The sequence below is a fragment of the Pipistrellus kuhlii genome, unplaced genomic scaffold (genome assembly GCF_014108245.1).
Source record: "Pipistrellus kuhlii isolate mPipKuh1 unplaced genomic scaffold, mPipKuh1.p scaffold_m20_p_1, whole genome shotgun sequence".
Classification (NCBI taxonomy): Eukaryota; Metazoa; Chordata; class Mammalia; order Chiroptera; family Vespertilionidae; genus Pipistrellus; species Pipistrellus kuhlii.
The window spans coordinates 50479778-50952169 of record NW_023425404.1 but is presented as its reverse complement, the minus strand read 5'-3'; the positions used below and the strand labels follow the sequence as shown (position 1 = coordinate 50952169).

Here is a 472392-nt window from a genome sequence, read left to right as displayed (position 1 = left end):
ATACACCAAGAGGTCACTGGTTTGATTCCTGGTCAGGTCACATGCCTGCGTTTCAGGCTCCTTCCCCAGTAGGGGGCATACAGGAGGCACTTGATCAATGTTGATGTTTCTCTCTCATTGTTGTTTCTCTCAATCTCTCTCTCTCTCTCTCTCTCTCTCTCTCTCTCTCTCTCTCTCTCTCTCTCTCTTTAATATTTTTTTTTTTAAACTTCATCCCTCTCCCCTTCCTCCTGCATCCCTGGTCTTGGTGAGTGAGGACAGTGCCCACCCAGTCACTCTGGGAGAAACTTGTAGCACCTCATTCTTCTCCAACTTCCTGACTTCCCTTAGCCCAGCAGTAACTGAACCTGTTCAATCCAACTCCTGATTATTTCCTAAAACTGGCCCTTCTCTGTGCCTTGGCCCTGCCTTCCTGAAGCTCCCACTTGCCTAGACAGCAGCTCCTAACGAGCGTCCCACCTATCCTTTCTCCAAATGGTTGCCTAAGTGGTTTTTCTGAAATGCCAATTCAACCAGGTTGCTCAAGACACAACAGTTGAGTAAAGTCCAAACCTGTCAACATCACCCCCAAAGCCCTTCAGGATCTTTCCCTCCCAACCTGGAATCCAAGCAGGCAAACTCCTTCAGTTGCCCCATGGAGATCTACCCTCCTGCACCTCCAGGTTCTTGAATGAGTTGGTTTCTCTCTGAAACGTTCTCCTCTCACTTGTCTACTTTCTTGAATCCAGGCTCAAGCATTGCCCCTGGGGAAGTCTTCCTGACTCTCTTCCACACCGGCTTTTATGGGCACCCCCTTTTGTGTTCTCTATCAGCCCAATCATACTCTGCATTATACATACTTACCTATCTTTCTTCCTTAAGGCCATGGCCTGTGTTTGACTAGTATATTACCAGTGCTTAATAATTATAGTGGTTAATAGGAAAACTATTAGTAGAACTAGTAATAGCTTTCACATTCCAGATACTGTTTTAAATTTTTTTTTTTAAAGATAACCAGGATAATGTGAATATAAAATTGAGCCCCTTTATTTGGACTTTATAACAAGGAAAACCTAGTAATAATTACATAATCAGGGGTGTGGTTATAATTAGGGGTGTAGGCTTCCTAAATGAACCAGGATGCATGCTTTATTTTATGATTGGATTAATGTGTCCTTGAGCCTTCACTATTTAAAACTCTGACTTATCTAAGGCTACACATTGTTCATTATCAGCAAGGGCATCGTGGCTTGGGGTCTAACACTGTTGGTGGAGGAGCCACCATGGTTGGGGTTTGCTGGCTGTTTATTGAGGCCATCAATGAGAACATGCAGATGAACATGTTTGTTTTAGTTCTTTTATGTGCATTATCCCACCTAATATTCGCACCATCCCCATGAGCTGGGTACTATTATTATTCCGCTGTTACAGATGAGAAAGACTTAAAGGCATTAAATAGTTTTCTCAAGATCACTCACTAAGAACTGGTGGAGCTAGATTTGGACACAGACAGTCATACACTAGAGTCCTGTGTAAGTACTTAATGCAGTATCTGAAGCATGGTTGGTTTTCCAGTTCCTATCTGCTAACTGATGGAATAAATTAATTAAAAGATGATCCATGAATGACTAAATGGGTAAAGGCCTGAACTGATTGTCACACTAGCTGAGATGGGGGGGAGGGGAGGATGCGGGGAGAAATGGACATGGAAGCATAACCAGTGGACACAGACACCAGGGGGGTGAGGGCATGAGCAGGGAGGGGGCAATGGGGGAGGGTAAGGACACATATGTAATACCTTAATCAATAAAGAAAGGGGGGGGGGGAAGAAATGGACATGGGCAGGTAAGCTTAATTGTGAGGGGAGGCAGGAAGTGAGTGCAGCTGGCTGGGCAGGTCTGGAGAGGTGGGGTAGCAGAGAGAAAAATTCCCAATGGCTACCCAGCAACAATCTATTTCATGGCTGGGGCTAATGAGCTGACTTACAGCTGCAGCCTATCATTTGATTCCTATAAATCATTTGTGGGAGAGAATGTGTTAAGGGAGGGAGGCAGCTCTGATCAGAGTGGATTGTCTCTTGGTTCAGAGTCAGGGAGGCAAAGGAGACAAGGCTGTGACTGCAGGGAAGGGACAGAGAGCAGATCCTGGGACACTCAAGTTGGGAGGTGTGGAGGCACCTGCCTTCCCTCCAGGCAGGCCAGCTCTAGTAAGGTGGGGGTGGGGAACCTTCAGAACTTATAAGACTCAAGAGACTAGGACCCTAATCCTGATCCTGCTATGAATTCCCAGTATGGCCTTAGACAAGTTCCAGCCTACTGGAGGCAAAGACCAGCAAGTAGTTAGCATAGTAAATGTGAGAGGTCCGTCAGAAGGCTGATGGACCTTGGGCTTTAGCAAGGGCTGAAAGCTATGCACCTACAGTTCTGTCGAGACAATGGTGGCTAAAGGCAATCTGATAATCTTTCATTGTTTACCAAGCCTTACTTTTAATATGTCTATTTGCTTTGCTAAAAGGCAAATGTATATTCCAATAAATAAAAAAAAAGCCATGGGTCCAGAGATTCAGGGAGCCACTCCACTAGATGGTGAGGCCTCCGCCTGGCTTTCCCACATGCCTTCTAAATTTATATTTCTTATCTAGTATATCCATTTGTGCGTAGCCCCTTCTCCAGATTCTGAATCCTTGCTGCATAAGGTTGTGGCACCAGCCTCCTTGTCTATAGATTCGGGGTCCTTGGCTCTGTAGTGCCCAGATCTGAGGAGAAGGTAAAGAAGTTCCCACAAACAATGGCAAAGGGAAGCCAGAACTGAAAGATCCAGGTGGGATCCTTTGCCTTCTTCCTCTTCCCACCCCCGGAAATGGAGGCAGTGACCTAGGAGAGGTGACTAACTCATCAGAGGACCTCTGCATATGATACCGAGGTCTTTAGAATACACTTTCTCATTTGATTTTCACTGCAACTCTCTGGGGGAAGAAAGGCCTGGCATTGTTTTATTGTTGCTATCACTTTTCAACTGAGGGAGCCAGGATCACACCATGACAGAGCCCAAACTCTGTCCAGAGTTCTCTTCTTTGTATCACACCATGACACTGAATAGCAGGGACTTCAAAGCTACCAGCCAAAAGGATATGAGCACAAGGTCTCTGTGACCACCATAGGGGGTGGTGGAAAGACCAGCAATCGTTGACAGGATACTGCTGGCCTGGTTTGTGCCTCCTTGCTCCTGAAAATTCATTTTGCCCTATATGCATAAACCCTGGTCACTGACAATAGGGTGGTGAAGGCCTGGGATGGGAGATGGGGAGGGGCTAGAAGAGGTCAATGTTACGAAGCGAGTCCCCAAGAGATGGACCACCGGAGCCAATTTGATTAAGCATGCTAGAATTTATTACAGATTCGAATCTGGACTCAAACCATGGCTGACGCAGCAGCCGGTAAACACCCAGGTAAGAGCCCTGATGGAGGGGCAGTCCCTCCAGAGCGCTCACACAGAAACACAGACAAACACACACCTACCGTGGCCAGTCAGGCTCTCCGGAATGGGGGTCCCTCATGGTCCTGGCTGGAGATTCCAGTCATGATCCCCAAGGACCACCAGGGAGCCGAGTCCGATGCAATAAACAAAAGAGCCATCTCCATGCTAGCATGGGCTCTGTCCCACTCATGCCGGCAGCATGGCGGAAGAGAGCGAATTTCGCCCAGTCCAGGGGTTTTACTCAGGTCGGTGATGTCACTGCCTCAGCTAACCCTGATTGGCCCCTCAGGACTAAATTCTAAAGACTGGGGACAGCCGGCAGGGTCGGCTCCCAGTCACACCCTGCTTGACATTGGAATGTGGCCCTATCTTGCCCATAATACAAAAGCAGAACTAAAGGTTATCTACGGAGTCAGTGGGAGTCAATCTCCTGCAACTACCCTATTGTTCAAGCAAGTAATCGAAGGTCGAAGTCAGATAGCAAGGTTAAAATTCAAACAGCAGTTTTTACCCAAGTATGAGTGCTACCATATTTCAGTCAATGGGGGGCAAAGGAGACATATACTTTCAACAATAAAGACTAAAAAAAAAAAAAGATTCTTTTGCCAGAGTTTTCTGTGGGCACAACTGCCTGGTCGGGTGACCCCAGCGGTTTGTTGTGAGATGAAGGGAGAGTCGGGACAGGAAGTGGGGTTGCTCAGGCCTAAACTCAGGGCATACTCCAGCAGTGGCAGGGACCCCAGCATCCTGGGCCCTGGGAATACATTTTTAAAAGCCAGTTTTTAGTTGGGGAGAGAGGAAATATTTGAAAGATCAACCATGAAGGCAGAGATGGCTAACATCCCCAATGCCCCTGGGAGGCCCAGGAGAAGGCCTGCCCACTGATCCCCACCAGTGACACAAGTCCCTGCATCGCCAAACAGGAGGGGCAGTGACCAAGCAAAGGAGGACCCACCACCCTGTTAAGGGAGCAAGTTTCAAATTTCCACAGAAGCCAGATCAGGTTCCCGGCCTCCTGTGGGCTGGAAGGGAGCCACCTGGCAGAGCATCGAAATGCCCTCAGCACTTAGTGGGGACAGGTGCGGCTGCACACAGGGTGCAGTGTGGGTGTGCAGGCTCCTGCCCTTCCTGCCCAAAGCAGCCTGCAAAAGCAAAGTAAATACAAAACAGAATGGAGGAGGAGCAGGGGAGGAGGGTGGAGAGAGGAGCAGAGTGAACCTGCAGACTCACCGAGCAGGTGAGGAGCGGAGGAAGAAGTCACGCCTGAGCATCTGCGGGAGGATGTGCTCCTTCTCCTTGCTTCTGGGTGGCCTCAGTTTTCCACGATGGAGAGGTGTCAATTTGTATTGATAACAATTTTTTATCGAGTCATAATTGACGCATAAGCTTGTGTAAATTTTAGGTATACAACATGTTCATCTGAAACACATATATTGCAATATGATTACCACCGTTATACCTCCATCATATCACATAACACTTCTTTTTTGTGGCGAGAACATTTAAGATTGGAAATATATAATACAGTATTGTTAAATAGTATCACAACGCTGGACATTAGATCACCAGAACTTATTCTTCTAACTAGAAGGTTATCCTTTGACCAACATCTCTCCCCATTTCTCCCATTCCCAGCCCCTGGTAACTACCACACTCTGTTTCTATGAGTTCAGCCCTTTTAGATTCCCCATACAGGAACACCTCATTGTATTGTGTTTTGCTTTATTGAATTTCACAGATGTAGCATTTTGCAAATTGAAAGCAAGATTCTCCACCAGCAAAGAGATTACCACTTGCTTTATTGCCATAGTCTGGAACCTAACCTGAAATATCCCCAAGGCATGCCTATAAGTGAGATCATGCAGTATTTGACTTTCCCCATTTGACTTCTCTCCACTTAGCATAATGCCCTCAAGGCCCATTGATGCTGAAGCAAGGACTTCCTTGTTTCTCGTGGCTGCACAATATTCCATTGTGTATATATCACATCTTCTTTGTTCATTAGTCTAATGACACTTGGGTTGTTTCCATATCTTAGCTTTTATCAGTGAACACAGCCATACAGATATATCTTTGATATACGTTTTCATTTCCTTCAGATATATAACCAGAAGTGGAATTGCTGGATCATATAGTAGTTCTATTTTTAACTTATGAGAAAACTCTGTACTATTTTCTATGATGGCTGAACAAATATACATTCCCAACAATAGTGCAAAAGGGTTTCCTTTTCCCCACATCCTCACCAACCTTTGTTATCTCTTGTCTTTTTTGTTTGTTTGTTTGTTTGTTTGGTTAGTTGGTTGGTTGGTTTTGTTTTGTTTTATAACCCCCAGCCAAGAATATTTTTCCATTCATTTTTAGAGAGAGTGGAAGAGAGAGGGAAAGACAAAGAAAAACATCTATGTGAGAGAGGTACATCAATTGGTTGCAAGAGCACCAACCTGGTGAGCCAGGGAGGAGCCTGCAACTGAGAATCAAACCCAGGACCCTTTGGTCTGCAGGCCAAAGCTCTATCCACTGAGCCAAACTGGCTGAGGCTCTCTTGTCTTTTTTATGATACCCATGTAAAGATAACTTTAAAAAACACAATGACACACAAGAATAAACTCAAAATGGCTAAAAGACATCAAAGTAAGTCACAAAAGCATAAAAATCCCTGAAGAAAACATAAGCAGTAAAATCTCAGACATCTCACATGGCAGTATTTTCACCAATACATCTTCTAGAGCAAGAGAAACAAAGGAATAAATAAACAAATGGGACTACATCAAAATAAAAAGCTTCTGCAGAGTAAAAGAAGCCATCAATACAATGAAAAGCGAGCCCACTGTATGTATGGGAGAACATATTCACCAATGATACTGTAACCAACAGGGTTGAATCGTTATGAGTGTTTATTCCAATCCTGCCGGCAATACGGGAGAGCAGCAGGTCATCCACGAAAACCTGCTCTGCACCCCACCGTAAGCCGGCTGCCTGTATTGGTAGAGGTATAAAGGAGAGTAGGCAAAAGGGCCAGTGGGCAGTTTACAGATATGCAAAAGGGCTGGGGGTCCTCAAAAGGCTGATGATTCTGGTTTCTGGCTCTGATTTCTGAAACAAAATTGTTAATCTTTCCATGAGAATAGGCAGCACTTCCAGGTGAGCTCCCAGGTCCTGAGTGCAGCTGCCAGCCAGGTTAGAACTTGCCTTCTTTAATCAGAACAAAAACAATCCCAGTTAGCAGAGCATGATTAATATTTTTTATAATTGTCGGTGGTTCCCCAACATTCTATTTCTGCCCCTATCAATACATCTGATAAAGGGTTAATTTCCAAAATGTATAAAGAACTCCTACAGCTCAACACCAGAAAGACAAACAATACAGTTTAAAAAAATGGGCAAAGGACCTGAATAGACACTTATCCAAAGAGGACCTACAGGTGGCCAATACACATATGAAAAATGCTCACTAATCATCAGAGAGATGCAAATTAAAATGATGGTGAGATATTGTTATATTGTAAATCAGTGAGCTGAACAGAGGATGCCTTGGTAAGCCAAATTTGGAGTCTTTATTATGCTGACCATCTCAGAGGAGTAGCCTCTCAAAGTCTGAGCAAAAACATGGAGGAAATTTTCCCTTTATACTTTCCCAGCATCCTTTGTCTCCCAAATATGGGATGGGGCTTCCGGACCTTTCATAGACTTTACAAAAAGCCCTATGTGCTGGGATGGGGGCAGCGAGACTATATCTCAAGGCCTGGCCTGGCGCCATATTGATAACTCCGTCTGAGGGATGTGTATCGTTCATGATTGATGGCCTCTCTAAAACGGGAGTAGTACTTTGGGTAAACAGGTCTTGCAGGACCAGATAAGTGAGCTCGTTTTCCCTATTATTCGAGCAAGTGTGTTTATAGAAGCTAAGAATAGCAGCGTTAATTCACAGAACAAAGGATCATTTTAGTAGAAAATTTCAAATAGCAGTTTTTCCTATGCTTCAATATCACATCTGTCAGAATGGCTACCATCAACAAATCCACAAATGACAAGAGCTGGTGAAGAGGTGGAGATGGAGAAACCATTATGAAAAACAGTACGGAGTTTCCTTTAAAAAATTAAATATGGAACTGCCATTTGACCCAGTGATCCCTCTCTTAGGAATATATCTAACACCAATCAGAAAGAATATATGCACCCCTATGTTCATAGCAGCACAATTTGTAATAGCTAACATCTGGAAATCAGTAGATGAGTAGATAAAAAAGCTGTGGTACATTTACACAAAGGAATACATGCAGCTGTAAAAAAAGAAGAAACTCTTATCCTTTGCAACAGTATGGATAATTGGAGATTAATATGCTAAGTGAAATAAGCCAGTTAGAGAATGATAAATACTACATGATTTCACTTACATGTGGAACCTAATGAACAAACTAAACTGATGAACAAAATAGATCCAGAGACATGGATGCATGAAATAGACTGACAGATCTCAGAGGTGGAGACAGGAAGAAATTAACCAAAGAGCATATACCCACATATGCATAGCCCATGGATACAGTGTGGTGAAGGCCTGGGGTGGGCTAGGTGAAGGGGGGCAAAGGGCAAGAGAAATGGGGAACAAACAGCTGCAAAATTGACAACAATTAAGAAAAGCACAGCCCTGGCCAGTGCTGCTCAGTGGATAGAGTGTTGGCTCAGGGACTGAAGGGTCTTGGGTTTGATTCCTGGTCAAAAGCATGTACCTGTATTATAGGTTTGATTTCCAGCCCCAGTCAGTGTGCATGCAGGAGGCAACCAATGAATGTGTCTCTTTCACATCGATGTTTCCCTCTCTCTTCCCCTCCTCCCTTCCAGTATCTCTAAAAATCAATGGAAAAGATATCTTCAGGTGAGGATTAACCAAACAAACAAACAAAAACCAACAAAAAGAAAAGAAAGAAAAGAAAAGCACTTGCACACAACGAAGGGGGGGAAAAGACCAGAAAATATACCGCAAAATGTTGGCAGAGATTTCTTCTGGGGTGGGGGAGCAATCAGTGACTTCTTTTCCCCTTTTCTGTTCTTTCCAAATTATCTGGACCGAGCACAACTGCTCTTGAGCACCACAGGAAGAAAATACAAAGGAGCGACTCCCTATCCTTAAAATAACAAAACCAGTGGGAAGAAAGAGATGCTGGGGCCAGTCGGGGTGACTTGGAGAGGATAAAAGATTAGGGTAAGTGAGTGAGGGACAAAGAGAGGAAGAGGGCCTGTTTTGGGGAGCAGCCATCTGCGCTGGGCCCGCCCTGAGTGGCCCTGCCCAGCTGCCCCTGTGCTGCCAGGCCAGCAGCAGAGAAGTCCAGGCCAGCAGCACTGCAGCCACTGTCCCCAGAGCTCCTCTCCCTCTGCCTGCAGGCCCACAACTTCCACCGAGAGACTGACCCTTGATTCCAGAGAGGCTGAGTTCCAGGGATCCTGTTGGGTTTGTTTTGTGCATGATCCTTTAAAGGGGGAGAGAGAAGACAAAAAGGGCAGGGAGGGCCCGACCACATAGCAGGCAGCCAAGAGGACAGGCTGGTGGCAATAAGTAGCATAATACTCGCCGGAGAATGACGAAAGCAAGAACACCAGTGATTAATCAAAGACATCTTTATTGTCTCCTTCCAAGATGCACAGCCGTCATAAAGGAGCTTCGTATACCCCCAGGCAGGCGGGAAGAGGAGAGAGAAGGAGCACAGATAACACTGCCCCTTCAGGAGTCAGGTGGGCCAGGGAGGGAACCGCGAGGTCAAGGGGGCAGGGGCAGGGGCAGGGGAAGGACTGTGAGAGGCCAGTAGGGTGTCAGAAGGGGAGGGGTGGTCTTGATGAGGGGCTGAGGGTGCAGGGAGGTGTCAGGGGGGCGTCAGGAGGCAGGGGGGACCTGCGGAGGGGCTGGGAGTACTAGGAGGGTGTCAGGAGATTGGATCAGGGCAGGGAGCGTTCCTGAGGGGGTGGTGTCAAGAAGGCCTGGCTGCTGCTACGAAGACGTCCTTGTAACCCTTGATCTCCTTGACTTCGCTGCTGCTGATGAGGACTTGCAGCTGGCGGGGTCCAGCTTTGAAGGGGTAGAGGTCCAGCTGGATTTGGATGCTGTGTCCCGCCACCAGAGTCCCGAGGCTGAGAGTAAAAAAGAGGCAGTTAGAGCATTGAGGAGTAACTGCGGGGGGGTAACTGGTTACCCGCCTCGGTGGGCAAGCACCTCCCACCTCCCAATGGCACAAGCCAACCTTCCCCGAAGAGGGTGGGAACACGGGTGCCTGAGGGTCGTCCTGTGACCCCACAAGGAACCTCTCATCAGAGGCGGTGGCACTTACTCATTCGACACCTGCCCGTGGATGAGGCCGCTTCCCTCCAGCACCATGGTGCAGTGACTCAGAGCCACAGTCTGGGTGTTGGTGAGGGTGATGTGGACTCTCAGTGGCTTGCCCACCTCAGCCCTCTCAGACACCTGTGTGGAGAGAGGACGGGGATATTGTGAGCAACTGACAGCTTTCTGCATTCCAGTTCAGTAAGCTCACTCCCCCAACCCCCTGTTGACCACCAGGGACTGCTTATTTAGAGCTAAGACAGTTGGGAGAAAAGAATATGAGACGGGAGTATTCAAGGTTAACACGCACCCTGCCCTGTCTTAGAAAGAAGCCACCATCAGTTCGGAATGGGCACCGAGTGGAAATCTTATTTCCCTCTCTACCATCTACAATAGTTCCGGGTGGCAATTAGCTTTCAGTCAGCTGGTTGTGGCTACGTCCCTTGTATCCTGATGAGGGTGTCACAGTAGAACAGGTCAAAGGAACAGGAGTCCAGCACCGTCACACACCTCATCCCCGGTCCCTTGCCTAATGGGGACCTGTAATAGCCAATTGGCCTCCGATGTGTTTGCGTCGGAGCCCGCGGTACCCAGGCTTCCGGTGACAGGCAGGCTCCCACGGGGCACCAGGCTGCCGCGCTGTGACCCCGCCCACTGTGTGCGGAGGCCGCCTGGCCTCGCTGATAGACCCTCCTTCCCCCAACTGATGGCGGAGAATGATGTAAACTCCACCTGCGGCCAGAACATTCCTGAGCACCTAACCGGGCACCTTATATGGACTGTACATTGAACCACCAATCAGCACCCGCCAAATACCCTAAGCCCTCCCCCCAATGCCTAAGTCCCTAATTATGTGCCTTATATGAAACCACCAATTAGCATAAGCCCTGTCCCCTTCCCCTCAAAAGGCATGTTCACCCTGGCACAGCACGTGTGCTCTCTCTCCTCTGGAAGGCAGCCCGGCAGGGGTTTTCTCCTCCAATAAAGCCTGTGTCCTGTTCGCGCCCCCCCCCCCCCCCCCCCACCCCTCTGTCTCATCTTTCAATCATTTGCGGGGCAGCGTGCCCGGTGGAAACCACCAGGCGGCCAGGTGGTTGTGACATGGAGTCGCTCCATTCTCCTGGTCAGTGTGGTCAGTGGGGTTGGGTGTGCTGTTGGGAAGCCACCAGGTGCAAAGCCAGGTTGGGACGAGGCTGAGGGGAGCTTTTCAGAGCAGGAGGGGACGGTGGGGAAAGGAGGCTCCAGGGAAGGAAGTCCTGGTAACAGGAGGCGGGAATCCCCTGCTCTCCTCCGTGTGTCCCTCCATCGTCTGCATTCTTCCTCCTCCAGTGGCCTTGGCAGCCACTCACAAGTCTGAACTTGGAATCTGAGGCTCATCCTTCATTTGCTCCCCTCTTCCTAGTCACCCCCATCTTGTCAGCAGTCACCTTTAGAATTTGACTTGTGGTCTCTCTCAAATCTCTCTCCCCCACTCCATCTCCCAGTCATCGCCTTTCTGTCTCTGCCCCTGCAGAGCTACTTCCTTCCCTAAGAGGCCTTCCCTTCTCTCTCCTATCTCTGTGCAGTGTCTTCCCATAGCCGGCATTCCACTTGCACCTGCTGTAAAACGTCACCTCCTCTGGGAAGCCTTCCATGCTCTGTACAGAGCGCAAAGCTGAGCTTCTCACGCCAGACTGCGCTGTGATCACCCATCTGGTGTCCAGGCAGCGCCTGTGTCTCTTTCGCTGCTGCACTCCCACCCCCAGGGGGAGTCAGAGAGCCCCGGGTGCCATCTGTGTCCAGAGGCCTTCCTCACCTCGATAGATAAGTGGGGGAGCTCCAGAGAGATATCTTTCAGGACCAGAATGAACCGCCCAGTCCCCTCCACCGCGGCGACGCCAGACACACGGATCAGCTTTTCATCCGTCAGCTTGTTTCTGTAATCCTCGTAGGGCAGCGTGAGCGGCCACCGTATCTCTAAGCCCAGAAAAAAGACACCAGAGTCTGGGGAACGGGTCTCAGAAAGAGGGGGGAGGAGGAGCTGTGCGGGTATGGGTGGGGGTGAGAGTGTCTGTGTGTAACTGTGTCTGATGGGGGTGAGAGTGTCTGTGTGTAACTGTGTCTGATGGGGGTGAGAGTGTCTGTGTGTAACTGTGTCTGATGGGGGTGAGAGTGTCTGTGTGTAACTGTGTCTGATGGGGGTGAGAGTGTCCGTGTGTAACTGTGTCTGATGGGGGTGAGAGTGTCTGTGTATAACTGTGTCTGATGGGAGTGAGAGTGTCTGTGTGTAACTGTGTCTGATGGGGGTGAGAATGTCTGTGTGTAACTGTCTGATGGGGGTGTGAGTGTCTGTGTGTAACTGTGTCTGATGGGGTGAGAGTGTCTGTGTATAACTGTGTTTGATGGGGGTGAGAGTGTCTGTGTGTAACTGTGTCTGATGGGGGTGTGAGTGTCCGTGTGTAACTGTGTCTGATGGGGGTGAGAGTGTCTGTGTGTAACTGTGTCTGATGGGGGTGAGAGTGTCTGTGTGTAACTGTCTGATGGGGGTGAGAGTGTCTGTGTGTAACTGTCTGATGGGGGTGAGAGTGTCTGTGTGTAACTGTGTCTGATGGGGGTGAGAGTGTCTGTGTGTAACTGTCTGATGGGGGTGAGAGTGTCTGTGTGTAACTGTGTCTGATGGGTGTGAGTGTCTGTGTGTAACTGTGTCTGATGGGTGTGAGAGTGTCTGTGTGTAACTGTGTCTGATGGGGGTGAGAGTGTCTGTGTGTAACTGTGTCTGATGGGGGTGAGAGTGTCTGTGTGTAACTGTCTGATGGGGGTGAGAGTGTCTGTGTGTAACTGTGTCTGATGGGGGTGAGAGTGTCTGTGTGTAACTGTGTCTGATGGGTGTGAGTGTCTGTGTGTAACTGTGTCTGATGGGTGTGAGAGTATCCGTATGTACCTGTGTCTGATGGGGGTGAGAGTGTCTGTGTGTAACTGTCTGATGGGGGTGAGAGTGTCTGTGTGTAACTGTCTGATGGGGGTGAGAGTGTCTGTGTGTAACTGTGTCTGATGGGTGTGAGAGTGTCTGTGTGTAACTGTGTCTGATGGGGGTGAGAGTGTCCGTGTGTAACTGTCTGATGGGTGTGAAAGAGTCTGTGTGAGTGTGTGTGTGTGTGTGTGTGTGTGTGTGTGTATGTGAGAGGGACAGAGAACCGGCCTGCCCTGCCCCTCCTGCACCAGAGGTCGCTGCTGTGTTTCACCTGGTGGGATGGCACCAGAGGTGTGAGTGTACGTGGGGGTCTCTGTGTGATCTGGCTGGTCCAGCCCAGCTTTGTTCACGGTCCCAACGTCCCCCTGGGTCCTGTAGGTAACTTTCCAGGCCCGCCTCTTACTCACCCTCCCCAAAGTCCAGGTTCAAGTGCACTGTTTGCCGCCAGAGGGGCTGCCGGGCCCCTCCCTTGTGCAGCAGGGCCTGCGCGCAGAAGCGCACCTCCAGGCCCACGGGCCCGCGGGGGTGGGCTGGGTGCGGCACCCTCCTGGCGTGCAGCGTCAGCAGCAGGTCCTGGCCCCACTCGGGGGTCCTGGCCAGGTGCAGCCGCAGCAGCGCTGGCTGGTCCCGGAAGGCCCCGGAGCCCAGCAGGTCCAGGAAGGGGGAAGAGGCCCGCCGTGAGCCCAGCATTTTCCGGGACGCCCTCATGAACACAGCGCGCTCCTCGGGGGATCCTGGGAGAAAGGAGAGACAGGAAAGACATCTGGGGGAGAGGATGAGGGCGCCAGTGACCTTTATGGAAGAACAAGCCACCGGACAGCTCGCAGCTCCCCTCCTGATCCCCCAACCGCTGCGCTGCGTGGGAGGCAACACAGCTTCGTGGCTGAGGGCATGGGGATGGGCGCTGCTTGGTGCTGGGTTTAAATCTTTCCTCCATCACAGGCTTTAATCTCTCAGTGCTCAGTTCTGTCATCTGTGACCTGGGGCTGTCTCCCTACTCCATAGAGTTGCCAAAACGTTGGGTTAAATGAGCTGTCCTTTGTCATCAATATTGCCGTTGTCATCACTATCATCATCATCAAACCCAGAGGCCTCTCTCTCCCCCCAGGATACTCCCTTCTAAAATACAGGGCATCCCCCCAATATGTATGCACAGTTCAATAACTGATAGCTCAATTTTGAAAATGAAAAGTATTTTAATAAGCACTGTCTTTAAAATTATTCAAAGTGTGTGTATGCACACTTTGGGGGACCCCCAATATTTTAGCAGCAAGCCTGCGGAGGCGGGGAGATAAGCCTTTTATGCTCAAGCCTTTTAAAACTTCAGCTTTTCAACAAACAACAAGTGTTGGTGAGGTTGCGGAGAAAAAGGAACCCTCTTGCACTGCTGGTGGGAATGCAGACTGGTGCAACCACTGTGGAGAAGAGTGTGGAGTTTCCTCAAAAAACTGAAAATGGAACTCCCATTTGACTCAGTAATCCCACTCCTAGGAATATATCCCAAGAAACTAGAAACACCAATCAGAAAGGATATATGCACCCCTATGTTCATAGCAGCACAATCTACAATAACTAGAATCTGGAAACAGCCTAGGTGCCTGTCAGCAGATGATTGGATCCAAAAACTATGGTACATCTACACAATGGAATACTATGCTGCCATAAAAAAGAAGGAATTCTCATCATTTGCAGCAACCTGGATGGAATTGGAGAACATCATGCTGAGTGAAATAAGCCAATCAATGAAAGAGAAACACCACATGACTTTACTCATTTATGGATAATAAAGAACATTATAAACTGATGAACCAAAAGATAGATACAGAGACAGTGGAGCAACGGGCGGACTGTCAAATTGCGGTGGGGAGGGGAGGGAGATCTGGGGGAGATAATAGATCAACCGAAGGACTTGTATACATGCATATAAGTACAACCAATGAACATAAAACTCTGTGGAGGGAGGGTATGTTTGGGAGGGAGGGAGGGGGGCAAAAAAAAATCAATAAAATATATTAAAAAAAGAAAGAAAAAAAAAAGAGAGAGAAAAAACCTTCAGCTTTTGCCAAGACCGGTTTGGCTCATTGGATAGAGCATCAGTCTGTGGACTGAAGGGTCCCAGATTCGATTCCGGTCAAGGGCATGTACCTTGGTTGCGGGCATATCCCCAGTAGGAAGTGTTCAGGAGGCAGCTGATCGATGTCTTTCTCTCATCGATATTTCTAACTCTCTATCCCTCTTCCTTCCTCTCTGTAAAAAAAAAATCAATAAAATGTATTTTTAAAAAATAAAAATAAAACTTCAGCTTTTGGCCCCTCTCACCCCCCATGGGCTATTCAACATTCACTCTGAACCTCAACTACCCCAAACTGGACTTCTCTAGAACATTCACTGTGCATCAGAGGCACTGTTCCAAGTAGTTTCTGTGTACTAATTCACTTAACCCTCTGAAATACTGTTCACCCATTTCACAGATGAGAAAGTAGAGGCGAGGGAATGGTAAGAATGTGTCCAAACTTACCCAGCTGGAACATAACAAGCCCTTGGTTAGCATTCAGGTGGCCTGACTCTACCCTCAGAGCCTTCCTCGCGGGAACATCCACTCCCTCCCGCCGGCCCCGGAGCCCTGGCCCGCCATGTGCGTCTGCCTCTCCCCTCGCTGCCACCCCAACTGCCAGGACAGAGGAGTCTGTGATGTGACCCTAGGTTACAGTTGCCTGGCAACATCAAGGACATTCAGTTAAATCTGAAATTCAGAAAAACAACGAATAATTTTTAGTATAAGAATTTCACATGTAACATTTCCATTCTGCACACCACGTGGATGGGAACTTGACCATAGATATCTACTATGACTTAGTAGTGCGAAGTCATTACTCAGATTGTCTGTAAAGACAGTACAGACAATGACTAATGACTTAGAACAGTGTTTCCCAAACTTTTGACATATGTGTACGTACCCCTTCTATAATTTTCTTAACGCTGAGTACCCCTCGTACTCATGAGAACATAGAATTAGGCGCAGCTGAGCACGGTGCAGTACATATCCCCACCAAACTCCGGTGCAACGCGTACCCCCACCAAACTCTTCCCGTACCCCTGAAGGTACGCGTACCACACTTGGGAAACACTGACTTAGAACATACTTGTACTAATAAAATATTTGTTTATCTGAATTTATCTGGAATTCACCCTGTATTTTTATTGGCTAAATCCTGCAACCCTGCCACGGGAGCCATTCCCATTGGGAAGTAGCCCAAAGGAGGTTATACCACCTTCCGCCCAAGTCCCCGGGGCCCTGGGTACCTTCCGGGTACTTGTAGGAGCTGGTGATGTCCTGGCGCTGGTCTGATCCTACCAACTTGGTGCTGATCTTCTTCCCGATGGAGCTGGTGTTATGGACCAGGATTTCCTGGGCCTGGCCATCCCCAAAGAGCCAAATGACCTCATCGGCATTTACCTCCGCAAACACAAATGGGGTGTCATAGGGCAGGTGGACCTCCCCTTCCCTGATGGCCTTCACGGAGGCAGGGCCACAGCAGAACAGCCCTGTGCGGGGAACAGGCATTGTGGCAGGCTAGCCTGGCTGCTGACGCCTGGGCCAGGGGCGCGGGTTGTGGTTGTAGGGAGAAGGGAGATGGGGTAAGGAGGGCCATGGCATGAAGGCCGCTCTCCAGTTCCCATTAATTCAGCAGAGCCTCACAGCCCCAACACTCTCCCCTTTTCCCCCCACGAAGCAGCAATCAGCATCCTCCTCCCCACCTTACAGAGAGGCCCAGTGACTTACCTGGGTGGCCCAGCTGTCAATGTCAAAGCCAGACCCCTGACCCACAGTTGACTTTGGGAAGGGGATAAAGTGGGGGAAATACCTCTTCTTTCTGGCCTTTTGCTCACGTGGCCTGTCACGTGGTCGGCCTTTCCACAAAGCCCAGACCCTTCCACCAGGGACCGCACTCACCGCTGCTGGTTTGCTGGGGTGTGGGGTCCAGAACCTGCCACCCGTTGAATCCGGGTGGGAGGTCTTTCCGGATCATCCAGCACTCGTTCCAGACATGGAAGTTCCTATAGTACAGATATGGAGAATATATTTATATAGATACAAATTTTTAGTTCAGTGTGTATTTCCTTAGACTAGGGATCTTCCCTTACATTTGGTATTGACACAGTAATTTTAAAAATCTGACGTATGTCTATATTTCCGTTTTGTCAGTTGGCCTAATATAGTTAGATCAATAGTTGTAGCCTTCTTTTCCACCCAGTCCAGGATCACACATCGCAGTTAGTTGTCCAGTATTCCTTGTCGCCTTTCATCTGGAACAGTTCCTCAGCCTTTGTTTCCTTACATGGAAGTTTGAATAGAGTGTTGGTTTGTTTTACCAGAGTGGCCCTCATTTTTGGCTTGTCTGATGTTTCCTCATGATTAGATTCGGGCTATGAATCACAGACAGAATTCTACAGGAGCGACAGATTCTCCTCAGATACACTCCTGCTTCCTGAATCTGAGAAGTTTCCGCCCTCTAGGGGCTCAGGGAGGGACAGCAGCTCGTTCTCAATGCAACTCAAAAGGTCTTACCTGGAAACTGGCTGGAAAAGAAAGTCAGATTTGAGGAAGCAGGAAGAGACTAAAGGTACAGAAATAAAGGACACCCAGAGACACAGGAGATCAAGGCCTACACCAGTGGTCGCAAACTCATTAGCCAACAGAGCCAAATATCAACAGTACAACGACCGAAATTTCTTTTGAGAGCCACATTTTTTTAAACTTAAACTTCTTCTAATACCACTTCTTCAAAATAGACTCGCCCAGGCCGTGTTGTTTTGTGGAAGAGCCACACTGTAGGCATCAAAGAGCCACATGTGGCTTGCGAGCCACCGTTTGCCGACCACGGGCCTAGACAAGCACACACACGTGCGTGCAGGCACACAAGCAAAGGAGTGAGGCAGGGAGGAGGAGAAGTCAAGGAACTATGCAGGTAGCTCTTCTACACAGAGAGCAGTGCAAACAGAAAGACCCAAAATAGGAAGAGTGAGATGAGTGCAGACTTTGAATTAAGAATTGAGAGGCACAATCTGTCATTCACTTGGTTGCCGGCTTGAGAATGTTCTCCCATAGGCTTCTGTTTCTGAAATGAGTTTGATGTGATGACCTAATTAGCCAGAACAGTCACTTGGGCTGGGAACTTATTCTCTGAGCATCAGCAACAACATACAGGGCAACACTGCCTCCAGCTGGAGAGAACCAGGCCAGCGTCTCCCTACCTTCCTGTGGGCAGAGCAGAGATCTGTTGGAGACAGTGCCCCTTACCATATTTTGTCTCGTTTCTGAGTTGACAGCATTTCTGCATTTCGGTCATAGTAGGTATCTATGGTCAAGTTCCCATCCACGTTGTGTGCAGAACGGAAATTGGAAACAACACGGGTTGGAACACCTAAGCATCTCATTACTAAAGAGAAGAAAAGCATGGAGAATCATGTGAAGCCAAATCACTGGTATTCCAGGCACACTTTCCAACTTCCTAGCTGGAGGACAGAAAGAAGGCAAAGATTCTTGCAGATCCATACTTGCAACCCCTTCATCCTCAGAGCACCACACCCAAGCCCCCAAACTTGGCTGCAACCTGTCCTATCAGTGGTTTCCCTCCTGCAGAAGGGTGTGTGTGTGTGTGTGGCGGGGGGGGGGGGAGGGGGTCATTTGAAGGTCACAATTAACAACAACTCAATTTATCATTTAGAGCTTTTCCCATTCATCAGCTTCCCAAATTAAAAACAGAGGACCTAAAACATTTTATAATTTGAAAAGAAAATTAAAAACTTGAGTGCTGCCGAGACCCATTTGGCTCAGTGGATAGGGCGTCAGCCTGCGGACTGAAAGGTCCCGGGTTAGATTCTGGTCAGGGGCATGTACCTTGGTTGTGGGCACATCCCCAGTAGGGGGTGTGCAAGAGGCAGCTGATGGATGGTTCTCTCTCATTGATGTTTCTCACTCTCTATTCCTCTCTCTTCCTCTCTGTAAAAAAATCAATAAAATATATTTAAAAAACAAACAAACAAACAAACAAAAAAAAAACCAACTTGAGTGCTGTGGCCAGTTTCAGAAGAGAAGCTGTGTGACCTTAGGTAAGTAGAAGCTTAACTTATTTAGGTCTTAGTCTCTTGGTATGAAACAAAATGAGGAACTGAGCCAGAAGATTTCAGTCCTGAAATTCTGAATCTGTAATTCTACAGAAAGACAAGGGTTTGGAGGAGGTAAGAAACAAATCAGAGAATGGATAAAAAGAAGAGCAAAGATAGACTTAAGGGGAAGATATTGAAGACAAAGGGCGCCTGCAAGGACCATGAGGCAGTGGCCATCTTTGTTAAGGCAACAGCACCCTCTTGTGGCTGTGAAGGTAGTGCTGCAAAGGCTTTTTAAAGCTGAGTTAAGATTTCACAGATGTAGTTACACGAAATGGGCATGACACCACCATGATCCCCACCACACACACACCTGCACGCCTGCCCAGAGCAGATGAAATCAATCCAAGAGCCAGGTGTGACCTTTTCAGAGAGGGAAGGTTTTTCCCACCATCTGCTCAGAAGAAGCCGCTGGGAGGGTTACAGCGCTTTGAAACGTAAAAGGACTATTGAGAGTGGCCAATCTTTTTGTTTCAATTTACTCAAGAGCGCAAAGGGCACCACCTGTCTTCAAACACCTGTCCACTCCCCGCAACGCTCCTGGGCTTTTCTCAAACCCTTCGCAAGGAGGAGAGCTAGACCCACCTCAACTGGCCCCAGATCTCTGGGGCTGGGAGTGGTGATAGGCTCAGAGGTGGAGCAAGGGCACAGACCTAGGCCTTCTCCTGCTCATCTCAGGGTCTAATGGCTCAGCCCTCCTCCATGATACCTGCCTCGCCACCCCAGGGCAAATTCGACTCTACTACAGTAAATGCTGGCACTGTCCTGAGCATTGTCCTGTTTTACTCACAGTGAAAACAGATGAGTAACACGAGGTTGCTTGATTTGAACACTCAGATTTAAACCTCTCCTCTGTCAGCAGCACTTACCATTAGCTATGCTGCCCCTCTCAGGAGAATCTAGGACTTTGTTCCCTCTGTCCATTCTGTGCTCCCTCACTCTCTAACTCAGAGTCAGCCCAAGAGTTCAGCCAACATTTGCTGAGCACCACACTGGCAGGCTGCACGGTGTAAGGTACTCCGGCCTTGCACTGGGGAAGACAGGCAGACACCTTGGTATTCTCATCTTCCTTCACCTGTACAGACAATCTGAGCAATGACTTTGCACTAAATTATAAGTAACTGATAATGCACAAACCATCAATGCACCTTCAGGGTAGCTAGTAAAGTAGCAAGTCTCTAATGGTAGCTCCTCAAGAACATATTCGGGAGCTCTGCTCCAGGTGAGATCAGCTCTCCCAGACCATCTTCTTGCACCTCAAGCTTCCCCCAACCTGTCCTGACTCCAGGCTCACCCGGAGCTGAGAACCCTAAGCAGGTGGTGGAAAGAAGCTCCGTCAAGGACATGGTGGGGGTGACTGCAACATACATGCTCAGGATTCCTCATAAATGTGCTGGTTCAGAGCCCAGTGCCCACCACTCCTTAGCGATGGGGCTGTGGGCAAGCCACAGTTAGCTCAAGTGAAAACAAAGATATCAGAGCCCAACCTGGAAGGGTTATCATGAAGATAAAGTGATTCTGCACTTCTGTCTCCCCTCACTCACCGGTGCACATAACGGCTGCAAAGACCCAGCACTGTCCGTACTTCACAGGCTGCCCGCCCCTGGCTGACCACTGCCGCAGGATGGCCACGCTGCCATTCCACTCCAGGGGGCTGACCCCCCGGGAGTAGTCCTCTCCCCAGTTCCCCTGCAGCACGCCGTTGTCATCGTTGCTGTTGATCTGCAAAGGACAGATGGGTGGGTCTCCATCCTGCCCAGGGGAAGCTCCAAGGGCCCTCCGATGGGTGGGAAGCTTCTGTCGTTACCATGGCGCTCACCACCCTGCAGACGTACACCACGTCGCTCCTCTGGGAGTAGTCTTTGACCGGGTTCTCTAAGAAGTACAGGCTCCTGTTCAGGATCTCAAAGCAGATGTCTACGATGTCCTCTTCAAACTTCCAAGTGGGTGGCAGGGAGGAAAAAAAGGAAAGACTAAACACGTCTAAAATGCTGAAACGTCAAGGAAGTAACAGACTTTTAAGGGAAGGTGTGTATGGGGATGGGGCTTCATATCAGACAAGACTCTGCCTTTGGCCAAAACTGGTTTGGCTCAGTGGATAGAGCGTCAGCCTGCGGACTGAAAGGTCCTGGGTTCGATTCCGGGCAAGGGCATGTACCTGGGTTGCGGGCACATCCCCAGTGGGGGGTGTGCAGGAGGCAGCTGGTCGATGATTCTCTCACATCAATGTTTCTAACTCTATCCCTCTTCTTTCCTCTCTGTAAAAAATCAATAAAATATATTTTAGAGAAACCAAGATGGCGGCATAGGGTAGACACCCGAATGCAGCCTACCACAACAAATTTGAATTTAGAACTGAAAAACAGGGGAGGCATTGCCCTGAAGCGCCAGACGGCTGGCTGAGAGGAGGCTCTGCCATCTGGGAAGGAGAGAGAAGGCACACTGAACCTCAGGAACTGTGAAGGTACGGAGAACTGTGTGCGCGAAAAGGCGCTGGCTTAATCCCGGTGCGGAGAGGAAGGGCCGGACCGAGATTGCTGCTGGCTTACTCCCTGCACACAGAGAGGGCGGGCCGGGCTGAGTTCGCTACTGGCTTACTCCTGGCGCAGAGAGGGCGAACAGCTAACGCTGCTGGCTTTCTTGTCCGAGAGGAAAACAGAATCACCCTATTGCTCTGATAAACGGCCCCAGACAGGGAGAGGCCAGACTGTCAGGCAGTGGGCAGAGATCTCTTGGAGGTGTGTGAAGCCAGAGGCCATTACTGGGGGACTTGGGGAGGAGCCGAAGGGAAAACAAAGTTTGTCTGCACCAACCCGAGACTCCGCCCTACCTGTGACTGAGCACAGAAGCTCTCCCAGAGGCTGGCTTTCTCTAAGGAGGGACTTGCAGGAATCCAAAGCTTGTCTGCGCCTTTACCAAAGAGGTGCGCACGCGCCTGCAACCAATCTTCCAAAACTCTCCACGAACAGGACTTTTCTAAGGCGAGACTGACAGGGAACCAAAGATTCTCTGCGCCACCCCGAGACCCCGCCCTATTCAAGCAGAGTACAGAAACCCTCCTGGCTGAGACACTGCTGATCCTCACAGCCAATTGGCTTGGAGATCAACGCTTCCCAGTGATACCAACAATAAGCAAGGCTTAACAACAAGACTGCACACACAGCCCACAAAGGGCTACACCAAGACTGTCCACTGCAGGTAACTGGGAAGGCTGTGCTACTGGGCTCTACCAGAACACCTAGCACACAAAGCTATTCCATCAAATCAGGGAAACAACTAAAATGCAGACAAGAAGAAGGACACAAAGGAAGGAGATGGAGGAAAAGAAAAGATTGGACATTGAGTTCAAAACTACAGTTATAAGGTTATTCAACAATATCCTAAAAAAGGCCGATAAAATAAATGAGACCTATGAGGATATGAAAAGGGAGCAACTAGAAATAATAAGGGATCAACAAGAAATGAAAAAAACATTGTCTGAAATAAAAAATATTATACAAAGTCCTAAAAACAGACTGGAAGATCGCAAGAATCAAGACAAAGATTTAGAACACAAAGAGCCAGAGGACACTCCTCTGCAGAAGGGAGAAGATAAGAGAATCCAGAAAGTTGAAGATAGTGTAAGAAACCTCTGGGACAATTTCAAGCGAACCAGCATCAGAATTATGGGGATTCCAGAAGAGAGAGAGCAAGATACCGAAAGAGTACTAGAAGAAATAGTGACAGAAAACTTCCCCCACCTGGGGAAAGAAATAGACTTACAAGTCCAGGAAGCCCGCAGAACCCCAAACAAAATAAATCCAAGGAGGACCACACCAAGACATATCATAATTAAAATTCCAAGAGCAAAAGACAAAGAGAGAATATTAAAAGCAGCAAGAGCAAAGCAGGTAGTGACCTATAAAGGAGTACCTATAAGATTGTCAGCTGATTTCTCAACAGAAACCATGCAGGCCAGATAGGAATGGCAAGAAATATTCAAGGTGATGAATAACAAGAACCTACAGCCAAAAATAATCTACCCAGCAAAGCTATCACTCAGAATCAAAGGACAGATAAAGAGCTTCACAAATAAAAAAAAGCTAAAAGAGTTCATCACCACCAAACCAGAATTATATGAATTGCTGAAGGAAGTTATTTAGGAAGAGGAAGAAGATAAAGATAAAAATTATGATCAACAAATACGTAGCTATCAACAAGTGAATCTAAAAACCAAGGGAATTTAAAAATCTGATGAACAATATTAACTGGTGAATATAATAGAATCAGAGGTATGGAAGGGGAGTGGACTGACGATTCTTGGGGAAAAGGGGAGTGGGGGTGCGGGAAGAGACTGAACAAAAACTGTGTACTTATGGATGAGGACAATGGGGGATGGGGAAAGGACAGAGGGTGGGGTGGGAACCTGGTGAAGGGGAGCAATTGAGGGGGGGAAGAGGATCACATTTGTAATAATCTGAACAATAAAGATTTATTTAAAAAAAAGTAAAAATAAATATATTAAAAAAAAAAAAAGACTCTGCCTTTGAAGAGCTTATAAAATCAAAATGGGAATTCTGAAACACCGACCTGGGTGGTGCTGGTGGGAAATGCAAAGAGAATTCAGAGAGGAAAGGTCCTCATTGGCTGGAGGGATCAGAGAGGCTGCTGGCGCCGGTGGGCTTTGAAGGGGGAGGTAGGCAGGAGAGAGGAGGGGAGGCTTGGAGCATGGCGGGTGGGGACCACGGACAGGGGCCTGGAGAGTGTCCTCTCTGGAGGGCTCGTGGGAAAGATCAGAGGGATAAACACAGGGAAAGGCGGGGGGGAGAGGGAGAGGCGTGTGCAGAGCCTTTGAGTCAGGGAGAGGGTTCAGCACGGGAGCAGCCAGGGCAGCTCAGGACATCCGTTTTTAACGTGCTTGTGACATGTCGCAGTCCTTTCGGCTGCCACATGCACTGGCATTCATCTCAGTTTCAAAAAAAAAGTGCACAGGTTGTCACAGCTGAAGAATTGGGAAGCGGATCTTCCTCCCTAGGGCTCCCTGCGGTCCCTCCCCACCCCTCCCGGTGTGTGGACAGAGAGAAACTGCACCAGCTGTGGCTGGTGGTTGGGAGCAGAAAGGTTGGCCAGAGCCAGAGGTCCCCCACTCTGTACACTGACTGGATGTTTGATGTCATTAAAGATTGCCGTTCATTTTTGTATATATTATGGGGTTCAGTTTTCCAGAAAGAGTCATCATCTTTTAGAGCTACATTCTGAAGTGTTACCGGATTAAATGATATGGTAACTATTATTTGATTCAAAATCAATCCAGTAATGAGCTGCTGGGGGAGGTGGAGCAAGGGGGAGGAGTATAGACCAGGAATCGGCAAACTTTTTCTGTAAAGGACCAAATAGTAGCTATTTCAGGCCTTGCAGGCCAGAGGGACTCTGTCTCAGCTACTTAACTTTGCCCCTGTAGCATAAAAGGAGCCACAGATGATACCTAAATGAATGAGCATAGCTGTGTTCCAATAAAATGGTATTTATGGCCTGAGCCAATTTGGCTCAATGGGTAGAGCATTGGCCTGCAGACCAAAGGGTCCCAGGTTCAATTCCTGTCAAGGACACATGCCTTGGTTGCAGGCTCCCCCCTGGCCTGGGCCCTGGTCAGGGCTCATGCAGGAGGAGGCAACCACTCGATGTATTTCTCTCACATCAGTGTTTCTCTCTGCCTTTCCTGCTCTCTTCCACTCTCTCTAAAAATCAATGGGAAATTATTATTGGGTGAGGATTAACATACATACATACATACATACATAAAATGGTATTTATGGACACTGAAGTTTGAACTTCATATAATCTGCACACCATAAAATACTATTTTTAAATTCTTGCTCAGTGCGTGGGCCATGTGAAAATAGACCGTGGGCCGCATTGGATCCAGGGGCTATTGTTTGCAAACTCCTGGGGTAGAGGAAACAGGATTAAACGTAAATTGATCACTATTGAAACTGAGAAGCAGGTTCATGAAAGTTCACTACAGTAGCCCGCCCACTTCGATTATGCCTTAAGTTGTTCATAATAAAATATTAACAACTAGGAGGGAAAGGCGTCTCATCTCCCTTTCCTTCCTCGTCCACCTCACCGGATGGGAATCTGGCCCAGCACCGCACGCCCTGAATGCGAGCCCGCCTCCCGGGAGAGTGTTACCTGCCCGTAGTTCCAGGGCCAGGAGGTGATGAACTGCTCGTGACCCTTGTGCACAAAGCCGTAGTCCGTCAGGACGTACTCGCGCAGCAGCATCTCACTGGGCAGGTAGACGTCGTCCTCTGAACGGGCAAGAGTAACAGAGGGGTGAAACCCCAAACGGAAAGAACAGGGTAATAAACATGAAAAACGGTAATGCAAGTCTCTTGCTATAAAAAGGAGAAGCAGTGGTTTGATGGCAATAGAAATCAAGAGTGGACCCCTTAAAAGTCTATAATACTGTTTTCAGATACATACATGTGAACTTTAAAAAAAATAAAATAACAATGATCTTTTCCTGATTGTAAAAGCAGCAAGCTTGTTGTAGAAATTTGGGAAATATTGATGATGGAAAGAAGACAATGAAAATCGCTCGTTCCCATTCCTCAGAGACACACTTTGGTGTATTCTGGGCACTTGCTCTTTCTCTGCACAGGTGTCTAATACAATTACGTTTCACGTTGTGTTCCATCTCCTAATCTATCCGACTGCACATCACATATCATTTCAAAGAGAGCTTATGGGACCAAATCCAAGGTCTCGCAACACTGTGACCTAAGATTGAAAGTCTCCATAGGCTATAACATACTCAACAGTGCTGTTTTCCTGAGGAAATACAAGATTTTTTTTTTTATCACACCATGAACATTTTTGTTATGCACTAAAAATTCCTTGTAAAGATGATTTTCAGTGAGCACAAGGGAAGGTACTGCATAGCTTTGCAGCGTCTTTTCTTCTGGGCTTTCTGAGTAGAGCCTTACAGAACATTCCCAACGGATCAGGGGAGCGTTACCACCTATGAGCAAGCTGTACCTGCACTCCAAGGGTTAAAGAGCAGGATGAAAGTCCCCACGGGGTGGGTCATGCTGTAACCCTGGCCTTGAGAGATGTCTATCTTCAGAGTGTACGGACCAATGACCGCACTGGCTGGTGCGAAAAGGGAGACGGAGAGGGAGTTGGCGTCGATGGCGAAGTCAGAAGCACTCCAGGCATTCCCTTGCCGAGCCCGGGTGAGCCCGAAGGCAGCTCGGGTTCCTGACAGCTTCGTGGGCGCTGGGCCTGTGGAGGAGAGGATGACCCCAGGTGAGGTTCCAAGTCTGTGTGACCTCTATCTTCTCCCACCACTTGCTGCTAATGGCTTCTGGTTTCAGTTTCTACTGCCACTGTGTGTCCTTGGGCAAGCCACTGAAGCTCTCTGGGCCTCAGTTTTTTTTATCTGTAAAATGGGATCATAATAGTATCCGCCTGGGAGTGCTGTCGTGCGGGCTAAATAAGTTAATGTGTGTGAAGCTTAGCACAGTGCCTGCAGTATATTTAAAGACTGGTCATTGTTATCACAACTTTAGTTTGCTGAGTTGGCCAATTCTTTTCTTTTCTTTTTTTAAATAAATCTTTATTGTTCAGATTATTACAATTGTTCTCCCCCCCCCCCCCCCCAGCATAGCTTCCCTCCACCTGGCCAAATCTTTTCTTAACAACACTAACAGGGTGCTGAGCAGTAACGGGGTCCTGGGGAATCCCAGGAGGCGGGGGGAAGGGAGGCTCTGGAAGGAGAGGTAGGTGCCCTACAAGTGGGCTTTGCCTGGGGGAGGGGGAACCCACCGGTCTCAGCCACGAAGGTGAGGTGGTCGGTCGCGCGGAAAGGCCGGTTGAAATGCAGCCGGAGGGCGAAGGGCTGGCCCCGGCGCACGATGAGCCGCTTCAGGCCCATCTCCTGCGTGTGGTGCTCCTTGTTGTTCCTGGGGCTCTGCAGGTCCGCGGACCTGAGCTCTAAGGCTGCCACTGGGCGGGAGGGAGGAAGGTCATTGCCCAGCCATGGTTCCCGGGCTCAGCCTCCCCCCACACTTCTCAGTCATTTCTGTGGCCCCTGGCTCTGCCTCAGGCAACATTCCTGCCCAGACCTTAGGTCCTCTGCCACCCTGCTCCCGGGGTTCAGGACTCAGCTTCAGAGGGGAATTCAGCAGGTCCTGGGCTGAGAGTGGGAGGACGATGATCCTGGTGACCTCTGTCCCAGGAAACAAATCGTTTCCAGGTAACTGAAACTTAACCTTGCCACTTGTGTTAACAATCCTATCTAATAAAAGAGTAATATGCAAATTGACCATCACTCCAACATACAAGATGGCCGCCGCCCCCATCTGGTCAAAGATGGTTGCCTCCATGTGGACACAAGATGGCCACCACAAGATGGCTGGCAGAGGAGGGCAGTTGTAGACAATCAGGCCAGCAGGGGAGGGCAGTTGGGTGGGGAACCAGGCCAGCAGGGGAGGGCAGCTAGGGGTGACCAGAGTGGCAGAGGGGGCAGTTGGGAGGGACCAGGTCTGCAAAGGAGGGCAGTTGTGGGTGATCAGGCCTGCAAAAAAGGGCAGTTGGGGGGGACCAGGCCTGCAGGGGAGAGTAGTTGGGGGCAAACAGGCCAGCAGGGGAGGGCAGTTAGGGGCAATCAGGCTGGCAGGGGAGTATAAATTTTAGGGGGTGATCAGGCTGGCAGGCAGAAGCAGTTACAGGGTAATCAGGCAGGCAGACAGGTCAGCAGTTGGGAGCCAGCAGTCCTGGATTGTGAGAGGGATCCCAGATTGGAGAGGGTGCAGGCTGGGCTGAGGGACACATACACACACACACACACACACACACACACACACACACGCACAAATTTCTTGCACTGGGTCTCTAGTCTATAATAATAATAAAAGCATAATATGATAATTAGACCAGACAGCCGAATGACCTTCCAGACATCATTCCGGACTTCCTTCCGGACAACCTTCTGGATGAAGCTGCAGCAGGTGGAGGGGGCCATGGCAGGTGGGAGCCAAGGCAGAGGCAGTTGGGGGCAATCAGGCAGGCAGGGAGTGGTTAGGGTCGATCAGGCAGGCAGACAAGCAGGCAAGCAAGCAGTTAGGAGCCAGCGATCCTGGATTTTGAGAGGATTGTCCCACTGATGGTTTAGGCCCGATCCCAGCCAGGTAGTCAGACATCCCCCAAGGGGTCCCAGATTGTGAGAGGGTGCAGGCCAGGCTGAGGAACCTCCCCCACACCCCGCCCCCCATACACAAATTTCATGCCCCAGGCCTCCAGTCCTTGCTGCAGGAATCTGGACAGGTGAGAGCCTCAGGATTACTTGTAGTTTATTTCTTGCTTCTCAATCATGTTCCCAGTATCTGAGGGCACTGCTTCCTGTGTGGGTACTCAGTGCACAGTTTAAAAACTCTCATAGCATGGTGTGTGAGAGTGAGACTCACCACCTCAGCTGTGAGACCTCGAGTGAGTCATTTAATGTCCCTAGACTTCAGTGTCCTTGGGTGAAAATTGAGACAGTAGGATTCCTACCTCATAGAGTTCATATGGCCATTAAGTGAAGATTGACATGTAAAGACCTTAGGGTAGCTGCAGGTATAAAATAAGCACTCAGGGATCATTGGTTGCTCTTAGTACTAGTGATAATGCATCCTCAGATTGTATTCCCTTTGTTATTTTTGCTGGCAATTTTTATTGTATTTCTGTCAACAAAAATTAGGCTTTTTCCCCTAGCAGTACATAAACTTATGTCAGTGGTTCTCTACTTATGTCAGGGAAATTTTGTCCTCTGAAGGACATGTCGCAGTGTCTGGAGACATTTTTTTGTTGTTGTTGCCACAATGTGGGGGAAAAGCTGCCATTGGCATCTAGTGGGTAGAGGCTGGGGATGCTGCCAAACAGTATCCTACAAGAAAAACTTGAGTTTGCTCTCAGTCATGATGTAAATTGTGGGCTATAATAATAATAATTTTTAAAAAAAGTTGGAAAGCACCCTAGCCAGTTTGGCTCAATGGATAGAGCATTGGCCTGTTGACTGAAGGGTCCTGGGTTCGATTCTGGTCAAGGGCACATGCCCGGTTGTAGGCTTGATCCCCAGTAGAGGGCATGCAGGAGGCAGCCAGTCAATGATTCTCATTATTGATGTTTCTAACTCTCTCTCCCTCTTCCTTCCTCTCTGAAATCAATAAAAATACCTTCTTTTTAAAAAAAGTTGGAAAGCAACTGGCCTAGATCCTGTTGGAAACTGACTGCAAATCATTTGCTTCTGAGGACCTTGACACTTTGATCCCAGAACCTACTGACGCTCCCCAGAAAGCCCCTCCACTGCATACAGAGAGCCCAATGCTATTCCATCCTGAGAGATCAGGCACCCACACAGGCAGTGAAGACACACTCTGCAGGAAGGCCAGGACTAAGGCAGCCTCTTCCTGGCCACTGGCCACAGCTCCGAGCATTGTCCTAAGGGCAGCCAACTCCATTTTCCCTTGACCCAGGCTGACTCTTGGTTTAGAAGGAAAGGGAAGAGGAAGAAGGAAGCTGTCTTTCTCTTTGTGCCAAGGTTGCAGTGCACGGGCATGGAGAAAACAATCACCTTTGGAGACTCAGGTTTCCTTTTCTTATTACTCCACTTAATATAATTACACATTTGGCTCAGTGAAGTGCCTCTCACATCAGGAAGACAATGACTTCAGCGAACCAAAGGGAGGGCCTTCAAAAGAGCCAGATGGGGGAAAAAGCCAAGAGGATCAGAGAGAGACTTCACAAAGCAGGAAACCAAGCAGAATTAATTAGTAATCACATGTCAGTGCCCACAAGACCTTCTTAACTTGGCCCCTGGCCCATGGAGTTAGTCACAAGTGAGAGCAGAGGTGAGCCCCAGCCACAGACGCCTGGCGCCTGATTAACACAAAGACAAGGATATAGAAAGGATCAAAATATATCCCCATGTATTATCAGCATAAAAAAGAGAGACATTAAAACAGCCCTCTCTGCCTGCAATGAATTCTGAGATACAAAGCTCTTGTTCTCTGAGAGATAAAAACCTGAGGCAGCCCTGCTGTTATGGAAGATTAAAAAAAAATAAAAATGGTGGTGTGCTTATTTTTATTGATTTTTAGAGAGAGAAAGGAAGGAGAGGGATAGAGAGATAGACACATCCAATTGGCTGCCTCCTGTACACTTCCTACTGAGGATTGAGCCTATAACCGGCTTATGTGTCCTGAGAATCAAACCATTGACCTTCTGGATCATAGGTTGACACTCAACCACTGAGCCACACCAACCAGATTCTCACGAAAGGTTTTATATCTCCCTTTGAGTCTTGGCTCAGAGGTAATCAGGGAGTTTCTTTGGCCATTGAAGACGATGCCCCACCTCCCATCCTATAGTCGCTTGCCATCCCAACGCCCTCTATTTTTCTGCAGAGCACTCAATCATGTCTAGACTTAGTTCCATGGAAGCGGAGTTCTTGGCCACCTCCTACACCTGCCTGGAATGGAACAGAGTTCCTAACTGCAGATAATTATAGCTAATGTTCTTACATACTTAATATTTACTACCGTGTTTCCCCGAAAATAAAACATCCTCCTAAAATAAGACCTACTTACAGGTTTCCTTCTGAGTGAAATACAAGGCATCCCCCTGAAAATAAGGTCCCCCCTAGACTCTGTCTCAGAATGAAAATTAATTTACCGTAAACTTTGTGAAACCTAAACTGCAATAAGTTGTGACTTGGGTGAAGAATTCATGGGAGAAAATCACTGACAGTTGCATTGCAAATGCACTGCGAGCAGGCTACCTTGACAAGAAGTACTCATTTAAAGACAGTGCTATTGCTAAACATGAGAGATTTGGTCCACTGACTCTGAAAGAAATGGAGTCACAAGAAATTCACCAGGAAATTCAGGAATTGGATTGTTATGATGATGTTCCAGAAGATGATGACATGATTGTCATTGAATAAATGAGTAAATTCTTGATTCTGTAAGATTCACAGTTTATCTGGTTTGTGTTGACAACTACTGTACTACTGTACCATATAAAGGTAATAAATTTCCTTTATTTTCATTTAACAATAAATGTGTACCATATTCTTCTTCATGGAAAAATAAGACATCCCCTGAAAATAAGACCTAGCGCATCTTTGGGAGCAAAAATTAATATAAGACACTGTCTTATTTTGGGGGAAACAGGGTATGTCAGGCCCTGAAGTGCTTTAAGTGACTTAAATCATTAACATTCTCACAACCACTCTCTGCAGAAGTGTTCATACGGTTCCTGACATGTGAGAAGCTGCAGGGCAGAGCTGGGATTCAAACACAGAATCTGGAGCCTGTCCCCTAACCCTTCACATTCTCCTGCCTCCTGTGTGGGTGCTTAGAGATGTTTGTTGAATGGGTACATAGTACATGCATGAAGGAGGAGGACAAAGATCTGACAGGAGGGCAGTGAGGCTGGAGGGGGCAGAAGGAGACGCGTCAGTGAGAGCAGCAGGGCCAAGAGGCTGCTGTTGGCTTTGATAGTAATGTGCACACCTATCCATGATGCGAGAATACAATTTATACCTTTCTGAGGGCAATTTATCGCAATGTATTGCAAAACAAAAGAAAGCCTAAGGTAGAATACCTTTGAGCCATAAATTCCTCTTCTAGGAATTTTTCCTTAAAAAAAAACATAATTTGTGTACAAAAATGTAAGCATAAAGATATTCAGTGCAACCCAAATTTTTACAGTAAGAGTTAGATACACAGAATTGGCTTTGCGCCTCTTATCTTGATTTAATCAACAAACGGGACAAAGAATATGGGAAATATGTTACAGATTACCTTTAGAGGGTGAAATTATGGGACATTTCTCTTTGAGTTCTTTTGTGTTGTCCAAGCTTTTGCTTAAACACATATTCTTTTTGTATTTAGGGGAGAGTGTTACTTTGATTAAAGGTAGTTTTTGAGCAGAAGTGAAATGATCTAAGATGTACTTCTGGATTAATCTGGCTGTGGTATGTAGCTCAGACTGGAGGGGGAAAAACGATGAGCAAGAGAAGAGCTGTGGGAACTGTTACAATCATCTTAGGCAAAAGGTGAGGACCTAAACAAAGGTGTTGGTGAGAAAAGCCTATGAGTTCTAGGGACTCCGGTGTCCACGGGGATGTGGCAGTCTAATAAACACCTGGTTTGGACAAAGACTGGGGCAGGTTAGAAGAATCCACTGCCAATAATGTCCTAGGCCATGGTTGGCAAACTTCGGCTCTCGAGCCACATGAGGCTCTTTGGCCCCTTGAGTGTGGCTCTTCCACAAAACACCACATGTGGGTGTGCACAGTGAAGTACAGTGCGATTGAAGGAGTGCCCTAATTAAGTTAATAACAATGTACCTACCTATATAGTTTAAGTTTAAAAAATTTGGCTCTCAAAACAAACTTCAATAGTTGTACTGTTGCTATTTGGCTCTGTTGACTAATGAGTTTGCCGACCACTGGCCTAGACACAGTACAACGATTGAAATTTCTTTTGAGAGCCAAATTTTTTAAACTTAAACTTCTTCTAATGCCCCATAACCCTTCACATTCTCCTGCCTCCCACTTCTTCAAAAATAGACTGGCCCAGGCCATGGTATTTTGTGGAAGAGCCACACTCAAGGAGCCAAAGAGCCTCATGTGGCTCGAGAGCCGCAGTTTGCCAACCACGGGTCCTAGGCAATCAGGCTACTGGTGAAGGACTGGGTGGCGACGGCCACAGATGAGTTGTCCCCGCCACAGCCAGCAGAGAGAGTTGGCACCTGCCACCCACCGTCACGGACAGCTCCTTCCCTTCTCCTGCCTCTATCACTCTGTCCAGCTTCTTGGTCACTATCTTTTATTTTTCTACTACTCATTAGTATTTTCAGTTTAGGACTTCGATAATTACTTCATTGTTTTTATTTCTTCCCTTTTAAAAAAACGTGAAAGGGTCCATCTTTGTGAGAACACAGAAAGATTCCTATGTGATGAGATTATGCAGTGCTTCTGTGCCTCTTTAAGTGTGCAAGAGAAAAGGTGTTTTATTACCTAAAGGTTCAAGTTCACACTTCTTAGTCAAGCATCCAAAGCCCTCTACAATGTGGTCCCAACATCTTACCTCCCAGCAGCCATAACAGACTCTGCTACACTTGTGGCCTCCAGATAGGTAATGCCCAGCTCTCCCTCTGGGTGGTCCCTGCCCTGCCCCAATCTCTACATGTTCCCATTGTAAGTATTCCTCAAGCAACACTCAGCATCCACCTCCTCCATGAAATCCTCCTTAAACATTTCAGAACATGGAGGTATCTTAGCACCTGTAACAAAAGTTTTGCATCCAGCTAATATTTACTAAGTGTTATTAAGCTCCAGGATTTACATGCATTATCTCTTATTCCTACAAATACCCAACAAGATATTATTAACTCCATATTACAGATGAGCAGACAGAGGATCAATGGGGTTAATTTTCCCAGTGTCACCTACCTAGTAAGTGAAAAAATTGTCACTTATATCTGAACAGATGGACTCCAGAACCTAGTTCTGACCTGTGTGGCTGCTCTGGAAGTCCCCCCCACCTCCTTTTTTTTTCTTCTTCAAGTAAATGAATACGGTGCTTTATTAAAATGAAAATGTAATGAACAGACCTACAAGGAATTACTCTGGTGGAAGAACTAAAGAGGAGTGAGTGACACGCGCGCGCGCGCGCGCGCACACACACACACACACACACACACACACCGCTTCTCTGTAGAGCCCTATGGTTCCAAAGAACACAATGAAAAACACCTTTCCATTTCAACCTCCTCATCCTAAATGCCAGCCAGTCCCAGCAGACCAGCCGCAGGGCCCACCTGGTCTTTCCCACTGCTCTGCAATTTCTTAGACTCTAAACCACTTATTTGTCAGTTAATCACTGACTGACATGTTTCTTTGAACCATTATTTTTATTTAATGTCTACATAATTAACTATATTGCTTGATTGTTGACACCCAATACTCAGCAAATAGCTGCTGGCTGGATAAAAGTGTTCGCAGCTGGGCCAAAACCAGTTTGGCTCAGGGGATAGAGCGTCGGCCTGTGGACTGAAAGGTCCCAGGTTTAATTCCAATCAAGGGCACATCCCCAGTAGGGGGTGTGCAAGAGGCAGCAAATCGACGATTCTCTCTCTCTCTCATCGATGTTTCTCACTCTCTATCCCTCTTTCTTCCTCTCTGTAAAAAATCAATAAAATATATTAAAAAGAAAAAAAAGTGTTCCCAGCTGGCTACATAAGTTAAATCTTTAGGTCTTTTGCAGAAAATATAGCACTGAATTAATATCTATAATATATTAAGTTCCTATAAATATTAAGTCTTGCTATAATCAGAGAAATGAAAACTAAAACAATAATGAGACTCCATCTTTGATTTATTCAAAAATATTTTTTAAAATACCAATAAATTATTTTGTATATGGAACGGACTGTCTCATATGTTGGAAGTGTGAATTCATACAGACTTTTTAGAGAAACTAATTGATATTGAAGGTTAGCAGAATATGCCATCCCAAAACATAAAGATTTTTTTTGAGCTAAAGGCAATCGAGAAGAAGCATACACAAGAAGGGCTCTCTGCTCTCCCCCCATTTGTCTAAAATTAGGACATAAACTTATAAATGTGTTCTCTTCCTCGTCTCTAAGAGAAAGAATAGAAGTCATTGCCAGAGAGAGCTCTGGACCCTCAGCATCCCAGAGACGCACCAGAGGAATGCACATTCCAGGCTTTACAACTAGTCCCACCTCCCATTAGTTTCCCCACGTGTTTGCCTTGCTATGACTTGCTGCACTAGAAACTCAAAGTCCTCTTCCTTTGTCTTTCCCTTCTCCAAAAATTCTCTGTTGCTTTGTTAAGATGCTATATAAGCCAAGTTCTAAATCAACTCTTTGAGTTATTCATCACTGAATGTTCCCATGTGTATGTGCAAAACACATGTTAATAAACATTTATTTTTCTCTTGTTAGTCAAATGCCAATGAACTTAATTGGTAGAGGGGGAAACCAGTTAAGTTTTCTCTCCCCTACAATATCCATCAAAACTAAAAGTAGCTGAAACCGGTTTGGCTCAGTGGTAGAGTGTCGGTCTGTGGACTGAAAGGTCTCAGGTTCAATTCCGGTGGTTGTGGGCACATCCCCAGTAGGGGGTGTACAAGAGGCAGCTGGTCGATGTTTCTCTCCCATCAACGTTTCTGGCTCTCTATCTCTCTCCCTTCCTCCTCTCTGTAAAATATCAATAAAATATATTTAAAACAAACAAACAAAATAAAAAACTAAAAGTAGATCCAATGGTTCTTTTAGAAATCTTTCAGTTAAAAAACATTTGCACACACTGCAGTATTGTATATAAGGGCAAAATATTGGAAACAATCTAATGTCCATGAACAAGGCATAGTAATAAATTAATCTAATTAATAAATTTATTAAATACATTATGCTTATCTACCCAAAATTGAAAACTATAATTTATTTCAAATCTTTGTATTGGCATGCAAAGATTTCCAAGATATATGATTTAGTTTTTTGTTTTAAACAAGTCATTAAATAATGTGTATTATGCAATCTCATTGTATAAAACAAATAATTTTATGTAACCTGGTAATATTTGGAAACAGTTAACTAAATTAAGTTTTCTTCCTATGAGGAAAAAGCCAGATTGGAAATACATATGTATGTAAAGGGGGACTTGGGCTTTTTAAAATACTAATGTATGAACTTTTAAGTTTTTTATAAGAAGCATTTATTTTTGTGTATTACTTATTTAATTGAAGTGTAGTATTTTAAAAGATACTATTACATATTAGGCTTCCCATAGTTTGGGGATAACTGAAGGAAGAAAAAATAGCCTAAAATTTAGCACAAAAGTACCCTGGAAACTAGCATATGAATAAGCCTCTTGAACCTTCTCTATTGAACTCTGGCTTATATTAAAAGACTGTATACATCTCGAATTTCTAATAATCTCTAAGACATATAGTTTATTTCTTATTTTTATTAAAATTTTTAAAACGTTTAATTGCAGTTGATGTTCAATATTATATTAGTCGGGTGTACAGCATCGTGGTTAGACATTTATATAACTTACCAAGTGAGCTCCCCGAGTCTAGTACCCAACTGACACCACATGTAGTTATTAAAATAGTGTTGACCATATTCCCTATGCTGTACTTTACATCCCTGTGGCTATTTTGTAACTGCCAATCTGTACACCTTAATCCCTTTACCTTTTTCATCCAACCCCCCCTCCCATCTGGCAACCCATTGGTTTGTCCTATATATCTGTTTGTTTCTGTTCTGTTCATTCATTTATTTTTCTTTTTGGATTCCACTCTATGATGTATAATTTACAGCACAAATTTTAAAAATACATAATCCATGTTTAGTGCCCTCTCCTGGCAGGCCCCGTGCACCTGCCAGGCTGGCCCACCCTTTTTCTCACTCCCAGCAGCAGGGCAGCATTGGTCCTAAGGGAACTCAAAGGCAGGAGAGCATCTCTCTAAGGGGAGCTGAGAGCCAGAGGAGCAATTGGACCAGGAGCGACGTCTGGGACCCAAAGGATCCTCCACAGCTCCAGGGCTAGCCACAGAAATGGCCTCTCAAGTACCAAGGGCACCAAGGGCACCAAGGGGTAAAGGTCAAGGTCCTTGTGGGCCACCTCAAACTCCCAAGCTTCCGAGTTAAACTGAATTCATTCATAACAAAATGAATAACTGAAGGTAGAGAACTGGGAGAAAGAAGCCAGATTATACAATGAACTGTCAACATCAATATAGACCCTCCTATCTTTTCTGATCACTCTCTGCTTTCTCTATACATCTCTCTCTATTGACTTAGCACTTTAGAAAAGTTAGGTTTCAAGCACTCACCCTGCTTCATCCTCCTCCTTCTTCTGTCAGCCAGGGCCCTTCAACTAATCAGTATTAGGATTCTAGACTTAATTGCCTCTCTGAGCATTTATTGTCATCTGACTAGAAACTTTCCTTCCATCCTGAGCCGGGTGGGGCTGCCATTTCCTCCTCCTCCTCCTCCTCCTCCTGGTATTCTTCCTGCTCTCGCCTTCCCCACTGTTCCGGGTGCATCTTAGCTTAAGGGAAAGAAATCTTTCTAAACCCTTTTGAAAAATTGCTAAAGGATTTGTTTTTTCTGGCCTCTTATTTAAGGTGAGAAAACTGAAGTTGGCATGGAAGGCAAAACTTGGTTTGGCTCTGTTCCTTTCCACCCCTGTCACGTCCAGGTTTGGGACAAGATTCACTCTAAACCAGCTCATTCTGGTGTCAGGCATCACTCCATGTTTCCCAGATAAAAATAAGGGACAAAGCGGCCCTCAGGAAGTCATCACAAATGGTCATGAAAAAGCCTTTGAACAGCCCATTAGAACCCAAAGACCTTTGCATCTTGAAGGAAAAAAATGAAGTATATTGAAATAGTGAATTACTAATTTAAAATGAAGTTGAGGCCCAGCCAGAGTGGCTCAGTGGTTGAGCACCAACTTATGAAAGGGGAGGTCATGGTTCGATTCTGGTTGGGCCATATGCCTGGATTGTAGGCTCCATCCCCAGTGTGGGGCACGCAGGAGGCTCCTGATCAAGTTTCTCTCTCATCATTGATGTTTCTATCTCTCTCCCTCTCCCTTACTCTCTGAAATAAATAAAAATATTTTTAAAAATAAAAATGAAGTTGGTAAAGTTTCCATCAATAAGGGGAAATGACCTTGATATAATGTTAACTGGTGGGGTGTGTGGGGTGGCGGGGAGCAGGATACAAAACCAGAGCAGCTTATTTCAATGGTGTAAACCACATGTGTCAAACACAAGGCCCTCGGGCCAAATCCGTCCCGCCAGGCCTTGCAATGTGGCCCGCACCGCGCTGTCATCACTGCACTCCGCTGCGTTTCCATCACAATGACAGTTTATGACTGTTCAGTAAACCATTCGGCCCTCGATTTAGGCTGGATTTTAGATTTTGGCCCCTTCTCTGATTGAGTTCGACACCTGTAAACAATGTTATTTATATGGATAGACCCAGTTTTAACAGATGGAAGAAAATACAAACTGTGATCATCTGAGGGCTGTGAGATTGTAAATGATTGTGGTTTCCTTATTTATACTTTTCTGAATTTAAAAGAAAAAGAGAAAATTCCACATTGGGAGAGTAAAATGCTTTTAACCAGGGAGGAAAAAAAATATATTTTTAAGAGGAAGTGAGAAAAGGAGTAGGAGGAGCATGGCTGGAGATCTGGACATGTGTCTTTTACCAGATTCACAGTTTACATGTTATCCATCAACACTCCTGGAGGAAAATTTAGTTTGGCAAAAGAATAGTGCTGCCAAGAAAACATAAAGCTAGTTATACATTTACTGGTCATTGCCAAAGGTATGAAAAGAGCACCTAATTCCCTGTGTGATTCATAGAGAAACTATCTGTAACCAAAGCTTTCTGTCACATCCTCTGCCTTTTTTAAATTTGTTGAGTGTATTTAGATAAAGGTCCTCAGTTAGATGCATTAAACTCACTCATTTCCAAGAGTTTAGTGAGCACTCTGGGGACTTTATTTTTATCAATTTTTTTTTACTTTGATTCAGAAAAATAACACTTTAGGTACTAATTCAAGTGTCTCTTGTAGTAGAAACAGATGCTCCTTTGATGAAAGCAGAATTAAAAAAAAAAAGATCTTTGTAATAAAAGTCCTAATTTATGCTAAAAATATTTTTATAAATGGTGGAGGAAAGTATACATTTTGATAAATGTCCTTCCTGTCTACACTGAGATTGTGTTTTTCCATAGTTACAATCATAATGTATCTTAAAGACAGAACTTGTTTAATGGAGAATATCTGTAGAAAACAACTTGCCATCCTACTTGAAAATATAGCCTTAACAGTGTAATGACTTTTGCCTTGTTAAAAAAAAAAAAATGTTTTTACATTTCAAATATTATTTGTTTATTTCAACCCTTCCATTTTCATTTAGGGGCTTAAATAGGAAAAGAGGTTTCTCCAAAAATAACACCATATTATTATCTAGGTTAACCAAAGAAAATTCTATTTGGTCTACCTTAAGGGCCTCATTAATTCTAAGTGTCCCAATTCCTGCTACCCCTTTCCTTCCTTCCTTCCTTCCTTCCTTCCTTCCTTCCTTCCTTCCTTCCTTCCTTCCTTCCTTCTTTTTACAGATATTAAATGACTGTCATGTTGCCAACACCATTTTAGAAGTTTTGAGGCACACAAGTTAAAAACCAATTTTAACCCAAAGTAAGAGCTGAGAATCTATTCATGAAGATAAAGCACACAAATATCCTCTTCAGAGGAAACTTCCCTGAGCAGCAGACTCAGTTGCTGTAGGTATTCTAGGGAGAAGCTCAACAAAGACACTGTGATTGATACGTGACCAGCCACTGGTCGCGAAGGATGAAGAGGATTTTAGAGAGACAGATGGTATAAGAAAGGCCAAGGATACAGCAAAGGCAAAGGGGGTAACAAGGAGAAAGCTAGGGTTGTTTTTGAAACTGGCAGCAACCAAAATTCACTTTATAAAACAATTGCTTTTAATTGGGAAAAAGAAAGGGTCAGAGGCTTGTAAGTTTCAAAATTGTATAAAACAAACCTCTATTTCCTACACTACTTGGAAATTACTTTTACTGTTGTGAGTTTTAAACCTAAATATCACCTATTACATTGAGCTTTAGATTACCCCTCGTTTTTTTTTTCATACCACTACCTACATCAGCTTCTCACACATTCCCACCTAGAACCTAGCTAAGCAGCCATATTGAGCAACTCATTTTAAAATTAAGTTGCAATCAAGTGATTAAGTTATGTTCAATATTCATTCAAGTATGGCCAATTATGTTCTTTAGCTGATTATATTATATTCTGTTTACTTATAGATTTTCTCCTAAAAGACAAGTGCTCAATAGTGTCAAGTTTTAAATCTAATTTCCATAACAACAACAAAAAGTTAATTTACCATAGAATCATTCTATATAATAAAGATGTAACATGCAAATGGTCGTAGAGCTGCGAAGGGCTACAGGAGGGGGCAGGGCAGCAAGCTGTGAAGGAGGGGGAGGCGGGGAGTGGAGAGCAGGGCAGTGGGCGGAGATTGTACTAGTCTATGATAATAAACCAACCTGTGCTAGGGTTAATCCTCTAGATTTGTTCCACAACAAGACAGAAAGTTCTGAGGACCTTTGATCTTAAAATAAATAGACACATATAATTCTTCCCTGGCTCAACACTCTTCTATGTGTCTACTGGGTTTTCCACTTGAAGGTACTGTAGTCACTTCAAATTCAACATAAACAAAATTAGTTCCACCCATCCCCCAAATTCATATTCTTTTTTTAACTTATCCTTGTAAATATTACAAAACTTCATTCGTTGTGTGGAACCTGCTATATGAAGGCCCTGTGACCAAAGGGACAGAGCACAGGTTTCTGAGTTGGAAAATCTGGTTCAGGACCCTGCTCTGGGCCTTCTGAGCTTGGCAAGTAAGCCTTGATAACAGCACTACCCCCATACAAAAAGGGGCCAATAGCATTGATTCCCAATCCAACTCCTACTTATAGAAGTTGCATTGAAAATCAAATAGATAGTGGGATTAGATAAAATAGATTTGTGGAAGCATATAGAAGTCTTAAAAAAGCTATACAAGCATTAGCCAGTTTTATTGGTACTAATGGTAATATTTATGATCCTTCAAAATGTGAGTTTCATGTAAAGTGAAAACACATGTGTCGAGACGTGCTGCTAAACTGTCCAAGTAAACATTCGTACCATGGAGAAATGGTCAGAGCTAAGACCAGCCTCAGTCTTACTCATTCTTGGCTTGAGTATTTGCAGGGGGGTTGAAAACATAATATGCGATCTATCAGTAAGCTGATTAGGTCATACCAAAGGCTTGCATTGCTCCAACGTCCAAGATCTTCACATGGTTCACCATGGTGTTTTACCCTGACCACATTTTCAGCTATATTCCCCACAATTCTTCCTTTCACTTGCTTTCTGGTGGTTTGCCCAGTTATCACATTCCCAAAGTGTTTTCCCAAGCCAGTTGTCAGCAAACCGCGGCTCGAGAGCCACCTGCGACTCTTTGGCCCCTTGAGTGTGGCTCTTCCACAAAATACCACATGCGGGCATGCACGTACAGTGTGATTGAAACTCCATGTCCCATGCTCTCAAAAGAAATTTCAATCTCTGTACTGTTGATATTTGGCTCTGTTGACTAATGAGTTTGCCAACAACTGCCCTAGGAAATTAGCAGGAAATCAAGTAATTCCTAGGATCTTCTCCCCATAAGTGCTGGAGAATCCCTAGGGTTGCTTACTTTTGTCCACAAATTGAACCTGCTCTCTCGACGGCTGCTGCCTACTTGGAAAATGGGAATTCAGCTGCACATTTTCAAGAATGAGTTGACAGGCTAGAGGTTCTTGACCAACTCCACAAGGCTGGGAGGACTGCAGAAGCCTTCAGTTATATAGCTGGAAAGGTGGAGCCAGAGAGCTACACCCTCTGCCTGGGAACAGTTTCTGAACCCCAGCTATTAAGTATTGAGATCTTATGCAGACAAACCTTTTCTGGTGGCAAGCCTCACCCATATTGCCCTCACCTGCCTGTCTGACTTCAATCTGGACCACTCCAAGCCATCAATCTTGTTTTAAAAAGTAAACATCCAAAAATAAATAAACAAACAAACAAACAAACAAACATCCAAGGTGAGTTATTCCAGGTGGATTCCCCAATACCTTTTCCCACAGGATGTTCCTCTGCCCCTTAAAAATTATGGAAGAAGAGAGATGGAGGAGATTTGCTTAAACATCTAAAACCTGGAGAAGGAGATGTCATGAGGTTGCTGGCTTCATGCTTCTGGGTGGATGCTGATCATATTTTTGAAATAGAAAACACTGGGTGAGGACCAAGTTTGAGAGGTCAAAACATGGGTCAGGTTTAGGATTTGTGGTTGACTTTGAGATAACAATCTACACTAATAAAAGAGAAACATGCAAATTAACCATCACTCCCCTACACCCACCAGCCAATCAGGAAGGAATAAGCAAATTAAAAGGCCATAGATGGCGATTGCCCTTCTCCTCTAGGCATGGAGTGGCTGGGCGGGGCAGGACGCCTGCTATAAGAGGGGGGTGAAGGGATCTATAGGAGCAGCACTCCAGCCGCAGCGAAGACGAAGACTGCAGACTCCATAATCTGCAGAGAAGATAGCAGACACCAACCAGAGTCTGCAGCGAAGATGAAGGCAGCAGACTTCAGCAGGATCGAAGGACTGGGTCCCAGGTGCCAGAGGAAAACCGGTGCTGGAAGCCAAGGGAAGGAAGGCCTATTGTACGAATCTCTTCATGCAATGGGCCTCTAGTTAAATGTATAATAAAGAGGCTGACTAGGCAGTTGAATAGATGAATCTGTAGCATAGTGGAAAGGTCTGGGTTAGGGACATAAAATGATAGTCATGAGAGCCAAGAGTTTGGAAATGGTTGCAGAGTGAGAAGAGACCCTAGGAATTCCAGGATGATTAAAGGAGATGATGGCCATGGAACCAGGGAGGTAACAGGAAAACCAGGAGGTGGTTGTCCTAAGAAGCCAAAATGTTTCAAGAAGCAGGGAGTGCTGCCCTGGCTAGCATGGCTCAGTAATTAGAACATTAGCTGCGCACCAGAGGGTTGCAGGTTCAATCCCCACCCCTGGTGCATGTGGAAGGCAACCAGTCCATGTGTCTCTCTCACATCGATGTTTCTCTTCCCTCACCCCTTCATTGCCCCTCTCTCTTCATCCTCTCTCTCTCTCTAAAAATCAATGGGAAAAATATTCTCACTTGTTGAATGAGGAGAAGAAGAAGAAGAAGAAGAAGAAGAAGAAGAAGAAGAAGAAGAAGAAGAAGAAGAAGAAGAAGAACAACAGCAGGGAGTGCTGCCAAGCCATAAGTAACATAAAGTATGAAAAGTGTACATCAGTATGGAAACTACTGTACTTTAGTGAGAGAGATTTAGATGGTGTGATGGTGGGAGAGGAAAAGACATTGGAGAGAGTTGAGAACTGCATGGGAGAGGAAAAATTGGAGACAGTGAATGTGGACAAAGTTAGAATTGACTTCCTTTTGTGAAGCCTCATTTTTGTTCTTTTAAAAATAATCAGTGAAGCCGAAACAGGTTTGGCTCAGTGGATAGAGCGTCGGCCTGCGGACTGAAAGGTCCCAGGTTCCATTCCGGTCAAGGGCATGTACCTTGGTTGCGGGCACATCCCCAGTAGGGGGTGTGCAAGAGGCAGCTGGTCAATGTTTCTCTCTCTCATTGATGTTTCTAGCTCTCTATCCCTCTCCTTTCCTCTCTGTAAAAAAAAAAAAAAAAAAAAAAAAAAAAAAAAAAAAAAAAAAAAAAAAAATCAATAAAATATATTAAAAGAAAAATAATCAGTGAAGCCCTAACCAGTTTGGCTCAGTGGATAGAGCGTCAGCTTGTGGACTGAAGGGTCTTGGGTTCGATTCTGGCCAAGGGCACGTGCCTGGGTTGCCGGCTCCTCTCCAGCCTGGAGGGGGCTCATGCAGGAGGCAACCAATAGATGTGCTTTTCTCACATCAGTATTTCTCTCTGTCTTTCCCTCCTCCGCTCTCTAAAAATTAATGGGAAAATATCCTTGGGTGAGGATTAAACAATAACAAAATAATAATCAGTGAGGGAGGAAAAATCAATGAAGGAAGAATTTCAGGATACCAACAGGCAGAGGCCAGTATGAAGGAAATTTTTTCACTGCTTCTTTATTTTTCTACTTACAATAATCTATACTAACAATAGCCTAGGGCTGTCATGACCAGATGAACAGTCACCAGGAAGTGCATGGAGCACCCTGGGTCCTACCTCCATGGCCCACAGGCTTCTATCACAGCAAGGCTGGCAGCCTGGTGGATGGGGCGAGGCAGGCTCAGAGAGCAGGTGCTGGGGCCCACAGACAGACAGCAGGGCTTAGTGAGTGAGCAGGCCTTCAGACAGACAACAGGGCCTGGCTGCCAGGCACCGTGGCAAGTGAGAGAGCAGGCCCGAAGACAGCAGGGTCTGCCAGCCTCAGCATGCTGGCAGTCCCGCCTCTGCATCTGAGCTGCAGAGGAAACACCTTTTCTGACCGCTCATTGGCTAAGCTCCCCATACACTACTCACAATGTTCTTGGTAACTTGGGTAATAAGAAGGTGATTTTTAGATTCACTTGTTGATAGATATGTATTTGTTGTTCATAATTTTTATCTTTACCTTTTTCTTCTTCTTCCTCTTCTTAAAGAATACCTCTCATCATTTCATATAATACTGGTTTGGAGGTGATGAACTCCTTCCACTTTTTCTTACCCGTGAAGCTCTATCTGTCCTTCAATTCTGAATGATAGCTTTGCTGGGTAGAGTAATCTTGGTTGTAGGTTCTTGCTGTACATCACTTTGAATATTTCTTTCCACTCCCTTCTGGCCTGCATAGTTTCTGTAGAGAAATCAGCTGACAGTCGTATGAGTACTCCCTTGTAGGTAACTAACTGTTTTTCTTTTGCTGTTTTTAATATTCTCTCTTTATCTTTTGCTCTTGGCATTTTAATTATGATGTGTCTTGGTGTTGCCCTCTTTGGATTCCTTTTGTCTAGGGTTCTCAGGGGGGAAAGGGGTGTGGGTGGTGCAGGAAGAGACTGGACAAAAATCATACACCTATGGATGAGGACAGTGGGAGGGGTAAGGGCATGGGGTGGGGTGGGGAGAGGAGCTATGGGGAGAAAAAGAGGAACAGCTGTAATAATCTGAACAATAAAGATTGAAAAATATAAAAGAATCCAAGAAGGTGATCTAGGGTTTTTCCACCTCACTCCCAGAGGAAAAAAAAAAATAAAGGTTCAGTGCTGAAGGAGGGGCTAAGAAATATCATATCCTGCCCTAGCCAGTTTGGCTCAGTGGGTAAAACCTTAGCCTGCCAACCGCAGGGTCTGGGTTTGATTCTGGTCAAGGGCATGTACCTAGGGTGCAGGCTCCTCCCTGGCCGGGGCCCAGGTCAGGGCTCATGCAGGAGGCAACCAATCAAAGTGTTCCTCTCATATTGATATTTCTCTCTGTCTTTCCTTCTCTCTTCCACACTCTCTAAAAATCAATGGAAAAATATCCTCAGGTGAGGAAAGAAAGAAAGAAAGAAAGAAAGAAAGAAAGAAAGAAAGAAAGAAAGAAAGAAAGAGAGAGAGAGAGAGAGAGAGAGAGAGAGAGAGAGAGAGAGAGAGAGAGAGAGAGAGGAAGGAAGGAAGGAAGGAAGGAAGGAAGGAAGGAAGGAAGGAAGGAAGGAAGGAAGGAAGTTCATATCCTATGAAAGAGACATCTTAAAAATGTCTATAGAAAGTTATTTTTTTGTGGTGAAGGGACTAGACTCCATATTGATGAAAACACTTTGTTGTCTACAGCGGCTGGCAGTAGCAGCAGCAGCAGCAGCAGGTTGATGGGGGTGGTACCTTCCCCTGATCAGCCCGGTCACCTACTGCAGAGGGAGGCCAGACTGCAGTTTAGGCCTGCTCAGGCCTAAATCAATAGGTTATCCCCTGAGGGCCCCCAGATTGGAGAGGGTGCAGGTCAAGCTGAGGGACCCTGCTCCCATACACGAATTTCATGCAACAGGTCTCTAATCCTAATACATAAAAACCCTGGGTCTGTAATGACCATTAATGACCGCAGGCTTGACCCAACGTCAGGCTAGGGAGCTGAAGGAGCTGGAGCTGTGGGCCCCTGGCTGCCTATGGTAGCAGCTGGGAGGAGGGAGCTGTGGGACCAGTCATCAGCTTACTATGAGGTGAGAAATGGGAAGTCAGATATTTGAGGAGAATGGTGATGATACGACATAACCACACAGGAGAATCCCAGAATGAGTGAACAGGAAAAAGGTGACAGGATTGCTAGGTAGTATTTCAGGTCCTTCTGAGGTTGGTAATAATAAAATTAATTAGTAATAATAATAGTGACTAAAAATAAAACTTTATTTATGTTTTATATAAAGGAATTATGAAGGTAAAACTAGGGCTGGTATATGATTTCATTAAGGTTCGATCAAAACTACTACTTCTTACTTGAGCATCTTGACTTGCATGATCACTGAATGGTTCAAGATGGCCAACCCGCTGTACCAGAAGACAAGAAGGGGGCTCTTCTGCTAAATCCTATCTCTTTAAGCTTTCCTACACCAACCATCCCACATTCTCCCTCAGTTTGCTGGAACGAAGTCACATGACCACGCCTGCATACAAGGGAAGATGGGAAATGCAGTCTTTTATTCCTGGCAGCAATGTGTCCAACTTGGCATCAGGGTGCTATTACTGAAGACTAGAGGCCCAGCATGTGATATCACGCCAGACCCCAGACCCATCAATACATCTCCTGGTGACTGGTCATTTGGTCATCATAGCATTATGTGCTATGGCCACTAGCCTTTTATAATTAGATTATATATGCGAGCATGACATTGGTAGTCTCTACCACAGCGATCTGCCCTGCCGAGTGCTATTTGTTCTTCAATGGAGCATCTCAGGATGTGGCCATAGAGAAACCTGAGAGTTGATTTCACCAGAAGGGTTGGGGTTTTTTCAGATAAATGGTATAAAAGTGCTAAGAAGCTAGAGCCTAGAACTGCCTTGAGAGAGTGACTAAAATGAATTATGGATTGTAAAAAGGTTTGGGAGAAAAGTTAGAGCAGACGAAAGTTGATGAGTGCAGAGAGAATAGAGACAGTAATGATGTGGACAGCCTGATGCCATGGAGAAAGGGGCCTGTGATAGAAATTAAGCGGGTAAGTTTGAATAGTAGGAGGTCAGGGTGGAGTTGGGTTGTGGACAGACAGCTGCTAATCATCATTTTAAAGGAGGAGATGGGAGAACGACACTCTGACGCTCAAGTGAAGATCAGGGAGTGACAAGAATCCACCAAACCTGCTTCTTTCTCCTCTCCATCTACTTTCTACTTCTATGAGTCTGCATCTGTAGTGTTTTAAACTGAGGGTGTATTGGGCACATTGTATGCCTCACCTCATCCCCTCAGTCCACTTTAACTCCAACTATTGATATTTCTGCAACAGCCAGGTGTGACCTAACAACATAGCTCCTCACAGGCGAGACCTGATAACACTGTGTTTAAACTTCATCAGGAACCTCTCACATTCTCAGTGTTTCTCTGACCTTCTGGGCACTCACTCATATGCAAACCTGAAAGTGGGGAGGGGGGAGAGAGAAAGTCAATATCCAGGGGCCAATCCTTGACCACTGAAGACCGGGATCCGGTAAATAAGTGCTCCCTTTTATCTTATTCGGTGAACAATTCTTAAGCACATTCTACTTCGCTCTCCAGAAGATCCTAGCAGGACTAAGCCCCAAGTGCCCACAACAGTGACCAGCTTTATAAGATTTTTTTTAAATTTTAGCCGGGACCGGTTTGGCTCAGTGGATAGAGCGTCGGCCTGCAGACTGAAGGGTCCCGGGTTCGATTCCAGGCAAGGGCATGTACCTTGGTTGCGGGCACATCCCCAGTGGGGGGTGTGCAAGAGGCAGCTGATTGATGATTCTCTCTCATCGATGTTTCTGATTCTCTATCTCTCTCTTCCTCTCTGTGAAAAATCAATAAAATATATTTTTAAAAAATTTTATAACATGAAATTTACCACTTTAAAAGAATTTTACAGTGTATAATTCAGTGACATCTAGTACATTCAGTTGTTAAACCATCACCACTGGCCAGTTGCCAAACATTTTCATCACATAGCCACCCAAAAAAACTTGTACTCATGTAGCCATCACTCTTCATTTCTCCCTAACCCAACTCCTGGCAACTATGCATCTCTAAGAACTTGCCTATTCTAAATATTTCATATAAATGGAATAATACAATATGTATCCTTTTCTGGCTGGATTCTTTTACTTAGTATATGTTTTTGAAATTCATTCATGCTGAAGTGGGTATTATTCCTTGTTTGTTTGTTTAGTAAAACAAAAATTTATTAGTACCTCATTTCTTTTTATGGCAGAATAATATATCAAAATATGATAGTATATGGATATACCATGTTTTGTTTATCTATTCAACAGCTTATGAAAATTTAGGCTGTTTGCACCTTTAGCTATTGTGAATAGTATGCTATGACCGATAATACATTTTTAAATTAAATTTATTAGGGGGATATTGATTAATAGAATCAAGTGACTTTCAAATGTACATTTCCATGATATAAAATCTGTATATTGCCCTGTGTGCCCACCACCCAAAGTCAAACCATCTTCCGTCATCACATATTAGGCCCCTTTTGACCCCCACTACCCTCTTCCCACTGGTAACTACTGCACTGCCATCTGTGATAACACATTTTTATATTAGCACTTCCTCCTTTCCCATTAGTGTGAGAGATAGGATGGTATGAAAGAATTTGGAGCCCAACCTGAAGCGGGGATCAAACCTGTAACCCAGGTATGAGTCCTTGACTGGGAATCGAAGCCACAACCCTTTGGTGGTTGGGCCAGTGCTGTCCATTGAGCTACACCATCCAGGGCCCTTCACTCCTTTCAATCCTCATACATACCTGGCGAGGTAGGCCCTATTATCAAACCCATTTTACAGATGAGAAGACTGTGTTGGGTCCAGAGAGACTATGTGACTTACCTCAGGTCACCCAGTGGTGAATCCATGTTCTAAAATGTGTTCCCTTTCTACACCTCATGTTACTGCCCATGAAGGGTCTTGCCTTTCCCACTTTTTCTAAAAGGAAGGATGTTATTTCTCTACAAGGAGTAGGCAGTCTGATCTTTTTCTCTGGTTACTGGACATTCTGTAGCTGCCTGTGTACATTCCACACCAAGTTCCTGCAACTAGGTTTCACCCAAAGGCCCCTCTGATCTCTCTCTCTCTCTTTTTTTTTTTTTTTTTTTAATATATTTTTATTGATTTTTTACAGAGAGGAAGGGAGAGAGATAGAGAGCTAGAAACATTGATGAGAGAGAAACACCGACCGGCTGCCTCTTGCACACCTACAGGGGATGTGCCCGCAACCAATGTACATGCCCCTGACTGGAATCGAACCTGGGAACTTTCAGTCCGCAGACCAATGCTCTGCCACTGAACCAAACCGGTTTCAGCCCCCTCTAATCTCTTGACAAAGGATATGGAGCAGGAGCACGCTTCCCTGGTTTGCATCTGATGGTTCCATGGCTCCTAAACCCCTGTCACAGGCCCAAGGACTCCACCTAGGCTTGACAATTATCTGCTTGTTGTTTTGGGGAGGTTTAACATGTGGAATGAACTCAAGCAACTCCCTAGACAACTTTTAAACCACACGAAGAGCCATTATGCTAGGTGGTGGAAGGTTTATTTAGAACCTGACAGGAGAAACAAGTTAAGATCCCTCTGCATCAGTCTGTTGCAATGTTGATGATTGTTCTGGTTTGGATTCTCATTGGTTAGGAGAGACTTTGGGCATAAATCATTAAGGTGAGGTGTGGCTGTTCTCTAACCTAGGCAAGGGGCCAGGCCATTTAAGGATGGCTACGTGGCTAAGCCATTGTTTCAACACTTTCACCAGAGCCCTGACTGAGAGATGGTTTCATCTCCTGAGGGGAGTTGGCTTGGGATCAAATAAGAGCATCGCTACTTTTACAGGCACCTTGGTCTTCTCCTCTTGAGCCTCCCCTCCCCCCCAATTCATTATTTATGACCCCTTAAATATCTACAAATGAATCAATAAAATAGAGCTCTTGTGTAGTCAGCAAATCAAGATTGTCATTAGAGAGGGGGAAGGAGAATGGGAAGCCCCATTTTCTTGTAAACTCAACATCCTGGAAGAGAGCATCTAGACAGTGTTTAAGAATGAGACAAGATGCCCTAGCTGGTTTGGCTCAGTGGATAGAGTATCAGCCTGCAGACTGAGGGTCCTGGGTTCAATTCTGGCCAAGGGCACATGCCGGGGTTTCGAGCTCAGTCCCCTATGGGGGGGGGGGGGCATGCAGGAGGCAGCCAATTAATGATTCCCTCTCATTATATATATCTTTCTCCCTTCCTCTCTGAAATCAATAAGAATAAAAATAAAAATAAAAAAAGAGAGAGATGCAAATCAAAACAACAATGCGGTACCATCTCATACCTGTCAGAATGGCCAACATCAACAAATCAACTAACGACAAGTGTTGGCGAGGTTGTGGAGAAAAAGGAACTCTCGTGCACTGCTTGTGGGAATGTAGACTGGTGCAACCACTGTGGAGAACAGTATGGATCTTCCTCAAAAAACTGAAAATGGGCCGAAACCGGTTTGGCTCAGTGGTAGAGCGTCGGTCTGCGGACTGAAGGGTCCCGGGTTCGATTCCAATCAAGGGCATGTACATTGGTTGCGGGCGCATCCCCGGTAGGGGGTGTGCAAGAGGCAGCTGGTCGATGTTTCTCTCTCATTGACGTTTCTAGCTCTCTATCCCTCTCTCCTCCTCTCTGTAAAAAAAATCAATAAAATATATATATATATATTAAAAAAAAAAAAAAACCTGAAAATGGAACTCCCAATTGACCTAGAAATCCCACTCCTAGGAATATATCCCAAGAAGCTAGAAACACCAATCAGAAAGGATATATGCACCCCTATGTTCATAGCAGCACAATTTACAATAGCTAGGATTTTTAAACATCCTAGGTGCCCATCAGCAGATGATTGGATCCAAAAACTATGATACATCTACACAATGGAATATTATGCTGCCATAAAAAAGAAGAAGTTCTCATCATTTGCAGCAACCTGGATGGCATTGGAGAACATCATGCTGAGTGAAATAAGCCAGTCAATGAAAGAGAAATACCACATGACCTCACTTATTTATGGATGATAAAGAACATTATAAACTGAAGAACCAAAAGATAGATATAAAGACAGTAAAGCAACAAGCAGACTGTCAAATTACAGCGGGGAGGTTAGGGAGATCTGGGAGAGATAAGAGATCAACCTAAGGACTTATATACTTGCATATAAGTACAACCAATGGACACAAAACTCTGGGGAGGAAGGGCATGTATGGGAGGGGGGGCAATGGTATATGTACAAAGATAACAATTTAATTTAAAAAACATAAAAAAATAAAATAAAAGAAAGAAAGAAAGAAAGAAAGAAAGAAAGAAAGAAAGAAAGAAAGAAAGAAAGAACGAACGAACGAACGAGACAAGGTGTTCTGGGATGCCCTGTGACTTCAGCAACTCCTCAGGGCTGGGGCAGGTGAGGTACTGAGTGTAACCATTAATCAAAGTCCCAAGGTTCAAAACAACAGCTCTTTCTACTAATGGAAGAGAAGTACTCACAGTCCCCTTACAATGACACTTACCTGTGGTCTCATGAAGGAGTAAAAAAAATGCTCCCCAGTGGGGCCTACTATCAGGACAGACATTATTTCCTCTATGTGAGTATAGCGCAGGATCTGAAGTTTTGCTCTCACTCTTAATGTTTAACCTATAACAAATAAGATTATAGTATGAAATGAGAAGCTGAAAAAGGAGTCTAATTTCTAAGGCACTTGATATACTAGTAAAAGTAGTAGAATTTCTGGATGAGAGAATTACTTCCGGGTTAACACATTTCCCAGCACTCGTCCCCAGACTTGGCCATCCCAATTAGTTTTCAAGTTAGGATGTCTAGGCTGAGCACTGAGCACCTGGGCAGCTGACTGCACTACATCAGCCCCAGGAAATACCACACGTTTCCATCATGGTTTCAGGCTTGGTCAGTTGTCCTGGTCAAAGGACCCTGGTTCCCTTCAATGGCATGTGTTCAGCTGCTGCCCATTGCCTTGGTTATTTGACTTCATTGTGGCATGAAATCATTAGCCTGTAAAAGGAGTAGAGACAGGAAAGGGTTATGTAAGGTTTAGGTCTCAAAGTCAACAGAAATGAGTTTCAGGTTGCTGGGCTGACGATGCAGAGAAGGGAGTTCTGGCATTTCTGGGGCAGGGTCCACACTGCCAGTATGGCCAGTCTGACCAGCAGCACCCTCTCAGAGGAATTTCCCGCAAGTGCCAGCTTAATAGTTCCAATTTGGGTCTGTACAGCGTCAAGGCATTTTGTCATGGCACTTAGTTTTTCTTACAAGGCAGATTAGTGAAGTGTTGTGGGATTCTGCCCAAGACTCAGAGCTACCATGAGACTGGATTACTACAGGATTCTCAAACCTGAGTTTAAATCCTGGCTCTACGATTACCCTGTGCCCATGAACAAATTACATCCCTTCTCTAAGACTCAGTTTCCTCATCTTCTAAGGTAACAAAATAATAATATACCTCTACAGGTTGTGAGAGTGTCAGGAGATAGAGTTTGAAAGCATGTGGCCCAGTTCTGGGCACAAAGTAGGCGCTCAATAAATAGAAGAGATTATGACTATTTTAAAAGCATATATATGCTCAAGTAGGGCCCTTCTCTTTTCTCAGCATTCCTTATTTGCGCTAAAGAAGCTCTTAGCTAGGACCACAGAGGTTGACCAGTTGGTAATGAACTTCATTACCTGTCATCTCATTTCATTTCTGGGTAGTTCACTCACTGTCTCTAAAGGGCTTACCTATGGTGATTATCTCAGCACATGACTCAGGTTTTGGGGTAATGAAGGTGGCAGGATTATGACTTGTTGACACCTTACTTGATATAATAAATACTGAAGGGTGAAGGTGTTGATTGAGAACCACAAGGCTGGGTCCAGCATCTGGAAATACTAGTAGCTGAGCCTCACAGAGAACTTGAGTTACCACAAAATTTTCTGCTGAATGCAGAACAATGATGATAACTTAATTCTCTAGATTTCTAAGTTCACCTGTCACTTGACTGAGTGAATGTCCCCAATATCAGGGAGATAAAATATTATTTTTTTTAAAAAAAGTTGTTTATCACAATGTAAATGCAACAGAGAGGATATAAGTTAACAAATGTCTGTCATTAAATTCAAAAATTAGCTTCCCTATCTCCTTCTCATTAATTAAAAGCTTAAATGTATAAATTGGGCCTAAAAAACTCACTGTGTTCCATTAAATCCCACCCTAACCCTCAAGAAACTATGTGTCTGCCATATTGACACACCCAACATATCCTAAACTCAATTCATTATTCCCCTTAAACTGCCTCTCCTTCCCAACTACCCTTTTGTCAATGTCTTTACAGTCTTCTAGGGAATCCTTTAAAAATGTAAGTCAAGCTCTGGCTGGCTTGGCTCAGTGGATACAGTGTCGACCTGTGGACTGAGGGGTTCTGGGTTTGATTCCAGTCAAGAGCACATGCCCAGGTTTTGGGCTCAATCCCTGGTAGGAGATAGCCAATCAATGATTCTCTCATCATTGATGTTTCTGTCTCTCTCTCCCACTCCCTTCCTCTCTGAAATAAATAAAAAATATTTTTTAAATGTAAGTCAAATAATATATTTATACACTGCAATATTCAGATTTTCATATGAGTGAGAACCCATACATAGAGATCTTGGTGTGATCTCTGATTCTTCAACCACCTTTCCTCTCTGTTCAGGAGTCACTTGGTCCTGTTGCTGCATCATGGTCATACAGACTGGCTAAGATCCTGAGTTCCATCGGTAGACCCTCCTGGCTTTATCATTTGCAGCTGTGCAACATTAATCCTGTTACTTAACCTCTCTGTGCCTTAATTGCCTCATATTTTAAATATGAAAAATAACAGTTAATTCATCATAGAGTTGCTGTGATAGTTAAGTGGGATAATGTGCCAGCAATTAGTAAGTCCTTGATACAGTCCTGTTACCAATTTTATTATTATTATTACAAATAATCTAGGATGTGTTCCTTCCTCTCTATTTTATTGTAGTTGCTCCATTTTAAGGTCTTATATTTTTTGTTCTGGGCTACAGATATTGATGTTTAATTTTGTCCTGCTTCCAGATTTCCCTCGTTACCCCGTCCTAGAGATCTGCCAAACTGACCTTCCTTGCCTACATCTATTAGAATGTTTTTACCACCCTTCATTGGCCCTCTCTTCAGTCTTGAGGAGGTGAAGGTGAGAAAGTAGAAGATACCCATACCTCAAGTTTTGCCATACTCTCTCTTTCTCTCCCTTACTAGACCACATGGCTTTCAGCTCCCTTTTCGTCTTTTATGTTCTTCTTTTATGTCTATCATCTTATTTTGTATTCCAGTGTCATGACATAAAGTTAAAGGCTAAATGACCTAAGGGAATATTGAAAGGGTCTGAGAAAGTTCTGTCTCCAAGAGGTTTAACACCCAGAATGAGAGATCCTTGTTCAGTTTCTTTATAGAGTGCCAGGTGTTGGAAATACAACAATAAATAAGATACTATCCCTGCTCGTAAGAAGCTTCAAAGTTAAGTGAGAAGACAGACTAGAAAACAGATTATAACACAAGTGAAATATGGATAGTATTTACAATGTTCTATGGCAATACAGAAGGACAATCCATACCATCCTGAAAAGGGGCTGAGGGCATGGTGGATTAGAATCAGGGAATGCTTCCCAAAGATAAGCTTTGAACATCAAAAGTAGGAGTTGTATTATCAAGGTTGGGAGGGTGTGAGAATAAGGCAAGAGGGACAGTGTCAAAAATCCAGCTGTGAGTCCAAGCGGGGCAAGCGAGCTGAGGGATTATGTAGTCGAGCCTTGGGGAGCAGTAGAGCTTGCAGCGTGGCTGACCAATTGATGAGCAGATTGTAGAATTCAAAGAAGCTTTTTCACTGTGTGATAAAGATGGTGATAGAACTATAACAACAAAGGAATTGGGAATTGTAACGAGGTCTCTTGGGCAGAATGCCACAGAAGCAGAGTTACAGGACGTGATTAGTGAAGTGGATGCTGATGGTAACGGCACAACTGACGTCCCAGAATTTCTGACAATGAAATTTACCTCATATCCATTCCAAGTTGTGTATTTGTTTTCCAATTAAAAAAATTTAACCATATCCCTACCCAAAAAAGAGTCCCAACTGGGAGAGCACTGCAAGTAAAGAAATGGAGGCATGAGACAGTATCGTGTGCTTTAGGACCTATTGTACAGCTTCATTTAAATGGGCTATCAACTAAGGGGATGAGGATCTGAGCTTTAGAAAAAAGCTGCTAATGAAGTATGTTAACACAGTATGTATAATAAATATTAATATAGAAAGAAATAAAAATTGGGGGGGGGGGAGACAATGGGTCTGAATGAAAGTGGCTCTGGGAGGGGCTCTGGAAGCCAGGAGAAGCTAACCTTGAGCTATCTCACAGAGAATTTGCCTCTCTTATTCTTTTATTTTCAATGTATTTTTTATTGTTGACAGTATTACAGATTTCTCCCATACCCCTTCTTCATTCTTTTTATATTGATTTTTTTTTTGAGAGAGAGAGAGAGAGAGAGGGAGAGAGAGAGAAGGAAGGGAGGAAGGGAGGGAGAGAGAGAGACAGAGAGAGAGAAGAAACATTGATGAGTTGCCTACCACACATGCTCTGACTAGGGATCAAACCCACAACCTAGGTAAGTGGTCTGACTAGAAATTGAACCTAGCGGCTTTTGATGCCCGGGATAAGGCTCCAACCAACTGAGCCACAGCAGCCAGGGCCCCTCTTATTCTTCAAGCTACAGTTTCCAGTTCAGCAATTTTTCTTTGCTAGTTCTATTCCTGTATTTGGTCTGGTTATTTACAGAAGGGGGGGAAAAACTGAGTGAATGTGGAGGCTGAGGAGGGAGGTTATAAAATAGATACTATTTGAATAAGTAGCTCTCCATTTGGATGCTTAATAGATTCCCAAAGTCAACACATCCAACCTGAAACTTCTTTTTTCTTTTTTTTTTAAATATATTTTATTGATTTTGTACAGAGAGGAAGGGAGAGAGATAGTTAGAAACATCGATGAGAGAGAGTCATCGATCAGCTGCCTCTTGCACACCCCCTACTGGGGATATGCCTGCAACCAAGGTACATGCCCTTGACCAGAATTGAACCCGGGACCCTTCAGTCCCCAAGCCGATGCTCTATCCATTGAGCCAAACCGGTTTCGGCCCAACCTGAAACTTCTGATCCATGCCCACAAATCTGCACCACTCATAGTCTCCTCCAACTCAATTGATGGCAACTCCAACTTTCCAGTTACTTAGGTCTGAAATCTTGAAGTCCTCCTCTCCTCTCCTTTTCTCCTCTCCTCTCCTCTCCTCTCCTTCTCTCTCTCTCTCTCTCTCTCTCTCTCTCTCTCTCTCTCTCTCTCTCTCTCTCTCTCTCTCTTTCTCTCTCTCTTCCTGGATATTCTGTTGGCTCTTCCTTCAGAATATACCCGAAATCCCACCATTTTTCACCTTTCTAGTTGAATCTACATCATTTCTCACCTTGATTACTGCAGCAGCCTTCCAACAAGTCTCCCTGCTTTAACTCTTGACCTCCTCCTTTCTTCTCACTCTGTCCAGAGGGTTCTTTTTAAAAAGCAAGTCAAACCATTTTAAAAAATATATTTTATTGATTTTTCACAGAGAGGAAGGGAGAGGAATAGATAGCCAGAAACATCGATGAGAAAGAATCATCGACCAGCCGCCTCCTTCACACCCCCTACGGGGGATGTGCCCGCAACCAGTGCACATGCCCTTGACCGGAATCGAACCCGGGAACCTTCAGTCCGCAGGCCAACGCTCTATTGGCTGAGCCAAACTGGTTTCGGTGTCAAACCATTTTTAACCCAGATTAAAATCTATTTTTAATTACAATGAATTGCTTTAGGAGCTTTGCTCTTGCATTTTTTCTGCCTGAAAAACTTTCCCCCCAATAATCTAGTTAGCTAACTCTGTCACCTCAAGTCTTTGCTAAAGTGTCACTGCTCAGTGAGAGTGACCCTATCAACCTTATTTAATATTATAACCTGTTCCTCCATCCCATACACTTCTTATCCTCCTTATTCTACTCTACTTTTTCTTTTTCCCACAGTCTATGTCACTTCTAACATAATATACTAGTTATATTATGCATATTAAAAGAGGATTAGAGGAAATAATTTAATATTGCTATTTGACCTTTCTCTATAATAGAAGTGTCAGAGATGAAAGAAAATTAGTAAAATGTATATGAAAACCTTCCTTCTGTCAGAATCTGGGGCTCACCACGGGACCCAGAGTCAAGACCCCGCCCACCCACATGCACCTCAAAATCGCTTGAGACCCAGACCCTGCCGCCTCCCCCCCCCCACCCTCCTTGGGCTAGATCCACCCCCTTGGGCTAGATCCACCCTTGTCAAGCCCTGCTGGGCAGGGGGCGTAGCCTCAGATCCCCTGGCTCAGCATTAGTTCGGGGGCTGTGGCCTGAGGTCCCTGTCAAGCCCCGCCGTGGGGAGTGGGGGAGAGCGCGCAGCCTCAGGTCCCTGGGCCCAGCACTGGGAGGGGGTTGCAACCTCAAGTCCCCTGTCAAGCTCCGCTGGGCAGAGGCGAGGCCTGAGTTCCCTCGACCCAGCTTTGGGGGTGCACCTTGAGGTCCCCCATCAAGCCCCGCTGGGTGGGGGGCACGCCCTGAGGGCCCCTGTCAAGCCCAGTCATGTAGGGGGGAGCAGCTTGAGGGTCCCTGGCCAGTGTAGGGGGTGGGGGCGTGGCCTGAAGTCCCCTGTCAAGCCCCACCTGGTGGGAGGTGTGGCCTGAGGTCCCCTAGCCCAGCACCAGGATGGGAAGCACACCTTGAGGTCCCCCGTCAAGCCCTGCTTGGTGGGGGGCATGGTCTCATGTCCCCTTACCTGGTACTGGGGCGGGGGGTGCATTCTGAGGTCCCCCAGCCTGACGCCAGGGTGGGGGGGTGCAGTCTGAAGTCCCCTGTCAAGCCCTGCCGAGTGGGGGTGTGGTCTGAGGTCCCCTGTCAAGCCTCATTGGGGTGGGGAGGGTGTAGCCTCGGGTCCCTGCTGATTGATTGTTTAGGCTCCTTATGGGAATTTGGCTTCAGCTGTGGGAGCAGCCATCTTTGTGATGGAGTGATGGTTAATTAGCATATTCCCTCTTTATTAGATAGGATAATGTATTTATTATCTTTATAGTTTATTTTCTTGTTTCCCCCTACTAGGCTGCAAATTCTACAAGGGATTATTTAGATCACTGATATATCCTGCTTAGAACACTTAAATGTTGAATGAATGAACAGACAAATGAAAAGTGGACATTATCCATTGAAAGCTCCAATTTTTATTATTCAGATTTCCCTTTCTTAACATGTCTCAGAAGCTAGTGTTGAGAAATAGAGGAATGAGTTGCATGCATCTTAATTCTAGGGACTGGATGACAAAGGAAAACAAGTCTCCTTATGGCATGGGCCCTGGATAGAGGAAAGGTGAATCTTTTAAAATTTTAATGTATTTTGTTTTTGTCCTTAAATTTTAAATGAATAAAGTTATCAGACTTTTTCCTGAATTTTGTTTGTATATATGTGCTCTTTAAGGCCTTTTCCACCACTAAGATTATAACATGTTCTTTTATACTTATTCTGATGCTCATAAAATTTAGTTTTGTTTTCCTTATTAAGTTTAGGTCTGATCTTTAATACATCTAGAATTTAGGCTTGCATTTGTGAGAATTAGGGAGCAAACATCACTTTTCACAAATGATTAGCCAGGTGGTGATCCCAAATCATATACCAAATAGGCCAGCCTTACTCTACTAGTTTAAAATGTCACCTCACCATATAGTCTGTTCTTGAATTCTTTATTCCTTCAATCTATTTGTCTATTTTGGTACTAATATCAACCTATTTTTAATTACTATGGCTTTACACTATATTTTTATTTTCTCGTGGTAATCTCTGATCTTATTACAATTCCCTATTTATTACTAATTTTACCAAACATATAGCCATTCATGTGACATTTTTTAACATTTACTATGTGTCATGCGCTGGAAATAAAAATACGCTGGCTGGATTCAATTGTCCAAATATAAATTCAGTGGATTGAGGTCTAGACTGTGCTATGTGTACTGTATTACAATTTTTATTTAGATTTTATTTTTCAATTACAATTTACATTTACTATTATTTTGTACTAGTTTTAGGTGAACAGAATAGTGGTTAGACAATCATATACTTTACAAAGTGTTCCCCCAGGTATTTCCAGTACCCACCTGGTACCATACACAGTTATTATAATATACCAACTATATTCTCTATGCTGTACTTTACATACCTGTTACTATTTTGTAACTACCAATTTGTACTCCTTAACCTCTTCACATCTTTCACCCAATCCCCCAACTCCCCATCCCTCTGGCATCCACCAGTCTCTTCTCTGTGTCTATATAAATTCTGGTTTTATAATTGAGTGGGGGGTTTTGAGATGTGGTGATAGCAAAGGTATTTTTCCTCTTAAGTATTGGTTATGTTGCTGATATATTTATAAATAAGAAAGATCAGCTGAAACCGGTTTGGCTCAGCGGATAGAGTGTCGGCCTGTGGACTGAAAGGTCCTGGGTTTGATTCTGGTCAAGGATATGTACCTTGGTTGCGGGCACATCCCCAGTGGAGGGTGTGCAAGAGGCAGCTGATCGATGATTCTCTCATTGATGTTCTAATTGATAACTCTCTATCCCTCTCCCTTCCTCTCTGTAAAATATCAATAAAATGTATTTTTTTTAAAAATCATCTTTGCTAACTTTTTCTGAAATAGTAAGCTAAATATGAATCAGAGGTTGAGGCTCTAATGAAAAGTTTAAAAATGTGGACAAAGGCTAGGAAATGAGAAAAGCAGGATATGATGTAATATCCTAAAAATCATTCTTATATCAATTTATTTCTTAGCCTTAGTCTGCCAATTAGGTGGCAAATGACTTTTCATGTAAATATTAGGGCAAGGTCTTTCTTCTCCCTCTATTAAACTTATTTTAATAAGTCATGCCTAGTGAACCATCACATTCTAGAAAGATCTTGTATATATGTCCTCATGAGCACATTTAATTGCATGTTCCCACTCCCTCATATTAACCTTTTGGCAAAGTTAGCTCATTTCATTTCCAAAACATATGGGGTAATCATGGCCCAATGTTGAGCAAAAGGTAATGAGGATCAGCGGGAAATTACAATCAGGGGAAAGATTCAGGTGTAATCTGCAACACTAGGAGTAACAATGGGAAGTCTACGACCTTAACTCAGGTCAAAGCAGTTGAATTAAAAATATTTTTATTGATTTCAAAGAGAGAGGCAGGGAGAGGGAGGGAGGGAGGGAGAGAGAGGGGGGAGAGGGAGAGAGAAGAGGAGGAGGAGGAGGAGGAGGAGGAGGAGGAGGAGGAGGAGGAGGAGGAGGAGGAGGGAAGAAGGAGGAGGAGGGGGAGGGAAAGAAAGGAGGAGGAGGAGGAGGAGGAGGAGGAAGAGAGAAGAAGAGAGAGCAAGAGAAACATAGACCAGCTGCTTCTTGCACACACTCTACGGGAGATTGAGCCTACAATCCAGGCATATGCCCGACCAGGAATTGAACCAGAGACCTTATTGTGCATGGGACCACGTTCAATCAACTGAGCCACACCAGTCAGGGCAAAACAGTTGAGTTTTAAAAACTCTTAAATAGGGGTCTTTAAAACTTTAATACTCACCCCCCTCCACACACGCACAGTAAAGGACTTTTGACAAATATTCAAATGTAATGTATTTGAGTGTCAAATTGGACCTTCATCCAACAAGAATTTATTGAGCATCTACCATGACAGGGATAGAGAAGTGAACTAGATACACAATTCTTTCCCTCTGTCAAGAAACTGCCCCTTCTCAACCAAGTGCTTTATGTCATTGTCCAAGAAAAAATAATCAGCCTTATTACTGTGGAATGACAGAACTGTTTACATAACTATTGATATCCAAGGAACGCTTTACTCTAAAGCTGATTATAAGTTTCATAATTTCTACCCTACATATAATCTCCTTCTCTTTTAAACATCTAGTCCAAATGTGATTATTCAGGATTCATGACCTACTTTGCCAGCCTAATGCTATTTTATATCCCTTTCTTCATGACTGTAGTCAAAAACCTTAGTTTAGTTTTAATATGACATTAGGCATTATTGGTTCCCATGATTTAAGAATTTGCCTTAGAATTAGTTCTTCTATTATTGACCAGATTCGGCAAAGAGCACAGGCTTCTTTAGCACAGTGGGTGGCTACATTTGGGGCTACCATATGGGAGTATTTTCCAGGAGGTGTCATTTAGGTGTCTCAAAGTAGGTATGGGCTATTTCAGGTTAAGTTTGGGATCACAAAATGGACATGGAATAAACCAAGACTTTCAAGATCTGAGATCACTGAAAAAGAAGGCCAAGACGGTGCCTGGCCAGTGGAATACATGTCACATGTCATCTTCCTAACATCACTAAGGAGGATTAAATCTGTAGAAAAACAAAAAATGGACATTTGGTGGTAAAATTCTAAAAGCACACAAGGAAATAGCAACACTGACCTTTGAAGAACATATTTCAAAAGTTTTTCTTAACCCGTCTTCATATCCTTACTATTATGATACTGTTTTTGAGACCCTGAGAGTAAAGTCAACATAATAAAATTCTCTTATTTTTTCTGGTCTAAAAAGAAGTACAACCCTGGCCAGTGTGGCCCAGTTGGTTAGAACATCATCCTGTACACCGAAAGGTCTCAGGTTTGATTCCCAGTCAGGGCACCAATTCAATGTTTCTCTCTCACCTACACCCCTCCCCACCCCCCTCAAAACATATCCTCAGGTTGAGGGTTTAAAAAGAGAAGTACAATTACTAAACAAGGAAAAGACCTTTCATTAACTCTCATAACTACCCTAGGGCTTCATTTCAGAATTTTAGAATAAAAATAGTCAGAGGAAATGGAGAAACAAATATTATTGTCCAAGTGGAGTTGTCAATCTGGCCCACATCTCTAACTGCTGTAGATTACTGTTAGGAAACTGGGATCCAGCACCAGTCCATACAGAGCGCTGCTCCAAAGGCACAGAGTAAATGTTGCTGACAAAACTTCAAAGGGCTCTAATGAGTACAGCTTGAGAAATGACTAATTCCTTACCTGAGTATGATGCATGTATCGGGTCAGAGGTGGAGGGCATGCTTAATCTGGTAATCACTTATAGAAAATGTGGTAATTTTCCTGGAACAAGCCTGATTAGTCATAATGTGCCATATTGGCCAGGGATCAAGAATAGGCACTACTAATTTGGCTCTGGCACATACCCACATTCTCTTTATTACCACCCCACCCACCCACCCACCCCCAAATTACTGCAACCTGGAGTGATGCAGAATTAGAGCTATATCTTATTACATGGACAAAAAGCTGTGGCCTTTGGACCCCCCACCCCCCTAAAAAAAGGGACCCTGCCAACTTGCAGACTAGTAGGAGAAACACTGAGAATACCCTACCTCACTCTTCCTGTCCTACATCTCCCTCTGGTGCCTATGACTGGTAGAACTCACCAGAAACTAGAAGACAAGAAAACTCATTGATATAGTCCATGAAGGTCAGCCTCCTGGGGCACAGACCATAGTGAAGGGTGGAGTGGAGTTGAAGCAAAACATTATCACATTATGTAAACAATGAGTTGAAGTATCAATTATTTGATTTATAAGCACTCATAAATATATATAAATATGGAACCAGTGACAAAAATGGAAAAGCATATTTTCCCATAGTTATATACAAATATTATTGTTGAATCTATCCTAGAGTTCTCTTCTGCACTAAATAGCACAATGCTTTAATCAAATTGTAACTGGGTTCTTTTTAGGTTTCATACATGAAGAATGAGATCAATACCATGCCCCTTCAACTATACTCAACTTTAGATTCTTACCAAGGATCTGTGTGGAACTTTTTCCAAGGTACCCCACCTCAAGTCACAAAGCATAGGAGTGGGAAATTTTTCACTTGACTTAGATTAAAGGTCACTGTAATTCAATAAATGGATAAACAGATTAGAAAATGGAATACCAACTAGATATAGGGATCTATAGGCCCCAATTCCTCCTCTAGGACTGTATGACCACTCTCTTAAGATAGACCTACTTAGGTTTTATTTTTGTATCATCTGAGTGATGGTATGTGTTTTAACATAATAGTGAAAATAAAATAAAAGGAGGGGAGTGTGGTAGTATCTGTAGCCAAAGTCAAATTCTATTTGTGGAAACCTTTATTGTCTACTTTAGTGGTTCCTGAATATATCAAGTCTAGTCCTTACTGCCCAGCACTCAGGGAAGAAAGGTCTAATGTTACTATATGGGGGTTGAAGTAGGTGCCAAACGAAAAGCAGTTCCCACCGCCTCCAAGGAGCAGGAGCTGTTGCTCTTCAGGAAGGAGGATGCTGGTATGATTGTGCAACATTAGTGGCCACGATACACATGTTGTGTCGATCTGATACTCAGAGCTCAATCCTGTAGTCAAATCAATAACAGTCACCCCAGGAACTGAAGAGGAATGAATCCAGACCCCTCCAACCAGTAGAAGCTTCTCATTAAGCACATGAGCTGTGTGGGAGTACCTTGGGGTAATGGGAGGCTGGACATCTACTGATTTCCAGAGGAATCCACAAGTGATTGGTTCCAGAAAGACTACAGAGCTCAATGGCTCCTCAGAAGCACCCAGGCCTCCAGCAATAAGGACTCCCCCTTGCCAGCTGCAGGCACTGTGGGAATGCCGACCTTCAGGTGTATCACCCTCCACTGGGACCTTGACCCAAGTCATTGACTCCACATGGAAAAAATGCCAGTCACTCAATACAGGTTCCGCCACACTTCGGCCCCCGTATACAAACAAATATTTCTGATTTTCATAGGACACTTCTGTTGTTGAATGCCGCCAACATGACAAAGTGGAATCTTCTTCTGTGCTAGCTTTTGTTACCATTACACTTACATCCTCAGTGCTATCATCCTCACTCTTACAAAAACTAAGCTGGAGAATCCCCAAGGCTGGAGTTACTGGGGACAGTCTCCCTCCCAGGACCAGAACTTGAGTATCAGAAAGCCTTGTCATGGTGTGATAAAGGCGTCCATCCCACTGAGCTTCAGTCCCCCAACTGCCTATTTGTTTGCCTTTCCATTCCAAGTCACAGTATCTTGAGAGAAAGTGAAACTTGCTCATTCGGCAATGCCGCCCCTCCTGCTCTCCAAATCCACCTGCACTGAGAATGCCTGGGCTCAAAAGGACAGAGGCGTGGCCATATCTCTTAAAGCTTGGGCTCTGGCTGTCACTAGTGGCTACACTGGCAAGGAGGATCCCTGAAGGGGAAGCAGGATCTACCCTAGGAAATAGCTCTGGGGATGAATGCACCAGAATTTGGGAGAGAGTGTCCCCCTTAGAAGCGGCCAGAATGAAATAGTGGGCGCACTTCAGGTGCCACTCCTCAAACTCGTCAAAGGGTTCAAGATTTTCCACGCGCCGACGTTCTTCTGCGGGCAGAAAGCAGCGATAGAATTCATTCATGTCCATGGCCCTGCAGGCAGCCCAGCCAGCCTGAAGGAAGCGGTGCTGCTGGGACTCCACGTCGGGAAAGCGGTCCAGGCCATGCAGAGGAGAATTTAGCTGCTGAAAATGTTGCTGCATGAACAGGCCAAAGGTATCATGCGGCCTCATCTGCTCGTAGATGACGAAAAGAGCATTAGGAAACCGCTGGGCTGCCCAGGTGATGAGGGCCGCTGCGTTATCGGGTTCCAGGTAGGTCAGCACGGCCTCAGCTAGGAGCAAAGTGGGCGCGGCTTCACCAAGGCCCGCGGCGGTCAGGGCCCGGTCCAACCGCTCCAGCTGCCTCAAGTCCAAGCCCAGGATGTGGTAGTCCGAGCTCTCCAAGCACAGCGAGGAGGCCGGGTCCCCGCTCTGGAAAGGCCCGGTTAAGGCACACAATTCCGGCGTCTCTCTAATCCTCTCCGCTTTGCGCCGCGCCACGTCTGGAAAATCCACCTCCCAGACGGCAGCTCCGGACAGGCGGCCTGCAGCTTTGAGGCGAAAATAAAGCGAGTCCGAGCCGGCGCCCAGCGACAGGATCTGGGCGCGAGGCGCTCCCGGGGCGGCGCACGCGCGTCCCAGGAAGGCGCGCACGCAGTGCCGCACGGCGCGTGCGCGGACGTAGTAGCCGCGGTGGATGAGCGGCGCGCGGCGGGCGGTCCCCGGAACTAGCAGCGCGGCGAAGGTGTCGTGCACGTACCCGCTCGCGGCCAGGGAACTCTTGCTGAGGGCGCTGCTGTCGTTGGTGCTCTGCACTGCTCCCGCCCGACGCTGGCGGCTCCGCGGACCCATGGTCTGAGGGTGCTCATGAGCCCCAAGTCTGTCACGGGGCTGGGCTGCTCTTCCGTTCTAGTGACGCACCTCGCGGACTTCCGTGCGGAAGTACCACCTTTCTGACTCCTCTTCCGGAGAAAAGTGTGCGTCACTTCCTGGAAGAGCGCGACTCGCGGATTGGAATTAAGGGGGTTGTAGTCTGTGCTAACGTTCCACTGATTGGCTTCTTTGATTCTCCCGGACTGCTTTTTCGCTGGAAGACTGTCCGCCACGGCTTATTGTGGACACGTAAACTATCAGGGAGGGTCGGGCTGTCACTGCTGCAAGCTTTTCCCTGTGAAGGGAAATTTTTATCTCGGTTCTAGTTGACTCACGTGTTGCCAGAAATCTTGAAGAGGTGAGTCTGTGGGACTGACAGCCAGAACGTGGACGGGAAAGGTCTACATCGCCTTATAATAATCCCTCTCAATACCATAATGCAACTTTAAGGACATGAATATAAAATGGGCAAGTAGCCGGGACCGGTTTGGCTCAGTGGATAGAGCGTCGGCCTGCGGACTGAAAGGTCCCAGGTTCCATTCCGGTCAAGGGCATGTACCTTGGTTGCGGGCACATCCCCAGTAGGGGGTGTGCAAGAGGCAGCTTGTCGATGTTTCTCTCATCGACGTTTCTAACTCTCTGACCCTCTCAATTCCTCTCTGTGTAAAATCAATAAAATATATTTTAAAAAGTAAATAAATAAAATGGGCAAGTAGAGGAAGGGTCGATCCTTGGATAATAAACTACTAGTGCTAATTTAGTTGGTGCTTTAAATGTTACAAAAAGAGATCCCACTTAAGCCTGAGAAGTCAGTGAAGTCTGGTGCAAAATTAGCAAACCTTTACAGAGGTTGTTGTTTCACACAGTAAAATATTCCCCGCAGATATATACTATAGGTATATATACTATTGATTGTCTTGTATTCCTGGCTCTGTGCTAAGCTGCCAATAAGTAAATTACTCAGCCCCAGTTTCTCAGCTATAAAGTGACATTCCCCTCTACTTTCAAAATTCTAGGATAATAAGAAAATCACAGCGGAGAGGTGATTGTTCCCTCGTGATATGGTCTGAATCTTGTTGGGTGTTTAAAATAGTAACCATCGAGTTTCTGAGTTGGGTGTGTGGGTATCATCACCAGTAGGAAACTGCCTCCAGAGATATTTAAGGAGACTTGTAATTTATTAATTGGGATTTGGTGGCTGGGGACTGAGAAGGAGAAGAAAATCAATATGACTAAATGTGTGATTACCTTGAAGCAATATAGCATAATGATTGAAAGTAAGAGTTTTTGGCTCTGGCTGGTTTGGCTCCATGGATAGAGAGCATCAGCCTGTGAACTTAAGGTTCTCTGGTTCATTCCAGGGCACGTGCCTGGGTTGTGAGCTCCATCCCCAATAGGGGGCATGCAGAGGCAGTCAGTCAGTGATTCTATCTCATCATTGATGATTCTCTCTCTCCCTCTCCATTCCTCTCTGAAATATACACTGAGTGGCCGGTTATTATGATCACATAGTAAACTGGCCACTCAGTGTATTATCTTATCTTACATAATAAAAGACTAATTATGCAAATTGTCCCTTCAACCACGAGTTCGACCTGCAGGCAGGCGGGCCAACCGCCCATATCCCCTCCCCCTGGCCAGGCTGGCGGGACCCCACCCATGCATGAATTCATTCACCCGGCCTCTAAAATATATACACACACACATTGAGTGGCCAGAGATCATAATAATCTGGCCACTAACTTAATAAACAGTAAGTACAAATGTAGAATGGTCTTATCTCAGTGTGTTGCCTTTCAGCTTCTCACTGCAAAATCCAGCCCAAGGCCAAGCTGGTGTGGTTCAGTGGTTGAGCATTAACCCATGTACCTAGAGATTATGGGATCCATTCCACATCAGGGCACATGCAGTGGTTTCGGGTTCAATCCCCATTAGGGAGCCTGCAAGAGGCAGCCAGTTGATGTTTCTATTTCTCCCTTCCTCTCTCTTAAAAAAAAAAAATCTACACCAGGAAAGTTGAATTTGGTAGGGAATGGTATTGTTGATAGAAGTATCTTAGGCAAGAATCAGTGAAACAATTTTTTCAAGTGTGCAAAGATTGTGCTTGTTTTGTGGCTTTCAAATAGATTAATACTAGAGGCCCACTGCTAGGGTCCCTAGCTGCTGCTGCTACCGGCCTGGGCCTCCCTCCCTCCCTCCCTGGGCCAGCCCCACCCCCTGGTTGAACTCCCAGACTAATTCCTGGTCAAGGGGACAACTTGCATACTGCACTTTTATTATATAGGATTGTAGCCAGTGGGTCAGTAAACTTACTACTGTTTAAAAGTTAATCTGGAGAATGGTTTGAATGTGGCACAAAATAAGGTCAGGATCCTAGAGTAGGTTATTATCAGCCTGCTATATAAAATGTCTTAAATGCTTTTTTAGGCTGTTGTCAAACCATGAAAGTTCTTTCTCACAATTCATAATAATAAAGCTGTTTTGCCATATTAAAAAAAAAATATTTCATAAACAATTCCTTTAAATAAATAACTTGTTAAGTATTCTAAATGTTAACTTATTGAAATTAAGTACATTTTTACAATTATTGAAAATTTTAATTTATTAAAATTATTTTTTAAAAAATCAAGTTTTGCATGCTTGTTGTAAAACCTCAAGATTGCACAAAACTGCCTAAACCGGTTTGGCTCAGTGGTAGAGCGTCGGTCTGCAGAATGAAGGGTCCCAGGTTCGATTCTGGTCAAGGGCATGTACCTTGGTTGCGGGCACATCCCCGGTAGGGGGTGTGCAAGAGGCAGCTGGTTGATGTTTCTCTCTCATTGACATTTCTAGCTCTCTATCTCTCTCCCTTCCTCTCTGTAAAAAATCAATAAAATATATATATATATTTTTTAAAAAGATTGCACAAAACTGTATAAGGTAAATAAAATAAAATTCTCTCTTCTGGCCTTTGCCACTTCCAACCCACATTCTAGGGGTAACAGTTTTCTATGTGCCCTTTCACATGTGTTTTAGGAATAAAGATATAAATAAATGAAAGAATGTGTGCATGTGTGTGAGTGTGAGTGTATATGCACATACATGCTTTAGTCATAAATGTCATCTTTCTAAACCATGTATTTTGCCACTTTTTAGTAATAACACCATATCATAGAAATCTTTCCATATAGTCATAGATATTCAGTTGAGTGGATATCTATATATAGATATATAGATAGATAGATAGATAGATATAGATAGATATAGATATAGATATATATAGATATATAGATATATAGATATACAGATATATTTAGCCAGTACCTACTGATGGACATTTAGGTTTCCAATTTTTGTTATTATAAGTAATACTATAATAAATGTATTTGTATATATCCTATAAGATATAAGATAAATTCTTAACAGAATTATTGGATAACAGTGTGTGTGTATGTGTTGATACATATAGCCAATTTGGTTTCTAAAAAGACCACACCAAGTTCTGTTCACACCAGAACTTTTACTTAGACCTTCACCGGTATTAGGTATTATTCTTCTGAGATTCACAATATTTTTTTCTGGATAATTTTATAAGTTAAATCTTTCATGAACTTTAAAAGTCAATTTCTAAGGAATGCTTTTGAGATTATTTTCATTAACATTTACTTTATAAGTCAATTATGTAAGATAAAGTATATTTTCCCATTTTAACGACATCTTTTATGTCCTTTAGTAGAGATTTTACACATATTGATTAAATAGTCCATTTTTTAAAATGAATTACTATTTAAGCACTTACTATATGGTAATGCTTAATTCATTGAAATGCCATTTTTAACTCATGCTGAGTTGGCCTTCCTATGGGTTCTATGGCTTTGTCTAGTCCTGTACAATCTATATTTTTTATTGCCCAGTTTAATATCTTGTTAACTTATTTACCCCTCTCAGGAAGTGCCCGGCTAGCTCAGTCGGTAGAGCATGAGACTCTTATTTACCCCTCTCAGTATCAATTTAGAAATTAGTAATGTGATAAAAAAAAATATTTATTTTTGCAAGGTTATTGGTGAGATTAAATATTATATTATTAAAAGTGCTTATCTGGCAGGTTCTGAATGGAAACTGCTATTATTATCAACATCATCATTATTAATATGTGAGAATCCAGAGAGTCAAGGTGGCTACTTTGAAAATCACTAAATTTCATTTGGAATTTTATCTTAATGTATAAGCCACCTTTGGCGATGAAGGGCAAATTAGGATTTATCACCTGTAATGTGATAGGTTCTAGCCATAGTCCTTGTCCTTAGGAAGCTTATAGTCTAGTGAGGAAGACAAGTAAATCAGTGATTGAAATACAGATTGAAATACAGTTTGAGTGAAAGGTAGTCACTGGAGTTCATGGGAGCATACAAGAAGGGAATTTTAAGTTACTGTATCAATCCTTACAGCTACTTTGTACTTTAATCCCCTTTTTACAAATAAGGAAACTGAAGCTGTGAGGTTAACTGACTTCTAAACTGTGAAAACTAGTAAAAGGACTAGCCATGCCCACTGTAGCCAACACCTCTGCTCTTCCTTTATATACTTTAAGCAATTCAGAATGTAAACTTTTTCTTTTTTCTTTTTTTTTTTTTTTTTAACCTAAAATAGGCCTTATGAATTTCTAGTTTTAGAAGTAGTTTTATAGAAAATACTAAGTAAGGAATACATCCAACTGAATTGCATATTGTAATCCACTCTTTTTCTTATTTCTAGTTCATCTTATTAGCTTTGGAGGGACTTTTCATCTTTTGAAGAATAAATTCACAAAAGTCCTGTTTCTTTGCTATTTTGTCAACATCTGAAAATGTAAACATTTATTTAAATAGGTGAAGCTGAACCCCGAGCAACATTTCAGCTAATTTTATAAAAATGTGTGGAAATAAAGCCATCTGAAGGAAACCCAAGACCACAAAATTTACTGACTGAAATGCATGGTATTGTTCATACCCATAAGAGTGTTTGGAGAAAGACCTTTTTATTCTGCTAAGTCATGATGAAAGCAGAAGACCAGGAACAATGGAAGAGAACCTTTTTCTCAGAACTACCTAAAGTGGTGAGAATTCAACCACAGAATTCTAGAGTGGTTGCTAATTATAATGACTCTGTGTTGTTTCTTTTCACAAAAGAAAAGTGAATTTTACTGTTGTAATTTATAAATTTTTAAAGTTGTATAGCTAAATCTAATAGGCAATTTGCCTACTATAGATTGCAAACATCAAGTGCAAGGTGTGATGCTATGAATCTAGTGGGTACTTAATATGTTTTTACTGACTGTATTCTTTTGTTTTAGGAACTTCATGCCCACTTGAATGGATCCATTAGTTGTAATACCATGAAGAAATTAATACCTAAGAAACCAGGTCTCAAAATCCATGATCAAATGACTATGATTGATAAAGGAAAGAAAAGGACTTTAGAAGAGTGAGTTTAGGGAGATTGTGGACACACTCCCTTTTTTCTCTATCACTATTTTGAGATTGTAAATAGTATGTAAGAATTCAGATTTTAATAGTTAAAGTAATAAGGTAGCCTTGTGGTATGGAGAATATAACTTGACATAAAATTTTCCCAGCTGTCTGACTGTTAATAATATTTTTAATGATTTATGTTGTTTGTGAAATTGTACTACATTGACTATTCTTTAGACTGAAAAGTATAGGCATACTGACTTATCTCCTATTTGCTCCTACCAACAGGGGATGGTGGGTAGGGTGGGAGTGGTGGTGGAGAAGGGAAACTAGTATATCCCACTTAAAAATATCAGTAATGTTTTCTTTTCAGTCATTGATCTTTTTAGATCAATATAATTTTCAAAAAACCTATTCTGTAGTTCTTTATAAATATACAGGTTGTCCTAAAAACATGTATACACACTTCAACAGCTGATAGCTCAATTGATGTTTCTTTCTTTTCAGCCAGACTATGCTTTGAACAAAGGAAGTTCATCCTAAAATGCTATTGGAAATTTGAAAACACAGTTGAAGTACAAACACTGCCTTTATAATCATTCAAAGTATGATTTTTTCATACTTTAATTTTCATTCCTTTTTAGATTTAATTTATTTTCATTCCTTTTTAATTTTAACTAATTTGAAATAATGGATGAAGCCAGACTAAGCTTTGAACAAATAAAATTTATCCCCTAGACTTTTTTTTTATGGGGATACTTAAAGATAAAATTTATGGTACAAAAGATTGAGGGCACACAGATACCAAACAATATTATTTTTGATGTTTTCGATTCCATTCCTTCAAGTTATCAGCAGTGCCTGGACCAGAATGGTCATCAGTTTGAAAACAGGTGTTGACAGAAATAATTATTCATTTCTATAGATTCTTTTAAATTTTGAAAATGAACTATATGTTAATAAACACTAACTTTATAATCATTCACACTGTGTATACATTTTTTGGGATATCCTATGTAATTACTAAAATCTATTTAATTGCTTACTGAATTTGTCTTGAGTTTTTGATGACTAGAGTATCTTAAAACGTTTTATTCATGATATAGATGTTTCCAGATGTTTCAGATTATTCATCAGCTTACTACTAGCCCTGAAGATATTTTAATGGTAAGAAATAAAGCAATTTTTAGATAAGTCTAAAAATTAAGTAATTTATACCCTCTTGTTGCATTGAGTCTGATGAAAAATGTTTTTGCTTTTTTATGGCAACTCCTTTTAAAACCAATGTAAGACATTTGCTTAAGAACTAATATCAAAAGCCTGTGTTCATTGGAAAATATTTGAGGAAAGAATTAGGTAAATATCTTCTGTTAGATGGAAGACAGTATGGAGAAAATCTGGTCCTGTTTTTCATAATATTTGACCATAGATAGAAAGGTTTTATCCCTATTGCTTGGAAGATTTTTCACTGCCTGGTTAGATGTGATAGAGAGTGAAGAAGTTCAAGAAGTGCCTAGAAATTAAATTATTAATTCCTAGTGAAATTGTACCTTTCCTCTAAAAATGTAGGACTAAAGAACACATCTGTGTTCTCTTATCTGAAGTTCTATGATACTATAATTTCCATGATATGGAAGACTGGTTTCTGTGTCATTGATCTAATTAGGATGGCATTTAAAATGTCCTCTTTGCTCAGCTGATGTGGCTCAGTGGTTTAGCATCGACCTATGAACCAGGAAGTCATGGTTCAATTCCCAGTTAGGGCACATGCCTGGGTTGCAGGCTCAATCCCCAGTGTGGGGTGCACAGGAGGCAGCAAGTCAGTGATTCTCTCTCATCACTGATGTTTCTAATCTCTCTCTTCCTTCCTCCCTGAAATCAATAAACACATATTTAAAAGGATAAAAATAAAAATTGTCCTTCTTGTAAATTAAGATAAACGAAATCCTGTCAGTGTTCTTAATCATTCAGCCTTTAGATATTGTTTACCCTGGTCATTTAGAAAAATGCAAAGTAAAAAGTATAACCTATATTTCTGGAGAGCTAACTTTTGACTGATCGAGAGAATTTTCCTCCTTGGCCAAGATTGATCCTCACAATAAAAACTAAATTAATCACCTTTTGGAGGAGAGTTAATCTAAAACTTTAGTTCAGAAAAGTTGACTGAATGCCCATAATGTTCCAGTACTAGAGACTGGGAAATATAAAGACAGATTGACATGGTCCTTGCCCGAGAAGAATTTATAGTCGGGGCTGAATCTGGCAGACACAGATGTGGACCCCAAGGAAGTATTCTTGGACGTGGGTTAGGGATGATACCACAGGCCTCACTGTGGCCTAGATAAATCTTCCATTGCTCTCATACTATATTGCCAGCAGCCTTCATTTGATTTCACAGGTTTCTCTCCAAAATATGGAGCACCCTGAATGGTAGAGATGATCACTTCAGCCACTGAGAAGAATTGCCACTTCATACTCATTGTTAGTATACAAATTAACAAATAGGCTTCTGGCCCTAACCAGTTTGGCTCAGTGGATAGAGCTTTGGCCTGGGGACTGAAAGGTCCCAGGTTCGATTCCAGTCAGGGGCATGTACCTTGGTTGTGGGCACATCCCCAGTAGTAGGTATGCAGGAGGCAGCTGATCAATGTTTCTCTCTCATCAATGTTTCTAACTCTCTATCCCTCTCCCCTTCCTCTCTGTAAAAAATCAATAAAATATGTTTAAAAACAAAACAAACAAACAAAAAAACAAATAGGCTTCTGCATTAGGCTCCTGGGAGCTGGGGTAGAGTGACTTGGGATTGCTGGGCCTGGAACAATGATAAGATGCAAGTTCCTCAGCCTACAGGGATAAGACGAACAAAAGCAGCAATGTGGAGTCCTAGCCTGTTAACCGAGCGGGACCTATAAATACGTCAAACATAAACACTATCGGGAATGGGTAGGACATATGAATACGTCCTTGAGATATATGTTGCGCCCTTAGAGATATTTTTAAAAATATATATTTTATTGATTTTCTTACAGAGAGGAAGGGAGAGAGATAGAGAACTAGAAACATCGATGAGAGAGAAACATCCACCAGCTGCCTCCTGCACACTCCCCACCAGGGATATGCCCGCAACCAATGTACATGCTCTTGGCCCGAGTCGAACCTGGGACCTTTTAGTCCACAGACCAACGCTCTACTGCTGAGCCAAACCAGCTTCGGCTGTAATCTTTATAATTGTTTGTAAAATTTATAATTTTCAATTCGATGTTTCCATTTTTTTGTTGGTATTCTTTTCTATTTGTAATTTTGTATTTTCCTTTGTGCTTTATATATAAATAAACGAAAAATATATATTTCATTTATTTTAATTAAGTATAAATAAATAAAATAACAATATAAAATTACGTCCGCTGGGTGTGACGTACTGACACGTCCTAGTGAAAGAGTATGGGCCCGTTGTACGTTGCATAATTAAAAAGGGAACTCCCTGGTTAACAGGCTAGAGAAGCAATGCCACTGGGTCTTGTGTGCAGAGGCTGCAAGCTCATGCTCGGTGGTGGAGGAAGCAGTGGTGTCTCTCGGTGTACGGGTGTCATGTGATTTTTGAATGCTGTTGTACATACTCTCTGAGACTGATCCTCCCTTCATTACATTTATATTATAATAAATTTATTTTTGGCTTTAATTTAAAAGAAGAAAAAGATGAGACTCAGACCTTGGATTGCAGTAAATCCACTAAGGTAGTTCCCTTGTTAAGCACTATCTGCACAACCAGCCAATCCCTGTTCCTTTGCCTTTTGCCTGCTCATGTACACATAGTCAGAGCAGGTTAGGATTAGGATACTGCCCAAACTGGGTGGCTCAGTTGGTTGGAGCATTGTCTGTACACCAAAAAGGTTGTGGGTTGACTCCTGGTCAGGGCACATATGTAGATTGTGGATTCAATCCTGGTCAGGGTGCATATGGGAGGCATCCGATCAATGTTTCTCTCTTACATATGTTTCTCTCTCCCTCTCTCTCTCCCCCTTCCCTCCCTCCCTCTCATCTCTCTTTCTCCCTTCTTTTTTCTAAAATCAATAAATATATTCTCCAGTGATGATTTTTTAAGAAAAAATTAGGATACCAACTGTAAGGAGTAAGTCACATTGTTACAATATCCCCAACCTGGTCCTTTTTCTATTAGATCTGGTATTTTTTAGGATTGATGGCAGAGAAGGAAACCTATCATCAGCCTTCAGATACCATTTACCCTGGTCATTTAGTAATTTTTGGATTGTTGAGATTTGTGCTAAATTAGATACAGTTTGACTCATATTTATCACCCACTTTCTTTGCCGAAGAAGAATTTTCCTATATACTGCTGGGGGAAATTTAACCCTGCCTAAAGAATTTCATGAAAAATACAACGTATTCCTAAATATCTTGAATAAGAATCTTAAGTCATGACTTGAAATTGTATTCATTAATGTCTAATCACATTAGCTGTTCATTTCCATATATGTTTCTTTCTAGTACTACACACTCATAGATGGTTTTAACTGGATTTTGTTTTGTCTTCTCTGTTTTATCAAACTGCTGTTATGAACACAAGGAAATAGAAAAATGGTTAAAAAGGAGAGAAGAAAACAAGAAGTGTGAATGATGCACATATTTGTATTTAATGTGGAAATGAGGGGGTGATGGGAGATAATGGAAATTTTGCAGTTCTGTCATAATCTCTATCAGGGGTGTGGCAAAACAGGTATTCTTAACCACATGGAAGATTTCCAACATGTTTCCCAAAACAAATGTAATGAGTGAAATGAAGTTGTAGCATTTGGCACTTACACCAACATTATCAATATTATGTTCATTGCTTTTATTATCAGGTCACAAAAGATGTCATTAAAGAATTTGCAGATGATGGTGTCAAGTACCTGGAACTAAGGAGCACACCCAGAAGTGACAATGCTACAGGTAGAATTTAATTATTTCTCAGCCAATGTAATCTTTTCTGTGTGCTTTGGTCATTCATGTGTTTACAAGTTGAGAATATGAAGCACTTACTTTTACTCTATTGTAAAAATAGAATCAACATTCCAAATGTTATGATGTACATTTATGATGCATATTATTAATGAGCAAGTTATTCTTTAAAAAATTAACTCAGGTATTATTTGTTTAAGAAGAATAATAAGGCCTGCAAAATGTCATTTGTTTTTCTTTTTCTTAATTTCAAAGATGAAGTGGGAGGGAGAGAGAGATAGAAACACCAGTGATGAGAGAGAATCATTGCTCGCGTGTCTCCTGCACGTCCACTACTGGGAATCGAGCCCACACCCATGACCCCTCAGTCCACAGGCTGATGCTCTATCCTCTGAGCAAAATCGTCCAGGGTTCATTTGTTTTTCTTGTTTGTTTTTCTCACTCTGAGAAAAAGACATTTGCTCCTTATAGACATTGTCTTAAACAGGCTAATTCTTGCTGCCTGTATCAAGAGCACTTGTGAAACAAAGTCACTGAGCAGATGCAGAATCATGTTTTGTAACAATCACTTAAATGAGGTTATTCAGTCACTTCTCAGGGACTAATAGTGTCTTTGGTCAATAGCAAGCTGTGATGTGGTAAAACCCCTCTGAATGGAGCTGAGCAGATCTGGATGTTGTCCGGAGAAAATTCCATAAGAATAACATCAGGAGATATTATGTAGTATCTTTAGGTCCCTCTTAGCATTTTGTGATCCTACCAGGTCATCTTGCACCCTGACATGTATAGCCCAGTCACCATTCAGGGGGTAAAATTTTTTCAACTACATATAGTATAGTAAGTGTTGACAACTGGGGCAAGCAAAAGAGACTTATCTTGCATTTTTTAACTGCAGAATCAGTTATAAGTTATGCTAGTGAGGGTAGTGAGAGGGAAGGATAGAAAAAAACCTACCAATTATTAGAGCTAGGTTGCTCTTTGAATGGAGATTCAAAAGAGAGGTTTTAACCTAAGTATGTAACAATAGGGGAATGGAATGGTAGACAATAATAAAAATAGTTTCAAATAATGATTGGAAGTATGCTCAGAAGATAGTGTTAAATGACTGAACAGAATACATATTTACTTAGCATCCCATCTATTCAGAATATCTACACTAATAAAAGGGTAATATGCAAATTGGTTGGGATGCCCTCATGCAATGACCAAACAGCAGGCTGCGTGGGGTGACCAGGTCAGCAGGGAGGCAGTGAGGGGAGACCAAACAACCAAACAGCAGGCTGCATGGGGCAACCAGGCTGGCAGGGGGCAGTGAGGGGCGACCAGGCCAGCAGGGAGGGGGCAGTGAGGGACAATCAGGCCAGCAGGCAGAGGCGGTTAGGGGTGATCTGGCCAGCGGGGGAGGGAAGGCAGTTAGGGGCAACCAGACTGGCGGGGCAGGGGGGGCGCAGTTACGGGTGATCAGGCCAGCAGACAGAGGCAGTTAGGGGTGATCAGGCTGACAGGAGGGCAGTTAGAGGCAATCAGGCAGGCAGGCAGGCAGAGACTGTTAGGGGCGATCAGGCAGGCAGGCAGGTGAGCAGTTAAGAGGCAGCAGTCCCGGATTGTGAGAGGGATTGTGAGAGTGATGTTCGACTGCTGGCCGATCCCAGCAGTCAGACATCCCCCTAGGGGTCCCAGATTGGAGAGGGTGCAGGCTGGGCTGAGGACCACCCCTACCCCCCCCACCCCCGCCCCATGCATGAATTTCATGTACCAGGTCTCTAGTATCTATAATAATAAAAGGGTAATATGCTAATTAAACCAGATATCCTTCTGGATGAAGCTGGGGCTGGAGGGAAGCCCGGGTCTTGGGTGCCTGCTGGCCAGAACGAAGCCCGGGTCCCGGGTGCCAGAGGAAAGCCAGTGCTGGCAGCTGGGGGAAGGAAGGCTTACTCTTACATGAATTTCATGCATTGAGCCTCTAGTATACATACATAGAAATTATGCTTAGAAAAACAAAGACAGTGGTTATCTTTGGTGAATTATATGTTAGATTTATTTTACTTCTTTATAATTTCTTGTGCTTTACTAGAGATTTTCCACCAAAAGTAAGCATTTTAGAATTGGGGCACAAAAGTATTTTAGAGGAGCTTATTCTGGAGAGTGCTTTTCCAGAGCTCCCCAGAAGAGGAATATTTAAGAACCCAAAGAGAGGCTTTAGAAAAGGGCTTGTTCTTGTTCTTGTTTTGTTAAAACATTAAATTTTTTTTGTAACAATTTGTGAGAGTCATTTTATGTCTGTTGAATCTAAGAAAACTTTTCAGTCTTTTTATTTTCATTTTATTTTTTATAGTACTTAATTATTTTTCCAAATTTATTAAAGTTCAATTAGTATTTACTAAAATATATCCATAGGGCTGTGTTTTAATTCATCTTTAGCCATGCTTTTGTCACAACATAAAGTGAAAATGTAATTTGTTCATATAGGGATACTAATGCTGAAGGATTAAATAGTTGGTGATCTCTTTACATGTTTTCTTTGTGTCCTTTCCAGGAATGACTAAAAAAACTTACGTGGAATCTGTACTTGAGGGTATAAAACAGTCTAAACAAGAAAACTTAGACATTGATGTTAGGTAAGAAGCATTGTACCTTAGTGGTCACCATTTAAAAATCTAGATTGGGTGAAAATTTTACTACTTTCACCATGGGTGTAATGGATTTTTATAAGTCAACAATAACTGGTTTTTATCTTATAACTAGAGGCCCAGTACATGAATTTGTGCACCAGTGGGGTCCCTCGGTCTGGCCTGCAGGATCAGGTCGAAACGGCTCTCTGACATCCCCTGAAAGGTCCTGTATTGAGATAGGGTGCAGGCCAGGCTGAGGAACCCCACCCGTGCACGATAGGGGCTAGGGAGGGATGTGGGAGATTGGCCAACCCAGGAGAGGCCACAGGAGGGCTCCAGAATGTGTCCGACCTGTCTCACTCAGCCCTGATTGGCCAGACCCCAGCAGCAAGCTAACCTACTGGTTGGAGCGTCTGCCCCCTGGTGGTCAGTGCATGTCATAGTAACTGGTCGACTATCTGCCTCCTGGCAGTAAGTTCATGTAATAGTGAGTGGTTGAGCGGCCTTAACATATTACATTTTGATTGGTTGACTGGACACTTAGCATATTAGGCTTTTATTATATACGATAGAAAAAAACATCAAGAACTCTATTCTATAATGTTGAGAATGCAGCTCTAAATTTATTCATGCGGCAGTAAAATTTTGAGTACTGTTACTGTAGTGAGTATGGCTTTCCATTGCACTTCAGCTAAAATCTAGACTTTTTATTGTGGCCTCCAAGGTTCCATATGATCTGGCTGTCTCGCATACTTTTAACAGCCTCATCTGGACCACTTGTTACTTATTATGGACTGACATCTCTGTTCCCCAAATAGGCCAAGACTATCCCACCTTAGCACCTTTGTACTTCCTGTAACTTTTGTCTAGGACACATTTTCACTATATCCTTGGATGGCTGGCATCTTCTCATTATTCAGTTCAGCTGTCACTTCTTCAAGAGGGGCCTTCCTTGACCATTTTATCTAAAGTGCTCCCCAAATCCTCTAGTCACTCTGTTTATTTCCTTTATGGCAGTCTTTTTAACCAGATCAGAGATTATCTTGTTTAATTGTTTATTTATGCTCACCCTCAGAGTATAAATTCAGTGAAGCCACAAGCTTTGTTCTTTGGCTACTACACATCCAGTTCATAGGACAGAACTGGCACGTAATCAGAGCTCAATAGGACCTCGAAGGAAGAAAGCTAGTTATAGTGCTTCTGACTATAAAATCTGTCAAAATTAAGCTTAACTAGACAAATATCCCAATTTCAAAAACCATCCAAAAGACAAGATAATTTAGAAAATAATATATGCAAATGGCCATTAAATGTATAGAAAACTAACCTCGCTAATCAGATAATTTTTAAAAGAAATATTACAGTACCATTTCAATCCACCCCCCACCACCAAAAAAGGGAATAACCAGTGTTTGTGAACTTACACTGATGGTGAGCATATGTAATTAATAAAGCCTCTCTAAAGAGCAATATGTATTAAGATCTATAAAAATAATTTTCCCCTCTGACCCAGTAATTCTCTTCTAGAAATGTATCTAAGGAAATTGATTAATTTGTGTTAAGATTCTTCATTGTAATGCTATTTATAACAAAAAAGTATAAAATATCCTAAAATGTCCAGCAATCAAAGGACAATTATTATGTTCATATGATTTTTATTATTTTCTAACATTATTTAATGGCAGGGGAAATTGTTAAGTGGAAAAATTGACACTGCATTTTATATATAGTTGATCCAAATTCTGTAAGTAAATAAGTTCTAGAAGAATTTCCTTATTTTTTTTAATATGTTTCTATTTCTTTCAGAGAGGATGGGAGAGGGTGAGAAAGATAGAAATATGAATGAGGAGAGAAAATCATTGATCAGCTGCATCTTGTACACCCTACACCAGAGACTGAGCCCACAACCCGAGCCTGCAACCCAGGCACATACCCTGGCTGGGAATCAAACTGTGACTTTTTGGTTCATAGGTTGATATTCAACCACTGAGCTACGCCCAGCTTTATTTTATTTTTTTAATAAATAGGTAAACTAGTAAATGCAGGAAGAAAGTTACACAGTATTAACAAGGACTCTCAGAATATTAGAATTCTTATAGAATTTCAGTTAATATATGTATCAGCTATTGGATACATATTAGAATTAAATTATTACCAATTTTGTAATCTTTATGAAATAATGGATCTAAGCCTCCTGATGAAAGAATACACCACTATCTGTGATAGAACTCTTGCCAAAAAACTGAATTTGATCTGATTAAGCCTCTAGATTAGATCCAATGTCCAATTTATAGGAAATACGAGATAGAAGAACATGTTAGTAAGACAGGGATTCAACCAACAAATCCAGACTGTGGGAAACTTTATATGGCAAATGACCTATTTTTGATCAGTTTTAAAATGTGTTTTTCTTATATTAAAGATATTTGATATCAATTGACAGAAGAGGTGGGCCTTCAGTGGCCAAGGAGACTGTTAAACTTGCTGAAGAATTTTTCCTTTCTACTAAAGATACAGTTATTGGCCTTGACCTCAGTGGAGATCCTACAGTAAGTTATTTTTCCTAAATACATTTTATTTATTTTTAAAAAGTCAATTTAGTTTGTGGGATAAGGACAACCAGGGTGCATACAGCAACTATTCTCAACCAAGATTCTATGAAAGAATTAAGCCCCATAAAAAAGCAAAAAAGATTTGCATGACAACATGGTTATTTTCTCAATCTTCTAAAGATGGTACACAGCTAATTCCATTCTACATATATAGGAGAAAATTCAGTTCATTTTATATAGTGGATGTCTAATGCTTAATTGTCTAAAGCTTAATTATCTCTTAAAACCTCCCGTTGAGAAAGGCTGGCCTAGAACTTCTTAAATGTCAGATTCAATCAGGGTGTCTCATCTGTGGCACTATTGGTATTTTGGGCCAAATAATTCTGTCTTGTGGGGACTATTCTGTGCATTGTAGGGTGTTTAGCAGCATTCTTGGCTCTATTACTATTGTAGATACCAATAGCACCCTCCCAGTTGTGACACCCAAAAATGTTACATTGCCAAATGTCCCCAGGGTTTGGGAGAGAGGAGGGGTTGGAGATTGCCCTTAGTTGAAAGCCACTGAATTAATCTCATTTTGGCTTTGTCTAAACTTGGTCTGTTCTACTGTTGTTTCTTGAGAGAGAGATGTTCTACTGTTGTTTCATCCATCCATTTGATAGAAGCTTTTTTAGTAATCATGTGGCTTCCTGAATCAGATAAGTTCTCCTTGTTAGCACTGGATACACTTCCAGAAATAAAATTTGGTGACCACTAAATCTAGCTTAGCTAATTGACCTCAGGCTCACTGATACTTAAGATTCTTGAGAGCAGGACTATCTTTGCTAGCTTTGCATGCTCCCAAAGTGTCTAGCACATTGTAGGTGCCTTATAAACAAAATGTACAAATGAATCAATCTGCTGAGGTATTTTTCAGCTATTATTTTATTTATTTGTTTATTGGACAGAGTACACAGTTCCTCAGTTTGCCCAGTGCTCTCATGCATCCTCATTTTAATTTTTATCTTCAAGGCAGGACAAGCAAAAGATTTCTTGGAACCTCTTTTGGAAGCAAAAAAAGCAGGTCTGAAGTTGGCATTGCATCTTTCAGAGGTAAATAATATATATTTTTAAAACATATTTTATTGATTTTTTTTACAGAGAGGAAGGGAGAAGGAGAGAGAATTAGAAACATCCATGAGAGAGAAACATCAGTCAGCTGCCTCCTGCACACTCCTACTGAGATGAGCCCACAACCAAGGTACATGGCCTTGACTGGAATCAAACCTGGGACCCTTGAGTTTGCAGGCCGATGCTTTATCCACTGAGCCACACCAGTTAGAGCAGTAAATAATATTTTAAAATTAGGCTGGAGAGGAAGTCAATTTAGTTGACTTACAGTGGAAAATAGTAATCATCTTTAAGTGGCTAAAAACATACCTGGCTTAGAAAAACATTTTTAGGAGGGGAAAAGTAAAAATGTTTTAACATAAATTATAATGATAAAGGCATGAGTGGCTTTAGTCTCTCATGTTATTGTTTCTGTTTTTGTGGTTCCTGGGAGGGTGGCTGTTGACTTTTAGTACAGCTGTGTCTTTAGAAATAGCTTAATGACATCTTGCTAGAGAAAATTCATGAATTTCCATCATTGACCACATCATTGGTAAGCTGGCATTGAGAGAAGCACCAGTTCATCTCACTTTGTGCTGATAGGGAAAGGGACCTGAGTGTATCACATGTACTAACAAGAAAGGAAGTACCTCATCATCTTTCTAGAAGGCTCAGCAGGGAGATCAGGTGGCCCTCCGTCCCCACCTCCTTGCAGCATGAACAAATGACAGATAATGGCTGGAGAACGTCACTTTCTTCACATCTCCGTGAGGCAAACAAGGGACTCTATTGCACTTTCCCCCATTTTATAAATGGTTTATTTCTTCCTATTCTTTTTTTTTTTTCTTTCCATACAAAAAGCTACACATAATATATACAACTACATGAGTTTGGATTTGTTTCTTAACCAGTTTACGGCCATGCGTCCAAAACAGAAACATCCCCACTGCCACGATATTTTGAATTTATAGAAAAAAATCAATTTGTAATGAATATTTGAAAAATAAATATATTATAATTCAAGTGTTCTTGAATATTTTTAGCTGAAAATTCTCACAAAAAATGATTTTAAAGTTGGTCAGAGCTGTCACTAGGGACTTTTTTTTTTTATAGACAACATGGCGTGTGGGGAAGGTCTGCCGCTTGCATCTACGAACGCATATGGCATACAATGGGTTAAATGCAGGAAATAATACTTATTCTGCTTATTTCATGGGGTTATCCTGAGTATTAGATGGAATGATATATAAAGGTTGAATAACATCAGGACTTAAAGATTTAAGGGAAAAATGGAGCTTCTTGTCATTATTGGTGGTTTTCATGTCTATAAGCTAGGGATCAGTTATCTAGTGGAAGAACTTAAGAAAATATAGGTTCCATGTGTCCACCCTCTGATAAAAAAGACCTTTCACTTTTAGGAAACTATCTAGCTGACCTGATACCTGACTGAAGCAACTGATCAATATAATGAAACAGCCAGCATGTGTCACTGTAACCAGTTATCTCTGGTCTTGGTGCATAGCATCAAAGTGCTTTAGCTTGCTGAAAACTGGTTTGGCTCAGTGGATAGAGCGTCAGCCTGCGGACTGAAAGGTCCCCAGGTTCGATTCTGGTCAAGGGCATGTACCTTGGTTGCGAGCACATCCCCAGTAGGAGGTGTGCAAGAGGCAGCTGATCGGTGGTTCTCTCTCATCAATGTTTCTAACTCTCTACCCCTCTCTCCTCCTCTCTGTGAAAAATCAATAAAATATAAATAAATAATTTTTTTTAAAAAAAGTGCTTTAGCTTAATTTTTGTTGCATTTCTTATATGGTCCATTGGATACAAGATATTTCATTTCCACATGTTATTGTGATTTGAATTTTAGGCTACTAAGGGATAAAGAGCACAGCTAGACATTTTCAGGGTAGTTATGGTATGTATGTAGCTAGTCTTGTCAAAATAAAACATGAGCACGCTGTGTTGAGAGTCTGGGCCCTGGAGTCAGATGGAGCCAGATTTCACCCTTCTCTCTATCATTTACTAGCTCCATGAATCTTGGACAACTTTTGCTTAGAATACATTATGTTTTTAACTACAAAATTTATATGTACCTGAAGAAAAGCCAAGTATAGAGAACTATTATATAGAAAGAAGTAAAAAATGAAAAGTCCCCTTCCCATTTCAGTTGTGCTCTCAACTTGATCGTCTTAACAATTTTGTATTTAGCCGAAACCGGTTTGGCTCAGTGGATAGAGTGTCAGCCTGTGGACTGAAAGGTCCCAGGTTCGATTCCGGTCAAGGGCATGTACCTTGGTTGCGGGCACATCCCCAGTGAGGGGGTGTGCAGGAGGCAGCTGATTGATGCTTCTCTCTCATCGATGTTTCTAACTCTCTATCTCTCTCCCTTCCTCTCTGTAAAAAATCGAAAAAATATAGTTAAAAAAACAACAACAATTTTGTATTTATATATTTCCAGACCTTTTTCTAATATATGTGAACATACATATACACCATAGGACACATATACATATGGAGCTTTGGATTTTGTTTTTGAAAATTACTTTTTCTGAGCTTTAATTTCTTCATCTTAATACTTTTCCTTAAATGTGTTTATCATCATTGGCTATAATTATTATCACTGGAATGAATCTAGAATATTGGGAAATGAATAGGAAGATAAAAGGCAAAGAGAAGAGCTAGGAAGGTATAAGTAATTCAGCTTTTCAGAATATCTGTACTACCTTTTCAGGGACAGAGTACCTAGCTTTAGAAAAAGCACTTTTAAAACAACTGAAAGAGGTTATTGATGTCCTCTCTCTTTTTGAGATCCCAAACATCAAGGAAGAAACACAAGTTCTCCTGGATCTGTTTCCTGACAGAATTGGACATGGGACATTTCTCAATTCCTCTGAGAGAGGATCCTTGGATCTAGTAGACTTTGTGAGGAAACACCAGATACCGCTGGGTAAGGCTTAGGGCTTCAGGTCCTTCAGACAACCCTATGCCCCTTCCACCCTCACCCCCACATTGCAACCCAGATGTAGAGAAGTTTTGTCCTAAATATGTAAATATTTAGAAAGTAAAAGATAGGAATAAGTGCTTTCTGACCCTTATTTAAGTAACACAAAGTTTTAACTTCCATCCTATCTAATAAAAGAGTCATATGCAAATTGACCATCACTCCAGCACACAAGATGGCTGCCCCCATGTGGACACAAGATGGCCACCACAAGATGACCAGCAGAGGAGGACAGTTGGGAGGGACCAGGCCTGCAAGGGAGGGCAGTTGTGGGCAATCAACCTTGTAGGGGAGGGTAGTTAGGGGTGACCAGGCCAGCAAAGGAGGGAAGTTGGGGGGAAACAGGCTGGCAGGGGAACAGTTAGGCATCAATCAGGCTGGCATGGGAGTGGTTAGGGGGTGATCAGGCTGGAAGGCAGAAGTGGTTAGGGGCAATCAGGAAGGGAGGCAGGCGAGCATTTGGGAGCCAGCAGTCCTGGATTGTGAGAGGGATGTCCGACTGCTGGGATCGGGCCTAAACGGGCAGTCGGACATCCCTTGAGGGGTCCCAGGTTGAAGAGGGTGCAGGCTGGGCTGAGAGACACCCCCATCCCTGTGCATGAATTTTGTGCACTGGGCCTCTAGTTAGAATATGAGAGCAGAGCCCTTCTCTGTTTTCCCTACTTCCTAGAACTCAGTATTATACTGAAGGAATAAGGGGCATCTAGTATTTTGAAATGACTTTAACCAAATTAAGATGTGTTATGAAAATGTGTCACTTTTTTTAAAATTAAGAATTATGGAAAATTCAAAGTATATTATTATATGTATGTTGACTGTTACACACTTGTTAGTCTACATGTTTATACCTGGAGCTGTTTTTGTTTAACAGCATATATTTATGAAATGCCTACTCTGTTCCAGTCACTTTTCAAATTGCTAGGAAGAGAGCAGTAAACAAAACAAACAAGCTTGCTTTCTCAAGGAATTTATAGTCTAAAGGTAAGACAGTAAACAAATGCATGAGAAAATATTAGAGTTAAGTTCTTTGAAGAAAAGTAAACAGGCTGATATAATGATGAGATAACCACTTTCAGTTGGATGGATCAAAGAAGGCCTTTCTGAAGAGGGAAAGAAGCAATGACTGAAATCCATTTTTACTGAATGATAAATTCGCTAAATTTACAAATTTACCAATTTGTAAAATATTTGTTTGGGTATGCTTTTCTTAAAACTATTCATAGACTTTTCAGCAATTCATAATTGATGAGGCTTGCTTATTTTTACTGAGGAAAATTTTAAACATCATCAAAAGTACTAGAGAAAATGGAAACTGTAGTGATAGTGATAGTGAGGGGGCAGGTTGGCTTTGCCATTTCTTGGACTGGGTGGCCCTGTGTTGAGGCTGCCTTACCCAAGGGAGCAGACGCCATCCATCAAGTCAATGAAGTATTTCACTCTGCCTAGGGAGCCTGGTACAGTTTCAAGGCAGGAATTTGTTAAAAGAAGTCATTCTTAAGATGGATTTACTTGCAGCAGGCAGTGACTAGATGGTTGTCTGACTAAAAGAAGTAGGGCGTTTTCTTTGAAACCTTGGAAAAGTTCCATTTCTGCTCTTGGTTTTTATAATGCTGTTAACTCTCAAACAGTTCTGCCATTATCTGACCTTTATTTTAGCCTCCATATGTAGACCATGGAGAGGGTAGCAACCCTTCAAGTAATTCCCTGGCTTCTTTACGGTGACTGGAGTACACACCTCTTTTCTCTCTTGTTAAAAGAAAGGGGAAGCACATAGCCATAAAGGAAATATTAATTCTCTGCCTGCCACAGTTGCTGCCATAAGTTGCACATATTTCCCACACAACCGCACTAATTGAACTACAAATTTTACACAAGGTCAACTTTAAAAATATTTTTTGATTTTTTTAGAGAGAGAGAGAGAGAATTATCAATGTGAGAGCAAAACTTGGATCAGCTGCCTCTTGTATGCCCCTTACCAGGGACGAGCCGCAACCTGGTCATGTACCCTGACCTGGGGTCAAACCAGCAACCTTTCAGTGCCCGGGATGATGCCCACCCAATAGCCACACCAGGGCAAGAAAAGGTCGATTTTGTAAAGGAATGAACACTGAAAATTAGCATAACTTAGAAAGATTTCTCATGTATCTACTTGATGATTGAGTCTACTAATCTGCTTTTAATAAAAGGCTTTTTCCCCCTTTCCTGTAGAACTCTGTTTGACCTCAAACATCAAAAGTCGGACAGTTCCATCTTATGACAAGCATCATTTCGGATTCTGGTACAGCATTGCCCATCCTTCTGTGATCTGTGTAAGTATTTTGCTCCTTTTTAGTCCGCGAGTTGCTTTAGGTCAGACATTCACTAACTAGCTGAGTGCCTTGCATGCCTGAGGGTAATAAAGCCCAAATAGAGGAGTGAGAGGGGACTGGGGCATGAGAGGCTACGAAGGGCCAGGGTGACTGGTTTGGCTCCAAGGGAAAAGATCCTGGACAGTAACTAGGGAACATTAAAGAAAAAAAACAGTGCCTTAGCTGGTTTGGCTCATTGGATAGAGAGCACTGGCCTGTGAACTGAAGGGTCCGGGGTTGATTCTAGTCAAGGACATGTACCTCTGTTGTGGGCTCGATCCCTGGCCCTGACAGGTAGGCAACCAATCCATGTGTCTCTCTCACATTGATGCATTGATGTTTCTCTCTGTCTCTCCCCCTCCCATCCACTCTCTCTAACAATCAATGGGAAAGTATCCTCCAGTTAGGATTAACAACAACAAAAATAGTGGTGCCGGCATCCATCCCCTGAGATTCTGCTTTATATAATCAGGGAAGTGTCCTGAGAACAGATATGTTTTTAAAGCTCCTTACATGATTTTAATACGCAGCAATGGTGAGAGCATTGCTCTGGTGTGCTCTAACCAGAAAGGAGAGGTAGAGAGAGAAAAAAACATCAATGATGGGCTGCCTCCTGTATACTCCACACTGGGGATCCAGCCTACAACCTGGGTATGTGCCAGGAATCAAATCCATGATCTTCTGGTTCATAAGTTGACTCTCAACCACTGAGCCATGCTGGCCAGGCTGTTTTTATTGATTTGAGAAAGGGAGACAGGAAAACATGGAATGTAAACATGGATGTTCATTGCCTCCTCGTACACACCCCAGCGGGCTCAAACCTGCAACCTAGGTGTGTGCCTTGACCAGGAATCAAACCCACAATCTTGGTATATGGACTGATGCTCCAACCAACTGAGTCATCTGGCCAGGCTGGGGTTTTTTCCTTTGTTTTTTAAGGGTAAACAAGCCCCATTAGTTATAGCTAGGCATAGATGTATTTATAGGCCGCTGTTTAGACTCTTAAAAGAAGCTTGGTGAATAGGAAAGTAGACTAAAGAAGAGTTGTTTTTAAAAAAATCATTTCCTTGTTCATTTGGAAACTTTCTTGCTTACATTGACAGACTGATGATAAGGGTGTTTTTGCAACACACCTTTCCCAAGAGTACCAGCTGGCAGCTGAACATTTTAATTTGACCCCATCTCAGGTATGGGATTTGTCTTATGAATCCATCGACTATATCTTTGCTTCTGACAGCACCAGGTCTGAACTGAAAAGGAAGTGGAATCATCTGAAACCCAAAGTGTTACATTTTTAAGCTGTAATGAAGTGAATTACTTTTGAGTATGTGTTGCAATCCAGATCTTCCTGCCATATTCCTTTTAATAAACCCTTCACCTCTCATTCTGAAGAACAGTTGCCAGTAGCAAGATATCTCCAGTACCTTACTTGTGGCGAGTGCTCATTAAATATGTCTTAAATTGATTAACAGACTCTGAGGCCTTAAATAGCTTCCTGTATGCTGCTTACTGGAAGGGACGTGAATAATTGCTGCTAAACTCCCAGTGCACCACTGATTGTTACTTCACAGTCCCTTTCTGTTAGTGATCCCACAAAACTTCATAAAACTTGCAGTTGCTGCTAGAGCCTGCCCACCCTCTCCATTCCTGAGGGGGTATTATTTCCCTTTATCCCGATAAATCTTACACTACATTTAAACTTAAAAAAAAAAAAACTTCAGGAAATTCAAAGTAGTTTCTCATCAGGAAAAGTTTGGGAATTACTAGTCTAAATAAAGTGAGAAGGGAAAACAGATTATCACCAAGACCTTTACGCTTTCTAGCTTCTGACAATAGCTCTGTATTTTATTACGCTTATTGTAATCAGACTCTCTTCACTTAAGTATTCCCCGAAACTATTGATTCTAGACGACACTGCATACCATGGGGGTTTGTGAACGTCCAGTAGTCAGGTTTACTCTGTAGGTGTCTCTAGTGACAGGTAAAGCTAGCTGCTGAGATCTGGCTTTGTCCTCATGATTAATTTCTCTGGAATCAAGTTACTGGTTTTTAAAAAATATTTCTACCTTTCTCTTCTCTTATTTTGACTATGATGGAGCTATGCCAGCCAGACACTTCTCATTGAGCTGTAGGGTACTTTTTTTTTTTTTTTTAAATATATTTTATTGATTTTGTACAGAGAGGAAGGGAGAGAGATAGAGAGTTAGAAACATCGATGAGAGAGAGTCATCGATCAGCTGCCTCTTGCACATCCCCCACTGGGGATATGCCCGCAACCAAGGTACATGCCCTTGACCGGAATCGAACCCGGGTCCCTTCAGTCCCAAAGCCGACGCTCTATCCATTGAGCCAAACCGGTTTCGGCGAGCTGTAGGGTACTTTAAGCTTCTATTTCCAGCCTTTATTATTTTTTGTCACACACACACCTCCCCCTCCTCACTCTACCTCCACTCCCTATTTTCAGCCTTTAATCTGATTTTGTTGTTCCGAAGTTTTGTTTCTGAAATAGCCCATGATGGGTGTTGGAGGAATTTAAACTAACTGAAATATCTCTATATAATATCTGTTATTTTAAGCACTATGATATCAGATAATACTCAATAACATTTTATATGTCAAAATTTTGAGACCTGTATCTCACTGGATATTTGAGTATATAGGAGTAAAGTTTTTGTTTTAGATTTTGAATTAAATAATGGAGAGAGAATTTATCCATCCTTACATTCATATCTTATCTTCACCTTCCCTACATGGTCAGCATAAAAATAGTTCTCATTGGAGTTGACAACTCTCAGCATCTACACTCAAAGATTATAGTAAAAGAGAAATAGCAACACAGAAAATATGTTTGCTATTAAGTTATATGACCTTGGCCATAGAGCAAAAGCAATAAAAGGATTAACGATAACATGGGGCGGAGGGAAATAACAGCACTAGGGAAACAACTGATGGGAATAAATACGATTGCCCAGCTCCAGCTAATACATTCTTGCTTCCTTTGCTGCATTTGCCACCAAATCTATCCCCACAGAAGTCTTGTGGGTATTAAAAGAGGTACATAAATTATCTTGCTCCCCAACAGGGCTTGGTTTCTCTTTCTTAGAATGTTTGAAAACTATTAAATCTTTAGGAATGGGTAGCACATAATGGTTTGTGCACTAGTTTAAGGTGAACTTATTTTCCCCCAGTAAGAATTTGCCTTTGCCCTATTCCTTTTGCACATTTTCTTCATCTTGAGGGCTGGTCCTGGTCCTTTTAAAGTAAGACTCTTTCTCCATGCTGTTATGATGGATCCTAATGGATATGGACTCAGATACCAAGGTTTTTCATTCTAATTTCTCTTTTACCATATTCTCATTTGTTTCTCAACCAAGAACACAAAGATTAGATAGGCATTATTCTAGTAACCCCATTCAGGGAGCCAAAAAAAAAAAAAAAGGCAGTCCAGCTGGTATGGTTCATGGGTGTCAACCTATGAACCAAGTCAGTTAGATTCCTAGTCAAGACACATGCCCGGGTTGTTGGCTCCATCCCCAGTGGGGGGCTTGCAGGAGGCAGTCAGTGATTCTCGTCACTAATGTTTCTCTCTCTCCTCCCTTCCCTTTCTGAAATCAATAAAAATCTATATATTTTTTAAAAGGCAGGCAAAGATTTATCTCTGCCTACCAACAACTTACTCATAATTTGCATGAATTTGTGCACTGGTGGGGTCCAGCCGGCCTGCCCAATGAGGGCCATCAGAAGCAGGCTGGCCAGGGTGAGGGTCTGCAGGTGACTGATTGGGGTCCAAGTGCTTGCTCAGAGGGCCGGCCGGGGAGAGGGTCCACAGGCATGCCAGTTGTTCTGCCACTCGGTCAATTTGCATATTACCTTTTTATTATATAGTGTGTGTGTGTGTGTGTGTGTATTAGAAGCCTGATGCACAAAATTTGTGCATGGGTAGGGTCCCTAGGCCTGGCTGGTGTCAGAGCTGATCAGGGCCTTCCAGCTGCCAGCCAGGGCCTTCATTCTGTGCTGCCCCTTGGTGGTAAGCAATCGAACACCCGGTCTCCTGGTCAAACTCCTGAGGGGACATTTTGCATATTAGCCTTTTATATATATATAATCTAGTGGATAGCCAAAGTTGCAGATGTTTTATTTTATTTATTTATTTTTTAATATATTGTATTGATTTTTTACAGAGAGGAAGGGAGAGAGCTAGAAACGTCGATGAGAGAGAAACATCGACCAGCTGCCTCTTACACACCCCCTACTGGAGATGTGCCTGCAACCAATGTACATGCCCTTGCCCGGAATCGAACCTGGGACCCTTCAGTCTGCAGACCGACACTCTTACCACTGAGCCAAACCGGCTTCGGCAAGTTGCAGATGTTTTAAACAGCATACTTTCTACCAGATTTTTTTCACTACACAAAAGCAACCTGTTGAATTTGTTTTAACACTATTTGTGCCATGCCCAGATTTCTTAATAATATATCCTGATTTTGGGGTGCTCAAGTAAAATATTTTATAGAGGCCTGGTGCACCAGTGGGGTTCCTTGGCCTGGCCTACAGAGATTGGGTTGAAACTGGCTTTCTGACATCCCCCAAGGGGTCCCAGATTGCAAGAGGCCAGTTCTCAGGTGACACACCCTGCAATCGGGTTCCCTCCTCTCTGGTTCTGTGTGCATCACCTGAGAACCACAGCTGCCATGTCACAGCAGCTCAGCAGCTCCTGCGTTGAGTATCTGCCCCCTGATGGTCAGTGCACATCATCCCAGATGGACAGCTGAACAGTCAGATAGTCACTTAGGTTTTATATATATATAGATAAATATACACATACATATATATGTGGTGTGGGTTGGTTTTTGTTTTGTTTGTTTTTGCACATATATACTTTTAAACATACCTGAAGAAACACTGGGTACTTTATAGATATAATCTTTATTAACATGGTATCCCTGAGAGGCATATTAAGGTATAAACATTATCCCACTTTACAGAAAAGGAATTGGAAGCAGGATGTCTTACACATAAGACATTTGGAACCAGAATTCATATATGTTAATACCCCAATCAGTGCTTTCCCACAAGACTATACATGAATATACTAAATATAGTAACCTCTTACTTAAAAAAACATAACATTAAGTCAAATCAGATCCTGAAGCATTGCTTCAGACTAGTGCTTCTTATATGTTCCTGTCTGCTTAGGTAATATAATTAAGATACCATCTCCCTTTAATTTCTAATAAATGTTAGATTCTTTGTACTAGGACCCCTCAACATCAGAACCCTAATTCATCTCTCATCTAACACAGTAAGCTATGAATTGCAGAATATTCCTCTCCCCAATTTCATTCCAGCCACAGAACTCGAATTAAATGCGAATATGAAACAGCTACCTATCTTAGGCCTTGGCCATCTGTTCACATTTCCCTTTCCTGACTTAACCATCTGAGTATCTTCTCAAGCTACAATTTCTGACCTTCGTCTCCCAAAGGAGCTAGTCACTGCAATTGCTCGTTCTTCTCCAGTACCAGCTGTTTCCTTATCAATAACTACAGCACAGCACCTGATTTAACACAGATGATGGGAGCATCACCTCCTGATCTGCCTCCGGCACTCCATGTTTCACCAGAGGCAATTCTTTCCTGTCCTCTGCACAGCCCTGATCCTGAAATTTGTGCTGCTCCCACCTTAATCCAAACTTTCTTAGTCTTTCATTTGCCCTCTGCTCCATCTGCACAATACACTTACTCCCCAGTGTTCCTATTTCTCATCCACTTAGCAGTTTAGAAAGTTCATCCCATCCTAATTTACCCAATAATCTCCCCTCCTTTGAATACCTCCTGTTTTCTGAAAACTCCCTGAACAAAAGGCAAATACCTCATATTTTGACAGCAAACTCAAATATATTAGATCTTAACATTTATGCATTGTTACTACTTAGCTTTAAACCTTTGCAACTATATATGTGTACTTATTTTTTTGTCCATTTTAGATTGTAAGGATAGGGACTATTTGTGCTGTACAGGACTCATCATACTACTATGAAAATACGGGCAATTAATGTAATACTATTCTATTATAAAGATCAGAATTACACTTGTGTTTAAAAAGCTGCTTTTCAATAGATTTATAGTTGAATATATGCATGTGTGTGTGTGTACTGGACTCAACTGACCAAAGATCATCTGTCCTCCTTGCCATTCAGGGTAACAGTTGTTGGTTTGGTCCGTTTTGCCAATCCATGGCAATGTGGCAGTGGCTTCTGCTCCTTGTAGGTTAGTATTGAGCACCCATGGTGAACCTACAGTAGACTACATGTTTGGAGTGTGTAGGATATAGAGAATTCCCTGTTGGCAGCTTTAACTGCTTTCCCAATCATCACACCCAGTTGCCTTGCTCTCTGGGCTTCTGGACCAAGGAACACATGAAATTCAGATGAAATGGACAGAAAAAAATTAAACTAGATGATGTAAATGGAGAATTTTTCTATTCCAGATCTTATAAGACTTGAAAGAAACTAAGACATCCAAGGTTTATACTGCAATATCTATACAAGGTTTACTTTGTTCCCCTATATAGAACACCCAGGTGAGAATCAAGATGGACATTAACTCTCCCTTAAGGCAAATGAAGAGTGTGCATGACAAATATAAAGGCTCCCCTACTTATGATGGGGCTATGTCCAGATAAGCCCATCATGAGTGGAATATTTGTAAGTTAAAAATGTCCTTAAATACCAAACATCAAAGCTTAGCTTAGATGACAATTTCTATTGAACGTGTATCATATTCGCACCATCACAAAGTTCAACTATTGTAAATTGGGGACCATCTGTATTTCATACTGGGCATAGGCTTAAGTGGACAAAAAGGAAGAGTCATTCCTTTTTGTATTCCCATTACTGTATAAAGAGCTAGACCTACTTAATGAGAAAAGTTTTACAACTTCTCTCTGAAATGCTGCTGAATCACAGGAGCAAAAAAGGGTACATGTTAGAGGATCTACTGCTGTGTCTCTGTTAAGAAAACAGGAGCGGGATTGAAATCTTCCTTTCATTCTTAAGATGACTTCCTTGGGAATTTGACCCAGGAGAAACTGGAACACACTGTGGGGTAAATCCTAGAGTACTTCCTAAGCTAGTTGAGCACAGATAGGAGATGGATCTCACCACCGTTGAAAGACTTTTCAAACAATTTCAAAACATTTATTGAGGTTCTTTTACTTTTTTTTTTTTTTTAATAGATACTCAGTGGCTTATGTAGGCATTGATTGTTTCAGAAGTTTTTCTCGTGTATGGATTTCTCTGTGCTTATTCAGAGCAGAGCTTTTACTGAAGCACTTGCCACAATCATGACACCCATAGGGTTTCTCTCCCGTGTGGGTTCTATGATGTGCACGCAAATCAGAACTCTTACTGAAACTCTTTCCACAGTCAGGACACACGTGGGGTCTCTCTCCTGTGTGTATCCTCCGATGTGCACTGAAATGAGAACTGTTATTGAAGCTTTTTCCACACTCTTCACATTGATAGGGCTTTTCTCCTGTGTGGGTTCTCTGGTGAATTATAAGGCTTGAGCTCTGGTTGAAACGTTTTCCACACTCACTGCATTGATATGGTTTTTCTCCTGTGTGGATTCTCCTATGGGTGATGAAATTTGAACTGTCACGGAAACATTTCCCACAGTCAAGACATTTATAAGGTTTCTCTCCAGTGTGGATTCTCCAGTGTCTAACGAGGCGCGCACTCCGACTGAAGCTTTTTCCACAGTCAGTACATTTATATGGGTTTTCCACTTGATGTGTTATTTGATGCATGAGGTGGGAGTTTGGACCAAAGCTTTTGCCATATCTAAGATATTTATTGGGTTTCTCTCCCAAGTAAGGTTTCTGATGACTTAAAACTTTATTCAAACTCCTCTCTGGGAGTGTGGGTTTTCTTCTTCTTTCTCCTGGGGTCCTCTCCCAGTGTCTTCCTGATCTACATTCAGTCTCACTGCCTTTACCATGATTAAGGTGCCGGCAAATTTTCCTTTCAGACCTTGCAAGTAATGTCCTATGTAGTTGTACTTCCTCAGAAATATCCCGTTTTAGATTCTCTTCATTCTCAAATCCAGCCTCAAAACCTAGCATGAGAATATAATTTTTAAAGTTATCCATTTCCTCAATGATTCTTTGCCAAGGTAAAGTAAGTGTCACACTAGATAATTAAAGATAAAAATTAGGGGGTTCTAGATCCTAAACAATTACGATCTATTAAAATTCTAGTGTTTACTTTTCTACTTCATAGCCCATTACACATTTCTCATCTATATAGGGCTCTTGAGTATATTCTTTTAATTCTTCCTGAATATCCAGGATCTTCAGAAAATCTTCTCAATGTAATAAGAAAAACCTGCCTGATTTTTTTTTAAACTTTCACGTTTATACAGGAAAGACACTTTCTAATGCTATATTTTTTCCTCTTCACAGGCTATTATGGTACTCTAGTTTATGTTCTTTGTTAGTAACTTAAAGGGATTAGGAGGGAATGTCCAGGAAAACTCTGGGAAACTTGTATATCCAAAAGTTATATGTGTCCCCTTCTGCTCAAATTCCAGTATATGTTGAGAATAAAAATAGGGTAGAAAACAACTTGGTGTCTTCCAAAGAATGAGCCTTCTGAGAGAAGAAATGTGCTAAGAAGTGTCCCACTAAAAACATTCTCTCTACCTATGGAAAGCTAATCACTAAATGCTCCAAACGCACTTACTCTAAAGCCAAAGCTGAGAACCAAATGCCGGGCTCCCCAGGCCCAGCCTTTGTGAACGAACTTGCAGATACGTGCAAATTTTTAGTTTGAATTTACAGAATTTTCAGATAAACTCTGGATCCCAAATTTCCTGGACTAAATCTGAGAGCAAAAGAAAGCTAAGTGTCAGTTTGTGTTCTACCTCTCAGCAGTATTTCTATCTAGAATCCAGGTCTTACGATATGCCTGTGAAATAGAGGTTCATCAGATTAAATGAAACCTCAGAACCGTAAATATGTAAATGTTTTGTGATCCTCCATGAGGGGTATTTAGCATTTCCTAAACCTAGAAGCCATTTTTCAGTAGAATATAGTAATATCCCCACGGAACTCATGTTCCATGGAACAAGCCTAAAGAATCTTGATCTAAAGAACTTTTGGAAAAGAAAACTGCTCTTTATTGAATACTTACCATGTGCGCAAGCATTGGTTAAGTGCTTCACCATGGTACCTTATTTATAGCAACTCTCTGAGGTAGGTCTTCATAGATAAGTAAACTTCAGGATTAGGTTCTAAGTTACTCAACTTACAACCAACAGAGTCCAGATTCACGTACAGGGATGAGCAAATGTAGGTTTATAGTTGTAAGTATGCAAATCAGTTTATTCTTATATCATTATTTATTATTGTATTATTTATATTAGTCATATTATTATTATTTCATATCCTTATTTATAATTTATCTTTTAGGTATGATGGTTGGTAACTTAACCTACTTTTGGCCACCCCTGTACATGTAATACTCCAAAATCAAAATTATTTTTCCCAGGAGGGAAGCCATAGTGAAGTATTTTCTTCATAATACAGCAGCTAGGATTCAAAGGTCAATTCTTTCAGAAATCTCAGACTTTTGCATAAGTGTGTCTAAAGAAAGAGGTTGTTAGCAGATTTCCAAATATGTGATAAAGCAGACATACAGCTGGTATATAAGCTGAAAGTAGAACAACAAACGAGAACGAACTTTTAAAATCAACTTCATCCTGTAATGGGGACATGAATGCTACTGGGAAATGTTAACTTTCCGATTCCCTGCTAGGTAAACTGCTTAACCACCTAGCAGTTCACATATAGATGATAACAAATTTACAAAGTTTGCAACCATCTTGGATTCAGGCAAGTCAAGTGAGTAACTTACTTCCCCTCACTAAAATGCTTCAATAGACAGCACGTGGGGAAGAAATGGGTGGTCACAAGAAGACCCCATGGCAGCTGGGTGTTAAGAGGCTTCAATCTCATGATGTTTTTTCCTTAATCCCACTGCTTCCCCTTTGCTATTTAGACTTTAAGAAGTAAAAGAATCTTACCACTGGGGCTCTGGAATAAGACTGGAGCACGCGTGATGACAGCCCCTGGGGGTAGCTCAGTATCCTCTTCATCATCCTCAGAATCTTCTTCTGAGGCCTCTTCTGCCTCCTCAGCTTGCTTCTCAGTTTCAGCCTCACTGGTCTCCTGGATGGGGCAAGAGGCTGTGTCTTCCTCCTGGCCATCACTGAGTTGAGCAGCAACCCGAGCATTCACCAAAGCATCCATCTCTTCAAAGAAGGGACAGGTCTCTGGTGCTTGGCCATTCTTGACTTTCCGGTAGCTGGTCTGTAGGCTTTTAAACTTGGTCCGACATTGCTCTGGTGTCCTAAGGAATCCATATTCCCATAATCTCTCAGCCACTGCTCCGTACAACTGGCTGTTGCGGTGACAGTTCTGGAGAGCTTCATAAAACTGAGTCTCACTAAGAATTGCAAGGTAAGTTTTCGTCTCTTCATAGCCCCAGTGTACACCTGCCACCAGAAGAGTAATTTCAGCACCAGGGTTTTACAGCCTCAATTCCTTAATTATATCATCTGCATCTTTCAAACATTCTTTGAAAATTTCCCACAGAATGACTAAAAACCCCAAGAAATAGTCTCTTTAACCTGTTAACCGAGTGGGACCTAAAAATACGTTAAACGTAAACAATATTGGGAACGGGTAGGACGTATGAATACGTCCTTGAAATATATGTTGCGCCCTGAGAGGGACAGTATATTTTTTGTAATCTTTATAATTGTTTGTAAAAGTTATAATTTTTTAATTCGATGTTTCCATTTTTTTGTTGGTATTTTTTTCTATTTGTTTGTAATTGTGTATTTTCCTTTGTGCTTTATATATAAATAAACGAAAAAATATATATTTCATTTATTTTAATTAAGTATAAATGAAAAAATAATAATATAAAATTACGTCCACTGGGCGTGATGTACTGACATGTCCTAGTGAAAGAGTATGCGCCCGTTGTACGTTGCGTAATTAAAAAGGGAACTCCCCGGTTAACAGGTTAAAATCATACTACTGCCTAAACTCTTATTATGACCCTTCCTCACTTGCCACAATCTCAAAAGAAAAAAAAAGCAGCAAGCCCTCAGCAAAGACCTGAAAGGTCCCAGATAAGGACCTGGTAGTCATGCCCCTTGTTGTTAGGAGAGGACTGGCAGAAAGAGGAAGGGAGCAGAGCGACAGCATCTCCTGGCCTGAACACGTGCGGTGCTGCAGGCCCCATGGGCAGTGCTTCCTCAGGAGGTTACAGACCCCGCCCCTGAAGGTAGCCAAGGTAGAGGGAAGGGAGATCAAAGAATTTTCTTCCCACTTGAGAGCCAGCTAGCGATTACATTACTTCTATTACCATCTACTCACTGAAAAGTAAAGAAGGGGAGGGGGAACATGGGGACATCTGTAATATCCTCAAAAAAATTTTTTAAACAGTGTGGGGGAAGAATCAGAAGACAGAAAAAGCGGTGGAAAGGATGAAAAGATAATGAAAATTATAGCAGCTGGCACATGTGCCACATTTGTGGTTTACTTACATTTAGTCCAGTGACAAAAGAGGAGAATGAGTGGGGGGGAGGGGAGGAAAAGTAGAAGATAGGAGGAATAGCACAGAACTAAAGTAACATCAACATATAATTTAAGAAATGGAAGCAAAAGATCACTGTTCACAGTGGAACTAAATCTGAGAGATATAGTCCTGTTGCCATTCCCCATTTTACAGATTGGGAAACAAACTTGGAAATGGTCAGGTAATTGGCCAAGGGCATTCAGCTGATTAGTGATCAGGGTCAGAAACAAAGCCTCCTGACTGGTGTTTTGGTGCCCTTTCCATAACAACATGGTTGTAAAAAATACATTAACAGTAATAAAGGATACTTAAAAAACTTCCACAGGCAAATGATATTTCAACATAGAGTGTTAAACAAGATTTCTTACTGCAGGACTTTTCATTTCTCTTAAAATGCCAGTGTGCGTTGTGAATCTAATAGGGGAGACTCAGAAAATCCCTAACTTTGGGCAATCCTTCACTATGCTATTGGAAGTAGAAAGGAACATACTGACTTTGAGATTTGGGGGAGTAAAAGATAAAGCACCATTTCATATAAAGTTCTTAATATTAGTTCTTAAAGATAAAATAATGCCTAGTTTTTTTCAAACTTTAATTATTTTATAACTAGAGTCCCAATGCACAAATTTGTGCACCAGTGGGATCCCTCAGCCTGGCCTGAGGGATGGAGCCAAAACCAGCTTTCTGACATCCCCCAAGGGGTCCTGGATTGCAAGAGGGTGAAGGCCAGTCTGAGGGACCCCACCGGTGCATGATCGGGGCCAGGAGGGACATGGAAGGTTGGCCAGCTGGGGAGGGACTGCAAGGAGGGCTCCAGGGCATGTCCAGCCTGTCTTGCTCTGTCCCAATTGGCCAGACGCCAGCAGCAAGTTAACCTACCAGTTGCCATCTGACCCTGGTGGTCAGTGCAGGTCATATCAACCAGGTGACTGTCTGCCCCCTGGTGGTCAGTGCACATCAAAGCAAGCAGTTGAGTGGCCTTAGCATATCATTAGCATATTACGCTTTGATTGAATGGATGACCAGACCCTTAGCATATTAAGCTTTTATTATACAGCACCAGAAAAAAACTTTAATTTTTAAAAATGGAAGCAATAGCCGAAACTGGTTTGGCTCAATGGATAGAGCGTCGGCTTGTGGACTGAAGGGTCCCGGGTTCGATTCCAGTCAAGGGCATGTACCTTGGTTGCAGGCATATCCCCAGTAGGGGGTGTGCAAGAGGCAGCTGATCGATGACTCTCTCTCATCGATGTTTCTAACTATCTCTCTCCCTTCCTCTCTGTACAAAATCAATAAAATATATTTTAAAAAAATGGAAGCAATAATATTCCTTTTCAGGACTTTCTTGAATTTGCATTTCTTTAAAAATAACTAAAATTATTCCCTACTCTATTATCTGACTTTCCCACAGAATGAAATATACATGGCATTGAGAAGTGCCTCTCTGTTCTCTGGCAAAGTTGGCAGATGACCTTAAGCTTCATGATTCCACATCCAGGCCATAACTCAAGTCTAATCCCAAAACCCCAAGAATAAAAGCTGCTTACCACTTGGGCTTCGGTAAAGGACGGGTGCAGTTGAATTGTTGGGGTCCGGGGGGGTGGCTTTCTCACCCATTTCATCACTGTCAGACTCTTCTGCTGTGGCCTCTTCTGCTCCCTCCTCATGCTGCCAACTCCCGGGCTCTGGCTCCTTAGTCTCAGCATCACTGCTTGCCAGGCCAGAGTGAGAGGCTGCTTCTTCCAGACCTTTACTGGGCAGGGCAATGACCTGAGCACTCATCAGGGCTTCCATCTCTTCAAAAAAGGGGCAGGTCTCAAGTGGGTGGCCATTCTTGACTTTCCTATAGCTCTTCTGGAGACCTTTGAACTTGGTCCGACACTGTTCCAGGGTCCGGAGGAAGCCATACTCCCGGAGCCGCTCAGCCACAGCCCCATATACTTGGCTGTTTCGATGACAGTTTCGGAGAGCCGCATAAAATTCAGTCTGACTGAGAATTGCGAGGAGAGTTCTGGTCTCTTCATAGCCCCAGTGCACACCTGCCACCTTCTCATCCTCAAAGCCCCAGTGATCCTGACCCACCCAGCTGCTTTTCTCTCTCCTGGATGGTAACAGGTCAGCATGCATTTGTCTGTCTCCTGTGACACTGCCTCTTGGGAGTTCCTTTTCCTTGGAGCCCAGATCTGGGATCCAAGGCTCTCCTTGCTCCAACCTGGAGACCACACCAGATTTAGGAAATGGAAACCCTGCTTGCAGGAAAGCAAACAAAGGATGTCATAATTTGGACTGATCAGGAAAAAAAAATATCTGAGTTCAGACCTGCCTTTTTTATCCAAGAGGCTAATAAAGAAAATGTCTGCCCAGCCAGTATGGTTCTGTGGTTGAGCATTAACCCAGGAACCAAGAGATGGAGGTTCAGTTCCTTTGTCAGGGCACATGCCAGGTTGTTGGCTCAGTCCCCAGAAGGGAGCATGCAGGAGGCAGTCAATTGATAATGTTTCTCTCTCGTCGATGTTTCTGTCTCTCTGTCCCTCTTCCTTCCTCTCTCTCTAAAGAAAAAATAAATTAATTAATTAAAAAAAAATATATAGTTTTTTAAAGTGTCTAAGGAAATATTTTCAGAAAGTACAATGTGTTAAAGAAAATGGGGGAAATACATGAAACCTCAAAAAATGAGAACTATTTATTTTCCAGAACAGGGTGATGAGAGAAAAGCTTGTTGTATGTTCAGAGCAGATAATTCTATTCCAAATTGCTCCCAAGCCCTCCTGACCACTTGTAGGCAGGTCATGGCAGTGCTGGTAACAGTTACCTCCTGTCTCCTAAATTTCTCCACTTGGGGCTAGAAAATTAAACTCAGATTTCAAGTGGGAGGGAAACAGAGTAGAAATCATCTTCTACGCATCTGTTTCCTTCATACTCAGTCACCAAGTTCTAAAGGTTTTTCCCTTAGTATGTCCTCTATTCCTACTGCCACCATCCAAGTCTAGGCTCCTCATCTTCTCACTCCCAGCTATCTGCAGCAGTCACTGTCCTTCCTAGCTCTATATACTGCTGGATCGTAACCTGAGTGCCTACTATGCACCGTCCACATCAGGCTCTTCCCCTCCTATCCAAACATAACCCATTCTTCAAGCTGTATTTGCCAATGTCCCCATGAAATCTTCCCTACAGCTCTCCTTCATCTTCCACTCATCAAACTTTCATTGTGCTCACACAATAACAAGTTATTATTTAGCATTGTTTCAGTACAGTTCAGTCAGCACATATTTATGTTTGCTATTATGTTCTCAATCATATTATCAATATAAGCTCTTTGAGGATAGGCATCTTTCCCATTGCAGAATGCCTTACAAGGTGTTGAGCACATGGTATGTGTTCACAAACTGATTAAGTCTACAAGCCTATGTGGGGGGTTGAGGGATTGCATCTGGATGACTAGAGACCAAAGAAGGCAGGCTGAGAAGTTTAGCATCTGAATGATAAAGTCAAAATTTAGAACAACCTCAACAAGTTAAAGAAATGATCAAGGAAAAAAATCATACAATATGGAATTCTACAGAGTACAAAGAAGAAAAACAAGCTCTACAAAATCATGTACAAGAATAAGTACTACACGCAAAGACAATGGGGAAGGCTATGAGAGTCCTAGGAATTACCAGGTGAACAATAACATTAAATAATTAGTTGAGCTATACTGAAAGAAAATAGTGAAATTCTGAAGTAAAATTCTTACTCTGCCTCAACCTATCAGACCCTTATTAGAATAATATACATAACTTAGTTCTCCATAATTGACATATCTGTAGAACTTAAAGTTTCCAAGGGAAAGTAACAAAAACTTAGTATGTCAGAATAATGGAGCATCTGAGGAAAAGCTTAAAGAAACAAATTCGGTTTATTTTGTAAAAGGAAAATGATTAAAAGGAAGATGTACCTTCAAGTATAGAAAATACATTTTATCTAGGAAATATGACCTAGTATTATCATTACCAAGAGGAAATATATTCGTTCAAAGTTCTGGCAAAAACTAAGGAACCCTGCTCTGGCAGACTTATCAAAAGAGGAAATATAAGAATACCTTCTGGAGCAGAGAGCTAAACTATCTGCCTTCCGGAGGTAACCAACACCACATATTCTATCATTACCACTCATTCCTGAAATCCCTTTCCCACTCACTATTCCCACACCCCACTTCCCAACTTGGAATGGCATCCTATCTTCCCATATGAATCTACTCCTCACCGCTCCTTTGAAAAGGTCTGAGCTTCTCCTTTGTGTTCATCTGCTCCTGTGGTCCCAGGACTGGGCTTCTTGCCCTCTTTTTCTTGGGTACACCCCTGGACTGAGGTTCCACTGACTCCTGCCGAACACTTAATAACTCCCGTGATGATTTCAGGGGTGTCATCTTCTCCAAGCGTACTTCCTGCCCCTTCACAGAGATTGTGACCTAGAAACAACCCCCATTAATGGTCACTGCAAGGTTATGATGAGGGGCATTCCCAGAGGAGATTAATACCCCACAAAAAAGACCACCATCCCTCGGGGACATGGCTAGCGTTGTGGTTGGTGGTGGTAATAGCCAAAGGAGTCATTCTGATTCCATTACTGTTAGCTTAGAGCAGCTGGAACTCCAGAAGGAAAAGATCAAAATAGTAAACCCACTACCAGCTAAAACATAACTCCCCTTTCTTCCCAATTAAGTAAAACGGAATCTATGAATAACTCATAATGACAGGGTAGCAACGATACACCCAGATAGCATCTCCAAGATAAGCTGTATTTGAAAACGTTACCTGTTCCGGGACCGGAAGGATAAGCATTACCAAGGGAGACTGTGTCCCTCTTTAAAATGCCTGCACCTTAATTTGGCCCCTTATCCTTGCCCCTGCCCAGTCACACACTTGTGAATTCCCCTCCCTTCTCACCGAACGTCCCGGTCTTCCAGGCTCTCTTTCTAAATCTTCCACCAGAGCCACAGCCTCCTCACCACTTTCCGGACATTGCTCCTGGGCCCACTTCTGGATCTCCCCAGGTAGGATGGTCAGGAACTGCTCTAGCACCAACAGCTCTACAATCTGCTCCTTGGTGCGCACCTCCGGCCTCAGCCACCGACAACAAAGTTCCCAGAGCTGGCTGAACGCCTCCCGGGGCCCAGCTGCCTCCTGGTAATGAAATTTCCTGAAGCGCTGTCGTAGGGTCTCCGAGTTAGGGCCATTCCCTCTTTGAGTAGCTTTGGCCATCATTCGCAGCGGAAAGCAGCTTCCCTCCACTTAAGGGTCTGGGTTCCTGGGCTCACACCTATCTTCCCATGTCCTCGGAGAACCACCTGCAGGTGAGTCTCTCTAGGGAAGCGTTTTTTCCTAGGGTAGAGAGAGATGGCACTATCAGAAGGAATATATTCATATGTCTAAAGTCTTGCCAGAGCTGGCCTGACTTCCCATATATATGCTCCATGTGGCCATCCGGGGGAGCACCAACTTCAGGATAGCAAGCCCAAACTGAGCATGGAGAGAAAACTTTCAGAAGCTGCATTTCCGGGCGACTTCCCAGGGCAGCCTGGCAAAACAGCAGAGAAAAGAAAATAAGTCTGCTCTTCTTCCCCCTCCCCACCCCCAATTCTGATCCCCTTTAGCTCCTCTGCCAAGGTTACACTGTGAGTGCGAACCGTACGGGAGACCTGGAGCTCAGGAGCTAAAGCAAGGCACCCTCCTGCTGCAGGCAACACCAAGCCTCTGTCCAGCGGGCCGCGGCTGATCGCCCTCAGGCTCTCTGCGTCCGCCCGGCCCCTGGACTCCACAACTGCCAATCCCCACCCCAGACAAAAATCAAGTACTGAATCAAGTACTGGGTCTTTGCTTTTCCTCACAGCAGAAGGGACCGCTCAGCAACTATCCGGGAACTCCTGACGGGACACCTCCCGACTGGAGAGGTTGGTTTTGGCTCCTGAAGCGAGGGCCGGCGAGCTCGGGGAGAGCTGCACCGAGTTGGTGGGGAAAAGGGAGCCCGAGGGGGCAGCGGTCATGGGTCTCCTGAGGACGAGCTCGGGCGCTGGCCAGGAGATCCGAGCGCTGCGGGGCTCGCGGGCGCGGAGCTCAGCTCCGGGAGCGGCGGGTGCGGGGTTCCGGCCTTTGTCTTCGCTGCCTCCGGCCAGGTCACTCTCAGAGCCGCGGTGCAGTCAGCACCACCACCACCCCCCCAAAAAAAACACAAAAAAAACACAAACAAAAACCTTCTACTGGGCTAAGGTGCCCAAGAGCACCCTCCAGCCCACTCCTGGGAGTGTCTCTCACTCGGGCTGTCCCTCAGGCCACTCGCCCCTCGGCCCGCGGGCCACCCTCAGCCCCCGAGGTCAGCCCGGGCCCGGCTCCCCAGCCTTCCAGTCCAGCTCCCGAACCGGAAGTCCGTGCGGGTGACTCGGCCCCAGAGGGCGCATGCGCGAAGCCCGCCGCCGCGACTCTAACTCCCGCGGAGCCGGGGCAGGAGCGGGAGGGCGAGCGGTCCCGCCGGCGCCGGACTTCCGGGACGCGGCGCCCCGTCCGCCCTCGCTTCCCCGCCGCTGCCCCCGCGGCTATTGATTGTCCCGGAGAGTGGGTTCAGGAGGAGCCGTCGATCCCGGGGGCGCGTGTAGAGAACGGAGCCTCGGGTTCCATGGTTGCCTGGAAGGGCGCCGGAGGAAGGAGCGACGTATAAAGGGGTTCGAGCTCCGCCACGGGCATGATCCACGAACTGCTCCTGGCGCTGAGCGGGTACCCGGGCTCCATCTTCACCTGGAACAAGCGCAGCGGCCTGCAGGTACGTCCCGCCGCGGCGCGGGAACCGGCGCCCAATGGGCGGGTGGACCTGGGCCGGTGCGAGGGGCGGGGTTTAGGGGCCGAGGGCGGGGCCTTGGGGCGGGGCGTGTCCTGGGCGGGAGCCTGGAGGGCGGTGCTCCGTGGGCCGCGTGGGGCGGACGCGTGGTTAGGGAGCTGGGCCTGGACCGGGGAGCCGAGGGCCCTCACCGGCCCGCCTTGGGGACGGAGAGAGAGACTCCAATGGGCCTGAAGTTGAAATTTGAGCGAGAGTTTCTGGGGAACTGGATATAAAAGTGAGGGAGGCATTTTCTCGCATTTCACGCTTACACTTTTTTAAATTTTGAAAGCTAGACCAACTACATAACGTTTTGTGGGGTGTTTTTTTTTGGTTTTCTGTTTGTTTTTTTGTACATAGCGTTTAACATGCAACAAGGGTTCAGCCAGTTTTGTTGAATGAAAAAATGAATGTGTTTCTGTCAAAACCCCTTTCTCGGTAAATTCAGCACTAGAATTTGGAAAGAGGCCTTCATGTAACCAGGAATGGATGAAGAGGAAAGGCTAATATCTAATTTAATATGCATTATTTAATTTACTCTCAACCACCCATCTTCATATCACAGATTAATTCCCCGTGTCCCGCGGCTGGTAATGAGCAAGCCTGGTCTTGAACCCAGGTCTGTCTGGCTCCAGTATCTCCTCTACTTTCGTCTACTTCTGCTTTCAATAATGTTATCTCACCCTCTCGATAAGTTAGTAACTAGGTATTGTTAGCTCCCAGTTGACCAAGGAGCAAACTGAAGCTCAGAATGTCATGGTGGTATTAGCAAGATTTGTATGTAACTTTGTTTGATGACAGTCATGCCTCTTCCTATAAGAACTGGCAGTATAGGCTGGAGAGATGCAGAAAAATAAACATTCTTGTCTATAAAACCTATAAATCAAAGCAGTTCCTCTTGTTATTATTTATTTTCCCTTGTAAAACTAGCACAACACCAGGCATATAGGAGGAACATATATAGGAGTATTTGTGTGTGCTTTATGATCTGAAGTAAAAAGATAACAGTAAAAAGATAATGTGAATGCATTTAATGCCAAAAACTGTACACTTAAAAATGACTAAAATTGTCACTCTTGTGTATATTTTGAAAATGTGGGTTGAATGAATACATTTTCCCACTACTTTTTTCTACTTGAACTGCTGTGTAACCTTATATAGCATACTGGGCTATCATGGGAATAAAAATATGTATACTAAATATATATGCCCAGTTATAAAGTTGCTTTTACAGGTTATAGTATGCTACATTTATTTACATTTTTATTGAAATGAAAACGTGATTTAAAATTTCATAGAGAATTTCTAAATCCTAAGAGTATGTTTGAGAAACCTTGGGAGTTTGCTAAACACTTTGCTAAAAATAACTTTGTTGCAACCAAGTAAAAAACTATCTTTAAAGAACATGCCTAAAATATTGCATAAGTAACAGGTGTAGTAACTACCTCTGAGGGGAAGTTGACTTATTTTTAATGTACACCGTTTTGTATTCTTTTTTGAATTCTTTACCATGTGTTACCACTTATTCAAGTAAAAAATTCATTAGGTCGGGGTGGGAAACAGTACCTTTGTAGTGGTTTGGAAATACTTTTGTTATCCAGAACTTAACCAATCTTAAATGGGCATCTTGAGAAAGGAAACACTAAGTAATACAGAGCATTTGAAGCACCTCAAAGACTGGCATGCGATGAATCACAAGCATCAGTATGTTCAGCCTGCTTCCTCTCCCACAGGTGTCCCAGGACTTCCCATTTCTCCATCCCAGTGAAACCAGTGTCCTGAACCGACTCTGCCGGCTGGGCACAGATTATATCCGCTTCACTGAGTTCATTGAACAGTACACAAGCCATGTGCAGCAGCAGGTAAGTTCCTGATCTCAGGGGATGTACACCTCCGAGGCGGGAGCTATGTTTAGCTTTCAGTGAATCCACTGGTAATTCATGTGAAATAAGTCATAAGAAGTTATGAATTTCTCATCACTAGAATTACTCAAGTGAAGGCCCAGGGACTGTACCCTGCACACAGAGGAAATATACACAGGGATTAATTAGGCAGATTGGTGTTAAGAGCACATATGTTTTGCCTGAGTTTTAAGAGGCCTGAGTTAAATTATTTTGAGCTGGACCAGAGTCCCACTTCCAGAGGTGAAAACATGAAGTGTTATTTCAAATTCATTTGACACTCTGCTTCTATCTTAGTCATGTTGAGGCAAGCAACTAAAGTCTTTCAGCTTCATTTTTTAAAATTGTAAATAAGAGTTAAACCAAAGAAAGTGCTTGGCACATAATAAGTACTTAATAAATAGTATCTATTTTATGAATTAATTTAAAATAATACAATATAGAGGTCAAGATTTTGTGCCCCACACCATCATTCACTGGCCATAGACTGCTCAGCAGTAACCTAATGCTCAGTAACGAAGGCCCTTATCTATAGAATGAGGGTAATAGATAGTAAGTATCTCATAAGGTTGTGAAGATTAATAAACAAGGTAATTCATGGGAAATACCTGGTATGTAGTAGGCACTCAACCTTTTTTAAAGAGATATTTTAATGTTCTCTTTATTTTTAACAATCTGTAATTCTTCTTCATGGTAAGTAAAAAAACTGTCAAATCTCCTGACTGATATGACTCAGAGGTTGAGAATCAACCTATAAACCAGGAGTTAATGGTTTGATTCCCAATCAGGACACAAGTTCAAGTTGTGGTCTCGATCCCCAGTAGAGGGTATGCAGGGGACAGCTGATTCTCATCATTGATGTTTTTATCTCTCTTTTCCTTTCTGAAATACATATATGACTGCTGAATTGTGTAACTGAATCAGTGATGATTGTTTTCCAGTTGAAAGAATATTATTCAGAGTGTGTATACATTTTTGGGGACTCCCTGTATTTCCCTCTGTGTTCAAAGAACTGTGCTAGGAGCTAAAGCACAAAGATAAATAAAATGAGGGACCTTGTTTCATGAAGCTGTTGGTCTAGGGTCAAAAGTACAATTCCAGCACTAATAAAAGATGCTATGAAAGCAACAAAGGGGGGAGCTATTGACTCCCTGGGGAGAGTTAGGAATGGCTTTGCAGAGAAGAGATGCTTGAGTTGGATCCTGTAGGAAGAGAAGATATTTTCCCAAAGATGAGTATACAGTCCTGGCCGGTGTGCTCGGTGATGAGAGTGTCAGCCCGCACACTGAGGGGTTCAGTTCCAATCAGGGGCATGTACCTAAGTTGGAGGTTTGATTCCTAGCCCCGACCAGGCGTGCATATGGGAAACTATCTCTCTCTCACTTTTCCTTCTACAATTTCTAAAAATCAATGGAAAAAATAACCTCTGGTGATGATTAACAAAAAGAAGAAAAAAAGATGAATATACAGTTATAAGTATTGTAGAACACATCCAAATTCACAGGACTAAGAAATAGAAGCAAGGTACATTTGGTGACCTGTGGGTAGTTTGGAAATGAAGATGTGAAGTTTAATACACACAGTTAAATAATTTTGTAGAGAGGTAAGGGCCAGAATGCTATGTAGGGGAGTTTAAATATTATTCTGGACAGTGGTAAACCACCAAAAGGACTTAAGCTGGAATTTATAAGATTAAAATTGAGTTGTAGAAAAATCTCCACTAACAATATGAAGTACCACCTGGTTGTAACATCTGGGCTGCTTAGAAAATTGAAATAACACATTTTAAAAGGTCAGAACTCAAAATCTGTCTCTTCAGTTGGGCTTCTCTCTCACTGAAGCACTTCTTTGATACAGAATTACTTAAACAAAAACAATACCACAAATAAAGCGTTTCAAGGTCTGAGCTGAGAGTTGATTTTTCTTTGTTTGATTTCAGGATCACCATCCATCGCAGCAGGGCCAAGGTGGGTTACATGGAATCTATCTCAGGGCCTTCTGCACAGGTCTGGACTCTGTTTTGCAGCCTTATCGACAAGCACTGCTTGATTTGGAACAAGAGGTAAGAAAGGAGATATTGGAACAACGCCTCTGGAACAGAAGAGTAGGGCATGTTATGAATTTGAAATGCCTTTTGATATGGTCAGGTGGTCAGCTATTTCTACATGGCTGGAGAGTACAGTGTATTCTCTGAGATTGTCCAAGCCATGATGAAAGTGGCGTGCAGCTCGTGGCAAAGGTTCTTGAGTAAGAAGAGCTCTAGCTTTGATTTTATTATCACCTGAAAATCAGAATTAATAATCTTCTATAAAGCATCAGTTCTCAATAGCCTAAAACTAACACGAAGCCCATTCTTAGATTTCATTCTAGTTTTCGTAGGTCAAATGGATTTGAAATATTTTGTATGGAGCTCTAATCCCAGTGTTTCTTGTTGCAGTTCCTGGCTGACCCCCATCTCTCCATATCACATGTCAACTACTCCTTAGATCAGGTATGCTGCTCAAATAATAAAATGCTTTGGAATATGTTGATATTGTTAAAATCATCCAACTTGTGAATTTTTTTTTAATATATATTTTATTGATTTTTTTACAGAGAGGAAGAGAGAGCGATAGAGAGCTAGAAACATCGATGAGAGAGAATCATCGATCAGCCGCCTCCTGCACACCCCCCACCGGGGATGTGCCTGCAACCAAGGCAAATGCCCCTGACCAGAATCGAACCCGGGACTTCAGTCTGCAGGCCAACGCTCTATCCACTGAGCCAAACCGGTTTCAGCCAACTTGTGAAATTTTTTGAGAACTTTTTTCCTTCTCAATTAAAATAGCCCAACAGTTTGTATTTCGTATGCTTTCCTAGATCAGAACTGTTTGGAAGCTCCAAATTTAGTTAAAACTTAATGTCTGATGTTAATGCTCTAAATTGACCTCAATATTAACAGTTAAATTGACCTCAATATTAACAGTTTTGCTAGTCTCAGAAATAGAAACTGCTTCTATCTGCCATTCTCTTTCTATTTGCCACCAACCTCATATCAAGTTGCCTTAAAATATTGGATCTTCCCCTAGCCAGTTTGGTTCAGTGGATAGAGCATCAGCCTGGGGACTGAAAGGTCCCAGATTTGATTCCCATAAATTGGTTGCAGGCTTAATCCCGGCCCTTGCTGGGGCGAGTGCAAGAGGCCATCAATGTGTCTCTCTCACATCGATGTTTCTTTCTCTCTGTTACTCCTCCTCCCTTCCACTCCCTAAAAGTCATTGGGAAAATATCCTTGGGTGAGGATTAACAAAAAAATAAAGATATCGGATCTTGGCTGCTCTATGGTATTGCCATCTTCGTTTAGTGGGATTATTTAGAAACAAAAGTATTTCCTGAAGTAATTTTTTCCTTGTATTTGATTATAGACCCTCCTAATTATTCTCTACTTTGCAGTTCCAGCTCCTTTTTCCCTCTGTGATGGTTGTAGTCGAACAAATTAAAAGTCAAAAGGTGGGAACTATTCTTTTTCATTTTGCTCCAGTAAGCACCAAGTAAATATTCTGAATTAATTTTGCCTTACATTCTTTTCTGAAGACTCTAGATTTTAGTAGTTTGTATGTGTATGTATGTAACAGTATTTGCTTAGGTATTATGCTAAGTGTCAGGAATGCAAAAATAAACTATGATCTTGCCCCTAAGTACCTTCTGGTCCAGAGGTGGGGGGAAACTGTTGTTAAGAAGAAACTAAAAGTTAATTCTTAGGAAAAAAGAAGGCAATAGTTTCTTGTTAGGGTGTTGACAGTTTTATGAAAATTAGGTCATTGGATAAAACCCACATGCTTATTACTTATTAAATACTAGAGGCCCGGCGTACGAAATTCATGCATGTTGGCAGGGGGGCTGTCCCTCAGCCCAGCCTGCACCCTCTCCAATCTGGGATCCCTCTCACAATCCAGGACTGCTAGCTCCCAACTGCTCGCCTGTCTGCCTTCCTGATTGTCCCTAACCGCTTCTGTCTTCCAGCCTGATCAACCTCTAACCACTCTGCTGCCAGCCTGATTGAGGCCTAACTGCTCCCCTGCCAGCCTGTTTGCCCCCCAACTTCCCTCCTCTGCCGACCTGGCCACCCCTAACTGCCCTACCTTGCAGGGTTGATCACCTTCAACTGCCCTCCCTTGCAGGCCTAGTGCCTCCCAACTGCTCTCCCCTGCTGGCCATCTTGTGTCCACATAGGGGCAGGATCTTTGACCACATGGGGGCAGCCATCTTGTGTGTTGGAGTGATGGTCAATCTGCATATTACTCTTTTATTAGATAGGATAGAGGCCTGGTGCATGGGTAGGGGCCAGCTGGTTTGCCCTGAAGGGTGTCCCGGATCAGGGTTGGGGTTCACTTGGGGTATGGAGCAGCCTGAGCTTAAGGGCCTGTAGTGGTTTGCAGGCCAGCCACGCCTCCAGCGACCCAAGCAGAGGCCCTGGTATCTGGGATATATTTACCTTCTACAATTGAAACTTTGTAGCCGGGAGCAGAATCAAGCCTCCTGCTTGCTCCATGTCTGCAGATCTTTCTGTTTGGATTTGTTTACCTTCTATAATTGAAACTTTGTACCCTTGAGTGGAGGCTTAGGCGCAAAGCCAATCATAAGCCCGGGTTGTTGCTCTACTTTTAACTGGCTGTACATCAGAAGTTCCCATGATCCCCTCCGTGGGCTCAATGAATCTGCTAGAGTGGCTCACGGAGCTCAGGAAACCCGGTTATTCACTAGATTTCAGTGTTTGTTTTTTTACCAAGGTATGAAAGGATATGAATCAACGGCAGATGGAGATACATAGGATGAGGTTTGGGCCCTGCATGGTGGCATGTGGAATCGTTCTGGTTCACCAGCCTGGATGGTCTCAGAATCCTGTCCTTGTGGATGTTTATGGAGGGTTAGGGTTAGGGTTAGGGTTAGGGTTAGGGTTAGGGTTAATCTCAATCTCCTGCAGCACCGGCCTTCTCACCTTCTTCCTTCTCCTGATGACTTAATCAATGATGCCTGTGTGATGAAGCCTCCATCTCAGAGTAGAGTCAGAATAAAGTAAAAATGTAGGATGCCCCAGCTGGTGTCTGCGAATTGCTTGGTGGAGTGGGGAAAACCCCACACACATTGTAATTATAGTCAGAATTGAACTATACCTGGATCTTATGATCAAGTTATTCCCATTCTCTACTCGATTATACCATCTGGATTGAATATAGAATATGAGTTTGTGCTACATGAACTACTGTAGCACAATGAAATCCAGATTGAAAAGGCTGTGTTTTCCACAGATTCATGGCTGTCAGATCCTGGAAACAGTATACAAACACAGCTGTGGAGGGTTGCCTCCTGTTCGAAGTGCACTAGAAAAGTAAGTCATGGTTCAGTTGGTTTGGGGGCAGGGGTGGCTGGTCAAGTGACTTGAGTGCATGGGTTTTATTTTCAGGCCTTCTCTCGGGTTTCCCTCTGCAGAAAGGTATGACCAGGATAGAAAAGACCCATGAGCAGAGGAGCCCATGTAATCCTTTGGATGGCTCGGAAATTGCAAAAAGATGGTTATAAAGTGTTGAGTATCAAAACTAAATATCCTTGAGGCAACCTTTTTAATTTTTGGATCTCATCATCCTGGGAGAATTTCCATTACTTGTGCCGGATAATGCCTAGCTATGTCTAAACGTGTGTATTTTGAGTAGTAGCTGGTATTTTTCACATCAAGGTCCTTAAAAATGTTTATACTTTGTAATCCCATAATACCACTTTTAGGAATTTTATTCTAAGAAATGTATTCAAAAGAAAATAACCATATGCACAACCATTCATTGCAATGTTGTGTACCATATCAAGAATTTAGAAAATTACCAGCTGCAGAGGAAAGCTAAAGATATATTCTCTTGATAGACTATAATGCCATTAACACTATACAAAAACACATAAAAATATTTTTATAACACTAATTGAAAAAAAGAATGCAAAAGTATGTCTTATGATTACAACTATATTAAATGTTTATGAAATTTCATGAAAGATTGATCATTTGACTCGTATCCTATTCCCCTCTTCCTCGTTTCTTAAAAAGAGGATGTGGAAAAAAAGTGTGGCATTGATCGAAAAATTAGAAATCAGTGATCTCTGAACAATCTCCACTTTAACCACTACACAAGTAAGTCCTCAGAAAAGCAGGAAAATTTCCAGGATATGTTTTAGGGACTTAATTCTCTATTACTGTGCCTTTTTTCCCTAATAAAATAAATTAATTTTGATTGTAGAAAATACAGACATGCAAAGAGAAGAAATAAATAAGAAACCCAATTCAACTTTTGGTGTATATCCTCTCTAGTTTCTTTCTGTATAGTTGTATTCACTGAATATAAAATTTTATGTAGATAACTAGAGGCCTGGTGCACAAAATTCGTGCATGGGTAGGGTCCCTAGGCCTGCCTGGCGATCAGGGCCGACGAGAGGGGTGATCACAGGGGGGCAGGAAGAAGGGCCCTGCTGGTACCAGCCTGTCACTGCCCACTTGCCGTCCCCACCCCCACCACTGCTGCCAGTTGCCTCCTCCTGCTCAGTGACAGGCAGGGCAGTTAGGGGTGGGGGGTACTGGCACCCACCTTGGCCAGCCTGGCACCGCCTACTCATAGGCCCCGGCTCTGGCTAGTACTGTGGTTGGCAAACTGCGGCCTGAGAGCCATATGCAGCTCTTTGGTCCCTTGAGTGTGGCTCTTCCACAAAATACCACAGCCTGGGCGAACCTATTTTGAAGAAGTGACATTAGAAGAAGTTTAAATTTTAAAAATTTGGCTCTCAAAAGAAATTTCAGTCGTTGTACTGTTGATATTTGGCTCTGCTGACTAATGAGTTTGCGACCACTGGGCTAGGGGAAGCTCCTTCATTGAGCATCTGCCCCATGGTGGTCAGTGCGTGTCATAGCAACCAGTCATTCTGCCTTAGTTCGATCAATTTGCAAATTAGGCTCTTATTATATAGGATATGATGTATATATGTTATGTATTTGCAGGGACCCAATTTTACAGACCACAGAATGCAATGTGCAAAATTTAAATGCCTTTCCATTTAATTTTTTAAAGAGCTATTCCATTCAGTTCGCATATTACAAATAGCAGACTCAATCTCTTTTAGTTTCTTTTTCTTCCCAGGTTATTTTGAAAATTTTCAAACCTAAAAAATGTTAAAAGAACTGTACAATAAACACCTTTATACCTTTTAATTTCACCAGTTAACATTTTGCCACATTTGATTTTTTTCTTTCTTAGTCTATATAAACTGTGAAATGTATATGTAAACTTATATATTTATATATAAACACCCACATGCATATCATAATTTTTTACTGAGTGATTTGAAAGTGGTCACAAATATAATAACAGTTAACCCCTTAATGTCAGCTTGTATCCTTTTTAAATAAGGGGGGGGGGGGATGTCTTTCTTATATAACCTCAATACCATATTATACCCAAGAAAGGTAACGTTAATTCAACAATATGATATCCAAACTATATCTGAATTTCTTTAGTTGCCCTCCAATAATTCTTCATAGCTGTTCTTTTTTTGAATCCAGGATCCAACCACTGTTCACATATTGCATTTGGCATTTGGTTGTCATGTCTTTTTAGTTTTCTTTGCTTTTTTGCTTTTGCTTTTTTAAAATCTTTGATGACTGGCATTTTAAGAGTTCTGACCAGTTGTCTTGAAGAACGTTCCACTGTCTGGAATTTTTCTGATTATTTTTTCATGTTTCCATTTGGGTTAAAAAAATTTTTTGCAAGAATACTACATGGGTCATATTATTTCCTGTTGCATCATATTTGAAGGCACAGAAAATAAGTTTGTCCCATTACTGGTGTTGTAAAGTTTGATCGCTTGGTTTAAGTGTTTTCCACCAGATTTCTCCATTTCAGAGGGACATTTCCCCCTTTGTAATTAATATGTTATCTGGTGATTCTTTGAGACCATGTAAATATCCCATTCTCCAACAACCTTTCTGCATTTTGTTGGATCATACTTGTTCAGGTATACCTGCCTGTTACGTATTGAATCTACTCTCCCTATGTGATTCCAACAAAAAATAAAACAAATTTAGTACTATGTTAGCCAAAGAGAGACTCCCGTAAGTCCACTTAATTTTAACAGTAATATCAGTGTTAAAACTTAATTTACACAAAAGGAGGAAAGAAAATGTGTTTCTCCCCAAAGACTATCAGAGCAGTCACTAAACATTTCAGACTTCAGTATGTAGGCCACAAGTTTGGAAATTTAATCAGTCCACCACAAACATTTAAATTAAAAATACCACAATTATTTTTAGCTTACTTTGTCATTTCCCTGTGACTCATCAGCCTCTCAGGCCTCTGTTTATCCGGCAGCAGTTTAAAGCAGACCCTCTGTGCCATTAGGGGGCTTAGTGTTCTTTTAAGTGGACTTCTAAGGGTCTTGCTTTTCTCCCAACTCAGAATCCTGGCCGTGTGTCATGGGGTCATGTATAAGCAGCTCTCAGCCTGGATGCTACATGGACTCCTCTTGGACCAGCATGAAGAGTTCTTTATCAAACAAGGTCCGTCTTCTGGTAATGTCACTGCCCAGCCAGAGGAGGATGAGGAGGACCTGGGTATTGGGGGACTGACAGGAAAACAACTGAAAGAACTCCAGGACTTGGTGAGAACATAGCAAGAAGCCCAGCATACTCCTGCCAGGAATCAGAAAAGACTACAGCTAAATGACCTTTTGGTGACCCTGCTCCAAGTTCATCATAGCCTGACACCTTCCATAAATTCTTTAGATACAAACACTTGTATTTATCTTTTTTTCATTCTTAAATGGAATACCTAACTTAATGTGAGACTATAAGACAGGAAGTATATTTGTGAGATTCCTTTTGTTTCCCTTTTTCCCAGTATATGCTTTTAAGAGGTTAATAATAAGTCTTGTCTCCTAAAGTAGTTTTGTAGCTACCCTGTAGTATTTATTTTTTTTATATATTTTTATTGATTTCAGAAAGAGAGGGCGAGAGATAGAAATATCAATGATGAAAGATAATCACTGATCAGCTGCCTCCTGCACACCCTCTCCTGGGGATTGAGCCAGCAACCTGGGCATGTGCCCTCACCAGGAGTCAAACCGTTTTCCCCTGGTTCATAGGTCGACACTCAACCACTGAGCCACAATGGCTGGACTACCCTGTAGTATTTAAATGCAGTTTGGAGTTTTGATTAAACTCCCCAAAGTCCTCTCTTGTCCTTATTCATCCATCCATTCATTTATTCTGTTACAACATTTAATTAAATGGCTGTTATGTGCCAGGTACTATTCTAGGTGCCACAACTACATAGACAGATAATAGGTAGTAGTCCATGTCCTTAGAACTTATAGTTTAGAGGAAGATATAAGTAAACAGTAACATTACAGTATACTAAGTATTCTGGAAAAAGTACAGGTATCAGAACATGGTATTAAAGTAACTAGAGAAGTCTTTTCAGTGAAATATATGGGTAAATGGCAGAGTTTGATAGGAGAGGTCAGGAAACATTCCAGGCGTGTGAGTCAATATTCTAGGAGAGGATGTGTATAAGTACAGAGCCCATGGAGGACATGCCTCATTTGGGGAACCATTAGTAATTCGATGAAATGGTCAAGTAAAGACTGAAGCACCTTGTAAGGACAGAGGAGGGGATGGGGGAAGTGGCCATCAGTGAAGCTGATGAGTTAAGCAGAGATAAGATCATGAAAGCCCTTGTAAACAGAGGAAAGGAATTTGAACTTGAATCTGAAAAGAGCTGGGAGCCAGTGAAGAATTTTAAGCAAGATATTAGCACCATTGAATTTTATGATAGATCTCTCTGGATACTGTGTGGGGAACCTTGGTGTGTTTTTTTAGTCAAGATTCACTGTAGGTACGTTAGAAGAACGTAGGGGACACTGAGGTGAAAATAATAATGGCCTAAAGCAAGAGTACTAACAGTAAATGCGGAGAAGGACAAAGAGGCTTGAGAGATTTAGGAAGTGGAATAAGTAGGCCTTAGTGATTGATTGGATATGGACCCAGAGGAAGAATCAAGAATGATTCAACAGCTAGGCGAGTAGTGGTGATAAGAAATGTATATTGCTAGTATTGGAGGAAAGAATATGGATCTAATTCTGGACATGTTGAGTTTGAGGTACTTGGAGGAAATGTCCAGTGGGCTGAGGCTGGAGCTCATGAGAGCAATCTAACTTAAAGGTGACGATTTAGGCATCATCAGCATTAGAAATATTTAATCTGGGGTCCATGTGGGACTTCAGAGGTTCTGTGAAAATTTTATAATTGTAGAGAGTCCTGTGATGTAAAAAGACTTAAAATATCTGTTATGATGAAAAATTCAGCCTCAGAAGATGTGATTGCTGAAGCAGAGGATGGAGAGTGAACGGAAAAGGAATAGTGCCAGGAGGAACACCAGCACGAAGCCCAAAACAACGTGGGCAAATGGCAGAAATCAAAGTCAGGACAGTTCCTTGGAACCAGATAAGATAATGGTCAAATCTACAGCCCATCAGGAGTTGGGGGGTGGGTATCTGGGCCTTTCTGGCTATGTCAGTGGTTCTCAAGCTTCGCTGTGCACAAGGATCACCTGGAGAGCTTGTAAAACAGATCACTGGGCCTTGTTGCCCAAGTTTCCTGTAGATCTGGGGAGGGGCTTGAAAATTTGCATTTCTAACCAGCTCCCTTGTGAAGCTGCTGCTGCTGGTCCAGGAGCCACACTTTGAGAACCACGTGGCTGAATGACTTGGGGCTGGAGTAAAGAGCTGGGCAGAGCAGACATGTACACAAGATAATAAACTCATAGATGTGTAGACATGGGTAAAGATCAATTATTCCATGGTACAAGTAGAGAAACCGAGTTTCAGATCTGCACAAGTAGTAAAGGCAGAGTGAGGACAAAAATCCTAATGTTAAAAAAAAAATACTAGTTGGGCCAGTGTGGCCCAGTGGTTGAGTGTTGACCCCTGAACCAGGAGGTCACAGATCCCTCCCTGGTCAGGGCATATGCCTGGGTTGTGGGCTAGATCCCAGTAGGAGTGTGCAAGAGGCAGCCGGCCAATGATTCTCATCATTGATGTTTCTTCCTCTCCCTTCCTCTCTACTGTCAATAAAAAACAAATTACAAAAAACAACAACAAAACACTGTTGTTTCTACCATCTCTTCTGCTTCTTGAAAATGGAATATATGCTTCTAATACTTAAATGCAACTTCAGATTTAAAGTCCCTGCTCTATTTATAGAAAATGCGTATCACGTGTTGGGATGTTTTCTTGTTTTCCTTTTGTTTTTACATCATCTCTGATGTGGATTACTTCTTTGACCAGCGCCTGATAGAGGAAGAGAACATGCTGGCGCCATCTCTAAAGCAGTTTTCCCTGCGAGTGGAGATTCTGCCATCCTACATCCCAGTGAGGGTGGCTGAAAAAATCCTGTTTGTTGGAGAATCTGTCCAGATGTTTGAGAATCAAAATGTCAACCTGACTAGAAAAGGTGAGAATGTCCTTGCTCAATGTACCCCATCCTCAAGGGCCCTTCTTGATATTGCGCGAACCCCAAGTTCCCCTGGTCATCGTGAGCGGTGAGGGATGTTTACGCTCTGACATCTCAGCATACCCATGGCGGCCTGCTCGCCAGCAGGTGAAGGAGCTGCGCCGGCAGGAGGCGATCCTTGCCGTCCTGGCTGGGCCCCGCTTCCGGTGACGCTGCCTCCCCGTTTTGCAGGATCCATTTTGAAAAACCAGGAGGACACCTTCGCCGCGGAGCTGCACCGCCTCAAGCAGCAGCCGCTCTTCAGCCTGGTGGACTTCGAGCAGGTGGTGGACCGTATTCGGAGCACCGTGGCTGAGGTTTGCCTTTCATCGTCTGTTTTCTTAGGAAGAGAGTGGGGTAATTTCCCCAGGAATTGAATACTTGACTTTTGCTGCTGCTTAATGTGGCAAGAGCTTAGCTTGGAGGGAATTGTGTGACAGAGTTGAAGGGCGAGAAGTGGAAGATGAAAGGATTCTCTGTTCTTCATAGCAGAGGCGGAGCTGCCTTGGCCTTTCGCACCTGGCGGGGGGTTTACTGGGTAGTTAGCTCCTTGAGTAAAGGGAAGTCTTGGTTGCATTTCAGATAGTCAGCATTTTGAATCTGTCTGTACACCGTAGTTGGCAATAACTCCAAGGAATCGATGGATTCTGAGTAAATGTAGTTCCTTACTACGTCTTATAATAGCTTTATTGCTTATTCTGCCACTGTGGATGTGATACTCCTGAGGAAGACAGAACAGGTAAAATTTTTCGTTCCTGAGAATGAAAACATCACGCAGGAAGCTAACTTGCCTGGTGTTGCACAGTAACTAACAAAGGTGAGGTCAAACACGGGTCTTCCGACCCCTGCCTAGGTCATTGTTCGTATGTGAATCGTGCTTCATCCATGAACTTAAATTATGACCAATAATTGTTCAGATGGGCATGTGTTCTATCCTTATGATAACATTTGGCTCACAAGTGAGTGATAATGTGAAATGAAATCTCCAGTTAGTCCACTGGATTGATGACTGTGTTAGTGGTTTCCACCTCTGGCTGCGCGTAGAATCCCTGTGGGATGTTAAAGCTTACTTGCACCATGTCCTTTCCTCAGAGTTTCTGATTTGTAAGTCAGGAGGGCGTAGGTACTTGTATTTATACCAACAAACCAATAAGCAAACCCTGCGGGTTATTTCGAAGCAAAGCCAATGCATTAGGGTCAGCGTCCAGAACCTACGGAAGCTTAGCATCAGGCCCCTCACATTGGAAGTCCGGTAATCTATCACAAACTGTCCTCTTTTTTGGTCACTGCCTCAAAAATCCCTAGGGGTTGTGTTATAAACATAGAATTTAGACATTAAAGTGGCCTTGAAGTATCACTTGATTTGATTCTTTATGGGCAAGTAAGTATCTGGATTATCTAGGATACACTTGCTGTCGCCTCCTGGCCTCTGGCTGAGAGCAGTGTAGAGAACACTCTCCTGCCCTCCAGACTCTGAGACACTCCTCTGTCCAGGCCAGGACAGTGCTTGTCTGAGGGGCTGGTGTCTCCAGTTCCTTTCATCTGTTTTATTGGATCTGTTTCCGTTCTTTTATCATTTTTGTGATAAGTCTTTGGAAAATATAATTAATGAAGGAAAGTAAAACTTTCTTGAATGAATAACATAAGGTTTCAAATTTTTTTTTTTTCTGGTGAAATTTTGAAATGCACATGTTGCTAGAAATAATATTATTTCCAGTTTGTAAAAATGATAGACAAAAAAATTGAATCTCAAACTCTTTGAAGTGTTTCAGAATTGTATCTAATTGATTTTTTTGAAGAGTATTATTGTAACAATAATAACAGCCTAAAGTAATGAAAAGAAATACAGTGTATCCAGAGGGAAAAAGGGGGAGGAGTGTCTTGCAAATACATATACTCATCCCTTCTTGGATCTTTTCTTACCTTTTTTCTTTGTTAATCCTCATCTGAGGATATTTTTTCCACTGATTTTTAGGGAGAGTGGAAGAGAGAGGGAAAAAGAGAAACATCGATGTGAGAGAAACACATGGGTTGGTTGCCTCTAATCAGGCCTGAGGAGCCTGCAACCAAGGTGTGTGCCGTTTACCAGAATTGAACTCAGGGCCCTTTGGTCCACAGGCCGACGCTCTGTCCACTGAGAAAACTGGCTAGGGCTCTTCTGTTTTTGATACTTGTTTCCTAAGATATGTATATATATAATGTTACTTTGACTTTGTCCCACAAGTTTTGGCCTATGTTTTATTTTCATTATCATTCTGAATAATTTTAAATTTTCTTTATGATTTTCTTTTAACCCAAGGGATTTACTAAGTTTTATTTTTATTGCACTATAGCTGGAGTATATAGTCTGTATATTAGTCCTTTGGAATTTATTGAGGTTTCCTTATGGACTACTAGCAGGTCTGTTTTGTGTTTTTAATTGCTTTCATCTGCCCAGAGAGTGTATATTCTGTGCTGAGTCTAGAACTCTATTTCTCATTTTCGGGTTAAATGTTAAGCATGTGTGTATTTATAAGAAATATACGTTTATTGTGTGTGTGTGTGTGTGTGTGTATAAAGACCTCTTTATCACAAACTTATATGTATATAGTATATATTTTTTAATATAATTTTTTATTGATTTTTTCACAGAGAGTAAGAGAGAGGGATAGAGAGTTAGAAACATCAATGAGAGAGAATCATCAATCAGCTGCCTCTTGCACACCCCCTACTGGGGATGTGCCCACAACCAAGGTACATGCCCTTGACCAGAATTGAACCTGGGACCTTTCAGTCCGCAGGCCAACACTCTATCCACTGAGCCAAACCAGTTTCGCCTATATGTATATAGTATATTTTCACTTGAATTCTATTTTATTAGTTATTAAGATCACCATCCAATTTTCTTTCAAGTCATATTTATGCCTTCTTCCATCCTTTATTTTTAACCTTCCTGTGTGCTTTATCCACCCTTCTTACCCTCCCTCTCCCAGGCAACCACTGATCTATCACATAACCTAGCGGTCGCCAACCAGTAGTCCATGTGGTTCAAAAGGTTGGATTTGTACAAAACTGTGTTTTACATTAATTTTCATTGTAATGAAATTTTGTCCCTGTTTTGTTGTTCTTTTCACAGCATCTCTGGAAGCTGATGGTAGAAGAGTCAGATTTACTGGGTCAGTTGAAGGTAATAGCTTAACTGTCCTATTCACTCTTAAAATGATGCTGGTGGGCAGTCACTTCCTTTCCTAGCCTCTGCTGAGAGTGCTCATTGCTTGTACCCAGATTTCTAGATGGCCTGGCATGTCTTTGGCCAAGTGGGCCAACTCCACCTACTACTACTAATGAACTACAGTACAAAACTTTAGGTGTTAAGTTTCTCCTACCATAACATAACTGTGTTTTTACTGAATGATGCCAAAGATACACCACACAGTCTGCCCTAAGGGACTGCTAAATATGCCCCTTTGTTTTATTATTATTATTATTTTTAATATATATTTTATTGATTTTTTACAGAGAGTAAGGGAGAGGAATAGAGAGTTAGAAACGTCGATGAGAGAGAAACATCGATCAGCTGCCTCTTGCACACCCCCTACTGGGGATGTGCCTGCAACCAATGCACATGCCCTTGACCAGAATCGAACCTGGGACCTTTCAGTCCACAGACCAATGCTTTACCACTGAGCCAAACCGGTTTCAGCTAAATATGCCCCTTTGAAATGCCAAAAGCCTATATATCCTTTTGCACGTTAGCTCAAACTGATGAAATTTGGAGATTATGTGTGTCATTCCAGTACGACAGCGAGGAGCTCAGGGTCCTGCTGGATTACCAAATTACAAATGGAAATGCTTTTTTGCAGATCATTAAAGACTTTTACCTTCTTGGACGTGGAGAACTGTTCCAGGCCTTCATCGACACAGCTCAACACATGTTAAAAACACCACCCACCGCGGTCACGGAACATGGTAATTGCCCTGGGGCCTGAGAATGGCCAGCTGGCTGAAGTTGTAGGGTGTTTCTTGGCTGCTGTCAGACTATTTTGGCCGCTCCACAGAAGAGCAGGCTGGCGAGTTACAAAGATCCAAGGCCTCTCAGGTGGGCTTCCCACCCAGGTCACAGAGCAGCCTCTTGGCCTGTGACCATTTCTGGAAGAGTTGGTTCAGGCCTTCAAACCAGGTATTTTATCGCATTAGATTATAACCATATATTCCTATGGGACATAGGGACATATTGAAACTTATTGCCACTTACTCTATTGGAATTCTTTAGGTTGTAATGATGGAAACCTAACCTGAACTAACTTAGGTAGAAAGGGAGAATACATTTGCTATTAGGTCTATAAGTTCAGGGAGGTAGGGTATAGCTGGGCCTCAGAACTGATGTTAGCGGCTTGAATTCTGCTAAGATTCTCTCTGTCTTACCATGTATTCTCTGTGCCCTTGGACACTCCTTGATGGCCTTACATTTCCATCTGGAAACATGGCCACTGGCAGATCCTAGGAACATGCCTCACAATGTCTACCAGAGGAGCCAAATCTGATCTCTTTAGTAGCAAAATAAAAAATCCTGAGGAAATTTTTTGATGAGCCCAACCCAGATCATATACCTATCCCTGGAACAGAGAGGTCAGACATCAAGATGTGCCTTCCTCATTAAAGTGTTTATCTTTGACCAGTGGGGATGATCACTATTCCCATTCAGATTACATGAGGGAAGTTGGGTGAGGATCAGAGTAGCTACTGTTCTCCCACCAATTCTGTCCCTGCTTTCTTCCCTTGGAAATAATGTGGCGGACAGAGTTACTGTTTTTTTCTAGCTCTATAAAATAAGAGATGCCCATTACACTTACATAGGACTTTTTTGGTTGCAAATATCAGAAAATCCAATTCAAACTCACTTAAACAAAGGGGGTTGGGAAATAATTTATTGATTATTATGAAAAGGTCAGAAGTAAGAGGGCTTTAGGCAGAGTTTGAGCCAATGGCTCATGTGACACTTTCAAGACTTGGCATCGTTCCATTTGTACCTCTGCCTTTCTCCTCAGACAGGCCTGCTCCGCATGGTGGCAGGATGGCCTCCAAGGAACACACACACACACACACACACACCTGTTCTCATTCAGCATCTGAAAGCCTCTTAATTGGCCTGGCTTGGGTCATGTTCAGACCCCTAAACAAAATAGTGTATCAGATAGCGTATCATATTCCATTTGATCATGCCGGAGTCACCTGCCGCCCCTGGGATCAGGTATTGTCAGCCCCGCTGGGCCCACATGGAGTACACAGGACAGGTGACTCTCCATGGAAAATCAGAATGCTGTTACCAGCAGGAGGAGGAGGAATGCATGCCAGTCAGGCGTCTGTTGCGTCCCGCTGTTAGTTTTGGGCAGGCTGGGGACAGTGGAGGGCAGTCTGGGTGTGTCAGGTAGCCCAGCGCGCGTGTCAGCCGTGTTCTTTCCTGCAGATGTGAACGTGGCCTTCCAGCAGTCAGCACACAAGGTGCTGCTGGACGACGACAACCTTCTCCCTCTGCTGCACTTGACGATCGAGTACCACGGGAAGGAGCACAAAGGTGTGCGTTCTTTCTCACGTCTCTGGGCCTGCTGGTCACCCTCTGTCCTGCTGTCTCTGCTCCCATCTCCCTCCCCAGAAGCCACAGCATGGGCCTTAGAAACCAGCTAACAGTTCACCTTGTATAAAGCCCTGAGAGAACGTCACACTCACGGTCCTTGCCTCTGCGAGTCCCCTTGGTGCTTCTGACACTGCGGGCTGAGGGGGCGCTGATTTTCTGATGCTACTCACCGCCGGTGCTCTGGTTCTGGGTCAGCAGAGTCTCACCTAGACATCCTTCCTCCTCCTCCTGACAGATGCTGCTCAGGCCAGGGAAGGGCCCCCCCGGGAGGCCTCTCCCCGGGAGCCCCCTGCGTCGGGCTGGGCAGCCCTCGGTCTTAACTACAAAGTGCAGTGGCCCCTGCACATTCTCTTCACGCCTGCCGTCCTGGAAAAGTAAGTGTTTCCACGTTTCTTGAAGGTATTGAAGAGCCACATTATTTCCAAGGGAAGAAAGCAGGGACAGAATTGGTGGGAGAACAGTAGCTACCCTGTAAATCAGAGGTTTCAAACTTGGATGCCTTGAGGGGCTGCACAGAACACAATCGGCGAAGCCACTGACCTGAGAGTGGGGAGTGGTGGGGACTGGAATGAATGGGAGGATCAAACTCTTAACACTAGGAAAGGTTCATGTGTGGCTTTAATGCCGAAACAAGCAGTTTGAGCCTGGGGACGCGCAGTCCCTGCCCCACAGGAGCCTGGGTAATCCCTGAGGCTGACCCAGTTCCCCCCGACTTCTGTGACTTTACTGGGAAGACTTTCTAAGCTCCAGCGTTTGCTGTGGACTTCAGGCATGGGAGAAGGTCACCTCCGTATCCCCAGGGAGAGGCAGTGGGCAGCCAGCTCGCGGGGGCTGGCGTGAAGGAGCCACTCCAGGGGGTGAGACTCTTGGATTGGCCTGGTCTTCATCCCGAGAGCCTGCCAAGTGCTGTTGGGTGGCCCGTCAGGACCTCACGTCTCTGAACCAGCGGGAGGCTAGCTCTCTAGAGAAAGCAGGAGAAGCATACTTGACAGGTGGCCTCGAAGTCATCCTCCAGCCACTTCAGGAACGTCCCAAATCCTGTGGCAGGTGCTGCACTGGCCCCTGGCCTGGCCGGAGGATGGACATGGTCCTGCTCAGGCTGGGGGAATGGAGACACCGGAAACAGTGAACAGCGGGGCCTCTCTTATTCCTCCCTCTTCCTGTTCACAACCCCTTTCCTTTTGGGTAGAGAAGCTTAGAGTGAGAGATTAGGCATAAACTGGAAAGGATAAGGCTTGTTGGGGTTGGGGGGTGGGGAATTCTGTGGCAGGTTCAGAGCCCACAGCCCTACAGTCCGCTCACCTCCTCACTTGATAAGGCCCTTAAAGAAATCACACTCAGAGGTATTTTTAAACATTGTATTATGGAAATTTCCTGTGGACTATAGTGAACTCCCATATACGCATATCCAGCTTCAGTAACCATCAACATTATGGGACTTACTTTGTTTTTGTTTTTTTGCTGGAGCCTGTAAAGCAATTCCAGGCATGTCATTCAGTCATTGTACAATTCAATGAGAGAGAATCATCGATCAGCTGCCCCCTGCACACCCCCTACTGGGGATGTGCCCGCAACCAAGGTACATGCCCTTGACCGGAATTGAACCCGGGACCTTTCAGTCCGCAGGCCGACGCTCTATCCACTGAGCCAAACCGGTCCCGGCTCCATTTGGTTTTTTAAAAAACTATTTCTAATGGAACAACATATTAAAAATAGTTCACCTTGTTTGGATTCTGATTTGAGTAAACCCAACCATAGAAAACATGTTTGGGATGTGAGGGCGATCTGGCTGCGACATCTGTCACCCCATTAATCGCCAGGGTTGGTTCGGCTGATCTGGCTGGCTAGGCGGGTGTCCCCCTCCTCCCTCACCGATCCATGTGCGTCCCTCCCGAAGCTGCGCGCTCAGTCAAAGAGGAGGACCTTCCCCCCAGAGGAGAGGACCGGTCTTCGGTCAAGGGTATACGAGTAGCTGCGCTCCCCTGCTAGAACCTCCAAACAAGCTCTCAAAAGACATGTTTGTTAGCGCAACCACAATGCCATTATCATACCCAATAAAATTAATTCTTTATTGTCTGATATCCAGTCCACATTGAAATTCCCCCAATTATCTATAAATGTTTTCTATGGTTGGGTTTACTCAAATCAGAATCCAAACAAGGTGAACTATTTTTAATATGTTGTTCCATTAGAAATAGTTTTTTAAAAAACCAAATGGAGCCGGGACCGGTTTGGCTCAGTGGATAGAGCGTCGGCCTGCGGACTGAAAGGTCCCGGGATCGATTCCGGGCAAGGGCATGTACCTTGGTTGCGGGCACATCCCCAGTAGGGGGTGTGCAGGGGGCAGCTGATCGATGATTCTCTCTCATCGATGTTTCTAACTCTCTATCTCTCTCTTCCTCTCTGTGAAAAATCAATAAAATATATATTTAAAAAACAAAAAAAACAAAAAAAAACAAATGGAATCAGATTGCCTTCTGCATGCCCACTAGAATAGGCAAATACACGCAGTCCCACCAGGAGTCAGCTGCTCATCCCCCGTGTCTTCTCCGAACAGGGCTCAGCATGAGGCAGCTAGCCCCCGAGCTTGCTGCAGGGAGTCTCAGTGAGGGGAGCCCTTGACTTTATCTTCTCTTTGGGCTTTAGGGACAGAGAATCATATTAACCAAAATCCTTGGTTCCTAACATATTCTTATGGGTACTTGACAGACCCTCATTTCTTCCTTCTTATACACACTCTCTCACTCTCACACACACTCACACACACACACACACTCATGCACGTCATAAAACCACTTCCTAGCACAAAAACTAGAACACTGACAGTAATTTCCATCTACCTATGTGGTCCTTCCCAGTCCTGCCCTTTTGCCTTCCACATCACAAAACGACCACTATCCTAAATTCCATGTTTTCTATCATATATATGCTTAGTTTAACACACACACACACACACACACACACACACACACACACACACACTAGAGGCCTGGTGCATGAAATTTGTGCACAGGGGAGGGGGGTTCCTCAGCCCAGCCTGTACCCTCTCTAATTTGGGATCCCTCGAGGAATGTCCCACTACCCATTCAGGGCAGTGGGACATCCCTCTCACAATCCAGGACTGCTGGCTCCCAACTGCTCTCCTGCCTGCCTTCCTGATTGCCCCTAACCACTTCTGCCTGCCCGCCTGATAACCCCCTAACCACTTCCATGCCAGCCTGATTGATGTCTAACTGCTCCACTGCCAGCCTGTTTGTCCCCAACTTCCCTCCTCTACTGGCCTGGTCACTGCTAACTGCCCTCCCTTGCAGGGTTGATTGCCTCCAACTGCCCTACCTTATAGGCCTGGTGCCTCCCAACTGCCCTCCCCTGCTGGCCATCTTGTGGTGCCATCTTGTGTCCACATGGGGGCAGGATCTTTGACCACATGGGGGCAGCTATCTTGACCTTTTGTGTTGGAGTGATGGTCAATCTGCATATTACTCTTTTATTAGATAGGATAGAGGCCTGGTGCATGGGTGGGGCCAGCTGGTTTGCCCTGAAGGGTGTCTGGATCAGGGTGGGGGTTCCCTTGGGGCATGGGGCGGTCTTGGCGAGGGGCTATGGTGGTTTGCAGGCCGGCCACGCCCCCTGGCAACACAAGCAGAGGCCTTGGTATCTAGAATTTATTTACCTTCTACAATTGAAACTTTGTGGCCTGCAGCAGAGCCAAGCTTTCCTGCTGAATCCATGGTGACAGCCTTTCTATTGGAGTTTATTCACCTTCTATAATTGAAACTTTGTAGTCTGGAGTGGAGGCCTGGGCCAGCCAGGGCAGGTAGAAAGCTTGGCTTCCTCCGTTGCCAGGGGCGACCCTAGCCTGCTCTCTTCAGCTCCATGGCTGCTGCCATTTTTCTTGGGATTTTTCTTCTATAATTGAAACTTTGTATCCTTGAGTGGAGGCCTGGGCAGGCCAGGGTGTGTGGAAAGCTTGGCTTCCTCTATTGCCAGGGAAACCCAAGCCTTCCTCCTGCTCTCTGTGGTGGCAACCATCTTGGTTGGGATTAATTTGTATATTCACTCTGATAGGCTGGTGGGTGTAGTGGAGTGATGGTTAATTTGCATATTACTCTTTTATTATGTAGATATTATATATATATATATATATATATATATATATATATATATGTATATGTGTATTCCCCCCAAAAGTATATACTTTTTTCTATGTAGTTATTTTATTTTATTTTATTATTTTTATAATTTTTTAAATAAATTTTTATTGTTCATATTATTACAAATGTTTCTTCCCCCCCCCATCCATTGCTCTCTACCAGGTTCCCAACCCACCCTCTGCCCTTTCCCCACCCCCAATTGTCCTCATCCATAGGTGCACAGTTTATGTTCAGTCTCTTCCCACATCCCCCTCTCCCCTTTCCCCCTAAGAATCGTCAGTTCACTCCCCTTCCATACCTCTGATTCTATTATATTCAACAGTTAATATTGTTCATCAGATTTTTTTTTTTAATTTCCTTGGTTTTTACAATAGATTCACTTGTTGATAGTTATGTATTTGTTGTTCATAATTTTTATCTTTATTTACTTTCTCTTCTGAAAGAACCCCCTTCAGCAGTTCATATAATTCTGGTTTGGTGGTGATGAACTCCTTTGGCATTTTTTTTTTATTAGTGAAGCTCTTTATCTGACCTTTGATTCTGAGTGATAGCTTTGCTGGATAGATTATCTTTGGCTGTAGGTTCTTACTATTCATCACCTTGAATATTTCTTGCCATTCCCGTCTGGCCTGCATGGTTTCTGTTGAGAAATCAGCTGACAATCGTATGGGTGCTCCTTTATAGGTAACTACCTGCTTTGCTCTTGCTGCTTTTAATATTCTCTCTTTGTCTTTTGCTCTTGGAATTTTAATAATGATGTGTCTCGGTGTGGTCCTCTTTGGATTCCTTTTGTTTGGAGTTCTGTGTGCTTCCTGGACTTGTAAGTCTAATTCTTTAACCAGGTGGGGGAAGTTTTCTGTCACTATTTCTTTCAGTATGTTTTCGATATCTTGCTCTCTCTCATCTTCTGGGACCCCCATAATTCTGATGTTGGTTTGCTTGAAGTTATCCCAGAGGTTTCTTAAATCATCTTCAACTTTCTGGATTCTCTTGACTTCTTGCTTCTGTGGAGGAGTATCTTCTGGCTCTTTATGTTCCAAATCTTTGACTTGATTCTTGCAATCTTCCATTTTGTTTTTAGGACTCTGTATAATATTTTTTAATTCAGACAATGTATTCTTTATTTCTTGTTGATCCCTTATTAGTTCTTGTTGATCCCTTATTAGTTCTTGTTGATCCCTTATTAGTTCTTGTTGATCCCTTTTCATCTCCTCATAGGTCTTATCGACCTTTTCTAGGAAATTCTTAAAAAACCTTATAAGCGTGGTTTTGAACTCTATATCCAGTCTCTTCTTTTCCTCCATTTCTTTTGTTTGTGATCTAATTCCTTGTCTTGGGATTTTCACAGCTTCCCTGAGTTGGTAGGGTGACTTTGTGTGCTAAGGTGTCCTATATGGTTCAGTGTGTCAGCCTCCCAGTTACCTGAGGTGGGCAGTCTTGGTGTAGCCCTTGGTGGGATGGGTGGGCAGTCTTGTTGTTAAGCCTTGCTTGTTGTTGGTATCACTGGGAAGTGTTGATCTCCAAGCCAATTGGCTATGAGGATCAGAAGTGTCTCAGCTAGGAGGGTTTCTGTATTCTGCTTGGATGGGCGGAGTCTCGGGGTGGCACAGACAAGCTTTGTTGAATCCCGCACAATTGGTTGTAGGCGCGCGCACCTCTTTGGTATAGGCGCAGACAAGCTTTAGATTCCGGTCTGCCCCTCCCTAGGAGAGTCCTATTGGCAGCGAACGAGGAAGCTAGCCACTGGAAGGGCCTCTATGCTCTGCTTAGATGGGGCGTAGTCTCGGGTGGTGCAGGCAAGCTTTATTCAGCCCCTCCCTATGAGGGCCTGGTTTCTGAGTCCCGCAATAATGGCCGCTGGCTTCACACACCTCCAAGAGATCTCTGCCCACTGCCTGACAGACTGGCCTCTGTCAGCGCAATAGGGTGGTTTTGTTTTCCTCCGGAACAAGAAAGCCAGCTGCGCATTAGCTGTCTGCCCTCTCTGCGCGCAGGGAGTAAGCCGGTAGCGAACTCAGCCCGCCCTCTCCATGCTCCGCAAGCCAGCCGGCAGCGAACTCTGCGGCCGCTTTTTCGCGCACACAGTTCTCCGTACCTTCACAGTTCCTGAGGTTCAGTGTGCCTTCTCTCTCCTTCCCAGATGGTAGAGCCTCCCTTCAGCCAGCCGTCCCGTGCTTCAGGGTGATGTTTCCCCCATTTTTCAGTTCTAAATTCAAACTTGTTGTGGTAGGCTGCATTCGGGTGTCTGCCCTATGCCGCCATCTTGGTTGTCTCTCCAGAGGTTTCTTACATTATCTTCAATTTTCTGGATTCTCTTGCCTTCTAGTTTCTGCGGAGGAGTGTCTTCTGGCTCTTTATGTTCCAAATCTTTGACTTGATTCTTGCGATCTTTCATTCTGTTTTTAGGACTCTGTATAATATTTTTTATTTCAGACAATGCATTCTTTATTTCTTGTTGATCCCTTATCATTTCTTGTTGATTCCTTATTAATTCTAGTTGATCCCTTTTCATATCCTCAGAGGTCTTATCGATCTTTTCTAGTAAATTCTTGAAAAACCTTATAGGCGTAGATTTGAACTCTATATCCAGTCGCTTTTTGTCCTCCATTTCTTTCGTTTGTGATCTATTTCGTCTCGGCATTTTCGCAGCTTCCCTGATGGGGCGGGGTTTCAGGGTGGAGCCTACAGCTTTGGCTTCCATCAGCCCCGCCCTATGCAGCTCCTGAGTCTCAGGGTACTTCAGTACTCGTTTCAAGCGCCTCTGAGAGAAAGGTGCCCTCGATTTTCACCTGCTACCAAACAGACTAGGCTCTTCCCCCAATGAGCCTGGTATTGGGGTTCAGTTCAGTTGGAGGTGGCATTCAGAGCAGTCTGGAGCCCCTGTCTCCTTCCTGCCAGGGCAATCCCGCAGCACAGCCAACCGTCCCTTCTCTGCACGCAATGTGCGCACCTCCAGGACCCCCTTTCGCCGCTCCCCCAGGGTTCCGCCTTACAGCCCAGCTCCCTCTGGATGAGCCTGGGTCCCCGGGGTCTGGCCCAGAACTGGGGTTCAGAGCAGTTGGAACTGGGGCCCAGCACAGTCGGAGCTTTTATCTCCTTCCCGCTAGGAAACGCCAGCCAGGCACTCAGCCGCCCTCCTCTCCGGCTCCGTCCTCTCCGCGCGCCGCGTGTCTCCGTACCTTAGGCTTTTCCAGCTCCTCCGCGCTTCCTTCTGGTTTTCTCCCTGCTTCTCCTTGTAGAATTTTCAGTCAGTCAACTTTCCTGTAGTTCTGGGTAATGTCCATTTTATATTTTAGTTGTATTTCATTGAAATTGTTGTGTGCAGCTGTGGCTAGGTGTTTACCTGTGCAGCTATCTTGGATTCTCCAGGAAAGACATTTTTCTATGTAGTTGTTTTAAAAACTATAAGAAAGGGTATAAGACTATGTAATCTTTTGAGATTTGTCTTTTTATTCAAAATATTACTGGGAGTCGTTTTGTTGTGTTGTGCAGCTGAGAGTGTTATTGTCCATCAAATCATTTTATTTGTCCCCATCTCTATCCATTCTATTCCTTCTTGTCTTTTTGGGGAGGGGCGGGTGGACAAAGTGCTGGGCGTATGGTATGGAGGGGGGTGAGGTTTTTATCCTGCATAGCCTGGTGTTTCTGCCCCAGGTACAACGTTGTCTTCAAGTACTTACTGAGCGTGCGCCGGGTGCAGGCGGAGCTGCAGCACTGCTGGGCCCTGCAGATGCAGCGCAAGCACCTCAAATCCAACCAGACGGACGCCGTCAAGTGGCGCCTGAGGAATCACATGGCGTTCCTGGTGGATAACCTTCAGTACTACCTCCAGGTCTGCACTGACGGGGGAGTGGAAGGAAGGGGTGCAAAGCGAAGTCCAGGACGTTGGCAGGAGTTTTGTGAAACACGGGGGTTTGAGAAAATTTACAGTTTTATCAATAGGCATGTTTCTTGGGGGCGTTTTTGAGGAAAGTGAAAATAAATGAAGGAAAAAGGGGGGTTAGGATCCTTATCAACAGTGCAGTAGTTATTGTTGCCCTGGCCCTTATCTTTAGTTTGCTGTGACTTCTGGAATCCTGAAAGACATAACCAAGTCAGTCAGTGGAGGGGATGTGGCAGGAGGGGCTTGGGCTGGGGCAGGCGGTCGATGGGAATCTGCCAAGACTGGAGGCTGAAGAATTAAGCAAATAACTTTCCACAAGGCTAGTCTCTCAGGGTGTCTCTGGTCAGCCTCAGAGTGGCTTAGATGGAGAACGATGAGGGTGGGAAAGAACTTGTGTGTCTTAACATCCTTGAGTGCGCAGAATATGCAAGCTGCTATGTTATTTGTGTAACTGTCTGCCAGGTAGATGTGCTGGAGTCTCAGTTCTCACAGCTACTTCATCAAATCAATTCTACCCGAGACTTCGAAAGCATCCGATTGGCTCATGACCACTTCCTGAGCAATTTGCTGGCCCAGTCCTTCATCTTGTTGAAACCTGTAAGTAGGTCTGATTAGTTTTCTCAGATTGCTTCTAGCTTGACTGTTTCCTTAGCCACTTTGAGTTGCCAAGTTATGAAATTATCATTATTTATTTACCCTCCATTTTTAACAACTTATAAAGCGAAACGAAATGGAATGTTAAAAGGGAACTTAAATGTCTTTGCATCTCTGAAATATATCAGAGGATGTGGTGAGCAGCTATATATAGATGACAAAATATGGGTTTAACCCTCAGAAGGAAGAATTTCAAGAAATTAAAAAAAAAAAACACTTTCTGACACCACAGAAAGACCAACGAAAAGCATATAAAATTTACTTTTCTAGTATTGACTTCTTTTTAGAGAGGGGGAGAAGGAGAGAGAGAGAGAGGTGGAACACTGATTTGTTGTCCCACTTATTTATGCATTCCCTGGCTGATTCTTGACCAGGGCTTGAACCTGCAACCTTGGTATGTCAGGACGATGCTCTAACCAACTGAGCCACTGGGCCAAGGCTAGAAAGTTGTTTTCACAGTCAACTGGAGCAGTGAGTGTATATATGTACATACACATACATATGTATATGTATGTCTCCTTCAAGGTAGTTATTCTCAACTTTGGATCCACATGGAATCATCTGGGAGCTTGGAAAAGTGAGGGCCCAGAGCACTTACATTGGAGTCCCTGGAGTGGGACCCCGGTTCCAGTATTTATTTTTAAAATACATTTTTCTTGATTTCAGAGAGGAAGGGAGAGAGAGAGAGAGAAACATCAGTGATGAGAATCAGTGGTGGGCTGCTTCCTGCACGCCCTCCCCCGCCGCCCACCTCCCCCACCCCCCTTCCGAGGATTGAGTCTACAACCAGGGCATGTGCCCCGACTGGGAATCAAAGTGTGATCGCCTGGTTCATAGGTCGACGCTCAACCACTGAGCCACGCTGGACAGGCAGTACAAATATTTTTCTAAAGCTCACAAGCTGATTCTAATTCCAGGATAAAAAAGATAAAAAATAATAAAAAAAAGATTGCGACGACCCTTTGTAGGTTATCCTGTAAGGGTTACCCTTTATCTCTGACGTGAGCTAAGGGTCACTCCCCCGCTACGCCACAGCACAAGCACTGCACACTTCTGTGTCTGGTTTGGGATTGCTTTTGCACACTAAGGGGAGAGAGTCATATAAGTACCACTCCAAAGGGTCCTGTGAATGGAAAGCCACCAAGAACCACGGTGACAGGAATACTGTCTTTGTGCGGCACGAGTGCATCCTCAGGGAAAAGCAGTCTCAGAGCAGGTAGTCATCACTAAATATTTATTGAGTGCTTCCTGTATGCAAGGCACTGGGGATACAGAGGTATAAGTCATGGCTCTGCCCGGAAGGAGCTCACAATCTAGTTGGAGGAACAGGACACACACACACACACATACACAGAGCAGTAACAACATTGTGGGCTGAACAAACACGAACTGCATAATACAGGAAGATAGAGGAGAGAACTGGGTCACTAAAGGCTACCGGGGCAGGAAGCGCTCCACTGGGGAGGGGCCTGGGAGGAGGAGTGTGTCCCAGCACAGGGAGCAACACGGAAAGTACAGCTCCAGGCGGAGCGCGGCGGTCCATGGGGCGTGCCCGGAGGGTCTGGCTGGCTGGCGGGAGGTTCTGAGCAGGGGACTCGGACAACACGAGCGCCTCTGCCAGGAGGGGGCTTGTTTTGCACGTGTTGCGTTTGGAGGAGTTGGCAGGACTTGCACACGCCAAGGTCAGATGTGGGAGCGTGAGAAGTTAGTTCTTAGATTTTCCAAAATTTTCAATGTTACAGATCTTTCCCCTGATGCCACCTTGTTTGCTGTGTAGGTGTTCCACTGCCTGAATGAAATTCTAGATCTCTGCCACAGCTTCTGCTCGCTGGTCAGTCAGAACCTGGGCCCGCTGGATGAGCGTGGGGCCGCCCAGCTCCGCATCCTGGTGAAGGTGAGTGGCCTGGCCGAAGGCGAGGCGGCTTTGCCACTGGGGAACCATCTTTCCTCTGAGGCAATAAAGCATCCCCCCCACACACGCACAGAAATAGACAAGATACAGATACACAAATTTAAAGCGTTACTGGTGGATTTTGAAGCAGATAGTTTTGTGCCGCCTCGGCATTCAAAAACAGTTCAGCCCTGGAGAGTGTATTCAGGCCACCGATACGCATCGGCTTTGCTCTCCCTCTCCTGGCCCAGCTCCTCACTTCCTAACCTGACCCTCTGCCTCACTGAGATCATACTCATCTCCCGTAACAAAAACGCACCGGCTCTCCACAACCCAGGACATGACACATGTTAATTTGAAGCTGGCTACTCGATTCCTGCTGAGAATGAGAGGCTTCCACAGGAAGGCCTGCGTGCTGTGGACTCGGCATAAGAAGCCATTTCAGGAGCTAAGAGAAAGGGGATGTGGGAAGGCCGGGTGGTGCTGGAGGATTCTGAGCTTTGTCCAAGGAGCAGCCCGTCCCCTCTCCACATGGAGTTGGTGGGTCCAGAGGAATGGCAGCCTGAGTCCCTCTCTCTGCAGGGCTTTAGCCGCCAGTCTTCACTCCTGTTCAAGATCCTCTCCAGTGTCCGCAATCATCAGATCAACTCGGATTTGGCTCAACTACTGTTACGACTAGATTATAACAAATATTACACCCAGGCTGGAGGAACTCTGGGCAGGTAGGACCCACCCCTGGGGAGCTCAGTGACTGTGTATGTGGCTTTTATAAAACAAGTTGTAGAATTCCAAAGCTGGAAGCAGGCTCTAGCCATTGCCTAACTAACCTGGGGTGGGGACGTCTGGCCTGGGGGCCATATAAGGCCCACACGATCATTGGGTCTGGCCCTGCCAAGGCAGTAGAAGTGAGATAAGTGTTTGGCCAAAGATAGCAGGCTAATTTTTAAGCTGACAATTTTGTATGGCTTGCGATAATATAAATATCCAAATGGCCCTTGGCAGAAAAAAGGCTCCCCATCCCTGATTCTAATCCAAATATCTTCATTTTATAAGCAAGGAAACTAAGGCTCAGAGAGATAGAGGGCTGTGTCTGATCATCTTTAATAATTTTAATGGGTATTTCCCAGAGAGAGTCATCACCATAGTAAATGACTGCACTCCTAGGCTGAGATGGGTTAAGTTCTTGGCTGGGTTGTGTATTGCCAAGCTGGAAAACAGCATGGATTCAGTTCCAGTTCTGGCATTAACTAGCCGTGCAGCTTCCATGTCTTTGCGAGCAGAGAATTGCCCCTGCTAACTCTAAACTTCTTAAGTCTAATACTGAGATGCAGTGGTTGTTGGCCTCACTCAGGTCTGCCCCATTTTAAAAAGCACTTTATTCTCCTCCTATCTCTGAAATGTCAAACACATTTTCCTAAGCAATTTTAGCAGGAGTCATAGAAACTGTGAGTTTTCAGATGATATTATCTAAATCACAAGTTGCCTTGATTCATATTTCTGTGAAGAAAATCTTAGCAAAGCATGTTTGATGAGGTGTGTTTTTTTCTTTCTCCTTTTTTTCTAGTTTCGGGATGTGAACATTTCTATTTCACAAACTAAAATAACAAATCTATCCCCATTGCGTTCCGCCTTTAACAGAAGAAAACCAATATTCCATTCTCTAGCCACTCACCAAACACCTGCAAACTAGTGAGATGGCTCCACCTTTCACCCTAGAAGCGATTACAGAACATTCATGGGTACAGATCCTTCCCTTGTCCCCATGTGGAAGGTCTGCCCCCCTTTAGGGGAGTTCTGAACTGGCCCACCAAGGAGGACATGTGGCATCAACTCTGCTGACCATGCAAGATCCATTCTATTGAGGACACCTGTCAGATAAGTTCACTTATTGAGCACCTACTATGAGCCTAGGTACTGTTCAAGCTGCAAGAAATACAAGCAGTAATCACAGATGAGAAAGTGAAATATTTTGTGGTCAGTGTGAAAAAGAGGTTATATTATAAATAGGTCAGCTGCTGGATGTTACCACTGAGCAAGGAAGGCACCAGGGAAGCTAGGCTTCCCCTCCCCCCCAGATCCTTTTTCCGCCTTCAGAAATAGACATCGAGAATGTTCCATCCTTAAGGATTTTCAAAACTGAATCTGAAGAATTTTACCAATAACTTCCAATTATTTCAAACTGGTAAAAGGACAAATCTAGCTATTGACAATGTATTTAAAGCATTGTTTAACAAAGAAAAAAGTTTCTTAAAAGAAATGAGGTCAAATTGTTAGATTGCACATACTGAAAATTAGAATTATCCCATTTTAGGGCCCCAACCATCACTAGTAACCACTAATATTTATATCAGCGTGAATGAAAATGAATATTAATCGAATAATTTCCTTTAAACAAAAAAGAATTCAATATTCTGGCTTCAGTTTGTGGCCACTCAATCTGGTCCTCATATCTTCATCTACCACATACTGTACCACCCTTACTCCCTGCAGTCAGCTAAAGGTGACCTCTTCCACTGCTGCCCCCGAGCAGGGCTAACCACCATCGCCTGCGCCCGTTTTTATAAATAAAGCTTTACTGTTACCCAGCCACTCTTCATTCATTTACCCAGCGTCTGTGGTTGTTTTCATGCCGTCATGGCAAAGGTGAGTAACTGTGATACACGAAATGGCCCACAAAACCTAAAATGTTTACTATTTGGCAGAAAAAATACTTTTGCCCCGTTTTACAGATCGAAGGTATCAACAGGGATGATGCTACGGGCAGGGAAGGAACAACTTCCAGCATCTGTGAGGAGAGTAATGAAGTTAGTGCCTGTGACTAGTACCTGTAGTGTTTCCAGGTGCTGTCACTGTTTCGTGTTTATCCCTATAGAAAGCCACTGCTTGTTCACAGCAACTGGTCCTCTTGCCTGTTAGCTCTGAGGACACAGAACCCACAGGTCAGTGTAATGATTTCCACTCTATGAAGACAGGTTTTTAACTGCCAGGAAACTCGGACTATGCTAATTTCACTCGACTTTTGGCACAGCTATTAACCTGGGCCTATGGTAAAATTTATTTTTTTAGATATATTGAATTTTAGATATCCAGGATTACCTTTTGACAGTGAGGCCACAGAACACTTTAAAAGTCACTCCTTGCTATTCTCCTTGCCTGGCTGTCCTCCTACCATGAACAAGCCTATTGAAAACCACAGAGAAGGTACCATTTGTCTTACTGCTGCTTCTGAGATTTAGCTCAAAGAAGTGGATGAAGAAATCCCAGTTACTACAACCAAAGAGATTCAACATTTATTTTATCATAAAAGTCCAGCAAATAAAACTATATACAAGATCCATGCAAAGAGTCCAATTACACACAAGACACATTTAAAACCTTGTTAAAACACAGTCTCCACAACAGCAAGGAATAAAACCGATAAGACCAAGTATCCTTAGTGAGAAACATAATCGTGTTGGTATTTTGGATGCTGCTTGAATCCAATTTTCTCCCCAACAATGAGGCACTGGATCACCCACTCCTGTGACACCACCGGCAGCTGCAATGCTTCCGCACACTTCAACACCGAGGCCGGGCATGAGGGGTCCGTCACCACCACGTCAAACACCCCTAAAGCAATATCTGCAGGAAGCAGGGAAGGCGAACAAGGAAAGGAGACTCGATTTAACCCTCCATTAAAAAGCCAGATGTGCCTTCTAGCCAGCACATCCCACTCTGCCCAAGCTAAACCCTTTATGTCAAACAGCGTGCTACTGATCACCACCCCCAAACGCGGACCTTACAGAAATGTTTAGCAAATGAATCACCGGACACCAAACAGCCCAGTGCTTCACTCATGTTGGCTCTCACCTTGAAGGCGGTACTTTTCCTCTCTCAGATTAACCCTTTCCGTGTTTGTCATCAGGACTGAGACAGACCACGGGCTAACTGCTCTGGGCCTAAGGACACCCCTGGAGCAGTAACCCCACACATTCTTTCCCGGTACCTTTGTTGTGGGCACTTGAATGGTGCTGCTTCACAGAGGCTGCCCCCCCGGTCATGAGGATCTCAGACCAGAGCTCCAGGAAGTTCTGCTGTTGGTCTGAAACCAGGAGGACCTTCAGGTTCTGGAAAGGGTTTTCCCGGGGTTGCCTATGAAGGAGGCAGAGACACGGCACCTTGGAACTGGAAGGAACCTTCGCATGACAGACAGTATCAACAGCAGCCCTTCTACAAAGAGACTGAGGCACATCTAGATGCTTTGGAAACCCCTGCGTTTGGGCACCACACTCCTGCCCTCTCTGTGAACGATGTGTATTCTCTGGGACTGTGGTCTTCTAATCCACCCCTTCCATTTCCATGGCTGTCCTGGGCCCAAGAATAAGCCAAACCATACTCCTAAGCCTACTTCTTTTCTTTCTACTTCTTTTCTTTCTTTCTTTTTTCTTTTAATTTTATTGATTTCAGAAAGGAAGGGAGGAGAGAGAGAGAAACATCAATGATGAAACAAAGTCATTAATTGGCTGCCTCCTGCACTCCCCCTACTGGGGAACGAGCCCGCAACCTGGGCATGTGCCCTGGGCCAGAATCAAACCCAGGACCCTTCAGTTTGCAGGCCAATGCTCTATCCTCTGAGCCAAACTAGCTAAGACCTAAGCCTACATTTTTAAATGCCTTACTTAAAACTTAGTCCCCTAACCTTATAGGTTGAGAATATTGAACTGATATGAAAATGCTCGCACATTTTCTTTTTTTTCTTTTTTTTTAATTTCTTTTTTATTTTATTTTTAAAATATATTTTATTGATTTTTTACAGAGAGGAAGGGAGAGAGATAGAGAGCTAGAAACGTCGATGAGAGAGAAACATCGACCAGCTGCCTCTTGCACACCCCCTACCGGGGATGTGCCCACAACCAATGTACATGCCCTTGACCAGAATCGAACCTGAGACCCTTCAGTCTGCAGACCGATGCCCTACCACTGAGCCAAACTGGTTTCGGCTGCTCGCACATTTTCAAAAGGTCCCTAACTACTATACCCTAAGGAAGTAAACTAGGTGAACTGCTTAAGTAATCTCAAACATATTCAAAGTCTGTAACTTATCATGTGATCATTCCAGTTTCTAGAAATATTTACTCTCTAGATTCTTGTCCTCCCAAAGCTGTTGTCTTCCTTCCCACATTCTTGGTGGACCCTTAAATACTCACCAATCCAGAATTTTCTGCTCCTCAAGGCTGTACCCAGCTGGCAGCAGATAATTGCGGTAATTCTGGAGCTGGTTGGCATGGCAACTATCATGGACCCAGACATGAGACACACAAGGAATCCCACTGGCAAGGCACAGGAAGTACTTCCGGGTTCGACAATGCTGATCCGCTATTAGGAGACACTGGTAAGCCGTGTTACACTGGAAGAAAAGGAGCAGAACTGATGGGTCTGGAGATGTCTGTGCAACGCCCCCCAACAGTCCATGTCACGGAGAACAGATCCAAACACCCAGACACAGCTGCCCTTGAACAACAAGGGTACAGATTTGTTCAATTGACCCACGCAGTTCAAACCTGTGCTGTTGGGAATCCAGGGGGAGGCCTCACCTAGTTACACGTAGGTTTTCCACTGTGTGGCAGGTCAGCCCCCTGTATCCCTTATTGTTCAAGAATCCAAATTATGACTGAGCCTGTCCTCCTGCCCAAGGCCTCCTCACTGAAAGGCCAAGTGGCTCTCCTCGCCTCCTGCAGCTTTCTGGGGGCCTAAATCCTGAAGGACAACCGAACTCCGTGCATCCAGCATTTTAGGCAAAGAGTCAAACATTGTAACAAGGATTTCTATTAAACACAATTTTAATCTGCTTTGTCCCAGCAGATTAACCCAAGACACCAACTTCTCTTCCTTGTGCACAGTAAAAACTCTATTTCATACAACCACCTTTGGCCGTTCCCCGTTCCTGAAATCTCCGGCTACTTCCCTCTGGGGCCTCTCTCAGCACAGCGGTGGCCCCATCACTGCGCCCGGAAGCTTCACAAAGAAACTCCTCACCTGGGCTTCATTGAAGTCTTCAAGAATATAGCCAGCTCCGGCTCGAAGCTGGGATTCTGTGTACTGCTTGTTGAAAGGAGGGATTTCTAAAAATTCTATATAAAAAAAGAAAGACAATCAAGATAACAATTACTAGTAGTTGGTTTATTTGCTACTTTATGCCTGCTTCTTACTGCCCCCTCTGCCTCCCCAGCTATGTCCAGACACTAGATCCCAAAGACAGCTCAAGGGTTTCCCCGTGGCTCAGAAAGATCTGTCCTGAGGCCCACAAAGTGCTGCCAAGGGACAGCAGAAGGGGCAGGGAAGATGAGAACGGAGGTAGGTCCCAGGCCTACAAACATCAAGCATTTCTGGACTAAGACTGAGTCATCAGACTGCTCGTGGGGGATGGACGCAATCACTTCCCACAGTGATCGATTCCGGTGTGAGGAACTTTACCCTCAGGAAGCTCTTCCTCATGTCCACCCCATGTCTCCTTCAAACTAAGCCCACTGCCTCTAATTCTGCCTTTTGTGGAGAGTAAGTGACTAGCACTTTTCAAATTCTCCCCTCAGCTGCTTTTTTACCCCTTGTACACTAAAACACTGATAAACCAGAATGCTCAAACTGGGGTTTTTAAAATTTAACAGATTAAGTGAAGATTAGCTGAAAATCCTGTTCAACGTTTTTTTTTTTTTTTTTAAAAAACTATCTACCTTTGATGATCTTGAAGTACCTCAGGACACTGAACATCAGTGTCTGCTCTACAGTCTTGAGGGTGAAGAAGGAGTTATGAGAGATGAGGCTGAAGCTGTAATGACCCTAGGCGATTAGAAATCGCTTCTTTTGACCCAATATCTAATTTGAGCTTGTTTTCTTGTCATCTGCTCCTCTCATATATAAATAACACATTAAAAAAAAAAAAAAAAGCAAGACATTAGAAATTTTAGTTAATTAGGGGTTCTGTGAAATTAAGTGCCAACATATCACAAATAAAAACCCAACCAAATGCAGAAAGTTCAATGCCAGGACCTTCCCCATCCCCAGCAGACCCTGCAGCGACAGCTCCCCGCCCTCCGGTGCCGCCTGCCTGCCAGAGCTCCCCCGGCAATGCTACCGCCTCAAGCTCCGGCCTCTGCACCTTGCGTAGGTCTGACTGGCCAGCCTGTTCACTTTTATTGCTCTGTTCTTGATTCAGCACTCTCCACATTTTTCTCAAAACAAAAGCAAACTGGATGTTCCAAAAGGAGGACTTCTCCGTTTTGTCACCGTATCCTTTGCCCCATCTGAATGTATCATGTCACAGTTTTCAGTGCCAACCACTCCAGTGCTGAGTCCCTGCCGAGGTCCTTTACTTTTCTCAAGACAATGTCTTATGTCTGCTTACTCCGGCACTGTTTCTAGCCTTAACCTATTTAATTACCACTTGTATTTCCTTGCATTTGTGTGATCAAATATTACCTAGGACTAGGCAGTCCATTTTTCTGTTTCTGAATGCGTTTGGATTTAAGTGACCCTAACAAACCAGAGGCTAAAATGAATAGGTTTTTAATCCCCTCATTTAAATCAAGGACAAGGATACTAAATAAAACCAACTCCAGAGTCACTCCCTGTGGCTGATGGGTCCCCAATGGTATGCCACCTACCAAGACAGGGTTCAATGTTCTTAAATATTTAATAAATGTCTCAAGTTAAATTCAAATGTTTTACTGAGCTCCTGGCATCAAAGAGATTCCCATTTATCTGCAAAACATATCACATAGTTTCTTAAAAACTACACAGGGTTGTTTTAGTGCAAGTGTCTCTAGGCTTCTTGAGATTGAGGAACCTCTAAACATTCTGTTACGCCAAAAAGATCAAGGATTTTGGTACAGTTGGGAGAATGTCCAGGGAGAAAGACCAACATAGAGCAGACATTTTCACCATGACCACGATTTCCATGAGATCCCTAAAAAACTGTCCAAATTCATCCTCATTTACACAAGGCCCACCTCTCCTCACTCATGGTTACAGGGTGGGATTAAAACATTTGCTGTGCCAGCAAGGAAGAACAGAAGGAATTTTTATGGGTCGAGTTTTTAAGACCTCACACAGGCTCACAGGTTTTTAAGGAATTGGACAGTCTGCAATTCATACCCAAACTAGCTTTCTCAGCCATGATATACCAACAAACAAAACATCTACAAAACTGCCTGTGAAGTCCTGGTCCAGGAAGGGCCGAGGAGTGTGTTGGAGAATAAAGACTAGAGTCCAGTAATAGTGTGAAAGTAAAAGAAAGCAAGACCACAAACACGGGATGCACGGCAAACCTCTTCCCAGAATCCTCAAGGGACTCCGAATGGCTTAGATCAAAGTAAAACCGCCTTCTTGGCTAGGAAAGTCCTCACACACCTTATCTCCCATGGTACCCACCTGACTCCTGTCTGAGACGAGGCCTGGTGTACCCTTAACCTTCAAACTCCACACCCTGCAGCCTCTCCCCTGACGACTCTGGCTAAGCACCTCCCAGGGAGCATGAACCTTACCTGCAGCTTCCTGACCACCCTCCCCACGTCCCCTGCAGAGCCCCACGAGCTGCAGCTGCCAAGGGCCAGTTTGGCTGGTGAGGAAAGAGGCATCCACACCTGAAAGGCCAGCGCCACCTGCAGCGGTGCCCTCGTGTCACTGGGCTCCCTGACGGGGTGCCCTTTTGTAAGACTCAGCACCAGCCGGAACATGGACCTTGTAGAAAGCATCATTCCGCCTGGACCTTAGCCTTCACAGCCACATGTAGATACTGCCGCCAATTACTAAGTATAAATACATTTGTATCTGACCATTCCCTCCCCTAGATCACACACAGCTGAAATAACTCTACCTCTCCCCGCTGAAGCCTTCACTCAAACCCTAACAGACAACACAGAATATGATGTATACATTTAACTTAAGGTTGAAGAGGTAGAGGAGTTGAAAGGCCTAGAAGCAGTTTCTCTGAAATCCCCCAGGGCCCTGGGCACCCCATGGCTCCAGTCTTACCCAGACCTCAAGAGAATGAACCCGTCGTCTACCCCCACCCCCACCCTCACCCCCAAATGCGGGCTTTCTCTGGCAGTTGCCCCTAGAACACAGATGGGGTTCAGAAACCTGTCCTGAGACTGTAGTAGGTAAAATGAACACTGGGTTCTAGTCCCAAATCTGCCATTACCATGACAGAAAGCAGTTATTTAACCTCCAAGCTTGTTTCCTCATCTGTAAAACAAATGAAAAGGTCTATCTCCCATCCGCCTACCAGGAATTGTTTTGAGAAACCACTTGCTAAGAAGAATTTTGTGAAAGTAGTCTGTAAACCAAGAATCGGGGTTATATTAATTTTTCCTGACCGAGACCCCAGCTGCCAGCTGTCCTGCCCGCGCTGCAGAGGGCTGGGACCTCCAGGCACAGAGAGGGGAAATGAAGGCCGTGCACGTGGCCCAGCCCCGGGTCTCCCTGGGCCTTACCTTCCTCTTCCTCGCTGCTTCCGGAAGGACCATCGGGCAGCTTGGAGCGACTGGCCAGCTTGTCGCTGGTGGTGGCCATGGTGAGGAGAAAGGCGTAGCCCAGGAACAAGGTCTTGTTGAGAGGCAGAGGCCCTCGGTGCTCGTCCAGGGCAGAGGGCTCCCCCAGGTTGTCTCCGCTCTCACAGGGGCTCACGAGCTCCCCTGCCCCCACGGCTCCTGAGAGACAGAGGCGGGGTTACCGATGGACACACCACGGCCAGGGCGTGACAGACGGGTAGGCAACGTCCTGATGGACTTTTCACAAAGACCGCTCATTCCTGTGGCCCACAACCTAGAGCAAACTTACTTATATATTTTACAACCAAAACGGTGCATAGAGTACTTGGTAGTAAATGTGTTTTTACACATTGATGGAGCCACATCAAACAGCCTGCTTCAACTGTGCCAGTTTCCAACACCCGGGGAGGGAGTGACCAGCCGGTCCAGGACCCCGGACACCGTGCTCGAGTGCACCCAGTGAATCCTCGAGAAGAAACGAGTACCTGACTCGGAGGCTGAACCGTAGGCTCATGAGGAGGCTAAGATGACAGACGGGTCATGCCTCCCTAAAATAAAACCAGCGGCAAGAGAACAGGGTGACACAGCACGTAGGAGTCAGTTGGCCTGCGTTTGGGTTCTGGGTGACCTTGGGAGACTTTTCTGTGCCTCAGATTCTCTAACTGGAAGGTGAACTCCAGCACCTGTCGCTCACGGGGATGCTGGGAGGTAATGTGTATGAAGCACGGAGGTCCCCGCTCCACAGGCCCTGAAGCTCGGCAGACTGCTGGACAGATGGGATGTCACAGGAAAACACACAGGAAAAGGGGAGCCGGGCTGCCGGACAGTGACCCCAGCAGCGTCCTCCTCGGCCAGACTGACTCCCTCCGGGCAGGCACTGAGCCGGGCCCTCTGCCTCCCACAGCCCACAGAGGGGGGGCCTCACAACAGAGACTCGGTCAATAAAAAGTGGGTTGAACTCTAATAATAAGAAGCGGAAGGACGGAAAGGGGTTGTCTGAGGGACAGCAGGGAGAGGGAGATGCAGGCCTGAGGCCTGAAGGTGAGAAGGAAGCCGTTTCCAGAGGCAGAAGATGGTGCCGGGGAAGGGAGAGATCAGATCAAAGACTGATTTCCACCTTTTTGAACAGCTGGGATTTCACCTATTTTGAATCTGCTTAAAACTCAGTGTTTTCCTTTCCCTCCGAGAACCTACAGAGAAGTCAACTAATGTTTCCGATCGAGACTGCCTCTCTCCACCCCCTGCACTCTGCTGGGAAATGGGGCGGAGGAGGGAGCTGTCTGAGCCCGGAGCCAGGAAGAGGAGACGGTGCCCCCAAACCCTGTCTCCCACAGCTGACTGCACTGGGCCGCCGTCTGGGGGAGGCGGGGAGCCTCACCGGGTTTCACAGTGGCAGACTTCCGGCCTCTCTTGGCAGGGGACCGTTCCTCTTCGGACGGGATGAGTTTCCTTTTGCCGGAGACGGCTCCGGTGGCGGCGCGCGGGCTCTCCGCGACCTTCCGGGTGGGGGTCGTGCTGCTGCTGCCGGAGGCCGTGTGGGAGGCGGGCGAGCTGACGTTGCTGCGCCGTTTCCGCTTCCCTTCCACCAGATTGTCTGTGACGGGAGAGCCAGGGGCAGGTCAGCTTCTCTCTCTAAGCCCCGAACTCCCAACAAGATGGGCAGGCCTGACCTAGATACCCCTGACCTTCCACCCCCTCCCACGGCAAAGGCCTCTCAAGGCCTCCGTACTTCCTGCTCCCGTCTCTGCCGTGTGTGTGCGTGTGCGTGTGCGTGTGCGTGTGCGTGTGCGTCTGTTCGTTCCCCAACAGACCTGGGGGGCCAGCACAATCTGAGGACTGACCGTTCGGTCCTGGGACGGAAATAAAGACAAGCTCGCGCCATCCCCTCAGCCACAGGGGACAGGAAGGCCGTGGGAGATGCTGAGTGCTCCAGAAGCCGCCCCTCCCACACAGGACCAGAGGCAGCCTCACCGAGGCTGATGTCTGCCGCCTTGGTGAGGGGCGTCACCGCCTCGTACGGGCCGAGGCCGTACTGCTCCCGCAGTCTGTTTCCTTGCTCCAAGGACAGGATGACAGCCATCCGCTTGTACCACTTCCTCTGGCCCTCTTTCTCGATGCTGTAGTACAGCTCCCCGGACTCCTTCCGGTGCCCCTTCACCACGCCTGGAGAGAACACAGAGAAGCTGGCTGCTGCTTCCGGCTGCCCGGCGCCGCGCACAAAGGCTCTGCTCTGCAGATCGGGCCAAGTGCGAAGTCAGGCGATCCCGCAGTGGGCTGAAGTCACGTTCTAACAAACCCCAGGCGTCAATCTCAAACCCCACCGCTCAGGGTACACGCAGCTAGGGCCCTGACATCGGACGTGGGAGTCTCTCAGCAGAAGGAACCCTGGTGAGTGAGGCTTGTTTAGTTGGAGCATCGTCCCAAGCACCAAAGGGTGGTGGGTTCAATTCCCGGTCAGGGAACATGCAGGAGGCAACAGATTGATGGTTCTCTCTCACATTATTGTTCCTCTCTCCCCCTCTCCCTTCTTCTCTCTCTCTAATGGAAAAGCATGTCCTCAGGTGAGGATAAATAAATCTTCCTAAAGCCCACCTTCATGGGCTGCAGGTGGTTCAATGGTTCTTGCAATGAAATGGCCTGTGGTTTCTTAATTATCACATTATAGCCTACTAATCCTTGGCTTCTTTCAAGGCTGAGTAATAATTCTTAAGCTATAGGTAAAAGATGACATTCTAAGAGAGAGCATGTGTCTGTGTGTTTATGTCTGTATAGCAAAATCAAAATAAAGATAAAACAAAGGATAAAAATAAATCCTGCCTAATTTTACTTCCCTATTATCTATGGTCCTGCTCTTGCTCTGATTCAGAACTTAAAGGTAAGGCCTTTAGGTTAGTTAGAAAAGCACAATGTGGGATATAAAGGAAACGGGGCTAGAATTGAGGGGACCTGCACCCAGGCCCAATTCTGCTACCACTAAGTGTGCAATCTTTGGCAAGATCCATTTCCAATCCTATGAAAAAGATAATACACCTTCCCCTCTATCAAGCAATAAATAACTTATACATACACACACATAATGCATATATAAAACCAGGGAATTAATATAAAGTTTTTCATTCCCACAAACAGAATGATCCATTTGTTCTCTTCGTTAGCCTATGCTTGAATGAATGACTAAAGGAAACCCAGAACCTGAGCCCCAAGGAAAACGACACAGAAGAAAACAGGCCCGTTCTCTCGCTCTGTGTGCCACAGAATCTCTCTCTCCTGCCCGTCCCTCTCCTGGCTTAGATCTCCATCACCACATAAATCACAAAGATTCCCTCAAAAGCAAAAAGAAGCCCAAGGCCAACCATCTACCTCACGCCAACGAAGAGCTAGACCCAGAAGCAGAGCAGTGCTGACACCAACAGCCTCCGTAATGGGACACAGCGTCCCCACCCTTGATGCCGTAATTCACTCAGACACAAATGTGGGGTCCAAGAGTGGTTTTACACTGAAAGAAGAACGACTGCATCTGACATAAACCACAGGTCACAGGTCAAAAAGACCTCAACCCCTGCTACAAACGGAGGCCACCAGAGCTAAGTGTCAGCCAGAACCCGACGGTGAAGTGGCCCATTTCACACTGAAGTACAGGGGCAAACACCGACTACTCAGGAATGCCAACCACAGAGTCTGGAGAGATTTCAATTGGGAGGCATTTTGCCTCTTATATCCTAATTCAGGTTCCAAAAAAATCCCTAGAAAGGATGATTTCAAATACAAACTCCATACAACATGTATCTCCAACTCAGTTCACAGAAAAGAGGTAATATGTTCAAAGAACTGGCACAGGAAACTCATAACAAATATAAATCTCTCCCTATCACCAGTACAGGGACTGGCCACTTGAAAATAAAAAGGCACATTGTCCAAACCAGAAAGCAAGTGGTGGGTGTGCAGGTGGTGGGTGTGCAGGCACTAAAAACTCCTTCTTCAGCAAAGGTACCGCAATGTGCTTGCCACACTCATCCACTAGGTTCCCGCGGGGCAGGCAGTGAGTTTAAAGCCACTGGGGAAAGAACAGAGGATGGAAAGGGAGAAGCACTAACCTCCCTGCAAACACCACCTGATCCCAGAGCTGCAGGGCGAGGTCACGCACCCACCGCCCCCGGGTGATGTGGTGAAAAGGGAACTGCACCTCTGCAGCATTCTTTTTAAAAACCCAAACTCCCATCTAATCAGGAAAAAACATAAGACAAACCCAAACCCGAATATCCTACAAAATACCTGACCAGAACTCCTCATAACTGTCAAGGTCATAAAAACCACGAGGCGATCGAAGGACCCGAGGGCCCGATACAATGGGGTGGCCACCCTGGCCTGGTCCCTCAAACAGAGAGGGACATGGGAAAGCTGGCAAAATCCAAAGGAAGTCTGGAATTCAGTTAATAGTAATAAGCCAACATTGGCTCTTAGTTTTGACAAATGCTAGTTTAAGAGAAAGTGGGTGAGAAATATATGGGAACTCTACTATCAGTACCCTGTACTTTGCAAATTTTCTGTAGATACAGAATTATTCCAAAATAACATCTTTATTCAAAAATAAGCAACAGAGATCACCAAAACAGCCAATGGTGCAACGAACCAGTGTTGCAAGACCAGAATTTCTGACGGGACGGGACGGCCGGGAGCGGGACGCTCCACAGATGCTCCCTTCGTTACCTGCACTGAAATACTCGTCCTCCGAGAGCGCTGTCACCTCCGTGTCCAGCGGGATGGGGTCGCACAGCAGAATGTCTTTGCCCAACACGTCACACTCGTACCCATCATCGAAGAGCAGCTTGTACTTCCCAGCTCCCACGTCTTGTGTGATTTTCCCAGAGTAAAAGTAGCCATTGGATGACCACTTGGCGACAACGCGGAGGCCTACGAAGCTATTGCCCGGAGAGGAGGCGTCTACGCCGTCGGAGGGACCGGCCGCGGCCTGGAAGGGGATCTCCGGAGAGTCGCTGCGGTGCGGAGCGCCAGCGCCCGTGTCCGCGCGCTTGGCGGGGTCTGGCACCCGGGGCGTGATCCGGGTGAAGGACTTGTCCTCTGGCGACATGCTGGGCGAGATGTCCTCTATGCCCAGGGGGCCGGGCACTGCTGTTTCTCTAATAGGAAACGAGAGACAGGAGAAGGCAGTGAGGATGAGAAGAGAGAACACGTATCTAGCACTCTTCCCGCTCCTTTGTCCATGGGTCTCTTCAGCCCATTCTTTGGTAACCCCGTCACAGGCAGAAGCCTGCTCTCTCAGCGGCCTCACTCTGATCCCTGCCCGCTCCCCAGTCAGTGTGGGCCCCTCTTCTCCCTCCTGGCACCCCACACACTCTCTAATCCCCTCTCTTCTCTCCTCGCCCTTTTTTTCTAAACAAGTCATAGACTGAGTGCGTCTCACACTACCCGGGTACCTGGTTCCAGTGGTCCGAGAAGGCGGGCGGCCCCTTCGCCCGCGCCCACGTGGCGTGACTGGAGCCTTCCCTCCCTGTCTGATGCCAAGGCCTGCATCACCATCCTCCTCACACACTGGCGCCCCTGTCTGACTGACCCCTTTTCTAGGACTAGAGAATGAAGACAGGTTAGTCTGATGGCACCTGCTCCTGAAGCCTCTCCCCACAGCTCCCCTCGGCCCTCACACTACACGGCGGGGCAGCAGGAAGCTGGTGCACACCCACCACCAAAGTGCCAGCTGGGGAGCGGGAACGCGGATACCAAGTAAAGGACATGCTCCTCTACCACGTCTGTTCCCCTGACAAAGCTTCCTGCTGCTGCCCTCAAAACCAGCACCGTGTCTCTGCCCTGCCTTCCCTTCTGCTTCCGGCTCTGGACCTCTGCGGAGGGTCACAAAAAGCGAGGGGATGTGTCAAGTTGGGCCACTACCCCAACCTTTCTGTATTCCCAATCAAAACACTGTAGGCTGCAGGAAATGGGGGTGGCAGGAGCATATGCCAGCATAGTCTAAGTCCCATCACCTGGTTTCCCACCTTTTCTAAGGAAGTCTACCTCCCAGGCCAACCCCGAGTAGGACAGGAACACGAGAGGAGAAAAGGCGCCCATTTATCCTAGGTGGAGGATGGGGCTTTCCCATCACTCCCCTTTTCCTGTGATATTTAAAATGCCAGCAACCCTGCCCCTGCTGTGGCTCTCTCTCTGGGGACCCTGTCTGCACCTCGGTTTTCCTGGGCCTCCTCGGGAGCTGGGCAAGGCAAAATCTGCGGGTTCTGTCCCGCTGGTTTTCCCTTTGAGAGGTCCGGCTCCTCGCCCTGAGCTGCCACTGCTGTGAATGGCTGAGAGGCTCGTCCCACTGGAGGTGCGGAGGAAGCTGGACGCCTTGGAGGAAAAGGAGCTGATATCCCCCAGGTCCCCTGAGGAGCCCCCAGTCTTTGAAGGGGAAATTTCAGATTCACACTCCCGACACTCTACAACTGGCTCTTCAGTCTCCTGCAAGGAAGAAACGGATACAAAAGCTAAAAGAGACCACAATAACATAATGCTAATGTGATGGATGGAAAATCCTAGAGATGGCAAGAAATTTCAATTCAGGAAGATGGAAATCAGGAATAATGGAAATGCTCTACATCTTGTTTAGAATAGTGGTTACATATAACTGTTAAAAACCACTGAACTGAATAAGACCTACAAATTCTACAGAGAATACATTATAGCATAATAAAAAATACAAAAAATAAAGGTGGTATAAGACTGGGAAGAGAGAGACCTCTATCCTGAACTGTTATCTTTGTACTGGACAAATTCACAACCTTTGGCTACCAAGAAACAGCAATGCTTCTTTCCCCGAGGACAGAGGCGAGTCCCTGTCAGAAAGGCAGGTAAGGAAGGAGGTAGGTGGTCAGAGAAGGGAAATTAGTGGTTGGGAGCCATTCTGGTACTGGATTAGCAGTGGGGTAGCATTACCTGTTTCTTTGGCATTAGGTATTTTATATTACCTTTCAATAAGTGATCAAGGAAATTTAAAAATTAGAGGCTAAAAATTGTATTACTATTTAAAAAATATATATATTTCTTTATTGATTTCAGGGAGGAAGGGTGAAGGAGAGAAAGAGATAGAAACATCAATGATGAGAGAGAATCATTGATCAGCTGCCTCCTGCACATCCCCTACTGGGGATTGAGCCCGAAACCCAGGCATGAGCCTTAGCCTGAATTGAACCTGGGACCCTTCGGTCTACAGGCTGACGTTTTATCCACTGAGCTAAGCTGGCTAGGGCTGTATTACTATTTTAAAAATTAAGATAAAAAGATAATAAAAATATATGAGTTTTCAGTAACTCTAGAGGACAGAAATGTCAAAATGACTATCTCACATGCCCCCTTTGATGGAGCCCAGGGTAAGCAGCCTTCCAAGGCTAATTCCCAGGCTCATGGGAGGAGGTTCTATAACCAATCAGCCATGTCTCCTGTGTTACAGGACTGAGAAATTGCTGACAGGAGCTGCACATCTGCCTTTCTGCTCTAGTGCATTATTGTATTAACTGTCAAAAAACAGCCCCAGCCCGTTTGGCTCAGTGGATAGAGTGTCAGCCTGTGTACCAAAGGGTCCCAGGTTTGATTCTGGTCAAGGGCATGTACCTCTGTGCAGGCTCCTCCCAGGCCCTGGTCAAGCAAGACTCATGCAGGAGGCAACCAATCAATGTGTTTCTCTCAAATTGTTATTTCTGTCTTTCCCTCTCTTTCCATTTTCTCTTTAAAAATCAATGTAAAAATATCCTCGGATAAGGATAAAAATGTGTATGTGTGTGTGTGCACGTGTGTGTATAATACACTCTTCCCTCAGAAAGCTTGCAATCTTTCTGGGAGACAGTATGAACACACATTTTTAAATAATGCTATGATATGACTAAATAAATATTTGGACCATTCCCTTCTTGAAAATAAGTCCTCCTTTAGAATTTTAAGTCATTTTCTCTTCCTTTCATTCTAACCCTTTGGCTACTTTGATTTATGTTTGTATTTGGGTTCTTCCTTAGTTTATTCCTTTAAAATTGGTATTTCCCAAGACTCTTTTCCCACTCTTCCATCTTTCCCTGGCTAGTCTTACCAGACCCATACCTGACTATCCACAACACAATGATCACTCAGCTCCAAACTCTCAGATGCAAATGCCTACTAAGCTCATCCCCAAGGACATCTGAAATTTAACCTATCCAACACCCAAATCTGTCCATTTCCTGCCTCGATGAGTGAACCCTGGCTATCCCCAGTGACCTGCATTCTCTGCAGCTCTCTCCAGCAGAGGCTGATTTTTCTCAATCAAACCTCAATTCAAGAGTATGGAGATGAGAGGCCGCTTTACTCCCTTTTGCCTCTAATAGACCATTTCTCTTTCCCGTCCCTCTCTCCTACCAAGCCACTATTTGTCATTCTGTTAAACTTCCCTCCCCCTTTCCCTTGTTACTCACCAACACCCTCCAATCACTTCTTCTCAAGTATGAACACCTCAACTCCTGGTACACAGCCTCTCTTCCTTCCCCACCTCTACTTCTGCTATCATTCTCTGTGACTTACATCCATCAAATGACCCCGCCAGCAACTCCCAAGTGTCCTGGTCTAATTACCACCATTAACTGTTTCTTCTACTCTACATCGTCCATCTGTTACTAGGGTCAATAACAAACTGCACCATTTCCAGAAATCTCAATCAAAAACATGCCCTCAATCACCAACTTGACTGCTCTAGCTGGGTCAGGTCAGCATCATCTGCCAAGGTCGTTTGACTGAGACAGCTGTTGTGAACCCAGAATGTAAATTAATTTCTTCTCCTAGTCATGGCAAATTGTAGGGGAAAGGTCTGCACAGAAGGCTGGGACTCCAGGTGTGTTTCAGTTAGAGAGCAGCTCAAAAAGCAGTAGCCAGATATGCCTGCCTTTGCAACTGTCCAGCAATCAAAGTTATTGCTTTTATCAATATATGATTTAGGCCCAGGCTCCAAGTTGTCCTGCTATGATGTTTTCGATGTATTTGCTTACTTGTTTTCCTGTATATCTCTCCTACTATATAGAGGCACTAAGCCTCTAATTAATAACAATGGTATCTTTGCTCACTGAGCCTTCTATACAGATGCCCTTTCCCTTTAGCTCCCAGTATATAATAACAGTTAATGGTGGTAATTAGAACAGGACACTTGGGAGTTGCTGGTGAGGTCATTTGATGGATGTAAGTCACAGAGGCCACATGAAGACAAAGATCAGAACTACCTTCTTTCCAAGACATATCCCCCAAATCTAGCATAGTACCTTCTACAGAAGAAGCCCTTAGTAAATATTTATTGAAATAGGATCTTCTCTTTCAAACTGTGTCCTATTTATATTCTCTATCTCAGTATATGGTAAAAAGCCCAGACATTTAATATGATTCTAATATGATTTCTTTCTTCTCCCTCAATCCCCACATTCAGGAATTCCCAGTCTATGTATTTTTTGTATCTACTCATACTCTTACTGCCACTGTCCTAATGTGACATTCATTACTTCCTGTCTGACTATGCCTCTAAACTCAATGCACTCCAATCCATTTACACTATTGCAAATCTAACTTACCCAACATGCATTTTTTAAAATATATTTTATTGTTTTTTCACAGAGAAGAAGAGAGAGGAATAGAGAGTTAGAAACATCGATGAGAGAATCATCGATCAGCTGCCTCTTGCACACCCCCTACTGGGGATGTGCCTGCAACCAAGGTACATGCCCTTGACCGGAATCAAACCTGGGACCTTTCAGTCCGCAGGCTGACGCTCTATCCACTGAGCCAAACCGGTTTCGGCCCCAACATGCATTTTATTGTATATAACAAAAGCCTAATATGCTAACTTGTCTGGTCATCCATTCAACCAATCAAAGCGTCATATGCAAATGATATGCCAAGACCATTCAACCACTCAATGTGACATGCACTGACCACCAGGGGGCAAATAGTTGACCAGTCGACCAGTTTCTATGATGTGCACTGACCATCAGGGGGCAGTCGACTGGTCAGCCAGTAGCTATAACATGCACTGACCACAGGGGGCAGAATTCTGACCTGTAGGTTAGCTTGCTAATGGGGTCTGGCCAATCAGGACTAAGAAAAATGGGCCGGACACAGCCTGGAGCCCTCCTGCAGTCCCTCCCCGGCTGGCCAAGTTCCCGTGTCCCTCCCGAGCCCTGATTGTGTATTGGTGGGGTCCCTGGGCTTTGCCTGCTCCCTCCTGCAATCGAGGACCCCTAGGGGGATCTCAGAAGCTGGTTTCAGTCGAATCTGGTAGGCAACACCAAGGACCCCACTAATGCATGAATTCGTCACTAAGCCTCTAATGAATAACAATGGTATCTTTGCTCACTGAGCCTTCTATACAGATGTCCTTTCCCCTTAGCTCCCAGTATATAAAACTTTCAGTGTCCAACTCTAATCTAAGTATATCACTCTTTTCCTCCAAATTCTCTAATGGCTCTCCATCACAAAGAAGATAAAATCTAAATATCTTTCTTGATTCACGGAGTCCTTATGCTCAGGCCCTTAACAACCTCAACAACATCCTCTCTCAGTATTCACTTTCCTACTGTTCTTGTCATACTGAGCTTCTAAAAATTCATTAAGCATGCCATGCCACCTACATATTTACCTAACTTTTACTTCTGCCTGCACTGTCCTTCTCCTCCAACCCTAAATGTTATTTGCCACACTCTTGAGCACTACATATTCAGGTAGGCCAGTGGACTCCATCCCTATTCCTCACACAGCTTTCCACCCCTCCACTACAGCAGCCAACAAGTTCTGGGTTCGTTGCATGTGAAGTGTAAACTCCGAGAGAACAGGGACCCTGTCCTTTTATCTTCATACTCTCAGTGCCTACCATAGTTCTAGGATCTTAGTAAAAAGAACCTGCTGGTAAATAAATGAATAAAATCTTTAAAATATAATATGATAAACAAGGGCTATAAGAGATGAAGGAAGGAAAGTTCCCAGAATCCTCTGACCTCAACCTGTCCACCTTCACACCACTACACATCTTTGTGCTGCACACCAATTAGACTGTTCACACCTGTGTTTTCTCTACTTTCTGCTTCTCTGCCTTTGTTCATCAAGCCTTGTATAAGAATGCCCTTCCCTTATCTTCCAATATCCTAAGCCTTCAGTATACAACTCAAAAACCTTTGGCCATCATCCAGACAGCTTTTATGAAAATTTCCCTTCTTCCTTTCGGAATACATCACTTTCAGTCTTAAAAGCCAGCATAATAACGAAGCTGGTGTGGCTCAGTGCTTGAGCATTGATCTATGAACTAGGACAGTGGTCGGCAAACTGATTAGTCAACAGAGCCAAATATCAAAGGTACAATGATTGAAATTTCTTTTGAGAGACAAATTTTTTAAACTTAAACTTCTTCTAATGCCACTTCTTCAAAATAAACTCGCCCAGGCTGTGGTATTTTGTGGAAGAGCCACGCTCAAGGAGCCAAAGAGCCGCAGTTTGCCGACCACAGAAGTAGGAGGTCATGATTTGATCCCCAGTCAGGGCATATGCTGGGGTTGCAGGATCAATCCCCAATATGGGCGTGCAGGAAGCAGCCAATCAATGATTCTCTCTCATCATTGATGTTTCTCTCTCTCTCTCTCTTTTTTTTTCTCTCTCTCTCTCTTCTCCTCTCTGAAATCAATAAAAATATATATTTTTTAAAAGGCAGCATAGTGCTGCCGAGACCGGTTTGGCTCAATGGATAGAGTGTCGGCTTGGGGACTGAAAGGTCCCGGGTTCGATTCCAGTCAAGGGCATGTACATGGGTTGCACATCCTACCGGGGATGTGCAGGAGGCAGCTGATCGATGATTCTCTCTCATCGATGTTTCTAACTCTGTATCCCCTCTCTCTTCCTCTCTGTAAAAAAATCAATAAAATATATTAAAAAAAAAAAAAAAAAAAAGGCAGCATAGTGCAGTGCTTAGGAAGGTGGGCTCTAGAACTAGACTGTCTGGATTAAACTCCAGTTCCTTTATTAGCTATGTAGCCTTAAGCAATTTATTTTAACTCGCTGCCCCTCAGCTTCTTCATCTGCAAAATGGGAATAACAACATCTATGTCATTGCTAACTGAAGATTAAATACATTAAATCATTTAAATTAGTGCCTGGCATATAGTTAGTGCTCTTTAAGTGTTAGTCATTACCATTCTTTTATTTATTGTAATTATGGCAATGTTTTCCATAGGGGTACGATAAATATTACATTAAGGAATATTTATGACATGGAACTCTATTTTCTCCCAGAGTATCTGGGAGGCCTGCTGTTTCCAGAAATATACTCTACACAGCACCATATAACCAATTAAGTAATACGTGTAACACCTGATATAGCACCTGGCACAGAGTTCATTGTAACTGCAACAGTTACAAAACCTTTACATGAAAGCAAATTATTTTTCTATAAAGCTCTAAGTTCATAATTTTTACAAAATAGTAATAACATTGAAAAACAGTATGCAAATATAAAATTGAAGATGAATCAACATTTTAAAAGAAATATTTCTGGATTATTATTTGGAATACAATAAATAAAGAATGTAAGACAATTTCTCAAATTAATGTCAAATGCTTTCTGACATGAGAGCCACAATGGCCCATTAATAAACAATAGCAATAATATATTTTATTTAATAAAACCATATACCATAGTTTAATTCTCCGAGTATAGCTTCCTCTATAACTAAACTGGCAGAATTAAACCAAAGTGCCTGAGTGAAGGAAGAAAATAGCTGTGCCTCTTATCAATGAAATAAAATGGTTCCCAAATACTAACATATAAACCAAGAAAGGTGCCAGTTATAAAATCTGACTAATCTCAATATTAGTTGTAAACAAAGTCAGCACATAACACTGTCCAATATAATAATCAATAAATGCTAATATTATGCTGACACTGGGAGTGAGTCCATAAAGGTACATGGCTTACCAACAGTTCCATAACCACATTTGATGAAGACCAGGAAAGGACACATGAATAAATATGAAACATGTGAGAAAGCAATGATAAACTTTGAGAAAACATATGCAGCCTAGCAGGAAATCCTAAATTTCATTAGTTTCCAAAGATAAAAATAATACATGAAATCTTTATATTTATTTATAACAGAGATTTATCCATCTATTCTTTATAAAAACGGAAAACATGATGGGACTGATTAAATAACCAGCCAAAGGTCAACAGCAAACCCATGGTTGGAAAAGACAGAATTCAGGACTCTTAGCTTCTGAGCTGGTTCTTACATATTTCTGTTTTAAAAATGGAGGGTAACAAAGTATTTTAGTACCTAGATGCTCAGGAAAGGGGCTTGGGGATGTGGCATGAAGTGAAAGAGTAATTTTTCTATTGAAAGAAATTTGCCACATAGACCCACAGTATATAGTACCTCAGTAACTTTTCTTTCTACTTCTGTTCCATCCACATAATACACATCTGTGATGACACGAGTGACAAGCGTGCGAACCTCGTGGATTGTTCTCATGTGCCGATGCACGACATGGCCACGTGGAGGCTGAGGCATATCGAGCTCTTCCTCACCCTGTGGAGGCAAATGCGGAAGACAAACATGGGTCTCACTGCAAACTGGCAGAGCGGCAAGTCAACTTCTTCAAGATGAACACTCTGCAGAGGTTCCATGAACCTGGTGGACAAAGTTTTCCAGCTCCTTTGTTTTGCACTCACCTAGAGATAAAAACAGGGATGGACCACCTTTACAGCCAGAGGCTAGGAGAATCTGTATCAGTGTCACCAAAAATGACCTCTTCCTGTCTAAATCAAAATCATAACATCTAGCACTTATACTTAAGATATTTAAGTAAAACTTTGATCGCCTAAAAATACATTGATTTTAAATTTTGATCTTTCTGATTTTGATGCTGACTTTTACAAGTTTATACTTGAAACAGCTCTGTAGTTAAAGGCATTCTTTAGGACTTTACGTAAACCAGACTGGCATCTGTTGATCTCAGTGCAGTCTTTTTTACCAGCATTAGTAAATAAAACTATAGTTGAGTTATACCTGGAACAAGACACACTGATTTATCCTAGAATTAAATATAAAATATTGAACCTATCCCAAATAATATATTATAACTAAAGAGCTGAACTAGTGTCCAGAAACAGAAAATATCAGAAAATTAGGATTTTGCATCTAGATCAGTAGTCGCCAACCTTTTGGACCTAACAGCAGTTGGCAACCGCTGATCTAGTCATACCATCCTATATAATAAAAGGCTAATATACAAATTGACTGAACAGCAGAATAACTGGTTGCTTTGATGCACATTGACCACCAGAGGGCAGACGCTCATTGCAGGAGCTGGCCCCTGGTGGTCAGTGTGCTCCCACAGAGGGAGCACTGCTCAGCCAGAATCCAGGCTCATGGCTGGTGAGTGCAGTGGCAGTGGTGGGACATCCCCCAAGGGCTCCTGGGCAGCCAGAAGACACAGGCTGGGCTGGGGGACACCCATCCCCCACCCCCGAGTGCATGAATTTCATGCACCAGGCCTCTAGTAAATAATAGTTAAATAGTTTAAGACCTACATTTTTAAGACAATGTTACATACATGTTTTCTCATAACTCCTATATCACATTTATCCACATTCACATCCTCCCCTGTATCCACTGGGTCTGTAATTCTGAAGAGGAAATGCACACTTTTTCTCTCCCCTTACTTCCTCTATAGTAGACTAATTGTACTTTCAGTAGTCAGTGCAAATACCCAAGTCTTTCCAAAGAATTATATGTACCGCTGCAATAATGGTGATTCAGGGTGTTTCATGACAATGTGGTGATAAGTTACCTACAACTTTCAATAATTTGCCTGAATAATTCCTACTCCAACCCTATCTTAGAGGTAAAATATGTACTAAAATGAGCTATGTAAATTATGTGAATAAATAAAAATGAAATCAAAAGCATGGAATGTTACTCAACCAATTCCTTAAATACTTCTATACATACAACTCTGGTTAGTGAATGGTCGGAGCATTGCTCTGTCACACTTCAATCGCCAGCGGCCCTTGCATTAAACCATGACAGCCTGGACCTCTTGCTGGGCACATACAGTCAGGCCTGGATCACAGGGTCTGAAAGGTCTCGGAGCTTTACATTCCCTGAACTGTGGCCAAGAAGCCTCCCTCTAACTCTTCCATTACCAACACCCAGACAAATGACAACTACACGAGAGACACTTACATGTCTGATAGAATAAGAAAGGAAAGAAGGGTTAGGGGCAGATAAAAGGAGAGCTATGCTTATTCTTTCTTTAAATAGTCTTCTGAAAAGTGATCTCTGTAAAGATAAAATAACTTGCCCTAGCCAGTTTGGATCAGTAGATAGAGCGTCGGCCTGAGGACTGAAGGGTCCTGGGTTCGATTCCGGTCAAGGGCACATGCCTGGGTTGCAGGCTTGATCCCCAGTGTGGGGCAGGAAGGAGTTGATCAATGATTCTCTCTCATCAGTGATGTTCCTTTTTTTTTTAAGTATATTTTATTGATTTTTTTTTTTTTTTTTTTTTTTTTAGAGAGGAAGGGAGAGGAAGAATTTGAAATATCGATGAGAGAAGCATTAGTCCACAGGCCAACTGATCTATCCACTGAACCAACTGATCTATCCACTGAGCCAAACTGGCCAGGGCATTATTGATGTTTTTATCTCTCCCTCTCCCTCTCCCTTCCTCTTTGAAATACTAAATAAAAATACATTTAAAAAAAAAGATAAAATAACTTGAGAATTTTGTCATTACTAAGATAAAATGAAAAACCATACTTTCCCTTCATAGAAATCTTGGCTCCAGACCCACTTGAAAATTTAAAGTGTCAAAGGTAGCTGCCTATACTATTCTCTACGCACTGGCCTGAGTCCTACCCAGACTACAGGGAGTTACAAAGCTCTGACACCTGGAAAACCTCTTTTCTATTCACATTGTTGTGCTAACATCACCATGAACTTGTTCATCTTTCCCAAATAAAACTCTTCCCATTCACCTCTATCGTTTTTTTTTAGCATCTTTTTTTTTCCTTAGCATAAGCAACCAGCTCTTAACTGTTACATCACTCTGCATGACACAGGAGTATAATACTCAAGTATCAGCAGTGCTTGTGGTAGTGACAGCAGCAGCCAACAATGATAGAGCGCTTACTATGTGCCAGGCCCAGAACTTGGGGCTTTGCGTGCCTTATCTCATTTAATCCTCACAACATTCAGATGAGGTGATCTGATTCCAAAGCGTGGGCCTTAACCATACTGACTCATTGGCTCCTATCATCATGATGAGCTAGGCAGGAGAAGGGATTGCTTCCCTATTTTAGAGAATAGAATATGAGGAAGAAGAGGAAAATATAAAACAGTGGCTTCCACATGATTGCTATCTTTAACTTTTTATAAAAGCAGAGAAACCAAAACTATGCAACAGAATGCAAACATTTTAAGGGTAAAAATAAACAGACGGAAAATGGGATCTAATATGCTAATAATCCCTATATTCAAAAGACTATAGCTATTTGAATCTATATGAATTGGTAAGGTCTTAGATCTCACACTGTGTTACTATGGAAGTCTAATATAAACAGTTTTAGGAGAAGCAAGGATAGACAGAACAAGACTACACAGGCCATGATTAAAAAATAGAAAAGCAACACAGCTTAATGAAAAGAATACCGATTTTGAAGTAGACATGCTGAGTTCAAATTCCAGTTCTGCCACCTACTGACGGCAAAATCATGGGCAAGTTACTTAACCTCTCTTGAGCTTGGCTCCCTTACCTGTGAAATGGGAATAATGATACTAACCTCACGGGTTGTCTTGAGCACAGTGCTGACCTACTGCAGGTGTTCAATAACTAGGAACTACTTCCCTACTCTGTTCCCAAGAACCTGTTCTTCCTCCAGCCTCACTTTCATCAGCCCCAGAGCTTTTCCTCCCATTAAGTCTAGTCTGAGCCTCTCTGCAGTCCCTAGTCACCTAGAGGCTTGTGCCCATCCATCTCTCTTTATTCCTGTTACTATTCTTTGTCTCTAATACTGTGATACACTATCTTTCATGCTTCTACTCCTTCCTCCTTTATATTTTACTCTCTCAGTGCCTAAGAACCATGGTGAAATAAACTTGGAGGAAACGCAATTAGCTCTGATAGTTATAAAGAAGGCTACAAAGTGATAGCAGAGGGAAGGAAAAGACTGAACAACTTAAAAGAATATAGGACCCAGGCTATATTCCTGGCTTTCTTTTCAAGTAAAGACCTACTTGACAAACGCTAGCACTATTCCATTTTCCCTAAAAGACCATTGATTGAGCTACAGCTACCCATAATTTTCACTACCCTCTTTCTATTCTGAATAAATTGTTTTTGTCTTTTGATTACTGGTCTGTACAAAATTATGAAGGATTATCATTAGGTAAAAGTACCACAACTCAATTTTCTGGGAACCCAGGAAGTGGAAAGCAGGCCCCTGAGTACCCGGCAATTCTCTCACCTGGCTATGGAGTGACTCTGTGTCATCCCCAGAAGCACTGGTTGGTTTCTCACCAGTCCCCTTCTCAGTCTGAACTGTGGCATCCTGTTTTCCAGAGTTCTCATCCACTGTACTGGTCCCCTGATCACACACGTTTTTTACAGTCTGGGTTGCTGCTGAAACAGTGTCTGGGATCCTTAGGAAAGGCTCTATGGTCTGAATTCCTATGTTATTTTGGCTGGGCCTTGCAATCAAGGTCTTACTAGGTTTTTCCTGATTGGTATTCCACCCTTCTTTCTGTCCGTCTAGCACATCTATCTCCATCGGTTCCTCTTGCAGACTGGATGGCTCCTTTGTGGCCATCTGCTGGGAGGCAGGAGGCGCAGGGTCTTTGGCAGGGCTACTGGGCTTCATAGTTTGTTGATGCTGCCCAGTCCTTTGGTCACCTTCCAATTCTTCCTTCTCTTCTTCATCTTCAGTGCTTGGAAAATGGAGTAAGTTCCCCCTGAGAATCAACCACATAAAGAAATAATGTCAAGTAAACACACATTTGGCTGTCAGTGACTTATTCATTTCACAGCATTTGATGAATGTCTCCTGCAAACCAGGTAGCATGAAGCTCTAAGGCGTTCAGGCTTTAAATGTCCTTAATAACACGCCAGAATAAAAAGACCCAGATTAACTCCAAGTGAGCAGGTTACACAGAAACTTGACATTCGTGTTTTATTCAAGTTTATACTTTAAACACCCGCCACGTGAGGCTTAATATAAAGTTAAGTATCTAATAAATGTATTTTAAACAAAAGAATTCATGTCCTCTCAACTGGTTAACTGCAAAAAGTTACTCTGATTAAATAAGCTAATTGTATAATTAGCAAATTCATGTAGAAAATGCTCATACCTTAAAAAAAAAAAAAGTCCATAACCTTTATCTTCTTAGTAAGTTACAATTTCAAATGAATAAGTATACTACAAAACTAATGAATCCGTGCATCTAGTATTTTATAATGCATAAACTGAGATACACCCAAAAGACAACATACAGGATGATAAAGGACCTGCAAACTATGTCGTAGGCTGCTGTAAGCGTTTGACCAGAGAAAGGTGGAGAGGTCTCCAACTTGGGAGGAGATTTTACCATAGGGCCTGCTCTGCTCTGAACCTTGAAGGGAAAAGGAGAGGTTTCTGAGGTTTCTATCATGTTTATCAAAACTGGAAGTTAGTCCTAGCTGGTTTGGTTCAGTGGATGAGTGTCGGCCTGCAGACTGGGGCACATACCCGGGTTGCAGGCTCGATCCTCAGTATGGGATGTGCAGGAGGCAGCCGATCAATGATTCTCCCTCATCATTGATATTTCTATCTCCCTCTTCCTCTCCCTTCTACTCTGAAATCAACAAAGATATATTTAAAACACACACACACACACACAAAAAAAAAAACACACCAAAAAACTGGAAGTCAAAGAGGGATTTAGAATAGAGTTCTAACCAAGGGCCTGGAATATATTTGTTATATTTTGTGTTCTGGGTGTCAGAAACCTCAAATGAATGAAATATGTGATTCAATGAAGAGGTAAGAATAAGACCACCAGGAGACAGATTAGTAACATCTATCTCTAATGATGTTTATAAGTGATCTTATTTAAAAATGATTTAGCACAGTACTAGGTACAATACAGATGTTCAAACAATATTAGGTGCAAGAGACAAAGCAATTAAGAATATGTAATTCATCTTCTTTATAAACTGAATACTCATGTTTGAATCTTTAAGATAACTAACATATTAATGGCTAAGCAATAATGAAAGTGAGTCAAAAACTAGATGGGACATTACTGGATTAACCATTTTAAGAATTCAGTTATCACTGTTCCCCAACCATAAACATAAACAAGCCTGCTACACAGTTCACTTCATAAGCTGCTTATTTAGGATAAAACTTCTGAACAGATATTCATTTCTAAAGCAAAGCCCTGTTTTGAGACATTTTATTCTTTTAATATACTTTATTGATTTTTTTTTTTTAACAGAGAGGAATAAAGAGGGATAGAGGGTTAGAAACATTAAGAAGAGAGAAACATCGATCAGCTGCCTCCTGCACACCTCCCTTGATCAGAATCGAATCTGGGACCTTTCAGTCTGCAGGCCGACTCTCTATCCACTGAGCCAAACTAGTTAGGGCAAGACATTTTATTATTAATTAATAAATATTAAGACTGCTTTTTCCCCCTCAAAGAGTTAATCAGAAGAATTCTTTCTTTAAAGACTAAACGTGTCTCATTGCAATATTAGCAATATATAGCAGACTTCTATCAAATATCCAAATTTTGGTATTTATTTAGTATATTTCTCATATTAGCATCAGTCAAATGACATGAGGTTAAAATCATAGTCATTACCCACCCAGGATCATATAATCTTACCTAATAATAGACAAACATGCAAATTGACCATACTTCCACTATGCCCACAGCCAATCAGAGTAAGTATGCAAATTAGAAGGGCAAAAATGGCGGCCACCCAGCTGCTCCAGGCAGAGTGGCCAGGTGGGGCAGGACACCTGCTATGAGAGGGAGGGCAGAGGGCAAAGGGATCTACAGGAGGGGAGTGTGGCATAGAAGACAAGATGGCAAACTCCAGAGTCTGTAGCAAAGACAAAGACGGCAGACTCCAGGTGGAGTCTGCAGCAAAGATGAAGAAGGCAGACTCTGGCCAAAGCAAAGGCCTGGGTCCCAGGTGCCAGAGGAAACCAGGTGCTGGAAGCCAAGAGAAGGAAGGCCTGTTGCATGAATCTCTTCATGCAATGGGCTTCTAGAGTGTGTGTGTGTGTGTGTGTGTGTGTGTGTGTGTGTGTGTGTGTGTATGGTTTTGGTTGGCAAGATTTGCTAATTAAGGCCAACATAGAACAGCAGGTAAAAACCAAAAGTTTAATTACAACACATACTGCAAAAAGTGTTGCCCACTCCTAACAAGTTCAAAATTTCTGTAGACATAAAGCAACTGAGAAATATCTACCATGAATGTATATATTAATGTCCCAAGAAACAAAAAAGAAGAAATCTTTAGCACCAGAACAAAATTTTAGAAGACACGAGAAATCCAATATACTGTAAGAAGGACCACACCTCTCTCTCTTCATTATTTCCAGCTACACAATTCTATTCTGGTCACCATATGCCAGATTTAGAAACTGATGCTAAGAAATTCTAGCAGAAAAAGCCTGGACAGAATTAATCCTAAGTGAAACAGAGAAGAATACATCTTCATATTTAACAAACTTCTAATCATTCTGTTCTCGGTGTAGATCTGTTTGTAGAGCAACTGAAGCCAAATCCAGCTGGATTTGCAGGCCCTGTTCTACCAAGGTTACACACAAGCACCGGCACTGGGCCTATTGTAAGACAGTCTAATAGACAGACAGGCAATGCAATGCCATTGATAAATTTAGTAACTGCTGGCCATTACCACACTGATTTTGGAACCAACACAAAGTGACATTTCACCCAACAAGCTTCTTGATATAATAGAGGATATAATCTGGGCTAGCTGATTCCCAACAATACCAACAAGTTCACATTTAATCATCAGAATGAAAAGCACTGACATGTTCCTTCTAAATATTTCTATCAATAAATACAGAAATTATGCTGCAAATAACACTATAAGATACCTAGTGACAAACATTATTATATTCTCTAATTATAAAATCACTAAATTCCAGAAATGACAGATATCATATATCATAATGAAAATAAAAACTTATTTTCATTGTCATTACTGCTTTCCCTATACTAAATGTAGGACTCATATATTCTAAATAAATACTCTACAATTATATCAATAGCAAAGAAATATTTTATAAATGAAAAAAATTTTTTCTGCTTCAAATCTGTTCTAAGAAATTATGGAGTAAAGAAATTATGGAAAAATCTTAATTTCATCAGTCCAACAAACTAAATCTGAGGTGTTAAGCCTTATGAACCAGGTCATAGTTCAATCCCAGGTCAAGGCACATGGCCAGGGTTTTGGGCTTAATCCCCAGTAAGGGGCATGCAGGAGGCACCCAATCAATGATTCACTCTCAATATTGATGTTTCTGTCTCTCCCTCTCCCTTCCTCTTTAAAATCAATAAAAAATATATTTTTTATTCTGGGATGTTAAGCATTATCTCAGTTTTGCTATGGGAAACTAAACAGAAATTAAAAATCTGTTAGAAATAAACATTTCCAAACCTAAGAAAAAGAGAATCTTGAAAATATAAAATAATAGTTTCATAAATATATGAAGACTTAATCACTTTAAGTTGTTAGAACTGGCAGATAAAGACAAAAATCTGTATCTATAAATTACTTAATAAAACTTCTCATGACTATAGCCCGGCCAGCATGGCTTAGTGGTTGAGTATCAACCTATGAACCAGGAGGTCACAGTTCAATTCCCAGTCAGGGCACATGCCTGGGTTGCATGCTCAGTCCCCGGTGGGAGGCATGCAAGAGGCAGCTGATCAATGATTCTCTCTCATCATTGATGTTTCTATCTCTCACTCCCTCTTCCTTCCTCTCTGAAATCAATTAAAAATATATATTTTTTAAAACAAAAACTTCTCATGACTATAAATCTTTATAAATCCATCTAGAATATGCTATAGTCCCTCAGATAAAAGAGTAAACTCAAGTTCCAAAACAGTAGCACTATATTCTAAATTTTGGTACCACCATTTTATGAATCAATATAAATACAGTCCAGAAGATGTAGTGAAAATAATGCTCACCTGGTGGGTGTGGAGCAGGGATCCTGACTTTGAGCCTCATCCTCTTGCTGGGTCTCACAGACACAGCTAAGCAAAGACGTGGTCTTCTGGGGACTAAGATAATAAATTAAAGCAATATATTGTGTTAGTTTTGAAAGGAGATGTACTTCTGAAGATTATCCTTTAGGTACAGAGGAAATAAAATCTTTTTTCTGCATCTAAAACTCCAAACTGCCTTACATCAAAATTCAGATTATCATAGAATATTTGAATATTAGCATAATTTAAAACTCTCTAGGAAGATTTATAGGAAATAAGGTGGACAGAGGATTATATTAAATACCATAAAGACACCATCAGAAGAGGGTAAAGGGGGGATATCTGTAATACTTTCAACAATACACAATCAGAATGTAAAAAAAAAAACCTCTATAAGACATAAAACTCTGTTTCTTCAACAAATAATTGCTAGCCAGCCAGTGCTGAGTTGGCAATTTTTTATACTGGGTGACGAATATACAGTGTTTATTATACTGTTTCTCTACTTTGTATATGTTTGAAACCTTCAACAGTGGAATATCTGAGAAAGAAGATGATACAAGTTATCTGAACAGAGGCCAGTTACAGATGACACTCTGTTTAAAAAACAGAATGGTACTGCCCGGCAGGTGTGACTCAGTGGTTGAGTGTCAACCTATGAACCAGGAGGTAACGGGTTTGACTTCTGTTAGGGCACATGTCCAAGGCTTCGGGCTTAATCCTCACTGTGGGGCCATGCAGGAGGCAGCCAATCAATGATTCTATCATCATTTATGTTTCTATCGCTCTCCCTCTCCCTCTCTGAAATCAATAAAAATATATTAAAAAGAGAATGGTACTGCTTTACCCAAATACAGAGGAAGCAATGAGCATTTAAAATATTCTAACTGAGCTTACCATTTTTTTATTATTGAATTTATTGAAATGACATTGGTTCACAATATCATACAGGTTTCAAGTGTACAATTCAATAAAACATTATCTGCGTGCCGTGATGTGCACCCCTCATCCGAAGTAAAGCCTCTTCCCGTCCCCATCCCCCCTTTGCCAGCCTCCACCTAGCCCCGACCCCCTCTCCCTCAGGCTATCACTGCACTGTTGTCTCTGTGTGTGTGTGTGTCTCTGTGTGTGTGTGTGTGTGTGTGTGTGTGTTTTGGCTAATCCCTTCACCTTCTTTCATCTAATCCCCCCAACTTCCTCCCCTCTGACAGCTGTCAGTTGGTTCCAGGTATCCCTGTCTCTGTTTCTATTTTGTTTGTCAATTTATTTTCTTCATTAGACTACTCATATGAGATCATATAGTTTTTGTCTTTCTCTGACTGGTTTATTTCACTTAGCATAATAATCTCCAGATCCATCCATTCTGTCACAAACGGTAAGATTTCCGGCAGCTCAGGTGGTTACAGCAGTGGTCACCAACCTTTTAGACCTCAAGGACCACCAGTAGTTTACAGGCCAACGGTTGGTTAACGCTGGGTTAGAGCATTATCCTGCTACACCATGGTTGCAGGTTCAATCCCAGGTTGATTCTTGTATAAGAATCTTGTATAAGATTCTTGTATAAGAATCAACCAGTGAATGCAAAAGTAAATGGATCAACAAATCAATGTTTTTCTCTCTCAAAAATTAATAAATACATTTTTTCAAAACTTTTCCAGAGCTTACTTTAAATGATTTATTATATACTTAATGGTAAAGTGAAGAATCAAATACTTTTAAAATTTGGATTCTCGCCCTAACCGGTTTGGCTCAGTGGATAAAGCGTTGGTCTGCAGACTGAAAGATCCCAGGTTTCATTCTGGTCAAGGGCATGTATCTTGGTTGTGGGCACATCCCCAGAAGGAGGTGTGCAGAAGGCAGCTGATGGATGTTTCTTTCTCATCAATGTTTCTAACTATCTCTTTCACTCTCCCTTCCTCTCTGTAAAGAAATCAATAAAATATATATTTTTTTAAATTTAGATTCTCATATACAAAACTTGCTTAACAATACCAATGGATTTCACCTCATTCTATGACCCACCAATCCAATCATGTGCCTCAAGTATTTTCCCAATCCTACATTCCTCCTAGGGGTTTGGGAAGCTTTAGCAGAATATTCTGTTCCCTTTCAAAGGGCACATATATAGATTAATAAGTTATATGTAGTATGCAATTCTGTTAAAACCAGAGATCAAGTAAAAACTTTTTTTTTTCAACTTGTAAGACTACCGTATTTTCCGGCGTATAAGACGACTGGGTGTATAAGATGACCCCTAATTTTACAGTTAAAACATAGGTTTAGGCCTATATTCGCTGTATAAGACTACCCTGCACTTCCGAGGCAACACCAGTTCTTTTTTTTAATAGACCGCCTCTCTGACTCTGGCCAATCTGAGCAGGCTTTTTACTAGAACCCAGTGTCGTCTTATATGCCGGAAAATACGGTACATATCATTAGTCTTCAACCTTATGTAAGAGCCCTGAGTACAACTAATCTAACATATAGCTAAATACAGATCAAAGGATTTAGACAGGGGTCAAAAACTTTAATCTGAGGTCAAATTTAGTCCATAGATAGGCCTTATTTGACCCACCAAACATGAAATTTTATTTTAAAAATCCTGATCTCTCTTTAAAAATTAGAGGTGTGTTGCCGAAACTGGTTTGGCTCAGTGGATGGAGCGTCGGCCTGCGGACTGAAAGGTCCCAGGTTCGATTCCGGTCAAGGGCATGTGCATTGGTTATGGGCACATCCCCAGTAAGGGGTGTGCAAGAGGCAGCTGGTCGATGTTTCTCTCTCATCGACATTTCTAACTCTCTATCTCTCTCCCTTTCTCTCTGTAAAAAAATCAATAAAATATATATATATTTTTAAAAAATTAGAGGTGTGGCAACAAGTTTGCCTTCTTGCATGGTAACGATAAGCTGAAGTTGAACCCGGCCTATCCTCCCCAGCTTTTTAAATAGAGCTGATGTTCAGGTGGCCATCAGCCTCAGCACTTCAAGGTCTTGCCCTTAGCCTGCTTAACTTATCTATAGTACCTGCTTAGCCTGATTTAAAAATCTTCACCTATATTTCACAAACTGCTGCTACTATTTTCATGCCAGAAACCAATAAAACAATTTTCCTCTCACAGCCACCAGATGGCAAAGCTTACCACCAGAGCCTCCGGATGGAGTCATACTCATGCTCAAAGCATTACAGCATTCATGACAAAGCAAAAATAACAGTTCAACACAGCAAATCTAGCAAACAGAAGAGAAAACGGCCTGAGGCTGTGGCTGAGTAGAGGATCTCAGAGGAACAAGGTCTAAGGTTTATCTTTTGTTAAACCCTCCATTTCCTCACAAAACAACAACAATCTTGGTCACAATAACATAAAAAGGTTAAAAAATAATAATAAAATTAAATTAAAATTTAAAAAAAAGGACACTGTCCCACATGAACAAAAGGTAGAAAGGAAAACACCTTCAAATATCTTAGTTCTAAGTATAGCAAAAGCTTTATTAGACTTTAGAAAGCCTATATTAGATTCAACACATTGTTAAATCTTTATGCTGGAGTTATATTTTAAGTTCTATTCCTCTCTTGATAAATCATCTTCCCTGCAGTACAATGGCTTTGTATATTGAATTCCTCTAAATAGCAACCAGCTCTAGTTACCTGGCAACAGCCTCAGCAGCAACAGTAGATCCATTTTTTCTTTCACCAATTGCGGGCTCTTAATAAAAACAAGCAAGGAAAGAAAAGAGAGAGAATTCAGTTAATATCACACATAAAAAACCTGTTCTACTAGTATGTATTTGCAACAAATAACAAAAAGAAATGGGTAAGAATAATAAGGAAACATAAAAAGACTTATAATTTAATTAGAGGTCCAGTGCACGAAATTTGTGCACAGGTATGGTCCCTCGGCCTGATCTGCAATCAAGGTCATCTTTACTAACTGCCGCAGCCGCCATCCACCCCCAGTTCCCTGTTCGCCATCTGGTGATTGGTGCCTAATGGCCGGGGACGGGGACACACACACACACACACACACACACACACACACACACACGACAGGGAACCAGAGATTGGCCATTCCACCTGCTCACCAGCCCCGCCCCCATCAACCGGAGGCCTGGGTCTGGCACCACCCACATTCCCTGGTTCCCTGCCATCCACCCCTGGGTCCCCATTCGCCATCAGGCAATTAGAGCTGCCAGCCAGGGGGAAAGGTGTGCCTCATAGTGACTGGTCCCACAGTCATTCTGCCTTTAGGGTCAATTTGCATATTACTCTTTGATTATATAGGATAGTACAAGTTTCACTTCTATCAATCAATTTTTTTCAAACTTCCTACAGATGACTTATCAGTTTGTTCAGGAATAGAATGAAGCAGTAACATTTAAAAATGAATCTCAACTATCTTGTCTCATATAAGAATTTTTTAAATATTTACTTAAAAATCAAATTAAAAAATTATAAAAATTAAAAATCAAATAAATTTAAAATAAACAAGGAAAGTTTAATAAGATGAATTATGTAGGAAAATGTCTTCAGATGCAAATTTTAAATAGCGTGCAGTTTTATGAGAACCCACACATAGAAGGTACTCAAGTTCTTCCTAAAGATCTTTGAAGACAGATAATTATGTTAAATTATTGAAAAGCCACATTTTCTTTTTTCTTTTCTTTTTTTAAATCTACATTTTTCAAAAAAGATTGGTTCAGTTGGTTGAAACATCATCCCATGCACAAAAGGGTTGTGGTTCAATCCCAGTCAGGATACATGCCTGGATTGCAGTTCAATCCCCTATTGGGGCTCCTGTAGGAGGCAGCCGGTCAATATTTCTCTCTTAAACAGATATTTATCTTTCTCTCAATCCCTTCCTCACTCTTAAAAAAAAAAAAAAAAAAAAAAAAAAAAATCAATGAGGAAATATATCCCCGGGTGAGGATTTAAAAAAGAAAAAAAGAAAAGAAAAAAAAAATCAAGGATGATACTGAAAAGAATCCCATATTTAAAAAGTAATGTCACTAACATCAAGGAATTAAAATGTATTCATTGACAATTTATTCCAGCCTCAGAAAAAAATAACAAAATATTTTTAAACATTTCTACAATTTCATGACCCAACATAATCTAAATAGTCCATCAAGGAAGCAGCTGAAATTTAGTGGCTGAAGCTCTAGCTCTGAAACAGAAATCTGGCTCAGGCTCCAGCTCCTGCACTCAGTAGTACAACCTGGGAGTAAACTCCTTCATCTTCTAGTCCGTTTTCTCTTCTCTGAGAGAAAACAGGACCCGCCTCACACGAGGTTGTGAGGATGAGATGAGTAAAGTTTTGATGCCTGATCCTGTGCTCCTATTATCTGAAAAGTAATAATACAGTCATTCTTAACATTTAGCTTCATTTAAATTCTTTCCATCTGTAATCTCAAATCTAAAGATTCAAGGCTACCACATACTCTCTTAATAAGCTCTACTTGACTTCAGAAAAGATGATAAGGATAGAAACATGTAATACTTTAATTTCTACTGAGGTTCTACGATTCAAATCAGTAAGCACTGAGAAGCAGAATAGCCCTGTAATTTGAAACTGGACTTCTGGATCTTGGAATAGTTTGAATTAAGATACTACATTAAATAGTTGTATGACTCTAAGAAAGGTGCTCAACCGGCCCGTGCCTGTTTCCCCAACTGTAAAATGTGGATAATAATAGGATTTTCAAAAACACACACAACTTTACAAGTTTGTCAGGAGATTTAGTGAGGTGTGCATATAAAATGCCTGGCATATAGTAAGAACTGAAATTAGGTAAAATTTCTTTTCTTTATTCTCAAAGAATGAAAAATCCCTATTATTCAAGTTTAATCACACTATTAGTGGTCTTTTTTTAAAATTATTTTTCAGAGAAGAAGGAAGAGGAAGAGAGACAGAACATCAATGATGACAGAGAACCATCGATCATCCCCACTGGGGACCGAGCCCACAACCCGGGTATGTGCCTCAACCAGAACCAAACCAAGACTCCCTGGCTCATAGGTCAATGCTCAACCACTGAGCCACACCAGCCTGGCTATTAGTGGTCTTTGAAAGCTTTCCCTCTCAACTCCCTCAGGGACCTGGTTCATCAACTGTTTCCCCTATTCCCTCACTTTTAATCCATCTCTCTTTTGGAGATTTCTATTCAGTCTATATGCCTGATTAGACTGTCTAGAAATGAAAAATCTCCTTTAATCCTGCATTTCCCTCTAACTTGCCATATTTAACAAAAACTTCTCAAAAGAAGAATGCCTCTTCTCCCCAACATGCCTCAATTACCTTCAGTATAGCTCTCATCCAAACCACTATACTGAAATAGTTCTTGCAAGAGTCACCAAATGGACCCTAATTGCCAAACGCAATGTACCTTTTCAGAAATACCTTACTACACCTCACTTCTGCATCTGACATTGTTTTCTTCTTGTAACTTTCCTCCCCATAGCCATCCATGGCTTTATATTCTCCTCGCCATCTTCTCTGAAAGTTCCTTTACAATCACTTTTTAAAAATATATATTTTATTGATTTTTTTACAGAGAGGAAGAGAGATAGAGTTAGAAACATCGATGAGAGGGGAACATCGACCAGCTGCCTCCTGCACCCCTCACTGGGGATGTGCCTGCAACCAAGGTACATGCCCTTGACTGGAATCGAACCCGGGACCTTTCAGTCCGCAGGCCGACGCTCTATCCACTGAGCCAAACTGGTTTCGGCTACAATCACCTTTAAGACTTTTTCCTTTTTAACTCCATTAAACTGCATTTACAAACTACTTAGTAAAAAAAAAAAAAATTATAACCTTGGAGTCAGATATGATCCAAACTCCAGCTCTACTTCTTACCAGTTACTATGACCATAGATATATAACTTAAAATCTCAGTCTGTTTTCTCATCAATTAAATGGAAATAAGGATATTTAGTATGGAGTGCTATCATGAAAACTAAACACAGATGTAGAATCAATTGGTATTATTTCCTCCCCTTACTTCTATATTCAAGTGGTCCAAGTTGTTCCTATTCTACTAACTACCTCTCAAATTCATCCCTCATCTCCATCACCACTATTAATTACCCCAATTCCTCATAAAAGACTTGCCAGGCAGAAAAAAAAGGAAATGGGCAAGGCAAGGAATGATACACAGAAGCACAAGTTTTTTTTTGTTTTTTGGTTTTGTTTTGTTTTTTAAATATATATATATTTTTTATTGATTTTGTACAGAGAGGAAGGGAGAGAGATAGAGAGCTAGAAACATCGATGAGAGAGAGTCATCAATCAGGTGCCTCTTGCACACGCCCTACCGGGGATATGCCCGCAACCAAGGTACATGCCCTTGATCGGAATCGAACCCGGGACCTCTCAGTCCCCAAGCCGACACTCTATCCATTGAGCCAAACTGGTTTTGGCAGAAGCACAAGTTTTGAAACACTCAGCTGATCTATTTATTTATTCACTTTATCTATCTATCTATCTATCTATCTATCTATCTTCACCCAAGGATATGTTTATTGATTTTAGAAAGAGAGAAAGGAGAAAAGGGAGAGGGAGAGGGAGAGAACCATTGATGTGAGAGAGAAACATGGACTGGTTGCCTCCCACATGTACCCAACCAGAGTTTCAACTCACAATCTAGGTATGTGCTAACAGGGAATTGAACCTGCAACCTTTTGATGTATGGACAACACTCCAAGCAACTGAGTCACCTGGCCAATGTTCAACTGATCCTTTTTAAAAAGCAAATTCAGTCTTATTACTTCCTTGCCTAAAATTTTTCAGGTTCTCATCATGATATAAAAGACCTTTCAGAATCTGGTCTCTACTTTATAGCCACTCCTTTGTACCTTCTCTGGATTTTAGCCACACCAAATAACTTGCAATTAATGTGGGAAATAGTCAACATAAACCTACAATGTGAATCCATAATCTCAAATTTTCTACCATTTTCTGAACTGTTTCTGAATATGGAAACCAATTATTTAATATCAACACAGGTTTAATGCAGAGATACAACTAGAACCATAGAGATTATAAAACAGAATATCTTCATCTTAGCTGGTTTGGCTCAATGGATGAAGTGTTGGCCTATGGACTAAAGGATCCAGGGTTTGATTCTGGTCAAGGTCACATGCTCAGGTTACGGCCTCAATCCCCAGTAGGGGCTGTAGAGGAACCATCCAATCAATGATTATTTCTCATCATTGATGTTTCTGTCTCTCTCTCCCTCTCCCTTCCTCTCTAAAATCAATAAAAATATATTTTAAAATTAAAAAATAAAATAAAATGGAGCATCTTCAGTAACATTGATAGTGACTGGCCAAAAGCAAAGAATTAAATATATAACAATATTTTACAAATACATTTATAAAAGTATAACTAGAAAAAATATAATCACTACTTCCCAGATGATCTGGAGCTACTAATTACCCAAGATTATCATAAACTTACTTTCCAGACTAAACTGCAAAGATTCTTCACTCGCCTCTGTCTCAGGACTGACCAGTTTCATTCTAAGACACAATTTGTCATCCATTTCTGGGACAGCCCCAGAATCTTCTTTTTCATTCACAAGGATGGGGTCATTAGTTTCCACCACGCTTTCAGACATGACATCACTGGCTGCTGTCGTGCTTTCTGGATAGTTGCTAATATCTGAAAGAAGAGAGGCAGGAGGTAGAAAGAAAGAACACGAAAATGCAAACAAAAAACAATTAATACAAGGTCATCAATTTGCCTGTTTGGCTCCACAGCTCTGCAGGATTGAAAGGGAGGTCCTAGGTTAGATCCTGTCACAAGTATCAACAACTACACACTAGTATTGACACCTGGTCTTAAGAGGAGCAACAGGATTCAGTTCCACTTCTGCATCTGGACAAAGGATGCTGCATGAGCCCTCAGCCAATGCCAGCATCAGGCATAGGAAGCAGGAGACTCCAGACGGCATGACTGTTACCTCCCAGCACTGACTAGAGGAAAAAAAATAGGTTAATGTAAAAATCACTGGCTGCTTTAGGGAAGGAGGGTCTATGTTTTCTTGCCTTGTCAAGTGGCAGACTGATCAGCCGGGGTACTGAATTAATAGTACTTCTACCCTACCTGTTCTCCTTCCTTATAAGAGCTCTATATCACTGTTTAGCACTCAGATTCCACTGCTTTGCAAGTAATAGGACAAAATCCCTACCTTTTTTCTTTTTTCTTTATTCCTTCTATCTTTTCTTTCCTCTCATCACCACTCAATATCTCCTGGGAGTAAACTCATGAAATCAGACATCACAACCTTATTCTTCCTAAGACAAAAATCAGCCTTATGAGGAAGATTCAGCTCCTCAGATCTAAAAGAAATCACTTGCATAGAAAATAATGTCTCAGAAATGCTGCTTTAAGTGCTATTACATTTAATCACTCACCAATAGGAGTACTGTGTCTCCTGGGCTCTAGCTTTAGATGCCCAGCAAGAGGTGGAGTTGCGCCAGTCAATGGTGGGATAATATCACCTTCTTTAGGCAAAGTGAAATGAAATGGAGTTTCTGGAGGAAAAAATAATAAACAAAAAGGAAACCAAAACTGAAGTACTAAAAAAAGCAAAAGTGAAGAGAACTGAAAGAAACATTTAAATTATTCTTTTCCCAAATTCTGCCTCATTCCCAACCCCCCTCAACAGGCCTCCCAATCAATTTCCTACGGTTCTCTGCTTTCTTTACAGCCATCAACAGACTGACACAAAGAGGACAACCAAAGGAAGGCAAACAGAGGAAGCCCAGAGTTTGGAGGTTCCAAGAACATGCGAACATAGAAACATGTGAGCTCCAAGATAGTACATTTGGGAATTCTCAGTGATACAAATTCGGGTAGTTTTAAGTCTAGACTTTCTCATTTTATGCAATGTTAATCCAAGGAGTTAGTTTATAAGCTTTAGCAATCTGTATCATCCTCTCGTTGAAGTCTGATGGTAATACTTGTCATTTACGTTCCACTCAAAGAGGTGACAAAGGATCTCATTGGCCAAAGTACTTCAAAATACTCATTGGTTCTAACAGAAGTCTATGGGTTTCATGGTTCAGCAATACTGACCAGCATTCACTCTAGACCACAGTAATAATATTCATATAAACATCTCTGCACAATAGTCTCACATATATGAGCATTCCAGTATACACATTTTTGGTTAGTCATTATAAAATTAATATAAACAGCCCTAGTTGATTTGGCTCAGTGGATATAGCGTAGGCCTGCAAACTAAATGGCCTCTGGGTTCGATTCTGGTCAAGGGCACATGCCCAGGTTACGGGTTTGATCCCCAGTGGGGTGAGGGGAGGGGGGGCGGTGTGCAGGAGGCAGCCAGTCAATGATTCTCTCTCATCATTGATTGTCTACAGCTCTTCCTCTCTGAAATGAATAAAAAATATATATATTTTTTAAAGAGTTTTGCCGAAACCAGTTTGGCTCAGCGGATAGAGCGTTGGCCTGTGGACTGAAAGGTCCCAGGTTCAATTCCGGTCAAGGGCACATCCTTTTGCAGGCACATCCCCAGTGGGGGGTATGCAAGAGGCAGTTGATCAATGATTCTCTCTCATCGATGTTTCTAACTCTCTATTCCTCTCTTTTCCTCTCTGTAAAAAAATCAATAAAATATATTTTAAAAAAAGAGTTTTTATAGAGCTTGACTCTCCAGCCCCTCCCCTCCCAGGAGTCAAGGGGCTGGGTTAAAAGTACCACACTTTTAGCCGAAGCCGGTTTGGTTCAGTGGTAGAGCGTTGCCCTGCGGACTGAAAGGTCCCAGGTTCGATTCCAGTCAAGGGCATGTACGTTGGTTGCAGGCACATCCCCGGTAGGGGGTGTGCAGGAGGCAGCTGGTCAATGTTTCTCTCTCATCGACGTTTCTAGCTCTCTATCTCTCTCCCTTCCTCTCTGTAAAAAAATCAATAAAATATATTTTAAAATAAAATAATAATAATAATAAAAGTTCCACACTTTAGTAATCACTTGGTTTTGCTCTAGCCAGTTTGGCTTAGTAGACAGAGTGTTGGCCCATGGACTGAAGGGTTCCAGATTCCATTCCAGTCAAGGGCATGTACTTGGGTTGCAGGTTCCCCAGCCCTAGTGCATGCAGGGAGCAACCAATCAATGTGTCTCTCTCACATCGATGTTTTTCTCTGTCTCTCCCTCTCCTTTCCACTCTCTAAAAATCAATGGAAAGATATCATCGGGTGAGGCTTAACCAAAAAATAATAATAATCACTTAGTCTTCACTGTGAACAGCACCATCCTGAGGCTATATAGGGATCTACCCTAAGTTACTCAGCACAAACCCAGTTGTGACTAAAAGGGCTTGTGAATAACAAAAAGATATTCCTTTCACTTCAAAATCAATAAGGGTTTTAGCAGCTCTGTACAGGAACCGGATAAAGAACAAATATATTTCTTATTATATTTTCTTCTTTCATCTTTTCCCACTCCACTCCTATTTTTATTAATACATTTTTATTGCTTTTAGAGAGGAAGGGAGAGGGAGAAATAAAAACATCAATGATGAGAGACTCATTGGTTGGCTGCCTCCTGCACGCCCCACACTAGAGATGGAACCCACAACCCTGTGCCCTGACTGAGAATTGAACTATGACCTCCTGCTTCCTAGGTTGACAGTCAACCACTGAGCCACGCTGGCCGGGCTGCTCCCATCCTTTATTACTTTTAATACCAAGCACTTTGATACTTCAAAATTACAAAACAACAATAAAAACATCGCTGACATCTATATGTAAGAGAAAATGAATTAGTAATCTGAAGGGATGAAGAAAGGAAATGAATGAACTTTAGAAAAGAGGAAATGAACGAACTTTTAGAAATAAAGGATGAAAAATAATATATGCTCAGCTAAAGGAACTGTAAAGAGTATGAGTGGAGAATTTCAACATCACATCTAAATGGCAAAGAATTCCACCATAGTTATAGAAAAAAGAGAAATGGGTCAAGTAGATAAGCATTCATTCTCTGGCAGTTCCTTAAAAAGCAAGCCCTTTACATTACTAAAGAAGAATTTAGAAAAGATATAGAAACTGAAAAACAAGTATCTCACAAAGCATCATACATTCCAAAAATATATTTTAAAGAACTTTTCATTCCTGGAACAACCACCTGCTCTCTTCACAGGAACTATTTATCTCTCATATTATAATTGACCATACAGACTTTTGAAAATCCTTCTATATGACAAACCATAATATACAAACAAAATGTGAAGCACTAAATATTGCTAAAAGTATGTGTTTACTTTGCACAGTACTAGATAAAACTTATGAAGTTATTTTAACACCAATAATATAACTGCATTACTACAACCTAATGGAACATTGAGCATTTTACAGGCAGCACTGACACCATCTCTCTCTGGTCTTCAATGCCTCATTCGTTGATTATTTCAACAGCCTATCAATTACTTTCTCTGCCTTAAGTTTCCCGCTCTCCCCAATTTTTTTTGCACAATGCAACCAAAGCAATCTTCCTAAAGAACATGACTTTGAACACATTAGCTCCTGGTCAAAGCTGTAAGGTTTCTACTAGAAGATAAATCCCTAACTCTTTAACTAGCATTCAATTAACTAGGAGCAGCCTATATTTCTACTCTATCTTAAATTATTCATGTTCATAAAGCCTCTTTTCAATGTCCTCCAAATGTTTTCCCATTTCTCTGCTTTTGTTCACTCATCTGAAAGACATAGGTAATCTAATCAAATTATCACCAAATTTGACAAAATAATATTTTATCCTCTTAAATTTACTGGAATTTTCAACATATTCAATTCTTTTTCTAAGATTTACCACACCCTCATTATTTACATTATCAAGTCCCTTCTTGATTTCCCAGATTATGATGGTTTATCCTAATGTATGCCAGCCCAGCACACCAACCCATTAAAAAAGATACAACTAAACAAAAGGAACTTAATATCCATTGTCAAGCCATCTGACAAGACCTTATTACTAAAGACTTTATAAAGAGTCATTAGTCCAAACCAAAATTTAAAACATTTAATGTCAGTAAGATCTCTCTTACTTCTCACTTTCTATTATAATATAAAGCCCATCTTTTGTTCTCAAGAGAAGACCTGGTCATTTCTTTCAATGGTTTAAAGCCATCTGACTGATATATATAAAAGCTCAGCAACTGGAATGACAGAACGACCAGAACGACTGGAACGACCAGTTGCTATGAGGCGCACTGTGGCGGCCAACCAGACTGATCGGTGCCCCCTCCCCTGATCAGCCCTCCCCACCTCAACTGGGGGCGGGGCCAGCTGGCCAACTTCCCATGGCCCCAACCCCCACCAGCCCAACCCGATCAGCCCCCATTGGGGTGAGCTGGCCAGACCCCACCCATGCACAAATTCATGCTCCAACCCTCTAGTTAAATATATAAGCATTTCTATATTGGGTGATGCCACCCATAAACAGCCTATCCTAAGAGTCTGCCTCTGACATTAACAACCAATTAGGATGATATTCCACAAAGTAAGCCAATAAATGGTAGAGCTAGACTACAAGACATATCTAGCTTCAATGATCATTATTATCCTGTTATATATTACCATTTGTGGATTTAATTAAAGATTTATTGTCCAGCCAGCATGGCTCAGTGATTGAGTGTCAACCTTTAAACCAGGAGATCACTGTTAGATTCCAGTAGGGATGTGCAGGAGGCAGCTGATCAATGATTCTCTTTCACCATTGATGTTTATAGCTCTCTCTCCCTCTCCCTTCCTCTCTGAAATCAATAAAAAAATATATATATTTTTAAAGAGACTTATTAAACTTATGATTTTTCATGTCATCAAACCATCATAAATTTATTCTATATTGAATATTATTGGGCTTCCAAATACCACCTTCCCTAAATTTCCTTTTTTCGAATTTCAGGAGTAGGTCTTCAGAAAAAACTTCTGAAGAGGTCTCCATACTAATAACAGAGACAAGTTATCTATAAATGGAAGTATTTAGAACGATTCTCTCCCCCTACTCCCTCTGACCACCTTCCCTCTCCAGCCATCACCTCTCTCCCCTGTTCTGTATTATTTGAACATTTTCCACAATTAAGCATGTATTTTTTTTCCAATCAATAAAGACTTTAATAAAATAACAACAGTACCCTTCTAACTGTGACATACAGAAATCTAACACACTTGGGACTCAACCAATTTGTAACTTTAATTCTGTCTTTCCAGAACCATTAATTTCTTAGGTTACTCTCATTGAAATTAGTCTCTCTTTAGGTTTAGCAACTAGACAACTATGCTTTAAGTACAAAATAACATTTTTTTGTTCTAGCAATGCTCTTCTGAGTAATTTACTTTAATCCCCTAATAGACCAACCACTGTCTTCACTGCTTTTAGTTGTTACCTCAAGAACTAAGTAAACAGAATATAACTTATTAGTATTTTCAATAACCTAGATAAAAATTAGTAAAATGAGTTTTACTATGGCAATGTCTATTATAAAAAAGAGCTGGCTTGAGTTTTGCTCTTGACATTCAAGTTTTGAAAATAACAGGTATGTGGTTTAGTTTTTGCATTGGCAAAAAAAAAAAAGAGCTGGCTCTGCCCTGGCTGGTGCTGCTTGGTGGTTAGAGAGTCGGCCTGCACACCAAAAGGTCACGGATTAAATTCCCAGTCAAGGGCACGTACCTGGGTTGCAGGTTCTATTCAGCAAGCGAGGGATGCAACCAACAGATGTGATTGCTCTCACATCCATGTCTATGTCTGTCTGTCTGTCTCTCTCTCTCTCTCTCTCTCCCCTCCTCCCATCTGTTCCTTCTCCCCCCTCTACCCCCCACCTGCCTCCCTTTCACTGTCTTTAGAATAAAAAAAAAAAATCAATAGAATAATATCCTGGGTGAAGATTTTAAAAAAAGAGCTGGCTCTGCCATTAATAGTGTAAACAATAATTCATGAAGAATACTTTTAACATACTGAAACATCCCAATGTTTTAAGCTTCTTCTATATACAATTGCTAAAATAATTAAAGAGTACTCCTAAGTAACCAAATTGAAACAATCTACTAGCCCCGATAATTCTAGCTAATGTAGGTCATAACAGTATTTGGACATAATGAAATTATAAAAATATTCAATAATATAAAATATTAGGCCATTCAGATAGTTCTTTACCATAACTCATCAGAATCAGAGAAATTGTATTATTCAGTCTCACAGGAGAAAAAAACACAAAACGTAGCACTGAGAATCAGGCATCATAGGCTCTTGTCCTACCTCAATCATGTATTAGCCATGTGACTTTAGGAAGAAGAGACTAAACCCAATAACCTCCAACCTCCATTTCAGCTCTAACTTCTTTTCTGAAGAAGTTAAAAAAAAAAAAAAAAAAAGTCCTGAATATAAAACCTAATAAATTGAGATAACTTTGAGGAAAAAATAAGTAAAATAAATACTATTAATAATCACACCTGCATAAGAGGTATAAAGTAGGACTGTTCCAGAAATACCAAAATGTATAATCACCCATACTAACAGCTATGATGTCCCAAATACTGTTTCTCATTTCCATAATCCTAGAAGCTTATTTTCTTAAGTTTTTTTTTTTGTTTTAAATATGTTTTTATTGCTTTTTTTTTTTTTTTTTTTTTGAGAGAGAAGAAGGGAGAGGAATAAAGAGATATAAACATCAATGGCCTGCCTGCTACATACCCCCTACTGGGTATGAAGCCTAAAACCTGGGCATGTGCCCTCACAAGGAATTGAACTGGTAACCTCTTGGTTCATAAGTCAAGGATCAACCATTGAGCCACACATGCAGGGCTATATTTTATTTTCCAATTTTTTTTTTTAACGACACTAACTCTGGGCATTTAGAAAAACTGAACACTTTTCAGCTAATGTCATACATAATATTCTACAAATATTTCAGAAAGTAATTTATATTCTCATTCTGGACTTCATAAGATAGATAAAAGTCACAAACTAATATCTTTTCCAGTTTAAGATTTATGATGTATATATGTTAAGCCAAATTCAGAAACTTTACTTAATACCCATAAAGAGGAAACAACCAATAACAGCATATTCATTAACAGAGATTTTTTTAATATACATTTTATTGATTTTGTACCGAGAAGAAGGAAGAGGGATAGAGAGTTAGAAACATCGATGAGGGAGAAACATCGATCAGCTACCTTCTGCACACCCCCGCCCCCTTTCTGGGGATGTGCCCACAACCAAGGTACATGCCCTTGACCAGAATTGAACCTGAGACCCTTCAGTCCACAGGCTGCTGCTCTATCCACTGAGCCAAACCGGTTAGGGCCATTAACAGAGTTCTTTACTGTGTAATCAAAAAAGATCCTGAACTTTAAGGCAACTATCAAAATATAAAAATTTGGGCAAGATTGAGCTGAAATCGGTTTGGCTGGTCAATATTTCTCTCTCATCAATGTTTCTAGCTCTCTATCCCTCTCCCTTCCTCTCTGTAAAAAATCAATAAAGAATATTAAAAAAAAAAAATTGGGGGGCAAGATTGGGACTTCAGCAGAAAACACCAGATTGGTATAATTTCTATTGTACATAATAAAAATCATGTTGATTACTCCTAAGTCATAAATCTGATAAATATTAAATGATCTGATTCCATGCTTAATTACAACTACAAAAGAATACAACCCAAATGTTTTAATAAATCCAAGTTAATTTTCAACCCTGACATAAGCATGTAGTTCTATCTTACCTCCCATTCCAAATTGTATTATGGTTGGAGACAGACACAGAACAATTTAATCACACTCACCACTAGAGCTTTCACAGAAGCTTTGTGAGGTGTGGGCTGAGGCCTTCTCCAGCTGCTGAGTATTAGCCATTTTGGAGTCTTCTGGTGATGAGTTATCTGTCTTCTCTTTAGGCTGGGTCTGCTGCACCTGCGGGTCAGGTTTGGGAACATCACCTTCTCCCACTGAAGTTCCTGGAGGCTGTGGAGGGTCGGCCTGTATGGGTTCCTTTTCTGCAGTCACTGATTTCAGATCTCCTTCATACTCAGCACTCTTTTCTTCCTGGGTATCAGCTCTATTCTCAGCACATGGTTCTATTTCTGGAGCATCATCCTCCCACAACTGGGAATCTGAGCATTTCTCCACTCCTTCTAGAGTTTCAGAAGAAACATCAACTCTGGGAGATGGCTCCTTCACATCTACAATGACAACACTTGAATCCTCTGAAGTAGCTTCTTCCCATGCTTCTTGATCCTTATGTTCCAATTCTTGGTCAAGGACTGGAAGCTTTTGCGGGGAATCAATACTAATCACACTGGTTTCAACTTCCATAGGTTCCTGACATTCTTGTTTTGGGGTTTCTTTTGAAAGACACAACCCTTGGGACTGAGTTTCAGTCAGAGAAAGGTGTAATGGGACACTCTCCATACTTTCTTCTTTTAGCTCCTCTCCTTGACTTTCACAAGGAGTCTCAGGAATTTCTTCCACCTCAGACCCTGAGGACGCCTCTTCTGGCTGATGTTCTTTAATTTCCATAGCTTCCTCCTGATCTAGCACACTGGAGAGTGCCTCAGATCGAGTAGCTGGAGAAGGAACTGCCTGACTCCCTGAATCACAAGTGAGGTCAATACAAACGTCTTCTGCTACAGTCTCTTCTCTGCCTTTGCTACCAGCAGCTAAAATACTAATGTCGTCTCTGGTTTCTGTGTCATCCACTTTTGTTCCATCAGCATTCTGATTCACTTCTATTTGTCCATCTTTTGCTGGATTCATCAGGATACTATTATTTTCAGCAGGAACAAGTTTAGAATTGAGAACTGGAGACATGGGTTCGGTATCCTCAATCTGGGTGTTTTCTCCATCTTCATCAATCCCGTGAGAACTCAAACTCTCCATCTTTGGGGACTGACTATACTCACTTGCAGAAAGCATCAACTTACAAGAATCCCCTGTCAAAGAAAGCCCAAGATCTTCAGTGGAATTCTTTGGTTCAGTCTCCGAAGTTTTAGAACACTCAACAGTCAAAGAAGAACTATGCAAATCTCCACCTTTCTTTCCATCATTTGATTGTTCTTCCAAACTTGGAGATGGAATGAAAATGTCCTATGGAAGAATAAAAACAGACAAATCTTCATTTGATCTTAATCATATTTCTTTTCAATATAATCCGTGAATTCATCTAAAATTTCTAAATCAATTATTCAAAAAAATAAAGAACTCCAGGACCATATTCTCAGAAACACAAATCACCAGTCTTTTCATCAATACCAGTCACTCTATTTAATGCTTTTCTTATGAATCATTGGCAAAGAATAGATATAACAAACAAACAAAAACACTATAAAAGTATTAACTTACACTCATAGGAGTAGGAAGACACTTAAATTGAGCTGCTGTACATTACCAACCTACTAAAATCATGTCATATATATAATGGGACCACAATTACACAGGAGTCACTTGAACATATGCCTACAAAGCCCACTTTAGTTCTTAAAAAGCAGGAATACAGGATGGGGCAAAAGTAGATTTACAGTTTTAAATACTCAAAACACAGTTTATTCTTTTTTTTTTTTTTAATATATTTTATTGATTTTTTTTTTGCCCCCCTCCCTCCCACCCACACATCCCCTCCCTCCCCAGAGTTTTGTGTCCATTGGTTGTACTTATATGCATGTATAAAAGTCCTTCGGTTGATCTATTATCTCCCCCAGATCTTCCTCCCCTCCCCGCTGTAATTTGACAGTCTACTTGTTGATATACTGTCTCTATATCTATCTTTTGGTTCATCAGTTTATAATGCTCTTTATTATCCACAAATGAGTGAGGTCATGTGGTGTTTCTCTTTCATTGTTTGGCTTATTTCACTCAGCATGATGTTCTCCAATTCCATCCAGGTTGCTGCAAATGATGAGAATTCCTTCTTTTTTATGGCAGCATAGTATTCCATTGTGTAGATGTACCATAGTTTTTGGATCCAATCATCTGCTGACGGACACTTAGGCTGTTTCCAAATTCTGGCTATTGTAAATTGTGCTGCTATGAACATAGGGGTGCATATATCCTTTCTGATTGGTGTTTCTAGTTTCTTGGGATATATTCCTAGAAGTGGGATTACTGGGTCAAATGGGAGTTCCATTTTCAGTTTTTTGAGGAAACTCCACACTGTTCTCCACAGTGGTTGCACCAGTCTGCATTCCCACCAGCAGTGCACGAGGGTTCCTTTTTCTCCGCAACCTCGCCAACACTTGTCGTTTGTTGATTTGTTGATGTTGGCCATTCTAACAGGTACAGTTTATTCTTATATTATTAATTATTATATTATTCTCCACATAAATAACTATAAACCTACTTTTGCCCTATTCTATATAATTATTTCAATTTCCACTATTTCAAAATATTCTAGCACTCATAAGGCTGATGTTAAAATCTAAAACTCTTAATATCATTAATCAACACATACCAACAATGATGGCTGAAGTTAAAAAGACTACATCCTGTTGGTAAGGATATGGAACAAGTACATCTCTCATGCATTGCTGATGGTGACAACTCATACCACAGAAATGCAAGGATTATAAGAAAATACTATGAACATAGGTTTAGTTTAGGTTCGTGATTAAAGTAAAAACTTAGAATTTTAAAAAAAGAAAAAAATACTATGAATAATTATATGCCATCAAATTGGACAATTTGGAAGAAATGGATAAATGTTTAGATATATACAATCTTCCAAAACTGAATCAAGAACAAACAGAAAATCTGAACAGACTGATTACTACTAACAAAATGGAATTAGTAATCAAACAACTCCCAACAAACAAAAATCCTGGACTGAATGGCTTCACAGGTGAATTTTACCAAACATTCAAAGAAGAATTAACATCCATTCTTGTCAAACTATTCCAAAAAATTCAAGAGCAGGGAAGGCTCCCAAGCTTATTTTATGAGGCCAGCATTGCTCTGGTCCCAAAAGCAGACAAAGACATTACACACACAAATATACTGCAGTTATAGGCCAATATCTCTAATAAACATAGATGCAAAAATCCTCAACAAAATATTAGCAAACCAAATTTAGCAATACATTAAAAAGATCTTACTGTGGGGTGGAGGTGGGCAAAGGGGGGGGAGGGGTAAGGGGACATTTGTAATAGTGTCAACAGTAAAAAAGAAAAAAAAATCATATACCATGATCAAGTGGGATTTATTATTCCTGGGATACAAAGTTGGTTTAATATCTACAATTAACATAATACATCACATACACAAAATGAAGAATAAAAATCATATGTTCATATCAATAGATTAAAAAAAAAAGCATTTAAAAAAATCCACCATCCATTTATGACAAAAACTCTCAGCAAAGTAGGAATAGAAGAAATATACCTCAAGATAATAAAGGTCATATATGACAAACCCACACTAACATCACACTCAACAGTGAAAACCTGAAAGCTCTTCCTGAAGATCAGAAACAAGACAAGGTTGTCCAATTTCAACATTTTATTCAACATGGTACTGAAAGTCCTAGCCACATCAATCAGATAAGAAAAAGAAGTGAAAGGCATCCAAATTATTAATAGAAAGAAGTAAAATTGTCATTATTTGCAGATGACATACTATATAGAGAGAAGCCTAAAAGTCCAGCAAAAATTTAAGAAAGAAATTAAGAAATCTCATTTACAATTGCATCAAAAAAATAAAATACTTAGAGTACATTTAACCAAAGAAGTAAAAGGCCTGTATTTGGAAAAATATAAGACATTGAAGAAAGAAACTGAAGAAGATACAAATAAATGGAAAACTATACCGTGCTCATGGATAGGAAGAATTTACATCGTTAAAATATACATACTGCCCTGGCTGATATGGTTTAGTTGGTCGAGTGTCATCCCATGCACTAAAAGGTGGCCGGTTTGATTCCTGGTCAGGACACATGCCCAAGGTTATAGGCTCCATCCCCAATGCAGAGTGTGCAAGAGGCAGCCAATAAATGATTCTCTCTCATCACTGATGTTTCTCTCCCTTCCTCTCTGAAATCAATAAAAGTATTTTTTAAAGACAACCTACTAAATGGGAGAAGATATTTGCCAATGATAGAACTGATAATGGGTTAATATCCAAAATACATAAGAAACTCATACAACTTAACACCAAAAGAACAAACAATGTGATTAAAAAATGAGCAAAGGATCTGAATACACATTTCTCCAAAGAGGACATACAAATGGTCAATAGATATATAAAAAGACCAGAGGCCCAGTGCACAAATTTGTGCCCAGGTGGGGTCCGGCTGGCCTGCCCCCATTGGGGCCAATCAGGCCAGGCCAGCCAGGGAGAGAGGACAAGGGAGGTTGTTCGGCTGGCCCTGCCCCCAATCAGAGTGGGTGGGACCGATTGGGGGAGGAGGAGGAGACTGGCTGTGGGAAGGAGCCCCGGGTGGTTGACTGGCCAGCCCCACTCCCTGATCAAACTCCTGGTAGAGGGGACAATTTGCATATTAGCCTTTTATTATATAGGAGGATGCTCAGCATCACTAATCCTCAGGGAAATGCAAATTAAAATTACAATGAGATATCACCTCACACCAGTCAGAAAGGCTATCATCAAAAAAATCAGTAAACAAATGTTGGTCAGGAAATGGAGTAACAGGAACTCTCATGTACTGTTGGTGGAATTGTGAATTGATGCAGCTACTATGGAAAACAGTATTGAGGTTCCTAAAAAACTTTTAAAAACAACTACCATATGACCCAGAAATTCCACTTCTGGATATTTATTCAATGAAATCCAAAACACCAATTCAAAAAGATATGTGCACCCTATGTCCACTGAAGCATTATTTACAATAGTCAAGATATGGAAGCAACCAGAGTTCATCAATAGACAAATGGATAGAGATGTGGTACACATATACAATAGAACATTACTCAGCCCATAAGAAATAACAAAATTTTGTCATTTGTGACAATATGGATGGACCTAAAGGGTATTATGTTAAGTTAGTCCGAGAAAGACAAATACCATATGATTTTACTTATATGTAGAATCTAAAGAACAAAATAAGCAAACAAGACCGAAAACTCATAAAGAGAAATGATGGTTGCCAAATGGAATGGGGATTAGGAGAGTATGTGAAAAAGGTGAAGGATTATGAAGTACAGATTGGGAGTTATAAAAACAGTCATGGTAATGTCCAGTACAGTGTAAGGAACAGAGTCAATAATATTGCAGTAAATATACAATAATAGATGGTTATTGGACTCATTGGGGTGATCACTTCACAAGTTATATAAAAGTCTAATCACTATGTTGTATACCTGAAACTAATATAATATACTATGTCAATTATAATTGAAAACTAATTTTTAAATGTAAATAAAATTAATAAATATATCAGAAAAGAGGAACTTTATCCCAATTTTCTCTTGATTAGTAATTATCTCATAAATACTCAGACCTTACAATACCAAATTATTTAAATTTGGACTCCAGTAACCAGGGTACAGGAGAAATAACAGATGTGCAAAGATTAGCTATTAAAAATAGTATGTAAGAAGTTTGATACATAATGAAAAAAATATAGAAGTTAAATGGTGGATTTAATACACCATTCAACTCTTTTCCAAAACTCCACTAAGTAATTGTAAAGGAATTTTTTTTAAAGCATTAATTTTAAAGAAAAGAGAACAGAACAAAAGACAACAGCAACAAAATTCTGGAAGAGTAATGATCTATTTAGCAGATTAGTGAAAACTGAATTCCCAAGCCAACAGTGGAGAAAGTCAAGAAGTAACCCAAATTACACCACAGAACCACCAGGACCAAAAAAGATTCAGGACTTGGCAGCAACACCAGGTAACTCTAAAAGTGGTGGTGAGGGTAAAGCTAAAGACAGAAGACTGGTTACTCCCCTCCTCTGCCCTAGAGAGAGTAAAATAAAGCATCCCTGAACTAAAGGACAAGAGGCACAGTTATCAAAAAGTGGCATTCTGAAAACAGGGAGACTAAATGAAATTTTACATATTAAACAGAACCTGCACCTGCCTCTCAACACTCCCAGTCCTCTTTCTTCAATAGACTTCTAGAACAATAGCAGCCAACAAATAGGAGATCAGACATTTTTCTAGGGGACCTGACCAAGCTGAGACAAAGTAAGATAATGACATTGGGAGACCCCAATATGTCCCAGCAGGTCACACTACAGTGAATCCCAGAAATAATAAGCACCAAGTACCAGCTCAAAACTTCTAATCAGTTTTCTGGTATTTTACTCTTTTTTTATTTTATTTTATATTTTATTGATTTTTTACAGAGAGGAAGGGAGAGAGATAGAGAGCTAGAAATGTCGATGAGAGAGAAACAACGACCAGCTGCCTCTTGCACACCCCCTACGGGGGATGTGCCCACAACCAATGTACATGCCCTTGACCGGAATTGAACCTGGGACCTTTCAGTCCGCAGACCGATGCTCTACCACTGAGCCAAACCGGCTTCAGCTGGTATTTTACTCTTAAAGCAGGCAATCAAGGATTAGAAGATACTTGAAGTAGTCTCTAATTTGAAAGTCAAATGTCAAAACTAATTGAAATCTATTTGGAGAAATAGTGATTACTCCAGGGAAGAGAAAAACCTATTTTTCAAAAAAACAAAACAAAAACTATTTTAATATTTATGGAAATATGAATATTAACCCTATATAATAAAAGGCTCATGCAAATCGACTGAACAGCAGACCGACCATTTGCTATGATGTGCACTGACCACCAGAGGGAGGACGCTCAATGCAGGAGCTGCTCCCTGGTTGTCAGTGTGCTCCCACAGGGGGAGTGGCACTCAGCCAGAAGCCGGGCTCATGGCTGGCGAGGGCAGTGGCAGTGCTGGGAGCCTCTCCCACCTCCACGGCAGCACTAAGAATGTCCAACTGTTGTTGTGCAAAACAATTTCAAAACTACAACTAAAAACAAAACATCTATCACCCAGAACCACAGAAAAACTGGCTGAAAAGAAGCTCTACAACTAGATTGAAAAAGAAAAGAGAATTCAGGGCACAAGTACTGAAAAACTGAGGTACAGGGGTGTGAGCGCCATACGGGCAGGTGGCAGATCCCAGCTGGTGGAGGGCGTAGCTTTCTTCAACCCAAAGAGAGACAAGCTCCCAATCTCTCTGAAATCCAGTTTCTGGGGAGAAGCTAAACGGTCTGCCATCAGGTTGGAAAGTGAGGGTGACTTGCTTGCAGTGCTGAGTGCAAGAATAATTGTTTGCTGTGCTGGGGTGTGAGACACAGGGATACCTCAGAGAGGCAGAGAAGGCTGACTGGCAGCCATCGCTGTTTGCCACACCCTATCCTAGAGATGTCCTGAGACTCCACCCTGAGACTGCCCCAAACAATCTACAAACACACCCAAGCTCCAAGCAGCAGCTTTTGCATATGAATGGCCTTTTCTATTTTAGTTTAACCTAGCAAACTTGCAACCTGGTGCAGATAGCTCCAAAGCTTCCAAACTCTAAGCAAGGAGGAGAGGACTATGGTTCTCGCTGTAGGTACTGCAGGGTGGCCTCAGACAGTAACTGAACTGCACCCCACTGGAGATCCAGAAACTAGTGTATCTAGTGGTCAGTGTGAGACGACACCAGATTTTAACTACTCTCATAAGGGACATATTCAAGAGACAGACTCAGTGAGCACCAAACCCCTACGGGAGCAAGTCCTCCCCAAAAAACGTGTCTCCAGCACAGCAATTCTTCCGTTATAGACACAGCGGGTCCTGACAGCCAATTGGCCTGGAGGTCAGTTCCTCACAGTGACACCAACAACAATCAAGACTTAACTACAAGGGTGTACACACAGTCCACAACAGGGAGGCTGACCGATTGAACCATATAGGACACTCAAATCCACAAAGCTACCCTTCCAACTCAAAGAAGCAGTGAAAATGCCAAGAAAAGGAAGGAGATCTCAAACAAAAGAAATGGAGAACAAAAGACTGGATAGAGTTCAAAACCACGGTTACAAGGTTTTTCAAGAATTTCCTAGAAAAGGCCAATAAATTTAACGAGACCCTCAAGAATATGAAAAAGAAATTAAACCAACATACACTTACTGAAAAAAAAAATATATATATATTATACAGAGACCCAACAGCAGACTAGAGGAACACAAGAATCAAGTCAAAGATTTGGAATACAAAGAGGCAAAGGACCGTCTTCCAGAGAAGCAAGAAGAGAAGAGAATCCAGAAAGTTGAAGATAGTGTAAGAAGCCTCTGGGACAACTTCAAGCATACCAACATCAGAATTATGGGGGTGCCTGAAGAAGAGAGAGAGCAGGACACTGAAAACCTATTTGAAGAAATAATGACCGAAAACTTCCCCCACCTGGTGAAAGAATTAGACTTACAAGTCCAGGAAGCGCACAGAACCCCAAACAAAAGGAATCCAAAGAGGACCACACCAAGACACACCATAATTAAAATGCCAAGAGTAAAAGACCAAGAGAGAATCTTACAAGCATCAAGAGAAAAACAGTTAGTTACCTATAAGGGAGCACCTACATGATTATCAGCTGATTTCTCAACAGAAACTATGCAGGCCAGATGGGAGTGGCAAGAAATAGTCAAAGTGATGAATAGCAAGAACCTACAACCAAGATTACTCTACCCAGCAAAGTTATCATTCAGAATTGAAGCGCAAATGAAAAGCTTCACAGATCAGAAAAAGCTAAAGGAGTACATCACCACCAAACCAGTATTATATGAAATGCTAAAATGTGTTCTTCAAAAAGAGGAAAAAGAAGAAAAAAGTAAAGATAAAAATTATGAACAACAAATACATATCTATCAACAAGTGAATCTAAAAGTCAAGTGAATTAAAAATCTGAGGAACAATAAATTGGTGAATATAATAGAATCAGAGGCATAAAATGGGAGAGGATTGATAATTCTCAGGGGAAAAGGGGTGCCTGTGTGGGGAGTACGGGAAGAGACTAGACAAAAATCATATACCTATGGGTGAGGACGGGGAGGAGAGGGGGGTTGGAGGAGGTAAGGGTAGAGGATGGAGTGGGGACCAGGTGGAGGGGAGCTATAGGTGGAGAGGTGGGGGTGGGAGGAGAAACAATTATAATAATCTGAACTATAAAGATTTATTTTAAAAATAAATAGATGACTAAACATGGCAATCACCTTCTAGGTATATATACAAGAGCAATTAAAAACACATGTCCACACAAAAACTTGTGCACAAATTTACACAGCAGCATTTTTCAAAACAGCTAAAGAGGGGATACAATCCAAATGTCCATCAAATGATTAATACATGAATAAGATATGGTATACACATAAAATGTAGTTTTATTCAGGATAAAAAATAAAATTCAAATAACATGTCACAACATGTATGAACTTTGAAAAAAATTATGCTAAATGAAATATACCAATCATAAAAGACTATGTACTCTATAATTCCACTTATATGAAATGTCCAAAATGAGCAAATCTACTATTACAAAGTAGATTAATAGTTGACTAGGAATGGGGGAAATGGGAGTGACTATTAATGGAAATGGGGTCTCTATGGGGCAGAGGAAAGAAAATAGTATTCTAAAAGTGGACTGTGGTGAATAACTGCACAACTTTGTGAATATACTAAAAGCCATTGGATTGTATACTTTTAAAGCTTAAAAAATATGGTACATAAATTATATCTCAATAAAATTGTTCGGAAAATAAAAGACAGTTGAGGAAAACATTCGGAAAGCTGAACAGGAAGAGAGGGATGCAAAGTAGGAGACAAAATAAGGGGAAGAAATTAAATAATTAAATGTCCCTGAACTAGAGGAACTGAGTTCCTTTTTTTTCTTTTTTAATCTCTATTATTGAGAGTATTACAGATGTCCCCCAGGACTTGAGTTTCCATATTGAGAAAGCTTATCATTTGCCCAATATAACGAATGAGACTAAATTTATGCCAAGAGTCTGGAACTTTCAGAACACTTAGGGACAAAGAGAAAATCCTGTAAGATTCCACTAAAGAAAAAAAGACCTCACACATTAAAGATCAAAATCAGACTGGCTGCTCACTTCTCAATAGCAAAACTGGAAGTTTGAAGACAGTGGAGAAATGCGTTCAAAAAGTCTAAAGGAAAATTATTTCCAACCTAGAATTCTATACTCCTACAAACTATGAATCAAGTATGAGAGTACAGAACATGCTGCTAAATTGTCATCTACCAAAATGAGAGATAAACCAGGCAACAAGACATGGAGCACAAGAGGAATCCAAAGACAAGTAAGGACAATCTCCAGGGACAACAGTAAAAAGGAGGTGACAGTTATGCACCAGTCATAGAAAGCAAGAAATACAGATTAGAAATTAGGAGGCTCCAAAAGAGGTTTCTCCAAAAAAATAAATTTTGAGGTCCCTGAACATCTTGAAAGATTTTAACAATTAGTGGAAAGCCTATGGTTAATTTAGTGAGAAGTTAACAGAAATCTAAACAAATATAAAAAAAGGTAATTTTAAATTCCAGAGAAAATAAATTATGCAAACATGAAAAAATAATCATAATATTCCACAGGCTCTGCTGGGAATAGTGTTTATGTTAATAGTGTTCATAATAATGTAAACTCACAATAATCATTTAAACAAAATTATGTCACTATAAAGGAAACATGGAGAAATAGGTTTTTTTTTAATTTTTAAAGAATGTATGGAAATATAATAATCCTATCTAATAAAAGAGTGATATGCAGATTGACCACCACTCCAACACATAAGATCCTGCCCCCATGTGGACACAAGATGGCCACCACAAGATGGCCAGCAGGGAAGGGCAGATGGGGGAGTGGGGGGGAGGGGGATGACCCAGGCCTGCAGTGGAGAACAGTTGTGGGGGACCAGGCCTGCAAGGGAGAGAAGTTAGGGGTCATCAGGCCGGCAGAGGAGGGAAGTTGGGGGTGACTAGGCCTGCAGGGAAGGGCAGTTGGGGGGGACCCAGGCCTGCAGTGGAGAGCAGTTGGGATGGGGGGACCAGGCCTGCAGGGGACGGCAGTTAGGGGCAAACAGGCCTGCAGGGAACTACAGTTAAGGGCAAACAGGCTGGCAGGGGAGCAGTTAGGCATCAATTAGGCTGGCAGGGGAGTGGTTAAGGGGTGATCAGGCTGGCAAGCAGAAGCAGTTAGGGGCAATCAGGAAGGCAGGCAGGCGAGCAGTTGGGAGCCAGCAGTCCTGGATTGTGAGAGGGATGTCCGACTCCTGTTTATCCCTTGAGGGGTCCCAGATTAGAAAGGGTGCTGGCTGGACTGAGGGACACCTTCGCCCCCACCACATGCACAAATCAACCTAACAGCAGAATGATCAGTTGCTCAATGCAGGAGCTTCCCCCTGGTGGTCAGTGTGCTCCCATGGGGGGAGCGACACTCAGAGAGAAGCCTCTCCCACCTCCGATGCAGGTGGGCAGTAAGGAGCAAGGGGTCCTACACTGTGAGAGGGATGACTAACTGCCAGCTTAGGCCCAATCCCAGGATCGAACAGGCCTAGGCTGGCAGGTGGACATCCTCCAAGAGGTCCGGGACTGCAAGAGGGTGCAGGCCAGGCCGAGGGACCACCACCTCCCCCCCCCAGTGCATGATTGTCGTGCACCGGGCCTCTAGAAATATATATAATTATGTAGGTAAATAACAAGAAAAAGCTTAAAGAACTGAAAGTAGTTGTCTCTGAGTATGGATGGGGAGAGACCTCATTTTAACTGACTCTTTTTCTGACTTTTACCAATGGTTTTTATAAAAATCAAACCTTAAACATAAAATATAAGTTGTAAAGGCACTGATCAGAGATTTGTTTTTAGAAGGCATGGTCTGTACTGGCTGAGAAATCTTAAAACATGAGTCCAAAAAAATTAGAGTCATCTTAGGTTCCAGTGATCTTTGAATTATGTTAGTATCACTCATTTGTCTCACATTTTGATTGCTGGCTTTATTTCTGACTCTGATGGTCTTTGGTAAATGTTGAAGGTAGGACAATTTCTTCAATAGTGTCTTTTTCTTCAAAAAATCACTTTTCCCTTTGTGGCCAGGAATCACTTCCCAGGGTAAAGATACCATTGCATAGACATTCATTTCCTTAAAAACCCTGTTTGGTTACTGATAGACATCTAGTAAATGGTCTCTAATATCACCTACCTTTTCTGAAAAAACCCTTAATGCTCTGCATCAGTGCTCATAGCTCTCATCCCTAGATTCTAATGACTCCTTCAAACTATATATGTTCACGTATAACATTAACAGAAAAATAAAAGCTAAAGATAAACTTCACTCGTTTACTGCTAGCAACAGCTGATCCTTATGGAGTGTTTACCATGTGCAACCCACCATCCTAGGCCCTTTATACAGTATATTAAAAGTCATTCAACCTTCTGAACTACCCTAATAGTTAGGTAGTACAAATATCCCCATTTGATTTGCTAAGGAAAATTAAGCCAGTTTCAATGGGTCACAAAGACAGTAATAGCAGAACCAGAATTAGGTCCAGCAAATTTTGACTCTAGAGTCTTTATTCTTTTATTTATTTACTAATGGTCCGGTGCACAAAATTTGTGCACATTAAAATGGGATTAACTAGAGGAAATAATTTAATATTGCTATTTGCCCTTTCTCTATAATAGAAGTGTCAGAGATGGAAGAAAATTAGTAAAATGTATATGAAAACCTTCATCTTGTCAAAGTCTGGAGCACACCACAGGATCCAGAGTCAAATACCGGCCCACCTGTATGCGCCTCAAAATCACGTCAGACCCAGAACCAGCCGGCCCCCACCACCACTGGCCTAGATCCAGAACCAGCCAGTCCCACCCTTGTCAAGCCCAGCCGGGCAGGAGACATAGCTTCAGGTCCCCTGGCCCGGCACCAGGACAGGGGGCATGGCCTGAAGTCCCCCAGCCCAGACTGGGGCAGGGGGCAAGCCCTGCCAGGTGGGGGACATGGCCTGAGGTCCCCCATTAAGCCTTGCCAGGTGGGGGGGGGGAAGGATGCAGCATCAGGTCTCACATCAAGCCCCACCAGCTGGTGGGGGCATGGCCTGAGTTCCCCCGACCAGTACTGGGGGTGCACCTTGAGGTCTCCTGTCAAGCCCCGCTGGGTGGGGAGCACGGCCTGAGGTCACCTGTCAAGCCCCACCTAGTGGGGGGCGAGTCCTGGCACTGGGGCAGGGGGAGCAGCCTGAGGACCCCTAGCCCAGCACCAGGACAGGAAGCTCACCTTAAGGTCCCCGTCAAGCCCCGCCTGGTGGGGGGGCGTGGCCTGAGGGCCCAGGTTTGGTGCCAAGGCAGGGGGCATGGCCTCAGTTCCACCAGCCTGACGCCAGGGTGGGGGATGCAGACTGAGGTCCCCTGTCAAGCCCCATTGGGGCAGGGGAGGGCAAAGCTCAGGTCCCTGCTGATTGCTCATTAAGGCTCCTTATGGGAACCTGGCTTCAGTTGTGGGTGCAGCCATCTTTGTAATGGAGTGATGGTCAATTAGCATATTCCCTCTATTAGATAGGATTTGTTTGTTTATTTAAGTTTTACCATTTTATAGATTAATGAATCATTATCTTAAATAGAAAGCAACTGTTATATTATCTTGGTAATTTATAAATATGATCAACTCAAAGAATATAAAACATTGAAGCATTTTTTAAAATCCTCACCCAAGGATATTTTTTCCTTTGGTTTCTAGAGAGAGTAGAAAGGAGGGAGTTGGGGGTGAGGGGGAAAAGAGAAAAACATTGACATGAGAGAACACATGGATTGATTGCCTCCTGTACTTGCCCCTACTGGGCCCATGACCCAGTACATGCCCTTGACCAGGGATGGAACCCGTGATTTTTCGATCTGCAGATTGAGCAGGGCTAGAATCCTTGTTCTTTACCCTTCTACCAAAACACTTCTAATGATTTGTACAAAATGGAATTTTCAACAAAATGAAATTTTAAAATGCCGAAAAACAATTCCATTTCTTTCTTCCTTCTGCCTGTCTCTTCCTCACTAAATTTATGGTATATTACTATTCATTTTTAAATACAAACTTTCATTACAACACTTGTAAACTTAAAGGCATGAAAGAAGTTCTCCCAATAACAATAAAATAATTCACCCACTTAAGGTCTTATATGAACAGGCACTCAGATTAACAATATAATTCAGTCATTTAGATTTAGTTAAAATCCTTTAATTCCCTATGCATAAAATGTAAATTTCATCTTTTTTAAATATTTTAAATTATAAATATGATCAACTCAAAGAATATGAGTTGTTAGTTTTCCTTTGCTTTTTTTTTTTTAAATATATTTTTACTGATTTCAGAGAGGAAGGGACAGGAAAATATAGAAACATCAATGATGAGAATCATTGATCAGCTACCTCCTGCATGCCCCCAACTGGGGATCAAGCCTGAAATCCAGGTATATTCGCTGACCTTGACCTCCTGGTTCATAGGTCAACACTCAACCACTGAGTAACATTGGTTGGGCTTTCTTGTTTTTAGAAGAAAAATAATTTGAAAACTAAAAACTATCCTGACCTTGAATGCATATATGAATAACCCATAGATACAGACAATAGGGTGCTGAAGGCCTAGGGTCAAAAGGGAAGGAGGGACCAGGCTGGAAGAGGTTAATGGGGGGGCAGGACATATGTAATACTTTCAACAATAAAGAATTATTTTTTTTTTTTAAATCCTGATAACCTCAGCACAGGAATAATTAAATTAGGTTTCATCCAGAAATATTTTGCAAGTTTAGAAAGGATAATATGAAACTGAGGTAACACTAAAAAATCATTATGATACAATGTTAACTGGAAAAAGATAAAAGTTGTATGTTCACTATAAACAACTTCATTTTTAAAAATGTAGACATGGCCTTAGTCAGTCTGGTTCAGTGGCTAGAGCCTGCAGACTGAAGGGTCCCAGGTTCTATTCTGGTCAGGGGCACTTGCCCGGGTTGTGGGCTCGATCCCTAGTGTTGAAGTAGCCAATCAATGATTCTCTCTCATCAGTGATGTTTCTATCTCTCTCTTCCTCTCTCTTCCTTTCTGAAATCAATAAAAATATATTTTTAAAATGTAAGCATGACCCTGTCCAGTGTGACTCAATTGATTGGAGCATCATCCCTATTCCCAGTTAGGGTGCATGTAGCGGGCAGCCAATTGATGTTTCTCTCTCACATCAAATTGTCTCTTTCAAATCAATAAAAAAACAACAACATAGGCATGTAGAAAGGTAAAAATAACTAGTAGTTGCATTAAGGTAGACTAATGATTAATGGCCCTTTTTAGTTTTGCAGTAACATTTTCAAAAAGTTTAAAGACAAGATGTTAGGTGACTCTGGAAATGTTCTAAAACTAGAACATTGTGATGACAGTCCACACCTCTGTAAATTAACTAAAACATCACTAAACTATACACTTAAAATAGATGAATTTTATGGCTTATAAGTTATACCTCAATAAAGTTATTTTTTTAAATGTTAGGGAAAATAATCTTTCTACAATACTCACATGAGAAAACTCAGGCTGGGATGGGATAGGAAGTGACCCAGGAGTGAAGACTGGTGTGCTCTGAGACACTGGTGTTGAGGCTTGTGGTGAAATAGTGGGCTCAGGTGGGAAAGGGAGGTTTTCTATCTCCACTGGTTCATCATCTTTAAGTTTCTTCTGAAAAGACTCTCTTCCTTCTTCAGATAACACTGACATATCCATTGGCTCATCTGGTTTAAAAAAGATAAAACTAATTTAGAAATAAGCACTCATTAATACTTCTAATACCATTAATAAAAATCCTATATAATAAAAGCCTAATATGCTAAGTGTTCAGTCATCCATTGAACCAATCAAAGAGTAATATGCTAATTATATGCTAAGGCCTCTCAACCACTCATTATTATATGCACTGACCACCAGAGGGCAAACACTCTGACTGGTAGGTTAGCTTGCTGCTGGACTCCTGCCGATCCAGACAGAGCAAGGAGGGCTGAACATGCCCTGGAGCCCTCCAGCAGTCCCTCCCTAGCTGGCCAACCTCCCGTGTCCCTTCCTGACCTTGGTTGTGCACTGGTGGAGTCCCATGGCCTGGTCTGTGCCTTCTCACAATCAGGAACCCCTTGGGGGATGTCGGAGAGCCAGTTTCAGCCCAATCTCACAGGCAAGGCCGAGGGACCCAACTGGTGCATAAATTCATGCACTGGGACTCTAGTTACATTATAGAAATTTCCATTCCTAAAAAAAAAACACTGACATAATTTTCAGAAAAGCTGATAAATTGACTGGGCCATCAAAATCTGAAATACTTCATTCCCCAAGCTCCCAAAATAGTCAGTTACAGATTTAAATAGGGTTCACCTGGGGATAACCACCCATCTACATGAAATGTTAAAACTTCTGATCCTCTTTCCTGATTATAACTCATTTTTCACATTTTGCATAAAAAAGCCCAAATTAATGGCACTTAATTTAACCATCATATATTCTGTCACAGGCCTTGAAAGGTAGTGAACTTGTTCACCATTCTAAATAAATATTTACATGTTTATGAACTTATTATATTTGCATTAATTGCTAAGTACAGAAAGATGGGTACCAGGACAAATACAGAAGAAAAAAAAATCTACCAATGCCAATCAGCACTGATATATCAAATAACTATGTACAAAACACTAATCCTAAGACAAATTGCTTAGGAGGGAAACTTACACAAACCTTGTTTTCCCACCTGCAGGTCACCAGCATCTTCCTCAGAACCTAACTAGGTGTTTGATTCATCAATCCTTTCCCCTCTATCTTACAACTTGATTCTAAAGAGACGTCATCCAAACCAGTGAGTTTTTCAACCAGTGTGCTACAAGAATTATTTTTAATATATTTGTATTGATTTCAGAGAGGAGGGGAGTGGGAGAGAAAAAGATAAAAATAAAAACATCAATAAGAGAGACACATCGACTGGTTGCCGGACCTGTGATTGAGTGCAGCCAAGGTATGTGCGCTTAACTGAAATCGAACCCAGGACCCTTCAGTCTGTAGGCTGACACTCTATCCACTGAGCCAAGCCAGCCAAGCCAGGGCATACAAGAATTTCTAAAACATGCACTACCTGACTATTTAATCAAGGCCACTGACCTCTTTTCCTTTAGCTTATCAAATAAAAGAAATGACAACAGCCAACACAATAGCCATCTGATGTGAATGATCTGTCTGAACCACAGATATATAGGTCATATAATAGAGTTGCATCTTATTGGTCATGTCGCCTAGTAAGGTTGAAACTGATTGGTTAATTCTTGGTACCAGAGACCCATATATATAAAGTATAAGCACCTGATTTTTTAAAAAGTCAATGTGGAGCAAAAAAGAGTAGGAATTCCTTTTTGTTTTGTTTTGTTTTTTGTAAATCAATGAAAGTTATACCTATTTTTTTATTAGATGGGCAAAAAAAATACATTTTTTGGTGTGCCACAGAATTTTAGTAATTAGTTTATGTGAGCCATGAGGATAAAAAAAGTTGAAAATCGCTGCTCTACACCATTTTCACAAACTACCTCTGCCACTCAGTTTTTTCCTATCATCCACTCTCATGTTACCAGCTAATCCCAACCCCAATACCAACCCCTTGCTGCTTACTTGGCTTCAACCTCACCTTGCATTCTAATTCTAGGTTTGGTCAGGATCTGGGGCTATATGCCTTTATTATACCACCACAACTGTGTTAAATATTCCCATTATACTTTTTTATCTTTCTCACCATGACAAAGCACTTATTAAGGACCTGCTGCTCTAAGCACTACATATAAAAAGGCTTTAGGTTAATAATCTTAGCAAAAAACAAAACTACAAAAAGTATACGTAGTCCTACAAACAGTTATGAACAAGTATTAAACAAATACATTAAATCTAAAATACAATTGACAAGGGAAATATGCTACATAAAACTAAAGAACTCTGAATCATATACATAATATGACCCCAAATGTGTAAGATATTTCTTTATATTTATGGATAGAAAATACTCTGAAAGGAAATTATCTAAATATTAATACAAATATATATATATATATATATATATATATATATATATATATATATATATATATATAAAAGGCTAAGTGACCTACCATACATACAGGCCAGTACATATGACTCATACTGGCAATTTAAAAATAAACATTGACTCACACATGCATGATGTCTGTCCCCATCTGACACTGGCCTCCCATTTAAGTTAATTCAAACACAGTTTCCCATGATGCCAGCATTTGCAATGATTATTAATAAATCACAAGGACAAACTCTGCCTGAACCCATTTTTGGACATGGTCAGATATATGTTGCTTTCTCTTGAGTTTGAAGAGCGTGTGATGTTAAAGCTGTAAATACTTCATCACAGAGAAATTACTCAAGTACTCCGGAAGTGTTTTTACTCTTAATGTGGTATACAGGGAGATATCAAGAATAAGTTTAATCAATTTATCAATCATTGTTTTATCAATGTTGTTGTTATGTCATGTTGTTAGTGTTTATGTATTAATCAATAAATAAGCTAGTTTTAGTTATATCTGGATTGTGGAATCACAGGTGGTTTTTATTTTCTTCTCATTTTATTTTCTTTTCTTATCATTATCATTATTCCTATATGCTTTTCAAACTCTCTGCAACGAGTATAGGCATACTTCATTTTATTGCACTTCACTTTATTGTGCTTCACAGATGTTGCATTTTTTACAAATTGAAGGCATACCCTCCACCAGCAAAAAGATTATTTCTCATTTTATTACAATACTTTACTCTAATACTCACTTTACTATGGTGGCCTGGAAGCACGCTTACAACATATCTTAAGTATGCCTGTTATTAATTACTAGTGGCCCAATGCACGAATTCGTGCGCACTGGAAGGAAATTAATTAGGAGAAATACTTTAATATCGCTATTCACCCTTTCTCTATAATAGAAGTGTCAGAGAAAATTAGTAAAATGCATATAAAATAATATACAAATTCATTAATAAATAACAACATAACAACAAAGACATGATATAAAAACAACAAAAACATTATATAAAAACAATAAAAACATGATATAATAACAACATAGATAAAAACAATGACTGATAAATTGACTAAACTTATTCTTGCTATCTCCCTGTATACCACATTAAGAGTAAAAACACTTTCGGAGTACTTGACTAATTTCCCTTGTGATGAAGTATTTACAACTTTAACTTTTACATCACTCGCTCTTTGAACTTGAGAGAAAGCAACATGTAACTGACCATGTCCAAAAATGGGTCCAGGTAGGAATATTCCTACTCTGTCTAGAGTTTGTTCTTGTGACTTATTAATAGTCATTGCAAATGCTGGCATCATGGGAAACTGTGTTTGAATTAATTTAAATGGGAGGCCAGTGTCAGATGGAGACAGATATCATGCATGCATGAGTCAATGTTTATTTTTAAATTGCCAGTGTGCACCATATGTACTGGCCGGTTGGTCGGTTGGACATATGTATGCCTTTTATATACATAGATGTTTACAATCAGGGAGAAAGCATCTTTAATACAATTATTTTTATATGTTCAAACTACAGATAAAAGAAATGGTTCTAAATATAAACCAAACGTAATTTGCATTAACAGCAGATTTTGTAGAATAGATTGACTTTTATTTTTTACTTAAGACATCACTAATCAATCATGCTATGCTTAGAATATTAGTCCATTTGGATACCTACAAATTATTTCAAGAGAAAATAGCCAGATACAAACTTTGTGGCAAAAGAAAATATAAGATTAGATTTTGCCATCGGTAAATTACACTTGAAAACGTTAAATATACTTCTATAATTATATCACTTAAGAACAGAGAGGAGGATATCATAGGAGGCATATACCCAACAGCTATGGAGGCAGCTGCCTGAATTCAAATCCTGCCTCTATGACTTATTAGTTGTGAGATCTCTCTGCACCTCCATTTCTCCATTTATAAAACAGGTATAAAAGTAACACATACTTTCTAGGATTGATTCAATGATAAAAAAAAATGAAGAGAAGCACCTAAAAAGAAGGACTTAAAATAGTGTCTGGGTTATACTAAGTGTTCAATAAAAATTAGCTATTGCAACACTAGTGGTATGAAAAGGAGAAAATCATGGAATTTATTGAAAAAGGCTTTGTAGGAATTTAGAAATATCTTGAATGACTGGATAGGAGAATAGTACTGAACAAAAGAAGTTTACATAATGAGATAAATTAAGTAAAAGGAAAAATTTTCTTGTGAATAAAGTATAAAATCCCTAGGTCTTCAAAGGAGAAAGTGAATGAAGTCAAAATTTCTGCCACCTGCTCCTAGCCACTCTGACAAAAGCTGCTTTGATAATAACAAAAATAGCCCAGTCGTGTGGCTAAGTGTTTAAGTGTCAACCTATGAACCAGGAGGTCAGGGTTTGATTCTGGGTCAGGGCACATGCCTGGGTTGCAGATTTGATCCCCAGTAGGGGCAAGCAAGACGCAGCCAGTCAATGATTTTCTCTCATCATTGATGCTTCTCTCTCTCTCCCTTTCCCTTCCTCTCTGAAATCAATAAAAATATATTTTAAAAAATGAAAATAATAATAAAATAACCTATAAAGACAAAAGAAACAATTTTTGGTTCCCTCTCATCAATAACATGTAAATATGTTGCTGGAAATCAGTAATAAATCCTCTTCACTCTACTAATTCATTTGAATTTAATTTGAAAACCTGGATATTTTCCCTTAAGGGACTTTTTAAAAATTAAGTCAATAAATCTGAGTTCTCAAAAGAATTGGTGCTAGAAGAGTTAAGAACTGAGAAGAGCACTTTATACTAGGCCACTTCCCTAAAGGTAAGAGAGACGAGTCCTACTGAATAGTTTAGGTCAGTGTTCTATCATATAAAGAAACAGTATATTTTGCAAAGCAGAATTGCTGCTCCTCTTCTAATCTGAGATCAACCAACAGATCAAGAGACCTTACCTTTTTTTCTTTCTTGCTCTGTGGGACTGCTAGGAACAATAAATGGGGTAGATCGGAAAGCATCAGGGGAAGGACCAACAAGATCTGAGGAATTCCTTTATAGAAAGAGAAAAATCACAGATTATTTTTAATCACAGCCACAGTTTTGCACTTGTTTTCTTACTTTTTAATAGCAAAAATGTCTAAGCCATTCAGACAAATCTAATTAGCATTTCTCTCAAAAACTACATAAGGCTTGTGGAAGAGCCATGAATAATATTTCAATAACTATTTCTCACGAGACATATCAAAAATTAGAATTAAAAAAAAAAAAAAAAAAAGAGTAGCTCGGCCCACGTGACTCTGGTTGAGAGTGGACCTATGAACCTGGAGGTGATGGTTCAGTTCCTGGTCAGAGTACATGCCTAGATTTTGGGCTTGATCAAGAGTAGGGAGCATGCAGGAGGCAGCCAATCAATAATTCTCTCATCATTGATGTTTCTATTTCTCTCTCCTTTTCTCTCTGAAATCAATAAAAAAAATATTTTTTTAAACAGTAAGCATAAAGCCATATGATTATAAGAGAAAATGATCACACACAAGGACATTAGGATTGAAAAGCAGGTGAGAAACTATTAAAAAAATAATAATTCATCTGCTGATTTTTGAGACAAAAATATTTACTCCATTTTTGAAAGATCATGCACATTTTTATTTTAAAGTACAAACCTCTTTGCCCTAACACAGAGAGAAAGAAATCCAACTACTGTTAACTCTAGTCCCATCTATTTTCCACCACTATTAAATGGGAAGAATTTTTAGTCAAATAAAAGAGCAGAATGCTTGTTTTGGGTGTATAACAGTCTCTTAGTAAATGGGCAGTTTCTGCCCTAATGAAACCTTTGGGTTTCTATTATAAAATGTCCAAATGGGAAAGCAGAGCTACGTGCCTCCAATGGTCCTGCTAAGTTCTTACCCCCAAAATTCCAAAGCCAAGATTTTACCTTTTGGTTTCAGAAAGAACTTGTGGACAAGCTTAGCTCTCTGAACCCGGCCTCAGCCCCGGAGGCACGCTTCCCTGGCAGAGCGGCTTCGGGCTTACTTACGAGGAAAGGCTCTCCTGCACCAGGGACCTCTGGCCGGAGAGCTGCAGGAGCTGCAGCGTGGTGGCCGGTGTGGAGGCCGGAGAGCACCCACCTTCTTCCCTTGGAGGAGTAGAGCAGCCATCAGAAACTACTGGGAGGAAAAAAATCTAGTTACATTTATTCTCAGATTGGCATTACTGAGTTATAAAAAACAAGCAAACAAAAAGCACTCTGTACTGCAAAGAGAGTAATGTACATGTTCCAAAAGGGTAGACAGTTTTCTAATTACAGTACAATGAAATGCCATGCTAACACAAATATTGAGTGATCACTAAAAGCCTCCCTCCCTACTAAATTATAAGTATTTTTTTATTTTTTTATTCAATTATTATCTTTGTACATATACCATTGGCCCCCCCTAAATTATATAATTTTTTAATAAAAATTTGACAAAAAGAATTCCTTAGTCCTTCATGTCATGATTAAAGCTTGAAAAAGGCCAGAATCCTGATATCTTGATTGCTCTTCTTTTTTGTGAAGGTTTAATTATATAATAAAACAGCAAGTGAGACTTTTATTTCAAGGTATACCTAAGGTGAAGTAAGCTCATGCCATAATATGGAGTTAGGAGAAGTCAAAATAATGCATATGACACCTGATAATATGAATGCAGCAATTTTCATGATTAGAACCTGAGCCTCCTCAAAGGGAGACAGAAAATACTAACATGTTAGTAAAAGGATATATAAATAGCCAGTACTGATTTACAGTATGAAGAGTCTCCTGTTGGTCCCTTCTTAGCAACAGATGGAGTATCAGCTTTACTAATCCCAAGTATAAGGAATGTCTTAAATACAACCTATAGTTTTAGGTCAGTGTTCTAACATATAAAGAAACAGTATATTTTGCAAGGCAGAATTGCTGCTCCTCTTCTAATCTGAGATCAACCGACAGATCAAGAGAGCTCACCTTTTTTTCTTTCTTGCTCTGTGGGACTGCTAGGAACAATAAATTGGATAGATCGGAAAGCATCAGGGGAAAGAGCAATAAGATCCTTAGTGACTCTGTATGTTTTGCACATATTCACAGCATAGTAAAGGAATACAACCCTCTCTCCTTCCCTCATTACAACCAGCACATTGCAGCAGGTCCTCCAATGTCATCTCATTCAACATCATTTTGTTTTAATGTTGATGAAATGTCCTATGAACTTACCTCTTCTTTATATTAGTTAGCCTACAGTAAAACGGGTTTTGTTATATGTTGTTTCATTCAAAACCACATAACCTATCGACAGCATGATGACTTGATGTATACTTTGCTACTTATTACTGAAGCTTTCTGGCTCTGTGAGGTAACAGAATAAAGGGCTGGTGGGGGTTAACAAAATGTGAAATAAATACTACTCTGGTCTTCTAAGTTTTATATTCTTTCTCCTAGACCATCACTTCCTATTTGTGAACTAACAAACAGATAAGTACACTGTTAGCCAGGTGAATATGAAAAAACGTATATAAATACCAATCATTCTCAAAAAGACTTTCTCATTAATCAGCTAGAGGCATATTTTCCTTCCATATCACAAACAAGTCTGCATACCTATAAAGTGCCTTCTAACTTAAACAGTAGCCACAAAAGTGAAATAAAAAGTTTTTCTCTTTGGAGAAGAGGGACTATACAGCAACTAATTATTCTTTGTACCTGTTTTATTGTTCTGGTCAAACAAGTCTTCCTGAGTTGACAAAACCTCAGGCTCTGGTGACTTCGGAATCTGCAGTCCACCTTCCAGAATTTCTTGAGCAGATGTTTGTTCTTTTGTTTCCATAGCAATAAGCGATACTTTGGGACTAGGAGGCGTGTCCTCAGACCTAGGAGATTCACATCACCAGGAGAAAAAGTTGCTATGTTCAAATGTTTCATCTTTGAGCTAATAAACTTTTCCTGTATTTTGTCTGTTTTCCTTTAATAATTTCAAAATTTTCAATAGCTCTAGTATATATAACTACCTAGTGAAAATTAAGATACTATTTGATGATACAAACGTCTTAGCTCATTTCAAAGCCTGTTTAAGTCTCTCACACAGCAATACCTCTTTTCAACACTGCTCACTGCTGCACTACATGAGATTACTGATGAGTCATTTAGGAATTTTTGTTACATATGCTATTATCTACACATGCATGGAGATTTTTAATCCAGGCTACAGCAATGTCAGTTCTACCAAATGACCTTCCAAGGAAAGGGCCTGGGTGTGAATTATTCTCTGAACTTATTGCCACACACATTACCTTTTGTTGGCCTTTTCCATTTGATCTACTAAATCTAAGCCCCAAACCAAGACTGCACACTAGTACTATTTACACTTGTAAGACATTCACTACTTATTCCTTTCCAGATTCTTATGAGATTTACCTACTCTACAATTTCCCAGAGTAAACAGAATAGCAAAACTAGCTAGAGTGCAACTTCCTAAAGAAAAGCCTAACCTGGCCAGTGTGGCTCAGTGTGAGCATCAACTCATGAACCAGAAGGTCACAGTCCCATTTCCATTCAGGGCACATGCCCAGGTTGCAGGTTGCAGAAAAGGGGTCCCCAGAAGAGGGCTGCAGAAGGCAGCCAATCAATGATTCTCTCTCATCACTGATGTTTCTATCCTCTCTCTCTCTCCCTTCCTGTCTCTAAAATCAACAAAAACATATTAAGAAAAAAAGAGAGAGAAAAAAAGAGAGGAAGGTAGGGAGGGAGGGAAGAGAGGAAAGAGAGGAAGGAAGGAAAGAAGGAAGACCTGAAAACTCAGGCCCAGTTATAAGCTGAGTGCTTTGCATTATAAAGTCAACTTCTCTTTATATTCGATTTTATTCAGGATCCCAGAACCCCATTCCCCACTATTTCTTTTTTTTTAAAATATGTTTTATTGATTTTTTTACAGAAAGGGAGAGGGATAGAGAGCTAGAAACATCGATGAGAGAGAAACATTGATCAGCTGCCTCCTGCACACCCCCCACAAAGGATGTGCCCACAACCAAGGCACACACCCTTGACCGGAATTGAACCCGGGACCCTTCAGTCCGCAGGCCAACGCTCTATCCACTGGGCCAAACTGGTTTCGGCCCCACTATTTCTTTTCTTTCTTTTTTTTTTTTAATCTTCATTGTTGAAAGTATTACAGATAGATGTCTCCTTTTTCCCCCATCAACCCCCTCCACCCCACATCCGTCCCCTCCCCACTATTTCTACAGAAGGAAGTTAACAATATTGAATGTTTAGTTATCCCCGCCCCAAACTGGAAGCATCCCATTTTTCCTCTGCCATATCCAAACTTGAGCTGTTGACTAGATGCCACACTGTTTCGAAAACAACAATCACAATGGGCAGAAGAGAGAAAGGCTGCCCAATTCCTACCAAATTAAGAGCGTAATGAACTTGGGAAAGGATATCTCCCTAAATCTTTATCATAAATTACCAAATGCAGGATATCCAACAACCCAAACAATCTGGGTGCCCTTCAAGTTCAGAAACATAAGACTTTCAAAGATAATATTCAGTGACTCCTCCTAACACCAGAGAGGTAGAATATCTCCCACAGAGGCAGTAGGCAAAGATCAGAGAGGAGAAGCAACCCAAGATTAAGGAGTAATGCTTATAGTTACAGCAGCAATAAAATGGCTTTGTAATATGCCTAAAGATAAGGATACAAAGAGAATTCATGAATAATCAACATTTTTACTGGACCAAAAAAATGCTAGGGGGAGAAAAGAGAGAGATGAAAATCAAAAATTTCTGAAAATCCTGGCCAAGTGAAATGAGTATAACACTACAGCAAAAACCCAAAAATACTTTCTAGAAAAAACATGGGTTACCTTGCAGTTGATGGATTTTGCTCTTGTATCACATGTATGTCCTTACTGGGTTGTGCTACCACAGGGACATCCTTGCTGGGCTGTTCTGCCATGGAGGTATCTTCATTGGTCTGCTCTTCATGCTTAATTGCTTGAAGTGTTAGAAGAAAGAAAGGAGATATTTAAAAAAAGAAGAAGAAAGGAGATATTTAATTTTTCAAAGTACTAGAAGCAGTCTCTAATGCTTTTTTAAAGGTAAAGATTTTAATAGACAGAAGTCCAAGTGGAAAATATATACATTTTCCAAAAAGAAAAACAACCAATAACTCACACAAAAAAAAAACCACTAATCTGCAAGCCATCGACTGATAAGTACTTGCCAGACAACTCTGCAACCTTACTATGTTAACATAGATTATATTAACTTAGATAGCTATGAAATGTTATCAAGGAAAGAAGAGCTCTAGCATGGGATGAAAATGCTTATAAACAATTCCAAATGCCAGAAAACAGTTTCATACCCAGATCAGCATCCACATCAGGCAGCCTCGTATAACCAGAGTTGGTGGTTACTGACTGCAGAGGCTCTCTGTCTACTTCATATGGCACAGTATTTTCCTCAACATCCTGGCTCTGGGAGAGTTCCAGAACCCCAAAGCCCAACTGTGATGAGGCAGGATCTAGGAACAAGGCCCAAAGAAATTAGGTATCATCCTACAATATTATGCACCAGGCCAGGTGCTATCACTTAGCAAAAGAAGGTCATGTTACATCCTTCAAATCAAAGCCCTGCCCTCCCCAAGTTTTTTCAAAATAAAATCAAAATAGAAGCAGTAAAAGTGAAGGGGGAAAATGTGTAATGAAACAAAACAAAAAAGTTGCATGCTATAAAACCTTGCAAGCACCTATTATAAGTAGACTACTTCTATTTCTTGAAAATATACATAAACCATACCCATACTCAATAATTCAATGTACTTCCAGCCCCATAAAGCATACATCCCAAAAATATTTGATTACAAAAGGAAGAAGAGTCAGTATGCACAAAGGGGCTATCCAATGACCTGGAAATTCCTAAACACCAAAGTAGGTGAAATATCTTAAGACTACTAAGCAATTTCTCAATTTATGATGACAAATCTATAACCTGATAAAAAGAAAAAAAAAATAGTGTCTGTATGCTCACAATAAAAGGACTTAGAACAATCTACTATTCTGAAAAAGGCGTAAAGCTACCTTCAGCATCAAGGGAATGTGTGGCAACATCCAGAGAATCTTCTTCCTTTTCCCCCTTCTCCTTGTCTTCCACTTCTTCCTTCTCTTCCCCCACAGGAGGAGCAGGTTCCACTGACCGTCCCAAAGAACTACACAGCAGAAAGAGACAATCACGTGTTCCCAGACAGGTTGGGACATTTCGCTCAAAGCACTCTGGAATTTCATTGTGATTCCCCACACACCAACCACCTTTTAAGCAAATTTGAAAAAGTAAAAAGCCTCACCCCATTATTGCTTCTTTCTACAGACAAGCACTGAACAGGTTAACAACTCAAAAACAGTATACAAAATTAAGTAGCACAATCATTAAACAGAAGAAAGAAACAAACATACTTGAATTTTATCTTTCTCTGGAAAGATATGAGCAGTGACAGAAAAATCTTGCACTCAAGAGAATTACTGACAAGTGATAATAGATATGGATTAGATGTGCAGGGAAGGGGTTCAAAAATACATCTATTAAAGCAAACAATTCACAAAAATACTATAGTAAAAAATCTTAGAATACATATATAGAACCAGAATATCTGAATAAAATGTATTTTATAAGGTAAGATGCCTATTTTTTTAACCTTCACCTAAGAATGTTTTTATTCTTTTTAGAGAGAGAGGAAGGAAAAGGGAGAAAGAGAGAGATTTTAGAGAGAGAAGAATATGAGAGACAAACATCAAACGGTTGCCTCTCATTGGCATCCCTATTCCCCCCCCCCCTCCATATGTACCCTGGTATGTACCCTGACCAAGAATCAAACCCACAACCTTTGGCTCATAAGACGATGCTCCAACCAACTGAGCCACACCAGCCAAGGTGAGGCCTATACATTTTTAAAAATGTATTTTTATTGATTTCAGAGAGGAAGGGAGAGGGAGAGTGGCAGAAACATCAATGATGAGAGGGAATCATTGATTGGCTGCCTCCTGCACAACCCCTACTGAGGATTAAGCTGGCAACCTGGGCTTGTGCCCTTAACTGGAATTGAACCCAGGACCCTTTAGTCCACAGGCTGACACTCTATCACTGAGCCAAACCAGCTGGGCAGAGCTATTTATTTTTTTTAAAGATTACATCACAGGTCAAAAAACATAATAAACAAAAGTAAAAGACAAATAACAACTAGGCAAAAATCTGCAACAAGTATTACAAAAAAAATAGTCTCACCCTAGCTGGTTTTGCTCAGTGGACAGAGCATGGGCTTGCAATAAAAATAAAAGCCAATAAAAATATATTTTAAGCCGAGTCCGGTTTGGCTCAATGGATAGAGCGTCGGCTTGGGGACTGAGGGGTCCCGGGTTCGATTCCGGTCAGGGGCATGTACCTTGGTTGTGGGCACATCCCCAGTAAGGGGGTGTGCAAGAGGCAGCTGGTCGATGACTCTCTCTCTCATCGTTGTTTCTAGCTCTCTATCTCTCTCCCTTCCTCTCTGTACAAAATCAATAAAATATATTTAAAAAAATATATATATATATATTTTTTTTTTAAAGACTGGTTACTCTTAAAAAATTGTGTGTGTGTGTGTGTGTATACATATATATGTATATATGTGTGTGTGTGTGTGTGTGTATATATATATTTAATATATGAACTTTACCTTTTTTAAAGGTAGATTTTAATAGATAGAAAATTGGAAAATTTTTAGTATGAACTATATTAACTATATTGTCAGATATTAAAGAACTAGAGGCTAGGAAGGGAGAGGAGGGAGGTAATCTAGGACCCCTAGGTAGGGTGCCTAGCCAGGCTGATGATCAGGGCCAATCAGGGCTCTCCTTCCTTTCTCCCACTCCCCAACCCTCCCCCATCTTCCTCCGCTGCTGGCCGGCAGCGGGCCCCGCCCCCGCGCTCCTCCGCCACCAGAAGTTGCCTCCCTCTGCAGGTGACAGGCATGGGGTGCAATTGCTGGCTGGCCCTGCACATCCGCCACAGCGTCACTGGCCAGTTGCCTGGGCCTTTCTCTGTGGGACAAGTGACCACAGGCCCCCAAATCAGTTGCCCTAGAGAGGGAGCCCCTGCCCATCTGGCCAGAGCTCCACGATAGATTGCTGCCCTGCTGAGAGAAGCCCCGTCCACCTGCTGGGGCCACCAGCCGGGTAGCCTGGGCCTCCCTCTACGGGGTGATCGTGGGGTGATGGCTGGACACCCCCCCACAATTGCACTGCACCTGCCTTGGCTGGCCTGGCACCAGTGCGTGTCATAGCATGGTTGTCCAGAAGGTCATCCAGACAGTTGTTCTGCTGTTCGGTCGTTTGGTCAATTTGCATATTACACTTTTATTATTATAGATTAATACTTTCTTTGGTGTGGTAATGGTATTATGATCATATGGAATAATATATTTTTCTTAGATGATAAATGCTAAAATATTTAAGGGGAATTATATCTGCAACTTAGTTTCACATGATCTAGCACATGCATATATACACACAGAGAACAAATGTGTACTATCCTTTAATCTTTTCTGGAGGTTTAAATTTTTAAAATAAAAATCTTGGGGGAAATGCTATTAAAAGTTTTAATTGTCATAGGAAAAATGTTCATGTTGTTAAGCAAAAAGGGTCAGCAAACATACTGACCACACGTCAACTATGCAAATCAAGTCCACAAATGAAGTGGGAAAATAAACCAAAATGTTTATAGCAATTAGCCTCTGGGTGGCAGAATTACAGATGTTTTTTGCTTCCTTGTAAACGTTTAATATTTCATACAACTATTGAGCATAAGCATAAGAGGTGAAAATCTAAATTTGTAAATTTGGAGATCCAAGAAAAAGAAAAGGAATATTTTCACAAAAATAAAATACAGTTGACCCTTGAACAACACAATGGGTATAGGCGCTGCCCCCCATGCAGTTGAAAATACACGTGTAACTTTTGACTCTCCCAAAACTTTAGTGATCCATTAGTATCTGGGTGAACTAGTTCCAGGACCCCTATGGATAACTAAACCCAAGAATGATCAAGTCCCTTATTTGAAACTAGAGGTCTGGTGCACAGATTCATGCACCAGTGGGGTCCCCAGGCCTGGCCTGTGGGGATCAGTGGACCTCCACGCTGCTGCAGCCCGGCCTTAACCACTAACTCATGGGGGAGGAGGGGCACGCAGGGGGAGTACTGCAGCTGGAGCACACTGACCACCAGGGGACAGCTCCTGCGTTGAGCATTTGCCCCCTGGTGGTCAGTGCATGTCATAGCTACCAACTACCATAGGGTTGTCCAGTTGCTTAGGATTTTATATATATAGATAGTATAGAACAATGCATACAGTTGGCCCTTCATATCTATGGATCCCCAACTATGGATCAAAAATACTGTTTTGCACCCAGCCATAGTATCTTAGTGGTTGAGCGTTGACCTATGAGCCTGGAGGTCACGGTTGGGTTGCAAGCCTGATCTCCAGTAGGGGGCAGATACGAGACTGCCAATCAGTAATTCGCTCTCATCATTGGTGTTTCTATCTCTGAAATCAATTTTAAGAAAAAATTTTAAATACTGTTTCCCATCTGCAATTGGTTGAATCCATGCATGTAAAACCCAATGACTGTGCATTTATGAAAAAAATATGCACATAAGTGGACATACATATACATTTAAAACCCATGTTGTTCAAGAGGCAAGTATAGAACATTACTTGCATAACTGGGAGGACCAGACAGATGCATGACCTTGGGAAATACAGGAAAAGAAAGTCCAAGAGCAAATAACAAAAAGCAGAAGAGCCATGAAAGATAGCACAAACCACACATCTTGGATCTTCATTTGTCTCCTTTAGTGTTTTTTTCCTGTCCCCGACCTAAATGCTGGTAGGCTCAGTGAGTCCTTGGGCCTCTATGCACCTACCCTCTCCTCCTCAGTACTCTTACCCAGACTTGAGCTTTCAATATAACCCACATGCTATGACTCTGCAATTTAAATCTCCAGCACAGACCTTCCCCCTGAGCTCCACACTTGTACATCGCTGACTACTTCCAACTGGCAATTGAAAAGGCAGCTCAACGTTAACTTGTCTCTAACTGACTTCTTCCTGTAGCACATCTCAATGAACAGTAACTCCATTCTTCTAATTCTCAAACCAAAAACATTGTTACTTCCTTCTTTACTCTCATGTTCAATCTGTCTTTGAATCCTATTAGCAAATACCTAGAGCCATCCACTTCTTCTCTGCTCTAGCCACTGTCATATTATGTCTAAATTATTTACATTGTCTCCTAGTTGGTCTTCCTGCCTCTGCTCCCCCTTCAGTCTATTCCTTTTATTAATTTTATTTAAATAGCTTCTTTTATTTTTAATTATTTTCATTTTTCCAGCTTTTCCGAGGTACAATCCTATATAATAAAGATGTAATATGCAAATGGTTGTAATGCCGTGAAGCGTAATCACTGACCACAGAAAGACCGGATCACGGATCAGCAGGAGGGTGGGGCAGCAAGCTACAAGTGAGCAGTGGAGAGCTATAGGAGGGGCAGGGCAGCAAGCTATGAGGGGGGACAGCGGGTGGAGAGCTATTGGAGGGCGGCAGCTAGCTACTGGCAAACGGCTACTAGTCAACAGATAAAAACTATATACCTTCAGACTATTCTTGATCCAGCAATCAGAGTGATCAGGTTAAAATCTAAGTCAGATTATGTCATTCCTCTGTTCAAAATTTTTAAATGCCTATCTACCTCACTAAGAGTAATAGCTAAACTGCTCACAGTGCCCAATGTTTACAGATTCTGGTCCCCTCTTTACCTCTCTGACTTCTTCTCTCACTCCTCTCAATCACTCCACCTGCAGCCACACTAACCTTGCCATTTCTCAAAAATGCCAAGCACGCTCACACCTCAGGGCCTTTGCACTTATCCCAGATAACAACAGAGATCACTTAATCACTTAAGATTTTTTTAAAATATATTTTTTATTGATTTTCAGAGAGGGAGAGGGAGAGAGAAATAGAAACATCAATGATGAGAGAGAATCATTCATTAGCTGTTTCCTGCTCGCCTGCACTGGGGATCCAGCCCAAAACCTGGGCATGTGCCCTGTCTGGGAATAGAACTGTGATCTCCTAGCTCATAGGTCCACGCTCAACAACTGAGCCACACCTGCCGGCACCACTTATGACTTTTAAGCAAATGCTACAACAGAGAAGCATTCCCCAAGTCACTCTATATAAACTTGCAACTCCTGTGATATTCCCTATTGCCATTTGGTTTATTTTTCTCTTCAGCCCTATGAATATCTAACATACTATATCTTTTACTTATTCATCATGCATTGCTATATCCCATACAAGAATGTAAGCTACATTAAGGTCTAGAATTTTCATCTCTTCTGATCACTTTATATCCCCAATATTCAATATAGTGCTTGACTCAATAAATATTTATAGAATGATTCGTTAAATCAGAAGAGGCTTTATTTTCAATTTGAAATCATTCAAAATAAAATATTACTGCAAATATTTAAAAAAATCAGAATGCCCTGGCCAGGTGACTCAGTTGGTTGGAGCGTTGTCCCATGCACCAAAATGGGTACAGGTTTGATTCCCAATCAGGGTACATACCTGGTTATGGATTCAATCCCTAGTCAGGGTGCGTATGGGATGCAACCAATCAATGTTTCTCTCTCAGGTAGATGTTTATTTCTTTCTCTCTTTCTGTCCGTCTTTCCCCTCCCCTCTCTCTAAAAAGTCAATAAAAAATACATATTCTCAGGTGAGGATTTTTTTAAAAAATCAGAAGAGGATTAATTATAGATAAAAAATAATACTAATCTTAAACTTTTCTCCACTGTCTAAGCTGATGGAAGAATAAAACAAAGGTTTAAGAATATTGTTTTAAAGTACAAAAGTAATTAATGAAATAACTAAAATAATTATTACAAAATTGAGAAAGCATTGTTGGGAAGAAATCCTCATCTTCACTTATGGAACTTGATTATCTTAATCTGATAAAATAATAAATGGCACTATAATAGTGTTACTTTGTTTTACAATAGTTTTAAGGGCAAGGAAGATGACCTCCCAAAAAGTAAAAACACAAACACATAAATAAGATTGCCTCTGTGAAAGGAGGCCAAGGATGAGAAAGAACTCTCTGCTTTTCATTATAAATTCTTTTTAAAATTAACTTTGCATTCATATTATTCTGTTAAAAATATTTAACAGATCTCATCAAAACTAAAAACCTGCTCTGTGGAACACCCTCTGAAGAGGGTGATAAGACAAGCTGCAGAGTGGAAGAATAAATTTGCATATCGTACATCCTACAAAGGACTAGTATCTAGAATATAAAAAGAACTCTCAAAACATAATAAAAGCATCCAATCTAGTACCTCGAATAGAAAATAAACTCAATAAGTCGGCGATGGAAAGACAAAGTAAAAAGTGAATACTATTTGAATAGAATTTGAATTAAACATTCTGGGTCTAAAACTGGTGAGGTGCTTTGGTTGGTGGAAAGCATGCCTAACAGTTTTGGCAATATACTTAGATATATTATTTGATTTTTTTCCCAATTAATAAGTCGTATTCTAGTGCTAAGAATAAGGAATACTTATTTTGTTTCACAGGTACGAGACAGATCACAATATAAATAATGTAGATGTAAAAATGTTATTACCTTCACTAAAGTGATTCCAGCTAACAGCACTAACACAATCCTCAAATCTCACTCACTAATTCACAAAAATAAGATTAATCCCTTTATCTTTGGGATGAGTCAAAGGTACAGACAAAAGAACTGATCCATTAATAAAGGTAAATAAATTTCTTCAAACACTAGTATACCTGCTTGTCCTGTTTGGCTGAGGCAACTGTTCAATGACCTGACTCATGGAACCACATGTATCCAAATGAGAAGAATCCATAGGGTCTGAAAAATACAAGAGGATATTAGCACAAAAGGCATTTACCACTAAACTTTAATGCAAATTCAGGAATGCAACCATGCAAACCTAATCAGCTACATTACAGAAAACCAACCTTCTGCATGCCTACCATGCACCAGATAGCTACTGTGCTAGACTTCCTTACATACAACCGCCACAACCACGTTTAAATCCGCCCAGCTCAAACAAGTGCACCCTGGCAAAATGGGACTGACAGTCTGAAACACCTCACCTGCAGCTTTGTCTTCTTTCAGATGTTCATTGAGCCCACTTTTACCGTCTCCTTGTTCTCCAGCTGATTGTTCAGGGTTGGACACAACATCCTAGAAAACAGACATGCGTAATATCCCCACTACAGATGAAATCATTTAAAATGAGACATATTTTTTGTGAATACAGTGATTCCATTTTTTTTCAACTAATTGTACCCAAAAGACCTGAGTACTTCTATTTGCTGGTTGGTCTAGATTATGGGAAGGGGGAGGGGCGGAATCTGCTCAATCATTTTCAAACAAGGTATCACTCACCAACACAGGGTTCTCTTTGTGTGTCTGCAAATTGGGAAGGTGTCGAGAGAGCACACTGAAGTGAGAACCAGAATCATCTTCTAGAACCTGGCTTTCAGGCTGGGAATCTTCAATGATCAGGCAAGGAGTGTCTTGCTGAGAGAAATCTGAATCCAGCTGACTTCCAGTAGGGTCCATCTGCTCCCCTGGAATGGAGTAACAAAAGATCAGTTCTATGCAACCTACTAGCCTCCCTCACGCAGTTTGAGCTTAAATAATGGGGCGGGAAGTACAGGAGTTGGGGAAAAGGGGACCACCCTAGAGCTCTTTCAATTAAAACAGGATGATCTTGCAAGCACTTTCCCCATCATACTTCCCAAGATCCGATTCCTCATGACTTACAATCAGCCTGCCTGTCCTCTCTCCCTCTCCTTCTCCATCACCTTCCCGTAGACACCCTTTCCCCTCCTTCCTAACCTCGTCTCTTCCCGCCCCTTTTTCCACCCCCCCACAACTCTCCCTTCTTCCCTCTGGCGCCTCTACCACCCCCAAAAGGTTGCTCTGCCATCTCTGTTCGCCAGAACCCCCACAGCCCTTCACGCTTGCTCGCGACCACTCAGCCTTCCTAGCTCCTGCTTCCCCACCCCCTCCGCGGGGCCCTCCAACCCTTTCCCAGTCACCGCCGCCATGCTTGCCACCCCGCCCCCTCCGGTCAGCCATTCCTCCAGACCCCAAAGCCGAGACTTCCGAGCTGACTGCACCCCCGCTCTCCCCCAGACAGTACCGGGCATCTCGGCGGGAGGTCCCTCGCGCTCCAGTGAGAGATCTCTGCACGCTCCCCGGGTCCCTCCAGCTCTATCCCCAGATTGTCGCTGTCGCCACCGCCGCCACCGGCCTCGAACTCCGCCTTTTCCCGCGCGTCACTCGGTACCGGCTTGCCCATTCGCTGTGGCTTCCTGCCACTCAAAAAATCCTGCGGATGATTGGTGAATGAGGCATAGCGCCCCGCCCCGCGCAAGAAAAAGGAACCCGGCGGCGTGTTTCCATGGCAGCATGGACCTTGCAGGCCCTCCCCCTTGTAGAACCTTAGAATGACAGTATCCTTGAACCGAAGGGACCTTCAGAGGGCGTGAAATATATTCCCTAGCCTCCAGGACAATTGTTTATACCACTACTCAGAAAATAAAAATAAAAAAAATGCTTTTGTCCTTCGTGCACTTAAAACCCCTTCTCTGACTCTCTTCAGTGGAAAGAAGAGGGTTTCCCCGGCTGTCTAATGAAAGGGCAAAGAAAAGGATCCAGGACGGCTGGGATTCCTGAGCTGATGGAACTGGAGAGAGAAGACTCTTTGGGGTCTACCTGTGTCAATCAGGATCACTTTTGTGGTCCTCTACCTGGATTCAAGACCCTCACATTGCATCTCTGCCAGCTCGTCTTCTCCCTTCTCTCCCTCCACCTCCCCCATTTACATTGTCTAAGGACCCCAGGAAACCATATTTTTTCTATTGCCATTTCCTGTCTGGAACTTAGTTCATGCTTCATATTTGCTGATCATTACCCCATCATGTATGGGATTGTAGCCTATGAGTCTGTAGCCCCAGACAATCCTCCCGTCTCTGAGAGAATCGAACGCAGTGATTCTCAGTCTCCGGGGTGAGGCAAACAGCTGCTGCCCCTTTAACAATATGACCTCAAAGATACCTCCAAGACCTGAGTCTATTATCCTAATTATGGTGCCGGGATTTTATAGAAGGTGTAGCAGCTGTGACTTGTATTAATGAAGTAGGCCCCAGAGGAATATGGTTTTTGTTGATTTGATGTTGTTGTTTTTTAAGTGGTTGCATCTGAGATGGATTTCTACACAAGAGTAGCTGTCAGAAAGGAAAGCACCTAGCACCGTGCCAAGCATATACATAGTAGGCATTCACTAGGAGATAGTTTCCTCTCTCTACCCCAGGCTCAGAATGACTTAGACACAGCCCAACCATGATTCTCCCATCCTATTACACCCCAACTCAGCATTCAATATAGGCTAAGCTAAAATGGAGCTGCCTACCAACCAATCTTCACCCTGCTCTTATAAATTACAGTGATCATCTTTTTCAAACTAAAAATCAAAGGATGTCATCGGAGCATGTGTTACTTATTTCAGACAGACTCTGAAACAAAAATTTCCTGAAAATTCTATTGTAGAATTTATTATTGCTTATAACTATAATATAATTAGGGTCCCCAGAATATTTTACCGTATTAGTGGAGCAAAGACGGAATAGAACATACAGATTCATGCCACTTCTTCACCTTGAAGTTTATAATTGACACCTCTCCTCCTCCACTCCTAATGCTGCAGAAGACAGGTGACCAAATAAATAAAATCTTAAAAGGACCAAGTCAAGTTACTATTCAGTAACTTCACTAGGTAGACAAAGTGAATTCATCTACTCAGTTTGAGAGGACACAAACAACTGGCTTCTGTGTGGGGCAAATTTTGACCTTGAATCCCATAAAAATCTCCCAAAAGTCACTGTATTTTTGCTCTCCTTTATCCTGCTATTGCATTTCTCCTCTCCAAGCAAAAACATAAACAGGCCTTCCTGATTATTTGACAAACAACTGTGTTTGTCAAGTCTTGTAAGCTATACACTAAAAAGGATAAACTAAACCTTGATAAACATAACTAAAAAAAAATAGATAAACAGCCAAAGCCGGTTTGGCTCAGTGGTAGAGCGTCGGTCTGCGGACTGAAAGGTCCCAGGTTTGATTCCGGTCAAGGGCATGTACGTTGGTTGCGGGCACATCTCCGGTAGGGGGTGTGCAAGAGGCAGCTGGTCGATGTTTCTCTCTCATCAACGTTTCTAGCTCTCTATCTCTCTCCCTTCCTCTCTGTAAAAGATCAATAAAATATATTTAAAAAAATAGATAAACAAATAAGTGAGCCAGAGCCATTACCATTACTAAATAAAACAAGAGCCTTGCCCAGCTGGTAGGGCTCAGTGGTTGAGCATCAACCTATGAACAAGCAGGTTTAATCCCCAGTGTGGTTTGTGCAGGAGACAATGGTCAATGATTCCTTCTCATCATTGATGTTTCTATCTGTCTCTCCCTTTAAAAAAAATTTTTTTTTAAATAAAAATTAAAGGTTGAAAGTTCTTTTTTTATTTTATTTTTTTAAATATATTTTATTGATTTTTTACAGAGAGAAAGGGAGAGAAATAGAGAGCTAGAAACATCAATGAGAAAGAAACATCGACCAGCTGTCTCGTGCACACCCCCTACGGGGAATGTGCCCGCAACCAATGTACATGCCCTTGTCCGGAATCGAACCTGGGACCTTTCAGTCCACAGACCGACGCTCTACCACTGAGCCAAACCAGCTTGGACAAAAGTTCTTTATTTTAAAAAAAAACAAAAACTAATAAAAAATAAGAGCCTTAAAAACTGTGAAGAAAAACTGTGAATTGCTTGTTAGACAGTATGACAATTAAATTAATTGCCACCCATAAATATCAGAAAATGCAGGAAGATGGTCAGCCACTGGGGCTGTAACTGATTGCAATTGGGTGAGCTAAAGGCCTTTATTGATTCTTAGGCTGAAAAGAACTGTCCGCACACCTTTCTACAGGTGCATCTTTACCTAAAACACCTCAGATTGAGAGAAATCTCACCTACCTCTAAAGCCCTTCCAGACAAGAAAATTCCACCAGACTCTGTGTTGACTCATTTTAGAGTTTAACAAACCTCATTATCAAAAATTTCTTCCCATAAGGCTGGGATCATCTCATCTTGTCCAATAATTCCACAATATGTTTCAACCAATAAAAAAATAAACAAATGCTATATGCTTAGTCATTTTCTGAGGTTTCCTCACAGACTTCTCTAAACACAAAAACGTCAAACATTAATTTTACCTCAGAAACTATCCACCAACACTTACATTTGCTTCATGGTTTTCCTTTGGAAACTCATAGTTTGGCAGCTCAGTGGCAGAGAACTTTACTGAGGATCTGACAAGTAGTAAATTTAACAATAAGTTATTATACATCTCTTTTAAGCTTCAATATTAAAGTATTACATAGTGACTTATATTTAACAGGTAATTATGAACTTCTAATACACAGTCATATACCAATGATACAATTAATTAATAACATGTATTAAATTTTAAAATGTGGCAGGTATTGTATTCTGTTTTACATTCATTAGCTCACCAAAAAGCCTCATAACTCTTTGAAGGTTACAGATGAGGATACTAGGTTAGAGCAGCGATTTTCAACTGGTGTGCTGTGAGAATTTAAAAAATATATATTTTTACTAGAGGGCTGATGCACAAAGATTTGTGCAAGAATGGGCCTTCCTTACCCTGACTGTCAGCACCACCTTTGCTCCAGCCAGAGCCACCTTTTCACCTTCCCACGCTGCCCAGAGGTCTGAAGTGGCTAGTGAGGTGCAGAACTCCTGCCCCACCTCACCCCCAGCCCAGCAGCTTGGAGCCTCTGTATGCAAATTAACCCAGCATCTTTGTTGGGTTAATTTGCATACTCACTTCTGATTGGCTAGAGAGTGTCATGAAGGTATGGTCAATTTGCATCACGTTATATTAGTATAGATTGATTTCAGAGATGAAGGGAGAGATAGAAATAGACACATCAATGAATAATAAGAGAGAACTATTGATTGGCTGCCTCCTACAGGATCCCACTGGGGATTGAGCCAGTAATCCAAGCATGTGCCCTGACCAAGAAAGCAAACTGTGATTTTCTAGTTCATTGGTCGACACTCAACTACTGAGCCATGCTAGTGAGGCTGCAAGAATTTTTAAAACATGCAATACCTGACTATTTAGTTAAAGCACTGGCATCTTTTCCCTTAGATTGACAAATTAAAAAAATGACAACAGTACTAGCCAGTTTGGATCAGTAGATAGATCCAGCCTGAGGACTGAAAGGTCCCAGGTTCGATTCCAGCCAAGTGCATATGCCAGTCAAGTGCATATGCCCAAGTGGGCTCGATCCTCAGTAGCGGGTGTGCAGGAGGCAGCCTATCAATGATTCTCTCATCGTTGATGTTTCTACCTCTCTCTTCACAAACTTGAGTTAATTTATTGATTTCAATTTACTTATGTGCAAGGCACCATTCTGGTTCCAAGGTTCATTTTAGTAGTAAATGGAATCTAGAGATCACAATTTGGATAGTTGGAATGTTGGAATGCTTATTGCTACTGATTGGTCATTGTTTGGCTTTTTCCAAATAAATTTTGGGATTCAGAAATATTATCCAACAGTTTTCATTTTATATTAGTATCTTTCTTATCAACATCTTGGTTTCTGGTAACATTGACATAAATTAATTATTTGCTTTATTCTATTATATATGTAAAATGTTATTACCAATGTTATTCATGAGATTATGACTATGAGAATAGTTTGACATTTTCTTTTTTTAAATATATTTTATTGATTTTTTATAGAGAGGAAGAGAGAGGGATAGAGAGTTAGAAACATCGATGAGAGAGAATCATCGATCAGCTGCCTCTTGCACACCCTCTACTGGGGATGTGCCCACAACCAAGGTACATGCCCTTGACCAGAATCGAACCTGGGACCTTTCAGTCTGCAGGCCGATGCTCTATCCACTGAGCCAAACCGGTTTTGGCTGACATTTTTCTTTGCAGTTGATTTTTTTTTCCCCTTAGGGTATATCCCATTAAAAATGTGCAGTTAGAATATATTTACAACATTGATAAATCTTGAGGATATTATGTTAAGTGAAATAAGCCAGTCACAAAGAGGTAAATATACTCTATGATTTCACTTATATGACCTACTTAGAGTAGTTAAACCATAGAGACAGAAAATAAGTAGAATGGTGGTTACAGGGGCTGGAGGTAGGGGGCAAATAAGGAGTTATTGTTTAATAGGTATAGACTTTCAGTTTTATAAGATAAAAAGAAGTATGGAGATGGATGGTGGTGATGGCTGCACATTGTTAATGTATGTAATACCACTGAATTGTACCCTTAAAATCGTCAATTTTATGTGTATTTTATTATAATAAGTGTTTAGAAAGTCTTTATTGTTGAAAGTATTACATATGTCCCCTTCCTTCCCTCATTGATCCCTTTTGGCCTACCCTCAACCCCCTCTTCAGGCCTTCACCACACAATTATCTGTCCATGGGTTATGCATATATGCATACAAGTTCTTTGATATCTTCCCACTCAACCCTCCACCCCCACCTTCCCTCTGTATAATAAGTTTTTTTTAAATGTGCAGTTAAATTACTGTATCTTAAAGTCATTGGAAATAATTGTATCAATTTAATTTCTTTTTATTTTGTTGTGTGTGGCTTTTTTTTAGTGACTTCCTCTTTATTTTAATTTTTAAATTGAGGTTAAATTTAAATGCACAGCTTTTGCCGAGACCGGTTTGGCTCAATGGATAGAGCGTCGGCTTGGAGACTGAAGGGTCCCAGGTTCGATTCCAGTCAAGGGCATGTACTACCTTGGTTTCGGGCATATCCCCAGTAGGGGGTGTGCAAGAGGCAGCTGATCAATGACTCTCTCTCATCGATGTTTCTAACTCTCTATCTCTCTCCCTTCCTCTCTGTACAAAATCAATTAAAAAAATATTTAAAAAATAAATAAATAAATGCACAGCTTTTAGTTATGTAATTTGATGAATTTTGACAAATGTACACATTTATGAAACCTATATATCAATCAAGATATACAACATTTTATCACTCCAGAGAGTTTTTCGTGGCACCCAAATTATAATTTCTAGAACCATAGATTAGTTTTGCCTATTTAACAATTATAAATAGTATCATAAAGTATGTAGTCTTTTGTTTCCACCTTTTTTTTTTTAATCCTCACCCAAGGATATTTTTTCCATTGCTCGCTCTCTCTCTCTCTCTCTCTCTCTCTCTCTCTCTCTCTCTCTCTCTTTCTTTCTGTCTCTCTCTCTCTTTTAAGAGAGCGAAAAGGAGTGGGGAAGGAACATCCATTGATTTGAGAGAGGCACGTCAATTGGTTGCTTTTGGCACATGCCCCTATAAGGGGCTGGGGAGCTTGCAACCAAGGTAATTAATTCCCTTGACCAGAAATCCAACTGGTGACCCCCTGCTCTAATCACTGAGCAAAACCAGACAGGGCTTGTGTCCACCTCCTTTTGGTCAACATAACATTTTGATACTTATTAGTGTTGTTATATGCATCAGTTCATTCTTTTTTATTGCTTATTAGTATTCTATTGAATATATATTCCACAATTTATTTATAGAGTCTCTTGTTGGATATTTGGATTGTTTTGAACCATTATTTTTTATTATGCTCACTTTATAGAGAGAGGAAGGGGAAAAGAGAAACTGATTTTTTTTTGTTCCATTAATGCATTCATTGATTGATTTTTGTACGTGCCCTAATTGGGGACTGAACCTACAACCTGGGCATATCAAAACCTTGTGGCATATATAGACAATGCTCTAACCAACTGAGTTATTTCACTAGGTTGAACCATCATATTTTTAAAAGCTGCTATAGCCGAAACTGGTTTGGCTCAGTGGATAGAGCGTTGGCCTGCGAATTGGAAGGTCCCAGGTTCAATTCCGGTCAAGGGCATGTACCTTGGTTGCAGGCACATCCCCAGTAGGGGGTGTGCAAGAGGCAGCTGATCAATGATTCTCTCTTATCGATGTTTCTAACTCTCTATCCCTCTCTCTTCCTCTCTGTAAAATAAATAAATAAATAAATAAATAAATAAATAAATAAATAAATGCTGCTATAAACATTCATGAATAAGTATTTTTTGTGAACATACATTTTCATTTATCTTGGGTCAATATCCAGGAGAGGAACAATTAGGTCATAGAATAGGTATTTGCTTAACTTTATAAGAAATTGCCAGTTTTTCAAAATGGTTATATAATTCTATATTCCGTCTATCAACATGTGAGAGTTTCAGGTTCTGACATTTGGTATTGTTAGTGTGAAGTGATATCTATGTGATATCTATGACATATACAATATATCATTTATGTACAATAAAATGTGCCCATTTTAAGTGTATAGCTTGAGTTCAAAAAATGTATATATGGCCGAAACCAGTTTGACTCAGTGGTAGAGCGTCAGTCTGCGGACTGAAAGGTCCCAGGTTCGATTCCGGTCAAGGGCATGTACGTTGGTTGTGGGTACATCCCCAGTAGGGGGTGTGCAAGAGGCAGCTGGTTGATGTTTCTCTCTCATTGACGTTTCTAGCTCTCTATCTCTCTCCCTTCCTCTCTGTAAAAAATCAATAAAATATATTTTTTTAAATGTATATATGTGTGTATCCACAACCCAGTAGAGAATATTTTCATCACCACCATCCTGAAAGTCCCCTAGTGCACCTTTAAAATCAATTCCTATCCCCTCCCTAGCCCTAAGCAACCACTTAGTTTTCTATGACTGTAGGTTTTACCCATTCTAGAATTTAATGTAAATTTATTCATACTTGTGGTGACCATGAAAATGCACTGCTGAAATCTGCTTGCAGAAAGTATAATTGATGACCCCACCTGCTGCCACTGTGGGATCTGCCCCGACTTTTATACCAAATCACTCTTCCCACAGGCTAAGCTCAGCCAAAGCCGGAGAGCAGCACAGCAGGCTGCAAAGGCAGACCCAGTCTGTGGCATGCAAGAGTCCTTCAACAGGTGTCTTTGATTAGAAGAATCTTCATCAGCCTGGCCAAACCATTCTTGGAACCATGCTGTGAGACACGACTCTTCCTTTCCTATTCTTGTTCCTTCCCTTTCTCCTTCCCCAGATATTAGACCTGTATCTTTGTCTGAAGACTCTCTCTGCTTTCCCCTGATCCCTCCCTGTGGTGTTTTAAAATATATCCACAGCATTGACACTCCCTTCAAAAGGGAGAGACTTTCCCTTCTCTGGAGAGTGAACCAGACTTAGTGACTTGCTTCTAATAAACAGAAGACAGAAGAGATAGTATCTAACTTTCTAAAACTATAAGTCATAAAAAAAAAAAAAAAGCATTGTGGCTCACCCTTACTTTTTCTTGGGTTCATTTGCTCTGGTAGAAGCCAGCTGCTGTCTAGAGGGTACTCAAGTAAGCTTATGGAGAGGCCTACATGGTGAGGAGCTGGTGCTTCCTGCCAATAGCTTGTGAGTGAGTCATGTTGGAAGCAGATCGTGCAGCCTCAGTTAAGTCTTCAGATTATTGTAAACCCAACCAACTTCTTGAACTGCAAACACATGAGAAACCATAAGCCAAAACCACTCAACTAATTTGCTCCTGAATTTTAAATCTTTAGAAGTCTTAACAAATATTTGTTATTTTAAACTGCTAAGTTTTAATTTGTTTCAAAGCAATAGGTAATCAATATGTCTTACACATTTAATCATGTCTTAGTATCTACTTCTCAGGAGTCCAAATAATAGTATTTTTTTTATTTTATTTGGCATAATGTTATTTTTCTATGTGTGTATATTTGTGTAGTTTCTTTTTAAAAAATATATAAATATATATATTATTTCAGAGATTAAGGGAGAGAGATAAGAGAAATATCAATGATGAGAGAGAACCATTAATTGGGTGCCTCCTGCACATTCCACATTGGGGATGGAGCCCACAACCTGAGCACATGCCTTGACTGCAACCTCCTGGGTCATAGGTCTATTCTCAACCACTGAGCAATGCTGGCAGGGCTATAATTTCTTTTTATCACTAAGTTGTATTCTATTGCATGAAGGTACCACAATTTGTTTACCCATTCTCCTATTATTGGACGCTGGGTCTTTTCCAGTTTTTGGCTATCCTATATAATAAATATGTAATATGCTAACGATCTGCAGGAGGGTGAGGCAGCCAGCTACAACCGACCTTGAAGAGCTACAGGAGGGGGCAGGGCAGCAATGTATGAGGGAGGGCCAGGGGAGCTACAGAAGGGTGGGGCAGTGGGCAGAGAGCTACTAGTTATGAATAAAGTTGCTATGACCAGTCATCCAAGTCTTTCTGTGGGCATATGTTTTCTTTCTCTTGGGTAAATGCCTAAGAATAAAATTTCTAGTTCATAGGGTTGATGTTTGTTGAATTTTATAAGAAACTCATACTTTTCTAAAGTGGTTATAACTTTTTCTCTACTATTAACAATATATGAAAGTTCTACTTACTCCATATCCATGCTAACATTTGGTGTTATTGGTTTTTTAATTTTTGGCATTTTGTGGCTATTATTATGCTATGGTTTTCATTTGAAATTCCCTAGGACTAATGATGTTGAACACGTTTTCATGTACTTATTGGCCATTTGTATATCTTTTCTTACTAAAATCTATTCAAATTGTCCACGTTATAATTATGTTCTCTTATTTTATTGGTTTGTAGGATATTTTATTTATTTATTTATTTATTTATTTATTTAAAATATATTTTATTGATTTTTTACAGAGGAGGAGAGAGGGATAGAGAGCTACAATAGAAACGTCGATGAGAGAGAAACATCGACCAGCTGCCTCTTGCACACCCCCTACCGGGGATGTGCCCGCAACCAAGGTACATGCCCTTGACCGGAATCGAACCCGGGACCTTTCAGTCCGCAGACCAACGCTCTACCACTGAGCCAAACCGGTTTCAGCGGTTTGTAGGATAAATAACTTGTATTTGTCAGATTTGTCATTTTGTTTTAATTTTATTTTATACTTATGTAAAACATGTATGATTCCAAAGTCAAATTTACAAAATATGTTCCAAAAAGTCCACATTTCATCCTTGACTACCTTACAATTTGTTTTTAGAGGTAACTTCTTTTCTTTTTAAGTTTTTGGTTTATCATTGGGGTTATTATTTTCTCTCTCTCTCTCTCTCTCTCTCTCTCTCTCATTCTTCATTTGATGAAACAGGAAACCAGGTTGGCTCTCCCTGTTAAATACAGTATGCCTAGAATTCCACTGATTTTCATCATCTACACTGACATCACTCTGGTCTGAGTTACATTACTGCTCATCCAGATTACTGCAAATTCCCTGACTGGCTTTCCACTTTAATCCTTATAACCTCTACACTCTGTCCTCAACATGGCAGCCAAAGTGATTCTGTAAAATCTAAGTCAAATAATATCGCTCTCTCTTCAAAAGCCTGCATATGTTTCCCATTTCACTCAGAGTGAAAACCAAAGTCATAAGGATGTCCACCAGGTCTTACGTGATCTGAGCCCTATTATTTCTTTGATCTCATCTCCTATTCCTCTTTGTCTCACTCCTTTGCTCCAAGCACAATGGGTTCCAACTATTCCTTGAATGTATCAGGCACACTGCTACCTTCTGGATTTTGTGCTGGCTATCCTCTCTGCCTATAAAGCTTCTCTCAGATATCCAAATGGCTAACTCTCTTACTTCCTTCAAGCCAGCTGACGTCAACTCAAGTCTCATTTTCTCAATAAGGCCTTGACCAGCTCATTTAAAATTGCAACCTGTCCTGTCCCTTCACTATTCTCTCCATTACCACACCTTCCACCAGCATTCTCAACCACCCTTATCCATTTTGGGGGGTTTATTTTGCTACTAAGCACCAATCACTTTTTGACATGTTATATAATTTATCTATTTATTACTTATTATCTTGTTTGCTCTATTTGCTGATACACAGTAAGTGCTCCAGAAATATTGAATGATTAAATAAATGAATTCTAGGCATTGTTCTAAGCATATTTTAGAGACTGCCCCCTTGATTCTCAAAATAATCCTATAGAGTGCTATTATTATAATTTTACAGATGTGGAAACTAAACACAGAAAAAATAAGCTTCACACTGTTGGCAAGAGGGGAAGTTAGTTTCAGAGTATCACCTGTGTTGAGTTAGTTCATATTCTTTAAATCCTTTGTGGAATGAGATGGAACCTTATTCCATAAATAAAGTCATAAAGGTAAAGGTAAATAAATTCCTAGATGAGAATTAAGGGGAATATAGCATTCAAAGGAAAAAAAAAAAAAAAAAAAGGTCAGAAAATACAAGAATGAGGAAAAGGCAATTGACTCAGATTGACTGAATAAAACAGTTATACCCAACCGGTATGGCTCAATGGTTGAGCTCAATCCATAAACCAGTAGGTCACAGTTTGATTTCTGGTCAGAACATGTGCCTGGGTTGTGGACTCATCCCTAGAAGGGGGTGTGCAGGAGGCAATCTATGGATGATTCTCTCTTATCATTGATGTTTTTATCTCTCCTTCTTTCCTCTCTCTGAAATCAATAAAAACATTTTTAAAAAGGAAGAGTTAAAGGCCCTAGCGATTAGAGTGTCAGCCTGTGGACTGTAGGGACCCAGGTTGGATTCTGGACAAGGGCCTGTACCGTGGCTGCAGGTTTGATCGCTGGCCCTAGTCCAGACTCATGTGGGAGGCAGCCAATGTATACGTCTTTCTCACATCAATGTTTCTCTCTCTGACTCTCCCTTCCATTCTCTAAAAATCAATGGGAAAATATCCTCTAGTGAGGATTAACAACAACAACAAAAAGAGCTAAGTTATTTGCAGGAGGTAATGTTATAAAAGGTTCTGAAGAATCTTCAAAAAAAAAGAACTAATGAGAAGGAAGAGAAAAAGTATTTGTGATTTAGTGATATTGTAAAGGGAACATTCATAAAGTGATGTTTCTTTAACCCAAACATTCCTTGAAGGAAAGTAACTCTATTCTCTGAATACCTTGAAAAAAATGCAAAGTTTAATTCACACACAGACATGGCCTCAAAACTAAGATATACACTTAAGATTTAGACTCCCTTTACTACCATGATCTTCACTATAAGAAAATCCTTAGTGATCCCTGCACTAATAAGTAGCTTTGTTCAGAATAAGGGAAAAGATGGAATCAGAGACTACAGCCAAACACTAACTTCCATCTCACAGGGAAATGGAATGGATAAGGGAAAGTGGTATCCATAAATGTTTCTTTTTCACTTTTAGTAATCACTTTCTTAAAAAGAAAAATGTGAGGAGGGAGGAAGGATAAAAGGGAAATTTCTTTTTTTCTATTTATTGAGGGGAGGAAGGAGGGAGGGAAATAGAGGAAGAAAGGAAGGGAAGGAAGGAGAGAGAAACATCAATTTCTTGTTCCACTTATTTATGCATTCATTGGTTGATCCTTGTATGTGTCCTAACCTGAGACTGACCCTCAATCTTGGCACATCAGAACAATGCTCCAACCAACTGAGCTACCAGCAAGAGCAAAGGAAATTTCTTTATTGTCCTTTGCAATGCTTTGGGGGGGGGGGGGGGGGAGGGAAAGACTAGGAGGAAGGGAGTAAATCCAGTGCCTTTGCTCTTCCCATTACTTAATGTGAACAAATAATAATTAGGAAAATTATCCAACAAATCCCTCCTCAGTGTGCCAGACATAGTAATAAATGCAGACTTCTCTCCCATCTCAATATTTTTAGAGATTATTTTACTGCCTTTTTAGAAGTTACTTTACTCGGTGCCCTTGAAGATAAAAACCAGCTGTTCCTGCTAAGAGGTGACCTTATGGCTGCTGGTATACATTATGATCATAGTATTTTGCCCAAAAGCCAAGGATAGCCTCTGACACAGCAATCCTGTAATCCAACACTCCTCTTTCTGTATAAAGAATGCTTTATAGGCAGAACTGAGTACAGGGTGGGAATCTGAGCTGCATACAGCTCTTTCGGATATTTTATTTGATAAGACCATGCAATCCAGCAGAGCAGGCTGGAATTCTACCAAAGAAACTCAGATCCCCCCAAAAAACTAATGGCATTCATGGGTCTAGAAGTAAGGGAGAAGCCAATATCTTTTCTTTATGAATTTTCAGAGCTGGCCTAAGTCCTATGAAGAACCTCCACATTAAAATGATTATGTTGCCCTCCACACTCTCACACACATAATTCCAAGGTGAGCACAATTAATTTCAGTAAAGTTCTTATTTTTCTCATGAGGACAACTTCAATAATTTAATTTAAATGCAAATATTAAATTATTTCCAGAAAAAATTTAGAGATGCCCCTCATACTTTGATAAATAGCATCATATTAGTTTCTTGTTTACTACATAGCAATTCCACCTTTGTAAACACAACAAAGTTATCACCACAATACATCTGATTACCATCCATCACTACACAATTCTCTTCATCCATTTCGCCTCCCCTTCCCCTACCCTTCTGATAATCACCAATCAATTCTCTGAATCTGAGTTTGTTTTGTTCGTTTGTTTTTTAGATTCACATATAAATGAAATCATATATGTCTGATTTGTTTTACTTAGTATAACACCCTCTAGTTCCATTCATGTTGTCACAAATGTAAGATTTCATTTTTTATTACTGAGTAATATTCCATTGTACAGAGTACATACCACATCTTCTTTATTCATTCATCTATGGATGGACTCTTAGGTTGTTTCCATATCTTAGCTATTGTAAATAATGCTGCAATGAAACTGACAGTGTATGTATCTTCTCAAATTACTGTTTTCATTTTCTTTGGGTAAATATCCCAAAAGTGGAATAATTAGATCCTCCAGTAGTTGTATTTTTAATTTTTTGAGGACCCTCTATACCATTTCCTACAGTGGTTACATTCCCACCAATAGTGTACCAGGGTTCTCTTTTCTTCTTTTCTCCACATCCACTTGTTATTCCCTCTCCTACTTTGTTAAGATGTGCATAATTTACCTACTGGGTAATTTATCACTATACTAGAGGCCCAGTGCATGAAATTTGTGCATGGGGCAAGGGTCCTCTCATTCCAGCCTGCACCCTCTCCAATCTGACAACCCTCAGGGGATGTCAAACTCCTGGTTTAGGCCTAAACCAGCAGTTGGACATCCCTCACACAATCTTGGGCTGCTGGCTCCTAATCACACCTGCCTGCCTCCCTGGTAACCCCTAATTGCTCCTCCCTGCCTGCCTGATCATCCCTCACTGCCCCCTACCCCCACCCCTGGCCTGATCGCCCCACAAAGCCTGCTTGTTCAGTAGTTTGGTCACCCCTCACTAACCCCACTGCTGGCCTGGTCATAGGCAGCCATCTTATGAGAGTGTGAGAGTCAATTTGCATATTACTTTATTATATATAATAGTATATTATAAACTGATGAAGGTTTGGGGACTGAGACTCACCTAACTAGTTTAAACTTAGCCAAGGCTACCATTACCTTTTATGTGAGACTACCTTCTGCTTTGTGCCCACTCCATTGCATGCCCAAGAAACCAGCCTATAATATTGCCTTCCTGTGCATGTCCTCTAACCTCTTTTAGTGGCAGGTCCTTAGAGACTCCTTCCACAATTCAAGGATTCTTTATCACAAACAGTGAAAAGCATTGGTTGTAACCACTATATCTGCCAATGCTGCATGGCAAGAGTATGGAAAAAACTAGAATAGGAGAATTCCCCCCAAAAATCATAACTGAACAGTCTAGGAGTCAACAGTTAAAATCAAACACTACAGTGGACTCTATACTACATACTACTGTATGTGCCTGACATAATGCATATCACATTTTCTGAATAGTCCCCACAGGTAGGCCCTTGAATAATGTTAAGGCTCCTGCCACAGCACACTATTCCTAAATTCAAAATAAGTTTTCATATATGTTGTAATTCATATATAAATATAAATATATTTCTTTATACACATGCACATCAGTGTTTTCTGTCTTCAGTTGTAAAATTCTGGAGCATAGATGCTAACACTACATAGTTTTCTAGAACACTTTATTCAGTGCTTTGTGCCATTTGACACTTGAAAATATTCTCTTTTAAAAAAATATTTTTATTGATTTCAGAGGAGAGGGAGAGATAGAAACATCAATGATGATAGTCGATTGGCTGCCTCTTGTATGCCCTACACTGGGGATCAAGCTTTCAACCTGGGCATGTACCCTTGATTGGACTTGAACTAAGACCTTTCAGTCTGTAGGCTGACGCTCTATCCACTGAGCCAAACCAGCTAGGGCTGAAAATATTTTCTGATATTATGATGATACTGGCATCATTACCCAATGGCTGGGATGCTGCTACACCAGGAAAGAGTGGGGGGTAATTAAGAGATACCTATAGCCAATCTATGACATTGTCTGCCTTTGGCAAAAGAGCCTGATGAACACCACTCAGTTATATGTGTGCAATATTAGTACCATTAGACTGAATTTGCAGCTCTAATTAAAACCCAATTCTAGCAGGGCCTGAGATTGTAGGCCTGCATTTTGCCTCTACCATCAGATTGGTGCATGGTCCTTCCCTATGCCATTCAATCTATGGTCTAACCTGTCAGACTTGATGAGAGCAGAACCTGTCGTTAACTGCTGCTGACCCTTACACTGAGACCTGGTACCAGCTAAAGACTTCATCTCTACAGTTGCTATGGAAACTGTCCTTTTCCTCTCCTGACACTCTTCTCTGATTAGAATCTTCAAAAGGTGTAGCAGAACAGTATCTTACGTGTTATGTAAGGTGAGGCAACACCACCATCTGATGTTCTGCCAATACTTTCTTTATTTTTTTTTCTCTTTTTTTTTCTTTTAATACTTTCTTTAAAAACAAAAAGATTTTTTAAAAATTTATTTTTAGAGATAGAGGAAAAGAGAGAGAGAAACATCAATGTGAGAGGGAAACATCGATGGAGCCCGCAATCCTGGCATGTACCCTGACAGGGAATCCAACCTTTCAGTACACTGAATAATAATGCCTGACCAACTGAGCCACACGGGCCAGGGTTCCACCAGTCCTATTTCTCCCTCTCCGACACACAAAAAAAGGATTTTCAAGGCCATCTCCCATTTCTTTCTGAGATATAATTGATATACAATATTATATTAGTTTCAGGTAGGGTCATGTCTACATTGATGGTGCAACGTTCTATTTTGCTCCATGCCCCATGCTAGGGAACAGGTTTGCTGTGAGGCATTGAACATGCAGACACTGACCAGTCCTCCTCCGGGCCTGCAGAGAGGCAGTGGATCACACTGCGCTCATAGGCAGCCTTGCTGGATCCGGTAATGTGCTGCTTTCTACCCAGTACCATCTCCCAAACGGGACCCAAACAATGCTGCTGGGAGTGCTAGGGTGAGAGACAGGCTCTCTGTCTGACACAAAATGTACCGAATAGTTCACTGTACATGTTTACTGTTTGTAAAAAGCTGGAGTGCGGAGTAGGTGGTGGAGACACGACGAGGGATGATGGGTGAGGGTAGGCTTACAGCACCATTTTTACAAGGATGTTCCTGTCAGTCACAAAACTGCGCCAGCCTCCTTACGTCCTCTTCCCCCTCCCCTGGGTCTTTGGTTTCTGGAAGGCTCAACCTCCTCTCTTGGGCTCAAACACAATTCCCTGGGAGAGTAACGATCCCCAAGGTGGCTCAACCCACGGAGTCACACACACAGAGCCTGCAGTTGGCAAGGTCTCCCCTGGGTTCTGCCCGCATCCTGCGGGCTGCAGGCTGAGCTCACAGCGCTCAGCGCGGATGGAGCCCGGCCAGCCACTGTCTTGGGAGGAACACTCACCGGGGACTCGGGGCCGGAAGGTCACTCCGTCCCGCCAGCACCGCGCGGCCTTCCCGAGCTCTCCCAGGGCCCGGGGCAGGGAGGGCGGGGCAGCCGAGGATGGAGGCTAAGGCCCGGGCAGGCACAGACAGAAAGACAAACAAACAAAAAAGAAACCTGCCAGACAATGGCAACACAGACACACCGACACCGATGGAGACGCGATACAAAACGGTGACAGGGGGACAAGATGGCTCCCTCAGGCCTGGCGAGGCGCGGAGTGGCCAGGCAGCGCTTCTAGGGAAACGTCCTAGCTAGAAGCTTCTCCCGTCACTCAGGCAACCGACTCATCCCTCCCCCAGGCCCCGGCTCAGAACCCCCACCCGGGCCCCAGTCGGAGTGGGAGCGCCCTCAGGAGACCCAGCCCGAGAGGAGAGGGGCGGCCACCCGCTCCCCGCCCCTGGCCGAGCGCGGCAGCCGCAGAGCCGGAGCATCCGGGCACTAGCCCGGCCCCTGCGGCGCCGATGCCCCGCCCCCTGACGGCCAGCAGCCAATGAGCAGCCCCCGCCGCCGGCCTTTAAGAACCGCGCGCCCTCTCCCTGCGGCGGATGCTGCCGGCCTGGCAGTCACACGGAGTTTCCATGGAGACCGAGGCTGGGCCCTGGCGGCCTCGAGGCGTTACCATGGAGACAGGTCCCGGACTGCGGCTCCCCAGCCCCAGCTCGCTGCTGCCTCAAAGCCCCGCGGAGCCGCCGCGCGAGGCCGGAGCCGGAGCCACCGCGGCGGCTGCCCGCTGGGACCCGCGGAGACACTCGCTGCTCATCGTGATCGGCGACATCGGCACGGAGAGTCAGCTGAGGGCCGTGCGGGCCCACCTAGAGCAAGGTGAGCCGCTGTCCTGGCTGTGCTCGGGGCATCCTCCTCCACCCCGAGCTTCTCCGCCGGCTGCATTGATCTCCCAGAGCGTATGTCTGCATTCTCCATCCCTACCGTGCAATTCCAGAAATCCGCGCGTCCTGTTCATCTCAATCATCAGCCCCTGTCACCTGCATCTTCCATGTCATGCGTCCTCCCACCTGCCAACATCTTGCTTCCCCATCCTCCTGCACACCCCGTGGCATTCCTCAATCTCCCTGAGTCGGGGTTAGCTCTGTCGCAGCCCCCTGGGTCCGCTCTGGTCACACCCTCTCTCCCTCAGTGCCTCGGTCCAGATGTCCTTCCCCCTGAAGATTCCATGTCCCTACCTTAGCTTCTTCTTCAGGATCCCTGAACAAGCACAGGGAGCTTTCTGAACGCTGCGGACAAATCTCAAATCCCACAGTGTGGGCGGCCAACCTGAGAGAGTGACCTTTGTGGCCGCCAGCTCTCAGTCCTCACCTCCCTGACTAGTTGACAGCCAGTGGCGCAGTGCTGCGGAGCCACCTGCGGGTGGAAGCAAGCCTGCAAGGGGTGGAGGGAGGAGGGGGGGGGGGAGTAGAAAGAGAGTCCAGAATCCTACTTAGCTATAAGGACAGGGAAGGCAGCCCCTGGTATCTAGGAATAGTCCCTTGGGGCAATTCTGCAAGAAAATTGCTACATACAAACTCATTAATGATCAAGTTTAGCCTAAACTCTGCCCCTCTCCCTCTGGCTCAGGCAAAGGCCAAGAAAGGATGGGAGACGGACACAGGCACTAACTACCTTTCTTAAAGATGTCTGTGTGGCTGATCATGGCAGCTGTCCTTACCCTCTCCTGCTCCTTACCCCTCTTGTGAGCCTGCAAGTGCTCCCTGCAGCCAGCCCCTCTGACCTTACCTAGAGTGCTCTTTGTCTCTTTTTCTCTCACAGGGATTCTCTCCTGGAACATTGACTTATCATCCTTTGATTTGAACCAACAACTGAGACTCTTCATTACCCGGCACCTAGCTCACTTCTCTTCAGAGGTCAAAGGTTAGGACTAGTGTCATTTGTCTCAGTTCTTTGGGTGAGGGCTGGTCACTGAGGAGCAGAGATCCACTCTCCCTGGCCTCGTGGGAGATTTGGGTGGGGAAGGAGGGAAGGATTCCTCAGGGGAAAGTTGTAAAGCTCCATAACCAATCCCACATATCCAGTACACGTCTCAGAGAGATGGTATGAAGGTGGAAGAAGCCTGGAGAATGTAATTTCTACCTGAGGGTGGCTAATGGACAGCTGTTGACGAGCACTAAGGAAACAACGCACTTCCCATGAATGACCAATCATCTTCCATGCACAAATTCACTTTCCTTTTCTTCTTTTTTTCTTTTTTTAAAATATATATTTTATTGATTTTTCCACAGAGAGGGAGGGAGAGGGATAGAGAGCTAGAAACGTCGATGAGAGAGAAACATCGACCAGCTGCCTCTTGCACACCCCCTACTACTGGGGATGTGCCCTCAACCAAGGTAATGAATGCCCTTGATCGGAATTGAACCGGGACCCTTCAGTCCGCAGACCGATGCTATATCCACTGAGCTAAACAGGTTTTGGCTCACTTTCCTTTTCGTGTCCCCCTCTCTGTGTACCCCAGCCTCTTGCTCCCTTTACAGAGAACCTTGATCCCCCACTTGCCTTCAAGATCCTTGCTTAGAACTTCCCTCAGACTGCACAGCCTACTCTTCCGGTTTCAGGGTTTCTGGTTTCTCCTTTGGTTCAGGCAACAGATCTCCAGAGCAGAGCAGAAATCTGGTACAAAAGGCTGATGAGCACCATCAAACCCAGAGTAGAAGCAGGGTCTCCTGCATTTATTGCTACTTTGAGGTGTGACTCTGAGATCAAAGTGCACAGCGTGCAATTCCCCATCCTGATGGGTGGGAGAAATGGTCAGGTATTTGAAAAAATAATATTTTAGGAGCTATCAGTCCATGATAGTATCTGTGGGAAGACTTCAGAAAGCTCTGCATCACATTATAAAAGTGCTGGGCATTCTGGTCCTCTTGTTGGTAAATGTTGACATACCACTCCATGCACCAGTGCCTTCATGGACTATAAAAATCCATCCAGCTCAACAGTTACTGCATAAGATGACTGAATTCGTATCTTATATATATAGATTGTTCTCAATTATTCAGTATAGAACATAGTCACGTCCCCTTCTCTTCCCGCTCCTCCTGCTAACTGCCACACCTTTGGTCATTTCCCTGAGCACTGACTTCTCTAAAGATGCTACCAGAGAGAGAAGACAAGGTGAATATGATTAATACTTTATTATCCTAGGAATATGTGCAGCATTTAAAAAATGTGGGGCTGGCATTTTCTTGATGTGACTGCTTTCTGTGAAGCTAGATGCTCACTGTTTTAAGACTGCCTTCTGTTTAGCACGGATTGATTGAAAATCAGTAGTTTTACCACTTATTACTCCTAGGAGCTTGGGTGCAAAATTGGATAGAGGCATGATAACAGATGAAATTAATGATTGAATTGAAGTTTGAGGAATAACTGCTGATGTTAATAATGTACACTGAATTCTCTAATCCCGTCCTTTTGGCCACAGAGACTTAAGATTAGGCTGCTTTCTGGAGTGATGTATGAATGTATAGAACTTAAACCAAAATATTTAGCCATTTTTTAAATTAAGATGCGAGGATGCTTGGGAATATGCTTACAGGGAGATGCATATTACTCTCACTAAACAAGTGCTGATATGTAAACACCAACTAGATCTTTTCTTTTTTTTTAGATTTTTAAAATTAAATTATTATCTGTGTACATATCTTACCATTCCCCCCCTCCCTTCAGACCCTGCCTCCCCAGAGTTTTGTGTCCATTGGCAACTAGATCTTTTCAATCAAAGAGTTATACTGTGGTGTCCTTAGGGGTTAGGGCCATACGCCGAAGACTAGGGCTTACTTTAACCTACTGAATGTTTTTAGGTTTGGACATTTTTACTTTTATTTCTTATTTTTTATTTTTTGGTGGCCTGGTTTATGTCCCTGGAGAATAGTAGAGAATTTCCTGGAAAAACCCACATGGCTGAAGACAGCCACAGCCCCACCCCTGCTGGCTCCTCTTTCAGCTGTCCCCACAAACAGTCAGCCTACAGCAGCTGCAGACACTGGCCCACCCTTCAGCCTCCCTTCAATGGGGAGGCAAAGGGAGCCAGGCTGCTAGGATGGGCTCAAGGGCATATGCTAGTCCCTTATGACTTAATCCTTTCAGACTACCCTGGAAGCTGGACTGCCATCCTTCTCACCTCTGCTTAAGCCCTCTGCCAAAATGCTTTAAAAGGGACAAAAATATACCCTGCAATGACAAGGAGAGCACAATCATTCCTAGCCACCTCCCCCTGCACACTCTCCATACTGGGAAAAGGAGGGACCCTCTGAAGTTGAGTCAGTGGTCCAGCTCCTTCTAGTGGTCAAATCTGGTAATGATTTGCTAGGTGAATTTTGGGTAGTCAGTCTCCAATGGTGACTTGGAGCCTTCCTTTCTAACCCTGCAAAATGCTGGGGCTTCCAAGCATTATAAAGCAAACCCGGAAACAGTTAGGACAGTGGAAAACTGAGCTTGAATAACACTCTGATACTTCTACCCTCGGCCACCTATAGGGAAGGGAGAGGACTTCATAATATATAATTCATGATGATATTCTGGGCTCGAAGACACACAGGCTGAAGGGCCAGTGTGGAGGTCTTCTGTCTGACTCTCCAGTACCGCTGACAGTGCTAGTTCTGTTACCTTCAGTGAACGCCATTCTGAATTAGCAGAGCAGCTCATTGTCATCTACAGCTGGGGCTTGCCTTGCTGCCTAGAATGGGAAAGGAGGGACATGAAGAGAACTTGAAGCCTTTCCTGAAGGCGCTTCCAGTACTGGGTTTACCTGGAGAGCTAAGGGTACTCTCTAGAGTTCGTCTGGCTTGAGATTCTGATTTAGGTTTTCCCTGATGACCTAGATGACCCCTCATAAATCTTCTACAAAAGAGAGACAGATTTCCAGGGGTATTTGTGCACGGCAGGTTTAGGATTCTAAGGAAGAAGCACTTTCAGATCTTTTGTACACTCCTCACAGCATTTTTAGAGAGTGGCACTAATGTTAAACTCGCTTTATAGTGAAAGCAAGCTTTCAGGGAGGTTAATTGACATTTAATTGCATGATTAATAAAACAGTAGAGTCAGGTCTCAAATCCAGGACTTTGGATGTCTCTTTGTGTCTGAGCTCAGGCACCTCACAATTTCATTGCAGCAGAGCACAGCAGGTGAAGGATTGGTTCTGGTGGACGGCTGTTCAGAGGGTGAGGGCTGAGGGAAAACTCCACTGTGAGTTGAAACCAGGCCCAGGGTGTGGTCCTTAGGGATAGCAGCTGAGAATAAGGGTGGGCTCTGCACCGGGGTGGGAAATGTGATCTTGTTCTCAAGCCAATATCTACTCAAGTCTCCCTCTTAGCCCATCCCAAAGGGCCCTAGAAAGCAGAGAGAAGGTAGGAGGTTTGAGATGGGAGGAAATAAGCATGAAGCTGTAGAAGGGATGTGTTCCCCTTTTGTGATGCTCGGAGCTCAGCCTGATTTGTGTTCTGTATCTCTGCAGATGGCTTCCTCCAGCCAAGCGGGGCTGTTGCCATGCTGTTGCTTTGCATCCCCGGATCTGAGCAAAGATACCTCCTCCTTTGTCTCCCCCTCCCCTCCCCAGCACGGGTGACTCAGCGCCTCCTCTACGCCACAGCCACTGGCTGCAGTTTACAGGGGATGGGGATGCTGAGAGCAGAGACTATTTTGGCTTCTCTGACCTTCAAAAGCAATTCTTGGCAGCCTGGGGCAAGGGTGTGGCTGGTGCTGGGCTGAGTGGGCGGATGCCAGTGTGAAGAAGGCATCAGGCGTTGGCCAGGCCTGGGGAAGGCTGATGGGAAGGGAGAAGGCGGGGAAGGACACTGTGGGAGCGTGAGCATCACCAGGTTGGAACTGAGTGCTAGGAAGCTCCCGCTCCTCCCTTTGAATCCTCTGTCACTAACTCTGAGACAGAGGCAGAGACTAAGGGAAACAGAGCCAGTATTAGAAGGCTTAAGGTAGTATAAGACAGAGACATCAAAGAGACATAGAAAAGTGCAGAAAATTGCATGTTCCTAGGGTTCCTGTGCCCCACCCCAGATTGTCTAGGTCCACGTGTTCGCTCCAGAATTTCGAACTACCCTCCACCCTAAAATGATATCTATTTCTGCCCTCCCTGGTTTCTGTAGCTGTGGCTCAGAAGCCACTGACAGAGCACAGTACGACTCTGCTCCCCAGCCTTCATCTCAAGCAGTCCCCTCACTCCTACCCTGTGCGTCCAGGCCCCCAGCCCCTTTGTCTCCCGCTCTCCTGGGATGGAAGGTCATTCCCAGGGTCTGAGGAGAGAGGCAGCAGATGGCTCCTGAGAGAAGGGGGCGGGGCAGGCAGCCCATGCCTCCTCTGTCCCCCACAGTGGTGCAGAGCACAGGGCTTTGGTCGTTTGGCTGATGCTCAAAGAGCATTTCCTGACTGAGCAGGATTGGGGAGAAGGGTTCTGTGGGCCGCGGGAGACCACCCGCCTCTTTGAGCTGCTAGACAGCTCTTCAGACCCCTCAAGAGCCACGGGAGAGGCACCAGGGCACTGACACTGTAAAGGCACAGAAACAGTTAAGTCTCCAGTGCCTCGTCATGGACCAGCCCCTCTTCCCCGCCCTGGCACCGCCCTCCCCATCTAGCGCCCCCCCCCCATTCCCACCCCAAGTGCCGCAGACTCTTCCCTGAAGCTGCCGGCTGAGGCCGGAGCTGCAGCCTCCGTGAGGGGCTCCCTCTCGCAGCCAGGGTAAGCAGCGAAGGGCCTGGCCGGAGGAACGGGGCGCTGTGATGGGGAGGTGGGATGGGGATAACGGGAAGAGAGTTCCTGCCTCTCTGATGTGTCTGGAACTGGTCCAGCGGGGGTGGGCGGTGTGAGGGAATGGAGGTAGCTGAACATTGCTGGCCCTGAGGCCAGCCTGGACCCAGAACCAGGCCGAGGCCCAGGAGGCCAGGCCGGGGACAGTGACCGCCCAGGCCGGGCGGGGAGGCATCAGTCTCCGGCGGCCGCGGAGGGTGGTGTCCCTGGCTCCGCCCGGCAGCCCGGCGCTGGGAGAGTTTGGGGCCGTGTCTTTGGTCAGAGGCAGGGGAATCTGAGGGGAAGGCGGATGTCATGGGAATGTCCCCAATCGGAGGGTGTCTGGGTGTCAGCTGCTGGGTCGCTCAGCTGCTCCTAGGTCGGGGCGAGCGGGACGGCGAGCCTTTGCCTGTTAAGGGAAGGCGGGGAACGCGGGGGGAAAGGAGGGAGGAAAGGGTCACCGAGACATGGTGCGCCTCTTCCCAGATGGACCTATTTGCGGTGGGTTCCCGCACCCCTTACCCTGCGGCTGGCTGGAGGTTGGGGCTCTGAGCCTCCCACCCCTTTCTGGCTCCCTCTGGAGACCGAGAGGCCACTCCGGAGATTAAGCGGTTCCCTCCCGAGCAGCTGCCCTGCATTCCCATCCTGTCATCCGCACCGGCTCCGGGTCCCAGCCCCACCCCACCCCCTCCCCCACCCCCACCCCCGCCCCCTCTCTGCTCCTCTTCCCAAGATGGGGGCTCTGGATCAGAGGAGCCAGCTTTTTCTCCCCTCCCGGTTTTCGTACCCCACTTCCGACAGCTCCCCCTCTCCCCCCCACCATGCAGAGGCAGTGAGGAAAATGACTTGTCATGCTGGGTGGGGGCGGGGTGGGGTGGGCGGGGGCGGAGCGGAGCCTGAGCTCAGCGCGCACACGCACACACTCACACACTGCGGCAAACTGCAGCTGCCCGGCTCCCTCCTCCCCGCACTGCGGAGGCACCTGCCCTCCGCCGGCCCAGCCTCACCCGCACTCACCCACCCCTGGCCCACAGAAGGGCCCCTGACTCACAAGAAGACCTCTCTGGGGGAGAAAGGGAAAACAAGCCCATTCCCTTTGGGGGGATCGCTAGGGGAGCAGAAAAGGAAACAGCGTTCGCTCCGGGGCCTCAGAAGGAGGGGCCGGGATGCGGACTGCGTAGTTGCCAGTCAGAACTGGAGGGCACTGGAGTGAGGGAGAGGGCCGTGGGCCCACAGGAACTGGGATCAGAGAAGTCTAGCGGTCATATACCGGGGGCTACAAGGAATGACGGATTGGGAGGGGGGTTGATAGCTAGGAAGCAAACCAGTCTATACCACAGATATTTCTTTTTCTGGGTTTCCTAGCTCAAATGTGCAACCTTGTGGTGTGTACGAGGGAGGTGGGGGTAAGAATGGCCCTTTTAAACCTCAACTACGTAGAGCTAGCCTAGGACCAGTTGCTTCCTAGACCACGATATTCCTCACCCGCCCCAGCCCTGCCCCTGTCTCCCTCTGAACTGACCTCAAAGCTTCCCTCCGTTCCCAGGTGAAGAAAAGAGAACGCCCCAACTCCTCTTGGGCCCCACCCGCCCTGTATGGGGTTGATCTTGTGACCCCCCCCCCCCCCCATAGTTAACTTCCTCTGCAGCTGCAACTGCAGCCCCTTTCTGCCGGGTCTGCCCGATCCTGACACCAAGGGCTTCCACAGCAAAGGCCCTGGCCCCAAGTCCCTCTTGTCTGAAGCCCCAGGAAGAAGAAAGAGCCAAGTCACAGAAGAGAATCAGTAGAAGACTGAGCCTCACAAAATATCCTCCCGACAGCCCACTCCCCAGGCCCTCTCTTTACCTCTCGGGAAGGTAGCCTCGGGGCTGCCATTGGCAAGGGCAGGCGCAGGGCAGGGCAGCCGCTTTCTTTGCTGCGTTGCGTGGTGTTCCATGTGAGCCTGGAGAACGGCAGTGGGTGGGGGATTTGAAGGTGTCTTATAACCCCGAGGCTTTCCTCCTTTGTTTCCAATTTGTGAACCACTAACTCCCCTCTCCTCGGCGGAAGCTCTCATAGCAGAAGGGCAAGGATGAGAGGAGAAACTGTTCACAGGGGAGGGGCTGTAGGGCAGTGAACCTGGCCTCTCTGAACCCGAGCCTGGGGCCGTGAAGGTGAGGTGGGAACAATATGATTGGATGCACGCTGAGAAACCGGAGAACAGAACGAGAAGTTAGAGAACAAGAGGTTAGAACCCTATTTCTTTTTCTTTATGTTTTTATTGATTTCAGAGAGGAAGTAAAAGGGAGAGAGAGAAACATCATTGATAAGAGAAAATTACTGATTGGCTGCCTCCTGCACAACCCCACCGGGGAGTGAACCCTCAACCCAGACATGTGCCCTGATCAGGACTTGAAACTGTGACCTCCTGTTCTTGGGTCCACCCTCAAACACTGAGCCAGGCCCAGGCTGGAGTCCTATCAGCCTTCTATCCAGTCTTTTGGAATGGAAATTCCAGCCTCGGATGGGTGTTGGAAAGGAAGATGGGGAGCCTAAGACAGTGCACAGAAGTGCCCATTTCCCTATTTCCTGCTGGCACTCTGCTGGCACAAACCCAAGGCAGACCCTGCTGGCGAGAGGGGAGCTGAGGATCATGTCCCAGAAGTCCTCCCTCCAGCTGAGCCCATCCCTCCCCCATCCCCAGGCAGCACCAGGAGCTTGGTGCTCTGGAGGGACAAAAGCTTCTTGTCAACAGGGCGGTCTTAGGCGGGAGTTCCAGGCAGAGGGTGTGGCAGGTGGAGGGGGGAGAAGATGGCTGTGTGGAAGAGGGTTGGGGGAAAGCCTGGGAGGGAAGGGCTGGAGGAGCCAGTCCCTTGACTTCACTCAGCAGTATCCGAAGTGGCAGGATCTTGGGGTAGCCAGGCTTCTCTTTCTCTTAATCCGCGTTTCCTGATAGCGCCTTCTTTTCTCTCCTGCCCAGCACAATGCCCCTCTGTTTTAATCTATACCCGCTCTCTTCAATACAAATCCCTGCATCTCTCCCTCAGGCCAGAGGACCCTCTGCCACCAGAGTGAAACCCTAGAGACCGTCATCCTGGTAAACCCGAGTGCTGACAGCATCAGCTCTGAGGTAAGGCCAGGGCCTGCGCCTTGCCACGCGGGCCTGGTTTGAAAGCGCTGTAACTCACCCTTGCCAGAGCTCCGGCTGCGAAGCCAAGAATTCCTGGACTTGGCTTTGAATCATCCTTTCTCTGCCATCTAAGCTGCCTTACAATCTCCTGCTCCGAGGGAGGTGCCGTGGGGCAACCCGCGGGGAGCCTGTCCCTGCAGCCCTGAGGAGAAACCAGGAGCACTCAGCGCCCTCCCCTGGGTTTCCTACCTCAGTGACCACCCTCCTCCTTCCATTCTAGGTTCACCATCTACTTAGCAGCCCATCAGCTCACAAGCTACTGATCTTGAGCGGGCAGAGTTTAGAGCCAGGGGGAGACCTCATCCTACAGAGTGGTACCTACTCCTACCAAAACTTTGTCCAGGTTCTTCACAACCCAGAGGTATGTCCCGCGCCCGCGTGCCTGGGCGGAACGGCGCGTATGGGATAGGACGAGAGCTGTGGGGAAGGAAAATCTCATTGCACGATCATCAGTGGTCCTGGCAGCGAGGCAGGAGATCCCCTGGAGAGTGGTGGAGATTAGCAGACTGAATCTGAGTCAACCCCAGGGACCTGATCAGCCTTCTGTCTCCCATTGCTCTAGATTGCCCAGTTGCTCAGCAATAGAGACCCCGGGATCCAGGCCTTCCTCACCGTATCCTGCTTAGGGGAGGGTGATTGGAGCCACCTGGGACTATCCAGTTCCCAAGAGACCCTGCATCTCCGGCTAAACCCTGAGCCCACGCTGCCCGCCATGGATGGTGTGGCCGAGTTCTCCGAGTATGTCTCTGAGACCGTGGACGTGCCATCCCCCTTTGACCTGCTGGAGCCCCCCACCTCGGGGGGCTTCCTCAAGCTCTCCAAACCTTGCTGCTACATCTTCCCTGGCGGCCGCGGGGACTCTGCCCTTTTTGCCGTCAATGGTTTCAACATCCTAGTGGACGGTGGCTCCGATCGCAAATCCTGCTTCTGGAAGCTGGTGCGGCACCTGGACCGCATTGACTCGGTGCTGCTCACGCACATCGGGGCAGACAACCTGCCAGGCATCAATGGCCTCCTGCAGCGCAAAGTGGCAGAGCTGGAGGAGGAGCAGTCCCAGGGCTCCAGCAGCTACAGCGACTGGGTGAAGAACCTCATCTCCCCTGAGCTTGGGGTTGTCTTCTTCAACGTACCGGACAAGCTGCGGCTGCCTGATGCCTCCCGGAAGGCCAAGCGCAGCATCGAGGAGGCCTGCCTCACCCTGCAGCACCTAAACCGCCTGGGCATCCAGGCCGAGCCTCTGTACCGCGTGGTCAGCAACACCATTGAGCCGCTGACCCTCTTCCACAAGATGGGTGTGGGTCGGCTCGACATGTACGTCCTCAACCCTGTCAAGGACAGCAAGGAGATGCAGTTCCTTATGCAGAAGTGGGCAGGCAATAGCAAAGCTAAGACAGGCATCGTCCTGTCCAATGGAAAAGAGGCTGAGATCTCGGTGCCCTACCTGACCTCTATCACTGCTCTGGTGGTCTGGCTGCCAGCCAACCCCACGGAGAAGATTGTGCGTGTGCTTTTTCCGGGAAACGCTCCCCAGAATAAGATTTTGGAGGGCCTGGAAAAACTCAGGCACTTGGACTTCCTACGCTACCCTGTGGCCACACAGAAGGACCTGGCGGCTGGGGCCGTGCCTGCCAACCTCAAGCCCAGCAAAATAAAACAGCGGGCTGACAGCAAGGAGAGCCTCAAGGCCACTACTAAGGCGGCAGTGAGCAAGCTGGCCAAACGGGAGGAAGTGGCTGAAGAGGGAGCCAAGGAGGCCCGCTCAGAACTGGCCAAGGAGTTAGCCAAGACAGAGAAGAAGGCAAAGGAGTCCTCTGAAAAGCCCCCAGAGAAGCCTGCCAAGCCTGAAAGGGTGAGGACAGAGTCGAGCGAGGCGTTAAAGGCAGAGAAGCGAAAGCTGATCAAAGACAAGGTGGGGAAGAAGCACCTGAAAGAAAAAATATCAAAGCTGGAAGAGAAAAAGGACAAAGAGAAAAAGGAGATCAAGAAGGAGAGGAAGGAGCTCAAGAAAGATGAAGGAAGGAAGGAGGAGAAGAAGGATGCCAAGAAAGAGGAGAAGAGGAAAGACATCAAACCTGAGGTCAAGAAGATTTCCAAGCCAGACCTGAAGCCCTTTACCCCTGAGGTACGTAAGACCCTCTACAAAGCCAAGGCTCCTGGCAGAGTCAAGATGGACAGGAGCCGGGCTGCCCGTGGGGAGAAGGAGCTGCCTTCTGAGCCGCGGACACCCCCAGCCCAGAAGGGGGCTGTGCCACTTCCAACAGTCAGTGGGCACAGGGAGCTGGCCCTGTCCTCACCAGAGGACCTCACACAGGACTTTGAGGAGATGAAACGTGAGGAGAGGAGGTTACTGGCTGAACAAAGGGACACAGGACTAGGAGAGAAATCTTTCCTTGCAGACCCGGCACAGGAGGGACTCCCAAGCCCAGCTGCCCAGGGGACATCACCCTCTGCCCCAGGGCTGGAACAAGAAGAGCCTTTGATAAAAGAGAAAGAGGTTGTACCAAACATCCCTGAGGGACAAGGCAGCAAGGACAGAAGCACAAACTTTGGGGTTGAGACAGAGAAAGAGAAAGACACGTGGGAAGAAAAGAAGCAGAAGGACACAGAAAGCCTCCCTGATCGAACAGAAGCCAGAGAGGAAAGCGAGCCTGAGGTAAAGGAGGATGTGATAGAGAAGGCTGAATTAGAAGAAATGGAGGAATTACACCCTTCAGAGGAAGAGGAAGAGGAAGAGACAAAGGCTGAGAGCTTTTACCAAAAACATATGCAGGAAGCTTTGAAGGTAGCTCCAAGGCTCAGGGAGGCTGTTGGGGGCCGGGAACTGGGACTCCAGGGCAAGGCTCCTGAGAAGGAGACCTCATCATTCCTAAGCAACTTGACCACACCTGCTGGAGCCACTGAGCATGTCTCTTACATCCAGGATGAGACGATCCCTGGTTACTCAGAGACGGAGCAGACCATCTCAGATGAGGAGATCCACGATGAGCCGGAGGAGCGCCCAGCTCCTCCTAGATTTCCTACCAATGCTTATGATCTCCCTGGGCCTGAAGAGCCCGGCCCCTTTGAGGTCAGTCCGCCTGCAGAGAGTGTTGTTCCTGTCACCTCCAGCAAAGGCTACGGAGCACCAGAGACTGAACTCACCTATCCCCCCAACATAGTGGCCGCCCCTTTGGCTGAAGAGGAGCACGTGTCTTCAGCGACCTCCATCACTGAGTGCGACAAGCTTTCTTCCTTTGCCACGTCTGTGGCTGAGGACCAGTCTGCGGCTTCACTCACCGCTCCCCAGACGGAGGAGACAGGCAAGAGTTCCCTACAGCTCGACACGGTCACAAGCATCCCGTCATCCCGCACGGAAGCCACTCAGGGCTTGGACTATGTGCCGTCAGCCGGTACCATCTCACCCACCTCCTCTCTGGAAGAAGACAAGGGCTTTAAGTCACCACCTTGTGAGGATTTCTCCGTGCCTGGGGAGTCAGAGAAGAGAGGAGAGATTGTAGGGAGGGGCTTGCCTCGAGAAAGATCTGTGGAAAAGGGAGGGGAGACCACACCTGTACAGATATCGGAGAAACTTCACGGTCAGTATGGAGCCCCAATGTTCGGTGCTCCCGGGCACCACCCCTATCCGGGGGAGCCGGCCCTCGGAGAACTCGAGGAGCGCTGCCTCAGTCCGGATGACAGCACGGTGAAGATGGCCTCTCCTCCAGCATCTGGCCCACCCAGCGCCACCCACACACCCTTCCATCAGTCCCCGGTAGAAGAAAAGTCTGAGCCCCAAGACTTCCAGGAAGCAGGCCCCTGGGGAGACATGAGGCACACACCAGGTGCAGGCAAGGAAGATGCTGGGCAGGAGACAACCAAGCCGGGGCCTAAAGAGAACACGCTAGAGAAGAGAGAAAAGGTGCTTCCTCCCAGGAGCCCCCAAGCTCCGGAAGCTGCCGACAGCATTGTTGGGGAACATGCCGGCTACACTCTCCACCTATTGCCAGAACAGGATAAAGCAATGGTCTTTGAGACTGTGGGGGCACGAGAGCCCACGGGCACAATTCTGGGGACAGAAGCCCTTCTGAAAGATGTGAAGACCTCACTCCAAGCACCTGGTGAACCTCAGAAAGACGAGATGCTCCAATTTCATGACCAAAGCCTCTCCCCTGATGATGCAGAGTCCCTCTCTGTCCTCAGCGTGGTCTCTGCAGACACTGCCCACCAGGAAGCGCCCAGGTCTCCTTATGGCCTAACAGAGCAGCACTTACACAAAGACCTTTGGCCACAGGTATCTCCAGAAGACACCCGGTCACTTTCTTTCTCAGAAGAGAGTCCCAGCAAGGAGACCTCTCTGGATATCTCTTCTAAGCAGCTATCTCCAGAAAATCTTGGCACTCTCCAGTTTGGGGAACTAAGCCTTGGAAAGGAAGAAAAGGGGCCTCCGATGCAGGCTGAGGACACTTCTCAGCACTTAGCCCCTGCGTCTGTTCCAGGACCCCGTGCTGCCACAGCGTCTCCTTCCACACAAGGGAGCACTGGACACTCTGCACAGACAGACATCACAGATGAGAGCCCTGATGGAAAATTACCTTCCAGCTCTTTCCCTCACTCCACACTGCTGGGAGATGGGAAGCACTCACCTAAAGTGATCACAAGCCAAGGGGAGCACATTCTAACACCTGATAGCTCCCTCACCAAGAGTCCCGAGTCTTTGCCAAGCCTTGCCATGGAAGACATTGCCATGAAGTGGGAAGGTCAAGTTCCAGAACTGAAAGACAGAACCCCAGAGAAGAAGGACAAAGGACCTGACCCAAAGGATGAAGTCCCACAGCAGAAGGGCAAAACTCTGGAGCAGACGGATACAGCCATCCATCAGAAAAGCGAGGCTCTGGAAGAAAAGAACAAGGTTATGGAACAGCAGGATAAGGCTTTAGAGCAAAAAGTCAGAGACTTAGAACCAAAAGACAGAGTTCCAGAGGACAAGGTCTTTGAACTGAAGGGCAAGACCTTAGAACAGACAGACAAGGTCCCTGAACAGAGGGCCAAGGATCAGGAACAGAAGGACAAAGCCTTGGAACAGAAGTATCAGGCCTTAGAACAAAAATACTGGGCTTTAGGACAGAAGTATGAAGAACTGGAACAAAACAATAAAGCTCTTAAACAGAAAGATAAGGCTCTGGAAGAGGACAAAACTCAATATCTGGGGAGCCCAACGCAGGAGAAAACCATGAAACAAAAGGAGAAGATCCTAGAGGAAAAATCCTCAGAAAAAGGTGAAGCTGTGAGGCAGAAGGAAGAAGCTCTGCTGGAAAAGACCAAAGCTCTGGGGCTGGAAGAGAGCCCTGGGCAGGAGGACAGGAAGTACTGGATGGAGCAGGGTGCCGTCCAGGAGTGGAGAAAAACATCTTCGACCGGAGAGGAGCCAGCGGGAGAACAGAAAGAATTTACCCGGACATGGGAAGACACGTCATCTGAGCAGGAGGACAGGTACTGGAGGGGCAGAGAGGATGTAGCCCAGGAACAGGACACGTACTGGAGGGAGCTGAGCTGTGAGCGGAAGATCTGGTACCCGCATGAGCTGGATGGTCAGGGAGTCCAGCCGCGGTACACAGAGGAGCGGGAGAGCACTTTCCTCGACGAGGGGCCAGATGATGAGCAAGAAGTGCCCCCCGTGGAGCATATGCCCCAGAGCCCATGGGCCTCAGGCTTCAAGGGTTTCCAGGAGTCCTCATCGCAGAAAGGGCTGGAGGTAGAGCGGTGGCTTGCTGAGTCACCGGTTGGGCCGCCACCAGAGGAAGAAGACAAGCTTACCCGCTCCCCTTTTGAGATCATCTCTCCTCCGGCCTCCCCACCTGAGAGGGTTGGACAGAGGGTCCCTCTGGCCCCAGGACCAGAGACCCCGGCCCTAGAGCCTAAGACTAAGCCACCCGTAAAGAAGGAACCCGCCACCCACTCGTGGCTGGCTGAGATCCCACCGTGGGTGCCCAAGGACAGACCCCTGCCACCTGCACCTCTCTCCCCTGCACCAGCGCCCCCGAGCCCGGTCCCTGGCTCACGCACCCCTGCGCCCTTCTCCTGGGGCACTGCCGAGTATGACAGTGTGGTGGCTGCGGTGCAGGAGGGGGCAGCTGAACTGGAAGGCGGGCCATACTCCCCCCTTGGGAAGGACTACCGCAAGGCTGAAGGGGAAGGAGAAGAAGAAAACCAGGCCAGGGCTCCTGACAGCAGCCCCAGCAGCTCAAAGGTTCCAGAGGCCAGCAAGAGCCATGCTAGCAAGGGGCCTGAGCAGACAGAGCCAGAGCAGAGAGAGCCCACGCCCTATCCTGATGAGAGGAGCTTTCAGTATGCCGATATTTACGAGCAGATGATGCTCACCGGGCTCACCCCTGCGGGCCCCACCAGGGAGCCTCCTCTTGGAGCAGCTGGGGATTGGCCCACACACATCTCAACCAAGGAGGCGGCTGCTGGCCGAAACACATCAGCAGAGAAGGAGCTGTCATCTCCTGTTTCACCCAAGAGCCTCCAATTCGACACCCCGTCTTTCAGCTACGCAGCTCTGGGGGGACCCCCCGTACCACCTAGGCAGGAGCCTGATGCAGGGCCAAGTGTGGAGCCCAGCCTCACCCCCCCTGCCCTACCCCCCCGTGCTCCCATCCCTCCGAGGAAAGGCCCAAGCCCCCGTCTTAATGGTAGCGTCCTGAGCGGTAGCCCAGATAGGAAAACCCCATCCCCCAAGGAATCAGGCCAGAGTCCCTGGGATGACAGCACTAGTGACTCAGAGCTCGAGAAGGGGGCTCTGGAGCAGCCAGAGAAAGAGGCCCAGTCCCCAAGTCCCCCCCGCCCCATTCCCGCGGGGCTCCCTAAACTGTGGCCTGAAAGTGAGGCAGGTGCCAGTCCTTCCTCAAACGCACACCAGGCTCCTGCCCCACCCAGCCTGGACTTCCCTGCTTCAGCCTTCGGTTTCTCCTCATTGCAGCCGGCCCCTCCACAGCTGCCCTCTCCAGCTGAACCCCGCTCGGCACCCTGCGGCTCCCTCGCCTTCTCTGGGGACCGAGCTCTGGCGCTGGCTCCAGGGCCCCCCACCAGAGCCCGGCATGATGAGTACCTAGAAGTGACCAAGGCCCCCAGCCTGGACTCCTCACTGCCCCAGCTCCCCTCACCCAGCTCTCCCGGGGCCCCTCTCCTCTCTAGCCTGCCACGACCTGCCTCACCAGCCCTGTCCGAAGGCTCCTCCTCCGAGGCCACCACCCCTGTGATTTCAAGTGTGGCCGAGCGCTTCCCTGCCTGCCTGGAGGCTGCAGGACAGGGGTCTGCAGGGCTGGTCCCAGGAATGGAAGCATCTGCCCACAGCCTTTGGGACCTTACTCCTTTGAGCCCAGCACCTCCAGCTTCACTGGACTTGGCCCCAGGTGCAGCTCCAGCTCCAAACTTGCCTGGAGACACGTTTGATGGCACCCCGCCCTGCCGCCGGGAGTGCTCAGTGGCAGCCACCAAGAAGCCAGACTCCTCCCAGGATCCCTCTGGAGATTATGCCACCAATGGCCCCACTGAAACCAGCCCCAGCACCCCAGGCCTTGCCCCAGCCAAGGATGAGAAAAAAGAGGCCGAGGGCTGCCCTGCCTGGGAGCGGGGGGCCTGGCCTGAGGGGGCTGAGAGGAGCTCCAGGCCTGACAGTCTGCTGTCCCCTGAGCAGCCACTGTGTCCTGGAGGGGCCTCTGGTGGCCCATCTAGAAGTGGCTCCCCTAAGATGGAGGCCGGGCCCCAGGGGTGTGCTTCTGAGCCCCGGCCCCACTGTGGGGAGCTCTCCCCATCCTTCTTGAACCCACCTCTGCCCCAATCCACAAACGACAGTGACCTCTCAACCGAGGAAGCTCAGCTGGTAGGAAGAGGAAGCTCAGCTGGTCGGGAGCGGCGCGGGGCGGGGGGCCCTAGGGCCACAGGGGGCCCATGTCCCGTGGCAGATGAGACACCCCCGACCTCGGTCAGCGACTCAGGCTCCTCACAGTCAGATTCTGACGTTCCGCCAGAAACCGAGGAGTGTCCATCCATCACAGCGGAGGCAGCCCTCGACTCAGACGAAGACGGGGACTTCCTGCCTGTGGACAAAGCTGGGGGGGTCAGTGGGGTGCACCATCCCAGGCCTGGCCATGACCCACCTCCACTCCCTCAGCCAGATCCCCGCCCGTCCCCTCCCCGTCCCGATGTGTGCATGGCAGATCCTGAGGGGCTCAGCTCAGAGTCTGGAAGGGTAGAGAGGCATCGGGAAAAGGAGAAGGCACAGGGGAGAGTAGGGCGCAGGGCCCCAGGCCGGGCCAAGCCAGCATCTCCTGCGCGGCGTCTAGATCTTCGGGGGAAACGCTCACCCACCCCGGGTAAAGGGCCTGCAGATCGAGCGTCCCGGGTCCCACCCCGGCCACGCAGCACCCCCGCAGACGAGAAGGATGGACACAGCCCCATGTCCAAAGGCCTAGTCAATGGACTCAAGGTAGGACCAAGTAAGTATGATGTGAGCAGCAGAGATTGCGGATTGGGGCTGTGTGTGGCCGGTCTAAGGCCCCAGGAGTGGGAGGAAGGGAAGGAAGGAAGGAAGGTTGCCGAAAGCAGTGTCCTTTCCCTCTACAATGAGTCCTGGTTTGTCTCTACAGTGGCCTTGGGTTCCAAGGGCAGCTCCGGTGCCCCTGTATATGTGGATCTCGCCTACATCCCGAATCATTGCAGTGGCAAGACGGCGGATCTTGACTTCTTCCGACGAGTGCGTGCATCCTACTATGTGGTCAGTGGGAATGATCCTGCCAACGGCGAGCCAAGCCGGGCTGTGCTGGATGCCCTGCTGGAGGGCAAGGCCCAGTGGGGGGAGAACCTCCAGGTGAGTGACGAGAGATGCCACGGAGGTAGTATGGTCAAAGGTTACTCAGAGGCATAATGCGGCACAGTCTTTATCCATAAAAGGACTGAACCCTTACTATGGGTAGTTTCCTGAACCATCAGGTATGCCATCCCCCTCACATATGTTCCCTTCACATGATCACACCAGGCGTGTCTTCTCTCCCTCCTAGGTGACTTTGATCCCTACCCATGACACAGAGGTAACGCGCGAGTGGTACCAACAGACTCATGAGCAGCAGCAGCAGCTGAACGTCCTGGTCCTGGCTAGCAGCAGCACTGTGGTCATGCAGGATGAGTCCTTCCCCGCCTGCAAGATTGAGTTCTGAAAAAACTGCTCTCCCTTCCCCAAGGATCTGCTTCCCCGGCTCCCTTAGAGAATGGCTACTGCTGCGTCTTTGGGGTTTGGGGACACGGGAGCTGGGGAGGGAGAGGGCGGGGGACAGGGCGTCTTGTGGGAACTTGGGCCGGGCTAATTGGGAAGGGTTGTCCCTTCCCCTCATCCATACTTGAGAGGAGTCTCAAAACCAAAGGTAACAGGATGGGGAGAGGGCACAAAATTAGGATAGGAGGTCATCTGATGCCCGAGAACTCTGGAGTGACACCTCTCCCAGCACTGCCAAATGCTGGGATTGCATGGGGATTAAGGATGAATCTGAGAGTGCAACCTCCCCTCTCATGGAAGATCATACCCACAACCCCAGGGACCTCTTTATCTCTATCTATTTATTTAGCATCCCAAGGATTTCCAATAGTAACTTATGTGACCTGGGGGTAGGATACTGTCAGTGAGATGCCTAGAGCTGCACCCTTCACCTCCCATCCCCTTACCCACCAGGGTCTGGGTTCCAGCAGAGGTCTGGGGGTACACTGCTGCTACACTGTCCCACTGCTTCCCTCCGTACCTGAATGTCTCAACCCAAAACTTGAAGCATTCGACCGACAGACTGGTGAGAGAAGAAAGAGCTTACCCTCCCAGTCCCTGCTTCATACCATTCACACCCCAGAGTTGTGCCCAGACCAGGCCTACTGGACAGCACAAAGGGGCAAGGAGAGCCCAGCCCCAAACCCAGAATTTTCCAAGCTCCCTGACCTTTTGAAGTTTTCACCTACCCATTCCAATGATCCTGATCCCTTCTCACCCCCTGCTTGGCTTTTCTGCATGTGGTCATCTACTGTGGCCTGGTGTGTAATGGGTTAAAAATAAGCCACTGCCGCACATCCCAACATCTGACACCTCAGCAATGTGTGACTCCCCAACATTCCACTATGCCATCCTGCAGCTGAAATGGGAACGCTGGCTGCCTTTTCGGCCCCATACAGACTCTTAGAGAGGATCTGGGAGGGGGAGGTCATGCCAGAGGACTCGGGGGAAAGGAGGAGGAGGAAGGAAAGGGAGAAGAAGCTGAGCTAAAAAGCTTAACTCCTACTGAGTGAGATGAACACAGGCTGAAAATACCATCTCAGGAGAGGACCTCACCCCAAGCAAGCCAATGAGCAGCCTTGCCAGACTACTGCTGGACTGAGGAATCCAGACGCTCGTCAGGACTCAGCTTCTCTGCCAAATGACTGTGTGGAAACCAAAACGAGCCTGCCTGTGTCCTTCCTAGCTCCCACCCAACCCGTGCTGCTGTGCTCTGCTTCTCCCCACACTTCCCTGCTGTAGTTCCCAGCTGCTGTAACAGAGCCGCCTTCAACTCTGACAATAAATCAAGCTCATTACAGATGCCATAGTGCTGCTTAGGGTTCTTCTGACTCCACATATTGCTTAGTTGCTGGGTTCTGGCTTCTCTAAGCATAGTCGTTTTTCTCAATGTCTTTGATAACTGGAAGCAATTCCAGGACCCAGGGAAGCCAGAGAACATATGTGTTAAAGGAGAAAAGGAGACAGCATAATTCCTGAAAGTGGGTGACAGTACCTGAACATTTGGTTTGGGGAAGGAAGAGGGGTTGGCATCTCCATGAGGTCAAGAGTTGAGAACCAAATAACCAGACACATTAGATAGGGTAACACCAAAGAGGTAAGGAATGGAGGGGCCCTAAGAGACCCAGAGCTTACTGAGGTTGTAAACACCTCTCACTTATGCAGTCAGGATTTTCATGGAGTAAAATGTTGGATTTTCCCCCCTTCAGTGAAACTCTTCATATGTCCTGGGTATGTAAGAAGAGGCCAAGTTGTGAATGTGAATATATGGGCAGGGGGATATTCCAGCCCTCCTAGTGCTCTGAGCTCTCCCAATGTCAAGGGATTAAATAGAGTATAACCTCTTAATGTTAATTCCTGACACTCCAAAGCAGCGGAAGAAAACTTAAGAGCGTGATTCCAAGGAGCTGGTGAAAAGGCCTTGTGTACCCTCCGGTGTTTGACAGAGACAGACCCTCTCTCCCCCACAACACTACTCACTTCAGACATTTTGGGATAGCGGGTTGATTGGCATAGGGACCTCCTGGGATGTCTGGTCTGTATATTTTTATAGCCTGTCCCTGCTCAACTAAAAAGGCCTTTGACTGGTTCAGATTCAGTTACATACCTGATTGACTTATAGTCACATTCACTCTTTAGTTCACAATGATTTGACCACCTCTTCCATTCTCATTACCTCATATTTATTGAGCACTCATAATGTTCCGCCCCCCGCTCTAATGACAGCGTTACCCCTCATACCCACCCTCACTCCCATGCCCAGATCTTTGGGATTAGCTTCATAATCACACCTGGCCCTAAAGACACAATGATAGAAGGACAAACCTCTTGGAAACCCCAGAGTGTTTGTTCTTTGGCCAGTCTGTCCCTGGCACTACCATATATATATATAATCTTTGCTCATATCTGTACAATATTTATCTCTGCTGATTGCTTAAAAATAGAACCTGATTTTCTCTATTACAGCATCTTCTAAGCCAAAAAGCCCCACAACAAAAGAGGCCTCGCTTCACAGATTGGTCAAGAACCCCAAAAGCATTTTAAGTAGTTACTCTGAAATTTTCACAACAATCTAATACCTATTTTTCCATAGAGCGATTGCCCTCTTCACAGGACAGGGGCAGAGAGGGCACTTGGGGATGATAAGGAAATACCCATAAGCCCAATCTAAAGATTAGTGGCCATGATGGATGTTTGTTTAGGAAGGGGACTCTTTTTCCCAGACATTTCAGACAGCCATCCTGGGCCCATCTGAGGAGTGCTAGCCAGGACAAGAGTCCCCCTGAATGCACATATGGTCTAAAGGACTCTGAGACATTATGAATATTTCCTCAGAAAAGTGAAGGCCTTGGGATCCCCTTTTGCACTTGTCCCGGGATGGTGTCTTCAGCAGTTAAGAGGCATTTCCTTTAACAATCTGGAACTTCCTGGGTTGCTCAGAGGAGGCTGGATAATGACAGACCAGCCCACCCCTTAAAGGAAATCCTATTCAAATCTAATGGCTTGGTGAGGAGCCAATGGCTGTTTGAACACGAAATGGGCCCCTCACCAAGCCCAGCTCCAGCACAGGCATGCTTCATGACAAGAGGACTGCTTCCTCAGACACCCTGGTAAGATCCAAGGCCTTATGCTGGCAGGTGAGTGAGCCAACAGACAAAGTTGCTAGCTCAAATGGCTGGTATACTACACCACCATCAATGAGAAAATGATTAATCACATGTTGCTGGTGGAAGGGATAAGTTTTGGTCATGGGCTAGAGACTGGCTCTGAGTGAGGGTTTGGATCACTAGATGGATACTGGACTTGGGGAACATCCTCTCCAGGCAGCTGCTCGATGACCTCAGGGACCACACAGGACTGCTGACTAACCTCCTCAGGGCCCTCCTGAACCTGTAGGTCACCCCCTTCTGGGAACTCCTGGGATGCTGTATCAACCTCAGGGATATCCTGAGATACGAGATGGGTTGCAGGAGCTTTTTGGGCCAGTCTGTCAACCTCCAAAGAGAACTCCTGGCATGGTTGGCTGAGCTCCTCAGGGATCTCATGGGCTGGCTTGCCAACTTCCACAAGGATTTCCTGGACCAGGCCACCAACCCTTTCAGGAAACCCATGGACCAGCCTGCCAACTTCCACAGAGACCTCTTGGCATGGCAGGCTGGCCTCCTCAGGGTTCTCCTGGAAAAGCTTGCAAGCTTCCTCAGAGACTTTCTTGCACAGTTGGTTGATCTGAGTGACCTCCTGGCATGTCTGGTTAACATCATCATGGGTCTCCTTGCATGGCTGGCTGTTGTCAGAGACCTCCTGGCATGGCTGGCTAATATCAGCGGCCTGATGACATGGCTGGCTGACCTCAGCAACTTCCTGGCGTGGCTGGCTGGTTTCCACAGGTGGTTCCTGTGGGACCTGGTTTGGTTCAAAAGGCTTTTGCTCTCCTTCTATGAAGAGCTCTTGTGCTCCATTCCCAGGGATCTCCTGGCGCAGCCCAAGGCCTTGACATTCTTCAGCCACGTGTGAACTTAGGGAGGGTTGACCACTGAAGCCAAATGGGCAATTCCCATCCGCTGCAGTAGGGGAGGAAGGACCAGCACTGGACACAGTGCTGGAAGGGCCACTGCTGTCTGTAAAGCAAAGTCAGAAGAACAAGTTAGGCAAGCTGGAAGAGAAGGCTTTACTCTATGTATGTAGTTCAAGTGCCAGATAGATGGCCTATATTACTCATGTCTCAGGGAAAGAAGGTCTGAATTCTTTCTAAGTTATGCAGACTCCCAAATTAGCCCAGCTCAGAAACAGTGGCTCTGACCTAACATGTACTATAGGAGTAGCCCTAAGGTACATCTAAGACTTCAGGAGAAAGTGCTGAGACTCACTTCATCCAGTTCTTTCATAAATGTATCCCTATCCAAATTTCAAATTCTCTTGATCCCTCCTTCATACTTTGAAAACATATGAATACTTTATTCCAGTGGCTCATAATTGGGGTTACATAGAATCTCCAGATTCTAATTCTGTAGGTTTACGTTAAAGGTACGGGGTGGAGAGGGAGATGAAGGCAATATATTTTGTTGTAACACTCCCAATTAAGCCTGATGTACATCTTTGGTTAAGAATCATTTCTTTAAAGCAATCAGTGTATTTCTGAGGTATAGGTAATCATTGTTTATAACCCAAGGTATAAGTAAGCAGAAGAATGTAGAAAAACCTTGTGAATCAGAATAATAGAAAAGAAAATGATTTACCCAAAGATGGAAGAACCCCATGGAATTTCTAAATGGCAGCAGTTCTTAATTAACCTTTGTGTGTGTGTGTGGGGGGGGGGGGGGAGCGGGGTGCGTGTCACTGATTCCTCTGAAACTCTAATGTAAGTCATGAATTAGCCGAAACCAGTTTGGCTCAGGGGTAGAGCGTTGGTCTGCGGACTGAAAGGTCCCAAGTTCGATTCCGGTCAGGGGCATGTACATTGGTTGCGGGCACATCCCCAGTGGGGGGTGTGAAGGAGGCAGCTGGTCGATGTTTCCCTCTCATCGACATTTATAGCTCTCTATCTTTCTCCCTTCCTCTCTGTAAAAAATCAATAAAATATATTTTAAAACAAAGAAAAAAAAGAAAGTAATGAATTATTTTCCCAGAAAAATATACATGTGAGTATTCACACTAATCTTTATATATGACTAGAGGCCCAGTGCACAAAATTCATGCATGGAGCCTAGAGGGGGGGTGTTCCTCAGCCCAGCCTGCACCCTCTCCAATCTGGGACCCCTCGAGGGATGTCTGACTGCCCTCTCACAATCCAGGATTGCTGGCTCCCAACTGCTCACCTGCCTGCCTTCCTGATTTCCCCTAACCGCTTCTGCCTGCCAGCCTGATCACCCCCTAACCACTCCCATGCCAGCCTGATTGATGTCTAACTGCTCCACTGCCAGCCTGTTTGCCCCCAACTTCCCTCCTCTGCTGGCCTGGTCACCCCTAACTGCCCTCTCCTGCAGGGTTGATCACCCCCAACTGCCCTCCCTTGCAGGCCTGGTGCCTCCCAACTGCCCTCCCCTGCTGGCCATCTTGTGGTGGCCATCTTGTGTTCACATGGGGGCAGCCATATTTGACCACATGGGGGCAGCCATCTTGTGTGTTGGAGTGATAATCAATCTGTATATTACTCTTTTATTAGATAGGATAGAGGCCTGGCGCATGGGCGGGGCCAGCTGGTTTGCCCTGAAGGGTGTCCTGGATCAGGGTGGGAGTTCCCTTTGGGAATGGGGCAGCTTGAGCGAGGGGTCTGTGGTGGTTTTCAGGTTAGCCATACCCCCTGGCGACCCAAGCAGAGGCCCTGGTATCTGGAATTTACCTTCTACAATTGAAACTTTGTAGCCTGTACAGGAGCCAAGCCTCCTGCTCGCTTGTGGCTGGCAGCCATTTGTTTGGATTTGTTTACCTTCTATAATTGAAACTTTGTAGCCTTGAGTGGAGGCCTAGGCCGGCAAGGGCAGGCAGAAAGCCTGGTTTCCTACATCGCCTGGGAAAACCAAGCCTCCCTCCTGCTCTCTGTGCCTATAGCCATCTTGATTGGGTTTATTTGCATACTCACTCTGATTGGCTGGTGGGTGTAGCAGAGTGAGGGTTAATTTGCTTATTGCTCTTTTATTATGTAGAATTCCTAGTGTTCATAAACTTTACCCTGAAATCCATCCATGGATCCAAAGTTAAGATCTTCTAGGTACTGGGACATATGATGTTACAGGTTTGTAATGTCATAAAAACTAATTTCCCACATCCTGACATAGTCTTCAATTACATTGTGGGACAATTCCTACTCCAACCTCTACTTCTTCATTAACCTCTAGTAGGGGATTAATCTATTTTTCCCTTTGTAAATATTATATTTATTGATGGTATTATAACTTTATATTAAAGCACTCTGACATCAATAATTATAGCTTTTAGAAATAGGGGACATCTGAGTATCTTATAATTCAGAGAGAATCTGGGAAACTTGTCAAGCACAAGCATACAAAAGCTCAATCAGTCATTGAGTTTAAGGTATGCCAGTAAACTCTTTTCTGTAAAGCATCACAGGAGGCATGCTTCAAGTAGAAAAACAAAGAGGAACATGGTTTTGTGCCAATGCTTATTTAGAGACAGAGAGACAGACCCTGAAAATGCTTTCAATGAGGTTATACACCTAATACTGAGATTACAAAAAAAAAAAAAAAAAAAAAAAAAAAAAAAAAAAAAAAAAAAAAGCTGTAAACTGAATTCACTCAAGGGTAGAAGTAGCCTTATACTCAGTTAGTAGTTTGATTGAGGCAAATCAAAGAGGTCAAACAGAAATATATGCGGGAGAGGGATGTTAGGGGTGGGTGGTGCACAGAACCATAAACACTATAGGAGACAGGTAAAAGAGACAAGGTGAGTGTAGGGTAATCTGAAATCCAGGGGGACAATTCTTGGTGTTAGGAAGAAATTTTCTTCTGCATACTAAGAAGGGCAAAATTCGACAACTATTTACCTCAATGCTGAAATATGAATCTTTGCTGAAGTCCTATCCAAGTAAAATAGTGAAAGGCATGTTAGATTTTTGTTATTCCTTGGAGGCAAGATGAATAAAGAAAGGATTTTCCATCACTGGTGTCTCTGGCCCTGATTATTACGGGTTATCCCCCCCTCCCTACGGTTGCTCTAAGGATTCCTTGCTGCCCACTGTTCACAAGGATAATTAGTGATAGGCTAGAGATGATAAAGAGATGGGGAAAAGTATCACCTCAACTGAGAACAGATAACTTGAGAAAAAAGCTGAAAGTAGTAGCAGATTTCAGTTTCCTTCCCCCAGCTTTTCTATACATTCAGGTTTCCTTCCAAGTCCCCTGCGCTTCGAGGAAGCTGTAGAAACCACGTGGGGATCTGAGAAGAATGAAGTTTCCATCCAGTCTTCCCTAAAGGATCCTCGGCTCCACTATCTTTTAGGAGCCTCTCCAATGAGATAGAGGGGTGTGGGAGGCAGAGGTGATGAGACACAGTACACAGACCCTCCCTCCATCTTGGAAGAGGCAGATGAAACTGCTTCCTTAACTGTATTCCTGGTCTTTCAACTCTCATCTTGGTTTCCCTCAAGGGACAGGTTTCTCACTCACCAGTTCCTCCCTCCCTCTTGGCCTCTGTCTAGGCCACATGTGTCAAACACAAGGCCCGCGGGCCAAATCCGTCCCGCCAGGCCTTGCAATGTGGCCCGCACCGCGCTGTCATCACTGCACTCTGCTGAGTTTCCATCACAATGACAGTTTATGACTGTTCAGTAAACCATTCGGCCCGCGATTTAGGCTGGATTTTAGATTTTGGCCCCTTCTCTGATTGAGTTCGACACCCCTAGTCTAGGCAGTTCCCAAAGGATTACTTACACCAAGGGGGCTTCTCAGAGCGCTGCCGGAGCTGCATGGTGGGCGAAGGAAGAGTGCGGGGTGGGGAAAAGGTGCCATCGGAGGCCTGGTTGCTGTGCATAGAATCAAAGAGGGCTGGAGCGGTGCGGGGGAGGGGGAAGGGAAAATAAGCACATGAAGAAGAATCCAAGTGCCACAGGTTCTCAACATAAGTAAAAGTCAATGTACATTTTCTCATGCTGAGATGAACCATCCTTCACACAAACCATTTTTAATATTTTAAACTTTGTATAATGAATATTTTCAAGTATATTTTAAAAAGTTATTGAAAGACTAGTATGACCAATACTCGTACACTCATCTATATTTAACTCATTAACACATGTCAACATTTTGCCATACTTGTTTCATCTATTTCTTGGTGCTGAAGTTCTCAAAAGTAAATAATAGATATAATGAATACTTTAATATGCATTTCTAAATTATAAGGAGTGTCTCCTATTTAACCTAACAAAATTAAAAAGTAATACCCTAATATCATGTCATACCCAATTCATATTCAAATTTTTCCCTATTACTCCCCAAATTGCTTTTATAGTAAGGTCCAAACATGAACCGTACATGTTTGGACCTTAATATAAAAGGACCTTACTGTTCTAGATAGTGTCCTCCTACCCATTTATTTTTTTCATAGTGATTTTTTTAAAAGAACAGTCAGTTGTCTCACAGAATGTCATTTCCCACATTCTCGATTCATCTGATTGCTTCCTCATAAAATCATTTAACTCATTTCAACATCCCTTGTATTTACTATAAGCTAAAAGTTAGCTATAAAAGGCATCAATTATTTAGCTTAAATCACTTTGGCAATACCTATGTATATTATTTTATACTAGAGGCCTGTTGCATCAAATTCATGCAAGAGTAGGTCTTCCTGCCAAAACCGGTTTGGCGCAGTGGATAGAGCATCGGCCTGTGGACTGAAGGGCCCCGGGTTCGATTCCGGTCAAGGGCATGTACATTGGTTGTGGGCACATCCCCGGTGGGGGGTGTGCAGGAGGCAGCTGGTCGATTTTTCTTTCTCATCGATGTTTCTAGCTTTCTATCCCTCTCCCTTCCTCTCTGTAAAAAAAAAAAAAAATCAATAAAATATAATAATAAAAAAAAAGAGTAGGTCTTCCTTCCCCTGGCACCCAGGCCCTGGGCTTCCCTCGCAGATGGTCTGGGCCTCCCTCTGTGGGGCGATCATGGGGGCAATTAGTTGGGGCCGGGCCCCCAACTAATTGCATCGCACCCGCCTTGGCTGGGTTGGCACCATGGGTGTCATAGCGTGGTCCTGGATGGTCATCTAGATGGTTGTTCCACTATTTGACTGATCGATCAATTTGCATATTATGATTTTATTATACAGAATTATATTATACAGAATTATATTATATAGGATTATATTATATTATATTATATTATATTATATTATATTATAGGCACATAATGTTTCATTGTCCTACTAAGTAAGACTAAATTTACTAATTGGGTTAAAGTGGTGCCCATAAAAATCTCACTATTTTAAAGTTTCCCCCTCTGGGGGGAGGGGGGCAATGGTAAGATACATGTAATACCTTAATAAAAAAATGAAAAGAAAAAAAAAAGTTTCCCCCTTCCGATCAGAGGTGATCCTTTGACACCATGCAAACCCACCATTTTAGTATCCATTGATGGATCTTAATTATTTTATTAGGGGTGTCAAGTGTTGATTTTTTAATTCTATCAATCCTTTTAACATTTATTACTTAGCATATTTTCGGTAAAGAAGAATGTTCCCTCTTCAACTGAGATTATTTGATTACACTGAACTGCAGTTGTTACTGAAAAGATAGGATGTGTTTATTTTCCTTTAGTTTTCAGAGGAAAGAACTGGTGAAAAGTATTCTCCAATAGCTGCAGAATAATTATTTTTTTATATTTTTATTGACTTCAGAGATGAAAGGAGATAGAAACATCAATGATGAGAAAGAATCATTTAAAAAAATCTATTTTATTGATTTATTTTCTATAGAGAGGAAGGGAGAGGGAGATACTCAGAAACATCGATGAGAAAGAAACATCAATCAGCTGCAACCTAGGTATATGCCCTTGACTGGAATTGAACCTGGTTCCCTTGAATCCACAGGCCCATGTTCTATCCACGGAGCCAAATCGGTGAGGGCAGAGAGAGAATCATTGATTGGCCAACGCTCTATCCACTGAGCCAAACCAGTTAGGGCTCACTTGGTTATTATTTGCATGAAATAAATCCTTTCACTTTCAACCTATTTGTGTCTTTGGGGCCTAAATTGAATCTCTCTCTCTCTTTTGTCTTGTTAATCCTTACCCACAGATATTTTTCCATTTATTTTTAGAGAGAGTGGAAGGGATGGGGAAAGATAGACAAATTGTTTGCCTCCTGATGTACCCTGACTGGGGTTGGGGATCTGGCCCACAACTGAGTTACATTTCCTAGACCTGAATTGAACCCTTCAGTCTGCAGGCTGATGCTCTATCCACCGAACTAAATTGAGTCTCCTATAAAAACATATAGTTGGATAATTTTTTAAAAAATCCATTCTGCCAACTCTGCCTTTTGTTTGGAGAGTGTTATTCATTTACATTTAAAATAATTACTGATGAGGAATTTTTGCTATGCTTTTTGTATGTCATATAAATTATTTGTTCTTCATTTCCTCTATTATGGCCATGTGTTGCGTTTGATTTTTTTGTAGCGAACCATTTTTTTAAAATATATTTTTATTGATTTCAGAAAGGAATGGAGAGAGGGAGGGAGAGATAGAAACATCCATGATAAGAGAGAATCCACACTAGGGATCAAGCCCATAACCCAGGCATGTGCCCTTGACTGGAATCGAACCCGGGACCCTTCAGTCTGCAGGCCAACTGAGCCAAATTGGCTAGGGCTGTAGCAAACCATTTTGATTCCCTTCTTATTTCTTTTTCTTGATAGGTTTTAGATATTTTCTTAGTGTTTACCATAGGGATTACATATAACATCCTAAATTTATAATAATCTTATTTGGTTAGATAGCAATTTAGCTTCAATAACATACAAAAACTCTGCTCTTATAAAGCTCTGTTCCCACTTTATATTGTTATTGTCTCAAATTATATCTTTATATATTATATGCCCATTAACATAGACTTATAGTGATTTTGTGTGTTAATTCATATATGAAATGAAAGGAGGAGCTACAAATAAAAAGTACTATAATGCTGACTTTTATATTTACCAATGTAATTACTTTACGAGAGTTATTCTTTGTTATGGCTTCAAGTTACTGACTAGTGTCCTTTTATTTCAGCCTAAAAGCCTCCTTTTAGCATTTCTTGTAGTGCATGTCTACTAGTGACAAAGTCCCTCAGCTTTTGTTGACCTCAAAATGTTTTAATTAATTCTTCATTTTTGAAGTTTTGCCAGATGTAGAATTCTTGGGTGATAGTGTTTTTTCTTTTGGCCCTTTAAATACATCATCCCACTGCTCTCTGGCCTCTATGGTTTCTTTATTTTTCTTTTCTTTTTAAATTTTTATTGTTGAAAGACCTACATACGTCCCCTCCTGCACCCCCCCTCCCAGTGACCCTTTCTATCTGCCCCTTCACCTCCCCACTCCATGGTCTCTATAGTTTCTGATGAGAAATGGGTTGTTAATCTTATTAAGATCACTCTTACATGACAAGTTGTTTTTCTCTTGCTACTTTCAAGGTTTAAAAAAATTTTTTTTAAATAAATGTTTTTATTTATTTTTAGAGATATAACAACATCAACGACAGAAACATCATTGATTGGCTGCCTTCATACACCCCAACTAGGGACTGAGCCTGCAACTCGGGCATGTGCCTTGACTGGGAATCAAACTGATGACCTCTTGATTCCAGGGTTGACACTTAACCCCTGAGACACAATATTTTCTCACCCTAGCTGATTTTGCCCAGTGGAAGAGCATTGGCTACTAACTGAAGGGTCCTGGGTTCAATTCTGGTCAAGGGATTGTACCTCAGTTGCAGGCTCAATCCCCAGCTCCATTCGGGATGTGTGCAGGAGGCAACCAGTCGATGTGTCTCTTTCACATCCAAGTTTCTCTTTCTCTGTCTCTCCCCCTCCCTTCCACTCTTAAAAAAAATCCATGGAAAAGTATCCTTGGGTGATGATTAACAAAATATCAAACTAAAACAAAAGATTTTATCTGTCTTCTTCTTTTGCCAACTTGATTTGAATGTGTTGCAGAATAGCTCTCTTTGCATTTATCTTCCAACTACTAGGTTGCATATATTTGTATCTTTATCAAATTTGAGAAGTTTTCAGCCATTATTTCTTCTACCTTTTTTTTCTCTTTCTTCTTCTAGAACTCCCATTATGCATATATTGGCATATTTATGGTGTCCCACAAATCTCTTTGGCTTTGCTTATTTTTCTTCATTCTTTTCAATTTCTCCTCTTCAGACTGAATATTTTTCAAATGACCTATTTTAAGTTTTCTGATTCTTCTGCCTTCTATTAATAAAATCTTCTAAGAAATCCTCTAGCAAATTTGTCATTTCTGCTATACTTTACAGCCTCAGAATTTGTTTGGTTTCTTTTGATATTTTCTATCACTTTAATGATATTCTCTATTTGATGAGACATCATTCTCCTGATTTCCTTTAGTTCTCTGTCCCTGGTTTCCTTTCCTTATTTAAAATATTTGTCTACTAAGTCTAATGTCTGTGTTTCCTCAGACATTAATTTATTCTAAGAAAAGATCACACTGTTTTGTTTCTTTGCATATTATATAATTTTTTTGGTTGAAAAAATAACATTTTTACTATTAGAATGTATTAACTCTGAAAATTAAATTACCTCTCTCCCCTCAGGGTTTCTTTTTGTTGTTTGCTGTGGTCTACTGCTGTTTGTTTAGTGATTTTTCTAAACTGTTTTTATAAAGTCTGTCTTCTTTGTCATATGCAGTCTGTGAAATCTTTGTTCCTTTGGTTTATGTTCAGCTGGGGCTTTGATAAGGATTTCCTTGAATAAACCAGGAACAAAGAGAGAGAGGGGGGAAGGAGGGAAAGAAGTAGAAGGGAGGAAAGGAGAGAGGAGTTCTCACAGTATTTGCAGATTGGTTCTATGTTGAGGTACTCCTTCAACACTTAGCCAGACTATTTACAACACTGCCTTAGCCTACACTCCCTGCTTGTGTTGAATCTAGAGTTAGGGTCTTCTCATGTATTTTATGCTCAGGTGACCTTCCCCAGGCATGTGTATAGCTTTTCAAATTTACCAGTACATGGGTGCTTTTGATGATTGATTTCCTAAAGAAACTCTCTTCCCAGGCTTTCCGTTTGCCTATTGTTTGCCTCAACTATGTTTTGTCTCAGACATCATGTTCATTTGCTTTACAGTGTTTTCAAGTAATATCCTCTGCATAGCCACATTTATACACTGAGTGAGTTCCAAGTTAGGTGCAACAAAGGTTGCCAGTCTTTCAGGGAACCTATATACAAATTAGAACGAACACAAGTTGGAGAATAAGGTCTATTCTGCTCCCTCTGAAACCGGAGACTAGGGTCCCACACTGAGAGCATGGGTTGCCATGTTCACGACTGGTACCAAGGTGGGGACAGGAGCGGGAGGAGGTCAAGTAAAAGTACTGGAAAGCTTCCTGCCATTTTTAGGTTACCTCCTTCTTGATTCAGAAATTTCTTGCTGGTTGCAAACCTCTGACTATTTTCCAGAGTTCTGATAAAGTTGATTGTATCAATTTTTGCTTTTGTGTGTGTGTGTGTGTGTGTGTGTGTTTCTGTAAAAGGAGAAGCCCTTGGAGCTACCTATTGCATGGTTTAATTTTTACATTGAGATCTCTGATCTATATGGAGTTTATACTGGTTGCGAGTTTATACAGCATGAAGTATAAATTCAATTTTAATTTTTGCCAAATGAATATTCAATTGTCCCAACTCTATTTATTAAAAAGTCCATCTTTCCCCCAGTATTTTGAAATGCTAACTTCATCTATTTCTAAATTTTCTGCTTTGTTTGATTGCTCTCTGTCTATTCATATACCAATATTATTCTGTTTTTATTATATAAGTTTTATATAATGTTTTAAAATCAAGGTTTTCCTGCCGGGACCGGTTTAGCTCAATGGATAGAGCGTCGGCTTGGGGACTGAAGGGACCCGGGTTCGATTCTGGTCAAGGGCATGTACCTTCGTTGCGGGCATATCCCCAGTAGGGGGTGTGCAAGAGGCAACTGATCGATGACTCTCTCTCATCGATGTTTCTAACTCTCTGTCTCTCTCCCTTCCTCTCTGTACAAAATCAATAAAATATATTTAAAAAAAAAATAAAAAATAAAAAAAATAAAATCAAGGTTTTCCTGGCTATTCTTGCTTGTTTATTTTCCAATGAGAACTTCAAAACTGACTTTAGAAAACCAGCAGTATTTTATTAGGTCACACTAAATTTACAAATAAACTTAGGAAGGAGTGATTTTTCTATTATTTTGAGTTGACCTACAATTAAACATCTTTTTTCCAAGTCTATTTTTGTATGTATTTGAAGTGCCTAACTTTTTAATTTATTACTCATGTTCTAGAAAGCATGGGAATGAAGGCAGAGATAGGGACACAAAACAAGAGTATTCATTCTCCATACCTGCAGATGCCTGTGCTTGGGCATCAGTGTGGCGCTGGCAGACTCCACTCAAGAATTCACTTACTTGACGCAGGGAAAGGGCATTATGCAGTGTTTCTAGGGGGTAGATGGTAGGCACCATGGAGCACCCTTCAAATCCTGTTAGAAAAGAGATGGGCAAAGTCAATAGTATTTCTGCCAGATATATCCCAACTGGCGAAGGAAGCATGGAGAGTCCCTGAGAGCCATCAGGAGAGTCGATGGCTTTTGGAGTGTGGGGAATCCAAGATTCTCATGAGAGGGAACTCTTTAGAGCCCCAACAGAAGTCTATTTCTGTCACCGTCAGATTTCCTAAAAGGTCTACCTGCTAAGGCCTCCAGGTGAATCAAATCACTTCTCAGCCTACCTATGGAGAGCCTGCAATGTCTGGTGGAAAAATAAACAGAATCCCAATAGGGTAAACTCCTACATTGCTTTTATACTTTCTGGGGAAATAAAACAAAAGTCCGTAGGTAACGGGTGAAATTGTAGGTCTAAATGAGGTTAGGGAGGCATGGAGGTGGAAAGAAATAGCAGGTTTCAGGGTTCATGTATAAGAGAACCAGATTAAGGTGGAGGGCATGTAATCTGAGAAGGGGTTCATGCAGATTTAGGATATGGATAGAAAGGCGGGAATATTTGGAAGCAAGCTGGAGATCATGCAATACATATGGAGCTCAGCCCAGGAAAATCACATGCATGAATAGGCTGGGGAATGGAAGTTCTTTCTTGGTCATTTCCATCACATCAAAGGTTCTCCCTTCTGTTCTCACTGGAAGACCCTAGATTTGTTGGGATTTTTTTTTAATCCCATCAGGAAAATGAGGAAACCCCCTTAGGAGAAATAATAAATATTGATTCTCTGCTCTGAACCCAATAATTCCAATGTAGGCCCACCACTCTGAGTTAGGATACAGGGCAAACCTAAATGTATAACCTAATACCAGGACCTATTGAAAAATTTTCCCATTGGAGAACCAAGTAGCACACATCCCAACCACTTTTTCAGTCCCAAATCTTTCCCATGCCTCTTCTATGTCTCCCTAAGTGAACTAAGAGTAGGGAGGTCAACAATATCTATGCAAGACATAGCCTCCTGTTCACTAATGACTAAAACATCAAAAGAATTATACCTGATTATCTTCTAACCTCTGGCTCTTGTTTGCTTGTTTGCTTCAAGGATTCAACTGAGATCTCTGTGCCTCAACTTCCCCCCTGTATTCTAGGGGGTAGATGGTAGGCAGACTAAGAGAGGTATAGTCTCTAGATCCGCAGAGCGAGTAGAAAAATGTTTGGATTTGAAGATGGTGGTAGTAGAAGTTATAGAGATAAGAACAGAATCCAGAGCAAGAAACTAACCCTGCACTGAACAGCATTGGGAACGGGTAGCATTAGGAGGCAGTGAGGAAGGAATGAGCAGCCAATGCTATCACTACCAGGCAGTCCGGCCCCAATCCCATCCAAGCAACTAAAATGCAAGTCACATAACCTAAGGGTAAATAAAAGAAAGGAATAAGTGGGCTCTCCTGCCAGAAGTGCAATAAGCAAAGCAGTCAGTCTCAGCCAGGGTAGTGGCAGCAGCCAGCTTGGTGGCAGGGGGTACCGTAGAGGCACTCGGGGTCATCCTGGCCTGAGCGCAGCCAGTTCCGGAAGAGGCGCAGGTGGTAGGAGCACTGGTGCAGGTGATGCGCCAGCGTGGCATCCAAGGAGACTGGCTGGCCCCCTGGGCAGTCAGAGGAAATACGGCGCAGCAACCGGACCACAGGGTGCTGGTCATCCAGCAGCTCTGCAGGGGGTAGGGGCACCACGGCAGGAAGCACAAAGATAAAGAAAGAGAAGAGGGAGAGCAATGAGGGGGGCACTGACTGGCACAAGCATTACTGGGAAGTGGAGCCACTCAGCTCAAAAGTGAGCTGAGAAAGAAGCAGAGATGGTCAGAGCCACTGGGCATCTCTTGCAGGAAAGAAGAGGGTTGGCATCGCACAGTAAGTTTAAAAGAAGGGGCTGGTGAGACCTCATCAGACAGGAAGGCCCTCCCCTTTCTCACTGAGCATAATTCAGTGGCAGACAGAAGTCACATCACTCTGGATGGGGGTAAGCTGGCTTTGGAGTTCTGTGGGAGCCCTGTCTAGAGGTCCAGTATCCCAGATCATTCTTAGACAAACTCCAGATAGGTCCCACTTCCCAGTCTAATATATTTATGAGATTGGGATAGAGATGAAAAGACTCAAAGTCAGTCAGAGAAGAAGGCCAAGAATGGTATAGGGTTATCAAGATAAAGTTTGAAGCCAAAAAGGCTCCCCAAGGCCTCAGGGCAGGCTCTCTGAATCAGACTCTAAGACAGCCACAGCTATGGCTGTTTTTAGACAGCTGGCATAGGAGATTGGCAGGAAAGCCTATGTAAAACAGAGCATTTAAAAAGTGGAATCAATATGTGAAAATGCTGTTACTGGCTAATCATCTTTTACTCTTGTTCAAATATATAGACTCAAAAATGTTTGCATAAATCTCAGGACTTTGGAGATACTGTATCCATTACAGAAGCCAAAAGTTAGATAATTTTGTATTTTCTTCCTACTCCTGGTGAGTCTAATTGCATTTTGTTCAGCTGGTCAGTGGAAAAGCTTCAGTCCTGAACCAGTTATTATTTTATATGTTTGGCAAACTTTGTGGACATATGTGATTCAGCTGCAAAAGGTTGAAGATAGTGAAAGGCATGTAGAAGCCCCAGGAACAGTAGGGAAAAGATCCTGGGGAAAAGATACAGGGTCTTAAGACCTGATGACAGGATGTTGGTACAGTAAAGGTAGGATCAAAGTAGCTGAGGATGACCGCTCAGAACTCCCAGGCCAGAACTTGTGACATGGAGTGAGCCCATGTAACTATGGTTTCCAGAGACCTTAGTTTGAATGTCAGGAGAGTTTTCAGCTCTATTCAAGCACTAACTGTCCCTAGAAAATAAATGGGTGTGGCAAATACAATTGGCACACTCTGACATTCTGGATAAGAGTGAGCCACAGTCTCTTTTCCAACACTAGTTGACTTTGGTGAGTTCAGTGTGCAGTAGAGTAATGGGCCGTATTTGTATACTTGACATAGTCAGGATGTGACCAAGGCTTATCAGGAAGAGGCAATGAGGGCTGAGAGGTGTTCTCCCATCAAAGCAAGGAGACAGGATTCCCTTGCCCCTCTTCTAAAGCAAGGCCCAGTTTTTCTAGCTGTTATTTCAAAGCCAGACTTGTTGCCATGATGGGACAATAGACTAATGCAAGTCACATAATGTTGTGACGAATCTGCCATAAGCAATTGCAGGCAGCACATGCACTCTGTAATTGTTCAGTCAGTCAAGCAAGATTTGGCCATGGGGTAGAGCTCTCATATTGTCCAGAGGGCCAAATTAAATCTAGATAATTTTCAGCAAGAGATATAATAGGTCTAAATTTCTATTGCCAAGAGTTAGATCCCAGATTCTGGTTCTCAAGCACTGTAGCCCCCAAGCTCAAATATGAGAAGAACAAAGGCCAGAAGGCCCCTGAGAAACTGTGCAGGGTGTTGGAAGCGATCTTGAATTTGTCCTCCTACACTATTCCTGAATTTTCCAGGACTTTCTTCCTCTCCTCCTTTCGGAAGAATTAATTTTTCTTTTTTTCAACTGATGAGGCTGCTAATCAAGGCTTCAGGGAATTAGAGGTATATAGGTTTGAGGATCTGCTTTATGAATTTGGATACTTTCTGCTAGAGCCCAAGAATTAGGAGATCTGTAATTGAACTCTGACTTCAGGGGCCCAAGTTCCTGGTACTGTATTCTGTACCCTAAGAAACATGTTTCCATGTCCAAGTCCCAGGCTGTGAGGTTGGGGTTAGTACAGAGGATCTACTCTGGAGAAGACTGTGGCACATGAAGGCCAGAAGAGTGTGAAGCTAAAAGTTAAGGTACAGCCATGCCACTCTTAATAGAGAGCTCCTGTCACAGGCACAAGTGGGAGCTTGGGTGGGGTATAACAAGTATTAGCTGGTCAAGCTGGGGAGATTTCAGCAGTGCCGAGTGGAGATGCATGGCCTAACAAGGCTAGAATCTAGCAGCTGCCACTGGCTGAGGAAAAGAGAGGATCCGTACCTGGAGGATTTTCCAGCCAGAAAGCCAGGCTAAGTTTACCTCCCTCAGAAAATCTCAGTGCTTGGACAGAAGAAAACTATATATAACAAAACTAGATTTATCTTGAAGACAAGAGACACTGCACAAAAAAACTAAAGATATAAAGGATAGATTCCAGATTTAGCTTTCTGAGGTAGCACATGGCTCAGTGTGGTCTTTGTTAGCTTTCCACTATGGTGTACCGTGGTCAGGACCAAATGCTGCAGGTGATGGTGCAGCCCATCAATCTCATCTTCAGATCCTTGCAAAACAGATCTCGGATTCAGGTATGGCTTTTTGAGCAAGTGTTTATGCAGATAAAGGGCTACATCATTGGTTTTGGAGAATATATGAACCTCGTATTAGATGATGTAGAAGAGATTCATTCTAAAAAAAAAAAAAGTCAAGAAAACAACTAGGTTGGATCATGCTAAAAGGAGATATTACTCTGCTCTAAAGTGTCTCCAACTAAAAATGACTAACAAAGTGAGAAATTGTTGAGAAGCAATTTGTGTTTTGTAGATATCCTTTGTTGGGAGTATAGTTAAACATTTATTAATATTGCTTTCATTACCCTTATATTATTGCCAGGTGACAATGCTGTAGAATTGTTTTTATTAAAAAATTTATATTGCTCAGTTGGTCGGAGCATCATCTGATACACCAAAAAATGGTGGGTTCAATTCCTGATCAAGGCGCATACCCAGGTTGTGAGTTTGATCCTTGTCAGGGCACATGTGGGAGGCAAACAACTGATGTTTCTCTCTCACATTAATCTTTCTCTCTTTCTCCCTCTCTTTCTCCTTCTCTCTCCTTCCCTCTCTCTAAAATAAATTTAAAAAGATATAAAAGATAAGACAGGGATTAAGTCCTGGGGTTCTCCTACCGTAGCCTACAGAGAGAGCACAGCCTTCAGTTTGTGGTCTCCCATCTTAGTGTGGATAGACCCAGTTCTTCAATATTCTTGAAATATTATTAGATTATTCACTCCTAAGTTCCCCTAGAATCCCAGTAGACATCTCAACCCATCACTTCAAGCTTGAGACAGCAGTGCCAAGGTAGATTAGGGCTATATGGAGACCACATGTAAAAACTCAAGGTATAATTCTTTTTCCTTTACCTACTATCTCCTACTCCTTTCTTTTTCTCTTTTTTCCCCCCCAGATTAACCTGGGCTCCTGTTTTCTAAGCCCAGGCCCTAGGTTAGTAGTAACATAAAGCAGATGTCAGGAGCACAAGAACCACACGTACACAGGAATATGGAGATGGGAAACTATATACTCAAGACCAATGTCCTTATAGGTAGGTTTGGGAGCTGGGAACTGCAGCATTGCTCCTGAAGGAAACAAACTAGGGATCCACTCTAATAAAAGAGTTGGAGAAAAAAAAAAAAAAAGAAGATAAAAATTACATAAACTGGCCGAAACCGGTTTGGCTCAGTGGATAGAGCGTCGGCTTGGGGACTGAAGGGTCCTGGGTTCGATACCGGTCAAGGGCATGTGCCTTGGTTGCGGGCATATCCCCAGTGGGGGGTGTGCAAGAGGCAGCTGATCGATGACTCTCTCTCATCGATGTTTCTAATTCTCTATCTCTCTCCCTTCCTCTCTGTACAAAATCAATAAAATATATATTTTTTAAAAATTACATAAACTGAGTTCTGGGGTTGGGGCTGGAGAAAAGAAATAAGGATAATACAGGAAATACTATTTTCTTCTTAAGATGGGGAATCATTGTCATGTTTGTACAAAGCCCAGCAGTCATGTGATGGGGAAGAGAGAGACTGAATGTTTTGGTGATGGTGCTGAAAAAAGTGACACAGTGGTAATGATGGTGACCATGGAAGTAATACCCTAAGTTGCTACAGGGATAGGGCAGCCAGGCTTCAGCCAAGGCTAAGGTTTGTCACACAAGGGATATGTCCCAAGAGGGACACTTAGTGAGTGTTTCATTCAGACAGCAGGGTGTTGACACAGTGGTAGGAGAGGAACAATCGTGTCAGAGCTCAGAGGTTAAGTGTCTGGAGGTGACAAGGCAATGATGAATGACACTGAATCAGAAGCAAACGTACCGTTAGTCGGATGCTTTGCAAACGACACAGAAAATCTTTTTACGGCCGGGACAAACAAGAACTCTGGGGAGAAAAGACATCATGGGGATTATACCCACACCTGTCCCCCACCCTCTGCTCTGGAATTTGCCAGTAATATACTCTATTCTATACAGTTAGTATATGACCTGCTCCCACCCCCACCCTTAGATTCCTGACTACCACATTTCAATTTTTTCCCCCTTTGGTATCTCTCTTTAGGAATCCATGTGTCATCTCTACCACAATACAGCCCTACAAACAAGTCTAATTTCACCACCACATCCTCTTTTTCATCATTTAGAAGGAAAATATTTGTAGAGACTTTCATTCCTTCCCCCAGTCTCTTTCCATATCATCTTTCCAGCCTTTGCTAAACAACTTCCCCATCCCTGATTTCCAGTATTTTAATCAAAGCTCCACTACATTCTTCCTGATCATCCTCCTTTGTTCTTACCCCTAAATACCAGAATCCAGGAAAGAATACAGAGGCGGAGTAAACTGATGTAGCAGGGCTGTATGTGGGAGATTATGAAGGGATAAGCATAAATAAGTAATACTTGTATGGTGAGAGAGAGTGCAAATGGAGGTGCATGAGGCCTTGGTTCCTTCTCTCCTCTATAATTGATTAATAAACTTGGTATAAGGCCAGCATCAATGCCATAGTAAGCATGAATAGTACTTGAACCATGTCCTTGCTGGAGGACAAATGAAGAAAAGAGTAGCTCCCCCAAACCCACCCACATACCATCTCGATGCTTCAGACTGGCAGGCGGTAGCTTTTTGCCATGGCTGCGGGCGTAGTCCTGAAGATTCGGGGCGCTGGAGGAGCCACCCAGCACTGTGGTGCTGAATAGCCCTGTGCACTGTGAGCCTGCAAGGCCGGGAGTGCATTAGTAGCCACGCAAAGCTGCAATTACCACACAGAAGTACACACAAAGTCACATGACAACATCAAGACACACACACAGCCATTCAGAACCACGATCTTGTGGCTACTACAAACAGCCACAAACAGCTTTCACTACTTTCATAGCTGTATTCAGCAAGCAAAGTAGGGATTGTCCTGAATATCTACATGGCTGATACAAGGGACCACTACAATGCAGGGTTAGTGATATTAGGGGACTCAAAGCTACTGAAAGAGGTAGACTATGCTTTCCATATGGCTCTTGGGAATGCTAAAAGAATAGTCAATCACTCTATATATCCCTAGATTTGATTCCATGTTCCTTACTCTAGATATAAGATTCAAAAAACCCAGATATTTAACCCCTTATAGGCTTAAAAGTAAAGAACTTTGATTGAAACTAGAGACTAAGAATTGAGCACTCAGCTCAAATCCCAAATTCTCATAAGTTCCAATTTTTCCTAAGTTTTTCATCTAACATTCCTTCCCTTCTATCTCCGCTTAGGCCTTTTTACCTTTTCCAAGAAAGAATGAGATCCATTGAATTTTTAAAGCCGAAAGGGACTCCAAAAATTATCCAGTTTAGCCTTCTCATTCTATAGATGAAGACACTGAGATTCAAAAGGGACCTCATTTGCTCAAGATCATATAGTTTGTTAGGAGCTGAGCTGGACAAGAATCCAGAACTCATGACCCTGAGGATCAACTGTGTTCAATTAAGGGGGGAAAAGTTGTTTTCATCAAGAAGAAACAGGTTGTTTCTGAAGTGAAGATGGACCCAAATTGAAAGGCATGTGAAATGTCAGGTGATTATATGTATGGTATGCCTCCTATGTGCTGAGCACCCTACTAAGGAGGACCTAGTGAGCAGGAAACCACAAAAAAAGATGATTTTCCCTGCTCTCAGAAGTTTGTCTTTTAAGCCCTATGCTCAAAATCAGATGTCCAAAGAAATCTAAGAGAACTCTATTGGCAATCCGAGAAATAAATAACTTGAAAAATCTCTGAAACAAATAAATCAAGTCAGTCATTGTCCCAAATATCTGATCAAGAGTGGTATTGGGACTCATAGTCCCTTCTCCTACTATATATAGCCCATGAGGACAGAGTGGGAAGGAAGAGACAAGACTAACATCCAAGTTTGTGGCATTTGCCCCTCTACTTCCAAATCCATCTTGGACAAGACCCTGGGTTTGGCTTGAGAACTTAATATTCATAGGAAGATGAGTAAAGTAGGGAGGAGGTCAGTTGCTTTCGATCCCACAAAGTAAGGGCCATAGTTTCAGGGGTCCCAGAGGTTTGGTGTCACCACAGAAATTAAGAAAGCTCAGATGGCTGGTAATCTCCACCCTTGACTTCAGGATTGCTCTTCTATGCAGCAACTTCTTCTACCTTCGTTCTCACACAGGCGCTAGAATGAGGTTTCAGAAAGTGATAAGGGTTGCTAAATTGTCTGTTTTTCTCCAGAGAAGCTGAAACTAGCTGGCTTTGCCCCCAACCACCAGAAGCTTTTTTATTTACTCTACTAAATAATTTTCTGGTGGAGTCCTGCCGTCATGTCCTGCTCAGACCTTGGATCATCTCAGAGGGTAGTCTCCACCTCACCAACACCATCTGTCCATCACCATGTCGATACCTCTGCCTTGTTCATGACCTCACTCCCACTTAACTGCGCCAGGCACACCTATCCTCTTTTCAAGCCTCCCTGAAGCCTATTCTTTACTGGGATTTCTGGGATGAGAAGTCTGTATCACAGATCTATACATCTGTGATTTACTTTTCATGACCCATACCTTCTATCTCACTTCAGGGATCTAAAAGGCAACCTACTCCCATAAAATTAGCCTGGAAAGTAACCAAAATCTTTCTCTGCTTGTCCAAATGCTGACCGTTTTGGGGCCAAGAAATTGGCTGCCAAAAAGAAAGGTAACAGAAAAACCAAAGGAGCTAAATGGGGAGAATACGGGATAAGAAAAAAGAGCCAGGGGACCACACAATTATGGCTAACTGCCGTTTTAGTTACTGGTTCACAGGCACTGTGTTCAAAGATAGCCCCTCCCCAGGACCACTCCCCACTCCCAAAGAATACAATACCCTCTGAGGCTTGGTCCTTCCTGCAGTCTGTGTTCTGAGGAAAGGTTGAATGATGTCCTCCACCCCTCTCCAGGAATAAAAAAAAAATCAAGAGACATTCCCTCCAAGTCCTGAGAGAAGCCTCTGCCACTATACCAGTCTCAGATTTGTCCCTCAATTTTCAGGAAGGAAGGAAAAAAACATTACAGGATTAGGAGAAATGATGGAGAGGGCATGGAGGTAGGAAGGCCAGAGCAAGGATATAATAAACATAGAACGCAGAGAAATACATGGCACAAATTCTCCACATGAGGAGTATGACCCTTAGAGGGTTCATGAGTACCTCTATTCATAGCTCTGTCTCTGATAACTCGGAAAATTCAGAGTCTCCATGGCCCCTGAAGGTCTGGGCTAGACTGGAGGGACAGATAAGAAATGAGAGAAGCCAGAAAATGCCCTTCAGCCAGAGAAAGGGGGATTGGTATAGAAAATCAGAAGACAAACACCTTCCTGGAATGGAAATAGTCATCTGGGATCAAAGCTCACACCTAACTATGGCTTCTCCAAATGCAGCCTCCCTAGCCCCACCAGACAATTCTGCTGACTGGGTGACCCCTATTCCCACAATAAAACTCTGAAGAACAGACATACACCCTTTCCCAACAACAGGTGAGAGAAGATGGAAAACCATACCTAGGCCACTCTGCTTCATCTCCGTAGGTGGCCGTGAAGACAGAAAGAGCCGGTAGCCGCCAGGCCTGGAAGATGAAGTCTCGGAAAGCACCTGGAGAAAAAGGACTCTGTGTTACCATTTGCCACTTCAACTCATCAGATCCTGAATTCCTGCTCCTACAAAGCAAAGCAATGTCAGAAAGTTTGGAAGAACCAAAGGATTTTTTCAGGAGGAGCTAGAAGAAAAGCAAACAGTGTAGTTTGCAGAGCAAAAGGAAACTGTCCAGAGAATCCTTCTATTTCCAAGATGCCTGTGCCCCTACCCCTCCCATCCCAAATCTGAGAAATCATTATTCAACCATTCTCAGTTCTCAGCAGAGCAGGGTTCCTTAATATCATGTCTCTCTGCAGGACTCATCAAGCCAATGACAACAGCTCAGCTACAATAAGAAATAAAGTCTGGCCCTCTCTTCTTTCCACAAAATAGCTGTGGCTATGGAAACTACTCAGTCTCTTATCTGAACCAAGAAGCCCGCCCCTCCACTTTTAGAGACATGAAACTGATTTCTAAAAATCCCATAAGGGTCCAATCATACATCCCCCCACATACATATACCCACCCCAACCCCAACAGTGATCTGAATCCCTAAATCCCAAAAGGCAAAGGCAGAGGCAGAACAGGAAGATGAAGCAGGGAGGAACACCTGTGTGCAGGACGCCAGGTGAGTGGTGGACACAGCCCGGGGCTGTAGGCTGATGGCTGGGGAAGGCCGGGGGAGGTCTCCTGACCTCCGGCGGCGCCGTCCCCGCAAGGGGATCAGGTCCAGGTTCCCTGTGCACTGCATGTTCATGACCTGAAATCAGACCGGGTGGAAAGCCGGTCAAGGCTCCTTTAACCCCCAGGCTCCCGAAGGCCCCAGTGCCTATTGGGCTGACCTAATTATAGGGCTGGAGAAAATGAAGGTCACAGATTTTGTATTCTGAAATAGTCCAACACAAGAGGAAAAGAAGGGATGGGGGTGTTTGTAATTATAGGGATAATATAGAACAAGGAGAGGATATATTAATATTAAAAGGCTGTGTGACCAGGGAGAAGACAGAAGATTTTCTTGCAAATTGAAGAAGCACAGCTTGAGCAACCATTATCCTGGATAAGCTACACTGATAATTGAAAGAAAGAAATGTGATCACTACAGGAAACTTCCTATAGGCCTGGAGGAAATGTCAATCGCATCAAATCTGAGATGTGTTACACAGAGGGCTCTGCTTTTCCTATGTCTCTTAACTGCTTAAACCAGAAGGAAAGGGGGGTAAAGTACAACAATGCCAGAGACTCTGCAGACTATGTGAATGGGAAGACTTTTACAGGTGGAGGAGCAGTTTATAGATGAAAGATTATGTCATTCTATCCATTGGATCTATTCACATGAACCTGAAGGGTACTAGTTACTGTGGACACTAAGTTAACTTACACCTCTGAGAGAAAATGATGCATACCCCACCCAAAGAAACAGTATTCACAACTTCAAATCCACTTTAAAATCTTCAGGAAGAAAAGGATGAGTTCAGAACACAGACTGGTTTGTCTTCTCAGGTTTCTCCAAAATCTCAACTGTAAGTCTCTTGCTGAACCTACGTAAGCTAGTTATAGATTACTCTGAGATATCCCTAAAATGGAAAGACCAATTCCTTTAAGACAGAGCTGGCACACAGATAGGTGAACAGATTCACCTATCAAAACAGGTCTCAAATCAGACAGAGTCCCTGAGACCCGGATAAATTATGGAGTCAAAAAGAGTGTAACAGAGCCAAAAAGGAAAAGAATCTTTCCATGATAAACAGACCAAAATCCCAGAAAGGTTAGCTAGATACTTGTGAGATTTACAACAGTTCCTTCCTCTGGGCTACAGAACTAGAACCAGGACTAGAGACAAACTCCAAGAACAGCAGAACACAGGCCCGTGGCCATAAGCCTTCTCATTAGAACAAGGGGAACACAGACTGTCAGCCTTGGCTCCCTTTCTAGTATGAGAGTATAGATAATCCTAGAGGGATTAATTTTAAATATATATATGTTTTTACTGATTTCAGAGAGAGGAAGGGAGAGGGAGAGATAGATAGAAGAAACATCAGTGGCTGCTTCCTGCATGCCCCCTATTAGGATCAACCCTGCAATCGGGCATGTGTCTAATCAGGAATTGAACAGTGACTTCCTGGTTCCTGGGCTGATGCTCAATGTACTGAGCCACACCGGCTGGACTAAAAGGGTTAATTTAAAGTACCATGTATTTGCTCCTGTTGAGCTATAATTTTTACCCAAGGCAAAAAAGAGATGGAGAGGGCTTAGCCTTTAATATCAATTGCATTGTTTTCATAGTAAGTACTGTTTACTGAGCATCTATATGGTGGATATTACTTATACTTTATAGACGAAAAGAAGTTGAGGCTTGGAGAAGTTAATTGTTGGTGGTCACACAGCTTCTAAGTATTGGACTGCAATTTTAGACCAGAGTTCATACTGTTTCTACTGGACTTCCTTCTTAAGAATGCCTTTTTAACTTCATCCAGAGGCCTCCTCCTCATGCTCATCTCTTAAAATCCTTCTCTCTCAGGCACCTCTCACTAGCATCTCTTGAACCTCCGGAGTAGCAACCAGTTTAAAGCATTCCTGGGAGACTGGCTTTGAAAAAGAGATTAAGTAAAACATATCCATCAGGGGTAGGAGGACTCTGCTTAAGGTCCCTCAAGGGGATTCAGAGGATTCAGGGATATTGTCCTATGAGCACTTCACCACTTCTTCCTCCCTAGCCCCTCCCATTACCTCCATGGAGCCAGCTTTTCGGTTACGAATGAGGGGTGATCTCCTTGGGAGGCCAGGACCCTCAGAGGGCTGGGGTGAAGTCTGCAGTGCACGGTCTGGTTCATCTGATGCCTTCTGTGGGCACAGGTTCTCCATGCTGCCCTGGTCGGTTTTTATCTCCTCATTCTATGCAACAACAGGCACAGGAGACATATTAATGGCTCCAGGCTCCTGATCTCAGACTTCCCAAACCTTTTACCTCACTGTACTGTTTCCAAGTTTCCCAACCACTTGGTTCCTAAATCCTCCAGTCCCAAACCCAGCTCTCTGACCCACCTCAGAGGAGGCTGGACGGAATCCATAGCCAGTGGGTGCACTGCCTTCTTCCTCGACACCTTTCACTCCGGGGCTGAAGTGCAGCTCCACATGGAATCGTTCCTCTGATAAGGGATCCTGTGGGGCATCACCAAATGAAGGGGCAGTTGAAGGAACTGGATATGGGGGTGGAAGACCAAGGCAGGGACAATAGAGAGGAACTCGGGAGAATATATCCTCCCGGGGCTGAGGTTTCGGTGTCTTACTTCCCTCTGGAGCTGGTTTATTAGCGCTTTCCTTTAATGATAGTCCAGACTTACCTACAGGATCCTCAGTCCCTCACTTCTACTGTTTGAGATTAACCGCTTGGCATGACTTTACAACTCCCACTTCTACGACTCTCCCAATCCATCTTCCACACCAATTCAGCTTTGCTGCAGTGCATATAGCAGGACATTTTAAGATATCTTTGTGCAGCAAGATGAAGAAGGTATATATTTAAAGATTTTTGAGAGGGGAAAAATCATTATAACATGTCCCAAATTCCATACTCTCCCTAATACCAGAGCTATGTTCTGTGGTATATCTCTGGCTCCGTAATATCCCAAAATACCTTTTCTTTTCCAGTAGGAACCTCTAGGTGCTCTGTGTCATGCTGTACCTAAGTGCCACACCTGGATGGATTCGACAAATTCCAAGGCTAAAAAAGTTTTTTCCTAAGAGAGGATGGAGGAGAAAGACGGGACCCTCTCCTCATCCCATCCCGTTAGCTCCTCACCTGTGTGTTGTCCTCATAGAGCATGATGACAATCTGGGTCATGTAGTTGAGCTCCGAGATGGCACTAAGATAAGCCAAAGCTCGCTGCCATTGTGCATCCTTCGTTTCCTGCCGAACACAAGAAGTAAGGCGATGCTTGTCAAGGGAGTCTGGGGAGGGCAGGGGGACAAGGAGAACAGAGAAAGCTTGCAGAAAAACAAACAAACAAACAAAACAAAAAAACTCAAACATGAGAAGGAGAGTAGAAGAATGCTGAAAAAAGATGTTCATAGGCAGAAGGAAGAAGAAAGATCCTTACATCCAGAAGTCCCCCGTAACGGAAGACATTGAGCAGGGAGTGGACATGGCTTTCACTGGTGAAATAGAGACGTGTTCGGACGTGGCGGCCTGGGGAGAGCACTCCTCGGGAATACCTGAGATAATAGCTAAGTCACTCACACGATCGAAATATCCGGAATCTTCCCACCCCTCCACAAACTTCTCCCTCCCCCTCAAAGACTTCTCTCCTTTCCATCCCAGTACCCCTTCCTTCTATTCCTGGTTCCCCAAGCTGTCCCAGTCTGGATCCCCCTAATGGCTCCCCTGACATGCCCCTCCCTCCATCCAGATCCCCTCCCAGCCCTCCCTCACAGGGGATGCAGCTTGTTGACAGACTCATCCTCGTGGGTTCTCTGCAGGTCAAGTAGTATCTTCCGCAACAGTGGAAGACAGAAGCCCACGGCAATTTCCAGTTTCTCCTCCCGACTGATCCCGTACTCCTAGGGGCCATAGGCCAGGAATAAGTACCTCAATGAATCCTGTCTTCCTCTTGCCTCATATTCTCAGACTCAAGATCAAGCTTGTCTTCACCTCAGGTCTAGGGCTTCTTTCATATCCACCATATTCCCCCTCTCCAGGTTTCTCCTCAGTTAGTCTGTTATACTTACTCAGAGCCAGAGTAGACCCTGAGAATTATAGCAACTCAATCTGCCAATTCCCCAGATTCCTGTGAGCTTAATTCCTTCTCTAAGTTTCCTTCCTCTGGTTCCGATACCACCCCTCCTTTCTACCTTTTCTCTCCTTTCCTACCCAATGCCCCTATCCCCAGGTTAGACCCCTTCTACTTGACACACCTGGGGAATGACCACATCAGCCAATGCCTTAGAGAGACGTAGCAACTCTGCTGTGCCTTGAAGTCCCAGACTCGCATTGTGCTGCACATCATACTTGACACAGTCATAGATGTCAGGGATCTTACTGATATCATAGCGTCCACTCTTCTGTCGAAAGTCACGCTCCAGCTTGCTCCAACGCTGTAGCATTAGCTCTAGTGTCTCACTATGGTAGAGTTGCAAATCTGGAAGGAAGACAGACAGTCAGAGAAGCCAAGACTTACCTCTAACAAAAGATCCTAACAAATCTGAAGCAGAATTAGAGGGATGAGGATGTCTTGTCATTGAAGCGAGAGGACACAGGAGTATCTGAGAAACACATTCATACCTAAAACCTTGAGGAGAAGATAGTAGTCATACCCACCTACAGATCTGGGGTCCTGCATCCGTTCCTGGATCTGGTGAGTAAGGTTTTCAATCAGGGCAAATACCTGATCACAGACCTTTACAGGATTCTGAATGACAGCCATGGAGTTGTGTAGGGAAGCGCTTCCAGTTGGAGCCAGCTGTGGGGAACAGAGAGATGAAAAGCAAGTTAGGCTAAGTGCCAATTGTCCAGATTCCTGTGAGCTTATGACAGAGATTGCCTGTAAATAATATCTTTTTGTTGAATCACTCCAATGAGCACTCTTAAGCTACTGGGCATGCCAGGCATTCTAGGGCCTTCACATGAGGAAACTGCTCTTTCTTATAGTCATTTATGAAGGGTTGATCTTAAAAGTCTTAAAGTCCAGAGTAAATAAAATAGACCTAGGTTATTTTCTCGGGGGTTCTGAAAAAACACATGGAAAATGCTGGGGAATAAAGATGAAACCCAAATCCTCAAAATCTTCATAGAATGTGCCCTGACTGGTTTGGCTCAACGGATAGAGCATCAGCCTGTGGACTGAGGGGTCCCAGCTTTGGTTCCGGTCAAGGGCATGTATCTTGGTTGTAAGCACATTCCCATGGGAGATGTGCAGGAGGCAGTTGATCGATGTTTCTATCTCATCAATGTTTCTCTCTATCTCTCTCCCTTTCTCTCTGTAAAAAAATCTTCACAGAATGTTTTCATGAGTGGATAATAAAGATAATATCTCACTAGAGGCCCAACGCACAAAATTCGTGCATGGGTTGGGTCCTTGGGCCTGGCTGGAGATCAAGGCTGATCAGTGGGGTGACCAGGCGGGCCCCCTGCTGGCATCCACCTTGGCCACCTGGCGCCACCTGCTTGCTGTCCCTGTCCCCCGCTGCTGTCGGGAGGTGACTAGCAGGGCGACTGGGGGCTCCCCTGCTGGCACTCTGGGGCCTGAGGGTTGGGGGAAGCTCCTACATTGAGTGTCTGCCCCCTGATTATCAGTGCTCATCATAGAGACTGGTCATTCTGCGGTTCGGTCAATTTGCAAATTAGGCTTTTATTATTAGGATTCCTCTAAACAAGATGACAGCTTGAATCTAGAGTAGAGGTGCTGCCTCTAATAGGTTCCAACTCAAGCTTTTAGGACAGTAACAGTCAATGAGGAACAGGGAGAGGGTAAGTGGACATGGGCAGACTGTACACATTCTACCTAGGTCCTTATAAGTTCCACTCTTGCTAACAAAAAGAAGAATGGGAGATAGGAAAGGAGGTTTTATTTTTTTGGATTTGACACTGAGCATTGTGCTGCATATCATACTTGACACAGAAAATAAAGGAGCAAGGTCCTGCTCTTATCAAGTCCTGCTCAGAGAAGAACACAGAAAAAGCAATGTGCTCAGCTACTTAGTTCACTTAAGAATCTATAAGAAATGGTTACACAACAGTGTGAATGTACTTAATGCCATTGAACTGTACATTTAAAAAACGGTTACAGTGGCACTATAATTTAAAGAAATAAGATTTTTAAAAAGAATCTATCAGAAATGAGAAATTTTTAGTGGTAGGATGGTGGAAAATCATTGTCTGTCATATGTTCCTCAGTCAAAAGTGGCCTGGATACACATGAAGAAAGATGACATTGTGTCATGACAACCACTGTGATTAATAGTGTGAAGCAGTTTACTGAAGTGGCTAATACCTTGCTGAAACCAGTTTGGCTCAGTGGATAAGAACGTCAGCCTGCGAACTGAAGGGTCCCGGGTTCAATTCCAGTCAAGGGCATATACCTGGGTTGCGGGCACATCCCCGTGGGGGGTGTGCAAGAGGCAGCTGATTGATGATTCTCTCTCATCGATGTTTCTAATTGTCTCTCTCTTCCTCTCTGTAAAAAATCAATAAAATATATTTTTAAAAAAAAGAAAAGAAGAAGAAGAAGTGGCTAATATCCTGAGCTCTTGGGTTAGACTCCCTGTGTTCATACTAATTGGGTGACCTTGAAAGGTTGCTTAGATTCTTCTGCGTCTAGATTTCCTCATCTGTAAAATGAGGAAAAAGTAGTATAGGTCCACAGTTCTTATGGTGGATTAAAGATGACCATAATTCTTTGTCAATTTCCCCTTCCCTTGATTTAGGCTGACCCTGTGACTCTTTCATCAGTAAAATATATCAAAGTTATGTTGGGCTAATTCTGGACATACAATTTAAAAAAGCTTGGAAACTTCTGCTTTGGGGGAGTCCTAAACTACCATTTAAGAAGTCTGGCCCAGGGGAGAATCCAAGATGGCTGCTCGGGTAGGCAACTAGCCGCAGCCGCACACAACAATTTCAACAAAATACAACTAAAATATAAAATGGACATTACCCAGAACTACAGGAAAGTCGACTGACTGGAAATTCTACAACAAGAAGCAAGGAGAAAACCAGAAGGAAGCGCGGAGGAGCTGTAAAAGCCCAAGGTACGGAGACACGCGGCGCGCGTGGAGAGGACAGAGCCGGAGAGGAGGGAGGCCGAGTGCCTGGCTGGTGGTCCCAAGCAGGAAGGAGAGGAAAGCTCCGACTGTGCTGGGCCCAGCTCCAACTGCTCTGAACCCCAATTCTAGGCCAGACCCCGGGGACCCAGGCTCACCCATAGGGAGCCAGGCTGTAAGGCGGGACTCCGGGGAAGCTGCGAAAGGAGGTCCCAGAGGGGCGCACACTGCGCGCAGAGAAGGGCCGGCTGGCTGTGCCGAGGGATTGCCCTGGCGGGAAGGAGACAGGGGCTCCAGACTGCTCTGAACGCCACCTCCAATCCCACTACCAACTGAACTGAACCCCAATACCGGACTCATTGGGGGAGAGCATAGACAGTTTGGCAGCAGGTGAAAATCGAGGGCACCTTTCTCTCAGAGGCGCTCGCAACAAGTACTGAAGGACCCTGAGTCTCAGGAGTCGCATAGGGCGGGGCTGACAGAAGCCAAGGCTGTAGGCTCCACCCTGAAACCCCGCCCCATCAAGAAAGCTGCCTGCGAAAATGCCTAAACCAAATAGATCACAAACGAAAGAAATGGACAAAAAGCGACTGGATATAGAGTTCAAATCCACACTTATAAGGTTGTTCAAGAATCTTAGAAAAGGCCGATAAAATAAACAAGACCTATGAGGATATGAAAAGGGATCAACTAGAAATAATAAGGGATCAACAAGAAATAAAGAATACATTGTCTGGCTGAAACCGGTTTGGCTCAATGGATAGAGCGTCGGCTTGGGGACTGAAGGGTCCCGGGTTCGATTCCGGTCAAGGGCATGTGCCTTGGTTGTGGGCATATCCCCAGTGGGGGGTGTGCAGGGGGCAGCTGATCGATGGCTCTCTCTCGTTGATGTTTCTGACTCTCTATCTCTCTCCCTTCCTCTCTGTACAAAATCAATAAAATATATATATTAAAAAAAAAAAAAAAAAAGAATACATTGTCTGAAATAAAATATATTTTATGGAGTCCTAAAAACAGAATGGAAGATCGCAAGAATCAAGCCAAAGATTTGGAACATAAAGAGCCAGAAGACACTCCTCCGCAGACGCAAGAAGGCCAGAGAATCCAGAAAGTTGAAGATAATGTAAGAAACCTCTGGGACAACTTCAAGCAAACCAACATCAGAATTATGGGGGTCCCAGAAGATGAGAGAGAGCAAGATATCGAAAACATACTGAAAGAAATAGTGACAGAAAACGTTCCCCACCTGGTGAAAGAATTAGACTTACAAGTCCAGGAAGCGCACAGAACTCCAAACAAAAGGAATCCAAAGAGGACCACACCAAGACAAATCATAATTAAGATTCCAAGAGCAAAAGACAAAGAGAGAATATTAAAAGAAGCAAGAGAAAAGAAGGTAGTTACCTATAAAGGAGCACCTATACGATTGTCAGCTGATTTCTCAACAGAAACCATGCAGGCCAGACGGGAATGGCAAGAAATATTCAAGGTGATGAATAGCAAGAACCTACAGCCAAAGATAATCTATCCAGCAAAGCTATCACTCAGATTCGAAGGTCAGATAAAGAGCTTCACTAATAAAAAAAAAAGCTAAAGGACTTAATCACCACCAAACCAGAATTATATGAATTGCTGAAGGGTGTTCTTTCAGAAGAGAAAGTAAATAAAGATAAAAATTATGAACAACAAATACGTAACTATCAACAAGTGAATCTAAAAACCAAGAAAACTAAAAAAAAAAAAAATCTGAGGAACAATATTAACTGTTGAATATAATAGAATCAGAGGTATGGAAGGGGAGTGAACTGTTTATTCTTGGGGAAAAGGGGAGAGGGGGATGAGGGAAGAGACTGAACATAAACTGTGCACCTATGGATGAGGACAATGGGGGGTGGGGAAAGGGCAGAGGGTGGGGTGAGAAGGGGGGGGAAAGGAACATTTGTAATAATATGAACAATAAAAATTTATTTAAAAAAAAAAAAAAAGAAGTCTGGCCCAGCCAGTGTGGCTCAGTGGTTGAGCATTGACCTATGAACCAGTTCAAATCCCATTCAGGACACATGCCTAGGTTGTGGGCTCAATCCCCAGTAGTGGGGGTGTGCAGGAGGCAGCCAATCAATGATTCTTTTGTCATTGATGTTTCTATCTCTCTCTCTCCCTCTCCCTTCCTCTCAGAAATATTTTATATATCTAATAAAAAAATAATATGCAGATTGACCTTCACTTCAACACACAATATGGCTGCCCCCATGTGGACACGAAATGGCCACCATAAGATGGCCAGCAGGGGAGGGCAGTTGTGGGTGATCAGGCAAGCAGGGGAAGGCAGTTGAGAGGAACTAGGCCTGCAAGGGTGGGTAGTTGGGGGCAATCAACCCTGCAGGGGAGGGAAGTTAGGGGTGACCAGGCCGGTAGAGGAAGGAAGTTGGGGGCAAACAGTCTGGCATGGGAGCAGTTAGACATCAATCAAGCTGGCATGGGAGAAGTGGTTAGGGGCAATCAGAAAGGCAGGCAGGTGAGCAGTTGGGAGCCAGCAATCCTAGATTGTGAAAGGGCAGTCAGATATCCCTTGAGGAGTTCCAGATTGGAGAGGGTACAGGCTGGGTTGAGGGACACCCCTGCCCCCTGCATGAATTTCATGCACCGGGCCTCGTGTGTGTGTGTGTGTGTGTGTGTGTGTGTGTGTATTTTTTTTAAGAAGTCTAGCTATCATGCTAGAGAAACCATGTGGAGAGGAGAGGCCCTGAGACCACTGGGAGAGCATAAAAAGAGAGCTCAGCCATCCCAGCATCCTAGTCAAGCCTCCAGATGATTCAGCTCCAATATCTCAATAGCATCTGGGAAATTTTAGGAGAAACCCCAAGTAAGACTAGTTTAGCCTAAAAATGTAATAAAATGGGGGAGAATCCAAGATGGCTGCACAGGTAAACACTTAGCCGCAGACTCACACAACAATTTCAATAAAATACAACTAAAATATAAAATGGACATTACCCAGAACTACAGGAAAGTCGGCTGACTGGAAATTCTACAATTAGAAGCAAGGAGAAAACCAGAAGGAAGAGCAGAGGAGCTGTTAAAGCCTGAGGTATGGAGACACGCAGCGCGCGCGGAGATGACGGAGCCGGAGAGGAGGGCGGCTGAGTGCCTGGCTGGCGTTCCCTAGCGGGAAGGAGATAAAAGCTCCGGACTGTGCTGGGCCCCAGTTCTGACTGCTTTGAACCCCAGTTCTGGGCCAGACCCCGGGGACCCAGGCTCATCCAGAGGGAGCTGGGCTGTAAGGCGGAACCCCGGGGAAGCAGCGAAAGGAGGTCCCGGAGGCGGGCACATTGTGCGCAGAGAAGGGACGGTTGGCTGTGCCAAGGGAATGCCCTGGCGCAGGGGTCCTCAAACTTTTTAAAGTGGGGGCCAGATCACGGTCCCTCAGAGAGCTGGAGGGCCGGACTATATGAACTACTAATTCCTACTGTAACACCTCGGCTGCGCTCACTGCCCAAAAAACCTGGCGGGCAGGATCAGACTCCTCTGCGGGCCGCATGTGGCCCGGGGGCCGTAGTTTGAAGACGCCTGCCCTGGCGGGAAGGAGACAGAGGCTCCAGACTGCTCTGAATGCCACCTCCAACTCCACTTCCAACTGAACTGAACCCCAATACCGGGCTCATTGGGGGAGAGCCTAGACCAGGGGTCGGCAACCTGTGGCTCCGGAGCCGCATGCGGCTCTTTTGAACCTTTGCTGCGGCTCCCAGCAGGGCCGACAGCAGGGGGCAGGCGGGGAGCTGTATCACTCACCTCTAATACTAATTTTTGTTGTTGGTTAAGCATGGGAGACAGGTCCTTTTGTAAGATGTACACTGTAGGAAATTTGTGGCTATTATATAAAAAATTTTTTTAAAATAAATAAATTAATTAAATTATTATTTACATTTTTTAATTTAATTTACTTAATTTAATTTACGGAATATTGGGGAGGCCTGATGAATTATTTTTATGGCATGCATGGCTCACTAATTAATTTACAAAATACTAGGGGCCTGATGAATTGTTTTTTTTTTTTTAAAAAGGTGACTTGTTGAGGCGGGCGCAGGGGCAGGTTGGGAAGGGAGCAGCCGCGCTCACCGGCGCTCTCTTTCGGTTTGCTCTGGCTCCGGACCCCCCACACGCTGAGGCGCAATAAACACCAACCACCTGGTCTCAGTGGCTACTGATGGGGCTTTGTGGCTCTACTGCAGAAGGCTCTGGGTAGAACGCTGCTCTCATTTCATTGCATCCTGCACCAAGAGGCATTGTGCAAAGTTCGTTTGGGAAACGATTCTGTGAGTTCAGAGAGGGAAAAAACACATTATCCTTCCCTGTCACTCCCCTGGCGATCGATCCATCCCTATTGAATATGATTGCATTTGCAGGTGTAAGTCAACCTGATCTTGAGATGGAACTGGCCGATATAGCCGACAAAGATATATGGGTGTCCAAGTTCAAATGCTTGGCAGCTACTCTTGAGGATGTTGCCCGTCAGAAGGCCATTCTGGCTCAGAATCATAAATGGAGTGATATTGAAAACCTTCCAAACAGGACAAACTTGTGTTCGAAACATGGAATGCCATCCCCAACACTTATATAAACATGAAAAAGTATGCATTTGGAGTCCTGTCGATCTTCGGCTCCACATATGTATGTGAGCAGGTCTTTTCCAACATGAACTATATTAAAAACAAACATCGATCACGCCTCACAGATGACAACTTGCAAGCCTGTGTGAAAATGAAGGTAACGTCTTACAGCCCTGATGTGCAGACACTGTGCACTGAGGTTCAGGAGCAAAAATCCCATTAACAAGGTAAATTAAATATTTTAATTAGCTATTAATTTGCAAAAATATATTTTACATTGTTAAGTGAAAAAGTCCTTTTTTTCTTCAGATTGACAGCTAACTGCACAATCCGGTATATATTGTAGCATTAAGGTAAGAAACAATGTATGCAGTGTTATATTTGTTTTAAATGTCGTAATGGTTTTGCGGCTTCCAGGTTTTTTTTTTTCCTTCGAAACGGGTCCAAGTGGCTCTTTATGTCTTAAAGGTTGCCGATCCCTGGCCTAGACTGTTTGGTAGCAGGTGAAAATCGAGGGCACCTTTCTCTCAGAGGTGCTTGCAACGAATACTGAAGGACCCTGAGACTCAGGAGCCGCATAGGGCAGGGCTGACGAAAGCCAAAGCTGTAGGCTCCATCCTGAAACCCCGCCCCATCAGGAAAGCTGCGAAAGTGCTGAGACAAAATAGATCACAAACGAAAGAAATGGAGGACAAAAAGCGAATGGATATAAAGTTCAAATCTACGCTTATAAGGTTTTTCAAGAATTTCCTACAAAAGATCAATAAGACCTCTGAGGATATGAAAAGGGATCAACTAGAATTAATAAGGAATCAACAAGAAATGATAAGGGATCAACAAGAAATAAAGAATACATTGTCTGAAATAAAAAATATTATACAGAGTCCTAAAAACAGAATGGAAGATCACAAGAATCAAGTCAAAGATTTGGAACATAAAGAGCCAGAAGAGACTCCTCCGCAGAAACTAGAAGGCAAGAGAATGCAGAAAATTGAAGATAATGTAAGAAACCTCTGGGACAACTTCAAGCAAACCAACATCAGAATTATGAGGGTCCCAGAAGATGAGAGAGAGCAAGATATCGAAAACATACTGAAAGAAATAGTGACAGAAAACTTCCCCCACCTGGTGAAAGAATTAGACTTACAAGTCCAGGAAGTGCACAGAACTCCAAACAAAAGGAATCCAAAGAGGACCACACCAAGACAAATCATAATTAAGATTCCAAGAGCAAAAGACAAAGAGAGAATATTAAAAGCAGCAAGAGAAAAGCAGGTAGTTACCTATAAAGGAGCACCTATACGATTGTCAGCTGTTATCTCAACAGAAACCATGTAGGCCAGACGGGAATGGCAAGAAATATTCAAGGTGATGAATAGTAAGAACCTACAGCCAAAGATAATCTATCCAGCAAAGCTATCACTCAGAATCAAAGGCCAGATAAAAAGCTTCACTAATAAAAAAAAAAAGCTAAAGGAGTTCATCACCACCAAACCAGAATTATATGAATTGCTGAAGGGGGTTCTTTCAGAAGAGAAAGTAAATAAAGATAAAAATTATGAACAACAACTGCCGGGACTGGTTTGGCTCATTGGATAGAGCGTCGGCTTGGGGACTGAAGGGCCCCGGGTTCGATTCTGGTTAAGGGCATGTACCTTGGTTGCGAGCATATCCCCAGTAGGGGGTGTGCAAGAGGCAGCTGATCGATGACTCTCTCTCATTGATGTTTCAAACTCTCTATCTCTCTCCCTTCCACTCTGTACAAAAATCAATAAAATATATTTTAAAAAATTATGAACAACAAATACGTAACTATCAACAAGTGAATCTAAAAACGAAGGAAATTAAAAAAAATCTGATGAACAATATTAACTGTTGAATATAATAGAATCAGAGGTATGGAAGGGGAGTGAACTGATGATTCTTGGGGAAAGGGGAAGAGGGGGATGTGGGAAGAGACTGAACATAGACTGTGCACCTATGGATGAGGACAATGGGGGGTGGGAGCCTGGTGGAGGAGAGCAATGGAGGGGGGGAGGGGTAAGGAACATTTGTAATAATATGAACAATAAAAATTTATTAAAAATAAATAAATAAAAATAATAAAAAAATGTAATAAAATGAAATAGTGGTTGTTTTAAGTTACTGGGTTTTGGGATAGTTTTTATGCAGCAATAAATAATTAAAACACTTTCATTCAAATATCCTTGGGACAAGCTGTGCTTGAAATTGAGAAATATTCAAACTTTAGGAAGTTAATACAGTGCATATGCTATATGTTATATAATACTTCTAGCAGGACATAGGGCATAATCAAATACACTTATGCAGCAAAATATATGACTATTTACACTAAATGGGATAAACAGGGATTATAAATAATAATCATGTCAAGTTTTGCTGTCAAATGAATCTTGGTGCTGACCTGATCATAATCCTCAGGGTCAAAGGGTGCATCCCGCTGCAAAATGTGGTGAAGTTGAGCCTTCACTCGGTGCTGGCAGCTGCTCAAGGAATCACCGTCACTGTCCAGGAGCCCGTTCATATTGGCACTCTTCACCATTTGTACCAGAATGGGTGTCAGCTCCCCTTCTAGAGCCAAAAGGCCCTGGAGAGGAAGCACAAAGTCTGTCAGCTTTCCTTACAGTCTAGCACAGTCCCCCTAGGCCTAGATGGTCTGAGAGATCAAATGAGACCTGGCTAGGACAGTGGTCGGCAAACTGCGGCTCATGAGCTGTGGTTTGCTGCTCTGTTGATTAGTGAGTTTGTGGACCACTGGGATAGGGGCTTAATAACAAGAAACAACAACAGCCTGTAATTATTGGAATCTAGAGTCTAGGTCAGTGGTCGGCAAACTCATTAGTCAACAGAGCCACAGTTTGCTGACCACTGGGCTATTATTCTCAGAGCATTCTCAGTAGTAGAGAATGGAGTCGGAACAAGAAGAAACTTCTGAGTCAGCACACAAACACCCTAAATTTCCCAATTAGTTCTCCAAACTCTCTGCTTCTCTACCTAAAGGAAGCTGGGACTGTGGGAGGACTGTGAGGTGCACCTTGGCAAAGGCAGCGGCAGTCATCTGGACGCGGCCCTCGTCAGACGCATAGATCTTGAGATCATGGCGGAAAGTGCTATGAAGCCGAAGCAGCCCGCAGCCGGGGAAGCCAGCATAGTCACCTGAAGGCACAGGAAGGACCGGGAATGCATACCACAAATTCCCACGTGAAAGAAAGAATGCTTATTCTCCCTTTAACTTCCCCTTTGCCTCAGAACCTTCATTTCCCCCAACTTATCCTCTAACCATTTGATGCCAGCCCTGCTAGGTGTCTATTGCCCCAAACACTTACCCTGTCCTCCAGGGTACATGCAGCGAAAAGCTCGCCCCAGCTCCTCAGCCTGAACACGACCAGCGGGAGTCAGTTCTCCACCCCACTTCAGTACCAGCAAGAGAGATGGAGCTACAGCCTCCTGCTGTGGGTCTGCTGGAATAAAAGGCAGTAAGTAGACCTGATTTGAGGAAAACACTGGGGACATCTAAATGTTAGGTCTTTTAAAGAGCCCAGAAAGGTAATCTGTGGCAGAAGTCATCTAAGGGTTTAAGAACAAGAGATCTGAATGGTAATGGAAAGGGGGTATTATATCTTACCTTGGCCCTCATTAGAAGCTTTTACTCCATGAGGATAATAAGTCAACTGCACCTTCCGGTTGATGCCTGAGAAGTGACCATACCTGCAGGATAAACTCATAGTCTGAGTTTCTATTCCAGCCCCCAATTCTCAGTGTTAGCAGGCTCCCTCCCTTTTCCCAGGCCCTTTCTCACATCTCCAGCACAGACTTCAGCTGCTCTAGTTTCCCCGTCTTCTCCTCGATCTCACCCCCAGGTTCTTTCTCCAGTTCAGCCAACAGCAGCCTTGCAATGTCCAGCACCTCCTGAAGGAAGTAATAGGGTATCCATGCAGAAGACCACATGCTGCCCAGGTACCCTTCATCCTGGTCTCTCACAGGGGCCCCCAACCCCATACCCTCTATCTTTCTCAAAGCACTGCTCTTCCAAGCCAGATTCACCATCTTACCTGCAGCTGTTCGGGCCTCTTTAGTTTTAATTTCCCTGTCTTGTAACCACCATGCTTTTCAAACAGGCTAAAAAACCTGAAGAAATAAGGAGAAGCTTCAATATGGGGTGGGACAGTCAAAGCCTCTGGGAGCTGCCCTCTTCCCATTTCCCTCACAAAAATCTATTTGTCTAAATCAGGGCGCTCTTTCTACCTTGGGTGTGTCACTTCCATCTTCATCTTCTGCTTGGGGGTACGATCCCCATGACGAATAATCGCAATGACACAACGAAGTTCCATCCTAAGATAAGGAATGTTTTTAGAGCCTCTCCCACAACTCATCCCACCCCACCTCTCATCATTTCATCCTGCTTGACATGTTAAAGAACAGAGGAAAACTGTCTGCTCTTAGGAATATAGATAAGGTTAAGAAAACTTCCTAGAAGAGACCTCGTCAGAATGCACAGGGTTAGGGAAGTAACTACTGATCTGACTTAGGTGCCATAAGTAGGTTATTCCAGATTTTTCACTTTTGCTCACATAGTGCCAGATGTGGTAGGGACAATGGGGATGTCCTCGGCCTCTGTGGGGATGGACCACGGGATCTGGAACTGAGGGGCAAGTTCTCGCATTATGGTGTTCCTAGAAGGAGAAATGTGAAGAAGCTGTGTGAAAATGAATGAACCTCACATAGGAATGAAGAACTACACATAGGAATGAACCTCACATAGGAATGAAGCTCACAAAAACTAGCACATTGTAGAAAACTACATGAATAGTCTAAAAATATGCAAACCCTCCACATATTTGTAATAGAATTATTAATACATGTATGAGATTAACAAACACAAAATACATCTGGATGGGAAGAAGGGATGTAATTAGTGAGGGGTATGGAGGGACCTCAATGATATCCTTAATATTTTATTTTAAAAAATATATATTTTATTGATTTTTAACAGAGAGGAGGAGAGAGGAATAGAGAGCTAGAAACATCGATGAGAATCACCGATCAGCTGCCTCTTGCACACCCCCTACTGGGGATGTGCCTGCAACCAAAGTACATGCTCTTGACTGGAATCAAACCCGGGACCTTTCAGTCCGCAGACTGAAGCTCTACCACTGAGCCAAACCGGTTTCGGCAATATTTTATTTTATTTTTAAATATATTTTTATTGATTTTATAGAGTGTAAGGGATGGAGATAGAAAAATAGAAACATAGATGAAAGAGAAACATCGATCAGCTGCTTCCTGCATGATCTCTACTGAGGATGGAACCTGCAAATGGGGCATATGCCCTGATTGGTAATCAAACCATGACCTCCTGGTTCGTGGCCAATGACGTTCAACCACTCAGCCACAGTGACCAGGCAATATTTCACTTTTAAAAAAATTATTTTTATTGATTTTAGAAAGGAAGGGAGAGAAAAAGAGAGAGAGAAACATCAATGATGGGAAAGAATCATTGATCTGCTGCCTCTTGCACTCCCTTAATGGGGATTGAGCCATGGGCAACCCCTGGCCGAATCAAACCTGGAACCTTTCGGTCCACAGGCCGATGCTCTATCTACTGAGCCAAATTGGCTAGGGCAATATTTTACTTCTTAAGCTCAATGGTGAATACATGGAAACTTACCATATTCATCATTTCTTATACAGTTTTAAATGTTTTAAATATTATGTGATGGATTTTTTAAAAGTCAAGTTGTAAACAGTATTACAATATGATTTAATACAATAAATATAATTTGTTTACACATGGCAGAAAAACACATACCATTATGTCTAAGGCTGTTAACAGGAATTACCTCTGGGTAGTACAGTGTTGGGAAGGCAAGAGGGCTGAGGAGCCCTTTTTCTGTTTTCCTTTTGAAAGCATTTTTATAATAATTAAATTAAAGCAAAAGCTTTTTAACTCTCTTCTCTAAGCTCATTCTTCCCAGCCCAAACCACTGTGTCCCTTACCCCAGAATCTTGGCACAGTCATCGTAGTATTTCATCGAATTCTTGACAAAACTGAAGCCATTGACATCACATACAAAGGAATGACCGTTGGCACGAAGAAGGTCAAAACCACACACTGTTTGCTGCATGTAGAGCAAAAAGGCAAGATGAGAACAATGGAGCCATTTTCCCCTCCCAGACCCCTGCTCCTATCCATGTCCTTCATTACACAGCGCCCCTCACCCCCACAAATCTTTACCTTAAAAGCTACACAGACTTTCCTGGCCACCAGCTTTTCCATGGCAGTCAGCATGACCGGATATCGAATCTCTTTCCCTTCACTGTCTCGTTCGACCTTCCCATCCAAAGCTGGAGATTTTCTGGCTTCAGCATGGGCATAATCTGGCCCCACTGTATATACCTGCAGGTACATAGCATCACTGAGTATGCCCACAGCGCACCCTGTATATGAGAAGACAACATGAGCACTAGGTCTGTACGCTAGTTTCAGAGTAAAAAACCAAAACCAAAACAAAAATACACCCTAACTATTAAGAACAAGGAAACTGACACCTTTCTTACTGAGCCCTACTGAAGTATTATTATGAAAGTTTCTCCTAGGGATTCCAGCACTATCATCCTTATTAAGAAATAATTTACTAATTTTTTATATCATCTTCCATGTCACCTTTGCCCTTGCTATGATAGTAACAATTTAAATATCTACTCCCACCACTTGTTATCTTCAACTGAATATGAAAGCCACTCCCATTCACCCTTTATTTTCTATGACACCTTCCACATGCTTCCACTGGCTCCCCAAGCCCCCATCCCACCTAGACATTTATATCCTCTTAAATCCCTATATCCCCCATAACCTTGACATCTGTGCCATCTGTTGGCATAAACTCCTCATAGATGTATGACCCTGTCTTTCGGACGCTGCTCTCAGGAGAATAAACGCTGCTTCGGCTGCCAATCTTTGGAAGGAAAAATAAGAAAAATAAGAATGTTGCCTCCACTTTATCCCCAAATCCTCCAGCTCCCCTCCCCACAACCTCATTCTTGTCCTTCACCTGCTCTGATTCCCCCGTACCTTCCGAAAGAGGCGCTGGCTTCCCCCTCCAGCAGAGCTGGGGTAGTAGATGTAGACATTGTGGTCCTCGGCACTCACAGGCTTCTCCACAAAGGGCTTGGGAAAGACAGCCCCATTCACCTCTACCTGGTCTTCACCTTCTATCAGGTTGCACTCTGAAAAGTAGGTGTGCAGTCATTCCTAGGGCCTAGAATTGTAGAATACTTCCAACTCCTTTTTCTTCAAGTTTTCATCCTTATAACTCTCAAGTTTCTATGATTATATCTTAGTAATAAATATGGTCAATATCTACGGTATATGGTACATAGACATATAAATATCTATAGAAGATGTCCAAGGCTAAGTCCAAAGACTCATGGCTCTAACTCTACCCATAATCTAATAACCAAAGCTTCACTCAGAGAGGTGGTACATAGAAGATGTCTAGAGGATGGAGAGCTGGGCTAAGTCACAGAAAGCAAGGCAGGGCAGGACTGGACAAGGCCACGTACTCACCCTCAGGCCTGGCAGGGTCACGGTTGAGCACAGCATATCGAGGCAGATCAATACCCTCCTCCTGCAGGATCCGGTACACCTCCCTCCTGTCACCCCCGGAATAAATTAGCTGGGAGAGGTGGGATGGTCACTATGGGGAAGGGCTAGGGATTTCATGTGCTTCAGAACTGGGATTTGCCAGGATGTAGAACTCAAGAGGGTTTGGTACAAAAAGTAAGCATGTTTGCTTGACTCTGCCCCTCCCAGAGTGGGTTCTCTAAACAGGCGTGATCTCAGGGCCACCCACCCACCCGCCAGTTAATAGAAAGCTATACCTATCCTGGATGTAATACTGCATGGCCAGGTCATTGATAAGAAAGGGGTTTCGAAGCTTGGAGTAAGCAACAGCTTTGTCCAGAGGAAAGCCTGGGATGGAGAAAGGAAGTAGAGACCAAAGAAAGGAAGCAAAAGAGACAGAGTGAAAAGAAAAAAAAAGAAAAAAGAAAAAAAAAAGCAAGAGAAATAGACATATTAAAGCTGGTCCATTGAACTCCCCTACCCATCCATTCCATCTCTTATCCTCTGCCCAACTTCCCAAACCTAGAGTATCCATCAGGAAAAAATTCAAAAAAGAAATTATTTTTAGGGTCTTTGAGATCCTAAGAGCTGTAGAGCTGTCCTAAGGTTCAAATATGGGCTTTACACTACCTGCAGCAACTCCCCTAAGATGTAGGAAAAACAAACCCCTTTGCGCTGCTCTCCAGGGTGTCAGGAAGAACTGAAGACTTCTTTCCTAACTGACAGTAAGAACTTCCTTTCCCAGTCCAACATCCCCAGCACCGTTCCTTCCCATTTCCTTCACAGGCCCTCACCTTTGGAGTGGAAAGAAATGAGGCAGTGGCAGGATGGCCAGTTTTCCACAGGTTCATTGAGGATCACATCTTCTCCCAGGATAATAACAGTCAGGTAGTCAAATCTGCAGAGTCTCTCTAGGATTTGGGTCATTGGCTTGGACTTGGATTTCTTCGTCATGGCACAGATGCCAACAATGATCTGAGGTTCAGGAGGCTACGGAGAGGAAGTGCTGTCAGGAACCTGGGCCACCCCTATCAGGGAACACTGTCTCATCTCCTTAGGGCACAGAGATTCTTGCCAGGACTTTGGACCCAGAGAGTAAAAGGTGTCTCCTAACTTACATCGTAGATTGGGGTGCCTATAAGGGTTCCTACTGCTTACAGAATAGGAGCCTTTCCACAGCAGGAAATGTGTGCTTAGGCAGAAGAGCCAGAGAACCATGAGATAATAGGGGAGGGGCTTCAAAGGGAGGCAATCCAACCATTCTCCACTCCTCCTCCTCTTAGCCAGGACAGGGCCTGTTTATGAGGGGGAGGCTCTGCATCTGGAAAGAATAGCAAGGTGTCCCCATCCACATGGAATTTCAATTCTTTATAGCAAGGGGACCCAATACCAAATTACATCATCTTCTCTTGTCTTACCATTTCATCCTCCTCATCCTCGAGGAGCTCGCTGTCACTGTCTTCTGTCCTCATGCCTATTCGATGACGGGTGCCCAGCCCCTCATCTCCAGCTCCAAGGAAGAAGTGGGCTGTGGCACTCCCGCTCTCACTGGTCCGAAATGACCACATCCCCGCCGGAGCACCCACTCATCCCGCTCTGCAGTGGGGAGAATCCCATTAGCTCAGAAGCCAAGCCCTACGGCAGTGGGTAGGGGTATGGGGTGGGGAATCTATATACATAAAAGCCACGTGACTGGAATAGCAGAACTGCTGGAACAATGGGTCGCTATGATGCACACTGTGGCAGCCAATTGGCCTGATCCAGGCTCTGATTAGTCCCCCACAAACCTCCTGTGGCCCCTCTCCCCCACTGGCCCACCCCCGATTGGCCCCCCACCAGATGCCAACAGCACCTCCCCAGATATGACAACCAAAAATGGGGTTGGGGCTGGCCAGCCAACCTCCTGTGGTCCCCCCCACCAGCCCCATCCCTGATTGGCCCCCATCAGGGCGGGCTGGCCAGACCCCATCTGTGCACGAATTCATGCACCGGGCCTCTAGTGAGGAAATAAGAGAAAACAATTCGGGAATTAGGGGAAACAAAGGAAGCTATGGTAAAAAGGATCAACAGGCAAGAAAGCACATGGGCTAAGACTTGAAATGACTAGAGATCCATAACAGAAAAGCAGTCTCCCTTTTCTGCTCACCCCACCTCCAGCTGTGAGACTGATTAGAGGATCAGCAGATTAACCCTCACAGTGCTGTCATGTCCCTGATTCTGCCAGCAGGAAACACCCGTTAACTCTAGTAGCAAATGGGAAAGGCAGTTCCTCATGGAAGGTTACTGTGGATTCCTATGAGAAAAGGGTAAAGTGACATTTCAAACTCTGGATTCCTTCCAAAACATTCCTAGTCCTTCTCCACCTCGCTACAGTACTGCTGAACTCAGTGACTTAATTCAGAGCAACGTGAGATCAGCTGCATTTGCCCTTAACCCCCATCTTCATTCCTACCATGGATTAATTTTTAAAAAAAACACACCACACACACACAATTTCTTAAAAGGCACCCTATGTTCTAAGCATTATCAGAACAATGAAATTCTCTATTCCCCCTTCTCTCCTTCATCTGCTCACCGTAAAAAAACAGATGCCCAAGTTCAGAAAATCTGTTCAAGGAAATAGGTCTAATGCTGGTTGTTAGGCTGGGGATACAAGCATCCACACAACAGCCTCCAATCCATTCTCAAACTGAAATTTCAATTTTCTCTCTACCACATCTGGTACTACAGACCCAAGGTTCCTCTAGGCCAGTGTTTCCCAAACTTTTGACATCTGTGTTCCCCTTCTATAATTTTTGTAATGCTGAGTACCCCTCGTACTCATGAGAACGTATAATAGAATTAGGCGCAGCTAAGCATGGTGCAGTGCATATCCCCACCAAACTCTTCCCGTACCCCTGGGGGTATGTGTACTACACTTTGGGAAACACTGCTCTAGGCCAAGGTCCCTCATATCAGAAACTACAATGGGGGAAAAAATCCTACTTAGGGCCATATCAGTGAGAATATTTTAAGACTTAAACTCAGAACAGCCGAAACCGATTTGGCTCAGTGGATAGAGTGTTGGCCCAAGGACTGAAGGGTCCCAGGTTCGATTCCAGTCAAGGGTATATACCTTGGTTTGCGGGCACATCCCCATTGAGGTGTGTGCAGAAGGCAGTTGATGAATGTTTCTCTCATCGATGTTTCTAACTCTCTATCCCTCTCTCTTCCTCTCTGTAAAAAAAAATCAATAAAATATATATTTTTTGAAAAACTCAGAACCTAGCAGTTCTATCTACTTCTGCGTACATATACCTAGAGTAGTGGTGCTTATCCAATTGTGAATATGCTGTGCGGGGGACATCTGCAGGAGACATTTTTGGTTGTCATATCTGGGGAGGTGCTATTGGCATCTGGTCAGCAGATGCCAGAGATGCTGCTAAATATCCTTTTTTTATTTTATTTTATTGATTTTGTACAGAGAGGAAGGGAGAGACACAGAGAGCTAGAAACATCAATGAGAGTCATCGATCAACTGCCTCTTGTACACCCCCTACTGGGGATGTGCCCGCAACCAAGGTACATGCCCTTGACCGGAATCGAACCCGGGACCATTCCATCCCCAAGCCGACGCTCTATCCATTGAGCCAAACCGATTTCGGCTAAATATCCTTTATTATTATTATTATTATTATTATTATTATTATTATTATTTATTTTAGAGAGGGAGAGAAAGAAACATCAATTTGTTGTTCCAATGATTTCTACTTTCATTGGTTGCTTCTTATATGTGCACTGAGCAGGATCAAACCTGCAAACTTGGCATATGGGGATGATGCTATAACCAACTGAGCTACCCAGCCAGAGCCATGCTGCTAAATAGTCTAAAATGAATAGGATATTTCCCCACAACAAAGAATTATCCAGTCCAAAATGTTAGTAGTACCAAGTTTGAGAAACTCTGCTGAGAGAAACTCTCTCATGTACAAAGATGTTCATAACCTCACTGTTAATAATGGGAAAAAATAAAAACAACTCAGATGTCACAAGTAGAAGAATGGATAAATAAAATGTAATGTACATACATGATAGACTAATAGCAATTAAAAAAAACATTAGCCTAGCCAGTGTGGCTCAGTGATTGAGCACTGACCCATGGACCAGGAAGTCATGGTTTTGATTCCCAGGCGGGCACATGCCCATATTGCGGGCTCAGTTCCCAGTAAGGGTGTGCACGAGGCAGCTGATCAATGTTTTTCCCCTCATCACTGATGTTTCTCTCTCTCCCTCTCCCTTTCTAAACATATAGAAATACATGCGGCACAGTTCCATCTGTATAAATAAAAAATATTACTTATGCTTATGACTGTATACTAAATAGTAGAAATATAAAAATAGACTGGAAAGACAAACATCAAATGCATGATAGTGGTTACCTCTGAGTCGAGGGAAGGATGGAACTGACAAGAATTTGAATGGAACTTCACAGTCCTATCTATAATGTTTATTTTAGTTTTTTAAATCTGAAGCAAATATACAAAGGTATTAACATTTATTAACACTAAATTATGGGGATATGGATATCAAAATAAAATTGAGTCACACACACATCAGTCATTTCCCACATTCTCCAAAAGGTCTCAAAAAATACTGATTCTAGAAAGCCACAAACGTCTTAAGTAAGTGGATTTAGTCTTATGGAAATTTTAAATAGTCTTCAATAAGAATTACTTTGTGCAGGGAAGCTGTGAAAATGCCGAGTCAAGGAAACAGATCACAAACGAAAGAAATGGAGGACAAAAAGCGAATGGATATAGAGTTCAAAACCACGCTTATAAGGTTTTTCAAGAATTTCCTAGAAAAGGTCGATAAGACCTATGAGGTTATGAAAAGGGATCAACTAGAAATAATAAGGGATCAACAAGAAATAATAAGGGATCAACAAGAAATAAAGAATACATTGTCTGAAATAAAAAAATATTATACAGAGTCCTAAAAACAGAATGGAAGATCGCAAGAATCAAGTCAAAGATTTGGAACATAAAGAGCCAGAAGATACTCCTCCGCAGAAGCAAGAAGACAAGAGAACCCAGAAAGTTGAAGATAATGTAAGAAAACTCTGGGACAACTTCAAGCGAACCAACATCAGAATTATGGGGGTCCCAGAAGAAGAGAGAGAGCAAGATACCGAAAACATACTGAAAGAAATGGTGACAGAAAATTTCCCCCACCTGGGGAAAGAATTAGACTTACAAGTCCAGGAAGCACACAGAACCCCAAACAAAAGAAATCCAAAGAGGACCACACCAAGACACATCATAATTAAAATTCCAAGAACAAAAGACAAAGAGAGAATATTGAAAGCAGCAAGAGAGAAACGGGTAGTTACCTATAAAGGAACACCCATACGATTGTCAGCTGATTTCTCAACAGAAACCATGCAGGCCAGAAGGGAATGGCAAGAAATATTCAAGGTGATGAATAGCAAGAACCTACAGCCAAAAATAATCTATCCAGCAAAGCTATCACTCAGAATCGAAGGCCAGATAAAGAGCTTCACTAATAAAAAAAAGCTAAAGGAGTTCATCACTGCCAAACCAGAATTATATGAATTGCTGAAGGGGGTTCTTTCGGAAGAGAAAGAAAATAAAGACAAAAATTATGAACAACAAATACATAACTATCAACAAGTGAATCTAAAAACCAAGTGAATTAAAAAACCTGATGAACAATATTAACTGTTGAATATAATAGAATCAGAGATATGGAAGGGGAGTGGACTGATTATTCTCAGGGAAAAGAGGAGTGGGGTGTGCGGGAAGAGATGAACATAAACTGTGCACCTATAGATGAGGACAATGGGGGGTAGGGAAAGGGCAGAGGGTGGGGTAGGAACCTGGTGAAGGGGGGAAATAATAAAGGTTTATTATTTTTTTAAATCAATCTTTATTGTTCATATTGTTACAAAGGTTCCTCATTTCTTCCCCCCTCCACCAGGTTCCCACACCACCCTCCGCCCCCTGCCCATCCCCCATTGTCCTCATTCATAGGTGCAGTTTATGTTCAGTCTCTTCCTCCCTCCCTTTCCCCGATAATAAATCCCTTTTCAGATAGTAAATCAGTTACTTAGCATTTTCTCATATCAATAATACCTCCACATGCCCAATGATACATTTCACACAAAAGACATTTCCAGATAGGTCAACCAGCTTCATCCAGGCCCCACCCAAGGCACTCACAGATCAACACCCCGGCCCTATACTAACTCAACACATCCAGATCTAAGCCTTCATCATTTGATTCAGCAGACCCTCAAGTTCCCACAAAAGTTTCCAGCCATGTCTGAGAGGCAGCCGTGGGGCAGGGGCAGGCGAGGAGCGAGCTGTTCCGGGCCTGGCTGCTCCGGGCCTGGCCTCTGTTGCTCTGGTTCATTCCACAACCAGCTGCTTCAGGTCTGGTCACCGCCGCTCCCGACCTAGTTGCTCTGGACCCGGCTGCCGCTGCTCCGGGCCTGGCCGCACCAGACCCGGCTGGCTCCGGGCCTGGCCACTCCCAGCCTAGCAGCCGCTGGCCGCTCCCAGCCTGGCAGCCGCTGCTCTGAGCCTGGCCGCACCAGACCCGGCTGCTCCGGGCCTGGCCGCTCCCAGCCTGGCAGCTGCTGCTCCGGGCCTGGCCACACCAGACCCGGCTGCTCCGGGCCTGGCCGCTCCCAGCCTGGCAGCCGCTGCTCCGGGCCTGGCCGCACCAGACCCGGCTGCTCTGGGCCCAGCTGCCCTGGGCCCAGCCGCTCTGAGCCTGGCCACTCCCGGCCTGGATGCTCCGGGCTTGGCTACTGCTGTTCTGGACCTGGCTGCTCCCAACCCGGCTGCTCTGGGCCCGGCTTCTCCGGGCCCGGCCACTCCGGGTCTGGGTGTTCCTGGACTGGCCTCCCTGGGCTTGGCTGCCTCCGCCTCAGGCCTGGCTGCCACTGCCCCAGGTCTGGCTGCTCCAGTGCTGGCTGTTGTTGCTCTGGTTCTGGCTGCTGCTGCTCTGGGGCCTGGCCGTTGCTGCTCCGGGCCCGGTTGTCATTGCTTTGTGCCTGGCCACTCTAGGCCTAGCCGCTGCTGTTCCAATATTCTGTCCTTTTTTTTTTTTTTTTTTTTTTAAACGCATTTATGTTGCAATGTTGGCTGGTGAGTTGAGTTCTGACTTAGTCTTTGATTTTTCAAGATCTTCTTTGTATTCTTTCTTAAGTAATTTTACTATCTTTTGCTCTCACTTGATTTCTTCACATTGAGAACTTTGGTTTCTTCCTCCTTGTCCTGGGAGCTCAGCAGGTTGGCCTGTGGCACCCCTTTGTTCTCCGTGGGCTCCCGCGCTGCTCCAGCCTGTTGCTGGGGTCGGTGCCGCCCAGGAAGCAGCCCCCGGCCTTGGCTCTGTTGCCCGCGCTCAGGGGTCGATGGCTCAGGGGTACCCCCCCCCCCCCTGGGGGCCCCATCGCCCGGCTCCCTGCCGGCGCCCGGCTGACTGGTGTCCGGCAGGGGCTCCTGCTCCCTGTCGCATTCCTCCAGTCTGGAGCTTTTTTTTTTCTCCTTCCTGCTAGGGGAGTCCAGGATCAGAGTCAACAGACTGTCCTCTGCGCGCAGTGCGACTCTGGGGGCTCCACTTTTCGCCACTCCCCTGGGATTCCGCCTCACAGCCCCGTCTCCCCCGCCGGAGCCTGGGTCCCCAGGGTCTGGCTCATATCTGGGGCTCAGCGCTGCCGGTTCGGGGGTTCAGCCCAGGCTGGGGGTTTTATTTCCTTCCTGCTAGGGAACGCCAGGCAGTACCCAGCCCTCTCCTCCTCTCCAGCTGCATCCTCTCCGCGTTCGCGCATGCGTGTGGGCGCGCAGCATGTCTCCGTACCTTTACCTTAGGATTTTTCAGCTCCTCTGATTTTCCTTCTGGTTTTCTCTTTCCTTCTTGTTGTAGAATTTTCAGTCAGTCAACTACCTGTAGCTCTGGGCGATGTCCACTCTACATTTTAGTTGTATTCCATTGAAATTGTTGTGTGCTGCTGCGGTTAGGTGTGTACCCGAGCAGCCATCTTGGATCCTCTCAATAAAGGTTTATTTTTTTTTAAATCAATAAAAAAAGAATTACTTTATGTATTTTTATTTAAACCCTATCATTACAAGTGGGAGTTGCAGGGTTTTTTTCTTTTTTTAAAAAAATATTTTTTTTAAATTAATTTCAGAGAGGAAGGGAGAAGTGGGAGAGAGAGAGAGAAACATCAATGATGAGAGAGAATCATTGATCTGCTGCCTCCTACACACACACTGCACTGGGGAATGAGCCTGCAACCCAGGCATATGCCCTTGATGGGAACTGAACTCTATCCACCTCTATCCACGGAGCCAAACCGGCTAGGGCATTTTTTTTTTTCTTTTTTTAGAATTTTGCCGGTGGGGGTTGCTGTTTTGATTAGAAAGTTAGTTAACCTTTACATAAAGCTAGACATTTCCAGTCTTCACCATCCACTTGTCTCCCTTGCTCAACCACCCTGGGGGCACGACATTCTCCTTCGACTTCATAGTCCCAATTGTGCACTGAATGCCTTGAACACTCCCCTCCTGACTAATAGGCTATTTCTTTGGACTCCTTTTCGGTGACCTGACCCAATTTTCATGACTTGTGGCATTCCCAAGGTCCCTGCAGAGAGAGTTTCAGCAAGTAGAACTTTGTTGCAATCTTTATCTTTTCTCTGAAGCAAGAGCTTCTTCTCCTAAGATTTCTATCCTTTCACCCTTTCTTACACTCCGTCCTTCCTGGTTTGTTTGTTTGTTTGTTTGACTGAATATACACAATCATGTGCTTGAAGTTCTATTGCAACTCTAAAACAGGAGATGGTAACAGGAGGAAGGAGAGTCTGTTTACAGGAGAGATGAGAGGTCTAAATTCATAGTTAACAAAGCAAAAATAGAAGCCTGCCAGAAATAGCTATGAAATAAGCGAGGATTTATTTAGATGTACCTTTGGGAGAAGATGGGCCTTAACGTGGTTGTTCCAAGAGCCACCCCCCTGCTTTCTGTGCTCTTCTCCCATTCCCTCTCACGCAATACTTTGTTGCCAGAAAGAAAAAGAAAACTTCACAGAGTCTACATTTGGTTAAAGGGCTGCCTTACTCTGGCCAGTTTCCCTGAAAGGAAAGGAAAGGAGGGAAGGGTTGCGGGAGGGAGGGAGGGAGGGAGGGGATTAGTAGGATGGGAAAGGGAGGGGCAGGTGGCAATGTTCTCAGGAACATCTATGTGAAATCAGATCTGGAGAAGGGGTAGGAGAGAGAGTCAACTGTGGGACTTCTTTATCCCTTAGAATTCAGGGCCGCTTGCAGTAGTCCTCCCATCTCCTTCACCCCCGTCCACTTGATGGAGTGAAGGGAAAACATCAACACCAAGTTCAGGCAGGAAGACTTCCAACACAATACAGCTCTGGGCCACCAACCCCGACTCCTTCCCGGCCTCCACAGGGGGCCCCTCAGCTCCTTCTGGTGCAATTTTCTCAGTTCTCCTGCTCACACCCATGCCCTGCGCCGCTGCCCTTGTCCTCAGCATCCCTCACTCCCACCGCCTTCTTCCCCCAACGACTCCCCCCTGCCCACTCCCATCACTCAGCGACGAACCCAAATAATAACCCAACCAGCCTCTCCCTCACTAGTTCCCCAGCACTGGACCGTCCTCCTGCCCTCAGAAGAGTCACCACACTTGGTCACACATTTCCGTGGAACCCTCAGTGACCGCTTCCCCCCCCCCCCCCCAACCCCCTCCAATGCTGCCTAAGCTCCCGTCTTTCCTCCCATGACACCCCCACCCCGCACCTCCTCCCCCGGCAACAACCCCTTCCTCCCGCTGACCCTCCGGGCTGCCTCCACTCCCACGCCCCGCACAGCCTCCCACCGCCACCTCCTCCCGCGCCGCCCGCGCGCGGCCTCTCCCGCCGCCCGCTCCCCGGTCCTCTCCCGCGGACCCCGGCCGCCCGCCCGCCCGCCCGCCCGCCCGCCGAGCCCGGCTCCTCTCGCCCCCGCCCGCCGGGAAGGAGCACTGTCCCCCCGCTGACATTGAGGCCTCCCCGCCGGGTCTCCGGCCACAGCGGCCCCCAGCGGGGCCGCACCACAGCCCCGAGCGCCGGCCGAGCCCACCCTCCGCAGCCCACCCGCTCCGATACCGCCCCCAGCCCCAGCCACTCCCCCACCGCCCCCGGCCCGCACTCACCCGCCTCCCCGCGCTCGCGCAGCCGAACCTGCCGGCAGCGACACCTGACAGCGGCCCAATCGAAGCGCGGCTCCTCCGCGGTGCCGCCAATCAGCGGAGGGCGCGCACCGGCGGCGGAGTCAGGCTGCGTTGGCCGGCGCTTCTGCGCGGAGGAGGGTGGCCCCTAGCGGCTCTGTGGGGAAGTGCAACCTGATGCTCCGATTTCTAACTGCGTCGCCACAATTCAGATGCTGCTGCACTTGCCAGGGATACAGAGAAGCGGGGAGGAAAGCAACCTGCAGAGGAAGAGGAAGGATTTGCGTCGTTGCACCTCCCGGAGGACAAAACCTCGTCTTCTTTTTGTTTTACAAAAAAACAAAACAAAACAAAAACGGAGTATGATATCAGTAGAGATCCAATAAATATACGTTAACAATGTTAACGAGTGAAGAAGTCAAGTAAATGGATGGACATGGAAGGCTGAACAAGTTGATTCCTTTCTCCTCACTTTGCTTGTTCTCTGTCCTCTAGACTTGACTCCTGACCTTGCTGGTAATAGCTGTGCAGCCTTGGACAAGCTACTGAACTTCCTTCAGCCTCCGTTTTCTCATAAAAGAGTGGGATTAAAAACCTAGCTCGTAGGGTACTGATTATGTAAAGCATTTTGTGTATGTTTGTATTATATTTGCAGCCTCACGTAGATTTCCCTGATCAAAACAATTCATTGTTTCTTCCTGCACCCTTAGAAATCATACCACTTTTTCAGTCAGGTGCATATTATACTGACCCCAAGGCTTCCCAAAAGAGTTAGAGATGATTTTAATGACTGGCCCTAAGAGAAATAGAAACCTCCTTAGTTCATGTTCAGGCTCATATCGCTTCCACCACTCCAACCTTTCAAACAAGTTATTAAAGCATCTTGTAGGTAATTAACATGTCTTCTCATTCTCCTGAAGATGTAGACTCAGTCTCTTATCTAGTCAGCCATTGGAACACTGCAATTCAATTCGATGAAATAATACACACAAGAATCCCTTGTAATTGTAAAGTGCTTTATAAATGTTGAATATGATTGGTAGTAATAATTAAGTACCATATATTGAGTGGTTTCTTTTTTTAAGATTTTAAAATTAATGAGGGAGAGAGAGAGAGAGAGAGAGAGAGAGAGAGAGAGAGAGAGAGGGGGGAGGGGGAGAGAAAGACACTGACACTTTTTCCACTTATTTATGCATTCATTGGTTGACTCTTGTATTTATGCTGACTGGGGATCTAATCCACAACCTTGGCATATTGGAATAATGCTCTAACCAACTGATCTACCTGGCGAGGGCTTAAGTGATTTCTTTACTCCTCTAGGCAATTCTTGTTTTCCCTTCTGTAACTCTCTCTTCCTGCTTCCTACCTCTTTAATTTATAACTGCCCTCTCAGTCAAATAACCCTACTTCTCTGGAAGATTATCTCCTTCCTTTATCAGGGTAAATACACACCCTGCAATTATATTTGCTTGCTCCTAGCTACTCCTCAATCTAGATAATGAGCCCCCACAACACAGGTAACGTTTTGCGTGTCTCTCCAAGCGTGACTGTACTTCAACTGCAGGATTCAATAACTGCTCTTTTACCAGGAGAAAAAGGAGTTCAGCGATGGACCCAAAAGAGAGGTGGATGGCTTCTAAAGATTCCCACAAATGAAGAAAGCAGAAAGAGGAACACAAGGGAAGCCTGAGAATGAAGGGGATGAAAGAACAGGGGTGGGGTGAAAGGAACATCTCTTCCTCAAATACTCTCCCCTAAGATTTTCAAGCATCTTACTGTCTTGTGGATACACCAAGAAAGCTGAGGGAAGGAGCCAATGCCACCATCACTACCCTACCTTCACTGACCCTCCATACGGAAACCCCACATCTCTTTCAGCTCCAACTTTCATTCTCCCTTCTGCCCTGACAAAAGTCAAGTCACACCCAAGTCACACTCGGTTGGAATAAAGCTGTAGGAAGAAAGCCCTCTTCCATCTAAGGAAAGAGGGGGAGACAGAGGACCAAAGGGAAGGTGGAGATTCCCTGAAGACCTTATGCCCTTGGACACCACGCCCCGCTTTCACCCTGGATTACACAGCATTAAGGAGCCAAGAGAGGAAACACATGTGGCGAACGGAAACCTGTGCCCGCCTGTCCCATTCCTACACCCAATCATCTCACCACACCCTGCAACTCACCTCACACTTCACGCCAGCCCGGGAACTGGGAGCTACAGAGAGGGGAGAGGAGGAAGAGGAAACTGGCAACTCCCTGCCCAGCCCCAGCCTTACCTCCGTGCAACCCTCAGGTAAGGTGAGCAAGTGTGCCGAGACTTCTGAGAGGGAGTCCTGTGAGCAGCCTGGACTAGACTGCTGAGGAGGAGAAGATCAAAGGTGAACCCGGGGATGGGAAGGAGGGTGGTGGAGGGGGGAAATGTGTGTGTGTGTGTGTGTGTGTGTGTGTGTGTGTGTGTGTGAGGGGGGGGGGGGGGGTCCTAAGAAGTGTAGGCAGGCCATAGCAGAGCTTCAGATGAGGGGCCAGGGGCGGGGCGGGGGAACCCAGCACAGGTCAGGCAGGAGTTCATGTCTCCCCGATCCTTCTCCACCTTGTAAGGAGAGTACAGGTAGGAAGGGAGGTGCCTTGGTTCTCTTCCTGGTTCTGAAGAAAAGGTGACCTTGAACCAGCAGCGGGTGTCTTTCCCGGCCTCTGCCTCTAACTCTGTGCTGCTTTTCCCGTGTTTTCCTCTGGCACCTGTCTGCACTCCCCGGCCTCCCCGGGGCTGCCTCTCCTGGGAAGACTCTGGAGAAGTTGCTGGGGCAGACTGAACACAGAGAAGAGGTCGGGCACTGTCACCCTTTCACACCCCCAGAGTGACGAAGAATCGAGTTTCCAATTAAGCCCTAGAGGCTTGGGGGAAGGGTGTTCGCGCAGACCCCTTGGGTGCTGTTTCTCTACTTGGTGCTGAAATCTGTGCAGCTTTATCCAAGGGAAGGGAGCAAATCCCCCCCACACATCCCCCATCTAACAGGCAGCTGCCGCCTACCTCCGTCTCCGCACACCTAGCGCGGTGGCAGGCGGAGGGCGGGGTCTGGGTGAGCCCCACCCCTGGAGACTGCGGCTGAGTGAGGCCTCCCTCCCTCCTGCCGCTAGCTCATTGCGCCTTTCCTGCAGGCTGGTCGGCACCGGCTCCCACGCCAGGCTTCACCCCGGGCCCCATTTTGGCTCCAGCCTTGCACCCAGCAGTCCCAGCCCGCAGTGCCCCTGGTGGCATCCTCCCTCCCGGATCCCGCCCTGCTCCTGCTCCTGCTCCTGCTCTGACATTCCGTAGCAGGAACCTCAAGCCATGGCCGGTCCCTTCTCCCGTCTGCTGTCCGCCCGCCCGGGGCTCAGGCTCCTGGCTTTGGCTGGAGCTGGGTCTCTCGCTGCTGGATTTCTGCTCCGCCCGGAACCTGTACGAGCCGCCAGTGAACGACGGAGGATGTATCCCCCGAGGTATCAGGGTCTGAGCCCCCACCCCCCGCCCCGGGAAGTGGTGATGATGAGAGCCAAGATGGGGATGGAGAGGAGGGCAGGGGAAACGGAGGAGGGCTATAGCCACGAAGGCTCTGGAGTGGGGTGCTGTACAGTCTGGAGACCTCCCTCTGGGGTCCTGCCCGGAGCCTGCTCCTGCCCTGACATTCGGTAGCAGGATCCTCAAGCCGTGGCCTAGTGCTTAGTGGGTGGGGGGTGGAAGCCAAAACCACAAGGCCAAAGCATTCCTGGGGTCCTGGAGCCTGCCATCTCTCCCCACAGGACCGGCTCTGGTCCAGTCAGTTCTGGTTGCATCTCTGTCCAAATCCCTAATGGAGAGATCAGGAACTATCCCTTTTGATCTCTTTCATCTCCTTTTTCTTGTTGTTCTCCCCCATTTTCCTAAATTTCCTCCTTAGTCTTTCCCCGCCCCCATTCTTAATGTTGTGCTCTAGGGATGAAAGAATGGAGCAGATCTAGGAGAATTGAGCTGGCCAGCCAGGGGAAGCTAGGACTGCTGGGAAAGAACAGACCCTGAAAACCCTAATGAGATTACCAAGGTTTAGCTTCCCTGTAGTCTCCCTCCTCCCAAGGAGGACAGCCAGACACAGCGAATTGGACAGCTCCTGGCTGACGCACTAGGTCTAGCCCACCTGTGCTCTCCCTCCATGGTTACTGGGTACCCCCTCCCTAGTGCTGAGTACCCAGACCTCCGAAAGCACAACAACTGCATGGCCAGTCACCTGACCCCAGCGGTCTATGCCCGGCTCTGCGACAAGACCACACCCACTGGTTGGACGCTAGATCAGTGTATCCAGACTGGCGTGGACAACCCCGGCCACCCCTTCATCAAGACTGTGGGCATGGTGGCTGGAGATGAGGAGACCTACGAGGTAGGGGGCTCTCAGAGTTTCCCTGGTTGATCCAACTCATCTTCCCAGTAACCCCAGCTCCTTCCCCATAAAAACCCCTTACTTACCCTTGACACTGATCCATCTGCACTTATGTTTTCTGTCCATGTGAAATCAACCCACATTGAAAGCCGAGGAGGGGATGCCCCCCTCCCTAACCATCTTCTTCCTCCTGACTCCCCTTCAGGTATTTGCTGAGCTGTTTGACCCCGTTATCCAAGAACGACACAATGGATATGACCCCCGGGTAATGAAGCACACCACTGACCTGGATGCCAGTAAGGTGGGTCAGATAGTCCACGTTTGACTTGCATTGCCTTATGGACAACATTCTGTTTCTTCGATCCTTAATTATCTTTTGACTTGTGGTCGTTATACTGCTGAGCTTTTCATTCTTGGTGTGGGGAAAGGATTGTGCTTTAAGCAGCAGACATGAAGAAGAGAGGGTGCTTGAGAATGACCATACTGCAGGGTGGGCAGTCTGGGGGAGGGGTCATAATGCCCGCTTCAGTTGCACTGCTTGCCCAATGGACGTCTCCTTCCAAGGCATGCAACGAGGACTCCTCTGTCTGGTCACCCGAAGACTAGGAAGAGAACGTCAGGCATCTGTTCTTCTCCAAGGCCCTCTGTTCCCACCTATTGTGCTTGTGACCTATATTAATTTCTCTTATTCCACAGATCCGTTCTGGCTACTTTGATGAGAGGTATGTATTGTCCTCGAGAGTCAGAACTGGCCGAAGTATCCGGGGACTCAGTCTGCCTCCAGCTTGCACTCGGGCAGAGCGGCGAGAGGTGGAACGTGTTGTGGTGGACGCACTGAGTGGCCTGAAGGGTGACCTGGCTGGTCGTTACTATCGGCTCAGTGAAATGACAGAGGCTGAGCAGCAGCAGCTTATTGATGTGAGGGGCCTGGAGAGAGTGCTCGGTGTGGGGGGACCAGATGGGAAGGAGTCAGAGGGCAGGCTGGGCCAGAAGGGATAGATGGGCTTTGAGAGGCCTAGGGGCTACTGAAAGATTTCTTAGGCCAAGTCCCGTTATCTCCCCAGGACCACTTCCTATTTGATAAGCCTGTATCCCCATTGCTGACTGCGGCAGGAATGGCTCGAGACTGGCCAGATGCTCGTGGGATCTGGTATGAGGCTTATCTTATCTCTTTTGTCACCATGTCCCTATAAATGCCTTTTGCCCTTCTACCTCACCCTCATTCTTGCCCTGACTATTGACCTCTGTCCTTCCTTCTCTCCTGCCTTCAGGCATAACAATGAGAAGAGCTTCTTAATCTGGGTGAATGAGGAGGATCATACCCGGGTCATCTCCATGGAGAAGGGTGGCAATATGAAGAAAGTGTTTGAAAGATTCTGCCGAGGCCTCAAAGAGGTTGGACAAGAGTGTATAAGGGAAATAGGTGGGGGGAACATAAGAAAAAACAAAATGCTAGCCCATGTAGATTCACCATTTAAGTTATCAACCAACCCAGGACACTTCTTATAGTAAAAGATCACCATCATTTACTCCAGGACAACAGGTATAGATCAAAGCTGTCCAAGGGAAACCAGGATATATGGTCACCCTAAGACTAGGAAGACAATGACAAGAATCTAAAAAAAATAAACAAAGGCGTTATCAGATAATCTGAAGAAAAAATAATAGATGGTGGGTCAGTGCCTGGGGTGTGTGGTGTGGGATGTGCAGATAAGGAAAAGGTTTGAGCCTGGATTGATGTATGGAACAAGAGATTGGTGTGTTCATGATTCTAATGTAACCACTCAGTTCTGAGCTGAGGTAGGCCTCGCCTTTGGATTCTGTCATTCCTGCTAAAGTATCATGTCCAAGTTTTAAACTGAGAGGGAGAGGGAGATGGAGAGAAGGTGGAGGATCAACTGGCTTAAGAAGTTTCAGAATATGTGGCTCTACATGAAGGGTTTAACTGAATTCTCAATCCTATGTGGAATGGGTTTCCATATTCAATTCTAGATTAGGAATTCCTATAAATCCAATTCTTATTGTATGTTCTTATGTATGTTCTTATATGTTATACAGTTCTAGTTTGGACTTATTGAGAGCTCTTCTTCTTTTTATATTCTAGCTGGGAAATTTCTGCTGGTTTTTTTTGTTTGTTTGTTTGTTTGTGTGTGTGTGTTTTTTTTGTCAAGTAATAGATAACATTCTGATTAGTGGGTAGGGAAGTACTTTTTAAATTATCTACCTCAGTTTCCTCATCTATAAAATTGAGATAATAAGACTTCCTACATTTTAGGTTGTTGTGGGGATTAAATGAGATAATGCATGTAAAATACCTAGCCCATAGTAAATGTTCAATAAGTTTTAGCTGCTGTTGTTATTCTAGATGGAAGGGTTTCCCTGTGTTCAGCATGTAAACATCCCCTGCTGCCATGATTCTTTCTGAACGATAAACAGGGTCCCCACTGCTCATGTTAGGTGGTGGTGTTAACGCCCACCACTCTGGTGGATCACGTCTCTTCAACTGTAATGGTTATCTTCATGACTAGAACATTTAAGTAAAACAAAAACACCCTAACACTACCTGGCACACACACATACCTGTAAGTCTGGCCCTTCTACACTTTTTGTCTTCCACAGCCAACAGAAGGCTCTCTTGCCTCTTGCTGTTGCAAAGCCTACATTTTCTTTTTCTGTCTGAAAGAATCCTCCCAAGTTCTAGGCTCATTAGCAAAACAAAGATAATGTATGCAGAGCTCATTGAATAATCAATTCTTCCTCAGTTCAGTTGAACACCTGTGGACCATCCTTAATGCATCATTCCCTCCAGTTTCTCTCCTTCAACACACAAGGTACTTTTCTGCAATCTCATGATTATGGGCTTACCTTATACGCAAGATAATAACAAACCATTTCTGCAAAGCAAACAACACAAAATCCCGAACAGGGTCATTCTTTCACATCCCAAGTTTCTGGTCCCATATTTCTAGAGTCCTGTGAGTCTAGCTACGGGAGTGTTCACGTATTCCTGACTTTTCACTAACAAAGCCTTTGTGAACACAGGTGGAGCGGCTGATCCAGGAGCGTGGCTGGGAGTTCATGTGGAATGAGCGTTTGGGATACATCTTGACCTGTCCATCTAACCTGGGCACTGGACTACGAGCAGGAGTACACATCAAACTGCCGCTGCTAAGCAAAGTAAAGGAGTTGTGGGATTAGAGAGGCGTGTGAGTGAGGAAGGTGCTGTGTGTGGATGAGGCAGTGGGCGCTTTGGAGAGGAATCAGACACATTGGGAAAGAGCTCTAAACAGGTTCAGGGTCCTCTCAGGTAGAACCAATCTTTGTCTCTATTCACCCTGCTCCCAATCCCTATCTTCCTTCCAGGATAACCGCTTCCCAAAGATTCTGGAGAACCTAAGACTCCAAAAGCGTGGTACTGGAGGAGTGGACACAGCTGCCACAGGCAGTACCTTTGACATCTCTAATTTAGACCGTCTGGGCAAGTCAGAGGTGAGATCTTCAGGGATCAGGGTGAGGGGAGGTATAAATCTGTGGGGGTTGGGTTGAGATATAACAGTGAGTGAGTCTCAGGAATTTCATAGAATCTAATTAAGAATCAGGTTGAGTGGGGAGGCAATTGGAAATGAGTTCTCAAAGCAGGCAAATCAGTGCTAAAGAAGGAGACTCAGGTGGTGGGAAGCAGAGATCAAGGGTTCGTGTCCGTTAGGTGGAGCTGGTGCAACTGGTCATCGATGGAGTAAACTATTTGATTGACTGTGAGCGGCGTCTGGAGAGAGGCCAGGATATCCGCATCCCTCCGCCTCTCATCCACAACAAGCATTAACTCCCCATCCTCAGCAGATGACTCAAGATCCCCAGGACTTCCGCCCAGTCTAATGGTGGCCTATCCTACTTGCCTGGATGCCCCCCACTTCCTGTGTCCCAGTAAAGACACCTTGCTATGCTCCAACTGTCTGTGTTTTTCCTAATGATGGGGAGAGGAGGGAGCAGCCTCCATGAAAGAAAGAGAGGCAATGGGGTTATTTATGATGGAAAGAAACTCCAGACACGGCATGCCAGGAACACTAATTCTCAGCAGGGTGGAAAGCATTCCCATTTGACCCATGTTCCTTATCAGCTTTCTGAAAGTAATTAGAATATAAATCCATTTTCGCTTTATTCACTATGGCTTAAGATTTCTTTCCCAACAGTCACTCTTTAACTGCAGAGACAGGTTCATAACAGGTTGCCAAGGAAGCAGATGGCTAATGCTAAGATCCAGGAAGGCTGTGACCAGTTCTGGAAGCCGCAGGCTGTGCTTCGACCTACGATAAGACAGAGAATGGAAGGAATGTCACAATTATGCTCCCCAGGAGCTATTGATACTTGTAAACTATCTGTCTATATACCCCTTCACTCCAGGGATCTTCTTGGGTTGGTTCTAAGACAGATAGCACCTAACTAGGGGTCAGATTCTGGGTTAGGAAATGAAAAGGGTCAAGCTGTGCAGTTGAGAACTCACCTTGCTGTTCTGGGCTTTCCATCCCCTCATGCTGGGCCCATGCAACTGCACGTCGCTGCTCAGGACTCAGAAAGGCCATTTGTTCAGGAGTCACAGCCACGGCCTGAACACTGGTGAGACTAGATAGCTGGGTGGGGCTGAACACCACCTGGGGTTGGAAGCAGGAATCAGTATATCCAGTGTATCCTGTGTTGGGCTCTGCTTCTCTTGTGGTCACTCCAATCCATCAATACTTACAGCAAATTTAGGAGCAGGGATGACAGAAATGGCAAGAGGGGTAAGGCCCTGAATTTGTTCCCGCAGCAGTGCTGAAAGGGCCAGGTCTGGGATCCCAGCTGTTGAAGCAAGTGGGATGGGCATCCAAAAGTTGTCTTAGATTGGCCTCTTCCCTTCTCTTCAAACTTATAGACTTCTTCCAACCATAGACCTTCCCCAACACATCACCAACCTCTTACCTAAACTCCCAGACTCCCACCTTGAGAATTCCAGAGCAGTCCTCCACCCATGGGATGGAAACCAACATCTGACAACAAGCACCAGCAGTGACCCAGCCTCCGTACCTGCTATTGTACCAATTTCAGTGAAGATCTCAGGCCCCCAGTTACTGACTGGGCCAAAACCACCAGGCAGCACAAGGAGTTTGGCCAGAACCTCCAGTTGGTCCTCAGAGCACTGGAAACGCAGGTGGCCCAGGAAGAGAGCTGCTTGGCTGTGGAAGAGTGAGGAGAAGGGAGAAAGATTCAGCTATGATGATCTGAATAGAGATGGCTTCAGGTGAGGTCCCTTCCTCCACTTCTTTGTGATCCTTCCCTCCCCCAGTGAGCCCACCTTTACCTCAGCATCACCACCCACAACCCTCCCTCCACAGGTGACCTAAATTCCCAACTGTTGATATGCTGTAGTTCCTCTGGTCGAAGTCCACAGAGAGTGTAACCCAGTGCAGTCAGGTGAAGGAAGTCCAGGTTGCTCATGTGTCGGCCGCTCTGCCGCAGGAAACTGGAGACCACAACTCGGAGCTGGGGTGGGGGTGGAGGGCATAGGATGAGAGAATTCATGGAGAATCAATGGATGGGGAAGTGATAAGTGCTACTAGATTATATTCTTTTTTATTTTTTATTTTATTAATCCTCGTCGGATTTTTATTTATTTGTTTATTTATTATTATTTTTTATTTTTTTAAATTTCTTTATTGATTAAGATATCACATATTTGTCTTCAACCCCCTTTCCAATCTCCCACCCCCACCCCCACTCATGCTCCCACCCCCCCTATTGTCCTTGACCACTGGTTAGGCTCATATGCGTGCACGTAAGTCCTTTGGTTGATCTCTCCCTTTTATCCCCACCCCCCCTTTGAGGTCCAACGGTCTGACCTCCTTATCTCTGGGTCTGTATATTCTTGCATTATTAAGACCTGAAGATCCAACAAAATAAACTGAAGAACCGAGTGGATCCAGAGACATGGAAGCATGGAACAGAGTGCAGAATCTTGAGGGGAAGGTGGGGGAGGGTGAGTGGGTGGGAGGTAATCAACCAAAGACCTTGTATGTATACATGCATAATCCATGGACACAGACAAATAGGGTGGGGAAGGTCTGGGGTGGGGAATGGGGGCAGGCTGGAGAGGGTCAATGGGGGGAAAAGGGAACATATGTAATAATTCCAACAATAAAGATTTTTTTAAAATAATAAGTAAAGAAGACCTGAAGATCCAACAGCCATGAGTAAGGTTGAGGACCCAGAAAAAGAGGGAAAAGAGGCAGCAGGGAATACTATGTGTCCAGGACCTCAGAGTGAATAAATCACAGCGTTTCCAAGGCTACTAGTATGGAGTATTAAGAAAAGATAGAAAGAATGGCCTTTCATAGTCACAGGAAAAAATTCTTGGGCTTTAAATAACCTAGAGGCCTGGCCTGTAGGATGAGTGCCTGGAAGGTGATAGGAAGGAAGAAAGGTGTTACCTGGGCTGAGCTCCAGCCATCTATTTGCCCCAGGGTGCTCAGCACTGCCCAGTCCACCAGGATTAGCTCCTGTAGTTCCCGCTCTCCTAGACCTATTAAGAGCCGACCTAGCTGCAGGATTTGCTCAGGACGAAATCCTCGCGGGGGACCCCACAACTATGGAGAAAGAGAGGAACAATGTGAGTGGAAAAAGCGGAGAACTAGGAGTCCGAATGCTGGGTCTTAGTCTTGCCTCTGACCTTAGCTGTGTAAGACAAGGCAAATCACAAGACTTCTCTGTGTCTTAGTTTCCTCAACTATAAAATGAAAAGGTTGGAATAAAGTTCCTCTGACTAAGCTGTTACTGGAAGATTCTAGAGTCTCAGTAGAAAAATAGCAGACTCCAGCCCATGAGTTCTAAACTGTTATATGCACCAGACTCACCAGGGATTCTGTTAAGATGCAGATGCCCAGACCCATCCTCAGTGATTCTAGCATGGGACCCTGGCATCAACATCTCAAGCACCTGCACCCCAGATGCCTTTAACACACACTGAAGTTTGGTAACCACTGCTCTAGTCCCTCTACCCAATTGCATTAGTCTTCTTTCCTCAATATTCATCTCCTCTGACTTTCTACTCAAGAGCCAAACCCTCCTTTTTGGGGACAGGGGGATGGGAGAGGCAAAACTTAAAAAAAAAAATTCAATTACAGTTGACATACAATACTATATTAGTTTCATGTGCACAACATGATTAGACATTTATATAACTTGCAAAGTGGTCACCCAGATAAGTCTGGTATCCATCTGCCACCATACACAGTTATTACAATATTATTGACTATATTCCCTATACTGTACTTTATATCCCTGTGACTATTTTTGTAACTGGCAATTTGTACTTCTTAATCCCTTCAACCTTTTTCACTTGTCTTCCTACTCCCCTCCACACACCCATCTGAGGACCATCAACTTGCTCTCTGTATCTATGAGTTTGCTTGGTTTGTTAGTTTATTTATTTTACTTTTTAGATTCCACATATAAGTAAAATCATATGGCATGTGTCTTTCTCTGTTTGACTTGTTTACTTAGCACAATGCCCTTTAGGTCATCCATGTTGTCACAAAAGGCAAGATTTTATTCTTTTTATGGCCAAGTAATATTCCATTGATATATGTACCAAACCCTTTAATCCTTTGATCTCTATTCCCCAACCTCTCATCCCAGCATCCATTCACTTCTGTCCTGCACCACACCCAACCAGCTTTCTCACATTTTTTCATCTCCAACCCCACTGGTCTCCCATCCTTAACCTGTTTTGCCATGCTCATTGCTGCCCGTAGTTCCTCAGGCCCAAGTCCCCGGTCTCCTGCAAAGAGTGCTAGGCAGTCCTCGAAGTCTGAGAGCTCCATCTCTGCAATCTGAGTTGCAGACCAAGCTGCCGGAAATGTCCCCCGTACATCTGCACAATTTGGCACAGGTTCTAAAGGGGGAAGGTAGGGCCTGGGTCAGTGTAGTATTAAAATATGATACTATTTTATAGAAAGCTACCTATAGATGGAATGACCCCTCCAAACTTTGGTCAGTGTGAGCACTATGAGGCAAGGGATTACTATAGTGAGAGATGTATAAGACACACAGGATATCAGAACAAGTGCCTGGAGAAAACAATCCCTTCACTGTATAGATGGAAGATTGAGGGTGCTGCCTAAGGATTTAATGGCAGATCTAGATTAGAACCCAGGTCCCTAGCCCCACAGGAGCTCCTTCCTATATCCTAAACATTTTCCCAGCAGAGAGCTCCACACTTAGCCAAGCCGAGAGCTGAGTCAGCTGTTAACAGGGGTAAGAGAATAGGACAGGAGGTGTCCTAGGCTGACTTCTGATTGCATTGTTGTATACTCTTTCCTGTTCACCCTGCCAGAAGCGTGAGTATTTGGGGAGTTTCACCTGGGAGAAAGTCTGCAGCGGGCCGTACAATTCCAGCTACCAAAGCTGCTTTCTTGGGAGCAAGCTGTGGCCCCCCACACAGCTGTCCAGCTCTGCTCCGTTCCCAGCTCTGCTGTTTCTCTAGGAGACGCTCCAGGGACTCTGGGCCCAAGGCCTCCTGTGTGGGAAAGTAGAAGGGAGATGGGGAGACCTGGGAAGGTCAGGGCCAACGGCTGCAGCTCTAATTCCAAAGTCTTGTCTCTTTTTAAGTCTCCCCCAAATCTGGGCTTCACAATCTCTGCCCTCAACCTCCTTGGTCTTTACTTTCCAGAACCAGCTCACCAGTCCCCTTTCTCTGTTCTTACTCCCTCCCTTGTTCCTTCACCTCACCCTAGGGATCAAGGAAATCGCCTCAGTAGACAGAGTAAACACTAGGCGTCCAGCTTGCTCTACTTCATCCTGGCTCCAGAACTCTGGTTTCCTGGAAAGGGGGCAAAGGGGTAAGAAGAAGATCAGGAGCTGGGATGTTGAAGGAACTATGAGGAAAAGGAAAGGAACTAGAAGACATAGTAGGATTGGGGACTCAGGGATCCAAGGGATGGGCTACCACTGATGATGATGGTTGAGAGGCTCTGAAGTTCTCAAATGTCCATACCCAAGAAGAGGCTCCTGTGCCAGCAGCCATCCCAGCTCTTCAGCAAATGGCTCTCCCAGGCAGAATCCCTGCAGCTGACTGAGGTGCGCCAGCAGGATCTGTAGGGGGATCCTTCGTGTGCTCTCTGTCCCCAGGAATCCAACCAAGGGGCCCAATGTCTCCAGCACTTCCCTTGAGATTGTTGTCTCCTTTGGAGCCTGAAGAGGGGGCATTAGGCCTTAGGACAATGCACCTCTGACTCAGAGGATCAGACTCTAATCAAGACACCAAGACCGTGACATTTCCTCTCTCCAACTTCTAACTCAGGACTCTATGATGTTCATTTTCTTAAACAATAAGCTCAGATAAGAGCAGGCAGAAAGACTGGGAGGAGAAATCCAAGGAATTTCTTGGACTCCAAGGGCTGTGGACAAGAAATATGAAACCAAGAGATAGATCTAGGGCAGCGATTTTCAACAGTTTTCAATCTCATGGCACACATAAACTAATTCTAAAATCTGCGGCACACCAAAACTATATTCTACTTTTTGCCAATCTAACAAAAAATAGGTATAATGTTGATTCATTCACACCAGATGGCTATTGTTATATTGGCTGTTGTCATATTTTTATTTGACAATCTAAGGGAAAAGAGATCTGTGATTCTGACTAAATAGTCAGCTATTGCATATTTTAAAAAGTTCGTGAGCACACTGGTTGAAAATCACTGATCTAGAGTCTAGGGCCTTAAAGAAGAGAATCATAAGCAGCGAAAGTGTGACTAGAAGATAGAGGGCATTGTCTGAGGGATAAGAATTGCCCCAGCTCAGCTCTGAGTCTGGTAGGGTGGACTCTTACCAAATTTTGTAGTGCCTTCTCTGCCAGAGCTGCCCGGTGGAGTGGGGTCAGTGCCAGCAGTTGCTCTGGAGCAGCTCGTATCCGCTCTACCACCAACATAATGGATTCATTGGACAGTCTGTCCATCAACCGGACCCTATAGCAATTTGATAACATGGGATTGGAACTGAGACAAATTGAGACAGGACCATAGAATGCCACATTTCCCAGACAAAAGGTAACGTCAGATCAAACTCTGTGGCCCTGACAGGAACTGATGTTAAATAGCACCAGGTCCAATTCCCATCATAGTGCTTGAAGGGAGAGAACAAAGGGAATGACATATTTCTAGTCTTCCTAAAAAGGAAAGAAAAGAAAAGAAAAGAAAAGAAAAGAAAAGAAAAGAAAAGAAAAGAAAAGATAAATAATCCTACCTTGTATAATTGAATCAAAAGCCAAGAATATTAAGTATCACTTACAAAACTTTCCTCATTTTATAATTTTTTTTAAATGAAGTTCACAGAGATCAGCTGGTGAGGTCTTATTTCCAATTCTTGTTTTCCAGTGCCACCCTTCTTCTACTTGTCGTAAGGTGGTCCCCTCTTATTTGTATAGCACTATACAATTTACAAAGTTCTCTTAGGTACTATCTCATTTGATTCTTATGACAAAAGCTGGGGGTAAAAGAGGTTTTTTTTTTGGTTTTATGTTTTTTGGTTAATCCTTACCGGAGGATATTTTTTCATTGATCTTTTATAGAGAGTGGAAGAGAAAAAGAAAGATAGAGAGAAACATCAATTCGATTGGTCACTTCCTGAATGCACCCCGACCAGGGAAGAGCCTGCAGCCAAGGTACATGCCCTTGACCAGAATCTTTGGTCTGTGGGCTGACACTCATCCACTGGGCCAAACTGGATAGGATTAAAATAGGTATTTTTCACATTCTCTTTCACAAATTAGGAACTTGGATCTTCTCAATAATGGTTCAGCATCATTACCTCATCCAGACCTTAAATTATCTCCAAGAACCAACATACTTAAATAGATTTAGATGCCATTTAATAAGAGAGAGAGATAGAAATAGAGATAGATAGATAGATAGATAGATAGATAGATGATAGATAGACAGATAGAGAAATTTTTGCCCAATCAGAAGTGACATTGTGTATTCTATCTGGGTTTGCCATTTCTGGAACTAGGCCACCAAGTAGTACAAGAGCCAAGACTCTGTGAAAAGGCCTATAAAAAGGAAAGGTGAGATTACCTGCTTTTACCATCATTTCATCCCCAAGAAGACTAATATCAGACTTTTCCTATTCTGGCTTACAGTTCAGATGGCATTGGGGTCAGAATCTCTGAGTTAAGAAGAGACCCCATTTCCTTTCTCATTCAACCCATGAATATTGAATCTACAATACTCATGCCATGGGACCATCCAGACCCAGACTTGAATCACTCCAATATCTCAGAATTTACTATCTCAATTTTCCTTATATTTTACAAAAATCTGATTTTCATTCATTGTTTCTAGTCATGCCCAATGAGACCATTCAAAAACATGTCAATCTGCTTTCTATTTGATAGCCCTGAGGTATTTTTAAAATTTTATTTATTTTTATTTTTTTGTTAATCTTCACCCAAGAACATTTTCCATTGATTTTTAGAGAGGGAGGGATGGGAAGAGAGAGAGAAACATCGATATGACAGAGACACATTGACTGGTTGCCTCTCACATCCCGGCCAAGGCTGGGGATTAAACCTGCAACCCAGATACATGCCTTTGACTGGAAATCGAACCCCGGAGCTTTTGGTACACAGACCAACACTCTAACCATGGACCCCCGCCGGCCGGGGATCGCTGGGGTATTTGAAGGTATCTATCACATTTTTCATAAATTTTCTCTTTATCTACCCCTCAGAACACATTAAGAACACAGAGAGCTCTCAGAGACTACAATCCTCTGGTGTAGAATTGGACTGCTGCTTCCCTCCTTCCAGATACTCTGCCTCTATTGGTGTGGCCTGGGTTATCCTCAGATGGCTTGGCAGGTCACGTCACAGTGTTGCCACCCTGAGTTGTCCCATGCTGGGTCCATGTTCTGGGAACCAGATGATACACAAGAGCAACTTTGAATAGAATCTCCTGCTTCTGACTACTTGATTTCAAGAAACCACCAGACAGAAGACCAACATCTCTAGAGCTTCTACTCCAGATTGAGTTTTCTAAGGATCCAGACTCTCCAGTTGTAGCACTTACGGTAAGTCCAGGAGCAGCTTGGTGTCTAGTCCACTCAGCTCTGGCCCCAAGGTAGTCAGCTCTGGCTCTGGCATTGCTGTCCTCCGCTGTACCTCCGCCCAGATACAGGCCCTCTGTGGGACAGTGGGGGAAGCAGGGCAGGACAGAACTGAGCATGGGGGCTGGGTTCTATACTTAGGGTCCCTGCTCCCACTTAATGCCCAAACACCCTTCTCACCAGGCTTCCTCGAACCCCAGTGGGCAGTTGATAGAGCATGTGTACCACTTCAAGGAAGTCTGCCATCGAGTTGATCTGCTGCAGAAACTCACAGGACATGCCCCCCGCCAGGGTTCCCAGAGCCCTGGGGATGTGTGAGTGCATAGATATTCATTCAGCACATGCACAGCCTGTCTGCTCCTTGATGTCAACACTCTCAACACAAGTACAGATATTTGCTTGTGGTAATTTAGAGTTTGAGAAATGCCTTCCCATACATAGTCTCATTAGCTCCCCACAACATCACCACTATTCATCAGAGAACAAAGATGTACAGAGGTCAAATGTTCTTAACATCATTCTAGTAGAAATGTGGTCAACTGAGACTAGAGCCATGTCTTCACATTCTGAAGCCACGGTGTTTGTTTGTTTGTTTTTACTGCAGTGTAGGTAAGTGATATTTACTTATTCCTGCTTGGCCAGTGGCGGTGAAGTCACTTTGGATTAAACTAATAATAGCAAATATCTACTGGGAGCTTACACTAGACCAGGCACTGTGTTAAGTACCTTAGATACTTTATCTCATTTAATCTTCACAACTACCTGAGAGGTAGGTACCATTTTCATTCCCATCCTATAGAAGGAAAAAACTGACGCTTAGAGAGGGTAAGTGACTTTCCCAAAATCACAAATAGGTAACAGGGCAGAGACCTGATCCTGGGTCTTCTAAATCCCTTAGATCTAGTTGGGATGGGGGTGGCGCTGTGGAAGAGCAGGGAGTAAGTACAGGAGGAGCCAGGAGAAAGCCCACAGGTTGGGACCATACATCATGCATCTCCACTGCATACCACATGGTGACCGGAACATGGTAAGCACTTAAAAATGTGAGTGCTCAACACAAGTCACTCACTGCAGATTCCTGAGGGTCAGGTTGGTGGGCACCTGCATCTTCTTCCAGAGAAACTGGGCCTACAAGAAAAAGAAAGAGGAACCGCTTCCCAGCAGAGATATTGCCCAAAGACCTTAGATGCCTTGGACCCAGTCCTGCCTCTGACCCTGTGGGCCCCACCAGTCACATTCTACAGGATTCTAGGGAATAAGGCACCAGATCTAGGGCTAAAGGAAAAGTAAACGAGGTGGACAGATTGAGAGAGGGGAGTTGTGGAATAAGTGGGGAGAATTACCTGCTGCTCAGACCAGGGCAGCTCCCGGTAGCGCCTTCGGTTGGCCAGAAGAGCCGCAGTGTCCAGTTGCAGCAGCTTTAGTGGAAGCAGGGGAAGCAGGCAGTCTGGCCAAGTGGTGGGGATGGGCTGCCAGTGGGGATGGGTGTAGCAGTGTAGTGAAAGGTGAGAGGGTCTGGACTCAGCCCTCAGAGAAGAAGGGGAGCCATGGGGGCAGGAAGGGGCAAGTCTAGAATCAGAGCGGAATGGTATGTACCACTGTAGCAGTGCATACCAGAGAGCCCTCACATGGAGGGTGATTGTGGGCAAGTGTGCAGCTATTTAGGCACCTGATGAACTAAAGTCCCTTAGCCTCTCTGAGGTTTGGTCTCTTTTTCCAAAGTGGAATAGTAGGCCTGGAAGGTTTCTCAGGTCCTTCTGGCTTTGCTATTCTAGGACAGTGTGGGTTATACTGTCCTGCATCTGGAACTGGGGAGAGCAGCTAATGTCTTGGTGGATACAGAGCTAACCTGAACTCTGAGGTCCACAGCTTGGGGACTGTGTGAGGCAGCACCAGCCATATGAAATTGCTCTGGGACATGGAGAGGAGCTGAGTCGGGAGATCCCACACATACCTGACCAGGGACACACACAGCGGCACCGGCACCTGTTGTACCCGTACTTTTAACTCCATCTTTCACCTGCATGAGAAGTATGTGTGTATGTCACTGGGTGTTTGTAAGGAAGAGGGGAGGTATGGGAGGCCTTCCCTGGCCACAGGGAAGATGACCGCCTCCCAACCAGAGCCCACAGCTCCGATTGTCTCAGCCTCCATACTGTTCTCGTACCCGGAAGGTCTGCAGCAGTGCTGCGGTCTGGCAGTCTGAGAGGTGTGACAGTTCGGGGGCCAGGCAGGAACAGGCCCCGAGCAGAACTCTCGTGGGGATGGCCTGCAGTGTCTGGGAGCTGAGGCCTGGCAACAGAGGATGCAAGGAGCAGAGCTCCTCCAAGGACAGCTGAGGAGCAAGAGAGACAAGAGGCCTGAAGAAGAGGGACAGGGTGGTGGAGAAGCCAACAATCACAGTGCAGCCAGGCAGCAGGAATGAGGGGCGCTGAGAGGGAGGAAGAGGCAGATGTGGGATCCAGGGAAAGGGAGCACAGAGACCTCTCAAGGCACTGAAAAGTTGCTGCTACTTACTTCGTGCCCAGGAAGGAGCCGTCCAAGCAGCAGGGCAGCCTAAGGTGGGATGAGACAAGAAACAACAGTTCTCAGGTTCTGGTAGCCAGGTCCCAAGCAAGATCTGCCCTCCAAAACTTCCAGCTTTCTCTCTACCGCCCCCAGGAACCAGCCTGGCTCCTGGCTGTTTCTGAAGAATGGGGACGAGGGAGTCCTCCTTGGAAAGGAGGAATAGGAAGCTTCAGGGAGGCTGACGGTATTCCTGCATGAAATTCTCTTGACTGGCATTCCAAAGGGTAGAAAATGGATGCTGGGGAGAGAGATCGGCCCACCTGGGCAGGTGTGACACTGGTTCCATGCAAGACAGGAAGCATGGCTCTGAGCTGGGGCTCAGACAGCTCCTGCAGGAAGCGGAGGCCCAGCTGAGGGAAGAGAGGGGCCCATACTCGCAACTCCCGGGGGCTCATCACAGCCCCTCCAGATGAGCGCAACACCCCCAGAAGTTCATATGCCACCTGTAACCAAAGAAGGTTTGGGAATGAAGAGAAAAGACAGGTGAACCTTAAACCTCTCTAATACTTCATCTGATTGCTCAGGGCCTAGACTAGGGCTTGGGACCAAGGATGGGACAGGAACAGATTGGATTCAGGATGTCAAAGGATATGTTTGGAGTGGCATAGGTCTGTCACTATGGGAAAGGTAGGGTCAAGAGGAGGTGGTAACGGATAAGAATAATATAAGGAACGGAGGTGGCAGAGGTGGGGGGTTGGGGAGGGCTGGCACCACTGTGTTCAAGCTTGGTTGAGATGATTGGGTAAGTCCTCTACAGAGACCCAGGGAAATCCTAGAGACTGGTAGGCCTGTGCCAAGGGGCTCACCCGTCCTTGTGGGCTGAGGGTCCCATTGGCCGCACATTCCAGCAGCCCCTGTTCTACCGGTCCCATCGGATCATTCAAGGGTACTAGGCTCTGCAGCTCCTCAGGGGTCAGGAAACAGGCGAGGGGCCCCAGCCTGAAGAGGACACGAAGCTGGTCTTCATTTGATCACTGAGGCTGGTACTAAGGCAGGGATCAGGTGGGCACATGGAGTAGGCACTCTGGCCACGAAACTAGGAAATGCCATAAAACTAGGGGAGCGCCATAGACAGGCCTCTCCTGGAGCCCTACACTGCCTGGGGCCCCTGCCTGCTCTCTTGCCCCTTCCTATCTAGCACTTTAACCCATCATGACAGCAGTACCTGCTTCTCTCCGCTCTGGCCTTGATCACTGTTCCCACAACCACTCACCTGCGCACCTGCTCCTCTCCGTCCTGGACACTCTGGTTCACCAGGCTACGCAGCACATGCCTGGCATGTCCTGGTCCAAGACCTGCCGCTGGCCAGCTGTCCTCCAGGGCCTGAATCTGAGATGGGGAGGGTCAGCTTGTGTCGGGGTCACTATGGGACAGTTGCAGGGAGATGGCTCACTAGGAGACATGCTTCTGACTCCAGGCCCACCTAGTAGACGATGGACTAGTCAAGTAAAGATGATTCTCATACCTGGTGAGGGCTGAGCTGCAGAAAGTTCTCTAGAGGAAGGTGGGGGAGCAGAGGCAACACTGCCCACAGCAGCTCCTGGGGCCAGGCAGGCACTTCCCCGAACAGCTCAGGGGCCAGCAATCGCCTTGCCAGAGCCTCTTTCTGTTCAGGCCTCATTTCTGGGCTGTAATCCCGGATGGCAGCCAGGCTGGGGAAAGTAGTGAGTCTTAACCCTCAGCCCTGTTTCAAATTGTCCTCTGTTCTCTGAAGTCCACTGCCATGGACAGGAAGGAAACTCCCTAGTTTTAATAGAGAGGAGCTCTAGAAGGAGCTGCTCGAAGCAAGTAGGGTTGGCCAGACCCTGACAGGATCAAAAAGACTGAGATGAGGTCCTTACACACTGTCGTTGGCCAACAGGGATGGTGGGAAACGCATCAGGTCAGAGACAGCCAAGAAGGGGATGAGTGGTGATAGATCGATGAAGAGCTGGGAGGTGAGGCGAGGGTACCGCTGGAGCAGCAAAGCTGTCAGGCGACCAAGGGCCTGCTCCTCAGATGGTGGTACCTGTGGGGGCACAGGAATGGATGCTTGTTCTGAAAATGCTCAGTATCTTTGCTATCTCCTCTCCTAACTATTAATACCTCTTTCCACTGGAGCAAGCCCTCTGCACACCCGGCTCCAGCGCTCTTGATTTAAAGATCCCTGCCCCACTCACCCCCTCACCCCCGTTCCTCTGCCCCTCTATGCCCACCTGCAGCTGGGACCAGGAACGGTGCATGAGTGTCAGGAAGCCCTGAGCAGCCTCCCTCTCCGCGGAAAGCACCAGGTGCTGGAGACTTTCTGGGGGCATGTGCAGGTATGCCTGGGAGTAGGAAGTCATGGTGAGTATGGCCTCCCTAGGCAGGGACCTCAGGCCACAGCTGTCACTCAGTCCACCCAAAAGCCCCTCCATCTGTTACCTCCATTAGAATCTGCAGGGCCCACACACTCTTCTCTCTCTGGAGCAGATCCCACAGCACAGGCTGGGGGGGAGGGGGAGACAGACAAGATGCCAAGAAAGCTGTCTTCTCTGCCCCTCCTGCAGCTTCCTCAGGCAGTCCAACTCCACTCTCTAGGATGTTTGTTCTTCATCTGAAGCCAGTATGTGTGTCTCCTCAGATATTCAACTCCTTTAGGTCAGGGACATGTCTCTAACATCTCCTATGTCCTCTTCCAAGCCAGGTCTATTGTTGGCTCGATAAATACTTGTAGATCTGAACCAAATTACTAGGAGTCTATCTAATCCCACTTCATGGTCCTCGTGCTTGAGAAAAATGGGCCCTGACATGGAGTAAGAAATCTTTATATACCCTACAGACCCTAGCAAAGTGCCTTACACATGACAGGCACTCACTCAATGAATTATGGCATGCTATGCCCCTTCACTCTACAGAGAAGAAACTGAAGCCCCCAAAAAGCTAAATTAAGTTACTTGCCAAAGACCACACTAATTTGTGGCATAATCGAACTTAGAACCCAAGTCTTCTAATTCATACTTCCCCTGAATTTTTCTTATTTCTGCCTCATCTTCCTATTTTTTGCCAACCTCCAAGCCTCACTCTCTAGGGACAGAACTGAAGCTTTCTGACTTGATCCCTTTCCTTTCTGGAGCAGAGAGAGGGAGTGTTAAAGAATCAGAAAGAAAATGAGATAACAGTTATTCTATGTCTCTATCATGCCCTGTGCTAAGCCCACTGCATGCATTATTTCATGTAACCCTTACATCCACCCTACAAGTGTAGCACCATTTTTCTCCCCCGTGTCTAGACGAGAAAAATATTGCTCAGAGAGGTTAAATAACTTGTCCAAGGTGATCATAGAACTAAGAGGTGCACACAGGACTGTCTGGCTCCAGAGCTGCATGCTTACTGCTGCCTCTCAGTATCAGAGAACTCCCCGGGAGGCTCCACCCTCTGTTCCAGGGGCTTTGCCCTTGGCAGATCACTCACGCTGAAACAGGCCAGCAGCTCCCTCTTGCTTATTTCAGAGCTCGAGCTGTCAGTGAGGTCGGAGCCTGGTGAATCGGGCTGTTCCTCCTGCTCCAGGTATTCCCCAACTGTCCTCAGCACGCTGCGCCGGCCCTCTGGGCGGAAGGCATCCCAGAAGGAGCAGTTGTCTGGGAGACTGGAGAGCAGCAGGGCCTGACCCAGCATCCCCCGGGCTTCAGTCCCTCCGGCCCCTGGACCCAGTAGGAAAGTCAGCAGGCGCAGAAAATAATGCAGACGTGTAGGGTGGGCAAGGGCCGGCACAGAGGACTGGCAGCGTGGCAGTTGGGAGAGCATGCCAAGCAGAAAGGGACCCGGGGCCAGGCAGAGTGGGGACGGTCCCAGTGGTGGCAGAGAGGGTAGAAGAGGGCCCAATAGCCCATCTAGGAAGCAGGTGTCATTACCCCCACGACTTATTCTGCACTGGCCTGCTAGCCAGGGCCAGTAGGGCACCAGGGCCTCATACATGGTATCATTGAAACATACCATCATCAAGAAATTACCTCCATCTGGGCAGCGTTCCCCACAGGGCCCGACATGGCAGGGTGGGAAAGCAGTTATATCTGGGGTAGGGCCCTGGCATACATGCTGAACCCAAGCTTGGTTACTGGGGGGCACAGCCTGCAGACTGGCCTTCCTACACATCCGCTCGGCCCACAGAGTCTCATTCTCCAAGAAGCAGCCCCAGAAGATCTCTGGGGTGATGGGGACAGGAGGCAGGCCTTCAGGGCAGCTGGTGGGGGGCGGGAGCAGGCCAGCACAGAGCGGCTTTACCAGGCGGCGGTTGGGGCCAGACAGGGCTGAAAAGGAGAGGTTGGTGCAGATGGCTTCCAGGAACTGATCGGGAAACTGGTCATGGCAGGCCTGCAGCCAGCCTTGGGCGCCTGGTGCCCAGGAGAGTGCATACCACACAGCTGTCTGGCAGATGGCGGTGATGCTAGGAGGGGGCTCCGGGGTGGCCGGCCTGGCGAGCTGGCAGAGCAAGTGGACGGAGAAGTTGGAGATGGTGTAGGGCGCTCCTGGGGAGTGGTTCTCGCAGAGGGCTTCCACGGAGATGGCGCGCCGTTGGCGAGTCCTGAGGTGAGCAGAGGGCTGGGAAGCCCTGGGCAGAGGCGCACCTGTTCTCAGGCATTGGAGGAGGGCGGGGGGTGGGGGTGGTGATCCAGACAGAAAGCCCAGCGCCTGGGCGTCCCAGGAGAGGTTGTGCCGGACGCCCCTGGATGGAGAGGGAGGAGCAGGCAGGATCTGGTCAGTTTACATTCCCCCAGCTGAAGAGTCTGGCCGTGGCCAGAGCCCTGCAGAGAGGTTCCTGGGAGTATAGGTGTTACAGGTTAAAATGCTGGGATTCGGGAAAAAGGGAGAGAGGTCTGTCTTGCTAAGACAAAATCACCTAATAACACGGCCCAGTTGGTGTCTATCTGTCTTTCTGGCCCTTTCTTCCTCCTTTTTTTTTTTTATGTGCTTTTGTATAGCTTAAACACAACCCTCAGTTGGCCTCAGTCAGGAAGTCTGCCCACCAACTGAACATGTCTAATTGTGCTCTGGCACTGTTGTACTAAAATGGTAAGGGGTGGAGAAATCTTGTCTTGTCCTTTTTTCCCCACATCCCATCGTCATTAACTGACATTCATTAAGGCCTGTGTGCCAGGAACCATTCTATGTGGCTTACACTTACAGTGTCAACTCATTTAACCCCTTGCAACAACTCTGCGGTAGCTAAAACTTCCCATATTTCACATTGGGGAAACTGAGGTACAGAATGAGAATGTGACCTAGAGCTGCGACACCAACAGAGTCACATTCCAAAACCACCAAACCGCACTCCTCCCGTCAGTTTCCTCTCTGCTCTGGAAGCTGACTGATTCCAAGCCCAATCCCCACAACTCCGCGCCTGTTACTTACCATAGGAACAGCTGCTGAAGGTTGCCTAGGAGGGAAAGAGTAAGAAAGAGGACTACCCCAATCTCTCCCCTTCTTGTCCTGCCATAGCCCAGCCCCGGCTCCAGCAGCACTCACCTCCCTGGCACTGCCCATTGGCATCAGGCTCTGGCAGCCCCAGAATGGAAAAGACCTCATCCTGCAGGGAGTCAGTGACACGGAGCAGCCCCTCCTGGAAGGCAGCATAGAGGGGGACCCCCACGGTGCGCAGCAGACCTCCCCAAAGAGCCTCCTCGGAGCCCAGCTCCCCCACCGGGGTGAGCAAGCTCAGCAGACCCTGTATAAAGTGGGGGCCTAGCTCTCTCCCGTCGAGGCCTGTGGCGTTGGTGGGGTCCATACTGGGCTGCACCTGCACCAGGGCCTGCCAGCGTGTGCCCTCCAACAACAGCAGTAGAGAAGGCAACCAGTCAGCCACCAGGACACAGTCAGCGGGCCCATCGCGGGTGCATGGGGGTCGGGTAGGGGTAGGAGGTCCCCCAGGAACTACAGCTCCCAAAAGCACCTCTGCAAGTCCAGCCAGTACGCCTGCCTGGTGCCCCAGGAAGTCCCGGGGGGTCTGCTCCTGTCCCAGCAGTGCCAGCACATCTCCTAGCAGCCCTAGCATTGGCTCCCAGTCTGGGCTGCCTCTCAGGGTCACTAGGAAATCATGGAGCCGCAGGGCAGGGGGATGGGGAGGTGGGGGCTCTCCCACCGGTCCCTCCCCCATCCTCCCAGATTCAAAAGAGGAGGAAATGTTGGCCAGGAATGCAGAGAACCGTGAGCGGCTGAGGTTCCTCTGGGGAGCCTGGTCCAAAGTGGAGAACAAGGACTTCAAGAGGGAGAGACCGTGGTCCTGGGACTTAGGACCAGTAGGGGCCAGAGTCACTGTAAGGAGAGAAATTGGAGGTCACTAAAGGGTAAGAGCCTAGAACCCAGACTCAGTCCTGGCCTGGACCCCAATCCCAGCCCTGGATCTCAAAATGAGGTGAGGGAGACAGGGGACTGGGTCTTTTTCATCAGCCTACATTAAGTCTTGGACTCCTTTCTTAACTCATTTCCCCCATTAGCTCCAGTCCCTGCCCCTTTCCTTATCTTTTACCTAACCAGCTAATCTCCGCATTCTTACGTCTTTTTCCAACAACCATCCCCCAGCACTGTTCACTGTTCCTCTCACCTGCACAGGACAGCAGCAGCAGCAGTAGCAGCAGGGGCCAGGGGCTCAGAGCCATGTTTCCAGGTGAGCACGGGGACTGGAGGTGAATTCTGGTTATTCTCACCTCGTGTGGGATAGCCAGGTAAGGGCAGGGCACTGCAGGCAGCCTGAGTCTCCACTGACACTGTAGTGTGGTCTTTCAGGAAACAATATCTGTAACTTGACAGCAGGTTTGTCACCTGAGCCACTGACTAACCTGATCCTTTGGCTTCAGAGAAAGGTGTGCTTCTGAGAGAGAGGCAGATGATAGGGGATCCCGGGGGAGGAGAGGGGGCGCTGGGAGGAGCCCTAGGGGACCGCTTCAGTGAGGAGCCAGGATACAAATAGGAGTAGACAGACACAGAGTTGGAGACCTGGAGACCCAAGGTGTGAAAGGGGGGCTCTGCTGAAAAATATAAAAAAATAAAGGGGGCTCAACAAGAATTAAAAGGCAAGTAAGATCTGAGGGAATCAAGGAAGAAAGGGGGCCTGGGAGAAAGGGACTTGGAAGCCAGGTGTACACAGAGAAGAGGAATGAAGACAAAGTTCTGGTCCAAGGATGGAGCGTTCAGGAAGAGGATGTTTGCTTTTGATTCTGTACCCAGAACCACAAAATGCTAAGAGCTGGCTGGGACTTCAGAAAGCACGCAGACCAAACCTCTCATCTATGGATAAGAAAATAGAGCCGGTCAGTTGTTTGCAATTTGCTCATTAAGCTATCCAGATGTTTGGGCTGCCCTTCGGCTCTCTTACTGTGACCTAAGTAAAAGCCCTATAGAAAAGTCGGGGGGCATAAAGAAAAAAAAATGTCTGAGTTAAGAAAAGAGGTAAACCAGATTAAAGCTCAGTGCAAGGGGCTATTCCCCCCTCCCCCCGACCCTTGTGGAAAGAGAGAGAGAGAGAGAGAGAGAGAGAGAGAGAGAGAGAGAGAGAGAGAGAGAGAGAGAGAGAAGGGGGGGATCTCATTCAAAATATTTTGAGATCTCATTCAAAATAATCAGAGATCTCATTCAAAATAATTTGGTCTGGACTGGTGTGTCAGGGTGAGAAGTTTCTTCTGTCCCTCATTTATATATCCTCAAAGGTCTTCACCTGATACCAGCTTTAAACAGTAATTCAACACTGAGGCTCTTCTCAAACCATTATTCTGTCCCTTTCCTTAGAACCCTCCTCTATTCTATTCCCCAAACCCACACCTTCAAATCCATTATTAATGCATCTCTGCTCTAGATGGTTTACTTAGGAGCATAGACTTTTAGAGCTGGAAGGAACCTGAGGAATCCTCTAGTAAAAAAAAACCAAAAAACAAAACACAAACAAACAAACAAAAAGTCTCATTTTATAAATGAGGAAATTAATGCCCAAAGAAATAGAATGAGTTGGTCCAGGCCACAAAAGGAGTTGAGGGCAGTGCTGGAATTTTCCAAGCCAAAAGTTGGGACCAGTGAAATGACCTGCATCACTTTATCAATATTTTCCTTTTCCTACATATAGTCTGAAAAGTATAGAGGACAATCAGAGAATATCACATGGTTTTCCAACAGCTCTCTAGCTCCTGGTTCCAGCCCATCTTGCAATCCACCTGAATTTCTGCACTTGTTCTGGAAAAAATCTCTTATAATAAATTATCCTCCCCCCCCCCCCGTGACCCCCCATAATACACTAGCCAAAAAAAAACAAAATGGCATAAATTAAATTCTAGACCCAATATTGAATAGCTGTGTAGCTTGGGAAGTTTCAGATCCTCTCAGTGTCACAGAGAAGTTTCAGACCCTCTCAGCATCATAGTATTCTTTTCCATAAAAAGGAGAAATACTCATATAGAGTTGTGATAATTAAGTAATGCCTTTAAAGTACTTAGCACAGTGACTGGCATTCATTCAATGCATCATGCACCAGGCACTGATACAGAATAAGCATGGACTAAATGTTACTACTATTATTATTAAAGTAGCCCAACATGAATTCTTTTATTTGAAGTTAAAGAATCTTAATTCATAAAGAAATTGTTTCCAAGTAGTGTCTTGAGTGAAAAACCTTTAAAACAGGTATGGAACTAGCTGAGTCAAGCAGAGAGAGGAACAATGAGGACTGCCTTCACCCAGGATGGAAAATTCTTGGTAGTTCACATGATGATGTAGTAAGTAGTTGGCTAAGCAATCCTGTTGTCTGCCAAGGATTGAGACTATGTGCCAACTGAGGGTGAAGTGCTTTGGGTGTATAGCAAATATATCAGGCTATCAATACTAATAAAAGGTAATATGCGAATTGGTCATGATGCCCTCACAGTAACAACCAAACAGCAGGCTGCGTGGGGCAACCAGGCCGGCAGAGGGGGCAGTGAGGGGTAACCAGGCCAGCAGGAGGAGTAGTTGGGGGTGACCAGGCGGGTGGGGGAGCAGCTGAGGGCAACCAGGCTGGTGGGGGGGGCAGTTAGGGGCGATTAGGCTGGCAGGCAGAGGCGGTTAGGGGTGATGAGGCTGGTGGGGAGGCGGGGAGCAGTTAGGGGCAATCAGGCAGGCAGGCAGGTGAGCAGTTAGGAACCAGTGGTCCCAAATTGTGAGAGGGATTTCCAACTCCTGGTTTCGGCTAAATCTCAGGGAGTCAGACATCCCGCAAGGGGTTCTGGATTGAAGAGGGTGCAGGCTGGGCTGAGGGACCCCCCTCTCCCTCCTGTGCACGAATTTAATGCACTGGGCCTCTAGTTACAAATAAAGTTCCTAAGGACAGACAACTGCATATTTTCCCCTGGAGTTTCTATGAGATGTTTGGGCTAAAAAATGGAATTATAAGGCATTAGTGTACAAAACCATAGCAATTGAAACCATAAAATTAGATGAAACTAGTTAGAGTTTGTAGAGTATTAAGAAAAAAAAAATGGCTGAGGACCACACATTTAAAGTTTGGGAAGAAGATGACAAGCAAAAAGGTGGAAGGGAAGCAATCCAATGGAACACTTGAAGACAGTGGTGTCATGAAGCCAAAGAACATTTCAATAAAAGTATTGGGGATATGGGAAGAGACTGGACAAAAATCATACATCTATGGATAAGGTCAGTGGTGGAGGTGGGGAGGGTTAAGGGCATTGGGTGGGGTGGGAACCGGCTGGATTGGAGCTATGGGGGGCAAAAAGAAGAACAATTGTAATAATCTGAACAATAAAGATTTATTAAATTAAAAAAAAATTTAAGTGTATTGGTCAAAATGAGGGGTGGTGGTTTTGAACTTTGTCAGTTTAGCTAAACTGGAACAAATTTCCCAGAATTCCTTTCCCTGTTTAGTTCCATGTTATGACTCGTCAACACTTAGAGGTGTTGAGGGATAGACACAGACATGGAGGGGAGGAGGTCCAGTTTGTCCTCACTGAAAGAGGATAAAAAATAGGCGTATAGGTCAGTCAGATAAGTGTTCTTATTTGGTCCTATAAAGACTTTTGTAAGATCATAGCTACTTAGAGGAATCTAGCTGTGTCCCTCCTGCAGTTCCCTTCAGTCTTCAATAGAGAAACGTAAGTATCATCTTACACTAGACTGGTCTATAAGCTCTCAAGCAGAGATTACACCCTATTGTACCCTAAGTGCAATAAATAAAAAATATTATGCAGAGACCCAACAGTTACTGGCACGTGGTATTAAACAAAGGATTTGTTAAATAAATAAATTCTAGCCCTGGTCAGGTAGCTCAGTTGGTTAGAGTGTCATCCCAATATGCCAAGGTTTTGGGTTTGATCCCCAGTTGGAGCACTAATAATTGCATAAATAAGTAGAATAACAAATTGATGGTTTCTTTCTCCTCCTCCTTTTCCTCCTCTTCCTCCTCCTACTCCTACTCCTCCTCCTCTTTCTCCTCCTCCTCCTTCCTTCCCTCTCAAATCAATAAAAAAATAAAATTAAAAATTAATTTTGCCAAAACAAGTTTGGCTCAGTGGATAGAGCGTTGGCCTGCAAACTGAAGGGTCCCAGGTTCAATTCCAGTCAAGGGCATGTACTTTGGTTGCCGGCACATACCCCGTAGGAAGAGGCAGCTGATAGATGTTTCTCTCTCATCGATGTTTCTAACTCTCTATCCTTCTCCCTTCCTCTCTGTAAAATTTCAATAAAATATATATTTTTTTAAAAAGAACTGTTCGATGGTGATGAACTTCCTGCTTCCACTCAAAGAATTTATTTTATCTTAATTTTAAATGTTTTTTTTAAATATGTTTTATTGATTTTGTACAGAGAGGAAGGGAGAGAGACAGAAAGCTAGAAACATCGATGAGAGAGAATCGTCGATCAGCTGCCTCTTGCACACTCCCTACTGGGGATGTGCCCACAACCAAGGTACATTCCCTTGACCAGAATAGAACCCGGGACCTTTCAGTCCGCAGGCCAACGCTCTATCCACTGAGCCAAACCAGTTTCGGCATTTTCTTATTTTTAAAAATATTTTTTTATTGTTGATAATATTACAGATATCTCCCATTTACTCCTCCCTTCTCCCTCTCCTCCCAGCCTCTACCCACTCTCCACGTCTTTACCACCCTTTTGCCCATGTCCATAGGCTATGCCAGTGGTCGGCAAACTCATTAGTCAACAGAGCAACGATTGAAATTTCTTTTGAGAGTCAAATTTTTTTTAACTTCTTCTAATGCCACTTCTTCAAAATAGACTTGCCCAGGCCATGGTATTTTATGAAAGAGCCACACTCAAGGGGCCACAGACCTGCAAGTGGCTCATGAGCCGCAGTTTGCCAACCACAGGGCTATGTATATCCTATATAATAAAAGGCCAATATGCAAATCAACCAAATGGCAGAACAACCAGTCACTATGAAATGCATTGACTACCAAGGGGCAGATGCTCAATGCAGAAACTGCCCCCTGGTGGTCAATACACTTCCACAGGGCAGCAATGCTCATCCAGAAGCCCTGAGCTGGGCTCCCAGCTGGCAAGCTCAGCAGCAGTGATGGGAGTTTGTGGCAGTGCTAAGGATATCTGACTGAGAGCTTAGGCCCACTCCCAGTTGTCAGTTGAACATCCCCCCGGGGCTCCCGGATTGCAAGTGGGCAGAAGCAAGGCTAAGGGACTCCCACGAGTGCATGAATTTTGTGCACCAGGCCTCTAGTAAGTATATAAGTTCTTTGGTTTATCTCTTGTTCCCCCGACCCCACATCAAAGTATGTCAATCTGCTCCATGCCTCCCTGCTTTGGGTCCTTTTTTCTTTTATGTTCACTTCAGAGATGGGACAATTCTTTACAAAAGAATTCCAATTAATAAATGAGGGAGGTATGAGTGAAATAGAACATCACAGTAGTCATTACTATAAACAAGACCCACCAATGAATGCTAAAATTAGTGGAGTAAATTGTGAGGAGAAACAAGATATTTGCATAATCTCACAATGTCTCCTCCCAAATATATATTAATTATAAAGGGGAAAATAGTTAACTTCACAGTGGAAAACCTGGTTGACATCACCTTAACTAAGGGATCAAGGTTAACACCACTAGTTATAACACATGTGTCAAACACAAGGCCCGCGGGCCAAATCCGTCCCGCCAGGCCTTGCAATGTGGCCCGCACCGCGCTGTCATCACTGCACTCCGCTGCGTTTCCATCACAATGACAGTTTATGACTGTTCAGTAAACCATTCGGCCCGCAATTTAGGCTGGATTTTAGATTTTAGCCCCTTCTCTGATTGAGTTCGACACCCCTAAGTTATAAGATGTATCTCTATTATATACTACCTGATAGGATATACTGAGAGAGTGCTTCGCCTTATGGTATTCTTTTAAAAATTCATGATTGCAATATAATCATAAGAAAACATCGAATGGGAAAAACCAAGATGGTGGCATAAACACCCAAACTGCTGGCTCACACAACAATTTCAAAACTACAACTAAAAGACAAAATGTCTATCACTCAGAACCACAGAAAAGCTGGATGAGTGGAAGTTCTACGATTAGAAGTAAAGAGAAAAGAGCATTGAGACATGCACAAGCACTGAAAAGCTGAGGTACAGAGGTGCAAGAATCAGGCCACTGGGTGCGTTGCTTTTTTTCAACCCAAATGGAGACAAGCTCCCAATTACTCTGAAATCCAGTTTCTGGGGAGACGCTGGGGACCCAAACTCCTATAGAGAGAAGCTGGACTGTCAACCATTTGGTCAGAAAGTGAGGGTGACTTTCTTGCAGAGGTGTGCCCAGCAATCATTGTTTACTGTGCTAGGGTGTAAGACAAGGGGACTTGGAAACACGGAAATGCAGAGAAGGCTGACTGGCAGCCATTGCTGCTTGCCACACCCTAGCCTAGTGATGCCCTGAGACTCTGACCTGTACAATCTACAAACCCACCCAAGCTCCATGCAGCAGCTTCTGCATATAAATGGCATGCCCTATCACAGCTTAACCAAACAAACTGCAGCTCTGGTCAGACAGCTCCAAAACCTCCAAACCCAAGCAAAGAGGAGAAAACTGTAGTTCTCGTGTAGCTCCTGCTGGGTGGCCTCAGACAGCAGCTGACCTGCACCCCACTGGAGATCCAGAAGCCAGTGTATCTAGTGGTCTGTGTGAGACAACACCAGATTTCAACTACTCTCGTAAGGGACACATTCAAGAGGCAGACTCAGTGAACACCATAGCCCCTCTGAAACAAGTCCTGCCCCATAAATGTGTCTCCAGCACAGCAATTCTTCCATTATAGACACAGCAGGTTCTCACAGCCAATTGGCCTGGAGGTCAGTTCCTCCCAGTGATACCAACAACAATCAAGACTTAACCACAACAAGGCTCTACACATACTCCACATAGGGGTGGTTTCAGGTAACTGGGAAGGCAACCCATTGGACCATATAGGACACCTAGAACACAAAGCTACCCTACCAATTCAGGGAAGCAGCAAAAATGAGGAGACAAGGAAACAGATCACAAACAAAAGAAATGGAGGAAAATAAATGACTGCATATAGAGTTCAAAACCACAGTTATAAGGTTTTTTAAGAATTTCCTAGAAAAAAACGATAAATTTAATAAGACCCTCGAGGATATGAAAAAGGACTACCTAGAAATTAAATATACACTGGCTGAAATAAAAAATATTATACAGAGACCCAACAGCAGACTAGAGGAACATAAGAATCAACTCAAAGATTTGAAATACAAAGAAGCAAAAAATACTCAACCAGAAAAGCAAAAAGAAGAAAGAATCCAAAAAGTTGAAGATAGTGTAAGAAGCCTCTGGGACAATTTCAAGGGTACCAACATCAGAATTATGGAGGTGCCAGAAGAAGAAAGAAAGCAGGATATTGAAGGCCCATTGGAAGAAATAATGACAGAAAACTTCCCTCACCTGGTGAAAGAAATAGACTTACAAATCCAGGAAGTGCACAGAACCCCAAACAAAAGGAATCCAAAGAGGACCACACCAAGACATATCATAATTAAAATGCCAAGGGCAAAAGACAAAAAGAGAATCTTACAAGCAGCAAGATAAAAACAGTTAATTACCTACAAGGGAGCACCCATACAATTGTCAGCTGATTTTTCAACAGAAACTATGCAGGCCAGATAGGAGTGGCAAGAAATAGTCAAAGTGATGAATAGCAAGAACCTTCAACCAAGATTACTCTACCCAGCAAAGTTATCATTCAGAATTGAAGGTCAGATAAAAAGTTTCACAGATAAGAAAAAGCTAAAGAAGTTCATCACTACCAAACCAGTATTATATGCAATGCTGAAAGGTATTCTTTAAGAAGAGGAAAAAGAAGAAAAAAGTAAAGATAAAAATTATGAACAACAAATACATATCTATCAACAAGTGAACCTAAAAATCAAGTGAATTAAAAATCTGAGGAACTGAATAAACTAATTAATATAATAGAATCAGGTGCATAAAATGGGAGGGAATTGATAATTCTCAGAGGGAAAGGAGTGTGGGGTATGGGAAGAGACTGGACAAAAATCATACACCTATGGATGAGGACAGTGGAGGGGAGGTAAGAGCAGAGAGTTGGGGGGAACTGGATAGAAGGGAGCTATTGGGGGGTGGGGAGAAGAAACAATTGTAATAATCTGAAAAATAAAGATTTATTAAATTTTTTTAAAAAATCAGATGATTGAGGGACAGTCTACAAAATACTTGACCAGAACACTTTAAACATGTCAAGATTATAAAAGACTAGAGGCAATTTGTGCACGGAAAAGGTGTTCCCTCAGCCCAACTGCACCCTCTCCAACTGGGGACCCCTTGGGGGATGTCCAACTGCCAGCTTAGACTCGATCCCTCTCACAACCTGCAGCCGTTGGTTCTTAACTGCTCACCTGCCTCTCTGCCTGATTGCACCTAACTGCCTTCTCCAGCTGGCCTGATCTTGCCCCCAAAGGCCCTCCCCTGCTGGCTAGATCTCACCCCCAACTGCCCCCCCCTTTTAATATTTTAAAAGGATTTTTTTTTTTTTATCTTTCTCTCTCTGACCCCTCTCTTTCACTCTCTGAAAAAAACAATGGGAAAAAATATCCTCATGTGAGGATTAAAAAATAATAAGGAGAAGGCCTGCATAGGCCATTCATTTGAGAAGGTCACCTACAGAAAAGTCAGGAGGGGATCAATCATCAGATATCTATAAAGCAGTTTGAAACTTTAATATGCATTTGTACCAATTCAATAGGCCCTGAGGATGGAACCTGAAATTCTGCCATTTAATAACTTACCAGGTGAAGCCAATTCTACTGGTTCTCAAACCACACTACTGAAAGCTACTCAAAGACCAACTACTTGTGGATAGCATATGTAAGCTTTATTAAATAATTCGTGTCCTGGTGCACAGATTTGTGCACATTGGAAGGAAATTAATTAGAAGAAATGTTTTAATACTAGAGGCCTGGTGCATGAATTCATCCACCAGTGGGGTCTCCAGCCTGGCCTGCGGGATCAGACCAAAACCAGCTCTCCAACATCCCCCGAGGGGTCCAGGACTCTGAGAGGGTGCAGGACAGGCTGAGGGACCCCACTGGTGCACAATTGGGGCCAGGGAGGGACACAGAAGTTTGGCCATCTGGGGAGGGACTTCAGGAGAGCTCCAGGTTGTTTCCAGACCATCTCCCTCAGTTCTAATCAGCTGAACCCCAGCAGCGAGCTAACCTACTGGTCGGAGTGTCTGCCCCATGGTGGTCAGTGAATGTCATAGTAAGCGGTTGAGCAACCTTAGCATATCATTAGCATATTATGCTTTGATTGGTTGAATAGACAAATGGACAACTGAACATTTAGCATATTAGGCTTTAATTATATAGGATTGCTAGTCACATCTTGCTAATGAAAATAGAATTCTACTGAGTCTCCTATCTATCTACTCCAGGACTTCTGTGAGGATCAAAGGCAAAGAGGCACAGGAAAAAGCTTCACAAACATTTGGTTAAACTGTAAAATGTTTGCACCTGGCTATAAAGCAAGTCAGGTTCCTAGGCTGAAAAAACTCCATGGATACTAGTTGGTAGGAAGAGGATGCCGGGCGTTGCTATATGATGTCATTACCTGGCACCCACAGCCACTGTTTCTGGGCTGGACTGGGCTGTGGGCCGCATTTTGTGCCATGGGGTCGTTGCAGCATTGGCTTTGGTTTGGTGGCATATTGCTCCAGGATAGTGGTGGGGCCTGTGTCCCACTTGGGGGAAGCCAAGTGTTGGTTTGTCAGTACAGGTCTGTGGAGCCATTTATTTTTAAATAGCCTGTGTGTCATGACAGCTCCTGCATTGAGTATCCAACCCCTGGTGGTCAGTGCATGTCATAGCTACTGGTCGGACGGACATATAGCCTTTTATAGATATCGATGCTTCCTTACTGTTTTATTGTTTACTAGAGGCCCGGTGCATGCACATTGAAAGGAAATTAATTAGAATATGGCCAGAGAGATGAGGCTGGGTGAGATGGACTGGACACACCCTGGAGCCAACCTCCAGTGTTCCCTCCCCAATCAGCCACACCTGGGGTAGCACTGGGGCTTGAAGGATGTCTATATAATGAGTGGAATTCATCAGGTGGGGTCCCTTGGCCTGGCCTGCAGGGGTTGGGCTAAAACAGGCAGTCTGACATCCCCCAAGGGGTCCCGGAGAAAGAGAGGGCACTCTACAAAATTGCTGTTGCTCAGCAGCTCCTCTAGTGATCACTGTGCATCATACCTACCAGCCAGTCAGGCAGTTGGCCAGTGGCCACTCAGCCTTTTATATATGTAGACTAGAGGACAGATGCACGAAATTCATGCACAGAGTGGGGATCCCCTCAGCCCAGCCTGCATCCTCTCACAATCTGGGATCACTGTCTCCTAACTGCTCACCAGAATGCCTGCCTGATCACCCATAACTGCCTCCCCAGATATCCTGATCACCCCTAACAACCTCTGCTTCCCAGCCTGATTGCCCCTGACTGCCCCTCTTGCAGGTCTGGTTGCCCCTGCCTAACCCCATGCCAGCCTGGTCACCCCCAACTGGCCTGGTTGCCCCCACACAGCCTGCTGTTCAGTCGTCCATCTGGGTTTTTTGTTGTGACAGTTCCTGGCTTTTTATATATATTAGGATTGTATTCTGCTTGCCAAGTTCAATGGATGTTCCAAACCAGATCTTATTGGGTCATTCTTTCCTTAGAGTTCTATTTTGGGGCCCTGGTTGGATAGCTCAATTGGTAAGAGCATTGTCCCAATATACCAATGTTGCAGGTTTGATCCTCAGTCAAGGCCCATACAAAAAATACACAAATTTATGCAAAAAAAAATGCATAAATAAATGGAACAACAAATCAATATTTCTCTCTAAAATTCTAAAATTTTGAAAATATCCTGTCTTGTCTCTATTGACATTACTCTAGAATGATTATCCTTCTGTCTCTTCAGCTCTTCCCTCTCAGGCTTCTTTGCTGGCTCCTTTTCCTCCTCCTATCCCTTAAATGTGACAGCCTTTTTTTCTTATATTTGTACTTAGTGGAAATCCTTTGTTATCTGTAATTCTATTTGACTCCTTTGGGGTTTCTGGGTATATAATTATGTCTAAAAATAGTAGTTTTACTAGGTCTTTTTTGCAAAAATTTATGCCATATTTATTAAGACAAAATTTTTAATACACACCCTGGATGGTGTTCTCAGTGGTTAGAGTTTTGGATTCCCAGTCAAAGGCACATACATGGGTTGCAAATTTTATCCCATCCTTATTGGGGTACATGAGGGACACAACCAATCAATGTGTCTCTCTCACATCGATGTTTCTCTCTCTCTTCTCCCCTCCCTTTCAATTCTAAGAAAGCAATGGAGCCAAACCAGCATGGCTCAGTAGTTGAGTGTTGACCTGTGACTAGTTCAATTCCCGATAGGGGCATGTGCCTGGGTTGGGGGTAGGCTTGATCTCCAGTTTGGGGTGTGTATAGCCAATAAATAATTCTCTTTCATCATTGATGTTTCTGTCTCTCTCTCCCTCTCCCTTTCTTTCTGAAATCAATAAAAATATTTTTAAAAGGCGAAACCGATTTGGCTCGGTGGATAGAGCGTCAGCCTGCAGACTGAAAGGTCCCAGGTTCGATTCCGGTCAAGGACATGTATCTTGGTTGCGGGCACATCCCCAGAAGGGGTGTGCAGGAGGCAGCTGATCAATGATTCTCTCTCATCGATGTTTCTAACTCTCTATCCCTTTCTCTCTTCCTCTCTGTGAAAAATCAATAAAATATATATATAAATATATATATATATATTTTAAAGGATGTTTAATACAAAATTATATATTGACATTTGTTTTAAAAACATTTTTGTTTCTCATTTTATGGTGAATGACTACAATGCTTTTCTTTAGACATAATATTGGTTCTTGGTTTTAGATCATCTTTATTTCATTTTTTTTTTAATGGAGGCAAAATTTATTGAGAGAAACCAGTCCTGGAAAAGGTACAGCTGGGGTTCCAGAAGCAGGCCAGTGTCCAGAGCTTCCTTTCCATGCTATAGTCAGGTGTTAAAATCTATTATTCCATGTGTGAAGTCCCATAAGCCACCAACCCAAGAATCTATTAGGTCTAGTAATAATTAATGTCGTTTTCTAATACTTTTTAAATCAAATTTATTTAAACAATACAACAAAATTTAATCAACAATATAGTTGCCGTTGTTTTCTACTACTTGTGCCCCACGCTCAGGAAGCATTTTAATCCCTCTGTTGTAAAATTCTTGTGATTTTGATGCAAAAAATTCGGTCAATGCATTTTTGAGGCATTCTTCATTATTAAATTTTTTTCCAAGAAGAAAGTTTTGCAAAGAATGAAACAAATGGTAATCGGAAGGGGCAATATCAGGAGAATATGCAGGTTGAGGGAGAACTTCCCATTCCAACTGGCGCAGTTTTTCAGCAGTGATTCTTGCAGTATGCGGTCGTGCGTTATCGTGGTGAAGAATTACGCCCTTCCGATTAATCAGCGCGGGTTCTTTTTCTCTTAAAGCTTGGGCTAACCTTTCCAATTGGGCACTATACACTGCACTTGTAATGGTTTGGTTAGATGGTAAAAGTTCATAATGAAGAATTCCTTTAAAATTCCACCAAACACACAACATCACTTTTTTCGCATGCAAGTCAGGCTTTGGTGTGGGCTGCGGAGCCTCATTTTTGTCCAACCATTGAGGCCGCCTTTTCAAATTAACATACAGCACCTATTGTTCATCTCCGGTAACAATTTGCTCTAAAAACGGCAAACGGTTTTGACGAGAGAGGAGCGAACTGCAAATTGTGACTCTTTGATTACGGTTGTTGTCGGTCAACTCATGAGGAACCCATTTTCCAAACTTTTGGACTTTGCCAAGTGCATGCAATTGATTGGAAATTGTTTTTTGTGAACAATTTAAAGTTGTCGCAAGCTCTTGTTGGGTAATTTGAGGATTTTGCACCAAAAGAGCTTGAAGAGCTTCTTGATCAAAATTGGACACACGGCCTCAACCACTCTTGTCATCTAATGAAAAATTTCCCTCGCGAAATTTCTCAAACCAATGCTGGCATTTTCTGGCGCTAACTGCATCTTGACCAAGAGCACTACAGATGTTTTTTGCAGCCTCACTTGCTTTTCTTCCTAATTGGAACTCGTAAAGCATGCAGTGCCGAATATGCTCTTCATCTGCCATCTTCTTAGCCCTAGTTTTGCAACAAAAACCAAACCAAACACAAACTTTTTCAAGCAAAACTTGTTAATTGCACTTCACACGTTCTGTAGATACCACGTGTTTGAAGGTTATGTCAATACAAGTCAACACCAAGCAAGATTTTAAACGAATGTTAAAAAACGACATTAATTATTACTAGACCCGATAGTGTGCTGGGGGTGTGGTGGAGGGTTACTTACTTCATTTTTTAAAACTGAGATATAATTCACATACTAACATAAAAGTCACCATTTTAAAGTGTACAATTCAGTGTTTTTTATGTATGTATGAGTTAAGCACTCAAAAAGTGATAGAGTTTTAGTAATAAACACTTGTAAAGACTTGAGTCATCCAACAATGGAATGGGATCTCCTGTAACCAGAAACATTAAGCATCAGATGGATAATCCCCTTTTTAATGATGTTCTAAAACATGTTCCTGTTCTGATGGGAGCTAAACTCTGAGGTCCCTACTAACTAAAAATCTATGGGATGCTTACTGATTTGAACACTCCTGTGGTTAGGTCTAATCAAACAATCGAATTGATATCCCCTCCCCTGGGAAACTGACATTTAGATCATTTTGCAACCATTATTCCCTTTAATTTAGACCACATTCCATTTGCCAAGACCAGTAACTTTCCCCTCCGGACTTGCCCAAGACCTGGACCTGCCCCAAGATATAATATATCCTCCAAACACCCTTCCACCCCCCCCCCAAAAAAAGCACTCCTAAAGTCCTTTAAAATCTCTGACTCCCTATCCCTGGGTGCTGGTGCCATTTTGGAGCTCAGCCCATCTGGTTTCCAGATGACCTAATAAATTTGCAACTACTTACCACTTTCGGCCAAGTGTGCTCCCCTTTGGTGACCCTAACACTACACAGTGAAATCACTGTGCTAAGCAATGGCAAGGAAATGGGATAAAGGACTCTCTTTTGGCCTCAGAAACAGGTTAAAATAATATTTGATTAAAATTAACTGTACAGCCAGTTTGGCTCAGTGGATAGAGCGTGGGCCTGCGGACTGAAAGGTCCCAGGTTCGATTCCAATCAAGGGCATGTACCTGGGTTGCGGGCACATCCCCACTAGGGGGCGTGCAAGAGGCAGCTGATAGATGACTCTCTCTCATCAATGTTTCTAACTCTGTATCTCTCTCTATTCCTCTCTGTGAAGAATCAATAAAATATATATATATATATTTTAAAAAATTGACTGTACAGGGTAGAAGCAATGTTCCTAGAGTAGGCAATGGAAGCAATAGTTCTCAATTATTTACCCTGGAATCTCCTGTGCTCAACAGGAAGGAGCCAGTGAAATTAGGACTCTATCAGGAAGCAGTTTGCAAGAAAGGTGGGAACCAAATTTATCAAGTCAAGGAAAGAGTCAACCTGAGCAGCTGTGCAATGGGTAGAAAGCCAAAGGTCTAGGTCCCACTGGCATGTAAACCAACTTTTTCACCTAATCTTATACCTTTCAATATCCCCTAGATTTCAGAGATAGGCCATTAAGCAATTACCAGCAATATTTATTAAACATTTATACTTTGAATTCTCAATTTCAAACTATTCCCTTTAATATCTGGTGCCAAAGATATCGAAGCCATCCATCATTGGCTTTACTTGTCTTCAAAGTTCATCAGTGCTTGCACTGTAAAGAAACAAACTGTGAGGATGGAGAGCTGGGAATATTCAGAACATACAAATGTTTGAAGTCTCTGCTTTTCTCGGTTCCCACACAAATTTTTACTAATGTTTACTTTTAATTAAGCTATGTGTTGCTTATCAACTATAAATTGAAAAAAAATTAAGCCATATGCACCTCTACTCTTTACCATAGATAAGTTAAAGAAGTTGCCTTGCTATCTTTTTTTAATTTTTTTTATTAAATTATTATCTTTGTACATATACCATTGCCCACCCCCTCCCAGACATGCCCTCCCTCCCCAGAGTTTTGTGTCCATTGGTTTTACTTATATGCATCTATATAAGTCCTTCAGTTGATCTATTATCTCCCCCAGATCTCCCTGCCTTGCTATCTTATCTCTTTCATCCTGTTCTCCTCAGAGAACAAATGAGAAGGCAAGGCTGAGGACAACTCAGTTATATATGCTACTCCAATTGTACTTAACTCCTGGTCCCTATGAGTGCCCCAATTCCATACCTGCAAACTCTTGCAACCGCTTACGCTCCTCTAGGTTATACTGAAGCTTTTCTAGCAACTCAAAATACCGGAAGAGTGAATCTCTAGGCCAAACAGTGCATTCATCCTGATCCATGTCCATCAGCCCAGGCAGATTCTGGTGCACATGGGTCTCCCAGTCCAATTCACCTAGATGGAGAAATTCTTCTCAAAAACAAATAGATTTGTGGAAGTTGCAAAAGAACCGATAAATCCTATGGTGTGTGGGGGAGAAAGAAGGGATAAAAGTGGTAACAGGAAGCAGAGAAGAGGGTAACGGGCGCATTACCAAGAGACCACTTTTTACAATAAGCAAAGACAGCCACAGCCACACTATCCAACATGAAGCAGAAGTACAGGGAAAATGAAGCACACAAAAAGTAAAATCAGACTGGTAGAGAAAATTGGGAAGTAGACATAGTGGGAGAGCCCCAAATCTGAGCTTAACAAGAATGGGATATCTCCTAAAGGAGTCTGAACTCAAATGGAAGAACCCTCTGCTTACCAATAGTCTCATAATTTCTGGATTCAGAAGAAGGGGAAAAGAGGGAAGGTGAATGTTGGAAGGAAGCAGATGAGGAGGATGAAGAGGAGGAAAGGGGGGACTCTTCTTTTTTTGACGAGAACTCTTTTTTTGACTCAGATGCTCTTAAATCTTCATCAGAGAAACTGCTTCCAGACTCTTCTTTAATACTTTCTTCTGATAAGCCCAAAGATCCTATTTGTTGACTGGTAGTTCTATAAGTGAATGAAAAAATTTTATTGCCTGAAATATATTTATGAGGTATGATTAGATCTTTCATTATTCTGATACTGCCCCTAGCCATCTCTTAACACTGAGACTGAAGGCTATGAGGGCCAAACTGCTCATTGCATATACAAACCTTGTATATGGAAGCCCCAAATCTGAGCTTAAGCACTTCCAACCTCAAATATTGCATGTGCTATATCTTTATTAGTGCCCCTCACCACATAGCTCCTGTGCTCAATTTTACTCAGGCTCTCACATTCTACACACAGCCTTATTTGCCAAGCTTTAGCTCCCCATTCCATAACCCTAAGCCTATAACACCACAACTATAGCCTTTGCAACCATTATTCTATCTCTTAATAGTAGAGGGCTTCAGGGCTCAGCTCTTGGTCCTTTATCTTCTCCATCTATCGTCACTCTTTGGTGCTCTCATCTGAGTTTAAATGCCTAATAAATGCAAATTTGAACCTCTATTCCAGACCTCATTTCTCAATTAAGTCTAGTATATGCAACCTTAACTCACATATCATCACTTGAATGTATAATAAACATCTTGAATTTAACCAAAACTGAACTCTTTGTCCATCACATCTTTTCCACCAATAGCCTTCCCCATCTCAGCTAATTCATCCCATCAGTTGCTCAGGCCAAAACTTTGAACTCTTCTCTTATATATCACATCCAGTCCATCATGAAGTTCTGTTGATTCTACCTTCAGAATACATCTTTTTTTCACTGGCACCACTGGTACCACTCCGGTCTGAGTCATTATCTCCTCTTGCTTGGAGAGCAGTATAGCCTCCTAATTTCTCTCTCTGTTCCTTCCCTCATTCTTCTACAGCCTATCAACATAGCAACCAGGGTGACCCTTCTTAAATGTAAGTAATTTCATGTCACTGCTCTGCTATGTTCCCCATTTCACTCAGAGTCAAAGCCTAAATCCCTGCACAGACTTACAGAATAGGGTCCCCACTATCTCCTATCACTCTTCCCCTGTTCACTTTGCTGCAGTCATAATGGCTTCTTTGCTCTTTCTCAAACACATCAGGCATGGACCTTTGTGCCATCTGTTCCCTCTTCCTGGAACACTCATCCATAGATATACACATAGTAAACCCCTCACCTAATCCAAGTCTTTGCTCAAATGTTACCTTTTCAGTGTGGCCATACCAACAACTACCTTGTTTAAGATTACAACAGATCTGCAATCCCCACCCTGTATTCCAATCCCCCTTAACCTGCCCTACTTTTTATGTTTATTATATTTTAACATATTATATACTTATTTAATATGTTCATTATTTATTGTATCTTTCCCCTAACTACTATGTAAGCTACATGAGAGCAGCATTATTGTCTTTTTTTTTTTTTAAATCCTCACCCGAGGATATTTTTTTCCATTGACTTTTTTAGAGAGAGTGAAAGGGAGGGGAAGAGAGAGAGAAATAACTATGTGAGCAAAATACATTGATTGGTTGCCTCCCACATGTGCCCCAACAGGGCCCAGTGATGGAGACTGTAACCAAAGTATGTGCCCTTGATCAGAATCAAACCCTGGATGCTTCAGTCTGAGGGCCAACACTTTACCCATTGAGCCAAACTGACTCCCTCTGGAAGTTCTAGGGGAGAAGTTTCCTTGCTTCTTCTAGCTTTGGTAGTTAGTTGCCTAGCATTCATTGGCTTCTATTGACTTGTAGATGCATCACTCCAATCTCTACCTCTGTCTTCACATCTCCTTCTCCTATTCTCTATGTCTTCTGCATGTCTTCTCCTCTTCTGTATCTGATAAGGACCCTTATCACCGGATTTAGGATCTACCTGGGTAATTCCATCTCAAGATCCTTAACTTAATTACATCTGCAAAGACTCTTTTCCCTAATAAGGCAGTGTTCCCAGGTTCTGGGGGTTAGGACATGAGCATACGATCAAGTTATTGAATGAATGAATGCCTTCTCAAAGCCAATTTTCATCTCTGGTTTTCTACCCTCTCCTCCTTCATGTGTGTCCATCCCAGTTCGTGTATACACTCCAAACCTGATTTTCATTTTTTCATTGCTTGACCTCTGTGCATCAGGGGACAGGTTTTGTCTCCTGTAAAACAAAAAACACAGAAGAGTGAAGAGAGTTATACTGAAGCAGGAATTTAATTAAGAAAAAAAAATAATTCATATAATAAAATAAAGAAAAGTAAGGGGAGAGAACAAATTGTGATAAAGGGGTGAAAAAGACTAGGGACGTCCCCAACCGTAGATAAAGAATCAGGCAATATTCTAGAGATGGGGCATTCTAACCCTTGGGCAAATCTTCTGCCCCAAGGGGAAGATGGAGTCAAGGCCAAAGAGTAAAAACAGGGAATGAGATCAGAAAACCTTTGAGAACTGAAGCTGGGTTTGAAAATGAAGAGGCAGACCTTTGGATAATCTGCCGCTTGAATATGCCGGCTTTGTGCTGAACTTCCAGATGTGTCATCTCTTCATTCAGCTCATTCCTGATAGTCTGAAAGTTAGTAACTGACCCAAAGGGCCATTCGGAGTTGAGAATGTGACTAGGCTTTGGGAGAGGTCTTAGGAGGGGAGAAACCAAGTAAAATATTCATATAGGCCCCAAGCCTTCCTGCAATATCAGGTTCTCTCCCTCCATAATCCATCAATATTAGCTTTCACTCTAATTTCTTCCCAACCACCCCTCCCATCAAGTCTTTCCTCTTCTATGCTTACCCATCATTGCTACTATGATATTTCGAAAGATAATGGAACCAAGTAACAACGAAAGGATGACATAGATGCTGCTGAAGGTTCGGCTGACCTCAGGCACCTTCCATGTGTCCTGAAGCAGTGCATACCAATGATCCAGGGTGAAGAGAATGAACACTGTCACTAAGGAATTCAACAGATCCCTAAAGAAAAAGGTGTGTGTATAGATAAAACAGAAATCTAAACCTCTCAGACAGTTTCATTCTCACTTTTCCCCTTCATTCTCACTCTTCCAAGTAAAGCAACCTAAGAGCATTTCTTTAGAGTTTGCTCTGACTCTGGCTTCTTTTCTACTGTGCTCAATTTTTTTAGCTAATCATTCTTCAGTTTGAGGTTGTTTTATTAGGTTTTCCTTTATCGTGAATAATTTATAAATTTCAAATACTATTTCATTAGTACCTGAGACATAGTATGTACTCAATAAATAGGTACTGCCTTAGCCAGTTTGGCTCAGTGGGTAGAGCGTTGGCTTGTGGACTGAATGGTCCCAGGTTCGATTCCTGTCAAGGGTATGTATCCGGGTTGCGGGCTCCATCCCCAGTAGAGGGCGTGAAGGAAACAGCCAATTAATCATTTTCTCTCATCATTGATGTTTCTATCTCTCTCTCCCTCTCCCTTCCTCTCTAAAAGCAAAATATATATTTTTAAAAACAAATAGATACTTACTGAACTTATAAAAATTTAACGAACTACCAATTATGTATCATTTTTTTGTAAGCTCATTCTCCACTGTCCTACTTAGTTCACCTAACAGCACTTACAAATTTAGCAAACATCATTCCTATTTAGTTTGTTGGTATGGAATGATAGCCAACTAAATGAATGGATTTGTGACATAAACATATGATCCCAAATAATAAATGATAATGACTATATCACAAAAACTCTCAGGAACATATTTAAAATTTCCTTCTTTTCTTGTTAGTCCTCCATATACAATTTGTTGGAAACATCAAAGCCTGAATAGGATAAACAGGACTTTCCTAACTTGTACTCTTACAAAACTACTGAGAGAGACCTGAGAGGTGCTGACAAGATTGGATTCCAATTCATAAACATTATCACCTCTAAATCCGAATTGATTTTCTATTAAATCAATAGAAAATTTCTAGGCAAAGATCTTATCAGGATTTTACTTTTGAATGAGTACAGGTGTGTGCATGTGTAATCCACACACCTAAAACTAGTGAGAGTGACGTTTATTATTACAATGTGTGTACGTATTCCTAAATGCATTCTAAGAGCTTTAATGCATTACCTAATATACCCCTACACTCTTATTCTCATTTTTCAAAAGAGGTAATTGAGGCATAGAAACCAGAACTTAACCACTGGAATATACTGCCATTTAAAGATGGTTGATGAAGGTGCATATGGATTTGCAAAACCCACAGCATATCAGGTAGCTGCCTTATCCTCAAAATCAGAGTGAATACCACTAACTGTTCCTTTACTTTGTCTTTGCCTCTCCTTACTGTGTTCTATTCTAAATTTTTTTTTTTTACAATAGTCTAAACTTTTATATTACTTACTTATACTTTAGACTAGCTTCCCGGTTTCTTGCTCAAATTCTCTCCCCCTACCCAGGCTTCTCCCAGTCCTGCCTACGAGAAGAATACTTGGTACTCCAGGTCCTGGCGAGTTGAACGGGTATAATCCTCGAAGAAGTAGACACCAGCCACAGCAAAAATGTAGAAGAAGATGATCAGCAGCAACAGAAGGAACGTCATGCTCTAGAGGCCATGACTTAAGTTAGTGCTGGACCAGACAGGCCGATTTCCGCCTATAGCCCAGTCAAGCCCACCCTGGCAACCCCCCGACAAACCCTCACTTCGCCTGGAGCCCAGCCATCTTAGTCCACAGCAGCTTGACCACAGCCCTTTCTCAACCAATAACATATCTCAGGGTCTTTCATTGCCTTCTTTGTCCCACCCAGACTTGTATCACGTAACCCCCATGTTTGTCCACCTTGCCCACCTGGCTTTGCTGCTACAGTCAAATCACCTTAAGGGCCCTGACCAGGGCCAAAATAATGACTCGAATTTGACGGAATCGTGTAAAGAGTTTGAGAGACCTTAGAACCCGGCAAATCCTCAGCAACTGGAGCCATACAGACTGGCTGGCTACCCCTGTCAGCAGCACAATCTCAGGAATCAGGGACTGCGGGAAACACACGGATTATGAGTAAAATATACCCAAAAGCGCGCGCGCGCGCACACACACACACACACACACACACACACACACACACACACACACACAGAGTTGTTCCTTCCTATTCTGGTCTTTTCCATAGTTCCTTGGGCATTATCCCTTGAATAACATTCTCTGGTGGTTGTTTCCTATTTGGTCCTTCTATACTCAATTACTTAAACTTTATACTTCAATTTGCTCAGACATAAAACAGGAATAGCCCTAGCCAGTTTGGCTCAGTGGATAGAGCGTCAGCCTGCAGATGATTTAGGTCAAGGGCACATATCTTGGTTGCAGGCTCCTCCCCAGCCTGGGCCATGGTCAGGGCTCGTGCAGGAGGCAACCAATCGATGTGTTTCTCTCACATCAATGTTTCTCTCTGCCTTTCCCTCTCTCTTCCATTCTCCCTAAAAATTAAAAATAAATAAAAAGGGGATTAACAGTGCCTATCTCATTGGGTTGTTGTGGAGTTTAAATGAGAAAATATATGTGAACAGTGCTTGGCACTTTATTAAGTGCTTGGTAACTGGTAGACATTATTGTTGGGGTTAGATTCTGCCTTGCTCCTAATACCAATTCCTACAATGAATTAATTTTAGGGGTTTTTTTGTGGTTTTTTTAAAAATATATTTTATTGATTTTGTACAGAGAGGAAGGGAGAGAGATAGAGAGTTAGAAACATCGATGAGAGAGAATCATCGATCAGCTGCCTCTTGCACACCCCCCACTGGGGATATGCCCGCAACCAAGGTACATGCCCTTGACCGGAATCGAACGCAGGACCCTTCAGTCCCCAAGCCGACGCTCTATCCATTGAGCCAAACTGGTCCCGGCTTAATTTTAGTTTTAAAAGAGGTGGGGGTGGGGGGGAGAAAGTTAGATACATTTCTATTTGTTTCTTCCTGTGATATAATTATATTAATTTTTCTTGTCATTTTGATTCACTTAGGCACAATCCTCAGGGTATCTATCCTTACCAACATGGTAATAAAAAAATCAAAGACATTCCAGGAATTCTTCCAGAAGAGGGAAAAGCTGGATAGCCACATAAGAAGGATCTCCAAGATGAAAACAAGTAAGATGAACCAAGCTACTACCTCCACAGTCAACTTCAGTGGCCACAGTTTGATATTTGAGGATTCAAGCAATTCTGTGAGAATAAAGTAAAAAATGAATAAAGGTTAGGGAAGTGGGAAGCTGAATGATAGAGAATGATCACAACCTGTTATAAGCCACAGTTGTGCCCACTGCTATTACACTTTTTAGTTTCTTTAAACACTGTGGTTGTTCCAACCTGTAAAATACAGGGGTGGACAGAATCAAACATGAAAAATAGCTATGACTCATCTCTCCTGCTGGTATGGATATGCCTAATAGCTGCCTATTAGTCACTGCCTTCCCACTGTGGGATAACACAAATTCATCTCTTAACTACCACCAACCCTATCTGCTGTACTGCTAACCCCTTTCCCATCTTAAATTTCACAAAGAAGCAATGAGCCTTGAGAATAGAATGAAAATGTAGGGCCATGATATATATTAAGTGCTTTATAAGGGATATAGAAACAAGAAGCCAAATTCATGGGGCATATTGAATCAGAACAAGAAATTGCTTGGTTCTTTGTTAGTTGTTTGTTTGTTTGTTTTGGTGGGTTTTTTTGTTTGTTTGTTTGTGTGTGTTTTTTTTAAGAGAAAAAGGCAGTGGGGAAGGAGAAAGAAAGAGAAACATTGATTTTGTAGTTCCACTCATTCATGTATTCATTGGTCAACTCTTCTAGGTGCCTAAGCAGGAATTGAGACTACAACCTTGATGTAACAGGATGCTAATCTAACTAACTGAGCTACCTAACCAGGGTTATTTGCTAGCTTTTAAAACTTCCCCTTTCTTCTATAAAATTTATTTCGTTCTGCAAAGCAAATAGAATCCTTTACTTTCTTTCTAGAATCCTATTATTTGCTAATTGCTTTCCCTTAACTCATTGCTTTAATCTTTCAACCTTCTTCATCTCTTTTTATACATTTAGTGAATGTATATCATGCTATTAAAAAAACACATTGAGGTTAAAATAGGCTTAAAAGCTAAAAAATGTAGTATGTTTCCTTTAGAAACAGAATACTATGAGAGCCTGCAAATGCACTATGACTGATATGCTTGGCAGTTAATGGAGATCAGAAAACCATACTCAATCATCCTGAAGAATACAACTGCTGTGTAAATTGTGACACCCAGTTTTAAATTGTTATTGCTTTTAGTAATATTATGGCTAATTATATCCATATTTTGTTGGAAATAGGGCTATTCATACTTGCCAATGTGTTACTATCAAAGAAAATGGATCAAATCTTCTTTCTTTTCTCTTATCATTCAGAAACAAAATACAAAAATTTTAAAAATAAACAATATCATTATGAAAGTTGATTTTTTCCTATTTTTTAGTGCCCTATCACATTTCCATCTACATTTTAACATATATCACATGTATCTAACATATAATACATAATGTTATAAGCCTGAAACTAATGTTATATGTCAATTATAGCTCTATTGAAAAAACAAAAATAAAACAAAAAACAGCCTGGCCAATGTAGTTTACACTTCATATTTCATGAACCAGGAGGTCATGGTTCAATTCCCGGTCAGGGAAATTGCCTGGGTTGCAGGCTTGATCCCCAGTGTGGGATGCACAGGAGACAGCTAATCAATGATTCTCTTTCATCACTGATGTTTCTATCTCTCTCTCCCTCTCCCTTCCTCTGAAATCAATTTTAAAAAATTAAAATATAATAATTAAATTAAAAACCATATAGCCCTGACTAGTTTGGCTCAGTGGTTGGAGAGTCAGCCCAAGGACCAAAGGGTCATGGATTCAATTCCCAACAAAGGGCATGTACCTCAGTTGCAGGTTCAAACCTTAGCCCTATTGAGGGAGGAAGGCAATCAGTCAATGTGACTCTCTCACATCAATTTCTCTCTCTCTCTCTCTCTCTCTCTCTCTCTCTCTCTCTCTCTCTCTCTCTCTCTCTCTCTCTCTCTCTCTCTCTCTCTCTCTCTCTCTTTCTCTCTCTCTCTCTCTTTCCCTCCCTCTTTCCCTCTCTTTTTCCCTCTCCTCCCTCCCTTCCACTCTCTCTAAAACTCAATGGAAACAAATATCCTTGGGTGATGATTTAAAAAAAAAGATAGATTGGTAAATATATAATGGATACCTAAATAAATAGATAGATAGATAGATGGATATTCAAGAACTATAACAAAGAATTAAAAATTCAAAACTCAGGAAACAATAGGAAGAGACAGCCTAGGGCTGCAGACCTTGGTCACAGAGCTGCTTGAAGAAAAAATGTTACAGGCCACACTTTTGCCATGAAATATGAAGTATAAAGTGAATTAAGACATTATTTCTAGGGGGGGGGGGGGAGAAACACGCCAACTCAGCACCATCTTGAAGGGGGAAGTGGATGTTATTGGAAACCTGAAAATCTGCAACTGCAGCACCCACCAAACAGCTGCAAACCCCAGAACACTGGTCCCCAATGGGCACAAACACGCAGATTCAGAGGAGCTCTACTCTCCACCACAGAAAGGTCAGATTTTGCCTAGGATAAGGAGAGAAAGAACTACATAAGCAGACATCCAGAGAAGAGAGACCATGGGAGACAAAGAAACAGCCCGTAGAAGAAAGAAAAGCAGGCATCACCAGAAAAGGAAGTAAATGAAATGGAGGTAAGCAACCTGTCAGAGAAAGAATTCAGATAAATGGTCATAAAGTGGCTGAAAAAAATGGAATACAAATTCAACAATATGAGTAAGAACCAAGAGGAAATGAAGAAGAACCAAGAAGAAATGAAAAATGACATCGCTGCTGTAAAGAACTCAATAGAAAGCCTCAAAAGTAGACTAAAAGAAGTAGAGGACTGCATCAGTTAGCTAGAAGACAAGTTGGGGGGAAAATACCCAAGTAGAGCAGCTTCTAGAAAGAAAAATTAAACAGCAGGAGGAGAGCCTAAGGGAACTTTGGGACATGAAACAAAACAACATCCGCATAATGGAGAGTTCCAGAAGGAGAAGAAACTGAGCATGGAATAGGAAACCTGTTTGAAGAAATAATGACAGAAAACTTCCCTGATATAGGGAAGAAAAACCCCACACAAATCCAAGAAGCTCACAGAGTCCCAAGCAAAATGAACCCCAAAAGACCAATGCCAAGACACATTATAATTAAACTAGAGGCCTGGTGCACAAAATTCGTGCATAGGTGTGTGTGTGTGTGTGTGTGTGTGTGTGTGTGTCCCTCAGCACAGCCTGCACCCTTTCCAATCTGGGATCCCTCTCACAATCCTGCGGTTGCTGGCTCCCAACCACTCACCTGCTTGCCTGCCTGATCAACCCTTAACTGCTTCTGCCTGCCAGCCTGATACCCCTTAAACACTCCCTGCCATCCTGATCGATGCCTAACTGCTCCCTTGCCATCCCAATGACTATCATCAACAAATCAACAAAGTGTTGACAAGTGTTGGAAAGGATGCAGAGAAAAAGGAAACCTCCTGCACTGCTGGTGGAAATGCAGACTAGTGCAGCCACTGTGGAGAACAGTATCGAGTTTCTTCAAAAAACTAAAAATGAACTCCCATTTGACCCAGTAATCCCACTCCTAGTAATATATCCTAAGAAACTAGAAACACCAATCAGAAAATATATTTGCCCCCCTACGTTCATAACAGCACAATTTACAATAGCTAAGATTTGCCAAATCCGGTTTGGCTCAGTGGTAGAGCATCGGTCTGCGGACTGAAAGGTCCCAGGTTCGATTCCAGTCAGGAGCATGTATGTTGGTTGCGGGCACATCCCCGATAGGGGGTGTGCAAGAGGCAGCTGGTCGGTGTTTCTCTCTCATCAACGTTTCTAGTTCTCTATCTCTCTCTCCTCCTCTCTGTAAAAAATCAATAAATATATATGTGTGTGTGTGTGTATATATATATATATATATATATATATATATATATATATATACACACACACACACAATAGCTAAGATTTGAGAACAGCCTAGTTGCCTGTCGGCAGATGACTGGATCAGAAAACTATGGTACATCTACTCAATGGAATACTATGCTGTGATAAAAAAAGAAGGAATTCTTACCATTTGAAGCAACTTGGATGGAACTGAAGAGCATTATGCTAAGTGAAATAAGCTAGTCAATGAGATAAAAATACCATATGATCTCACTCATTTGTGGATAATAAAGAACTTTATAAACTAATGAAATAAAGATAGATACAGAGGCAGTAAAGCATCAAACAGACTGTCACATTACAGCTGGAAGGTTGGGGAGAGGTGGAGGAGATAAGAGATTAACAGAAGGACTTGTATGCATGCATATAAGCATAACCAATGGACACAAAACACTGGGGGGTGAGGGTGCATATGGGAGTAGAGGGGCAATGGTAAGATATCTACACTTATACTTTAATGAAAAATTGAAAAAAAATTCAGAACTCAATACATCAACCAAGATAAGTCCTTATTCAAGTTGTTAGAGAAATAAAACTATTTTTAAATAAAAACTATATAAAACACAATATATATTTGATCCCAAAGTCAAACTTAATGTTATTTAAAAATTCATTTGTACACAAACCATGTATTTTCTTTAAAAATAGCATGAAACACTTAAAAAGTGGCAAAAGTATAAATTTGTTGACATTTTTAAAATTATATAAATATTTAAAACAATATTTAATATACTAATCTAAAATATTACTTTTACTTCAACTTATTTCTTTTTTTTTTTAATATATTTTATTGATTTTTTACAGAGAGGAAGGGAGAGAGATAGAGCTAGAAACGTCGATGAGAGAGAAACATCGACCAGCTGCCTCTTGCACACCCACTACTGGGGATGTGTCCGCAACCCAGGTACATACCCTTGACCGGAATCGAACCTGGGACCTTTCAGTCCACAGACCGACACTCTACCACTGAGCCAAACCGGTTTCGGCTCAACTTGCTTCTTTATAGCACATAAAAATAATTGATTAAAACACCTAAGGAAGCTCTGGCTCAGTGGTTGAGCATCATCCTATGCACCAAAAGGTCACAGGTTCAATTCTGGGTCAGGGCACATCCCTGGGTTGTAGGCTTGATCCCCAGTAGGAGTTGTACAAGAGACAGCCAGTCAATGTTTCTCTCTCTCTACAAATCAATAAAAAACTTGTGGAGTAAAATGGGAGATATTTGTAATACTATCGATGATGATAAATATATTTTTTTAAAAACACCTAAGGAGATTTTTTAAAATTATTTTCTTTCTTTTTTTAAATATATTTTATTGATTTTGTACAGAGAGGAAGGGAGATAGAGTTAGAAATATCGATGAGTCATCGATCAGCTGCCTCTTGCACACCCCCTACTGGGGATATGCCTGCAACCAAGGTATATGCCCTTGACCAGAATCGAACCCAGGACCTTTCAGTCCCCAAACTGACGCTCTATTCATTGAGCCAAACCAGTTTCGGCTAGATTTTAAAGATTATATATGCATTACTGGGAAACAAAATTACAAAACCAAAAAGATTATGGAGTTTTGATCTAGAAAACTAATTATTAATTACTTTTTTTCTATCTTTAACAACATTCTTTGTGTTCTGGAAAATTGTTTTTTAAAAACTTAAAGTTTTAATGTTTATCACATTAATTAATCCGTTCAAAGAAATCTGTTATTCACAAATAATTATTCCTCCTGCCTTTCTACCATGAGAACCCTATCTAATAAAAGAGTAATATGCAGACTGACCATCACTCCAACACACAAGATGGCTGCCCCCATGTGGACACAATGGCTGCCACAAGATGGCCAGCTGAGTAAGGTAGTTGGAAGGGACCAGGCCTGCAGGGGAGGGCAGTTAGGGGCAAACAGGTTGGCAGGGGAGCAGTTAGGCATCAATCAGGCTGGCAGGGGAGTGGTTAGGGAATGATCAGGCTGGCAGGCAGAAGCAGGGGCGATCAGGAAGGCAGGCAGGCGAGCAGTTGGGAGCCAGTAGTCCTGAATTGTGAGAGGAATGCCTAGTGGGACCGGGCCTAAAAGGGCAGTCAGACATCCCTCGAGGGGTCCCAGATTGGAGAGGGTGCAGGCTGGGCTGAGGAACACCCCCCTTCCTACCACCGCACAAATTTCATGCACTTGGCCTCTAGTTTATATTATGAAAACCCAGTAGCCCTAATGACGAAATGACCGAAGACCAGTGACCAGGAGGCTGCATATGCAGCACGGCGCGGGGGGGGGGGGGGGGGGTGTCTGGGGCTCGTGTGATTTTGCATGCTGGGTCATCAGTGTACTTAATAAAATACAACTTTCCTCTCAGGCAATCTACCTATTCTCTGGCACAGTGATCATCTTTCTTTTTTTTTTCTTTTTCTTTTTTTTTCTTTTTGGAGCGGGCACCTGGATCTGAACCAGATCATGTTTCATATTCAGCCATCTTACCAAACAAAATGGTTTAGTGCTACTATTTTTTTATTTGCTCATCAGATGCAGGAAATCTTGTACACTTACTGATATTTACTTTATTTCAAGGCTTAAGACTGTATCTCTAACCTCACAAGGCAAATACATACCAGGAGGAAATATTATGGACCATTACATTTGTTTGAATTAACCTTTCCTATTAAAGATAGTGGTCCATAATATCAGTTATTGTGGTGTAAATATTTTTTACCTAATTGCATTAAAAGACAGTTTTAAAGTAGGAAACTTCTCCAAAACAAGTGAAAATGAAACAAGAAAGTGAGTACTTCCACTGTCCTTTATCCTTTCTGATCAGTTTGTCTGAGATGATAGTCAATGAGCACACTCATTCTCCAGATTTCTTTTATTGTTAATACATTTCATATAATTTATTATTGGTTTTAGAGTTATTTACTATTTAATATCTTACTTGTTCCTAAATTTATATACTTTGTGAGCTTTCTTATTCATACTTAATCTTTCTATATACACTTATAAAATTGTGAATATTGGATCACTCACAATAGGCACCAATATCTCTAATAGGAAAGGTTAATTCAAACACATGTAGACTAAACTGACACAAGAAATATAAGTGGTCTTCCATCTCCAGTTCCTTGCTGAGTCTATTACACCCTACCTCTAACATGAGACTGCCTTATATCTGCTACACTCTCAAAAGCCCTCCAAAGGGATCTAGCTCTTAGCAGTTTGCCTATCACAATTCAAATGGCATTACAAATGTAAAATAATCAACTTAAAGGAAAAATGACTTCTACCCACTTACTCTTTCATTCAATGTCAATTCTCACCTATTTCAACCATCAGTACAATTGTATTCAGAAATATGAGGAATATGACGAAGTTTGTGAAGAGACGACCTGTTTTCTCTTAAGGAAACATACATAGTGGAGTTCTTTGATTCATGCAGGTGAAATAATAGGGGCAAGAATAGAACCAGTGAGATTGAGAAGAAAAAGGGGTTTGGAAAGAGACAAATTAGGTCATAAGGCTGATGGTGAGGCAAGAAAAACAGTGGTATGAAAGGATACACTCAAGGACCCATCCAGCCCACAGAGAGAGAGGTGGCCTCCAACTGTAGCGCACTGCCAGCCTACTCATCATTCTTCGACCGTGTGTAATCCGTTCTACATGACGAGGCTTTATGGAGAAGCGCACAAGCTGGTGTTGATCTCCTAACATAAGTTTCTTCTGATGGGAAGGATCTACACCGAAAATAGAAAAGAGTCAGTAGATAATTATAAAGAGAAGTTTGAAGGAAGAGCAGGAAGGATTGAGGGCAGGAATACTGATTACGTAGGGGCTTGCCTTGCTGCTCCTTCTCAGAGCAATTAATAGTAGTTTGAAGAGTTAATGTATTGCTTATGATCAATACTGCTCAAGAATAAAGACAGCAGGTACAACTCTCTAGATTTTAAATGTCTTTGGTAAAGACTTCCACAACAGTCAGTGCTAGCTGGCCTAAAAGTTAGTAGCATAGGTTTTATCACCTAGATTCAAATAATTTTATTTTTAAAACCTTTCATTTACCAAGTTTGATGTAACCTCCAAACTAACAACCATATCAATCTCCCTTTAAAATGGTCTGTCAGCTTCCTATGCTTCGGAAGGTGTGGATGGGAGTCTTAAGTTTCTCCTTGTGAAGAAACAGGCTGCTGACCAAGGATCTCTCGGATTGTGTGCCGTGGCACAGCCTGGCTCAAGCCTTGCAGATGCTCGATGAGAGAGAAGGTATCAATGAGACGAGAACGAATGGCATCCGCTCTGGGCAGTTGAATGTGTCCCTCGGGGTGGTAAGTCGTCATGTCTGTTAAGAAAATGGAAAAATCAAATAACATTTCATTCTTGGAGTTGCATCAAAGATCAGGGGTTTCCTTCCCCTCCTCCCACTCTCTTTGCCCTTAAGAATACAAACATGGCCCTAGCCAGTTTGGCTCAATGGATGGAGTGTCAGCCTGCGTACTGAAGGGTCCTGGTTCGATTCCGGCCAGGGTCACATATCTGGGTTGCAGGCTCCATCCCCAGTGTGGGGTGTGCAGGAGGCAGCAGATCCATGTCCCTCTCTGTCTCATCATTGATGTTTCTCTCTCTCCCTCTCCCTGAAATGAATTTTAAAAATATTAAAAAAAAACAAAACAAAAAAAAAAACACATATTGTCCCAAGACTCAAGGTGTGGCTGAAACTGATTTGGCTCAGTGGATAGAGCACATGTGTCAAACACAAGGCCCGCGGGCCAAATCCGTCCCGCCAGGCCTTGCAATGTGGCCCGCACCGCGCTGTCATCACTGCACTCCGCTGCGTTTCCATCACAATGACAGTTTATGACTGTTCAGTAAACCATTCGGCCCGCGATTTAGGCTGGATTTTAGATTTTGGCCCCTTCTCTGATTGAGTTCGACACCCCTAGGATAGAGCGTCCGCCTGTGGACTGAAAGGTCCCAGGTTCGATTCTGGTCAAGAGCATGAACCTTAGTTGTGGGTACATCCCCAGTGGGTGTGTGTGTGTGTGTGTGTGTGTGCAAGAGGCAGCTGATCAATGTTTCTAACTCTCTATCCCTCTCTCTTCCTCTCTGTAAAAAATCAATAAAATATATATTTTTAAAAAAGATTCAAGGTGTGTGTGTGTGTCTGAGGTGACAGGAGTCCTCAGAGAATATTGCATCGTTGACTAAATTACGGCCACCTTCACTTGTGTGCCGGCATTTCTCATTAAAAGCAGCAGCCACTGCCAAAACCGGTTTGGTTCAGTGGATAGTGTCAGCTTGCTGACTGAAAGGTCCAAGGTTCGATTCCGGTCAAGGGCATGTACCTGGGTTGCCGGCACATCCCCAGTAAGAGGTGTGCAGGAGGCAATTGATCAATGTTTCTCTCTCATCAATGTTTCTAACTATCTCTCCCTTCCTCTCTGTGGAAAATCAATAAAATATATTTAAAAAAATAAATAAAAGCAGCAGCAACAAGGGTTGGTAGGCGTCCGTTCTGCGGTCGGACAAAGAGGAATTCGGGCATCCCCTGGACCTGAAGGAACCAGGCAAGGCCATGAGGGGGCGCAGTGGGAAAGCTCGGGGTCGACCCCCAAATAAAAAGGAAGTTCAGAGGAACTGGACTACATGCAACAGCCTCGCATTTGGATAACGCGCCGGGTCCCTGCGCAGCTCCTCCTCTCCCCTCCCGCTGGCCGGGCCTCACCTCAGCCCGCGCTCTGTCGCCCCCTCAGCCCCGACTGCGCTCCTCCGCCTCCGATCCGGCGCCCCGAGCTCGGCCGTCCCGGCCTCCCCCACCCCCACCCCCCACCACCCGTGGGACGCGGTCAGGGCCGGCTCCCCGCCGGACCGCGACCCTCTGCAGCTCCGCCCGCACCCCAGCTCCGGCTCCTGCCCGGCCCCCGGCCCCCCGCCCCTCCGGGCCCTCTTCCCGGACGCCCGCCGCAGGCCCCGCCCCGCGCCCCGGCCCGGCGGTTGCCAGCCGGGCCCGCCCTCCCGCCCGACGCAGGCGCCGCGCAGCCAATCGGCGGCTGCCACACTGCGGCCCGAGCCGCGGGGGTTGGGACCTCCGGCTGCAGGTCCGCCCGGGCCAGACGCGTGAGCACCGGCCCAGGGTGCGCGGTTGCAGGTCCGGTTCCCGCAGTCCCCCGCCGAGTCCCGACCCTCCGCCGCCCCCGCCGCGCCGCCATGCGCCCCCGCCGCCTCGCACTGCTCCCGGGCGTGGCGCTGCTGCTGACCGCGGCCCGCCTCGCCGGCGCCTCCGACGTGCTGGAACTCACGGACGACAACTTCGAGAGCCGCGTCTCCGACACGGGCTCCGCGGGCCTCATGCTCGTGGAGTTTTTCGCCCCCTGGTGAGGCCGCGCAGCCGGGAGGGGAGGGCGGGCGGCCGGGCCGGGCCGGGGACGGAGGCCCGGGAGCGGTTGGGCCTGCGCGGCGCCGGGCCCTTTCCCCCCACCCCCACCCCCAGCGGCTCGGCTGTGGCCGGGGGGTCTCCCAGCCCCGGGGAGCCCAGGGGCCTGGTGGAGAGCCAAGCAGTGGGTGCTGATCGCCGCGGGGCGAGGCCCGACAAGGAAAACCCCGAAGCAGGCCCCTCTCCCGCAGGGCCACATCCTTATCTCGTGCTCCTGCGGCGGCACTTCCTATTTGCAAAGGGCTTAGCCACCCTCCTGCCCCGCCAGGATGGGCATGGTTACAGGCCCTGGAGGGTCAGTGTTCATGGTCTCCATTCTGCAGACCAGGCATTCCAAGGCCTTAAGAGTGAAGGGAAGCGTTCCCCCAAGGGCAGAGGTCCTGGCTCCCAGGGTCCGTCCTTCCTCCTAGTCCCAGGCCCCGCAGCCATTGGTTTCCAGGCAAGGTCACTCGGCGGCTGCAGAGTGGCCCCAAGTGCTTTCTTGGGTATAGCCATTAATTTGCCCATCGCTTGATGCACAACTTTCTCCATTATGTTGATCACTTATTTCCCAGCAGCAACAGCAGAATCCTGTCCCCCAAAAAAAGTTGGTGAACAAGAGTTAATTTCGCCAGAACCTGCCTAAATTGTCCGTTTTAATTAGGATTTTTTTTTAAATGCCAAAAACTCCACTTATAAAGTAACCAGTATTGGAGAAATACACCATTGCAGCGTGGTTTAACTGAACAAGGGTTTACATTTCTTAGGATAGAGCTAACTTAAAAGGCTGGAGGTGGAGGCAGGGAACAAAAAGGAATTTCTGACCCAGTAGTAAATCTGAGTTTCATTTTTTTTGTTTAACCCCCAAATCTTGACCACAGAAAACTGCAAACAGTGATTATCTTAACACATGAGCTAGCTCATTCTGTCTATATTAATGAGCAGTACTTAATTTTTCCATCCTCGTCACAATTACCCTTAATTAAAAACCATCTGCATTCCAAAGTATCAGTAAAACAAAGTAGAGCTTTCACTTCTAACTCTGATCTTCACTGCAGGTGCTCCACTGACTTGTTGAGGGTTGGTTGTTGGAAGTCCTGTAGTCAATGAAATCACCTAGAAAGATGTGCTAAAGGCGATGAATTTGTTAGCTTGTGACAAATTTTGTGTCCAGGGCATTCCTATGAGTAACTGGCAGTACTGATTACACATCGTAGGTTGTCTTTACACATCTTTAGACCCACATTCTCCCTTAGAAACAACTCTTCCCAATAATACAACCACACTGTTCACTTTAAGGAGTTGTCCCTTTAATTAGAAGGGCTGTATAGAGTTGTTTCAAAACGGGGTAGTGCTTTAGTGACTGCAAGGGTCAACATGAAATGAGTTGCTGGAGAACTGTGAGCAGTTAGACTTAGTTTAAAGCATATTTTTAAACATATTTTATTGATTCTTTACAGAGAGGAAGAGAGATGGATAGTTAGAAACATCGTTGAGAGAGAATCATCATCAGCTGCCTCTTGCACACCTCCTCCTGGGGACTTGCCAGCAACCAAGGTACATGCCCTTGACCAGAATCAAACCTGGGACCTTTCAGTCCGCAGGCTGATGCTCTATCCACTGAGCCAAATCGGTTTCAGCTAAAGCATATTTTTTAAAATGTTTTTATTGATTTTATGGGGAGGAAGGGAGAAGAAGAAAGAAACATCAGTCTGTTGCCTCTGACCGGGGACTGAACCCAGTGAGGGACATGAGCTCTCACTGGGAATCCAACAGGCGACCTTTTGGTGCACAGGACTGACATTCAACTAACTGAGCCATGTCAGCTAGGGCTAAAGCAGAATCCCCTCTCTCCCCCCCATTGAAGGTCTTCTTTCCTACTTTAAATTGTTACATATGCTTCCCTGTGAACTACATATCCCACCATTCACTAAACTATTCCAAAAATTGGATGGATCTCTGCTGCAGTACCCACTTTGAATTGGTCTGGAAGGTAAGGTCATCCTCCACAGTGCCAACAAGGAGGACCAGTTTTCTGAATAACTAATTTGGAATCAAGGAAGTCTCCTGTTGATAATATTCTTATTTCTTCATATTTAACTCTATTTCTTAATCCTCACCCAAGAATATATTTAATTGATCTTGTGGTGGGGAGAGGGAAGGAGAAACACTGATCAATTGTCTCCCATATGTCCTCCAAATGGGGATTGAACTCAAAACCCAGATATGTGCCCTGACAAAATCAAATCTGCAACCTTTTGGTGTGCCAGCCAACCCTCCAACAAGTCGCCCTGGCCAGGGCTCAACCACTTTTATTTATGAATACTTAGGTTGGAAATGTTTTTTTGTCCAAATCAAGAGTATGAGCTGAAACCGGTAGAGCGTCGGTCTGCAGACTGAAAGGTCCCGGGTTCGATTCCTGTCAGGGGCATGTACGTTGGTTGTGGGCACATCCCCAGTAGGGGGTGTGCAAGAGGCAGCTGGTCGATGTTTCTCTCTCATCGGCGTTTCTAGCTCTCTAGCTCTCTCCCTTCCTCTCTATAAAAAATCGATAAAATATATTTTTTTAAAAAAGGAATATCTTAAAAAAAAAAGAGTATGAGCTCGAAGCTTAGGAACATTAGAAGAATCTAAAAGTAAAGGAACCTATTTTGAGCAGGTTCTTTTTCTGGTTTACTCGGATATTTTTTTACTTTCATTTTACAAGTGAAAGTGAAAGATTTCTTTGCAGTTGATTTTTAGACTCATGTTTCCTTATGGAGTTAATCATTTATGTAATTTGTAAGACTGGGAGTATCTGGATTTCTTTGGGGAAAATAAATAGCATTATTTAAATGTTATTTATCAATTTAGCAATGAATTTCTGAAAATTCATTGATCAGCCTTGAGTATGTTTTAGATCCTCAACATCTACTTACATTGTAGATTTGTGCCCTATCCTGTAGAATGGTAGTATTAAATAATGACATTTAATAATACAATGTGTCTAGGCAGCGGTCTCACTGTGAGGTCTGAAAGGTTGGCAACCGCTGGTCTAGAGTACAGAGAAAGACTGGATGGTATGAAATGGAATATTTAATGTGGGGTGGGACAAAAGTAGGTTTACATTTGTGAGTACACAAAGCACAGAGTTTATTCTTGTATTATTTGTTAATTTTATTTTTAAATCCTCATCCAAGGATATTTTCCCATTGATTTTTAGAGAGTGGAAGAGAGAGGGAATGACAGAGAAATATTAATTTGAGAAAACCATCAATTGGTTGCCTCTTACAAGTGCCGCCACCAGGGCCTGGGCCAGTGAGGAGCCTACAACTAAGGTATGAGCTCTTGACCGAAATCAAACCCCAGACCCTTTGATCTGCAGGCCGACCAACACTCGATCCACTGAGCCAAGCCTGCTAGGGCTAATTGTCTTATTTCACACGCAAGCAACTATGAGCCAGCTTTGCTCCTGTATTTATTTTTATACATGATTCCTTTACTTAGAATTCCTGCCTCTGCACAAGGATCCCCACACACACTCGAAAAGTAATCTCAACAAAACTTAACTCATTTCCTTCCCTGAACAACTAACTATGTGGTCGGCAAACTGGGACTCGAGAGCCACATGCGGCTCTTTGGCCCCTTGAGTGTGGCTCTTCCACAAAATACCACGGCCTGGGCAAGTCTAGAAGTGGCGTTATAAGAAGTTTAAGTTTAAAAAATTTGGCTCTCAAAAGAAATTTCAATCGTACTGTTGATATTTGGCTCTCTGTTATCTAATGAGTTTGCCGACCACGGATAACTGATCGCTCCCTCTTCTCTATTGGGACCTAATAATACTGTCTCACCCGTGCCAGACTGGTGTTCCTTAGAAAAAGAACTATATCAAGTTTTCTGTTAGAGGCATGAAGTTATGATGATAGATGATTCTTGGGTGAATATATGTTGGGATCTCACTGTTAACTAAGTGCCATCCCTTAAGGTGGATGTGATTTGTTTTTTCATTTTATCTAGGAGTGAGTGAAAGAAGTAGTGGTTAATTTTGATGCTTGCCTCTTACCTTCTGAGAGCTTTAGTTGTTTCCCCAAAAATAAGACAGTGTTTACCCTAATTACTAATTGGGGTTGTTCAGATAAAGCAGCCACTACCCTATTTCCCTGAAAATAAGACAGTGTCTTATATTAATTTTTTCTCCCAAAGTTGTGCTAGGTCTTATTTTCAGGGGATGTCTTATCTTTCTATGCGCTAGGTCTTATTTTCGGAGGATGTCTTATTTTCAGGGAAACGCGGTAGTTCTAAAGTAGTATAATTTGGGGTTCTTCCTAGAGTAATGAAGTTACTTACAGGATTAAACTAAAAATTCGGCTTTTTCTTTTTTTTTTTTTTTTTTTTTTTTTAATATATCTGTATAGGTGTGGACACTGCAAGAGGCTTGCCCCCGAGTATGAAGCTGCAGCTACTAGATTAAAAGGAATAGTCCCATTAGCAAAGGTGAGTATAGGTGGATTCTTCATTAAAGAAAATGAGGTAGGGTGGGGGTTTTTTTGTTTTTCTGGGGTTTTTTTAGTTTGTTTGTTTGTTTTTTAGTGTTTTTATTAGTTTTAGAGAGAGAGGAATGAAAGGGAAACATAGAAACATTTTTTTTTTAATATATTGATTTTTTTGTACAGAGAGGAAGGGCGAGATAGAGAGTTAGAAACATCGATGAGAGAGAGTCATCGATCAGCTGCCTCTTGCACACCCCCTACTGGGGATATGCCCACAACCAAGGTACATGCCCTTGACTGGAATCGAACCCGGGACCTTTTGGTCCCCAAGCCGACGCTCTATCCATTGAGCCAAACTGGTTTCGGCCATAGAAACATTTATAAGAAACAAATTGGCTGCCTCCTGCATGCCCCCAACTGGGGATCAAGCATGCAACCTAGTCATGTGCCCTAACTGGGAATCAAATTTGTGACCTGGTTCATGGTCTGATGCTCAACCATTGAGCTACACAAGCCGGGCAAGATTTGTTGTTGTCTTTAATCATTACCGGAGGATATGTGGGGGTTTTTAATTGCTTTTGCAGGGCGGGCTGTCTAACTGGGGTGGAACCCACAACCTGGGAATGTGCCCTGACTGGGAATCTATCCCATAGCTTTTTTGTGTATGGGATGATGCTCCAACCAACTGAGCCACTCGGCCAGGGCAAGCAATGAGGTATTTTAAATAATAGTTTGTAAAATTATTATTTCCTCTTATGCTAAGAGAAAACATTAGTTTCTGGGCAAAAACACAGGTGACTTTTGTGTCAATTATAGTTTCAAACTATTAAAAGTAGTGGAACTAACGGAATTATTGGCAAAAGAAACATGTACAATATGGTCACTAGGAATTAAGAGGAAATGTGGAAAGTAAGAGTACAGTTGTCAAGATTAGAAGAAAATTATTATTGAGTAAATAATTCCTTATACTATCATGATAGTCATGATATGAAATAGGAAAATAGCATAAGGATGTTGATAATTGGTCTACTATAAACTTGGTATGTACTTTTATAATCAAAGTAATGCTTCCAGAATTTTGCATTCTGTATTAAACCCATATTTATTCCAGTCTTAAAGCTCACATCTCAGCAATCTCAAATAGCTAATACATATTTATTTGAACTCTTAGAAACTGCTTTTTTTTGTTGTTTTTAATTGATTTTGAGAGAGAGAGGGAGGGAGAGAGAAATATCGATGTGAGAGTAAAACATCAACTGGCTTTCTTCAATACGCCTGATACTGGGGATTGAATCTGCAACCTGACGTCTTTCAGTACATGGGACAACGTCCAACCAACTGAGCCACACCGGCCAGAGCAGAAACTATTTTTAACCCTAATGTTTCTGTGGCAGCTTGCCACAGAAAAAAATGAGTTTGCTCTTGATTTAAATTCTGTCTTTTGTAGCTATAGCCTGTGCTATTTTTCTGAACCTCAGTCTATGTTAAAGCATAGGGATTCTATCAAGTGACACAATAGATAGAAATTGACCTCTTTCTCATTGGTAACATTAAATGTCATATTATAGTTTAGCCAAGATCATACTAGCTCGGGAGTATGTTCCAGTATTGGTAACTTTGCTAATAACTAGTTGATTTGCCAAATCAAATTATACTCCAACCCAGCTAAATAGTATGTACACCTATCCATGTATCCTCTTGATGATAATCATTATCAAAATAAGCCACTGTTACTAACTTAAGTGATTTATCTCTCACATGTTCTGGGGCAGGAAAAAGTTGGAAACCATTTTAGACAATAGAGACTTCAAGGGCAGAATTTAAATTGTCATTTGTGTGTTTTGCATGAGGCCCAGGGTTCTAAATTTTAAAGATTTCCTTAGGTAGTTCTTGTGTAGCTAGCCCAGCACCGGTCTGCCTTTAAAATCTAATGTTCTGTGGCATGTATGTCAAGAATTGCTTGATCCTTCATGATTTGACCAATCTTAGTATTTGGAAATATAAGAAAAACCTGTACCGGGCATTTGGATAACAAGTCTTTATACATTTTAATCTTTAGGTTGATTGTACGGCCAACACAAACACCTGTAATAAGTATGGAGTCAGTGGATATCCAACCCTGAAGATATTTAGAGATGGTGAAGAAGCAGGTGCTTATGATGGGCCCAGGACTGCTGGTAAGGATCCTTGAAGTATCCTGCTCTTTGTAATGTGAACAGGACAATTTTCTATACAACATACTTTCAGTCTTTAAAATTTATCTTCTAAGAGGTCAGTTTGGTAGCAAACAAAAAACTTCTCCAAGTGAACAGATTATGAAAGTAATGTAGAAAATACTTGAACTTGAGTTATAAGATTAACTAGGCATTTTTTCATTTGATAAATATTATTGAGTACTCTGTGCCAGGTATTCTGGACATATTAGGTGCTCAGTATTTATTGATAAAACGGACACAGTTCCTTTTAAAATGCTTACATTTTAGGAGATGAAAAGAAGGCAACAAATAGATTTAAAAATACTTAGAGGTAGAGCTATCTACCACTTCACATCCATTAGTATGGCTATTATCAAAAAACAAAATAAGTGCTGATGAGGATGTGGAGAAATTGGAACCCTTTTGAATTGTTAGTGTGAATGTAAAATGGTGCGGCTTACTATGGAAAACGGTATGACAAGTTATTAAAAATAGACATCAGAGAGGGGGGGGGCGCAAAAAAAAAATAGACATCATATGATCCAACAATTCTACCTAGGTATATACCCAAAAGAATTGAAAGCAGGATCTCAAAGAGATACTTGTACACCCAGATTTATAGCTGCATTTGTCAACAATAGCAGAAAGGTAGAAGCAATCCAAATTGCCATCAGTGAATGAATGGATGCACCAAATGTGGTATATTAATAATAATAATTATATGTCAATGTGTATATCATACAATGATAAACATGTTTAAAAGGAAGTTAAGACATGAACTACATGGTTGAACCTTGAAGACATTATACTAAGTGAATAATCTAGTCACAAAAAAGATATTGTGTGATCCCACCTAAATGATGTTCCTACAGTAGTCAAATTGATAGAGACGGAAAGTAGGATGGTGATTGCCAGGAGTTTGGGGAGGGTAGAATAAGGAGTTATATAATCAGTGGAGTTTCAGTTTTGCAAGATGAAAACAGTCCTGGAGGTTGATTGTATAACAGTGCGGATATACTTAATGGCAAAGAACTGTACAATTAACAATGATTTGATTAAGATGGTAAACTTTATGTTGTATATTTTATCATAGTCTAAAAAAATTTTAATGTCACCCTGGCTGGTATAACTCAGTGTATTTAGCATCGGCCTGCGGACCAAAGGGTCCCAGGTTCGATTCTGGTCAGGGGCGCATACCTCGGTTGCAGGCTCCTCCCCGGCCCAGGCTCTGGTCAAGGCTTATGCAGTAGGCAGCCAATTGATGTGTTTCTCTTACATCAATGTCTCTCTCTGTCTTTCCCTCTCTCTCTTCCGCTCTCCCTAAAAAATCAATGGAAAAATATCCTCGGGTGAGGATTAACAAAAACAAAACAAAAATTTTAATGTAAAAAATGTATATGGAGCCGAGACCGGTTTGGCTCAATGTAGGGGTGTCGAACTCAATCAGAGAAGGGGCCAAAATCTAAAATCCAGCCTAAATCGCGGGCCGAATGGTTTACTGAACAGTCATAAACTGTCATTGTGTTGGAAACGCAGCGGAGTGCAGTGATGACAGCGCAGTTCGGGCCACATTGCAAGGCCTGGCGGGACGGATTTGGCCCGAGGGCCTTGTGTTTGACACATGTGGGATAGAGCGTCAGCTTAGGGACTGAAGGGTCCCGGGTTCGATTCCCATCAAGGGCATGTACCTTGGTTGCAGGCATATCCCCAGTATGGGGTGTGCAAAAGGCAGCTGATATGATTCTCTCTCATCGATGTTTCTAACTCTCTGTCTCTCTCCCTTCTTTTCTGTACAAAATCAATAAAATATATTTTTTATAAATGTATATGGATAAGATAAATTCACCTCGTGATAAGAGCACGAAAGGACGAAAATAAGACCAAATACTGTGGTCTTGGAAGTACCACATAATTCAGGTGATGAGGGAAATAAGGGTTGAGCTGAGACCTGAGTGACAGGAAGGAGCCAGCCATGGGAAAATCTGGATAAGAACCCTCCAGGCAAAGGGAAAGCCAATGCAAAAAGGCTTTACTGTATATCTGAGCTTGGTGTATCCAAGGCACAGGGACCATGTGGCTTGAAGGCTGACAAAGACAGTTTTATCTTGAGTCTATCAAGTCCAGGCATATTTTACCTTTTATGATGGTAAGCTAATAGGAAAGAGGTTTAGTTTGGGCATTTTAGGTGATGTGAACATTTTTCAGTGTGATTGTTACCCACGCACAAAGCTCTACATAGCATGACCCATTCCTAATTCTGAAGACTGTTTGACCTTAGGACTTTTGTCCTGCTGTATTCATAGCCTGAATTAATCTCCCCCCATGTTTGTATGGCTTGCTCCTTTTTCACATCATGCCTTAAATTTTACCCTCCCCAGGCTTTCCTAGAGCGGAAGGAAGAGGGTGAGAGAGATAGAAACATAAATGAGAGAGAATCATTGATTGGCTGCCTCCTGCACACCCAAAAACTGGGGATGGAGGCCACAATCCAGACATGTACCCTGACCTGGAATCAAGCCGTGACCTCCTGGTTCATAAATTGACGGCAAACTCATTAGTCAACAGAGCCAAATACCAACACTATGATGATTGAAATTTTTTTTGAGAGCCAAATTTCTTAAACTTAAACTTCTTATAATGCCACTTCTTCAAAATAGACTCACCCAGACCATGGTATTTTGTGGAAGAGCCACACTCAAGGGGCCAAAGAGCCGCATGTGGCTCGAGAGCCACAGTTTGCCGACCACAGAGTTAGCCCATTTCACCTCAGTAGGAAAGTATGATTTGGATGGGTCCTGTAGGTGGAATGATTTTACCTGTTTGTCATTAAACTCCTGTACAAGCTTGCCCAGTCATTGCATTTTCTGCTTTTAAATTTTAGTAAGACTATAAGTAAGTCTTTGTGCTACTTGAGAATAAGGGAATTGTTGTTATTTGCAAAATGATGTTTCTTAAACTTACGTGCTAGGTTATTATTTTTAGAGCTAGGTGTATATTAGCAAAACAAACAAAAATCCCTGCTGATTTGGAATTTACTTTGTAGTGAAAAATTAAGAGAAAAATTAAGGATCAAGTGTATTAATTAGATGGGTGAAAAGTTTTGTAGAAAAAGATAAACAGAAAGAGATAAAAGAACTTTGAAGGTTGAATAGGTTTTAGTTTACAATAAGATGGTCAGCGAAGGCTTCATTAAGATGATATATGAGCCTAGCTGGCGTGGCTCTTTGTTGAGCGTGGACCTATGAACCAGGAGATCACAGTTCGATTCCTGGTCAGAGAACATGCCTGGGTTGTAGGCTCAATCCCAGTGTGAGGTGTGCAGGAGGCAGCCGATTAGTGATTCTCTCTCATCATTGATGTTTCTATCTCGCTCTCCCTCTCTTTCTCTCTGAAATCAATTTAAAAAAATAAAAAATAAGATGATATTTGAATAAAAACCTAAAAGAAGTAAGGAAGGAACCACATGGATATCTAAAGAAGGAGTGTTCTAGGCAGAGATAATTATATTCACAAAGTCATTATTTAAATTTGTTCTGTTTTAAACACTTCACTACATCACTAGTAAGGATATAAATAAGTAGTCTCTTTGAGGGGGAGGCAGTTTAACGATTATAAGTGCATGTACTGCTCTAGCTGGTTGCTCAGTGGTTAGGGCATTGGCCCTCTGATTGAAGGAGCTCGGGCTTGATTCCTGACCCTGGTCAGGGCACTTGTGGGAGACAACCAAGCGATGTGTCTTTCTCAAGTTGATGTTTTTTCCTCTCTCTTTCTCTACCTTCTTCCCTTCCATTCTCTCTAGAAATCAATGGGGAAAATATCTTAGATGAGGATTAAAAAAATTTTTTTTATTTTATTTTAGAATCATTTATAGCAGCAAGAAATTTGAAACATGTCCATCAGTTGTTTCTGGTTAAGTAAATTTTGGTACATTTCTACAATGAAATACTATGTATACATTCCTAAAAAAGATTGAAGTTCTATGTACATTGACATAAATTGTCTCTAAATTATGGTAAATGACAGAAATAAAATACAGAACAGCATATATGTATGCTGCTGTTTGAGGAGAAAAGAAAGCAAAGAATAATTATGTAATTATTTGTTTATGTCTAATATATCTGGAAAAGTATATAAAAAACTGAAGTCTTATCCTATGAGGATGAAACTGGGTGAGTAGGGACAAGAGGAAGATAACTTCATTGTATATTCTTGAGAGCTTTGAATCATGTGAATGGTTGGTTACCTTCTCACAAGTTATAAATTTGTTACTATTATCTTTCATCTTGTCCTTTAAGATGGAATTGTCAGCCACCTGAAGAAGCAAGCAGGACCAGCTTCAGTTCCTCTTAAGACTGAGGAAGAATTTGAGAAGTTCATTGGTGATAAAGATGCTTCTGTGGTGGGTAAGTAGCAAATATTTGATCATGCCACAGGATCATCTATTTGGTTTCAAAATCCTGTATGTCTGAGTAAACAGTTTTGGTAACATTGAAGACAGTTAAAAATACAACTCACAGAAATTAGCTCAGCATTTCTGTAATGGGGGGAAATTGGTGTTTTGAGTGTCTATTCTTGCATATGTAAAAATGTAATTTCAATTAAAGGGCTGAAATAGGAGTATCTTCAGCTTTTTCTAACATGTCTTAAAATCTGAACTTTAACTCAAGTAATAGGGTAGTTATGACTGAAAATAGGGTTTTAAGATGGCAGGACACAAGTAAATAATAGACCTCTGTGTCTGCTATTTTCACAATAATGGAGAATTTAAAATTTAAGATCAAATTGCTAAGTTATGTATATATTTTTACAGCTGTCTTTGCTTTCCCAAGTGTTACAGTAGCTCATTTTATCCTTAAAATAACTTGAGCCAATTGTACATATTGGGTGTTTGTTTTATATCTATAATAGATTTGACTAAATAAATTTAAACATATAAGCTGTGTTTGTATTCCTCTGAATTCCTAATATTATAATAAAACTGACTTTCTGGCACTAGAAGATGGTTTATAATTTAGTTTTGACTAAAAGCCATTTATCATATGGATTTTACTGATTGAGTATATTTTACAGGGAGTAAACTGCAAGCAGACATTTATTAAACATTTGTTTCATTCACTTTTCTAAACTTTAGAAAGTTTCTAAAGAAAAGACAGAAAAAATATGGTGAAGTGATTTACATTTATTTTGACATACTGCCTTATTTAATCCTGAAACTTTAAGGAGTTAAGCAGTTTGCACAAATAATTTATTTAATTGTGAAAAACTAAGACTGAACCCTGACAAATCCTATTTTGGCTCATTCAAAAATATTTTAAAAGGTACAGGAAGAATTCTCATCCTAAGTGTTTTGTCAGATTTCCTAGGTCAGTGGTCGGCAATTCGAGGCTCTCGAGCCACATTCGGCTCTTTGGCCCCTTGAGTGCGGCTCTTCCACAAAATACTATGTGCAGGCACGCATGTACAGTGCAATTGAAACTTTGTGGCCCATGCGCAGAAGTTGGTTTATGGCCTGGGCGAGTCTTTTTTGAAGAAGTGGCATTATAAGAAGCTTAAGTTTAAAAAATTTGGCTCTCAAAAGAAATTTCAACCATTGTACTGTTGATATTTGGCTCTGTTAACTAATGAGTTTGCCGACCACTGTCCTAGGTAGTCATGGCAAAGCAGACCCAATCTTCCTGCCCACATTGCTTTGCCTGTCCATAATGAAATAAAGGCTTTAAAAAAACAGAATTTAGCCCTCACTGGGTAGCTCAGTTGGTTAGTGTCATCCCGATATGCCAAGGTTTCGGATTCACTCTCCAGTCGGGGCACATACAGGAGGCAACCAATACGCATAAATGGGTGGAACAACAAATCCATGATTGATATTTCTCTCTCTACCCTCCACACTCCCACCCCTTGCCCTTCCTCTCTAAAAAAATTCATAGAAGAATTTTAAAGTTTTAGGTTATATCTTGGCACTTACTATTTCTCCCTTGTGTTTGACATTTTTTATATAGGTTTTTTCAAGGATTTATTCAGTGAAGCTCACTCTGAATTTCTAAAAGCAGCCAGCAACTTGAGGGATAACTACCGATTTGCACACACCAATATTGAGTCTCTGGTGAACAAGTATGATGATGATGGAGAGTAAGTGACTGAGATGTATCCCCTTGTAAATTTATGGACCAAGTGTTATAGTGTGCACTGGTGATTTTTAATGCTTGGCTGTTTTTTAAAGGTTTATTGAGCACTTGCTAAGCATTAAGCTAAGTTCTGGACACTGTTGCAACCTTTGAGGGCATCTAGTAGGTAGAGACAGTGGATAGATGTAAAAATGTAAGTGTATAGTGAGCATTATAGGTATGCTATACATGCTGGGTGGAGTGGAATTATAAAGGAGGGGGGTGATTTAATTTCCTTCTGGAGTACCGAGTAGTATCATAAAAGTCTTCCTAGAGGTGACTCTTGATGTGTGTCTTGACATGAATTTTTCCAGGCAGGTTATGGCAGTTGGGATAAAAATTATACCAGATAGAGCACAAGAGTGCTAGCAATGAAATGTAAAACAACCTTGGCATGTTGGAACTTGTAGTAACAAGTCATAGTAGAAGGTAAGGTTGGAGAGCTAAGAAGATACCAAATTATAAATGTTAAGTACCATACAGAAGAATTTAGATTTTATATTTTAGACATTTAAACTCCATTGAAAGACTTTGAATTGGAGAGAAATATAATTTTGTGTTTTAGAAGAAAAGTCACTGGCATCCATATTGTGGTGGTTTGAAATGGGAGAGATGGCAAGGCAGCCAAGAGAGTAAACTAAGGGTGACATCTGAGAATCGAGATTAAGGTAGTATTAGGGGCAATGAAGAGGAAAAGTGAGAGTAAAACAGGATTTAGTCCCTGTGTGTGAAAAGGGGAAGAGCTAGAGTCTAGGTTTCTAAAATGACTGGACCGATGACAGTCATCATCAAGCTGGTAAAAAGACAAAGTGAAACAAATTGGGGGATAATGATTATGAGATCTATTTTGTCACAGTGAATTTGAGGAGTTTATATGACATCCAAGTGGTGAAGACCCAGTGGACAGACAATTGGATAGATGAGACTAGAATTCAGGAATATTTCTGAACTAGAGATAATGATTTATAGGTTAACCACATATGAATAGTTATAGAAACCATTGGACTAGATAAGATCGCTCAGGGTGAGCACATAAGGTTTTCTAAAAGTGTGCCAAGAGCTAGTGTTACTTATTCATATTTAACAAACTATGTAACATTTACTGTGTGTCATTTACTGTTAACTCATTTAATTCTCTTAACCAAGTGAGACAGATCTATTATTTTCCCCATTTTACAGAGGAGAAAACCCTCAGAGAGGTTAAGTAATTTTTCTAGCTTTCCATAGTAAGTAGCAGAACTAAGATTTGAACCTAGGAAGTCTGGCTGCAGAGTTGGCAGCCTTGATCATATAGTTCTGCCTTTTAGATTGAGAGACACCAGGTCTATAAATGGAACAGGAGCCACTTGTGGCTCATTAAGGACACTATGTGTTAGACTTTTTTTATTATTATTATTTTATTGATTTTTTACAGAGAGGAAGGGAGAGGGATAGTTAGAAACCCTTTGGGGATGTGCCTGAAACCAAGGTACATGCCCTTCACCAAAATCAAATCTGGGACCCTTCAGTCCGCAGGCTGACACTCGATCCACTGAACCAAATCAGTTAGGGCCATGGTCAGCAAACTGCAGCTTGCGAGCCACTTATAGCGCTTTGGCCCCTTGAGTGTGGCTCTTCCACAAAATACCATGGCCTGAGTGAGTCTATTTTGAAGGAATGGCGTTAAGTTTAAAAATTTTGGCTCTCAAAAGAAATTTCAATTGTCGTACTGTTAATATTTGGCTCTGTTGACTAATGAGTTTGCCGACCACTGAGTTAGGGCTATGTATCAGCCTTTTAACTTCAGATTTGTTCATTGTGGCTGCCTCTCATGCTTCCATTTAAATTGGTCTACCAGCACCTTAGAGGTCCTACTGAAAAGTTTGTGATATCCTTATATGAGGATGTCATAAGGTGCCCTGTTCACATTTCTTGCTTGCCCAGCAGGTATTTGCAAATTTGGTTTATTAGTATAAAGAAATCTAGAACATGCCAAAGCCGGTTTGGCTCAATGGATAGAGTAGGGGTGTCGAACTCAATCAGAGAAGGGGCCAAAATCTAAAATCCAGCCTAAATCGCGGGCCGAATGGTTTACTGAACAGTCATAAACTGTCATTGTGATGGAAACGCAGCGGAGTGCAGTGATGACAGCGCGGTGAGGGCCACATTGCAAGGCCTGGCGGGACGGATTTGGCCCGCGGGCCTTGTGTTTGACACATGTGGGATAGAGCATCGGCTTGGGAACTGAAGGGACCCGGGTTCGATTCCAGTCAAGGGCATGTACCTTGGTTGCAGGCACATCCCCAGTAGGGGGTGTGCAAGAGGCAGCTGATGGATGATTCTCTCTCATCGATGTTTCTAGCTCTCTATCTCTCTCCCTTCCTCTCTGTACAAAATCAATAAAACATATTTATTAAAAAAAAAAAAAAAGAGGGAGATCCAAGTTGGCTGCGCCCAGGTGAACACCTAGCCGCAGCCGCACACAACAGTTTCAATAAAATACAACTAAAATATAAAACGGACATTGCCCAGAACTACAGGAAGGTTGACTGACTGGAAATTCTACAGTGAGAAGCAAGGAGAAAACCAGAAGGAGGTGGGGAGGAGCTGGAAAAGCCAAGGTACGGAGACGCGGTGTGCGTAGAGGACGGCGTGCGTAGAGGACGGAGCCGGAGAGGAGGGAGGCCGAGTGCCTGGCGGGCGTTCCCTAGCGGAAAGGAGATAAAACTCCGACTGTGCTGGGCCCCCGACTGCTCTGATCCCCAGTTTTAAGCCAGACCCCGGGGACTCAGGCTCAGCCATAGGGAGCCGGGCTGTAAGGCGGAACCCCGGGGAAGTGGCGAAAGGAAGTCCCGGCGGTGTGCACACTGTGCGCAGAGAAGGGACAGTCGGCTGTGCCGCGGGATTGCCCTCACAGGAAGGAGACTGGGGCTCCAGACTGCTCTGAACGCCACCTCCAACTCCACTTCCAACTGAACTGAACCCCAATACCGGGCTCATTGTGGGAGAGCATAGACTGTTTGGCAGCAGGCGAAAATCGAGGGCACCTTTCTCTCAGAGGCGCCGGCAGCGAGCACTGACGGACCCGCATAGGGCGGGGCTGACGGAAGCCAAAGCTGCAGGCTCCACCCTGAAACCCCGTGCCATCTGTGACTGCGAAATTCGACAACAAAATAGGTCACAAACGAAAGAAATGGAGAACAAAAAGCGTCTGGATATAGAGTTCAAATCTACGCTTATAAGGTTTTTCAAGAATTTCCTAGAAAAGATGGATAAGGCCTATGAGGATATGAAAAGAGATCAACTAGAATTAATAAGGAGTCATCGAGAAATGATAAGGGATCAACAAGAAATAAAGAATACATTGTCTGAAATAAAAAATATTTTACAGAGTCCTAAAAACAGAAGGGAAGATCACAAGAATCAAGTCAAAGATTTGGAACATAAAGAGCCAGAAGACACTCCTCCACAGAAGCTAGAAGGCAAGAGAATCCAGAAAATTGAAGATAATGTAAGAAACCTCTGGGACAACTTCAAGCGAACCAACATCAGAATTATTGGGGTCCCAGAAGATGAGAGAGAGCAAGATATCGAAAACATACTGAAAGAAATAGTGACAGAAAACTTCCCCCACCTGGTGAAAGAATTAGACTTACAAGTCCAGGAAGCACACAGAACTCCAAACAAAAGGAATCCAAAGAGGACCACACCGAGACACATCATTATTAAAATTCCAAGAGCAAAAGACAAAGAGAGAATATTAAAAGAAGCAAGAGCAAAGAAGGTAGTAATCTATAAAGGAGCACCTATACGATTGTCAGCTGACTTCTCAACAGAAACCATGCAGGCCAGAAGGGAATGGCAAGAAATATTCAAGGTGATGAATAGCAAGAACCTACAGCCAAAAATAATCTACCCAGCAAAGCTATCACTCAGAATCGAAGGCCAGATAAAGAGCTTCACTAATAAAAAAAAGCTAAAGGAGTTCATCACCGCCAAACCAGAATTATATGAATTGCTGAAGGGGGTTCTTTTAGAAGAGAAAGTAAACAAAGTTAAAAATTATGAACAACAAATACGTAACTATCAACAAGTGAATCTAAAAACCAAGGAAATTTAAAAAATCTGATGAACAATATTAACTATTGAATATAATAGAATCAGAGGTATGGAAGGGGAGTGAGCTGACGATTCTTGGGGAAAAGGGGAGAGGGGGGCGTGGGAAGAGATTGAACATAAACTGTGCACCTATGGATGAGGACAATGGGGAGAGGGGAAAGGGCAGAGGGTGGGGTGGGAACCTGGTGGAGGAGAGCAATGGTGGGGGGTGGGGGGGAGGAACATTTGTAATAATATGAACAATAACAACTTACTAAAAAAAAAAAAGAAAAAAAAGAAATCTAGAACAAAAGAATTTTCAATGAACTCAAACCAAATATTATAATTGTATACCTACCTATAGACTATTACAGCTGGGAAAAATCTTAAAGATATTTTCTCTAATAAAGTAATTTTCCTTCTGTGTAGGAGAGTGGCAGGACAAGGTACTTTCCAATAAGATCAAGCTCTGCTTTATTGTATTGTACATATTGGGGCTTTGGGGGGAAGTTGGTTGTATTTGTTATAGTTTTTATAGGTTTAAGCATTAATCATCTACTCTAACCCCATTTTGTACTGATGAAAGAGCTGAAGAATTAAATTGATGCCTGGTGCAGGGTCTTTGAAATTAGTGGTAGAACCAGAATTAGAACCAAGATCTCATAACTCTCCAATCCAGAGTTTATTAAACCCTTAAACCAAATTACTACACTTGAGATTAAGGTAGTTAGCATCTTAGTGTTGATAAGAAGGTCATATTGCCAACTCTGTGGTCCCCAAAAAGAGTTCTTATGTGCTTAAATGGTTATAGTAAAAGTGGCAGCAAGAGTAGATAGTCTGAGCTTTAAATAAAAGATGGGAGACAGTTCTGCTGTCTACCTACTAAGACTTTTTTTTTTTTTTTTTTTTAAAGAGGTATCACCTTGTTTCGTCCTTCACATCTGATGAACAAGTTTGAAGACAAAATTTCGGCATATAAAGAACAGAAAATGACCAGTGGCAAGATTAAAAAATTTATCCAGGAAAACATGTGAGTACCTTTTTATAACTTGTTTGGGATTTCTTGGCTTCATTATATATTGTATTTCTCAATTACTAAACTGAGCCATGTTTTGGATTAAATAGTCTCAATCAAGGGATTATAATAATAATAATAATAGCAGATATAAACCTACCAAATTTGGTAATGTATCATTTCATTTCAGTTTTGGTATCTGCCCTCACATGACAGAAGATAATAAAGACTTGATACAGGGCAAGGACTTACTTGTGGCATACTATGATGTGGACTACGAAAAGAATGCTAAAGGTTCCAACTACTGGAGAAACAGGTATAAGGGTCATATTTCCCCTTTGTAAACAGTCCATGTGTGATGGGAGAGCAGATAAGAATGGGAACAGTTGACTTCAAAAATATTTGGAGCCATAAGGACAAATAATATAACAAACTATTTCTCAAATCTAATGGGCATATCTTCCATTGGTATTCCTTTGCCTTGTAATACAGCTGATTCCTTCTCCAAGTAAAAAATGCAAATGTGATTCTAAAATGTACTCTAAAATATTGTGCCTACTTGCCCATTGAGACTCAGTGCATTTTAACCTTATAAGCTTTCTTTTCAGATTAGCTTTATGACTACAGTATTTCAGTGTGTGTGGGTGTGTATCAAAATTCAGCGGTAATGAACCATTTGATTGGGCACCACCCATGAAGTTCAGTGGGACATTAGAGTGCACCATAATTCTGTGTTAATGCCGAGGAACACAAGTTCAGACTGATTCCAGGGGCACATGGACTATAAAACTTAGCCTTTGCTTCCTAGACTCTTGCTTCTTGGTTTCAGAGTGCTTTACCACCCTGTTGTAATCTCGGCATAGGCATAAATTTCGCTTGTTTCCCACAGGGTGATGATGGTAGCAAAGAAATTCCTGGATGCTGGACACAAACTTAACTTTGCTGTAGCTAGCCGCAAGACCTTTAGCCATGATCTCTCCGATTTTGGTTTGGAAAGCACTTCTGGAGAGATTCCTGTTGTTGCTATCAGAACTGCAAAAGGAGAGAAGTTTGTCATGCAGGAGGAATTCTCGTGAGTTACACGATAGCATGGGTTTGGGATTTGATTCTTCAAGGAAACTATTAAAAGTCTTTTACACTACTGAGAATTTATAAAGGTGAATGTTCAAATGTGAAGATAGGTCTTCTAGTCAAAACCTTATGACTCACTTTTCTCAATTAATTACAGTATTTACTTTAAGGGTCATGATAAATAATAATGTAAAATGGCAGCTTGGAATTCTTACATGATTGTTTCCATCCTGCCATTAGTACCATAAAGAATACTAGACAGTCTCTTTGAAATTTATGTAATTTTAGACCAATCCAATCTCTTCTCAAACCTACAGAATATATTTTCCTTCTTGGAATACCACGTTGGCCTAAAGTAAACTCAGGGACGTGGAGAGGTCTTAGGTCCCAGATAATTTTGACTTTCATCTTCTGAGACTTTGGGAAATGAACACAAGTGAAAATCTTCCTTGTGAACGAATCAGTAAAATGAGATGTAATAAATTAGCACTATTCTCTGAAGCAACAAAATAAAACTGGTTCTTAGGTAGAATTGACTTTTCAGAAGACCAATGTTTTCTTCCTTCTCTGCCCTTTAATCCACAAAGAACACACTAGAAATACTAAGAAGTGATTGCTTTTTTTGTCCAGTCAGTAGTCCTGATTATTGAAAGGTAAGAGTGCCTCCCCCATTTTTTTAAGCTTCCAATTTCATTCTAATCTTAAAGCAAAAACATGTAGAATAGAAACTATTCTAAGAAATTGCTTTTAATCCTCTCAATGATGGGAATAAATTAACAAACCTGACCCTTCTTTTCCAATTGGCAGGCGTGATGGCAAGGCTCTTGAGAGATTCCTGCAGGATTACTTTGATGGCAACCTGAAGAGATACCTAAAGTCTGAGCCAATCCCAGAGAGCAATGATGGGCCCGTAAAGGTGAGGTGCTCATAGCCTCCCCAGGCTTCTACGCAGCCTCTCCTCATTTCTTCCCAAAATGCTGGGTCTTAAGTGAAGACCTTGTTATCAGGTTTTTATTTGTCCTCATTCCCTCCCCTCCCAGTCCACCTCAGACATGAAATAAGCATTGACAGAACTGATAATGCTCAATTGGGACAGGATTATAAGACCGCCATAGAATTTTTGGTGGTATTTGTATCAAGCTAGGTTCCTCTTTGGGACAGAGCAAGCTAACCCCTAAGAATAATTTTAAGATTCTTTTAAGGACAGATTGGGTAATACTTGTTTCCTGTGACTTCCTGAACCTAGGAATGAATTGATTTCTGGGGAATGACAGTATCTTTTTTTTTTTTCTTTACTGGTTGAAAAGGTTGGTTCAATTTTTTATTGTTGAAAGTATTATATATGTCTCCTTTTCTCCCCCGTTGACTTCTCCCAACTGACTGCATCTTTTAATACAATCTATAAATGTGTTTTGGGTTTCAGTGACATCACATAAAATTTAAGAGGGATTAGAACACAACATATTTTAAAGGGATTGGGTCCAGAAACAAATATAACTTGTGAATTTATTCCTCAACTCACCTTACCAACTAGAGAATCTTCCATGTTTTCCAGGTAGTGGTAGCAGAGAATTTTGATGAAATAGTGAATGATGTAAATAAAGATGTGCTGATTGAATTTTATGCTCCTTGGTGTGGTCACTGTAAGAATCTGGAACCTAAGTATAAAGAACTGGGAGAGAAGGTAAGTCTGAACCATATTCTGAAGATAAAATTTGAGTGGGGATGTTGACACATGTATTTAGCATTGGCTATTTAGTTACCTTATCTACTCTTTATTCACTTTCTCCTGATTTCCTCCTAGTGTTTAGCCTGAGTAATGCCTCAAACACCTGTCTTAAAACCATCAGACTCGCCCTAGCTGGTTTGGCTCAGTGGATATAGCGTTGGCCTACAGACCAAAGGGTCCTGGCTTCGATCCCTGTCAAGGGCACGTACCTCAGTTGTAGGCTCCTCCCCACTGGGGGCCCTGGTCGGGGTGTGTGCAGGATGCCACCAATTGATGTTTTTCTCGCACATCAATGTTTCTCTCTGTCTTTCCCTCTCTTCTACTCTTTGAGAATCGATGGGAAAATATCCTCAGGTGAGGATTAACAACAACAAAATAGTAATTTCTTTTTAATGTTAAAAAAAACACAAAAAAAAAAAAACGCCCTAACCGGTTTGGCTCAGTGAATAGAGCATCAGCTTGTGGACTGAAGCAGTCCTAGGTTTGATTCTGGTTAAGGGCATGTACTGTGGTTGCGGGCACATCCCCAGTAGGGGGTGTGCAGGAGGCAGCTGATTGATGTTTCTCTCATATGGATGTTTCTAATTCTATTCCCTCTCCCTTTTCTCTCTTAAAAAAAAAAAAAAAAAAATCAAATATATTTTAAAAAAACAAAACAGACTCAATCTAGATTAGCGGTTCCCAGTCTGGGACACACGCCCCACAGGGAGGCAATTTGATTTTTAAGGGGGGCAATGAAGAATGAGTTATTAAGTGAATTTTTTGCCTTTTTATGATTCTAGGGTCCCTCATATACAGTATATAAATATATATTGCTCATATTTATGCATCTCAGTTCTCTATTATATGTTTTGAAACTTTATTTGCTGTTTTTTCATATCCCTTCATATTATTATTTTTTTACCAATTTCTTGAACTAATACTTCAGCTGTCTTTTCATTCTTTTATTTTTCTCTTTCATGGATGCCATGTTCTTTGGAAGCTTGTTTAGGCTTCCTCCACATGAACAGGAGTTCACTTTTTGAGTAATAAGAATTATATGTCACAGGGAGAGCATCAGGATTTTAGAGATGCTTAGGTGGGGCATGGGCAAAAAAAGTTTGGGAACCACTGATCTAGATTATGGTTAACCACTGAATTAGATTATGGTTTAAATATACATGCTGCCCTGTCAGTGTTGTTCGGTGGTTGAACTTCAACCCATGAACCATGAGGTCACTGGTTCAATTCCCAGTTGGCACATGGCTGGGTTGCAAGTTTGATCCCCAAGAGGGGGCATGCAGGAAGCAGCCAATCTATGATGCTATGATGTTTCTCTTTTTCTATCCCTCTGACTCTTTAAAGATCAATATATATCGATCTTTATTTAAAATGGGATTTTAAAATGGCTTCTGAATTTTGGTAATGGTTTATATGAAACCATTATATTTCTTCTTCTTAAAACACTTGGCTTAGCCTTTACAGTCTTCTTTCAGCTAGGTAGTTTTGAAGGTGGCTGTATATAGAGTCTTAATATGGAACCCAGAGAGAAAAGGGAAACTTGTGAAAGGCAATGTTAGCTATTCTTTTCTGAGCAGCAAAACTTATGTAGGTGTTTTAAAATGGGATTGTTTTAAGTTCTGAACTGACTGTTTCTCAGTCACTGAAACTTGAAACTTAAAAATCTAACCTTTTTATTAACAGCTCAGAAAAGATCCAAATATTATCATAGCTAAGATGGATGCCACAGCCAATGATGTGCCTTCTCCATATGAAGTCAGAGGGTAAGTAGATTTAAAACTAATAAAAATGTGTAGCCAATTGACCAAAAAAAAAAAAGCTGGTAAGCCATTTTTTATTTGGTATAGTTTGGGAAGCCCTCATACTCCAGTTGAGCACAGAACCACTGATACCTTCCCTGGTTTAGAGTTCTGCAACATGGGCCCTACATGACTGTCACAGATTTGTGAGCTCTCATATTCCTGAGTTTTGGTTGGATGTAACCCTAGCCATTGATGGAGGCTGCTGTCTGGACAGATTAGAAATCATGGCCCTAGCCAGTTTAGCTCAGTGGATAGAGCTCTGGCCTGCATACCAAAGAATGCCAGGTTCAATTATGGTCCTGGGCACATGCCTTGGTTGCAGACTCCTCCCTAGCCCAGGCTCTGGTCAGGGAGTGCGCAGGAGGCATCCAATCAATGTGTTTCTCATACTGATATTTCTCTCTGTCTTTCCTTCTCTCTTCCACTCTCCCTAAAAATCAGTGGGAAAGTATCCTCATGTGAGGATTAACAAAAAAGAAAGAAAGAAATCATAAAGAGAAGTTACTCTAAGAAACAGTTATTAAGGAAATGTACTAGTATGACAGTTACTCTTGAACTGGAAAGTAGTCAACTCTTATTTTTTTCTTTTTTCCCCCCTTAGTTTTCCTACCATCTACTTCTCTCCAGCCAACAAGAAGCTAGATCCAAAGAAATATGAAGTAAGTGCATTGTCTCAGCTCTCAACAATAGACACACACATACTCACACAAGCTTGTACATATCTAGCTCTATTTATTTAACTGGAAACTCTTGCAACTCTCATCAATATATGTGGTTGTTAATGTGCTTTTACAAACTCAAAAATCTTACTAGGGGTTGGGGGGAAACCCAGGGTTCTTTAAATGACTAAATTTTCATGGTAATCTTTCTGTTTTCAGGGTGGCCGTGAATTAAGTGATTTTATTAGCTATCTACAGCGAGAGGCTACAAACACCCCTATCATTCAAGAAGAAAAACCCAAGAAGAAGAAGAAGGCACAGGAGGATCTCTAAAGCAGCAGCCAAACACACCACTTTGTAAAGGACTCTCCCACCAGAGCTGGAAAAACCATTCGGAAGGACTGGTACCCATATGGGATGATTACCTCTCAGGGCTGAGAGGATAAATGGATATTATCTGAATCTTGTTAAATTTTCTCTAAACTGTTTCTTAGCTGCACTGTTTGTGGAAACACCAGGACCAGTTTATGTTTGTGCTTTTGGGAAAAATTATTTGTGTTGCTGGGGGTGGGGGAATTGAGTTGGGGGGTTATTTTCTAATTTTTTTTGTACATTTGGAACAGTGATAATAAATGAGCCCCCTTTAAACTGTCTTTTCCATGAGATGGGAAACCAAAGGTTCTCTAGCCCAGCACTGTCCAATAGAACTTTCTGCAATAATGGAAATGTTCTATAACATTGTCTAAAACATGTAGCTATTAAGAATTTGAAATGTGTCTAGGAACTACATTTTAGGTTTTTATTAATTTAAACAGTCACATATAGGGCTAGTAGCCACCATCTCAGTCAGTACAGCTGTAGACCAACTATTTTGACTCCATAGTTTTCACCTATAAATCCTTCTCAAATGTTGTCTCTATCCTTACATGGTTATTGCCCAGGTCCCTAGCTGGATAATTAGAACAGGTGAGTGCCCTTCCTTGTTGGAATCTGTTCCTGACCCTGTCTGTGCCTTAAGGATGGGTTGCTGTTTGTCCTTGCCATGTAGCTGACTGGTTTATACCTTCCAAGAGCCGTTTTTTACCCAGAAATGCCCTCAGTGGGTGTGGCAGCAGGTTGGGGCTCCATCCAAGTTGTTTCAGGAATTGCTGACACGGCAGGGTGCAGCCGTCTCCCCCAAAGCCCAGGGTGTGGCCCATTAATTTTCCTTTCCGTGGATTGGGAGAGGCAGTATCATTCGTGGCTGTGAGTGAAGCATCCACTTTCTTATACAACAATGAGAAATGCATTGAACCATTTCCCCTCATCCTTCTTGTGAGTACATCCAAATCCTATCCATGATTATAGTTTTCAGTCACTGAATATTTCCAGATAGGAGCTCTAATAGTAAATGATCTTCAACCTCGATGTTTAGAAAAGGAGAACTTGCCCTAGCTAGTTTGGCTCAGTGGATAGAGTATCGGCCTGCAGACTGAAGGGTCCCGGATTCTATTCCCTGGTCACAGACTCCAGCCCAAGCCTGTTGGGGCACATGCAGGAGGCAACCAATCAATGTGTCTCTCTTGCATTGATGCTTCTCTCTGTCTCTCCTCCTTACTTCCACTCTGAAAATCAATGGAAAAATATCCTCAGGGATTAACAACAAAGAGAACTTTTTTTCTACTGTCATCTCTAGTTGTCAATTATAAGTTGGTTTTGGTAGAGACTTATAGCAAAACTAGAGGCCCAATGCATGAAATTCTTACAGGGGGCTCAGTCCTCACAGCCCCTGCTTCGAACAGTCCTCGGGCTGTTTGGTTAATTAGCATATTAGCTCTTTATTATATAGGAGGATATTTATCAGGATCATCCATAGTGTTTGAAGAAGTAAAGAAGCCTATCCATAATCTTGGAAATTCTAATTCACAAGACTGGGTTGGGATCTGGAGATCTAATTGTTTTTGAGAGCCCGGAAGTGGTTCAGACATAGAGCCAGGGGTAAGAACCACTGCTTTGGAAGAGTTAAGGAAAGCATGTAAACTTGCACAAAGGACACAGAGACCGTTTTGGTTGTTTAGCTGTGTTTGTAAAAGAATTCACTTTCAGTACATTGATAAGACCCCAAGCCATTCCGCATTACGTCCAGGTGTGTCACAGCTTCCTAAAAGTTACTGTTTTATTAGGGACGCTACCATTCTAATGTCCTTGAGGTATCTTGTCCCGAAAAGGGTGTCATTTCTTTCCTAAGATCTGCAAATGATTTGCTGAACTAAAGGAGGAGAAGCCAAGCCTCTGCTGCTTTTCTTAGTCTCCTGGGCACAGCTATAGAGTGTTGGCACTGTGCCCACACCCTAAAAATTAATATATGGCAACAATGAAAATCAAACCTTAACCTAGAGCAGCTCTCCTACTTGCCATCATGGATTCAGCGATAGCAAGAGCAAACAGTTGCTCTCTACTTCATTTACAGCTGTTTTGTCCTTTGCATCACACTGGACAGAGAGGGTCGATAGCTCCTGACCAGTTCAGCTGCCCCTGTTCTTTTCCTCAAACTCCAGGATGAGTCCTTTGATGTGGGACAATTTCTGATGCAGGTACTCACAGCGACACTTCTCTTCCCTGTAATCTGGGTACCGCTGCAGAGAAAAAGCATCCATGTCAAAAAAAAAAAAAAATTCATTTTTCCTTATTGCTAGCATTCCCAGACCTAGTCTTACCTTTCGGAACTTTTTATATTCCTGGACTATCTTTTCTTCCAGCACCTGAAACAAAGAAAATGCTAGCATCAAGTTTAATCTTGAGGAAAAAACAAGTTCTCTTAAGGGAAGGAAGTAACTTACTCGCATGCTACCAAATGATACAGAATAATTTTTCTCTTAAAACGGGCTTATCACACCGAAACCGGTTTAGCTCAGTGGTAGAGCGTCGGTCTGCAGACTGAAGGGTCCGGGTTCGATTCCGGTCAGGGGCATGTACATTGGTTGCGGGCACATCCCTGGTGGGGGGTGTGCAGGAGGCAGCTGGTCGATGTTTTTCTCATCGATGTTTTTAGCTCTCTATCTCTCTCCCTTCCTCTCTGTAAAAAATCAATAAAATATTTAAAAAAAAAAAAAAAAAACACAAAACAAAACAAAAAATAACAGGCTTATCACTTTGGTCACTGAAAAAAAAGGGTTTATGGCCAGTAGAGCTGGGAAGCCATCCCAAGGCCAGTCCTTACCTTGTGTTCTGGAGTTCCTTGCTGAACTTTCTTGATCTCTGCTCCCAGCTCTAGGAACCTTTGGCTTGCAGCCCCAAATCGAGCATGCAGGATGCGGTATTCAGCATAATCTCTCTCAAAGTCCTGCTCATAAGCATGTTGCTGCTCTGCAGTCTGGATGGCCCCATATTGCCTGCCAGGAGCAGATTAGTTACCACCTTCAATTTTATTACCTGCCAAAGCCCCGAGCTCCCAGGAGGTTCATCTTAATATCTCGTATGCACAAGGTTTGATAAACTTAGAAATGGCAGGGGACTCACAGGAGGTAATCTGGTACCTCTTCAGGGCTCGGGGATTCAGAGCCTATGAAGGAAGGAAGAAGACCTGAAGGTGATTATCAATCTTTCCCCCCCACTGTGGCACTTTCATCCTCTTCTCATAACTCATTAACTCACCTGCTTGAACTGAGGGACTGTGCCCCAGTCTGGGGCCCAGGTCTTCATGTTTATTTTCTTGCTCCCAATCTTCTCCCTCTTGTAGGTTTAGCGTTCTGAGCCTCTTTTCTTTCACTTTTATAGTGGCTGCAGGTGCCGGACGCTTCTGTTGGGGAAAATACTTTTGTCACACTAACAGCATGTCAAGAAGCCTCCTACTCTGTGCCCCCTACTCTCTTGTTGAAAATTATTTCCATGTAATAATCTCTGCTCCCATCAAAATGAAGGCTCCCAATTTTAAAATTTTAGCCAGATTGAACAAATCTCTGAAAAACTGTTACAATTTACCTTGTTCAGATGTTTCTGGCTAGCAGAAGGCAGTGCCTGGTCAGGCTCTGTGTTTGGAAGACAGGGCTGGTTCCTAGGATGTTTGAAAAGGGAATGGAAGAGATGAAGACCAGAGTAGGAGGTAGAGCTATTGATAGATTTCTTATTGTACCACTTAGGGTGGAGACTTGAGGAAGCGTTTCCCCGCTTAGTCCCACTCTGCCCAAGTACCTTCCTTCCCACTGTGCCAAGTGTTCCCTCGAGGATCCTGGGAGTGACTGTCTTTGGCTGCTTGCTGGTGGGTCTGGCACCTGGCAGGGAAAATGGCAGTGGCACTTGGCTCCCTGGGCTTCAGGCTTTGCCCCACCTTATCCCAACTCCCAGCGGTTTCTTCTGGCCTCACCTCTAGTGCCATCTGTGGCTGGGAAACTCCATCTCTGGAATAATCTCCCATGTTCTGCCAATTCTCAGGCTCTCTGGAATCATCAGTCAGGTTGTGTCCCTGACCTGAAGATGGGACTGGGATAGAATCCATGGCTGCCCAAATACTGAGGCGCTCCCTGAGTGGCCCCAGGCAGTGGAGGCGGTGAGGCCCAGGTCTGGAAAGAGGTGGTGGCAAAAATAACAGGAGGGTGGAGAACTTTTAAAGCAGCTCTGGACATCCCCTTCCTAGATTTCCCACAAACCCTTTCTTACCTGCTTAAGGGTTGGCACACAAGGTCCAAGCCACTTCCAGAGCCCTCCTGGCCACACTGGGACACTACGAAGGAGAAGAGGCGGGAGCAGCCAGGGCCTGGCAGCCTCAGATACTGGGGGTGACAGGAGACCGGTAAGCCCCATGGAGCCAACCCTTCCTCCTCCTGCCAACGCCATTCCTCCCTGAGCCAGCCTAAGACTGAAGGTGGGTCCCCGGGGACTCGTTAGCACACCAGGTGCAGCTAGGCCCGAGTTCCCAGGAGGCTGAGACGGCCCAGACTCTTCAACCGCAGCCTCCTGGGACCACAAGCCCAGCAGCCCCCTCACCCCATTCGGGTTCAGTTCTCAGGAACTTCTTCAGACCGTGACGGCTCTCAGCTTCCCGCCCTGAGCCCGCGTCTGTTCTCCCCGCGCGCACCCCGGTCCGCTCTTACCCCGCGGCTGCCTTGGAAAGCGATCACCGGCCGGACCTGCAGGGAGAGCACAGAGGCAGGCTGAGCGCAGGTGCAGCCGCGACCCAGGCCTCCCTCCGGGGCCACCGGGAGGGGCCGCGCTCGCTCGCGGGCTTCACTCGGAGAAGGTGGGAGGTCGGGAGGCCGGCGGGTGGACGCGGCTCCCCGTCCCCAGTCCCTCGGCCGAGGCCGGAGCGGAGGGCTGGGGTCCGGGGCAGAGGGGCTCCGCGCCGCACCTGTTGCCGCTGGCACTCGTGCAGCGCCCGCAGCGCCGCGTCGTTGAGCCTGAGCAGCAGGAGGCTGGTCCGGGCCGCGGGGGCGAAGCAGAGCCGGAGCTTCCCGCTCAGAAACTCCTGGGGTCCCGCCATGGCCGTGAGGTCCGGGCAAGCAGAGCTGGAGCCACACGCGAGGGCCACCACCAACTACTTTCGCTCTGCTCTGCGGGCGAGACTGGCACAGCCGGTAGCCCAGGTCGGTCCCGCCCCCGCCAGGACCCCACCCACCGGCGCCACTCCCCGAGTTCGCGGCTGCGGGGCGGCGCCTCGCTCTCTCCAGCCTCCCGCCCGGAGCCGCGGGGACCCCAGCCGTTTCTTTTGGGTTTGTCGCGCCCCTCAGTCTGGGCTTTTGGCGGGGGCTCCCTCGGTGCCCGGGAGGAGGGCTGCAGCCAGCCTCAGACTCCTCACCCAGAATCGCCAGTCCCGCCTCGATTTCCCCAGCAGACCCCAAGACGGCTTTGTTTCCGTCTCTAAGCGAAGCTGACCTGCAGCCTGGAGGCTTTCGGGCCCAGAGGGGCGGGCAGAGAGCCTGGTTGCCAAGAACCCCCAGCGTCTGGAGGATGGCAGACCCACTAGGGGATTGCTGCTTCCACACCTGCTGCAGCACTTTTGCTTTTTTTCCGGCCCCGCGGTGCTGATGCAGATCCGAAACCAGTTTCTAACTAAGGAGAGAGAGAAAGTCGGGCCCCCTGAGTGTCGCGGCAGCGGTGAAGCTTGGTTGCTGAGGGTTGGAACACCCCCATGGGTTAAACATGTGAAACTGCTGTGAAAGGGAGTTGGCCCGCTCCCTCCGGGGGACCAAGAGGCGCCACGAAGTTGCCAGATAGTCCGTAGGTCCAGATCCTGGTGCAGTGAGACCCCGAGCCCAATCTCAGGCCAGCCCTTGGTGTTTCCACTCCTCCCTACCCATATAATCCTATGTAATAAAACTCTAATAAGCAAATAGACCCAAGGGTGGAAGGAGCTGTCGTTATGACCTGCACTGACCACTAGGGGGCAGCTCGCTCAAGGCAGGAGCTGCCCCCTGGTGGTCAGTGTTCTCCCACAGGGGAAGCGTGGCTCAGCCAGAAGCCTGGCTCACAGCCCCAAGGAGTAAGTAGCAAGCAGGGATCCCAGACTGCAAGAGGGTGCACCCAGAGAAACACCCCCTCCCCTGGTACACCGATTTCATGGACCAGGCCTCTAGTCTGGGTATGTTTTCTGATGTTGTTCGCTTTTCTAACCAGGATCCCTCTGCTAAATCTCAACCTGCATAATCCCAGGTGACCTTAATCCCTTTGCCCCAAATCAAATTGACTATAGTACATTTGTCAAAACTCATCAAGTTGTATTTAAAACGTTATATATTTTAATGCATGTAAATTATACCTTAATAAAGTTTACTTTAAAAATCTGTATAATAAACCTCCAACTTCCACAACAAAAACATTTACCGGTTCATGTCCTCGGGGCCCTCTACTACCGTACTCTGGGTGACAATTTGCTAATCAGATAAATACTTGTGGCACTGGGTAAAGCTGGTGTCCCAGGGTTCCTTTTCTTCTCAGAAGACTTGTGTGGCCTTTTGTTAGATCTTCCTGGATTAAAATGGGAGGGTGGGAAGGGTGGAGGTGGAAGAAGACATAGAAGGGATAAAAAATAATAATAACAAACAATATTCTAGGGGGAGAAGAAGAAACAATTGTAATAATCTGAACAATAAAGATTTATTAATTTTTTTAAATGCAAAAATAAATAAATAAATGGATGGATGAATGAATGAATGAATGAATAAATAAATAAATAAATAAATAAATAAATAAATAAATAAATATGATTGACTAACAAACTGCCCAGCACTTACTGGATAAACTTGGTGAATAATAAGACCTGCTTTTATTAGAAAATGAAAGGAGAGACAAGAGTGGTGACATTTTCCAGAAAGGAGGGAAGCATCAGTTCTATAAGAGGAGGCAACAGGGGAAGATATTTGTTGAAGGGAGATAGGGATGTAACATGTGTTGGGTTTCCATTGTTAGGTGTCAGGATCTTTGCCCATTATTTAATCCCTGTAATAGTTTTATAGAGCAGGTATTGTCCACAATTTTCATACATTCATTCAACAAATACTTATTGAGCTCTGTACCAGACGCTGGACTAGATCCTTGGGCTACCTCAATGAATAAATTCTTGCTTTGGGAGACACTAAACACACCTAACAAATAAGCATTAAAAAAATAGTGTAGCCAAAGTCAGCTTGGCTCAGTGGATAAAGCATTAGACTGCAGACTGGAAGGTCCCAGGTTCGATTCCGGTCAAAGACACGTACCTTGGAGCAGGCACATCCCCAGTGGGGGTTGTGCAGGAGGCAGCTGATCGATGTGTCTCTCGTCGATCTTTCTAACTATCTCTCTTCCTTCCTCTCTGTAAAGAAAACCAATAAAATATATGGGTCCTGGCCAGTGTTGCTCAGTTAATTGAACATCATCCCATGCACTGCAAGGTCACTGCTTCGATTGCTGGTCAGGCACATGCCCAGGTTGCTGGTTCAGTCAGGAGGCAACTGATGGATGTTTCTCTCTCTCTCTCTCTCCTCTTCTTTCTCTAAATATCAATAAAACATATTTTACAATATAGGTATAGGGTATGGGATGTGGAGGGAGGTTGAAGAGGGTAAAGGGGATCAAATATATGGTAACATGGCAGGAACTGACTACAATAGAAAGGGTCAATGTGGGGGAAGGACATATGTAATCCTGTCAGCTATAAAGATCTTTTTAAAAATATGACAGGAGATGAGACTTTTGGGTGATGGACACACATGTAGTAGATAGATGATGTATTATAGAATTGTACACTTAAAACTTAATTTTATCAGCCGAAACCGGTTTGGCTCAGTGGATAGAGCATTGGTCTGGGGACTGAAGGGTCCTGGGTTCGATTCTGGTCAAGGGCATGTACCTCGGTTGCGAGCACATCTCTGATGGGGGATGTGCAGGAGGCAACTGATCAATGTTTCTCTCTCATTGATGTTTCTGACTTTCTATCCCTCTCCCTTTCTCTCTGTAAAAAAATTAATAAAGTATTTTTTAAAAACTTAATTTTATCAATGACTGTCACTCCCCCCCCCCCAATAAGTTTAATTAAATAAAATAGGGTATGTTAAAAGGTGTTAAGTTGCCCTAGCCAGTTTGGCACAGTGGATAGAGCATCAGCCTTCTGAAGGGTCCTGGATTTGATTCCAATCAAGGACACATGCCTGGGTGCAGTGTGGGGTGTGCAGGAGGCAGCCGATCAATGATTCTCTCTTATCATTGATGTTTCTCTCCTTCTCTCTCCTTTCCTCTCTGAAATCAATTATATATATAGTGATAAGTGCTATAGAATAAAAGAAAAAATAGAGCAAGCTAAGGGAGGTTGGAAGTAGAGGAGGGTTGGGAGAGTTGACCATATATTAAGTAAGGTGATCAGAGAAGGCCTTCTGAAGAAGATGAAAATTGAGCAATGCCCTAAAGGAGGCGGGGGAATTCGCTAAGCTATACAGTTGGAGGACATGCTCTTCAGAAGAGGACATGCTCTTCAGAAGCCACTGCAAACTCTAAGTCACAAGTGTGCTTGAAGCGTTTGAGGAAAACTTGAGGCCCTTGTCACTGGAACAAAATGAGTGAGGGGAAGGGCGTGGTAGTAAGAGATAAAGCCAAGAAGATAAGGAGCAGAGGGGGTTAGTCGCGAAGGGCCTGGTAAACGTTGGCTTTTACTTTGAATGAAATGGGGAGTCATTGCAGGATTTTGAGCAGAGGAGTAACATGAAGTCACTTCTATTTTAAAAAGATCACTCTGGCTGCTGGGTTAAGAATAGACTAGGGGAACAAGGATAAAAGCAGTCTGACCTGTTAGGTGGCTATAGCAGAAATCCAGGCTAGAGATGGTGGCAGCTTGTACCAGTGGATAACAAAGCAGGTGGGAGAAGGGATAGGGTTTTGGTTGTGTTGAGGGTAGAGATTTTCCTGGTGGATTGAATGTGGTATGTGAGAGACAAATGTCATAAGAGTAACAAGGAATGCCCTGGCTGGTTTGACTCAGTGGATAGAGCATTGGCTTCATGTCAAGGGCACATGCCCAGGTTGTGGACTCAATCCCCAGTGAGGGGCATGTGGGGGGGGGGGGGGGCAGCCTATCCATGATTCTCTCTCACCATTGGTATTTCTCTCCCTTCCTCTCTGGGCGGGGGGGGGGGGGGGGGGGGGGGGGGGGGGGGGGTAGGCTAGCAAGGATTTGGGACCAGAACAACTAGAAAGATGAAATTGTCATCAACTGAGGAAGGGAAGCCTGCATATGGAATAATGTTAGTTCTGAATATGCTGCATTGTCCTAGAATCCACATGGGATGTGGAGCAGGCATTTATATAATCAAGTTGGGAGCAGGTGAAAGATGTCTTGGGATAGAGATGTAAACTTGGCACTACAAAACATAACACGTGTGTTGCATGCCATTGAGTCAGCTCCAACTCCCAGCAACCCTAGGAAGAGGGCTGTCCACAACGTCCTGTCCTCAGCAGCCCTGCTCAGCTCCTGTAGAATCATGCCCATGGCTTCCTTTATGGAGTCAGTTCCTTTCCTATGTGATCTTCCTCTTTTCTTGTTGCCTTCCGTTTTTCCAAGCTTTATTATCTTTCCCAGAGAACCCTGGCTTCTCACGTTGTGCCCAAAATAGAACAGCTTCAGTTTTGTCATTTTTGCATCCGGCAACTTTTCAGGATTGATTTGTTCTAGTACCTACCGTATTTTTCGGACCATAAGACACACTTTTTTCTCCCCAGAAGTGGGGGGGAAAAGTCCCTGCGTCTTATGGTCCAAATATAGCCTACACATATACTTTAAAAAAAAAGTTTTTTTACTTGCCCGGCTCTGTGTGGTCTCTGTGTGCTTGCCCGGCTCTAAAATGGTTCTAAATGCTGCTGTTTACTTTACAGGGTTGATTACATGTGTTTATGACTGTGATGTTGGGTTTTAATGCACATAAAATATTTTAGGGCACTATTTGTTTCAGAATCTTTTTTTCTTCATTTCCCTTCTCTAAAAACTGGTGCGTCTTATGGTCTGGAGCATCTTATGGTCCGAAAAATATGGTATTTGTCCATCTTTCTGTTGGCCTAGGCCCGAATATCCACAGAACTCTCTCCAACACCAACTTTCAAATGAACCATTTTTCCTCCCTATTGGCCTTCTTCACTGTCCAACTTTCACATCTATATATAGTAATTAGAAATATGAGGGTGTGGATGATTTTACCCTTGGTCTCTAATGACACACTTTTGCTACTAAACATATAGATGATATTTAAAGCCATGAGGCTGGATGAGATCACCCAGGAAGACAGAGGAGAGCCCTGGCCACTCCAACCTCTAGAAAGAGGTCAGAGTGAAGAAAAGAAAAGCCAAATGAAAGGAAATGGCTAGTGAAGAAGGAGAAGCACCAAGAACATCAAGAGAGTTCCGGGCCTGGCCGCTACCAGCCTGGCAGCTGCTGCTCTGAGCCTGGCCGCTCCCAGCCTGGCAGCTGCTATGGCTGGAATTTTAGTAAGCAGGGAGTGAGAAGCAGAGAAGAGAATTGGTAGCGGGACAGGCTGGAAACTTGCATTATCCCCTAGAGCCCGTGGTCCGCAAACTGCGGCTCTTGAGCCACATGCAGCTCTTTGGTCCCTTGAGTGTGACTCTTTGGCTCTGAAAAGAAATTTTAATTGTTGTCTTGTTGATATTTGGCTCTGTTGACTAATGGGTTTGCCGACCACTGGCCTAGTGTCTCTCACAGGAGAGAAGGAGAGGGATAGAACTGATGAATGCTCGCATAATACAAATACAGTTCAGCTGAGCCAAGAGAGAACAGAGGTATGTGGGAGGAGGTGCTGCTTTGCTCATATGTTCACAGAAGTAGGTACGATGGGAAGAAGGTGCTTGGTGGAGGCAAGGAGCTACTCAGGAGCACCAGTGCTCAGGAATGAGATACCATCAGAAGCCCAAGGTGATGTGGTGCCTTAGCTCCCCTCCTCAGCATTTCCTGATCCATATTTAGTAGCTCTTCAAGAATGGAGACCTCAGCCAGCCCTGAGCCTTCCAGGACTTAGAACCTGCCCCAATGCAAAAACCACCTTTTCTGTGGGGATAACTCTAGCTCACACTCTCTCTGCATTCTTCTCTATCCTAGGTATCTTTGTCTCTGGATCTGTTCCTGGAGATTTATTTGTTTCTTTCTATCAACACTTCTCTCAATGCAGACTTATGGTTCACGGGGGGAGAGGAACTATAGGGGGGAGAGGGGGGAGAGGTGAGAAGGATGGTAAATGAAGAGTTTCTAAAAGATCAGTACCAAGACCTCTTTTTCATTCTACTCTCTCCGCCCAGGCTATTTCATTCCTTACCATGGTTGGTTTTGTTTTTAATGTTTTTATTGATTTCAGAGAGATATAGGGGGAGAGAGAGAGAGAGAGAGAGAGAGAGAGAGAGAGAGCTAGAAACATGTTCCCGACTAGGGATCAAGCCCACAACTCAGGCATATGCCCTGACCGAGATCTCCTGGTTCATGGGTCAATGCTCAATCACTGAGCCACATGGGCTGGGCCATGATAGGTTTTAAATTAAATATTTATTTGTTTTTATGAAAGTTACTCATGTACATCCATGTTCTTTATTATACATTCATTATTACTTACAACGGGGACATGGGTGTGGGGTGGAAGGGATCAATGGGGGAAACAGGGTGACATTTGTAATACTTTCAACAATAAAAATATATTTATAACAAAGTAATCCCTTATTCCACTCTGCTTCCCAATGCTTAAAGGAGATTACAACTGACTCTTCTGGCATTTATTGATTTTTTCTAAATATCATGCCATTTCTTGGTTTTTAAGTTTCAGATTTTAAAAATATATATATATTATTTTACAGAGAAACCAAGATGGCGGCATAGGGTAGACACCCGAATGCAGCCTACCACAACAAATTTGAATTTAGAACTGAAAAACAGGGGAGGCATTGCCCTGAAGCGCCAGATGGCTAGCTGAGAGGAGGCTCTGCCATCTGGGAAGGAGAGAGAAGGCACGCTGAACCTCAGGAACTGTGAAGGTACGGGGAACTGTGTGCGCGAAAAGGCGCTGGCTTAATCCCGGTGCGGAGAGGAAGGGCCGGACCGAGATTGCTGCTGGCTTACTCCCTGCACACAGAGAGGGCGGGCCGGGCTGAGTTTGCTACTGGCTTACTCCTGGCGCAGAGAGGGCGAACAGCTAACGCGGCTGGCTTTCTTGTTCGAGAGGAAAACAGAATCACCCTATTGCTCTGATAAAGGGCCCCAGACAGGGAGAGTCCAGACTGTCAGGCAGCGGGCAGAGATCTCTTGGAGGTGTGTGAAGCCAGAGGCCATTACTGCGGGACTTGGGGAGGAGCCGAAGGGAAAACAAAGTTTGTCTGCACCAACCCGAGACTCCGCCCTACCTGTGGCTGAGCACAGAAGCTCTCCCAGAGGCTGGCTTTCTCTAATGAGGGACTTGCAGGAATCCAAAGCTTGTCTGCGCCTTTACCAAAGAGGTGCGCGCACCTGCAACCAATCTTCCAAAACTCTCCACGAACAGGACTTTTCTAAGGCGAGACTGACAGGGAACCAAAGATTGTCTGCGCCACCCCGAGACCCCGCCCTATTCAAACAGAGTACAGAAACCCTCCTAGCTGAAACACTGCTGATCCTCACAGCCAATTGGCTTGGAGATCAATGCTTCCCAGTGATACCAACAGTAAGCAAGGCTTAACAACAAGACTGCACTCACAGCCCACAAAGGGCTACACCAAGACTGTCCACTGCAGGTAACTGGGAAGGCTGTGCTACTGGGCTCTACCAGAACACCTAGCACACAAAGCTATTCCATCAAATCAGGGAAACAACTAAAAATGCAGACAAGAAGAAGGACACAAAAGAAGGAGATGGAGGAAAAGAAAAGATTGGACATTGAGTTCAAAACTACAGTTATAAGGTTATTCAACAATATCCTAAAAAAGGCCGATAAAATAAATGAGACCCATGAGGATATGATAAGGAAGCAACTAGAAATAATAAGGGATCAACAAGAAATGAAGAAAACATTGTCTGAAATAAAAAATATTATACAAAGTCCTAAAAACAGACTGGAAGATCGCAAGAATCAAGACAAAGATTTAGAACACAAAGAGCCTGAGGACACTCCACTGCAGAAGGGAGAAGATAAGAGAATCCAGAAAGTTGAAGATAGTGTAAGAAACCTCTGGGACAATTTCAAGCGAACCAACATCAGAATTATGGGGATTCCAGAAGAGAGAGAGCAAGATACCAAAAGAGTACTAGAAGAAATAGTGACAGAAAACTTCCCCCACCTGGGGAAAGAAATAGACTTACAAGTCCAGGAAGCCTGCAGAACCCCAAACAAAAGGAATCCAAGGAGGACCACACCAAGACATATCATAATTAAAATTCCAAGAGCAAAAGACAAAGAGAGAATATTAAAAGCAGCAAGAGAAAAGCAGGTAGTGACCTATAAAGGAGCACCCATAAGATTGTCAGCTGATTTCTCAACAGAAACCATGCAGGCCAGACGGGAATGGCAAGAAATATTCAAGGTGATGAATAACAAGAACCTACAGCCAAAAATAATCTACCCAGCAAAGCTATTACTCAGAATCAAAGGACAGATAAAGAGCTTCACAAATAAAAAAAAAGCTAAAAGAGTTCATCACCACCAAACCAGAATTATATGAATTGCTGAAGGAGGTTATTTAGGAAGAGGAAGAAGATAAAGAAAAAATTATGATCAACAAATACGTAGCTATCAACAAGTGAATCTAAAAACCAAGGGAATTAAAAAATCTGATGAACAATATTAACTGGTGAATATAATAGAATCAGAGGTATGGAAGGGGAGTGGACTGACGATTCTCAGGGAAAAGGGGAGTGGGGGTGCAGGAAGAGACTGAACAAAAACTGTGCACCTATGGATGAGGACAATGGGGGATGGGGAAAGGACAGAGGGTGGGGTGGGAACCTGGTGAAGGGGAACAATTGAGGGGGGGAAGAGGATCACATTTGTTATAATCTGAACAATAAAGATTTATTTTAAAAATATATATATATATATTATTTTAGAGAGGAGGGGTGAAGGAAAGAGAGATAGAAATATCAACAATGAGAGAGAATCATTGATCGGCTTCCTCCTACATGCCCCACTCTGGGTTTCAAGCCTGCAACCCCAACATGTGCCCTGACCTGGAACTGAACCGTGACCTCCTAATTCATAGTTCGATGCTCACCTTCTGAGCCATGCCAGCTGGGTAAGCTTCAAATATACACTGACTTCTATTTTTAATATGACTTCATGCTCTCATTCTCCACATCAATATGCTTGTACTTTCTCTCTATTCTCCTAATATAGTAATGTTACTTTTGTTAAATCAATACTGAATGTGTTTACATCTTATGAATGTGTAAATGTTATTTTCAAGCTGTAACAAAGCACACTTTACATTTCCTTTCTTGTATGTTTTCCCCTGAAATGAATAATTCTTTTTAAATTTATTTACATAATTATCTATGTACTTATCAATTAATTCTCATATTCTCTTCTAGAAATCTCTCAATATGTTCAGATACAATCAAATAGCTTATCGGTTTTATCATTTCCCTTTTTCCCCTTAAATATATGCCTCCAAAACCTTTCACCTTCCTGCTCCAATCTGATATGGTTGTTCTCTAAGTCTTCTACAAAGCTATTGGTCTTGGATGCTTCACCAGCAACCAGCATATATCATTAATTTATCTCCTAGGTTGGATACTCTTTTCCCTGATTTCCTTGACTTTTTAAAAATATCCAATATATATATTTTATTGATTTTTTTTACAGAGAGGAAGAGGGATAGAGAGCTAGAAACACTGATGAGAGAGAAACATCGACCAGCTGCCTCCTGCACACCCACTACCCGTGATGTGCCCACAACCAAGATACATGCCCTTGACCAGAATCGAACCTGGGATATTTCAGTCTGCAGGCCAACACTCTACCCACTGAGCCAAACCAGTTTCGCCTCTATGATTTTTGTTTACCATCTCATTTTGGTGGAGTACATCTCCAATAGCTTTCTCAAAGGGGTGCATGGTAGATAATTTGACATTACAAATTCTTATAATTAGCTCAGCCAATATGGCTCAGTGGTTGAGCATTGCCCCATGAAGCAGGAGGTGATGGTTTAATTCATGGTCTGGGCATGTGCTCAGGTTGCAGGCTTGATCCCAAGTAGGGGGTATTTAGAGGCAGCTGATGGGATTGATGTTTCTATCTCTTTATCCCTCTCTCTTCCTCTCTCTAAAATAAATAAAAAACATTTCTAATTTTTTTTTCTCATAATTAACTGATAGCTTGGCTGGGTGGAAAAGTCTTGGTTGTTAGTTATTTTTCTTCAGATATTTGATGGCATTGCTCCATTGTCTTCTGGATACCAGTGTTGCTGCTGACAAGTCTGAAGTCATTGTGATTATCCATCCTTTGTGACCTGTTTAATGTCTCAGAAGCCTTTGGGGTATTCTCTTTGACTCCAGTGTTCTGATATGTGGTAAATCTTTTCTCATTCCATGTGCTGAGCACTCAGTGGATACCCTCAATTTTTGTTTTACTTCCCGCTCATTCTGAAATTAATATAAATCAATGCTGGAGATTCCTGAGTTGACTCTATAATTTTCTTTCCCCCTCTCCTATTATCACTTTTTTGTCCAGTTTTCTAGAATATTTTTTCTTGTTTATTATTGATTTAAGATCCATTTTTTATTTTATTTTTCTGTAAACTTTTTTTTTTAATAAGTTTTTATTGTTCATATTATTACAAATGTTCCTTCCCCCCCTCCCCCACCATTGCTCTCCTCCACCAGGTTCCCACCCCGCCCTCTGCCCTTTCCCCTCTCCCCATTGTCCTCATCCATAGGTGCACAGTTTATGTTCAGTCTCTTCCCACGCCCCCCTCTCCCCTTTACCCCAAGAATCGTCAGTTCACTCCCCTTCCATACCTCTGATTCTATTATATTCAACAGTTAATATTGTTCATCAGATTTTTTTAATTTCCTTGGTTTTTAGATTCACTTGTTGATAGTTATGTATTTGTTGTTCATAATTTTTATCTTTGTTTACTTTCTCTTCTGAAAGAACCCCCTTCAGCAATTCATATAATTCTGGTTTGGTGGTGATGAACTCCTTTAGCTTTTTTTTATTAGTGAAGCTCTTTATCTGGCCTTCGATTCTGAGTGATAGCTTTGCTGGGTAGATTATTTTTGGCTGTAGGTTCTTGCTATTCATCACCTTGAATATTTCTTGCCATTCCCTTCTGGCCTGCATGGTTTCTGTTGAGAAGTCAGCTGACAATCGTATAGGTGCTCCTTTGTAGGTTACTACCTTCTTTGCTCTTGCTTCTTTTAATATTCTCTCTTTGTCTTTTGCTCTTGGAATTTTAATAATGATGTGTCTCGGTGTGGTCCTCTTTGGATTCCTTTTGTTTGGAGTTCTGTGTGCTTCCTGGACTTGTAAGTCTAATTCTTTCACCAGGTGGGGGAAGTTTTCTGTCACTATTTCTTTCAGTATGTTTTCGATATCTTGCTCTCTCTCATCTTCTGGGACCCCAATAATTCTGATGTTGGTTCGCTTGAAGTTGTCCCAGAGGTTTCTTACATTATCTTCAATTTTCTGGATTCTCTTGCCTTCTAGCTTCTGTGGAGGAGTGTCTTCTGGCTCTTTATGTTCCAAATCTTTGACTTGATTCTTGCGATCTTCCCTTCTGTTTTTAGGACTCAGTAAAATATTTTTTATTTCAGACAATGTATTCTTTATTTCTTGTTGATCCCTTATCATTTCTTGTTGACTCCTTATTAATTCTAGTTGATCTCTTTTCATATCCTCATAGGCCTTATCCATCTTTTCTAGGAAATTCTTGAAAAACCTTATAAGCGTAGATTTGAACTCTATATCCAGACGCTTTTTGTCCTCCATTTCTTTTGTTTGTGATCTATTTTGTTGTCGCATTTCGCAGTTACAGATGGGACGGGGTTTCAGGGTGGAGCCTGCAGCTTTGGCTTCTGTCAGCCCCGCCCTATGCGGGTCCTTCAGTGCTCGCTGCCGGCGCCTCTGAGAGAAAGGTGCCCTCGATTTTCGCCTGCTGCCAAACAGTCTATGCTCTCCCCTAATGAGCCCGGTATTGGGGTTCAGTTCAGTTGGAAGTGGAGTTGGAGGTGGCGTTCAGAGCAGTCTGGAGCCCAGGTCTCCTTCCCGTCAGGGCAATCTCGCGGCACAGCCGACCGTCCCTTCTCTGCGCGCCGTGTGCGCGCCTCCGGGACCTCCTTTCGCCTCTCCCCCGGGTTCCGCCTTACAGCCCGGCTCCCTATGGCTGAGCCTGAGTCCCCGGGGTCTGGCCCAGAACCGGGTTCAGAGCAGTTGGGGGCCCAGCACAGTCGGAGCTTTTCTCTCCTTTCCGCTAGGGAACGCCCGCCAGGCACTCGGCCTCCCTCCTCTCTGGCTCCGTCCTCTCCGCGCCTCGTCTCCGTACCTTGGGCTTTTCCAGCTCCTCCGCGCCTCCTTCTGGTTTTCTCCTTGCTTCTCGCTGTAGAATTTCCAGTCAGTCAACCTTCCTGTAGTTCTGGGCAATGTCCATTTTATATTTTAGTTGTATTTTATTGAAATTGTTGTGTGCGGCTGCGGCTAGGTGTTCACCTGGGCGCAGCCATCTTGGATCCTCCTAAGATCCATTTTTGTTGTTCCACTTATTTAGTTAATTCTTGTATGTGGCCTGACAAGAAATTGAACATACAATCTTTTTTTTTTTTTTAATATATTTTATTGATTTTTTTTTTTTTTTTTTTTTTTTTTTTTACAGAGAGGAAGGGAGAGGGACAGATAGAAACATCGATGAGAGAGAATCATCCATCAGCTGCCTCTTGCACACCCCCTACATGCCCTTGACTGGAATCGAACCTGGGACCCTTCAGTCCGCAGACTGATGCTCTATCCACCGAGCCAAACCGATTTCGGCTGAACATACAATCTTGATGATGTATCAGAATGCTTCTCTAACCAATTGAGCTACCTGGCCAAGGCCTGGAATATTTATTCAACTTATCTTCCAACCCTTCTATTGATATTTTCTCTCAGTTATCATATTTTTAATTTCCAGTAACTTTTTATTATTCTCCAGATGTCTCTTTTTATAGCTCTCTTGTTCAATATTCTATTCATCTCTAAGGATACTAATTATAGTCTCCCACTCCAATTTTTTTTTGTTTTGTTCCTGGAATTGTTTCTATATCCTCTAAGAACTTATTTTCTGTTTCTGTTTTGTTTTGACTTGTTTTCATAACAGTTTTTTCTCCAGTGCTATTGGCTAGTCAACTCAAGCAAGGCATTGGGTCATTTCATTATGTGGTCATTCAAATTAATCTAATTATTCAAACTTGTATTCCATTCAGGGCTTTGGAATATGCTGTTCCTATTAAGTATTGATTAAAGTATATTTGGCTAAAATAACAGAAATGTAACTCAAGGCAGCTTTCCATAGCAGGAAACTCAGATGTAGAACAAATGATACAGTTGATGTATCCAGTGGCCCAAAAGCATCGTCATGGACTGAGATTGCTTAGGCCACTCACTTTGCTTCAGCCTAAGGCTGGCCCTTTAAGGTCATAGAAGTCATGAGCAGTAGGAGCTATGTGCTTCCTTGTTCAAGTTAGTGGGAGAAAGCACTATCTCTCCCCTCACATTGAAACAGGAAAGTTCCACTTCCTTTTGGTTTGATAGGGCCAAATGAGGCCACATTTGAACTCCTGAACCAAAAAGTCACCAGGTAAATACCAAACAATAATTGGCTTAGCTAGACCTGAATTATGAGCCAATCAATACTAAGAGGATGAGTTTGTTTTGATTGACTTAGCCATTCAGGATCTCCCTTGGAATATAGGGAGGAGGGTGAGAGTTCCTAAAACTGCATTACTCTTGGATAAAGGAAGGATGTTTGGAATGTTAAGGATTCAACTGCACTGCTGGAACACTCTTCTACTTTTTCTAAAACTGGCTTCAGGACTCAGTTTAAATGTGACTACAGAAATGGCTTTCCCATTACTCTTTTGTTTTGTTTTGTTTTGTTTTATCTCTGAACTTTTTATCGGGCTCCTGCTCCTCCCCCAGGGGGTGCCACACTTTTGCTGCCTTTAACACCTTAGAACTTTGGTGTCCTTGACCTCAGACACAACTTTGCCACCCACAAGCCTGCGAGTGGTGGTCTTTTTGAATGGAATGCATGGACTGGCTGCTGTCCAGGTCATCACTAAGATTGAAGTCCTCCCGTTCTCCCAGCAGGCGGCAGTAGGTGGTGATCTCAAACTACAGCTTGTCCTTGATGTTCAATAGGGTCTTCTACTCCTGGGTCTGGCGCTGCCCCTCAGCCTGGGCCTGGGCCAGCTCTGACTCCAGGTGCAGTAGGATCTCAGTGAGCTCCGCCTGCATGGCATAGTGCATCTCCACCTCCCGTAGGCCGTTCTCCAAGCTGACCTTCAGATTCCTCAAGTCCAGGTCCATCTCCAAGGACTGGACTATACGTCTCAGCTCTGTGAGTGTTATCTCAGCAGCTCCCATCTCAGCAGTCTGCGAGTAACCACTGTGGTGCTCTCCTCAATCTGTTGGCTTCTCTCTTATTATTGATGTTTCTCTCTCTCTCTCTCTCTCTCTCTCTCTCTCTCTCTCTCTCTCTCTCTCTCTCCCTTCCTCCCTCTCTCTGTCTCTCTCTCTCTCTCCTTTCTAAAAAATCAATAAAAATTGTCCTACCCGGTTTCACTCAGTGGATAGAGTGTGGGCCTGCAGACTGAAGGGTCCAGGGTTTGATTCCAGTCAAGGGCATGTACCTTGGTTGTAGGCTCCTCCCAGGTCCTGACTACGGTCAGGGCGAATGTAGGAGGCAACCAATCAATGTGTTTCTTTCACATCAATATTTCTCTCTGTTTTTCCCTGTCTATTCCACTTTCTCTAAAAATCAATCCAGTGAAGATTAAAAATCCTATATAATAAAAGCATAGTATGCAAATTGACTGAACGGCAGAACAACCTGTCACTCAACCAGGAGCTGCCCACTAGTGGTCAGTGAGCTCCCACAGGGGAGGGGCCACTCAGCCAGAAGCAGGGATCAGGCTGATGAGCGTAGCAGCGGTGGTCGAGCCTCTCCCGCCTCTGCTGCAGGCAGGCGGTAAGGAGCCAAGGGTTCTGGACTGTGAGCGCCCCCAACTGCGAGAGGGCCCAGTCCAGGCTGAGGAAGCACCCCCTCCCCGCAGTGCACAAATCTCATGCACCGGGCCTCCAGTAAATAAATAAAATCAATAAAAAAATATTTTTTAAAAAGACATAGCACTGAATAACATTGAAAGTATAAAAAGTAAATGCTTTTTAAACTTCTGATTATGTCAAGAGAAGCTTCAGTTTGGAAGACATATGCCTTATTACTTCTCTAACACTTGTTAGTTTTGCTTTTTAAGAAAGAGAGCATAGTTTGGCTCAGCAGACAGAGCGTTGGCCTGTGAACTGAAAGGTCCCAGGTTCGATTTCGGTAAAGGGCATGTACCTTGGTTGCGGGCACATCCCTGGTGGGGGGTGTGCAGGAGGCAGCTGGTCAATGTTTCTCTCCCATTGATGTCTCTAGCTTTCTGTCTTTCTCCCTTCCTCTCTGTAAAAAAATCAATAAAATATATTTTAAAGAAAGGAAGGAAGGAAGGAAGGAAGGAAGGAAGGAAGGAAGGAAGAAAGGAAGGAAGGAAGAAGGAAGAAAAGGAGGAAGGAAGGGAGGAAGGAAGGAAGGAAGGAAGGAAGGAAGGAAGGAAGGAAGGAAGGAAGGAAGGGAGGGGCAGGCCCTGGCTGAGTGGCTCAGTTGGTTGTAGCATCCTCCCTTTCACCAGAATGTTGCGGATTTGATTGTGAGTACAGGAAGCAACCAATCAATGTTTCTCTCACATATCTGTTTCACTCTTAAAAAAAAATTAGTAAAAACATCTTTGTGTTAGGATAAAAAGAAAAAAAAGGAGAGGCAACCTGGGCGTGTACCCTGACTGGGAAAGCAAACTGTGACCTTTCAGCACACAAGGATGATGCTCAACCACACCAGCCAGGGCATCGGCATATTTAACAATGGTATTTTGGGGTAGAATTTGATAATGTTTCATTTAAAAATATATATTTTATTGATTTTTTTACAGAGAGGAAGGGAGAGGGATAGAGAGTTAGAAACATCCATGAGAGAGAAACATCAATCAGCTGCCTCCTGCACTGGGCATGTGCCCGCAAGCAAAGTACATGCCCTTGACTAGAATCAAACCTGGACCCGTGAGTCCGCAGGCTGACGCTCTATCCACTGAGCCAAACCGGTTAGGACTATGTTTCATTTTTATTGCATTTATTTTTATAGTTACTTTCTGCTTTTGGACAAGTGATACTGATTTTAAATTTCTAAAGGAATATGAGGTTTGACTTACATGCTTTATTTAAGATGTATACAAAAATTAAGTAATAGACAGTGATTCAAGTGATTCTTAGGTGTGGCAAAAATAACGAGATGGCACTGAGGTTTATTGCCTTCCCATCAACTCTATGTTGAGGGAGAAGCCTGTTTGAAGTTCCAGCCTCAAGTGGGTTCTGCCATGGGAACTAGTTGGACAAAATCACAAGTTAAAATTCACAACCACCCTGCCCATGTGGCTCTGTTGGAGTGTCCTCCTGTGCACTGAAAGGTTGCAGGTTCGATTCTGGGTCAGGGAACATACTCAGGTTGAGGGTTATATCCCCAGTAGAGCAAGGGTTATTTCTCCCCTCCCCTCCCCTCCCCTCCCCCCCCCTCCTCCTTTCTCTCTTCTCTCTCTCTCTCTCTCTCTCTCTCTCTCTCTCTCTCTCTCACCAATAAAAACATACACTCTAGTGAGGATTAAAAAAATCACAATTAGTTCTTTCCTGTGATGTTTCCTAAGCATTTCTCCTTAAAAAATTTTTTTTAATTGATTTTTTTACAGAGAGGAAAGGCGAGGGATAGAGAGCTAGAAACATCAATGAGAGAGAAACATTTGACTAGCTGCCCCCAGCATACCCCCTATCTAGGATATGCCCGCAACCACTGTACATGCCCTTGACCGGAATCCAACCTGGGACCCTTCAGTCCACAGGCCGACACTCTACCGCTGAGCCAAATCGGTTTCGGCCATTTCTCCTTTTTGCAAACCAATTCCCCAGGGCCGGTGGGGAGTTTTGTAGATGTATGGAGCTAGGAATGAGAATAGTTTAGTGGGAAACGGAAGCTTCACGCCCCATTCAACTGCCTGCTAAACACCGTGTGTGGCCGGTGGAGACAGTGCAGCGAGAAAACGGACAAATGTAAATTTTCCAATCTCTCGGTCCCGTATCCAACTCCATAGTCTGATTTTGGGCGTCCTCCAATGCTTCTAAGCCATCGCATCTTCCCATTTCACGTTTCTGTGGGGAGATGGACAAGACCAAAGTTTGAGGACCTACGGGGCGTGGCAGCGAATTTCTGAATTAGAGGGGTGTGGGGTGGCGGGACAAAGTGGTTGGAATGGGGTCTCTGAAGCTGCGGTTTGTGAACGAATTTACATAGGTGGGCAACGCAAGTGGCTAACTAGGCGGTGGGGGGATTCTAACTCAAGGATCTGATAACAGAACCGGCGGGACCTTTTCGCTTCCGTCCCTCCAGCCCCCTGTCCTACAGCCCCCACCATTCCCTCCGGGAGAGACGGTCACTGTCCCGAGCCGTCCCCGCATGAGGTCACTGCCACATCACGTGCTCCAGCCCCTGGCAAAACCCGCCCACCCCGTCCACGTGACCGGCCTACTTTCTCCCGCCCGCCCCGCTCGGAAGCCCCGCCCCCGGCTCGCCGGGCCAGCGAACTCCCGCCCCCCGCCCCGGCCCAGGCTTCATCGTGGCCCGAGGCCCCACGTGCTTCCTCCTGCCCAATGGAAGCCGGCGCCGGGCGCCAAGGGGCGGGGCGGAAAGAACGGCTCCGTTACGCCGCGAGAAAGGGGCGGGGCCTGCAACGTCGGAGCGAACGAAGGGACGTAACGGAGGCAGGTCGGAGCCGCTGCCGTCGCCATGACCCGTGAGCGCTGTGCCCCTCTCCTCTGGCCCTTTTCCCCGTGTCCACCCCGAGCGGCGCCGCCGAGTGCCGGCGCGGGCCTCCTCCTGGCTCCCCCAGCGAGGCCCCTTTCCGGGAGCGCCCTTAGCGACCCTCACCCTCGGAGCCCGGAGCCCGGCCCTTGCCCATCGCCACTTCTGGAGAAACACCCGCCCCCCGGCCCGCCCGCACGGGTCCGGCCCAGGGCCTTCTGGACCTCCCGCGGCGTGGGGAGAAGCCCTGAGTTTGGGGGGGAGGCCCAGAGCCCCTTACTCCAAGTCTCGGCCCAGCCCCCACAGGGACCCGGACCGTTCACACACCCCCTCCCCATCTCCGGTCTGGGAGCACACGCCGCCCCGAACCTCCAAACACGCCTCCCCCGGGCCCCTCGGGACGGTCTTTTCTCCACTCTGCAGTTTGCCCTGCCCCGTGGCAGCTCGGCCCCCTTCGCCCCACCCCGCCCCCCATCAGCCTCAGCCCCGGCCTGGGCCGGTGTCGGGACCCGGGGGATGAGGTCTTGGACCCCCACGGTGACCGGGGGAGGTTGGAGAGTCGTCGGTGTGTGGCCGGGAAGGCCCCCGCGGCTCACCGTTCACCTTTTTACTTTAGGCGGTAACCAGCGCGAGCTCGCCCGCCAGAAGAACATGAAAAAGCAGAGCGACTCGGGTAAAGGGAAGCGCCGAGATGACGGGCTTTCTGCTGCCGCCCGCAAGCAGAGGTAGCCCCTGGGAGGGGAGGGACGCTGGTGGGGCGAGAACTTGGGTTGGACCGAGGGTTGGACCAGAAACAGAGAACTATCGGGTCTAGTAATAATTAATGTCGTTTTAAAACATTCGTTTAAAATCTTGCTTGGCTTGACTTGTATTGACATAACCTTCAAACACGTGGTATCTACAGAACGTGTGAAGTGCAATTAACAAGTTTTGCTTGAAAAAGTTTGTCTTTGGTTTGGTTTTTGTTGCAAAACTAGGGCTAAGAAGATGGTGGATGAAGAGCATATTCGGCACTGCATGCTTTACGAGTTCCAATTAGGAAGAAAAGCAAGTGAGGCTGCAAAAAACATCTGTAGTGCTCTTGGTCAAGATGCAGTTAGCGCCAGAAAATGCCAGCGTTGGTTTGAGAAATTTCTCGAGGGAAATTTTTCGTTAGATGACAAGAGTGGTCGAGGCCGTGTGTCTAATTTTGATCAAGAAGCTCTTCAAGCTCTTTTGGTGCAAAATCCTCAAATTACCCAACAAGAGCTTGCGACAACTTTAAATTGTTCACAAAAAACAATGTCCAATTAATTGCGTGCACTTAGGAATACAGCAGCCACACCCTGAAGTTTTGTCTCATCCACGTCCATCTTATCCTTTGTGCCCTACATCCCCCTGCATCTTGTCCCTTTTGCCCTCTGGTACCTCCCAGTGCCCCATCATCTCTACCCCTAGGGACTCGGAGATCATGCAGCAGAAGCAGAAAAAGGCAAACGAGAAGAAGGAGGAACCCAAGTAGCTTTGTGGCTTCGTGTCCAACCCTCTTGCCCTTCGCCTGTGTGCCTGGAGCCAGTCCCACCAAGCTCGCGTTTCCTCCTGTAGTGCTCACAGGTCCCAGCACCGATGGCATTCCCTTTGCCCCGAGTCTGCAGCGGGCCCCTTTTGTGCTTCCTTCCCCTCAGGTAGCCTCTCTCCCCCTGGGCCACGCCTGGGGGTGAGAGGGTTACCACTTCCCAGTGTTTTTTTATTCCTGTGGGGCTCACCCCAAAGTATTAAAAGTAGCTTTGTAATTCCTTGAGCGACTGGTTTGACTGGGGATTTGGGGGGATGGGGATGGAGGAATGGCTGTCCTTTCCCAGAAAAAGGGGAGAGAATGTTAGACCCTAAAAGGTTGTGGATATGTAGCCTGAGTAAAACATCACAGAAAAATCCTTTATTATGTGACAATAAGCGGACAAGTACTCTGGTTATGTGGTAGAGGAATCCATAGGGACTTCTTTTCTGTAATTTTTGTCTTCCACCTAGACCTTAACACCATCCCAAGGATGGAGTTGAGGGCTTAAGAAGGAAGGCTCCAAGACCTAAGTTTATGCCTCTCTTCCTTATTCTTTCTCCATTTGTTTGCCTGCTTGAAAGTTGGCGCAAACATCCTGCTGCTCACCTACTTCCCACAGCCAGCTGCTTTCAGGTGTTCACATTCTCTTCTTTCAGTCCTCGTGGAATGAGGGTGGTTTTTGTCTTCCCACTTCCTTTGACCTCAAGATCAGGATTAAAAGCTGGGGTAGTCTCTCTGTTCCTTTCTTCCTGTGCTCTGGTTTGTTCTGGGGTTCTGGGCTTCTTACATCCCTGTGCCCAGGGCTGAACTGCTTATGCTTCTTTTTATCTCCAAGAGCAGAGCCAAGTATGCCTTCAGTCCCTGTTGATCTTTCCCTGAACCACTGATCTCAGTGCTTCCTGAGCTGTTGACTTAGGAGTTAGCTCTTGAGTTGGGGTGAAGACGTAATGGTAGCTCTAGTGAGTCAGGTAACTGACTAGGGCATTAAGGGTATATTTAGGCACTTTTTCCAATTCAGACACAGTATTGCCTTCAGCCTAAATGAGGTAACTAACTGCCCATTGTGTCCTTGAGGTGTTTGCTTGGCTATACAGCTCTTCTGAATCAAGACTAGGGGCCCAACCTCAAGGAAACCTCAGTGTGTTAAAAATACCTAGAATGGATGTTTGTTATCTGGCGATACTAATACGATGACATTGTTGCCTGAAGATAGGAGGAGGCTTGGGGTTCTGGGTGGGGGACCAACAGAGTGGTGCCAGTAGCAGCCACAGATAGAGGAGTACACAAGCCCAGCATGAGGCAACCTTGACCCAGAAGGTAGCCCAGCTACCCTTGGTGAAGGTCTTTTCCAGTTCTGCTCCCTCATAGCTGTGGAACCAAAGTCTTGTGGTTAGAGAATATGAAGGGCCTCAGCGTTTAGACCTGTCCTACCTTCCCATCAGGTTATGGCAGACCCATGTGAGTCCCCTGGGAACCCTTGGGACTGGCCTTGATTCACTCCCTATAATAGCTAGGTTTTCAGGAGAGTATCCCAGGCCTACTTCCCCATCCTACCTGAACCAGTTGGTAAGGGTAACCATGACATAGAGTGATGCAAGGAAGAAGACGAAGTGGAAGGCAGAATAGCTGTAGGAAAGATGCTGGGCTTTCACTGGAGGAGCTGGAGAGGTCTCTTGATCAGTGGGCCTGGCAGCTCCTCTTTGCCCTGAAGAGAGGGAGGGCAATAGTGCTGCTGAAATACCTCTTCCATCTTCCTCCTCCCCCAGCTTCCTTTGTGAAAGCGCTTAAGGGCTCTGTGACACTGCAGAAATCTACACTTTCTTATGGATCCTCATTTGACACTCACCTTCCTCTGGCTCCACTGTTTCAGGGCAACAGAAACAGAGTGAGGGCTTCTGTAAAACATAAGGCAGCATGATTTGAAATGACTCTGATAAGAATGTGAAGGTATTAACATAGGAAACTCCCTTTCTTTGAAAATAATCTGGTGAAAGAAGTAGAGGCACGCTTGGGTTCAAATGCTAGCTCCAGCATATAACTGGTTATGGTAATTGTGGTAAGATGTTTAATCTGTGCCTCAGTTTCTCCATTTGTAAAATGGAGCAAATAACCTACCTCACAGGGTTGTTGTGAGGATTATATTAAATGAGATTATGTATGTAAAGGAGCACAGTGCCTAGCACATTGTGGGTACTCAATAAAAGGTAATAGCAGCTAGAATCCGAGCTTTCTGGGTAGAGATTGGTAGGATGTGTGTCTGTGTGTGTGTGTGTCTGTGTGTTTGTGTGTGTGGGAGGGGTGGGGCACGGGGGATACTGAACTTTCCATTCTCACCTGGAACTCATAGTTGTAAACCTTGATGATCCACAAGGGCCCAAATACTTCAGCCAGGTAGGAAGCCTCATTGCTGAGAAAGAAAACAGTTCTCAAGCAGATTTAATCAAATAGCGGGAGGGAATTGCTTGATGGCACCTACTGCCAGCTGGTAACTTTTAGGAGGATATTGGGTTCCTAGAACCACTTCCCCAGCCCCCTCACCCCTGATTTAGAAATCTTCACGAGGGCCCTAAAATCTTTGCATGTATTTTTAATTCTCATACTTCCCTTGGTCCCTTTTTCTTACACAGATCATCTGACAAGTGCTATTCTTAGAAACTGTTTCTGTTCATGGGGAGCCTCCCTCTTGTCATGTTTTAAAGTTTAAATAAACACGGTCCCAGACAGTCTGACCATCCCTCCCTGTCCTGGGCATTTTTCCTTCTCTCATACCTCTTCCCTTGACACTTTTACGCACCAAGCAAAAAGCACACAAGCATACATGATGCCAGCACTCAGTACTGCCAGAGAAGTATCTGGTGTTTGGGGTTCCATTTTACTCAGGCCAGGCAGACACAGTGTGTGATTCTGTCCTTGAAGAATTACTGAGAAGGGTAGAAGAAAAGTGGTAAGAACAAAACTAAGTATTTGGCAGGAGCAAAAATAAGGTTTAGCCTGGGGAGACCAGGTCCTATCCTTACCACTCTCTGGAGGTCGGCTGGACAGTGCAGAGAAGGTCAGGTACATGATATAACAGCTGATGATAGAGGCTTGTAGAAGTCCAGAGCGGGGTTGCTCTGGGCGTAATGGGGGTCATTGCTTTAGTCTACAGGGTAGTAATTTCTACCCCCAACCACACTTCTGTTTCCCCACCCTTTGGGAGAAGCAGAGTTGATATCTAGGGAAACTAATGAAATTTGCTAGACTAATGGTCCCCCAAATCTGGAATGTTGCAAGGCATGTACCCACTGAGGCGGAAGCAGGGAGCGATGGAGAGGACGGAGAGGAGGCCACAGAAACAAAGGTGCAGACTGAGCAGCATCTTGTTGAGCAGGCAGCCAAGTGGGTGCGTGTAGTGGTGGAACAGGAACACTGCCGCCATGCCTGCCACGCTGTAGAATCCTAGGGTGGCCAGCAGCATGGCTAGGAACCAGCGGCAGTCTTGGAATGCACCTGTCTGCCTAAGGGTGGAGGTGAGCAGTGGCTTCGGGCTCCAACGCTTTTTTTTAAATTTTATTACATTACCAACTATTCCCCTCTCCCAGAAGACTGTGTTGTGGTTACCCATCCCAACTGGCCCACAGACTTACCAGATTCCTGAGCTTTTTTGTTCAGAAGTTTTGGGACCATGGGCCTGTCACATCCTTGGTTCAACCACACTGGGTCGTCTAATGTTAGACAACATTCCCAGGAAGAGCCTTTAGGGTTATGTGCTCCTTACCAGTTCTTATTCCAGGAATGGGCGAAGGCTGTGATAAGCACCAACTGCAACAGGATGAATGCGAAGCCTCCACAGATGCCAATGTAATGCCAGGCTGCACCAGTGGGAAAATGTGGTTGATCATATTATTACTCCCGGTCTTCTTCCTACCCTCTTTTTCTCAGAAAATCTTTTAACCTACTGATCAGGATATGAAATGGAAGGTACCTGGGAAAAGATGCTCATCAGGGATGCAGAAGGCAACAGCACAGAGACCTAGCAGGAACAGCAGCTTGAGGAGCCAGAAGCTGGTTTGCAGGGGAAGAAAAACAGATTCAAAAGAAAAGGCATAGGAGAGTGGACAGTGCCTATCGAGGAAGGCAAAAAAGAAAGCAAAACTAGGAAAAGGGAGAGAAAAGACAGCTAAATATAGAAAAGGAGTCTTGTGTGAGCGGCTGGTAGCAGGCCCATTGCAGCTTATTCCAAATTCTCTCAGACACCTAAATAACATTTGGACACATTTTACTATTGACATAGGGCTTGCAGATAATCCCACTGTCACCTCCATTTTAGAAACGAAGTTCAGGCCCCAGCCAGGTAGCTTAGTTGGTTAGAGCATCATCCCATTATGCCAAGGTTGTGGGTTCCTTACTAGGTCAGGGCACATACAAGAATCAACCAGTGAATGCATAAATAAACGGAATAACAAATTGATGTCTCTTTCCCTCTCCCATCCCTCCCTCTCAAAATCAATTTTTAAAAATCTTTAAAAAATAAAAAACTACCTGTTTTCTGTCTTTTTACAGTGCTATTATTTCATCTTAGAATTTCCTTTAAGCTTATGCCTACTTCCCTCCCCACCCAAAGAGTACACACAAACCTATTATGCAGCTGTGCTCGACGGCTGGTAGGCGAGTGCAGGTGGACCAGCATCACAGCCTGCAGCAGGTGGAAGGTGGCAGTTCCTGCACAAATTCGGTACACAGCCCCAGAGCCACTGAGCACTGGGCAGTGAGAGTGGCCAAACAGATGGGCACAAAATCCTGAGGGCATCTGGATCTGGAAGGAAGGCAGGTCATCACGCATAGAGAGGTACCTAATTCTCATGGGTATTCACTCATTTGTCCCCAGCCCCCAATCTGAATCTTGTCAGTGCAACCCTATCCCCTCACACTTACACCATTAGCCTTGCCCCAGACCCTCTCCACAACTGTTCTTGACAGCAGCAGGCAGCAGACTGCTGAGGCCCCTACATGGAGGATTGTGTAGGATAGGCGGCTACAAGTGGACTCTGTGAGATGAGGCCACCTAGTATGGCAGCAGCAGGTACTGGGAACGGGCCCACAGCAGGACACCTAGGGATAGAGCAGATGCAGGGCAAGGGTTACATTAATGCATGTGTGAGTTTAAGGCTGAATTCCAAAATTTGCCCTTTTTCTTCCAAGCTATTTGGGATTGACTTCCACTGACATCAACTAGAGCTTTCATCCTAAAATCTTACTACCGGCAGGCCTGAGCAGACCTTCCTAAAAGCCTAAGTCTCTCCTGGTCTCTAACCTTTCCCCAGACTTAAACATCTGATACTGGGAAAAGGTTTAATGACCAGTAATCTTACAAAGAAGCAGAAGGGCCTCAGGGGAAGGAAGGCCTATCATCTTTATTGGCTCCCCTGGGCTTTCTTCCCCAGCTTTAGCCACTATTCCCTTCCGCTTTTCAGATAGCTCTTGTCTAGGAAGCTTTCAAGCCTCTGCCCAAGCACCTTCTCACCTGATAGAAGGGAGGATTCACTCTGACATGGCCGTCTTCACTGCGTTGCTGTGCCAGGCGGAGGGAGGTGCTGGGGCCCGTGATCGCCTTTGCACCCGCCATCCTTATGGCAGATGGAAGGTGGAGGAGAAAATAGCAGCTCTCTTTTGTCCTCAGCCCATTGGACTGCCTCTGTGCCGGGCTGGCCACCCAGTCTAAAACAGGAGGGGAGGAACATCAGGAAAAGAACAGCGGCCTCCAGGATGTGGTGAATGCAAAGGTCCCAGTGAAACTACTTCCTTACATGGACCCTTAGGCCTCTCCGGCCGTCCTTCCTAGATGAGAGAGCAGTATGCCTATGTGGCCTCCTGCGGATTAGCATCCTTAATTGGTTTAGGATTAGACGACCTCAATGCAGCTGGAACAGAATTCCCTGAGAGTGTGCGCGCCGCGGGAGGGTGCTGGAGGGGCTAGGTAACGAGGGGGAAGGATGTGCGGGGGGGTAGGTCTGGGAAAATGCTTTGCAGAAAACAATACAAGCCCAGAAGAAAGTCGGCCAAGCGAACCTCCCTCCTCGCCGAAGCTTCTAGAACCAAAGCATGAATGAAGGCGTGGCCCGGGACTGCCCGCCTCCTCCCCTCCCCCCCGGCGGATGTTGTGGGCGTCACCGGAAGTCGTGTGGCGGGGCGGAGCCTGCGGCGGCGGCGCGGTGGGATCGACATGGCGACCGAGGGGGATGTGGAGCTGGAGTTGGAGACGGAGACCAGCGGCCCCGAGCGGCCTCCCGAGAAGCCACGGAAGCATGACAGTGGCGCGGCCGACCTGGAGAGGGTCACCGACTACGCGGAGGAGAAGGAGATCCAGAGTTCCAACCTGGAGACGGTGAGGCGGCCGGGAGCGGAGGGGGCCCCGACGGAGTAACTGGAAGCCCCGCTCTGGGACCCGGTCACGATGCCGATGGCGGGAGGAGGCAGGAGGGAAGCCGAGCCGTCACTAGACCCGCGGCTTGCGAAAAGGAGCTTGCTGGTGACTGGGTTAAAAGTGGGCTTCGGGAGCTTAGAATTGAATTAAATAAGCCTCCTGATACACTCGCTCTCGTGAATAATACCCCTGCCTCGTATGTTAATGGATTTTTATATTAGGATTTGTGAGTAGCAGAGCAGTAACTAGGTTTGTCTTTCCTGTAGGCCATGTCCGTGATTGGAGACAGACGTTCCCGGGAGCAGAAAGCCAAACAAGAGCGGTAAGTCTTCGGTACTCAGCCAGCCCAGGAGTCGCTCCTTCCCCCAGCAGAAATAAAAACCATGAATAAGCCTTGTAACTTGCACCGTTCTTCAATTCTATCACCAATTCCCTCAGATATAAAGTTTAAAACTTTACTCTCTTGTTGGTAGATGGAAAGGCCTCCTGGCAACACCTGCTGCCTGTCCCAAAGTCTCCTGGGAAGGGGGTAATGTTAAGAGGGTGAAAGTCATTTTGTATTTCCACTCGACTGTTTATCAAGAGTCATTTATTGTAAGGACAACAGGGAATGTCCTTCATGGGAGTTTATGGTGGAGATAGAGGACTAATGCACATGAATATTTGTAGGGAGAAGGAACTGGCAAAAGTCACCATCAAGAAGGAAGATCTGGAGCTGATAGTGAGTAGTGATGCCTAACTAATGAATGGGCAGCGGAGGTTACTTTGCCTAGTTTGGATTGTTTCTTGAAACAAGTAGTATGTTTTGGTGGCACATTAATGCCAGAGGTAATATCCTTGATCCTTTTCCTGCAGATGACAGAGATGGAGATCTCAAGAGCAGCAGCAGAGCGGAGCTTGAGGGAACACATGGGCAACGTGGTAGAGGCTCTTATTGCCCTAACCAACTGATTTGTGCTTCTCAGACCTATCCACTGGATTAACTTATTGCAATAAAGTTGTCTCTTTTTTTGTGCATTTTTATCATTTTGGATCAAATGAAAAATATGTTGGAGTATAACTGAATTTAAGTGATTTTTGCCCTCTCTCTCCTTAAGGAACCTATGTGAAGGATCATTGTAGAAGAGAATCTCATGTTCATATGCACATGCTAGATGGCAGGACAGGCTCATTCATCAGACTAGCTCTCTTTTATTTTTGTATTATTTTTAATTGATTTTAGAGAGAGGAAGGGATGGGGAGAGAAACAGCGACCAATTGATTCCTGTATGAACCCACAACCCGATATGGTTCCCTGAATGGGGAATTGAACCCCACAACCTTTGGGATAACACTTCAACCAACTGCAGCTATAAACACATTCTCAAAAGAATTCCAAGTTTATCCTCATTTTGGCTGTAGGATAATTCTAAGATTGTATTCCCCTCTGACACACACAACAGTGACTTATTCATCTTTAAAAAAATTTTTTTTAATTAATTTCAGAGAGGAAGGGAGAGGAAGACATAAAAACATCAATGAGAAAGTCATTGATTGGCTGCCTCCTGCACACACCCCTGTTGGGGGGGGAGGGGTCCTAGCCTGCAACCCAGGCACATGCCCTGACTAGGAATGGAACCAGGGATCTTCTGTGATGGGATGACACCCAACTAACTGAACCACACTGGCCAGGGCTGCATTTGTAATTTTATTCTAGGACTTTTTAAGGATTTATGAGGGATTTCCTAAAGGGACATTTAAAGGATGTGAACAAACCTAGGCCGCCTTATTTTTTCATGCAATTGAGAAGTAGCCTTCCTGCTGGTTAAATGTCATTTCTGATAATCCCTAGAACTCCTTATGCTCTGCCATGTACATGGTAGTTATGTAGTAAGTGGGAAAATCATGAATTTAACTTGAGCACAATGTCACTACACTAACTCAGCACTGTGCCCTCCTTGATATATGAGCTGGGCAAAGAAGATACTGGTAGGGACTTGGGAGTCCCCATTTTATGGGTCAACTTTTGTTCTATAAACATAAGAAGGCAAGGACAACCATCTATGTATTTGCTCACAATAAATTGTGTCACTAAGAAAGTGTGAAACATCGTTTGCCTGACAATTTCCTGACTTTATTTTAGTTAACAGATAGATGCTTAATAGCCTGCACATTATTTTCCAATATGAAGCTCAAAAAGTCATGTGATTCTTTTATTTATTGATATGTACATAAATGGATTTAAAAAGTACATTCACCTAGAAAAATTGACTCGAGCCAAAATGGTAAATCAGGTTTCAATGAGCTCAGGTTTCCTGTAAGGTAGAAGTGATGCACTGTCCATTTACATGACTATATTTCTGACCCAAGCTATGGGCTGGGGAAAAACTTGAAACAGTCCCAAGTAAATTTGGGAAGTGAGAGCAATGATGAAAACGACGATTTCTCAGAAATAATTTTAAGTGGGGGTAATCCTACCTGGATAGTGCTGTTTATGTGGGTTTCTCAGCATGAGTCCAAACCGCACAAAGCACCTTCCAAAACTGGGTTCCCCAGTATCACAAGTATGGCAGTAGGGCCAACAGGCTGGATACACAGCCCATGTAAATAATAGTGAAAGCAAAGGACCAGACACTGAGACTTGCCCTTGTGTCCCACAGCTGATGATAAGTAGTTGACCTTTAAGTAGTTTTTCGCTTCTTGGCAGATGGCCTTTCAAATACATCTCGTACCCCAGCTGCCTTTTGTTTAAAGAACTTTGTGTTCTGGGCACTCTCTTGGCCCCATGCTGAATCAAAGGAGGTGGTGTCCTGATCCACAAGGTGGGTATACTTGGTACGACCAGATCGCCCAAAGTTCTTGACCTGAGGGAAGGATAGGAGATGAGTCATACTAACAAACATTATGTCCCAGCCCTCAATGTTACTTTTCTCTCATGTTAAGGTACCCCATACCTGCATGACTTTGGGAAGAATTGTTTTGTTGAAATGATCCTCCAGGGTAGGTGCGCTGAAATCTCTCTTGTATACTTCTTCATCCTCATCCTGTAGAAAAGAGTCTTTTCAATCTTGTGGTTTTATTTCCCATACATTCAAACCACAAATTTATTAAACTATGATGAGGGGTACAAAGAAAGCAGGAGGGATAAAACCTTCAAGAGCTTACATCTTGATATGACATTCCTTTTCCCCCTCATGTTGTCTTTTTCTTCCTAAGTGTAGACATTTACTGAAGGTTGGCTATATTCTCTCAACTATATTCATTCACTCATATGACTAACTCTGTTACAAGCCTTTCAAATCTCTGATTCTGAATTTTTTGTAGATACAAAATAATTTCTATCCTCTTTCTAAAAATAGTTTTAAAAATTATATCTAATGCTAATCCAAATAATTTGGAATAAATCACCTTATATAGGATTAACAGGTTGATATTTTGATCTTGGTAAGATGATGGCATTATACATAGTGGTTAGATAATTAACCACTTTTAAAAAATATATATATATTTTATTGATTTTGTACAGAGAGGAAGGGAGAGAGATAGTCAGAAACATCAATGAGAGAGAGTCATCGATCAGCTGCCTCTTGCACACAACCAGGTACATGCCCGCAACCAAGGTACATGCTCTTGACGGGGAATCGAACCCGGGACCTTTCAGTCCCCAAGCCGATGCTTATCCATTGAGCCAAACTGGTCCCGGCTAACCACTTTTTTTGTTAGTTAGGCTTAGTAACTTTCTGTCAGCTCAGAATGAAGTGAATTAAACTGTTGCCATGCAAGTATGAGTTCATGTAAAGCTATTTGCAGAACCTATTTTATGCATAACCAAAATGCAAAAGTCAGTTATGAATAATATCTAAGTGATTTTGGTACATAAATAGTCTAGTATCTATATAGATCACCACCTCTCTATTTCAGTTCCTCAATTCTAACACATCATTTCCTTCTCCTGGGAGTTGGGGCTAAAAGAAAAAATAGTTGCTGCAACTTTTAAAATCCTTTTACCAATACTTTGGATTCATATTCTTCAGAGACTTAAAAAAGCAAATGAGAAAGCTGACCACTGGCAAGTGGAAGTAACATTCCAGAACCAGTTTATTCTTGAGGGGAAAATAGATTTCAAAGCGTCTGAGTTATTTGAGTTATTTCTATTGCCCAATTTTCCCTTTTCCCCTCTTACCATGAAGAAGGCACCCCGGTGATAATACTTCTGTAAGAACTTGTATTTGCCCTTCACAGCTTTGTTGGTAATAACTTTGCCATTTGCACGGAGCTCAGCTCGCCTCTCTTCCTCAGTCAGATTTCGCATGCGTTCAATTTCTGCTTTCTCCTTCTCAAGTCTGTCCAGAGAACAAACTTATTAGTATCATTCCAGCTTCAGAAAGACCTAATTATCAGATTATAACATAGCATTGTTCACCTTTTTTTTTGTTAATCCTTACCTGAGGATATTTTTCTCCATTGATTTTCAGAAAGAGTGAAAGTGGAAGGAAAGAGAAAGAGAGAAAACATCGATGTGATAGACACATCGATTGGGTGCTTCCCCCATGGAATTGAAACTTCGACCCTTTGGTACTTGGGCCAACGCTCTAACCACTTAACCACAGTGGCCAGAGAGTTCAACTTATTAAAATTTTTTACTTCTCACCCAAGGATATTTTTCCATTTATTTTTAGAGAGAGTACAGAGAGGGGAAGAGACATAGAGAAACATCAATGTGAGAAAAACACATCAATTGATTACCTCCCGTACACACTCTTGACTAGGACTGGGGATCGAGCCTGCAACTGAGGTATGTGCCCTTGACTTCAAACCCAGGACCCTTTAATCTGCAGGCCATACTCTCTAGGGCTATTCAGTTTTTTAAGAGAGGAAAGGAGGGAAAGAGAGAAACATCAGTTGCCTCCCATACACGCCCTGACTGGGACTGAACCCAAAACCTGGGTATGTGCCCCAACTGGGAATTGAATCCGAAACCCTTTGTTGCACAGGATGACACCTCAACCAACTGAGCCACACCAGCCAGGGCTATTCACCTTTTAAAATTCTCGTCATTGCCTGTTAGGAATCGAGTAGGGGTTCAAAAAATAAAAAGGCGAGGTGGTCTTCATTATGCTTGCAAGATCAGATATTATGAAGTGCCAAAAGTTGATTCTATTCCTTTTTTTTTTTTGCGATTTAGACATACTGTTATTGCTTGATTTTATAACATTACTAATTCCCCTACCCTAAAAAGCCTCTTAGCGTAAAAAAAAAATTTTTAAATCAGAATTTAAAATAACTGTGCAACACTTAATATGTGCTTACATGTCACAAACTAAGGATTATCATCATTAATTAGATTGAAGTGACCTTTGTGGGTGGGGAGAATCACAGATTCCCTTTCTCCATAAAAATGCAAAAAAACCACAAAATTTTGCATACAATTTTAAAGGGTACCTGGACTCCATGACTCCATGAAGCACAAGATAAAAACCTTAGAAACTGCTGGCTGAGGATAGAATCTTCTGTTGATGGTTTCCCACTGTAATCTGGGATTGCTCTTTTAGTCCTAGTAATTTTCAGGAATGGGTATGCAGCTCAGAAATGATTCTGCTCTAACTTAGTGAGTGTATAGATTACTTAAGTGTCAAAAATTTCTTCCCCTCACAATATGCATGCCCCTTTGCAGAAATGATATGTGAGTCTCAAAAGATCTTGCCAACTTCCACCTTTGTTCTCTTGAAATACTGCTGTAAGAGTGTTACGTAAGGAAGCCAGTCTAGTCTATTGAAGAAGGAGAAGTGAGGCATCTTAGCTGATAGTCCACCCAATTACCAGACATGTGAGTGAAGCCATTCTGGACTTTCTGGCCTAGTTATCCTCTAGCTTGATGCAACTACGTAAGAGATCCCAGATGAAACTAGCAGAAGTACTGTTTGGCCAACCCTCAAAATTGTGAGAAATAATAGATTGCTTTGAGTTACTTAATTTTGGATTGGGCTGTTATGCAACAATAATAACCGATAACAGTGAATAACTTTTGTGCATCTACTAGGAAAGTAAAGGGATTATTAGCGGGCACTTTATCATGGAGAAACACTGACAAAAGTGTTCCTTTTCCTGGTTTTTATTCTAACAGCCACATTCCAATTATAGAAACTTACCCAGTTGCAGAAATCTTAAAGAAAGCTAGAATGGCCCTGACGAGTTTGACTCAGTGGATAAAGCGTTGGCCTATGGACTGAAAGGTCCCAGGTTCGATTCCAGTCAAAGGCATGTACCTTGGTTGTGGGCACATCCCCACTGGGAGGTGTGCAAGAGGCAGCTGATGGATGTTTCTCTCTCATCAACATCTCTAACTCTCTATCCCTCTCCCTTCCTCTTTGTAAAAAAGTTAAAAAAAAAAAAAAAAAATATATATATATATATATATATATATATATTAAAAAAAAAAAAAAAAAAAAAGCTAGAATGGAATCCCAAATAGGTATTGAGCTTCAATACTATTCTAGGGACCTGTGTCATTAGCAGTATTAAATTTTAGGATCAGTACTCACGCTTCTCGATCTTCTCTGTCCCTCTTGATTCTCTTTAGTTCCCGAACTTTCCAGGCCTCATATTCCTCCTCATCATTCTCATCGTCAGTATTCAGTGCATCCAGTGCAGCCAGGGACCGCTTGTTTTCCTCCAGCTCTTTTTTGGTCTCCTCTTCTACAATCTGGATAGGGAGAAAAATTCAACTGTCTGACTTCCTTATTCTTCTCAGACAAACCTAAGTACAACACTCTCCTTGCACTCAATCCTCACAGCCACTCCCAGTACCTTGAGTGTATACTTGCGCCTCTCCTCAGCCATGCGTTTAGCCTCCTGCTCCAGCTCCTTCTGTTTCAATGCTTCAGCCTCACGTTCTTGAACTGTTACTCGGTCCTTCCTGTGGTACAGAGGTCCTGTTAATTTCCCAAAGCTCTTAGAGTGAAGCTCTGTTCTTCTAAATCAAGTCCTGTCCAAATCAGACAAAGCCAAACAATTTCCGGCTCTATTATTTGCAAAGAGCAAAAAATGGGAGTCATACCAGGTTTTCAGAGCATCAAAACTCCATTCATCTTTGAGAACTGCCTGAATAGCAAAGAACCTGACAGACTGTAAGTAGTAGGATTTCTAGCCATGAGGAAAGGAATAGGAATTTGCTCTTTAAGCTTAATTTTGTGCTTAAAATTATATAAGCTCTTGGGCAGCTATGTACCCTTTAACAGAGTATATACCTGAGAAGATGTGAAAACAAACTCATACTCTGCAAACACCAAGATATTCCTCAGCAAATCCCACACAGAGCTAGGGCACTGGGCAGAAGACTTTCCCTTAGTGCTTACATTTCAGAAGAGCATAGGAGAGAGGCTTCTCTCTTCAGACCTAGAAAGTGGAAACTTGTGGGTTCAGGACCGGTTTGTGAGACACTTACTTTCGAATGAAGACCGGCTTAAGGCGAGGCTCCATCTCATCTTCACTGTCTGTGTACTCTTCATACTCAGACTCTGACTCTGACTCCTCCCCAGAACGTCCCTCATCTTCCACTTCCATGACTTCCATCTCTTCATTTTTTCTCTCCTGTGCTCGCTGACGCATCATGCCACGGCGCCGCTCTATTTCCTACCAAGTCACATGTCCGAGTCAGTAAGCCAAATGGCCCGTGGCTGTTTATTTTCCCCTCATCAAGCTCAACAAATTGTGATCTGAGTAAATGCAACTTATCAGTAGTATATCTATCCCCAACTGAGAATCCTGGATCAGAGTTCTGCCAAAAGCAGCAATCTTGTGCCTTCAGGGCCTCAACAAAGGAGCATAGGCCCCAACTCTTTCTTGTACCCAGAAGAACTTCCCATTTTACTCTACCATACCTCATCATCAATTTCTTCTTCCTCCTCCTCACTGCTATCTTCTCGTTCCATGCGCCAAGCATCTCCTTCTACTTCTGAGTCACTTTCTCCTACCACTTCAGGTTCCACTATTTTCCGATGTCGAGCCAATCTGAAAAACAGCATCTGCAAGTGTAGCGTCAATGCTGTAAGAACACAGGGGCTCCACCACTTTTCTTCAGTCACAGAGCACCTGGACATTGTTGCTTTTATTAATACTGAAGTCTTGAGATGGGCAAACTGAAGTGCCCATTAAAGAAACTAAAGTGTCAGACAAAGAGTCAAGTTGGATCTAAAACATTAAATGTATGAGGCATTCTAGGGCACTGCAACAAACTTATATAGGCGCACTGGGCTATATATACATATACATACACACACGCACACACATATATGTATGCACACATGCACATACCTGTGTGTGTGTGTGTATCCCCTTATTTCTCCCATTGACTCCTTATAGCCAGCCCCAGCCCTCCACCCCCACCACCCAATATCTGTCAGGAAATATTTTAAAGCTCAAAGTAGTTCACAGTTTCAACATTAGATCAAATTGTTTCCTTTCAATGACATCTTTGTGAAAATAGGATTTTGATCACTACTGTGACAAAAAGCAAGTACCACATGAAAATCAATATGGAACAGAAAATGAGAGTGATAGCACCAAGCTGATTCCAAGGTTTGAGAGGTTGCCAGTCCAAGGGGCACATAAATCCTACTAGTAACTGTGGTTCTGAAAAATGAAGTAAAAACTATTTTTCTTTTATGTGTATTACTAGGAGCCCAGCACATGATTTGAAATCGTGTGGCGCCGCCCACCCTCCAGTCACCAGTCCGGCCCTGCCTCCCTCTCCGGCCCTTGTAGCAGTGTGGCCGCTGCTGATCAGGTCCTCCCCGAGCACAGGAGTGAGAAGGTCCCTGCTGACCAGCGCGCACAACCTTCTCCTGTCCGGTCAACTCATTACACTGTCCTGATTAATTAGCATATTTCTCTATTGTATACACACACACACACACACACACACACACACAAATTTTTTTTCAAATGGCCAAGTTATTAGGACTTAAGTATATATTAAATTTTTGGATCTAACTAAATAAAATAAACAGACATAAAATAAAATAAATATCCACTGGTTGCCTCCCTGGGTGTAGGGGTTCTGTGAAAATCTTCCTGAGGCAATATGAGCTGTGAAAGTTCAGGACCTCGACCTACTCTGTAAGGTAATGTCTCAGTCAACACACAGCATACAAAATCCCTGCTGGGAGGCTCCCTTTCCTACACGAGACCATTCATCAGATCATTTTTCTTATTTCAATGTCATTTCCTCTCATTAGCCTTTAGAATAAGTGGATAAAATAAACATCTCAACTCTTTTATAAAACATCTTTGTGTTAAAAAAAGATGTGTTTTGTTGTGTGTGTTTTTTTTTGTTTTTTGTTTTTTTAACACAAAAGGATATTTTGTTTTGTTTTTCCATCTCAATAAACCAACCAATGTTCTGTGTTTTCTATTCCCTTAATGAGTTAACTTGGGCCTTTGGAACAGAGGTAAGTTGCTGTGGACATACAACTCAATGGTTGTATGTCTTTGATCATTTTCCTAAACCCTTTGTACCTCTGTTTCCTCATTTGTAAAATGGATATCACAATAAGGTAATTGTGTGGATTATAAGAATTAGTAAATGTAATGTACTTGAAACAGTATCTGGTACTTGGAACAGTTCCTGGCACATAATAATTATTATTCAAGTATAAGCTATTATTATTGTTGTTATTAACTTGTTGCAGTCCAGTGAAACATAACGGTGGCTGTTACCTCTCTTCCACATCTTCACTAATGCGGTTCTGCAAACGTCGCAGTCGAGGATCGCTAGATGAATCCTCCTCCTGCTCCTCAGGTTCTGCTTCTTGTTCTTTGGCTTTCTTAATGAACTGAAATTCTTCATCCTCCTCATCGGAGGACTCCATAGGAGCATAGTCTGGCCTCTTTCCTGATACATAACGTTTCACCTTCACTTTTTCCATCGAAATCTCACCTGGGTGAAAAAGAGAACTTAGGTTTCAGTAGCCTCTTTCCCAATGTCCTTCAACCACTGGCCTTTGCAGGTGGAACCTATGTTACTTGTAAACAAGAGTTTAGGAAGGAGAAGACAAGAGCCACTACCCAACCATCTATTCATCTGATGGTTTTTTCCTCCAAAAGCCAAGTCATGGGAAGGCCTTCTTGTGATTACCAACACTAATGATAACCAGGCCCAGCTTGGGTACAATGAAGCAGTGAAAAAACTGACGAAAGTCTCTCCAAGCTGGCAGGCTATGGCCATCACAAATGGATGCTAGTCTATCTTAACTATACCTTTTTATAAATTATTCATAACAGTGCCTAACACACAGTAAACGTAGCTTAAGTGGGAACATAAAATGCTGCTCAGTCATCTTCTTTTAGTTCTGCTAGGATTTTCCATGACAGCCTTCATAATATATTCCCACATAACTAAATTTTCTAATGTTATCTATTTCTACCTTCTTTTCCCTTCTGAACTATTAAGCCTGCAGTAGATTTTCTCTTTTACCAATATCAACAATTCTAGTAAACAGAGAGTGAAAACTAACCAACATATTTTATAAGGTGAAAATAAGCTTGGCAGCCAAAGTGGACAGTTCAAAAAGGATTCATTTATGATCATAGATACTAAAATACTAAATAATATAATAGCAAAGGTATTCCAGCAATTTTTGTAAAAAGCAACAAAACAAAACTCTAAGCCTTTGTGACCTAAAAGGATTCAGCCTAAGACTACAAGGATGACTTAATCTTAGAAAATTAATGGGGGGAAAGTATTATACAATTTAAAGTTTTATGTTTAATTTTAATATATAATTATTATTACTTTTTGATAATCCTCACCCGAGAATATTTTTTCCATTGCTTTTCAGAGATAGTGAAAGGAAGAGGAGGAGGGGGGGTTAGAGATAGATAGATAAACATTGATGAGAGAGAAACACATCCACTGGTTGCCTCCCTGGGGACGGGGAGCAGGTACCTACTCAGGTACCTGCCTTCGACTAGGCCTCAAACCTGGGGCCCTTTGGTGCATGGCTGATGCTCTAACCATTAAGCAACACCAGCCAGGGCTAAAGTTTACATATTTAAAGAGCCATAATCTTAACAATAGATACAGCAAACATTATACTTAATAAAATAATAAAATATTGAAGCATTCCAAAAAACAGTGGGCATTTCTATGTTGTCAATATTACTCCTTCTAGACTGGTTGGCATGGCTCAATGTTGAGCACTGATCTAGGAACCAGGAGGTCACAGTTCAATTCCTTGTCAGGGCACATGCCTGGGTTGTAAAGTTGATGTAGGATCCTACCTATACACAAATTGCGTGCACCGGGCCTCTAGTCCTATATCCTAATCCTATATAATAAAGATATAATATGTAAATGGTCATTATGCCATAAAGCGTAATGACCAACCACGTAATGACCAGATTATGGATCAGCAGGAGGTGGGGCAGCGAGCTACAAGCAGGCAGTGGAGAGCTACAGGAGGAGGCAGGGCAGCAAGCTATGAGGGGGGAAAGAGGAGCTATAGGAGGGTGGGACAATGGGTGGAGAGCTACTGGAGGGCAGCAGCAAGCTACTGGTGCACAGATTCATGCGCAGGGCTACCAGTATAGTATAGGATTCCAAATATATAACATTCTGGAAAAGGAAAAATTATGAAGACAAAAGATCTGTGGTTGCCAGTAGTTGACTGTGGAGGAGGGATGAATAGGCAGAGCACAGAGGATTTTTTAGGGCAGTGAAAATACTGTGTACAACACCATAGCAATGGCTATGTCATTATACATTTGTCCAAACCCATTGCATGTACAACAACAAGAGTGAATCTTTAAAAAAAAAAAAAAAAAAATTATTGATTTCAGAGAGGAAGAGTGAGATAGAAACATCAATGATGAGAATCACTGATGGTCTGCCTCCTGCATGCCCCCTATTGGGATCGAGCCCACAACCCACTCATGTGCTCTTGACCTTGACTTGGATTGAACCTTTGGGACCTTTCAGTGCCAAAGGCTGACATTCTATCCACTGAGCCAAACCAGGTAGAGTGAATCTTAATGTAAACTATGGACTTTGGGTGATTATGACATATCAGTGTAAGTTCATCAATTGTAACAAATGTATTATTCTGGTGCGAGAGGCTCTGCATGTGTTGGGGAAGGCTATCTTTCCCCCAATTTTGCTGTGAACATAAAATAGCTCTAAAAAAATAAAGTCTTAACTAAAAATGGAAGAATAGCCCAGCTGGAATGGCTCAGTAGTTGAGTATCGACCTATGAACCAAGAGGTCACAGTATGATTCCTGGTCAGGGCATATGCCATCCCCAGTAGGGGGTGTGCAGGAGGCAGCCAATCAATGATTCTCTCTCATCACTGATGATTCTCTCTCTCCCTCTCCTTTCCTTTCTGAAATCAATAAAAATGTTTTTTTGTTTGTTTGTTTTGTTTTTTTAAAGAAAGTAAGGTGGGGGCGGGAAAGGTTTTTATATAAATTGCAAGAAACATTTAATGTTAGATTAAAAAAATATATATATATATTATTGATATTTTACAGAGAGGAGGAAGGGAGAGAGACAGAGAGCTAGAAACGTTGATGAGAGAGAAACATCGACCAGCTGCCTCTTGCACACCCCCTACCGGGGATGTGCCCGCAACCAACGTACATGCCCTTGACCGGAATCGAACCTGGGACCCTTCAGTCCGCAGATCGATGCTCTACCACTGAGCCAAACTGGTTTCGGCAAATTGCAAGAAACATTTAAATTTAAAGTAATTAAAACAATGTCAGCCTGGCTGGCATGGCTCAATGGTTGAGCACTGACCTATGAACCAGGAGGTCAGGTTCGATTCCAGTCAAGGGCTCATGCCCAGGTTACAGGCTCGATCCCCAGTGTGGGGTGTGCAGGAGGCAGCTGATCAATGATTCTCTCCCATCACTGATCTGATGTCTCTCTGTCTCTCTCTCTCTCTTCCTCTCTGAAATCAATAAATATATTTAAAACAAAAACAAAAACACACAAAAAAAACATGTCATTGACTTAGAAGGTACACAGAGACCAATGGAACAGAGAAGATGACAAAGAAACTTATATAAGAACTTGGTATATTAGAGACATGACATTAAAAAGCAATGGAGCCCTGGCCCATGTGGCTCAGTTGATTTGAGTGTTGTCCTGTGCATTGAAGGGTCATGGGTTCAATTCCCAGTCAGGGAACATATATGAGTTTCGAATTCAGTGCCTGGTTGATGTTTCTCTCTCACATTGATGTTTCTGTTTCTCTCTCTCTCCCCCTTCCCCTCCTCTCAAAAAAAAAAAAAAAAATCAATGAAGGCATATCTTCAGGTGAGAATAAAAAAAAAATCAATGAAGGCATATCTTCAGGATTGGGTAGTCACACAATGGACTAGTAGGGACTACTGGCTGTCAGATATACAGTAAAATTAGCTCTGACACCCACACACAAAATATTCTGGATGGATTAAAGATCTAAGTGTGAAAAACCTATATTAAATATATACATCCCTATTAGACTGTAGGCTCCTTAAAACAAGAGTCTGTATTGCAAAATTGTGTATTCAATACTACTTAGAATATGCAAACACTAAGATGAAAGAAAATCTGCCCATCCAGGATGGTTCAGAGGTTGAGCATCGACCCATGAACCAAGAGGTCACCTGTTGATTCCTAGTCAGGGCACATCCCCAGGAGGGAATGTGCAAGAGGCAGGTGATTGATGTTTCTCTTTCATTGATATTTCTCTATCTCTCCTTTCCCCTTCCCTAAAACCAATAAAAATTTTAAAAAGGTGATAGAAAATCTTTGTAATTTTAATATCTATGACCTTAGGGTAGGAAATAATTTCTTAATATACTGAACAGAACCATAAAAGATAAAATTGATAAATCTGGTAACACTAAAATTAAAAACACCTGTGTAACAGACGACTAAAGTTTCAAGACAAGCCAAAACCAAAACAAAGCAGGGGGAAATACTATTTGGGAAGTAAAAAACAAATCAAGTAGAAAATGAGTAAATGACAGAACTAGGTAATTCATAGAAGAAAAAAATCTAGAGCTGAAAAATGTATGAACAAGATGCCTAGTCTCACTAATAATCAGGGAATTGCAAATTAAACTAATAAGATATTTCACACATTCATTAGATTGAGCAAAAATTTTAAACTTTGATGAAATCAAATGTGTGGGGATGAGCTCCTCATGCTCTCACAACCCACTGTGGAGAACAGAACAAGTGGTAATAGGTAAAGTTGATGATGAACTTGTAGGAGTCTACCCTAGAGAATTCTTACACAGGCGCACTACAGAGGTATGTTTAAGAGTGATAATTGCAACACTGTAATAGGAGAAAACAACAAAATTGCCAGTAGGACATAAACTGGTATAAGTATACAATGGAATTCACAAACCCGGTTAAAAATGAATGAATTAGATCTATATATCCAAAAGAATCTTCTCAAAAGCCATGTTTAGTTTTTTGTTTTTGTTTTTAAAAGGCAAGTTACACCACAGATAATAAATACAAAAGAATTCTTATTTCCCAAAATCCTTATTGAAAAACTGACTCTCTGACTCCCAAAATAGATAACATGTTTCTTCTGCCATCTGCACTCATTAGAATCCTACCCATCCTTTAACGGTCAAAGTGAATGCCATTTTCTTCAAGAAGCTTTCGATTACCCCAATCTGAAGAAATTATTCCTTCTCTGCTCTCACAGGGCTTGGTATTACCTATGTGACAGGTATCACAGGTCTGAAAGATCTGTTTTTTTTTTTTTTTTGAGTGTCCCAAATCTACTCGACTATGAGTTCCTTAAGGTTAGGGGAACTATCTTACACAAGTTTGCATTCATTTTTAATTTTTATCGATTGAGTTTATTTAAAAAATTTAAAAAGTTTATTGCTTTTAGAGAGAGAGGGAGCGGGAGGGGGAGGACGAGGGGGAGAAAGACGGAGAAAATCAGAGACAGAGCTGGACATTGCTTTGTTATTCCACTTATGTGTGCCCTAACCGGGACTGAACCGCAATCAAGGCGCAACTAACCACTGCACTACCCGGCCAGGACTACAACTTTGTATTCAATTTAATAAATACAGTCATTGCTTTTGTTTAAAGTTTAAAAAGTTTAATAAGACATGGTTCCTGCCTCAAGGAGATTATGAGTGTATGATGTAGAATTGGGAAACAGACACGTAAATAATTATGATGAGCTATAATAGCACTACAGAGTGTTATGGATAACGAAAGAGGGATTATATCCCGCATACAGCCTTGAAAACAGTAGGCATTCACTTTGTACTAATCCATGACATTGGTGGAGACCAAGGAAAGAGGGATGCTTGTCGCAATTAAGGGCAGTTAACATAGAGAAACAAGAAGATGGAAGTATTTTCCCCTAGGCAACGCGATAGGGTGCGAGTTTGATGGGGGAAAGTCGAAGACATAGGGGGTTAGGTTTTAAGGGTCTGCGGGGTTGGGAGGGGGGTGAGGGGTGGGCCCGGAGGAGGGTTGGAGTGTGTGCTGGGGAAGGAAGGGGAAGATCCGATTGGAAAACGGCTCAGCACCGTACCTTTCTCATTGCGAACCGGGACGGCCCCAGCCGTGGACTGAATGGGCGGCTGCTTCATGAGTGCGCTTGGGACCGACATGTTCATGGCGGCGGCAGTGCTCCGGACACTTCCCTGATTCCAGATAGTAAACGGCTACCAACGGCAAAACAAAAATCTTTCCTACTAGAGGCCCTGGATGTTGCACTGCGACTGACGGAAACACAGCTTAAGGTGGGGCTAGAGAAACCGGAAGTGTGTCACCAGGGGATTGTGGGATTGTGGAGGACTTCCGGGCCGCGTACGGCTAGAACCGGAGCTTGTTATTGCGCATGTGCACAGTCAGCCTATCGTCCACAGCCTCGCAGTGTTTGGACGTGACTTCTGGCGGGAAATTGTTTCCATTGAGGTTTGCTGTTCCCTTGCGGCGAGGATGATCAGAATTAAAGGTTTCGTTTGTTACCTTGGTTTGAAGCGGAGGAAAATGGGATAGTGACAAATAAGAAACTTTGGAGATAGGGAAGGGCAGTTTGAGCAGACGGTTGAGAGCCCAGAATTAGCGTTTAATTGGGATAGAAATCCTGCTAATCGAACCTGATGCCTGAAATCTGAGCACTCTACTTTTAGGTTTTCCAGTTCAAGTTTTTGGAGACTGCCTATGAAAACATTCCTGGTTGGAAAGTGTTTGTATAGAAGCCCATAACTATTAAATATTTGCTGTGTTTACCATGCTTAGCTCTCTGTAAGGAATATGGAATAATGTTAAATGCCTCATGTTCTCAAGAAGCTTTTAAAATAAAATATTTTTATTTTAAAATAAAATATTTTTATTTTAAAATAAAAATAAAGAATCATAAATATTAAAAATAAAAGAAGAAGCTTGAGTTTTATTCAGAAAGTCTTCAAGGGCTTATGGAATTATAACAGAAGCAATTGCAGTTCACTGGCTGTTGTGTAAAACACATTGGCTAATTGTTAAGTCAGAACATTTAATCGTAGAATGGTTTTTACAGATGCTGTGGTGGGGAGAGAAGGGACAGCATGAACAAGTCTCGAAGTCCAGAAATGACATGGTATAATACATCAGACACTATGAAAAGTTTCATTTTACCAGTAAATTTTGAGTCAAGGAGCACTCAGAGTTTGACAGCTGTGCAGGTGCTGTTAACAGGATTATTTCACCTGCATTTTATGATTGGGCTGGCTGTGAGAAGGAATAAAATTGGGCAAGTCTACAGTAAGGAACAGGGGAGGACCCCAGTAACCAAGGGAGCAGTTTTGAATTGAAAGAAAAGGATCTTAATTTTATAAGATGAATTTATCAGCACTAAAACTAGGCTGTCCAAAGGAAGTAATTTGTTGGGAGGCAGTTGTTTTGGCTCATGGCAACCCAAAGAACAGGAAAAAAAATTAATATGGCTATATCTAGCTTTGTGCAGTGGCAGTATCATAGCCAATAAGGTTTATTGGAGGCACGATTATTGGTAATTGAAGAAAAAATAAAATGGCTATCTATAAGAAATGCTATGCACTAAGATCTGAGGTTATTTTGTGATACACGGATTACTCAATCCACTTTTCCCCAACCTTAGGCTCTGTAAGGCCATCATTAGTCTTTAAGTTAACTGGTGGGCAGATGAGCTGGTGAAATTTAAACCAGCTGAAAGTTCTCAGCTTTTGGGGGTGGGGTGGGAGTAGGAAATCAAAATGCTTCCCTTCCTAGGAAGAAGACAATACGGTAGCCTTATGGCATACTATACTAGTGGAGGGGTTACAAGGACTAGGGGACTCGAGGTAAAGGGTGAACGTTGCTTTCAATTTCTTTTCCTCTGTTTCTGAGGGCATCTAAGTGAGTCTGAATACCTTTCAGGCTCACATTTCAAGGCAAGATAGTTTTTCCTCTGCAAAAGTGCCAGTGTTTTCAAAGCGAGGTCCTGGCTGGCACCTGCAGCGTCAAAATCACCAGGATCCAAGGTAAAAATGTTCTTTCTATCCCATTGCATCTTTAAGGTACAGTGAGTGGAACCTCGTTTCTCGAACTTAATTCATTCCTGAAGGCTGTTGGAGAAGCGATTTGTTCGAAAACTGAATCATTTTTCTCCTCCATTAGAAATAATATAAATGGAATTAATCCATTACAGGCCCCCAAATTATTCTGTTTCAACCTTTCTTATATACATGTTAATGCACTGTTTAATCTATAAACAAACACTTATTTTCTTAAATTTATTGAACCATCCCCTACTAGTCTTAAAGGAATTTTTCATATATCACTGCCTCCAAAATGCTATCTATCACCAGCTGCTTTTTCTTATCCAATCAACAACAGTGTTTTGTTTTGTTTAACCTGTGCTCCATTGCCTGTGATTGCTGTTTTGTGTGCAATTTTCACAGCCATTCTTGATGGCCTCTTTCTGTTTTAAACTTGTGCTAATGGAAAGCAACAAAAGCATGGCCTGCAAAATGCTTTTTGTCATGCTGAGATATCAGCATGAAAGGATTGTCGGCTCGAAAACGAAAAAGAAAAAAAAAGAAAGAAAAGTTTTGGTCAACAACCGGGACATTTTTCTCTCTCTCCCCCTCCCCCCTTTCTGGGAGCAACTTAGAACCCCATTGTTGGAGATGGGAGACGGAGGTTTGACTGGACTTGAATTTGGGTGAGACTAGGGAGCCTGCTTCTTTAAGAGACTGCAGTACCCCCGCCCCGCCCCGCCCCGCCCGCGGCGCCGCCCCCGCCCCCGCCCCCGCCCATATTGGCGGGAAGACGCCGGCCCGAGCGGAGGCACGATGTCCGCGGAGAAGGCGGGCTGCACACCGCCGCTCCGGGCGGAGGTGAGACTGGCTCTGGGTGTCGCTGCCGCAGTTTTCGGGGGAGTCTGTGCTTGCGGGGAGGGGCGGCACGGGGCCCCAAACTATTTCCCTCCTCTGCGCCTCTGGTAGTGTAGCGGGCTTTCCCCGGGTTCCTTCCAAAGAGAAGCCCTTGTCAAACCTCCGAGGGAGGGGAGGGGAGGGTGAGGGTAAGGGGGAGAGATCAACCGAAGGACTTGTGTGCATGCCTATGAGCCTAACCAGTGGCCAAGGACAACAGGGGGTGTGGGGGCATACGTGGGGAAAGGTTTGCGATGGGAATGGGGGGGAAGATGAGGACAATTATGTGATTCCATAATCAATAAAGAAATTTAAAAAAATTATGCTAGCCAAAAACGGGTTGGCTCAGTGGATAGAGCATCAGACTGCAGACTGAAAGGTCCCAGGTTCGATTCCGGTCAAGGGCATGTACATTGGTTGCGGGCATATCCGCAGTAGGAGGTGTGCTGGTCGATGTTCCTCTCTCATCGATGTTTCTAGCTCTCTATCCCTTTCCCTTCCTCTCTGTAAAAAATCAATAAAATATATTAAAAAATTATGCTAAAACCAGTCAGATAATTGGGGCCATTCCAGGAGGTTGTAATACCAGGATTTGGAGTTGTTGATTCCATAATTCAAGATCTCAGCTCTGCTTATTCAAATAGACTTGCAGAATCTGAATTTCTTCTTTAAAAAATAACTTTATTAAGGTATCTTTTACATATAGGAATTACATATATTTACAGTGTACAACGTGATGTTGATGTCTATATAACATTGAAAAGACACCATAATTAAGCTAAAATATTATGTCACCTTTACATAGTGACTTGTCTGTATGTATGTGTTTTGAGGAGATTTAAGATGTATCACCTTAGAAAACTTCAAGTATATAATAGAGTGTTGTGAATTATTGTCATTATGCTATACTTCAGCTCTCCAGAATTTATTCATCACACATAAGTAAACTTTTGTATCCTGTGACCAATATCTTCTTATTTCTCCCACTCCCCAGTCTATGGCAACCATCATCCTACTGTCTGATTTTGAGTTTGATGTTTTTAAATTCCAAATATAAGTGAGGTCATGCAGTAAAAACAAAACAAAACAAAAAACAAAAAATAACCCACAAAAAACAAAACAAAAACAAAAGAGAAGCCCGATCCCTGTTCTGGTTTTCTTTCTTTAAAAAAAAAAATAAAAATAAATAAATATTATATATATATATATATAAAAATATATATATATATATATATAATTTTTTCATTTTATTTTTTTACAGAGAGAAAGGGAGAGGGATAGAGAGTTAGAAACATCAATGAGAGAGAATCACTGATCAGCTGCCTCCTGCACACCCCCCACCAGGGATGTGCCTGCAACCAAGGTACATGCCCTTGAGGGGAATCGAACCCGGGACCCCTCAGGTTGCAAGCTGAGGCTCTATCCACTGAGCCAAACCGGTCAGGGTATCTGGTTTTCTTTTATGGAGTCTAGGCCTTTGGGGCAGAGGAAGGTTCTTTTGAACCCCAGACATAGTGGCAGGATGGGATCAGGGACTCTACGTTTGCTTTTGCAGCAGTTGTCAGTTTCTCACTCTTGAACAATTCCATTTACTCAGGAGCTGACAGTTGGGGTAGACTTCTCAGTTACAAATTATAGCCATGACGGTATTATCATTGGTCTGGTAGACTCATGTGAGCAAGAAATGTGTCCAGTTAATAAATTTGGTGTCTAGATTTGGGATGGAAAAAGTTACAGATTTATCAATTTGGATTTATGTTGTCATTATGAAATAGGAATTAGATTTGTTTGCACTGATCTGTAAGCAAAGGTAGAGGACCTGGGTTTCCTAATACTCTTTTTTTTTTTTTGGTCTGAATAGGTGAATGAATATAAGGAAAACCAGAACATCTCTTACATATCTCAGAGACTAGTTTTAGAAAAAACAGCTAAGGTGTGCCTTGTCCCCTTTTCACTCAGTGATTACAAGCCAGGTGAATTTAAGCTCCCTAGATCCCTGTTAGATAATTCTAACAACGAAGTGGCATGTAAGAAATATAAGAAGACTGAAATAAAGAAAACTTACAGAGAGATTTTAACTCCAAAGATGAAAGCCACTGCATCTTCTAAGACAGAATCCACTTTGCAAAAATCATCCTTAGATGTTCACACAGAAAATCACAAACAACACATGAGCACTTCGGATACAGTGCTTCTCAGCGTTGGGATGGAAGGCAGTCTGGATGGAGACAGCGATGAAGATACATCAGGCCAGGTAAGAGTTTAATTCCTGTTTACCCAAATTTTCTTAATTTAAAAATAGAAGTTCTGATAATCACCATTAATTGGTTGTATTGATGTGTGGAATAATATTTCCTTTAAACACAAAAAGGAGACAAATGATGGAGTAGAGAAGATACCTGAGAAAATTTATTAGTTCAATTTAAATAATCATTTAAATCAGCCTAAGAAATTAGGCATCTACTTCTTCCGACACACACACACACACACACACACAAGTTCTTTGATTGATCACTTCCCAACCACCCACCCACCTGCCCTCCTCTCTGAGATTCCAGTCTGTGCCATGCTTCTATGTCACTGGATCTATTTTGTTTATCAGTTTATTTTGTTCATTAGATTCCACATATGAGTGAGATCATGGGATACTTATCTTTCTCTGACTGGCTTATTTCGATTAGGTCCCTCCATGCTGTCTCAAAGGATAAGAGATCCTTTTTTTTTTTTTTTTTATTGCTTGGTAGTATTTCATGGTGTAAATGTACCACAGCTTTGCTTTGTTATCTACTCATCTGCTGATGGGCACTTGGGCTGTTTTCAGATCTTAGCTATATAAATAGTGCTGCTATGAACATGGGGGGGCATATATTCTTTCTGATTGGTGTTTCAAGTTTCTTAGGATCTGTTCCTGGAAGTGGGATCTCTGTGTCAAGTGGCAGTTCCATTGAAAAAAAATTTTTTTTTTTTTTTTTTTTTTTTTTTTGCCTGCCATAACCATTTTAAAGTTTTTGAGGAAATTCCATACTGTTTTCCATAGAGGCTGCACCAGTCTGCATTCCTACCAGCAGTGTACTAGGGATCGAACATCCTTGTCAGCACTTGTCATTTTGATGTGTTGATGATATCATTCTGAGATAATACCTCCTTGTGGTTTTAATTTGCATCTCTGATGATTAGTGACTTGGAGCATTTTTTTTTCATATGTCTCCTGGCCATCTGTATGTCCACTTTAGAAGAAGTGTCTATTTAGGCCCTTTGCCCATTTTTCAATTGGATTGTTTATCTTCCTTTTGTTAGTTGCATGAATTATATATATATTATATATATATATTTAGTAATATATATATAATATATATATTTAGTAATATATATATATATTTTTTTTATTGATTTCAGAGAGGACCGGAGAGGGAGAGATAGAAACATCATTGAGAGAAACATCATTGATTGGCTGCCTCCTGCACACCCCCTACTGGGAATCAAGCCCGCAACCCAGGCGTGTGCCCTGACTGGGAATCTAACCATGACCTTCTGGTTCATAGGTAGACATTTAACCCCTACCAGCTGGGCCCTTATATATTTTGGTGATTAACTCTGTATCAGATGTATCATTGGCACATATGTTCCTTCATAAACCTCATACAATGGACTCCCTTTTCATTTTGGTTGATGGTTTCTTTTGCTGTGAGAAGCTTTTTATTTTGATGTAGTGCCATTTGTTTACTTTTCTCTTAGTTTCCCTTTGCCCTAGGAGAAGTATTGGCAAATATATTGCTACAAGGGATGTATGAGATTTTGCTGCCTATGGTTTCTTCTAAGATTTTTTATGGTTTCATGACTTACATTTAAGTGCTTTATCCATTTTTGTTTGTTCTTGTTTATGGTGTAAGTTGGTGGTCTAGTTTAATTTTTTGGGATATACATGTCCAATTTTCCAAACACCATTTATTTATTTTGGATCCTCACTTGAGGATACTTTTCCATTGATTTTGAGCGAGAGTGGAAGAGAGAGAAAAAGACAGAAATATTGATGTGAGAGAAACACACCGATTGGTTGCCTCCTGAGCACGCCCAGCCAGAGTCAGGGTCAGGGAGGAGCCTGCAACCAAGGTATCCTGCCTGGACTGGAATCCGAGGGGAGGCAGACTCTCTCTTTACTAAACCAAACTGCTAGGGCCCAAACACCATTTATTAAAGAGACTATCTTTACTCCATTGTATGCTCTTGCCTCCTTTGTGGTAATATAACTAGCCTTGGGTCTTTTTTCATTCCTTGTGCCTGGGCCTTTTTTTTTTTTTCTTTTTCTTTTTTTTTCTTTTTCAATCCTCACCAGAGGATATTTTTTTCCCCATTGATTTTTAGAGGGAGAGAGGGAGAAAAAGAGAGAGAGATAGTGATGTGAGAGAGACACATTGAGGGGCTGGGGATCAAACCTGCAACCCAGGTACATACCTTTGACCAGGATATTTACTCAAGACCCTTGGGTGCTTGGGCCACGGAACCACACTAGCCAGGGCTCATTGGGCCCTTTTAATGTTATGTTTTCAGAAACTTTCTTGTTTTATTTTTCTTTTTTAAACTTTTTTTAAAAAAATATATTTTTATTGATTTTTTACTGAGAGGGATAGAGAGTTAGAAACATTGATCAGCTGCCTCCTGCACACCCCCTACTAGGGATGTGCCCGCAACCAAGGTACATGCCCTTGCCTGGAATCGAACCCGGGACCCTTCAGTCCGCAGGCCGACGCTCTATCCACTGAACAAAACCGGCTTTGGCTATTTTTCTATTTTCTCTGCTTTACCTCCCTCCAACTATTGGATATTGGACTTTGACAATGGCTTCTCTAGTCATATTGCCCTTTCTGTTCATGCGGGTTTTTGTTTTGTTGTTGTTCTTTCTAGATTTCCTTAACACTTTCAATGAATTTAATTTTTTCTGTTAAGTTCTTTCTTCTTTTGTTTAATAAAAGTATAACTTTTTTTGTAATAGTATAATTAATGGCAGTAGGAAATAGCTTGCTATTAGGTTATACTACTTGACTTGATATCAGATCACTTGCTATTTAATTGGGAAGCCATACAAATATCATGCAATTATCCCCCATTCAAACGCTTTCACTCGATATCTAATAAAGCAGAGATTATGTGCTCTTTGATAAGACATGAAATGAATTGAATAGGTGCAATTTAAAGGAAAGTACACATGCAGAGCATTGAACACCTAGTTTTGTGAGGTGCTTTTGCTGTAGATTATATAAACTAACAGAATCTTTTTGGTGTAATTCATAGGATGATTTTTCAGGATTGTCACCATATGAAAGGAAGAGACTGAAGAACATATCAGAAAATGCAAACTTTTTTGCTTCACTTCAGTTGTCTGAGGTTTGTGTGGAGTTTCTCATTAAAACCAACATACCTTTCCTGTTGCCAGTAAGTCAGTAAAATATTCACATCAATCAGGTTTCATAGTGTCAGGTGAGCTTCAGTAAATTAGGAGCAAATTTTGCACTTAATAGAAAGAGGTTACCATACTTTATTAATTCCAAGACTTTTCTTTCATTTTAATACTTTTGAAATAAGCATCTTAAAAACTATAACTGGCACCTCCTCTCCTCCTCTGGTGGTACATAAAGTAATGATGGCTTATGAAAAGTTGTTTTGGATTCAAAGAAACAGGGTATGTTTTAGTGGTTTCTTTAATGGATAAAGGAGAAGGAGCGATGGGTTGAAGGATGTGAGGTAGACAATGGAGAAGACAAGCTTTTTTTTTATTTTAATTTATTGATTTTGTACAGAGAGGAATGGAGAGAGATAGAGAGTTAGAAACATCGATGAGAGATAGACATCGATCAGCTGCCTCTTGCACACCCCCTACTGGGGATATGCCCGCAACCAAGGTACATGCCCTTGACCGGAATCGAACCCGGGACCTTTCAGTCCCCAAGTCGACGCTCTATCCATTGAGTCAAACCAGTCTTGGCAGAAGACAAGCTTTTAAAAATAATCTTAGACAGTAATGATAGATAGGAATAAGATTTGTGTAGGAAGTGTTAAGGATAAGGGGCTAGATCTGTACGTATATTTTATAATCATTATAATTAAATGTATAACTTACATGGTGTCTTTACACTGGGCGGTAAGCTTCTATGTGTGAGAGAATAACTGTTTAGGAGGATATGTGATGTTCCCTCCAAAACAATAAATTGAATTCTCCAAATACCAGATTCCCATATATTCAGTATATGTTTGCACCTTGCAGGGAAGGGAAGTTAATATAATTTTATATAAATTATATATGTGTGTCATTAATGACAGTTCTTGAGAAATTTAGACAGACTATCTCTAATTTTGATTTTAGTTAACAGAACTTCTGATTTGATTTATTATATAAGTATAACATAACTTTTCTAGAAAATATCAAAATATGATTGCCTTAGTGGAAGTTAAATCTTTTGATTTATAATCGTATATTTGATTAAATGTTTAATCATGTAAAATCATTAGCAACCTGGATTAAGGCATTAGAATATCAGTACTTTAGACAGTATTAGATACTTGCTTTTATTATTAATAATATATTTGTCTCAGGTCTACTACCAAGAGCAGGTATCATAGGATCTTTATTTCCTGTATAGATCTTAGTTTATGTAGATATAGTGGCAGATACTTAATATTTTAAAATATAAACTGTGTAGTTATAAGCTATTATACTTTGTATATTTTGCAGTCAGCCGCCAGGTTACGTGAAATGATAAAGAAGAGACAGCCTTCTGAATCCAGAAGGTAAAAGATATGATTTACAGTGTCTGCTCCATGATATATTGCTCAGTTGTTTTATAATTTGAAAAAAATGATTCGGCAGAATAAAATAAGTAAAATCCGAAACTCTGTAATTTAATCTTAATCCTTATATGATTTCTGAGAGAATGCTACCTTTTAGTAACTAAAGTTCTCATCCTCATCAAAGGAATATAGAGGAAATAGAATCTTGAAAGCTGAATTTTATTTCTATTTAATACTGTTGCTGTTGATGGAGGGAAATCTTTACTTTCACTAAATTTTCTTACTTTTGCCTAGGAAACTATTATTCCCCCCCCCCTTTAATATAATTTATTGGGGGTAACATTGGTTAATAAAATTACTTAATTTCAGGTATACAATTCTATACATCATCAGTTTATTGTATTTTGTGTTAACCACCCTATGTCAAGTCACCTTCCATTACTGTTTATCCCCTTGTATCCTCTTCTTCTCCTCACTGAAAACTGTTTTTCTTAAAGATTCTTCTGCTTTTTTAATTTTCTGGCTGTCCTTTTGCTTCTCAATTTGTGTTTTCTTTTACATTACTAGAATTGATTTCAGAGAGGAAGGGAAAGGGAAGAGAAAGATAGAAACATCAATGGTGAGAATCATTGATCAGCTGCCTCCTGCATGCCTCCTACTGGGGATGGAACCCACAACCTGGGCATGTGCCCTTGACTGGAATTGAACCAGGGACCTTTCCGTCCACAGGCTAACACTCTATCCAATGAGCCAAACCAGCTAGGGCTTTTATCTCATTTAATTCTAATTAACAACCAAATGTTCTAGGTTATATATCTATTTTGTTAGAGAACAGGCTCAAAGAGGTAAACTAATTTGCTTAAGGTCAAAATAGCTCAGAAGTGGAAGTTTTATTTAGTATACCTTAGCTTAAGTTCTATCTACTGCATTTTAGCAGTGCTTATGTATAAGTGAAGAAACTAAAAATCTTGGTAGCATTAAATCATTTGTTTAGTGTTAATGGTAATGAAATATAGCCTCACTTTAATTGGTTTAATTTTTTTAAAATTTAATGATTTTAGAGAGAGGAGAGAGGTAGAGAGAGAGAGAAATCAATTTGTTGTTCTACTTATTGGTTGCTTCTTGTATGTGCCCATAACCTTGGCATATGAGAACGATGCTCTAACCATCTGAGCTGCCGGGCCAGGGCCTTGGTTTGATATTAATAAGGTCAATTAACTTCAGAAAAGCTAAACTTAATTATGGCCATATATTTGTGAATGTGTAATGTTTGAAGAGGAATGTTATTAACCCTACAAAGCAGTAGCACTGGTTATGTTGCCACTGATTAAGAGCTTTATATTTGCATATTTTTTATTAGTAAAGATTGGTAATTTGTACCCAAATTCATTCTTACGCGACTTTGTTGTTATTTTCAGTGTGCACGAATCTGTGCACTGGGCCTTTAGTATTTATTATATATTTTAAAATTCATTCACATTAATATGTACAGCTTTATTTCATTAATTTCTGTTGCTGTATGAATGTACTATACACACCCATGTGCAGGTTTTATGTAGATTCTCATAAAGTTTTTTTTTTTTAATATAATATATTTTTATTGATTTTTTACAGAGAGGAAGGGAGAGGGATAGAGAGTTAGAAACATGGATGAGAGAGAATCATCGATCAACTGCCTCCTGCACACCCACTACTGGAGATGTGCCTGCAACCAAGGTACATGCCCTTGACTGGAATCGAACCTGGACCTTTCAGTCGGCAGGCTGATGCTCTATTCACTGAGCCTAACTGGTTTTGGCTCTCATGGAGTTTTTAACTCTCGGACTTGTCCACACTGAGCCTCCAGCAGTTGGGCAGTTACAGTTTAGGTTTTCCTGGTGCTTCAGGCACTGCTTTTCCTGGTGGCTTTCATTCCTGAGTCTCTGCTCCAGTAAGTCATGAGTGCTGTGTTTTCCTGTGTGTCTCTCCAATATTGGGGCCAGTGGTTTTCACTGTGTCCTTGCCACTCTTAAGGATCCTAGAAAAGTTGTGGATTTTTCTGTCCACCTTTAAAAAAAATTATTTATTGTTGAAAGTATTAAACATATGTCTCCCTCCCTCCCCTGCATTGACCTCTCCCTGGCTGCTCCCTCCCCTCAGCATGAGACAGAGTGGTGACTTTCAAGCTCTCTACATGTGGAATCAGAAATTGGAAGTTCTGAGCCCATTAAAATGAAAAATAGGCCCTAGATGGTTTGGCTCAGTGGATAGAGTGCCTGTGGACTGAAGAATCCCAGGTTCAATTCCAGTGAAGGGCACATTCCTGGATTGCAGTATCGATTCCCAGTGTGGGGCATGCAGGAGGCAGCCGACACTGATTCTGTCTTATCATTGATATTTCTATCTCTTCCCTTTTTCTCCCTTCTTCTCTGAAATAAAAAAAATATATTAAAAAAATAATAAAAAAATTAAAAAAAACTGCATTAAAATGTAGGGTATAGATAGAGTGGGGCAAAAATAGGTCAACAGTTGTTTGTATGGAAAATAATACAATAATACATAAGTAATAAGAATAAACTTTCAAGTACTCACAACTGTAAACCTACTTTGCCCCACCCTGTATATGATTTTTAAAAAGTAAACTATATGGAAGGGAATATAATGAAATGTTTAAGTCTCTTTCCCATTTTAGACCTTAGTTCTCCAGACCTTCTCCCTAGAGGAAACCACTCTTAAAAGGTTCATGTATATTCTTTAATAGGTGATCTCAGCATGCACAAATGCATGTGTATATGTAACCTTTTTGTAAAAAATAAATAATATTTAATATGCACGGACCTTGTTTTTGCTTCCTTCTTATGAGTTCATTTCATATTAACATATTTTATTATGGCTACAAATTATTCTATTTGATATGTATGTCATAATTTATTTAACACCCTTCATTTCCCCATGATGAACATTTATGATGCTTTTAGAGTGTTAATTAAAATCAGTATAGCCATGTACATATTGCAGTGTGTAACTATATCCATGAGATACATTCTTAGAAGTTATCCCCTTAATATTAGTAAATTCATATAACTTTTATGAGTGCAACGTAAGTTTTTTTCTACTTCTTTAGAAAGAAGCCCAAGAAGAAAGAAAATGGGATTGGATGTAGAAGATCAATGCGATTACTAAATGTTGATCCTTTAGGAATTTCATTACCAGAAACCCCAACCCAGCCAACAGTAGTAGAAGATGAAAATGTAAGAAAGAAAGAGTGCAAATACAATATATTAACTCAACAAAACACTGGAAATTTTATGAGACTGACGCGCTACCTACTGCACTAACGAGGCACCTAAAACACTGAAAATTTTAAAGTGTTTGAAATTAGAGTAAAAGGTCACTAAATTATGTTTAATTTGTATTTATTAATTTGGTACTTGACTGGTGAATGGTTGTTTTTTTTAAATATATTTTATTGATTTTTTTTTACAGAGAGGAAGGGAGAGGGATAGAGAGCTAGAAACATCGATGAGAGAGAAACATCGACCAGCTGCCTCCTGCATACCCCCAATCGGGAATGTACCCGCAACCAACGCATATGCCCCTGACCGGAATCGAACCTGGGATCCTTCAGTCCGCTGACTGATGCTCTATCCACTGAGCCAGACAGGTTTTGGCTGGTGAATGGTTTAATGCAGAAGTTTTAAACCAGTGTTCCCCAAGAATTTTTAAAACATGCAATCCCTGACTATTTGTTAGGGGCACTGATTTCTTTTGCCTTACATTGTGAGATAAAATGATAACAGCTGTCCATTTGAATGAATCAGAATTATATCTATTTTTTTTTTTTTTGTCAGATTGGCCAAAAAGATATTTTTTGGTGTGCCGCAGAATTTTAGTAATTAGTTTATGTGTGCCATGAGATGAAAAAGATTGAAAATTGCTGGTTTAATGACTAAGATTTCGGTTGGATTCTGTATCTCTGCTGGTTTACCTGCTATGGGATTGTGGGTAAATTAGTTAGCTTTTTTGAGTCCTGGTTTTCCCATTTTTTAAATGGCAACAATAATAGAAACCTCAATAGAATGTTGTGAGGGTTAAATGAAATAGTTTCTATAAAGATCCTTATATTTTATTAGGGCTTAGGAGTAATCAATAAATGGTAGTTATTAATTAATATAAATAAATAATATGTGTTAATAGTAATGGAATTTTTAGCTATAGTTTAATTTTATGCTGTCTGAGTGGAAAGAGTCTTATTTACTAAACTAGTTGCCTGGTGCACAAAATTTGAGTACGTGTGTGTGTGTGTGTGTGTGTGTGTGTGTGTGTGTGTGTGTGTTTGTGTGTGTGTGTGTGTATGAATGTGTGTCCCTCAGCCACCTGCACCCTCTCCAATCTGGGACACCTAGGGGGATGTCCGACTGCCACTTCCTGTAGGATTGGGCCTAAACTGGCAGTCGAACATACCTCTCACAATCCAGGACTGTTGGCTTCTAACCGCTCACATGCCTGCCTGCCTGATCGCCCCCTGATCACTCTTAACCTCTCCTCCTGCTGGCCTGATCGCCCCCCAACTGCCCATCCCCACCAGCCTGATCACACCCAGTTGCCCCCTCCTGCTGGCCTGGTCGCCCCCAACTACCCCCCCTGCCAGCCTGATTGCTCCAATTGCCCCCCTGCCAGCCAGCTCGCTCCCAAATGCCCTCCCTGCTGGCCTGCTCACCCCCAACTGCCCCCCCCCCCCCCCGCCAGCCTGCTTGTTCCTAACAGCCCCCTTACAGGTCTGCTCCCCAATGACTGTCCCCCCTGCCAGCCTGGTCGCCCCCAACTGCTCTCCCCTGCAGGCCTGGTTGCCCCTAACTGGCCTTCCCTGCTGGCCTGGTCTCCCCCAGCTGCCCTCCCCTGTTGGCCTGGTCTCCCCCAACTGCCCTTCCTGTTGGCCTGGTCGCCCCCACCTGCCCTCCCCTGCAGGCCTGGTTGCCCCTAACTGCCCTCCCCTGCTGGCCTGGTCTCCCCCAACTGCCCTCCCCTGCCGGCCTGGTCTCCCCCAACTGCCCTCCCCTGCTGGCCTGATTGCCCACAACTACCCTCCCCTGCCAGCCATCTTGTGGCAGCCCTATTGACCACATGGGGACATGGGGGTGGCTATCTTGTGGGAGGGCATGAGGGTCAATTTTCATATCACCTCTTTATTATATAGGATTATTGTAAAATAAGATTTAAAATCTAAAATAATTTTAGTCTAAATATATTTTTTATTCAATAGCACCTATTTTTAACACTATATCTCTTAAGTGTTTAATTATACTTTGGAAGATAACACTAATTAGGCTCATGCTTTGGAAGCGAATTGCAAATTAAGCTCCTATGGGAAGAGTAGCTTTCAAAATTCTTAGAAGCCTCCACTCAAAATAAGAAATATATTTACATTGAACTCATTACACACTCACGCATGCACGCACGCATACACACACCCCCCCTCTAAAACAAAACTTGTGAAATACTTTTCTACATGTGATGCACTTTTGTATTTTCTATTCTATTGTTTCTTCTTCATATTTATTTTTATTCACTAAAACACATTGCTGGTTATGACATTAAAGTGATTTCATGATCCATAGGTTACAATCTCTTTTAAAGACACTGGCATAGAATAATAACTTTGATTAATGAATCAACCTCATAACCAGTTATTGGCAGTGGAACTTTGGGTAAGTTAACTCCTTTAAGTTTCATTCCAGTATTTTTAAAATGTGATATCTCCTTTACTGGATTGAGATGATTAAAAGATAATGCATTTTGTTACAGGAAACATGACATTCATTCATTGAGCAATTATTTTAGAAAACTAATGATGTGTCACCCCTATTTTTGGTATTGAAAGTAAAGTAGTGAAAAATCTCAAGCCTCCATTCTAGGGCAGGGCGACAATCAACTCATGTTTTTATGTTTTTATAACAGCCTTTGTTACCTCCTGGGCCTTTAGAAATGACTCCTGCAAATCGAGATGATAACAGTGAACTATTTAAAGGATTTCTACGGACTTGGGCAGAAGTGAACAAGGTATCAGCTGTATGTATGGGAGGGGGGGCAATGTTAAAATATGTACACAGATAATTTAATAAAAAAATATATAAAAAAGGTATCAGCTGGGAAGGCTTACATAAGCTTTTAGGATCATTTGTTAATGAAAATTCAGTACATATATTAACTTAATACTTTGATCTCTCCCATTGTTTCAGACAAGTAGTAAGAATTCTGAGAAGAGGTTATCGAGCATTAAAAGGTCAGTTAAAATTCCTGGTCTTTATTTACATTTTCTGAGAGCTTTTAATTAAAGACTATACAATTGGAAATTTTGAAAATGAGGTGATAATTTTACCCATAATATTTCCTATCAACTATTGATTTAAAAATATATGTATTTTATTGATTTTTTACAGAAGCAAGGAGAGAGATAGAGAGTTAGAAACATTGATGAGAGAGAAACATCGATCAGCTGCCTCCTGCACATCCCCTAGTTGGGATGTGGCAGCAACCAAGGTACATGCCCTGGACGGGGATCAAACCTGGGATTCTTCAGTCCGCAGGCCCACGCTCTATCCACTGAGCTAAACCAGTTAGGGCTGATTTTGTATATTTCCTTTAAAGTATTGCCATATGCAATACCTCTAGGATATAAGCTTCATGAATGTAGGGGTTTTATCTCAATTCCCAGAATAGTCCTGGAACCTAGTGATATTCATTTGAATGACTGAACCCACAAATAAATAAATAAATGAATATATATATATATATATATATATATATATATATATTTTTTAATATATTTTATTGATTTTTTACAGAGAGGAAGAGAGAGGGATAGAGAGTTAGAAACATCGATGAGAGAGAATCATCGATCAGCTGCCTCCTGCATGCCCCCTACTGGGGATGTGCCCGCAACCAAGGTACAAGCCCTTGACCGGAGTCAAACCCAGGACCTTTCAGTCCCCAGTCCGACGCTCTATCCACTGAGCCAAACCGGTCCCGACTGAATCCACAAATATTTTTATTCTGTGTTCTTTTATTTGTTATTTTTTTTAATTGAATTTATTGGGGTGATATTGGTTTGTCATGTTCTAATGTTTATACAATTTTGCATTATGCTTTTTCATTAACATTGTGGTTGAACATTACTAGCTTTAAATTTTTTATTAATCGCAGAATATTTTATTGAGTAGGTGGAATTTACTTAACCTTCTTTTACTCCCCTGGTATTTGGAGTTGTTTCCTATTTAGTTTTGTGTGCTTGTATGTGTGCATGTGTTTGTTGAAGTATACTGTATATGTATGATCGTAGATTATTTCCTTAGGATAGATTCCAGAAGTGATATTAATGTGTGGCATGTTATGGACATATTTATGGCTTTTAGTACACATTGTTGAATTGTTTTTCAAAATCTTTTTTCTTTTGAAAATCTTACATGAATTTACTCTGCCACTAGCAATATATATGAATGTATATGTTTAACTGTAGCCTACTAGCTTTTTACATGTAAAGAATAGTACCTCATTATTTACTTTGGTTTCTTTGGTTGAATATTGTCAGAAGGTTGAATATTTCTCCACATTTGTTTACTAATGTTTTTTTTTTTTTCTTTTGTTTCATCTTTTTACTTATTTTGTCAATTAAGAATGGTTTTATGTCTAAAATATAACTTTAATTTTCTCAGCTACAAAGCCAATTTAAGTGGCATGGTCATTAGTGAAGATACCGTTTGTAAAGTTACCCAAGGTTCAATATTCTCTATGGCTCTTCATCCATCAGAAATTAGAACTTTAGTGGCAGCTGGGGCCAGATCTGGGCAAGTTGGACTTTGGGATTTGGTAAGTTATTAATATTTTTGAAGATACAAAGTTTGACTAAAGTAAATAATCTGCAAGAAAATAGCCTAGAACTGTATGTTTGTAGGTGTTATTTATAGTTTTGTGCTTTGTGATTCCAAATTTTAGAAATCTGATAAATTTAAATTTGCTTTATAGAACTTGAACATTTTTAACTTGAGTATCGTTAGTCATCTGGGCATAAATTGACTGCCAAGAAATTTTATTATAACTTTAAATGTATACTTGAAAAGATCACACAAAGTTCTTATTTTTCTAATTATGCTTAAAATACAGTTTCCCAGACTTATACAGAGAACATTTTGACTGTTGCCAGATGGAAGGGGAATTGAGGGGATGGGTGACAAAGGTGAAGGAATTAAGAAGTAAAATTGGTTGTTACAGAATAGTTACGGGAATGGAAAGTACAGCATAGGGAATATAGTCAGTTATTAATATTCTAATAACAATGTATGGTATTAGATGGCTGTGAGATTTATTGGGATAATCATTACATTATATAATGTCTAATCACTGGGGAGTATATGTGAAATTAATATAACAATAATATCAACTGTAATTGAAAAATAAAAATGATTTTGGTGTTGTGATTGAGAAATCTTTTTCTAGGTCAAAATCTTGAAGATTTTCTCTTGTCCTTCCCCACTCCCCCAAACTTCTATAGTTTTAGCTTTCACATTTGGTTTACTGATCTATCTTTAGTTATTTTTTTGTTTGTGTGAGGTAAGGGCCCAAGTTTATCTTTCTTCTTTTTTTCTTTATTGATTAAGGTATTACATATGTGTCCTTATCCAAGTTTATCTTTTTGTATGTGAATATCCAATTGTCCCAGTACTATTTGTTGAAAAGACAATACTTGCCCCATTGAATTGCCTCGGCACTCCTTGTTTTTTATTTTATTTTATTGATTTGAGAGAGAAACATTGATTTATTGTTCCACTTATTTATGCATTCATTGGTTGATACTTCACTTGATCTTAGCCAAAGGGCTGAGAAGTGATCATTGGTTGATTCTCAGATATTTCCTGACCAGGGATTAAACCCTCAATCTTGGTGTATGGGGATGACACTCTAACCAACTGAGCTATACAGCCAGGGCTCTTAATTTTTCCTCCTAATTTTCTATCAGTTTTGTAGTCTTACCTAGAATCAACAGTTCAGTTAGTCTTTATTCAGTCATCCACCCAACCACACATTGAGTATTTTGTGTGAGGTGTTACTCTAATACTCCCCACCAGTAGACATTTGTGAGCAAAGACTGTCTCTGTCCACGTAGAGTTTAGAATTTAATAGCAAGAGCAGGATTAATAAGATAATTATCAACTGTGTAATTTCATCTTTGGTAAGTGGATTATACATTGATTCATGTCATGAAGGAAAAGTAGTGTTTTGAAAACACATAATGGGGGACTGGCTTAATTTGCATGACCAGGGAAGGTATTCCTGAGGAAGTGAGAACTGAGTTGAGACTTGAAAGCTAAGTAGAAGGAGTAAGCCAAGTAAAGAAAAGGGAAAGTGTGTTTCAGACCAGGGGAACAGCATGCCAAAGACCGTAAGCAGAGGTGCTTACTTGATGCATTCCAGGGCCTGTGAGAATGCCTGAATGGCTGGAGCATAGACAGCAAGGGATGAACAAAGGCCAAAACTGGTTTGGCTCAGTGGATAGAGTGTTAACCTGTGGACTGAAGGATCCCAGGTTCAATTCCGGTCAAGGGCAAATACATTGGTTGCGGACACATCCCCAGTGGGAGGTGTGTAGGAGGCAGCTGATTGATGTTTCTCTCTCATCGCTGTTTCTAGCTCTCTATCCCTCTCCCTTCATCTCTATAAAAAATCAATAAAATATATTAAAAAAAAAAAGGATGAACAAAGGCGATGAATGGACTAGGAGGAAGCTGTAGAGGTGGGCAGAAGGCTGATATATATCTTTACAATTTTTGTTAAGAATTTTATTTTTATCCTAAAAGCAACTGGAAACCATTGAAGAGTTTTAGGCTGGGTGTTCCCTTTATTCCTTATGTAAAGTCCTTTAATGTTTTTGCCACTTTATTTCCATTCTTTCTGCCAACATGGTGGGCCAGGGCCCCATCTCCTTTTTTTGGGATTAACTGGTGCTTGTACTTCCAGCTTTTCTATATCAATCCAGTGTGCACAGATAGTCACAGGTTCAAGACAGACTGGTTCTAGACTCATTTAGGTTTAAAGTAGGCTCATTCTCAACCTGGAGTATTTAGTTTAAAATGGGGGATTGGAATTTTCTCATAAAATGAATAAAAGATTGTCAAATCAGAAAAAAAATTACTTAAAACAATAAGGAAGAAATGTAACTTAAAAACTACTTACCAGGACAGAAACAAATTCTGTAGCTGAGATGATAGAAAGCACAGTGTGGTTTAGCTTCTACCCTGAAAATCCGTTCTGGTTAATTGACCACACCCTGAGATTTTCACCTGTAGTCTCAAAACTAGAGAGAGGCACAGTGAGGGGATATTTAGATTTTTTCCTCTTTTGAGTGAGGAATAAGGAAAGGCTGCTGGGGGAAAATGGGGAAAAAAGGGAGTGAGAAAAGTGACTAGTGGAAGAGGTGTATGTGATTGTAATTTTTCCTTCTTAAAAATTCTGTTTATTTTAAAGTTTTAAATAAAAAAGAAAACAAAAATGGAGGACTATTTTAGAGCAGACTCAACCAGATTTGGAGATGATAGTTGCTTTGGTTCATAGCATGATGCATGGCATAGAATATAACTTGTCAAATCAGAAAATGATGATTTACTAGTAGGAATTGGTAATCTATTGTAGTTGTGGAAAAGATAATACCCCCTTTTATTGAATTTATTGGAGTGACATTGGTTAATAAAATTTTGTAGGTTTTACGTGTACAGTTCTATAATACATCACCTGAATATTACATTATATGTTCACCACACCAAGTCAGGTCTCCTTCCTTCACCATTTACCATCCTCCCAACCCCCAGTACCTTCTTCTGCCTCCCCCACCCCTTTTATCTCTGATAATCATTATACTGTTATCTGTGTCTATGAGTGGTTTTTTCTTCTTAATCACTTCACCTATTTTACCAATCCCCTATCCCTCTAACAGCTGTCAGTCTGTTCTCTATCTATGAGTATGTTTCTACTTTGTTAGTTAATTTTTTTTAATATATATTTTATTGATTTTTTTTACAGAGAGGAAGGGAGAGGGATAAAGAGTTAGAAACATCCGCCAAAACTGGTTTGGCTCAATGGATAGAGCGATGGTCTGCGAACTGAAAGGTCCCAGGTTTGATTCTGGTCAAGGGCATGTACCTTGGTTGCGAGCACATCCCCAGGAGGGGGAGTGCAAGAGGCAGCTGATCGATGATTCTCTCTCATCGATGTTTCTAATTCTCTATCCCTCTCTCTTCCTCTCTGTAAAAAAATCAATAAAATATTTTTAAAAAATTAGAAACATCGATGAGAGAGAAACATTGATCAGCTGTCTCCTGTACACTCCCTACTGTGGGTATGTGCCCACAACCAAGGTACAAGCCCTTGACTTAGAATCGAACCTGGGATCCTTCAGTCCCAAGGTGGATGCTTTATCTACTAAGCAAAACTGGTCAGGGCAGTTAGTTTATTTTTTTCATTAGATTCCACATATAACTGAAATCATACGGAACTTATCTTTCTCTGACTGGCTCATTTCACTTAGCATAATGTTCTTTAAGTCCATCCATATTGTTGCAAAGGGTAAGATTTCCTTCTGGTCCCCCATTTTTTATGGCTGAGTAGTATTCCATTGTGTAAATTACCACAGCTTTTATATATACATATATACATATATATATATATATATATATGTATGTATGTATATATATTAGAGAGAAAGAGAGGGAGAAAGAAACATCGATGATGAGAGAGAATCATTGATTGGCTGCCTCCTGCATTCCCCCTCCTGGGGATCAAGCTCGAAACCCAGGCATATTCCCTGATGGGGAATAGAACTGTGACCTGCTGGTTTATAGGTTGACATTCAACCACTGAGCCACACTGGCCAGTCTGTACCACAGCTTTTTTATTCATTCATCTACAGATGGACACTTGGGCTGCTTCCAGTTCTTGGCTATTTTTGTACATAACAATATTAATGTGGAAATTAAAAATCATGTATTTTCATTGTCTACTTAGAGAGTAAACTATTTCTAAAACTCTTATTTTGTTCCAGGACCTTGCAAATATTATTCTGAGAATGTTATATGAGCTCATATTATATAGCAGTATACTTAACGAAGCAAAGTGGTAACAGTATTGATACTGTTTTTGGTAGTAAGGAATAATACTGAGTGGATTTCTCATTTCCTGAAGATTTTATGAACTGAAGTCCTAATGAGCAGTCATTTTTCTCTCTCTGTATAATAAATAAACTACCTAGTTGCAAAAAGCTAGAAACGTAAAATAAATGTGACTCATTGAATTGAAAATTAGAGAAAAAAGTAGCTTAGTGACAGATGAAGTTTCTAGTTTTGACTTTCTGAATGGGATGTGGTGAGTATAATGATAGACTAAGAAAAGACTGAATATAATACAGAATATAATATTTTCTGTATTATATTCAGAAAATATTATTACTTTTTATTAGTTTTTGTTCTTCCTTTCCCCAACTGTCTTCCAGACTCACCAACCCAAAGAAGAAGGAGTTTATGTTTTTCAGCCCCACAGTCAGCCAGTTGGCTGTCTTTACTTCTCACCTGCCAATCCGGCTCACGTACTGTCCCTGAGCTATGATGGCACGTTACGCTGTGGGGATTTCTCCAAGGCTGTTTTTGAGGAGGTAAATGTTAACGTGTTTACATGTCGTCTCAGTGATATTTTGGATTCTTTATGAAATGGCACATGAATCATTGTTACATCAGTTAGATTGGGTAAGATAGTAGCGACTTTAGAACTATACTGCCTAAGTCCCAAACCACTTATTACTATTGTACTTGTGTGACCTGGGAAGTTACTTGACCTGTGCCTCAGTTTCCTTAGTTGTAAAACAGGCTAGTACCTTATAGAGTTGTTATGAGTATTAAGTGCAGATGAGTTAATGCAGATAGAATACCTAGAGGACAGTTGTGAAATCAAACCACAATCTAATTTTTTTTTTTTTTTTTTTTTTTATATATTTTTATTGATTTTGTACAGAGAGGAAGGGAGAGAGATAGAGAGCTAGAAACATCGATGAGAGAGAGTCATCGATCAGCTGCCTCCTGCACACCCCCTACCGGGGATATGCCCGCAACCAAGGCACATGCCCTTGACCGGAATCGAACCCGGGACCTCTCAGTCCCCAAGCAGATGCTCTATCCATTGAGCCAAACCGGTTTCGGCTTGAGCCAAACCGGTTTCGGCCACAATCTAATTTTAGAATATTTTCATCACCCCTAAAATAAACTCTTTGATCATTAGTAGGTACTCCCAATTCCCCCCAGTCCTAGACAGCCACTAATCTACTTTATGTCTCCATAGATTTACCTGTTCTGGATATTCCATATAAATGGAGTCATACAGTTTATACTTTTTTTGTGTGTGACTGGCTTCTTTTTACTTGGCAAAATGTTTTCAAGGTTCATCCATGTTGTAGAATGTGTTGGTACTTAGTCCCTTTTTAATGGCTGACTAATCTTCCAGATTTTACTCATCCATTCATTAGTTGACAAACATTTTGGTGGTTTTCATTTTTTACTGTTGTGAATAATGACACTGTGGACATTAATGTACAAGTGTTGTGTGGGCATAGGCTTCCCTTTCTTTTGAGTATATGGTGGGTCATATGGTAACTTAAGGAGTAGAATGGTGGGTCATAAGGTAACTCTATGTTCAAATTTTGAGGAACTGCCGAACTGTTTTCCAAATTGACTTTACCATTGTATATATTTATCGGCAATATGTCAAGGGTTCCAATGTCTTTACATCCTTGCCAACACTTGTTATGTTTCTAACTCTCTCTCCCTCTTCCTTCCTCTCTGTAAAAATCAATAAAATCAATAAAATATATTTTAAAAAAGGAGTAGGTGAGCATTTAGCCATGTATTTTGGATTTTATTGGCTAAGTTACCTGGTATATTAAGGTATTTCAGTTGGGTAGAATTCAGATGTAGTCCATTTCCTAGTATGTTTCACAGGGTAGATCTGCAACTGAGGTTTATTGGACTTAAGAGATTTGGGATGTAGCCATGACATGGATGGACAGGCCATTTTCTCACAACTGTTAGTGCCTTAGTTTCCATCTCTGTAAATAGGGACAATCATTTTGTCCTGTCCTTCCTGTGGGGATGGTGGGGGATAAATGAGATTAGTTGGGTAAAGTGTGTCCTAACTTTTTAAATCAAAGAATTTATGCATTGACTTTCTTTAGAAGAAGAGTTATATAAAGTTGATTGCTACTTATATCCTTAGGTCTATAGAAACGAGGGAAGTAGCTTTTCCTCCTTTGACTTCTTGGCAGAAGATGCCTCCACTTTAATAGTAGCACACTGGGATGGAAGTATGTCATTGGTGGATAGACGGACACCTGGAACTTCTTATGAGAAACTTATCAATTCTTCTATGGGAAAAATAAGAACTGTTCATGTCCACCCAGTGCATAGACACTATTTCATGACTGCAGGATTGAGGTACGTTCTTCATAAAATTTTATGATTTAGGCCCTTTATTGTCATCCTCATCTGAGGACATGCTTTTATTGATTTTAGAAAGAGAAAGAAAAAGAGAAACATTGATGTGAGAGTGAAATATTAATCTATTGCACCCCATCCGGGATCGAACCTGCAACCTGGCTATGTGCCCTGACTAGGAATCAAACTGGCAACCTTTCAGTGCACAGGATGATGTTCAACCAACTGAGTCATACTGCCCGGGACTATGATACAGGTCTTTTTGTGTTTTTGATAGACCTCACCTGAGGATATATTTTCCCCCATTGATTTTAGGGAGAGTGGAAAAGAGAGGGAAAGATGGAGAGAAACATTGATGTGAGCCAAACACATCAATTGGTTGCCTCCTGCATGAGCCCTGACCAGGGCCTGGTCCGGGGAGAAGCTTGCAACCGAGGTACATGCCCTTGACCAGAATTGAACCCGGGACCCTTTGGTCCACAGGCCGATGCTCTATCCACTGAGCTAAACCAGCTAGGGCTATGATATAGGTCTTCTAATGTTATGGATAATATTTCAATTTGGTTGTTAAAGCCATCTGACTTTTGTGATATAGCTGAATAAACTTTTTTCTACACAATATTTTTGAATGTGATTAAAAAAATATTTTGGATTTAATTAATAGTTAAAGTATTGAAACAAGCACACATTTTTGTTTTCCCTAGCATCAAATGCATTTACTTCTAGACTTTTGAGAAGAAAACTTGTAAAAAAAAAAAAAAAAAAAGTTATGTGATTTTATAACTTGTTGGTCTGTGTTAATTTTTTTGGAGAGATTGGAAAACCAACTAGACTCTTATCTCAATACCCACTGGTTACATTGGTAGGCTATAGTTTTGGAATTTTTGTAATATTTTAAACCTTTACTAGTGTTTGTAAAAATGCAGGAGATTAGAGGATTTTGTCTTAACTGTTCTGGAATGTAGTGAGTGTTTGTCTAATTATGATTAGCAGTATCCTAGAGGCTTATTACATGCACTATGGTAACACCAAGACTTATTCTCTCCATTACAGAGATGTTCATATTTATGATGCAAGGCACCTGAATCCCAAGAGAAGCCAGCCTTTGGTTTCTTTGTCTGAACACACAAAGAGCATCGCTTCTGCTTATTTTTCACCTCTAACTGGTAACAGAGTAGTAACCACATGTGCCGATTGTAAGCTGAGGTAAATTGGGAAGACAAAGATATGTTAAGGAATCTAAAGTGCCCGTAGCTACTGTGCCAATAAACCAGTAGCTTTGTTTATTGCTGCTCCTTGTTCAATCACTAGTGTTATTGTTTGTAGCTATATCTAGTTCCGGAAGATCAATGGCCTGTATTTGATGGCTCTTTAGGTTATTTTCTCTTTAGTTTTTGTGCTTGGAAATTTCCTTGTGATTGACAAGGAAGGGCTATAGCTACCCTGGGGAATAGATGCTGGGCTTTCCTTTCAGCACTAAATAGTTCTGGATATCGCAACGAAAGCAGGCTTGTGATATCCTGAAAGGGAAGAAGTGTTAGCACAGGGAGAAGCTCTGACTTCGCTGATAGGAGGTTCTGTTTTACACGTGAAGTGCTGAATGGAAGTTGCAGAGTCCCAGGCCATGGGCAGGCAGAAAAGATTGCAAAAATTGGGCTTCTATACGAGCTAGTAGATATAGTTTTATGGTTTCAGTTTTGGTACCTTTCTATAGTGACTTCCTAAAAATAGAATAAAAAACGTAATGTAAACCCGTTGAACCAAAAATAAAAAATAATGCCAATAAAAAGATGTGGAGAATAATGCAACCACAAAGGAAAATGATTTTTTTTTTCTTAAGTCCCTGATTTTGCATAACTTTGCAAGCATTTCTGTTAATGAGAATTTTACCTTATGTGATTTTGGAATTCATTCATTATCTGTTCACCAAGGATCTGTTGAATGTAAACTGTGAACCAGGCTGTAGAAAGGCACATCATTTCTGTTTAGACCCATCTGTTGGGAAGAGCTTGGTCTGCAGTGTGTAGCAGGTACCCACTTCATTTCTGGCAAAGTCTGTGAGCTTTACCAGGTGGCACATTAAGAGATTCAGCCACCAGGCAGTGGCAGTTCAGTGTTCCCTTTCCACCCACACAGTATCCTTTGTCTCAACAGCTGGCATTTATCCCATTCCTGTACATTTGTGCTGTAGAGTTTACTCTTGTTACATTAGCTGTTAGGGATTTGGATTTCTAGCAATCTAATCAGGCAATAAAACTTTAATGCCAAGAAACTGTCCTAGAATAGCTAGGTACAAAAAGAGGGGGAAGGTGGTGGCAACGTGGTTTGTTTCTTCTGCCAGGGTTCCTAGCGGAGGCTTCTGGACCCCTCTAGCTGCCCCACAAGAACTCCTCCCCTTGGCTGGGACTTAGTCTTGCCTGCACCTGGAAATGATGCTTACCAGGCCCTCAACTGATGAGCCTCACAGGGAAATTGCTCTTGATACATGCATGTGCTTTTAGATTATTTGTGCATTTTTAGACCACATTCCTATGTATGACCTACTAGTGTATTACTGTGAATCAGAATATAGTTTTATAATCCAGATTATTAGTTTAGAATGTACATTTTAAGTTTGGCATAATAGTGTTTAAATTATTTTACAATACACAATAAACACTAAATTTTACCATATTTCTTATAACTTTCATTAAGTATGTTAGCTGAGGTTTATTAGATACTGATTGTATATATTTTAAAATAACAATGAAAAGGTTACTAAATACACTGATGTTATTTCATAAAAATTAGCAAGAAATAATAGTGTTACTTTATTCTTGTTCTTTATTTTGTAGAATCTTTGACAGTAGCTGCATATCCTCTCAGATTCCCCTCCTCACCACCATCAGGTAGGTTTCCTGATGTCAAATAATGCAGAACCTGGATTACCATGCACTATTTGTTGGAATACATACATTAGACACCTGATTGTGAAAGAAGTGTACTAGGTCTGATTTTTTGTGTTATAGTTTGTAAGTGTCCCAGGTTGTTAGTTCTTATGCTATCCAGAAGGGTTCTTGCTATCTTTTACAAATTTTCTTTCCCACTAGGCACAACACCAATACTGGGCGATGGCTGACCAGGTTCCGAGCTGTGTGGGACCCTAAGCAGGAAGACTGTGTCATAGTTGGCAGCATGGCCTATCCGCGGCAGGTGGCAGTCTTCCACCAGTCAGGGGAGCAGGTGCATTCTTTTCTTGGTGGAGAATGCCTGGTTTCTGTGTGCTCCATCAACGCGATGCATTCCACTCGGTATATTTTAGCCGGAGGTAATTCCAGTGGGAAGATCCATGTTTTTATGAATTAAGAAAGTTGCTGGTTTTTTGCGTTAGCAGTACTAATTTGTTCAAATTAATTGGTGTCTATTTAGCAAAGATTAATTGCTTTATTAATAGGAACTATGAGCAGAATGTACTTTTAGTGAAGGAGAATCCTTGGTTATTTCTACGGGTTGGGGGAAAATTTTGAGCGAGGCTGCAATGCCTCCAGCACTTTAATCAGGCAGTTTGTTGAGAAGCTGTAATATTAATAGTTATAAAGCTTTGAATGAAGAGTATTAAAGACTTTTGTGTTCTAATAATTTGGTTTTTAAAAAATTTATTGGGGTGACATTAGTTCATAATAACATTATGTAAATTTCAGGCATACATTTTCATACTACTGCATCGGTATATACTCTGTTGTGTGCCCACCATCTGAAGTCTGGTCTCCTCTGTCACCATATATTTTACCCCCTTTGCTTTCTTTTCCCTTCCCCAACCCCTCTTCTCTGGTAACCACCATTCTGTTGTCTATATATGAGGCTTTTTGTTCGTTTGTTGTCTTTTTATTTTATTTTAAATATATATTTTTATTGATTTAAGAGAGGAAGGGAGAGGGAGAAAGACAAACATCAACGATGAGAGAGAATCATTGATTGGCTGCTTCCTGCACACCCCCTACTGGGGATTGAGCCCCCACCTGGGGCTCGTGTCCTTGACTGGAACCGAACCTGGGACCCTTCAGTCTGCAGGCCGACACTCTGTCCACTGAGCAAAATGAGCTGGAGCTGTTTATTGCCTCTTTTTTTTTGGGGGGGGGGAAGGGGGAGAGGTATGCTTTATTTTTATTTTTGCTTAAATAAGAACAATGCAACATTCCATACTCCCTCTTCCTACCTTTGGGGATTGATATAGATTTGCTGGGGCCAAAACCTAACATTATGTCGACTTATTGCTGATGGCTAATTGACAGTGTTAGGCACAAAAAACCTCCATTGCTACGAAAAAGGTTGCAAGCTTCAGACATGTGTGGAACTGCTGCTACCCACATCACTGTAGGATTCATTCAGTGCTTAACAGATGAGGATTCTTGCACTTCACAACCAAGCTGGTGGTAAACACGATGTACTGATTCCAACTAGAAAGTGTTAAACCACAGTAACATAGCTAATGTTATACTTGTATCATGTAACTTAAGCTCCAGTTCTTTCTCCGGAGTCCTCAGCTGGCGGGTTAACAGCGTACTGAATAATGGCTAGGTCTTGCAGTTGAGCATCATTCACGAGCTTTTTGTACAATTGGGCCAATTCATCTTTAAATTGTTTTGTTTCATTGGCAACATGCGGTTCTTTATGTTTAAGCATGCCATATCCTGCATGAACTGGACACATGCACCTTTAATATTTTGCAGGCTCTGGTTTAGGATGTTTCTAGCTTTTGGGGAACACTTTCGTGGCTTGAGAAACGACTTCTTCAGTTTTTGCTCTTCTAACTTGATGTTCTGCAGAGCTCTCTCTCTCTAGTTTTGAAACAAAGTCTCTAATGGCTCTTCATATTTATCATAAAGCGTCTCCATTGGCTCCTGCCACTTCCTGTAGCTGTCTCCCTGCTTCTGGGAAATGGTTTCCAGGTGAGAGTGGCTTCCATGATGAGTTTTCTTCTCTTTGTAAGAGGCCTTTCCGTGCCACCTTTATATTTGTCCGGCATTTTCGCTATTGCCTCCCCCATTGCTCTGTCATGTAGATTTGAAGGAGGACTGTTTCCACCCTCGTTATCAACTACTGGACTGTCTCCTGGGGCAAGTTCCTCGGCCTCACGTGCTTCTTTGCCCCCAAAGTCATTGTTTTTCTTAGCCTGATCCTCCAACAGGGCCTTCAACTCTCTGTTCATGTCCTTCTTATGAGTCTGTGGCATCATGCTGTGTCCCAGGGTAGTCATGGATCTCCTGCGCCTCTTTAGTTTTCCTTGGGCTGGGGCTCCCCGCGGAGAGTAGGTGGGCTCTGGGTGTGCCTTTTTACAGTGTCATGTCCTCTGAGTTTCCCTCAGCAGTCGCTTCACCTTTCTGTGGCCACCGATCCCGGCCTGGCTTGTTAGCTCTGGAGGCCACCACAAACAACTAGTCCCTCAGAAGGCCACCTCCGTGGAGGTGCTGAGAGCAGGCTCCAGAGAGGTCTGGGAGCTGGGGGAGGCAGAAGTGCTGGGGCTCAACACAGCCCTTAAAGGGCAGAGTGCGAATGCCTGAGGTTGGAGCTCAGGCAGTCCCCGGCCTGTTTATTGCCCTTTAAAAAAAAAAATCCTCACTTGAGGACATGTTTAGAGGGAGGAAAGGAAGGAGGGAGAGGGAGAGGGAGAGAAACATAGATGTGAGAGAGAAATATTGATTGGCTATCGTCTGCAGGCACTCCCAACTGGGGATCAAATCTGCAACCGAGGCATGTGTCCTGATTGGGAATCAAACTGGCAACCCTTTGGTGCACGGGATGACAACCAACTGAGCCGCTCCAACCAGGCTGTTTGTTGCTTTTGGTTTTATATCCCACATATGAATTATTTCACTTAGCATGATAACTCTCAAGATCCATCCATGTTGTTGCAAATAGCAATATCTCATGTTTCTTTAATGACTGAGCAATATTGCACAGTACTTATGCCATATGTGCCATATCGGCTTTCTCCAGACATCTGTTGAAGGACACTTAGGTTGTTCCATGTCTTGGCTATTGTGAAGAATGCTGCAGGAATTAAATATTCTTACAAATAGTTGTTTTGAAAATTTTGGGATAGATACCAGAAGAGGGATTGCTGGGTTTTATGGTAACTCTATTCTTAATTTTTTGAGGCATCGCTATCCTGTTTTGCATAGTAGCTATATCAGTTTACATACCCACCAATGTGTGTGAGGGTTCCCTTTTCATGTTTTCCCCAATACTGCTAGTTCTTGTCTTATTGATAATAGCCATTGTAACACGTGTGAGGTGGTATTTCATTGTGGCTTGGATTTGCATTTCCCTTATAACTAATGTTGAGCATCTTTTCATATATCTGTTGGCCACGTGTTTGTCTTCCTTAGAAAATTGCCTATTCAGGGAATTTTCCTATGCCCATTTAAGAAAAAAAATCCTCACTTGAGGATGTTTTATTGCTTTTTAGAGAGGAGGGGAAAGAGAGCAAGAAACATCCATGTGAGAGAGAAACATTGATCGGTTGCCTCCTGAATGTGTCCTGACTGGGGATAAAACCCACAGTCTAGGTATGTGCCCTGACCAGGAATCAAGGCCATAACCTTTTGGAGTATGTGACAACACTCCAGCCAACTGAGCCACACGACTAGGCCTCTGCCCATTTTGTAATGGGGTTTTCTATTTTTTGATGTTGAGTTGTATGAGTTCGTTGTGTATTTTGGATATTAGCTCTTTTTTTAATTTTTATTTATTTTTATTTTATTTTTTTATATAATAAATCTTTATTGTTCAGATTATTATAGGTGTTCCTCTCCCATCCCATAGCTCCCCTCCACCTGATTCCCTATCCCATGCCCTTAACCCCTGCCACTGTCTTCATCCATAGGTGTAAGATTTTTGTCCAATCTCTTCCTGTACCCTTCAGACCCCTTTCCCCCTGAGAATTGTCAGTCCACTCCCTTTCTATATCCCTGATTCTATTATATTCACCAGTCCATTCTGTTCTTCAGATTTTTTATTCACTTGATTTTTAGACTCACTTGTTGGTAGGTATGTATTTGATTTTTTTTGTTGTTGTTGTTCATAGTTTTTACCTTTACCTTTTTCTTCTTTTTCCTCTTCTTAAAGAATACCCTTCAGCATTTCATGTAATTCTGGTTTGGTGGTGATGAACTCCTTTAGCTTTTACTTATCTGTGAAGCTCTTTATCTGACCTTCAATTCTGAATGATAGCTTTGCTGGGTAAAGTAATCTTGGTTGTAGGTTCTTGCTATTCACTACTCCCTTCTGAACTGTATAGTTTCTGTTGAGAAATCAGCTGATAGTCGTATGGGTGCTCCCTTGTAGGTAACTAACTGTTTTTCTCTTGCTTCTTATAAGATTCTCTCTGTCTTTTGCCCTTGGTATTTTAATTATGATGTGTCTTGGTGTGGTCCTCTTTGGATTTCTCTTGTTTGGGGTTCTGTGTGCTTCCTGGACTTGTAAGTCTATTTTTTCCACCAGGTAGAGAAAGTTTTCTGTCATTATTTCTTCCAATAGGCCTTTAATATCCTGCTCTCTCTTCTTCTGGCACCCCAAAAACCTGGGTGTTGGTATGCTTAAAGCCATCCCAGAGGCTCCTTACACTATCTTCACACTTTTGGATTCTTTCTTTCTGCCTCTCTGATTGGGTGTTTTTTGTTTCCTCATATTCCAGATCTTTGGTTTGACTCTTGGGGTACATTGATCTATACTTGAGTTTCTGTATATTCTTTATTTCAGACAGTGTATGCTTAATTTGTAACTGGTACTTTTCCATTTTTTTTTATATTCTCATGAAGGTCCTTGAAGGTCTCTTCAAGTTTCTCAGCGGTTTTTAGAAGATTCTTGAGTAACTTTATAAATGTGATTCTGAACTCTGTGTCATCCAGTAGTTTACTTTCCTCCATCTCTCCCATTCGTGACATGCTTCCGTGTCTCTGCATTTTGGTTGCCTCCCTGTGTTGATGGAGTGGCTTTGTGTGTTAGGTGACCTATAGGGGCCAGTAGCTCTGCTTCCCCAATCATTCAAGGTGGTTGTTCTTGGTACACTCCTTTGTGGGCTGAGTGCAAAGTCTTGGTGTAGTTAAGCCTTGATTGCTGTTGGTACACTGGGAGGAATTGACCTCCAGGCCAATTGGCTGTGAGGACCCGTTGTGTCTATAATGGAAGAACTGCTGCTCTGGAGACTCACTTATGGTGCAGGCCTTGTTTCAGTGGGGCTTTGGTGCTCACTGAGTCCGCCTCCTGAATGTGTCATTTATGGATGTGAGGAGTTGAAATCTTATGTCTCACTGACCACTAGGTACACTGGCTTCTGGATCTCCAATGGGGTGCAGTTCAGCTACTGTCTGAGGCCACCCTGCAGGAGCTACAGCGAGAACCACAGTCCTCTCCTCGCTGCATGGAGCTTGGAAGCTTTGGAGCTGTCTGCACCTGGTTGCAAGTTTGCTAGGTTAAACTGCAATAGAGAAGGCCATTCATATGCAAAGCCGCTGCTTGGAGCTTGGGTTTGTTTGTAGATTGTGCGGGGTGGAGTCTCAGGGCATCACTAGGCTAGGGTGTGGCCAACAGCAATGGCTGCCTGTCAGCCGGCTCTGCCTCTCTGACTGTGTCTCCCCACATCTCGTGACCCCGCACAGCAAACAATTATTCTTGCGCGCAGCTCTGCAAGCAAGCCACCCTCACTTTCCGACCCAATGGCAGACAGTCTAGCTTCTCCCCAGAAACTGGATTTCAGAGAGATTGGGAGCTTGCCTCTCGTAGGATTGAAGAAAGCAAGGCCCTCCACCAGCCAGGATCTGCCGCCAGCCCTTATCGTGTGTGCGCCCCCTCCCCCCACCTCAGTTTTTCAGCGCTTGTGCCCTGAATGCTCCTTTCTCTTTTAATCTAGTTGTAGAGCTTCCTTTCAGCCAGCTTTCCTGTGGTTCTGGGTGATAGACATTTTGTCTTTTATAGTTTTGAAATTGTTGTGCATGGCAGCAGTTTAGGTGTGTTTACCTACGCCGCCATCTTGGATCTCCTCATTTATTTATTTATTGGGTCGGCAACTACGTAATTGCGGATTTTTTAAAGAAAATCAAAGACAATTTTTTCATGGAACTAAATAACTTTATTTTGTAATGTATTGCCCATTTTGATCAATGACCTTTTGCCATCTTTCAGGCAGCATCATAATCCCACGTTCAAAAAACTTCTGGTTTTTATTAGCAAAAAACTGAAGCAGGTACGATTTGACATCATCATCATTATTGAAATTTTTACCATTCAAGGAGTTTTGTAAAGATCGAAACAAAAAGTAATCAGATGGAGCATGGTCAGGACTATATGGTGGATGTGGCAAAACATCCCAACCAAGCTCCATTAATTTTTGCCGAGTGACCAAAGATGCGTGTGGCCTTGCATTGTCATGATGGAATACAACACCTTTTTGATTTGTCAATTCGGGCCGCTTTTCTTCAACTGCATTGTTTAATTTCGTTAGTTGTTCAATGTAGACATCAGAATTGATCGTTCGGTTGGGTGGTAAGAGTTCAAAGTAGACAATTCCTTTGTAATCCCACCAAACTGATAACAAAACCTTCTTTTGATGAATATCAGCTTTTGATGTTGTTTGAGTTGGTTCACCTGGCCTGCTCCACGATCTTTTCCGCTTGATATTGTTGTAAACAACCCATTTTTCATTGCCAGTTATCAGTCGTTTTAAAAATGGATCATTTTCATTACGTTTCTTTAGCAAATTGCAGCTGCTAATGCGTTGCGTTAACTGTGATTCTTTCAGTTCGTGAGG

General features: G+C 43.4%; 18 protein-coding genes, 1 long non-coding RNA gene and 2 pseudogenes across 79 annotated transcripts; 11 read left to right on the top strand and 10 right to left on the bottom strand.

Annotated features, from left to right (window-relative positions):
• Nucleotides 1-9056: 9056 nt before the first annotated feature.
• TGM7 (transglutaminase 7) lies at nt 9057-36953 on the bottom strand. Of its 3 annotated transcripts, none has more exons than XM_045583396.1 (13): nt 36791-36953; nt 26700-26879; nt 25911-26024; nt 25062-25180; nt 20698-20826; nt 20435-20612; nt 18022-18160; nt 16675-16778; nt 16023-16265; nt 13127-13453; nt 11565-11725; nt 9777-9910; nt 9057-9579 (listed from the first exon to the last, which is right to left on the bottom strand). In XM_045583396.1, the coding sequence occupies exons 1-13, from the start codon at nt 36798-36800 to the stop codon at nt 9420-9422; spliced, it is 1998 nt and encodes a 665-aa protein (XP_045439352.1). In that variant the 5' UTR covers nt 36801-36953; the 3' UTR covers nt 9057-9419. The 3 variants fall into 3 exon arrangements, with proteins under 3 accessions (XP_045439352.1, XP_045439347.1, XP_045439355.1); XM_045583391.1 differs by having other exon boundaries at nt 25911-26156; nt 36791-36951; XM_045583399.1 differs by lacking the exon at nt 25911-26024 and having other exon boundaries at nt 36791-36951.
• Nucleotides 36954-63015: 26062 nt separating this feature from the next.
• LCMT2 (leucine carboxyl methyltransferase 2) lies at nt 63016-65255 on the bottom strand. Its single transcript, XM_036444302.2, has one exon. It carries the CDS (start codon nt 65131-65133, stop codon nt 63076-63078), a length of 2058 nt encoding a protein of 685 aa, XP_036300195.1. The 5' UTR covers nt 65134-65255; the 3' UTR covers nt 63016-63075.
• Nucleotides 65256-65288: 33 nt separating this feature from the next.
• Nucleotides 65289-88529, top strand: ADAL (adenosine deaminase like). 5 transcript variants are annotated; one of them, XM_036444381.2, is made up of 11 exons: nt 65298-65512; nt 70002-70228; nt 70466-70596; nt 71690-71750; nt 75446-75533; nt 78079-78160; nt 80577-80703; nt 81718-81798; nt 84604-84742; nt 87005-87105; nt 88248-88529. In XM_036444381.2, the coding sequence occupies exons 2-11, from the start codon at nt 70166-70168 to the stop codon at nt 88440-88442; spliced, it is 1068 nt and encodes a 355-aa protein (XP_036300274.1). In that variant the 5' UTR covers nt 65298-65512; nt 70002-70165; the 3' UTR covers nt 88443-88529. The 5 variants fall into 5 exon arrangements, with proteins under 5 accessions (XP_036300283.1, XP_045439344.1, XP_036300274.1 ...); XM_036444390.2 differs by lacking the exon at nt 70466-70596 and having other exon boundaries at nt 65289-65512; nt 70002-70305; XM_045583388.1 differs by lacking the exon at nt 70002-70228 and having other exon boundaries at nt 65296-65512.
• Nucleotides 88530-92051: 3522 nt separating this feature from the next.
• Nucleotides 92052-104996, bottom strand: ZSCAN29 (zinc finger and SCAN domain containing 29). 3 transcript variants are annotated; one of them, XM_036444270.2, is made up of 6 exons: nt 104631-104996; nt 103723-104157; nt 103040-103244; nt 100342-101040; nt 97230-97700; nt 92052-95261 (listed from the first exon to the last, which is right to left on the bottom strand). In XM_036444270.2, exons 2-6 carry the CDS (start codon nt 104038-104040, stop codon nt 94393-94395), a joined length of 2562 nt encoding a protein of 853 aa, XP_036300163.1. In that variant the 5' UTR covers nt 104041-104157; nt 104631-104996; the 3' UTR covers nt 92052-94392. The 3 variants fall into 3 exon arrangements, with proteins under 3 accessions (XP_036300163.1, XP_036300154.1, XP_036300172.1); XM_036444261.2 differs by having other exon boundaries at nt 104643-104996; XM_036444279.2 differs by having other exon boundaries at nt 104664-104996.
• A 33-nt stretch (nt 104997-105029) lies between these two features.
• On the top strand, nt 105030-137888 carry TUBGCP4 (tubulin gamma complex associated protein 4). 3 transcript variants are annotated; one of them, XM_036444308.2, is made up of 18 exons: nt 105030-105589; nt 107377-107505; nt 109484-109606; nt 109982-110035; nt 110977-111033; nt 112833-112912; nt 116013-116214; nt 118900-119065; nt 119297-119421; nt 122220-122270; nt 122947-123052; nt 124551-124658; nt 124954-125092; nt 132527-132704; nt 133218-133352; nt 135187-135303; nt 135883-136022; nt 136865-137888. In XM_036444308.2, exons 1-18 carry the CDS (start codon nt 105512-105514, stop codon nt 136875-136877), a joined length of 2001 nt encoding a protein of 666 aa, XP_036300201.1. In that variant the 5' UTR covers nt 105030-105511; the 3' UTR covers nt 136878-137888. The 3 variants fall into 3 exon arrangements, with proteins under 3 accessions (XP_036300201.1, XP_036300216.1, XP_036300209.1); XM_036444323.2 differs by lacking the exon at nt 109982-110035; XM_036444316.2 differs by lacking the exon at nt 122220-122270.
• Nucleotides 137889-138564: 676 nt separating this feature from the next.
• On the bottom strand, nt 138565-236558 carry TP53BP1 (tumor protein p53 binding protein 1). 7 transcript variants are annotated; one of them, XM_045583239.1, is made up of 29 exons: nt 236188-236556; nt 219459-219647; nt 218696-218880; nt 218401-218491; nt 218068-218152; nt 211266-211393; nt 210551-210709; nt 210051-210180; nt 207892-208058; nt 206212-206341; nt 205127-205221; nt 199644-199852; nt 183910-185209; nt 176525-176644; nt 175566-175769; nt 170756-170813; nt 167093-167185; nt 162343-162826; nt 158252-158404; nt 151021-151292; nt 150263-150412; nt 149535-149965; nt 146799-146990; nt 146206-146421; nt 144771-144986; nt 141316-141410; nt 140487-140686; nt 139286-139431; nt 138565-138921 (listed from the first exon to the last, which is right to left on the bottom strand). In XM_045583239.1, exons 2-29 carry the CDS (start codon nt 219463-219465, stop codon nt 138734-138736), a joined length of 5904 nt encoding a protein of 1967 aa, XP_045439195.1. In that variant the 5' UTR covers nt 219466-219647; nt 236188-236556; the 3' UTR covers nt 138565-138733. The 7 variants fall into 7 exon arrangements, with proteins under 7 accessions (XP_045439195.1, XP_036299860.1, XP_045439211.1 ...); XM_036443967.2 differs by having other exon boundaries at nt 206212-206338; XM_045583255.1 differs by lacking the exon at nt 150263-150412 and having other exon boundaries at nt 236188-236558.
• On the top strand, nt 140532-141432 carry LOC118722669. Its single transcript, XR_004989086.1, has 2 exons — nt 140532-140671; nt 141142-141432. It is a non-coding gene; the product is annotated as an uncharacterized LOC118722669 (long non-coding RNA).
• Nucleotides 236559-236785: 227 nt separating the features above from the next.
• On the top strand, nt 236786-256729 carry MAP1A (microtubule associated protein 1A). Its single transcript, XM_036443936.2, has 7 exons — nt 236786-237051; nt 237994-238095; nt 245998-246080; nt 246361-246501; nt 246703-254617; nt 254768-254988; nt 255179-256729. Exons 1-7 carry the CDS (start codon nt 236808-236810, stop codon nt 255332-255334), a joined length of 8862 nt encoding a protein of 2953 aa, XP_036299829.1. The 5' UTR covers nt 236786-236807; the 3' UTR covers nt 255335-256729.
• Nucleotides 256182-310428, bottom strand: PPIP5K1 (diphosphoinositol pentakisphosphate kinase 1). Of its 30 annotated transcripts, XM_036444125.2 has the most exons (34): nt 310183-310425; nt 302171-302267; nt 301393-301570; nt 300769-300964; nt 300232-300322; nt 299918-300003; nt 299423-299577; nt 299205-299306; nt 298586-298747; nt 298348-298469; nt 296922-297023; nt 296596-296682; nt 296403-296478; nt 296150-296259; nt 295976-296058; nt 295677-295811; nt 295385-295506; nt 294755-294937; nt 285282-285423; nt 284879-285102; nt 284397-284524; nt 284065-284179; nt 283767-283874; nt 283010-283126; nt 282695-282859; nt 280578-280727; nt 279895-279985; nt 276967-277092; nt 276201-276263; nt 271601-271783; nt 269979-270116; nt 263316-263429; nt 259228-259547; nt 256182-258969 (listed from the first exon to the last, which is right to left on the bottom strand). In XM_036444125.2, exons 3-34 carry the CDS (start codon nt 301540-301542, stop codon nt 258676-258678), a joined length of 4440 nt encoding a protein of 1479 aa, XP_036300018.1. In that variant the 5' UTR covers nt 301543-301570; nt 302171-302267; nt 310183-310425; the 3' UTR covers nt 256182-258675. The 30 variants fall into 30 exon arrangements, with proteins under 30 accessions (XP_036300018.1, XP_036299953.1, XP_036299943.1 ...); XM_036444060.2 differs by having other exon boundaries at nt 256182-259547; nt 284421-284524; nt 310183-310427; XM_036444050.2 differs by having other exon boundaries at nt 256182-259547; nt 301393-301609.
• LOC118722667 lies at nt 274225-274888 on the top strand (annotated as a pseudogene).
• A 1954-nt stretch (nt 310429-312382) lies between the features above and the next one.
• Nucleotides 312383-318530, top strand: LOC118722633 (creatine kinase U-type, mitochondrial). Of its 3 annotated transcripts, none has more exons than XM_036444358.2 (10): nt 312383-312486; nt 313350-313670; nt 314383-314581; nt 314787-314882; nt 315278-315499; nt 315646-315731; nt 315853-315976; nt 317624-317758; nt 317945-318070; nt 318288-318530. In XM_036444358.2, exons 2-10 carry the CDS (start codon nt 313522-313524, stop codon nt 318402-318404), a joined length of 1254 nt encoding a protein of 417 aa, XP_036300251.1. In that variant the 5' UTR covers nt 312383-312486; nt 313350-313521; the 3' UTR covers nt 318405-318530. The 3 variants fall into 3 exon arrangements, with proteins under 3 accessions (XP_036300251.1, XP_036300263.1, XP_036300259.1); XM_036444370.2 differs by having other exon boundaries at nt 312430-312486; nt 313507-313670; XM_036444366.2 differs by lacking the exon at nt 312383-312486 and adding an exon at nt 312547-312571.
• A 19-nt stretch (nt 318531-318549) lies between these two features.
• Nucleotides 318550-335898, bottom strand: STRC (stereocilin). The gene is made up of 29 exons (XM_045583378.1): nt 335844-335898; nt 334769-335560; nt 334655-334679; nt 332717-333968; nt 331688-331750; nt 331480-331590; nt 331126-331292; nt 330750-330936; nt 330498-330613; nt 330091-330223; nt 329545-329727; nt 329234-329272; nt 328884-329051; nt 328671-328736; nt 328060-328185; nt 327786-327844; nt 326897-327020; nt 326680-326792; nt 324444-324579; nt 323607-323803; nt 323342-323432; nt 322973-323129; nt 322336-322505; nt 321043-321198; nt 319956-320098; nt 319643-319791; nt 319320-319417; nt 319083-319230; nt 318550-318885 (listed from the first exon to the last, which is right to left on the bottom strand). Exons 1-29 carry the CDS (start codon nt 335896-335898, stop codon nt 318797-318799), a joined length of 5313 nt encoding a protein of 1770 aa, XP_045439334.1. The 3' UTR covers nt 318550-318796.
• Nucleotides 335899-350512: 14614 nt separating this feature from the next.
• On the bottom strand, nt 350513-367705 carry CATSPER2 (cation channel sperm associated 2). 6 transcript variants are annotated; one of them, XM_036443881.2, is made up of 13 exons: nt 367593-367705; nt 366063-366209; nt 365434-365607; nt 365194-365262; nt 357856-358028; nt 356690-356845; nt 356294-356418; nt 354650-354828; nt 354343-354442; nt 353967-354023; nt 351687-351919; nt 351164-351331; nt 350513-350650 (listed from the first exon to the last, which is right to left on the bottom strand). In XM_036443881.2, the coding sequence occupies exons 2-13, from the start codon at nt 366205-366207 to the stop codon at nt 350619-350621; spliced, it is 1611 nt and encodes a 536-aa protein (XP_036299774.1). In that variant the 5' UTR covers nt 366208-366209; nt 367593-367705; the 3' UTR covers nt 350513-350618. The 6 variants fall into 6 exon arrangements, with proteins under 6 accessions (XP_036299774.1, XP_045439153.1, XP_045439161.1 ...); XM_045583197.1 differs by having other exon boundaries at nt 351232-351331; XM_045583205.1 differs by having other exon boundaries at nt 351265-351331.
• Nucleotides 367706-367939: 234 nt separating this feature from the next.
• On the top strand, nt 367940-392113 carry PDIA3 (protein disulfide isomerase family A member 3). The gene is made up of 13 exons (XM_036443918.2): nt 367940-368241; nt 372674-372752; nt 374808-374925; nt 379239-379346; nt 380943-381072; nt 386098-386214; nt 386390-386515; nt 387089-387271; nt 388078-388186; nt 388826-388954; nt 390683-390762; nt 391403-391460; nt 391680-392113. Exons 1-13 carry the CDS (start codon nt 368075-368077, stop codon nt 391791-391793), a joined length of 1518 nt encoding a protein of 505 aa, XP_036299811.1. The 5' UTR covers nt 367940-368074; the 3' UTR covers nt 391794-392113.
• A 1399-nt stretch (nt 392114-393512) lies between these two features.
• Nucleotides 393513-397751, bottom strand: ELL3 (elongation factor for RNA polymerase II 3). Of its 5 annotated transcripts, none has more exons than XM_036443928.2 (11): nt 396784-397239; nt 396530-396565; nt 396096-396208; nt 395802-395998; nt 395631-395712; nt 395421-395493; nt 395094-395238; nt 394959-395001; nt 394660-394831; nt 394157-394201; nt 393513-394075 (listed from the first exon to the last, which is right to left on the bottom strand). In XM_036443928.2, exons 1-11 carry the CDS (start codon nt 396913-396915, stop codon nt 393965-393967), a joined length of 1149 nt encoding a protein of 382 aa, XP_036299821.1. In that variant the 5' UTR covers nt 396916-397239; the 3' UTR covers nt 393513-393964. The 5 variants fall into 5 exon arrangements, 4 of the variants coding, with proteins under 4 accessions (XP_036299821.1, XP_045439182.1, XP_045439179.1 ...); XR_006741967.1 differs by having other exon boundaries at nt 393971-394075; nt 394157-394328; nt 394583-394831; nt 396784-397751; XM_045583226.1 differs by lacking the exon at nt 394157-394201 and having other exon boundaries at nt 396784-397262.
• A 17106-nt stretch (nt 397752-414857) lies between these two features.
• Nucleotides 414858-416770, top strand: SERF2 (small EDRK-rich factor 2). Of its 3 annotated transcripts, none has more exons than XM_036443849.2 (3): nt 414858-414987; nt 415612-415720; nt 416410-416770. In XM_036443849.2, the coding sequence occupies exons 1-3, from the start codon at nt 414981-414983 to the stop codon at nt 416693-416695; spliced, it is 402 nt and encodes a 133-aa protein (XP_036299742.1). In that variant the 5' UTR covers nt 414858-414980; the 3' UTR covers nt 416696-416770. The 3 variants fall into 3 exon arrangements, with proteins under 3 accessions (XP_036299742.1, XP_036299750.1, XP_045439133.1); XM_036443857.2 differs by having other exon boundaries at nt 414860-414987; nt 416433-416770; XM_045583177.1 differs by lacking the exon at nt 414858-414987 and adding an exon at nt 415501-415516.
• A 722-nt stretch (nt 416771-417492) lies between these two features.
• On the bottom strand, nt 417493-422394 carry SERINC4 (serine incorporator 4). The gene is given in 13 exon segments (XM_036443868.2): nt 417493-417715; nt 417717-417900; nt 418087-418237; nt 418379-418427; nt 418867-418939; nt 419327-419453; nt 419550-419645; nt 419818-420029; nt 420290-420383; nt 420497-420576; nt 421149-421327; nt 421447-421623; nt 422036-422394. Coding segments are annotated over 13 exon segments (1554 nt in total). The 5' UTR covers nt 422138-422394; the 3' UTR covers nt 417493-417685.
• A 14-nt stretch (nt 422395-422408) lies between these two features.
• Nucleotides 422409-423946, top strand: HYPK (huntingtin interacting protein K). Of its 2 annotated transcripts, XM_036443833.2 has the most exons (4): nt 422598-422896; nt 423202-423257; nt 423605-423656; nt 423791-423946. In XM_036443833.2, the coding sequence occupies exons 1-4, from the start codon at nt 422618-422620 to the stop codon at nt 423884-423886; spliced, it is 483 nt and encodes a 160-aa protein (XP_036299726.1). In that variant the 5' UTR covers nt 422598-422617; the 3' UTR covers nt 423887-423946. The 2 variants fall into 2 exon arrangements, with proteins under 2 accessions (XP_036299734.1, XP_036299726.1); XM_036443841.2 differs by lacking the exons at nt 423202-423257; nt 423791-423946 and having other exon boundaries at nt 422409-422896; nt 423605-423664.
• A 1168-nt stretch (nt 423947-425114) lies between these two features.
• On the bottom strand, nt 425115-438708 carry MFAP1 (microfibril associated protein 1). Its single transcript, XM_036443819.2, has 9 exons — nt 438477-438708; nt 432632-432851; nt 430795-430924; nt 430359-430546; nt 429722-429830; nt 429457-429617; nt 427098-427257; nt 425869-425958; nt 425115-425778 (listed from the first exon to the last, which is right to left on the bottom strand). The coding sequence occupies exons 1-9, from the start codon at nt 438559-438561 to the stop codon at nt 425596-425598; spliced, it is 1326 nt and encodes a 441-aa protein (XP_036299712.1). The 5' UTR covers nt 438562-438708; the 3' UTR covers nt 425115-425595.
• Nucleotides 438709-438786: 78 nt separating this feature from the next.
• On the top strand, nt 438787-466223 carry WDR76 (WD repeat domain 76). 2 transcript variants are annotated; one of them, XM_045583138.1, is made up of 14 exons: nt 438787-438902; nt 440324-440427; nt 443183-443575; nt 446611-446703; nt 448049-448104; nt 451208-451334; nt 454042-454143; nt 454323-454366; nt 455796-455949; nt 460619-460777; nt 462388-462605; nt 463659-463811; nt 465440-465493; nt 465695-466223. In XM_045583138.1, exons 3-14 carry the CDS (start codon nt 443408-443410, stop codon nt 465948-465950), a joined length of 1584 nt encoding a protein of 527 aa, XP_045439094.1. In that variant the 5' UTR covers nt 438787-438902; nt 440324-440427; nt 443183-443407; the 3' UTR covers nt 465951-466223. The 2 variants fall into 2 exon arrangements, with proteins under 2 accessions (XP_045439094.1, XP_045439087.1); XM_045583131.1 differs by lacking the exons at nt 438787-438902; nt 440324-440427 and adding an exon at nt 441198-441285.
• LOC118709750 lies at nt 439881-440010 on the top strand (annotated as a pseudogene).
• Nucleotides 466224-472392: the final 6169 nt, after the last annotated feature.

Excerpts from the sequence above, each read along its gene's own strand:
- TGM7 (XM_045583391.1), bottom strand. Across the intron at positions 20,613-20,697 it reads GCAGGGTGGTGAGCGCCATG|ATCAACAGCAACGATGACAA; the intron begins GTAACGACAGAA and ends TGTCCTTTGCAG. Across the intron at positions 16,779-18,021 it reads CAGAAACGAGACAAAATATG|GAACTTCCATGTCTGGAACG; the intron begins GTAAGGGGCACT and ends TCTGTACTATAG.
- LCMT2 (XM_036444302.2), bottom strand. The coding sequence starts at position 65,133 with ATGGGTCCGCGGAGCCGCCAGCGTCGGGCGGGAGCAGTGCAGAGCACC.
- ADAL (XM_036444381.2), top strand. The coding sequence starts at position 70,166 with ATGATGAAAGCAGAAGACCAGGAACAATGGAAGAGAACCTTTTTCTCA. Across the intron at positions 70,229-70,465 it reads TCTCAGAACTACCTAAAGTG|GAACTTCATGCCCACTTGAA; the intron begins GTGAGAATTCAA and ends CTTTTGTTTTAG. Across the intron at positions 70,597-71,689 it reads AAGAAAAGGACTTTAGAAGA|ATGTTTCCAGATGTTTCAGA; the intron begins GTGAGTTTAGGG and ends TTCATGATATAG.
- ZSCAN29 (XM_036444270.2), bottom strand. The coding sequence starts at position 104,040 with ATGATGGCCAAAGCTACTCAAAGAGGGAATGGCCCTAACTCGGAGACC. Across the intron at positions 103,245-103,722 it reads CTGGAAGACCGGGACGTTCG|GTCACAATCTCTGTGAAGGG; the intron begins GTGAGAAGGGAG and ends GGTTGTTTCTAG. Across the intron at positions 101,041-103,039 it reads CAGACCTTTTCAAAGGAGCG|GGTTTCCATTTCCTAAATCT; the intron begins GTGAGGAGTAGA and ends TCCTGCAAGCAG.
- TUBGCP4 (XM_036444308.2), top strand. The coding sequence starts at position 105,512 with ATGATCCACGAACTGCTCCTGGCGCTGAGCGGGTACCCGGGCTCCATC. Across the intron at positions 111,034-112,832 it reads AACAAATTAAAAGTCAAAAG|ATTCATGGCTGTCAGATCCT; the intron begins GTGGGAACTATT and ends TGTTTTCCACAG. Across the intron at positions 112,913-116,012 it reads GTTCGAAGTGCACTAGAAAA|AATCCTGGCCGTGTGTCATG; the intron begins GTAAGTCATGGT and ends CTCCCAACTCAG.
- TP53BP1 (XM_045583239.1), bottom strand. Across the intron at positions 210,181-210,550 it reads TGATGTGGATGCTGATCTGG|CAATTAAGCATGAAGAGCAG; the intron begins GTATGAAACTGT and ends TAACACTTCAAG. Across the intron at positions 144,987-146,205 it reads GTCTGCCACTGTGAAACCCG|GAGCCGTGGGGGCAGGGGAG; the intron begins GTGAGGCTCCCC and ends TCTGTCTCTCAG.
- MAP1A (XM_036443936.2), top strand. The coding sequence starts at position 236,808 with ATGGAGACCGAGGCTGGGCCCTGGCGGCCTCGAGGCGTTACCATGGAG. Across the intron at positions 238,096-245,997 it reads CTTCTCTTCAGAGGTCAAAG|GCCAGAGGACCCTCTGCCAC; the intron begins GTTAGGACTAGT and ends TCTCTCCCTCAG. Across the intron at positions 246,081-246,360 it reads CTGACAGCATCAGCTCTGAG|GTTCACCATCTACTTAGCAG; the intron begins GTAAGGCCAGGG and ends CTTCCATTCTAG.
- PPIP5K1 (XM_036444050.2), bottom strand. The coding sequence starts at position 301,542 with ATGTGGTCATTTCGGACCAGTGAGAGCGGGAGTGCCACAGCCCACTTC. Across the intron at positions 295,507-295,676 it reads CATGTACCCTGGAGGACAGG|GTGACTATGCTGGCTTCCCC; the intron begins GTAAGTGTTTGG and ends CTGTGCCTTCAG. Across the intron at positions 283,875-284,064 it reads GTTACGGGGGACTTCTGGAT|GAAACGAAGGATGCACAATG; the intron begins GTAAGGATCTTT and ends TGTGTTCGGCAG.
- LOC118722633 (XM_036444358.2), top strand. The coding sequence starts at position 313,522 with ATGGCCGGTCCCTTCTCCCGTCTGCTGTCCGCCCGCCCGGGGCTCAGG. Across the intron at positions 315,500-315,645 it reads AGCAGCAGCAGCTTATTGAT|GACCACTTCCTATTTGATAA; the intron begins GTGAGGGGCCTG and ends TTATCTCCCCAG. Across the intron at positions 315,732-315,852 it reads CCAGATGCTCGTGGGATCTG|GCATAACAATGAGAAGAGCT; the intron begins GTATGAGGCTTA and ends TCCTGCCTTCAG.
- STRC (XM_045583378.1), bottom strand. The coding sequence starts at position 335,898 with ATGGCTCTGAGCCCCTGGCCCCTGCTGCTACTGCTGCTGCTGCTGTCC. Across the intron at positions 334,680-334,768 it reads CAATGGGCAGTGCCAGGGAG|GCAACCTTCAGCAGCTGTTC; the intron begins GTGAGTGCTGCT and ends TTTCCCTCCTAG. Across the intron at positions 319,792-319,955 it reads ATCAACAGTTGGGAATTTAG|CCAAGCAGCTCTCTTCCTGG; the intron begins GTCACCTGTGGA and ends ACTCTTCCACAG.
- CATSPER2 (XM_036443881.2), bottom strand. The coding sequence starts at position 366,207 with ATGACGACTTACCACCCCGAGGGACACATTCAACTGCCCAGAGCGGAT. Across the intron at positions 365,608-366,062 it reads CACAATCCGAGAGATCCTTG|ATCCTTCCCATCAGAAGAAA; the intron begins GTCAGCAGCCTG and ends TTTTCGGTGTAG. Across the intron at positions 356,419-356,689 it reads CCCTGGTCAGGGCCCTTAAG|AGCATGACGTTCCTTCTGTT; the intron begins GTGATTTGACTG and ends CATGGCCTCTAG.
- PDIA3 (XM_036443918.2), top strand. The coding sequence starts at position 368,075 with ATGCGCCCCCGCCGCCTCGCACTGCTCCCGGGCGTGGCGCTGCTGCTG. Across the intron at positions 381,073-386,097 it reads AAGTATGATGATGATGGAGA|AGGTATCACCTTGTTTCGTC; the intron begins GTAAGTGACTGA and ends TTTTTTTTAAAG. Across the intron at positions 387,272-388,077 it reads GTCATGCAGGAGGAATTCTC|GCGTGATGGCAAGGCTCTTG; the intron begins GTGAGTTACACG and ends TCCAATTGGCAG.
- ELL3 (XM_045583223.1), bottom strand. The coding sequence starts at position 396,915 with ATGGCGGGACCCCAGGAGTTTCTGAGCGGGAAGCTCCGGCTCTGCTTC. Across the intron at positions 396,209-396,529 it reads CTTTCCAAGGCAGCCGCGGG|TATCTGAGGCTGCCAGGCCC; the intron begins GTAAGAGCGGAC and ends TGTCACCCCCAG. Across the intron at positions 395,494-395,630 it reads TTGGCACAGTGGGAAGGAAG|GAACCAGCCCTGTCTTCCAA; the intron begins GTACTTGGGCAG and ends CAAACATCCTAG.
- SERF2 (XM_036443849.2), top strand. Across the intron at positions 415,721-416,409 it reads GCTGCCGCCCGCAAGCAGAG|TGCCCCATCATCTCTACCCC; the intron begins GTAGCCCCTGGG and ends GGTACCTCCCAG.
- HYPK (XM_036443833.2), top strand. The coding sequence starts at position 422,618 with ATGAAGGCGTGGCCCGGGACTGCCCGCCTCCTCCCCTCCCCCCCGGCG. Across the intron at positions 422,897-423,201 it reads AGAGTTCCAACCTGGAGACG|GCCATGTCCGTGATTGGAGA; the intron begins GTGAGGCGGCCG and ends TCTTTCCTGTAG. Across the intron at positions 423,657-423,790 it reads AGGAAGATCTGGAGCTGATA|ATGACAGAGATGGAGATCTC; the intron begins GTGAGTAGTGAT and ends CTTTTCCTGCAG.
- MFAP1 (XM_036443819.2), bottom strand. The coding sequence starts at position 438,561 with ATGAACATGTCGGTCCCAAGCGCACTCATGAAGCAGCCGCCCATTCAG. Across the intron at positions 432,852-438,476 it reads CCCGGTTCGCAATGAGAAAG|GTGAGATTTCGATGGAAAAA; the intron begins GTACGGTGCTGA and ends TTTTTCACCCAG. Across the intron at positions 425,959-427,097 it reads ACCGGGGTGCCTTCTTCATG|GATGAGGATGAAGAAGTATA; the intron begins GTAAGAGGGGAA and ends TCTTTTCTACAG.
- WDR76 (XM_045583131.1), top strand. The coding sequence starts at position 441,241 with ATGTCCGCGGAGAAGGCGGGCTGCACACCGCCGCTCCGGGCGGAG. Across the intron at positions 448,105-451,207 it reads CAGCCTTCTGAATCCAGAAG|AAAGAAGCCCAAGAAGAAAG; the intron begins GTAAAAGATATG and ends CTACTTCTTTAG. Across the intron at positions 451,335-454,041 it reads CAGTAGTAGAAGATGAAAAT|CCTTTGTTACCTCCTGGGCC; the intron begins GTAAGAAAGAAA and ends TTTTTATAACAG.